At 43.5% G+C, this 576,716-nt stretch overlaps 1 protein-coding gene across 6 annotated transcripts; it reads left to right on the top strand.

The window, feature by feature from the left end:
* The first annotated feature begins 121,606 nt into the window (after positions 1-121,606).
* TLN2 (talin 2) lies at positions 121,607-570,432 on the top strand. 6 transcript variants are annotated; one of them, XM_059913123.1, is made up of 60 exons: positions 121,607-121,725; positions 205,995-206,084; positions 305,002-305,077; positions 342,177-342,507; positions 369,435-369,606; positions 371,330-371,427; positions 373,064-373,193; positions 374,007-374,159; positions 375,938-376,080; positions 378,007-378,134; positions 393,721-393,784; positions 394,789-394,893; positions 409,721-409,876; positions 414,506-414,607; positions 415,347-415,423; positions 417,963-418,143; positions 419,047-419,160; positions 421,734-421,842; positions 422,609-422,817; positions 423,373-423,471; positions 427,970-428,137; positions 429,368-429,662; positions 432,366-432,532; positions 437,826-437,954; positions 439,156-439,269; positions 441,352-441,465; positions 447,679-447,813; positions 449,751-449,879; positions 452,056-452,194; positions 462,066-462,274; positions 463,168-463,287; positions 464,316-464,513; positions 465,560-465,699; positions 472,748-472,841; positions 474,781-474,870; positions 476,731-476,853; positions 478,160-478,303; positions 479,835-479,996; positions 485,850-485,990; positions 486,456-486,637; positions 487,745-487,877; positions 490,217-490,318; positions 494,518-494,688; positions 503,386-503,532; positions 507,548-507,649; positions 510,097-510,216; positions 517,487-517,633; positions 523,179-523,345; positions 524,298-524,481; positions 528,205-528,330; positions 528,532-528,648; positions 530,830-531,015; positions 535,496-535,603; positions 548,280-548,385; positions 549,263-549,387; positions 561,316-561,441; positions 564,556-564,618; positions 564,710-564,892; positions 567,730-567,855; positions 569,398-570,432. In XM_059913123.1, the coding sequence occupies exons 5-60, from the start codon at positions 369,471-369,473 to the stop codon at positions 569,524-569,526; spliced, it is 7,665 nt and encodes a 2,554-aa protein (XP_059769106.1). In that variant the 5' UTR covers positions 121,607-121,725; positions 205,995-206,084; positions 305,002-305,077; positions 342,177-342,507; positions 369,435-369,470; the 3' UTR covers positions 569,527-570,432. The 6 variants fall into 6 exon arrangements, with proteins under 6 accessions (XP_059769106.1, XP_059769108.1, XP_059769105.1 ...); XM_059913125.1 differs by lacking the exon at positions 342,177-342,507 and having other exon boundaries at positions 452,056-452,158; XM_059913122.1 differs by lacking the exon at positions 342,177-342,507.
* The last annotated feature ends 6,284 nt before the right edge of the window (positions 570,433-576,716 follow it).

The following is a 576,716-nucleotide window of genomic DNA, read 5'->3' as shown; positions in this document are numbered from 1 at the left end:
AGGTTATTGGAAGATGCTCTCGAGAGATACACCTGTAGGGGATGAAGAGAAGAAAGCAGGATTGGGCAGAGGGAGAAGAGCTGCAATGCAGTCCCAACACAGGCCTCTGAAGATTCCACAAAGAGCTCTGGAACTGGGAGAGCCGTGAAGAGTTGTCTCAGGGTGGGATAAGGAGGCAGGGGATTATAGCCACCACTCCACCCCCGCCCATTGATCAGTCATTGGCTGAGAGCTCTCCCAGGGAAGGGGGCATGACCTTGATCATGGCGGGTCCCTTAGCTAAGACAGTTCCTGGAGAAGAATTTATCTGTGACTTGTTAGCAGCTAGGAGAATGAGTGCCTAGGAACTGAAGACGGGGGGGTGGTATGGGCAGCACACCACAGCCTCCAACGTGACAATGCTCTCGCTCTGGAGTGACAAGGGGTGGCACTACCGGAGGGGTTGATACGTTCAATACACACCATGGCCCCTAAGCACAGGCTGGCGTCTTCCACTCCATTAGCAGAAATATCTAATAGCAAAGACTCCTCCACTTAACACAATCCACCCATCGCTCATCTAATCACAAATGCACTTGTGCCCTTCCCCGCTGAAGACAAGTGAGCATTACACTGTGGGGCTGCTCTTAGGGTATATCCAGGTGATAACCACTCCTTGTCTAGGGCAAGTTCTCAGGTCTGATAACCTGTGGGCAGACTGGTTAAATAAACTGAGGCACATCCATATGTTAGATCATTAAAACTGAAGTTGTAGAAGACAATAATTATAAGAAAATAAAACAGTGTGCACCATCTGATCCCATTTCTGGGGAAAGATATACCTATGGAAAAAAAATCTATCAGAATGGCCACTAAAACAGAGTGTGTTGTTATATTTGGACAGTAGGATTATAGATTTTTCCAGTTTTTCTCCTTCTGCTTAAATGTATTTTTTTCTGGATCAACCCAAAAAACATGTTACTTTTGTAATAGGGAAAAAATTGTTTCTCCTCTAAAGAGTAGATACACCTTGTGAGGAGTAGGCCTTGTGACCACGTTAATCAAATAGTGATTTGTTAAATCACCAGGGGCAGAAATCAGGAACAGGACTTTAAATGGAATTTGTATATTAATAGTGGCCACTTCAGAGCCTGGGAAATTTAGGAGAGGACAAGTCTGAGTAAGAGAAGAGGGTTTAGAACTATGCTGTTCAAAACAGAGGCTATCAGCCACATGTGGCTACTGAGCACTTGAAATGTGGCTGGTTCGTACTAAGATGTGCTATGAGTGTAAAATACAAGATTTCAAAGCTTTAGTATTAAAAAATGTAAAATATCCCATTAATAATTTTTAATATTACATCCTGAGATGTAAATACTTTGGATCTATTGGGTAAAATAAAATAAAACATTAAATATAATTTCTCCTGTTTCTTTTGTACAGTGCTGGTCTAGACTTTGGCAGGAAGCATAAATTCTCTGAAATACTTCCCCAAAGTACAAACAATTTGAAAAAGTAATTGTCTCACAGGATACCCACTAACCTTGCAGTTTTACTTGGTGCTTTCATGGGACCACCACAGAAAAGGGGAATTGGTTGACAAATGAGCACATCAAATGAGCTCTGGGTGCTACAAGGCCATTAAACACAACCACTTAATTGTGTGTATGTCAATCTATGTAATTGAAGAAATTACATCTCAGGGAAAGTTAAGGAAACACCATGTTGTTGCAGACAGCCATTAACATCTTCCCCTGGGAAAAGCCCTCATGCCTGTCATGGGGTGCTGCACGGGAAACGCCCACTGCACCTACACACCATATGTTGACTTGAGCTGAACTGAGCATCTGATGGAAGGATTCTGACCCATTCCCAAGGATAAAGATCAATGACTTGGGAAATCACCTTTAAGGAAGAATGGTTTACTCTTTTTTTTGATTTTAACATCTTTATTAGAGTATAACTGCTTTACAATGGTGTGTTAGTTTCTGCTTTATAACAAAGTGAATCAGCTATACATATACATATATCCCCATATGTCCTCCCTCTTGTGTCACCCTCCCACCCTCCCTATCCCACCCCTCTAGGTGGTCACAAAGCACCGAGCTGATCTCCCTGTGCTATGCGGCTGCTTCCCACTAGCTATCTATTTTACATTTGGTAGTGTTTATATGTCCATACCACTCTCTCACTTCGTCCCAGCTTACCCTTCCCACTCCCCGTGTTCTCAAGTCCAAGGAATGGTTTACTCTTAATGCAATGTATAGTTTTGTCTTTGGTTAATTTATCTCTTGGCTTTTAATACTGGTCAGTGTCCAAAATTAAGATGCAGTCAATGGTTACCCCAAGCTGAGATGTTTATATGGAAAAGCACAAACTAGTTTAAAATTCATACAAATCAATCTAAACCTGGGTAAACTCTTATAATATTAGGTAATGTTTATAGAAATTTCAGAGAACACTAAATACATCTCAATTATCATTTCAATTTCTCAGCTGTCTATGAGGTATTTTTTCCATCAGCAATTAACAAAAGAGTGACTCTTGGGCTCAGAACTAATTCCAAAGTCCCTGTCAGTAGCAACTTTTTATTAGAATAAGATACAACTAATAAGGTGATTGCTGCCTGGGTACTGCTCCCCAAATCCCCCTTGATTCCAGGTTTCAGAAATTCCTCCTCACAGAGTGCCGTCTGATGCCTTACTAGGAAAGCGCTCACAGTACACTGTAATCAGTTACTATTTAGCACCATGCTTCTCAAACTATTCTCTCTGGAACTATGGAATTATGTACATTTTCTATAAGTTTTATGAGAAAACTTTTCACATGTAATGGAACATACAAAACATAAAATGTAGATGGATTTTTCAGGGGAAATAAGAAACTCCAAGAAGTTTCAGATTGCACCAAATCTCCAGATCTTGAAAGGTATAAGCTAGCAAGTGTTTGCTATTTCTGATGTCTCCAGAGGAAGCCTGAGAAGCCTTGCCCAAGAGTAAAGAATCTAGGAGCAGACGGTCACAAGCATTTGAGGGACAAAGCACGAGGTAAAGGGTAGTCCTCGAGAAACTTGGGTGAAAACCCCCAAAGACAGATGTCACATCAACAATTTAGTTCACGACCTGCCACCAGGTACTGCAAAATCAGAGATGAGTCTTAGTTTCTGCTCTCAAAAAGCTTAGTTTCAGAGAGAAAACAGGTGTATCGAGTCAAGATATGGAGGTATAAGACAAGCATTTTGGGAAACCCAAAGAGGGTCAGTTTTGTTTGGGAAGACAGAAAACATTACAGGAAAGAGTGATATTTGACTTGGGACTTTAGAGATACATGACAACAGCCAGGTTCAGTCACACAGCAAACAAAAGTGGGACATTATTCCTGTTGCTATTACTACTGTCAGCAATATCCATTCAAGTCAACTTGAGAAGATGGGGTTACTTCAGTGCTGGGACACAGACAGAAATCGTCATAGGAACCGAATCAACTGTCCAAAGCAGAGCAACCAGAGATCGCCTCTACATCTCTGTTTTTGGAGAAGACTATTCAAATCTATTTCTTTCCCTAGGGAAACATGAAAGCTCACCAATTTGCCCAGGGCCCTGCCTCATCCCTGAAGCTTTCCCAAATTTACTAAAGAACAACAGTTGCTGCTTAAGGAAATTTAAAGGGCTATGAAAATATTTTTCCTTCTCCACAATAAACGTTATAAAGGATAAAAGTTGGTTCATCTTAGAGAAATTCTTTCTCTTAAAATGCCAGATGTTCTCTGCAATTAGCATTTCCCTTAAATACAATTTATTCAAATACTGTTAGCATAATCTGCCTTGTCTCTGTGCCCTCTACTCTTTAAAGTTCCGTGTGCTGTAAAGGAGATCTTTTTTAAGACAGATGACTGGGGTGCTTTAATAAAAGAAAAGTTGAAAGTCTCTCTCTCTACAGAAGTGCAGTCTGACATTCGTCTTGAGTCATATTTTCTGACTCACAGTTGAAATGACACCATGTGCATGTTTCAAGCCAGCTTGACGGAACACCCCCCCCCAACTTCTTCACCACTTTGATTGGATGACAGAGATCCAACAAGGCTCTAAGGATGAACTGTCCAACTTGAAGAAAAGATGGATTCTGGATCCACTGGGGTAGCTGGGCTTTCCAGTTTTGATCGTGGCTAATATTATCACTCTACTCACATTTGGCATCCCTGAAGCTGAGGCATCTAGGAAGGGAGAAAACCTAATGGCCCCATGGGAGGCTGTATACCATGAGCATAACTTTTGAGAGCTGCAGTGAAGTAAGTTCACTGTAGCCAGCCCAGCCCAGGGTCAGTGGAGTTCAGGCATCTTCAAAGCAAACCAATGGACTAAAGAACAAAGCTGCCCACATTCCCCTGACAAATTTCTCAGAGTTAAGACTTTGGGTCTTGGTACAGTCTAAACAGTGAGGGACCCTCCAATGGTTAATACGTAACACTTCTTGCTGCCCTTTACAAGTGAGGGCTTCAAATTATATGACATTTTTGTAACCTAAATAGTATGAAAGAAAACCTTATCTAACACATAAAGTACTAAGTATTATTCAGTTTGTGTCATTTCTGAAAGATGTTTCACACAAATAAATGCTTCGTCAGATCATATGTCATCAAAAGTCCACTTTATCGTAATGCTCTAGCATCACTTTGAGGTATTTACCTTGTGAGACACCACATACCTCAAGAAGGTTTCAATAAGACACTTACATACTTTGGTGCTGGGCGTACTATGGTACCGTTTGTTTCATGAGTGGAAATGCACAATTTCAAAGAAACCTCACATGACAGAACCCAAATATCCCATACTTGACCACAAAAGCACACTTGCCCTCCCTCTCAGGAGACAGCCAAACATCGTATCAGGGGGCCCTTGTTCTCAGTGTCTCTAGTCTCTAGTTGGTGTCCATTCACCTTCTGCATGAAAATCCTCCTGGAATGGGACCTGTGGACAACAGAAGATTTGCTAATAAATTAAAGCACACTTATGTGAGAGACAATTAAAAATCAATGTTGTAGAAGAGTATAAGCTCAGAAAAATTAAAAGAAAAAAGTCTCTATTGTACAAAATGATCTCATTTCTGAACGCAAAAAATGTATATATGGCAAACACTGTGGGGATATGCACTAAAATGTTCCCAGCAAGTTGACTCTGGATGGTTGGATTACAGACGATTCTAATCTTTCTCTATCTGCTGGTCTGTATTTTCTAGATTTATCAAAATGAAGATGTGTTACTTCTACAGTAGAATCCCTCCCCCTCAAGAAGTAGATACTTCTCTTGAGAGATGGAACTGAAGCTACTTTAAGTAGACAACGAATTTGAGTAACCAACAACTTTAAATATAGTTAGTGTTAACAGTTGCCACTTCAGAGCCTGGGCACTTGGGAAAGGACAAATCTGGGTAAAAGAAAAAGGCTTTAGACACATGGGAAAGTACATGAGTTCCCTGAAAGCTCAAGAAAAAGTGAAAAGGCTGTAGCCTGATAATAGCGTAGCTTTCCCTGATGCCCTTATATGTCAAATGCTGGGCCCCTTGCCAGGCAAAAAGAGACCCACACTACTTAATTGGTATATATATGAAGCCGTACAACTAGGGGCTTGATGAGAGAACAATGCATTTATGTTGAAAGGGGAAAACTGAGAACCATGAGCCTGTGGGAGAACTGAACCAGGCCTGGCCCAGGACAGTGGATGGAAAACTAGCCCCAGGAGTGACTCCGCAGTGTGGAACGGAGTATCCCAGACTGACAGACGCATCCCAGCCCATTCCCAAGGAAGAAAATCAGTGTCCCTGGGGATGTACACATTATAAGGAATGAATGAATATAGTTTACAATGAATGACATGTCATTTTGATTTTGGTTATTTTGACCTTTAAAAGTAGTCTGTGTCATAATTAACATGCAGTCGATGGTTACCCCAGAGAGGTTCCTTTAAAAAAGCACCAACTAATTAAAATCAATCCAAATGAAGCTAACCTAGGGAAAGCTCTTTGACTTCCTCCAAATTTCAAATTCTCTTTTCAGGTAAGAGGAAAAGAAAAGGGTGGAAGCTTTTCTAGTTCTTAGTTTCTTTAATCTCATACTTCTTGTCTCTTTGGTTCTTCCTCTAAAATATTCTGGCCCTCCTCACTCATAAGGTTTTGAATTCTTGAAGAGATATTAAATCAAGATTTAAATGACGATTAATAAAACATTGTTTTGTACTGCAAATTAAAATTGGACACTGCTTAAAAACTACTATAAATCTCGTAGTTCACTAAATAGTGTATCAATGGAACTTTTCAGTCTTTGTGACAACCTAGAAGATCTGGAGAGGAAGACCAGGTGGTAAAGGGAGGAAGCAGAGAAAGGAGAACTCAAGGCACTAGGGAAATAGCACAGTACAGAGTTAAGAGCCAGATTCTGTTTCCACCTGTATGAGCATCTTAGATAAATTACTTAAACAGAAGTAGTCCCCTCAGCAACGATATGAGGAAGGTATTATTAGTATCATTATCATCCCCATTTTGCAGACAAGGAAACATGCCCAGATGATAAAACCCTTAAAACAATGCCTGGAGTATAATTACTGCTATGTAAGGGTCAGTTTTAAATGTACTTAAAGTGGGTATTCAACACCCAGCCAATCAAGACTACACCTGGTCTGTTTCCAAAGAACCAAGTCTCAGCCAGTGCTGCGTCTAAACCAAGGAGCCAAGTCTTCCAATGTCTGAGAAATCAAGCATAGTTACCATCAATTAATTTCCAGACTAATAATGAAATTGACATTACCAGCTGCTTCTTCATGCCACATGTTTTAATAATCACGCTGTTTTTAAAAAAAAATTCCCAGTTTAAGGAGTAGGATTACAGATGAGGAGAAGCTGCCACTCTTGGTTTAATTTAATCTGGGCCATATACAGTATGTGAAACGTAATACTCCTTGAAAAGTATTTTGTAACAATATTGTAGAATAGGAGATTAGCAAAGTTTTTTGGGATAAAGGGCTAGTAGTGGATAACTTGGGCTTTGATGGCAGTATACATTTTTTTTTTCTTTTGGATATATTTTATTTCTTAAGCTATAGGTTGATGTTTTCATTATATATTTTTTTAAACATCTTTATTGAAGTATAATTGCCTTACAATGGTGTGTTAGCTTCTGCTTTATAACAAAGTGAATCAGTTATACATATACAATATGTTCCCATTTCTCTTCCCTCTTGCATCTCCCTCCCTCCCACCCTCCCCATCCCACCCCTCTAGGTGGTCACAAAGCACCAAGCTGATCTCCCTGTGCTATGCGGCTGCTTCCCACTAACTATCTATTTTACATTTGGTAGTGTATATATGTCCATGGCACTCTCTTACCCTGTCACATCTCACCCCACCCCCTCCCCATATCCTCAAGTCCATTCTCTAGTAGGTCTGTGTCTTTATTCCCGTCTTGCCATTAGGTTCTTCATGGCCTGGCAGTATACATTTTTGTCGCTGCTGCAGATGCTTCTTTTTACAATCATATAGCCAACTCTGTAATAATGTAAAAACTGTTTTTAGCTCAGGTGGTCAGACCAAAATTTTAGAAAGTAAGCCAAGAATAGTTTATTTTTTAAAGGAATGTTAAAAAGCAAAAACGAAGAACAAGTGACAGACACTGTATGTAGCCTGCAAAGCCTAAAATATTATCTGAAATATTTACTACAGAAAAATATTTACTACAGATAAAGTTTGCTGACTGCTATTCTAGGGAATCATAAAATAAAGGTATCACTATAAAAAAGTTAACCTTCTGTTCCTAAATTTTTCTAGTCCACAGAGCTAGTTTATTTTTTCAAAACAACAACAACAGTACATAATCTCAGAGGATTCTGAAAAGCCATTTGACGTTTGATAAAATCCAACATCCATCCCTGACTTAAAATGGTCAGCAAACTAATAAAGGAAGAGGACTTCCTTAATACGATAAAGGACATCTAAGAAAATCTACTGCTATCATCATATTTAATTAATTATTAAAAACTGAATGCATTCCTCCTAAGTTCAGGAAGAAGAAAAACATGTTCCCTCTCACCATTTCTATTCAGAACTGTACTGGAGTATCTAACCAGTACAATAAGGCAAGAAAAAGAAAAGACATCCAGAATGGAAAAGAAATAAAACTGTCTTTGTTCACAGAGAATAGGATTTTCTGTATAGAAAATCTGATGGGAGTCTTCAAAAAAACTACCAGAACTAATAAGTGAGCTTAGTGAATTTGCAAGATACAAGATTAATATGCAAAAATCAATTATATTTGTCAAAACCAGCAACAAACAATAGAAAGTTGAAATTTAAAAAACAATACCATTTACAAGGGCATTAAATAATGTGAACTACTTAGGATAAATCTGACAAAAGATGTACAAGACCTATAACTGAAACTGCAAAACATTGCTGAAAGAAATTAAAGACCTAACTAACATGGAGAGCTATTCCATGGTTTCACGGTTCAGAAGATTCAGTATTACAGTGGCAGTTCTCCTAAAATTGAGCTATAGATTCAATGTAACCCTAATAAAAATCCCAGTAAGCGTTTTTTTTTAGAAATTGACAAGCTTATTCTAAAATTCATATGGAAATGCAAAGGACCTAGGAGATTCAAAACAACTTTGAAAAAGAAGTCAGAAAACTAATAAATACTATCTGATTTCAAGACTTATGATAAAGCTACCGTAGTAACGAAAACAACATGATATTGGCATAAAGATCAAAAAATTAATCAATGGAACACAATAGAAAGTCCAGAAATAGAAGCACTCATATATTAACAAATGATCTTTGACGAAGTTGCAAAGCAGTGGAGAAACAATAGTCTTCTCAATAAATGGTTTTGGAACAACTGGATCTCCATATGCCAAAAAAAAATTAACATTGAGCCATATTTTTAAAGTACTGTATACTATTTTCTTTTACCACGTACAAAAATTAACTCAGAATGTATCATAGGCCTAAATGTAAAATCTAAAACTATGAAACTTCTAGATGAAAACAAAATAAAACCTTTGTGACCTTTAGTTAGGCTACAATTTTTTTAGATACTACTCCAAAAAGACAATACATAAAAAAACTGATAGGAAGATGGCGGAAGAGTAAGACGCGGAGATCACCTTCCTTCCCACAGATACAGTAGAAATACATCTACACGTGGAACTGCTCCTACAGAACACCCACTGAACGCTGGCAGAAAACGTCAGACCTCCCAAAAGGCAAGAAACTCCCCCCGTACTTGGGTAGGGCAAAAGAAAAAAGAAATAACAGAGACAAAAGAATAGGGACGGCACCTGCACCAGTGGGAGGGAGCTGTGAAGGAGGAAAGATTTCCACGCACTAGGAGCCCCTTCGCGGGCAGAGACTGCGGGTGGCAGAGGGGGGAAGCTTCGGAGCCACGGAGGAGAGCGCAGCCACAGGGGTGCGGAGGGCAAAGCGGAGAGATTCCCGCACTTCCCGCACGGAGGCTCGGCGCCGAGCAGCACTCACCAGCCCGAGAGGCTTGTCTGCTCAGCCGCCGGGGCGGGCGGGGCTGGGAGCTGAGGCTCTGGGCTTCGGTCGCAGGGAGAGGACTGGGGTTGGCGGCGTGAACACAGCCTGAAGGGGTTAGTGCACCACAGCTAGCCGGGAAGGAGTCCGGGAAAAAGTCTGCAGCTGCCGAAGAGGCAAGAGACTTTTTCTTCCCTGTTTCCTGGTGCGCGAGGAGAGGGGATTCAGAGCGCCGCCTAAAGGAACTCCAGAGACGGGCGCGAGCCGCAGCTAACAGCGCAGATCCCATAGCAACAGGGGCGCAGAGGGAAAAACGGAGAGATTCCCGCACGGAGGCTCGGCGCTGAGCAGCGCTCACCAGCCCGAGAGGCTTGTCTGCTCCCCCGCCGGGGCGGGCGGGGCTGGGAGCGGAGGCTCGGGCTTCGGTCGGATCGCAGGGAGAGGACTGGGGTTGGCGGCAGGGAGAGGACTGGGGTTGGCGGCGTGAACACAGCCTGAAGGGGTTAGCGCACCACAGCTGGCTGGGAGGGAGACCGGGAAAAAGTCTGCAGCTGCCGAAGAGGCAAGAGACTTTTTCTTGCCTCTTTGTTTCGCGGCGCGCAAGGAGAGGGGATTCAGAGCGCCGCCTAAACGAACTCCAGAAACTGGCGTGAGCCGCGGCGATCAGCGCGGACCCCAGAGACGGGCGTGAGACGCTGGGGCTGCTGCTGCCGCCTCCAAGAAGCCTGTGTGCGAGCACAGGTCACTCTCCACACCGCCCCTCCCGGGAGCCCGTGCAGCCCGCCACTGCCAGGGTCCCGTGATCCAGGGACAACATCCCCCGGGAGAACGCACTGCGCACCTCAGGCTGCTGCAACGTCACGCCAGCCTCTGACGCCGCAGGCTCGCCCCGCCTCCTCTGTACCCCTCCCTCCCCGCGGCCTGGGTGAGCCACAGTCCCCGAAGCAGCTGCTCCTTTAACCCCGTCCTGTCTGGGCGGGGAACAGACGCCCTCAGGAGACCTACACGCAGAGGCGGGTCCAAATCCAAAGCTGATCCCCAGGAGCTGTGTGAACAGAGAAGAGGAGGGGAAATCTGTCCCAGTAGCCTCAGAAGAAGCGGATTAAAACTCCACAAACAACTTGATGTGCCTGCATCTGTTGAATACCTGACTAGACAACGAATCATCCCAAATTCAGGAGGTGGACTTTGGGAGCAGGATATATTAATTTTTCCCCTTTTCCTTTTTTTTTTTGTGAGTGTATATGTATATGCTTCTGGGGGAGATTTTGTCTGTATAGCTTTGCTTTACAATAGCTTTATTTTACTTCACTATATTATAGCTTCTTTCTTTCTTTTCTTTCTTTCTTTCTTTCTTTCTTTCTTTCTTTCCTTCCTTCCTTCCTTCCTTCCTCCTTCCTTCCTTCCTTCCTTCCTTCCTTTCTTTCTTTCTTTCTATTTTTTCTCCCTTTTACTCTGAGCCGTGTGGACGAAAGGCTCTTGGTGCTTCAGCCAGGCATCAGGGCCGTACCTCGGAGGTGGGAGAGCCAACTTCAGGACACTGGTCCACAAGAGACCTCCCAGCTCCACGTAATACCAAACGGCAAAAATCTCTCAGAGATCTCCATCTCAACATCAAGACCCAGCATCACTCAATGACCAGCAAGCTACAGTGCTGAACACCCTATGCCAAACAACTAGCAAGACAGGAACACAGCCTCATCCATTAGCAGAGAGGCTGCCTAAAATCATAATAAGGCCACAGACACCCCAAAATACACCACCAGACGTGGACGTGCCCACCAGAAAGACAAGATCCAGCCTCATCCACCAGAGCTCAGGCACTAGTTCCCTCCACCAGGAAGCCTACACAACCCACTGAACCAACCTTAGCCACTGGGGACAGATACCAAAAACAACGGGAACTACAAACCTGCAACCTGTGATAAGGAGACCCCAAACACAGTAAGATAAGCAAAATGAGACGACAGAAAAACACACAGCAGATGAAGGAGCAGGGTCAAAACACACTAGACTTAACAAATGAAGAGGAAATAGGTAGTCTACCTGAAAAAGAATTCAGAATAATGATAGTAAGGATGATCCAAAATCTTGGAAATAGAATAGACAAAATGCAAGAAGCATTTAACAAGGACGTAGAAGAACTAAAGAGGAATCAAGCAATGATGAAAAACACAATAAATGAAATTAAAAATACTCTAGATGGGATCAATAGCAGAATAACTGAGGCAGAAGAAAGGATAAGTGACCTGGAAGATAAAATGGTGGAAATAACTACTGCAGAGCAGGATAAAGAAAAAAGAATGAAAAGAACTGAGGACAGTCTCAGAGACCTCTGGGACAGCATTAAACGCACCAACATTCGAATTATAGGGGTCCCAGAAGAAGAAGAGAAAAAGAAAGGGATTGAGAAAATATTTGAAGAGATTATAGTTGAAAACTTCCCTAATATGGGAAAGGAAATAGTTAATCAAGTCCAGGAAGCACAGAGAGTCCCATACAGGATAAACCCAAGGAGAAACACGCCAAGACACATATTAATCAAACTGTCAAAAATTAAATATAAGGAAAACATATTAAAGGCAGCAAGGGAAAAAAAACAAATAACACACAAGGGAATCCCCATAAGGTTAACATCTGATCTTTCAGCAGAAACTCTGCAAGCCAGAAGGGAGTGGCAGGATATACTTAAAGTGATGAAGGAGAAGAACCTACAACCAAGATTACTCTACCCAGCAAGGATCTCATTCAAATGTGATGGAGAAATTAAAACCTTTACAGACAAGCAAAAGCTGAGAGAGTTCAGCACTACCAAACCAGCTTTACAACAAATGCTAAAGGAACTTCTCTAGGCAAGAAACACAAGAGAAGGAAAACACCTACAATAACAAACCCAAAACATTTAAGAAAATGGGAATAGGAACATACATATCGATAATTACCTTGAATGTAAATGGATTAAATGCTCCCACCAAAAGACACAGGCTGGCTGAATGGATACAAAAACAAGACCCATATATATGCTGTCTACAAGAGACCCACTTCAGACCTAGAGACACATACAGACTGAAAGTGAGGGGATGGAAAAAGATATTCCATGCAAATGGAAATCAAAAGAAAGCTGGAGTAGCAATTCTCATATCAGACAAAATAGACTTTAAAATAAAGACTATCACAAGAGACAAAGAAGGACACTATATAATGATCAAGGGATCGATCCAAGAGGAAGGTATAACAATTGTAAATATTTATGCACCCAACATAGGAGCACCTCAATACATAAGGCAAGTACTAACAGCCATAAAAGGGGAAATCGACAGCAACACAATCATAGTAGGGGACTTTAACACCCCACTTTCACCAATGGACAGATCATCCAAAATGAAAATAAATAAGGAAACACAAGCTTTAAATGATACATTAAACAAGATGGACTTAATTGATATTTATAGGACATTCCACCCAAAAACAACAGAATACACATTTTTCTCAAGTGCTCATGGAACATTCTCCAGGATAGATCATATCTTGGGTCACAAATCAAACCTTGGTAAATTTAAGAAAATTGAAATCGTATCAAGTATCTTTTCCGACCACAACGCTATGAGACTAGATATCAATTACAGGAAAAGATCTGCAAAAAATACAAACACATGGAGGCTACACAATACATTACTTAATAATGAAGTGATTACTGAAGAAATCAAAGGGGAAATCAAAAAATACCTAGAAATAAATGACAATGGAGATACGACGACCCAAAACCTATGGGACGCAGCAAAAGCAGTGCTAAGAGGGAAGTTTATAGCAATACAAGCCTACCTCAAGAAACAGGAAACATCTCGAATAAACAACCTAACCTTGCACCTAAAGCAATTAGAGAAAGAAGAACAAAAAAACCCCAAAGCCAGCAGAAGGAAAGAAATTATAAAGATCAGGTCAGAAATAAATGAAAAAGAAATGAAGGAAACAATAGCAAAAATCAATGAAACTAAAAGCTGGTTCTTTGAGAAGATAAACAAAATTGATAAACCATTAGCCAGACTCATCAAGAGAAAAAGGGAGAAGACTCAGATCAATAGAATTAGAAATGAAAAAGGAGAAATAACCACTGACACTGCAGAAATACAACAGATCATGAGAGATTACTACAAGCAACTCTATGCCAATAAAATGGACAACCTGGAAGAAATGGACAGATTCTTAGAAATGCACAACCTTCCGAGACTGAACCAGGAAGAAATAGAAAATATGAACAGACCAATCACAAGCACTGAAATTGAAACTGTGATTAAAAACCTTCCAACAAACAAAAGCCCAGGACCAGATGGCTTCACAGGCGAATTCTATCAAACATTTAGAGAAGAGCTAACACCTATCCTTCTCAAACTCTTCCAAAATATTGCAGAGGGAGGAACACTCCCAAACTCATTCTACGAGGCCACCATCACCCTGATACCAAAACCAGACAAAGATGTCACAAAGAAAGAAAACTACAGGCCAATATCACTGATGAACATAGATGCAAAAATCCTCAACAAAATACTCGCAAACAGAATCCAACAGCACATTAAAAGGATCATACACCATGATCAAGTGGGGTTTATCCCAGGAATGCAAGGATTCTTCAATATACGCAAATCAATCAATGTGATACACCATATTAACAAATTGAAGGAGAAAAACCATATGATCATCTCAATAGATGCAGAGAAAGCTTTCGACAAAATTCAACACCCATTTATGATAAAAGCCCTGCAGAAAGTAGGCATAGAGGGAACTTTCCTCAACATAATAAAGGCCATATATGACAAACCCACAGCCAACATTGTCCTCAATGGTGAAAAACTGAAACCATTTCCACTAAGATCAGGAACAAGACAAGGTTGCCCACTCTCACCACTATTATTCAACATAGTTTTGGAAGTGTTAGCCACAGCAATCAGAGAAGACAAAGAAATAAAAGGAATCCAAATCGGAAAAGAAGAAGTAAAGCTGTCACTATTTGCAGATGACATGATACTATACATAGAGAATCCTAAAGAGGCTACCAGAAAACTCCTAGAGCTAATCAATGAATTTGGTAAAGTAGCAGGATACAAAATTAATGCACAGAAATCGCTTGCATTTCTATACACTAATGACGAAAAATCTGAAAGTGAAATTAAGAAAACACTCCCGTTTACCATTGCAACAAAAAGAATAAGATATCTAGGAATAAACCTACCTAAGGAGACAAAAGACCTGTATGCAGAAAATTATAAGACACTGATGAAAGAAATTAAAGATGATACAAATAGATGGAGAGATATACCATGTTCCTGGATTGGAAGAATCAACATTGTGAAAATGACTCTACTACCCAAAGCAATCTACAGATTCAATGCAATCCCTATCAAACTACCACTGGCATTTTTCACAGAACTACAACAAAAAATTTCACAATTTGTATGGAAACACAAAAGACCCCGAATAGCCAAAGCAATCTTGAGAACGAAAAATGGAGCTGGGGGAATCAGGCTCCCTGACTTCAGACTATATTACAAAGCTTCAGTAATCAAGACAGTTTGGTACTGGCACAAAAACAGAAATATAGATCAATGGAACAGGATAGAAAGCCCAGAGATAAACCCACACACATATGGTCACCTTATCTTTGATAAAGGAGGCAAGCATATACAGTGGAGAAAAGACAGCCTCTTCAATAAGTGGTGCTGGGAAAATTGGACAGGTACATGTAAAAGTATGAAATTAGAACACTCCCTGACACCATGCACAAAAATAAACTCAAAATGGATTAAAGACCTAAGTGTAAGGCCAGACACTATCAAACTCTTAGAGGAAAACATAGGCAGAACACTCTATGACATACATCACAGCAAGATTCTTTTTGACCCAGCTCCCAGAGAAATGGAAATAAGAACACAAATAAACAAATGGGACCTAATGAAACTTAAAAGCTTTTGCACAGCAAAGGAAACCATAAACAAGACCAAAAGACAACCCTTAGAATGGGAGAAAATATTTGCAAATGAAGCAACTGACAAAGGATTAATCTCCAAGATTTACAAGCAGCTCATGCAGCTCAATAACAAAAAAACGAACAACCCAATCCAAAAATGGGCAGAAGACCTAAATAGACATTTCTCCAAAGAAGATATACAGATGGCCTACAGGCACATGAAAGAATGCTCAACATCATTAATCATTAGAGAAATGCAAATCAAAACTACAATGAGATATCATCTCACACCGGTCAGAATGGCCATCATCAAAAAATCTAGAAACAATAAATGCTGGAGAGGGTGTGGAGGAAAGGGAACACTCTTGCACTGTTGGTGGGAATGTAAATTGATACAGCCACTATGGAGAACAGTATGGAGGTTCCTTAAAAAACTACAAATAGAACTACCATACGACCCAGCAATCCCACTACTGGGCATATACCCTGAGAAAACCATAGGTCAAAAAGTGTCATGTACCACAATGTTCATTGCAGCTCTATTTACAATAGCCAGGACATGGAAGCAACCTAAATGTCCATCGACAGATGAATGGATAAAGAAGATGTGGCACATATATACAATGGAATATTACTCAGCCGTAAAAAGAAATGAAATGGAGGTATTTGTAATGAGGTGGATGGAGTTAGAGTCTGTCATACAGAGTGAAGTAAGTCAGAAAGAGAAAAACAAATACAGTATGCTAACACATATATACGGAATCTAAGGAAAAAAAAAAAAAAAAAAAGGCCATGAAGAACCTAGTGGCAAGACGGGAATAAAGACACAGACCTACTAGAGAATGGACTTGAGGATAGGGGGAGGGGGTGGGGTGAGATGTGACAGGGTAAGAGAGTGTCATGGACATATATACACTACCAAATGTAAAATAGATAGCTAGTGGGAAGCAGCCGCATAGCACAGGGAGATCAGCTCGGTGCTTTGTGACCACCTAGAGGGGTGGGATGGGGAGGGTGGGAGGGAGGGAGATGCAAGAGGGAAGAGAAATGGGAACATATTGTATATGTATAACTGATTCACTTTGTTATAAAGCAGAAGCTAACACACTATTGTAAGGCAATTATACTTCAATAAAGATGTTTAAAAAAAAAAAAAAAAAAAAACTGATAAACTAGACTTTATCAAAACTTTAAATTTCTGCTCTTTAAAAGACACTGTTAAATGAAAAGACAAGACACAAACGGAGAGAAAATATCAGATATAACATATCTGATAAAGGGCCTATATATAGATTTTTTTAAATTCTTGAAACTCAGAAATATAAAGTGGAAAGGGGGACAACAGATTTGAACAGACACTGCAAAGAAAATATGCAAATGGAAAATAAACACAAGAAAAGATGTTCAACATCACCAGTCGTTAGAGCATTGCAAATTTAAACCACAATGAGGTATCTCTAAATCTACCAGAATGCTAAAATTAAAAAGATTATGTCAAGTGTTGGTGAGGATAGAGTGTTCATATACTGTTATTGGGAATGTAAAGCGGTACCATCAATTCGAAGAACAGTTTGGTAGTTTCTTTGGCTGTTAAATATACACAGGATGAGCCAGTCATCCCACACACACAAATAGCCTCGACCCAGCTTTTTAAACAAACACAAATAGTGAAACCTAATGTAAACCATGGACTTTTTTTTGTTTTTTGTTTTTTTAATAAGTTTATTTATTTATTTATTTTTGGCTGCATTGGGTCTTCGTTGTTGGGTCTTCGTTGCTGCGCGTGGGCTTTCTCTAGTTGCGGCGAGCGGGGGACACTCCTCGCCGCGGTGCGTGGACTTCTCATTGCAGTGGCCTCTCTTGTTGCAGAGCTCGGGCTCTAGGCGCACAGGCTTCAGTAGTTGTGGCACGCAGGCTCAGTAGTTGTGGTTCGTGGGCTCTAGAGCACAGGCTCAGTAGTTGTGGCACACGGGCTTAGTTGCTCCACGGCATGTGGGATCTTCCCGGACCAGGGCTCGAACCCGTGTCCCCTGCATTGGCAGGCGGACTCCCAACCACTGCACCACCAGGGAAGCCCTGGACTTTAGTTAATAATAATGTATTGATAGAAATTTAAAAATATAAAGATTTTATGCTTAAAATTCCTCATGTGGGGGTGGGGATTCCAATCCACCCTGAAGTACAGATATGAGGTTCTCCTAACCCCTCCAAACAGCCTTGCCATCCCTATGACTTACTTGTGCCTTGAGGCATTTGTAAAAGAGCAGCATTTTCTGGAAGTAGCCAAAGCTCCTGATGTGGAAAGTGGGAAGGCTCCAGGCATTTGCTCCCGTGAGAAATGGAAGTTCTGAGAGTGCAGGGAAGACGATGTGTTTGCTCACTGAGGAACAGCTTGTGTTCTGGCAAGTCAGTCCCATGGAGAAAGGTGGAGGTTGAGCCTCTGGTCCCTCAGAGCCTTTTATCTTAAGTAAAGCCCACCAGCTCTCTTTCTGCCTTGATTGCTCTGGCTCAGCAGGCCCGCATTTCCCACCTTTATCGAGGATGGGCTCCTTGGATGCTCTGTCCCTCCTTCTCACTCTGACACTCCCTCTTTTTCCTCTTCCACAAAACCTGGTTCAGTTTTTCCACAGTAGGTTTCCACTGAAGTCCAACTTTGGTCTCACTTTCCTAGAGAAGTCAACCTAGGAACTCTGGAAACCTTCAAGGTCAAACCTGTTACTTCACAAATAAGGTAACAGATTCCATGAGGGAAGATGACTTTTGTAGGGCCATATAGTTAATAATTTGTTTGACACCCACCCTCACACTGTAGGCAATTGGATAATCTAATCGCTACCATGACCATATGTCCAAGATTTTCAGTCCCGATTTCAAATATTCTGTATAGTCATCAGGCCGCATTAAGAATTTCACTATCTAAAAAACATTGCAAATACTACTGCAGACATGTTAAGAGGGACCTTCTGGAAGCAATAAATTTCTGTTACTGAATCCACCTTTCCAATTCTGAAGCACTGAATTTTAACTTTTTAGGGCAATGGACCCCCTTTAGGAAACTGATGAAAGCTATGGATCCTCTCCATCCAAAAATGTTTACATAGAAACATAAAATTTGGCTCCAATGATTTAACTATGCAATACATGACAGTGACACTCTTTAATCTGATAGCAGAAATGTCAGCATATCTACTATGTGGCCAGGGAATATTTTTAAATAGCTCTTAAATCCTAACAAAAATTTTCAAATATTTATGTAGTATGACAGATTATAGAGCACGTTTAATTCTCACAACAACCCTGTGAGGTAGGTATTAATATCCCAATTTTACCCATGAGTAAACCACAACCCAAAGAAATCTGGCAATGTGCCGAAGTTCACATGGCTAATAGTCGGCAGCCAGGACTAGAACACAGGCTTTTTGTTCCCTGTTGAAAAACATCTTCACATCTAATATTTTCTGTTTTGGAGTCAAGGTTCTACCCAGGGAAAACTCACGGGCAACCCCTTTCAACAAGTTGTTCTTTTTAAAATTGAACAACGAGTATGAGGGGACTATAAGAGACTACAGATTGGAGCCTATCATGCTATTTATGGTTGCACTCTCCAGGCATTACTCCCAGGCAGGGATACCAGAAAGAATGTCATTAGAATCGCAGGCTTTGGAGTCCAGACAGTAAACCCCGTTTAAAGGAAAACAAAACAAAACCAGATGCCAGAAGTGGTAAGACACACAGGTTTGTTTGTGTTTTTGTTTTTGTTTTTCATCGTAGTTAGAAGTTATTTTTTCCCCAAGAACAGCTGAAAGTTAGCTGGGAGGACAGCCAATAACATCTTAGAAAAGGCAGAACATATACCCAAATGGGGATATGAGAGCTAGAAAAAAATTTGCAAACGTCATAGAAAGATTAAGATGCTGGGAAATTTGCTAAATGGCCATAGAGAAACACCTATGGGAAAGGAGGGTGGGAATCCCTAACCAATCCATAAGTCAGAGATTTCAGAATCTCCATAATGTCGCTGGTCATACTCTTGATGACCCAGAACTCCTCCTTTGGCCATCTGCTCAAAGAAATGAAGATGGGGAAACTCTGTGACTTCATGCCATTGTTGCCAGGCTGGATAAGTGGAAATTAAATGCTGTCCAAGGACTGTGGCAATTTTTTGAAAGTTTTCAAAGGCCCATGGCAAATGAGAGAAATATGGTGGTGCTGTTGTTGTTTTAGTAAAGGTATCTGTCCAACTTAAAGCACTGTCCATCACGACAGGACCTTGGTGCACAAAACACTCTTCAAAATATTTGGTAAAATATTTCTTTATTTTTCCTTTATGGTAAGGATCAACAGAGCTAAGGTAAGTGAAAAGGAAAGAAAGGCTAATAAGAAGAATACCTCAAAATGATGAAAAAGGAAGTAACAGCCAAAAAGAAGAGGCCCACAAAAGCAAGGCCCATGGGTCCAGTAAACACAAATAATTCCCTTACTCCCTTGCCTTATCACAAAAGACAAGACATTTCCATTCATGTGTTTTCTAACCTATTCTCTGGCTTCTTCAAAGTTGCCCCGAAAGCTCTTCTAGTTACCATCAACCTAGGAACTGATGCTTTCAAGGGCATGTCTCCTCATTCAACATGGGGACACCTGGTGCTTTGTCTTTCTGCACACTGCTCCAAAGAGGCAGCTCCAGGTCCTGTTTTGAGTGACATGAAAGACCCTGACTAGCACCCTAAGGCTGGGGAAGAGTCTTTGCTCAGTGCCACTGACATGCACCTCACGTCCCTACCCCATTTTCTGACCATAGCCCAATCTCCCCCCAGAGCTGATGCCTCTGCAAACTCCCTCTTCCCAGCTGTCATCTGGGTTCCAAAAGTTTCTGGCCCCCTTAGATGATCTCACGATTAGAGGAAGGGACAAAACTTAGGATCCTTAGAATTTCAACCCAAGGTTCCCACCAAAATCCAACACTCTTTCCCACTTAGTCTAGCCTAGCAGCACAGAGGGCAGGTTTTCAGTGTGAACACAACAGCACAGGCTAATTTTAGGCACTTGGGTGATACTAACACGGAGGGGAGAGCTGAGAGATCAAAGAAGCAAACCATCAAGAAAGACCTTTCCAGTTTAGAACGTGGATGTATAACTGACATTATACATCCAGTGTCCTTCCTGTTAGGGAGAGGATCTAAGCAGACCATGGAGATGCCATTTATAGTGACTACCTGCCTAACAATGAATATGATGTCTCCTTCTCAACCAGACTCCCGCTACTCTGACACCACTTGCCAGACCTTGAATCCTAAAAGGTATTCAATCTCAAGATTGGATCCCAAATTCTTAAGAGCCCTTCAAATTGCATTTGGACTGCTGTTCCGTTATCTCTGCAATATTGTTTCTATCTTCCAGGCGCACGTACAGAGATATGGAAGAAAGGAAGAAGTTATCTTCCTCTCATTCCACATGTGTCCCTTAGGTCAGGAATGACTATCAGCAGTGACGTGCCACCCTCTTTTCCTTTGGGTCCCTGAGGACTGTGATTAAGTCTTTCCTAAGAATGGAGGAATACTTAGATCTTTTTATTTACTAGAAAAGGGCTCTCAGTTAAGACCCTACTACCATGGGAGTGCACATTCCTACATAGGCTTAGCCTAATTTAAAAGAAGTTCTCAGAGTGCCCCGACCACAGGACCTTAAAGGCAGCCTTCCGTACTTCCCCAGGTGGTGTCTATTTTACTTCCCCAGTTCTGCTCTCAGGAAAAACCACCACCCCAGTCCCACCGCCGGCAATCCCACAATGCCCAGCAACTCTGGAGAGCCCACACCCAGATCCAGTCTAATGTCATTTCAGGGTTCCACCTTAGGACCACCACAGATGTTTGCCTCGTTAACAGACGAACTTCAGAGCTTTAATGCAGCTCACACACCCCACTTAACCTACAGCCAGAACGCCTGCACTAATTAAGAGAGCAGTGGACTTTCCCACTGGGGAGGGAACTCACGGAGGGCAAGAGTCTTTTGTTTAATCCCTTGAACCTAACAGCACGCTTAACTGTTCAGTGACTTCTCCAATAACATCAAAGTGACTTAAAAGTCATTTGGGGAATTAGTTTTCCTCCCGTCTGGTAAGAAGTGGAAGAGGGGTTACACTGTTGTATCCTAAGAGATGAGAGGATGAGAGGGCTTTGATAGGGGAAAGAGAGGAAGGGAAGAAAAATAGGGATGGCCTGGAACCCCTAGGTTTATCTGGTGGGAACAGGAATGTGGATGCAGAGGCTGAGTCGGTGGAACCCTAACTGGTTGTAGGTTTCACTACATTGGTGTCGATGGTCCCAAGGCGATCACTCATAGCAGGAAGCACGTCTGCTCCCCTCTTGCAGTCAGAAAAGTTGGCTAAAAATCCCCAGCCTTGAGCTAAAGAAAAGTCATCAGCTCATAACTACAAATTTTAACCCAATTTAACATCCACGGTATAACCGCCTGCCCAAGACAAGGTTTGAAATATTCCAGCGGTTCCCCCCGAGGCCGCCTCATAGGCCAGTTGCATTATTTAAGAAGGCTTGCGCAGCTCCGACCTAATCATCCTAGAGACAGAATTGTTTTCCTAAGGCCACTGTCACCACAAGAATATATGGCTCTGCTACACAGTTCAAGGCCTGGGCAGCACTTGAGGTTTTCGAGTCTCCAGCCTACACAGCCTCCCGGCTGGCGGCTGTGCAGCAGCGGGTGGGCGTGCGTGCGCCCACCTTGACTCCTGCAGCCAGCTTCACAGAAAGAAGGCTGGGGAGGGGAACGGCCAACGCCTTCCAACGGCACCCGGGGGCCCCGCGCCGGGGCCTCCCAGGCGACTAGGCAGGGGCGCTGCTGGTGTACAGGGCTTTCAGAGCTTCCCTGCAGGGGCCTGACCAATGGCTGGGCTGATGTCCCAGTGCTAGGCGGCCGCTCTCCTGAGCAGCCCCGCCTCCCTGCACGCACGTGACCTTGGAGGTGGGCGCACGGAGCCCTTCTCTGCGTCTCACGCTGGGCAGCGCCCTGCAGACGTTGCGGTTGTCGCGTGGAGGCTCCGCTGGTGGCAGGCCCACGGCTCTGTCCCGCCTGTGGTGGCTTCCAGCGGCGACTTTCTCCCCATCTCTCTTCACAGCCACGGGATCCCGCGTGGGCCCCCTGGGTGTCAGATTAGCAGCTCCAAGCTGCACCCGGGGAGGCAGACCAGTACTGCCTTCTCCCGCCCTCTCCAGCCCTCCGGCGTCGTTTTCGTCATCTGGATTGGTTCGACAGTGTCAGACTTTTCTGGATCATGGGGACGGGGCAAGTGCCCGTTTCTCACCTCTCAGTCCTCCCCAGAAGTGAAGCCTTTTCTCCCTTTCCCTCCTCCACTCCATTCTGAGACCCTCAGTTAAGCCCCTTCCTGCCCTTTTGCCCAGGTCCCTCTCGCCCTCATCTGGGGTTAAGGAGGCTCTGGCTGAGCAAAGGTGGCCATCCTGCCATCTAAAGCCTCTGAGGCATTTGTGCTCCTGTCACTCCCATGTTTCTGGCCCCTCCTGGGTCTTTCTGGCATGTTCTACACTGGCTTTCATCACCCTCTCCCAGGTCTCAGTCACTCACCTCATGTCCTTCACCTGGCTACTCCTGCAGGTCCGAAGGGCTTCTGCTGGTGGAAAACAGGACTGGCCACTATCTGCATCATCTTTTGTGCCTGGCTTATTAAAAGGCACTTAATGAACACCATTTTGAAAAACATTTTTATTTGAGCATTTATTCGTTGTTTATAGATTTAATAAACATCCCCTATATTACCTAAATTACAAAGTTAGTATCGTTGAGTCTTTTGAACACTTCAATGGCTTAAACAGCAGGCACAATGTAAACTTCTCACACACCCACCTCCCCAAAGGCAACAATTAAGCTTTGTTTCTTAGACTCTTTCCCAGCAGTGGCAAGAGAGAGAGATGCCAAAATGGGGACAGTGGTTATTTATTAGTGATGAGATGAATGCTTTCCATTTTCCTTTCTGTTTTCAGTATTCTCTACAATGCAAATATATTTTAAAAGGTTTCTTTTTTTTTAAAGAGGCATGAAGAGACTGTGGGAACAGGGAACCAAGCCCTTTTACAATCTGATCAAGGGATATCTATCTGCTCTTTCGGGGAACTTCCCCTAAAACTCGCAGGCCTTTCCCACACAGTGTGGTTCTAACAGAAAGAAGAGGGCGGGGGGTGGTGAACTGGTGTGGGAAAGGTTGGTGGGGATTGTAACCATGGTTTGGGGTAGAGGAAACTGAGTGATTCACTGTACCTCCCCCTAAGAGAAGGACCAAACGACGGCCCACACTGCACACTCGTGAATGGGAGAGATTGCCCTGTCACCGAGGAATCTCCCATATTTTATCTGTTCAGTCCTTGGGTTGCTTCCCCATTCACTGGTAAGTGTAAGGCCAGCTTCCAAATTATGGCTACCAGAGTATTCAAAATAATTTGGGAGAGTATAGAGGTTAGGACTCGGGCTTTGAAATAAGACCAGCTGTCATCTAAGCTCTCCACACCAGTCAGGTGTGCAACTTTGGTCAAGCCATCCAAACACAGAGCCTCTCTCTGATTTTTCATCTCTAAATGAGTGATAGCAATATTTGTTGTAAGGATTATCATACTTCACAATGCCTGTCACGTAGTCAGTGCTTAGATGACGAGAGTTAGTAGCCCTTTTCCTGCTTCCCCACCACTGGCTGACCCAGGAGCCTCTGGCCTCCTTTAACATGTGCCTTATTCTCATCTGTATCCCCAACACTCTGCGTGGACTCAGTATGGGATAGTGGAGCTAAGATGTTTTCCTTTTCACAGAACTCTTTGCAGACCCTGAGGAAGGGTACCCCTGACCCTCACAGTCCCTTAGGGTGTGGGTATGCCGGCGTCTAGGATTCTAGGTCTTCGGAGTAATCTGACCAGAGCTGGAGGGTCCATCTTCCCCAGGGGGCATAGAGAGTCTCATTCAGGCTCTGAACCAACCTCCTAAATGTGCAGTGCCCAGCCGAGGGCCAACAGTGGAGGGGCCTGCCCACTCCCAATCTGAGGCCAAGTGACTGCCCCAGACCTTCTCTGTTTCCCTGAGTGGAAACACTTCAGTCACAAGACCCAGGACTCTGTCCTTTCCTCCCCAGTCAAAATCCCATGTCCTCCATAGCAGGAAGGCCCCAGTCATGGAACTCGGTCTGCCTGCAGTCCCACCTCCCCAGCAGGGCCCCTTTGTCTACCTTCCATGCCCACTGCATCCCCCATCATCACCCCTTCCCCAGCGGTGATCCTTGGGGGTGCTCTTCCCCTTCGTGCCTTATTACCCTTCTCCCTGTGAGCACTGAGGCCCCCAGCACTCACCCTGCCCAGTGCCTAGCAGGCTTTGGTGTGGGGAGCGTCCATATCCGCCGAGAGGGATTCCCTTACCAGGCAGAGGGGCCCCGCAGCTTCCCTTCAGCGCATTTCCCCACTTCTATCCCCATCCCGGTGCCCTGGAGCAGCCTCTTTCGCTTCTCCTCCCAAATCATTCCCCATCTGGCCGATTCTAAGGGGTCTGATGACAGGCACATCAAGTCTTGAAAGAGGCATCTCCAGCTTTAAAAGTGGGGCTTTTGGGTGTTGGTAACTGGGAACAGATCTAGTCTGTCCATGGAGACAGAGAGTTTGATGGGGCTCCTGGAGTCCCACTGTCAGGTCTGAGCCCACTTTGCGTGCCTGCCCACCTCCACCCCCAGCCAAATGTAGCTGGGCAGGGTCCTCTCTCTGTGACAACACGTGTGGAATTTGTGGGGGGAATGGAGGAATACTTAGATCTTTTTATTTACTAGAAAAGAAACATGCATTTGATCATGGGTGTCAGGAACTGGGAGGTAGTGACAAGCAAAATGGAAAAATACAGTAGAATTTCTAAATTAGCCAGGGAAAGGGAAGAATAAATTAAAAAATAAGGAAAGCAAAAAAAAAAAAAGGATGGGAGAGGTGATACACTTGGTAAATGGTAGACATAAAGGAGGGTGAAAGGAATACAAAGGAGTATAACAATATAACAATTATTGTGAAATGTGAATGGGCTGAATTTCCCTATTAAAAGCCGATGCAGTTGGGTTAAAAAAAAAAAAAAAACCTGTTATATGCTGTTGAACAAGAAATACACTTAAGGGAAGAGATATGGGAACATATGTATATGTATAACTGATTCACTTTGTTATAAAGCAGAAAGTAACACACCATTGTAAAGCAATTATACTCCAATAAAGATGTTTAAAAAAAAAAGAAATACACTTAAAACAAAATGCTTCCAAAAGGCTTGAAAATTTTTTAAAACAGTCAAATACAAATATATATACAAGAAAGCAGAAATCATAGTATTACTAAGAGGCTAGGTTGAATAAATTGTGTCACAAACTTACTTATACTTAGGGATACAGCAACTAAGTGTATCAAGCAAAAATGATTAGCCATTCAAGAAGAACTTGATTTTTTAAATATAGTTATGATGAGAGATTTAAAAATACGTCAAGAATCCTTTTGTTTATTGTTCCAAAATTAGATAAGATGATCTTAGAATTCATGTGGGAGAGTGTCTAAAGTAGCTAGGAAAGTCATGTGAAGGAAGACTACTGAGGAATCTTATCTCATGAGATGTGGCATAAGTTCCTCAAGAGAGATCCTGAGTGGAAGGGCTTGGGGCACAGGAAGGTCCGCGGGACACCTCAGCCAGGGCACTGCTGTGGAGAGGGCGACTCTCAGGGCAGAGCACACCCTGCTGGGCGCTCTGGTTGGCGGTGAAACTAGCAACAGAAAATTTAAAATATGCCATGGCTCAAATTTCCCTCTCCAGAGTTGGGGGACATGCAAAGAAATAAAAAAATGTGAATTGACTGGACAATGTTTGAATATTCATTCAATAAACAGATACTACAGACAGGGTACTGGGGTATATCACTTCTGCCAGGCAGTGACGTAATTTTTCTTTGGCTACAGCTGCTGGAGAAGACATTTTCCTTTAAGAGAATATATAAACTTCACAGCTCAGATTTAAAGGTGTTTGGAACTGATTGGGTCCTCTCAGAACCCAGCTCATGGCCCAAATTCACAATTTCTCAGATGCAGCCAGAAAAGCCAGAGTATTATCTGCTGTCTAGGACTCATATCTGCATCCCTATCCTATACTCCTATATATATACATTGTATGAAAGAAGCCTCTCTATGTGGAAGATCTGTCTATCTATATCTAGATAATCTGTACATATGTATATACACACATATATACATGCATATATGTCAATGAACATTTCCACAAATGTTTTTTCAGGGCACTGGGAGAGGGAGGAAAAGACTGAGCTATGGTGCCTCTCTTAGAGTAAAGCACACTGTTGTTAAAAGAACAGTGGGTAAGGCTTACTGATATGTGATTGGTTTCACCGAAGTTTTCTACCTAGAAGTGGAGCCACCAACGTGGTTATTGGAAGGACTCCACAAAACCTCTACCTAATCTCACTTCCTTCCATGATTATTAAAAAATATAACAGAGGTTGACTTGAGAAGTCCCAAAAGAAACACCCCCAAGGGATCAAATTCTCTTGAGACTTAGAGGAGGATGCAGGTAATATTTGGGCTTGTTGAATCCCCAAATCAGCAGAAGTGAGCCAACGTTTCAGAAAATGATGTGGTGTGAGAATAGTTGCTAGGGAAGGATGCCAGAGGGAGGCTTTTTTCTGAATTCTGTTAAAAGGAAGTAAGTCTGGAAGTAAATCTTTGCCTTCAGAGAGCTAAGTCTATTGGGGAGACATATAAGAAAAAAGGCAGATGCAATACACTTGACTGTTGCTTTAACATTAGAAGGACAGTGTGGAAGCCCATATTAGAGAGACAGCTGTGTAGTCAGGGAATGCTTGAAAAGTGAGTGGGAGTTCGCTGAATAGTGGGTTCAAGGTGGAAAGTCTTTCCAGCAGAGGGAATGGTACCTGCAAAGGGTAGAGCATATGCAGGGAAACAGTAAAGTTCCTTATGGCCGCAGCACCATGTTGGAGGGCAGGAGTGGCAAAGGCCTTTAAACCATGTTCAAAGAGAATAGGAGTATCTTTTTTGTTTTTAACCTTAGTGAGCCCCTGCTCCCTTCTGGGCTCCCCCAAAAGGAAAAAATCAGCAATAAAAGCAGACACAGACACACCTTCAGCAAAATACATACAGAAAAAGTAAACTGAGGAAAAATATTCCAGAGGTAAACATGGGTCAGAAGAAGGGGAACATGGCAGAGCAAAAGAGATAAAGCAACAAAAAGGTAGAAATGGACAATGGATGGGGTGGGAGGAGCCACAGGCCAGGAGCGTCAGTGCAGAGGAGACAGAGTGGTCAAAGAGCGGGAGGGGAGGGTGGAGGGAGGAGAGCAGGTCCCCAAGAACACGCAGCAAATTTAGACACTAGAACTCAGACCCTGCTGCCCAAACAGGGGCTCTCTGACCTTGTGGGGAGACTCTCTTACCAAACCAGACCTCTCCCTCAGTTCTTAGCTCCAAGGGAAGGGCAGAAAGATGTTTGCCAGTCTTCAAGTTTGGGGAGGGGGAAGCAGAGTAAAGACCAAGTTAGAAGGGGTCTACTGGATGGGCCAGGGATGGAAAAGTGAGGGAAAATTTTGTTCCAGGAGGACTGAGGGGACCAAGAGTGGTCTTTAGCAGTTAAACTAATACAATGGAAGGAAATTGAAAGAAAGAAGAAATAGGTTGGAAATAAATCTTGTCAGAGAAATTCCCAGTCACCAAGGAAAGATGCAGGCAGGGACTTCCCTAGTGGTCCAGTGGCTAAGACTCTCCACTCCCAGAGCAAGGGGCCGGGTTTGATCCCTGGTCAGGGAATTAGATCCCACGTGCCACAACCAAGAGTCGGCGTGCTGCAGCTGAAAAAAAAAAAAAAAAGATCCTGCACGCCGAAACTAAGACCCGGCACAGCCAAATAAATAAATATTTTTAAAAAAGAAAAAGAAAGAAAGAAAGATGCAGGCATTAGAGCTCAGACTCTATAGCCAGACTGCCAGAGTTCAAGTCTTGCTATTATACCAACTGTGTGACATTGGGCAAGTTACTTAAAATCTCTGTTTCACAGTTTCCTCAACTGTAAAATGAGGAAATAATAAATGGTATCAACTTCACCGTGATGTAGGGCAGGTAAAATGCGTTCAATATAAGTAGAATGCTTTGTATAGTTAGATGTTATACACCTATCGATGTTGGTTGTTATTATTCTTCTATCCGGCGTTACTGCTGGTACCCTTTGTGATGTCATATACTTTCAAAGTCCCCATCAAGGCTTTTCTTTTGGAGGGAAGAGTGAGGAGATAAACAAGGAGCAAAAAGTGGTATCATGGGTTTAGGAGGTACCTGTGCTGGATATTTAGAAGGGAGAGACGACCCATCACTCCCTTGGAAGCCTGCCATGCTACGTGGGCTCTGGTCTTGCCTCTCTCAGAGAGTGTGTGTCCCCTGGTTGTACACATCACCTCTAGTATTTGCTTGAATCTTATTTTCAGAGTTGGCCCAAGGGCCAGCTATTCAATAGCGAATTCTATTTGCAGTTGTTTCATACTCCTTCAAGCTCCCTCTTCCTCTCAGGTGCCGAGTACCACCTTTCTCTGCTTTCAAATGTCAAAACCTGCTCTCACTTATCTTTTCTGAAGGGGATCTGATTGCTCAAGGTAGCTGTGTAAAAAAGTCTGGTGGAAGCTAGAAGTCTTCTGGGGATTTTAATGGGGGTCAATCCCTTGAACAGAGCTGTGAACCTGGCTGGAATCTCACCTGTTTGGAAGAAGGTTCTGGTTGAGGAAGGCTCTTGAAGATGGGAAAGGCTTAATCCCGCTCCCAGTGTGTTTCATTTGAGAATATATTCCTCTTTTGTTGTGGCTCGCGGAATCTATTCCCAGGAACAAATTTGAAAATGTGGTGGAAAGTGTGGCTACTAGGCCAACAAAGGGTGGGGTACGGCTGGGGTTTGGGCTAAATGGCCTTTTCGGACTCTCACTCTTTGAAGAGCCTGACTATTGCCTCAGTGCACAGCCAAAGGAGTGCCAGAGAAACCCAAGAATTGCAGTTGGTGGGGTACTAATAGATTTATCCACTCTCCTAGTGCCACTCCATAGGAGGTGTTTGTAAAACTTTCTGAAAGAACTTGGAACAAAACTGCTACCAGAGACTCCATAAGTAGCTGCACCCCAACCATGAAGCTGAAAGATTATCCCTGAGCTGTTGAGCTTGGAAGGGAACCAAGGCTATACAGACCAGGGACCCCATGGGAGATGAAGGCAGGAGCAGATGGTAGCAGCTCCCCCCAGCAGGAAAGCCTTTTGGAGCAGCTCTGCCTGTGAGCTCTTGGAGATTGATGCTAGGTGTCATAAGTTTGACTTAGTTCAGGGCCAAGGACGTGGTAGATATACTCTAAATGCTTGCTGAATGAATGAAAGGCGGTGGCTAAGAAAAGCATATACTAATGGAACTCTCTAGAAGCCTCCTTGACTAGTACTAATCAGCTACTCCCTGAGTCCTTGAAGACACTGCTATGAGCTGCTGCCTTCAACTTCTAAATAGCTGACAGAGTAAATCTATGGCCTCTGCCAGGGAGTCCTGTAATCCCTGAATGGAAGCTTTGGAAATTTTGGCAACAAGTCTAAGAGCTCCTCCAAGGAATTCCTTGATATCTTTTTTAAAATTTATTTACTGTAGTTATTTATTTTTGGCTGTGTTGGGTCTTCGTTGCCGCGCTCGGGCTTTCTCTAGTTGCGGTGAGCGGGGGCTACTCTTCATTGCAGTGTGCGGGCTTCTCATTGCGGTGGCTTCTCTTGTTGCAGAGCACGGGCTCTAGGCGCGTGGGCTTCAGTAGTTGTGGCACGCGGGCTCAGTAGTTGTGGCTCGAGGGCTCTAGAGCGCAGGCTCGGTAGTTGTGGCACACGGGCTTAGCTGTTCCGCGGCATGTGGGATCTTCCCGGACCAGGGCTCGAACCCGTGTCCCCTGCACTGGCAGGCGGATTCTTAACCACTGCGCCACCAGGGAAGCCCCTCCTTGATATCTTAACATAAAATCCTAAAGCCTCTAAAAGGAAGTCTCAAAGCCTCTAGCCAAAATCCTTGGAAGCCCTACCAGGAAAACTTGGAGCCCTGTCAGGAAGTGCTGGAAATACTGCTAAGAGTGACGGACAGCCTGTTAATGTTGTGTTGTTATATTGTCTCTGCCTTTGTAGCAACAATTCCTGTTGGAGTAGGGCATGAGAAAGGAAGGTTATTATTGTTTTGTTTTAATACTGGTGGCTGTGTCTTAGTCACTTGGACCCAGAGGGCCCGTCCAGAAAGGATAGGGCATGGAGTTTACAAGTCTTCAGTCAAGATGGTGGGATTTTAGGAAGGCTGGTCCTCATCAGCAGTCAAGTGCAGGGTTAGAAACAATTTCTTGATGTTTTTGGTTGAAGGATGGAGATCTTGGCCTGTGTGTATTAGTGTGTTGGGTCAAGATGTAGATTCCCTGTAGGTATTCATTTCACTGTTGAAAATGGGAGAGCTTGCAGGCAGCCAGGTTGGAGCACTGATTGTGACAGGAGTAGGTACTATCTAGATAATCATTTCTGACCCACTGGGACCCAGCAGAGAAAAACAAGTCATTCTTTGTTCACAGAGAGATGATTCAAGTAGTTCTACTCATGTACTCCGATGGTTTCTTTCTCTAGGCTTCCCTGCAAAAAAAATTTTGAAATGTATTTAGTTTTCAGAGAGGAAGATACACAAATATTCAGGTATTGAGATTGTGAGATAAGAGACAGATTCATGGACATCTCCAAAGAATAAAATATACAGATTCCAGCAGGATCAGCATTCTTGATCCATGAGGATTGGGCATGCAAAAGATGGACACTGTCACCTTACCTTGACTTAGATTAGTGGGCTCTACCCCTGTAATTGGTCAACTAGTGACCTCCTTTTTGAGTCCTTCTGTCCTCCCTCTGCCCTCACTTGCTAATTTGATTCAAATCTGTTTGTGACACTGAAATATAAGGCAATTATTTGAGACAAGAATAGCAAAACATAAAGCAGTGAAAGAGAGACAGAACAGTGACTGAAAGAGTGACAAATGTGAAGAAAGATGGAAACAGAAATAATATACACACACACAGCAGAAGACAAATAAGATAGGAGAAACAGATATGAGAGAACAGCAAAGAGTAATAAAAGGATATAGGGATTTATCCCAGCAATGCAAAAGTTTGTCAACATACAAAACTAAATCAATGTAAAATAACACATTAATAGAATGAAGGGGGAGAAAAACACAAATGATTATCTCAACTGATGCCAAAAAAAAAAAAAGAAAAAAAATCATTTGACAAAATCTGATACTCTTTAGTGATAAAAACATTCAGAAAACTAGGAATAGTAGAAGGGAATTTCCTCAACATAATAATGTGAATAAACCCACAGCTCACATCATACTCAATGATAAAAGACTGAAATCTTTTCCCTAAAGATCAAGAACAAGACAAGGATGCTCAATTTACCACTGCTATTCAATATTGTACTGGAAGTTCTAGCCAGAGCAACTATGCAAGAAAAAAAAATCATAGGCAACCAACTGAAAAAGAAGGAAAACTCTCTCTATTCACAGATGACCTGATCCTGTATATAGAATAGTCTTAAAAATCTACAAAAAAAAATCTGTTAAAGCTAATAAGTTAATTCAGCAACTTTGTATGAGGTCAAAAATCAGTTGTATTTCTATACACTGGCAGTAAACAGTCTAAACAGGAAATTAATTATAAAAATTCCTTTAAGAATAGAATACTTGGGAATAAATTTAACCAAGATGGTATAAGACTTGTACAAAGAAAACATTCCAAAAAGAAATTAAAGAAGTTATCAATAAATGAAAAGATAAGACATCCCATGTTCATGAATTGGAAGACTTAATATTGTTAAGATGGCAATAATACCCAAAGCAATCCACAAAATCAATGCAATCCTTATCAAAAAAATCCCAATGATCTTTTTTGTAAAAGTGGAGAAAATCATTCTAAAATTCATATGGAATTGCCAAGGGCCCCAAATAGCCAAAAAATCTAGAAATAGAAGAACAGAATTGGAGGACTAATACTTCCTGGTTTCAAAAATTACTACAAAACTACAGTAATCAAAACACCATGGTACTGGAATAAGATTGACATATAGGTCAATGAAATAGAATTGAGATTCCAGAAATATAACCATAAATCGAAAGTCAATTGAGTTTTGACAAGGATGCTAAAACTGTTCAATGAAAAAACAATAGTCTTGTCAACAAATGGTGCAGGAACAACTGGATAGCCAAATACAAAAGAATGATGTTGGACCCTTAACTCACACTATGTACAAAAATTAACTCAAAATGAACTAAATATAAGAGCTAAAACCATAAAACTCTTAAAAGAAAACATAGGAGGAAATCTTTGTAACAGTAGATTTGGCAATGGTTTCTTAGATATGACACCAAAAGCACAAGTAATAAAAGAAAAAAATAGATAAATTAGACCTCATCAAAATCAAAACTTTTGTGAAGATCAATGAAACTAAAAGCTGGTTCTTTGAAAAGATAAACAAAATTGATAAACTTTTAGCTAGACTCATCAAGAAAAAAAGGGAGAGGGCCCAAATCAATAAAATCAGAAATGAAAAAGGAAAAGTTACAACACCACAGAAATACAAAGGACCATAGGAGACTATAACAAGCAACTATATGCCAATAAAATGGACAACCCAAAAGAAATGGACAAATTCTTAGAAAGGTACAATCTCCCAAGACTGAATTGGGAAGAAATGGAAAATAAGAGCAGACCAATTACAAGTACTGAAACTGAATCTGTGATTTAAAAACTCCCAACAAACAAAAGTCCAGGACTAGACGGCTTCACAAGTGAATTTTACCAAACATTTAGAGAAGAATTAACACCTATTCTCCTGAAACTATTCCAAAAAATTTCAAAGGAAGGGACGCTTGTGAACTCATTCTATGAGGCCACCACCACCCTGGTACCAAAACCAAAGATACCACACACACAGAAAAGAAAATTACAACCCAATATCACTGATGAACATAGACACAAGAATCCTCAACAAAATACTAGCAAATCAAATCCAACAGTACATTAAAAGGATCATACACCATGAGATTTATCCCAGGGATATAAGGATTTTTCAATATCTACAAAACAATCAGTGTGATACATCACATTAACAAATTGAAGAATAAAGCAACAGATCCTACTGTATAACACAGGGAACCATATTCAATATCCTGTGACAAACCATAATGGCAAAGAATATGAAAAAGAATATATATATATATATATATAACAGTCACTTTGCTGAACAACAGAAATTTACACAACATTGTAAATTAACTATATGTCAATAAAATTTTAAAAAATTAAATAAAAATAAATGGAAGAATAAAAACCATATAATCATCTCAATAGATGCAGAAAAAGCTTTCAATAAAATTCAACATCCATTTTTGATAAAAACTCTCCAGAAAGTGGGCATAGAGGGAACCTACCTCAACATAATGAAGGCCATATATGACAAACCCACAGCTAACATCATACTCAATGGTGAAAAGCTGAAAGCATTTCCTCTAAGATCAGGAATAAGACAAGGATGCCCACACTGGCCACTTTTATTCGACATAGTTTTGGAAGGCCTGGCCACAGCAGTTAGAGAAGGAAAAGAAATAAAAGGAATTCAAATTGGAAAAGAAGAAGTAAAACTATCACTGTTTGCAGATGGCATGATACTATACATAGAAAATTCTAAAGATGTTACCAGGAAACTACTAGAGCTCATCAATGAATTCGATAAAGTTGCAGGATACAAAATTAATACACAGAAATATGTTGCATTTCTATATACTAACAACAAAAGCCCAGAAAGAGAAATTAAGGAAACAATCCCATTTACCATCACATCAAAAAGAATAAAATACTTACAAATAAAGCTACCTAAGGAGGCAAAAGACCTGTACTCCGAAAACTATTATAAGACAATGGTGAAAGAAATTGAAGATGACACAAACAGATGGAAAGATATATCCTTTTCTTGGATTGAAAGAATCATCCTTGTTAAATTGACTATACTACTCAAGGTAATCTACAGATTCAAGGCAATCCCTATGAAATTACAAATGGCATTTTTCATAGAACAAGAACAAAAATTTTTTAAATTTGTATGGAAACACAAAAGACCCCGAAGAGCAAAGCAATCTTAAGAAGAAAAACTGAGCTGGAGGAATTAGACTCCCTGACTTCAGACTATACTATAAAGCTACAGTATGGTACTAGCACAAAAACAAACATATAGATCAATGGAACAGGATAGAAAGCCCAGAAATAAACCCACACACCTATGGTCAATTAGTCTACAACAAAGGAGACAAGAATATACAAAGGAGAAAGGCCTTTCTCTTCAATAAGTGGTGTTGGGGGAATTCCCTGGTGGTCCAGTGGTTAGGACTCCATGCTTTCACAGCTGTGGGTCTGGGTTTGACCCCTGCTCCGGGAACTAAGATGGCACAAGCCACGCCATACAGCCAAAAAAAAAAAAAAATGGTGCTGGGAAAACTGGACAGCTGCATGTAAAGAATAAAATTAGAACATTCTCTAACACCACACACAAAAATAAGCTCAAAATGGATTAAAGACCTAAATGTAAGACCAGATACTATAAAACTCTTAGAGGAAAACACAGGCAGAACGCTCTTTGACATAAACTGCAGCAATATCTTTTTGGATCCGTCTCCTAGAGTAATGGAAATAAAAATGAAAATAAATAAATGGGACCTAATTAAACTTAAAAGCTTTTGCACAGCAAGGAAACCATAAACAAGATGAAAAGACAACCTATGAACTGGGAGAAAATATTTGCCAATGATGTGACCGACAAGGGATTAATTAACAAAATATACGAACAGCTCATACAGCTCAATATCAAAAAAACAAGCAACTCAATCAAAAAATGGACAGAAGCTCTAAATAGACATTTCTCCAAAGAAGACATACAAATGGCCAAGAGGCACATGAAACAATGCTCAACTTCGCTAATTATTAGAGAAATGCAAATCAAAACTACAGTGAGGTATCACCTAACTCCAGTCAAAATGGCCATCGTCAAAAAGTTCACAAATAACAAGTGCTGGAGAGGGTGTGGAGAAAAAGGAACTCTCCTACACTGTTGGCAGGAATGTAAATTGGTGCAGCCACTATGGAGAACAGTATGGAGTTTCCTTAAAAAACTAAAAATAGAATTACCACAGCTAGTGATGTAGGCAGTGGCTAAAGATTCAGACCTTTAAAGATTCTGGTGCCGCTAAAAGTGTTAATTGGGTATTTTAGGACTGCTGGGCCCATGGCTGCTGCATCCTTATTCACATGTATTGTGGGAGAAATTATGAGACTTCCTCTACTTTTCCTGATAGTATCTATTAAAGCGATTAAACAACACATACACACACGAATGTGTACCATCATTGTAATCTGATCAAAGAAAATTCAACACCAAATTATGGGTCTGCATCCCACCTTGTTTGGAACTCACTTGCTTTGTGGATAGCACCTTAGGCCTATGTTTGGAGCTTTTCCTGAGATGTCCCCTGGAGTCTATGAAGTTTGGGTGCTGTATTCCAGCTCCTCCTCTGCCCTTTCAATGCTCTCAGCATTCTCCATAGCAAGCTCCTCTGCAGTATCCAGTTCCTTGATCTTCACATAATCCCTGCTACCCACATAAACTCTCAGCCATCCTAGGCAAGAGGCCACATAACTCACGGTAAGTGAAATAAAACCTTCCCCACTGCTGCCTCTCCAAGCTGCTGCAAGGAGGATACAGGGACAAAGACAGATGTCTGGGTCTACAAGGATGTGCCTTCCCTGCCTTGGGAGAAAGGTAGCTGATGTCACTTCTGAATCTCTGGCTTGTGGAAGGGTTCTCATTCTGCCTGGTTTTAGACACACCACTCTCTCTTGCTGTTGGCATCTTTGGGCCATATATACAGAGGGGTCCTTTTCTCTTGAGCTTCTGTGAAGTGTGGTTATTTCCTAGATCTCCCATATCCCTTTTCAAAGCTGAAGGATTTTTTCAAGACTTCTTTTTAGTCAACAAGCACCTTCATGTTTTGTCTCCTCCTCCTTTATCAAAACCAAAAGTCTGGTATCCTTCAGCAAGGAGCCAGGTATATCACACCAAGGTGAAAAAGACCCATAGTTCCTCATCTTGACACTAACCCTACTGCCCAAGAGAGAGTGCAATGGCCAACATGAATGTTGCCTGGGCTTACAGGGGTCCACACATTTCCCCTCTTCCAGGGAGAGAGGGAACCAGAGGCATTTTTGAGATACAGACAGACTATGCATTCTTATCATGCCTGCTTTGGAATATGCCATACTGTAGCCCTAGAATGCAGTTAGAAGCTTTCACCAGGGCTTGCCCTAGTAAGAAAACAAGGTTGTTTTCTTGCTCTCTTTCACCTCTCTTCTGGTCTCTCTTTTCCGTCTTCTTGGCAGCCTCCTTCCTCAGGCCCAGTGTCTTGGTGTCCTCAGCACCAACGTGTCAAAACCTACTTTAAGCTCTATGGATAAGAGGCCAGATAATTAGCACGATGGTCAGAGATATCCATGGGTTTCCATTTTAGCTTGCAACATGTTTCCCAGGGGAGGGTTCTCTGGGGATTAGGAATGTTGCCTGAGGTTTATGGGGATCTATCTACATAATTTCCCCTTTTTTAGAGAGGAGTATCTAGTGTCACTTTTTTTTAAATTTATTTATTTATTTTTGGCTGTGTTGGGTCTTCGTTTCTGTGCGAGGGCTTTCTCTAGTTGCGGCAAGCGGGGGCCACTCTTCATTGCGGTGCGCGGGCCTCTCACTATCGCGGCCTCTCTTGTTGCGGAGCACAGGCTCCAGACGCGCAGGCTCAGTAGTTGTGGCTCACGGGCCCAGTTGCTCCGCGGCATGTGGGATCCTCCCAGACCAGGGCTCGAACCCGTGTCCCCTGCATTGGCAGGCAGACTCTCAACCACTGCACCACCCGGGAAGCCCTCTAGTGTCACTTTTGAAACCACTGACTTGTGGGTGCATTACGGGTTCTCATCCCTTCTGCTTTGGCACCTACCCTCTGTGGCAGGTGGCATCTCTAATGACCAGAAATACCTGTCTTTCCAAGGGTAGATTTTATGAAGATTTTATGCTGTAGATTTTATGAAGTCTGGGTGTTTGTCTTCTGGCTTCGCCACCTCCCCTGAAGTGGATCTCTTTGAGATCTCCTCTTAGGTACCCAAAGCCTTCATGTCCTGTCCTTTTCTGCCTTATTCAAACCAACCCTCAGTTATCCTTTGGGAAGCAGTCATATAATTTTCACAATGGCTAAAATATACAGCTGCTTCTTCTTCTTCTTTTTTTTTTTAACCAAGATTGTAGCTGGGTTCCCTCCCCCACCCCCCGATCTCTGATGAAGGGTAACTTATCATTTCTGAAATCTCCAGTTGATAGAAAACTTACACCTTTTATGTAAGGTGTCACATACCTCGTAAGAACATTTTAACAAAAATTCATAAAACCAAGCAGCTTCGTATTACCCGGTCAGTTTACAAAAAATATTTTGACACCAAAAAATAGGAAGGACTAAGTGTTAGACTGCAGGAAAAGCCTTCAAAGGGAATAATTTGGCTTTAAACTTCAGTACACAGTTTGATCTTTCCTCCTTTTGCTTGCATCAGTGAAAACATTTTCCTGGATCTTCCCCACTCTTTGGATTGGAATTTGGCATCCAAGCCACTAATCCAGCTCAAACTCCTCAGAAAGCACCTCAGTTTCACATAGGCCTCTATGTCTCTCCGAGCCATTTGCAAGAAGGAGAGGCTCAAATTCACAGCAGGCTTACACAGATCTGTTTCCCCTGTGTAGGGGAAAGGCAGGTGATGCCCCTTCAGAAACCTCTGACTTACAGAAAGAATGTTCTGTGTCCTCATCCTGCCCAGCTTTGAGACAGGCCACCCTCTACTACAGGAGGTATTTCAGGGGTGTCTGAAAGCTTTCTGTCCCACAGCTTCCTCTAGACTTTGTTATGAAATATAACAACTTATTTCTTGCTCTCCTAGCTACGGCTTGTGCACTTTTTTCTACTTTCGTAGCTGCCTCCTCCTAGGTACCCATTCTTTCTCTTCCCCCTGTGCAAAACCAACTCCAAGTTGTCATTTTTCTAAGAGGCCAGAAAATTCATTAAGGTGAAGATCACGGCCCTCTCCCCAACCGCACATGATTTGTTGAGCTATTTCCCAAGGGAGAAACAAGGGAGGCTCAGGAATGTAGCCTGAGGCTCTTGGGGGTCTGCACTTTTCTCCCGTTCTTGAGACAGGTTAATGGTGTCATTTCTGAAATAATCTGATTTATAAATATAAGATCTTGTCCTGCAAGCTTAAAGCTCTGCCATGTACTCTGTAGAGGGCATCTCTAGGATCTGTATGGAGTTTTCCTACAGCCTGCCCTAGACCCACAGAGGACTTTTGACTATTTGTTTTCCAGCTCCCCCACCTCCCATTTTGATGCTGCATCAGTCTTCCCAGCCCTCCTTCAGGTACCCCGAGCCTTCACGTTCTGCCTCCCACTCCCCTACCAAAACCAACTCTCGGGACTTCCCTGGTGGCGCAGTGGTTAAGAATCCGCCTTCCAATGAAGGGGATGCAGGTTCGAGCCCTGGTCAGGGAACTTATATCCCACATGCCACGAGGAAACTAAAGCCTGCGTGCCGCAACTACTGAGCCCGTGCGCCGCAATGAGGATCCCGTGTGCCGCAGCTAAGACCTGACGCGGCCAAAAATAAATTTAAAAAAATAAATAAATAAACATAATTAAAAAAAAATAAAACAACTCTCATCCATCCTTAGAGAAGGGACCAGATAACGAAAGTGAAAAATACGTTCTAAGTCCCACACCCCTTTTCTTTCCCCTCTCTCCATGCTGTCGCTGAAGGGAGAGTGCAGTCACCAAGAATCTAACCTGAAATATACAGGAATCTGTGCTTTGCCCCTATCTTAGGATAGAAGTAATTGGTGTCACTTCTGAAACTCCTATGAGTAGACCCTCTGGGTCCTCATCCTCTCTGCTTTGGGAACTGCCACCCTCTGAAGGGAGGGGAATCTCTAGATTTTCATAGAATCTTTATTCAGGGACTGCCTTTGGTCTCTTTATGAAATAAAGAAGGTTGCTTTTTTGATCTTCCACCTCCTTATAAAGCGCCGCCTTCCATGTTTTTCACGCTCCTAACAAGTGCTCTTCGGTATCTTGGGATGCTCACTTCTTCCTGATAAAACTCTCAGCTGTCCTTTGGCATAAGGCCAGAATAACTCACGTGAAGGTGAAAAGGGCATGTAGCTCCCCATTTTGTCTATTCGAGTTGCTTTACAAGTGATGGGTCCAGGGATTATAAGTAGTGAGACCAACATTTATAAGGGACTTGAACTTTTCCCACTTTCTTGGGATGGGTGAGAAGTATTATAGGAGAGGTCACTGGTACCACTTTTGAAATCTCTGACTTCATATACATGGACTCTACGTTGTCCCACTATCCTGCTTTAGAATTCTTTTCACTTATGGAATAACTAAAATTTGTTTTCTTGCTCTTTTACCTCTCCTTCTCTAAGATTTTGGCAGATGTTCTGTCTTCTCCCCACTTTTAAACCCATCTCTCATTTGTTCTTTGGGGAAATAGGATAGAATAGGATAGAAAAGGCCTATGTTTTTTTCTTTTGAAGCAGTGACAGTTCTTAGAACCAGAACAATAAAGTTCTAATGATTGCATGTTAGGTACCATTGCTTGGGATAACTCTTGGGAAAGTGAAACTGTAAGGAGGGCTATAAGTCACTTCTCTTTGTGAAATCTGCTCTGGTGGTTATAAGAACCATCCTGAATCACAACCAGTCTGTTCTGGGAACTTCCCCAGAGTCTTAGAAAAAGAAAGTCCAGAGGATAACTACAGGTTTATATTCCTTTGGTTTCATAAGAGGTTTCATAAGCCTCTAACTGATACTGCTCTCCAAGCATGTTTTTATTAGACCCTAAAAAGATCCACAACTAAAAAAAGGCTGGCATTTAGTTGTTCAGGAAGGATCCTGAGACAAAACTGCAAGTAGTGTTGCTAAGAAAGTGCTGGAGAGAAGATCTGTTTTAGTTCTGACTCTGCCATTTTTCAGCAAAGAGGAAAGGTCCCCTGAACTTTTTGAGCCTATATTTCCTCATGGACAAAATTGGTTTACTGCTACTAACCACTCAGTGTTGGGAGGTTAAAAGGATCTTTCTAGGGTGTGAAACATATAATGTTCCTTGTCATTGTAGTACTTATGACTTGAGTGATGCCAGCTCACATTTGCACACCATTGTCTACTATGGTGCTTCCATCTTCTCTGACCAATACTGAAATTTCTATTTGTAAATCAGTGTTCTGAACCTACACTTTGTAGACATTGGTGGGCTTTAAGTGGTCTGTAGACCTCTTGAAATTGCATGCAGAAGTGTATTTGTATACGTGAGTAGGTTTTCTGGTGAGAAGATTCATAGGTTTCATCAGACTCCCGAAGAGATTCCAACATCTAAAGAGTTTCGGATTTGGAATTTGAGAGGTCAACCTTTGATTTAATCAACAGAAGAAACCCTCATGTAGTGAGCCTAAGGTTCTAGCAAATGTAACAGTGTTGTCTGATTGTGAGGGATAGACTATTTGAAATGGAAACTATGAGGGAAAATTGGTGATGTGCTCACTGGCATGAGATTACCTGATTGTCTGTAAGCTGAAGGGAAAGGCAGAGACTCTGCCTGTGTTATATTATTGTCAGCTGTCTGACCCTGAGCAAGACCCTTCCCCTCCCTGACCTTCAATGACCTCATCTGTAAAATGAGGGGATGAATTCATGGTTTCCCCAAGTCCCTCAACAACTCTAGAATAATATAATTCTCTTAGGAAGCAGGATGAAAGCAGATCTAGGTTCCTACTGCAAATGAAAAAGAGTTGGGAAAAAAGGTGCTTTGTGCCTAAGGTTTCTAGATTCCAGGACTTCAACCCTGTTAATGATCTGAGAGTGAGTCTGCTGCTCAGATAGTTTCAGGGTGAAGGAAACAGGAGGACTGCTCCAAGAAGCTCTATAAACCAGACATTGGACTGCCCCCCATTCCAAGGTCCAGGATGGAATTGTCAGGGTTACTTCTCTGCAGGGCATGGCCTTTCCTGCCCTGACTCATCTCACACACCTCTGGGAAATCAGTGCCTGAGCCAGAAGACATTCCTGCGTGTGTCTTCAGACTTGCACGGTCGATCGCTGGCTGGGGAGCCTCAACACCTCCCTGCAAACACCTCAGTGCTCATGTAAGTCTAAGGGGACCACTGGACACAGCAGCGGGGGAGCCTGCGTGGGAGAAAGCAGAGCTCCTGCCCTCGTACTTCAGTTTCCGCCTGGACCTGCTAGCACCCAACTCCCAGGTGGGGGTAAAGGGAAGCAGAAGTTTCTGAGAAATGCTCAGCTGAGTCAGGTGTATCTTCTAAGAGTAATATTATGTTACCTAGCTTGTTTCATGATTTACCTTTTCAAAAAATATTCACGGATTATTACTATTTCTAAAGAGATTCAGGGTAGCCTTTACTATATATTACTACCCATTTCCACTTAACAAGAAATATGGTAGGGGAAGAGGATAATAGCAGATGGATTCTATTCAGAGAAAAGGTAGGGGGTGCATCTTAACATTGCTGATCACCCTCGCTAAGGTAGGACATCCAGGTGGATGAATTCTGGGGGCCAAAGACAGTTGAAAAGGAGTAGTGTGTTTACCACAACTTTTCTGAAAGGGAGTGTGGGGAAAGAAATTGAAAGGCCTCTTGACAAGTGGAAAAAAGAAAACATCTGCTCCACAGTATTGCCATACATTCTATACCTAGACTAGAGGTATATTTATTTATTTATTAAAAAGATAATAAATAGAATTGCAAGTGAATCTTTTACTCAACTCTAGGCATATATATTTGAAAATGTGGGTGAAACAGATAATTTTCCAGGAAATTGACACAGAGCAACCACTACCCTCCAAAAATGACCTGGGCCCAGATGGTTTCACAGAGTAATTTTAACAAACTGTAGGGAACAATTTAATACATCCAGAACTTTAAGAAAGGAAAAAAGCTACCAAAAATTTTTTTGAAGGAAGCATAACGTTAATGGCAGAGAATCTAGGATGGCCATTGTTTAAATGAACAATAAAATGGAGAACTTATCCTGATTTCAAGATTTAGTATAAAGCTACAGTGATCAAAACAGTGTGGTATGGGCATAAAGATAAACATACAGCTCAGTGCAATATAAGAGACCCAGAAATAGTTCCACATATATATACGGCCATGGGCTTCCAACAAAATTTCCAGGGTAATTCAACAGGAAAAGGAGAATCTTTTCAACAAGTGGTGCTGTCACCGGCAAAGCCCACTGGGGGCGGGGTGTGGGGGGGGGGGAGGTGGAGGGAATAAGATGGAATCTAGGTGACGAGGTCTAACCTCTTCTCTTGTGGTTAGTGTAGCTTCATGTGCCTGTAGGTGCGGTGTGTAGAGGCCTTGCACCTAACACGTCAGATTAGTGGTCCCAGCACGCAACCGCGGTGCCCAGCGCTTCAGACCAGACAGAGTTCTTCGAGAAATGGCCATGCCGACACCTCCGCTCAGGGACCAGGTGCAGGAGCGCTGCGCACAACACCTCAATTCAAGATGGTGCCTGCGGCAGGCTGTGTGCAGAGACGCTGCCCCCAGCCCTGAGATCTGGAGAGTGAGGAGCCGTGCCTGTGCCCACACTTTGCGACCTCTGCCCCCTCCCCCCGGGGAGATCCCTATAAAGCAGCCCGGCCCACAGCCTTTCAGGGAGAGCTCAGACTAGAGAGTGGGAGCTCTCACCTCTCCGTTCTTCCATCAAAGAAGAAAGCTTTCCTTTGCTTCTGAACCCAACTCGATCTCCACAGGACACCGGGCAGGAGGACCCTTGCTGGGGTCTGACTGGAAACTGTCGGTCACAGTGCTGGCACAGCTGGCTGGGTATCTGGGTGGGGAAGAAGGAACTTCCACTCTTATCTCACGTTATAGGCAAAAATTAACTCAAAATGTATCATAAACCTATATGTAAGATCTAAAACTATAAAACTTGTAGATTCTACAAGAAAATAGAGGAGATAATCTTTGTGACCGTGGCTAGACAAAGATTTCTTAGATATGCTGTCACCAAGAACACTAAGAAAATTTTGATAAACTAGACTTCATCAAAATTTTAAACTTTAATTTTCCAAAAGACACTATTAAGAATGTAAAGATAAGCCAGTGACTAGGAGAAATTATTTGCAAAACATAAAATCCAAGAGAGGATTTATATATAGATTATATAGAGGACTTTTAGAACTCAATAAGACAAACAACCCAATTTTAAAAGTGGGCAAAAATGGAAACAGACACTTCATCAAAGAAGAGAACATGAGTAAATCAACTATACGTCAATAAAAATAAAAATTAAAAGGTTTAAAATTTTTAAAAACAAGGTAACATGAATGTAGTAAATAAACATGGGGAAACAGCTGAGCCCTGGTGCCCTGGCAACCCCACAGGCAATGGCTTGAACCACATCCTATCTGAGTCTTGGCATAATGTCTCAGGATCCTCCCAGAACAGGAGAGGATGGCTTGTGAGAAGTTCAAGGCAATCTCCCCTGGGACGCCCTACCTCATCAGAAAAGAGTTGCAGAACATAAAGCCTGTCAGCTGAGTCTAGAATTGGCTCCTCAGAGATGGGGTTTCCCATATTTCATGGCACAGTCATCTGGCCCCTTTTGTCTCTGTATCATTCTTTGTGCTGTGTGGGGCAAGGACCATGGGGAGCTGGCACATTTGGCTTACTTTTCTACTCACTACCTACATAAGTAATTGTCTAAAAAGTGGCTCATTGTATCCTTACAAGTTGAATCATGCAGGCCTTGGCTTTGTCTTCTGTGTGTGTGTGTCAGCCTGACAATAAGTACATGACAAAAGCTCAACATCTTTAGTTATCAAGGAAATGCACATCAAAACCATAGTGAGATACCACTACATACCTATTACAAAGGCTAGAATCAAAAACACCGACCATACCTACTGTTAGAGAGGATGTGGAGCAACTAAAAACTCAGGCACTTCAGGAGGGGATATAATAGTAAAACTATTTTGGAAAAATATTTTGGCAATTTCTTAAAAAGTTAAATGTATACCAAGCCCATGACCCAGCTATTCCACTCTCAGCCTTTTACCCAAGAGAAATGAAAGCGTATGTCCTCACAGAGACTTCCACATAGCAGCTTTATTTTTAATAGCTAAAAACTGGAAATAATTGAAATGTTCAACAATAAGCAAATGAAAAAACAAATTGTGGTACATCCAAATAAAGGAATACTACTTGGCAATAAAAAGGAACAAACTATTGGTAACAGAATGAAATCATTAAACCACACCAAAGATAGTACATGTTACATAATTCCGTTTACATAAAATTCTAGGATATGCAAACTAGTCTATAGTGACAGAAAGCAGATTGGTGGTTACTTGGGTGTGGGAGGTGAGGGAGGGAGGTTTGGATTGCAAAGGGTCATGAGGAAACTCTTAGAGTGATAAGTTCATTATCTTTATTGTAGTGATGGCTTCTTGGATGCATACATATGTCAAAACTCATCAAATGGTACACTTAAAACGTGCAGTTTTATTGTATGTCAACTATAAATAAAGCCATACAAAAATGCAACCTCACCTAATTTTTTAACTCTGGCTGCTATGAGAAGGGATTGGGTGAGGGCTGAGAGGCAGGTAAGTGTAGAAGCTAGAGGTGGTTAGGAGGCTGGTGCAGTCATCTGGGTGACAGATGCTGGTGGCTGTGGTGATAGTGGAAATGGAAGGGAGTGGACAAATTTAAGACATATTTTGAGACAAACAAAAAGACTTGCTAGGAGTTTGATGTCTCTTCTTAAGGGATTTCTCCCTTGGGTTCCTGGTCCAGGTCATACAAATGTGTGACACAATTTTTCATGACCCCCTGCTCTCATCTTCCATAGCACTATCAAAGTTTATAATTGTGTACTTATCTGTAATATTGTTTATTAGGGTTTATCTCCACCACTAGACCAAGCACCATAAGGGCAGGATTTGTATGACTCACCACTCTACTCCAAGCGCCTTGCCCAGTGCTTGGCATGGAAGGGGTATGTGGTGGTTTTAAAACACGCCTGCATATTCTTTAATTTTTCTAGCATCGAGGAGTATCCTGTATCTTCCAAGGCTAGGTCTTAAGAAGGTAATAGAACTTCTGCCCAGCTTTCTCTCTCTTGGGACACTCACCCTGTAACCTAGTCACCCTGCTAGGAGGAAACCTGGGCCACATAAAGGGGTTCCAGCTGACAACTCCAGCAGAGGTTCTAGCTGACAATATCAACTGCTAGACGTTGACACTAAGTCTTCAAGACGACTCCAGCCTCAGCCACTGCGTGACTGCAACCACATGAAAAATCCTAAGTGAAAACCATCTAGCTGAGCCCAATCACCAACAGAACCATGAGAGAGAGAGAAAAAAAAAAGTTGCTCTTGTTTTCAGTCATTAAGTTTTGGGGTAGTTTGTTATACGGCAATAGATAATTGGAACTAGGTTAGTAAACGTTTTTTGAATGTACGAATGAATGAAGATAGAGGGGGTCTGCTTCAGCTCCATGTGACTCTTAGTTGATAAGTCTGTTTCCCTTCCCTGTCAGGTCCTGGCGTTCCTGAAAGCCCTGGTTCACAAAGGAAAGTCTATGCTCTTCAGAACTATTAAGAGGAGACATGGAAACTCTCTCCCCATGACAGAGAACACAGCAAGGCCATGTTAGCTCTGTCTGGGATAGCAGAGAGCAGCTTGTTTGTGAGTTATTAATCTTGAGTCCATGAACAGCTTCAGGGGAGTGAACATGCGTATATTTTGTGTGTGTGCACATACATTTTCCTGGAAAGAGAGTCCCCAGACCCTAACTTTCATCAAATTTTTCAGAGTCTGTCCCCAAAATGTTAGGACCTACTCTTCCAGTCTGACTATCTCAATTGCTAGGTTAAAAAACAGAGAACACTTCCCTCTCTGGTAGTAAGGTGGAGTAGGTACCCTGAACAAGCAAGCATCCTTCTGAAATCAAATTCTGACGAAAATTTTTAAAATTTCTTAAACACACTGATGAGCTGGGGGGAAAAGTAAGAAATACTGAGGTCAAAACCCCAAGAATCCAGAGAGGTAAGCTAAGCATTGAAATCAGCTTTTATCTTAAGGACTTCATAAGGTCAGCCAAACAGTGATAGACCTCCCAGTCTTGAGAATGAACGTGAACTTCAGTTTTCATAGCCTCATATGGTAAGAGGTAAGAGGATAAGAGAGAAACCCAGGGCACTCAAGGTGGAGGACCTAATAAACCTCTAGCCCCACAAGATTAGGACCCCAAAAGGATTGAGCCCTCAGTGAATGGGTGCTACATAAAAGCACTACCACTTCCCAACACACTGCAAAGAAAAGTGCCCATCTTAACTTGCCTCTTCTCAGGGGACACTAAAATGCCCCCTGAGAATTCATAACCACAGGCATCCCTCATAAGGGTTGGAAGCCCCCGCACCACGCTCCTGTACCTCCCTCCCTCTCCTTCCCTCCCTCTGGCCAGGAGCCTGGGACCCCAGCTGTGAGTCAACCCCAGAACAGGGTGTCCAGCCTCTTCTTCCCATGGCCGAAGTTGCCCATGGGGGCTCTAGCTCTCTAACCCCCCGCCTAGTCGCTGCCCCTTTGAGAACCTGCGGTCCGGGGAGGCTGAGGGCTCCAGTCTCTGCTGGGGAAACTGGACTCTGGCTGAAGCCCCCAGGCAGAAGCTGTTCTCCTGCCTGTGTCCAAGGCCGGCTCTGGGGGTGAAGGCGTCCCTGGAGAAGCGCGCTGTTCTCCACTCCGCCACCCCCGCCCCAGGCGCCCGGCTCTCCAGCTGTTTTCCTCCTCTGGGCTGTGGAACCTTCTGCAGATCCCCTCTCCTCAGGATGAGGAAAGCAGATGGCACTCTCCCCGCCAAGGCCCCCGAGTGTCCTCCCGCCTCTCCCAGCAGGCATCTGGCTCTCTGCTCGCTTCTTTCTCCCGTGGCCGCCGCCCTTCTCCGCAGTGACAGGTGACGGGAGCAGGGTGCCCCCCACCCCTAGCCTCACTCTCCGGGCTCGGGGCCTGTGTCTGGGGAGGGGAGGCTGGGTGCCCCTGGGGAGGACGCGGCCGCCCAGCAGAGGGGACACCGGGCAGGTTGGCCGGGCCCCCGGCCTGTGGCTCAGAGGCGTCTGTCTGTGGGCAGGGCCGGCTCGGAAAGTCACGGCGCACCTGCAGGACCCCTCACCTGCCTTTTCAGAGTGCTCTCCCTGCACCCCGACGGTGGCTCTCAGGCGTCCCTGGGGTCATATTTTCAGGAAAATGGGCGTGTGGCGCCCTCGCTCATCAAGGCAGCAGCCGGCGCCTGGCAAGAGTCCCCTTAGGAGGAGCTTTCCCCTCAGAGCAGCGGTTCTCAGCTGCGAGTGAGAATCACCGGAGAGCTTTTAAAAACCCCCGATGTCCCGGCCGCACCCACACCAGTTGAATCAGCACCGCCGAGGAGGGGCGCCGCAGCGTGGGCCTTAAAGCTCCCGGATGGTCCAAACGGGTGGCATTTGAGCCTCACAAGGACGCTGAAAGACAGGTACTGTCGTCATCCCCACCGTACAGGCGGGGACATTGGGCTCCGAGAAGTGAAGCCACTTGCCCGGGGTCAGAGGGCAAGTGGGAGGGGTGGGAGGGGAGTCCCAAACGGGAGGGGCGGGTGGCCCCCCTGCTGGCCGTGGATCTGGGCTTCCAGGGGGGCTTCGAGTGGGACCACGAGGTCTCAGGCTGGCCCAGGAGCCTGGGCCTCGGGCTGGCTCAAGAGCCGGCCCTGTCTCCCCACAAATGCGAGACATTTCTGCCACCTCCTTCTCCAAAGCGCTGGGCTGGGCCTCCTCCAAGCCCCAGAACGCGGTGGGTCACTTCCACTCACCCAGCCAGGTCCTCTCACTGGAACAGCGTGCCCTTTGGTGACGGGGAGGATGCATTTTTGAGGTGAAATATTGTATAACAGCCAGGAACGGAAAATATTAAAAGCCCACGGGCGCCAGCAAGGTTCACACCAGGGCCAGAAGTTCAGAAAAAAGGAGGAAGGCTCCCTGAAGTGGAGGCCATGGGGTGGGGCGGGATCAGCTCGACCACCCACACCCTGGATCCCAGGCTGCCTTCGTCTTCAGGGCTAGCGGGAGCCTTGCCTGGGCCACAGGAAGGTCCCAGGGTGGTGACCCCAAGATAGGGTTACCAGATGCCTGTATATGCAGAACATGTCCTATATAATTTTGCCCTGCATCCTATGTTGACCTTGTCAGAATGCCCTAAATGTCTTATATTTGGCTTATTTCAATAAATTGCAAGAGTTTGGCAATTAGAGCTTTCCTTCTGCCACAGTTACTGGTGTTTCCATTGCTTAAGCGGCAGCACTGGCTAAAAATCAGTGCTCCCTCCCCAGTAAAGATCTGGACAATTCCTTATGGTCCCTCCTGCAGATTTAGCTGAGGGAAGACCAAAAGAGGGAACTGAGAAGTAAAAGCACTTATTTTCCATATTCAAGAAAGGGAGAAACAATTCTTTTACCAAAATCCCAAATCAAGAAAATAACCACTGCTAATTAGAAGTGACTTTGGATCAATACACAAGGAAAGCCTGAGAAAGTATCACAGTCAGGAAGGGTCTGAGCAGACGTGATGACTAATTATAATGTGGGCTCCTGGATGGGATTCTGGAACAGAAAAAGGACTTGGGTAAAAATTAAGGGAATCTGAATAAACTATAGGCTTTAGATAATAATGAAGTATCAATATTGGTTTGCTAATTGTGATAAACATACCATATGAATGTAAGATGTCAATAATAGAGGAAAATGGATATATGGGGACTCTACTATCTTCACAGTTTTTCTGTAAACCTAAAACTATTCTAAAATATTTATTTAAAAAAAAAAAAAAAGAAGCAACCTCAGGCACTGAGACACAAATGGGCTTCCCTGAGCAGAAACATTGCGTACATGTTGCCAGGGGATTTTTGGTTTTTTGGGCCGTGCCATGGAGCACACGGGATCCGAGTTCTCCAACCAGGGATGGAACCCGTGCCCCCTGCAGGGGAAGCTCGGAGTCTTAACCGCTGTTCATTCTGTGTGACCCTGTGCGAGGAAGAGAACGCAGGGAAGACAGCAGTGATTCTTCCAGACCCCACAGGTGTCTTTTCCCCTTCTGACCTGGCTATGTATCCTTGCCATGTCTCTATAACAAGTCTTAGTCATGAACACGACTAAACGCTGAGTCCCATGAGTTCTTTTAGCACATTTCTGAGTATGGAGGGGGTCTGGCAGACCCCTGACACAGTTGTCATTCAGTATTCTTCAATTCTGTTATTCAAACCTTGTTGCCTCTCTTTAACAAATGCAGGTGTGAGAATGTCAGTCTATTTGAAGTACTGAAATAATAGTTAAATGCTGAAGAAAAGACCCCAATAATCCATGGAGTGAAGCCTACTTATTTCTTGTTCGTAATTTTCAATATCTCTTTAGCAATAGGATTATATATGCTGAAAGAGCAAACAGCTTTACTATAGAACTCCATTACTTAAAGGAATTTGTTGAATGCATTTAAGAAAGTATTGGTCCAAAAAAAAAATTATCCTTTTAAGTGTCAAGGATGTCCTTAAAAGGAACATTATTTATGAATAGGTGAAGAAATTCCTACTTGAAGTGGATAATTATTACGGCACTTACCATGACTCTCTTTTGAAATGGTTTCATTCCTATGGGATTCTTTTACATGGAGTTACTAAATATTCTCCCAGCATGGGAGCAAGAGAAATTTTCATATGTGGTGTTGAATAAAGGAACTATCATCAGAATAAAGTTTGATGATAGTGCTCTTTTTAGGTCAGTGAACATTTTAAAAAGTCATTGGTCGGGACTTCCCTGGTGGTGCAGTGGTTAAGAATCCGCCTTCCAATGCAGGGGACACGGGTTCGATCCCTAGTCCAGGAAGATCCCACATGCCTCAGAGCAACTAAATCCCTGTGCCACAACTACTGAGCCTATACTCTAGAGCCCGTGAGCCACAAGTACTGAAGCCCGCGCGCCTAGAGCCTGTGCTCCGCAACAAGAGAAGCCACTGCAATGAGAAGCCCGCACACCACAACGAAGAGTAGCCCCCGCTCGCCACAACTAGAGAAAGCCCGCGCATAGCAATGAAGACCAAATGCAGCCAAAAATAAATTAATTTTTTAAAATCACTTAAAAAAAAAAAAGTCATTTGTCAAGAGATGCAATGCAGTCCAAAAAATGGAAAAGAAACTTAGGCCATGAAAGATGGTATTGTGTGTTTCAACAAATAAAATTTGAAGAACAATTCTCAGAGTTGCTTATATTCCAGTACATGCTCAATAAACTAGCTCATAACATTAATGTTAAATGTGTTTGCTCATTAATGAATGTTTAATACACAAAATAATGCAATGAGTTAGATGTGATCACTGTAGAAGCTATGTTACAATGCAATGGAATTTAGACTGTTACCATAAGGAATTTAATAAGCAAATTCTACAAAACAAAGATCCACCAAGGAGAGCCAAATCGTCAGAGAAATCTAATTAAACAGGCATGAAATTTAGATACTTTTGATATTTCAGATAAATAATAAATACATTTTAACTTAAATATGTTCCACACAATATTTTTCAGTATACCTTACATAGGCAATTAGCATTAACTATCAAACATGCACGGAGTACCTGTTATGAGCCACACACTTTTAATCATATTCCCTTTGGCAGAAAACCCCTGATGGTGTCAGAGTTGAAACATCATTTACCTTTACTCTCCATCCCTTATCCACTCACCCCAAATCACACTTCAGGGAACAGGTGAAGGGCAGTCCTGGGAAACAGCTTCTGGGGACAGGGGGTTCTTGTTCACCTCTTCCTTTTCCAAGAGCTTCAGTCCTCGGAGCCTGTAGTCTGGCTCCAGTAGCTGTTGAAAGCTCTCTTCTGGAAGGCCTACCCCACTGTGCATCATCAGCTCTTAGGTTTGTTGAAATTCTGGGTACTCTCAGATTAGAGTTGGTCCCTCTTACAACCTCAGCCCCTGTGAACCCTCACGCCCTGGGCAAGTGCCTCACCTCCCCTACCAGAAGCACATTTACCCACAAAATAAAAACTCTAATCTCATATTTCTGTTATTCAGGGCTTTACTGTGCTCGGAGAATATTTACAAACATGGTTCAACAACTCTATTAGGCAGGCAGAGTGGATTTTATCCCCGTTTAACAGATGAGGAACATAACCTCCAAAAGATTATAGGCAGCCATTATGCACCAGTGCAGTCATATCAGTTCATTTAATAGTGAAACGATTCTAAACCAAGTAGCAAATAGCTATTGCCCCAAGACTCCTAAGTGCTCCCCTTGCTCCAGATGTCCCAGACCCTCCCCAGGACCTCCTCGACCTCACCACAATCCACCAAGGAAGGATTAATGCCTAGCACAGCCAGAAGTTTGGGGACCATCCTCTGATGAGCCAGACTCTGCCTTACATCAGCTGGAACATTTTTAATATCATCCCTGGTTATATGGCTGACCAAGATCACATGACTAAATAACGGAAATGGTGAGGAAAGTTAGACTGAGGTAAAAGATACAAACAAAGCTCTCAATTTAAGGGGGTAGAGATACAGCATGAAACCTGCCTTAATCAGTGTTTATCTTCCCTTAGTCTCCGTTTCACAGCATTCTAACATTGTGTGTGTATAAAGCATCCGATGATAATCCACATTCTTTTTTTAAATCTTATAACTGAAATATTTATACAACTTCCTTTGTGATTAAAAGCATAGTTTAGGAGTTAGAGCTGGGTTGTTCCTTTTACCCTATCTGAGTTAAAGTCTTTTTAATTCCAATATTTGTCTTATTAATTGATGCAAGGCTCTTGGCAAGATACCTACATGTTTAAGCAATTATCCTGGAAGTCAAGATATCAAGAGCTACCAAGTATACTCACAGGCATTTCTAATGATCATAGGCAGGTATGTGTGATAAAGCATATATATCCACAAGAAGAAAATATCATCAGATGACACCTGAAAGAACACATATGTCTGAATTGGGGATTAAGGTCACATCCCCACTTCCCTCTCAATAATGTCTCCTTGCTTATCATTGTGTCTGGATTATTATGATGATGGAAGGGGAACTTAACTAGGATGAGATTGTGAGAGGTATTCAATATGGCACATGGGCTTTCAGCTACATTAAGCCTGTGACAAAGAGTACTCATTTGAGCAAGGCTAGCAATATAGCTAACCATGCAGCCAATAAAATTTCCTAGGCTGCTGTGAGCTGAACTGATCTCAGTACTCATTATGTGACCCCAATGATTCCAGAGGCCACAACTACTAATGTGGTTGTGGGATGGGCTCTGGAAATTCCCAGAGGTGACCAGCAGAACCATAGCCAGACTCAGAATGAAAAGGGCATTCATCCGAAGGCTGAGTGGGAATGACAGCAGAGGAAAGAGGTCAGTAATGTTTTAGATGTTAGAAAGTGAATGGACAAGTGACAAGTGATTGAGCAGACCTGAGAAAGTTGAAAAATAAGGTGAAAAAGACCTATAAGAGACGGGACAATTTTGGTCATAGACTCATCAAATTGGGAGGCACTGGGTATCTTTGAACACAAGGTGCAAGTAGGGGTTGAAGTGAGCTAGACAGACTAAAAAAATTCTTTTTACTTTATCAAAGTATACTTTTAAGTTATACCAGTTTAACTTAAACCACTTTAAGTTAAATTCAATAACTTTTACCAAGTTGTATAACCATCACCGAGATCCAGTTTTAGAACATTTTTATCCCCTAATTAGATCCTTGTGTCCTTTGGAGTTAATCTCTACACCTATCTCAGCCTCAAGTAACAACTAATCTATTTTCTGCCTCTACAGATTTGCCTATTCTGGACATTTCATATAAATGAAATAATATAATATGTGATTTTTGTATTCAGTTTCTTTTACTCAGCATGTTTTTGAAGCTCATGCATGTTGTAGCATGTATCAGCATTTCATTCATTTTTTGGTTTGTTGTTAGTCTTAGGAACATCTTTTACTAATATGTCTTTAGAGAGTGTATAACGTGCAGAATGGACCGGTCATCACAGTGTTTCACAGAAATAATGCTACCCTGATTCATCTACACAGCTAGCACTCTGCGGAAGATCTTTTATAAATGCATCTTTAGAGAATGTATACAATGCAGCACAGAACTCTGAACACAGTGTTTTACAAAAATTAACACTATCCTGATTCATTTATATAATTAGCACTCTCAAAAACATTCTTTTTAAAATTGTGGTAATAAACACATATCATAAAATTTACCATCTTAACCATTTTTAAGTGTCCAGTTCACTAGTGTTAAGTACATTCACACTGTTGTACAATAGATCTCCAGAACTTTTTCATCTTGCAAAATTGAAACTCTATATCCATTAAACAACAATTCCCCATTTCCCCTTTCCCCAGTAGAATGGTAACCACCATTCTACTTTCTGTTTCTATGAATTTGACTACTTTAGATACCTCATGTAAGTGGAATCATGCAGTATTTTTCTTTTTGTGACTGGCTTATTTCACTTAGCATAATGTCCTCAACGTTCATCCATGTGACAAAATTCCTTTCCTTTATAAAGCTGGAGAACATTCCGATATATATATATATATATATATATATATATATATATATATATATATACACACACACACACACACACACACACCATATTTTATCTGTTCATCCACTGATAGACTCCTGGACTCCTGGGTTGCTCCACCTTTTGTTTATCACGAATAATGCTGCTATAAACATGGGTGTACAAATATCTCTTTGAGACTCTGCTTTCATTTCTTTTGGACATGTACCCAGAGTAGGATTGCTGGATCATACGGTAGTTTTAGTTGTTTTAATTTTTTGAGGAACTTCAGTAGTTCATTAATTTTTTTTTGTTGCTGAATAATATTCCATTGTCTGAATATACCAAATTGTGTTTATCTATTCATCAGTTGATGGACATTTGAATTACTTCTACATTTTGGCCATTATGAGTAATGCAGCTATGAACATTCATGTGCAAGTCTTGGCGTAGACATATGTTTTATGTTTTTATTTCTCTTGGGTAGATACTTAGGACTGGAATTTCTGGGTTATGTGGTAAATTTGTGTTGAACATTTTAAGAAACGGCCAAACGGTTTTCCAAAGTGGCTGCACAATTTTGCATTCCCACCAGGAATGTATAAGGGTTCCCATTTCTTTATATTCTTGCCAACATTTGTTGTTATCTATCTTTCATTACTGTCTAAAGTCTTTAAAGTGAAGGTAAAGCCCCAGATTCTCTCTGCTAACCAGGCAGAAGACTGAAGGACTAAAGTGTACTCTCTAGAAAATTTAAGCCAGAGAGACTGTGTACAAGGCCATCTTTTGACCTAATGTTGCAGTTTCTAGGAAATACAGGAGGATAGTAGAGCAAATTTTAAGACATCAAGAGGAAATCATCGGATGAATCCAGAATGTGGGACATTCCATAATCTGTAAAACAACTGTTATGGTCTCTTCAAAAAGTCAATGTTATTTTTTTTAATGAGGCAGACTCTCCGTGACCAAAAGAGACTAAAGAGATATAACAACCAAATATAATGCATGAGATTTCATCAGATCCTAGTTTGAGGGGAGCATCTTTAAAATACATTTTGGGGGAATTCCCTGGCAGTCCAGTGATTAGGACTCTGTGCTTCCACTTCAGGGGGCATGGGTTCGATCCCTGGTGGAGGAACTAAGATCCTGCAAGCCGCACAGTGCAGCTAAAAGAAAAAAAATTGGGGGAGCACATACAGAGAGATAAAGCAAATACAGCAGAATGTTAGCCACTGTTGAATCTTGGTATTATGGAAATGCATGTTCATTGTACTATTCTTATATGTTCAAATTTTTTACTAATAAAAAAATTGGAATAAAAAATGCCATTTGGAAAAAGATAAAATATTTCTATATCAAATAACATATCCCGATAGGCAGAAATATCAAGAAAATATCTTTGGCCAACCAATATAGCAGACTATATGTCTGTCACTTACGTTTCCAATTCCTCTTCTAGGTATTAATACCTTCATATTGGTAACACCCTTCTTGGACCCTGGAGATAAACAGTGTCACAACCACTGATCCTCCTTTCCTTTCTAATTATTTAAGAACTTGTAGACAATTTAAAATGACAAATGGTGAGTGAGCAAAGTTAACCCAGATAACGTCCTTTTAAAATCCTTTTCCAGATAACCCTCCGGGAGAGAATCTTAAAGAAATCTCTTCCTCATCAGAATGCAGGGTTCCAGTTTAGAATCTAGAGGCTGAAAGTTCCATACATCCCCTGTCCTGTTGAACCTTTGGCTCATAACTTGCTACTTTTTATATATTTGTCTATCTCACCCGTCCCCAACCTCCACGTCAAGGGAAGTCATCTTCAAATCCCCTACAGCACTTAGCATATGAGCTTTACAAAGAGTAGGTGCTAAATCTTTTGAATGAATGAGTGAATGAGTGAATGAATGAAAACCTGAAGTGAGAGAGGACTTAAAAAAGAAGAATAGAGTGGGTAACTGAGGACAAGCTGATATAAAGAGATTTTTCCTAAAGATACCTGAAGGTAACATCTATGGACACAGACGTTCTTAGAATTGGTGACCACAAGGATACTGACAGGCCGTGGAAATCATTAACACTTCTTCTTCACCCACAGCACAGCTTACCTTATAAGCTCTTTCAACTCAGTGAGAAATATCCCTTTCTTGGCCTTAAGGACAATAATTATTTCTCCCGTTCATTAAAAAGGCATACACCTGCAAAAAGCAATTCTTCGGAAACGACGCAATCAGGATAGAAGCTCCTCCTGAATTGCTCCTGCTGCTGCTAATTAAAATGAATTCCTCAGCACTGAGGGTTAAGCTGGATGGAGGTTAGGATGCAAAAGAGCTCAGTGCCAACATCTTCCTGTTTCAGCATGGCTTTGTTCTCAAAGACCTAAAAGCAAATGAAAATATGCTTAGTTGAAAACAGTGGCTTGGCAGGAAAAGTCTCTTCCTGGATTTCAGGTGCTCTGCTCGTCACTGACCTGGAAGAAAAGCGTCCCGTTCATGAACTCTATGGAAATGTACCCTCAAAACAGAAACTTGGAAGGGACAACCAGAAAACTCCAGTTCATACAACATTCTTCTGAAAAATTCCCCCATCTGGATCAGGAGACAACAGTTCTAACTTAACCCGTGTACACAGGTAACACCCCAGGTTTCCCTAGTCCTGACTACCCCGTGTGGCACAGACTTAAACCCTTCCTGTGTTAAGGCCCTGCCCAGCAGAAGCTTTTGTAAGACAAGCAGAGCCACCTTGTGGTCGACTTAGAAAATTGTGTTTGAGGCTGTGGTCTTGAAGAAAAAACGTTAAATGAGGATGACCCTGGAGGCAGGAGAGAGGAAAAAGACTGGAAAGCAGGACTCATTATCAAGGAAACTTGTGAGAAGAGATATTTATTGTGTTTCCAAAAAAAGGGTAGGGTTCCATTGGCAACTAAGTTTAAATGCTGAGTTAAAGCTAAAACAAATATCTTCTCTGACCCTCTAGTGTGTCCTGATTGATTATAAATCTCTCAGAGTAGTAAATCAGGCAGTATTTAAAAATTGATTTGAGGGGTGCAGAGATAAATTTGGAGTTTGGGATTAACATATACACACTACTATATATAAAATAGGTAAAAAACAAGGACCTACTGTCTAGCACAGGGAACTGTACCCAATATCTTGTAAAACCTATAATGGAAAAGAACCTGAAAAAGAATATATACATATATATATTGGGTTGGCCAAAAACTTCATTCAGGTTTTCCCGTAAGATCTTATGGAAAAAACCCGAACGATCTTTTTGACCAACTATATATATATATATATATATATATATATATATATATATATATATACACACACACACACATACATATACACATACATGTATATACACATATATATATCTGAATCACTTTGCTGTACACTTGAAACAAACACAACATTGTAAATTAACTCTACTTCAATTAAAAATTATTTGATCAGGGAACCATTTTTTTATACGAAGTGTCTCAAGGATTGGTATCTTATGACCTAAATTTGATAAATAGTTTAGAGCCACATGGGGAATGAGACAGAAATCACACCTATCTATATGTGGGAGTGTTCCTCCAATCTTAGAGAAATCTAATTATTAGAGAACAACAACGGTCTTTAATGAAAACACTAACTCAAAGTATCAGGGTGTGGAATCTTTCAGTCAGACAGTTCCTTCAAGCACATTTGGAATACCTCAAAGCAGCGCATTCCCTTCAAACATGCCTGAAAGATGGTCCCAGCCTGTGTTTGACACGCCTTGGACCTCACCATCTTTGGAGCTCACCAAGTTGAGGTAACTCGTTCCCTTTCTGTTCAACTCTGTAAGAAAATATTTTCTTTTTTTTTTTAATTTTTAATTGAAATTTTATTTTATATTGGAGTATAGTTGATTTACAATGTTATATTAGTTTCAGATGTACAGCCAAGTGATTCAGTTATACATATATCCATTCTTTTTCAGATTCTTTTCCCGTATAGGTTATTACAGAATATTGAGTAGAGTTCCCTGTGCTATATAGTAGGTCCTTGTTGATTATCTATTTTATAAATATTAGTGTGTATGTGTTAATCCCAAACTCCTAATTTATCCCTTCCCCCTACCTTTCCCCTTTGGTAACCATAAGTTTACTTTCTAAGTCTAGGAGTTGGTTTCTGTTTTGTAAATAAGTTAATTTGTATCACTTTTTTAGATTCCATATATAAGCAATATCATATGATATTTGTCTTTCTCTGTCTGACTTACTTCACTTAGGATGATAATCTCTAGGTCCAACCACATTGCTGCAAATGTCATTACTTCATTCTTTTTTATGGCTGAGTAATATTCCACTGTATATATGTACCACTTCTTTATTCCTCTGTTGATTGACATTTAGGTTGCTTCCATGTCTTGGCTATTATAAGTAGTGTTGCGATGAACACTGGGGTGCATGTATCTTTTCGAATTATGGTTTTCTCTGGACAGATACCCAGGAGTGGGATTGCTGGATCATATGGTAGTTCTATTTTTAGAAAATATTTTCTTATACTGGGCTGAAGTTAGCCTCTGTACCTTCCATGAATTGGTCTTAGTTCTGCTATTTGAAGTTCCTCAGAGTGCCTGATCTTTTTTCTCCATGACAGTCTCTCACGTATTTGCAGAGTTGTTATTTCATCTGGAAATCTCTTCCAAGGGAAGCTTCCCTAGTACCTTCCACCATCTGGTAACTCGAGGTGGTTTTCAGACCCCTTAGGCTCATAGTCACCATCCTAAAAATCCTTCCTTTGTATCAATGTCCTGCTTCAAGAGTGTGCAGCTTGGGGCTTCTCTGGTGGCACAGTGGTTAAGAATCCACCTGCCAAGGCAGGGGACACAGGTTCGAGCCCTGGTCTGGGAAGATCCCACATGCCACGGAGCAACTAAGCCCGTGTGCCACAACTACTGAGCCTGCACTCTAGAGCCCGTGAGCCACAACTACTGAGCCTGCGTGCCACAACTACTGAAGCCCGCATGCCTCGAGTCCGTGCTCCGCAACAAGAGAAGCCACTGCAAGGAGAAGCCTGTGCACCACAGTGAAGAGTAGCCCCCGCTCGCTGCAACGAAAACCCAATGAAGCCCAATAAATAAATAAATAAATACAGTAAACAAAACAAAACAAAACCAAGTTCCCCACAATCTATACCTTTGTATATGTGTTGTTTTTTCTTTTATAATATGAACATCACACTTTATTCAGTCCCAGTAAGTTTAATTTAGCTGGTGTTAGCCCATCATTTTAGCCTATTGAGATACTCTTCCCTTCCACCCACCTCTTTGTTCATCCCTCCATTTGTTCAATAAAGATGTATTGAACAACTTTTATGTGTTGGTCATTTGTTAGATTCCAGGAATTCAGAGACATTGTCCCTGTTCCATGGGAGCTCACTGTCTAATGGGAAGACGTCGATTATTGTTTTCATAGTATCACAGGGCCTTATAATTGTCATTAGAAATCTTCCTCCAAAATTGAATTGACCCATACCCCAACCTTGTTTGGTTGGGATGGTCCTATCAGATGATAACTTTCCCTAAAGTTATCAAGAGAAATTTATCAGGTGCCCTGTTGAAAACAAGATAAGGCCTACATTATTAAACCAAGAAAATGCCTTCCACATTCAAAAATTAAATTAAAAAGGATGAATCAAACCCTAAAATTAAATCCAGACAGAAATCATTTAACTGTATATCAGGGACTTCCCTGGTGGTCCAGTGGTAAAGAATCCGCCTTACAATGCAGGGGGCGCGGGTTCATTCCCTGGTCAGGGAACTAAGACCCCACATGCCATGGGGCAACTAAGCCTGTGTGCCACAACTACTGAGCCCGCGCACCTCAACTAGAGCCTGCATGTCGCAAACTACAGAGCCCATGTGTTCTGGAGCCCGTGCGCCACAACTAAAGAAGAGAAAACCCGCACACCACAACTAGAGAGAAGCCCACGCACCACAACCAAGAGCCTGCGTACGGCAATGAAAGATCCCGCGTGCCGCAACTAAGACCTGACGCAGCCAAAAGTAAATTAAAAAATTAATAATAACTGTATATCAAATTGCTAACATAACACCAGAGAAAATTAATTAATTCAAGTAATTATTGAAAACAATGTAATCTGGGTTGAAAACATCCCGAGGACAAAAAGAACTGCAAAAAATCTTGAATTTACTCAGTAGGTTTGTTTTAGTAAAGCAACCAGTTTTACAACTTCTGAAACTATTTTGTGTATATTTGTATGGGAGAGCAAATAAGTAAATGTATTGATATTTTTGGAACCACGACCCTTGCTGTGGGAGAATTTGAAATGTGAGAAGTTGAGAAAAAATATTGTGGTAATGAATTTGAATTGGAGGCATCTATAAAAACTCAATATCGTTTTTAAAAATATACGTTCCAGGTCTGCCCACTAAATGGGCTTAGAAACCATGACACTCCAGTAACTGGATGCCCAGAATTTGTTTTTTAAATATCATTCCTCACTAAAAGGAATCAGGGCTCTTTAGAGAAACAGCTGATTCCAGGGAAGTAGAGATGAGCCTAGGAAAGCTTACTGCTCCAGAAAGCGAAGACATGCTCAAAGATTGATGGAGACATGTCAGAAGGACACAGGAACCAGCTTGGAGAGCTCCCGTGGTCAAACCCAGGACCATTTGAGCATCAAAATGAATAGTGACAGTAATGGAGTATAATGGACTGTATAAAAAAGAATCCATTTGTGTAGATACTGAACCAGAGAGATAGAGAGGGTGAGGAAAAGGGGGGAGAAACTCTTTTGTACAAGAGAATAGCCATTAATAAATGTAGAAAAACTATAAAATTTTCTTAAATCACTATTTTGCCACTGTATCACTGATGTAATAATTAATAACCATTAACCAATTCAGGAAAATCTCATCAATAAATGCCAAAACTGTTGAGTGAAAGAAAACATGTGCATGATCTCTAAGTTTCACCTACAAATTACCTGTCAATGACAAAGGAAAAAAGGAGTCATTACAACGGAGAGATGTGATGGACACTGCCTTACCACATAATTTAAGTTAGCATCATCCTACCAGGAGATTCTACTACACATCTACTAAAATAGCTAAAATTAAAAAGACTGACAATACCCAGTGCTGCCCAGGATGTGATGCAGCTAAAATTCTCATACATTACTGGTGGAGTGCAAAATGATACAGTCACTTGGGAAACAGTTGGGCAGATTCTTATAAAGCTAAGCATACACTTACCAGACAACCCAGCAGTCCCATACTGTGGTATTCCTTGGGTATTTACTTAAGAGAAATATAAACAAGTCCACACAAATGTTCACAGCAGCATTATTCCTAATAGCTAAAAGTTAGAAATAACCCAAGTATCCATCAACTGGTTAAAGAATAAACAAAGTTTGCTACATCCATACAATGAAATGCTAATCAACATTACAAAGAAACAAACTATTGATAAGGCCAAATGAAAGAAGCCAGACACAAAAGCCTATATACTGTATGATTCCATTTATTTTATATTCATGAATTTGGGGATGGTGGAAGAGAGGGAGTACAAAGGGGCATAAGGGAACTTTGGGGGATGATGGAAACACTATATCCAGATTGAAGTGAAGGTTATGTAACTGTATACACTTATTCAAAACTCATGTATACATTTATACTAAAAAGAGTGAATTGTACCATATGTATATTATACTTTAATAAACCTAACCAAAGAATTAGCATCACCAATAACTGTGGGAAAAAGATATCATGTGCTTCCTGATGTGAAGTATAGGAAATATCACCTCTGTAGTATTCTTGCTAAAAATAACCTACATCTTGGACTTCCCTGGTGGCGCAGTGGTTAAGAATCCACCTGCCAATGCAAGGTACACGGGTTCGATCCCTGGTCTGGGAAGATCCCACATGCCGCAGAGCAACTAAGCCCGTGCGCCACAACTACTGAGCCTGCGCTCTAGAGCCCGCGAGCCACAACTACTGAAGCCTGCACGCCTATAGCCCTGTGCTCTACGACAAGAGAAGCCACCATAATGAGAAGTCTGCGCACCACAACAAAGAGTAGTCCCTGCTCTCCGCAACTAGAGAAAGCCGACGTGCAGCAACGAAGACCCAACGCAGCCAAAAATAAATAAATTTATAAAAAATAAATAAAAATAACCTACATCTAACCATTGGGAAACAATCTGACAAATCCAGCTAATGGGACATTCTACAAGACAAGGGGCCTGGATTCTGAAAATGTCAATGTCTTGAAAGACCAAAAAAAGGATGGGAGGGCAGAGCTGTTCAAAAGAAAAGGTGTCTAAAGAAACATGACAACCAAATGCAATGGGAACTTTAATACTAATTTTTAAAATAAAAACTGACTAACCAAGGACATTTGGGGATTTCATTTGAAAAAATTTGAATGACTATATCCTAGGTAATTCTTTTGAATCAATATTAAATTTTTCAGTGTCATAATGGTGTTGTGGTTCTTTAGGAAAATATCTTTGTTCTTAGGAGACACATGCTAAAACGTATACAGGTGAAGTGTTATGATGTCTGCAATTTACTTTCCAATGGTTCAACTAAAAAAATATATGTAGGGAGAGGGGGAGGCAGATTTGGCAAAGCATTAACATTGGTGAATTTGGAAGAAGGGTGTAAATGTTTTATGTGCTTTCATTATACTAGTCTTTCAAATTTATATAGGTTTGAAATTTTTCAAAATAAAAGGATAGGGAGAGAAATCAGTTAATTATTTTTACATTTTAGACATTTAATTGGCCTGAACTTCAGCTGTGTGGAGAATCCAGATATTCATATAGAACAACTCATTACAGACAAACTGTTTTCCTTACCTGTTCACTCATTACTTGCTTTAAAAAGAACTAGCTCAGCTGAGGTTTACCCATTTCTTTCCATTTAGAACAGCCTAGGAGAATTTGAAATGTTGAAGCAATAATTTTCTTGCCCTCAGCTACATTTTTTAGGCCTGACTAACCTCCTTTGCTGCCTAAATAAAGCAAAAATATATAGAGCAAAAACTGACTGCCCAAGAGAAATTGACAAACTTGCCATCATAGTAAGAGATATTAATATCCTTCTCTCAGTAATTGACAGGTTAGACACACAGAAAAGTAATCAGCAAGTATATAAAAGATTTGGAGAGGAATAATACGACCACTGTAACAACAAAACTAAAGAAAAGGCTTTTTAAATAAAAACTGACCACGTAGTAAGCCATAAAACAAGTCTCAATAAATTTCAAAGAATCAGCGCCTAACAGAACATACCCTCTAATCACAATGTAACTAAGATAGAAATTAATTTTAAAAAGATAACTTTTTACCAGGGGGGGATGTGGGATGGGGAGAGGGATAAATTGGGAGATTGGAATTCACATATACGTACTACTGTATAGAAAATAGAACTAATAAGGACCTACTGTATAGCACAGGGAACTCTTCGCAGTACTCTGTAATGACCTGTATGGGAAAAGAATCTAAAAAAGAGTGGATATATGTATATGTATAACTGATTCACTTTGCTGTACAGCAGAAACTAACACAACATTGTAAATCAGCTATACTACAATAAAAAATAAACTAACTTAAAAATCTATACATTTGAAAATACAAAGACATAAATAATTCATAGTCAATGACAAATTAGCGAAAATTGGGGAAATCTTAGAACTCCCCCATCCCCCCCACAAAAGATGTGCACATTGAAATGTGTTGAGATACAACTAATGGGGGAACTCAGAAGAAAATGTACAGCTGTAAAAGTTTATAATAGGAGAAACATATCTTAACCTGGGTTTCCCAGGAAATACAGCCAAATAAAACAAAGCATCGTACTACATTGGAGAGTGTGATCCCCGGGGGCAAGAGCGGAAGAGGGAGTGAGGCAGGAAAGGAGGGAGAAAGATGTAAGGATGTATTTTTGTGTTGCTACTAGAGGTGCTCTGGGTCCTCATTTGAGAAGCTGGAGGAAATGCATCTCTGATTGTTGGCAGTAAAGAGAGAGGGGGAAGCACTTATCCACAGGTTTCATCCACCATCAGTCAGAGGATTGCCCCAGAAGGTTGCTAAGTCCTTCCACATTTCCAAATCGAGCACCCAGAGCAGGAGGTATGAGGTAGTGCCACACACCTGAAGCAAAGCACTGTCAGGTGTCACCTGATTAGAGCCCACAAAGTTAAAGATGCACATACCTAGGGCCCAGTATTCCCACCCGCCACCCCCCTCCCCCGGTATCCCCTAGAGAAGCTCAAAAATATGCACCAGGAAAGCATTCATAAAAGCCCAAATTGTCATTTCACAACATCAGAAACAACTTAAATCCCACGAAAGGTAGATGGATTAAAAATGATGATATAATCACAATGGAATAACGTAGTACAATGAAAATGAATGAACTGCAGCTAACACATCTCCAAAGCAATGTTGAAAGAAAGAAAAAGCTGGCAACATTAAAAACATAAAGTGATTCCATTTATATAAAGGTCTACAACATACAAAGCTTAACAATATATTATTAAAGTCTCCATACATATGTGTAAAGCTAAAAGAAAAGCAAAATATTGATGGATACAGATTTTAGGATACGTGTTATGCCTTAAAGGAGAGGAAAGGATGCCATGGGAGACAGAGGAGGATTCAGAGGGTCTTCAAAAGTGTAAGTATAATCTATTTCTAATGCTGAGTGCAGTGTACACAAGGGTACATGCCATTTTTATTCTTCAGACTATACATACACATAATATAGTCTCTGGTGTAATATACGTCACAAAAACAATTTTTAAAAATAGTTTTCTGGGACTTTCCTCGTGGTGCAGTGGTTAAGAGTCCGCCTGCCAATGCCAAGGATGCGGGTTCAAGCCCTGGTCCGGGAAGATCCCACATGCTATGGAGCAACTAGGCCCGTGCACCACAGCTACTGAAGCCCGCGCGCCTAGAGCCCGTGCTCTGCAACAAGAGAAGCAAGACAATGAGAAGCCCACGCACCGCAACGAAGAGTAGCCCCTGCTCGCCGCAACCAGAGAAAGCCCGCGCGCAGCAACGAAGACCCAACGCAGCCCAAACAATAAATTAATAAATTAAAAAAATAAATCAATAAAGCATTGATAATAAAAATTGAGCACACGCACACACAAAAAAAACCCTGCCCGTTTTAAGTCGGTTTCTTCAGAAGCAGACTCCAAGAGGAGAATTCAGATGCAAATCCTTTATGAACAAAGGGCTTCCAGAAGAAACTGGTAAAGAGATGGGGAAGCAGGAGAGGGAAAGGTATGGGTGGGGTTCAGGACACGCTACTCCCAAATATGGCATCTTAGCACACTGACTACCTTAAGATAAAGGAATTTGAGAACCCCGCAGAAACAGGAAGGTCGCTCTGAACTCACCCTTCTTCCCTGAAAGCGGGAGATAAATCTCCCATGTGAAAGGTGCCCTCCTTGTGCCGGGAGGGAGGGAGGCATCCTTATCACCAGAGACGGGGAATTTAGGGCCAAGAAATCTATCTAAACAAACCTTGTTACCTCTTCGCCACATTACTATCCCTAGCCCAAGGTCCTTGTCAATTCTTCACAAATGTATCGTTTCTTTGTCTAAAAGGTATAAAAGCTTCCTGGTCTGTTCACTTCTTTTGAGTCTCATATCTCTGTGGGGCTCCCATAGGTGTATATGTCCATATGTACTTTAAACTGTTTTTCTGCCGTTAATCTGTATTTTATTACAGGGGAGTCTCAGCCAAGAAAGTAGAAGGATAGAGGGAAAATTATATCTCCTGCCCTACAGGTGCGAGCTCAAACAAAATCCTACAGAAGGTGGCTTCAGTCTGGACAGAGTCTGTCCAGATCTGAGGCAAGGGAACCAGGTTCCAGTGTCATTGGCTAAGGGCCGCCCAGGTGGAAACTTCCAGGCCTTTCAGGCTCTGTGTGCAGGTGGCCAGGTGTCTCCGGTAGCCCAGGGCAGTCCTCCAAAGAAGAGTCACATGTGAGTCACAGGTACCTGAAGTCATAGCTCCCCGAGGCTGGGGGAGGGGCTCGCCAAAGCATCACAGGGGAGCACCAGAGGTGTGCCACCCTGCCCTGCAGGGCCTTACCTGAAAAGAAGTGGTAGGAGAATTCTAGGTGATTGGGCTGGGGACCCTGAAGAGCCCGAGTCCGCTCAGACTGCCCCTCAGCTGTGATGCCGCCCCTGGCTGCGTGGCTTCCCCCCAAGGCCTTCGGCGTGGCCGTCTGAAGCCGGGGCTTCCTGGGATGTTCTGCCCACCTGAGGGGAGCGTCAAGTGGAGCTTCACCTCCCAGCCTGGAGCCTGCGTGTGGTCTGTTTACCTCTGGTGGAGTCAGTAAAGGCCATCAAGTTTCAAACCCTGCTTGGGATTGCAGGATCAGAGGATTTAAGAATACTACCTAGGTGGCCATATTTTTCCAAGAGAATTATTGTTCACTTTCACTTCTGCGTGAGGCCTCCTGATGTCACTGGTGCTAAGTGATTCCAGCAAATCCCTCAGAGGAGCGAAGCCCCTCACGCTAAAGCTGCTGAACAGGCTTCGCCCCACCTTCATTCCTCTCCCCTGCCTCTGTCTCCCGCTCTTTCACCGTGGCTCCCCCGTCCTCCCACTCTCGTCTTTGTCTTTCCATCCCTCTGCCCTTCTCCCAGCCGGGTGACCAGCTGTTGGAGCTGGCACCATGGAGACACAGGTGGGGCCACCTGTCCCTGCCAGGCCCTTCTGCGCCTCCAGCAGCTGTTAGCTTGTGGGCATTTCAAAGGCTCAAGCAAAGGGAGGGTAACAGGAGGGGATAGGAGCAGGCCTTGCCAGGCCCGGCCTGAGTGTGGGCCAGCAGCCGTCATCAGCCTGTCCTGGAAAATCAGACTGAGAATTTTCAGCCAAATCCAAATCATGGGTCCTGTTAGGAATCATCCGGATTCAAATTCCAAGTTGTGTTTACATTTCTGGAGCTTCAGAATTTGCTAAAGCTTGTTCCTACATGAACGAATTTTAAAAATCCTCTTTCCAACAGCTGATTTAACTTCAACATAAAAAAAAAAAGAGAGGAAAAAAGAAAGCAGCCTTTCCCCTGATGGGGCTGTGGTTCTATACCTTACCCTAGAAATGTTACAGGAGTCCTGAGATCAGAGTGGAAACTGGCTTAGGTTTGCTGGATACTCAGGAGGCCGTTTGGCACACAGGATATTGTACTGCTTCAGTTATTACCCTGCAGCTCAAAGTGAAACAGGAGGGAAGGGGGCAGAGCACAACCTTTGAAAGAATAACATAGCCTGAGGACCTGACATAAACTGATTAAAACCAAATGGGTCCAAGATGGCGGACAAGTCGACTTCCACTAGACCTTGAGCCTCAGTATACACTCACTGTTAACACATCAGCAAGCTAAATGACACACCCACAGGCTCCATGACAGTTCCAAGACCAACCATAAGGATCAAAAAGTGGGTGGTGGCCCAATTCCTGGAAATCCCCACCCCTTCCTGAAATAGCTGGAATACTCCTCCCACTCATTAACCTATGAAATTACCCACCCCTATAAAAACTGACAACCCCCATACCCTAGTGCCTTTCTCACCTTCTGAGATGGCCCACACTCTGTCTGTGGAGCGTGTTTCTCTCTAAATAAATCCACTTCTTATCTATCACTTTGTCTCTCTCTGAATTCTTTCTGCGATGAGACATCAAGGACCTGAGTTTCATTAAGTCCTGAAACCAGGTGTGTGATCTCAGTTGGAAGACTGTGGGTTTTGTCCCACAGTTCAAGTCCCAGTCTGGGTTTTGGCTGGGTTCAAGTCCCGGCCACATGGGTTCAAGTCCCAACCTGAGGTGCACGGTTTCAAAAGCACAAAGACATTATGCTGTGCTTCTCATTTATTTCCTTAAGAACTCTGGTTATTTTTATTTATCACATTAGGATGAGCATTTAAGTACAAACATGGAAAGCACCAAAGAATTCTTTACTCCTACCTCTTTCTGTGATTTAATCCCAAGACAGTTTGTGAAGAAAAGCAGTTTCTGGGGTAGATGCTGTTAATTGTGTTGTGTTGCCAGTATTGGCTAAGGGAAACCATATACTTGCTACTTATGCAATTTATACTGCACAAGGAAATGTTTATAATTAAAATATCAAGAAGTCAAATATAGAGTAAAATGTATAAGGAGATAAGCATAATATGTGATGAAATATTTATCTTTTCACCTAACATTTCTTTTGATCCAAAGAACCAGCACTGGCTGTGTAGGGATAGTGATGAAATTGAGCATGAGTAACTATGTACAGTCAACTAATATTTGACCAGGGAGCCAAGAGTACTCAATGGGGAAAGGACAGTCTCTTCAATAAATGGTCCTGGGAAAACTGGATAGTCATCTGCAAAAGAACAAAATTGGACCCCTATTTTACACCACTCACAAAAATTAAGTCGAAGTGAATTAAAGGCTTAAATGTAAGACCTGAAACCATAAAACTCCTCGGAAAAAACATAGGGGAAATCTCCTTGACGTGGGTCTTCGTAATGATTTTTTTTAATATGACACCCAAAACACAAGCAACAGAAACAAAAATAAACAAGTGGGACTACATCAAATTAAAAAGCTTCTGCACAGCAAAAGACGCAATCAACAAAGTGAAAAGGCAACCTATGGAGTGGGAGAAAATATGTGCAAATATATATCTATCTTATATTCAAAGAACTCATACAACTCAATAACAGAAAACCAAATAATCCAATTTAAAAATGGACAGAAGACCTGAATAGATATTTTTCCAAAGAAGACATCCAAATGGCTAACAGGTAAGTGAATAGACACTCAACATAACTAGTCGTCAGGGAAATGCAAGTAAAAACCACAATGAGATATCACTCACACCTGTTAGAATGGCTGTTACCAAATAGACAAGAGATGACAAATGCTGGGAAGGATGTGGACAAAAGGAAACCTTTGTGCAGTGTTGGTGGGAATGTAAACTGGTGCAGCCACTATGGAAAACAGTACTGAGGTTCCTCAAAAAATTAAAGATAGAACTACCGTGTGGTCCAGCAATTTCACTTCTGGATATATATCCAAAGGAAATGAAACTACTATCTCAAAGAAGTATTTGTACTCCCATGTTCATTGCAGCATTATTCACAATAGCCAAGACATGGAAACAAGTGTCCATCAGTGGATGAATAAAGAAAATGTGATATATGTACATACAATGGAATATTATTCAGTCATGAAATAGAAGGAAATCCTGCCATTCACGACAGCATACACAGACCTTGAGGGCATTATGTTAAGCAAAATAAGTCAGACAGACAAAGATAAATACTGTATGATCTCCCTTATATGTGTGATCTAAAATAACCGAACTCATAGAAATGGAGAGTGGAATGGTGGTTTCCATGGACTGGCATGTGGAGAAATGGCAAGATGTTGATCAAAGGGTATAAACTTCCAGTTATAAGATGAATAAGTTCTGGGGAATCTAACATACAGCATGATGACCATAGTTAACATTATTGTATTACATATTTGAAAGTTGCTAAGAGAGTAGATCTTAAATGTTCTCACCACAAAAAGAAGAAAAAGGTAATTATATGAGGTGATGGAGGTTAGCTTACTGCTTACTGTGGTAATCATTTTGCAATATATGTGTATCAAATCATCATGTTATACACCTCAAACTTACACAATGTTATATGTCAATTATATATCAATTTAAAAAAAAGAAATTGTGTGTGTGTGTGTGTGTGTTTGAAGCAATGGATTGAAGAAAATAATTCTTGCAAAATGCCTGGGCCACAATAAGTTCTAAAATATGGCAGTTAACTACGTATAAAATTTTTAAAAATCCCATGGTCAATTAAATTTTGCAAAGTTTTATTTAAACAAAATTAAGCAGGTATCTTTACAGCAGCGTGTCTCAGAGCCATTTATATGCTAATTCTTATCAGCTGAAAGTCTGTATCGTCCCCACATTCACTGATGAAATCATAACGCCCAATGAGATAGTGTTAGGAAGTGGAGCCATTGAGAGATGATTGGGTCATGAGGGTGCAGCCTTCATGAATGAGATCATTGTTCTTATGAAAGAGGCCACACACAGCTCCCTAGCCCCTTCTACCACGTGAGGACACAGCCAGAAGTTGGCAGTCTGCAATCTGGAAGGGGGCTTAGCCAGAACCTGACCATGCTAGCACCTTGATATTAGTGTAGAGGTTCAGAACAAGCCCCCCCCAAATGTGTCACTTTTGCATGAGGATTATTTTGAGCTAAAGGCAATCAAGACCCTGCGGTTCCAGGGAAATTACTGTCCCTCCCCTAACAACCTAGAAGAACTTAAATTGGGGATTTTTCCCAGAAAATAATTATTTCTAGAGATAAATTTTTATCTAAATGGCCCCATCTATATGGCAGGGCAAACAGCTAATTACCGAACATCTGCTCTTCTTCTTATCACCCTGTGAATGACCCTCCTGTCCCTGGAAGCCCCAGGCCCCTATCCCATTCCTTAGCTCAGGGTGGCGTGTACACCTCATTTTACCTCTCAGTCTCTGAACCTCTCGTGTATATGGGGTTGCTGTATACACAAAATTAAATTTGATTTTCTCCCGTTAATCTGTCTCACGTCAATTTAATTCTTAGATCAGCCAGAAGAACCTAGAAGGGTAGAGGAAAGTTTTCTTCCTCCCCAACATTGGACTTGCAGCCTCCAGAACTGTGAGAAATAAATTTCTGTTGATTACAAGCTATTCAGTCTATGGTATTTGTTATAGCAGCCCCAATAGCTAAGACACTGTGAGTCTTGTGAATCTTGGAGAGGAGTGGTATAATGCCCTCTAAATGCCAGACTCATATGAACATAGAATCCCTTTTTTCCTACGTAAAGACTGACTGTTCTCTGGAACACATTTTGGGAAACTCTTATTCAACCCATTCAGAAGTGAAATTTCATTCAGAAGTGAAATACATTTTAAAACCCAATGTCTATTACTATATGTTTTATGAAATGAAGATTTTTCACTCCCATTCACCTACCACCTTTAGCTACCTTTATTTTGTCTGTCTATTTCAGTAGTTTGTGATCAATTGCATCTTTGTACAAATTTTGGCAGAGGGAGGTCTTGTCAGTGGATTTTAAAATATATTCAAGAGTGGTCTTTAACGGGTATTAAAATATAATATATTATATACTATATGTAATGTATGTGTACATATATAATACATTATATTGTATAATTATTATATATACACATACACACTATATAGATATATTGTATATTAGTATATACTTATATGTATGTATGTATATGTACTTTACTTAAGTAAAGCCATTTCTTTTTCCTTTCATCATCAACACAGAAACTGGTTTCCTTTAACCTTGCAAATTTGAATTAAAAATGAAGACATTAAATTAGCATTGAACTAAGGTAATTTTGGGGAAATAAGGACATCTTAAAAAGAGAAAATCCTTTCAACTCAGATTTGAAGGAATGATAAAATGAAATAAAATTTTCATAACGTATTGCAGTCTTAAATTTCTTTAAAATGTGAGCACTTGATTTGACTAAGCATGAAATTTTAACTACACTAAGTACTTCATCTCATGTCTCTCCTTTTTTTTAATGTTTTTACCTTTTGCAAATTTCACCCCTTGCTCAGGCTGTCAGAACTGTCTCTAATCCTTAATGTGCCCTATAAGCTCTTCACACAGCAAATACTGCAGCCTGGTCATCTGCGCAGTACACATGTTTAGTAATTAAAACTATAACCCAGCTGTATACAGCAGAAAAAAAATTATGTCTAAATTATGAACTTGAAGCACTCAAAATCCTGAAGTGCTTTTGAAATTATTAAAGATTAAATTATGTATGGTTAAATTTCTGCAGAGCATTTCCCAAAATACAGCTTGCAAAACTCTAGTTCCTCAGGCTACTAATAGGGTGGCCTATAATAAGGTTTCTTTGGTCAAATAGGTCTGGAAAAATTGGTTTAAACCAAAGCTTCTCAAACTCTCTGTAATGAAAAACCACTTTTCTTTTATTTCCAATTTTTCTCAGGCCATCTTTTGTCAAATATAATAAAACAAATCACCAAATAAATGAAATTTGAAAGGCACACAGAGACTCGATTTCTTTTATTGTTACGGTCAACAAACATTATTCTGTCAAATTTCTCTAAAGTTTCTAAATGCTTAGTCTGTTCATTTCAGTACTTACCAGAGCCCAGGAAGAAAACAATTCAAACAATCAGCTGACCACCTCCACAGATCATATTTTAAGTTTAAACAAAATATAAATGTTTTATTACCTAAGTACTTCTCAGAGATTTTAATATAATAATGGACCTTGTAAATCTATAAGAGATGGATTCCACATGTAACATTTAGGACATTTCCCCAATTAAATAACAGGGCAGAACCTCTTCTTTGATTGGTTTTACCAGCACACCCTATGGAATCCGTGTTCTATGGGAGATACTTTGAGAAAAGCTTTTAAGAGTGTTTTGTTAAATTCTAGCTTTCCTAAAAACTGTAGCTCCACGCATGTCATGCAGGTTAACCTTTGCTTCCCAGCACATCTATATTTATAGACAATTCCAAATTACCTAAAGAAAGATGGATGAACAGATGGACAGATGGAAAAGAAGGCGGAAGGAAGGAAGGAGGGAAGGGGGGGGGAAGGAAGGAGGGAGGAAGGAAAACTTAGTATTTATTTCACAAGCAGCAGACAATTATATAATTGCCAAAGAGAAAAAAAATAGTCTGAGGGTTAAAAATTATTTGAAAGTTGCTTCAGTCACAAGGCAATTCTCTTCCGCAAGCACTTTCTTTTTTAAATTCTGAAAAGTAGTTGCCAGATATCCTGACATGTGGTGCTAAACATAGAACCCACCAGAATACCATTGCTCATGTTCTGGGAATGTGCTAATTCATAACGAGTGGAAGCTCATTAGACTGATTCCTCGTGTGCTAAAGTTCACAAGGCTGAAATGTGCGGGCATGTGGTCGGCCAGCCCCATGCAGGTTTTCTACTCATCTAGGCAGCAGCATGGGTTCCTTAACTGCCTTCTCTTTCCCAGACTTTCCCACCTCTGAGACCTCAGACATGGCAGCCGCTGACACCAGCCTCAGCAGCCAAGCTTGAGATTATCTGGTACTGTGTCCCGACCTTCACCACTAAACAGGTGGTCTTCCTGACACCCCTTGTAGTCTGTAGGCTCTTAAAAAGTACATAAAGAAGATGTAGGTGGGTATGTCAAAGACACCTCATAGGAAATATTTAAGGATGCAGAAGTGGAGAGCTTGAGGGCCCTGGACTGCCTACACCAATTGGTTCGGGGCACCTGGCCCATATTCCCAGAGCCTTCGGCTGAGGTCTGGCTTCTGGCACAGCCTGGATGCTGTGTCTTCTCAGACAAGTCAGTCACCTTCTCTGGACCACAGTTCTTTAAAGTGATGCTAGATGACCTCTGCAGTTCTTTCCAGAATCTAATTCTGTAATCCTAAGTAAAGAAATAAGGCCTTGTACTCTGCAGGCCACTATTTTCATGCATGTTAGCACATTTCTGCTCCTAATAGTTGAGTAGTTTTCTTACCCAGAGAACTGTGTTTTTTTCCAAACCAGTTAATTCCAATTGTACTTACTATGTGACATATTTATTTAAATATTGAATAAACTGTTAAACTTTGAGTATAAAAAAAAAAAAAAAAAGAAAGAAGGCCTAGGGCAAATACAAGAATTATCTAAACTATAACCCACCACATAGATGGATAAGCCTAGCTTGCACATTCTTTTTTTTTTTTTTTAACATCTTTATTGGAGTATAATTGCTTTACAATGGTGTGTTAGTTTCTGTTTTATAACAAAGTGAATCAGCTATACATATACACATATCCCCATATCTCCTCCCTCTTGAGTCTCCCTCCCACCCTCCCTATCCCACTCCTCTAGGTGGTCACAAAGCACCGAGCTGATCTCCCCCTGCTATGCAGCTGCTTCCCACTAGCCATCTATTTTACGTTTGGTAGTGTATATATGTCCATGCCACTCTCTCACTTCGTCCCAGCTTACCCTTCCCCCTCCCCGTGTCCTCAAGTCCATTCTCTAAGTCTGCTTCTTTATTCCTGTCCTGCCCCTAGGTTCTTCTAATTCACAATTAAGTTATGTATTTGAGGCAAATGTGAACGTGGAGGTTCCACTAAGAGCCATCTTTATGTAGAATTCAAGTTGACAACTGAATTAATGTGGTTTCGAAAGCTGGGAAGGTCTCCTTACATAAAATAAAAAGATACCGCACAATTGTTTGCTGAGGCTCCAAGCTCCTCTCAGAGGGCACACAGCTTCTCATTTCACAGAGCTCGGGATGGAGCTCATGATAGACAATCTTCCCTGAAAGAAGGTTTAATTGTGGGGCACAGCTCAGAAAGTACCTAGTTAGGAAAATTATTATTGCCTAAAGTCTCACTGCTCAACGGGTCATCCAAGGACCAGCAGCTTCAGCATCTACTAGGTGTTTGTTAGAAATGCAGACTCTCAGGCCCTACCCCAGACCCACTGAATCAGGCTCTGCATGCTTACCAGATTCATGGGTGATTTGTTTGCACCTTAAAGTTCAAGAAGCTCAAATCTGTGTGCTTTGCACGTACAATTGTGAATAAACATTTATGACTCAGCCTTAAGGGATTCTGTTAAATCAAATTGAGGCTGGTTGGGTGCAAGCCAGTAAATTTAGAGAGGGGAAAAATGCAGAAAGGAAACCTAGGGGTGAATAGAGATAATTCATCTGCTACATTTGCATAAAATTGGATTAGCTCTTTATGATTTTTCTTCAATTTGATTTTTAAATGGAGCCATTATGACTCAGGTCTAAGGCGCTCAGAGTCATCAAGCAAAGTGGTACTGAGAATTAAGAAGGCACCCCCCTTTCCTCTCCTTTAACATTTTTCTTGTTTTGGGAGAAGAGGGAGGTGGATACAGAAAATTTCAAATTTCAGGGGTCCTCAAACGGTGGTCTGTGATCTGGATGTGGGGTAGGGGAGATGTCAGGTCTCTGGCATCCAACTAGCCTGGGTTCCAATCTAAACTCTGCAGCTGTGTGGTTTGGGGCAATTTAATCTCTGAGAATCCTCATTTCCTCTTCCATAAAATGAGAATATTGATATTTATAATGTCCTCAGGAGCAATTCAGAGATATAAAGACTTTAAAGCACCTCTTTTGGGGTGGGCAATAATGTCATTGCAGCAAATGTGAATAACTTTCTCAGACCTAGTGTTTCAGGGAGCCTCAGCCCAGTTAACTCCCCTCTCCCCATCCCAGCCTCACCCCCACTGGCTTTGTGAACACTGACTTGACAAACATATACTGAGTGCCTTGGGTGAGCCTGGCAAGTGAATACATAAGAGCCTTCCCTGGAATGGTTTCAACCAATAAGAGGTTCCTATGGAATTCAATGATTTCACAGGTCATTACAACTTCAAAAATAATTTGGAGCACTGATATAGTGTTGCCAACTTTTGGCTATTGTTAAGAAAATCGGTTTTACACTTTCACTGTCTCTAAAAGAAAAACCTATTTTAACACCAAAAAGTAGGACTTTATGAAAGACAATCTAAACTTTTATATAGAATAAATTTAACTCTTTGAAAAATGTTGCTTTGTCCTTTTGTTTTCACGATCTGAATAGTGGAAAACCTTTTCATGGACCTGTGTCATTTGGTAGCCACTCCCTTTTAAAACCCCAGAAGGCTAAGAAGGGATAGGTTTTGTCCAGTCGTTGCTTAAAACTGCCAGAAAGTCCTGAGGTGTGCTAACCCTACCTGGAAGCCCCACCTCCATCTCCCGGACAATCACAGGACTGGAGTTGGAGAGCATGTATCAGGACAGGACAATTGAAAGGTTGGACTATGCGAGGCATCCCCAATCTAAATATTATTTTATTTGTGTGAAACAAAGTCTTCTCTGGGCCCTGGCTACAGTTGGGTTTTGGGAGGACGCTAAAGTGACTAGCAGATGGGAGGACAAATGTAATTAGTTAATGCAATTGTGTTGTTTAATGCACTTAGCAAATGTGTGTGTTTTTAAAAGAACAGAAAGAAACTGCATCCAAATGCAGGCAGATGTTATCGCTAGTTGGCTCAGACGACAGTTTATTTTTACGTGCTTTGGACTTTTCAGTGTTTTCAAGAAGATGTATTGTTTATATAGTAAGAAAACAGAGTTTATCTTGAAAAAATAAGTACGTAAAAATTTTAAACTATGGGAATAGGGTTCCCAGGAGTTGTGCAGTGAACTACGTGCATAGCCATAGGCAACGTGCCTGCATGAAATACATTTAGCTCCATTGTATGTCCCTTGGTACCTTTTCAATTTTGTGGCTCGTGCATGCATTGTCCATTCAAAAAATAATTAATTTTTTAAATGTTCAGAAGGCTAGGAGTTCCTCCCACTCTGTATGGTTTACATCATTTTCTACCTCCCCCTGCCCCCCACCCTTTGCAACCCCACCCCACCCTTACCCCGTCTTTGGGCCTTGGGGGGGTGACAGGACTCTTCCTGGGGCCACCCAACTGGTTAGCAGGTGCTACCCAATTAGGTATGGTAGACGATGTGATCATTCTCATCTGGCAGTGTGGTGCTGCCTGGCTTGATCGTTACAATTAGAATTGCAAACCTTAACTCAAAACAAAGACCACTTCAAAAATCCAGCGCTTACCAAAACATAATGCTGTAATGAGAAATTTAGATGAAAAAGAAAAAACTCAAGAAGAGCTTTGTGCAGCCAGACTTGGGGTGGACTAACTCTGTGGTCTTCTGGGGTCTGTCTCCGGTCTTTGAGGTAAGATGAACATTCTTACTCATTAGTAAATATTTGAGATGAAAGCTTTTTTGCTCACCTCCTAATTATCATTTTTTCCAAAGCATCTGCTTCTGGGAGAAGATTAATTAGTTGGTTATTCCTAAAGGGTGGATTTGAGGAGATCAAAGGCCCTCAAAATGTAATGGAGAAAGAACTAAACTGTGGAAATTTTTTCTTTGGAAGAATGAAGATTAAAATTCATTTGGGGAGTGTCACAGTGGATGAGGTCTGCTCTGTTTTTCTTTCTTTTCTTTCAGAAAAATAAAAGCCCCTGCCAGAATACAAATATTTAACTTATATTGCATTTTATAAGCCCTCTCTTTGAAGGGCTACCACTTAAAATTTCTCTCTTCCTCATTAGATAAACACATGAAAGATGTGTTTTATCTAAGACTATATGCAGAGCCCTGTAAGATGCTTTGCAGTGAAACATGAAGGTAAAGACTCAAGGATGGTTTCCTTATGTGCACCTCAGACATTTCCTCCTCTGATTTCTTCCTTATGATTTAAACAAGTCAACCAACAAATAGATATTGACAAATTATGCAATTTTATCTTATGTCTGTGCAAAGACTTGGGAACTGGGTTTGCCAACACCCTTCTCCCCACCCCACACGAGACTCTGCTTCCCCATAGCTTTTCCTTTCCTTTCTATAAAGTCATTGCTATAGGCTGAATGTTTGTGTCCCACAAAATTCATATGCTGAAACTTAGTCCCCAAATGTGATGGTAGTAGTAGGAGGTGGGGCCTTTGGGAGGTGATTAGGTCATGAAGGCAGAGCCCTCATGAACTGGATTACTGCCCTTATAAAACAGACCCTAGAGAACTCCCTTACCCCTTCCGCCTTGTTGAGGACATGGTGAGAAGACAGCCGTCTATGGACCAGGAATTGGGCTCTCACCAGTCACCGAATCTGTAGGCACCTTGGTCTTGGACTTCCCAGCCTCCAGAACTATGAGAAATAAATGTTTGTTGTTTATAAGCTACCTGGTCTTTGGTACTTTTTTTATAGCACACAAACAGGCTAAGACAATCATACTTCTTAAATTCAATTTGATAACTAAATATGTTTGGTATAAATTTTAGAAAATGTAGATTAACAAAGAGGAAATTTTAAATTACTTATAAGTCTCACACTCAAAGATAACTACTGGCATTTCATTTTTTTTTTTTTTTTTTTTTAGTTTCAAACAAATTGTTATTGAAGACAAAATGAGTTTGGGTCTGAATGATCTTATTTGCTATCCTCATTGATTTAAATCACTAGATAAGACTCAAAATCTCATTTGATATTTCTTTTCAGTGTGTATTGGGAAATGATTCTTTTTTTTTTTTTTAACTGAGATAAATTATTTATTGTGCAGAGTGGGATTTTATGAATATACATAGAAAAAGTTGCTTTATTTTTCTGATCATGAAAGAAACAAATGTTCATTATAGAAAACTTGAGTTGAGAAGGAAAACTAAATTACTGGAAATCTCTTCATATGAAGAAAACTATTGACACAGAGGCTTTTTTATATACAGTTGTCCATCAGTTTGCTCAATTCTGGACATTTGTTTTTCAGCTTAACATTATAACCTAAGAAAGACCCATGTTAATTCAAATTATTAATGAATTTGTGAGTTCTATTGAGTGGGTGTTCCATAACTTACTTAGCCATTATCATATTGTTGAATATTTTAATTTTTTTTAACATCTTTATTGGAGTATAATTGCTTTACAATGGTGTGTTAGTTTCTGCTATATAACAAAGTGAATCAACTATACGTATACATATATCCCCATATCTCCTCCCTCTTGAGTCTCCCTCCCACCCTCCTTATCCCACCCCTCTAGGTGGCACAAAGCACCGAGCTGATCTCCCTGTGCTATGCAGCTGCTTCCAACTAGCTATCTATCTTACATTTGGTAGTGTATATATGTCCATTCCACTCTCTCACTTTGTCCCAGCTTACCCTTCCCCTGCCCCGTGTCCTCAAGCCCATTCTCTATGTCTGCATCTATTCCTGTCCTGCCCCTAGGTTCTTCAGAACCTTTTTTTTTTTTTTTTTAGATTCCACATATATGTGTTAGCATATGGTATTTGTTTTTCTCTTTCTGACTTACTTCACTGTGTATGACAGTCTCTAGGTCCATCCACCTCACTACAAATAACTCAATTTTGTTTCTTTTTATGGCTGAGTAATATTCCATTGTATACATGTGCCACATCTTCTTTATCCATTGTTGCTTCCATGTCCTGGCTATTGTAAATAGTGCTGTAGTGAACATTGTGGTACATGACTCTTTTTGAATTATGGTTTTCTCAGGGTATATGCCCAGTAGTGGGATTGCTGGGTTGTATGGTAGTTCTATTTTTAGTTTTTTGAGGAACCTCCATACTGTTCTCCATAGTGGCTGTATCAATTTACATTCCCACCAACAGTGCAAGAGGGTTTCCTTTTCTCCACACCCTCTCCAACATTTTTTGTTTGTAGATTTTTTGATGATGGCCATTCTGACTGGTGTGAGGTGATACCTCACTGTGGTTTTGATTTGCATTTCTCGAATGATTAGTGATGTTGAGCATCCTTTCATGTGTTTGTTGGCAATCTGTATATCTTCTTTGGAGAAATATGTATTTAGGACTTCTCCCCATTTTTGGATTGGGTTGTTTGTTTTTTTGATATTGAGCTGCATGAGCTGCTTGTATATTTTTGAGATTAATCCTTTGTCAGTTGCTTCGTTTGCAAATATTTTCTCCCATTCTGAGGGTTGTCTTTTCGTCTTGTTTATGGTTTCCTTTGCTGTGCAAAAGCTTTAAAGTTTCATTAGGTCCCATTCGTTTATTTTTGTTTTTATTTCCATTTCTCTAGGAGGTGGATCAAAAAGGATCTTGCTGTGATTTATGTCATGGAGTGTTCTGCCTATGTTTTCCTCTAAGAGTTTGATAGTGTCTGGCCTGACATTTAGGTCTTTAATCCGTTTTGAGTTTATTTTTGTGTATGATGTTAGGGAGTGTTCTAATTTCATTCCTTTACATGTAGCTGTCCAGTTTTCCCATCACCACTTATTGAAGAGGCTGTCTTTTCTCCATTGTATATTCTTGCCTCCTTTATCAAAGATAAGGTGACCATATGTGCATGGGTTTATCTCTGGGCTTTCTATCATGTTCCATTGATCTATATTTCTGTTTTGGGGACTTCCCTGGTGGTGCAGTGGTTAAGAATCCACCTGCCAATGCAGGGGACACGGGTTCGATCCCTGGTCTGGGAAGATCCCACATGCCGCGGCGCAACTAAGCCTGTGTGCCACAACTGCTGAGCCCGCAAGCCACAACTATGGAGCCCGTGAGCCACAACTACTGAAGCCCATGCACCTAGATCCCATGCTCTGCAACAAGAGAAGCCACCACAGTGAGAAGCCTGTGCACCGCAACAAAGAGTAGCCTTCCTTCTCCACAGCTAGAGAAATCCCGTGCCCAGCAATGAAGCCAAAAATAATAAATAAAATTTTTTTTTAAAAAATTATATTTCTGTTTTTTGTGGCAGTACCATCCTGTCTTGATTACTATAGCTTTGTAGTATAGTCTGAAGTCAGGGAGCCTGATTCCTCCAACTCCGTTTTTCTTTCTCAAGATTGCTTTGGCTATTCGGGGCCTTTTGTGTTTCCATACAAATTGTGGAATTTTTTGTTCTAGTTCTGTGAAAGATGCCATTGGTAGTTTGATAGGTATTGCATTGAATCTATAGATTGCTTTGAGTAGTATAGTCATTTTCACAATGTTGATTCTTCCCATCCAAGAACATGGTATATCTCTCCATCTGTTTGTATCACTTTAATTTCTTTCTTCAATGTCTTATAGTTTTCTGCATACAGGTCTTTTGTCTCCTTAGGTAGGTTTATTCATAGGTATTTTATTCTTTTTGTTGCAATGGTAAATGGGTGTTTCTCTACTTTCTCTTTCAGATTTTTCGTCATTAGTGTATAGGAATGCAAGAGATTTCTGTGCATTAATTTTGTATCCTGCTACTTTACCAAATTCATTGATTAGCTCTAGTAGTTTTCTGGCAGCATCTTTGGTATTTCATTATTTATTCTATCCATCCAGCTTTTTTCTAGTCATAAACTTACTTTTCTATGTAAATTGAATCTTATAGTGCACACTGTTTTCTAATTTTTTTTTCCCCTCTTTGCTTTTCCACAACACTGATCTATAAGGTAGAGAAGAAAAAAACTCTATTTTGACTGAGGTGGGTGTTGAAATGGTTCTGACAACACATGCCAATCACAAATTGTTCTACACTTAGCTAAGTGTTTTTGTATACATTGGCCTTCAAAATGACCAGTTGAGCCCACTCCACCAGTCATCAGGACCCCTGGTGAGCAACTCCACTGCAGCATTGCTCTCTTCTACACCCAACATAGTCACAAGAAAGAGGTGATCTGGACACTGTAGATGGGCCCCACCTGGGCCCCAGGGGCCATCTAATGGATCTGCAGGAGTCCTTGGCCCTAGAATTGGCCCTGGTGTCATTTATTTGATCAATTTGGGAAACAGTGCCTTTCATCCCTTCCCCACTAATGAATGAAGGCACAGATGAGATGTTGGCCTCTTCAACTGAGAATCTAAGGGCTGGGGGTATCTCCTCCTTCTCTTCCTCAGCACTACCTCCCTGGTTCCCCCAAACAGGCTCATTTTCCAGGACTGCACTGTTTATTATTTAAGTCACCCTGTACCTAACCTTCAGCACTTGCTGTTGGGGAGAAATTGGGTCCCTGAGAAGCTAGAATCTGCTCTAACTCCTTCAACCTCAGGCTGTGGGCAAAGGCCACCACAGAAGAGGGTCCTTTAGTAAAGTGTGCACAGCCTGCAATTGTGAAACGTTGCAGGATTTTGAAGTCAAAGGGACCTTGGGCAAGCCCAGGAATGATCTGCTGCAAAAATGCAGGGTGCATTGGGAAGGCATATTCTAATTAAGCCTGGATGCAACACCAGGGCGAGTTAAGCCAAGATTCATGTTAATATCAAGAGGAATTTTTGAAAAGTTAATAATTTGTATTTACTTGCAGAGTTTCCCAGGCTGGCTGATCATCAGAATCACCTGGGGTGCTTTTTAAAACTCCAGATTCCCAACTAGATCTCCAAGAGTCTAATTTAACAGATCTGGGAAAGGGCTTTTAGTGTTTACTTATTTCTTACTTTGAGCTGTTTTAGGAAAGTGTGTAATGCTTTTCTTTATTTTTTCCTTTCTTTTTCTTAAGTTAAAAAAACGGATCCATCGTCAATTATTTCTTCATTAAGCTGGCCTTCTTAAAAAAATTGAATTGATGTGTTAATTCAGACAATACCAGTCCAAACTGATTTCTTTGTTTACACCAGGGGTTCTAAAACCCGGATGTACCTCAGAATCACCAGGGAAGCTTTTAGAAATCCTAATGCCCAGCACCCCCTATTAATTACATCAGAACCTCTAGGGATGGAGCTGGGCATCAGTTCCTCAAAGCTCCAGGCAAGGGCTTCCCTGGTGGCACAGTGGTTAAGGATCCACCTGCTAATGCAGGGGACATGGGTTCAAGCCCTGGTCCAGGAAGATCCCACATGCCACAGAGCAACTAAGCCTGTGTGCCACAACTACTGAGCCTGCTCTCTAGAGCCTGTGAGCCACAACTACTGAGCCCACGTGCCACAGCTACTGAAGCCCGCATGACTAGAGCCTGTGCTCCGCAACAACAGAAGCCACCACAAAGAGAAGCCCGAGCACTGCAATGAAGAGTAGCCCCCACTTGCTGCAACTAAAGAAAAACCCACGCACAGCAAAGAAGACCCAACGCAGCCAAAAATAAAAAATAAATAAAAATTAAAAAAAAAAAAAAGAATTTCCTTCCTTAAAAAAAAAAAGGTCCAGGCAATTCCAAGGTCAGCCCAGGCTGAGAATCACTGGGTGAGACCCAGACTGAAGTACCGACCCAGGTGAGACCTCTCAAGGAGGGAACTAGTGCAGCTCTCACCTAACAAAGGTGTTGGTGTTGACTCACTAGTCTGCCAGGTGTGCTCACAGCCAAGCTCGTGGGATATTCTAGAGAATCCATAAATGGATACCCCTAGTCAGCCTACTCAAAGAATGCCCAGCTTTGCCTCAGCTAGCTGCCAGGTAACCAGTGCAGTGTAACCAAAATGTGCAAACAAGAATCACCATTCCCAGACTTAGGCACTTTCTCCCCTTCTCCCCTTCCTCTCCTTTCCCCTCCTGTTTCCTCCTCTCCCCTACCAACTGACTCCCTCAGATGCGAATAAACAATCTGCATGTAAAATAAATGTCTCTTAGTTATTCTTTGACACTGATTTCATTGGCATATGTCTTAACCTGAATGTGATTTATTATCAGTAAGCCACCAAAAAATGGAGCACTGCTAATTGCCAGACACTGGGTTGAGCACTTCAGATCATGATCTCATTTAATGCTCATAATGTAGCCTCTGTACATCGGTACTGAACTGAGTCTCAGAGACAGAGTTTTGGGTGAAATAGAAAAGAATAGCTTTATTGCTTTGCCAGGCAAAGGGGGCCACAGCAGGCTAATGCCCTCAAAACGGTGTGTCCCAATCTGGAGGCAGTAGTGAGGAGTTTCATAGTAATGGTTCAAAGAGGAGGGAGTGATCAGCTCGTGGACATTCTTCTGATTGGTTGGTGGTGAGGTAATTGGGAGTCAGCGTCTTCAACCTTCTGGTTCCAGCTGGTCTGGGGTCTATGTGCTTGTGGGCAGCAAACAGTTAACTTCTCCCACCTAGTGGGGGTTTCAGTATTTGCAAAACAGCTCAAAGATATTGTCATGTATGTCCCTTGAGGGGAGAACCAGGACCCTACCCCAAGGCTGCACTACTGTTTCTTGACTTCTCCTTCCTTGTCTCAGCATCCCCTCCCTTCCCTGATTAGCAACTGTTTGAACCTGACCTTTGGAACTCAGGGAAGATCATGAAGGCTGAATGAAGCCTATTTCCTGCAAACAAGAAAGGGGGAACACAAAAAAGCTTTTGTGTCCAGGTGTCCCACAGGGCCCTGCTTGGTTTCAATAACAAGATTTGAGGTAAGTACTCTTATCATTTCTAATTCATTGTTGAAGAAGTTGAAGCTTAGGATGTGGGCTACTCAGCTACCCTCTACGCTGCATTGTGACTGGGGGCTGGGATTCTGCAAACCTCTTTTCTGCTTTGCCTTGTCAGGCTCTGAAAACAGGGGGTGCAAGGAGAGAGGAAAAGGGACTTGCTCCTTCTCTTGGCTTCCTGTTCCTCTCAACATCCTCCCAGCAATGGCCCTTCCCTTCAGAGATTTGGGCTCCCACTCCACAGGGTCACTCCTGGCAGCTTTTAGATTCTGAGAACCCCAGTTTCTCCTTTGTCCCCCCAGCCATACAGGGGCAAAACTGCTGCTTCCTGCAGTTTTACTCTGTGTTCATGATGGGTTGCCTTTTTGCTTTTGTAGTCCTTCAGCACCAATTTAATCAATTCCCTATATTCAATTCTCTCTGGTAAAATAGCCAGTGGGTTTCTATTTTCCTGACTGATAAAGAAGTTAAATAAGTTACTCAAGGACACATAGTAAGAAATGGCCGAATTGGGATTCAAACCTAGTTCCCTCTGACTCCAGAGTGCCTGCTCTCCCCGACCCCACTAAGAGCTTCTCTGAAGCTGGCTTAGAGCCTCCAAGAGAAAAGAGACTCATCTGGCCCTAGCTTTCTTCAAGAGAGCCTGTTCCAACTAAAAAAAAGAATGGATATATGTATATGTATAACTGATTCACTTTGCTGTACACCTGAAACTAACACAACATTGTAAATCAACTATACTCCAATAAAAATTTTTAAAAAAAGAAAGCCTGTTCCAAAAAATTTTTAAAAAATCTTTATACCCATTAAAAACAAATAACTTTAAAGAAAAATGATTACTGGTGTGTGAAATGGAAAAATTTATGTTACATTCTGAAAGTGCTTGAGGATGATTACTTTTAATGCTGATTAAAATTCTGGATCCTTGAAATGAGTATTTTACATAGGCTAGTACAGTCATTAGAATGAACTTAAGTTTTAATATTTTAAGGGACAATTTACAACTTCATACTATTGTATGCTTTTGTAGTATATTCTAGGTTGTAATTAGTTGCTCAAAGAGCTGCATGAACTATGTAATGGATATCATACAGTTCATCTTGTCTACACCCAGTTTATGTACTTTAGAGTAAAGGGAACCTGGAGAAAACTCATGATTCTGTTTCATCTGGATCCAGACTGGGAGCCCAGTTCCCAGCAAGTCCAGAGCCTGTTTCCTCATCTATAAATACCTATTTCCTAGTCCTAATATTAAAGTGAGGTCTATGAATAAACAATGGGCAACACAGAGAAGGCACTTGATATATTTTAGAGTTATTCTGTTCTTACATGCACCCGCGCAGCACAAGCCAGGGTAACCAAATGTTACTGGAAACTATAAAAGTAACACTGGGGAGCTCCCTGGTGGTCCAGTGGCTAAGACTCTGCACTCTCAGTGCAGGGGGCCCAGGTTTGATCCCTGGTCAGGGAACTAGATTTCACATGCCGCAACTAAGAGCCCACATGCCACAACTAAAGATCCTGCGTGCCACAAGGAAAATCCTGCATGCCACAACTAAGACCTGGCGCAGCCAAATAAATAAATAAATAAATACAAAAAAAAAAAAACAAATAAAAGTAACACTGTATACCATGTATAGGATGAGAAGATAAAATATTCTAGAGATAAGTCTTTATCAAATTAATGGATAGATTTAATGCAATCCAAATCAAAATTTCAAGGGGTTTCTATAGTTTCAATAATATCATTTTTGTGATTATAAAAATAGTATAAGAACTTTTAAAATCATTAACCAAGATGGAAATATACAAAGTAGAAAGAAAAAGGTCCTCTCTAATCCCATCTGCCAGAGGTCTCCACTGTGAAGAGACTGGCATATACCCTTTTAGACTTTTCTCTCTATATAGAGAGATTTGTGGCTGAGATTCAGGCCTGATGAATGCTCACCTCTACCCCAGCCCCTCTAACAGGTGTAAGCCTAGCTCTCAGCTGTCAGGGACACTTCCTCCTGAAACGTCTCCTCCACTTTCCCCTTCCCTGCACCCCCACTGCTCCATCTTACTTTATTTATTTCCTATGCTTCTCCTCCTTTCAAAGCATCCTGCCTCTCTTTGGGGTCAGTCTTCAAGTGAGTCATTGGTCATCTGTCTCTGTCCATCCACTGCTGAATGGGGCCCATGCTCTGGATCTGCAGATAGAGGGGGAAGGGGCAAGAAGCCCTCATCTTCATTAGACTCAGGGTAGAGTATCTGTATCAGCTGTCTAAGCTGTGTAACAAATTACCCCACAACTCAGAGGTTTACAACAACATTTATTATTGCATGGTTTCTATGTGTCAGGAATTTGGGTGTGGCTTCGCTGGGTCCTCTATAATCAAGATGTCAGCTGAGGCTGCAGACTTTTCAGGATTCAGCTGGGAGGGTATCTCCTCATGAGGCTGTTAGAAAGATTCAGTTCCCTGTGGGCTGTTGGTCGGTGGCCACCTTCAGTTTCCTGTCACGTGGGCCTCACCATAGGGCAGCTCACAACGGCGTTAGAACCAGCAAGTGAGAAGAGCCAAAGAGAGACGGCACTAGCAAGACAGAAATCACAGCCTATTGTAACCTGTTCTTGGAGTTGACATCCCACCACCTTTACAGCATGTTATTTGTTAGAAACAAGTCCAACCTAGGGACTGAGAAACACTGAGAAAGGAAAGAACTTCTATCGGGGTAACACCAAACTTACAGCCCAATCAAGGTCTGGATTTCTTAAAGTCTCATCAAATCCACTTTAAGATATTATCAAAGTAGAGTGTATTATCAAATCCACCTTAACTCCAATGTGTGGTCTTCAGCCTGAAAGTCAATTTTCTCATCACTCTATGCTACGAGGCCAGCTCTAAGCCATGCAGTGAAATGGCAGTGTCTTTGGGAATCTGGCCACCCCTTCGCCTCTTAGCAGCCCCTCTCTTTCACCTGCTGTCTCTGTGTCCTCTCCATTCCTCCCTCCTCCTTCTGAACCTCTTCTCGGAATAGTCCCTGATATTACACTCGGGCTGATCCGACACCTGGCTGACCATCCAGTGCTCGCTCACTGGCCTGTGAACAGCAGAGGAAACCTCTTTCAGGTGTCTGTCCTCCTGGTCCAGTATGCCTTCCACCTTGCACTTCCTCACTTTTCTGCCCTGTTTGGGTCTACACCTGTGCCCTTTGTCCTGTCCACAGCATCCAGGTTTTGGACTGTTTAATCTGACATCTGTATTAGCAAGGTCTAGGTGGGAAATCAGTACCTGCTCTGCATATTTTAGGCAGAGAGCTGGTTGCAAAGATATTGAAGGGGTAGGGGGAACACAAGGAGGAGGGATGACCCAGACATCAGGATGCTGGAGCCCACCAGCCCTCACTGCTGTTGGCCTGCTGGACTCCTTGCCGCTCGCTGCCACTGACGGGGCTGCTCACCACCCTGCTCGCCGCTGCTAATGCTGCCAGAGGCCCCACCAAGGGCAAGAGATGATGCAGGCCGGTTTCTTCTCCTGCTTTTGGCTCCTGCCGGTGCTTCTCAGAGGCAGACTACCACCAAGAGCAGCTGGCAGGACAGTCTGAGAGATGCAGTCTGGACGCTGCCCCCGCCGCTGCTGCCGCCGGCGCCCATGCAAAGCCACGGAGTGCCACTCTGCACACAGGACCTGCTCTCTGGTCTTTGGCCCTTTGCCTTGGCAGCTCCGGAGAGCACCCTCCAGTTAGCCTCTCACCTGCAGAGGGTTCAAATGTTAACAGAAGCCAGAGGAAAGCATGGAATGAGAGGCCACACCCGCACAGGTGGGGCAGGCTCTGGGCTCATCCACTGCTCTGAACTTGGGGAAGGCTGGCCTTTCTCTACCACTGGTCACCAGGGGAGGGGGGCGCGGTCTGCAGCCAGGAAAACTCGTGCTTTGTTTTTGTGTCCTTAGCAGCCTTTCAGTTCAGCTTCCTTACCTTTTTTCAGTTTCGATTCATTCTATATTTCCTAGGAGATATGGTAGAAATCTTTGACTCTGGCATTACACAAAACAGGAAATTGCATTTTACGGAGTTTTATTATCTCTGGTACCCCTTTGGTCCTGGTGCACTTCTAAGTTGAATGTCTGTCTTTGAACAAGTGACGCATTTAGCAGGGATCCCGACATACTTGTTACTGACCTGACCCTGGATAAAGAAGTAAGAAACAAAAGGAAAGGAAAGAAAGAAACGGCCCAGTCCTCACCTTTAAGTAGCTCATGGTTTTGTTACGGAAGGAGGCTTACATGCGTGCACCTTGGGAAAGCAAATAGGTGGAGTAAATTCTACAGTGTTAGGTATCCATTCTGAGGGTTACAGTTCAGAAGAACAATGTTTCTCCTTAAAGAAGGGATTATATTTGGAAGACAAAGGAGCGGGAGAGGTGAGTTCCTAGCACTGGACGGATAGCGCAGGGGACAAGTGAACAGACATATGTGGATAGGCGGTGACATGGCTTAGCTGGATAGGAAAACATGGGGAATATTTTGGAGGGTCTTGAACATCTTTTGAGGAAATTGAACTTGAATCTAGAGTAGCCAACATGTGGCCGTGAAAACAATGACAGTTATAAAGCATCTTGTCATCATTCTGGTTCTAGAGAATAAAACATGCAGCCTAAAAAATGCAATCTTTTAATAAACATGACTCCAGAAATAAATTTAGTTCTATAAGCCTAATAATTATATTTTTATTAAATACTGACTCATTGGGTATCAAGTGGAAAATATTTTATCTTACTTCCGAATGTATTTTTTTCTCCTAAAATATCAAGTGTAAATATCCCTCACCATTCTAATCCATTTGATTCCTGAGTTTGGAAATTGCATTGAGATAGAAAGGGATACTGTGCTATCTAAATCTATTTGATTCCTGAGTTGGGAAAGTAAAGGAATTGAGTCCTAATTCAAAAAAGGTATCTTAGTCTATTCAGTGCCTGGATTTGTAGAGAGTGTTAGGACAGCAAGGCAGGTCTGGGCCAGATTTTCCAGTGTTCCCTCTTCCACTTCCTCCTGGCCCCCAGGGCTTGATCCAATCTGCCTGAGTTAATACTCAAGGCCCCAATCCAGGTCAGCATCTTCTACCACCTGGTCTTGGGTGAGGAAGCTGCTAATGAAGCCCTGAAGCCCACCCTCTACTCAAACACACACACACACACACATACACACACACACACACACACACACACCACACACACACTCTCGTTTTCAACCCTGAGAAGTGTCCCTCTAGTGGCCAATCTGTACAATACCCTGTGGAACAGGATGCTGCTGGAAGGGTGACATTTTATTAAAGTACCTCACAGCGGCTGCACTTCCACTTTTCTGAGAGGTAGGGGATGAAATGAAGAGGTTGGCTACAGCCAGATGGTGAAGGGGTTTATGGCTGGACTAAAGATGTTGCTCTTTGCTTTACAGGCAATGTGAGACGTTGGGCAAAACAAGTTTTAAAGTAGGGGTGGAAGTGACCCATCATATAAGGCAAGGCTTGCCTTCAGTACTTGGGTAACTGTCAGAGGATAAATGATGAAAATGCAAATAGCTGGCTTAAGAAATAAAAAATAAAAATAAATTAAAACCCTTTGCATGTGCCCAGCTCGATGCTAAGCTGTGGGAAGGAACTGCCATCATTTTCCCAGGCTGAGGGAGGTAAGCACAGAAATCAGCTAAGGTGAAGGGCCCTTAGCAAGCCTGCACTGGTCCCTGCCCTCCTGCCCCACCTCCTCAATCACCAGGGATAGCTGTCTCCCCCTCCAGAGCTCCCCACACTAGGACACAGGGAAAGCCTATTAAAATGAAGGTCAAGAATCACTGGCAGAAAAGAGGAAGTTATCACCAAAAGACACCTTAAGGACTGTATCAGGATTAAATTTGACTCACGATAAGAATTCCAAAATAAGAGTGACTTCAGCAAACAGAAGTTTTTTTCTTCTCCTTGTAAAAGTCTGGAGGTAAGCAATTCAGGCCTGGAGTGGGGACCTTGTTCCTCAAAGTCCCCGGGATACCGCTTCCGGATCACTGTTCCACCATCCTTAGGATGTGGTCCTTATCTTCATAGTCCAACAGGGATGCTAGAACTCCAGCCATCTCCCAGGCAACAGGGTAAAAGAGAGAGCCAAGAAGGAGTGAAGAACATGTGCTAGCTATTTTTAAGGAAGTGTTCTGGAAACTGGTACAGCTCTTGTGCTTACAGGTCCTTGTCCAGGGGTTAATCACATGGCCCCACTAGATGCAAGGCAGGCTGAGAAGTTCTGGAAGCCGGGTGATAAAGTGTGTCTGCTGGGAGAGCATGGTCGGTGAGTCTCTCTGAATCCCAGCTAACAACCTGACCTTCTTTTTACCTTTTCTGCCCACACTTTCTTTGTGAGCTGCCTCACTGTCCAAGACGACATTGCAGCGACACCCCATAACCACTCCTTCGAACGTGGTCGGCAATTACATGGGAGCCTTACTGCTTCTTCTTTACCGCCAGCGGCTCAAGTTCAGAGGGTTCCTCCTTACTTACAGCCCAGGCTAGGGCTATGCAGAAGCATTGGAATAAGCCCTTTATTCCCTAAAACAGGGATTGGCCAACATTTTGTGTAAAGGATCAGAGGGTAAATATTTCTGGCTTTGCCAGCCATAAGGTCTCTACAACTACCCAGCTCTGCTGTTGTAGAGTGAAAGTAACCACAGATAATATACAAACGAATGAGCATGGTGTATTTCAATAAGACTTTATTTTTGGACACTGAAATTTGTGTTGCATATAATTTTCATGTGTCAGGAAATATTATTATTCTTTAAATTTTTTTCAACCATTTAAAAATGTAAAAACTGTCTCATCTTCACAGGCCATGCAAAAATATGTGGTGGGCCAGATTTCGCACACAAGCTGTGGTTTACCAACTGCTGCCCTAAAAGATGAAGGTGTAGGCTAATCATTATAAATGAATATAGAGATGTCATATATCAATGACTAGTGCTGGCACCGAGCTAAGCCCTGTACACAGTCTTCACAATAACCCCATGATTGGGTTGCCTTCTGAGTCTGATTTTATAGATGAGGAAACTGAACCCCAGAGAGGCTAACTAACTTGGCCAAGATCACACAGCCAGCAAGAGTTCAGCCTCACTCAGAGTCTATGTCAAGTATTGTGTCACACTGACAAGAGTGCAGAGGCAGTGGGGAGACTGGAAAGAAAGAATGGAGAGTACAAGCAGGGGACATCCTGCAGTGTGGCTCACTGGCCAGATGCTTCAAGAAGACACAGGTGCCTGCCCAGAGGACCGTGGAGGTTAAGGGTAGACTCTGGGGTTAGAGACACAGCATGTAGAACCCTGGGAGCTCCTGCTCCTCCAGTTGGGGGCTTGAGAATAATTTTACTAAGCCCTTGTGTGAAGGCGCTGTTCTATAAACAATTTGCACACATTTCCTTTTTCATCCCTTTTAATGATCCCTCAGGGAGGTACTATCATCCCCAATTCATAGACGAGAAAACTGAGGCACAGATCAGTTAAGTAACTCCCCCAAAGTCACTCAGCAGAGCAGGATTATAGCCCAGGCCTCCCACCCAGAGCCCACCTTTTCGCCCCCTGTAAGTCATTGGTTTGACCTCGGTTACACAACAGAACCCCCTGGGCAGCTAGTTTACAAATATACAAACCTGGGTCCCACCATGCAGAGATTGTGATTCAGCAGGTGTGGGGAGCAGCCCAGGAATACGTGTGTTTAACAAACACCCTGGGGCAATCCTGGAGCACTCCAGCATCTGAGAAGCACCCCTCTAGGACACACTGTGGTGGTGACTCTAGAATCTTGGTGCAAACAGGAGTCAGCTGCAGAGGCTTAAATCGTGATGCGCCTTCAGGAGAATCACAAAAGGGGACACTGACTTTGTTTTCCACCTTTGTTATAAAGCAGAAACTAACACACCATTGTAAAGCAATTATACTCCAATAAAGATGTTAAAAAAAACAAAAACAAAAAACAAAAAAACCACAAACGCTCAACAAAACTGAGAGGAAGAGCGTCTATCACCAAAAGGAAACTTGATCTTAACAGGCTCTTGAACCAGAGGCGGGAGCAAAGAGGCCAACAGGACGGCTGTTGGGGAAGGGAGGCATACTCTTCATTCTCAGCTGTGGGCTCTCAGATGCTCTGAAGATGCCAACAGGCCTCACCTGCAGGGCAGAGGTGAGGCGAGGTGAGGACGGGGAGGGCATGGACCTGGAGGGCTCTGGAGGTCGGGGCATGGCCTGAGCACAGGCCTCACCGGAGGACCTGGTGGGGCTTCTCTAAACCAAGCTCATCTGGCGACAGACATGCCCACTGCAGCAAGACTGAAACTGTATCACCAAAGATTCTGAGCCACAGATGGTGGTTCACCAGGTTCCGTGTGATTCCTCGCCTTCCTCAGAGACAGCCTCTTGCACCGACAGAATCTGTCCAGGTCCAGGCTGCGAGAGCCTCATTTTACTCCAACCATCTGCCCCATTTCTTACTATCACTCCTGACTCACCTATTCCTTACCTCAGATGTGCTTAAAGGTGTTTTAAGAAAAAAACATTTTAAAATGTTGGCACCCTAGGGAAAATCAACGTCCCTCTGAGGAAGATTAAAGGTCGAACCCAGGCCCCCTGCATTGGGAGCACAGAGCCTTAACCGCTGGACCACCAGGGAAGTCCCAAGGATGGAGTTTAAGAGGTAAGCAGATACCTTATAATGTATTTCGTGCACTCAGCAATAGCTCTTGAACTTGTACTCTCCCAGAAGCCTATGTTTGGTGATTCCAAAGTATTTAATGTGATGTGCACATTAAATAACTATTTGTTAATTCACATCTATATGCAGATGTAGTACATTCCATTACTTTCCCCTTTGACCTGTGATCTATTTAGAAAGACAGTGAGGGATTGGATGAGGTGATGGAGAAAAGGGCAATTTCAGAACATGTGCCTTTCACGGAGGGGAGGCAGGTGTCAGCTTGACGAAGAGGCTGGGGTTTCCTGGCTGGCTACTGCAGTGCACTGGATCGCCTAAAGGGCAGGGAGAGTCTCCAAGATAAACCTGGCCAGCTCTACAGGGCGGTCTAAGGCTGCAAGAATGTGGAGACCACAGGGCCTGGCGTTTGGAGATTTGCATTCCAGTCTGACCTTTGCAACTTAATAGCACCATGGACCCTGAGTTCCCAGCCCTAATCCTCTCTTCTCTCAGTCATGCCTGCCCCAACCTGTTTGAGTGGGCTGTGCTTTGAAAAATAGTCCCACTGCCATAAACAAAATAAACAAGCACATTTTATTATCATTATTCTTGGGAATGTCCCTCGGGGACTGGCGTCAGGTGGGTCCCTACGGGAGCTCTTCCTGGACGATTAGGTGAGGGGCTAGCCCTGCGGCCTTGGCTACATGTCTCTCCAAGCCTCACACAGAAGCACTTAATATGACTCATTCATCTTTACTGAGATCAAAACCTTAAAGAGAACAAGTTCAGCTGATAACAGGCTTTCTCCAGGGAGTCTCAAATGACCAATTCAGGGCCTGCTGATGCTGGGATAACATGGACCAAGCTCAGGGCTCCTGCTTCCGGCCTAGGGAAGAGAGCTGCCATTGCAGGAGGCTCGGGCCCAGGGAAACAGGCAAGTGGGACCGTTTTTTAACTGCTTATTCTTAGGCCTGTCCACAGAGCCCAGATCCACCCAAGAGCAGCCTCCCAAGCTCAGCAAACAGACGTGGGATGTGGCCTGCACCAGAGTGAAGCAGATGTCCGCTAGATGTGGACAAGGTGCGTGGGTACCATAAAGGAAACACGAAGGGCTGGCTCTGCCTGTGAGGAAGGCAGGGATGAGTTGGACACACAGCAAGGACAGTAGCATTTAAGTAGAGAGGCAGTGTGGGCAGAAGGAGCCTTCACCGGTTCAAGCACTTTTTCTGCCCCCTCCAACTCTCTCAGCCTCAGTTTCCTTACCTGTAAAAATAGGGCTGAGATTACCAGTGCTCTCTGACCCTCAGTTGTGAAGAGTTCTTGGTGCTACAGAGCCCTGTACAAATAGTACATCGTTATTAATGATATGCTGTTAGTAAGAATGATACATTATTAATGATTCAAGTGCTGGAGGGAGCACCTTGAGGGGATGGAATTTATATAGCAATTTGACCATAAGAAGGCTATTGATAAGTACTTCTGAAGAATTTTTGGTTGCAAACAACTGCTTGATTTTACTTCAACATCACAAGAATCACAGAACTCAGAACTGGGAAAAGATGACTTAATCACCTAATTCAAGCATCTTGTTTTATAGGCAAGCTAACAGAAGCAGAGACTCCATCTGATTTCTCTTTGCTTTATGCAAGATTCCTGGCACAGTCTAGGTGATCAGTAAGTACTTGGGAGACAGAACTGGGTTCATTCCCCTGCCTAAAGTTTAGTCATGCTGGGACCCTACTGCACTGCATCGTGAGACAGAAGGAGAAAAAGAAAGGATCTGGGATTCCAGTGTGCAGGTGCTTTTTCAACAGTCCTCAAGCCTCTGGAATATTTAAAGTGCCTTCTAGACAACACAATTCAACTGCATTATTCTGTAAGTAAAATAATACCTATATCTGTGTGTGTGTGTTTTATTTATTTTTTTGTCAAGGCAGTAGTGGTGAGGATAGAGTGAAGCAATCATAATTCTTGCTGGTTCCGTATCCTGTGAGTTTTCAGATATTTTAATTTAGAGGTAGTTTATTCTCTTGCTCTTCAAGAAAAAGAAAAATTCCCTCAGCTGAAAATTAAATAATTTCTTACGGAAAAATGGCATAGCTATGAATGTATGTGTATACGTATGTCTATATCTATCCCACATAATTTGCATTTTTATGGTAAAAGACTATCCTTACTAGCTGCAAAATTAACATCGAGTTTTATCGCAGTGCTTCAACGCCCTCTTGCCTAGCTACTTCCTCAGATGACCTAGATACATTTTGATCCCTGGATAGGGATAGCATGCTGCCCTGGGGAAGATTCGGTGGTAGAAATTATTCAGGAGGTCTGGGCTGCTTGTCGACAGTCTGCTGTTCTTTACTTGCGGACCTTGGTTTTCTTGTTGAGGTTGGGAAGGCAGGGGACATGAAAACTAAAGTTGATTTATGAACATGTATGTAAGTCTTGTTATTTGACAGAGACTTTTCTAAGTGCTTATAAACATTAACTTATTTCATCCTCACAGTCACCCTAAGTATTACAATTATTATTATCCCTATTTTATAGATGAGGCTAAATAATTTGTCCAGATTCTCTAAGAATCTAGGAACTCTTAGAAGAGTCCCCTGCCAAGATTAACATGGTTCTTAAGCAAGAATGAAACTTACCCGATGGCCTCTCTCTACTGGGGGACGCGCTTCACTTTTAATGGTCATACATCCCTTTGAGAATCTGATGAAAGCTATAAACCTCTTCTTTGGAAAATCACCTGTGTTGATAAATTAATCCTCATTCCAAAGCCATCCATGGAGCCCAGCCAGATTACAAACCCTTAATATTATAGAGGAATGCATCAGTCCTATCTGGCAACGTCTCTCCCATAGAAACCCCAAAACACAGAGATTTTCTGGCATCTACTATCTGATCTTTGTGCCATGTCCCTTTTTCAGTTACTCTAGATTAGAAATCATCTAGGAAAGCTAATAATCATAGTGGTTATTTATGGAGGGTGGAATTCTTGGGTACTTTCACATTCTGCGTGACGTATTTCTGCAATGTTTAAATATTTCCCTATAAGCATGTATTACTTTTGTCATTGGAAGAGAAATGAAAGATTTTTTAAGGAATAAAACAAAAATCTGCATTACAAATATAGTAAAAATGCGCAAAATTATGTACATACAAGAATATTGATTGCTACATTGCTTGCCATCTTCCCAAATGGGTTCAGTAAAGAAGAGGTTAAATAACCTATGGTACTTCCTTTGATGGATTGCTGTAAAAATGGCTACTAAAAAAAACTGCAAAGTAGCTCTAAAGGAGGCTCTCTCAAGCCTCAAGATCTATTTGGAGATTAAAGCAAGATGCTGAATGGTGTATAGAGAGCTACAACTTTGTGGAGGCAAAAAAAGGGAATATTGGTTGATGCGTCTAATACCTCCAGAAGGATCAGAAAAACCTGTGACAGTTACTGTCTCTGGCAAGTCAAGAGCAGAAAGAGAGACTTATTTTCACTCCGTACCCTTTCCTACTTTTTAAAAAAAATTATTTATTTATTTATTTATGGCTGCGTTGGGTCTTCGCTGCCGTGTGCGGGCTTTCTCTAGTTGCGGCGCGCGGGGTCTACTCTTTGTTGCAGCGTGCATGCTTCTCATTGTGGTGGCTTCTCTTGTTGCAGAGCACGGGCTCTAGGCACGTGGGCTTCAGTAGTTGTGGCACACGGGCTCAGTAGTTGTGGCTCACAGGCTCTGTAGTTGTGGCTCACGGGCTCTAAAGTGCAGGCTCAATAGTTGTGGCGCACGGGCTTAGTTGCTCTGTGGCATGTGGCATCTTCCTGGACCAGGGCTCGAACCCATGTCCGCTTCATTGGCAAGCGGATTCTTAACCACTGCACCAGTAGGGAAGACCCCCCTTTCCCACTTTTGAATTTTGTTTCACAATTTCAAAACATATTACCCATTCAATAAATAAATAAATTTTTTAAAAAGAAAAGGACCTTAAAGGTCATCAAGAAACTGCATCATCTGAGTGGTTTCTTCCCACCATAGGACCTTGCACCATCTGTTCTCCTTCCTGAACTGACCTTCTCTACCCCCACTCACCCTTTGGATCTCAGCTCAGTTGAGAGTTTCTCATCAGAGTCTTCCCTGACCTTCCCAACAAGGCCAAGCACTCTTTTACCTGCTCTTGTAATGCCATGTGCCTTTCCATTCAAATGCTTTTCCCAGTTACAGTTCTACATGTATTTTTGTGATTATTCAACTCATATTTGTCTCTTCCCACTAGGCACAAGTTCCTTGAGAAAAGGATCTTTGGTTTTGTTCACCAGTATATCCATAAAATTTGGGACATAGTAGGGTACCTGGTGTACTGGTTCATAGTAGGGTAAATAGTGAATGAGTACCTTCACTACCCCTGCATTCCTGCCAACAGATCATCAGGCCTATTCTAAAACACGTAAGAACCTGGACCTCACAATTTCTTCAGGCTGTTATCCCTTTAGATACCCCTCACTGTTAAAAATGTCAAACTGATATTGTCATACTGAGCTAAAATGAACTTTCACCCATTGGTTTTTTTTTTTTTTTTTTTTCTTTTTTCGGCTGTACCATGCAGCATGCAGGATCCAAGTTCCCCAAGCAGGGATCGAACCCGTGCCCCTAGCAGTGGAAGCATCCTAACCACTGGACTGCCAGGGAAGTCCCGTCCACCCAGTGGATTTAATTCTACCCTTAGTAACACAGAGAACAGGACTAATCCCTCTTCTAGACGATGATTTTTCAAGAATTTGAGCACCTAGGGTCTTCCTTTTACCTAACTACCAATCTTCAGTTTTTCCAGCCATTAGTAGCTGTGATCTCCTTCAGGGCAGGGAGGGTGTCATTCATCTCTGTATCTCTATTCCCCAGCTCCAGACTTGTCTTAGCCTATGTTATTTAAATAGAATCAAATTTTTATATGGCATCTCTTGTATTAGTCACTTCTGAACATGCTCTACTTTGCCTATGTACCTCTTACAGTAGCAGCTAAAATTATGGACAAATATCATAGGTTTGGTCTTCCCACTGTACCTCCTTCCTTCCATTGTTTATACCTCTAACTAATGACAACTAAGATCCCATGAACTCTGAGGGCAGCCACTGATGACACATAATGAGTCTTGTTTATGTTGGTTTCCTGTTTTTCTCTTTGCAGAGCTCCTGTCTCTACCCTAGAGCATTACTGTATATATGTATGTATGCCCTCAGCTGCTAATGTTCGTGTTGATTTGTCTCTCAGACTTTCCAAAGCCAGACCAGCAACTTCATGAAATACCATGAGTTCCTCACCAAGAAGGATAATGCTGTTTAAAAATAGGTCCACTTGCTGACCTAGAGATGTGGGATAGGGAGGGTGGGAGGGAGGCTCAAGAGGGAGGGGATATGGGGATATACGTATACATAGCTGATTCACTTTGTTGTACAGCAGAAACTAACACAACATTGTAAAGCAATTATACTCCAATAAAGATGTAAAAAAAATAATAAAATAAAATAAGGCCACTTAAAAAAAGATATGTCCACTTGGACTCCTCCTACACTGTTGATGGGAATGTAAATTGGTGCAGCCACTATGGAGAACAGTACAGAGGTTCCTTAGAAGACTAAAAATAGAGTTACCATATGATCCAGCAATCCCACTCCTGGGTATATATCCAGAAAGGGCAAAAGCTCTAATTCGAAAAGATACTATGCCCCCAATGTTCATAGTAGCACTATTTACAATAGACAAGACATGGAAGCCACCTAAGTGTCCATCAACAGATGAATGGATAAAGAAGGTGTGAGATATCTATATATATCTATATATAGATATATATAGATATATATATATATATATATGGAAATTACTCATATAAAAAAGAATGAAATAATGCCATTTGTAGCAACATGGATGGACCTAGAGATTATCATACTAAGTGAAGTAAGTCAGACAAAGACAAATATTATATGGTATCACTTATATGTGGAATCTAAAAAATAGTACAAGTAAACTTAGTTACAAAACATGAACAGATTCACAGACATAGAAAACAAACTTATGGTTACTGAAGAGGAAGCGGGGGGTTACAAATAGGGAGCATGGGATTAACAGATGCACACTACCATATATAAAATAGATAAACAACAAGGATTTACTGTATAGCACAGGGAACTATATTCAGTATCTTGTAATAACCTATAATGGAAAAGAATCGAAAAAAAGAATATGGATATATACATATATATGTATAACTGAATCACTTTGCTGTACACCTGAAACTAATACAATATTGTAAATCAGCTATACTTCAATTAAAAAAAAAAAATAGGTCCACTTGGTGTGGTAAATATTACCCGAGGCAGCCCTACATTGTTCCTCTCTACACCACCTTTACTCAATGAGTAGCTTCAGAGAGGAAAGAGAAGGTGTTTGAGCTTCAAGTGAGAATTTTTTAAGGCCAACCTCTTTAATCATCAACTCTGATGCTCAGGATTGTCACTAGATCCATTCTCAAGGGCTCTCAAAATGCTGAATCTCAGCTCTTAGCACTAGAACTCCAGGGTAAATGCGAGCATGCGCACATCATTGCTAACGTGCGCAGTGCTTAGCAGAGTGCCATAAGGCCAATACGTCAAGGGTAGCTTCTCGGTCTTTTAGCCAAGATCAAGAGGAGAACCAGTCAATCCTCAACATTGTAATAATTCCTCTATGGGGAACATGTCCTGGCCGGGTAAAGGGTTGGATGCAATGATTTAGTTTCTTTCTCCCATATTCAGCTTTCTTGAGTTATATGACAAATGGATAAAGGATCAGAGCATGCTGATAACTAATGAACCAGAGGGAGAAATTCATTTAATGGCTTAAGTGTGCTTTATCTAATGTGAAATGTAGGTCAATTCGCTGTAAATTTATTCATGGGGATTATTTGTCCTTAGCCTGATTACATGGCATGTACTATAAGACTTCAGCCCTGTGTAACGTAGAACAAATCCCTCTTGTCCCTCGTCATCCTTCTCCATCCCTCCCCAGCCCCACCCTACTGCCCTCCCCATCCCCCCACACGCTGGCAGGAATCTAGCAACATCCATCAATGCTTGTCTCAATTGAAAAAACTTCATTTCAGACTATTCAAAAAATTGATTTGAAGCTCTTTATTACATTTTTGGAGACGCTTGGAATAATCTAAAAGCTGAAAACCTACACAGAAATTCAGATCTATTGCTGAGTTAGCAGCCAAAACAAAGATCAGGCAAGAAGAAGGGTATTTCATCACTCTCTGGGTCCAGCCGGGTATGTGTCACCAGAGAGACAAATTTTTCACATGCAGCATCCCGGGAACAAATTTTATGATGTTTGGGTAGCAACTCCTTCTCAATTCTAATTTAAGAAAGCCAAGACAGCAATCTTATGGGGCTTATTGTCATCATTATTATTATTCTGTAAAATGGAAATTAGTAACCGACAGGCCAGCTTGGATGAATGTTTCATTAGCTTCATTACCTCTTAGAATCAAAAAGAAGGTTCAGTCTTTGGCCCTAAAAGAGAAGCCAGTAAAGCAATTTAAAGATTTGAACAAAAACTTAGGAAAAAATGTTTACTTGTTCAAAACAGGTGCCCATGAGATCTGTAATTTGTAGGGGTCTAGTTCACATTAGTATAATTTATGATTTAGTGCAGGAATGTGAAAATCCTGTGGTTGTCAAAAGTCACCTTTCTGACTTGGAAAAGAGGAAAATGGAATTTAAACTTCTTTTCCTTTTCTAATTTAAGTTTAGGGTTAATTGGAGAAGGACGATGTAAGAAAATACTAAGAAACATTCATTTGGCATTGAGCACTTAGCAAGGTAAAGGCAAAAATTTCATACTTATCCCTAAACCAGTTTCACCTCCAAGACAAAGAGCAATGTGGCCTTTGAATGATTCTGTAAATTCCAATGAATTTTATAGAAGAGAAAAGAACATCACTCTTAGATTTTTTTTTTTTTTTTTTTTTTTTTTGTCTGCATTGGGTCTTCGTTGCTGCGCGCGGGCTTTCTCTAGTTGCAGTGAGCGGGGGCTACTCTTTGTTGTGGTGCGTGGGCTTCTCTTGTTGCGGAGCACGGGCTCTAGGCACGCAGGCTTCAGTAGTTGGGGCACGCGGGCGCAGTAGTTGTGGCTCATGGGCTCTAGAGCACAGGCTCAGTCGCTGTGGCGCATGGGCCCAGTTGCTCTGCAGCATGTGGGATCTTCCCAGACCAGGGATCGAACCCATGTCCCCTGTATTGGCAGGCGGATTCTTAACCACTGTGCCACCAGGGAAGCCCCTTTGGTTTTTTTTGTCTCAAAACTGTTAACTTAGGTTAAATGCCCTCTCCTTGTCTCCCCTGTAGAATATTTCTTTAAAACAATGAAGGACCCTAGAACAATCTCCAAAGTAATTTCTTAAGTCCCATAAAAAGGTGGTGTTAAGTTGCATTTTTCCTGGAAGACCTGGCCTTGGAATATAAGTAATAATAATGCCCTATATTTGTTTTAAACTTTACAGTTTATAATGAGCTTTCACTCACACTATTTTATTTGATCCTCATGTTGTCCTGTGATTCTCAGCAGAGCTTTATCTTGCATGGCAGTGGGGGCAGGGAGGGTGGTGATCTGTAGTCATCAGGAAAGGACAAATCACATCTGCTTAACATCTCCCGACCACAAAGTATGGAACACATGGTTTGGTGTCTATATAAATAAGTTAGCTTGCCTTTAGAGGCCTGGATGTACCAAAACCCTCTACAACTTTAAGCCCAATGGGGGTGGCTAAGGACCGGAGCCTGACTGAAGGGCTCATGTCTCCCACTCACCCTCACTCGAGGGCACTGGCTCGTTGAGACGAATGGCTAGTGGAGTTGCCCAACCTGTTTAGATTCTTATTCTCTCCCTCTGTCTTTTGCCAAGTGTTTAGTTGCAATAGTCAGAATTTCACCAGGAAAAGAGAAACCACTCTAGGTATTCAAATAGAGGGGCTTAAATATAGGGAATTAGTTACATAGGTAATAGAAATGCTCAGAAGATGAGAGTTGAGAAACCAAACAAAAGACAGTGAAGCCTCCAAGAGGTTCCCAATTTCTGGAAGCCTCTACCACCCCTTGGACGGAGGAAAACAGAAAGAGGAGGTGTAACCAGGGCCCAGGGGCTGGGATCACTGGAGTTAAACTGGAACAAGGTGGGCCAGCTTAGCAGGAAGTGGAACCATAAAGGAGATGCCACCCAAGAAGAGAAGGAGAGGGAGAAATGCCCTGGTCTCTCCTTCTTCCTGCCCTCTAGTCTCCTACTAGCTCCTCTCATTGGTGGAACACAGCTGCCAGCCAGCGTATAAGGGAGTCAGCTGCAGCCCGTGGGGGTCAGTCCCCTTGCCAAAGACATAGAGCCGATAAAAAGTGAGGAATGAAGCTGAGGACAAATACAACCAGGGCCCACACAATAAGTAAACTTCTCTTAATGCCAATTGTAACCTTGAATTCCTATACGTTAAATGTGCATAGGACAACAACAACAACAAAAAGGGGCTTCCCTGGTGGTACAGTGGTTAAGAATCCAGCTGCCAATGCAGGGGACAAGGGTTCAATCCCTGGTCTGGGAAGATCCCACATGTCGCGGAGCAACTAAGCCCGTGCACCACGACTACGGAGCCTGTGCTCTAGAGCCCGCGAGCCACAATTACTGAAGCCCGCACACCTAGAGCCCGTGCTCCTCAACAAGAGAAGACACCGCAATGAGAAGCCCGTGCACCAAAACAAAGAGTAGCCCCCGCTCGCTGCAACTAGAGAAAGGCTGCGCAGCAACGAAGACCCAATGCAGCCAAAAATAAAAATTAATTAATTAATTTTAAAAATACTGAAAAAGAACAACAACAACAAAAAATGTGCATAGGATGTCACATCTATTACCAGTTGCAATTTACAGATGAGGAAACTAAAGATTCAGGGTAAATATTTTGCCCAAGTTTACACAGTTAAAAAGTGTCGGAGCCAGGTCTAGTCTTCTGATTCTTTTTTTTTTTTTTTTTCTATAGCATATAGTTGAGTTTTTTCCTTTTTTTTTTTTTTTAATTAATTTATTTATTTCTGGCTGTGTTGGGTCTTCGTTTCCGTGTGAGGGCTTTCTCTAGTTGCGGCAAGTGGGGGCCACTCTTCATCGTGGTGCGCGGGCCTCTCACCGTTGCGGCCTCTCCCGTTGCGGAGCACAGGCTCCAGACGCGCAGGCTCAGTAGTTGTGGCTCACGGGCCCAGTTGCTCTGCGGCATGTGGGATCTTCCCAGACCAGGGCTGGAACCCGTGTCCCCTGCATTGGCAGGCAGATTCTCAACCACTGCGCCACCAGGGAAGCCCCAGGTAGATGTTTTAATTCCATTTTTAAGTTGAGGAGATGAAGCTCAGAAAGGTTAAGTGATTGGTTCAAGGTGGTAGAGGGGGTTTTCAAAGAGAGGTTTCCTGATGCTAAGTCCGGGCACTTTCATTACACCTGAGTTCCACAAGGGCAGAGTCGGGCTCCTGTTTTCCCATTATATTTTGCTTTAGATCTCTCTCACAATTTGTATCAGACAGACACAAAAAGACTATGTATTAAAACTTCAGTACTTTTAATCAAAATTTGCCCCTAACTGCTCAGTGATTTTTTTAAATGCATAGATAAATAGAATCAGAAGGTGAAGTGTACTACAAAGGTCTCAGATGGGTAGCTAACAAATGAAAGATTGTTTTTGTATGTCAGAAATCTGTTCTAGGAATAGATTGAACTAAGAATGACCTCATGTGAAAACCTGAGATTTACTTTAATACCTCTAAACTTTTATTAAATTCTGCTATGGAAAGAAACTAACCTACAGTGGATATTTTACCGACCAACTGACCAACTTTTTATAAAACTATGTGATAAACCTTACAGTGACCACAGACATGGGTGAAGAAATGCAGGCTTCCAAAGGGAGTTGTAATTGCTTTGTACATTATTCCTTTTGATTGTCCCCCCTTGGTGTGTGGTCATCACCATGCCGATAAGAGGAAAGCGGCCTTCTTTGGCTCTTTCCATGGTCTCACCTCCCAGAGTTAGCTGCTTACTCACAGCCGGTGGCTGGAACATCTTTATAATCCTCTCTTATTTCCTTCCCACCACTTCTTTGTCCTCATCTACTGATTCCCTCCAGAGCCTTAAATCTTTGGGTAAGCCCATTCTTTAATCTTTGGGTAAGCTATTCAGGAGTAATGGCACCCTTTGCTATTATTTGCTCTTACTCAGTATAGAAGAAGAAAACCATTATCAACCATGCATTCCTACAGGAGGAGCGAGGCCCAGGGTGTCATACATAGTGTCAGGGGCCACCTCAGATTAAAACTCCACTCTATAGAGCTCTGCTCCAGGGTTTCGTTTCCTCCCATGTTATTTCTCAGCTAAAGTAAATAGTTTATTAAAAGCCTAGATGCCCAGAGTTGAGGAAAACTTACAAATATAATTCTGATCCATTTCAAAATATATTTTCAATATGATAATCTCTGCCTCCTAGGCTTCCAATTCCAAAAAGACCCCAGGAAAATTGGTTTCACAATTACTCAATCTTGAACAATAAAATATTCAGGCAAGCCTAGATTATTTATTCAAACCCAGGTACTTGTATACTGGATATACTATTGCATTTTTACATGTGAAATGTATTTCTCTGGAGAAATAAAAAACTTCAATTTTCCCTTTTGCCAACAGCCTTTTGCCACAGGGGTGAAAAAAAGAGGTAACTTTTCTTGACTTGACTTTCCTCTTTTTTTAAATACTCCAATAGCATTCTAGTATGACTGTTGGTAAAAGGTTAGAAAAAAATCACTGAAAAAAAAAAAAAAATCACTGAACCACCTTGGACCAAAAAATTGAGAACCAGAAACTGAAAAAAACTTCCAAAGCACCTCTATGTCCCTGATGTTCCCTTCACGCCTCTCTAAATAGGCCCTTCTTACTTGTTTCCTGGCCCAGCACTAACCTCGTGCAACAAAGGAGCCTTTCCCTCCCCATTCTTTTATTTCTAGTGTTCATACTCATCCCGCACGGAATAGGGGAGTGCGGAAATGATGAAGTATGACTTCAGAAGTAAAGTTCTTTTTTTTTTTTTTTTTTTTTTTTAACTTTCTGGCCGTGCCACATGGCAGGTGGGATCTTAGTTCCCCTACCAGGGATCGAGCCCGCACCCACCTGCGGTAGAAGCATGGAGTCTTAACCACTGGACTGCCGGGGAAGTTAGGTTCTAAAAGGCATTGTGGCTTCTGTCTTGCTCCCTGGAGTCACTCCCTCTGGGAGAAGCCAGCTGCCATAGGACACTCATGCAGTCCTATGGAGAGGTCCACATGGGAAGGAACTGAGGCCTCCTGCCAACAACCAGGACTCACTTGCCAAGCATGTGAATGAACCACTTTGGAAGCAGATCCTCAGCCACAGTCAAGCCCGGTGTCAGCCTGTGGCTCTGGCTGACATCTTGGCTGCCACCTCATGAGAGACCTTGAGCCAGACACACAGGTCAGCTGCTCCTGGATGCCTGACCTACAGGAACTGTGAGGTAATCAATATTTATAGTTTAACCCACCAAACCTGGGATGACTTGTTACATAACTACAGGTAACTATTACAGAAAGTCACCTGAATATGTGACTAATAATGACACAGATTTGGTCAGAAAATTAACCGCTAGGTTCTAACCACCGAACTTATTCCCAGAGTAGGGAGTTGGGAGATTGGGGTGAGAGAGGGAAGACCAGGATATTTTACATTAAGTATTTGTTTTTTAAAAGAACAATTTTAAAATCTGTTCTGTGGCTTGAGGTCTTGTTGCTGTCTTTTCTCTCTTCTACGTTCTTTCCATAAATAGGATTCAAGCAGTCTGGTGTTGGTTGGGGGCACACCCCACTTGGAGTTAGAGCTGCTGGGATATACTGGAGAAGCACTTGAATGGGAACGAAGAGCAGAGTCATTTTCTTTCTTTCTGACATAAAAAAACTACATTCTAATTCCAGAGTCTACAACAGAATAAAGTCAGCTTTGTCTTCATAAGGACCTTAGTGTCTTTAAAATCAATTCCAAATAGTAACAGTGGACAGAAATGAGATCCTGTCCTGGGATCTTCCTGGATAAAACTAGTTACAGCCACAAACACATTCAGAGAGGAAGTTAATCGCCAATTTTCCAGGAGGAAAGGTTGATTGTGAAGACCGTTTCAAGGATACATCTTGGGAATTATGATATATTGGACCAAAGGAAAATGGGATTATAAGTGAGAAGACAAAATACTTGAGAGTGGCTAATTTTAAATATAAAATAATAAAGTTCAGGGGTTCTCAAATTTTAGTGCACATAAGAGTCACTTGGAGGGAGGAGGCTAGTCTCAAATTCAGATCCCAAGGCCTCAGCCCCAGAGATTCTGACTTAGTAGATCTAGGATTGAGTCCAGGAATCTATGTTTTTAACAAGGATAATGAGTTGTTTTGACTGTCAAAGTTCTGCAGACTACACTTCAAGAAAAAATGAGTTAATATACATAATATGTGTAACCAAATATTGTACTGGTTAAAATTATGAATGGAAAGATGTCCAGAAATACTAGGCAAAGGTTGGACAGCAAAGGAGAGTGTGAAATATCACCCTGACAAGTGCCCATCAGACATTTCCAGCAGACATGTCAATTGCTCCAAACCCTCCTACATACTGTCCATCTCCTAAAATGCAACTACGTTTGATTTTTAACAGTTCAAAGTCTAATCATTGCACAGTGGCCATTGGAGAGTGTGTTTTAAAATAATTGTATTATAAAGTAAGATGATAAATGTTTCTGTGGGTTTTGATGAAATACTATGCTCTTACTGTGAAATAGCATTCGACTTGCAAATTCTAAAATAAGAAGGAGAAAATTGTTAATCTAGTTTTAGAAGAAAATTAACTTTATAAGTAAACATTTTTAATAAGAAGAGTATGTGGGATATAAAATAAAAATCTTGACTGTTCAGTGTGTGATTGGCAGAATCAGTTTTACTGTTTATTAGTGACACACGCAATTTGGAGAAGAAAACCCTAAGGACATACGGGTACAGCCCAGCTTTGCTGCTCTCAGCATGGGCAATCACGTATTTCCAGTCATTTCCACAGGTGACACACTGACAATTGGATTTCTGGAGCAGTGACCCAATTCAGTCACTCAGAGAGTTAAAAAAACACAAACACGTCACAATATGGGGGGAAAAAATAGGAAAATGACAGTATGTGGAATACGATCATGAGAAAAGGAAGAGCTTTAGGACTGAAGGGGACTAGAGGGGACCCCCAAGTCCAGCACCTTCATTTTATAGGTAGGAAATGGAGTCACAAACAGACGGAAGATTGTCTTTGCCCTCACAATGTCCTAGTGGAACTCAGACCTTCCAGCTCCCAGCTCAGTGGACCAAGGCTTATTTGGCTCATAATGATGGAGTCGGTGCTAACCTGCCCCAAGGACAACAGCCTCTGGGCGTCATCACTGCCTCCAAGGGTGCATCTGGCTGCTCTGCTGACAGGGTGCTGCCTTGAGTAATTATTTTTTTAAAAAATCACATCTGTTATTTTGTACTTAACTTATGGGAATACCTTTGCTCTTTTTTGAATAGTTTTCTGAGATTATAAATCTAAAAATGAAACTTTGCACATTGTAATAATAATATTTTTTCTTGTAACCTGCTCTTATCATTTATTCTATCTGAGTTTTCCCAGTGCATCAGGTCAATTGGCTCAGTGTTTTCCAGGATGGAACCCTGTCTATTTTGATCATCCTTATATCCCCAGCCTTTAGCACCGTGCCTGGCACACAGCATTAACTCAATAAATATGTGTTGAATGAATTCATTAGTAGACTATATTAATCAGTAGAATAAGTTATCGTTTGTTGTGGCACATTGAGATTGATTCCAGTTTTTTCACAATTATAAGTAATACTGCAAGGAATATTCTTTGATGAATCTTTGTACCCACTCCTTATTATTGCCTTATGATAAATTCCTAGAGGTGCAATTAGTAGATCAAAGGCTTTGGATACATATTGCAGAATTGCCCTTCAGAGAAATGGTCCCATTCCCCCCATCCTCCTGCCAAAGTTCTTTTCTTTTCTTTTTTTTAACAATTAAGATATATTTCTCTTGAGAACTGAAGTTAGTGCTGGGAAAACATTTTAAAAGCACTCTGCCCGTTTTGATCGCATAAAAACAGCTTTTGAATACTTTCCGTCTGTATTGTATTAAATCATACCAGTAATTTATCTAGAGGTGAAAGGTTACTGAAGCCACTGCTAAATCGTTTATATTCCTTGGACTTGTTCTGACTTATAAGTTTTATACAAGGGAGGGGTGTGTGTTTCTTGCTTGAGAGAGAGCAAGTGAGCCGAGACTTGCCGTCATAGAACCACGGTGGGACAAAGTGACAGGGAGGCAGGGTGACATAGCAGGAAAATCTGTGGCCCTGGAGGGCTTTGCAGCACACTGAGTTCTCACACGTAATGCATACACATAACACACACATGGAACGACATGGGAGGATCTCAAAGCACAGTGTCTAGCGGGGAGGAGGAATAGACATTTTTCAAGATTCATAAAAATGAAAACGATGCACATGAAACACATCAGAGGGGTTGCCTGTATGGGAAGGAGGAAGCAGTGCATGGGGATCAGATGTGAGGGGGACCACGCCCAGACCAAGGATGCTTCGAACGTGCCCCAAATGAGTATAAGTAAGCCGAGCCCATGAAAAAGAAGCAAGAAAGAAGGAAAGAAGGAGGGAAGGAGGTAGAGGGAGGGAGCGAGAGAGGAAGGGATGGAGGGAGGGCTCTGAGACCCTCTGAGCCCTGACTCTGTCACTAACTCTGGGTGAACTGCCCTCAAGTCCCTCCCCTCTTCTAGGCCTCGGTCGTACGTGCTGGGGAAGGACTAGATGATTCCCAAAGTTCCAGCTGTGTCACGCTGTGATTCAGACACAAGCAGGACACGGATGCAGTGGCCTAGACTCTCACGTGTAAATACAGGTGTTGCGTTTCCCCAGTGCGCCCTGACAAATCCCACAAACAGAAAGCATCGATCGATTTCTAAAACAAACCATGTGCTTTATGGAAGAAGTACTGCTAGCATAGACTTCCATAATATTATAAGCAGATGTGAGCCGTTTATTAAATTTACAAACAGCAAAGTCCCATAATGACGGACCTCCCCAGGACAGCCAGCAATTCCTTGGCAGAATTCCAGCAGGAAATTTTCTGGTGTCGACTGTTCTTCTTTCCTCTTGGAGCCGCAACGTCTCAGACAATGTTTGAATTATTTAAATATGCCCCAAATCTGCAGTTCATTGTCTTATCATTTCAAAGGATTGTGCTTCTATAAATCATATCAAATGTCTGAGATTCAAACCAAAAAAGCAAGGGTAAAAAATCAGGCGCAGATACTCCTGGCTATCCAAGGAAAACGTACAGCAGAAAGGAAATGATATTGCATATTAAAAGCAAGTATTCGTTTGAAAGGTTTATGTGAACACAAGATGATATAATGCAGTCGGTTGGTTCCACAAGTTAAGATGTGTGCGTGTGTCTGTGTGCGTAGATTCTGAATTAACCTAGTTAAAAATGACACAATGTGCTCATATGAGCAACAAAGTAAATGTATTAGAATATGTGGGGAGCCAAGGGGTTGCCTAAAGCAATTTTCTCTTTTATTTTGGGAGGGAACAGCCAGCTTTGCTAAACACCTTGACACCATCTATACTGATGGATGCCAGACCATCCCTGTGTGATCAGTTTCCTCCTGGTTTTCATTTGGAAGAGGAAGCAGTTTGAAAACCAAGGTTTTTTCTCTGGCTTTAGAAGCACAAGGAGCCCGGCCAACTTTTAAATATTCGGTTGGTCTTAGTCAAGTTATGTAGGACCCAGTTACTCCACTCTAGCTGTTGCCAGGAATTAGACATACACGAGAAAAGAGATGAGCAGAAACAAATCACTCCCGGTGCCTTACCCGCGGAGAGCATTTCGTCTGTTCTTGGCTTTGCTTGTGGAGATTTGGACCCTGGGAGAAACATTGTCAGTTTCAGTATTTGTGGAGACAAAGAACAGGGCTTCTCCCAGCATGGGCTTCTCTCCCTCCCTGCTGTGGCCCCCGTGGACTCCAGTTCATTTTAACCCACCTTGCACAGGGGGTGTGGTGGGTACATGGGAGGAGACGGGAAGGTAGCCAAGAACATAGTTACAACACCCAGAAAGCAGACCCTGAGACTCAGATTTGTATGCAGGAGGTCGACTGGGAAATGCTTTTAGGAACCACACCTGTGAGGGAGTGAAGACAGCAGGATAGATGGAGGAAGAGGCTGGACTGCTTTGCAGTCACAAAAAGACCTCAGGGATCTGCAGGGATGCTCTGCTGCTGGGGCAGCTCTTCAGAGTTGTCCCCCCTTGGCCATTATTACTGGTCCCCCTACATCAACCATCCAGTTGTTGGATACTGGCTATCTTCTCTTCCCTACACACACACACACACACACACACACACACACATACACACACACACATACACACACATATACACACACACACGCACACACACACACACACGCACACACACACACACACTTCCCTCATACTGGGAGGGGTGGAGAGGGACTAAGATGAGAGCTATCAGCCACCAACACTTCCAGCAACTGGGGAAAGAAGTGCCCCAGTGGATGCACCACGGCAACCCCCACAAAATAAAAGGTGCATCTCAGCCATTAAGGAGCTTACGCTCTCATTGAGGGAACAAGACATGTGCATTAACCACAGTACAAGGCAATAGGTTATAAGTGTCAAGTGAATGGCACTGATTATATGTTTTATAGATGTGCGGAGAAATGACAGAAAGCTAGAAGTGGAATTATGGATTATTGGACTCAACCAGCTCAATTTACAAAGAAGAATACTCTACTGTGAAAAGCGGAGGGACATGTCCAAGCTTACATATCTACCGTGGAGCCACCTAGGTTTCCTGATTCCCATTTCAATTCTCATTCTCCTCCTCAGTGAACCTCCCCCACTTTGGAAGTGGTTACTTTTGACAGGACTGATCTTGTGTAACTGTGACTAGATCCAGGTAAGGCAGAAAACAGAACCCCTGAAATAGGTCATCACCTGCAGAAGAATTAAAGTCAGACAAACATCTTTGGCCTTAATCTAAACAACTGTCAGTCAAGAAATGGGACTAGAAATGATGGCCCTCAGCTTGCAAGTAATTTCACATTTCATCACTTGCGGGTCTGTCTGTGGCCATGTGGGAGGCCACAGTCTCTTCAGAAGGAATGGCCAGCCCCAGCTATGCTCATTTTGCAAAAATGAGAAATGGTTTTTGAGTCTGTTCTCAAAAAACAACAAAGAACATATGGGTAGGAAAACAGAGTCAACACCAGACCACACTGGTGATATCCAGCCTCTGTCAGGGCTATTTGGTAAACCATAACTGTAGTCTGTAGTAGTGCTTGCTGTCTTCCAAATGACAGCATGGCCTGCTAAGGGTCTCCTTTTCTTCCAGAACCTTCCAGCTCATTTTTTTCCCCCTCCATGTAAGTTACTTCTACAAACATGTAGGGTGCATTGTAGGGGGTAACAGAAAGGGCAGCTTAGATGACACTGAACTGAGTCAATATTAAAGATCCGAGTCCTTTGGTAAGTTACTAGCTGTTCATTCCTCCAGTCACTCCTTCAACAGATGTTTGCTCAGCCCTTACTTTGGCCTAAGTACCCTTATAAGAACTGAGGGCTTGAAGATGAGTAAAACATTATCCCTCAGGAACCAAGCCATCAGGAAGCTTGATCTGGTGGATAAGACAGAGATGTGAATATGAGTCAAGTATAGTGCTATGCTGAAAACCACAGTGGCAACATTGGTGGTGGGATGGCGCTAGAGTTGTCTGTGCTTCAAAGAGTCCATTTATTTTGTTTGACGTAAAACATCGTTTGGATTGAGTCCCACCCATTATTTGCTTATTCATTCAAAAAAGTTACTGGGAGATTTCCATGTGCCTGCCATAGCACTAGATACTACAAGTACATCTAATTGAGTGACGCAGCACTGTTTGCTAGGAAGTTCTTAATAATGAAGTGTTTTGATGAATTAAAACATCTCTCTGTTTTTTTGTCCTTTGTCTCTTGAAGCATACATATTTCGAGGGAACCCAGGCATCCCATCCATTCCATATCACGTCCTATTCAGATCACTCGAGTAGGCCAGAGCTTAGCTTCTTTCTGATCCCAGGCCTCTGCATCTCTTGCTCCAACCTATCCTTTGCCCCTTGACTCTTCTGACCTGGGACACTCTCCCAGTTCTTTGCGACTGAGTCATTGCAGTGGTTCTTCTAGCCTTAGCTCGCTTCCCTAGAACCCGAGCTCCTCAATACACTCTAGAAACAAACAAAAGTATTCCATCCTGCACAGTTTTTCTCTCCAGCCCTCCTCCATGGCTTTGTTCAGTTACCCTATCCCATTCTAGGGGAAACCGCTCTTCCAAGCCCCTTCAGTGTCTCTACAGAGAGCATGAAAGTAGCAGGCATGGGCACACTCACATTTTTGAGACTTTTTTTTTTTTTTTTACAAAATATTTATTTGTTTATTTTGACTGCACCAGGTCTTAGTTGTGGCACACGTGATCTTTAGTTGAGGCATGCATGCGGGACCTAGTTCCCTGACCAGGGATCGAACCCGGGTCCCCTGCATTGGGAGTTCAGAGTGTTACCCACTGGACCACCAGGAAGTCCCCATCTTTGACACTTTGGAGGTTTTCCTTCTTAAATGGTTCATTATCCAGCCCAAAGCTCAGTACAGAAGTAATCTGTTTTGTGGGGAAATGGTGGGGGGGACTGGGGTGAGGTTGTCTCACTAACTCAGTGATGAATGTGGTTATCGCAGAGTCCCCATGGAGATGGAAGTCCCCAACCTCACGCACTGGTGGGCTCTGCTCACTTCTCTTCCAACCTCCTCTGAAGCCTCAAGCCTCCCTTCCTAGTTTCTTTTTGGCCCATCCACGCTGTTGCTACACGCCTCAATACCTTTTTCCTTCCAGAAAATCTCTCTTCACCAATCTGTAATTGACCACTGCTCTTTACCCTCTATTTCCTCGGCCACTTCCCAGGAGGGCCTTGAGCCCCTCGACAGCTTAAGTTCTCACTCCCACATTGGCTCTGCCTTTGCTCCTCCATGATGGGTCTTGCACTACCACTGACACATTTTATCAGACATGGGGGGTCAAAACTTCTCCAGCAAAAAACAAAACAAAACAAAACAAAAAAACTTCTCCAGCACAAAAAGACTGGCAGAAAGGGGGGCACGTGGAGTAAAAGCAGTCATTGCAGCACACACTCAACTCAAGCAAGCAGGGTCCTGTTTGGCCGGTATCAGCCACTGCTGCAGGATGCACTGATGCGCATTGCTAAGAGGGCTCTCTTTAACTTGCACAAAGGGTATAGAGAAATGCATGCATCTTCACAGCGTAGTGTAATGAACTATAATTCTTAAGGAAACACTTCAGAGCCACATAGTGGTACAGTGCATCAGGTCTACTAGGCAATGTTCAGTGGGCACAGGTGTGAGACTCAGAGCCCTCAGTACTTATTGTGGGGTTTTCCCCGAAGGTGGTCTCTGGACCCACTGCATCATTTTCACCTGGGAAGCTTTTAAAGGAAGAAACTTAGTAAATCTGGATCTCTTGGAGCGGGGCCTAGGCATTTGAATGACAAGCCTATTGAGTCTAGGTTTGGATGAGAGACAACCCTCGTTTTAGAGAAATGCCAATGCTTGGAAATGCTCCCTCTCTCTGGCCTCACGAAGCCACACAGTAGTTCTCTGCTTGGCCTTGTCTGCAGTTCTGGAAATATTCATCTCCCTGGAGATTTCCTCCCCAGAGAGGATTGTTTCCATCTTTCTAACATTCTATAAAGGGAATAATTCTATAATTAATTTCAGATTGGGTGAGAATACTCTTTCTATAGATATGATGAGCTCTCTAACGCATATGGGAGACATTCCCAGTAGATTATATTTATAATGTTATATAACTGTGGAACACTCCCCCACCCTCGGCCCAAGTGACAAGACCAGTTCCTCCTAAATGGACCTAGACTTTTTAAACCTTAAAAACTAACAAAGATTTTGAAGCTACAGGTTTTAAATTTTCATTTGAATGGAATTTAGAGGGATTTGGAAACTTCTTAGTGCTAATTCTTATGATCATGTATTTCCATGAACTTCATTGTAAATTTTCCAATTCACAATGAATTCTAACATCTTGTGAATCTTTTCCGGTAAAGAAGGTACTTTTCACCACACAAAACTCCTAGAACTAGGATACTCCCATTTTGCAGCCTTTAGTGAATCATCAATTCAGGCAACAGTCATCAATGGAGAAATCCTTGATAAAAGACTTGTGGGAACGTTACAACATCGGGATCAGGATGGCACGTCCTGAATCCACTGGTCAATCTCAGCTTCACTGAAATGTGGACAGCTTGACATTATGTGCCCCCTTGTGTGATGCAGTATGAGACATGCAGTACCAGCTATGAAGTCTGCTTGCCCCAAATTTAAACCGGAACCTAATTAAGCTGATGGAAACAACTTCCAGTTTACAAGAAATAGGGGGATAGAGGACCAAGATAAACAACACCACAAAGGAGTAACAGGTAGATCCAGAGTGTGGAACATTCTCCAGGACAGTGAGAAGTTGTCTTCAAATCAACTTATCAGAAAAATAAGGATGGACAGATGTCAAGATGAAAAGAGGCTTAAGAAATACAGAAAACAAACCTAATGTTTGTCTTTTTTTCTTTTGGCTGTGGGATCTTAGCTCCCAGACCAGGTATCGAACCCGCGCCCCCTGCAATGGAAGCACAGAGTCTTAACCACTGGACCGCCAGGGAAGACCCTGTTTGTCATTTTAAAGACAATTAAGGAAACCTGAGTATAGACTGGGCACTAGATGATACCAAGGAATTAATTTTACTACGTGGGATAATGACATTGTACTTACATAAGAAAATGTCCATATGATTTAGAGAGTAGTATGTATTTAGGGAGTAGCGATGAAATGACACGATGTCTGAGATTTCCTTTAAAATACACACATAAGAATAAAAGATAGACAAAGCAAGTGGTAATATCTTGAGATGGTTGAAATTGGGTGTTGAAGTACATGGGGTTCATTATGCAATGCTCTCTACTTTTGCTACATGTTTTAAGATTTTCATAATACTGTATTAAAATAAGAAAAAAAAACTCTACCTACAAAGAATAACAAAGAAAGCAAGTAGCAGAATAGCATACTACCATTTGTGCAAAAAAAGTGAACATATGTTTATGCTTGTATATCCTGAAAGGATACCCAAGAAACTGGTAAAAATGATTGCCTCTGAAGAGAGGAACTAGGTGACTGGGAGACAGGGTTGGAAGGAAGACTATTCAAATAATTTCTTGAAGAGAGGATGCAGACATTACAAAAGGAGATACATTAGTTTTTACAGACTTGGCCCTCATGAGTTTAGTTGTATTCCTCCCAATGCCCTAGTCATTTATTGGTTGTAAACTGGGCATCTGTGGGACACATTCAGCTGAAAGAGTTAATTTATCTAAATAACAGTAGAGAAATTTATTTAATAAACATATACTCAGGGGCTGCTGCTATGGGCGCTGGGTCTTAGGAGACAAAAAGATGAGTCAGACACTTATCATCAAAATGATAGAGTTTAACAAAATTTCATTAATACTTTATTTTTAATTTTAAGCATAAAAGAAGGAACCTCAGAATAACCATTATCTAATTTTGACTGTCTTTATGGTTAATTAAGATTTCTATTTAGCTGTGCCAAGTGATATGGATAATGAAGAAAGAGATGCATCAGTATGTTTGAAGCCCAGTGAATGCAGAAAGTTTCTATGTTGGGTACTCTGTACTTAACTACTATAGCAATAAGGATCATTAATAAAAGTTAGAACGGCATGGAGTGGAATTAGAGAGGTAAATGACATTAAAATACCATTTCATCCCACTGATTATTGTAAAGAGCCCTATATTTCCATAGTGGCCTTGTGGTTCTGAGCCATATATTAATACATTAAAAAAAAGATTAAAACCACTTAATTTCATAGGAGACCAAAATGATGTTTTTGCACATAATCTTTCTGATATTAGGGAAGATGAAATGTTATCCCCTTATTTCTATTTCACCTTTGGGTAGAAAAAATTAAGCTAATTGAGTTGATGCTGGAGGTTTTTGTTTTCATATTATTCTTATTGCACTGGGGAAATATTTAAAGAGTAATGTTAAGAGCTGATGCATTACAAATTGTCTGAATGGATATTTCCTTCTTTTTCCTTCTCTTTCCAGCTCTCTTCCAACTCACTAACCCTGTACACGACTCTGTATTATGCCAACTTTGCAGTCTTTGCAAAGGTGGTTCTAATGCTGAAAATTCTGAGTTTATCAAAATAAAGATAGAGTAATATGATAATGCTAAAAGCCAGATAAATCACAGTGGAATCACCTTTTGAGGCAAAGTGAGAACAATTAAAGCTTCTTAACCTGACAAAACTCTAGGAGATGGATCTGGCAGGAAGTAAAAGTATATTAAACATGGTGAGGCAAATGATGTATGGATCAGTTCATCAGAACTCCTGCATTTTAGTTGATCTTAAAGGTTCAGATGAACACTAAATGAGGCCAGGTTGACATCCTAAGACATCTGCTTTGAGCTGCTCTAGGCAACAGAACATAGGGCTACAAGGACCACAGCTAATCCTTTGTGCCCAGGACTGGTCTTGTCAGGAAAGAACGTCTTTTTTGGGTGCATTCTAAACCTTAGGTTCCTGTAACTCTGAGGGAAGTGACTGATTAAAAGAGACCTTTAAAGACCTCTTATCAACAGGATCAATTTGAATATCTGGTGTGTACTCTCTAATCTTTCCAACCTTCCTGAAAGGCAAGGGTTGTATTTTGTTCTGTTGGATTCTGCACAGCTGGGAGGGAGAGTGTTATGTTCATACTGAATCCTGGCACTAACCCAATAAATATTTGTTAAATTGGTTTAAAGAAATAGGCAAGTAACAATTGTGCTGGATATATTTATTTTGTCTTTGATGTAGACACAAAGCCATCACTTACCTCTCTGAAGTTACATTAAAAATATCTAAGTAATTTCTACCTACATTAACTATATTTCAGTTCATCACTTCCAACTATGTAATAAAAACAATTAATGACTTAGGCATGATTTAATCATCTTATTTGTTTAGAACAAATCTATTCTATTTGAGGTTGATTTAGAATGATATTTCTTACATGACAATAAACATATTATTTTAAAATTAAAGTTGGTCTGATGTCTAAACAAAATGTTTTAAAAGAATTTTGTGGCACATATAAGTAAATACATCTCCAGAGTCAAAGAAGCCATTCTTATTCAACATATTTTAGTGATAGAGGGGAAATTAAGTATGATCACAGATTGAAAAAAAAAATTTTTTTTTTTAGTTTAAAAGTCTTTCTACAATACCTTGGTATTAGAGAACATTTCATGAAAATATGTTCATATATATATATATATATATATATATATATATATATAATTAAAAAAAATCCCAAATGACCAGGGAGACTTTAAAGTTAGATATTTAATAGTAAAAGAGTTTTGATAATCCACAATAAAAATATTTTAAAATGTTTTTAACCAAAGTATAATAACCCCAAACAAGTCTTCTCAACTCAGTTATCAAGCAACCAAAAGAGAAAGATCCTGCCTCACATACTGCTGATGTTAACCATGTGATTTGGATTAAAGATAAATCCAATTTAAAATCATAATTATTGGAATTCTTCTAGACAGCATGTTCTTCAGAGACTTTTAAAGAACCTTCAGTGGTGTGTTTTTATATACCATAGGAAAAGAAAAATTAATCTCAAGCATGTCCTGTGTTGGGTACAATAATAACAATTGTTTCCTGAATCCATGTGAGTAATTTCCTCTTCTAAAAGAAGACATTTAAATCTGCATCTACCACTTCATACTGAATGTCAGGAATAAGGTGAGGCCCCATGCTTAGAGGTAGCTACAAAACTAAAACATATTAATTCTGACAAAATGTCAAATATCTGCCCTTCAAATAAAATAAAAGTAACTTATCAATTACATGCTTTACTGAAACTCAGATAATATTCTCTCTATAATTATTATGTAGTATTCTCTCCTAGAACTTATAATTAGAAAGCAGATGGAGAGATTTCTGTAAACCTAAAAATGTCAAGTGAGAATAGAAGCCTGAGTATTTGGTTTTCTGTTCTGAGTAACAGGCAATTTTCAGAAAACGTGGTTCCCATGTGTCCCTTGTTCCTGGGAGTGGGTAAGACAATTTTGAAAGGGGGGAAAATATCACGAACTGTTGGTGTATTGTATAAAGGAAGCCCCAGAAGATATAGCACAAATTATGATCTTATAAACAAAAGTAGAACAAAATATTTGGTGGAATTTCTTTTTGCTCTTCAATATGGACACAGTTGGGTTTGCTTAGGTATATACATGTGCAAACAGGAAGTTAGGAGGTTAAGGCTAATAGGGCAATGGGTGAGTAGAGCAATTTCTTAGAATTTGGTTCTCTAGCACCAAGCAAATCTGGTTTGGTCTTTATAGCTCCAGCTTGTGCAAAAAATAAGTTTTAGTTCCAGATATATTTGTAAGTGACTTGGAAGCTACCTCTTTGATTCACTTCCCCCAATACTGCACTTTTTAGTCACACAAATGTATATTTTTTCAGTTCCTAATGATCTGCTTGGCAGGAACTGGGACAATACGAAGACTTGGTAAACTGCTTAATGGAATGAGTTTTATCACAGGCCCTAGACACTCTAAAATGCCACCATGTTTTCCTCTGCTGGGTGGAGACAAAGTCCAAAAATGCGAACTTGTTAGATCAGGTTTTTTGCTGGTCTACAATGAATTATGATCACTGTAACTAGTAAAGAGAGAGACTACTTATAGCTGACTCTAAATTTAGAAATAACTATCTTTTTTTTTTTAATTTTTTTTTTTTTTTTTTTTGGCCACACTGCGTGGCTTGCGGGATGTTAGTTCCCCGAGCAGGGGTCGAACCCAGGCCCTTGGCAGTGTAAGCCTGGAGTCCTAACCACTGCACCACCAGGGAATTCCCAGAAATAACTATCTTTTAAGGTCTAGAGAAGGAGTCTCAATTTCAGAGCAGTTACTGTAGGTTATTAGTAAAATCAATTTTACTTCTGTTGGGGTAGCTATTGAAAAATATACTGCTAGGCATTCGAATGGTTAAGGTTGGTTTTTCTAAGGAAATAGTAAATGGCTTTGAGGTCATAGGAGAGGTTAGAGAAACTGAGACACTATAAAAATAGGTGAAGTGTTCAAAGTCAGTTGGTTAGAAGCCCAGACTAAAGCAAAGAATTCTAGGACTGATGTTCTCATTGGGGGAAAGGATTTGACTGATCTCTGAGAACCACAAAATAGTGCTAATTGGGTACATAATGCATAGATATTCAGACACCTGCACCTCACTGCTCTGAATGTCTCAGACTTAGCTGCTATTTTGAAAAGAGTAAAATTACTGGACTAAACCAATGCTATGTATAAGTACAAGATGTTAGTTTCCCAGGATAACACTGACAGTCTAGCAGGAGAGATGATTTTTCCAATATCTCAGGAACTACCCAAGTAGTTAACAAATGTGCTATTTTCATGAAACAAGTATTTATTGTGCACCTACTAAGTGCCAGGCCCTCTTTTAGGCACAGAGATACAGGTAAGATCCTTGCTCTCATGGAGTTTACCTTCTAATATTAAACGGCTTCTCGTTGGCAGGCAGTGGAAGAGCATGGGATACTTTGAGAATGGTGAATTAAGTGATGGAAAATCCTGAAATCCAAGTTGGGGAAAAATCCAATTTTGAGATGCTTGATGCGAAGCCATTGGGCCCCATGAACTGAGGACTAAGTGGAAAGGAAAAATGACTTTAGTTGCAATCAATTTTTCTCTTTGTCTTGAAGAGCTTCTTACATAAACCTGTCATGTGAACTATAAAAATATGGTCAGTAAACCAAGGGACAATTTAGGTGGCATTAATTTAATGAGCTTATTACCAATCTCTTACAGAAATCAATAAACATTTACTTTTTACCATCCCCTGAGGTGACTTCTTGCCACTACCAGTTATTGTTAGACTGGGGCATGTTTAAAAAGTTGTGGTGAACAGAACCATTTTTCCTGGGCAATTAGAAACAGTCAGTGACCTGCAACTTTTAGAACTTTCTCAAGTTGCCTGTTAATTGGTTCTCTAACCGTGCTTTTTGATTTATAAAGTTTATTCTCTGCAATAAGTTACAAAGCTATCCTCTGTTATAAGGATCTCTGGGGTCATGATAAAATCAAGTCCATCAACCAGGACAAGAACATGCTATTGTTTTTATAGAGTGTCCAGGCTTATCCAATGTCCCAATGGACTTCTTCAAGATAGTTTCAATTTACATCATCTTCATTTCATAAGGATAGCAGTTGCACATGCTCTGAGAAACACTAAAAAGTTGCAGTAGTTTCATTTATGAGTAACTGAAGAGATTTGCTACCTATTTCTTGGGAAAAGGGGTTAATTCTGGTCATTTTATATTGGGCTGGAAAAAAAATGCAAGATCTTTTATTAAAAAAAATTTTTTTTGAATTACTAATGTGTTCCTTACAGAAAAATCAGAAACTAGAACTAAGCAGAAAAAGAAAAATCACCCACAATTTCACCAGTCACTGAGACCTAGCTAACATCTTAGTGTTTATGTGTCCAGCCTTTTCTGCCTCTCTCCACACATCGTAGTTTTTAAAAATGGGATCATATAATACATAGTGTTTTGTGATTTGTCTCCTCGCTTCCTAAACCTCAAATGGTTTCAGGTCATCCTACATTTCCTAAGGTCTGTGTAACTGTAAGGTATACAATTGACTTTAAGGGCACAGTAGGCGGGAGAAAAATTTCTTCTTATGAACTTAATAGAATATGCCCCTCATCCCTAAAGCCGTTCTCTAAATCCCTAAATGACCTCTGACCAGCTGAGTTTAGGTGTCGGCGTGTGCGACATTTATAGAGAGGGACAATCCCGCTTCGGGTTCCCGCCGACAGAGTCGCAGTAGGACCCCAGAGCCCACCAGGGTCTTCCCGTCGGAACCGCACCTCGCTTCCTCCAGCGGCGGGCCAGCGGTCAGGGGAAGCGCTCTGCGGACCTAGGGGCCCCATTCCCCAAGACGGTGCATCCCCTCCCCCCCTTGCATAGCAGAGCCCGAGTTCTGCGACAGCTCGGCCGGCGCGTCGCCTTGCCTCGCGGACCCTCCCACCACCGGACAGCAGGCTAGAGACTCAGGAGGAGCCCGCGGGCGCCCGTGCCGGCCCAGCCCGGCTGCCGCGCTGCACCGCGGCCGGACCGGAGCCGCGCGGAGCCGCGCCGTCCCCGAGTGATGACGCGCTTCCTGCCCTCCCGGCGCGCCGGGCCGTGCGCTCGCGCTCGCCCTCGGCTCTTGTTCCGCGCCTGGAGCCAGCGGCGGCGGCAGCGGCTGAGGCGGCTGCGGGAGCGGAGCGGTCGCCGGGCGCGCGGGGGGTCGCCGGCTGCACTCCGGTGCAGGCGCTCTGCAGTGAGACAGTAAATGCATCCGCCGGTAAGGCTCACGACTCACTCGGGTTTTCCTCTTCCTCCAGCTGCATGCACGTTGCATGAATTTCTCGTGTCTTTTCCCTCCCCTCTACAGAAGGAAAATGTGGGTGGTTTTTTCCTTCCTTTTGCATCTCGTGAGTGATGCAAAAAACCCCGCAAAGCTCCCAGATTTGATGTTCTAGGGGGGCTTTTTTGCAGAAAATAAAAATAAAATTAAATTAATGCACCTGTCTATCGCACATGAATGTTTCACTGCACTGGACCCGGGCGCCGCGGTTTGCAAACAGCCTCGCAGCCGGCGCCCGAGAGCGGATTCCTAGCCGTGGGCAGCCGGTCTCCCCCGGGGCTCCCGCTGGGTTTCCGGTAACTGGGCTTTGAAAAGCGGCCCCGCCTGCATGGAGTGTCCCCTCAGCCCCGGCCGGGTCCCCGCGCCAGGAGAGTTGGCGCGGGCGGAGCGGCTTCATTCCAGCACTGGTCTCCCCGACTCCAGCGCCACTTTGCAAACAAGTCTCCGGCCGGGCTCCAGGCAAAGACAGCCGGCCGGTGCGGAGCTCCTTTCCCAGTCCCGGACTCTCAGACCTGCCGATTCCACGATTCCCCTTTACTTGGCAATCTCGCCACTAGCAAACTGCTGGCCGCTGAGGGACCTAGAGCTAGGGGAGGATTGGGATTCAGTGCCGCTGGCCTCGCGCTGGACCAGGGGCGCCCTCTCCTTCCTCGGCCCCAGGAGCTGAAATTTCGCGCCCACCGGGAGCCGGGGGTCCTGGAGACAGGCATTTCGGGATTCCCTGAGGGGACCGAGGAACGACGTTCGAGGGCGCCATATTTTCAGTGGGTCTTGGCTGCGGAGGGGAGGGGGCGAACAGTTGGTGGGCCCGGGGGAGAGCGCGGCGCCCCCGCTGGAGAGGCTGGAGCGGTTTTCGCTTGGAAAGTTTGCGCGCCCAGGCCGGCACGGAGGCGGCCCCGCAGGGCGCGCACCGCGCCTGTCCCCGCAAGGGCGCGCGGGCTGCAGCGCGTCGCCAGGCCGGCCCGCCGGGGTTGAGGGCCGAGAGCTGCCGTCTGGGACTGCGCGCTCGGCTCGCCTCCTTCCCCGGTCCCGCCGAGACGCGGCGGTCGGGCCCCGAGGCGCAAGAAACACGCCCCTCTTCTGCCGCCGCGGCGGCCCGGACGCTCCGCGGGAGCCGTGCGCTTGGCCGCGTCCCCCGGCCGGGCACCGGTGCGGAGCGTTTTGCCGGCTCGGGGATCCGCCTGGGCGCTCCGCAGAACGCGGGATCTCACTACCCGCGGAGAGAAGGCGCCCGGTTTTCGCGTCGGGGCCGACGGCCTGGCTTGCGGGGGCTCCGGGGCGGAACACCAGCCCGAGCCTCCTCTCCCCTCCCTGGCTGCGGCCGCGACAGCAGCAGCGCCCGCGGCTGCGTGCTCGTCTCTCGCCGCGGTGCCAGCTCGTGGGGGCGAGGTTAAGGCGGGGCGTTTCCAGAAGTTGGGGCTTCAGGTGACGCGTGGGGAAACTTGGATTTTTGCTGCCCGTGAAGAGCCCAGGTGACCTGGGGAAAGGAGATTGATTCACAGTCCCTGTCTCGTGGTGAAAACTAACCTCTGGCTATTTCCAGACGGTGAGAGAGGAATGAGCTGAAGTGTTGGCGTTGTGCAAGACACAATTAAAGACGGGAGAGTAGGGATGATGTTCCGGAGAACTGGACCCCCAAAATGTAATAAATTACAAGCAGCCTGGTGCTCTTAGTACCACTTACTTTGGCTTCTGATAGTACCCGGGGTGCTGAGTTGTGGCATTCGTCAGGTTGCGCGCTATCCTCCCTCCTCCAGAGCTTGGAGTTGGCGGCTCCTCAGGAGTGGGCGGTGGGGAATCTTTACTTTTGAAATAGATTGTGATCTCTGCTTTGCGAAGGGGCAGGGGAAGGGCGTGTTGGCTGACCTACAGTTCGCTGGCAGGAACGTGCCAGCCTTTCTCCTTGGCGAGAGAAATGATGCCATACTATTGAGGTCATGTCAGCACTTTGGGGCTTTGTCATTGGAGAGGCTTCAGGGGATCACAGAAGGGATGTAGGGGATGGGGGGAGGCTTTCATCTCGGAGATGTGCCCTTTGTTGTCAGGGATTAGGCTGCTTTTGCGTCTGTCCACTTCAATAAATGCCTCTAGTGGGAATGTCAGCCACTGGGTTTCCAAGGTTTTATCTTCCTTGTTGGCTGATTTGGGATATCCATGCAAAAACCCTGGAGGTGCGGTGGTGTGACAAGACAAATGGCCTTGAGAGAGGAGGGATACCTGCACGAATGCTAATTTTGTTTTCACTGAGCCCTAGAATTGTGGAGAACACCCTGAGCCTAAGATACATTTATCTAGAATTAGCATAATTAATTTAGGAGAGAATCAAATCAGTTGCTGAACGCCTCCATCCCTTTTGTAAAGTTCCCAGTCTTAGAAGTGGTACCTTGAATCCCAGAAACACAGGGCTCCTCAGATCGGGGAAGTCACTGGTTTCTCTCTGCCTTTGTACCCACTCAGGTCATCAAGGAGATACTAAAGAGTTATTAGAGTTTCTGTTTTTGGCATTGATGTTGTGCTTCTACCTCCAAAGGGAAGGTGCACTTTTAAAATGATCCTGTTCAATTAGTTATTGGGGAAATTCTTTCTAGGCAAAGGTTTATTTATATGGGTCTTGAATTCACTTGCTGTTAAATCTACTTGTTCAGGGTTTTTCAAACACTGTTCCCTAGAGTATTTTTAAGCAAAGTCAGGTTTTAGAAATAGGTGTGTGTGTGTGTTATTTATTTGCTTTAGTCCAGTTTCTTTTATAGCTCAAAATTATACTGATTCCCCCATTCCTCCACTCCTGGCTCCCAGCAGATCATTTGTTCCTAAGAACAGTTAAGGATGGTTACAGGTGATGAACAATTTAAATCTTTACCAACTATGCTCAGGAAAAAAAAAAAATCTAAAAATGTATTTATTCATCTTAGGATTGTGCTTTATAACTATATATATATGTGTGTGTGTGTGTGTGTCACATATTTTTGTGCATGTGCTAAACATTACATAATAAAAGTCTTAAAAGAGTTTTCTCAATAATGCTAAAATAAAAGATTTAAAAAAGAGAAGTTTTATTACAAACCCTTCAGTCTTCATTCCCAAGTATACTACCTCAATATTTATTTATTTTTTTATGCCTCTCTTAACAAAGTGTTATAAATTGTGCTTTGTTGCCTCTTGCCTGATTCTTATTATAACCTCATGGCTTGATCAAAGTTCCTGCAATTTTTTTCCTATTAAGAAGATTTTGTAACTTCAAGAGGTGAGAAAATGCCTATTCATTTTGGAGAGTTGCCTGTCAAGTTACCAGGCTGTGTGTGTGTGTGTGTGTGTGTGGCATGCCTGACTCTTGGGACAGTGTCTAAAACTTGTGTTCTGTGACATTACTACTCCAGAACTTTTGAGTCATAATGTTTTCTTGGAGATTTGGGGTGGTGTTTAGCCAATACAGGAAGTACTAAAAAAGAGTTAAATAATTCAAAGTTATTTTTATGGGTACAAAAAAAAATTAAAGCCAAGAAGGAAAACTTAATAAGCAGGACCAGAATTACAGCTTACCATACCCAACTGGTGCCTTTTTAATTACAGTACTTTCCCCCAGAACTTTTTAATCCTATTACTTTTATATTTAAAAAGGAGACTAGTTAAGACATAAGCCAAACAGAACTATTGCAAATAATGGGGATAGATGCTGGGTATAACCAGATGTTTTGCCTAAAGTTAAAAGCGTTAAGGAATCTGAACTCTGTCACACCCCCCTGCAGGCCCTCCTCGCTCCCCTTCCCCGATAAGCAGGAGATTTTGAAAGGCTAAAAAATCTTGGATGGCGTTGGAGACAAAAAACCGAAAAAGAACAAAATGTTTAAGGAAGGCTTCTCCTGTCCATTGACCAAATTAACAGCCTGTGGCTTAGTGGCAGGTGTCACTTGGTTTTGAGAGCCTTTGTTTATGTACCACCCAGAGCTATGAATTAAGACTGGGCTCTTTTGCCACCCGTTTCACAGTGCATTGTCAGAGTCAGTGCCAAGACCATGGTTTTGTTTCTCCCTTAACCAACAATTTAATTTCAGCCAAAGTGATGCTGTTCTGAATATGCAGAACAAGTAGTGAATATTTGTGTTTCCTTTTTACTCTTTTAGCTGCACTCTTAACAAACAGAATTCTCTAAGCCTGCTATTCACTTATTCAGAAATTGTTTTTGAGGGTTTACCGTGTACTTCAAGCTAAGAAATCATCCCCTGGCCTCACCCCACACACTGAGTTCCTAGAGGGTGATATTCTTTTATACTTGACACATCTCACAGATTCCGGGGGCGAGAGGGGATTAGTGTGAAATTAAACAGTACTTGAAGGACAGCATGATCAAAGATATACAAAGGATGTGAACAGGCAATTCCTAAGATAAGAGGTACAAATGGTCATAAACATGTGAAAAGATCCTCAACGTACATAATGGTCAGGGAAATGCAAATTAAAAAACAAAGAGATATTAGTTTTCTGTTCAATTAATTCATGTTGTAAAGATTGGTAACATCCTCCATTAGGTGGGTTGGGGGGCAACCCTCAGACTCTTGGGGGGAGTATGAACTGGTGCAGGCTTTAGGGAAAGCAGACAGTTTTGGTGAAAATTTGGAACGTGTATGCCATATGAACCAGCAGTTGCATATTTGGAATCCTTTCTTACAGAAGTAAAAACATCAGCATGTAGGGATCTGTGTGTGAGGATGTTTATTGCAGGATTACTACAGTAAATAAACTAGAAGCAACATGAATGTCCATCAGTAGGATGAATAAAATAGGGTGCAGCTACTCTGGATTGTTTTGTGAAGGATGTCTATGATACATTACATGTAAATAAAATCGAGTTGCTGAGTATCATATGTATCAATAGTATGATCCTATTTCCGATTTAAAAAAGAAGCCCTAGGTGTATGACCTTGGAGAAAGATATGGAAGGACACATAAAACTAAGTATTGTTTAAAATTAGCATTGGGGCAGAGGGGTGATTAACTTGCTCCCCATACACCTTGAATGGTTTACTTGCTCAAACTTGCAGGCGTTTCTGTATGAAAACTCTTTAAAGTATTATTTGGTTAATGAATAGGAAATTTGTCTGGAACCATTTCAGAAACAAATTTGGGCAATATCATGTTTTCTCTGATGCCTTCTGCAGCAATCTCTTGTCTCTTTGGAAACTTTCAGTTAATTATCTTCTAAAATTCTGAGATTTCCCAAGTTTAAGTAAATTCCTTCAGGGTAAGCCATGGCTTCTGGAAGAGCTATTTACCTCTGTCTCCCAGGAGAGTGACAATAAGAGGTCATGAAAGCTCTTAGCAAGCAGTCTCCTTTTCCTTGACTTTCTCTGATCCCATTCTGAAGGTGGAGGGGAGGTCTTCTGGGCAACTGAAGAGTCTTCCTAGAGAGGAGAAGCATCTCCTCAAACTTGCTTTTCCTGAGCCCCAGAGAGTTGCTGTTAGATGACTCTGCTGTCATTTGAACCCTGGTCTCCTTCCACACTATCTTTAGCTTAGCTGATTGCTCTCCCTGTGTACCATTTTCAATCCTGCCCCTTGATGTGATTTTTGAAACTTGATAGTATTTCAGTTCTTGGCAGTCACTACAGAAAAATGAAACTTTCAAAAGCAATGGAATCTCTGTTCACATTTTAAAAAGTACATACCACGTGATTCTGTGAATGCTAGTGGGAGGCTCAGAGTCTCAACTCCCTGGAAGCCAGAGCTGTGCTGCAAATTTGAAAACCATGGTTTAGATTCAGTGGTTTCCAGGAGAGAATGCCTCAGAATCACCTGGAGGACTTGTTAAAACCCACTTTGTTAGGCCACAGTTTCATATTCTGTTAGTCTTGGGTGGGGACTGATAATTTGCATTTTTACCAGGTTCCCAGGTGATGCTGATCTTGCTGGTCCTGGACCACACTTTGCAAACCACTGGTGTAGAGGAACAGCTTCCTCTGTTTTGCAGCTCTTGTGTTCTTGTCTAGCCAGTGCTCTGCCCTTTCATGGATGAAAGTTAGGGTGCCAATCAAGGCAAGTTAACTCAGTTTTATCAGTTTCACCAAGCTGGGAAAAAGAAATATTTGAGTTATTTTACTTAACTGTTTTCTGTATCTTTTGTAGGTGTTTGGGGATGTAGTGATGTTTCATACATGGTTGTATGTGGTTAATCAACAGTGAACGTCAAAGTTCAGGGATATTTGAAATATTCTGTAATGGTTTCTCATGGGAAAGCAGAGAAGACTATTAGTCTCTGGTTCCTGTCTTTTTGTTTTTCATCATACGTATATACATATTCAAGATTTGATGTCACTGATTGCCTTCAATAAAAAGTTGGCTACATGTGAAGGGTATTGCGAAGAAAATGGTGATCAGATAATAAATGGTGCTTAAATTGTTGTAATCTAGTCATTGGTGCATTTGGGGTGGGGTGGGGATGAAGTACAATAGTCATTAATTTCAACAAGTGTTTATTACAGTGTCTCCAGAGGGGACATATTTCTAACAATGCTTATCAGTGACACATAAGTGCTGGGCTGTACTCGGGGACCCTCACTTGTCTGGATGCCCTCCAGAGGAGTGGCTGACCTGAAGCTCAAGAAGTTTCCCTGAAAGACTCCTCGCTAGCGCATCTCCTAATTCTAAAATTCTTCAGCAGGTAAACACTTGTTCTGTTTTTAGCTGCTTAATTTTAGTGGCTTTCTTCTTTTCTTATGATTTCACATGTAAGTTATAAGCAAAGCAAGATTCGTTGTGATGAGTGGGGTGTATGGAAAGAAGTGAAATAGGAGGGAAATTTTCATGAAGGAGGTCATACTTCAGCTGGGCCTTGGAGAGTGGGCATCTTCTGTAGGGGTCTCCACCCTGGCTTCACACTGGGATCACCTGGGGATTCTGATTTGATTGGTCTGGGTGGGGCCTGGGCATTGGTGGGTGAGTTTTCCAGGTAATTCTAATGTGTAGCCGGGGTAGAGAACATTCATCTACAGCCCTCTGGGTCACTTTGCCTCATTCTTTTTTCTTTTTTAATTAATTTATTTAATTTATTTATTTTTGGGTGCGTTGGGTCTTCGTTGCTGCACGCGGGGTTTCTCTAGTTGCAGCGAGCGGGGGCTACTCTTCGTTGCGGTGCGCGGGCTTCTCATTGAGGTGGCTTCTCTTGTTGTGGAGCACGGGCTCTAGGCGCCCGGGCTTCAGTAGTTGTTTTGCCTCATTCTTTGAAGATCTTGTTCATCTGGCCCACAGTCCCTCCTCCCATCAACATTTTTGGTAACTTGGACATCTATATAGATTGTCCCCCCGATTCAGTCCTTTGACCAACTCTCTTTTAGTTATCTTTTTCTCTCGCCACTTCAGCCGTCCCTCCCATGGTTATTTCTAGGCTGCTGGTTCTCAGCAGTTTTGCCACCCAGAGGCTATTCGGCAATATCTAGGGGTGCTATGGGCGTCCAGTGAGGGGAGGCCTGAGATGCTGCTAAACACCATACAGTGCACCAGAGAGCCCTCACCACAGAGAATCACGTGGGCTAAAATGTAAGCAGTGCCATGGTAGAGAAACCGTGCCCTGGTGTCCTGGGGTTTTTTTTTTTTAACCCCGATCCATAGGAGAAATACATCTTATGTGAGACCCAATGCAAATACACATACAACTGAAACAAGTTTCACGAAACAGTGTTTACCCTTACTAGGTATAATGTAGTTGCATACTTTTTATTCTGTGTCATTAAAAAAAATTGCTGGTCGTGACCCACTAAGTTGATTTTATTACCCACTAAACTTGCAGCCACAGTTGTGGACCTTATCATTACCAGTAACTGTACCTCCACCAAAATCTTGACAAGCATTCCAGTCCGACCCTCACCTTTTCTCTTTTGTCTTATTCCTGTTATTACCCTGTTCCACCTATCCTGCACCCTACATGGGGCTCTGACCTGGTGACCCTTCCACTTCATCGTCCGTCATACTTATTACCTCCTACCACTCTCCCTTCCACCCCTACCCCCAGGTGCTTCCATACACCCTTAACCTCTTTGACCATTTCTCCCTTCGTCTTACTTTCCTGGGAAAACCCCACCCTCTGCCCACTGTGCTCCTGTCTCAGGCTGATGAACCTGGCTGGAGAAGACCAGCCATCTGCATCGTCTTGCTTTTGATTTATGACCATAAACCTCAAGGCCAACTCTTGACACTGCCCAGCCCACTATGTTTCTGTCCCCACCCCACTCTCAGCTGATGACTTGGCTTATTTCATGGAGAAAAAAGAAGCAGTTAGGAACTAGTTTCATCATCTCCTCGTGCTAAATCTGCTAGCCTCCCTGCACCGTAACCACACAGCACTGGAACCACATGTGGACTGGAGCCCGTTCCCTGTTGGCATGCAAGGCTCTCAGTCATGCACGAATCTCCTTTCCCTTCTGCATCATTAGTTTTCTCCCTCTGATGGATCATCTCCATGAGAAACATGCTCTAGTATCTCTCGTCTTAAGGGAGAAAGCAGCAACCACAAAACACTCTCAACCCAATATCCTAGTCGGCTGTTCTCCCAGTTCCTCATTCTCCCTTGGAGTAAGTGTTTTCTAAAAAAAACTGTCATACATTTTGCCCCATTTCCCCTCTCATTCTGTCTTGAACCCACCCCAGTTTGGCTTCTGCCCCACCCCCCCTTCACCAAAACCATGCTTCTTCAGGTACCAGTGACACCTAATGGCCAACTCTTAGTTGTCATCGCCTGCAGCCTCTCGGCAGCAGTTAGCCAACTCTCTCTTTGGCTGTCTTCGCTTGGCTTCTGCACTGCAATCCTCACCTGGTTCTCCTCCTGCACTCTGGCTGCTCCAGCTCCTGCTCTGCTGCTGGATCTCCCTCTCCTGGCTGCTGAAGGAGGGGGCTCTTCTCTCACACTTCACTTAACTTAGGAGTCTGCTCCAGTATCACCTCCTTAGAGGCCTGCCTGGCATCCCCCAGCCCCTGCTCTCAGCCTCTTCTTTGTTTTCATATCATTTATTATTCCCTGATACAGGCATACTTGGGAGATATTGTAGCTTCCGTTCCAGAACACGGCAATAAAGTGAATATCAAAATAGAGTCCTACGTATTTTTTGTTTTCCAGTGTATATTTACACTGTACTGTAGTCTACTGAAAGTGTGCAATAGCATTATGTCTAAAAAAAACAATGTACATACCTTAATTAAAAAATACTGAATTGCAAAAAAGTGCTAACCATCCTCTGAGTCTTCAGAGAGTCATGATCTTTTTGCTGGTGGAGGGTTTTGCCTCTATGTTGATGGCTGCTGACCAGTTTGGGAGGTGGTGGCTGAAGGTTGGGGTGCTTGTGGCCACATCTTAAAACAAGACAGCGATGAAGGTTGCCCCATTGATTGACTCTTCCTTTCACGAACAATTTCTCTGTCGCATGCCGTGCTGTTTGATAGCATTTTACCCACAGTAGAACTTGTTTCAAAATTGGAGTAGTTCTCTCAAACCCTGCAGCTGCTTTATCAGCTAAGTTTATGTGATATTCTAAATCCTTTGTTGTCATTTCAGTAATCGTCACAGCGTCTTCGCCGGGAATACATGCCATCTCAAGAAACCACCTTCTTTGCTCATGCGTGAGAAGCAATTCCTCATTCATTCAGGTTTTCTCATGAGATTGCAGCAATTCAGTCACATCTTCAGGCTCCACTTCTAATTCTAGTCCTCTTGATCTTTCCACCACATCTGCAGTTACTTCCTCCACTGAAATCTTGAACCCCTCAAAGTCATCCATGAGGGTTGGAATCAATATCTTCCAAATTCCTGTTAATGTTGTTATTTTGACGTCTTACCGTGAATCATAAGTGTTCTTAATGGTGTCTAGACTGGTGAATCCTTTCTGGAAGGTTTTCAATTTGCTTTGCCCAGATCTATCAGAGGAGTCACTGTCTATGGCAGCTACAGACTTACAAAATGTATTTCTTAAAGAATAAGACCTGAAAGTTGAAATGACTCCTTGATCCATGGGCTGCAGAATGGATGTTGTGTTAGCAGGCATGGAAAATATTCATCTCATTGTACGTCTCCGTCAGAGCTCTTGGGTGACCAGGTGCATCGTCAATGAGCAGTAGTATTTGGAAAGAAATCTTTTTTTCTGAGTAGTAAGGTCTCAACAGTGGGCTTAAAATATTCAGTAAGCCATGTTGTAAACAGATATGCTGCCATCCAGGCTTTGTTGCTCCATTTACAGAGCACAGGCAGAGTAGATTGAGCATAATTCTTAAGGACCCTAGGATTTTCAGAATGATAAACGAGCACTGGCTTCAATTTAAAGTCACCAGCCGCATTAGCCCCTAACAAGAGAGTCAGCCTGTCCTTTGAAGCCAGGCATTGACTTCTCCTCTCCAGCTATGAAAAGTCTTAGATGGCATCTTCTTGCAGTATAAGGCTGTTTTATCTACATTGAAAATCTGTTGTTTAGTGTAGCCTCCTTCGTTAATGATCTTAGCTAGATCTTCTGGATAACTTGCTGCAGGTTCTGTGGGTTGGCCAAAAAGGTCGTTTGGATTTTTCCGGAAGGTGTTACAGAAAAACCCGAATGAACTTTTTGGCCAACCCAATACATCAGCATTTGTTGCTTTGTCTTGCACTTTTCTGTTATGGAGATGGCTTCTTTCCTTATACCTCACTAACCAACCACCGCTAGCCTCACACTTTTCTTCTGCAGCTTCCTCACCTCTTTCAGCCTTCCTAGAATTGAGGAGACTTAGGGCCTTGCTTTGGATTAGACTTTAGCTGAAGGGAATGTTGTGGCTGGTTTGATCTTCTATCCAGACCGACAAAACTTTCTCCATATCAGCAATAAAACTGTTTCCCTTTCATATCGTTTGTGTGTTCACTGAAGTAGTACTTTCAATTTTCTTTAAGAACTTTCCCTTTGCATTCATTCACAGCTTGGCTGTTTGGCACAAGAAACCTAGCTTTTGGCCTGTCTGGGCTTTTGACATGCCTTCCTCACTAACCTTAATCATTTCTAGCTTCTGATTTAAAGTGAGAGATGTGTGACCCTTCCTTTCACTTGGACACTTAGAGGCCTTTGTAGGGTTATTAATTGGCCTAATTTCAGTATTGTGTCTCAGGGAACAGGGAAGCTGGAGGAGAGGGAAAGAGACGGGGAGCTGCAGGTTAGTGTAGCAGTCAGAACACAAGCATTTATTGATTAAGTTCGTCATCTTATATGGGTGCAGTTTGTGGCGCCCCCAAAACAATTACAGTTGTCACATCAAAGATCATTGATCGCACATCACCATAACAAATATAATAATATTGAAAAAGTTTGAAATATTGTGAGAATTACCAAAATGTGACACAGAGACAGGAAATGAGCAAATGCTGATAGAAAAGTGGTCCTGTCAGACTTGTTTGGCGCAGGGTTGCCACAGACGTTCAATTTGTAAAAACAATGGTATCTGCAAAGCGCGATAAAGTGAGGTGCAGTAACATGAGGTCTGCCTGTGTTACATACATGATTCATTTATTGTCTGTCTCATAGCACTAGAATGTAAGCTCATGAGAGAAAACATCCCTGGGACTTGTGTCCCCAAGTGTCTAAAACAACGTCTGGCACATGATAGATAATCAACAAAATTTTTGTTTAATTGAAGTATAGTTGCTTTACAATGTTGTGTTAATTTCTGCTGTACAGCAAAGTGATTCATTTATACATATACATACATTCTTTTTCATATTCTTTTCTATTATGGTTTATCACAGAATACTGAATATAGTTCCCTGTGCTATATAGTAGGACCTTGTTGTTTATCCATCTTATATATGCTAGTTTGCATCTGCTAATCCCAAACTCGCAATCCATCCCTCCCCTACCCCTCTCCCACTTGGCTACCACAAGTCTATTCTCTGTCTGTGAGTCTGATTCTGTTTCATAGATAGGTTCATTCAACAAAAAAATTTTAATGTGAGTAATTGATGAAGAAAACTTGCTGGTTATAGAGTTAGCCTTCCACGAGGTAAAGTCATTGTTTTCCAGATTGGAGCCAAGGAAGAGAGTAATGTTGAGGTGGAAAAGTGTTGTCCCTTGGGGGCAGTGTTTCTTAGGTCATGTGCTGAGAGTTAGGGGTTCAAGCACTGAATGAATGAAGCCTGTCCTTGTTAAATACTTGTTGAGTGGTGGAAGGCACCTGCTGAGGACAGCTAGACAGAGGCTGCCTCTCGCTTTTATCTCTGAAGAGGGGCTCTTAAACGTCTGCTTGGTCACTCGCCGCTGGGTTGAAGACGTTAAGTTCACTTGCCTTAAGTGTTTATCACCGACCTCAATGTTCTGGTGAATTGTTGGTGCATCACTTGTCCCCAGAGTCCACTTGACCACACAGAGAGATGTCTCCTTTTCCTCATACGATGTTTGAGGCCCTGGCTGAGTGAATTCCTGCAGATGGCTGAAGTGTGCCTTGCTGCCCTCTGCACTACTCTCGCAAGCACCCAGGCTCCAAACTTTGTGTGTTTAAATCAAGACCCCTCTCTTTCTGTTTGCATGCTTCACGACTGCCCGTTGAATTACTTGGCATCCGTGTCTGGGACCTAGTTTGATGTAAGTGGAGATATTTCCCAAGTGTGGCCTGAGATCATGTGTGGTACATCTTCCAAGGGGAGTGTAGATTATTCCTGGGTTTGAGAGGTTGCATTGAGGGCACTTTAAGAGGCTTAATTTTCTCCTTGAAGGGCTCTCCATTGGGCTCAGCACCTGTCAGTCCTGGGCCCTTCCCTCGGGGTTAAAGAAGCTCTCCCTCTGGGTAAGGTGTCAGCCACGGGCAGCCTGACGTGCAGCCACAAAGCCGTCGGGTCTGCTACATCCAGGAAGAAAGAGTAGATGTCTTTGTGGGACCTATTTATTTTTATCATCAGTGTTTTATTTCTTTAAAAAGGGAGCCTGAATGGTTCTAGGTCAGCCTCTCCCTTTGACAGGGAAGGAACTGAGTCCCAGAAGGATGAGACTGACTGGAGCCACTTGGCAAAGCTGGCACTGGAGTCCCACTCTCCTGACCACCACTGGGCACTCTCTTCTTTTCCTGGGACGTCTGGGGGGACCCCGACTTTAATTCATGACTATGATTCTAGGCTCTGGGTGTGCATCAGAACCACCAGGGAAGCTCCTTAAACCTGCTGATTGTGTTGGTTCCCAAACCACCCCCTGATTTGGAATCTCTGAGAGCGGGACCTGGACACTGTTTTTTTTTAAAATTCCCTAGGGAGGCTCCTAGGAGAAGTCGCCCAGGAAGGGTGCGTAGGGGGTAAAATCAGCCAGGGCACTGGGGACAGTTGCCCAGCAGGGGAGATACTTGCCGGCCTTGCACTCTGGACAGATACGGCTCCTTCCTGATGCTGGACGATCATTTCAACCAGGCCAGTCTGCTCCTCTCTCTCCCACACTCCCTCTGGTTACTGAGTAAGACCCTGCAGGGTTACAGGTTTAATGCATCTTGGAAGGGCTTTGTATTTTCTTCGGGGGCACGTTCCTAGTGTGTTTTGAACTATTTAGGCAAGAATGAAAGCTGAACTCAGTTTGAGAGAATCATCTCCTGAGGGTTTTTATGGGCGCTCTTGATTAGGGTCTCTTGGTACCTGCATGTTGAGGGTGACCTACCAGCTCTCAGACCAGCTGGAAGCGAGAAGCTGGCCACGGGTGCTGCCCTGACAGAGGAAAAGGGAGAGTGATTGGCTGTGCAGGGCAGGTTTGCACAATTTTATAAGAATGAAAAACCACTTGCTGGCTCTTGCTGGTGAGCTTGCAGATATGTTAGAGCTCTGAGTTTGTGACAGTTGCTACAGGCTCCAGACCGCACGGCAGAGCCAGTAGTGGTGCCCTGTCCCCCCAGAGCTGGCTCTCTGTTGGACCTGACAAATAGGGTATGTGCAGTTTTATGAACATACCTGATGAAGATATGAGAACAAGCCCTGTGGAATCTGAGAAGCATCAGGTGGCCAAATGTCCCTCACAGAAGGGAGTCGGAGAGGGGCACTTTGCTCCTGAATTGGAACCTGACAGATTGAGTTTGTTAGGGCTGCCGCATCACAGTACCACAGGCTGGTGGCTTAAACAGCAGAATTTTACTGCCTCAGTTCTGGAAGCTGAAAGTTCGAGATCAAGGTGTGAGCAAGAGTTGGTTCCTACTGAGAGCTGTGAGGAAGCATCTGTTCCAGGCCTCTCTCCTTGGATTGTCGATGGCCATCTTCTCCCTAGGCAGGTCTGTTTCTGTGTCCAAATTTCCCCTTTTTATAAGGACACCAGTCACAATAGATAAGTGAGGGCCCACTGTAATGTCTTCATTTTAACTTGATTACCTCTGTAAAAACCCTATTTCCAAATAAGGTCACATTCTGAGAGACTGGGAAGTTAGGAGTCCAACATTTCTTTCTTTTTTTGGGGGGGCCACGCCACGCGGCATGTGGGATCTTAGTTCACCAACCAGGGATCGAACCCACGCCCCCTGCAGTGGAAGTGCAGAGTCTTAACCACTGGACTGCCAGAGAAATCCCCAACATTTCTTTTTTGAGGGGACGCAATTCAAGGCATAACATAGATTGTCAAACTGACTTGTTTCTCAGAATCAGCATCTGACATGGAATGCTTGTTACTGAAGTTACCTCTTTAGGCTAAGGGACCCTCGTCCATTATAGTGGCGGAATTCTGCACCTGCCAGTTACACTGACCTACACCTGGGACTTTACATTTTCTTAAGGTCTTGTCTCTATTTTTAGCCATCATAATGATCATGGCAGGCAGGTATTATTTCTACTTTGAGGAAATTGATGTGTATCAAGGTTTACACACTAAATACTGGCTAAGTTTGATTCAAGCTCAGATTTTCTCCTCTGTATCCTAGGTTTCTCCCATAACACTGGTGATATCTCAAGTCTTGATATGCATAAGAATCTCCTGGGAGACTCGTTAAAAATATAGATTTAGGAGACTTTCTGGAATACTACTGAACCAGAAGCTGAGGTTACAACGAAGGAATCTGTATTTTTATCATTTCCTCTGGAAGTTGTGATGCACTCCAACATGTGAGAATGAATGCAGTCTACCATGGACATAATATTTTTTGCAGGGGAACCCAACAATACTGCCAGGTTCCCATTTGATTTTCTGTTGGTGGCTTGCATGGGAGGCCCTAGGAGGCATCCTGGGAAGGTGCTCACTGGAATTGGGGTGCTTTGAGCCCGAGGGGGTCACCTTCTTAGACGGTACCCCTGCCACCAAACTGATGGGGAGGGTCAGCTGCCAGGCTGTGCTCAGTGTCCCTCAGCTAATGAAAAATAAATCTGTCTTGAACTTTCTGTGCTGTACAGATGCACCTTGCACCACCGTGGGGAACAGGTGGGAGATAAGTTGAGGCCGTGTGATGACAAACACTGCATGCTTTATCAAAGCAAAAACAGAATTGGCAAGAGGACAAGACAAGAAAAAATTGTGACTATTAAGTATTTATTGTTATAAAATGTATTTGCGTGAACTAAAATGTGATGGCGCATGCCCAGTGCAAAAGAATCACCTAGAGAAGCTTTTGAGACCTGGATTCCTAGGCTCCACTCCCAGAGATTTTCTAAGGTGGGACTCAAAAATTCTGAGCTGCTGGTCTGGGGACCACATTTAGAACTGGCAAGTGAATATAATAAAAGATTGTCACTGTGTAGTTCATCTGTTGATAGTACAATGATAATCTCTCTGAATAATGACAACATTTCTCATTTCTAAGTCTTGGCCATTAGCCTATAGATTATAACCCATACTCAGGATCAGTGTCCAAGTTAGTTACTTCACCAAGCTGACTTTATTTTTATTTTTAAAAATATTTATTTATTTAAACTATTTATTTGGCCGCGCTGGGTCTTCTTTGCGGTGCATGGGATATTTTTAGTTGCGGTATGCGGAATCTAGTTCACTGACCAGGGATCGAACCCGGGCCCGCTGCATTGGGAGCATGGAGTCTTAACCGCTGGACCACCAGGGAAGTCCCAACTCGATTTTATTTTAGTGACTATATAACAAAACACATGCTCTCTTAGTGCGGGTTGCATTTCCTAGAGTGTGGTCCTTAGGTCAGTACTCTCAGAATTACCCAGGAATAAGGTTAAATACTCTAGCTGCTCAGTCCCCAGATACTCTAATTTGGTATGTCTGTGTGGGGTCCAAGAATAGGGAGTTTTCATAATCAGAAGATTGTTAGGTATACCGAGGTTTGAGTGCCACTGAGCTAGGGCTTGGAAAACAGTTGTGCTTTTTACCAGAAGCTAGCTACATAGTAAGGTTAAAAACAATCTATGTTTACAAACAATCAACATTGGCATTTGTTGCCATTTTCCGGCTTGTAATGCTGTTTGTAGTCTGGAGTTACTAGGACCTTGTTCTGCAGCAGGGATGTAATTTTAACAGATCGTTAGAGTTCTCTCTGAACAATCATCCCCCTCCATTTTGTACATACGCTCATGCAATTCATTTTAAGATACGTCTTAAAACAAAAAGTTATCTTCCTTGTCCAGGTAAATTCCTTTGGAGCATTGATAGTAATGTGAAATTTATTAGAGATTTTTGGAATTAATTCAAGGAAGCTTTGTGGTTTTAAACTGTGCAAGTGGTTAAGGATGACCTTTGGTAGAAATAGGTTTGTGTTCTTGGGCTCTGTTGGTATATTTTAAAAAATTGGTAAATGCTTTCATATGAGAGGGTGTGGGGTTGAGGGGAGGGACTCTCCAATTAGTAAAGGAAATTGAACTGCCTTGACTAATAGATCTTGGTACTCTCTGCTCCTTGCCTTGCAGATGTATCTGCAAATTGATCCCAACCTACCACCCCGCCCCCGACAAGATTTTTACTTCTAGGTTCTTCCTTCTGGCAGAATGAGGACCTTCACTTTTAGAAAGAAGAGCTAAAATTAATTTTGTGTCTTTGGGCCATACGTGCCCTCATCACTTTATATAATGTATTCTTGAAAAGTTAGAGATAAATAATCTATTTTTTAACACTGCAGCAGGAACTGCGTGTGTTTGTCAAAATGGATAGAACTATACACTTAAAAAGAGTGACATTTACTGTACATAATAATACTTAAATGAACCTGACTCAAAAAATGTGTCAGGGGAACTTGTCACTTTAGCCATTCTTTTTGTGAATTAGTTTTCGAATTAAAGATTTCGTTTGTGATACAAATGACTCCCCTAGGTCCGCCTCTGTTCCATACATGTTTGAAAAGCGCACTGTGTGCTTTATCTAGGTTGGTGCTTAGTGGGGTGGGAGGAGTGGAGGTGGCACAGGGCTGTGAGGGATGGGATTGACCTCCCACCATTCTTCTTGATCATCTTCATCTTAGTGCCACATCTAGTACATGGTGGGAGTTCACAAAGGTTTTGGGGATGAATTAAACCATCATGCTGACGGAGAAACTAAGGTACTGAGAGGCCAAGTGGCTTGTCCAGATGTGAGGGTGGAATGGCTGAAGTGGGAGAACAATCCTTCGGGCCTCTGTATCCTTCCTCCAACTTAGGTCTTATAAATTCGTATTTTATCAGTTGGGAGTCTTTTAAACCAAGATGCACCTGTAACCTGGTAGGGTGGAGGCATCTTGTTATCATGGAGGAACCCTGGCTTTGAAGTCATTCATCAGTTTGGCAAATCTTTTTCTGAGTGTCTGTGAGGAGCATGGTGGATATGGCGCAGACCTGAGCCCTGATCTCATGGAAAGCACAGTTTGGGAGGGTATATGTGTGAGCAGGAGGCATTAAAACAAATCAGAAGAGGGTTGATTGTTGCAAAGGGTTACATGTAGGAACCTATTATACAGTGACCGCCATTCATAGTGTGACCTTGGGGGAGTCCTCTAACCATTTTAAGCTTCCGTGTCCTCAATAAAACAGACAAATCAATGATTTGTTGCAAGGATTCAATGAGATAATAAATACAAAGCAGACTGCATGCTCCTGGGCACATGGTAATTAGCTGTAATTTGTTAGGGTGAGTCAATGGAGATGTGTGTGTATTTCTCACCTCTGTGCTGCATTGGCTCTTGTAGACAACCTCAGAATGGGAGTTTGGTATGTTTGTTTTTTCTCCTCTGTGTTGGATCATCTGAAGAACAATGGGGGGATGTATTGGAGGGCTGTGTTGGTTGGTTTTGTTCGTTGACCAATGAAGTTGAGGTGGGAGCAGCGCTTTCTAGCCAGGGAGCATGGTTACGATCATAAGTATGCTGAGATAGTGATGCCACCTGCCCTACCTCAGTCCCGCAGGGGCCGCCAGAGCTCAGGTTGGACAAAGATGATCATTTTCCAGGTGGGCCAAGACTTGGAAAAGTTTGGGAGGGCCTTCAGCTCTAAATGTGCTCTAACCCTAACCCCCGGAAGCAGGAGCTATGTTACTAGATTTTAAGTTAACTGATGAGAACAAGGTAAAGGAAGCAAGGGCCGCCACAGGCTGAGTAGGAGCTTTAAATGAGAGATGCAGATGATTTAGACCAGGGTTCCCAAACTTCTCTGATAATAAGACTCACCTGAGTACTTGCTAAATTGACAGCTCACCCGGCCTGCACTCGTCTGGGTCGGGGCCCTAGAATCTGGGTATGTAACAGTTACCCCAAGGTGATTCTTACTGGGGATATTTGAGAAACCCTGGATGAGGTCATAAATCTCTTTGTCCTTGCTATCTAAAGCTTGCTATCCTTCTAAGGATCAGCAACTTCAGCATCACCAGGGAACTCGCTGGAACTCTCGGGCTCCATCCAGACCTGCTGACTCAGAATCAGCATTTTAATAAGATCCTGAGATAAACGTGTATGCACGATAAATTTGGGGCAGGGTTTGCCTAGAGGGCAGGGACACCTGTCAACATTTTACACCCGGGAGGTAGTGGTAACAAGGTCTGATCATCTCTTCTGAGGAACTGGAAGAGATGCTAGGCCAGGGATTTGACCTCAGGTTTCTGACTCCAAATTGAGTGATCACACATCCTCTTGACTGTGGTCCTTACTGACTCTTAGGGTCTGTCTCTAACCTGATGTCAGGGCCCTCACCAGCCTGTTAAATGTTGCATCTGGGAAGAATGACACCTGGGGACAGGAGAGCACTGCTGGGACCACTCAAGTGTGCCATAGTCTTTGGCATCCATTAACTCTGTCAGGACCCCTTCTCACTGTTCCTGGGAGGAGACTTAGGTCCAGATGTCAAAGTCAGCGCCTTTGAGTTCTTGGAGACTGCAGAAGTTTGCATCATACCAGTGGTGGGTCCCTGAAAAAGTTGTTTAATCTCCATCCAAGGACAGGATCAGATGGAGTGCAGTTTTTCTAACGCTCCTCCAGGCTCCTTAATCCTCCTTCTCCAGGCACGATGTCAGAGACAATACCCTGCGAGGCATTTGCCAAATGGCTTCAAATAAGCGTCCACACACATTTCCAAAAAGACAATTAGAAGCTTATTTGATGAACTAAAGGCCTGCTGTGCTAGACATTAGTTGGAGAGAGTCAGTGCCAATTTGGGAAGCTCTCCCGGGGATTCTTTCTTATCACAGCCCCCTCTTGGAGAAGCTGAAGTGGGGAAGTGCAGAGACCGCCAGGGAGAGGGGAGGACCGGGAGGAGGGGCAAGGGGAGTGACTGACCCAGAGAGAAAGGAACAATGGCTCTGTCTCCTCCCAGGAGAATTGGAATCTTTGCAGATAAAATCAAGCGGAAAAGTGAAGGTCATTACAGATTCATCAACAATAGAATCCTATTACTAGTTACCGCTGGTGTGTTGTGGCCAGGAAGACTCTTTAGGAAACTGAGCCCTAGGGAGGTCATGGACTCTGTCCAAGGTCATGCATTGGGTTAGTGGCAAAGCCTGGGTCAGGGTCCAGGGATTCCATCTGTGCTCTGTCCCTGTGCTCTGCTGCCTTCCCTATGGGAGGGAAGATGCTGAGAATGTGAAATTTTATAATGATTGGATCCAGATGTGCTGGCCCTACCCCCCACTTTAAAGCTAACATAGTAGGTTTTCCTTTTCTTTTTTTTTAAAATGAAATAGAATATTTTAATCTGCTGGTTTCACTTGCTTGTCCACCTTATGCATTCAAGGGATAAAGATCAGGAAAGAAAAATCACAAGCCAGTAAGTATCCCTTTGTTGGGGATGTGACACCAGGCTCTTTGTCTTGGCACCAGATTGAGTGACCTACGGCACACAGGACAGGGACAAGCTCTGCGCTGGACGTGGGCAGAATGTTTGTGTTCATAGTTGGAGCATGGATTTATATGCTTTTGCCAAGGACAGATGCATGTTACGTTTTAAAAATTAAACTGTGGGAAGACAAACGTTACGATGGTTCTTTTAGCTTGAGTAGGGGATCCTAAAGGACTCCAGTGCAGAGGCATGGGGAGGATGTAGCCATTTCTGTGATGCCTAATTGCTCATGTGGAAAATCTGAAGCCTATAATATTTATGCCACACAGCTTAGCAATAGGTTACACATTGCCTTGGTTAAAAATAGTATAACGTGTGTGCCCATTTTATTTTGTCCACTAGATTGAGTTTTGAGGGCAATAAAACCCTTCTTTTGTCCAGCGGTCTCGGGACGTGTTAAGTGATTAGAACATCCTGCTGCCGTGGTCAAAGGAGATAGATGCTTTGGCGAAGTGGGACTTGAGCTGGAGGCCAAGTGCACTGAATTTTGGTGTCCTTCCGTGTGGTGTTGGCTGTGTCAGCCAGGCCATTACAACTTCTTATCAACCATATGTCATATTGGTTGAACTCAAGTGTTTTTCTTAATTGAAGTATAGTTGATTTACCATGTTGTGTTAGTTTCAGGTGTACAGCAAAGTGATTCAGTTATGTATATACACACACACACATACATACACACACACATATACATATATACACACATATATACATACATACACACACACACACACACACACACACACACACATGCTTTTTCAGATTCTTTTTCCTTATAGGTGATTACAAAATATTGAGTATAGTTCCCTGTGCTATGTAGTAGGTCCTTGTTGCTTATCTATTTTATATATATCAATGAAGTATTAACAAAAATACATAATTTGTTGAGAAATTAAGTCCTTTTAGATTATAACAGAAGCAAGTAGTCATTAGTGCCAGAGGTTTATTAGTTTGCTTTGAAAACTGAGGGGAAATCCCATGCTTTGATTCAGTGGTAGAATACCAGTGTTCCAGGGGCTCTGGGTTTGAGAACCACCGGGCTTGGCCATGCTGCTAGGCCAGTTCGGTAAGAAGCCAGCTCTGTCATTCAGCTGGTGACTGAGGTGCTGTGTTCAGCTGCTCCAAGTGTACTCCTGGGACCAGTAGCCTCAGTTATCACCTGGGAACTGCTTGGGGAAGCAGCGTCCCCAGGCCCTTCCCCCACCTCCTGATTTATAACTCTAGGGCAGGGGCCCAGGAACCTGTGTTGGAACAAGTTCTGCAGGGTATTCTGATGCACACCAAGGTTTGAGAAACACTGCCGTATAGTTCTTAAGCAGTGAAAAACTGGATGTGCAGACTGGTGGGTCCTTTCCCAAAGCATTCACATTGGGCTGGGTTCTCGTTCTGGTAACCCAGGCCAAGTCGATGGGGTAAATAGAGCTAGATTTCCATTAGTGCTCAGAAATATTTAACGACAGCCCACAGTCTGGATGGATAGATCCATCCAACTCACCTCAGACTAGGCTCTGCAAAAAGCACGCTCTGGTGGTGACTGGACAAATCAGTTTCAGAGCATTTCCTCTCAGGGATGCCTTTGACAATGTCCCTGTCAGGGACAGACAGAGATGGACAGGTCTCAGGGAGGAAAGGACGGGAGAGGTGACAAAACTGGCTGAGGGCCTTGCGGAGAGACAGGTTTCCGCTGAGGAAACATCACAGCAAGCGGCAGGGTTAAGACGCGGATGTTTTTCACCTGTGTTTCTGCTGGCTGTGTGATAGCAGAAATGTTTGATGAGCATCCTTCTCTTGATAGGACGTTTTCATTGCAACAGTTGAAATGGAGCTCTCTGTTTGAGGAACATTTCCTGGTGGAACAAATGTTTCCAGCTGAAACACAGTGTGGAGATAGTATTGACTTGAGGGAAAAGAGGAAGAGTTAAAGGTTTCCATTCATTCATGCCTTCTCTGTGTTGGGGAACGTCCTGGGCAGAGTAAGAAAGGATTCCTGCTCTGCTAGAGGTTACCCAGAGAGAGGGGCAGCTGCCAGAGTGTTTCCTGGCCGAGGGCACAGTCAGTGCTAAGGGTGGGAGTCAGCCAGCTCAGGGGCTCTGGCACCTGCTGGGACTGTTTCCCTGGCTGGAATCTGTGGTCCTTGGGGTGCGTGGGGGCTGATGGAAGAGATTGTCCCCAGACAATGTCTGCGTTCAGAGGACCAAGTTCCAGCTTTTCTTTTAGGATCTCTGAGCGGGTTGTGAGGGTGCCCCTCCCCGTCCGAATGGCCAATCACATCATAAAGCCATAATTGTACCCCGTTTTAGTTTAAGAGAACTACAATGAAAAATAACTTAAAAATAACTTCTAGGAGGTCAGCTCTGGGTGGAGGTTGGGGTGATTCTGTGAGGAGTGTTAGAAAAATACAATCAAAACCAAAATCTCCTCCCAACCCAGAACACCTCCCCACAAAGAAAGAAGAGAGAGAAAACAATTTTGTTATTGAATAAACATTAAACCTGAATGTGATGCACATCGCAGCCATCCTGCTGCAAGGACTGCAAAGCTAGAGAGTGCAAAGGTGGAAAGAATTCTTCGTTTTTCATGTAGCTGGGTGGATACACAATGCATTGTATTCCTGTCTTCAAGATAGAATTGCTACCTTTGTCATGTCTTTACCCCTGGAGGTAGGGCTTGCAATTTGGAGTCTGGTGACAACTAAAGTTAAAGTTTAGTTAAACTAAAGTTTCCTGGGTCTTCCTCCTGGGAAACTGGGAGATAGAGCTCTATCTTCCTCGATGATTACATTTCATAGAGGTGGCTCTCAGGCAGGTGTGAGAGAGGCTTATTTAGCATTTGACCTTATGGGAGCTGCCCTGCCCCTTTTCCCTGGTGAGGGGGGCTTGAGTATCCTGGAATGAGGGCTCTCCCTTAGTTCATAGGGGTTCCTAGCTTCTGATGTAGACATTGACCTTAGACAATTATCTCTCCTCTCTGACCTTAGGATCCTCATCTGAAAAAAATGGTTGGACTAAAGCTGTGCTATCCCGTGACTTGGAGGCTCTGCTCCCGTTGCATTTCCCCAAGCTGCCATTTTTTCTCGCTCCAAGCCCAGAGCACCCAGGTCGGACAACAGTTGCAGCCTGGCTCAGAAATCTTAACAATTCATATATTGGTGCAGATCGAGTTACAAGCCAGCCTTTCGAGCTCAAGTTGGGAGTGCCTCAGAGATGGCACCAGGTCTAGGGGCACCCCTTGGCAAAGGCTCCTCCTTTTCCCCCAAGACAGGAAGGTCTCGGGGGATAATTCTGTATCTGACAAAATTTGCCTGACACCGCAGCAAAGTCAGTCTGTTGATACTGGGTTGTGGTAAAGGGAAGTACAGTGTTTATTGTGGGGCGCCAAGCAAGCAGGGGCAGCTTGTGCCCAGAAGACCTGAACTCCCTGATGGCTTTATGGTAAGGGTTTTTAAAGCCAGCATTAGGGGTGAGCCTTGCAGGGTGCGTGATCAGCTCGTGGACCTGCTTCTGATTGGTTGGTGGCGAGGTAACAGGGTGATGTTTCAGGAATCTCAATCATCAACCTTCTGGTTCCAACTGGTCTGGGGTTTTACATGCTTGTGGTCAGCATGTAGTCACCTTCCTCCACCTGGATGGGGGTCTTAGTTTCTGCAGAACAACTCAAAGATATGCATCAGAGTGTTATCTATATCCCTTTGGGAGGAACTAGGAGGCCTGTGACTCTATTGTTCTAATCATTAACTGCCTGAGTCTGCTCTTGGAACTCAGGGAAGCCTAGGAGACTAAAGCTTTTTTTCCCTACAAACAGGAAATGGGGAACATGGAGGGACTTTTGTACCTGGGAAGGCCCCGAAGGGTCCTCCTCAGTTTCAATCTTTGCTGTTGTGTCTGGCTCACCCTGCCTTTATAAATTAATTAAAATCACTTAATTTGTCTCCCTCTTTCCCCGACTTGTTTCCTTCAATACCTTTCTTTCTTTTTTCCCCTCCAATCAGGAAGAATCTTTGTTTCCTCACCAGCTTAGTTTCTGGGCTTTCTCTAAAGGAAGTGGTAAGTCTTTATGTGCCTTTTAGCCCAAGCACGTTACACTTCCTCTAATGCCTGAGGAATCTTAGAAAATTGCTTTGCCTTGAACTTATTAAGGTCTCGCCAAGAAACTTTGAGTTGAATGACAGTGTTCATGTACAGAAATTTCCTCTCAGATGTTGCTTCCGTTACTTGATCATTCTTCAATTACTGGCTCAGAAAATTCTTTTCCCTGCCTGATTTAACCCTACTGTGGGAACCTCAGATTTGGCATCTGGGTTCTGCAAGAGCTCAGTCCAGTCTAGACGGAGATTTGTGACGTTAGAGCTAAGAAAAGCTTCTGAGGGCCCCAAGCCTGGCGGTGGGAATCGGGCACCTGACTCTTGGCCGCGACAGTGCCAGTGGTCAGTGAGGGGGCACCACTGGAGGATTATGTATTTAGTGGGACAAAAATGTAAAAAGTAGCATTTTCAGACCTTTCCCTCCCTTTTATCCTCCTGGTCCCCCTTCCTTCCCCTCCACATTCATTTTCAGACCAATGTGTGGTTTGTCATCTCCGGTTAGCTGCATTCTGGCTTGTCTTGGATTCTCCTGGTATTAAAGGTAGAGAGGACCCAGCATGCCTCCCCCGCCCTGCCCATCCTTGGATCTTGATGTGGCCTGGGGAGAAAGGAAGGGTCTTTCTGGGAAGTGGTGGGGCCTTGGGCAATTCCCCCACTGTGGCCGATCTCAGATTCCTTATCTGTTAAATCCACTTACTGATATGTCACTCAGAAGATGGTGGGGACCAAATGGGACAGTGGCTATTCCATACTCAGTGCAGTGCTTGGCTTACTGTAGGTGCTCTGGGACTCTGCTTCCACTCCCTTCCTCTTGGAGCTGTCTCTCTCCTGGTTGAAGCTGTGAGACTCCCACTCATCCTTAAGAAAGGATGTTACCTGCATATACTGCTCTAGAATCAAAAAGCTCTTCAGATATTCATGACAACAACAACAAGAAATCCCTCATGCTTTTTCCCTATGAGCAGCCCTCATTCCTTCTGATGATATGAAAAGAAAGCTTTCGGTATGGAGTAATTTGGAAAGAAGACCCCTTAAACCTGTCTGATTATGGTAGCCATTGGCCATATATGGCTGTTGAACACTTGAAATGTGGCTAGTGGGGTTGAGAAACAGAATTTCTGATTTTATATAATTCATTTAAATGTAAATTTAAAACCAGTTTCTCAATTTGGTTATAGGAAAACTTTTAAGTGCGTTTGGAATAACTTGGGTCTGTGAATCAGCCTTTTCAGCTGTGAATGTTATGAAGCTGAAATACAGATCATGCATTTCCAATGAAGATTTAGCATCCAAATTGAGAAGTGTGCAGTAAATATAAAATACACACCAGATTTCAAAGACTTGGCATAAAAGAAAGACTGTAAAATATCTTATTAATGATTTTTTTTATTGATTAAATGTTGAAATGATAATATTTTGGATATATCAGATTAAATAAAATATATTACTAAAAGCAAGTTCACCTATTTCTTTTTACTTTTTTAAATGTGGCTACCGGGAAATTTAAAATCACATGTATGACTCAAATTATATTTCTGTTGGGTGATTGCCGTCTTAGACCTTGGCATATCAGAAGCAGGCTTGAAGGCCGCAAGGAAGCTGCTGGTGCCAGAAGTTCCTGGAGAGACTGATGCTTTCTGGGGTCTTCCTCAGTGACATGCATAAATAAGGAGCAGAGCTGGCCACTTACAAATTCCAAACCATTGGAGCACCGTCCTGATCTTAATACAGTGTCCTCCTGGGGGCAAGATGGGGAGAGCATCCTTTTCGTAAAGTTTACTGTGTTCCAGGAGGAACCCTAAATTCTCTGTTTTCTGACAGCTCCTCATTTCCATCAGGTCTACTTCCCGAAAGATGGGCCCCCCCCAGGGCTCTTTGAGGTTCCTTGTTGATCCAACTTTGCTTCCTTCTGATTTTTTATGTTAGGCCCCCAGTCAAGGAATAATAACACCAATCAACTTTATAAAGCTGGGAAATTCAAAACACTGACACACTTTATAGCAGACATGCTTGAAAGCCATGCGGTCCGGAATTTGATGCATTCATAGTCAAGTTGTGGGCCAGGAAGTACTCTGCCAACTAGTTTTATTGCATTTAAAATTTTTTTAATGCTATACTTTAAGAAGTAATGAAGTTTGAGTTGAATAAATATTTTCAATAGAGTTTCATACCACTTTGGGTGATAATGGTTAACCAATCCTGACTTAAAAATTGGTTGAGTGTATGTTATTCGGTCATTCAGAAAGCATCCTTTGAGCACCCCTATGTGTGGGATGTCCTGCTTGGTGTTTTCTGAACATAGAGACAGGTGTTTAACACCGTCTTGCTGGTTGGGGAGGTTAACACTTACACCTATGCCTACATCTGCATAAAAAGGAAAACAGCATAAGGTTGTATATGAAACTTAGAATGTGTGTTACTCATTTTAGAGTTGTGGAAGAAGGAGTGATCACTGTGGTCAGGGAAGATTTTAGGAACTCATTCTTTGTATGAGACTTGGCTCTCTGGTGGTTTGGGGTTTCTCAAAGTAGAGTCCAAGCATCACCTGCATCAGAGGTGAATCACCTGAGGTGATTAAAGTGCAGACATCTAGGGTGGAGGTGAGGCCCCAGAATTTGAATTTTTAGAACCTTTCCACTCCCCGAATGTACACTCATGAGTGCATGACTTCAGACTGTTTCTTGTCTAGAACATTGAAAGCAGTTAGTTGCTGTTAATTTAAAATCGCAGTTTTTATTTTATTACTGTAATTGTCTTTTCTCTAATTACCTGAGTAGTAGGTCATTTACACTGCAGCTTTTCAGAGCCCGATAACCAGAGTTAAGAGCAGCCCCAGAGATCTCCAAGTTGAAGGCCCCAGGAATTTCTTTTCTTAGGAGTTGTCCTCCCACTGTTGTCTACCCGTTGGTCCTAATCCTGTCCCCTGGCACCCCAGCAGCAATGTAGAAATGCCTTGCACAGGAAAGCCCCCATGTCCCATTCCCACCCTTCAAGCCATCTTTTATCCAGGCTAAATGTAGTCCCTTTTATTCAACCCATCTTCAACAACTCCTCATATGTGTGGTTTCTGGATTGTTTACCTTCTTGTTTCCATCCTTTGGCCACTGGTTCTCAACCCTGGCTGAGAGACTAGTTCTCCACCCAGCTGGAGAACCTTGTAAGCTGGCAGTGCCTGGACCCTCTCCTAGAGATTGGTTTAGAGAGTCTAGTGGAGCGTGGGCACTGGTCTTTAAAATCAATATGGAATAACCGCCCAATCAGTCAGACAAGCCCACAGACAGCTGCCTTAGAGTCCTCCCATGTGGTCCGCCTAGTGCAGAGCAGCGTGGGGCTGGCTTCTCCCCTGAGGAAGAGGTTGTCCTGATGCAGCCCAGAATCACATTAGCTTAGAAGGTCATCAGGAGGGTATGGCCTGTGTGTCTCCATGTCACCAGAGCCCCATCCTTGTATCTGACCTATAATAGGTGCCCTGCAAATATGTATGAATGAATGGATGGTCCCTGAAACCACACATCTTTTCCACATGAGCTGCCAGTAAAAATCAGATATCCCCTGTCTCTACTGATGAAATTTTTTTTTTATTTTTAAAAATTTTATTGAAGTATAGTTGATGTACAATGTTGTATTAATTTCTGCTGTACAGCAAAGTGACTCAGTTATACACATATATATAGGCATATTCTTTTCCATATTCTCTTCCATTATGGTTTATCACAGGATACTGAATATAGTTCCCTGTGCTATATAGTAGGACCTTGTTGTTTATCCATTCTATATATCACAGTTTGCATCTGCTAGTCCCAAACTCTCAATCCATCTGTCCCCCAACCCCTTCTCCCCCTTGGCAACCACAAGTCTGTTCTCTATATCTGTGAGTCTGTTTCTGTTTCATAGATACGTTCATTTGTATCATATTTTAGATTCCACATATAAGTGATATCATATGATATTTGTCTTTCTCTTTCTGACTTACTTCACTTAGTATGATAATCTCTAGGTCCATCCATGTTGCTGCAAATGGCATTCTTTCATTCTTTTTACGGCTGAGTAATATTTCATTGTGTATATGTATATCACATCTTCTTTATCCATTCCTCTGTCAGTGGACATTTACGTTATTTCCATGTCTTGGCTATTATAAATAGTGCTGCTTAGTTCAAAAAGAGTCATGTACCAAAATGTTCATTGCAGCTCTATTTACAATAGCCAGGACATGGAACCAACCTAAGTGTCCATCATCGGATGAATGGATAAAGAAGATGTGGCACATATATACAATGGAATATTACTCAGCCATAAAAAGAAATGAAATGGAGGTATTTGTAATGAGGTGGATGGAGTTAGAGTCTGTCATACAGAGTGAAGTAAGTCAGAAAGAGAAAAACAAATACAGTATGCTAACACATATATATGGAATCTAAGGGAAAAAAAAAAAAAAGGCCATGAAGAACCTAGTGGCAAGACGGGAATAAAGACACAGACCTACTAGAGAATGGACTTGAGGATATGGGGAGGGGGAGGGGTGAGATGTGACAGGGTGAGAGAGTGTCATGGACATATATACACTACCAAATGTAAAATAGATAGCTAGTGGGAAGCAGCCGCATAGCACAGGGAGATCAGCTCGGTGCTTTGTGACCACCTAGAGGGGTGGGATGGGGAGGGTGGGAGTGGGGGAGATGCAAGAGGGAAGAGATATGGGAACATATGTATATGTATAACTGATTCACTTTGTTATAAAGCAGAAACTAACACACCATTGTAAAGCAATTATACTTCAATAAAGATGTTTAAAAAAAAATAGTGCTGCTACGAACATAGGGGCGCATGTATCTTTTAGAATTATGGTTTTGTCTGGATATATTTTAAGACATCAAATTCAGGGCTGTAATGGGTTCTTTGCTTTCACATGGTAATGTTCCCTCTCTGCCACAGCTGACCTAGATGGTAATTGTAACTAAATGTTGTCTGAGTAGCAGAATGGTTAGAAGCAAAGGCTTAGAGCCCTACCACCTGGATTTGAGCCCTGGTTCTAGTGGCACAACTTGCTGCTTGTTAAGTTCTTACCTGTCCACACCTCACTTTCCTCATCTGTAAAATGGGAATAATAACAGTTACCGGCCTCAGTGGGTTGTGGTGGGATTAAATGAGATGGTGCAGGTAAGGCACTTAGCACGAGGCCTGGCAGAGTAAGTGCTCACTGATTATTTCTCTTAAGCCTAAAAATGGTAGTGCCAGGATGGTGGTGGGGAGCGAACTTATATTGTGGTTTGCTGTGCCCTGCACTCCCTTACTAATTGCTGTGGATTGGGCTTCCCTGGGAGGCGGCTGGAATTGTGAGTGGCTGTAGGACGGATGGGAAGCTAAGTGGTGAGGCCTCAGACAAGCTTGGTCCTGTCTTTTTTGAGTGAGGTCTGCAGCGGGTAGAAGGGGTGGAGTCTGAGGCTGGCAGCAGATGGCAGGAGAGCCGGCCTCACACCAGCAACCAGGCTGCTAGTTCTCCAGCTGGATAGCTGGCTTCTACTGGCGGGTGCGTCTCCATTTTGACTGCTTATTAGGCCCACCTGGGAGCTTTTAAACCACGCCAGTGCCCAGCACCCCGCCTACCCCCCTCCCTGACCATTTTCACCTGTAACACCATTGCTGCAGCCCAAGCAGGTGATTTTCATTTAATTATTTTTTATTTCTAATTTTTATTTTTTGGGGGCCGTGCCGCACGGCATGTGGAATCTTAGTTCCCTGACCAGGGATGGAACCCGCTGCCCCTGCAGTAGAAGCGTGGAGTCCTAACCACTGGACCGCCAGGGAAGACTCCACCCACCGCCGCAGGTGATTTTAGTGTGCGGCGAGGGATAAATACCCGTGGGGTTGAGTGAATGTTGAGGATTTGTGGTGTGGTCTCTTCGTGTGCTCTGAGCTCTCTGCTTGGGAAGTGCGTCCACCGAGCAGCCTGGTGAGCCGCCCTCTCTCGTGGGACCCCTTGACCTCACCTCACAGTGGAGGTAAAGTGGCATTGACTGCAGTGGTATCCAGTCTTGCAACAGACCCTTCTCTGCACCCCACAGGCTGGGGGGAGTTTCACAAGGGATGTTTCCCAAGAGGGTTGGAAGACGCTGGCATCCAGGTGTCTCAGTCCATCAGTCCCATGTTTTAGAGAGTAAGTCTCCCTGCTTTGGCGTCGTCTCCTCCTGTAGTTAGGGCAACATATTTGTGTTTTGTTGTGTAAGCTGTGTGACAGCTTCTGCATGGGCTGTGTCCTTCTTGGGTAGAATGAAGCCTCAGGAAAGTGCTGATACACCAGGGTTGCCTGCCTGCCTTCTTTCTGCAGGACCCATTTGGTAGGTAGCTTTTGCCTCATTGCTTTGAGTGATAGTTGCTGCTGTTACCTTGCCATCCCTGTTTTTGGGGAGAACTCCTCATTGGCCTCCATATAATAAATGATTGTTCGTAGACAGCCTTCAGCCCAGACCTGTGTCAGAACTGCTGGGAGGCATTAAAACCACCAGCTTTTTTTTTTTTTTATTTATTTATCTTTATTTTTGGCTGCGTTGGATCTTATTTGCTGCGTGCGGGCTTTCTCTAGTTGCCGCAAGTGGGGGCTACTCTTTTTTGCGGTGCACAGGCTTCTCACCACGGTGGCTTCTCTTGTTGCGGAGCACGGGCTCTAGGTGTGCGGGCTTCAGTAGTTGTGGCTCACGGGCTCTAGAGCACAGGCTCAGTAGTTGTGGCGCACGGGCTTAGTTGCTTTGCGGCATGTGGGATCTTCCCAGATCAGGGCTTGAATCCATGTCCCCTGCATTGGCAGGTGGATTCTTAACCACTGTGCCACCAGGGAAGCCCAAAACCACCAGCTTTTTGTTTCTGTCTTGAATTTCCCTCTCAGGCATCCTGACCAGTTAAAACCATGTCTTTACTGGGCAAGGGTGGGCAGAGTTGATTATGGGAATTGCCTTTCTCCAGCACATGGGAAGCCTAGAACATGACCCAGCCAGATGCATTTGCATGGAAGTGTTGGTCCTAGGACCCTGCCTGGTGAAGGCCTGGAGAAGCTGGTGATGTGGTGTCTGAGAAGTGACTCCTGCTGTCACTTGCATGCTCCTTCCAGGCCTTTCTGTGGGGCTGTCAAGTGCCTGTATCACAGGTTAAAGTAAGGGAAAGGTACAGCCTGCAACAGTTCACCTGTCTTCTCCCCTCTTGTGATGTTACCATTTTAGCAAACACTAGGCCCTGTACCTCAGGAGATGCAGAGGAGCAAAGCCGTTGCTGCCCTGTTGGGGCCTCTGGCCCAGCGTGGAGCTGTGCAGGTACTCCCGTGCCTGGCCTCTGACTGGGAGGGAGGCGGGCAGGATCTGGGAGAGTGGAGGACACCCGCTGTGGGCAGGGATTGAGATGGGAGAAGAGGACATGTGGACAAGAGCCTTTCAGACCCAGATACACCTCAGTCTGAACTGGCTGGTGAGTTCTTTCCATGATGATGGGGACTGAGACTCAAAGGTGGACATTTATCTAAACTCACTCTTAGATTTTTGGTGTCACTGGATGGGGCGCTGGGAGCAAGCTGGTCCTTCAGTCCTGTTGTCTGCTGTGGTTTCCCGTTGGTCTGCAGCGCGCGCGCGCGCGCGTGTGTGTGTGTGTGTGTGTGTGTGTGTGTGTGTGTGTGTGTGTGAATTCCTTCAGCAGACATTTTTCTGGGAGGCCCTGCCTTGTGGTGAGTGCTGGGGACCCAGAGTAGAGCTCAGTGCCAGCTCTCCAGGGCTGGGGTGGGGGTGTGATTCCAAAGCCTGCTGGGCCACATGTGGTTTGGGAGCATCTGGGTCGGAAGCACCTTGTGTGCTTGGTAAATAGCAGAATCTTCTACCCCATCCCAAGCTACTAAATCCACATTTTAAGCAAGCCTCCCAGACACCACCTCTATATTCCTAGTTTACCGCAAAGTTTGAAAAGCTTAGCTCTGGAAGTGTTGCCACCACTTGGGTGAGAAATATTAGGGACCTGGATTTTATGGTGGCAAAAAGGCTAGAGAGGGGAGAGGAGGGGCTGACTCAGGAGGTCTTCATGAGGCAGAGTGATGGACAAGTGATTGATTGCAGGTGTGCAGCAGGGCCTGAGGCTGTTAGCTAGGTGCTTCCATGGGCATATCAGGGAGGGGAGGGCAGGGTTCCGTGCATGTTAATCTGGAAGGCTATGCATGTTCGCCTGCTGTTGTCCACACGTGTGAGGAGTTATGGGTCTGAGGAGCAGGGCTGGGAAATCCTGGGTTTCCCAGGAACTCTGGCGGGGGGGGCCCTGCTCAGATTTATGTCTGGGCACATGGAAAAGATCTGTGTGGTATTCTCTTGCTTTCATCCTCTTTGGCCAGGCTTCTGCCTTGGCCTTGTTTTAGCCCCCGTTCTGAGATACCATCTACTTCCTGAATGCTTTGGGGGGAGCCCCCCACCCCCATAAGTGGAGCTTGAAGGTGGCAGGAAGAGGCAGCAGAGGGGAAAAATAGGGGTGAGAGGTTGGCAGAGCTTGGCCATTGCCAGGTTGGAGGTGGGTGGGCACCCTGGCCTGCTGCCCCCTGCTCCCCTTTAGCAGGCCCAGCCCTGTGGGTGCCAAGGCCCAGCCTCCCAGGTGTCCCAGAGGTGTTGCCCCACTGCTCACCCTGAACCCTGCCGCCAGTCTTACATCAATTTCATTTAACCCAGGGTTTCTCAACTTTGGCACGATTGACATTTTGAGCTGATTAATTCTATTGGGGACTGGGGGAGGGAGGCTGGTGCATTGGAGGATGTTTAGCAGTGTCCCTGGCCTCAGCTCACTAGATGCTGGTAGCACCCTCTGCCTTCACTATGACAACCAAACTATCTCGACATTATCAGATGTCCCATGGGGGGCAAAATCACCCCAGTTGAGAACCACCAACTTAACCAACATTGAGTCCTTTTTCCATTTTGGGCATCAGGGGTTGAGCAGTGAACAAACCCAGCCCTGCTCACTTGCTGGCGGAAGCTGGAAGTCTGCGGTGCAGAGACAGTGTCAACGAGGAGTATCTTAGTAATGGCTTGGAGTCCTGGTGTAATGGGTGTGGGTCTGTCTGCAGGTGTTGCCTCTGACTGCTCCGTCCTGGAAAGGGATTCGGGGCACGGTGTGGCTGTGGAGCTTGGCTTTTCCCTGCAGCTACCTATGCTACTTTTTCCAAGAACAGCCTTCCTGCTACACTTACAAAATAAGTCTTGTCTCCCTTTTTTCTATGTTCTTTCTTTCCCTTCTTTTTGGTAATGTGGCCAAGTTAAAAATCTGCACCAAACCTTTGTGGGGGGTCTGTCCCAGAAGAAACCTGCCCTTGGTGCCCACCTGCCTTGGGCTTAGCCTTCTTGTACATCAAAGATCCTGCTGCTTCCCTCGGCTGCCTGCTTCATCCCTCAGGCCACAGTTGGAGAGGAGTCTCTGTGACCCACAGATCAGGTCAGACTGTCCTTTGCCTCGGGATAGGGCCCTTGGGATCCAGATCCCCGGTGAGCCCAGCCCTGCCTCTGTACCCAAACCCTGGCAGTTTCCTTTCCCTGCCCTCTTGACCAGCCAGCAGACAAGTAAATTGGATCTCAGCTTGGGGCCTCTTCCTGGAGCAGTCTCCCTGACTCGCTGTCTTGGTGCCCACCCTTCAGTCACTGTTAGAATTTCCTCAAAGCACCTTGAGGATTGTTCCCAGGACTGGGCCCAGTACTGGGTACTTGGAAGGCATCATTAAATCTTTGTGGGATGACTGACATGTGTTACCCCTCACCACTGTTCACACTTGGCTCTCAGAAGGGAGGATCCATGGGGCCCACAAGTGGTTGAGACGTCAGAACCCTCAGCCTCCTTTTCTTGGACATTTATCCACTTCCCATCCTCCTCTCCCCCAGTCCCATTCTGATGGTCTCTGGTTCCCTCAGACCCATTTTCATAAGTCTGTTCCCAAGAAAGGGTGGGAGATTCATTTACTTGTTAGAAGACAAATGATGTTTAATAATTTAGAATGTTACCTTTCCTTGGTAGATTGGCATGTTTACAGAGGATTTCAGGAATTAGGTGGAGGAGTAATGGGAGGGGGATGGAAGAAGAGGGAGTTGCATCTGGCCATGGTAGCTTTAACTCTAGTGACAACTAACCTGCAACTTGGGTTCATGGAACAGTAAAGGTTTACAACTAGAAACACTTTTTGTTTGTTTTCCTTCATGGATGCACAGACATTTCCTTCTTCGTTTGGTTTCTGTGGCCTGTGTTTAATGTAGACAGAATGTTTGTGTCTCTAGGATTTATCTTAAGAACAACAGTAGAAGCAGTGTTGTACACTTAGTTCAAGAAAGAAAGTACAGGAAGCTGACCTGCCTTGACCGCTGGCCATTCCAAGGACAATTTCACCCTCTGCCCGCTATATCCAGAGTGGGCAGCTTCAGCTTGGTTTTCCATATTCACGGCAGAATCTTTTTAGATTCTTTCCCACTACTGAATATGCTTCTCAGAAGAGAAAAAGCTTTTATTTTTTGGCCGTGCACGCAGCATGTGGGAGCTAAGTTCCCCAACCTGGGATTGAACCCATGCCCCCTGCATTGGAAGTGCAGAGTCTTAACTGCCAAACCACCAGGGAAGTCCCAAGAGAAAGCTTTTAAAAAGAGTTAATTGTGTTCCTTTCTCCAAAAGGATGGTGTGTGGTACCTCTGGGAGAGGCATTTGTGTATTGATAACCATGCCAAGTGTCGTATGTCCTGTGTTAAGTTGCAAGTGTGGGAATTCTGAGAGTGCCACTGTGTCCTGTAGGTCAGGTTATAACGTGTTCCGTAAGTTATTAGTAATAGGAATTTAGTATGCATGAATTCCTGATCCTGGCTGATCTTCTAGAATCACCTGGGGGAACTTTGAAAATGCAGACTTAAACCCCACCTGGACTCAGTGAATCAGGTCCTCTTGGGGTGGGACCTGGGACCCTATTTTTGAAAGTCTCCCAGGGGAAACTTCTGTGTGAAGACGGGCACTGGAACAGGTTGCAAATCTTGACAGGTTACCGGGCTCCCTGCCCTTGTTGCTGTGTCCTGGGGATCGGGGTGAGTCCTGAACATCCCATCCCCTCTGGGGGTGCAGTGATTGTGATGGTACCACCTTAGGACGGTGGTGGAGAAGATGCCTGGTAGCAGCAAATTGCGAGGAGGGCTATATGGGTGTGATGGTCTCATCCAGGGTTATCTGATGTGGCTGTACTGGGAAGCCAGGAGAGTGACCTGATTAATCCGTTCAAAAACGCCCAAACCCTTCCCTTCAGTTGCTTTAAAAATCTAGAGTCGTAAGTTTATAAGAAGCACATGTGTTGTAATTGTGTATAGCTTACTCTTCGTTGTGGTTTCTGGCAAACATGGTTTCATTAAGAACGGTTCCTTGCCCCTACTCACTCCACACCTATCTTGATCGTCCAGGGTTTAGTTATCCTTTAATTTTTGGCTGCCAGATTAATAGTTCAGTGGGAATTTCACTCTGGTCAGTGTATATAAACACCAGTGACTTTCAGAGAAGCCAGGGAAAGGAAGCAGCTTGGAAGTTTTCTTGTGCTCTAACAGTTTGGATTAGTTTTTGGGGTAGAAGCTGGAAGATGTTCTGGCTGTCTCCTGGTTAAAGTGCGCAGGATGATTTGGTCATTTTTATTTTAATTGCAAATTCCTAAAACCTTGGGCACACCAAATATCAGAAACACTAGAAACAATCTAGAAACAAACATAACTAAATGCTGGAATATCTGTACCTCTGTTCAACTTCCTTGGCAAGGATGATGCAGCACAATAATTCTGATATTTTCCCAGGAAGGATCTTATCCTTTCATCTTACAAGTGATCTAAGATCACTGGTTAGGATTTCTACGTAATAGATATAAATGCAGAAATTTCCTGAAACCTGGTCCCAACTGAATAAGGTTTTGGTTTTATAATAATTCTAATTTAATGGTACTCTAAAAAGCTAATTTACTCTGGTCTTTGAGGTTTTATGGAATATTTAAAAGTGTACAGGTTTTTAAAAATTGAAGAATAGTTTATATAATGTATAAATTGTAGGTGTACAATAGTTATTAACAATTTTTAAAGTTTATACTCCACTTACAGTTACTATAAAATATTCGCTATGTTCCCCGTGTTGTACAACATATCCTTGTAGCTTATTTTATACCTAATAATTTGTACCTCTTTTAAAAAAATTTATTTTATTTTTAGCTGTGTTGGGTCATTGTTGCTACATGCTGGCTCTCTCTAGTTTTGGTGAGCAGGGGCTACTCTTCCACGCGGTACGTGGGCTTCTCACTGCGGTGGCTTCTCTTGTTGTGGAGCACGGGCTGTAGGTGCGTGGGCTTCAGTAGTTGTGGCACGTGGCCTCAGTAGTTGTGACACACAGGCTTAGTTGCTCCGTGGCATGTGGGATCTTCCTGGACCAGGGCTTGAACCCGTGTCCCCTGCATTGGCACGCGGATTCTTAACCACTGTGCCACCAGGGAAGTCCCTAATTTGTACCTCTTAATCCCCTCCCCCTATATTGCCCCTTCCCCCTTCCTTCTCCCCACTGGTAATTCCTGGTCTGTTCTCTATATCTGTGAGTCAGCTTCTTTGTTGTATTCACTAGTTTGTTGTATTTTTTAGATTCCACATAAGTGATGTCTTAGAAGTATTTGTCTTTCTCTGACTTATTTCACTTAGCATAATGCCCTCCAAGTTTGTCCATGTTGCTGCAAATTGCAAAATTTCATTCTTTTTTCATGGCCGAGTAGTATTCCATTGTATTTATATACCACATTTTCTTTATCCATTCATCTGTTGATGGACACTTAGGTGCTTCCATATCTTGGCATTTGTAAATAATGCTGCGATGAACATAGGGGTGTATGTATCTTTTTAAACTGGTCTTTTTGTTTTTTTTCAGATATATACCCAGGATTGGAATTGCTGGGTTCTATTTTTAGTTTTTTGGGAAACCTCCATACTGTTCTCCACAGTGTCTGTACCAGTTCACATTCCTATCAGCAGTGTACGAGGGGTCCCTTTTCTCTGCATCCTTGACAACATTTATTATTTGTGTTCTAAATGTATACAGGTTTAAAAAAAAAATTAGGTGTCTGTTAGTCACAAGTATTTACACATTCTGAACACTTTTATTAGATTTTCTAGCATAAGCAATAATTGATGCTATTGGTGTTTTAAAGAGAGACAATTCCATTACAGTTTAATTGACTTTGGGGAACATACCATTGTCTGGAAAGTTAAACAACTATTTTGTCTCTTAAGTGGAGAGCAAATTAGTGAGTTTGAAAACAGTATACTTGTTTTATTGGGTCATTCATGGTTCAATTTAAACTATAGAAAAACTAGCAAAACCGACTCTACAGCTGCCATTTCCTGTCCAAGCTCTCCCTGCCTAGAGAATGTTGACCCCAATTAAGACTGTAGCTTTTATTTTCTTTCCTAGACTTTTGTCTTCTGAATAGCACTTAATGTGGGTTACTTGGGGGTAAGCAGTTTGTGTTGGGAAGCTTAGCACTTGTGTGAGTTAATGATTTGCACTCACATTTTTGGGCACAGTGGCTTTGCTTCTGCAGTAGTTTAGATGAGTGCTGGAGAGACCCCATCCCACTGTTGGAGACTCAGTCAACGCAGCTAATAAGTATTCATTGAGTGTATAGTGGTGCCCTGCCTTTTAAACCCATGTGGATTATGAACATAGTATAAACATGGCTCAATACTTACAGTCAAGCAGTGAGATTGTTAGGGGCAGCAATTTCAAGGTAATGAAGGAGGATGAATAATTCAGGGTAAATTGTACCTGTAAACTCTGTACAGTTACTGAGTAATCATCAGTTTTAGCCAGCGGAGAGAGCAGTTTGGTGTGGAAGTCTCGTAGGCTTCCTGGAAGAGATAGGAAAGGCTATAAAGCAGGAGAAAAACATGTTTTCTTTCAACTCTTCCCAAGATGGTGGCTGTAATTTGGATTATCGAGCACAAGAGAGGAGCTGAGAGACTGGCTACCTTGCTCTGGGTTCTTGTTGAGAAATGATGACCTTGAGTTGTCTGTGCCACCCAGGTCCACAAAGTGGCCTTGAACAGGTCGGCATCTCTCTGTGGGGCTCAAGCAGAGGACTGTGCCTACCCAGAGTCTCCCTGAGCCTTGGTTACTCCTGAGGGGACACATGGCAGTGTACGTGCCCTTGGACGAGGGAAGTATGTTTATTTACATGTATGTCTAAAGTGAACATTAAAAAAAGACCTAGTTCAGTAGCATTAGGGTTTCGAATCTGCGATGAGTGCAGCACAGCCCTAGGGGTGAACGCCTAGTTAAGTCCCAACCCTCTCCCCTACGTATTTGCGGATATAATTTGCCTGCACACTGACATATTAAACATGAAATCAGGCAATTACATAATTAGGCAATTGAACCATGTGCCATATCCTCAGGACACCAGAACAGCCCCCTCCGAGGTTAACTACAACTGTGACTGTACTACTTGTTTGGTTTCTCAGGGGTTGTGCCCAGGAGGACCACATGTCGTCTCAGACTCTGGAATTTTGAAACCAAACATTGCCAAGTGGCTTGTTTGCGTTTGGTGGTTCAAGCTTGGATGCTGAAGGGATCTTAAGAACTCAGCAAATAGGAATTTGTGTAGCTTTCTTTAGCTTTCCCCATTTGGAAGATTGTGCGAAGCGGGGAAAGAGGGAATAGTGCATCAGTTGGTCCATAGGTACAGAAATAGAAAAAAACGAGAAACTTCGAGAACGGGAGACCTGAAACTGATGCATATCCAGTTCTATGCCCCTTGTCAATGGATTTGGTATTAATGTTTTCCGGATTTCATTTCTACTGAGCAAAATGTTCGGGATAGGAATGCACAGGGGGTAGACCTATCTAGGCCTCAGGCCCTGAGCATGGCCCCAAGCATATCCCTTGCCATGGGTCAGTGGGACACTTAGGGAGCATCTCCAGGAAGGGGATACATTGCACTTTTAGCTCCAGAAATGCAGATACCAAATTCACCTGTGATTCAGAATCATAGCAGACCTCATCCTGGTGTTAATAGTGGCTGGGCTGTGTTCATTCAGTGTCTGTATACATGTGTGGTTAATTAAAAATTTTTAATACTCTGCCTTTATTAGGTTTTTCATAAGAGAAAATCTCTGGAAAAGAAGTACAGTAAACATTACAGGAAAATAATCCTCCACTTGAAGAGAAAATGACTTGGTGTGACAGTGGGGAAAACGAGGAGCAGTTGCAAGTTTCTAAGAGTCCCTAAAATATTGTTTCTGAGCTGTGGAGGGCTAGGAGCCAATATGTGAATCTGTGAGTGAATTTTGTAATCTAACCGTCTATATGAAAATGAGCATGAGATGTTTCTTTCCTTTCTTGTCTCATGTTTCTGGAAAACTTGTATTTTTCAAAGGTAAATATTACTCCCCCACTATTTATTGAGCAACTACTATGTACCATGCAACATGCTTCAGCCACACTTACCTTGGGCTAGAAGTATACAGGGTACCATATACACGTACCATATACATATGAGAACATGTGTGAGAGCACTTTGAAAAACTTGCCAAGGCATGCTAATGTGTGTTAGGTGTTTTTATTTTTATTTATTTTTTTACCTTTATATATTTTGAGGTTTAGGTTCTTAGAGGCCAAGAAACTGCAGAAAGTGTTGTATTGAGCTCTGACTAGGTTGCTGGCAACTTCCTAGAAGTCATTTAGCTAATTTGAATACTTAAATTACTCATGGCCAAGTAGTAGTTTTAAATCTAAGTTCCTTTGGTTTATTCACTAAAATGTGTATTTACAAAATTCTTGTGCTTCCTTTGAAAATCGCTGACTCCAGAGATCTTTTACGATTGGCAGGAGACAGAGACACGTGTGCTCTCTAGCTTACTATGCACCAAGGAGGAGCCCTTTCCAGGCAGGATTTTCTCATCCAGATGTGTTTGACATGATTTCTGAAATAGACCACAGCTTAGGTCACTGGGTTTCTATTTTAGAGAGTTGTGTTGAAAGAGGCATTGGGGAACAGGCCCCAAATAGCAGGACAGAAGTGGTGAGACGTGTCCTCCTAGGGTGAGGAACTCAGTGTCTCCACCCAAACACCCAGGGAGTTGAAACTTCAAGGACAAACAGTGCTGTTTTCTGAGAAAAAGACTGCAGCCCTTCTTAGGCTCTGGCTGGGCAGTTCATTGAGCGGCTGTCACCTGTAGCTGTCGGCCACTGGCACCCAGGGGACAACCTGGCACAGAAGCCTGAGACTTTTTACTTTTTTACTTTGTAACGTCTCGTTCTATCTTAAATCAACTCCAGTGCTGTGGTCACCCTCTGGACCGACCTTTTCCTGTGGTCCAGGAGGACCAAGTCTCCCAAATTCTAAAACCTGCCAGGGCCTGCTGAGACCCAGAGGACAGATTCCCTGTACCAAGTACTGTCACCAATGTAACTCTCTGGGGCATGACCTCTATTTCTAGGCTTGGTGTTGGCAAGTCTCAGGTATTTGAGTTTTTTGTTTAAGTCCTCTTGCCTGTGGCCTGTGAGTGTGTGCCCTGCTGGCTTGGGGTCTACTTGTGGGATGGGTCGTGTGCTCTGCTTTTGAATCAAGGTTGTCATCCAGCGTCTTTGCTCACCAGTGGCCTCTATACACAAGGGCTCCTGTTCTGGTATGAGGGACATTTTCTCATCATGCCCCTCTTGGTTCCAGCCTGGTTATTTGAATCTTAGTGACTCAGGTCTCCTGTCTAGTTTCTCTTCCCTTCTCAATAATTTGTACTTTAGGGTCATTTGTCTTCCTTCCCTGTTTTTAATATGTTTATTTTTGCAAAGGTAAATATGACATGTGGTGAAAATTTCAAACTGTAGAAAGGGGTATACGATGTAAAGTAAGTCTGCCTCCAGCCCCTGTCCCCTAGAAACCAAGGTCTCTTCCCAAAGAGGACCGCTATTAGCGGTGTCTTGTATATTCCAGTAACAATCTGTGTATGCATGAGTATTTATTATTCCTTCCCTTCTCTGCCTTTTTCTAACCTGTCCATGAATGGAGTATTCTTTGTACTCCTTTGTACCTTACTTTTTAAAAAAACTTACCATTATAAATCATTTTATATCAGACTGTAGATGAGCCTCATTCTGGAACAGCAGTACAGTGTTCCATTGGATCTTCTAACTGGCTTCCTATCAATTGATGTTTAGCTTGTTTCCCATCTTCTGTTCTTTTATATATGCTGTTGATGCAAACACATACACACTGGCATGCAAGTGTGAACACATTTGTGGGATACATTGCTAGAAGTAAAATGGTAGAGTCAGAGAGTGTGTTCATCTTTAATTTGATATTTGCCAAACTGTCCTGCAAAAAGTATCAACTGTCTAATCAACAGTGTATGATTTGCTTGTTTCCCTACATCCTTACGAACACAGTGTGTTATCAAACTTGGTATTTACCACTCTGCTGGGTAAAAATGGTATCTCATGTATTGATGGTATCACAATGGTATCTCACTTATTGTGTGTGAGCTTGAACATTTTTTTCATGTGCTTAAGTCATTTGTATTTTTCTATTAACTGTCTGATTTCTTTGCTCATTTGTCTGTTGTGTTGTTGGATCTCTTATTGATTTGTATTTGCTTTTTACGTAGCACGGAAGTGAGTATTCTGTTACATAATGCAAATACTTCCCCCGTTTGACTTTGTTAGGTTTTCCCTGCAGAAAATTTAATTTTTATATGTAGTCAGACTTAATTCATTTATGACTTGGGGGTTTTGTATCATGCTTCATGATATTGTTTTTTTCTGCCTTCTTTACTCCCTCAGGATCTTCTTGTGCCTAATTCTTTCAAAACTTATAGACACCTCTCTCCTGACTTCCATCATCCTCTGCATCACAGATCTTCTAAACTCCTGTCTGACCTTCAGTTCTAATTAATTCTGCCTTATTGTTTGCTCATGCATTGACATATCGATTCATTGATTCCGTGTTCCCTATAGGTTCCAGGCACTGCTCTGTATGTTGGGGATACAGTGGTAAACACAGCAGGCATCCACCCTGTCCTCACAGAACTAGTTGAAAAGCTTAGCCGGGATGTGGGATTCACTCCAAGAGTCACTGAAACTGGGATGAGGGCTGATGGAGGACTAGGAGTCCTAGCCTGGTCTGGGGTGGGCTGGTCATGAGGATGTTCAGGAGGGCTTCCTTGAGAGCATGTGTCTGAGTGGAAACCTATAGCCTGAGTGGACATTGTCCAGACTCAAGGGAGTGGGTGGCAGGGTTTCAATGGAGTGGGACCACAGGGCCTTCCAAGTCGAGGAAGCTGCCGGGCAAGGCCCCGGGGTGGGAGGGGCTTATTGTGTTAGAGAAACCAGAGAAGGCCAGGGTGGCTGGCGGAAGCCCCTGAGAGAGGAGGCTCAAGGGGTCTGGAGGAGCCTGGTTGCTGGGGGAGGGTCTCATGGGCTGTTTAGGGCTTTGGTCATTTGCTCCACAATTCTTTGATTCTATGATTTCTCTTTCATGTGCACCCTCTAACATTCCAGTAGAATTTCCAACACATTTGTTCAATGGACTTCTGTCACGTTGGCTTTTTGTTATTTGCATACTTCTGTTTTATCTCTTATTGATGATAAGCTGCTTTAGGAAAAATACCATCAAGACCTCTTAAAAGAGCAGCTCCCATGCTGGTGTACAGCCTGTCAGTGGTCCAGGAGTATTTCTTGATCAGTACCTGCATCAACAGCAGCGTTAGGAGTTCAGTGGATACACAGATGGGTTTCATCTTCAGTTTCATATCCTGGTGATTGGAGCCGGCTGCCGAGAGGACTTAGGTGAGAGAGGTCATGAGGCCAAATCAGCTTCTGTGGCCAAGAGTGTGGTGATGGATTAGTAATGTCTGCCATGTTACTGGGAGTGGAAGTTACTGTCATGCTGCTGTTTCTTTTGCCATTTGTGACCTGGAACATTAATTATAAAGACAGGTACTCCTTTGCCCTGCCCCTAGGTGTCTGTTGGCACAAGTAAATTTGGGCAAGGGTCATGGTCATAGCTCTGTTGCTTTGGGGGTATGTGGATCAGTCTCCTTACTGACATGCACTTTTACCCAGCCTCTGCCTGAGGGTACCAACACCTCTTGTAGGTGAGGTTGCCTTTTTCCCCCCATATGACTAGATATTATCAAAAAGCTCCGGGATTTGTGTGTGTTTGTGTCCACCAAATTGGCACAACAGCTTCTGCATCCCTAACTATATTTTCCCCTTGAAATGACCAGAGTTAATAGCAGTGTCTGCAAAAATGTATTGATTAACACAGCTATGAATCATTTATGCTACAACTGTCAGTGCAACGAATTGATTTACAGGCTTGAGGGTGTAGGAGGAGCACCAGACATCTGTAGTCCATCCCCTTTCCCACCGCCGCCTCTGGTGGGAGCTGCCCCGGTCCTGACAGCTCATGGGGAAGGCAGGCATTAGAGAGGATGTAGTGGGATGAGCTCAGGGTCAGAAAGCATTCATCACAAGCCAGCCTTGGTCAGAAAGTCAAAGTTACTTCCAGGATGTCTGGCAGTGAGCCGTTGTTTGCTGCTCTAGAAATAGTCAACAACATAACCTAATCCGGTAGTGGTAGTGGTTATTCATGGAAAACGGGACACTGGGGAGCAGCCAGACCACCTCCTTGCTTTTTTTTTTTTTTTTTTTTTTTTTCCATTTGCCAGAATATTTAAACAGACTATTCCAGTTTACCCTGTGGAAATAAGTGTATCCTTTCAAGTGAAAGACAACCTTGCCTGTAAAGGAAGGGCTGGAAGGTCCGTATACAAATTCCATTTGGCTCCATTCCCCTCTTTAGGTGGAAGCACAGCTTTACGTGCTAAAGTGTTGCTCTGAACACGTGCCATCCTTTTAAACGTTATGGAGTTGGTGGTCTCCTTACCTCTGGACTCTTGCAGTGTTTATCATTCATTTATCATACACTTGGGTACACAACTGACCAGGCCCGTGGTGTCCAGTGCAGCTGGGGCAAGAGGGAAGTTGGAAGTGAGGTGGAGCCCAGCATTCACTATATGTAGGTCAAAGCTTGGGATTAAGGATGATGACAAGGTAGTTACTGAGACTGTGTAAAGTCCCCCAAACAGTGCCTTGAGCAGTACATGGTGGCTCTGCAAGGGTCAGCCCTCCTTGCCCTGCTGAGTTCACTGTGAAACGCCTGAGCCAAGGCAGGGGCTTGGGTGATCCTGAGGGCGAGAGGAAGTGCCTCCCTGGAGAATCCTCTGTTCATCACGGGACTTCCTGCTCTGGGGAGGGAAAGGGCCCATGGCTGACAGGCCTGCACAGTTGGATCCTCCCAGCAAGGGCTGTGTTAGCACCTGTTGGGCTCGGATTGAAGTCATGCTTCCTACTCTTTCCTTTTTCTTTTGTCCTTAGGCGAATTTAATAATATGGTTGCAATTTAGATATAGTTGTTTGTAATAAGGCTTTTCTTATTTATCTATTTATTCTTTACATCTAATCAGGGGAACTTACAAATGTGGTATATATTGTTACATGTGTATATATTTTGCATATACATATATAAAATCATATAGTGTAAGTAAACTAGGATCAGGGACAGTAAATATATAGCCCATGGGCTATCGCTTTGTGCCCGTAGCAGATATTGTTAGAAGATCATGATATTTTCCCAACGATCCTGGGAGAGGCAGCCACTGCCATTCGCTGGGAGTTGGCAGGTGTGACGAAACCTGTTTTTCATCCTGCACACAGATCAGTCCTGAGGCACGAGTTGTTTGACCTATCCTAATCGGTTTTTACAGGATGGGTCAGCCTGCCAGCAGCCTCTGGGAGCCTTCCAGTGGGAATAAACGTTCATTTCTGGTGAATGGCCAGAGTCAGTGACTCTGATTGTAAAAGCCTCTGGCCGGTGTTGGTCTCTTTCCCTTTGGGAGTGAGTTGTCATGTGGGAACATTGAGATTTTGGCCTTGATTCCAGTGAACTTGCCGTTTTAAAAGTTGCTCTGGAATGAAGTCAGGAGCCATTAGTGAGGCAGCAAGAAGGTATTTGGTGTCTCTCTTCCAGCTGTGTCCGGGTTAACCGAGGTCAAGGTCATTCTAGGGACAGGAACTCCTGTATTGGGACAGGAGCGCTGACAGCATGCAAGGCAGGGGTGCAGTGACTGGATTTGCAGTGACTGGATTTGAGACATGGGCAGGATAACCGGGATGGTCTCTTCATTCACTTGGTTCAGACATGTTCATATTTAATCAACACATGTTAGTAAAGAACCCACCGTGTGCCAGACATTGTGCTCTCTGTCCTGGCTTCCTTCTCGCCATCTCCTCAACTTTGTGTGCCTTGCTGTCCTTCAAGTCTCATTTTGGGCTTCTTATGAATTCGATTCTTTCCACTTCCCAGAGGTCACAGGTAACTTAGACTTTAGCATCTAATTATTGCCAAATTAAAACATTAGATTTATGGCACACCTTTGCCTGTTCAAACTCCTTACATCTAAACTTGAGATAGAGACCAAATCATTCTTTTCTTTTAAAATTTATTTATTAAATTTATTTATTTTTGGCTGCATTGGGGCTTTGTTGCTGCTCGCGGGCTTTTCTCTAGTTGCGGCGAGTGGGGGCTGCTCTTCGTTGCGGTGTGTGTGCTTCTCATTGCGGTGGCTTCTCTTGTTGCCGAGCATGGGTGCACGGGCTTCAGTAGTTGTGGCTCGAGGGCTGTAGAGTGCAGGCTCAGTAGTTGTGGTGCACGGGCTTAGTTGCTCCACGGCATGTGGGATCTTCCTGGACCAGGGACTGAACCCATGTCTCCTGCATTGGCAGGTAGATTCTTAACCACTGCGCCATCAGGGAAGTCCCGACCAAATCATTCTTGATTCTTGCGTATCTCCTCTCCTTGCTTATAGGTAGGTTAGGCCTAAAGGTAGGTCCTATTCCTTGGGTGAGGTGCATCTTGAACTTGGCAAGAGCATGGTTCTCTGTGTGGATACATAAATACAGCTGAATGGCAGAACATTTTTTTTCTGGAAGTAGACCCATAGCCTAAAGGTTGGTAGACTGGTGCTTGTGCCCAAGGACAGGGGAGGGCAGTGCTGGCTGTCCTTCTCTGCTTTGGGGAGTGTTTCCATAGCAACCTGATTATCCTCTCCCCCTCTCCCCATCCTGTCCCTATCTTGCCCTTGGCTATGGATTCCTACATCACCATAGCAGGAATTATTGACCACCATCCTTCTGCTTAAGACTGACAACCTCCCTTCTAAAATGGAGCTGTCATGCCAAGCAGCTTGTGATATGGGTGCACAACTGCTATTCTTTCAGCAGTTTAGCTCCTTGAGGCTACTTCAACCTTTTTTGTATCCTCCCATGTGGTGCTTAGCAAATGTTGAAAGCATGAATCAGTGACTATTACAGGTAATACTGTCCTATAAAACAAAGCTATTTCTATCTTTTGGAAAATGGCCCATGAAAACAAAGCTAGGTTCTGGATATAGTCACATTGGTGTAGAATAGATAGCTTGTTCAGCAAGTACTTTGTCAGTTTCTTGCCTCTTTCATATTCATGCTCTAGGACAGCATTTCCTAATGTGTGTGCTCCATTGAACTAGTGCTGTGTCAGAGGTTGGTAAGTGCAAGGAGGTTTCAACACATGTAGGGATGGATTTGCCATGAAACTATGAAGTTGAAGCTTCACAACCCCTCACATAGGGGGTCCCTACCAAGGCCCTGCGCCTAATCTTATATTCTTTCTCCTAAAAAAAAAAAAAAAAAAAAAAAAAAAAAGCGGGGGTCTTTCTAACTTGGGTAAGTTTCAAGTGGCCCCACCCCTGAATACAAGTACAAAACACTGAGCTAAACTATGATAACTGGGCTTTTTTTAAAAAACAAAAAAACCCTAAAACTGCAGAACTTGTCAAAGCCTTTAATATATGAATGTCTGAGAAGAGGGATATAGTACTGTTTCCCAAACTTTTATTTATAGAGTACTTTGTTGGCAAAAGAATCTCATGGTACCCCATCAGTTCTCATAATGAAGCACATATTAAGTACTCTGAATTAGAAAATTAGGGAATTAACTGCCCAGCTGTCTCATAACAGCTCACGTGAGCTGACTGCATCTCTTCTGAAGTTGGTGACATTATGTTGGTTGCTCAATCTGGCTCTGGTGAAAGTATTTATACCATGGAGATCTGCAGACCTGCGCACAGGCAGGATCTGACCTCTAACTTAGTTTTATCTGCTCCTTGGGCCAGTTATCAGGAGGTGATTCTTGTTCACACTAAGGGCATAAATGAATTTAGACAAGTTTGAACAACATTCACATGAAAGGCTGGCAAGGTGGACTCATTAAAGTACTTCTGGAATACATCTTATTTCCTAGAGTAAAAGTTAGGGTTTTTTTCTCATTGAAAATGAGCTTAAATATTTCAGATATGTACTCAACCTTGGAAATCAAAACATTTTGCTACTATAACAAATTACCTTAAACTTACTAGTCTTTTTTTTTTTTTAATTAAAAAAAGGTTTTTTGGCCATGCCAGGCAGCTTGTGGGATCTCAGTTCCTCTTCCAGGGATTGAACCCAGGTCATGGCAGTGAAAGCCCGGAATCCTAACCACTAGGCCACCAGGGAACTTCCTTAAACTTACTAGTTTAAAGCAACACAAATTTATCTTCTTACAGTTCTGGAGGTCAGAAGTCCTAAAAAGAAGGTGTCAACAGGGCTCTTCTTCGGGAGGCTCTGGGGGAGATTGCATTTCCTTGCCTTTTCTAGCTTCTAAAGGCCTCTGGCATTCCTTGGCTTGTGGCCCCGTCTCCATCTTCAGAGCCAGCAACATAGCATCTTCCAACCTTGCTCTCTGACCTCTACTTCCGACGTCAGTTCTCCTTCCTTCTGACCTTGACCCTTCTTTTAAGGACCTTGTGATTACATTGGGCCCAATTTGGTAATTCAGGATGATCTCCCCTCAAGGTTCTTAATGATGTCTGCATATACTCTTCTGCCACGTAAGGTAACATATTCACAGGTTCTTGGGATTAGGAGGTGGATATCTTTTGGGGGAGGGGCAGTATTCAACCTATCACAGTTAATAATGTATTATTTGTTCTTTAAAAGATCAGATTCATAAATGCCTTCTAGAATTTCTTCTGGCTGCAGTGGTTTTTTTTTTTTTTTTTTTTAATTTTATTTATTTATTTATTTATGGCTGTGTTGGGTCTTCGTTTCTGTGCGAGGGCTTTCTCTAGTTGCGGCAAGCGGGGGCCACTCTTCATCGCGGTGCGCGGGCCTCTCACTATCGCGGCCTCTCTTGTTGCGGAGCACAGGCTCCAGACGCGCAGGCTCTGTAGTTGCGGCTCACGGGCCCAGTTGCTTCGCGGCATGTGGGATCTTCCCAGACCAGGGCTCGAACCCGTGTCCCCTGCATTGGCAGGCAGATTCTCAACCACTGCACCACCAGGGAAGCCCCTGCAGTGGTTTTTTTTTTTTTTTGTCCACCCCCTTCCTGCTTAACAGTTTCTAATATAAAACTACAGTTTGTTTTATCACCATTAACAATTTCTTTTGGACAGTGACCTTTATTGGTAAAAGTTCTGCATTCTTTGTTAAAATGTTAAAAAAAACTTGGGCAAAAGGAAAATATGTTGGGTTATGAACAAGCTCTTTATTAAACCTGTAAAGGAGGATTTATTTTCTTGTTCAGCAATTTTTATTCCCAGCTACCTCAAAAAAGACCTAATCAAAATCCTCTCAAGTTCCTAAACCTGAAACAAAAAAATTCAGGAGCATCAGGAGGAGAAGAGAGTAGGGTATGAACCCACAACCCTCATTTTTCCTGTTTGCCTTGCTGGTTGGAGAGGCTGGGGATCATTCTGTAGGGTGCCTGTAACATGGGAATCTGGTTTCCAGTAGTTCATTCGTAAGTGTGAACAGAATTCACCATTCAGTCAAGAAAGCTTTGAGTGCCTACTGATGTGAGCCTGGGAGGGACCTTCACAGTTAATGGTGTGGCGGAGCAGGGTGAACCTGCAAAGGAGACTAGGAAGGTGTGGCCAGAGAAGGAGGAGGAAAACTTGGGTGGGGGGGCGGTGTTGAGGGGGTGAGTGAGGTTAGGAATCCTAGGTGCTGCTGAGAGGACAGGATGAGGGGGTCTGAGAAATAGCCTTTGTCTTTAATGACATGAGGTCATTGGTTACCTTCACTGTGTCCATGGAGGTGACAAAGCCCACGTGGACTGAGCCTTCAGATGGCCTGGGCCCTGTGGATGGTGTGGTTCTTGACGATAATGTAAGGGGTAAGTTCCACGAGGGAAGCATAGTAATAGTAGTCTTTATTTTTATTATTCATTTTTTTTGGGCTGAGCTGCACGGCTTGCAGGATCTTAGTTCCCCAACCAGGGATTGAACCTGGGCCCCAGCAGTGAAAGCGCTGAGTCCTAACCACTGGACCGCCAGGGAATTCCCTAAGAGTAGTCTTTAGATTTTTATAAGGCCATTGTCCTGGAGCTTTTGTGATTTACCAGATTTGTGAAGACTATTCCCATAGTCAGGAATGTATCCCATTAAATGCAATAAAGTAGACTTTGAAGATTTTGAATCAATTGATATTTCTGTTTTCTAAAGAACCATCATTTTTTAGTCCTTTTTACTTTGTTTCCATTTCTAACACCAGCGTAAGGCTATTAGCGACTAGTTAAGTCAGCAGTTCTTAACCCTAGTGTCCTAACTTACTGCTGTGTCATAATCAATTGTGAGCCGTGTTCAAGTGATTTGCTACTAATTACTGGTTAAGGCACTATACTTCTGGATGACCTACTGGAAAGCAAGGTGATTCCTGGAATAAGATTGTTTTCCCTTGTATGGTTTCTAATATGCATTATTGAGTGGGGTGGAAAGGGTAGAAACAGAGCCAGCTCGTGCAGCATTGCCTGTCATCTGCAGTGCATCGGCTGAGAATGGCTGGGCCCTAGTGAGGAATTAAAAAGTACAAAGAAGCACAATGAATGCTTTAACAAAATTACAGTTACATGTATCATGGCCTTACCAGGAGAATGCTCACTGTCAGCTGTACAGGTCAAGCACTGAGAGATTCTGGGACAGGAGAGAGAATGGTGGGCTTGGGGAAGCCAGGGGTCAGGGAGGCTTTGCTGGAGGAATTGACCTTTAGGAGTAGAACTGGATGTGTTGAAATGCCCATGGGGCAGGCAGTCCCTGCAAATGAGACAGCTGACCCCAGGCCTCCAGAGCTGTAGTTCTTATCTGTATCTGTGGGTCAGCATCACCTGTGGCTTTCTGAAGTGCTGAGACTTCCACCTTTGGAGGTCTTGATTCTGCATTAGCAGATAATACCCTTCCCCTCAGCCTCTCAAGTGGTTCCGATATATATACACACACACACATACATATACATATATATATGATATATGCTAGGGTTGAATCCATGTTACTTTGAGGCTAGTGGAGGATTGAGAGGTGTCACGATTTCATCACTGGACATCTTTAGGAACAAGTACACGTGCACAAGACACAAACACACTCTTACACCCTTAAGTAGCTTTTGTCTGAATATAATCAGGCCTTACATGTATAAAGGTAGCTCTGTAAGAAGTAAACGTTGAAATGCTTAATGTGATGTTCCAGTAGACGACAGTCAAGTGTCTTATTTAGCTCTACAAATTGCAAATGTCATAGTCGTTCTTCATACTCTTGATACTGAACTCTGAAGGCTTAAACTTCGAATAAGCATTGTGGAATCTTCCAAGAGTGCTTAACTTCTATTTAGCACCTCTGGTATTTCTCGAATTTTTTTTTTTTTTTAAACATCATCATTGGAGTATAATTGCTTTACAATGGTGTGTTAGTTTCTGCTGTATAACAAAGTGAATCAGCTATACATATACATATATCCCCATATCTCCTCCCTCTTGCGTCTCCCTCCCACCCTCCCTGTCCCACCCCTCTAGGTGGTCACAAAGCATGAGCTGATCTCCCTGTGCTATGCGACTGCTTCCCACTATCTATTTTACGTTTGGTAGGGTATATATGTCCATGCCACTCTCTCACTTCGTCTCAGCTTACCCTCCCCCCTCCCCATGTCCTCAAGTCCATTCTCTACTTCTGTGTCTTTATTCCTGTCCTGTCCCTAGGTTCTTCAGAACCATGTTTTTGTTTTTGTTTTTTTTTTGATTCCATGTATATGTGTTAGCATATGGCATTTGTTTTTGTCTTTCTGACTTACTTCACTCTTTATGACAGACTCTAGGTCCATCCACCTCACTACAAATAACTCTATTTTGTTTTTTTTTTTAATGGCTGAGTAACATTCCATTGTATACATGTGCCACATCTTCTTTATCCATTCGTCTGTCCATGGACACTTAGGTTGCTTCCATGACCTGGCTATTGTAAATAGAGCTGCAATGAACATTTTGGTACATGACTCTTTTTGAATTACGGTTTTCTCAGGGTATATGCCCAGTAGTGGGATTGCTGGGTCTTATGGTAGTTCTATTTTTAGTTTTTTAAGGAACCTCCATACTGTTCTCCATAGTGGCTGTATCAATTTACATTCCCACCAACAGTGCAAGAGGGTTCCCTTTTCTCCACACCCTCTCCAGCATGTATTGTTTGTAGATTTTTTGATGATGGCCATTCTGACTGGTGTGAGAGAATACCTCATTGTAGTTTTTTTTTTTTTATGAAGTTGTCTTTTGCTATTTTTTTTAATTTTTAATTTTTATTTATTTATTTATTTATTTATTTATTTATGGCTGTGTTGGGTCTTCGTTTCTGTGCGAGGGCTTTCTCTAGTTGCGGCGAGCGGGGGCCACTCTTCATCGTGGTACGCAGGCCTCTCACTATCGCGGCCTCTCTTGTCGCGGAGCACAGGCTCCAGACGCGCAGGCTCAGTAGTTGTGGCTCACGGGCCTAGTTGCTCCGCTGCATGTGGGATCTTCCCAGACCAGGGCTCGAACCCGTGTCCCCTTCATTGGCAGGCAGATTCTCAACCACTGTGCCACCAGGGAAGCCCCCTCATTGTAGTTTTGATTTGCATTTCTCTAATGATTAGTGATGTTGAGCATCCTTTCATGTGTTTGTTGGCGATCTGTATGTCTTCTTTGGAGAAATGTCTGTTTAGTTCTTCTCCCCATTTTTGGATTGGGCTGTTTGTTTTTTTGATATTGAACTGCATGTGCTGCTTGTATATTTTGGAGATTAATCCTTTGTCAGTTGCTTCATTTGCAAATATTTTCTCCCATTCTGAGGGTTGTCTTTTCATTTTGTTTATGGTTTCCTTTGCTGTGCAAAAGTTTTTAAGTTTCATTACGACCCATTTGTTTATTTTTGTTTTTATTTCCATTTCTCTGGGAGGTGGGTCAAAAAGGATCTTGCTGCGATTTATGTCATAGAGTGTTCTGCCTATGTTTTCCTCTAAGAGTTTGATAGTGTCTGGCCTTACATTTAGGTCTTTAATCCATTTTGAGTTTCTTTTTGTGTATGGTGTTAGGGAGTGTTCTAACTTCATTCTTTTACATGTAGCTGTCCAGTTTTCCCATCACCACTTATTGAAGAGGCTGTTTTTTCTCCATTGTAATATTCTGGCCTCCTTTATAAAAAATAAGGTGACCATATGTGCGTGGGTTTATCTCTGGGCTTTCTATCCTGTTCCACTGATCTGTATTTCTGTTTCTGTCCCAGTACCGTACTGTCTTGATCACTGTAGCTTTGTAGTACACTGTGAAGTCAGGGAGCCTGATTCCTCCAACTCTGTTTTTCTTTCTCAAGATTGCTTTGGCTATTTGGGGTCTTTTGTGTTTCCATACAAATTGTGAAATTTTTTGTTCTAGTTCTGTGAAAAATGCAATTGGTAGTTTGATAGGGATTACATTGAATCTGTAGATTGCTTTGGGTAGTATAGTCATTTTCACAATGTTCATTCTTCCAATCCAAGAACATGGTATATCTCTCTATCTGTTTGTATTATCTTTAATTTTTCTTTCATCAGTGTCTTATAGTTTGCTGCATACAGGTCTTTTGTCTCCTTAGGTAGGTTTATTCCTAGGTATTTTATTCTTTTTGTTGCATTGGTAAATGGGAGTGTTTCCTTAATTTCTCTTTCAGGTTTTTCATCATTAGTGTATAGAATGCAAGAGATTTCTGTGCATTAATTTTGTATCCTGCAACCTTACCAAATTCATTGATTAGTTCTAGTAGTTTTCTGGTGGCATCTTTAGGATTTTCTATGTGTAGTATCATGTCATCTGCAAACAGTGACAGTTTTACTTCTTCTTTTCCAATTGTATTCCTTTTATTTATTTTTCTTCTCTGCTTGCTGTGGCTAAAACTTCCAGAACTATGTTGAATAATAGTGGTGAGAGTGGGTGACCTTGTCTTGTTCCTGATCTTAGTGGACATGCTTTCAGTTTTTCACCATTGAGAATGATGTTGGCTGTGGGTTTGTCATATATGGCCTTTATTATGTTGAGGTAAATGTTTGGTCTATGCTTACTTTCTGGAGGGTTTTTATCATAAATGGTATTGAATTTTGTCAAAAGCTTTTTCTGCACCTATTGAGATGATCATATGGTTTTTCTCCTTCAATTTGTTAATTTGGTGTTTCACATTTATTGATTTGCATATATTGAAGAATCCTTGCATTCCTGAGAAACCCCACTTGATCATGGTGTATGATCCTTTCAATATGCTGCTGGATTCTGTTTGCTAGTATTTTGTTGAGGATTTTTGCATCTATGTTCATCAGTGATATTGGTCTGTAGTTTTCTTTCTTTGTGACATCTTTGTCTGGTTTTGGTATCAGGGTGATGGTGGCCTCGTAGAATGAGTTTGGGAGTGTCCCTCCCTCTGGTATATTTTGGAAGAGTTTGAGAAGGATGGGTGTTAGCTCTTCTCTAAATGTTTGATAGAATTTGCCTGTGAAGCCATCTGGTCCTGGGCTTTTGTTTGTTGGAAGAGTTTTAATCACAGTTTCAATTTCAGCGCTTGTGATTGGTCTGTTTATATTTTCTATTTCTTCCTGGTTCAGTCTTGGCAGGTTGTGCATTTCTAAGAATTTGTCCATTTCTTCCAGGTTGCCCATTTTATTGGCATAGAGTTGCTTGTAGTAATCTCTCATGATCCTTTGTATTTCTGCAGTGTCAGTTGTTACCGCTCCTTTTTCATTTCTAATTCTGTTGATTTGAGTCTTCTCCCTTTTTTTTCTTGATGAGTCTGGCTAATGGTTTATCAATTTTGTTTATCTTCTCAAAGAACCAGCTTTTAGTTTTATTGATCTTTGCTATCGTTTCCTTCATTTCTTTTCATTTATTTCTGATCTGATCTTTCTGATTTCTTTCCTTCTGCTAAGTTTGGGGTTTTTTTGTTCTTTCTCTAATTGCTTTAGGTGTAAGGTTAGGTTGTTTATTTGAGATTTTTCTTATTTCTTGAGGTAGGATTGTATTGCTATAAACTTCCCTCTTAGAACTGCTTTTGCTGTATCCCATATGTTTTGGGTTGTCGTGTTTTCATTGTCATTTGTCTCTAGGTATTTTTTGATTTCCTCTTTGATTTCTTCAGTGATCTCTTGGTTATTTAGTACCGTATTGTTTAGCCTCCATATGTTTGTATTTTTTACAGATTTTTTCCTGTAATTGAATGTAGTCTCATAACGTTGTGGTTGGAAAAGATACTTGATATGATTTCAATTTTCTTAAATTTACCAAGGCATGATTTGTGTCCCAAGATATGATCTATCCTGGAGAATGTTCCATGAGCACTTGAGAAGAAAGTATATTCTATTGTTGTTGGATGTAATGTCCTATAAATATCAATGAAGTCCATCTTGTTTAATGTGTCATTTAAAGTTTGTGTTTCCTTATTTACTTTCATTTTGGATGATCTGTCCATTGGTGAAAGTGGGGTGTTAAAGTCCCTTACTATTATTGTGTTACTGTCGATTTCCCCTTTTATGGCTTTTACCATTTGCCTTATGTATTGAGGTGCTCCTATGTTGGGTGCATAAATATCTACAATTGTCATATCTTCTTCTTGGATTGATCCCTTGATCATTATGTAGTGTCCTTCTTTGTCTCTTGTAACAGTCTTTATTTTAAAGTCTATTTTGTCTGATATGAGAATTGCTACTCCAGCTTTCTTTTGATTTCCATTTGCATGGAATATCTTTTTCCATCCCTTCACTTTCAGTCTATATGTGTCCCTGGGTCTCTCATGGACAGCATATATATGGGTCTTGTTTTTGTATCCATTCAGCCAGTCTGCGTCTTTTGGTTGGAGCATTTAATCCATTTACCTTTAAGGTAACTATTGATATGTATGTTCCTATTACCATTTTCTTAATTGTGTTGGGTTTGTTATTTTAGGTCTTTTCCTTCTGTTGTTTCCTGCGTAGAGAAGTTCCTTTAGCATTTGTTGTAAAGCTGGTTTGGTGGTGCTGAATTCTCTTAACTTTTGCTTGTCTGTAAAGTTTTAATTTCTCCATCCAATCTGAATGAGATCCTTGCTGGGTAGAGTAATCTTGGTTGTAGGTTTTTGCCTTTCATCACTTTAAATATGTCCTGCCAGTCCCTTCTGGCTTGCAGAATTCCTGCTGAAAGATCAGCTGTTAACCTTATGGGGGTTGTCTTGTATGTTATTTGTTGCTTTTCCCTTGCTGCTTTTAATATTTTTTTCTTTGTATTTAATTTTTGACAGTTTGATTAATATGGCTTGTTTCTCCTTGGATTTAGACTGTATGGGACTCTCTGTACTTCCTGGACTTGATTGGCTATTTCCTTTCCCATATTAGGGAAGTTTTCAACTATAATCTCTTCAGATATTTTCTCAGTCCCTTTCTTTCTCTCTTCTTCTTCTGGGACCCCTATAATTCAAATGTTGGTGCGTTTACTGTTGTCTCAGAGGTCTCTGGGACTGTCCTCAATTCTTTTCATTCTTTCTTCTTTATTCTGCTCTGCAGTAGTTATTTCCACTATTTTATCTTCCAGGTCACTTATCCTTTCTTCTGCCTCCGTTATCCTGCTATTGATTCCTTCTAGAGAATTTTTAATTTCATTTATTATGTTGTCCATCATTGTTTGTTTGCTCTTTAGTTCTTCTAGGTCCTTGTTAAACGTTTCTTGTATTTTCTCCATTCTACTTCCAAGATTTTGGATCATCTTTACTATCATTACTCTGAATTCTTTTTCAGGTAGACTGCCTATTTCCTCTTCATTTGTTTCATCTGGTGGGTTTTTACCTTGCTCCCTCATCTGCTGTGTGTTTCTCTGTCTTCTCATTTTGCTTAACTTACTGTGTTTGAGGTCTCCTTTTCACAGGCTGCAGGTTCATAGTTCCCATTGTTTTTGGTGTCTGCCCCCTGTGGGTAAGGTTGTTTTAGTGGGTTGTGTAAGCTTCCTGGTGGAGGGAACTGGTGCCTGTGTTCTGGTGGATGAGGCTGGATCTCGTCTTTCTGGTGGGCAGGACCGCATCTGGTGGTGTGTTTGGGGTGTCTGTGAACTTAGTATGATTTTAGGCAGCCTCTCTGCTAATGGGTGGAGTTGTGTTCCTCTCTTGCTAGTTGTTTGGCATGGGGTGTCCAGCACTGGAACTTGTTGAGTGAGTTGGGTCTTAGCATTGAGACGGAGATCTCTGGGTGAGCTCTCGCCGATTGATATTACGTGGGGCCAGGAGGTCTCTGGTGGACCAATGTCCTGAACTCGGCTCTCCCACCTCAGAGGCTCAGGCCTGACACCCGACCGGAGTACTAAGACCCTGTCAGCCACGCAGCTTCAAGGAAGGACTTGTCTCAGCTTCTGGGAGTGCTATCTGCGATAGCCTCAAGCTGTCACCTCCTTCAGAGTCCTCCTCAGCTGTACAGAGCCTCTCGGATCTTGTTTGCTTTAGTTCTTTTATACTTGGTATGTTTGTGTCATGCATCCTGGGGTATTCATATCACTGGAATACCCTTTATTCATTTACCTGCTGGAAAACCAGCTGGATCCTGGAAGGTTAAGGCTTCTTGAACTTACAGAAGGTAGACTAGCTAAGGAGTTGGAAGACCTGGGTTCTTGTCATGGTTCTTTGATTAACTTTTTATGACTTTGGACAATCCTTTTTAAATCTGTGGGCTTTAGTATACATATACATATATGTATACATATACATATATAAGTGGAACCTCGATTTGAGGTTTTAAAAATTGTGTATTCTATGACACATGTGGTTTATAACATCAGATGTAACACTTTAAAGAATTTCTTGAGGGTATCTCTACTATACAGGGGGTGGACTGGGGGCTGCTGGAAATTCAAGACATGTAAGACATGATCCTAGCTCAAATGAACGTTCTATTTAAGATAATACCCAAACGCATACAGAGCTAAGTAACAAAAGATTAAATAACCATTCAAGTCAGTTAAATAGCAAAGTATAAGATGTGATGTAATTAGTTACTGGAGGAATGGGATAGCTCAGCATTTCCCAACATCTTCTTAGATCTTCAGTTTTGCAAGATGGTAATAGGTTTTCCTCGACAAATAGGTTCCTAGGTCAGTTGCATTTAGAATAGGTCAAATAAAATTAAACAGTTTCTTAAAGACCTCAGAATCATAATCTCCATAATGAATACACATCTGCATAGTCTTTGGTTTCCCAGACTTTATTGTCCAAGAAGCCCTTCATTTTCTTTGAAGATTATGGACTATTCACTAATGGAATGGAATGCAATCTGGGAAGTTGTATTAACGATGTACATTAGGAGTTTAAAGTGGGCAGAGGTGGCTTCAAGCTGGATGGCCAGGGAAATACATGGAAAAAGCCTATGGTTGAGTTGTCAAGCCAAGTGACTGGAAGGACAAAGGACCCCTAACCCTTTCTTCAAAGTCTCTCAGGCTTAGTCGTCCTTCTTGGAAGTGCTCCTTTGACAGAATTAACTCCTCTCAAGTTCCAAATCCCCTGAGGGTATTGGGGGAAACTCACTTCCTACCACCCCTCACTCCAGTGCCTTTCTATTTTTGTTCCAGTTATATCCAATAGCAACAAGCTGATTTCCAGCTTCATACTTTGCCAATGTGCTATTGTGAGGGACTCCTGGCACCAAAATAGAGCTTGGCTACTGCTTAGCCACAGTGAGCCAGGATTGAACTGAGGCTGGCCCAGGGACTGGCTGTACTGAGTCACCCGGGGCTGCCCCTCCCCAGGGCTACTGATGTAGAATCCTCCAGAGGGGCCCAGGAATCTGTACTTTTAGCCTGCCCCAAGGCCATGGATTTAGGAGTTGAACTTGGGCGCCTGCCTGTGGTTGGGCCCACTGAGCCTATATATTCACCTTACATTAGATTCTATTAGACCCTTTGGGTCCAGAGATGCCCTGGGGAGGGCTTGGGAGACCCCAGTGCTATAGACTACAGGCTCACAGCAGTGAAGAACAACAGAGTTCCTAGTTGTTAAAGCTCTAATTCCATGTAGCTTCCCTCAAACAAGTACATCCCAAGTCTTGATAGAATTAGGTAGCAGTTATTGAATTGAGTCACTCATTTGCAAATGTAGTTACAGGAATGCATGATCATATTAGAGCGATCCAGGGAGGGAAGAATGAGACTTGCAGTGGGCAGGCTGGGAGGGGCCTCTCCTCTTCATTTGGTTTATTCTGTTGTGTGTCTGCTCTTACCTCTAGTGCCTTCTCTGTCATGAGTTTCTTGCCTAAAACCTATGAGGAATTATTCGTTACAATGAGATGAGAGGTTGACCACTTCTGATTAAAGGCTAAAACACTTGAAATCCATTGGAGGAAAAGACATTTATGTTTCAATCATATGGTGCAGCTTATTTTTAATCACAGATTTTTTTTTTAATTTTTTTTTTTTTTTTAAGGGCAGCAGACTCTGTAACTGAGATACAAAATATTAGAAATAAGCTTTGGTTGTTAGGAGTAATAGTTCAACGAGGAGTCTCTAGACTCACCAATCTGTTATTCCAAATACGAAACAAGAAAGTACTTTAAAAGCCCAATACCAGAACCCAAGTTCTGACCTAATTTGAAATGTTAACATGCAACTTATCCTATTAACAGACGACTAAGATGGAGCATTCTCTTCCGGTTTCTTCTCCTTTATTTGTCTAGGGGGCTTCTTTCTCTCCAGGGAGAGAGGGTATTATTGGCATAATTTTACAGGGCAACTGGCTGCTTCTTTTTGCATCCCTTGGTGTGGTGTCTCAGCTTTGCAGTTTTAGGGGGGAACTGGCTTTTGATGTGTAGCAAAAATAACCGATTTTAATATGAATACTGAATGCTGGGTATTAAATTCTTTGACAGTAGGAAAAATAGTGTGTCACTGAGCATTGGTTTTCAAGGCCTGAAATAAAGTGGCTTAACTTGCCAAGAGAAGCTTTAGAGATAGATCAGCTCTTAAAGGAGGCAGGCCACATGGATGGTTATAAGTGGAGGTGCCTGGTACTGTAGTTTCTTATGAAGGGGTCTGTGGAAGTCTTGTGCGCAGCTGGAATCCTTTGCTTCTGAAGGATGGTCTGTGCCAGACTTTGGTCCTGATGCTGGCATCTTCCTTTTCACTCATCCCTCCCATTCCAGGAGCTGAGGTAGATGCTTGAATAGCAGGTGAGCTGGCAGAAAGTAGGGGAGTTTAGAAATCACAGTTACTGCTGTATCAGGACCAGTCCCAGTTCCCTGCAAAAAACAAAGAGAAAAAGAACCTCTGTCACGGTTATGCATAGTAAGGACAAGAGAAAGTTGGGAGGTGGCTGGGTTTCCAGGCTTAATATTCATAGTCAAAGGATGATTGTTGGTCTATATTTTCTGATTTAATCACTACTCCCCTCCCCCCCTCCCCCCCACCCCCCTCATTTCCTTCTTGCTGTTTCTTCCCTGTCCTGGTTGTAAAAGGATTTGGATTCCCTGTCAAGTTCTCTCACACAGTTAATTGTGTGTTGCGGCTCCAGTGCTGCTCAAGTGGCCCCAGTTGCATCTGTAGCTGGACCCCAACTCACCTTTCTAATGTTATTTTCTACTGTCTCCTGCAGAATCCCTGCTCTGGCCAGGCAGCTTCCCAGCAGACCTCTCAGGGTGTCTTTGTAGCCCTCACCCTTCAGCTCTGAATCCGAAAAGACCCCTGGCCTGGAACCCTCTTCTCCCAACTAACCACTCTCTTCCCTTCGAATCCAGATCCTACTCTCAGATGGCGAGGAGACAGGAAACTGGCATCGCTCAGGGGCACTGGAATATTATGAGCACAGCTGAGTTAGCAGGCAAATTCAGAAGTTGATAGTATCTCAAAATCACCATCTTTATAGAAGAAAGACTTATTATTCCTTAGTTAACTTGGGAACAAGTTCAATATGTATATAAATATTCAACTTACACCCCCAGGATACGAAGTTGAGTGTTCAGCTTTTTTTTTTCCCACCTAACATTATATTGTGAGCATTCTCATGTATCAGTATATAGTCCTCCTAACATTTATTTTTTAAAGCTCAAATCTTGCCTCTGTGTTTTGTGTGTGGTCTGAGGATTCCCTTCCTTTGGAATTGCCTGGGGTACTTGCCAAACCTGGTGATCCCTGGGCCCTGCAGTAGGTGGAGAGTGGAATCTGGATGGGGTGGGGTAGAGTGGGAATCCCTGGTGTGATTCCGAGGCTCAGGTAGGTAAGAGAACCCCTGCTTCAAACCCACCCATGTGTGCCTCCGTCTGTCCCGGAGTCTGGTGTGTGGTGTGAGGGGTCAGTGTGGCTGCTTAGCCGTCTGGCCAGGTCAGGGTCAGATGGGGGCGAGTAAGAGCTGAGGAGAATCCGGGTTCCTGGGGGGAAAAGTCTACACAGCCCTGATGACCGGGCCAGGGACTGAGCAGGGCTGAGCGAGGGTCACTGCTGTCTCCAGCCAACCTTTGGACCCTTTCATAGGTTTGTGGGCTTCAAGAATACTTTCTCACCCTTGACTCTGTCTGGGTTTTACTTTTTAACTGTACATGTCAGAGCCATTTCTGAAGTCCCCGAATCTCTTTGTCTAACCTCTCCAAGGCAGGTGACCTGCAACTTTACACCAGGTGGTTGTTTGAAGTGACCGCTGGTCTGGAGCCTCCAGAGTCGAGATGCATGCGTGTGTGACATCACTGTGTGAGCGGATGGGAAAGAACCCTTTCTCAAAGGAATCAAACTTGGTTTTTCTCCCTTCATTGGCCTTCACGCATTGTTTGGCTTTTTCATTCGCCTGAAGGCGAGTTCAGGGCCCCGGGACTGGTTGCTCTCTCAGAAAAGAGAAGTGTTCCAACTGCAGAGATGGTGTGAGGCCTAAATCCCCTGCTTCCCCCAGCCCGGAGGCCTCCCTGATGCCCGTGGAGATGAGCTTTCTTGACTCTCTTGAGTTCTGTTCCTGGAAGATTTCTAAAGCCTGTTGAAGGCCGAGTGTAGGACGATGACAAGGCCCGTAGAACACAGAGGGAGAAGGACAAGTCTGCGGGGACTTGGGAGGCCTGGGTGGACGGGACCAGATGGGTGTAAGGACCAGCATCTCCCCCGGTCTTGATTTTCATCCGTGTCTGGCTGATGTGATTTCCTCGTACACTGTGAGATTCTTAGCAGCGAATACCTATTGCATGAAGTTAGAGATGAATTAGACATAAAGGAGGAAAAAACCTAGCTAAACTGGAAACAAGGAGAAAATTGGCTAGTTAAAAAAAAAAAAAAGTTGTAAAATATACATAACACTTAAATGTACAGTTCAGCGGCAGCAAGTACATTCACGTAGTCACACAACCATCGCCGCTATCCATCTCCAGAACTTTTTCATCAAACTGGAACTCCGTACCCATTACACAGTAACTCCTCATTCTCCCCCCCTCCCCTTAGCCCCTGGCAACCACCATTCTACTTCCTGTGTCTACGAATCTATGTACCTCATACGTAGAATGATAAAATGTTTGTCCTTTTGTGTCTGGCTTGTGTGTTTTAAGTTCCCAGTTTTCTATGTTGATATTTTCAGTAAGTCCTGCCAGTAGAGGAGAATGGTCTTGACTTGTCTCTCCTGTAGAGACTGTCTCCCCGCCCATCCCCCCCGGCTTTTCCTTGTTGTCCAGAGTGGCAAGGCCAGTGTACCGCTTCAGCTAATCCTCTGTGCGGAATGAGCCGACAGCTGGGGGCTCCCAAAGTTTGCTTCCAGCTGTTCTCAGGCTTCAGCGTTTTCTCTAGAATGTTGAACTAGGATTGCCAGGTACAATACAGGCTGCCAAGTGGAATTTATGTCTCAGATAAACAGTGAATAATTTTATTAGTAGTCTGCCGTGAATGTTGCACGGGACATACTTGTATTAAGGAATTATTTGGTTTCCCTGCAATTCACATTTAACCAAGTATCCTGTATTTTTGTTAGCCAAATCTGGGCAACCCAGCGGTGAACACAAAGTGGTTCTTGGGTAAGAGGCCAGATAGTTGGGTAGGAAGATCTCAGGAGATGGGCCGATTTGATGGGAGGGCAGAGGTGATTTGGCATTGGCAACTTACTTTTGATAGAGTATTAGAAACTTGAATCCTCAATGTAGGATTTTTATAGTAATAGCATAGGCTCCTGTCTATTCTGTCTGTAGGTAAAGAGGCAGAAAGTACCTGTTGCTGATCAAAATACAACCTCTGCATGGCAGGTGCCAAAAGTAGGAGCTCTAATCTATGGTTGTCTATTATTCCTGTGCAGGTGTTAGGATACCTGACAGTTTGCAGGGATCCAGGGAGAGTGTGTCATGAGGGATTCTCCTGTCCTGGGCTGTGGTTTCTGTTGCTGACGGATGGAGCCAGCTGTGGAGAGGTGGTTTTATATAGTGTGAAAAATGGAAACTTGACTCTAAGTCTCCCTCTTGTCCCTTCCTGTTTAACAGTCAACTGTCCTCAGGTTGCTTCTCTTTGGCGGTACTTGGAGTCCGCCTTCTGTGTAAGAATTCAACAGAAACGCCACTGATGCTGACTGCTCTGAGTAAGTCAGGCTGGCGCTGAGTCCTTCTCTCTCCGTGTTTGCTGTGTGGCTGTTTGCACTTATCCCCTCCCTCTGGGATTTAGATTCCTGGGGCTGGTTTGCTTTCTAGCCAGTGTTTTGGAGGACAGAAAATAATAGTCTTCAGGGTTTACAAACAGCCCTTCCTGAGCTGCTGGTGGGTAGGTGGAGAAAATCAGTGTTTGGTGCTGTTCTCCACGGGGCCAGGCCCTCCCACAGGTGTGATCACAGGCCTCATGGGTGAGCTGAGGGGGATGCCTGCTGAAGAGGCCTCCTGAGACTTCCAAGACACGGGGTACGTGATAACTTTGTTCACGGCAAAGGCCATATGTACTTTATTTTGGGGTTTTGAAACCCTAGCAATTTGTGGCTCATTTTCGCCTTTTTTATTTCCCGAGGGGCTACGCCATAGTCGATGACTCTACTGTGATTGTAGTCCGCACGTTTCCTTTCCACTGATGTCAGTTTATAGAGCAGTCCTCAAGCAAATGTTGGTGCCCAAGGGAGGCCTCTGGGACCCCAAGAGTGGGCTTCAACTGCTGCCCTCACACATGGGGGAGACCAGGCCTTGACATTTTCTTTTTTTTTTTTTAAATGCTTCCATTTTTAAATGTTTTATTTTATTTATTTATTTTTGGCTGTGTTGGGTCTTCGTTGCTGAGCATGGGCTTTCTCTAGTTGCGGTGAGCGGGGGCTACTCTTCCTTGTGGTGCGTGGGCTTCTCATTGCGGTGCGTGGGCTTCTCATTGCGGTGGCTTCTCTTGTTGCGGAGCATGGGCTCTAGGCGCGCGGGCTTCAGTAGTTGTGGTGTGTGGGCTCAGTAGTTGTGGCTCGCGGGCTCTAGAGCGCAGGCTCAGTAGTTGTGGCGCGTGGGCTTAGTTGCTCTGCGGCATGTGGGATCTTCCCGGACCAGGGCTCGAACCTGTGTCCCCTGCACTGGCAGGCAGATTCTTAACCACTGCACCACCAGGGAAGCCCCGTGTTGACATTTTCATGTGCTGTACTTGCAGCTTCTAGGCTTATTGGAGGAGTGTGGTTAGCTGGGGTTATAGTGGCACCTGGAGGGGGTGCTTGTCTCCTGCAGGGCTGCTGGTTCTCTGGCCAGGAGCCTGGGTGGGAACTTGGGGACCCCAGGTGGGGATACCTTCATGGGGTGTGGGATCAATTTTAGGTCTGGTGGTTAGGGTTGGGGCCCCTGGCAGCTCAGGGCAAGTGCTTCAGATGTTGGGTGCTGTATCTGGCCCACTGGCTCCTCCTGGCTCACTTCCGTGGGACCTCATCTTGACCCTGGGAGGGCAGGGCTTGGGCAGGAAAGGGGTTTTGTTCTGAGCATTTAAGTCCAGGTCTTTAGTTTAGCTCAGACTCTGGAAGGCTGGCTTCCTTTATTTCAGCCCTTCAGAGAAAGAATGACCCGGGGTAGCCTAGTAAGGACTGAACTCCTTGGGATAAAGGTTTGAAGAGATGCTTCCAGAGCATTCTTCCCAAGGCCCTGGCTTCCTCTGACCATGTGGGATGGGGTGGGGGGCTTGGGAAAGAGGAGAGAGAAACTCGAACATCTTGTCTTCTCTCCCTCCACCCCCCATGCCCCCCTTAGATTCACTGCCCGCTTCTGTTCTTCCAGAGGGGCTGACAGAATCAAACATGCTGGGGAAATATTTGACATCAGAACGGTGTGTGAGCAGTTATGTCTGTTACTAAGCACAAAGAATCGATCGAAGGAGGGAGAAAAAGAACTGGTTTTAAAGAAAACAGTCTTATTTACTGTTCTTTTTGGAGGGTCTCTCATGGGCAAAGGATTATGGCACCTGCTGAGAGAAATATGGAAGCAGTGAGACCTTGACTGCCTTCAGGAGTTTGTGATGAGAGGGGGACACACAGTCACTGCCATTTGTAGATTAGGAGAATGGTACCCAACAGGGAGTGGAAGCGATGGGGGGCTGGGGAGCTTAGAAGGGTTCCTGGGGGCGCAGCCTCAGCTGAGCCTTGGAAGTTCTGTAAGACGTTGGAAAGCAGATGGGAGGGCATCCTGGATGGGAGGGATGGAAGGAACTAAGAGGAGTAGCACAAAGGTTGTTAAAAGGCTGGAGCTGTAAACTGATGGGGTGTGATTATTTTTCTTTTCACCACTAGCATAGTGTCAAGTTAGATGTCAGTTGGCAAACTTTAGAAAAGAATAACCTATACTTCTTGCCCCTGCTCCTCAACTTCCACAGCTACCACTGAGCAGAACACTGTTCTGGAAGACCTCCGCCAACCCTTTGGGGGCCAATTCTCACAGCTCCATCCCTGGCTGCCCTTCACATTTTGCTGTTTATTCTCCTTCTGTCTTAACACCCTCTCTCCCTTTCCTCTCTGAACACCGCCTTTTCCTTCTGGGCCATCACTCCTGTTTCCTATGTGTACGTGTATCTACATCCCTGGGCTTCTATCCTCCCAGCTCAGTCCCTTCCCCGCACCTGCTCCCCGTGCCGAGGGCTTGATCTCTCACCCAATCCAGGGGCCTGGCTGGCTTTCTGCTCTTTGGCAAGCTCCCTTATCTGTGCCAGTGCAGCCAGCCCAGCTCCTGGGGGGTAGGATTCTGCAGTTGTGAACCCCTGAAAGCCCCCAAACTGAAGGTCATTCCACAGACATGTACTAAGCATACTCTGGATGCCAGGTGCAGGGAGACAGTAACCACCTAGGGTCATCCAGTCAATACCTGCTTCCCCTCCAGTCTTCTGTTTACAAGGGCCTCATTTCTTAAAGGCTCTGAGTGAGACTTAAATATGTAAGAAGGCTGAAACCCTACTTGTCTTTATTTATAACTTCAAACTACTTATGTCCCCGAGTCTCATACTTTCGAGCCACTTGACAAGAGGTGAAGAGCATCTCATCGGATTTCTAGAGGGGTGGTGGCGGCAGTGGTATCAGCCACACGGGAGTGGCTCTGCCGGGGGGGATCCTCCGCGTGGTTTAGAAGGCAGGGTATTGTGTGTCCTCTGGGTCTGCGTCTTGCACAGGCGACTTTGAATCTGACACCCCTGTCGCACAGCCAGTGCCTGGAAACCCTGAAACTATTCCTGGTATTCATAATTCACATCAGGTCGGCGTAGGTGGTATTTATAGCACTCCCCGAGACAAGTCATTGCCAGAGGGGGGGTAGCGACACTTATCAGGTGCAGTGGCTGGGGGTGGTGGTGGTGCTGAGTGCATGCTTTTTCAGGCTAATTTTAGATTCCCAGTGGTTGGGGATGGGTACAAGGGTTTATCACATAGTATGTTTTCAGAGGCTCTGATCTCCCTAGGAGACTGGAAGTACAGACACGTATGGCCATTTCTGTTCCTGGGGCTTGGCATTGCCCCAGGGTACTGTCTGGAACAGAGTCTCACTGCCCAGGTTCTCCCTAGCTCTGTCCCCTCCTGCTGCCCTCTGGCAGGAAAGAAAGGCATACAGGGCTCCTTGGCCTCCTAGCGTTAGGCTATGGGATGGGGGTTCAGGCAGGAGAGGATTTGATGATAGGACATCATGCTTACGAACTCAGTCTTAAAACCTGTGAGTGTTTGACACGCTGCTTAGGTTGCCCATGTGCTGTCTGCCCTTAGTAAAGGGGGATCACGTTGGGGTTTCCAGGGGACTTTTGAGCTGCAAATTCTTTAAGGCAGGGGCGGATCACTGTGCAGGGGAGCTGGGCCCCATCTTACTCGGGGGTCCAGCCGTACTGGTAGACTAGCCTTTCCAAATGACCCGCTTCTTTGGGAGAGTTGGCCCTGCCCAGGGAGGGATCGTGCTGGGACTGAGGGGTAGGGGATATGGAGGGGCAGGAAGCTAGCCGGTGTGTGTGTTGGCCCTTTTGCCACCTCTAGCTGGTAAGGCCATGACAAGCTTGAGGGACTTGACAAAGGGAAGGTGTGTGGGGACAGGCAAAGGTAAATGCTTGACTGCTCCTTTTGTGGGGGCCAGTTACCAGGTGGAGGAGCCCTGGGTGGGTTGCAGGGAGGGTGGCCAAGTCTCACTGGACCCCCTTCTCTGCTCGCCTTTAGCCCGTCTCTCACTTGTCACCTCCTGCTCTGCCCACCCAGGACAGAGTCCCTGTTGCTCTGTGCTTTCACGTGGCCTGTCTTGACCTGAGCTACCTGTCCTGGTGTAAAGAGCCGTCGTGGGGAGGTAGGTTTGCCAGACGACTGGTAACATGTTTCCTCAGATGATGGTGACGAGACAGGTCAGACCCGCTGCTCCTCCCCGACAGTTGTCGGGCCTTAGCTTCTGTTTTTTGGGCTTTGGAAACCTCACAGGAGGCAACAATGGGGTCTTTATTCCCAGCAGCTCCCGGACCAGCTATGTTGTGACTCTGCTGGCATCACCGCTGGGCAAGGGCTCATGTGGGGACGGCGATGGGGGACAAAGCTTGCTCTTGTGCCCGGGCCTCCTTCCCCTTTCTCTCCGCGCCTCCCCTCATTCCTTAAGACGGGAATTAGAACTGGCAAGTTTGCAGTCCCTGTCACCTTGGGGCCCTGGGTCCTTCTGTGATTCTGATTTCTCCTTCTGAGCTGGGCGTAATGAGAAATGGCACATGGATTCATTGTCAATAAAGAGCCGTGTCTGGCTGGTCCTGGGTCGTCTGTACCATTCCTGGAGCATCTCGCAGACCTCCAGGTGGGGGAGGGGTTCCACAGGATGAAGAAAGGTGAGTTTGATGCAGGGTCAAATGCCTGGACTTACTCAGCCAGGCAGTTTCTTACTGCCCCCCTCACCCACTCCAACTTCCGAGTGACGAGTGGACCTGAGCGGGGGCCGTGGTAGTGAAACCCCCATCCCAGGGGTCAGCTCATTCACATGGCACAGGCTACGTTTGGAAACCAGTGGGTCTGGTTTAAAAAAAAAAAAAAAAAAAAAGTTAAAATGGAGATCAATTGATCTGTTCTTTCTACCTTTCCAGGGCAGACACACAGATAGGATGACAAAATAGGAATGTACTTCATTCAAAAAGGGGAAGTATTTTATAAATCAGTAACTGTATACCTGTACACTATTCCTCAAGCCTGGAATATCTGGTGAGATTAATTTTCAGCAGAGGGAAGTTTATTCGAGTTGAGGCGGGGGTGTGTGCGCACATGTGTGGATGTGTATGAGTGAATGTGCACACGTATGCCGGACAAGTAGAGTGTGAACTGTTTTGCAGGTTGGCAGTAGGACCATGATCCGACTAATATTTGTGGTTTGGGCCCTTGAATATGGAGACCTGTCACTGACTGCGGGTTGAGTCTCAGTAGATGTCCTGGGTGGGCTCAGTTCTCTCTTCTCCCTCTGATCCTGTCCTAGCCGTGTGTCCTCCTGATCATAGTAGGCCTGGGTCCATTTAGCTGTTTCCCTCCTAAGCTTTGGACTGAGCCAGGAGGCGACTGCTTTGTTACTCATTGGCGGTTTTTTTCCTGCCTGAGGGGAGTTTCCCTCGAATGATCAATTTTCATGAAACACTTTAAAAAGAGGAAATTACTAGAAAGACAGCAGGTGACCCATGTTTATTGTTCTTCTGGCGTGACCCAGGGCCTCAGGTCATTGGGTTTTGAGCAGAGTTGTGGCCTCACGTGCCTGCCCACATGCTGTAACTGTCAGGGAATGTGTCTTAGTCCATTTGGGCTGCTCTAACAGTACCACAGACTGGGTGGCTTATAAACAACAGAAATTTGTGTCACTGTTCTGGAGGCTGGGAAGTCTAAGATCAAGGCGCCAACAGATTCAGTGTCTGGTGAGAGCCGCTTCTTGGTTCATAGACAGATGGCTGTCTTCTTGCTGAGTCCTCATATGGTAGAAGGAGATAGGGAGCTCTCTGGGGCCCCTTTTATAAGAGTGCTAATCCCATTCACAAGGGCTCCATCTTCATGACCTAACCACCTCCCAAATGCCCTACCTCCTGATACCATCACACTGGGGGTTAGGATTAGAACATACGGATTTTGGGGGAGGGACACAAACATTCAGTCTGTGACTTCCCTGGTGGTGCAGTGGTTAAGAATCCGCCTGCCAGTGCAGGGGACACGGGTTCAATCCCTGGTCTGGGATGATCCCACATGCCATGGAGCAACTAAGCCTGTGGCACCACAACTACTTGAGCCTGCTCTCTGGAGCCTGCGAGTCACAACTCCTGAAGCCCACGTGCTCTAGGGCCTGTGCTCTGCAACAAGAGAAGCCACTGCAATGAGAAGCCCGTGCACCGCAGCAAAGAGTAGTCCCCACTCACCGCAACTAGGGAGAAGCCTGAGCGCAGCAATGAGGACCCAACGCAGCCAAAAAAAAAAAAAAAAATTCAGTCTGTGCAGGCGGTGATTCCTGTCACCTGTTTCCATCTAAAGTCACTAATATTAGGACCCAGTCTTGCATTTCTGGAACTACGAGGAGGGAGAATATTGTAGCAGATAGCAGTGGGTCCTAGTGGGTTTGAGCCTCAGGAAGGCTTAGATGCATTCACACAGCACCTGGACAGTGTGCCAGGTGTGTGTAGAGGGGGGCTGGTGTTGCACGCCCATAGCACCCCGTCTGAGGAAGGCCGGGTATAGGATGCTGGGCCTTGTGACAGAACAGTCTTTAGTTGGCTCTTTTAAGAAAAAAAATCCCATGTTTATTTCAGATGTTATCTTGATGAAGTTTTGTTGAAATAGAACAGTAGAAGTACACAAATCATAAATGTACAACTTGATGAATTTTCATAAACTGAGCACACCTGTGTAACCTGCATCCAGATCTGGAAAGAATGGAGCCAGAATCCCAGATGCCCCTGATGGTGACTTTACCTCCTCCTTGTAGTCACTATGTCGACTTGACTTTTCCTGTCTTTGAACTTTCTATAAACGGAATCTGCAAACGTGTCCTTGTTTCTGGTTGCTCTTGTTCAGCGCGATGGTTGTGAGATGCTTCCACGCTGTCATGTGAGTTGCAGGCCTATCATTCCCAGTGTTGTCTAGTATTTATTCCTTTTATTCATAGCGTCTTTCCTTCTGTTCACGGACATTTCGGTAGTTTCGAGATTCTGGCTCTTATAAACAAGCCGATGTGAATATTCTTGTACGTGCATTTTGACACAGATGGATTTATTCTGAGGAGTGAGAGTTCAGATGTGGTTTTGATTAACTTTTCCCAGGCATTCAATCATGGAGTAGATTGTGCCTGGGAGTCCACTGTGGGCCAAGCTCCGCACCAGACCTGGACCAACAACTGGGAGCAAGAGGAGCAGGCCTAGTAAGGGGAGAGCCGAGGGGTGGGAGGTAGTTATTTTGGATGAGTCTCTAGAGAGGTGACATTTAAGCTAAGACTTGAGGGATGAATGTTTGCCAGCCAGGTGAGCCACCTGGGCCAGAATCCTCCATGCAGGGGGAAGAACACAAGCAAAAGCTCCGAGGGAGATTACTGCTGGCTCAAGAATGGCCTGGTCAGCACAGAAAAGTCCAAATGTTAGCCAGACCGTATCCAAGCTGATGAGGTAATGGCCTGGGACACTCTTTGTAGGAGTTAGGAGGAGGAGGAGGGCTGGATTTTTGGTTTCACAGAAGCCCCCAGGAGAGGGACAGGTGGCATGCATCGCCTGTCCACAGCTGGCCCTTGGCCTCAGTCTGCAAGGCCCGTGGGCAGTCCAGTTAAGGGAAGCCATGGAGTTGGCTGGTTACTCCATGAGTTGTTAGGGCCGTCTGTTTTGGAAACCAGCACTACCTGTTGGGTTCCTGGTGTTGAGCCAGTGACTCATCTTCCTGGACCCTCACGGTCCAGATTCCCAGCCTGGGAGTTTGCCAGGCATGGATGATAGAGGTATCACCTGTCGGGGATGCTGGGGAAGTCTGCTTAGCCACAGGGGACACTCTGTTTTTGGGAGAAGAGTGGGCTACTGCAGTAGGCTGAATAATGAGAGAGCCAGCCGCAGGAAATGACCCTGAGCTGTGGGTGTGGCTCTCGCCAGCTGGTGCAGGCCTCCTGTCCAGGTCCAGGATGATCAAATATGAAGCCAGCTTGGTACGAGGCCCTGGTGGGAATGGGAACCACATGGAGGCTGCAGGCTGGACAGCCTCCCCTGCTGACAGCTCTTTCCCTGTTGCATCGCCTTGCGTCTCATCTTTAATTAAAATGCCCTTGTTAGGAAATCTAGCTCTGGTGAAAAGCTATCCTGACCGCAGAGCAGCCCCCCACACAAGGAGGAGGATGTGGAAGGAGACGCAGAGACGCTCAACAGCTTCAGGCTCCCAAGAATTCCCTTTGTGTTGTTCAGTTCGGCTGATGGCTGCGACAAGAGCCCCCTGGCTCACTGGAGTATTTATTCCCCTTCAGAACAGGGGTGCTCTTGCCTTCCCCCCCAGCCCCACGGCTCTGGTAACCCTTTTTTGAGCTTGTGTTAATATTTTTCTAGTGTTTCTTTCCACCCTCCAATATTGTTAGTGAGTAAAGAAGATAAAAGCCCCTTCTGCATTTAATAAACTACTTAAAACTGTCCTTCTTATGGAAGGAGGCTAAAGCCACCCACTGACATCCCCTTTTTCTGACCCCCTCCTCTGGCAGCGTAGGAATTGTGAGGTGCTCTCTGGTGTTCCCCCCGGATCCCTCCCTTCCACCCTTCCTTTCTTTAAAAAAAAAAAAAAAAAAAAAAAATCAAATTTCAGTTGTGTGTTTTGGATATGGATGCTGAGAACCAGGGTTATTAATTTACAGGTCCTGTGAGTAGTAGTGGTCCCCTTCCTGGCCGGGGGGTGGTGGGGCGTGGTGGGGGGCTCTCATGGGTTTCCCCTGCCACTGGGCCCAGCTGCCTCGATCCTCCTCCAGCACCCGATCCTTCTCACTGTGGGCGTTCAATACTTAGTTGCTTAAGAAAAAATGCCTTCCACTTTCCTAATGGTTTTTCCTTTAGTTTTCATACAAACCTTTGTTTCTTTGATACTACTTTCCTTGTAAATGTGAAAATATATAGAAAGTAAGGTTTGATTCATGGGGAGTTTAGTCACCAGGAAGGTACTTTTTATCCTTGTTACTTTTTGGTAATGTGATTTGACTGTACTTTAAGAGTTGTCTATATTTGACTATATTTTAAGAGTTGTCTGTATTTGACTATATTTTAAGTTACACCTGGCTTGGAAGATGTAATTAGCTTCAAGTGTTCTTTAGTCTACCCGGGAACCCAGATACTTTGTTTGCAATTAAATAATTAGAAATTTGGTGTTTTGGAGGACCACTTTTATTCTTCTTAGCAGCCAAATATCAAGCATTCTTGGAAGCTCTGATGAAATGCTCATTTTAAATGCAAATGCTTTGCACAGTTAGAAAGAAAATGAAATGTTCTGGCTTCTAATGCTTACTCTGCATTTTTGCCATTCCTTCTGATGGCCGAGGGGAGGGCTCATGACTAAATCCTTCAGCATCTTTATTATGATTTCGGATTTGTACTTGCTGAGGGGAAGCCTTGCCCCAAGACATTAACCCTCTGTTGCCATCTGTAGAGTTTTCACTAGTTTTTGTTTTTCCTCTTAAATGATTTTTGGATTTCTTCTGGTTTGCTTTATGGGTGATGGATGTACTGGGAAACTTGTGGTGAGTGTTGGTTTGTTGGTTTTTTGAGGCAAATGAAATGTGTCAAAACCCTTCAGCTTTTTAGCCGGGGTGTGTGCCATTGCTTTTTAGTCTTAGAAGTTCCATATCCCCTCTTTTCTCTTCTGGATGTCTTCTCCCACTTTTCCCATTAATCCAGCTACTGTGTCCCAGCTTGGGATCTGGAGAATCCTTGGCTTTGAGCATAATGGAGACAAAGGAATTCCTAAGGAGCATGATTGGACAAGTGGTGCACTCTTTTGCCCTCTTTGAGAGAGAGAGCAATGATGAACTCATGGAGGCAGTTTAAGATGTTAATCCTCTCCCCTCAGTCAGACAAGTTATATTCGTTTTCCTGAAAGTGAGAATTTTACTTGTAAAACAACCCCTGTATTCTGTGGTTTTAGTTACCATTGGATTATGAATGGAGGGGCTCAGCCTCTTGGCTAAGCTGGTCTCTTTCATGGGAGTGTGTATACAGCTGGAGCCACTAGAGACGGTCTTGGGAATGGGAAGGTGGTCGCATGTTTCCTCTCTTCACAAAACAATGACTTAATACTGAGTCTGCCCCTTAAGCTGGGGTGGTGGGCTGGTTGATGGTTGCCAAGTATTATGAAAATGCAAAAAAACCTTTTAAATCATTGAATGCAGTTGCAGCCATGCTTTTAATTTTATGATAAAACTTTTTTCTCCCCTTTTGTGCTTAGGCATTTTTGGAAAGCAGAATATAGAACTCAAAATGAAGCTTACGTGTCTGTCCTTAGTTTACTGACTGTGTAGAATGGTTTTATTTATTTAAAAAATTTTTTTTTAATTTTTAAATTTATTTATTTTTGGCTGTGTTGGGTCTTTGTTGCTGCGCGTGGGCTTTCTCTAGTTGCGGCGAGCGGAGGCTACTCTTCGTTGTGGTGCATGGGCTTCTCATTGCGGTGGCTTCTCTTGTTGCAGAGCACAGGCTCTAGGCATGCGGGCTTCAGTAGTTGTGGTGCGTGGCCTCAGTAGTTGTGGCTCACGGGTTCTAGAGCACAGGCTCAGTAGTTGTGGTACACGGGCCTGAGAGAAGCCTGGTGGGAAATGCCCCTGATCAAGCATGTTAGGGTGAGAGACAGTAGCTGCGGGCTTGGCGAACTGCCATGCTGGAAGGCTCCTGAGTCCAGTGTTGAGGTTGCAAAGTCTCTGAAACAGGCCAACCTCTGTGTTTAGTGACAATGAGCCAGAGACCCAGAAATTCAGGTGCTATGTCCAGATCAAGCAGCCCACTGGGGAAGAAGCAGGACTCATGACTTCGCCCTAGTATTCTTCTGTATTTTAGGTAGGTGTGCTCAACCTTGGCACCGTTCACATTTTGGTTGGGTGATTCTTTGTGTGGGGACTGTCCTGTGCATTATAGGGTGTTTAGTCCCATCCCTGGCCTCTACCCACTAGAGAGTAGTAGCACCACCCCCTCCCGCTTAAATTGTGACAGCCAAAAGTGTCCCCAGATACCCCCAAATGTCCCCCTGAGGGGGTAAAATTGCTCCCTGTGGAGAACCATTGCTTTAGATTTTTGGCTGCGTTGGGTATTCATTGCTGTGTGCGGGTTTTCTCTGGTTGAGGTGAGCAGGGGCTACTTTTCGTTGCGGTGCTGGGCTTCTCATTGCGGTGACTTCTCTTGTTGCGGAGCACGGGCTCTAGGCACACGGGCTCAGTAGTCGTGGCACACGAGCTCTAGAGCGCAGGCTCAGTAGTTGTGGTGCACGGGCTTAGTTGCTCCGCGGCATGTGGGATCTTCCCGGGCCAGGGCTCGAACTCATGTCCCCTGCATTGGCAGGCGGATTCTTAACCACTGCACCACCAGTGATGCTCCTTGGAATTCATAGATACAACTTTATGTTGGCATGGCCCCTTTCCCCTTTTGCTTTTTTTTTTTTCAAGTTTAATTTTATTTATTTATTTATTTATTTATGGCTGTGTTGGGTCTTCGTTTCTCTGCAAGGGCTTTCTCCAGTTGTGGCAAGTGGGAGCCACTCTTCATCGCAGTGCGCGGGCCTCTCACTATCGCGGCCTCTCTTGTTGCGGAGCACAGGCTCCAGACGCGCAGGCTCAGTAATTGTGGCTCACGGGCCCAGTTGCTTCGCGGCATGTGGGATCTTCCCAGACCAGGGCTCGAACCCGTGTGCCCTGCATTGGCAGGCAGACTCTCAACCACTGCGCCACCAGGGAAGCCCCTCCCCTTTTGCTTTGAAATGTGAAATACACAGCTAAAGTGTTTTCTCCAGCTCTGACAGTGGGTAACACTGGCTCCAAGGCCATTTACAGGAAAGAGGTCAGCATGGTTCTGAAATGAACTGCATTGTGTCTGGGATGACACTTTTCCCTTGAGTTGATTTGATCTGGTTTTAGTTGTAGATTTTTTTTTAAATTTATTTTATTTTATTTATTTTATTTTTGGCTGCATTGGGTCTTCGTTGCTGTGGGCGGGCTTTTCTCTGGTTGCGGTGAACGGGGGCTACTCTTTGTAGTGCGCAGACTTCTCATTGCGGTGGCTTCTCTTGTTGTGGAGCATGGGCTCTAGGTGCGCGGGCTTCAGTAGCTGTGGCACGGGGGCTCAGTAGTTGTGGCTCACGGGCTCTAGAGCGCAGGCGCAGTAGCTCAGTAGTTGTGGCGCACGGGCTTCGTTGCTCCGCAACATGTGGGATCTTCCCGGACCAGGGCTCGAACCCATGTCCCCTGCATCAGCAGGCGGATTCTTAACCAGTGCGCCACCAGGGAAGCCCTCGTTTTAGATTTTGAACGCCAATGACTTGTCTACACTAAGCAGCTTGTACTTTTAATTTTAGCCAATGGGTGTCGATGGGAACAACATGTCCTGTGAGCTGGCGAGAAGTCAAAGTATGCCAAAGGCCAAGGAGGTTTTGGCAATCTGAAACCCATGAAAAATCAGGCTTCCATTTTGTGAGCCTTGGGGTAAGCTAAGAAGAGAACACTCACCAACTTAAACCTGCCTGAATACAGAGCAGATGTATGGGCAGATTTTACAGTGGACCATGACCTTATGAGTTAAGGATTGGCTTTGGGTGGCTATGAATCGTTGGATGCAAAGGGGTGAAGAGCCCGAGACCGAGAGGCTGGAGACCTGGGATCTGTACTTGGGGCTGCCCAGACTCTCTTCATCAGGTCGTCAGATATTCGGGCAGCAGTTTCCTCCTCATCTGCAAGAGGAAGGGCAGAGCCATGATTCGTGCTTCCTGGGCCACTGGGAAGTGCAGGGTGGTGAACTTAACCTGGGTGTATGAAACCCCAGGATAAACCTAAGACTCTTACTGGAGGCTTAATTTTACTTGGGAATTTGGAAGACGAGGTATCTTAGCATGCACATACTGAATAAGTGGAAAATCTGTATGATAAGAATTGAAGCTAGGATATAGAACTTGAACGAAATGAACACAATCTCATGCTTGCTGGGACTGGCTTCCCAGTGTTGGTGGCCCACCCTCTTCTGTCTGGTGGAATTCTGGCAGGAGAGTTTGATAAGCCGTGGGCCCAGGAATCTCCAAGGTTCCTTCTACATCTAAAATTTCTGGTTGGAATAAAAAAGATAGAACTTTGGTGTAGAATCTTGGGTAAGATTTACTAATCTAGATTCTGCTAGTAAGATTACCTCAGAAAAGGGTCTTTTTGGAATGGCATGCTCTTGCTCAAGTTATTAGGCAAGGAGCATACTTTCCTTATTTGGTACTAATCACCAGAGAGGTCCTTGGGAAGAAAAGACAATAATAATAAAGGTTGTCTAGCCTTTAAGAAATCAGGTACTTCACATTTTCCTTCCTTCCTTTTTGGTTTAAATGGGAAAGCTTTGGCTTCCATTCTGGAGTGTGAGCCTGTAACCCAAACTGTGAAAAGGATGGGTCTGGTGCTGTTGTGGGACCCTCAGAGTTTAACACTTAAGAGTTTAGTTAATCTAAGAAATATGCCAGAGAAGATAGCGTGCTGTTTGAATTTCTTTGAAATGCCTCTACCTGAATGGTGACAAGGGAGTTGGCCTGTGGGCTCTAGGTAGAAATTAAAACTACTGACCTCCCCTCTCACAGCTGGGATTGACTTAGCTGGGTTAAGTTGGACTATTAGGTCACTCTGTTCATTCAACTTTTGTTGCTGAAATTATCTAATGTTACACAGAAGTTGTTTTTTTGTGTTGATGTTCATGACAGTCCTTTAGAAATGAACGTCAGGGCTTCGCTTGTGGCGCAGTGGTTGAGAGTCTGCCTGCCAGTGCAGGGGACATGGGTTCAAGCCCTGGTCTGGGAGGATCCCGCGTGCCGCGGAGCGACTGGGCCCGTGGGCCACAACTGCTGAGCCTGCGCGTCTGGAGCCTGTGCTCCGCAATGGGAGAGGCCGCGATGGTGGGGGGCCTGTGCACCACGGTGAAGAGTGGCCCCCGCTTGCCACAGCTAGAGAAAGCCCTCGTACAGAAACAAAGACCCAACACAGCCAAAAATAAATAATTAAATAATAAAGAAGTATTTAAAAAAAAAAAAACAAACTTTATAAAAAAAAAAAAAATGAACGTCAAAGGCTTCAGACAGGACCCACGTCCCCATGCTGTCTGTTTTCTGGAAAGGAAAAAGGCCACTGCAGGGCAGACAAGCAGGAGAACACCTATGAACAAAGCAGTTCTTGAGAAAGCTTTGGCTCCTGTAACCATTTGTCAACATTACCTTATGCGAGGCCACTTTACTATATGACGTAATAAGGATAATTTATACTGTTTTCATGAAAGCAGGAGTGGGTGGTAGTGGGTTTTTCTTTGTCTTTTCTTGGCATGTAATTGAAACAGAGCTTGGACCAAATGAGAAACATTTGTGTTAGGTGGGGAAAAGATTCCAGAGCCTTCTCAACTGGGTCAAATACTGCTTCCTTTATTTGGAGCATGTAAGCAGACTTCTCATCTGAGACCAGCATTAAGAACATTGCCATTGGGAGTTCCCTGGTGGCGCAGTGGTTAAGAATCCGCCTGCCAATGCAGGGGACACAGGTTCGAGCCCTGGTCTGGGAAGATCCCACATGCCGTGGAGCAACTAAGCCCGTGCGCCACAACTACTGAAGCCCGCATGCCTAGAAACCCGTGCTCTGCAACAAGAGAAGCCACCGCAATGAGAAGCCAGTGCACCGCAACGAAGAGTAGCCCCTGCTCGCTGCAACTAGAGAAAGCCCGCGCACGGCAACGAAGACCCAATGCAGCCAAAAATAAATTAAAAAAAAAAAAGAACATTGCCGTTTCTATCTGTTCACAAGCAAATGGATTTTCTGACCTAGGGAACTGTCTGAATTCTAGACCCGCATAACACATTCAGTGAATCAGAAGAAAAAGCGTGTGGGTTGATCTGTCTCAAAAGAAATCTATGCCCTGAGAGTGAGTTTATAAATTCAGTTCCTTTAATAATGCTACTTATCGAGAAGATGTGTCCTTTATAAATAACAGTGGGCCTGTGCATTTCGAAGTGGCAGGCTTTTTTGGTAGGTCCCAGAGGAACAGACACTTGAGTTTGCTGAGGAAGTCTAGTTGTTTGGCCCTTTGGGAAATAGAGCCTAAACTTATGGCCTAATGTGATTGAGTAGTTGAGTTACTGGAGTATGCCCAAACAACCCCCAAGACCCTCGTTCAGGCTGTTTGTGTGCTTGGTTTGATTCTAGAATTGGCATCCTGAAACCCACAAGAATCCTTAACACTAAGGCATATATGGCATTTCATAGATATCCGAGTCTTGACTGTTTGCCAAGAGTCTTCACTGTTTGCATCACCTTTATCTTTGTTCCCTACCTAGCATTCTTGCCTGCCAGGAACTTGGTCGAGGGGGTGTGAAAGGTACACAGAAGGTAACCCTCTGGTTATGAGGTGTCTCACAGTGGGACAACAGCCTCTGGCATGTACGGGGAAGGAAAGACTAATTTTGATTGGGAGGCTCAGGGGGGTCATCTTGGAGGCTTGGGGACATGTGATTAGGTTTTGGGGGGAGGTAGATTGATATCGGACGAGGGGATTGGGCTTTCCTGGAAGGAATGGCTTGGGGACAGACCCCAAAGTGGGTGAGTAGAAGGCAGGATGTGTTGGGGTGAGGAGAATCTCAGACCCCAGACGCACTCTCGGCACTGGTTTGTGGCTCCAGGGCTGGGGGTGTCTCTGGGCGGCACCTGAGTCAAGGGGTCTGCGTGTGTGGGACCTCTTTCCAGGGTGAGAGATTTGAAGTGCATCCTGGAATCAGTGGAGAACTTGAAGCGCAGGAGAGAAGGGAGAAAGGTGGAAAAGCAGCTCTGCAAGCAGGGCAGGAGGGCACGAGGAAGTGGACAATGAGAGCCTTCCCGTCTAGTTCTCTCCGCTGCTGTCAGACTGATTGATGGGGAAGCCGGGCTGCTCACGTGGGCTGGGCCTCTGGGAAGACTATCGAATGTTTTTTCTTGTGTCTTTATTATAGTCCTGAGTTTTCAAACTCGAATGTGAAATGACTGAGTTATGCTGGACTCAGAGGGAACGGTCCACTCATACCCGTCCTCCTCCCCAAACTCTATTATTGTTTATCTTAGTTACCTACAAGAGGCCTCTCTAACACATCATCTTTCTCCCTCTTCCCTCAGGTTCCTTACTATTAATCTACTGGGTGCCCTGTGCAAGGTGCTAGGGGTGCCAGCAGGAGAGGGCAGCCCATGCGCTCATGGAGCTCCAGGTCAAGACAGACCAGAGATGAGATGATCTGGAACCCAATACAAAGTGCAGGGGTGGGGTCCCTGCAGAGGGAACTGCAGGAGGGCTGTGCACGGGGCGCTGGTTGGGGGCTGTGTGCTGGAGAAGACCACCCAGCTGTGGGTGGCGATGCCGGTTATGGCTGGTTCCAAAAAGAGTTCCTGCCTTCACATGTGACCTAAAGTTTCTTCCAAACAGCATAGTCTCTAAGTATGGCAGATGTTTGGGGATGTTTTTTTGGTGGTTTTTTCACTCCGTCCCAACCCTTACCCCAGCACCACTTTAAAGCAGAACACAGGCTATCTTATTGTGTTGTGGAAGTTATTCAAGGGATCCTTAATCCTTATGTGTCAAGTATTTGCCTATAGAATAAATTAATGATGCCTTGGAATTATTCTTTGGTGTTTTAAAATGCACGTAGGGGCTCTTGGGTTGAATTAAAAATTGATTTAAGAGCACTTATGTCTTGATATTTCCTCTCTCCAAGGGAACCAGAAGTACAACTCTGGTGTATTTGGGGGTGGGGGGCATCTGCAGAACTTTTTGACCTTAAAAGGTACCACCTCCTTCTCTTCCTCTCCCAGCACTTAGCACAGTGCCTTGGTGTGTAGTAAATCCAGAGCACGCTCACGCTTTTCACCCGTCCCTTTTAGTCTGCATGCCACTCCTGCCTGGGCAGCAGGTGTGATAATGGCGGGGGAGGCAGCAGGGGGCCCGCGAGTGTGGTCTTTTCCTGCCTGTGTTCTCCAAGGCGTGAGAGAATCATGAGGACTTAAAGTGTAAGCCCACTCTAGGGCCCCAGAGATGCCAGCCTGTTATTGGAGGGTCCACTGTCATTCCTGGCCCAGGCCCTTGATTTAAAGGAACTAGCTGTTGGACGTAGTGACTAATGCCCCGAGGATAAGGTCTCGAGCCTCACTGAGCGCTCCAGCCCCCTCCTTGGCTGAGGAGACCCCGTCTGCAGGTTGTCTGGGTTAAACATCAAAAAGCTACCTCTGGAATCTGTTTCCTGGCTCGGCCATCCTCCCATGGGTTCCCCTAGGGTGGAAACAGTGACTCTGTGAGTGAGCACTTCAGGTTTGAGAAGGATCCCACTTAGGCACAGGCTCAGTGGGAAAGGGGCATGAGATCATTTTGTTCCCATTTTAGTTACTGAAACCCTTTGTTTTTCTGGAATTGGCTGGCCTTTACTTTTCCTGAGCGCCGGGCGATAGTTTCCCTGTAAGCTGTTGTTTTGAGTCTATCAAGAATGTTGGGCTTGCATGCATGTGTGTCCTCGTGTGCATATTTACACACACACTTTTTAAATTGCAGACTTGAGCTAGTAGGGGAGGAGCAGAAGAGACATAGCAAGAGATGAGGGACTACAGTACTTCCTTTCTTAGGCACGTGCTACTGTGAGTCCGTCCTGCACGGTGTACGGGTGCAGGCTCTCCCAAACCGGGTTAAAATGTTGTTTGATGTCCTGGTGTCAATGTTTGGCGGTTGTAACTAAAAAATGATAGCTTTGTCTGCTAGTAAGATTACCTCAGAAAAGGGTCTTTTTGGAATGGCATGCTCTTGCTCAAGTTATTAGGCAAGGAGCATACTTTCCTTATTTGGTCAAGATGGTATTGGTAAGTGTGTGGGAAGGGCTAGGACCTGAGATGCACTGCTCATGGCTGCATACGCTGTCCACCTCTTTTTGTGGCCAGTGGATGTCTTGACCGCTCACTGAATGAGCAGAGTTCTCACAAGGAGGGTAGAGTAATGAGGCACCTGAAGGAGAAGATGTGAGGCACCCGGGCCTCTGTATCCAGCTGAGGAAGGAGGTGGCCAGACGTTCCTCTGAGTTCTGCACACGTGTCTGGGCTTCGCTTCTTTCTCAGCAGTTCAGGAAGACTTACTGAGATTGTTCACCGTAACAGAATGTGCCCCAGGAAATAGGCCTGCCAAGCATGGAAGAGGAAAGACCAATGAGTTCGCAGAAACCCAACACCAGCTTTTCCCAGAGTGACGGGCAGTATCGGAGGTCAGCGCGGCCTCACAGGGCTCTCCCAGGGCGTGGACTTTTTTTTTTTTTTTTTTTGAAAACAAGATGTATTTATAGATGGTGCCCCAGGGGCCAGAGCTGGTAACTATTCCCTGGCAGGCAGGCCCCACCCTCAGACAAGCACTGGGCTCGCTGCACAGTTTCACTGCTGTCTTGAGCTGGGTCTGAGATGACAAGTCCTGGAGGTCCTTGTCACTGACCTGAATCTCTCTGTAAGGAAGATTGCTTTACTCCGTGACATACATAGAGAAGAATATGTGAAATGTATGGGAATAGTTTGAACATCTGGGAAGCGAACAACCAGGCTAAGAAATCAACATTACGAATATCTTAAATGTCTTAGACGCTCCCCCATCGCCTCAGAGTTTGTGATAAGCATCTCAATTTTTCATTTTAACTGAGCCTTGGTACCTATGTATGCGTTCCTAAACAATGCAGATGTTTGATATCTTTTTCGTTTTGAAAAGCTGAGTACCAAGCACAAACACAGCTTTGGGAAAGGTCCCTGTTGAAACTGGCGAAGGCTCCCAGGCGCAGCCTGGGGCTCTAGAACAGTTATTAACATTGCTGGCTGCAGAGTCATACTCTCCACCATAAGAGCTACATGAAGCCAATTTTCTCGCTGGTCCTTGCCCTTGTGTATCTCTTTGTAAATGGCATTGCCACTCACGACCCTCTTCACCAAGGGCTTGTAGAAAGTTCAGAGAGAAAGATAAAAAGGGACTCCTTATATTAATTAAGCCGGGGTCCTTAACCCAGAGGTACGGAGAGATTTCAGGGGACTCTGAACCCTCTGAAACTGAATCTATTATGTTCTTCTGGGGGAGAGGGTCCATCATATTTCCAGAGGGGTTTATGGACCCTCCTTCCCTGTAAGGATAAGGAAAAATGTGGCCAATGTGGTAGGTTGTGTTTTTTTGTTTATTTTTTTAAATGAATCCTGGGACTGTTAAATTCCTTGAAATGTGTGTGAGTCCGCTTGTGTGCAAGTCTGCGCTGGCTTTTTACCTGTGAGCATGCCTAACTTTGGAAAGGGAAAGTTGTGCCCTGGACTGTCCAGGGCAGAATCCTTGACCATTCTGTGGGTGGCCTAGCAGGCTTTGCATTTTCTCTGAAATCTGCATCTTTTACTCTTGACCCAGAGTAACTGAAATGCTAAAACGGGGGAAAAAAACTGGAATGGTTGCTGTAGTTTCAAAACAAATGACCTCACTGCCTAAATTCCACTTCATGCAAAAGAAACCCTAACTTTTCCCCCTTATAAATAATCATGGACCTTTGGGGAAACAGATCCAAATACCCATTTAGCACGGGTGGGGGCAGATTTGTCACTGCTGAAGGAAACTCCCTAGAAACAGAATATGACTATTGTTACACCAACTTTGTAGTTACTTCCTAAGAGATGGCAATTTAAATTTATCATGACTGACATTCACTTCTTCAAAGTAGGCGAGTAATTACGCTTTGTATAAGCTGACTTAACGGGAGGTACTTTCAGCTTGTTCCAGCAATGTATGGGAATTTCGGAATTCTCTAGCTGAAGAGTTGAGTCTTATTCCATCTCTGCTCTTTTCATGGATGAGTTGATGGAAGACGTGCAAGGTTAGGTGTGATCTGACCAAGGTTGCATTGATTTGTCAGGGTCAGCTGGAACTAGAACCCCAGGGGAAGAGGTAACTATTTACATGATTATGGCTTAAATATATAATTAGATGACGATTCATTAAAAAAAAATAATAACTAGAAGGGTCATTTTCTAAAGACTCAGCATCTTGATCATCCATTTCATTTTAACAAAATGACCAATGACAAGTCTTAGCCCCCCTCATCTTTGAAATGTACCACTTCTTGTGGTTCCCCAGGCATTTCCCTGGAGGGTTCTGGTCTCTTGGGTCTGTAAACCTGATGTATGGAAAAGGTGCTTTTGTTTTGGTTCTGTGCTGTTTATGTCTCATAAATTCAGAATTTTTAGGTCTTGAGGTTTTTCTCCACAGTTTTTAGATTTTTCTTCTTGTACTCAAATGTGAACAGTCCTGAGGTTTTTTTCTTTCTCTCTCTCGTTTTCTTTTGTCTTTGAAGAAAACCAGGAGTTTCAGTTTGGCTCTTCAAAGTCCTTGGGGATTAAGGAGAGAGAACTAGGGGAACGATTAAGATTTGTCTCTTCTCCTCTGTTAAGAGCCAGAATGAATAAGAATAACATTTATTTAGAACCTGAGTTTCTTGAAGGAAGGTAATTTACAGGTAAACTTAAGCTCTTTATAGACTTGATTCTGGCATTCCTTTCCTGGACTCGCCATTACACGCTGCTGATTTTGGACAAGGCCTGTCTTTCTGAGTCTTGGCTTTTCTCATCTGTAAAGGGAGGGGTTGGGCCTGATTATCTCCAAGGGCGCTTTGCAGCCGTAAGTCTGGACTCCACACTGGGGATTTGCAGAGAGGCTGTTCTGGAGCTGCTGCTGGTGACATGGTGCTTCTCCCGACATTGTGGGCAGAGGAGTTGCCATCTGTGTCAATACACAGTGCTCTGAGACCACTGGCTCTGCGTGGCGTTTTCCTTTTCTGCTCGCTTTAGAATCTGAAGCCCGTCGGTGTCATTCAATGCTGGGACAATGTTGCTTCCCTGCTCACGTGGCCGCCTGCACTGACTCGTGTCATTTGTCTCTTTTTTTGCCAGTGCGCTGCTGCAGGGTAACATCTGGACTGGGCTCCCGGACCCTTGGATGTTTGGCTGCCCGCAAGTTCCTGGATCGACTTGGCGAAAACAGTGAGTAATCTCCATGTTTCAACTTTGGAATCCGAGGGCTGGAGGGGTAGTGGCTAGGGAACAAAGTCTAGCTGATGGACCACCTCCCTCTGCAGACCTCCTCTGGCACGCCCACCTTCAGGAGCCTTAGAGATGGCAGCTGTGACTCCAGACACAGCCTTTCTGCCCCAACGGTCATATGGTCGGGGGCCTTCTGAATCTGCTTCCTGAGAGCTGCTTTGTTCCACCACCAGAGCCCAACTTACCAGTCTTGATTCTCTATCCCCGCTGGCTTACAGGCCGAAACTCTTTATGGTGGCAAGTGCAGGTGCTGAACTGCGCGGCTGACATCCTCTTCCCCAGGGTGTGTCTCCTCATCCATCACACCTGAGCCTCACACCGCCCCTGGTGCGAACCCCTTTTATTTTATTTTTTATTTATTTTTTTGGCTGCACCATGCGGCTTGCGGGATCTTCCCCGACCAGGGATTGAACCTGGGCCACCACAGTGAAAGCCCGGAATCCTTACCACTAGGCCACCGGGGAAGTCTGCAAACCCCTTTTAGAGAGGCCTCCTCTGACCACCTCGTTATAGACTCCTTCTCCCCACCCCCAGGCGTTCTGTCTCTTTCTCTCTCAGGCCCTTGCTTGCACCTTTCTTTGCACTTAACACAGGATAGGCCTCTTCAATCACTTGGTAGACCACCCATTCATCCGTTCATTCATTCAACAAATATTGATTATCTACTATGTGCCGGTGGCTAAGGCTGGCACAGTCTGTGCTCTCATGGAACTTCCATGAAGAAAGAAAAAGACCAAGTGAAAACCTAAGTAAGTGATCACAGTGCTGTCTGGGTAGACTGCTTTGTTCTAAATACTCTCAAGCACTGGCACCTGGGGATCTAGTTAAACTGCAGACCCTGATGGGGTAAGTCTGGGTGGGGCCTGCGAGCCTGTGCTTCTGTCAAGGTCCAGGTTGATGCCGAAGCTGCTGGTTTGTAGCTCACACTTGGAGAAGTAAGGTCTAAGGATCCCGATGCCCATGAGACTTGTCCTCGAGTGTGACTCTTGGCGAACTGCCTGAGGTGTGTGCCTGTAGAGCCCCCAGAGACCCGGCGGGAGTTTGTCTGGTACGTCTGTCTCCCTCAGCCGTGGGAGGCTGAGTGGTTTGAAATACGAGCCCGACCAGAGAGTATGGGAGCCTGTTACCCTCCCCAGCGTCTGTGAGCTCGTACCTTGTTATTGTGTGTTGCGGTGTTGTCAATGAAATCCTCCCTTAAATACGATGCTTTTCAGATTCTTGAGGTGGAATCCTGTGAGGTCTCCGCAGTGTGCCTGTTTTGAAGTCAGCATTTCTGAAAATACTGAGGCTGTTTCTTGTTTTTAAGAGCAGACTGCCTCAGCTGGGCTAATGTGGCACTTTAAGTGGGTTGTTGAGAAGCAAGACTATATTGGAAGCAGAGAACTGACCACAGAAAGAGCAGGCAGAGCGAGGGTTCGAGGGGCTGGCAGGGGGGCTTAGGGCACTGCTGCCAGAGGGGGCGTCTTGAGTCCAGCTGGTGAATTGGCCCCTGGGGTGTTCTCTCGAGATGCCGGTGTGGTGTTGCCGGCTCAGCACTGCTGTACTGCCGCAGTCAAGCCTTTCGGAAGTCATGTTTAGTTTTTACAAGGAGCCAGATTGATTCTCCACTAGTTAATAGTTCTAGTGGCCATTTATGGAGCACTTACGATATACTAGGTTTTGGGCAAAGCACTTGGCACATGGTCTGGTGCCTTTAACCTTCCCGATGGCTCACGAGGCAGGTAGTCACCTTTTTACAGAGGACAGGATTGAGGTCAGGGGTGACGAACTTGCCTGGGGTCACACAGCAAGTAGGCTCAGGATCCGGCCTGGTCTGTCGGCCTTTGGGCAGGGCCTTTTCTCCTCTTGCTTTTACCACCTGGATCATGACTAGAAAGGATTTTACTACTGGTGGCAAGAATGGTTTGCTGATTATTTGTGTTACTTTTCTTCCGTCTTGCCCTCATCATACCCCTGGGTATGGTGCTTCCCTGTGTGTCATCTTTAAAGTATTGCTTCTGTAGCACTTTCTTCCCTTGAGTTAGAGGAGGAGCTTGGCCAATGTGGGGCAGAAATGAACAGGGAAGAGAAGGGTACATTTTGGAGGCCGACTTTTCGCCCCACCCTCGCTGGCTTCTCCCAGCCTCCCTGGGGACAGGTCTCTAGGGGCCCTGCAATGGCTGCCTGTGACCCCGAGAGTCAGGGCTACAACTTAGTCCTTGGTGGTTCACAGCTGGAGGCAGAAGGTGAGGAGTAGTCAGGTTGATGGCATTGTTTTTGAAGACCATTTTCTGGCCACTTTATGGGATTCCTGTATCTGACCATTTCCAAATAACCTTGTTCTGCTCAGGGTTATTTTGTCTACTCTGTATCAGATACACAATTCTAGAGCTTTATGGGTTTTAAGTTTTGAATTAGGTTCCTTGATTGTAGTTTCATATATATGCTGAGTGCATGTATATACTGAGCCACTCACCAAATGCAGAATTAATTTGAATCCATATAACTAGGCTTCCGAGGCAAGGTGTGCACTCTGATTCTCACGTTTTAGGCAACGCAGGAACCGTACTATTAGGCGTGTGTTGCAAACTCTGTGTTACTAAGCCCGTGTGCATCCCTCCCCACTGGAGTGGTAGGGTGGGCCCACCCATGGAAACATGGAATTGGATCTTAAAAGCAGCGCCTTTTCACTTCTTTAGGCTTTTGCATCCAGAGTTAAGGATCTGGAGCTGGTGGGAACTGGATTCACCTCCCAGATCCGTAGTGAGTAAACTTGTGCCCCTATATGTTTACCTGGGCCTCAGTTACTCATACAGGCACCAGTGTCTAGTGGGTTCTGTTTTCTGGGCCTGATTCCTCAACAGTGAAAGGAAGGAGGTGACTTTTACTTGGCAGGGAGAATGGTTTTAGATATGATGTTCTTGGAGCACTGTGAACTCATCCTGGCCATTCTGTCTTCAAGGACTGGCTGAAGTGCCCCTTTCCCCCTGTGTCTGGCTGCATTCCCTCCAGTTGAGCTCTTTGCCCATGTCTGAAGCCAATTTCTTGGTCTGTAAAAATGAGCCCCTTGAGCACAGGGATTATGCTTCATCCAGCCTGTATCCTGGGGCCCAGCGCTCAGCCTTGGGCTCAATAAACGTTTGTTAAATGAACCCAACAGTGTAATTTCCTTCTTCCATTGGCTTATCTAAAGCCAGTGTATCAGAAGAGCAGTGACTTAATAAGTACTGCTGATGAATCCCTGAGCAAACAGGGTGGTGATAACAGTGGTCAAATGGGTCTCTGGTAATTATAGGCCTTAGCAGGTAAACACAACGGTAGGTGTTTCCTTGCCTTTTGTGGACTTCAGAAGGCCTCCTCTCTGGGGTCTCCAATTGTTTTCAGTAATGGGAGAGAGCAAACGGGGTGGAAGAGGCTGAATGTGTGTCTTAAAAAAGTACTCTCCTGTAACAGCTTTTGTTTGTAAAGTAAAAATATATTTTAAAGAGATACAACGTTACAAGACTAACTTTGCAACCTGTTGATATTAAAGAAGAAAAGGAAAAGATGTATAAGAAGGGAAGAGAGTAGCTTCCCCCACAGAGTCTTTGCCAGTCAAAGTGTCCAGCCTTTTGGGCCTGTGTTTCATGCTATAGGGTTACCAGACTTGGGACTGTCTCCCCTGATTGTGAATTTTTCTTTTTAAAGTACATCTGGTACAATGTGACAAATTTTAGGATGCTAGGGGATGGAGATGCAGGCCCCTCCCCGCTTCAAATGCAGGGATAAACAGTATTCGGATACTTTGTGATTTGCCATCCTTGCTTCTTGCCTCTGCTTCAATGCAGGAGTCTGTCAATCCCTGTCATTCAAAACATCCCAGCCTTAGAGCCACTATTGCTCACAGGGCACTTGGGGTTGGGGGGCACAGAAGGATTTTGCCTGCAGCCTATGGCTGAGTACCCCTACCCAGCAAACCGGGATGTTCTAATCCATTGTATTACCTTGTCTGAAATTGTGGGTCCGTGGTGACATCCGATCCCAACCCTTTTCCTCACTTGGGACCCTCAGAGGCATGTTTCTCTTTATTACAAAAAGAGAAGCCTAAAAAGCAAGGTTTCTAATTAAAGGAATGACTGACTGGGGATTTGGCAGTTTTTACACCTTTTCCCTCCTCACAGACAGAGCTCTTACCTGGTTTAAGAACAGTAAAGGATACTGTTGACATCGTTTAGTTTTTGTGAGAAGGGACAATATTTTCAAGGTGGTAGCAGGACTCTCTATAATGTACTCATGACCCTTTGTGTGTGCGAAAGCATATTTTTTAAAAACAAAATTAGTATCGTGTAATAATGTTCTGTGTAATGTATTTTAAAAACTAACATCGTGGACAATTGATCCCCTGCTAAAAAGAAATCTATCCCATATTGAAAGACCGCATATTATTTCTTTCTGTTAATTGTTACATACTTTTTACATGAAGAGTTAAGTTGTATGACCTTTCATCCTCCTGTTGCTGGCTGGGCTTCCTACCCGCCCTCTCCCCACTTTTTTTCTTTTGGGTAATATCGCAATGAGCATTTTTGTAACATTTATTTATAGACCATATGGGCACTTCTGTAGAATTTTGAGGTCAGAAGATATGCACCTTTAAAAATTCACCTTTGTTTATTTATTTATTTATTTATTTGAACCCAGGAAGCTGGCAGTTTATTTTAAACAAGTTAAGATTTGGAGTCACAAGTCCCAGTCCTGCCTCAAACAATTTGTACTTGACGTTTCTGGGCACCATATGTCTTTCAAGTAAATGAGCTTCTGAGGTAACAGAGAAGCAATAGAGAAAACCAAGCATAAAAATTCACCTTTTAAGAAGATGATATACTTAGGTTCCCAATGACCTAAGGGCTGTCACTAGTACAGAATGTTGTTAATCTTAAATTTTTGTCATTTTGAAAGCTAAATATATAGAAGACTCCAAAAAAATATGGCCATGGCAGGTCTGGGGAGTTCATAGGGCTTCAAACAAAGTCTTAACTAGCAGGGGTTGCCAGGATGTCCTCTCTGGTTCTGGGTTTCAGCCTCCGAGGCCTCGTCTCTGGACTTACCCTGTCCTCTCCGCGGGCTCCTTTTCTCTGCATCCCTCCCATTCTTGATTATGCCCAGTGGTGCCGAGTGTTGATAGATGGCTCAGGAGCATGTGTTCAAGCACGTGGGAGAGGGAAGATGTGGGTCAGGCTGGAGGTGGCTTCTTGCTGCCCAGGCAGCTGTGGCCTCACTTCCTTCTCCAGTTCCCCACCTCTGTTCCTGCTCAGAGGGAAGCTCCTTGGCACTCTTACTGTCGACGGCCATGCCGGGCTGTCTGCAGCCGGGGTCTCCCAGGCACCCAGAATTGCTCTGTGACATTTCAGGGGCACATTTCTCCAACCCAGTCATGGTTCCTCTTTGTCATTCAGCAGGCATCTGTGGCAGATCTTGTATTTAACAGGAGTGGATGATGACAGGATGATAAAAGGCTGATAAAATTCCCTGTAGGTGAGCTTTGCTGGTCTTCCCACCCTAGAACAGGCTTCTTCCTTTTGTATAGCAGCCGGCACCCTGTCTAGCTGATTCCTGCACCCTGATGCTTAGGACAGACTCCCTTTTGGGCCAGAGCCATTTCCAGTACAAGTCCCTGGTACCTAAATGCTCTTTGCTTTAGAGGTGACGCTCTCTACCTCTGGATAGCTCTCCTGGGCAGCCCACCTGGTGGGCTTCAGTTTTGAGTAGATGCAACGAAGATCATCAAAAGGAATGACAGCTCTTTTCTCCTGGGTCTGTCTTGGTTGGCTTTGACCTCTTGCCCCTGGAACTGCACTTGCACGGGGCACACACACTCTCCAGCTGTTGATAGAAGGAAGAAGTGGAAGCTCCAAATAGTCTCTGCTCAAAAACCTACCATCTTAACAGCCACGAGCCTCGGCACGGGCCTTACTAGTGAGACTGAATCATAGTTAGGACAGTAGCTGTTTTCCCCAGATGTTTTTTTCAATGGAAATATTTCAGTGGTAAACAAAATACCCTCACACGTCCTCCTGAGAGCAGAGGCAGTCAGTTAAGTAGCTCCCATGATGTAGCTGGAGCGCATCACTGCACCCATGGATCACACTTGGCGGCGGTGTGTCCTTCGGCCAGCTGCATGGCTCCCAGGAGATGGAAGGGGCAGTTGCGTGGGGAAGATGTTAGGGAGGAGGGCAGGGGGGGTGATCCTTGTGCAGCAGCTGAATTTCCAGGGCTGGGTTTGGGCTTTGCTGCCCTGAGGTCACAATCCACCTGCTGCTGCTTGGACCTGCAGTGGTGAGCATGACTCAGAAATCTGGAAGGGGGCCGTGGTGACCTCACTGCTGGATCCGAGGCAGCGCGAAAGCCCTCCGGGGTGGGCGTGGTTGCTGGAGGAGCCTTCACTGATGAAGTGGATATGATGTAGATGCTGGTATTCTGGATCACTGGGGTTTGCCAATTACTTAGTAACTCGGGAGACATTTTTATTACTAAAAAAAGAAAGAGCTGTGGTGGCAAAGTACTGTCCAAAACAAGGGCGGATGATACTAAATGAGTTCAGTCTGACATGGAGGTCGTTGGTTTTGTGAATTACTTACCTTTAGAGATCTCATGGTCCAGGGCCAAGCTTTTTCCAGGGGGTGCCCCAGGGGCTTCTAGGAGTTTAAGAGGTGGACCGTAGGCTCCACTAATCCCACTTCTCAGAAAGGATGAAAACCCACTCATTTCCAGATGAGGGAAATAAGGTCTGAATTAGTTTTCTATTGCCACTGACACAAATGACCGCAAACACAGTGACTTAAAATACCATAAATCTATTTTATCTTATGATTCTGTGGATAAGAAGCCTGATATGAGGCTCAGGGAACTAGAATCAAGGGCTGTGTTCCTTCTGGGGGCTCTGGAGGAGAATCCATCTCTTTGCCTTTTCCAGGTTCTAGAGGCCACCCGCTTTCCTTGGCTGGTTTCCTCCGTCTTCAAATCCAGCTACATTGTCATCTCCCTCTGACCACAGCTGGGAAAGGTTCTCTGCTTTTAAGGACCTTTTTTTTTTTCCATTGGACCCACCTGGATAATCCAGGCAAACTCTCCATCTCGAGATCCTTAAATTAATCCCACATGCAAAGTCCATTTTACCATGTAATGTAGCATATGCATAGGTTCTGGAGATGAGGACATAGACAACTTTGGGTACCATTATTCTATCTACACGCAGGTCAGACGAGTGTGGTAATTTATCAGGTTTGCGTGGAGGTTAGTGGCACAAGTCAGCCCAAGGATCCAGGTTTCCTGACTGGTCAGGGCCCGAGTCTTTTCCTTCCCGCCGTTTGCCACATTGCATTATGCCTGGCAGAGGTTGAGTGGTCTCTGTCACAGGCTGTAATCTTCACTGCAGGCAGTCTGTTCCTGGATAAGAGGCGGTGGGCATGAGGAGAACAGAAGGAGCCACCGTTTCCTATGGGGAAACGGGGCAGCGCATGGGAGCAAGGGGTGGGTGGCTATGCTCTCCATGTTACCTTTGTGGGTAGGAGTTCGTGGGGACTCTTAATCCCGTTGTGTTGGTAGTCTGTTCTTGTCAAGGCTTCTGTGCCAAGGAACAGAGACACAGGTGAGGTGGCTAAAATGAAGCAGGTGCGGTCTGTGGAGCTGTTCAATACGGCTGCTGGCTGCCGCCAACCTTTACTGAGGACTTGGTGCGTGCCTGAGAGGTACCCACCAATGCACTCGTTCATGCTCTGAGAAGCTGCTCTGGGATGTTTCTGTCCAGGGCCACCATATTCCTCCTTATCACAGACCAGATCTGCTCCTCTGTCCACACTTCCTATGGAGACCTCATACCTGAAGCTTCCCTCTGTTCTGCTCAGCGCCTCACAGCTTCCTGGCTCAGTTTGTGTGTCTCAATTTCTGATTCCTGGGAGATGAATCTGAAGGGCTGAGCTCGGCCAGGTGTTGACTTGGAGGTGGAAGAGGGGCACGGTCACCTGGGTCTGTGGGTGAGTAGATGGTGACAGGTGAGTTTACTATGCAGTGGGGGCCTTGCCTTATTCAGCCAATGTTACTGTGCAAATGCTTTGCAAGTTGAATTTGAATTCGTTTTAAAAGACTTTATTTTAAAATAATCTCGAACATACAGAAAAGTTGCCGGAATACAAAGAACTCCTATATAGCCTAAGCTTAATTCATCAATTATGAATATTTTGCCACATTTGCTTTATCGTTCTCCATTGCATATTATCTTTTTTGAACCATTTGGAAGTTACACACATCATGCCACTTGACCCCTAAATAGCTTCAGCATGTCTTTCCTAAGAACAAGGACATTCCTCCTTGTAATTACAGTTTAATTAGTAAAAACAGGACATATGACATCGACTTACTATTATTGAATATACAATTCATACCCAAATTTTGCCACTTATGACAGTAACGTCCTGTACAGCCATTCTTCCCCTGACCTAGGACTCAATCCAGGATCATGCACATTGTATTCAGTTGTCACGTCTCTGTCATCCCCTTTAACTGGGAATGGTCCCTCTGCCTTTTTTCTTTTTTTGTCTCTGATGACATTGGCTTATATGCTTAAAAAATGTCCGGTACTTCCTAGCAATTTGGATTTGTATGATAATTCCTCACTAGGAGATTCCTCATGATTGGATGAGTTTCTGTCAGAATGCTTATAAATGATGTTTTGCATCTTTCTGGGTGTATCACATCAGGAAGTGCATGATGTCATTTTGTCCCCACACTGGTGACCTTAGCTTTGACCCTTTGGTTAATGTGGTGTTGAGCTTGTATAACTTAATCTACGTGTCGCAGAGGAGGTGAGCATTTAAAGAGGACCACCTCCTCCTTTAAAGTTACGTATGGTTTGCAAGTGCTTTTTGTACATGGGACTTTCCTGAAGCGGGCACCCTTGTTCTCTTCAGGGTGTGCTCCTGAATGTAGGTGGAAGGGCTGATGTCCTCAGAGCCCACGGAGAGGAACAACTTGCCTGAGGTAGGAACAGAGCGTCATCTCTGCCCTTGTGGCAAGAGTAAGGTCTACCCTGGAGACAGAAGTACAAGAGCCTGTGAACACTGAGGTCCCTTTGACTACATCTGGCTGTCCTGGCTGCCTCCTAATTATCTAGCAGCAGAAAAGACAGATGAGGATGTGGAGAAATCTCTTCTCTGCATGTGCTTGCCAGTTCTCTAAATGCAAAAGATGATTGTCCAGGCTGCTGTCACTGCATTTCTCTTTTGACAGTCTCTTCTCTTCTGACATTGAGCTGCTTGGGTTTGGTCAGCTTGCATGATGTTTGCATATCGGGCGTGAAAGCTCCCGGACTGATTATGAGATTCCTAAGACCTAGATGGTTGCTCCTGGACCGTTATGGGATTATGGGATTCCTTTGTAGATGTGATTCTCAAGACTCAGGAGGCTGCCATATGGGAAAGATGTGCTGTTTAGAGCTCTGGACATTTTCAGTTTGATTGTGGCCAGTATTACCTTGATTTAAGCTTCTCAAACTTGTACTTTATGAACTGTTTCATATTGGACACTTGACCTTGCTGACCCCTAGAACTGTTGTTCCCACTTCTTATTCGGAAGCAAACAACATGACCACATGCAATCTATTTTAGGGACAGTAAAATGAAATAAAAAATAGGGGAAAGGTACTTTTAAAAATGAAATATAATAAATGATCACAAATACTCATGAGTAACAGTACATCTTGACTCTCCTACCTAGTATGCTGCTAAAATTTGGGGGGAACATATACAGGGGTATGACACAGCCCCTGACCTCAAGGATGTGGCCTTTCTTTTAAAAGGAGTGTTATAAAGATTAAACTGATTTGTGGATTCATTTTTTTTCTCAAATAGTGTTTTGATTTGTTCTGGGTAGTTGTAATGCCTGAACTTATTTGTGGGGTTATTTCTGCATGACTTGGGACACATTTGTCCATGTCATCAGAGGAATTGTGATGGCAGGCTTTCACCACATCCCAGAGACAGCTGGTTGGAAAAATAAATATGTCTGGCCATATATTCCCAGAGGTTGTGCTTATGCCTGAATTTAAGTAAAAATTATAGGCAGCCTTAGGACAACTAGATTTGGAGACATTCCATCTTCCCCAAAAGAATGTTAATAATGTAATTCCTTATCCTGTGCCTTGGTATCAGCAAAAACTTCTTAGAGTTGTGTATGTTCTTAAGTTTTAAAGACACTGATAGATGTCATTTGCTTTTCTACCTATGGAATTTTTGCTTGAGGAAGGGGCTTTGGCCAGGTATGCATCACCTTTTTCACACTGAGTCCTCTGCGGCTGATACTGAAATGCTAGATAAATGTGGTCTGGTGGTGGTCGTGTTGGGGAATAGGTGTTGGGGAGAGTATGGGAAGGGAAGCTGAGGTTGATGGACGAGGACTAAGATGTCCAGGAAATGGGAAGAGTAAGGTTTTGAGAAGAGCTAGAACGAATTAAAACTAATATGCTGAAAAAGCAGTGGTGCCTCATTTACTTTGGTATCTTCCAGGAAGGAGGAATTCAGTATGAGCAAGTTAGCTAAATAATTGACGTTTCCCCCAGTTACAGGCGAAACTATTCTGTTTTTCTTGCAAATGTCTGAAGTACATTATAAACTTTCCCTCTTAAGAAGTAGTAGATAAGTATCATCATTTTATCTTTTTCCCCTTGTGACTCGGAATTCTGTGCTGACTTCAAATACTAGCTACTCTACAGCCTGTTAGGGTACGTGGGTTGCTCCCCTCTCTCTGATATGTTGTCTCTCATTTGACCGTCTGCCTCAGGAACCCCTGTCTCTGCACTGTTCTGATAGTACCATGGCTTCAGGCAGGACTGAAAGGACCCAGGATGTACCCAGTAACCAAGGTGGTATCAGTAGATTCTGGCTCCTAGGAACTGCTCTCTTCCGTGACCTCAATCAAGCAGATGGGCTTAGCGATGGTTTTTAGTTCCTGCTTGGAGGCTTTTTCTCATTGCCCAGGGTTGATGGATGGCTGTTCTGTTCCTGGGTCCTAACTTACAGAGGCATGATGATATGGAGAGGCCAAGGCCATTGAAAGATGATTTTTGTTACGTAAATTTCCTGAGAAGAGGGACCATGCCACATAGGAGGCATCAGGGTAGTCAGGAGGCAGAAGACAGGAGGGAGGAGAAAGCCTTGGCCAGAGCCTTTATCGGGGTTTCCACAGGAAAAGCAAGGCAGGGCAGAGTAAACAGTTTCAAACTGGCTAGTTTGAATAATCCTGGTGGGCTTTGGGCAATAGGGGTGGTCTCTAGGTTCCTGGTACCTGGCCCTTGGTGTGTGAGAGTTGGATAAAGGAAGTGACGGAGGGGATGTAGACTGTGGATTGGTTGGCTTGTATATGAACCATGCTCCTGGCTGAGACTTCGCTGTCTTCTAAGAAGCGGCCGGCCCTGGGAGGGGTGGTCTCCCCCGAGGACTGTAAAGCCCCAAATGCCAGAGCATCAAGAATATGGAAAAGAGGAAAATAGTTAATGTACTTGACCCTGTGATGAACGGATGCCACGTAGACAAATCCAGAATCTAAGACAACACAGTGATAACAGTGGCCTTGTAATAGATGGATCACGGCTGCCAACTGCCCGACTTCCAGATGGCTGTCAGATTACTTTGGGGTCATTGCCACCCTTGGCTTTAATTCTGTAGTGCGTGGAGCTTTATGACACCGGGAGCCTCACTTCTCCTTTCTGCTAGAAAGTGGGGTCTCCATCATCAGTTGAGAGTGTATCCTGTGTTCTTGTTCGGGAATGTACTTCAAGGTAGATGAAGCCTCATTTCACGAGGGGGAAATAAATAAATAACCAGCCTCTGAGAATTGGGGTAGGGGAAAGCTGTGTTGGTGGGGAATTTGTTTTCCCTTTAATTTCTGGTATATATGTATATATTTCAATAAATGGCTAAATGTCTAACACATTGTCATTTTATGAGCAAGCTAAGTTATCCAAATGCATCTTTCAACTTTTATTTACTATGTAAGTAATTGGTGCTATTACAGATACATTAGAAAATTCAGATCAGTAAAAGAAAATAAAATTGCCCTCATAATCGTGCTATCTGGAGATATCCTCTGTTTTATTTTTTTATCTTACTTCATTTTTTAAATAAATTTATTTATTTATTTATTTTTGGGCACGTTGGGTCTTTGTTGCTGCGCGTAGGCTTTCTCTAGTTGCGGCGAGCGGGGGTTACTCTTCGGTGCACAGGCTTCTCATTGTTGTGGCTTCTCTTTGTTGCAGAGCACAGGCTCTAGGCATGCGGGCTTCAGTAGTTGTGGCTTGCGTGCTCAGTAGTTGTGGCTCACGGGCTTTAGAGCACAGGCTCAGTAGTTGTGGCCCACGGGCTCAGTTGCTCCTCCACATGTGAGATTTTCCCGGACCAGGGCTCAAACCCCTGTCCCCTGCACTGGCAGGCGGATTCTTAACCACTGCACCACCAGGGAAGTCCCATCTCTGTTTTAAAAGTAATTAATTCTTCAGTATATAACTTTCCTTTTGTAATTTTTCCCAAACATTTTCCTTCATTGCTTCCAGAAATTTTGAAATTCTAAATTGTGAAATTTCCAAAAATTGTGAAATTCATAAATGAAAATGTGCAAATAAGGTTTTATTTTGCTTTGATCTATCCCAAATAATTGCCTTCTGTTATGGTGGAATTCTTGTAATCACAGAGAACTTTGTCAATTCTGAAGTCTGTGATGACCCTTGGCAGGTGATCTGAGGTGGTGCTTTGGAAAGTGCAATAGCCCAGGACGATGTTCTGACCACCTTCTAACTGTGTTACACTGGAGCACTCAGAGTGCTGGTGCGGCCTTCCTGTTGGGGTGGAAGAAGGATTGGAAATCTGGAAATAACTACTTGCATTTGCCTGTGTTCCCTTCTGCCTTCTTTGGAACACTGGGTTAGGATGTTTGTAGCTGGAGAGCCAGTTAATGGGTATAAATCACGATCTGGGAAGTCTGGTTCCTGAGCAGCTGTTGGCCAGCTGCAGCACTGGTAACTCAGCAAACAGTAAACTTTCATCTGAGAATCTTCACTTGTGACAGAAACGGCAGAGACACGCTGCCCGACACTTGTCACCCAGATCTGGGTTCAAACGTTGCCTCACCATCTAATGGCTGCGTGAGTGCAGGCCAGTTAGAAAGCTCCTGAGTTTCATTTTCCTCACCTGTAAAATGCTGGTAACCTACCCACCTGGTAGGGTTGCTGTGAGAAGGGCACTAAACAAGGTAATGCAGGTGAAGCATCTGTCCCCACGCCTGGCCCATAATAATCGTGTAGTAAGTTACTGTCTTCCCATCCTCCCTTGGTATGTTTTTTGTTTTTTGTTTTTAAACAAGTGTAGGATGAATTTGAGCATGTTACTGTCAGGAGTGAATCTGTTCTAAGCTTACCTTACAAAAATTTCTCCCAAATCTACCCAGCGTCGCCCCTCTTACTCTCCCAGGTAATAAGCTGGTCCATCACAAGGTGGGCGAAGTCTAATGTAAGGAAACAGCACTGAACCTCCTTGTCTACAAGAAGAGAGGATGCTGGTGAGGAAGGCTGTTTTTAGATCTGAATTAGCCCTGCCCACCCCCGTCAGGGTGATGCTGCCATTCCTTTATTGCCAGGAGGACAAATGGTGGGAGGCCAGAGGGAAGCAGACCAGCCAGTAGGTGTCACGGGCACTTTTATCCTCAGTGCTTTTAGCATCTTCAGTTATCCCAGGGGGTCCTGAGACCCCTGAGCTGGTGTGTTCCCTCAGAGCTGGGGTGGGCGTGGCCGGGGGGGGTGCCCGGCCCTGGAGCCTTCATTCAGTGCTGACCCTCCCTAGAGCTGAGGTCCTGGGCTCTTGGCAAAATTGAATTACAGCCTCTGCTTATGGCTGGACCTCAGCTGGCAGGGTCTTGGGGGTTTTAAACAAAAGCATGAGCCTCTCCAGAAGTGGATTAGGGAGATGTCCATTCAAGCAGGGGATTTGTACACGTTAATTCTCAGAGCAGATATCTGACTGTGAAAAGGACCTTGTGACCTTATTTAGAAAAAAGGCTGCACTTTGTTAACCTTTATTCCCGTAAGAAGGAAAAATCATTACATGGCAGAGGTTCAGGCACCATAGGAGATTTTTCTGGATGATTCTCCATTTTAAGAGTTATGCTTCTACAGATAGGATAAAATTCTCAGGACTTCTGACTGTCCCCACTGCATATTCTTTTTGTTGGGGGAAAAAAATCCATATTTCTTTCCTATCCTAGGCTTTTGTCCCTTCCTTCCCAGTCGTAGCAGATAAGAATTAAAAAATTTTTTTAAAGGAAGAGGAAAAAAGACAAACATTTGAAAAGACATTGCCCTGTCTCCCACTGCTCCCCATCCCCCCACCCCCATGCTTATTCAATACAGGTACGTGGTGAGTAGATTATGAGCAGATTCGCAGAAAGGTAGGTGCACGAGTGATGTGGGCCCCTGACGTTCAGGCAGCTCAGCTCCTCTGAGCCTGCCTCAGATGCCACTCCCTCCTGACACCTTCCCCAGTCACCCCACCCCCAGCTGGACTCTCCTCCCTCTCTGTTCCTGTAAGGCTGTTGACATCTATTTCCAAGAAGGCAATATGGGGTAAAGGAGAGCGCAGCAACATGGAATTGGAAGACCTGAGTCCAGATGTGGGCTTCACCACCTCCTAACTGCAACTCTGAGCTTCTGAGCCTGAACTTCCTTCACTGCACTTGAATTATACTGTGCCGGCTCATCTCCCAGCTAGAAAACGGAAGCCCTGGAGGACAGGATGTTGTTCATCCTGTTATTTCCAGTCATTTATTTAGTCATTCATTTCTTTATACAATTACCCTCTTAGGACCCAAGAATAGAGAGATGAACATAGTGCATGTGGCACATGGTAGGAATTACAAGCTGCTCCTTCCCCCGCCCCTTCTTTTTCCTTGAGTGACGTGATCCACGTATAGTTGAGGGAGCTTTGGATATTTCTTCCCAGAGCATTAAGTAGAGAGGAGCAGAACATGGCCTGCTTGTTGACCCTGACAACACCACTTCCCTTTTTTTTTTGTTGTTAATTGCATGAGAGATTCTTTAAATTCTGTAGTGCTTTACAGTTTTCCGAAGTTTCACGCACACGATTTCATATAATTGCGTAATAACCCTTCCCCCAACCTCTGCAGTGCACCTTGCCTCCACCACCACTGGTAACCACTAGTTTGTTCTCTGTATCTGTGAGTCTACTTTTTTGTTTTATTCACTAGTTTGTTATATTTTTTAGATTCCACATATAAGTGATATCATACAGTATTTGTCTTTTTCTGTCTAACTTATTTCATTAGCATAATGCCCTCCAAGTCTATCTATGTTGCCACAAATGGCAAATTTCTTTCCTTTTCATGGCTGAGTAGTATTCCATTGTATGTATGTATGTGTGTGTGTGTATATATATATATACCATGTCTTAAAAATATATATATACACACATTATTTTCCATGTTCTTTTCCATTATGGTTTATCATGGGATATTGAATATAGTTCCCTGTGCTATACAGTACGACCTGTTGTTTATCCATTTTGTATGTAATAGTTTGCATCTGCTAACCCCAAACTCCTAATCCACTTCTCCCCCCGACCCCGGCAACCAGAAGTCTGTTCTCTGTGTCCGTGAGTCTGTTTCTGTTTTGTAGATAAGTTCATTTGTGTCATATTTTAGATTCCACATATAAGTGATATCATATAATATTTGTCTTTCTCTTTCTGACTTACTTCACTTGGTGTGATAATCTCTAGGTCCATCCATGTTGCTGCAAATGGCATTATTTCATTCTCTTTTATGGCTGAGTAGTATTCCATTGTATATATGTACCACATCTTCTTTATCCATTCATATATTGATGGACATTTAGGTTGCTTGCATGTCTTGGCTATTGTGAATAGTGCAGCTATGAATATAGGGGTGCATGCATCTTTTTGGATTATCATTTTGTCTGGATATATGCCCAGGAGTGGGATTGCTGGATCATAGGGCAAGTCTATTTTTAGTTTTTTGAGGAACCTCCGTACTGTTTTCCATAGTGGCTGCACCAGTTTACATTCTCAGCAGCAGTGTAGGACGGTTCCCTTTTCTCCACATGCTCTCTAGTATTTGTTATTTGTAGACTTAATGATGGCCATTCTGACTGGTGTGAGGTATATACCACATCTTCTTTATTCATTCATCTGTTGATGGACATTTAGGTTGTTTTCAATTTACAATTGTCAAGGTATGGAAGCAGTCTTGGAAATGCCATTCCCATAGGAGGCTTTCCTACATTTAGTGGTAAAGTGAGACTTCCCAGTTGAAAATTTTCCTGCCCTCTGCCAGGGTAAGTAAGGGTGAGAAGGGGATCAGGGCTTACAACTTTTAATGAGATGGGTACAAATCGGGAGCAAGAGGCTGAATGCATGGAGCAGAATTTGAAGTGCCTCCTTAAATAGAAAGTGGACGTAGAGAAATATGAAATGCTGGGGTTTCAGGCGGACACAGCTCTATCACCTATTCCACTGGAGAGGGTAAACTATTATTACTTTTCCTTTTTCCAGAAGCCATTTTGTGTGTGAAAGCCCTGAAGGACCACATTCCACTTAATCCCTTTTATTACCAAAATTGTACTTTGCAGTGAGGGGGTGTGTGGCTGGGGAGCCCTTTCAAGATTGGAGCCTGGAGGCATCGGGCTGGTTAATTGCATGTTTGTCTTTTGGCTTCTTTCCAGTCTTTCATCACGGATGACCCCTTATCTATAATTTTTAGGTTAAAAAAAAAGTCCTTTTCCTCTTTTGTGTGTTTTATGAAGCTAAACAGATGGTGATAATGATCTAAGCACTAGCTTTGGAAATCAATTACAGTGGATGAAAAGGGTCAAGATAGATCCTACCACAGATGTCAGCCCATGGAGGCTGTGATTCCAGGTATCACCATGGTCAAGTTGACCAGCCTGGCCAGCTTAGCTGGGCCTCCTCTTCCTGACTGACTATCCCTATGGATGTCTTCCACAGCTGCTGGTGTTATCTGTGTACAGAGAGAACTGCCCCATTTCCTGGGGTGAGGTATATGGGAGGCTTACTTCTCAGAAGGTCTACATGACTGTGGTTCACAAGTCTGGTGGTACCTGAGAACCACATGTACAGCTTAGAGAGAAATAACAGGGAACCCCATCTCCTGAGATTCTGGCTCACTAGGTTTCAGATGAGGATTGGAATTTGTCTTGTTAAAGAGTCCCCTGTGTGTCTAGGATGCTCAATCAGGACTGCGCATCACTGACCCTCCTCACCCTCACTGCTCGGAGTGGGCCATGGGTCCAGCCGCATCTGCATCACCTGGGAGCTAATTAGAAATGCGTACTCTCAGGCTCCACCCCACCTTCCAGCATCAGAACCTACTGTTTAACAAGGTCCCCAGGAGATGCTTGTGCATATTAAGGTTTGAGAAGCTCCGCTCCCGTATGGTCATGTGATATGATCACAGCTTGATTGTTCCTGGTGATGGAATATTGATTCTATACATTTATGTCTTCAGTTTACCAATGCCTTCCCTCTTGAGGATTGGGCTATGATTTGCATAATCTAATTTTTAAAAATTATGTGAATCACCTCTATGCATTATAACTAAGTTTTAGTTGTTTTGCCTTTTATTGTCGAGTATACACACACACACTGTTTCATTTAAATATACTTAACCTGTAAAATGAACTATGTTCTGTAGCCAAAGAAGAAAGATTCTTTGTGCTCTACTTTCATTATTCCTGCCTCTCTTCCCTGTTCTGTGAAGCAGCCTCTGGCTGTTCACATGGAGGTGATTTGCTCCTCCTTTGGGCTATGATTTTCCCCTAGTGTCTGACTATTATTGCACTTGCCTCAGTGTGCTGGAATTTTTGTTTACAAAAATGAGACCCTACTTTTATTCGTGGCTGCATCCCCTTTGTCTAGGGCATACCTGATGCATACTAGGGATTCAGTAAAAGTTCATTGGCGGTGTGGGGGGTGAGTGAATGAGTGCCATCGAGGATGGAGGGCTTCTGGTGTACTTGTGAGTGTGGATGGTATTAGTGCCCTTGTGTTTCCTCTCTTGCTCCCTTCCCAAAATATCTGGGCATCGACAGTGAGGGTTACTTGGTTTTCTATTGGAGATTGTAGTACTTGATTCAAGAAGATTAAACCTATGGAGGTGAAAATTAGGCTCCATGGGTGGATCTTTAATTAGGTTGTTAGGATGGCCGTTTAGAACATCTCCGGGCGACTTGTATGCCTATTGGTGTTTTTCTCAGCTCCTTCTGGAAGTGCCCTGCTATGAATTGATGGTTCCTGCTTCCTTAGATGGGAAGAAATCTATTTCTAGGTCCAGCTGTATCTTTGGGTTGATGACCTTTGTAAATGGTTCCACAGAGTTCTGTCCTGAAGTTGCAGCCACCCAGAACTCAACTAGCCTTGGGTCACTTAGGGATAGCAAGAGCCTCATTACAATATGATTTTTTTTCTCCTGAGGATGGTTTTATGCCAAGAGACCCCACAGTCAGCTTACTATAACCTTAAGCTACTCAATTGAGAAGATACATTTATTGTTGAAAATTGTAAGAAAAGGAATGCATCCCGGTATCCTGGTGTCGGTATAAGTTCTTCTTTTGGTGATGGCTTGTGGCTTCTTCTCTGTATTCCACAGCACCTGGCCCCTCTCTGCTGATGCCCGAGAACTGTTGGCCTTTCACTTGCTATTTGAAACTAAGGATGTCCTAAGCTTTGTGTCTTAATTGAGAAATTAAAAGTGTAGAATTTTATACCTGTTGTAAATGTAAGTAAGAATTAGATTTTTGTTTTTAAAGTAAATGCTCTGGTTCTTCTATCTAACCTGAATTTGCTTTTCTTAATGTCTCTTGTGTACATTTATGATTTTGTTTGCATTTTTTCGTCACAGTGGAGCAGCCCCTAGCATCGCCCACTGACCTGTGAGATTTATGTTAAGAAGACTATGTCTTTGAGGTCATTAAAACAGGCTATTTATTTTTTATACCCTCAGTAACTATTTGAAATTTCTTACAAGCTCGTGCACAAACCCTGCGTGGTTGAGGTGAATGAAAGGCGTCTTTGGCTTTCCAAGGAGCTGGGATAATGAGAAGCGGTAATACCGGGTAAAACTACTGTGAAGGGTTAACTATTGAACATGAAACCAGCAAGCCGTCTCAAACAAGCATCCCCCTTTTATCCAGCTTCATTGTGGAATGAGGTATTTCACATTGTGTGAACATTTCAGAGAACAGTTTCTTACAATTGAAAGCTCTTGAACTTAATTCATTTAAAACACTCTGGAAATCTGTCTAAATATTTCTTGTATTTATTTGTTTCAAAGGGTGTGCTAGAACAACGTTTTTCCTGATAATTCAGAATCATCGTCATTTTATAACTACTGTGGTACACCAGTAAGCGATTTGAGTAGAACTGTTGAATCCTGCAAAGCAGGTCCCCAAACCTCTTGTGCAGTTTTAGTGCTGAACCTTTGCGTCTTTTAAGCTCCCTCGTGGTTAGCGCTCACCTCTCTCACTGTCACCGTGCCTGTCCTTTCTTGCCTTCTTAGTGGCTGCTTACCATCTGGCAGAAGGGCCACTTGGCAAGTGTTTTGGAATTAAGCATATGCAATGGTCAAAATTTTTGAGTTCAGGTAAGAGGGACTTGCTTTCATTAGAAAGTGTGTTGAGCTATTGGATAATGTCTTCATCTGCCTGAAGAAATTTTTTTAGATGTGCTTCTGGGTTGCGGGCTCTATACTGGAGAGCTGGGATGGCCACACCTCTGACCTGTGTCTGAATATATGTCACAGGGATCCAAGATAGGTCCTGGTGTCAAATGATCCCCAACACCTGGTGAGATGTTTTCTGCAGAACTTACTTTCTAAGAGGATTTTTTTTTTTCCCCCTAAAGTTGAGGTTTTTTTATGGATAAATATTCGTTACTGATCCATTAGATTTCAGGAAGAGTAGGGGGAGTATGTGGAGGGCATGAAAAATTGTTAAAAGAAATTTGGCCAAACCATTCAAGGAATTAATAGACTCTGGAAATAGCTGTGTAAAGGTTACTGTTAAACAGAGTAGAGATCTGTTAATGGAATATAGTGGACTCTTAAGTCATTGATGATTAAATGACCAGTGAGAGACAGAGAAGATTGGATCTTTGCTGCTAGTACCTATTAAGACAGAATTACAGACATGCCATGCCGACTTTATGGAAGAGTCTAGGAATAACTTGATGACAGTTTTTTTTCCTGGGCCTACGTTTATATTTGCAGTCTGATCTTTCTGCTCCCAGAGACATTATTTTTACTTATTACAAAAAATTGAATAGAGAAATGGCCTGGATATGACTTTGAAACCAGGCTTCCATTTAGCAAACATATTTTGAAATTGAGAAAAAGGTGATCCCAAAGTGCAAGTCATTAAGTGTAGTTTGCTAAAATTTGCCATTCCTTTAACATTCTTTCCTCAAATTCTTTCAAAATTGCAGTTCAGGTGAGAGTAAGAGGAATGAATGTCCAAATGGATGGTAGCCATTGGTGGTTTTTTTATGTCTAAAATGAGTGCAGCAGGACATTCCTGGCTAAAATGGCTCCACAGACCACACTGGGGAACCAAATATTCAATGTCTCTCATGTGCTCAAAAAATAGGGAGGTGCGTCGTGGTTGGCCTCCATACCATGAAACAAGAGGACACCTTTGCTGTGGATTTACACAGGGATCCAGTTGGGCAAGGGCAGTCTGACTTGCCTTTGGACTCGTGGTGCTGAAACATAACCAGGCTCACAGCAGGCAAACCTAAAACGAGGCAAAGGGAGAAAGATTATGTTACACAAAACATGCTTAGAAATGGTTTAGAAAGACCTGGAATTTCTGCTGTGGCTATCCAAAGTTCTCACTTGGAGTTGGGCACAATGTAACATTCCTTCTTGAGGGAGTACTGTTGGGAAAGGAATTTTTGCCTCAGTTGAGTAACTTTGCCCGGCTATTTAACATGCATGGTCTTCTTGAGCAGTTAAAGATGCAGAAGAAAGATAGCATTGTTTCAAGACAGTTCTCACAGGCCATTCTTGGCCATCTTTTCTGAACCTGCAGGCCCTACCATGGTCCGTATTTCAACACGATTTTGATCATCAGAATTCGGGAACCTGAGGCGGCTTGCAGTCTTGGCAAAGCACTTCTGTTGCTCACTGATAGTGCCACTGAAAAAGGCATTTTGTGTATGTTTGGAAGTTTAGATATATTCTGCTTAATTAAAGGTACAATGTGCCATGGGCATGTTAGAGATCATCCCAGTGAGCAGACTGTGACCTTTTTCAAAAGGCAGAGAGAGACTGGGGTAGGTAAGCCTCCCTCCGTGCATTGTTTAAGAAAAGATTTGTCTCTACTCCTTGCTTCCATTTGGCCGAAGGACGTGGGTTGGGCCATCTGTTGGCATACTCAGAGCTATACAAAGTCCCTTTTGTTCCCCTTCCTCCTGAGCCAGTCACATGTGTCTCTTGGCCTGGGTTTGTCAAACAAGCCTTTGGCTGAGGCCACGGGGAAGGCCGGGGTGGACACCCATGACTGGCCATTGAGAACTTCTGTCAGTTCCGTCCCTGCTAGGCTTGTACTGAAGGGGCCACCCTTCCATGAGGTTGCTTGAATACGACCCTGAGTTTTTGATTGGATCCTTCCAAAATGAAGCTTGTACTTGCACTGCCCTGGGAAAACCTTAATTCTTGGTTAGAGCTTTTCATGATTTGGTCACCCTCTGAATTGTAAGGTCACCTGCTGCAGTGCAGGATATCTAAGTGACAGAACTGACTGCAAGTTATCCTTGGGAAAGAAAAGACACAGTGAGAGGGATCCATCCACACTGGCGTGAGTGGACCTCTGGAAGTAGTTGTCTTTTCTTTAATTGCATGTAGCTTATACCAGCAGGATTTTAAAGTGGTAAATGATTTTATGCTGTACCTAATGAAGGCATACTGATCTTTCTACAGTTATAGTTTTTAAAGGTCTATTTTGAAGAATCTCGTGAATCTTGCAACTGATTTTGGAGAAGTTGATTTCCAAGGTCGATGACTAATAAATGGGCATCATGTCTGTGTAGGGTCAAGTAGTAAGACACTAGCTGAAAAGCACTGAAGCGTAGTTTGGACAGAGTAGGGTCAGTGGGATGCAGACAGCATGGCATGCGGTGAGGCTTTGTGGTCTGTTTTGCTCTGTTTATCCTAGGCCTCTCATGGGCCCAGTGGGTGGCCTGGTGACAGTTGGCTCCGCCTTCAAGAATGGGACAGTCTAGGGAATTCCCTGGTGGTCCAGTGGTTAGGACTGCACACTCTCAACTGCCGAGGGCCTGGGTTCAATCCCTGGCTGGGGAACTAAGATCCCACAAACCGTGCAGTACAGCCAAAAAAAAAAAAAATAGAATGGGATGGTCTAATGTATGGATTGGAAGGCATCATCACAGCTTTCCTCAGCTGCATGAAGCTTTACAGAATTAGGGGTCTACTCCCCCAGACAAGGCTGTTTACTTCCTTATTTTCTTTTAAAAACAAGGCCTGTTTTTCCTGGAAGACACTGTAGTTTGAATTTTCTAAATTGACAGCTTTTCTTAAGTGCTTTTAGAACATGGAGTTGCCAAAAACAAATGCTAGGATTCCTGGCTTCCTCTTCAGGGGACATAAATTGAGTTTTTAGGCTTTGAAGTTTCTGAGGAAGGTTGTCTTTTTGACATAATGGGAAAAGCAGTGGGTAGGGGGTCAGCCAAGATGGCAAGCCTGTGTCACCGACTGGTGCCTGACCTTGGACGAGTCACTCCAGGCTCTGGGCATCAGGTTCGTTGCCAGGAACACTGTGCCTGTGATGGCTGGGCTCTCCTGAAATGATGAATTTCAGAAAGGAATCCACTGCACTCCGGACACTAAAGTTGGTTATCACAACTCTGTTGATCCATAAAGACTCATGTTGTGTCATCTGTTGCTTGGCTTCCAGCTCAGCCTGAGGACAAGAGAGAGGGCTGTGATCAATGGCCCTGGATCCAGGTTTGGAGATGGAATTTGGAAACATGAACACATAGGCAGGCTGTGAGAACTGCCACTTGTAAAATTGCAAGTCAGCGTGAAATATAAAGGCTGGGTGATAAATGGTCTTGGACTCTGCTTTCATGTCACCTCTGTCTCCCTTCCTTATTCTTGGATTCCTGGTAACAACTTTGAGGCTAATCCTTTCATTTTAGGTATCATAAAGCCTAGAGATGGGTTGGAGGAAAACAATTTTGTAAAGCCTGGAAGGTTTTTACTTTACAGCTCTGTGTGCTGTGTTGTCAAATACTACTCTATTAGATGCCCGCTCTTCCAAGGCCAAGTGCTTTATATACACCTCATGGCCTGGCCACGCTTATCCATATTGCCTGGATTTAGTGGCCAGTTTTTGAGCTACAAGAGAGTAAACACACTCCCTCGATAACCATTTAACATGTCTCATTTATTTATTTTTTTTTTAATTTCAGAAGTAATGTGTTTACTGTAGATAATCTGTGAGATGTGGAAAAATACAGAGACTAAAAATCACCCACTCGGAGTGAAACAAATGGGCTGACCCTCCTCAGAATTGACCTTGAATTGTGTGTCTGAGGTGCTAAGATCTGAACTAATGATCCCCAGGCACCTGGGATCAACAAGGACTTAACCCGTATCTTGGTGTGGTTTGTATTTATCCTACTCTGAGCTTGAATCCTCCACTTACTGCAACTTTTAGCACTGACTTGTCTACTTAACCCAAATGTGTTTTTTACATTGAGAGACTTCTTAAGTGATTAGTGGATTTACTCACTGCCACCAGCTTCTAAAGCTTCTTAGGCAAGTGATTTTTTTTTTTCTTCTGTGGAGTCAAAAGGAAATCAGAGTGCCCGCCTTCCTCCTTAGCTTTTCCCTTCTTGGAAATTCCCAGGCATCCTGGTGGCCATGCGTGTGCCCTTGGCTCTGCTCTCTGGAGCTTCCATTGTATGCTCTGCCTGTTTCTTCTCCTGGCTGTTTTCCAGCTGGGGCCTTTCTAGAAGGGTTTTTCTTGCTCTGAATTTCTTTTCACCTTTTATTGGTTCCTTCTCCGCCTCTATACTGTGAGCTTGTCTGAGGACAAGGAAGAGGAAGGAAGCCTCACTTAGCTTCTAGGAGCAGGTGGCCGTCCTGTAGCGGGGCTCACACTACTTCCCCAGTTCTTCTCCCTTGACAAGCCTCCCTTTGATTCTTAGTTTTCAGCAAGCTGTACAGTATCCAAGGCTCTAGAATCTGAACTGGGGAAAAGAGTACCTGGGTTTCAGTTTCACATCTGCCTGTTTTTTGATAATTGCATTTTTGAGCCTTTATTCATCCATCAATATAACTCATTGTGTGTAAAGCTCGTGAAGAAACTGTGTAGAGTTGTAAATTTGCAGAGATTTTCTGTTTTCCACCTGTTCTTTCTTTGCTGGCACACAAGGTAGTAGCCCTAGGTTTTATGTTTTTGCTTAACTCTGATGGACCCTCAAGTAAATGGAGATGGATACCATGTTTAGAGATTGGAAGACTTAACATTAAGATATCCCCTCCCCAAACTGACCTAAAGGTTCAATGCAATCTCAGTCAAAATCCCAGAAGGTTATTTTTTTAAAAACAATCTTAAGACATCAACAAACTGATTGTAAAATTTACATGGAAATACAAAGGCCTCGGAGTAGCCAAAGTAACTGGGGTGGGGGGAACATAGCTGGAGGGCTTACACTATGTAATTTAAAGGTTTACTATAAAATAGCATAAATAAAAGACTGTGTGGCATCCTGTAAGGCAGACATACTTGATCCCTGGATCAGGCTAGGGATTCTAGAAACAGACCACAAATCAGTGGTCAACCGAGGGACTTCCCTGGTGGCGCAGTGGTTAAGAATCCGCCTGCCAATGCAGGGGACATGGATTGGAGCCCTGGTCTGTGAAGATCCCACATGCTGCAGAGCAACTAAGCCCGTGCACCACAACTACTGAGCCTGTGCTCTAGAGCTCACGAGCCACAACTACTGAAGCCCGTGTGCCTAGAACCTGTGCTCCACAACAAGAGAAGCCGCCACAATGAGAACTCCGTGCAGTGCAATGAAGAGTAGCCCCCGCTCACCGCAGCTAGAGAAAAGCCTGTGCACAGCAACGAAGACCCAACACAGCCAAAAATAAAATAATAAGTAAATAAATAAAAATTTTTTAAAAAAGTCAACAGATTTTCACCAGAGAGGCAAACTAATTCAATGGAGAATGAATTGGCTTTACAACTAGTGATGCTAAAACAATTGGGTATCCATAACAGAGAAAAGGGAACCTGGATTCTTAGGCTCTACCGTGTTGTGTTTTTTTTTTTTTTTTTTATGACTTTTAATGTGTGTGAAAATAACAGACATTTACTAACTTTAAATCAATTGAACAATTATGTCTATTGTAGTTGTTCTAAAGGAGAATTGTATTCTCATTAGCTCCTGTACCATATTTAAAAAAAAAGAACTCAAGATAGATCATAGACTTAGATAATTCTGATTGCTCTTTTAGATAGACTCTAATAGTTGATTTTTTTTTTTTTTTGTAATCAGAGGATTACATTTTATTGTAATCATGTAATCATAAGGGAGGAGAAGTGTGCTAAATGCTGAGAAGGTAACAGAGGAAGAAGTTGTTTTTTTTCTTGATTCTGGACCATTCTTAACACTGCCCTCTTTTTGTTGGGTAGTAACATAAGCAAAAAGCAAAACCCCAAAGCCATGTTTCTTGGTGGTACCTTCAGAGAGTAGATTTTGGTTCTCCTATTGTCCTCCTCTTCCTCTTATTTTGCAAGTGAATCTCACTTTAGCTTATGCACAGTGCTCAGGAAAAGTTGTCTTAAATCTGGTTTACGTTCATTTAAACAAACCTATTTTAAAATGTACTAGGAAATCCTGACATTTAAATAATCCTGTGGTGTCATGTTAGTAAGCAAGGACTCCCCCTGTTTAGCCAGTGTTCTTCCGGCAGTTCTGTCCTGGGGTTCCACCCACTGGAGTCCACCTGCCCTCTAATTGGGGTCTGGGCGTGGGGAGCACAGCTGGTGGGCGAGTCCTCACTCAGCTCTCTAATTTCTCTGGTGGCCCCAGGCTGGAGAGCTTCCTGAACTTCTCCCAACCACAGTGTCGGCTCTGTCTTCTTGTGGGCACAAATGTTAGGTGTTAGGTGAAACTTCAGTTCGGTCCCTTCCCCATGCTGGGTTAAGGACTGCTTTGTGACATTGGTAAGAAAGCAAAGTAAGGAATTCATGACTTATGTGAGGAAGGGTGAAAGAAGTTCTCCCTGCACCCCACTTGCCAATCTGTGATGTACAGTGTGGTGTCTTTTCCGCCTCTCTGGAGGGGAGAAATCTGCCCCCTTAGGCATCCTGAACTTGATCCTTAGGTTAACCCAAGGTCATTGAATGCTTTGAAGCTAATGACATGATGGCTAAGTCAGTGACAGATATAGGACTATTCTTTCCTTTATTTTTTTCTTTTTATTGAACAAATATTTAGAGAGCTTTTACTTTTCGGCATTGTTCTAGGTGGGGGGAACTCTGTGTTGAACAAGACCCATAAAGATCCAGCCCTAATGGAGCTGACATTCTAGCTCCTGGGGTAAAGGTTTCCTGGTGCATTCTCCCTTGTCAATTTCTTGAAGCACTCAGCTCGAATCCAGCCAACCGTGATCTCCCTAAGAGGAAGGGACTTCTCTGTCCTCTGAAATCATTTGTGTGTGTTGCCGGGTCTAAGAGTGTGGCATTTGTTACAGCACATCATGTCGTGGCAGTTTCTGGAAGAGCTGAGGCTATCCTCTGGAAAACTGGACCATGTCATACCTCTTTTGAGTGTGGTGGGAGGAGAAGAATGAGGAGACTCTTCAGGGGTGCCTTCTAAGTAGGGAATGTTCAGCAAATATTTATTGAGCAAGTTCATATCTGCATGGGATAATCACACGGGTCATACTACAGAAATGTGATTGCAATCCAACTCTTCAGATGACCTTTTTGAACTCTGAGGAACTCTGCTGAATCTAGGTGAGAGCCCTCCTGCCAGGAGAACTTTTAGTTTGTTTCTGGAGCTTTCTTAATAGGAAAGCTCTCCCAAAGGTTGGGGGAGTCAAATTGGCAGTGCATTTGAAACAAGCGACATTGTGTTGTGACCTTTCCCTGGGGTCTTGCATACTTTGATGTGGCAGAAGCAGGCATTGCTCGGTAGTTATAAATAACTATGCAACTGGAGAGTTATGCTCTAGGGCCCCAAGTTAAAACAGCTGATTCCACTTGTATTGTAGAGCCAGAAAAACATCTTTTTGAAGTCATCTGTGAGTAGAATAGCATTCAGACAGGATATTAATCTTCCTAGAAATTATACCAGGAAAGCAGAATGCTTCCTTTGAACCCCACACTACCATCCTCTCCATCTCCCCCTGGTTTGGTTTGGTTTTGTTTTTGGCTTGTGTATTTGTTTGTCCATGTAGCATATGTGAAATGAATGAACCACAGATTATTTTTTTGTATTTATTGGTGACAAACATCTTCACTACTCTTTAGCTTAAAAACACTTGCTGAGCTGTGCTTAAGTAACTTAAGGGTCAGCAGGGACCTTAAAACCATTTAATCTAGTGTGTCCTAAAGAACTGACCCATGAATCATTCCAAAAGTCAACAGGAGAAAAAAATAGTAAAGATACTTTCTATTAAGACAAGTTTATTCAACGAACTACCATTTATTGAAAGAATATCCTTCCTACTTTTTAGGTTTTAAAATGGCTGTTTTTAATGAAATGATGGTTTGAGGTTGTTTTCTCAAGGGAGGACCTTGAAGACAAAGCTATCAATCAGCCTAGTTTGGGAAGGGGTGGGGATTTTCTGCTGTGAGCTACCAAAGTTTGGTAACCACTCATCTAGTTGAAACCCCATTTGATGCTTGAGTTGTCCTCCTCCTATTGCCAAGTCCCCATCCAGTAGGGGTGTCTGCACTGGGAGCCCCCTGCCCCACGGCTGGTCCTCCTTTCGGCAGCTGTGGCTAGGGTGGGAGAAGAATTGTTGTTCTGTGGACCTTTTGTAATCATAACCCAGGAAAATGCCTGGGAGACAGAGCACAGGTGGGGGGGGAAATGCAGGGTGGGCTTTGGGTGGATGGTTTGATGATTGCCGTGGCCAAAGCAGAAATGCCCATGAGCTTGAGTTAGTGCCACGAGTTAATTGCGTGGTAATTAAATGCTAACATGGTTGATCAGAGGAACTGTGTAATTGAGGCATAATAAAATGTGGCATGCTTAGTAAGCAGTTGAGTTGTCTTCCCAAGGATGTAGCTAGCACCAGGCAGGAGAAGCACAGATGTCTTTAACAAGCTGTTTTTTGCACTGTTTTGCCCCTTTATCTTCTAAGGAAGATAGATAAGGTGTTTCTCTAAAGAAAGAGCCCAATCCCCTATCATCCATAACTGAAAACCAGATTCATAGTTTTATATGAAATAATCTTTATAGTACTTTGTTTTTGACATGCAGAATGTGTACTTGTTATCCTTCGTGAAATTTCAAGGTTTTCTTTTCTTTTTTTTTGGCTGTAGATTTTTGGACTTTTTTTTTTTTCACTTCTTATCAGGGAATCAGTAAGATTCCATGTAAATTCTTTATACTGGCTCCTCTGTGTAAGCCTTAATTAGTATATTTGGTCGAGATAAATAAATATACTATTTAATCATGGTGGTAACATTAAATACAGTATATGATATTTCCTTCTAGATGAATGAATATTTAAGCCCTATAGGTGGTCATTGAAGTAAATTTTTTTTTTTTTTTAAAGATGTGGGCAATTTGAAGTAAAAGTAACCAAACTGGTATTGAGTTGAAAAGAAATTTAGGAAATAAGTTATTTTTAATACATTTTCACTTTTTTAAAAAAAATATTTATTTATTTTATTTTTTGGCTGCATTGGGTCTTGGTTGTGGCATGCGAGCTCTTCATTGTGGCATGTGGGATCTTTCATTGCAGTGCGTGGGCTTCTTTCTAGTTGTGGCACGTGGGCTCAGTAGTTGTGGCACGTGGGCTTAGTTGCCCCGTGGCATGTGGGATCTTAGTTCCCCGGCCAGGGATCGAACCCGAGTCCCCTGCATTGGAAGGTGGATTCTTAACCACTGGACACCAGGGAAGTCCCTAATACATTTTAACTTTGGACAAATGATAAAAAGTAAAATTTTTATAACCTAGTTTACTTTCTTAAATTTCCCTTGAAAATGTGGGTCCAAGCTTTGAGCATGAATTTTTTAGTTAGTGCAAAATTATTTTAGGCTTATGTTTTCCTTTTTAGATTATTTTCTGTGATACTTTTAGCCCAGTGAAGGTCTGTATATAGCCATTGTTTTCCCCTTCCTTCTGTGAATAGAATATTCTATTACTTCTAATCACTATTCTCTACTTTAGTACTCCTGAACGTACATGTGATGGTAAGAGTGAACACTTTTTTCTTTCTTGAAGTATAGTTGATTTACAGTGTTGTGTTGTTGTATTTCAGGTGTACAGCAAAGTGGTTGTTATTATACACACACACATATATAATTTCTCAGATTCTTTTCCCTTATGGGTTACTACAGGATATCGAATATAGTTCCCTGTGCTATTCAGTAGGTCCTTGTTGTCTATCTGTTTTATATATAGTGGTGTGTACATGTTAATCCCAAACTCCTAATTTATCCTTACCCCCTTTCCCCTTTGGTAACCATAAGTTTGTTTTCTATGTCTGAGTCTGTTTGTTTTGTAAATTCATTTGTATCATTTTTTTTGGATTCCACATATAAGTGATACCATATGATATTTGTCTTTCTCTGTCTGACTTACCTCACTTAGTATGATAGTCTCTAGGTTCATCCATGTTGCTGCAAATAGCATTATTTCATTGTTTTTTATGCCTGAGTAGTATTCCATTGTATATATGTACCACATCTTCTTTATCCATTCATCTGTCGATGGACACTTAGGTTGCTTCAGTGTCTCAGCTACTGTGAATAGTGTTGCTATGAACATTGGGGTGCATGTATGTTTTTGAATTAGAGTTTTCATCTTCCGGATATATGCCCAGGAGTGGGATTGCTGAATCATATGGTAGTTCTATTTTTAGTTTTTTAGGGAACCTCCATACTGTTCTCCATAGTGGCTGTATCAATTTACATTCCCACCAACAGTGCAAGAGGGGAATCCCTTTTCTCCACACCCTCTCCAGCATTTGTTATTTGTAGATTTTTTGATGATGCCCGAATGCCAACATTGAGCAGTGTGAGATGATACCTCATTGTAGTTTTTTTTATTTTATTTTATTTTTGACTGTGTTGGGTCTTCGTTGCTGCACGCGGGCTTTCTCTAGTTACGGGGAGCGGGGGCTGCTCTTCCTTGCGGTGCGCGGGCTTCTCATTGCGGTGGCTTCTTTTCTTGCAGAGCACAGGCTCTAGGTGCATAAGCTTCAGTAGTTGTGGCTCACGGGCTCTAGAGCGCAGGCTCAGTAGTTGTGGTGCCCGGGCTTAGTTGCTCCGCAGCATGTGGAATCTTCCCGGACCAGGGCTTGAACCCCTGTCCGCTGCATTAGCAGGCGGATTCTTAACCACTGCACCACCAGGGAAGCCCCCCATTGTAGTTTTGATTTGCATTTCTCTAATAATTAATGATGAAGAGCGAACACTTTTGTGGAAGGATTTACCATAAACCAGGCTCTAATATCAGCCTTTTATTATATACTTTTATTTAGCCTTTCTAACAACCCTAGGGTGAAAATCCTGTTCTAATCTTCATTTTATAGATAAAGAAACTAAGCTATAGATCAGTTAAGTAACTTGCTTAGGATCCCATAACTACTTAGTGGTGGAGCCAGGATTTGAACCAAGGAGGTCTGGCTGTAGCACCTCTGATCTTAACCATTACCCTGTGCTTCCTGTCTGCATATACTGGTCATGCTGACAGTGATGGCTTTGGCTTTGAGTGGGTCAGGATCTTGGAGTAGCTGCTTTATATAAATAGGCTTTTTTTTTCTGTAAGAATTTACTTTTTTTGAAAAAATGACTCGTGTATGTTAAAATCTCAGTTCAATAGTAGAGCCTATTTGTTTTAGCCAATCATGAATAACAGCATTTGTTACATGTTATTTCATTGGTAACCTTCTATTTCTGTTATCTTATAAATTTCTAGCTTATAATAATCATAATAAAATACAGACATACCAGTTGACATCTCAAACCTGAGTGAGCAAAATTCCGAGGGGTCTTCTGATAGGATCTGGTTTCCAAAGAATGATTCAGCATTGGGATTCCACTTCTGACTCCGCCATTGGGTGTGGAGTGTCCATCCCCGGTTGGATCCTTGGCACGTTTTGCCTGGAACACACATGTTCTAAGACTGGCTCCACTTGGTCCTCTGAGCCCCACCGTGCTAGCATCTCACTGATCCCACAGAGCCAGGGAAGAAAGGGGTTTGTGGGAGCTTGTCAGTTCTTGGCCTTTCACATGCCTCCCTTCCCCGCAGGACCACTGACCGACCAGCTTGCCTTGGCCACTGCCCACCTCCCACCTCCCTGCCTGGAGCTCCCTCCCTCCACTCGGCCTCTTACTACTTGGGCTCCCTCGAAAGAGAAAGAGAGAGAGAGGGAGGGAGGGAGAGAGAAAATCCAGTGGCTTTGCTTCAGTGTCCACAACCTGTTTTGTTTCCCAGTAAGAAAAGGAAACATTAAGGCTGGGGTTTGGATAAGGATGTCAGTTTCAAATTTATTATGTATTTAAAACTCTTAGTTTTGTAAGCCATGTGAAACAGAATGTTCTTCGTACATAGGAGAAGTTTTAAGGTTGGAATCCTACCAATAGACCGTATTGTCCTATTCTTTTTGGTGTTGTCACTGGCATTTTTTAAAGCACTGTCCAAAGTGAGCTGGTAAGATATGGTTCCAGGGCCCCAAATGGCCCACTTTCAGTGTCCCTGCTCATGGCAGGTCCTGCCAGCCCCTCGGTCAGCACTGGGGATCCACCAGAACACGCTGTCTCCCCAAGGACCCGGGGCAGTGGGTTCAGAAGCATTGGCCCTGTGGTATAGTGACCCAGAGGGTGGGGACACAGGAATACCCTTCGATGACAACCGGGTTCTTGTCCTGGGTCAGAACTAGAGGCTGGTGAATCTGAGATTAATACAGTCTGGATGAACTTTTCACAGTTTGCCATGTTGCATACTCTTCTAGCCTCTTGATGTTTCTGCATGGTTTGGGTCTGTCATAGCAATGGAAAATTTCCCTCTTTTAATGGTGAAATGCCTATATTTCATGGAAAGAACATCATTTCTAGGGCCCTCTGGCTGAGTTTGCTGTGTCTCTTCTCCTTGAGGGGCTCATTTCTGGGCCTCTTGGTTCAGAAATGTCTCCTGGTCAAAAAAACCTTTTTTGTTTCCTACACCTAAGCTTTTCTTTATTCTTGATAACATTCTGATCCTAAGTACCATGGTAACTCTTTTGAAAAAGACCCCATAAGTGTCACAGAAACATAGTTTGCTGTATAGGCTTTTCATGACTAAACCAACCACTCTGTCTTCCCTATCAAGGTGTTTATTGATATTCTTCAGAAATAAGATGGTAATTGCTCAGAGACATGATTTTCCCTCTCAGATTTTATATTTTCTTTCTTCTAATAGGTGACTTTTGAAATTCTGTAATTGTATTAGCTTGGTAGACATTGAACCAACTATTGATAATTCTTGGCTATTGATAATTCCTCTTACATTAAGGTGACTAAAAATATTAGGGGATATTTGTTTATGTATGATTTATCTACAGTATATTTGTTTCTTGGAAGGAGAAACCATCGTACAAAAATCTTCTATACTGCACTGCTGCTTTGGGTGAGCATGTTTGCAGGAGGGTACTCTGTGAACATCTGCAGACGTACATTGCTGTTCTCTCCTGTTTGTATTCATAACAATATCTGTTTCCCATTCACCTAGCCTACAAAATTGAATGCTCAATCTTTCTCAAATCATCCTCTTCCAACCTTCATTTCAAGACCCTCTGTTATGGACTGAATGTTTGTGTTCTCCCAAAATTGATATGTTGAATCCTAACCCCCCATAGTGATGGTGTTAGGAGGTGGGCCTTAGGGAGGTGATTAGATCGTAAGGGTGGAGCCCTCATGAATGGGATTGGTGCCCTTATAAAAGAGACACCCCCCTCCCGGGCTCCCTAGCTCCTCCCACTATGTGAGGACACAAGGAAGAAGGTGGCCTTCTATGAACCAGCACGTGGAGTCCTACCAGACGACCGAATCTGCTGGTGCCTTGAACCTCCAGTCTCCAGAACTGTGAAAAACAAATATTTATGCGACTCAGTCTATAGCGTTTTTGTTATAGCAGCTTGAATAGACTAAGATACCCTCTGACTCCTCACTCCCGAATGGATGACATGTAAAGGCAGTTGGCCATCTGAGCCCTTCTCACGAGGGTGGCCTATGTCTTCCTATCTGTGCCTCATCTCCCCATACCACCTCCTGTGTAAAGTACCTCCTCCAGCCAAAGTACCGTTCTCTTCTGCTCTGTAGGCCCACGTGCCTTCGCCATGTTTTTCCTTTGCTTGCTCTGCTTATCCTCCTGTCACTAGGCATAGGTGTTCACCTCGTTCCCCAAAGCCCAGCTGCAGTGATTCCTCCTTTGCAGAGCCTTCTCTGGTCCACTTACTACCTGCCTGTGAGGCGGTATCTTCCTCATGTTCTTTTGTTGTGTCCTTTTGCTGCTCTGTTGTAAATGTTGGATTTCCTTCATCTTTGGAGAGGCGGTGTCCTGTACCCTGGGGTCAGTGTGGGCAGTTGAGGGAGTGCATCTGATAGCCATGTAGACCTGGGTTCACTTCTTGCTTTTGTCCCTGAACTGTGTGCCCTTGGGCAAGTCATTTAACCTCCAGCTACCCCTCTATGAAATGGCCCGTCATTCTTCCCCTGGAGGAGGATTGTGAGAATGAAAGCTGAGATGGGACAGTCAGGTAAGAGGCCTAGCAGAGTGTCCTGCACACAGGAAGCATGCGGTCAATGGCATTTCCTTCCCCAGTCCTCAGTCCAAACAGGGTCTAGAAGTGGCTGTGCGTGAAATTGGTGCTCAGTAAATATTGACCGAATTGCAGGCCCTCCCAGAGCCTGTAGGGTATTTTGCAGCTGCAGAGCAAATTGGCATAAAAGCCTGTAGCCCAGTGTGTGGGAGCTGTGACCCCAGGCTCTATTTCACCGATTTCTGTCTTTACTAGAGACAGAGAATGTTCCAGATCTCTTGTTAACCTTTTCTCCCTCCAGCCCCCCTCATTGAAGCAAAAGAGAAAGATAGTCCTTTGTTAGGGAGCGGGCAGAAACCCCAGTGTTATCTTTGCTATAATTTGGAGGACCTATCTTTCCACTTCCTTGCGTAAACTATGTGCACAGCACATACCGTGACTTACCCCTTTCCCTCCTGTCACAAATCTCTTGAAGGCTACTAGCCTAATGTGCACACATCTCCAATTCTTTCTCAGTTCTCTTCAGTGATTAATTTCCCAGAGGTGCTCTGTTTCTTCCTTGAGAGCAAAACTTTTAAATAGACGATGAGTGAGGTTTTGCTTGCTTTCATTATGTCAGTAGTATGTTGAAAAAAATAACCATAAAACTTCCTCCAACGTGTCAGTGAAATATAATTCTGTTAAAAAGGTCAAATGTGATGCCTTTGAGAGAACTCCCCAGTGGTCTCCCTTTAAAAGTAGGTATGATATGTTTGGAACAAAGTTTTAATGCAGCTTTTTTCTCTCAAAGGTCTTTCATAGCTTGTATTAGGCAGATGAGGTTGTTTTACTGAAGAGTGGTAATTAATTCAGAGTAGTCATTAGCATGTAAACATAATCTGACCTTCAAGTATGTTGAAGAAATGTTCGCAGTTCTGGGCACAGACATTTGACAGAGGGAAGAAGACAGAAATTGTATGTCAGTTTGGTTCAAAACACGGGAATTACTTTTGTGGTAGGCTGTGATGATAATTGAAGAGTTACAGACTTGGAGAGTTGTAAGCTGCCTTTAATCTCTCAGCCGCCTGTAAGTGAGTATTCAACAGGTATTGTCACTAAATAATGGGCATGGCTCATGAGAAGGGTTAAATCAGTTTCTGTCTTTATCCCGTGGGCATGCGGGGTTAACAAACTGGGGAAGCGGAATCTTTCACTGAAGGGAGTGAATAAGCAAGATGCATTTTGTTATGTACCTCATTTACATTGAGGAGAGCAGAAATGTAAGTTGGAAACATTTTAGGGGATGGAGCAGGTCTGGCGCAAAGGTATAGACCTGGAATGTAAGAGCATGTGTGCCTTTGAACTCTCCACGTCTGTTTTCTCAAATGACAATGCTGGGTTAGCAAAGACCTCAGGCCCATTTGAATTCTGTGTTTACTTCTCTGGTTTTTGTGATCTCCTATTTAATTCTATGTGGTAGGTGGCTGGCCACAGTGACCCTCTCCCAATAAAATTCTGACCCCTGAAAAAAGGAAATATATTGTATCAGTTAGCTAATGCTACTTTTAGCGCAGCATTGTGTGGGAGATTGATCCGTGTCATTGTTTGTATCACAAGTTTGTTCATTTTTATTGCCATGTAGTAACCCGTTGTGTGTATATATACTATAATGTATCCATTTTACTGTCGGTGGAATCGCTTCCAGACTTTGCCTGTGCAAGAGCCAGCGACTGTAGTCTTGTTTTCTGGTGCGCCTGCCCACAAGAATTTAAGCTTTCTCTTTCCCCTTTTCTTTGAGATATAACTATTGCAGGGTCCTACTATTTGTCGAATTTAGTAAACTTTCTGATGAGTATTCTCACTTGAGGAAGGGATGCTTAGAAGCTTTGCAGGATTGTTACATAGAAGTGATCCTTAACTTTATCTGTGTAGACCTGCTACCAGCGACTAAGTGATTGGTGTTATAGAGACAACTCTACGTGGTTTCTGGTTTATATTATCTTCACTTTAACTGCCCTGTATACATGTTTGTTTGTGTTTTCATATCAGACCCCCATGAATTCTTTTGGCAGTGGTGAGATCCTAAAGTATAAATAAATCCAGCAAACATACTTGGTGTTCTTGTAGGCACTCTTTGCCTATCCTTTGTGTTCATTGGTCTTGCCCATACCAGCCAGGCTTGTGACATGTCGCTTTCCTACAGTGCCTTACTGAATCCCGTGCTGGTAAAGTCCTCATTCAACAAGCTCCTAAGTGGAGATGGCAGCTCCAATATGACATGGCTGCGACAAAACTGAACTCACAACAAATCCCCAAACCGAAGACATTGGAGGACGCGCCTCCACCTTAAGGATGATCCAATCCAACCAGCTCCTTCTGTAGATGGAGATGTGGGTTTAGAGAGAGAGAAAGAGACGTGTCCATATAGAACCCGTGTCTTTTTTTTTTTTTTTAATTTTTATTTATTTATTTATGGCTGTGTTGTGTCTTCGTTTCTGTGCGAGGGCTTTCTCCAGTTGTGGCAAGTGGGGGCCACTCTAAATCGCGGCGCGCGGGCCCCCCACCGTCGTGGCCTCTCTTGTTGCGGAGCACAGGCTCCAGACGCGCAGGCTCAGCAATTGTGGTGCACGGGCCTAGTCGCTCCGCGGCATGGGGGATCCTCCCAGACCAGGGCTCGAACCCGCGCCCCCTGCATTGGCAGGCAGATTCTCAACCACTGCGCCACCAGGGAAGCCCAGAACCCGTGTCTTTTTCTGCTACTCATGTTGCAGCTTGTCTTCAACTATTGCTGTTTATTGGCTGAAGGTAAGGCAGTATTGAAAGAGGGCTTGATGTGCTCACAATTTATTATTGGTTTTGGCCAATGAAAGCTTTTTAAAAAATGAGGTCCAGAATAATATGTGATCTTCTGTTCTCTCCTCTTGGCAAGTGACACATAGCATCCTGCCCTCCTTGGTTTATATGCTTAGTGTTTTTATGTGGGTCATAGGTTAATTTTGGTCCTAATCACATTACACTGACATCTAGTTAGTTGTGCTCTTCCACCTGAAGAATTCTAAATTTCACTCAAGATTTGTTTTGACTACAAATAAGACAAAATGTATCTGTCAGGTGAGGGAACACGCTCACTGTATAGAGTTGTCAGTGACCTATAATTATCTCAAGTCCTTTGATTTCAACCTTGGATGCATGCTTGCTTTTAGACAGCTGCTTCAGCCTGGAGATTTCCCCCTCTCCCCGCCTTGTTTCATTTCATTCCATGGCTGAAGGCCCAATGTCCGTCTGCCTTTGGTACCATCACCCAACCTCTGCCTGCCTGGCTTAATTCGTCGGAAGCTCTGGTAGGCAGGTGATCAATCTTATCATTACTTATTTGCCTTATGCTATGCAATCATTCTTAGTAGCTGTGCCTCGCATCATTAGGTTGGTGGAAAGGTATTTTTGAGCTCTTTGTGGGAGATTTCAGGTAGGAGGTGAAGTGAGCAATTGTATGATAAAGAGGCAGGATACTATTTTGATAAACTTGGGTCTGAGTCTTCTTGCAATCGCATAGATTGAATAGAGGGTTTTGTTTGGACCATCAAGTGATGGTATTGCTCTGTGATGCTGGAGATGGGAAGACAGTGGGGAGCCACTCCCTCCCTTTCCCCACTTGGGAAGCTCCTCACTGGCCCTGTTTCATGGAAGATCAGTGAATAAGGGTGAATTGAGCTGATGAGATTTCAGTGGAGGAGGCCGTCTCTGCAGCCAAGGACGGTGAGGAGGCCGTCTCTGCAGCCAAGGACGGTGAGAGGTTATGTTCCCAGCTTGGAGTATTCTTAACCCTCCCCCTACTCCTGTTCCGTACCTCCAGCGTCCCTCCTTTCTGTGCCTGTGCCTTTCCTCTTGTCTGTCTGTCCCTCTTTACTGCTCCATAGGCCCACTCCTCTCCGTTTGTCCTGTCCTTTTTCTTCACACCCCAAGTTGCTGTGAATGGAAAATCACAGTAAAGTTTGAAGTATTTGTTCTACTTGGACTAAAATGTGAGGTTTCATGTTTTTGTTTGGGAAATGGCTGAGTTAAATTGTTACAGAAACAAAGATACCACAAGCAAAATTGTGCCTGGTTGTCTTTTTCAATTTGTTAGGGGTTGTGGTTATTTACCCCAGTCTCTCCTAAGGGCCCTGGAGAAAAAGGAGGTGGTAATTGCTGTTTTGTAATGAATCTGAATAGTTATTCCTTGCTCTAGCATTTTAATTGTGTGCCTGTTTTTTGCTTGTTTGTTTGTTTGTTTGTTTGTTTTAAGCAAAAGTAACTTTGTCATAGAGGTTGTTTGAGGACTCTACTTACATTCTAATTTTTTAAAAAAATAGTCACATATACTGTTAATATTGTTATAAGAGAATTAAGAGCTTTGTGTCTTACCGCATTACACGGCCTGAAAACAAACATGTTAACTCTTATATGAAATATACTGATTTGATGTACAGTGGTTTACTGGACTTGTTGAGGAAACATTTCCTCCCTCTCTTTCTTTTTGTTAATGAAACAGTTATGAGAGACTCTACAGCCCTGTCCTAGCTTTCCTACTTACTTATTTCATATCCCTGCACATTTTACTTCAACTACTTAAACCTCAGTTTTCTCATCTGAAAAATGGGAGTGATGGTTTTTCCCATCCATAAGGTTGCTATGTAGAGTGAGAGTGTATATAAAGCACTTACTTTGGGCCCAGCACATGGTGAGGACTCAATAGATGTTGGCTCGCAGCACTCCTTTGTGGTTACTTGGCTCCTTCCTGCCTCAAGCACCAGGGCTTGGGGAGGTAGGGAGAGTGTAGCGTCTGAAGACAAACTCAAGTTCAGAGTTTAGGTCACTGGTGTATGATGTTAGGTAAGATTTTAAACATGTCTGAACCTCAGGTACTTCAAATGAAAATTAAATTCCTATCTGCCTCATCAGTGTTTTGAGGACGATGTAAATTGATGATGATGGCTTATTAAATAAGCTTAACCTTGGAGTGGGATAATGCATGGAAAAGTATGGTACACAGTAGAGAGCTACTGTTAGTGTGGCCTTTTGAGCGTAGGATGGAAGCATAATGCTGAAAGAGTAGATAATATTAAAGATTTATTGAGCACTTACATGTCCCACACAGAGTTCGAAGTGTGGTTAGAAGTATTAACTTATTTCGTAAGCTTCCTAACAATTCTGAGGTAGTTACTACTGTTTCCACATTACAGTAAATGGTTAAGTGTCTTGGCCAAGGTCACAGAGCTATAAGTGGCAGAGCTGGGTGAACTCGGTCTGCAGGCTCCAGAGCCCGCAGTATGGACCACAGAGCTGGGGGTTTTAAGCCAGGTGAACCCTTCCCTGACTGTATTTTTTTTTAAATTAAGTTTTATTGGAGTATGGTTGCTTTACAATGTTGTGTTAGCCTCCACTGCACAACAAAATGAACCAGCCATACACATATCCCCTCCCTTTTGGGCTTCCCTCCCATTTAGGTCACCACAGTGCATTAGGTAGAGTTCCCTGTGCCATACAGTATGTTCCCATCAGTTGTCTATTTTACACATAGTATCAATAATGTATATGTGTCAATCCCAGTCTCCCAATTCCTCCCACCCCACCCCTCTCCCCCTTGGTATCCATACATTTGTTCTCTACGTCTGTGTCTCTATTTCTGCTTCGCATATAAGATCATCTGTACCATTTTTCTAGATTCCACGTATATGCATTATTATACGATATTTGCTTTTCTCTTTCTGACTTACTTCACTCTGTATGACAGTCTCTAGGTCCATCCACGTCTCTACAAATGACCCAGTTTCATTCCTTTTTATGGCTGAGTAATATTGCAGTGTGTATATATATGTACCACCTTTAACCATTCCTCTGTTGATGGACATTTAGGTTGCTTCCATGTCATGGCTATTGTAAATAGTGCTGCTATGAACATTGGGGTGCATGTGTTTCTTTGAATTATGGTTTTCTCAGGGTATATGCCCAGTAGTAGGATTGCTGGGCCGTATGGTAGTTCTATTTTTAGTTTTTTAAGGAACCTCCGTACTGTTTTCCATAGTGGCTGTATCAATTTACATTCCCGCCAACAGTGTATGAGAGTTCCCTTTTCTCCACACCCTCTCCAGCATTTATTGTTTGTAGCTGACTGTACTTTTTATATAAAAGGCAGACATTACCTAAACTGTTGGGGATGCTGGCTCAGCATCCTTGAGTGAGGGTAAAGTATTTCTCACTTAGTTGGTAAATATCTCCTAAATATTCATAGGGATCAAGTCAATAAAGTCTTGGTCTGGGCCAGGTTGATTTTTTTCCCCCCTATTACTGCTTACACCCTTACTTAAAGCTGCATCCCTAGTGGCTCATAAATGAGACACTGAGGGACTTTGCTTCCTGTGCATTTTCAATATGAATCATTAGCAGGAGATGATGATAGCATATTAAATATACTTAACCTTGGAAGTTCTGCCTCTTTGCAAAACGGAGAATTGGGAATTGATGACTCCAGTATTCTCCTACCTCCAGAAGCTGATGCAGGGTGTGCCAACTGCTAGAATCAGGCCAGGAGGCAAAAGGGATGGAAAAAAAGGGAAGTGTGTCTTATCAGTGGTATAGAAGGAGTATAATTTGTGACACCTAATTTCTGTTTGGAAGAAGACTATAAAATTGGCTGCACAATTCTCAACAAAGCATAGTCTCTGGAAAGGGAGTGTGTTAGATGCATGTGAAATTGAAATTGTATTTCTAAGAAAATATTCCTGAAGTTTTTTTTTGTTTGTTTTTGTTTTTAAGTCATTAGTGTCTATAAAAAGGAAAATGAGTCAGGAACTGAGGAATATAATGCCATCTTTCTTTCTAAAGATTTCTCTGAAATCTTTATCACTGTAGAGTTGTATGCTCCCAAATTTGTGTTTATTAATTGTTCCTTCTGAGGAGAAATGATACATACCTATCTACCTGCTGTTTGGAAGAACCTGAAAGTTGACCCTGATGTGGAAGATACAAGAACCAAGTAATGTTTACATGTGCAGAAGTGTATGTGCATACACAGGCACACAAGCTTCCTGAAGTGGCTGAACAGATAACCCTCATAGTTTCCATCTTGAATGCACAGGAAATACAGAATTGTGAGTAGCTTTTATTTCTTACCACCACCCTCTGCCCAGCCCTGATGGCAGTAGAACAATAAATCAAAGTCTTCTTTCTTTAAAACAGAAATTGTAGCCACAGTGCAGGGACCGAGGAGGTGGATGGAAAGATGACCGTATATGTTGTTAAGTGGGAAGAGGAGCAACAAATTGCAGATTTAAGAGGTTCAGTATGCAGTTAATAGTAAGATTGTATGGATCTAGCAATTTTAGAAGTTGTGCTTATTAGCAGGATTGGGGGATGTGGTCTGGGCAAATAACCTGCCATGCTGAGCCTGTCTCCTTGTCCATAAAGTGGGTTAGAAATACTCACCTCATAGGGAAGTTACAAAGGTAAAAGCCAAATGGTACGAGGTGGAGAGTTAGAATTGTACCTGGAATACAGCAAGTGTTCAGTTAATGGTAGTTTTCATTGGCATGGAAAATGCTTGGAGTAATGTTTGTCAAACTGTACCCTGGGGTTATTTTGTTGGAGGGTGGGGAACGGGGATGGAATGAAGTTTGAATTTGTTTTACCAGCATGTTACACCTTTGTTAGCTGGAAAATAAAAGCGGAAAGTTTAAAAAAAAAATCTGAGGGAGATTGATTTATAAAGTCATCTCTGTGATGGCTGTCTTTTCACTTGCCCTAGGTTGTTTTGCTAGAGAACTTTTAATTTTGTATGTAGTTGTCTGGTTTTTGAGAAGAGTGTGTATGTTTAATTCCTTCCATACTTAGTCCTTGCCAGACTGAAGGGTTAAATTAGAGGCTCTTTCCCTGTGACTTGCATGGAAAGAGGGAGAGAAATCCCACTTAAAGCCCTTACCGCCATCTTTTTCCTTAAACTATCGTTCCTCATGTAGATTGATAGTGAAGTGTGTCTGGTCCTTTGAATTCTAGGCCAGAGATGCTAAATTAGCACGCCCAAAGCTTGAAGGGAGAGGTGATCATATGTAGTTTTTGGTTGCACGGAAGATCACATCCCACTCGTCTCTCTTCCGTCTCGCTGAGTTTATCATGTCTCTGCAGTGGTTTTGAGGAAAGCAAAGGATGGCTGATGTGGAACGTGGGGGGGCCCTGGAGTCGGATTAGCAGGGCCACACTTGTGGATGTGTGAATTGAGTGGTTGACACTGGTGACACTGGTTTGACAAATGGTGGTACGACTCTCAAGGAGAAAAGAAAGCACGACGTGTAAGTGGCTGACATTATCTCCCTCTGTTTTAGAGGAAACATATCAAGAAAGAAGAGAATCTGTTAGTAAATCCTGTTAAATTTTTTCTGTTCCTGGGTTTGACACACTGTGCAGTCAGTTGGTTTCTACGTTTCGAGGGATTGGTTTCTTAGTAAGCTTCTTTTAGGCTGCGCTGGTCTGCTTATCAAGTTCTTGTGAGTGTGACTCAGTGAGGTTGTCAAGGTGCTGCCCAGCTAGCGTGTGGGCAGCTCTGTGCTGGCTCCCCCAGCAGCGGGACTGAACGCCCTCCTGCACACCCCATGGGCTTTCTGCAGTTACCTGTTGCTAATGAACCTGGAGGTAAAAACCTTTCCTCAGGAGTTGTTTTCCAGCGGCAGGGGTTATTTTGTTATGTTTTAATTATTTTTTTTATTTTAAAGCAAATCTCTGCCTTGCTAACCCCTGACTGAGGTTTTCTAAGAATGTTCTTCTGTTTGGCCGCTTTGCTTGCTGGTTTGTTCTGCCTTTTTTTGGTATTTTCCTGCAGCTGACATTTTCAGGACAGAATGAGTCCCAAGTGTCAATTTCAGAGTTCAAAAGCCAGAGAAGAGAACTGCATCTTCTCCCCCTGATGCGCAGTTAACTTTGACTCTGGCAGAGGTTTGCTCACCCCGCTGGGGTGGTAGAATGTTGTAGAGGGTTTGGAAGCTGCTAATCGAATGAATGGTCTGCCCTGAAATTGTTTTCACACGTACTCCCCTACTCTCCACCTCCACCCAAAGTATACACATACATGCAATTCTGTGGATCCCGGGGCTGGAATAAACCCTCACCCGCAATCGGCAGTTCAGATACTAATTCTTGCCTGCTTTGAATTTACCAAGTGTTTCTTAGAACTAGAAGTTTATGAAGTACATAATTGTGCAGCTGTTTCAACAGAGCCCTCAAGCCAGCGGCAAGGGGAAATAAACCCCAGAGAGAACAAGCTAAACCGGGCAATTGCAGTTAGGTTGGGGCCGGTGGCATGCCCAGCTGCCGTGTGACTTGACATTCTCAGTGAGGTATGGACCGGGTGGTTTTCTCCTATACTTCCCCAACCGTGAAAGCCCTGGAATAAACACTTGATACATCTGCCTCCTCCCGAACCCCATCCTGCAACCTGATGGATAACAGGTCAGAGCATTCTATTTCCTTACTACTTCCTAGCTGCATGATCTTAGGCAGGTCATAGACTGTTTTATTAGTAGCTAGCATTTCAGAGCGGGCACCATGCTAAGTGTATTATATGCTCTTTCTTACTTAATCCTCTAAAGAACTTCATGAGGTTCGAAGTATGTTTTCTTTTTATGGATGAGAAAACTGGGGCTTTGAGCAGGTTACGGATTTAGGAGACCCAAGTCTGTACAGACTCTGAAGCTGCCTGCAAGCTATAAATCTGCAACAGTCTAAATCTGGAATATATAATAATTCTAAACTTGTTTGCCCTTAATATATAGCTTTTCATATGTGTGTGTACATTTGTAGAGAGAGTAATAATTGGCCAAATCTCAAAGGGAAAAGTTGACAAGTCCATTGGCATAGTGGGAGAATTTAACACCGATTTCCCAGTAATTCATGTATCAAACGGGTGGACAATAAAAGCAGTGAAGAATATAGAAGCTTAATGTAGTGGACATGTATAAAACATAGCTCCCATACCTGGAGCATACTTATTTTCAAGCACATATGGAACATTTATGAAAAGTGACAAGGTGTACTCTTCAATAAATTTTAGAGTCAGTATCATTCAGGCTACTTAACATCAAAATCACTTAAGTGAGAAAGTAAAGATAAAAAGGCAGGTTAATTGTATAGTGCTCTGTGATTGTGAGATGCTCTTCAATCCCTTTCCCATGTTGAGCATCCAGACCCAGCTAGGAAGAGCTCAGCCTTGGGGGGGCTAACCTGGCAGTAGGGCAGTAAAAAAGCGAGCCTGTTGTGGACCACCCCAGGGTTACTGGGCATTAGATGCTGGTCCTCTTTCCTTTTGAGGGGCCCAGGATGGAGAGTTGTTTGACATGGGACCTGCTCTCTGCTTCCCAATTAGGCATTTTGTGAACATAAATTCCTACCCTTCCACTCTCTTAGGAGGGAGAGCCCTTAAAACCACCTGGGATTCCTTGTTTATGGGAATTCCAGGCTGTTCCAGCATTCCTGTGCCCTGATAACATAGCCTTTTCAATGCTGGGAAATTAAAGCATCTTGTTGCTACATACATTAAAATCACTGCCTTTCAAAAAGCTGTGAATCAGAGCTTTGTAAATGGAGGATTTTGTACTGCAAATTTTTCTGTTAATGTAGTAATTCTCATTCTCAGAGGGACGTGTGTGTGTGTGTGTGTGTGTGTGTGTGTTTGTAGGAAGCTGTCTTGGTTCCTGTTGGAGTGAGTGGTGCTTGTAGCAGTGTGGCATAGAGAGAAGGTCTTGAGCTTGAGAGCCAGGGAGAGTGGTGTCACTGGGGATAATGGCCAATTGAGGGAAAAAAATCTGAAAAAGAATATAATATATATATATGTATGTGTATACATACACACACAAAACTGAATCACTGTGCTGTACACCTGAAACTAACACGACATTGTAAATCAACTATACTTCAATTAAAAGAAAAAAGCCTATTGCTTCTCCTCTCTGAGCCTCAAACAGGGCTTCAGAAACCTACCTGGAATTAGACTCACAAAGGATAGATGAAATCATGTATTTTAGACAGCTGTGTGCCTAGCATATAGTAAGTGGCAGTAAATGATTCTTGTTGGGATTATTGTCACCTACAACTTCATTGATTCAGACTCATAGCTTTAGAATTTGCAGTCACTTGGGTTGTATTCATATATGCATTACATGTTGGCTCTTCTTCACTCATTCCTACAGGTATTTGAGAAACTGGTAGGATCTAGAAGTTCAAGTTGGTTTCTGCTATCTATGACGAGTCTCCTAAGCAGATGAATGGAGAGGAGCTTAGAATCAAAGGATTTTAAGTTGCAAAGAATCTTCCTCCCTTCATTTCTTTACTTGAGAGGGTGGAAAAAAGGACCACAGTGTTCAAATGATTGACCTCAAGTCATGAAGTTAGCTAGATAGGACAAGAATAATGTTGTAGTCATTGCCATGGTTACCAGCACAGTACCTGTGTGTGTTAATTCATGTCGTAACATCTTTATGAGGATGCTACTGCTATTCCAATCTTACAAGTAAGGAATCTGAGGCTTAGGGAACGTACATCACTTGGCTAAGGTCACGCAGCTCCTGCCCTGTTCTGTCTGGCTGCAGACCTCGCCCTCCTATCCAGAGCCCTGCACTGCTTCTTTGGTGTGTTTAATCTACTTAATTAAGTTGCTAAAGCCAGCCATGTGTCCTTCAGCGAGGGATCTTCTTGCACAAAGTGAGGGTCATGTGCAAAATGTTCTCAGATCTCCCTGGAATGTATACCAGTCTCTTAGAGATGATTTAAAACCAGCCTGGGATTAACTTGTACATACAGATTTATGTGACTTGGTTCTACTAGAATTTATTGAATACATCCCCATGTTCGCTTCTGAAATGGGGTCATTCACTAGGTCCCTGGGCACCTCCCACCCGCTCTCCCCCAGTCACATCTTCTCAGGTCATTGGCAGGATTGTACTTGAGGTTAGTCCAATTTCTCTTCTGTGATTAATGTTAGAATTATTTGATCTTTTCCTCAGGTACCAGAAATGGGTGAAAATTTACTGCCATCACCCATTTCTTGCCTATTTTGACTGCTTCTACTTTGTTGCCTTATATTACATCTTCAGGAATAGATTGCCATTATCCTCGCAGAAAATGAGACACTTGCTTAGACTTGGGGCTGTTTTGTCTGGAAGGACCCTTAGGGTAGGTGAAGGGATGAGGAGACCAAGTCCCAGAGAGGGGATGTCCCCACAGACACTGCTGGTCACCAGTGGCGCTGAGGCCAGTGATGCTGTGCTCCTCATCACCCAGGTCCTCACCACACTCCTGCCTCTAGTTCAGGCCTTCAGCCAGCTCCCCCCACCCCCTCCATGCCAGCCTGCTGAGGAATTCTGATCGTCTGTTGGTCAAAACTCTTTGCAATGTGGTGTTGGATCCACAACTGGAGGCTTTAGTCTTGCATTAATGGTGGTCGTGGGGCATGAAGGGATGACTGGGAGTCAGCAGTAGTATGGTTGGTCATGTAGATTGTTTGCACGTTTATTATTTTTTCTTCTACAAGTGATGCACTCAAATAACAAACCTAATAGGCAAAACAGTTAAGGAAAACTATCTTCTGATGACTATGGAAACATGGGTGCCTCTCCCTTAGCCGTGCACACAGGCACATGTATAGCCGTCATTCTCGCGCACTTTGACCCTTGGTTTGCACACCTGCATCCCTGGGACTTTGCTCTTGCAGCTCTTCCGAGTCCCCTCTGAGACCCAGTGAAGGCGACTCCAGGCCCCAGTTCAGGCCTCGGCTCTGGGGTGGTTGGCTGGTCACAGGTCCCAGGGGCCCTTCCCTCAGTGGGTTAAGAGGCATTTTCCTCTGCTGGGCAGAATCCCCTGGAGATCTTAAAAGTGTCTGCCTCCAAATAGAAGCAAAACTTGTAAAATCTCATGTAGCCTCTGTCAGCTTAGGACACTGGCCCAAATGGATGTCTCCCAGACCCTGTCCCAAGTGATCTCTATTTCTGTTGGTGAGTTTGGAAATATTCTCTTTGTGTGAGAGGTAATGGAGGGGTTACAGAAACTGGGTCCTGTTCTCAGTGAGCTCCTTACAAACAGGCCTGTGTGTGTACAGATAAGTGGTGAATCATTAAAAAGTTAGGCTATAGAGTGTAGCAAGACTTAAGTGTATGTGTGGGCGTTGAGGTATGTGTGCATCTGTATACAATCTATCTGTGGAGTCTGTTAGAGTCTATACGTATATCTACAAAATACACACTTGCATATGTGTACAGGTACATACACACACATGCGTGGTACCAAAGACATTCTGAGCCATGAGTTTCCCTTTGATGCTTGGGAAAGCCTCCAAGGGAAATTTTGGGAGCGTGGGCCCTGGAGGGTGGGCTGGATTTTGGATTGTAGGTGAGAATACATATGGTAGCTACTGGAATTGGGAAAGATGTCAGGCATTCGTTGCTAGAATCTGGAGTTTTCTCTGGATTCCCCACAGACCATTTGAAGTGATGATGATTTGAGCAAGGCTTGGCCTTTTGTGGGATGTCCACTGGTGTTAGTGTGACTTCCCTCGTAGAGTCCTGCCTGGGTGAGCTGGGACCTTGTCCTTCTACTGCTGGTCTGGGGATAAAAATCCCAGGGCTTCTCCCTCAGGAAACCATTGACCTATATTGTGGGTGTTAAAGAAAGCCCTGCTTTGATGAAAAGCCCACCTGGCTTGTTACCTGTTCTGGGGTGGAGGTGTCTGAACAGGGCAGAAGGGTCACTGGACTCTCAGATTAGTAACAGCAACGTCTGTCATGGGCAAAGATGGTCTCACTCCCTTGGGGAAATAATGGTAAGTCAATCCCAAAGATGAACGTGTGCCTTGGGAACTTGGCAGGAAATTCCTTCCATGTTACTCCCATAATGGGGCAGGAAGATCTCTCTACAGATGGTATTTTGACCTGGAGCACATGGAGATCTCTTCCTGAATGTAGTAAGGCTTTTTTTTTTCTTTTTTTTAAACATCTTTATTGGAGTATAATTGCTTTACAATGGTGTGTTAGTTTCTGCTTTATAACAAAGTGAATCAGTTATACATATACATATATCCCCATATCTCCTCCCTCTTGCATCTCCCTCCCACCCTCCCTATCCCACCCCTCTAGGTGGTCACAAAGCACTGAGCTGATCTCCCGGTGCTACGTGGCTGCTTCCCACTAGCTATCTATTTTACTGTAGTAAGGCTTTAACTCGCAATTCCTGGGCTGGCTTTTGTCTGGCGGTTCTGGTCAGCCTCTTTTTCTCAAAGGGAAAAATGTGTTTTTGATGATGAAAGTACAAAATGATCATTACTGAAAGTATTGTAAAAACAGAAGAATAAACTAATATTCTAAAACCCACAGCAACTCTTAGTGTTTTGATAGAGTTCCTCTTAGTCTTTTTCTCTGTGCATCTTTAAGTTTTTAATTTTGCCAGATTATGAAAATAACACATGTGGAAAATATAACATTAAATCACGTGCATATATTATTTACCCTGGAGATACCTGCTGTTAACATTTTAGTACATTTCTTTAATGTTTTCCTTTTTTTTATAGATGGATATGTATATATAGTTTTCCTGCAATAAAATTAGGATAGATTTTAAATACTTTATATCGTGTTCAATTTTATATTTTCATTTTTCAATTAATATTGACAATGCTTAGGTTATAATGCTATCTTGAACTGTGTAAATGTAGTTTAAATTGATACGTAATTTACGTGGATAGATCAAAATTGACCTAATCAGTTCCTGTACATCTTTGTACAGAAAGCTCTTTCAGTGTTTCAGGATGGATTATCAGTAGTGCAATTACATGGGTTGAAGGAACGTTTTTTAGAGCTTTTAACATACACTGTCCATTACTACTGAAGAGAGATGTGGGGAGAGCTCTGACTACAACTTCATACTCAGTTGGTGTCTTCTCCCTCATTCCATCCCCAGTCCCGGCCTCCCCTACCTCTTTCGGTTATTTTCTTATTTTACTTAAAAATTTTTTGACTTAGCCAGTACATGCATGGAAGGCAGATATGTGGGGAAAGTAATTATCCTTCCTACTTCTGTCTCTTGGACACCAGTTTCCTTGCCCAGAAGGAACTGTCTCTCATATTCCATAATCTGTTTGCCTATTCAGCTATCAGTTGACTTTTTTTTGGGTTTCTCATATTTTGTTATTCTTAATGAATATCCATGAACAAATATAAATTCACATATATGTGAAATGCTAAGAAATCTCTGAAAGTAGAATTGTTGGGTCAAATGAATATCAATTTTAAAAATTGATAGCTATCCGCCACATTTCTTTCTTTGGAGGAAAGATGTACAGGGGTCCCATTTCTCCACTCCTGGATCCACACTGTTAGGCTTTTGGATCTTTGTCTTTCTGAAAGATGAAAAAGGGACTTACTGTAGTTTTAATTTGCATTTCTCTTATAAGTGGGGTTGAGTATCTTTTACATGTTTGTTGAAGAACTGTCTTAATTCCTTTCGACAGTTCATACTTTTGTGCCTTTTTTCTGTTAGGTTGTTGGTCTACTTCTTATCCATTTGTTGGTTCTCTGAGTCCTTTGTTTGAATTGCAAACAATTTTTCCTAGTTTATCATTTGTCATTGGACTTATAGTGTATTTTTGTGTTTTTTGGACTTAAGAAATACAGTGTATTTTCCCTCAGTACTATTATGGATTTGCCTTTCATCCCTGAATCATTATCTACAAGTGCGAAGAGGTTCAGGATGTTAAGTATTTTAGATGAAGTCTTTGCAACTCCTGAAGGCAGTCCATTTGGGAATCATTGCCTTAGAGTAAGTGTGTGACCCAGGTAATGAGTGACCCATGTTTACATAATGAAGACTAAGCTACTCTGAATAGTATTCACTGGGAATAACTTGAATGTGGAGCTAAGTGAACTTCTGTCAGGCCATTGGAATTATATTTGGTACCCATACCCAGCCGCTAGCCAGATGCTCAGCACAGCCCCTTGCAACATGCTGCGTGATTGTCCCTGTTGGCAGTCATGGTCCTGTCCTGGGATGTGGGCCCAGAACAGCCCCTGAAATACTCCTGCAAAAGAGACCAAATCTTTCCCTTGTTTGCAAAATCATTGCTCTTGCCTCATATGGTAAATACTCATGACTGGCAACAGGACCATGCTTCCCTGTTCTTTGGTTTTTGTGAATTTGATGGCTTGATGGAGTTGAAAGGGCCCCACATGTGGTATTTTAGCCATGGTTGCTCACCTGCTCTATTATGACCTTGGGCAAAACACTCAACAGCCTCGATCGGTTCTTCCTCCGAAAATTGGTAGTTTCAGTGCCTCAGACTTGTGAAGCTAAGGTTAATGAGTCTGATAATTCTCATTTAACTGTACTTAGGTTGGGTGGGCAATTGACCTCAAATTTTTATGTGTGCAGAAATCTGTGGGGAAGGGGTTGTTAAACGTGGATTCTTGAGCCCAGGAGTGTGCATTTTTACTACTTAAGTGATTCTGAAGCAGATGACCCATGATTTACACTTTGAGAAACTCAAAACTAACTAAAGCTTAGAGTTGGGAGAGTCGGGGAAAGTTGGTAGGGATGCTTCCTCTGGCTTCAGCCTCCATCGCTACCCTTCACCCAACAGTGATCCATTTGGATCAAGCCTACATTTAGTTGCAGGAGCTCTTATTCAAGTCTTTAGACTCTAAGGATCATTTATATATATATATATATATATATATATATATATATATATATATATATATATATATGTATATGTATATATGTATATATATATGTATGTGTATATGTATATGTATATATATATATATATTTAGAGACAGATACACACTAAGATGACTAGCTGACTTTTATTCTGAGAATAATAGTACTTTTCTTTCACACGTCATCGGTTATTTAACAAGGAACTTTAACTGCTGAGGTTAATGCCAGAAGGGCTTGAATTAGGGCAATAGTTATGTCTTCATGGGTGTTTGCAGATGTTAGCACCAGGCCTATAGACATCTCTGGCATTCTGCCCATAGAGAAAAGTTGGTTTTTCTGTCCAGCAACCTGTGGGCAGCTGTTGACAAAGCCCTGTGAATTACTCTGAGTTTGTGATGTGACAGGTATCCCATTCTGGTGGCTTCAAGGCTCAGGTAAGTGGCTGCCCTCTGCTTATGGAGTGAACCAAAGGTGTTTGCTGGTTGTCTTGATCAGCAGGTGCTGGGTCACTTGCCTTTGTAATAGTGTGTACAGTGCTTCCCAGATGTCAGTGTGGATATGAATCACCAGGGATTAAAACACAGATTCTGATTTAGCAGGTCCAGGCTGGGACCCTGAGGGTCTACATTTCCAATAAGCTCCCGGGTGGGAGGTCCAGGGACCTCACTTTGCATGGAAGGGATTAGGAGTTAGACCTAGATTTAAAGCCTGGCTCTGCCATTTCAGCTATGCTACCTGTGTGCCTTTGTTTACTCGAGTTACCTTGCCCAGCCTTGGTTTCCTTCTTTGTATGATAGAGACAGTGTGATTGAGTGGGATAATCTGTAAGCACCTAGCTGGAAAAATGTTAGCAGTCTTCCAAGTAGACAGTGGTTTATGAGACAGGGAAGAAGTAAAGAACACCAGTAATTGGATTTTCTCCTAAATGTATCAGAACAATACATTTTGGACAAATTGGGAGGCTTCCCAGTTGAACAGATTTTTAACAGTATCAAAAGAAAGATTTTGAGTATTAGGTAATGCTGTGATCAAGATGTTTTTCTTTTTAACACGAGTCTACGGTTCATCCTGTTCTGAGACCTCTGAGAAGAACTTGCCTATGTAAACATGGTGTGTTGGCCAATATGTGTCTGGCAGTGCTGGTTTGGTCAGGGAGTAGAGGTTTATGAGAATTAAATCTCTGATGCCTAGGTTTCCTAACTTGATATGTAGAAACTGACTTCTAGTTTCTTGTTTGGCAACCTCTTTTTTGGGAATTATATTTGTGATTTTTGTAGGGACATTCGCCTGTATTCTTAGGAGGCATAAGTTCTAAACCTGTCTCTGCCGCTAACTTAGGCTCTGCAGCCCACAGCCCTGGGCCTTAGTTCCATCCTTCGCTCCGTATAAGCTCCTAGAGGACAGACGCTTGTCTGCCCTACTCACTGCTAGGTATAGTGCATATAGTGCACAGGCTAGGTTCTCAGTAACTCTCTGTTGAATGAACGTGGGACTTGGTCAGCACCCATCCTTCTTAAACTTTAATGTGCATTTGAATCACCCAGGTTCCTGTTAAGACACTTTCTGACCCAGCAGGTTTGGGGTGGGGCCTGAGATTCTGCATTTCTAGCCAGTTCTAGGTGATGCCTATGGTGGTTGGCGCATCACTTTGAACAGCAAGTTTCTAGAAATCTGTTCTGTGATCTGTAGAAATCCTTGTAATTTATTTCTCAAGGTCAGTTTCTAAACACCAGCTGGTTCTTTGACCAGCAGTCTCGGGCCCTACCTGCCTTGACCTAAGGACTGTCTGGATCGTGGTTTTCGTGTCTCTGACCATTTATTTAGTTCACGTTTCTTTAGAACATGGGTCCTCCAAGCAGTAGCAGCAGCGTCCCCTGAAAGTTGGTTCCAAATGCAGATTCTGGGGCCCCACCCCAGACCTCCTGAATCAGACGCTCCAGGGTAGAATCAGCAGTCTATTATAATCAGCCATCCGGGGGATTCTGATGTTTGAACACAACTGCACTGCTTTAAAACTTGTCAGCAGGTTTTGAGGCAATTTAGTACGCTACTAGTGGATATCCAGCCCCTCTTTTATTTGGCTTATGGATCATGCCAGTGTCTTGAAACCTAATGAAAGCTGATAGAAAAAAACATTTGGAAACTTGGGTAGATGATAGTGGACTTCCCTGGGTGAGTGGAAGGTAGGTGCAGATGTGATTCACTGGTTCAGAGCCACATTTCTATGGATACGTGTTAATAAGATCGCTTTTGCTCGTGTCCTTCCTCTGGGGAATTAGGAGACATGGCTGCCCATTGGAATCAATGCCCATGGGGTTTTTAAAACTACTAATACTTGGAGACTGATGTAATTGATCTGGGGCGTAGCCTGGGCAGCAGGATTTTTAACAGCTCCTTGGCTGGTTTTTAATATGCTAAGATTAAGAATTACTAGGTTAAATAGATACATCATTTGATTTTTTTTTTCCTCTGTGTGTTTTAAATTTATTTTTAATTTCCATACAATAACTCTTTGTGTATATGTATGAGTTTTGACAAATGTAGAGTCATGAAATCACCACTGCACTCAAGATTCCTAGCATTTGGTTTTCATAAACGCACTTCTGGAGTTTTCCTCTTTAACATGACAAACCGGAAACACATGGCATTCTCTTGATGTGTATTATTACCCTTGCTGTTCTTGCTGTTACTGTCTGAAATCCCACATCTTTAAATAAGTGAAAATTTCAAAACTGTTTCCTAACTCAATTGCTGTGCAATTTGGAGACCTTCTTAATCAGTGGTTTGCAGTGTTGGAGAGCTGCACCCCAGGTCACACCCCAGACCAGCTAGACAGAATCTCTAGGGGAGGCCCAGGCATTGGCCTTTGTAAAGCTGCCCAGGTGTTACTAATGGGCAGTCAGGCCCGAGGACCACTCCTCTGATTCTCCCGTAAAGTACCTCTGGGTGAAAGGTCATGGTTCTTATCAAAGACATAGATGCTTCTGACATTTCATTTTTCCTTCTGTGGCACCAATTTGGGTGCAGTTTTGAAAAGGATTCAAGGAAAATGACTTCTTAGAGCTTACTAATTGTTCGTCAACTTGATATTTTCACTTACTTGCGGTGAAATACCGTCGACTGGTACAACACGTTGGTTTTGTCTTCCCTCTGTGGGGCCTGTGAGCAGCATTGTAATTGTGCAGATCGTAATCACGCAGCCTGTGCAGCAGTGCCGGGGAGGCTGTCTCAGTGATGTCCCAGGCTCACATGTGCTTTCATTGTGGGAGTGAGGGAAGTGATGGATGGCTAGGGCTTTGTAAAGTCAGTGGAATGCTTTCCCGACTTACCTGTTTCCAAGAATAGATGCTGTAATTGCAGTTCTTAAAAGGCGTTTTCTAAATAAGTAGTATTCAGGGAACACCTTCTTCTCCGGGACTCACAGCTCCTTGGTATTCAGGGGTTAGGGGCTAATCTTCCAGCAGTGCTTCTTTAGTCCAGAAGCTGAACAAGCTCACCCAGAGGTGCTAGCTCCTGAAAGGTGGAGTAATGCCACATTTTACATGACGTTTCTAAAATTCTTTAAAGAAGATGATCTCATGGGATGCTTAGAACGAACTCATTTTACAGATAAGGAAACTGAATCTCAAGGGAAGAAGGGATTTACTTGCTCAGTCCCTCAGCTGGTTCTTACTCTTAGACCACAGCCCTGGATGGTTTACCCATTGGTTAGGTTTATCCAAGAGGCTAGATGATGGATGAGAGGATTTAAAGGGGTAGTTCTATCAAATTCAAGCCTGATTGATTGCCCAGCTCTTCTACTGCAGGGATTTTTTGGTCTTGAGAGCCCAGTTTGTACATTTAATCGGGACACATTTTCCTTTTTATGGAATTCAGGAGGATCCTAAATGTTTTAACTGCTACCTCTTGTCCCAACAATTGTCCTCCAAGACCTTGAACTCCAGCCTTTCTTTGTTTTTACTGTTCTAATATCACCTCTGTTATTTTATCAAGAGTTTAAGGATCACATTATCATGGCCATTGCTATATGAGCATTTCTGCCCCAGTAGCCCTAATTCTTACAGGATACCTGGAAAGTATTATCATCATCATTACTCTGCGATACTCTGCATTAGAGGTAATGTAACTTGTCCAAGGCCTCAGACCTCAAAGTGTTTGCAACTCAGCTGTGTCAGATGAATAAATTATTTCCAAATTGTGGAATGGAAAGGTCATTTCAGGGACATGTACTTATGGAAGCAAATTCTGTGCCCAGCATGTGGAGGGCTCTTTAGGATGTCCTGCCTCCTTGGTTTTGTTTTATTTTATTTTATTTTATTTTTTATTTTTGGCCGTGTTGCATCTTTGTTGCTGTGTGCGGGCTTTCTCGAGTTGCGGCAAGCGGGGGCTACTCCTCGCTGCAGTGCGCGGGCTTCTCATTGTCATGGCTTCTCTTGTTGCGGAGCATGGGCTCCAGGCACACGGGCTTCAGCAGTTGTGGCACGCAGCCTCAGTAGTTGTGGCTCACGGGCTCTACAGTGCAGGCTAAGTAGTTGTGGCGCATGGGCTTAGTTGCTCCGCGGCATGTGGGATCTTCCCGGGCCGGGATCAAACCCGTGTCCCCTGCATTGGCAGGCGGATTCCCAACCACTGCACCACCAGGGAAGCCTGCCTCCTTGGTTTTAGACTTGGGGGTCTTAGATTTCTACCTCCACAGGGTTCAATGTGCACTTTCTAAGAGGCCAAAAGTGGTGAGTTCTACCTGTAAATCAGAAGGTTAAATCCTCTCCTCTAACCCCTTTATTCGTGAAGAGCAATATACCTACTTGACACTCTTAGGCCATTTGTGAATCAATAAGCCTGGGACTGCCACTCTGAAAAATTGTTACAAGTTCTATACAAATGGAATGCTTAAAAAAAAAATCTGGGGAAAAGATATATCTGACTGGATTTACTTTGGAGAGAAGGTGAGTGCTTTACAACCTGCTGATTATCATAATAAAGCATCTTTATTCTTCAGAGGAACATAAAATGACAGTAGACCTTAAAGTACTGTATCCAGTACCTTACTTCTAGTGGGAGCTGATTTAGGGTGATTCAGTTATGATTTGCAAAGAGACACTGCCAGTGAAATCTAAAGTTTAAGGCTAACGTTGAAGCAGAAACTATAGCTCACCTGCATGCAAAGTTTTGAATGATTTTCTCTCCCTGGTGGTACCCCTGCCCCCACCTTAGTGCATCTCCTATCAGAACTGCCTTGGAATTTGCCTGCTTAATCTGACCATCTCAGGAGCATTAAAAAAAAAAAATTATTGAAGTATAGTTGATTTACAATGTTGTGTTAATTTCTGCTGTACAGCAAAGTGATTGTTATACACATATATTCTTTTCCATTATGGTTTAATTACAGGATATTGAATATAGTTCCCTGTGCTATACAGTAGGACCTTATTGTTTATCCATCCTATATATAATAGTTTGCATCTGTTAGTCCCAAACTCCCACTCCATCCCTCCCTTACCCCCTCCCCCTTGGCAACCACAAGTCTGTTCTCCATATCTGAGTCTGTTTCTGTTTCGTAGATATGTTCATTTGTGTCATTTTAGATTCCAGCATTTTTGTTTTTATCTGTGTAGCATGTTGGGCGTGGAGAGGGTTGTCCTGTTATGATACACATGCCAAGCTTGGGTGGTGGGTGGGATTGGTAGGTAATACAACCCACTGTGCTTTGAGTAGTTTTGGTGGAGGTAATGGTGGCATTCCTAACAAATCCATTGCTAAGTGGGCCCAGGTCCAGAAAAGGACAGCTCAAATGATCCAGGTGATAGAGCACCTTCAGTGGGACGGGGATACTCGAGAGATGAGGAGTCTGCAGTCAGTTTTAGACAAGGGCCTGATGGAGTTGTGATGAAAGTCAGCATCACAGTGAAAGCCGTGAGCAGGGTGAGCACAAGCTTGTCTGTCAAATAACTGGGCACTAGGATTAGTGGGCATCTGTGGAGCTGGAGGGAGGGAGGTACAGTGTCTGGTGGGCATTATCCAAAAGGCTCATTACCTCTGTGCACTGGTTAGACATCTAAGCATCTACTGGCCATGAAGTGCTGTGGAGAGATTTTTAAAAGTTTAAAGTGTGCTCCCTGCTATCCATCTGGCCATCATCTTATCTTTTCCTTGGCTTGTCTTATTCAATAAACATTATTTGAAGACCTACTATGTGCCTCTGTTAGGCACTGGAAACTACAAAAAGGAACAGAAGTATGTTTTGACATAACTCCTAGACCTCCAACTCAGTTCAAAGGAATTCATCATTATGTCCTGGATTTCCATTGAACATAAAATATAAAAACCACCAAAACCAAAAAATGAACGAATGTCCCAGCCCTCAAAGAGCACTTGATAAAATTGGGAGTGGAAGACCTAGGAACCAATCATTATCAAATGATGTGGGTTGGTGTGCAGAGAGAGCGATGGGCGAGGCATTATGGGAATACAGAGGTGTGGTACCCAACATGGTTTTGAGGTGGGATTGCTTAACCCAGAAGGCTTTCTGGAGGTGAGGAAAGGAATGTTAGCCATAGCTGGTGGTGTTGAGGAGGGAAGATTTTTCAGCCAAAAGGTGAGAAAATCTTTGCAGAAGGCTGGGGGCTGTACTTTGCAACTCCAAGATGTTCAGTCTTTCTGGGGTATTCGGAGTGGTGACAGATGTGAGAGATGAGAAAGTGCCAGTGATGGTGGGCCTTTCCACCTGGGGGCATCAGTTTGGATTTTTTTTTTTTTTTTATCAGTTTGGATTTGATCCTAAAGGGGGTTCAGCAGTAGATTCACAGGTCACGGTGCATGATCTAGTTGGAAAGACAAAATTAATGTACTTGTGGGGAAAAATCACCCAGGAGTTGAGGCAGTAACAGTGCCCATGTCTCTAATGGAATTTTGGGGGGAAGGTAGGGATTTGGAGATCTCTCCCTAATCTTTGACGTGTGGCAACTCCACTCTGCTGTGCTGTCGATGTTTGCTGTGGTCATAGTTCGCTACAGAACAGAGATGGACTCTGTACCTGTCCAGGTGAAGGGAGATTCACATGCTTGAGGAACCAGGCCATAGTTTGTGAAGTCAAAGTTAAGAGGTTGACTCAAGTTTTCACCCGGGCTTGCCGACATGACTTGCTGGTACTTTCCTGGCCCTCCTGGTGAGGCCAGTGGCGAGCAGTGTGTCTCCCTGAGTAGATTTTTGTAGCTGTGATACAGTAATGAGGTTCATTGAATTGGTCTAGTTTTGTGTATGTTTAAAATTTGTTATAATAACGTTAAAGATGGGGAAAATAATAGCTTCACAGGTTTTCATGATAATGAAATGAGATCTAACACTAGTGAAGATCTCACCCAGTGCTGTGCTTGGTGACAATTGACTTCTGCTATTATTGACCACGTCTTGGCCGAATTTCACCTTTCCTTCTGCAGTCTGTTAGTTTTTGCTCTTTCTTGGCCCTGTCTTCTGTTTCCGGCCTGGAATTTGCCCTGTGTATTTTGGACAGTCCAGCTTTTCGGGTTTTGACCCTGGACGGTATTTGGAAGGACAAGCCTGTATGGCTTCTTTTCTTGACCTCCTCTCACCCAGGGAACCACCTCTGCTGACCACCCCAGTCCTAGGGCTACCCTGGGATCAGCCTGCTTGATTGGAACGGTATTGGCCCAGGTACCCCTTGTGTATTGTGTGTGTGTTTGGGGGTAGGGAGGGTGAGGAGGTTCTGGGGTGGGGGGGGTTGAAATGGGAAGAGAATGTGCCGAAGACAGCACAATTGATAATATCCCCCTTTATACAGTGGATAACTTCTTGAAATGCTTTGTAAAAATTAATCTTCCTTAAATCATATTTGTTCACACATGTACAATAGTGAAGTCGGTGTGAAGTCTATCACTTGGTGTGCCTGTAGACATTATTTATTTATTTATTTATTTTTAAAATGCTATCAAATCCAATATTATCTTTTTTTTTCTTTTCATTTTTGGCTACATTGGGTCTTCGTTGCTGCGTGCAGGCTTTCTCTAGTTGTGGCGAGCGGGGGCTACTCTTCGTTGCGGTGTGCATGCTTCTCATTGCGGTGGCTTCTCTTGTTGTGGAACATGGGCTGTAGGCGCTCGGGCTCATTAGTTGTGGCTCATGGGCTCTAGGCATGGGGGCTTCAGTAGTTGTGGTGAACGGGCTTAGTTTCTCGGCGGCATGTGGGATCTTCCCAGACCAGGGCTTGAACCCGTGTCCCCTGCACTGGCAGGCAGATTCTTAACCACTGCGCCACCAGGGAAGTCCCTGTAGACATTATTGTATAGATGTTTATCATAACTTCAAGGATATTTGTTTCCATTTTGTATTGAGCCTCAATTCTTAGTGACTTTCAACCTTTTTGTGTCTTCTGGCCACTCCAGATACTTTGCTAAGTTGCAGATTACTTGTAAACAATCTGTTTAATATATTGGGTGAAAAGACTATTTAGAGGAACTCTGGTGAATCCTTTCATAAGAAGCAAAGAATATTTAGGCCTTGTTAAGTGCCAGATATTGTCCTGGCACTAAGTCCTTTCTTGCCCCTCATTGATTTGTAAGATACCCTTTTTGAAGTAATCATTACCTCCATTTTTGCTTTTCCAGTGTCACACACCTAGTACATACTCGGATTCTTTTGGTTGTAAGCAAAAGAAAATCTACTGCAGATCGATTGAAATGGTGAAGGGAATTCAGTGGTTTTTGTGACTGAGAAATAAAGCGATGGGATATGCTAGAGATTCATGTTGCTATTAGGGATCTAGTTCCACATCTATAGGACTCTCTTGGCTCTGCCCTTCTCTATATGGGGGCCTTACCCTCAAACTGTCTTCAACTCATGGAAGCAGCGATAGCCTCAGACGTTCTAGGTGTTACAAATGAGCACTCCATCAACCATGGAAGAGCCAGCAACTTTGAACCAGCACTGCAAGCACAAGTCTTGAGATTCATGAGGATTGGACTGGTTGAGGTCATGTGCTTGCCCTAAACCGATCACTGTGGCCAAAGAAAGGGATTCCACTGCTTGGGTTGACTCTAGGACATGTGTCCTGAAGCTGAGGAGTGAAGTCAGCTTCTTGAGAAGCACAAATGCAAGCAGAGGCTGTTAGAAGGAAGTGAGTGCTGGGGAGGCCATTCACAGATGTCTACTACAGGGACGAGGCTGGGGTTTGGATGCAGTATTTGGTCCAATCCCAGAACCTTGTCATCCAAATGATACCTCCTTTAGAGTTGCTTCCCCCAAAGACAGTTATTAACTGATGGCTAATAACCCTCACTGTCAGTGTTGTTTCTCAGAAAGCCTTGGGCCTTAGTCCTTTGCATATCACTGTCTAGGAGTGTTACTTGTCCCACATCATCTAATTGTTCAGAAACTCAGTATGCTCAACTCTTAAATATGGGGGTTGGACTAGATTAATTCATCCTCTATTTATTGAGGGCCTATGATGCCAGGTTCTATGTCAGCGGCTAGAGATAAAACAATAGGCAATGTACACATGGCCTCTGCCCTTATGGACTTGGTGGAAAAGATAAGCATGAACTAAATGGTAAGACAGGTGTACGATGGAGCTCTGACACATGCCTGGCCCTTAGCAAATAGTTAATGAAGGAATGAAATAATAACACAAATACAGACTTTTAAGCTGTGTTCAGTGCTACTCCGGGGAGCCATAAAGGCAGTTGTGGGAGGACTATAGTGAATAAGAACCCAGGATGGGGCCTTGGGACAGTGTTTCCATTTAGAGCCTAGGGCTGCTGTGAAGGGCAGTACGAACTTTGAGATCTGTCTACCCCTCAGGGACTCTGATGGCCTTCGAGTTCCAACAATCTAAGAGTTAATGAAGGGTCACCTCAAGTTTCTTTATGTTCCTTCTCTCTCCAAGCTCCGTAAGAGAAGTTACCTATAGTAATTATGTGTGTCCTTAGAGTTAATCTCTCCATGAACCTGTTCTATATGTTAAATAATCCAGATTTCAGATTCCTTAAAAACGTTCCTTAATTAATGGATAAAGAAGGTGTGGTGTACATATATACAATAGAATATTATTCACCCATGAGAAGGAGGGAAATCCTGCCATTTGCGACAACATGGATGGGTGGACCTTGAGGGTAATATGCTAAGTGACATATGTCAGAGAAAGACAAATACTGTATGATATCACTTGCGTGGAATCTAAAGAAACAGAACTCACAGAAACAACAGAATGGTGGTTGCCAGGGGCTGGCAGGTGGGAGAAATGGGAAGATGTTGGTCAAAGAGTACACAATTCCAGTTACAAGGTAAGTAAATTTGAGGGGAGTCTAATGTACAATAATGGTGATTATAGTCAATACTGTATTACCTACCTGGAAGTTGAAAAAATAATGTTCCTTGTTTCTCCAGACCTTCAAAAATATTGTGGAAGTTTCTTGCCTGTAACAGGTGTGCACTTGGTGGTCCAAGCCTAGCTCTGTATCTCTTCCGTAGTCCCTTCAACCTACTGGAGCTCAGGGCGCCCCTTCCTCTAGACTCTCAGGACTTGTAGTGTATGCTTCCTGTGGGGCATTTGTATCCTTAGCCATCTTTTCATGTGTCGTTCCACAAGACGATACATAATGATAACCGGAAAGGAAGGTGTGAGGTTTATCATGTATTCCTAGAACAGCTTGTCACCAGACACCTGGGAAAAAAACCTGCGCAGTATGGCCAGGAAGGGTCATATCTTCCTGAAAAGGACAGGCATGAATTCCGTAGCCTTGCAAAGATTCTAGGCTCTGATCTGCTTTGGAATGCTTTTTGTTTCCTTGAGCACCCATTCCTAACTTACCTGCCACCGAGCCATCCTACACTTTGTCTTCTCTCCTTCCACCCACTGATCATCTACTCTTCTGGGGAGAAAAACCTTTTAAAAGCAAGTTTGAGTAGAGTTACCAAAAAAAGTGACAGTGTGATAATTCCACACTAAGTTGTAACGGAAGCAAAGAAACCTTATCACGATAAGTTAGATCTATTCTGGTTTTCCTTGTTCCTTATTGGTTGGGGCAACATAGTCATTGCATTAATAGCTTAAGTCAGTGAAGATTTGGGGGTGACCTCAGGGAACAGTTCACTAGGTGTATTACGGTTTTTCTTTTGTTGACTGATGTATATAGGAAAATGCGGGATAAAAAGCAGTACATTTCTTTGCTCTTCCCTTCATAAATTGCTGGTTGCAGTAATGATTAAGGTATTGGGGGGAAAAGTCCACATTCTTCTGTAGAAGAGGAAAGGAATGGTGGGGAAAAGGTAGGTTAATAGGGTAGGAAACATTTCTAGTGAGGAAACCTTTTTAACCTTGCATCTGCATGGTATGTCTTATCCTACTGTATGTGTGTGTGTGTGTGTGTGTGTGTGTGTGTGTGTGTATAGATGTGTTATTTTCCGAGTTTTCTCGAAGCGTTCCAGGCATAGCAGAGGCTGCAGATCTTCTGCAAATTTGCATATCCTTTTATGGTCAACTAAATCAATAAGGAACAATTATTCCCTGTTCCTGGACGGTGGTCTGAAATTCATACCGCTTCGGCTGTGCTGGTGAGCCCTTGTGCAAGCTTAGCCTGCCTGGGGTGTATTGACAGTACCTTGTTCCAGCTGGGCACTCAATAAATAATGAATGGATACCCAGAATAGCAGCTCGAAGCTGAGAATGTTTGTGTCCCAGACTGATCCTGTCATTTCTTGGAACAAGCACCAGGGGAGGACGTGGCTATCTTTGTGCATCCCCAGTCTAAGGGATGTTGTTTCCTTTCCATATTCTGCTGGTTCTGTGAAGCAGTAGAGCCAGCCATGCAGGACATTAGGTGGGGCTGGAACATTCTGAAAGACTGGAAACTTGATGATGATGAGAGGGGAACAGCCGTTTCTGCTTCTTACGGCAAGAGCAGGTCCTTTGATAGGAGGTGTGGCGGGTCTGCCTGGCAGACAGCATAGGGAGGGAAATAGGCAGCAACTTTAGTCTCCCGCGTCTCTGAAGGGGGCACTTTCCTGACCTGTTGGTGACAAAGAAAAGCAGTTGCTGCAAACCACATGGCTTTATTGAAATAGATTCTTGATAGGGACTTCCCCTTTAACACAGAGCTGGACAGTTGAGTTGGGACATGGCTGATCTGCCCTGTCGGATTCAGGGAATGGATGTAAAAGCGTGGACAGAGATTTTTGTGATGGTGGTTGGCTGGTTTCTTCCTTTGGTGGAACATCAGCTATTTGGATTCACCCCTCTACTTTTGCCGTGTTAATTCTGGTTCTTTCATTTCTTGGCCCATAGTTGTGAGCTGGTGAGATGTTTTTGAAAGGAGAAGCAGAAAAGGTGGTGTTCCAGACTGGCTTTTCAGGAGATAGGTTTTCTAACCTCACTTTGTCCTAAGGTTTGTTCTTTCTGTCCAGTCCCAGGAACAGGAGAGAGGGTCCCTCGCTCGTAGCATACAGATCCAGGGAGAGTCTGGGCCAGTGATAGCTTGTGAAGGCATCTTGGCACCATGGACAATGTGGATAGAAAAGCAAAACTAGGTTGGTCACTGGCCACAGAGCGAAGGCAGAGCCCTTTAGAACAGGAAGTGCTTTGAGAACCATCTCTAGTAGCCACGTGGCTAACGTAAAGGGCAATTTTGAGAGCGTCTACAGACTTGAGCAACTAGTAGAACTAAATTCCTCATGGTAATTCTTGTGATATGCAGAGACTGTGAGAAGACATGGAACGTTTCAGTTGACAAGCCTTTGATCTGTAACATTGTTTGCAGGGGCTGGTAAATGAAATGCAATCTGTGAACCTCTTCAGAACCCATTTAGAACCCAGGAAGAGAAGGCAGTGTTAATCAGGGAAGAGGATGAAGAAGCAGTATTGAATAGATGATTCTGGCTATTGAGCAAAGAAACCAAAGAAACTACTGGTCTCTAGGAGGGGAGGATTAATGGTTACTAAGCTCTCAGTCATTATAGGTATATACATATTAGAAAGGTATTGCTTTACTCTATAGATCACTTACAGTGGTGGTGTAAATTTTATCAGGCAGCCATTCCATTTCTATAACCTGTTGAAAAACATGGTCAGGTGCCATTGATATAGACCTTAACTGGGGCATCAAAATCCTTGTGCAGGAGACCTGTCATGCCACACACAAACGGGTTGACTTTGAGTGGCCGGGACTATATCGATCCTTTGGCTATATCAGCATCTTTGCTGCTTGGGTGTGAACATGCAATGCACACACACTTACTTTCCCCTTTCTCATTTTCTTGTTGTCATCTTCAGTGGAAATAATACTGGGTCCTGATATCATTCTTCAACTTACTCATTGTCTCCTACCCATCACTGTGAAGGGGGATAAATCTCAGTCTCTGTTTATTTCGTGTCCCTCATTTAAACCTTACAGATGTACCCCCTGGGTGCCCTAAAGGGACCTAGGACTGCAAGCAGGAAACGGGATATAAAAGTCTTGGAGGTGATCGGAGCCTGTTGTCCTGTGAATGCCTTGGACTGTGCTTTTCTGTTTTCTATTCTGGTACTGCCCCTAGGATGATTTTATGCAGGTGTTGGAAAGGTCTGGGACTTGACTTTTTAGAACTTGCAGAGTTAGTTGACATCTTCACTGGAAGGGCTTCAGTGATCTGCAGATGGGAAGGCAGCCTGATGAATTTCTGATCTTCATCCAGCTGTTACTGCCAGTCTGGTTGTGAAATGTGACAGGACTGTAGCCAACTGTGTAATGTTGAAATGTGTTGCATCTGAAATTCCTTTCTATCTTCTACATTGCTATGTGAAATAAGAGGGTATGACTGGCAGTCACCAGGAGGTTTAAATCACATTTTGAATTTGCCTAAAGAGATTTATTGGTTTTCTGCGAATCACAAGACATTGTGCAAGGGGCTGTTTAGAAGGAGTTGAAAAATACAGAGAACTTGAAATCCAGTTTGAGGTTCTGCTTGCAAAAGGATCATTAGAAGTGTAAGGTTAGGATATGGATGACAACTAATATCGATGGTGTTCTCAAGGTGGGAGCTTAGAGGAGACAAGAAAACTATGGTTCTGGATATCTGCCCTCACAGGGATAAGGACTCCAGCCTGAGTCTAGAAGACCAGACAGGATTTGAATAAAAGAGAACAAGGGAAGAACATTTTAGGCATAAATGACACACACAGGTGGGAGGTGGGAATGGATGAGGTATGTTGGTGGACAGTATACAGACTCTTGGAATAGTAAATCTATGTATGTGCTAAGAGAAAAGGGAAAGATCAGCTTGAAAGATAGGAGTGGGCATGCATCATGATGCTTTGGATAATAGAAAACCTGAATTAGCTTAAACAATGAAGATAACTCATTGATTCAATCACCTGTCAAGTTACAGACATGGTTCTTGAGATTTTCTTAGATTTCCTCATGTTCCCAAGATGGCTGCCAGCAGCAAGGCTACATCCTTCTTTGTTCACATCTATTACCATCAAATAAAAGACCTGAGCTTTGTTCTGACTGGACCAGCTGTAAATTATGGGCAGCTTTGAATCCTAGGGTAAATGATCTTGAGTGAGTCTAGACTTTATCCTGTGGGCTGACCCACTTGGGCTAATTACAGATTTGTCTTCATCTTTGATAATCAGAATGTTTAACCTTGGCCTTAACTATCATCTTCTCCTGCCCAGAAAAGTTCTTTGGTGACCAGTTTTCCTTCTCGTTTTCACTGGCTACTTTTGCTCCTTACTAGGACTGCACATGCTCAGTCAACTAGCTGACTTATGTTGAAAACCCTACAGAGTGCCAAATTTGAATGGCTCTGGAGAACTACCTCTCCTTTCTCCTGTGGGGGTCTCTGAGGGTCATGCCCCACTCACTCAGAATTCCTCTGTGGGAGGTTACTCAATTGAGTCTTCTGTTTTTTCACATTAACATTAGTCACAAATTAGGTAGAATTGATGAAGTTCAATAGTGGCATTGAGAGGCCATCCATCCATCCTTCCGTGCATCCATTTATTCAACAAATGAGTACCTGCTATGTGCCAGGGACTGTGCTTGCCACTGGGAATGAGCCCAGGTATGGCACATAGTCCCTACCCTTGAGCTCTCAGTCTGGTTGCAGAAGCACAATTCTGATTTTATGTGGTGGATAGCATATGTAGCATATTGAAGTTTAGAAAAGAGGCGTTTGTCTCAAGTGAATGTGTTAACAACAGACGACATTTCCTAGCTCCGCTAGGATGCTGAAAATGGGCTTAGGGGATAGAGTCAGGCAATGGGAAATGTGATAAATAAATCAAAGATATAATGATGGCATTTTCAGTAATCCACAGGTGTTGTTCTGTGGCTGGGCTATCGTTGTTAAAGAAGTGGGAGGTGGAATGGACCCTACAGATTCCCAACACTTCCATCCAAGATTCCAATCAGTAGGCCAGGGATGTGATCTGGGAATCACATTTTAATCTCTGACTTCTTGGGTGGTCCTGATCCTGGTGGTCTGAAGCGTCCTGGCCTGGAGTGCAGAGTGTGGGTGTGGAGCAGCAAATGTAGGCTGGAGTAGAGGAAGAATAGGAGCCTGAGAGAGTGGCAAGAGAGGCTGCAGAAGGATGGAAGACTGTCGTTTCTAGGGTTGAGTGGTCAGCAGGACCCTGTAGGAAGTTGAAGGCATTTGACAGCAGGACCTGTAATCTCCAGCAGAGCATACTTAGAACAGGAAACAGTGTCTTAGCCTTATTTTTTCACAGTTGAGCTAAAACATCTTTCCAGAATAAAAGATTCTTGAATTAATCACTTGGCTCTAAACTCATGCAGCCAAGAATTCAGGTTCCAAACTCCAAGTGCAGTTCTTAGTCTACTAGTCTGCCTCCCAGTTGAGAATTATTTATCCTTGTTAGGTTAGTACAGTGATTTTGAGATGCTCTTGAGTGACCCTTGGAGGCCACTCTACAAATTGCTTGATTCACTATTTAAAAATAGGATTGATTCAAGACTGAATAAATGTATAGTATTAAATCCACATGGGGGGCACTGTGCAGTAAGGATACTTGTGTGTGTGGGGGGGGCACTTAGCTGGGCCTTTTTTCATAGAATCATTAAGACCTAGTAAGACTTTTAAATTTCCCTCCTCAGACAGGGTAACTGTAAGAACCGTCTCAAAGGTTCGTGACTTAATCTGAAAGTTGCTAGGAGTGTGTTGGGTTCTCTATCTCATGAGCAGTATACTACACATTATACTTTTTAAATTTCCTATGCAGTGATGATTTTTACTTTCCTAGTGTTAAAAACAGAAACTAGATTTCAGGCTGGTGCCATGTTTTACATTATTGTTGGAGTTACCCCATTCACCATTACAAGTGGAAATGATGGGAAAAGTAGCACTTCTCAGTATAGCTTATAACTGCTTTGTGTTTTCATTTGCGTTCAATAAAAATTTATTAGTTAAGTTTGAAAATAAAGGGGCACCAAGAAATAAAGTAGGAGAGCTGCTTCGTCCTTGACATTTAATTATTTATTGTTTTAGTCATTAAAGTGTACATTGATAGAAGGTGTAAAGATTCAGGTCACTTAGCACAGGACTTCTCAGTCTTGGCATTATTGACAATTTGGGCCAGATAATCCTGTTGTTGGAGTCTGTCTTGTGCATTCTTAGATGTTTTGCAGCATCTTTGGCCCCTACCCACTAGACCCAATCATGATAATCACCAGTTGTCTCCAAACATTGCCAAATGTCCCCTGGGAGCAAACTCACACCTGGTTGAGAACCACTGAGTTAGCAGAGACAAAAAAGCTTTTTATGGATCTCTCTTGACTCTGCTGTTAATCCATCTTTTGAGAATATTGCTTTGTCTAATAAAGGAAAAGGTGTACAGTTGATTATCGTTATTTAAGATCCCATATTTGCAAATTTGTCTACTGGCTAAAATTCATTTGTAACCCTAAAATCAATACTCCTGGCCCCTTTGCAGTGAGTCTTGGACACACACACGTGCAGAGAGGCAAAAAAAACCTGAGTCACCTGATGCATCTGTTCCCAGCTGAGGTCAAACAAGGTGATGCTGTGCCTTCCTGTTTCAGCTCTCAGTCTGTAAACAAGTATCCTTTTCACAGTCTATTTAGTGCCACATTTTCCAGATTTTTGTGCTTCTTGGTGATTTTGCTCTTTAAAATGGCCCCTAAGTGTAGTGCTGAAATGCTGCGTAATGTTTAAGTACAAGAAGGCTGTAATGTGCCTTATGGAGAAAGTGGGGATATTTTAGATAAGCTTCATTGAGGCATGAGTGATGGTGCTGTTGGCCATGAGTTCAATGTCAGTCATATCTGTCCATCTATGTGTCTGTCTTTAAACAGAAACACACATATCACAGGGTTATATATTGATGAGTTGATGAAACTGCTGTGACTGGAGGCTCATAAGAACCTAACCCTGGATTTCCCCTTGGAGCAATAGTCAAGTATTGACTAGTTCAGTGTCTGTGGTGACTTTGCAGAACATAACTACTGCAAATAGCAAGAATCAACTCTACTATTATTTTTCTACCTTATGTTTCAAAAGCCTAGATTTTAAAGATCTAAGGTGATGTATGTATTAAGCTACATTGCTTTTCTTTATAAAAATTAAGATAGCCACGTTATAGAAAACTGGTAAAGCATATAATTGCAGAGTCAATGGATATAGATATGTTTAAAGCCATTACATACCTGGCGAAAAGATTGTACCTATTTACAGTGCCCCAGCAATTTACTACAGTGCCATTTTCAGTGCATCTGTGCCAGCATTATTTTGCATGTTTCATATTTTTAAAATGACAAAATTGATACATGTTAGAGAATTCAAGTAATACAGATATTTAGAAAATCAATTGTAAAATTCTCTCTCCTTCTCACCTTTTCCCACCTCTTCCTAAAGAGTGTTAAGAATTTGGTGTGTGTCATTTCAAGGCTTTTAATAAATGCACAAAAAATAAATGCATTTTATAACCATAATTTAATACAGAAGGGACTGAATATTTGCCTACTTTGTGTTATGCTTTGTTACTTCATATAACTTAGGTGGAAAAAAATGCTTCCTTGTTATTTATAAAATACTTAAGTTGTCAGGAAAAATTACATAAATAATGGTTCTGTTTAATAGTTATTGTTTAATTTTTGGGTAAGAGATTAGCTTGTGATAAATGTCTTTTAATTTGTAGTTATTTTTTTCCTGGTAGCCTAAGCTACAGAACACAACAGTTTCAGTCTTGGAATTTTATGATTTTTTTCTCACTAGGCTTGATGGAGGATTTCAAAGAACTGAATTTCCTGATAGAATAGTACTTAATCAATCAGTGGATGCCAATGGGTAAACATTGTCCAGGATCAGGCAAGATGCATAATATAAATTAGTACACAGATATTTGTGGAATGATTACGATGTGAGGAACACTTTTGCGTCAAAGTGATTCTGAAAGAGGACATTTGAGGGATGGCTGACGCTCACTTGTGAGTTTCACACCCATAGGGACTAGTTGGAGTGACTGGGAATCCTATAGATGAGATCTCCCTGATCTAGGGTGAGGAAGTGAGACCTCTTTGTACCAGCTGTTGATACTAAATAGACAGGATATTTTGATTGAGTTTTAAGCCTTACTTCCATCAGAAAGCTATAGTTTTCACATAGGGTGACTTAAAGAGATACCATAAAAATGCTCCTGGGAAAGAAAGACTAAAACATTAGTAGCATTGTTTGATGGAAAAACCCAGAACTGCAGACCTTTGAAACAAATGACATATGCTATTTCTAGGATGATGGGACAGGGAAATCATACCGATTTAGGGTTACCTGTTGACTACTTAGAAAAAGGTAAAATAAAAAGCATGACTTTACCAAGAAGGACTGTTTTCTGGAAAGAATGGAAAAGCTGGGATCATGCTACTGGCTGAGTGTGAATTTCTTCACCTCACAGTGAGATAGACCTAAAAGATTCTATTTTGCAAGGCATAGGATTCTATTTTGCAATAAGAGAGTGTCACTTAACATGGTAACTTTGCACCTTGATCCCAAATTCAGCACTCCAGCAAGACTCCAGTAGGCCTTCTGGTAGATGTGAAGAAAACTTAAGGTTTTGGCAGAGACCTGGATTTTTAAAAACACTTGTACAATGCATTTGTTAGGGGAAAAAATCACAGAGTTTTCGAGTTTTGTAAAATCTATCCCATTTAAAAGGGAAAAAGAACACCCTACCCATAGGTTAGGAATTATGAGGTCTCTTCCCTATGAGATTCTTAGTTTACTTATGGGATGATTGTTTGTTTACTTGTGTATTCAGATAATCATAAAGTGCATAGTTTCTCTTCCAGAACATCTATGGGAGAGGCTCTAAGGAAAATGTTTAAAGGAAAATATTTCAGGTAATTGTCCACGGTCCTCTTATTTTTATTCCTGACAAATAGCAAGCAAATTTTTTTCTACTCTACTAATTTTTAATTTGTGAATATTTATGAAAGGACTTACTTGAAGTGTTCCTTTATATTAACTTTTTTGTTGAAAAAAAGTTTAATAATATATACAAATATATATTATTAACAATTTTTGAATTCTCACTTGTTATGAAATACTTACACATTATAGGAAGTTTGAGAGTAAAAAGTAATAGATCAAGTTGTGTTTCCCCCCCCCAGAAGTCTTTTAAAATAATGTCTCTTTACTGAATGTCTTTAGCTTTGTTTATAAAATATAGAAGGTTTAACCATAGTGTTGCCACATCCGTGAGCTTTTCTTTATCCTACAGAAAAAGAAGAGTCTTCTTTGTACATGAGAGTCTTCATATTTTTTTTTTCTGGCTTTAGGTTTTTACATTTATACTTCTTACCTACTTGGAATTTGTTTTTGTGTCTGTTAGTGGTAGACTTGTAACTTAGTTTTTGTTTATGTGTTTACTTTCCCAATATAATGTGTCAAATAGTTTGCTCTTTTTACTTACTTTAAATGATAGGTTTATTGTCTCCTTGATATCTATGTATTTGTTTTTCATATTCTCTTTCCTGTTTAGTTATTCATTTGTGTGATGATATCACACCGTTTTAGTTACTATAGCTTTACAGTGTGTTTAGTTTTGGTCAGGCTAGGTTTCTCTTCATTATTTTTCAAAAACATATTTTAGTTATCTGAAGCTTTTTCTCTTCCAGTTAAACTTTAGAATCGGCTTTATAAGTTCTGCAGAATATCCTGTTGCAATGTTGGTTGGATCATATTGAATTTTTAAACTGGTAGAGGGGTAATTGCTGTCTAACAATATTGAGTCTTCCCATCTGGGAAATGGTAGTTCTCTCCATTATTTGTATCTTCTTTTGCTGTCCTTCAGTAAAATTTAAGATAAGATTGTTTTGGTGTATTTATAGGTAGGTTTATTTTCTAGGTATTTTTTTCCCTTTCCCTCCCTCCCTTCCATCCCTTCTTGATAACAAGTGGAATTTTTAAAAATGACATTTTCTAAATGGTTACTGTATCTGACCATCTATAATTGACAAGATTCTAGGCAGACAGGCATTTCATTAGCAAAAAATGAAGAAGGCCTGCCTCCTTTCTAGTATTTTTACCTTACTTCATTTCTCTGCATTAGTTAGAGCGTGAAGTAAAATGTTGAGTAGAAATAGCACTCATCCTTGTCGTCTTCCTCATTTTAATGGGACATTACTTGTAATTCACCATTTGTTGGCTCATTTCCACACTTTCACGATTTAGTTGTCTTTACTGGACAGTATTCATAAGAAAATGTCAAACTGATTATAATCGGGGGACATGTTTAAGTCACTGATTTTTTTTCCCAAAGGACGTGGCAGTGATGTGGGACATGCCACGCGCACAAAACATTCCTGATGCATTGAGGTGCTCCTTCTTGGTTCTCCTCTAAGAAATTCACACCGTATAGGAGCCTGCTGAAGCGTCTGAGGACTTCCTGGACCACAGGGCCTCTGCAGCAGCCCTAGGCAACACTTTGGGCCAGGCTAACTTTCATGAACCTGGTGATCTGATTTTTCTGGAGGGTGTGGATTCAGTAGAGGGGGGTCTAGCCAGTGGCACAGACGCCGGTTGGGGTGGAGTCTTGGGGTATAAAAGTCATGTTCTGTTTCAGCAGGTGGAGCCATGTTGTAAATGTGCCCTGAGAGTAAATTGGTAGGGTTGAAATTCAGAAAATCCTTACTAATGGTCAGATTCAGAGGCACTTTGGGGACTGCACAGGAGCAGTGAATTTAGACATGTCAAGAACCAGATGTATCAGGGGAAGAGAATGACGCACACAGGTGTACGATGCGATAGCCCAGGACTCTGGCACTTCCATGTGGTTGAGAGGTCAGTTTCTGGGTTGCCAGAGGTAGGCTGGCAGAGTTAAAATTAAAACCACAGGCTCAGAATGTAACCTCAGTCCTTACCTTGTAAACAATCATCCTTTTCTGCAAGTACATTGCACTACCTGGGAACCCTTCTCCTAGGTAAATTCAAAATGACCACGTGTGCCTGAAGGACACCAGCCCTAATACATTTACAGGAAGGGTTTTCCAGCTGTGATTCCTTCCTGGAGCCCTGTGTACTCTGTGGAGGCCTGTGAGCGGCCTGCAGAACTGGGGGCTCCAGGTCTTGTGCCCCCATTTCAACCAGAGCAGCTCTGCCTTTATGAATCTGCATTGCTTATTGGCTTCTGAGTAAAGTTACATTAAAAAAAAAAAAAAAGCAACACTTGGCTGCTTAAAAACAAAAACAAAAAACCTTGAAAGCCATCATTGTCATTCATTTTACTAATTTAAATCATGTTTGTACAGTAATGCTGATATTGCTTACATAACTACGGGCATTTTATATTCCCACTCAACTGCATTTCTCAATGCAAGTTTCCTCAAATACAGGATTTAGAAATGATTTCCTCATCCATTTTATGTACACCTTACAGCAGTTAGTGTGTGCATGCGTGTGATTGGGTCAATTGTGTACACGTCATATTTCCTGATAAATGATAAGCTTCTTACTGACCGACCTGCTTGTGTTGTCTTTGTTTTCTGCCTCCACTCCCACCCTCATCACTGAACACCTCTCACAAGTCCAGGATGTAGTTCCTGATTCCACTTGGACTGCTGTGAATGAACGTCCCCTTGCCCTTCTGCTCATGATGTGAACAAGAAAGCAGGCTGGGAGGAGTTCAGAGGCAGTATTCCCCCAGCAGCCTGACATGCCTCTTGCTTTTCAGCATTCAGGCCAGTTGTTAATAAGAGAGTGCTAAGTAGCCTACCCCGGGGATTGCTCTATTTTACTAGGATCACCAAAAATCGAGGCAGGACAGCTGGCCAGCAGAACCTCTCCCAGTTCTGCGTGGGCTACAGTCTAAGTAAATGAGGCCAGCGGATGTGGCTGCAGCCCAGAGGAATTAGAATGAAGTCTTGTTTCACAGAGAGATTATCAACTTTCTCCTCAATGTTCAGCTACACCCTTCCTGCTCTTCCTGGGCAAATTGGAGTCCCTTCTCTCCTAAGGAGCACCGTCTGGTTAATCTGGCCCAAAGTGAGCTGTGCTCTCCATTCTTGAGCCAGGCTGTGTGTATTCTCTCGCTAGCACTTTCTTGCAGCCGTGCTGCCACGTTCTGCAGTTATCCAGTGAGAGGTTTTGTCTGCCACACCAGCTCTGAGATAGCACTGGGCACACATTGGGTGATTATTTCAGGCAGGGGTCTTTGGTTGTGGTAGACACCTATTCACGTTGGTTTGGTAAACAGGGAAGGTTTCTGTGTGTCGTCTTTGATAACAGAGGATGGGAGGTACAGCACCCATGGGGCTCAGGGGACTTGGACTGAGACACTCAAGGTGCTCTTCTGGGCTCCCGCATCTCTGATCCTATCTTGGGGTGTCCTTGATCCTCTTGTTATGCACTTGAACCTCCAAGGTCCAGCCCCGGCCTTTCTGACTCCCTAACTTTCCAAGCTCCCTGCCAGTGTTTCATCAAACAGAAAGGCTCAGTGACTGGGGACAATCTTGGCCAAAACTGGCTTGTTGGAGCCAGGTCACCTAAATATTAGGTCTCTGGCCTGACAATGGATTAACTGCCTTAGGTTCAGAGCTCCACCCCTGCCCAGAGGGCTTTGGTGGAGGGGAAAGGGAGGAGGTGAGGCAGGCCCCACGGTCCTTGAGGCTGTAGGGACCACAGAATGTGTCTCTTGCATTGCTCAAGTATTTACTAAATAATGAAATGATTTATTCTTTTTTTGCCAATTCCCATATTTGCTGCTTTGAAGTGAAATTCACCTCTAACCTCTGTCTTTCCTTGTAAGAAATGCCGATCATGCTGGAATCTGTCTTCCAACTGGCCCATGACCACCAACCCCCCCCCCCCCCTGCTCCTCAGCCCTCCTTTGGGGTTGGATCCCAGCTGAATTACATAACGAAGGCAGCCAGATAGCATCGCAGTGCAGTCCTGCCCGTCCTTCCAGGAGGCAGAGTGAGGGACAGCTCCACGGAGAGCAGCCTTGGCAAAGATGCTGTGCACAGATAGGGCTTTGCGGCCCCCTTCGTCCCCTCTCACTAGCTGAGCCTGCAGAGCTGGCCGGGCAGCGAGAGGCTGGGTGCGCAGCCCGGGAGTGTTCCCCTGGGCTCACATGGCAGAGAGTGCAAACGATTTGACTTTCCAGCTGTGCAGAATGTCCCTGCTCCCCCCCCCCCACTTCCTCTACCGAGTAGGGAATGAAAAAGAAATCATCATTCTAAAACGACAGAGAAGAAAAGAGTGAGTGAGCTTGCCTGATTCACAGAAGTTGGTGTCTGACTGTGCTGTGCATTGCGGCTTCATCAGACCCATGTGGTATTTTGGAGTGGAGGGAATAATAGGGCTTACACCTAATCAAGGAAAAGGAATTCCAAACAAAAGCCCTGGTGGGGTTTCCTGGGCTGGAGCGTGATATTGTAGTAAATGGGAAGCAGAGTTCCGCTGTCCAGTCTCTGGTCTGATTACACAAATTAGAGCAGGGGCCCTGTTTTCAAAGGAATGTGACACGCCCCACTGGGGCCCCTCCTCAACGGGTGTGTCTGCATTTCCTCAAGCCCTCTCCTTAACAGTTAATGCTTTCACCAGAGGAGCCAGAGCCTTGTGTGGAATAATTCCGAGGCCTTCCTTAGGGTCTCCGCCAGGGGACCATTTTACAGGTGAGTTTACCTTATGTCACAGTCCTCTAGGGAGTCCTGTGGCTGAATGCTCCACCCTTCTCCTGCATTGTTCAACAGAAAGTGCATGCAGGGTTCTGACATTCCAGGAACAATTGCCTACATTTCCAAGCACCAATGAGCCAAACACTTTGTATGGGGTAGAGGAAAATGTTTAGATAAAAAATCTCTTTTCTTGCAAAAGGGCGTCATTCTCTGCGCTTTCACCCGGTGGTCTGTTGCTGTTCTCAGCCTTCACCACTCCTTTTCCAGAATATTCCCGACCCCCTGGCTTGGCCTTTCTGAGCTACTTGAGGGTTTCCTGATGGGCCAGGTTCCTCTCAGGAACTCTGCCGCTTGCAGTTTCCCACCCACCCCTTCCCCCTTTCCTCTCCTTCTCTTTTCTTGTCAACCTGCAGATTTAAACATCCTCTTCCTTGAGAAGGCTCCCCCTCTCCTGTCCTGACCCCCCCCCACCCCGCCTTTTCAACGAATGATATGTTCTAATTATATTTTTCTCTAGAGCCAACTTAAGCCCCATATTACATAAATATGTCTCTGATAGCCTCGACGACTTCTGATCTTAAAAAAATGTTTTTTCTTGAAACCATTTTGGTTTGTTTTTCCCCACGTGTCTCGCTGCCTTAGCTCTTGTGTAACTTCCACGTGCTGGGAGTGCAGTAATTATGCGACAACCGAGGGGTCCCTGAGACGGTGGCCTGAGTCCTGGTTGTCCGGGTTGTGGTCCTCACGTTTAACTTGGCGCTTTGTGAAGGTAACAGCTGAATGGTGAGGGTGAGATGCAGTCACGCAGGTGGTGGTACCCAGCTCTCTGACTGCTCCTCCCTCTGCCCCCGCCTCAGCTAGCCTTCCTGAAACGTTCCTATTCTTCTAAAACGCCCCAGCCTTCCTGCCGCTTCCTGTACGTGATGCCCAGTTGCTGTGGCCCCTCTCCAGTGCGAGCTGTGCTCCCTGTCGTTTGCCAGAGTCAGCTCCCCGCCCCCCCCCCCCGGCTCCCGTGGGACGCCCCTTTCTGCGGTTCCTTCACGTCCCCGCACCAGGATTCCCCAGGATGACTTTGGATGACCCCACCCACCACAGTGCGCATCCCATTATATCCGTAGTCATTTGTGGGTCTCTCCTCCCCCGGATTGGGAGGACGATTCTGCGGCAGATCCCTGGCTTTACCTCCCTCCTGTGTTCCTAACCCCTAGCCCAGTGCCATGCGTACAGTTCCTACTCTTTGAGCCAATAAATTAGTTCATAGGGGGCATTTAATTTTTTAAAAAAAATAACAGCGTGCATATCCTCCGTGGTGGTGTTTTAGCTTTGAAAATGATTGCACATGTCCTAATACTGTCAGAGGTCAGGGCTGTAAACAGGTCGTGTCCTATTCCACAGGTGAGGAAGGGAGACTGAGGGGCTCAGAACCGTAGCCACACGAGTTGTGTGACGCACAGTGGTGACCGAGACCTGGGTCTTCAGAGGCTTGTCAGAGGCTTGTCTGGTGGACTTTTCCCCATATGTCAGACGCCTGTAGACTTGATGGAAGTCACATTCTGGTAGGAATCGGGTAGCCCAGCTTTCTGGCTTTATCATGGGGTGCAGAGGCTGGTCTCACAGGTAAAAGTAAAGATGATCAGATTGACCTTTTCCCATGATGGTGGCAACCACCCCCCCCAACCCCCCCGCCCCCCTCCACCCGCCTTTTAATCTATGAAGATTTCAGACCTGGATGAGAGAGTTCTGTGACCGCTTCAGGTTTTGCCTAGGTTAGCCCCCTCCTGGATTATATACATTATAGATGTCACACTTTGGTGTCGTTTTTCCTGAGCATGTTAATTTTCTCATGCTATGTAAGATGCTGCATTTTCCCCATTGACATATATGTTTTCAGAAACGTTTAAAAATATCCACTTGTCGTCTGGAGCCTGTGCTCCACAACGAGAGAGCCCGCGATAGTGAGAGGCCCGTGCACTGTGATGAAGAGTGGCCCCCGCTTGCCACAACTAGAGAAAGCCCTCGCACAGAAACGAAGGCCCAACACAGCCAAAAATAAAAAAAAAAATAAATTAAAAAAAAATATCCACTTGTCGCCTGTGCCCCACGGAGCAGAGCTCCATGTCGGACCTGCTAATTTGTGCGTGTCTGCTTGCTAAAGCTTCACCAGCAGCAACCCCAGACAAGCTGCTAATAAGTGTTAAAACACTGCGGGTGTGCATGCTGGGTGATGTCCCAGCTAACACTCAGGGCACAAACTTCCTCTTGACGTGCCAGCGGTGAATAAAGTTCATAAATATTTTGAGAAACGTTCACAATATTCTTTCAGTACAGTAAAAAATTTCATTAGTTTGGAATAGCGGGAAGTCACCTAACTTCGAATTATAAGGAAAATTGGAAAGCATTAAAGTATCTCCACAATAAATTGCACTAGGCTGACAGATGATGTACCTGAAAGAGCTTTTTGAAATATGATCTGTGCCCCAAATTTAAGACATTATTGCCCAGTAGAGGGTTTTAGAGGATCTATGCTCATGGGGATTTAAGAGCAACAATTAACATGCCACTTCTGAATTAAGTGCTTCTGGATTGCTGGAGGGGGGTACTCTCTGGCAACAGTTGCACCCTGAAATTCCTTACATAGCTCTGTATTAATCTGAATGAACCTGAACCCTGTTTTGATTACCCTTGCTTTGCTAGGCAGACCCTTTAAACTTCCACCTGTGTAGGTCTGGGGTCATCTCACATGATGAGTTGGTATAGTTCAGGGTAAGGCCATCCTCTTGTGGTTCAAATCAAATATTGGAACGTCTGCTGTCTGCAGCAATGTTGGCCAGCTTTCAACAAGTGGCAAAATGTACTTCCTGTCCACAAGAAGTTTCCAGTCCACTGTAGAGGACAGACAAAGAAACTGGCCCTGGGGTAGCATTGTCAAGGCCTGGGCTCTGGAGTCAGACAAGCCCTGCTGTTTCCTAACTATGGGAGTGAGTGTGTCACTTAACATGTTCAAGCCTCAGTTCCTTCATCCGTGATGACGATAATAACTACCTTTAGTGTTGCTGTGAGGGAAAGGGAGATGATACAGGTAAACTCTCAGGCTTAAGTGTGCATGGTTTATCTGATTGGCTGTTGCTAATGTGGGAAAGAAATAACTAAAATACAGCATGGCAAATGTCCTGTTAGACCAGGTATGTGTGGTGTTCTGTGAAACCAGGTGTGAACAGGTAACTCCTGATAGGGTGTAGGGGGCCAAGAGAGGCTGGTGTCCGGGGAAAACGTTAGGGACGAAGCTGCGTTTGAGCAAGTCTTCAATGCTTCTGACTCATTCCCTTGGCAAACGTCTATTGACTTAGGATGTACCAGAGACTTCACTAGGCTCTGGGGTTACAGGAGTGACTCCAAGATAATAACCCATGCCTTTCTGGAACCTGCATCCCAGTGGGAGAGAGAAGAAGGGACGCACACACCAGTGCATGTCTGAGCACTGAGGGGGAGGGTGGAAGGCCAATGCTGGGAATATGAAGAAATTAGATGTGCCTAGAAAGTAGGGTGCACGGGGTTGGGGGGAAGGAGCCATGGAAGCTGAGGAGGGAAGTAGCACTCACTTGTGAAGGGTTCTCTGTGTCCTTCTGAACAACTCCGGCAGCAGGGGGGAGCCATGGCAACCTTCATCTTTTTCCTTAAATAGGAAGTTCATTTTTCTTCTGCTCTTAATTGTAATACCTAGTCATTATAGAAAATGTGTAGCAAAATTAAAAAGTAAAAGAGAAACACCCATAGCCCCACCACTCAGGAAAAATTTGTATTTTGACTAACTTCCTATCAGATTTTTCCTCCATGGAGTGGGTTGGTTGTGATCGTGCTGTAAGTACAATTTATTCTGGTTTTTCTACTTTTTACAGAGTAAGCATTTTCTCAATGTCATAAGCAGCACTTTTTCAGCTATATATCTAGTCAAGAGAATGAAACCCTGTCAACTTAGCCCCTTCTTTTGGATCTTCAGGTTGTTTCCAAGTTCTTATTAGCATGAAGAATGAAGGTTTAGAGTCCTAATATATCAAAGCATTTCTGCATGTAAAATTATTCTGTGATGATAGATCGCCATCATTGTGATTACTGGCTCAAGGGGCTGGGCATTTCAAAGGCATCTGAAATGCATTGTCAGAGTACTTGGCTAAAAGAAAGCGCTGACTGAAAAGGTTGTACACCTTTACGTGTCCCAGAGATGCCTGGAACCTTGGTGGAGGGTGAATTTGAGCAGAAGGGGGTTGGAATCCGAGCAGTTAGCCGATGTGGCCTCCCCTAGGGGCGGTGGCACTGCTGACAGAGTGACAGGACCTTGCTTGAGTGTGAGGTGCGTGCCTTTATGGGGGTCATTAACTTTAGCAAGAGCCCGTTTGTAGATGAAGATGACACGTGTGGTTTAGGACCTCAGGAACTCCCTCTTCTCTGGTCCCCTATGGTTCTTACGATGTAACCATTCACTTAGATGTCACCGTTCCTGTTTGGATGGAGGGCTTGAGCCCCTGATACTGGGCATGAGCATTTTTATGTACCTAATTATTGTTGAACCCCATTAGGTAGTGGGGTCAAGGGAAAGGGGCCTGGGCAGTGGCTGAGGCTTGGGCCAGGGACGGGGGCCCATGCCGCAGTGGGGCTTAGGCAGGGGCGCCTGGCACAGAGCACTGCAACGGGGCTGAGGGTGTTACAAGCCTCCCGGGCTCGAGTGAGACAGAGCAGAGTGTGACCCGGGGCTGAAGACACGGGCTCTGGAGTCTGCTCCAAGTCACCGTTCCGGCTCCTGCACCAACTCGCCCAGCAACCTGGGGGCAAACTGCTCAAGCTCCCTCTGCTTCACTTTCCTCAGGAAAAGGGCCAGTATCTTTTTACGTGCAGCACTAAACGATATTTTTCAGGCCTATATATGTAAGAGGTATCAATTTAAAGAAAAGGCAGAAAATGATGAAATCAAAACCCAGAATAAGTAGTTACCTCTTAACGTTGTTGAAAGTTACACAGTGGTGTGGCTGGTGGGAAGTCCTCAGGAAGTGTCAGCAGAGGTGGTTGATGGTGGCAGCCCTTTATCCGAGGGCCCTCAAGGCGTTGGAGTTTTTTATCCCAGACCCTCCGGGTAGGGTTGTGGCTTGGGGTGGTGCTCTGCCCGTGACAGGTGGAATCACTTTTCTGACCATTCCCCAGAGCTGATGCTTTGGAAAACATCTTTGGCCCGGGCTTTCAGGGCCAAAGACATATCCTCAGCCCCACCTTCCTGAGCTCTTTAGGGGCTGGCTGCAGACAGAAGCGTCAGGGGGATGCCCAGGTATACCCTGACCCAGCCATGCTGAGATGTTGAGGCTGGTCAGGCCCAGTGTTGGACCATGGAGTAGCTTCCCAGGGCCATCTTCACCAATTACCACAAGTTGGGTGGCTTATGTAGGGGAGGGAAAATAGTTTTTTCTCTACCTTTCTGAGTTCTTAGCTGAGGTCTCCTGTAATAAAAGATTGACAAGAGAAAAAGAGAAGTTTATTGACATGTATCACCTCATGTATAATGGGAGATGTACATGGGGTAACAATGAGTAACTCTAAGAAGTAGAGATAGAATTCAGGCTTAAATACCACCTCAGTAGGGAAAAGGGAGGGAGATGTAGGCCTCTTTGGAGAGAATAAGGGATTTGTAGGGAAGATGAATGGACTCTTTGAAGAATAGATGGGAGGAATGATAACAAAATTTGTCTGGGTGTGCTGTCGACTTCCAGTCTCCTCTCCAGAGGTGAGTCGGTCTTCCCTGGTTGATGAAACTCCAGGGGAGGGATTTATACAATCGAATTGCTTTTCGAGGTTTATCTTGAGGCAGATAAGGGGAGTTCAGAGAAAGCCTCTGCTTGCATTTGCTGTTTCTCCCTTTCCTACAGCTCAAAATAATCATTATCCCAAAGAGGCGTATTTTGCTACCTTTCATTCGCTACATCAGAAATTTATTCTTTAACAGTTCCAGAGATCCGAAGTCAAAACTGGGGTGTTGGCAGAGCCATGCTTCCTCCGAAGGGTCCAGGGGAGAATCATCCCTGACCTCTTCTCACTCCTGGTGGCTCCAGGACTGCCTTGCCTTGTGGCTACCGCACTTCACACGTACCCCTGTCTTCTGTGGCTTCTCTTCTCGCTCTTATAAGGACACCTCTCATTGGATTTAGGGCCTACCCATGTAATCCAGGATGATCTCAACTCAGTATCCTCAGTATCCAGATGTAAATCTGCAGACTTTTTCCAAATCAGGCCATATATACAGGTTCCCATGACTAAGTTGTGGACATAGTTTTTGGGGGGCCACTATTCAATCCCTTTAGGCCAGAGGTTGGGTGTGAGTTCTCACAGGAGGACTGAAGGGTCTGCTCTGACCTTCCCTCTGTACCCCAAAGCATGGACACTTGGGGCAGGGCATGTCTGGTCTGGCCTTCTGGGTCTAGCGCCTCAGCACCTTTCTAGGAGACACCGGGAGATTGAGAAAGTTCCCATCAGAGGCTGCATTAGTCCAAGCATCGGTGCTCAGGATTGCCAGGACGTCGGGATCGCCATCTCAGGCACACCTTGGCTCCCAGACTTTCTTGAATGGATAGCAGTTGGAGTTCACATGTGGTGTTGGTACAGTCTTTAGTCCAAAATCTCTTGGCTTCTCATGTAAGCAGGTGAACTTGGTAGTAATTGTAGCCGCAGTTGAATTTTTATGATAAAGTGGAGTGAATGGCTGTGAAAAAAGCAGCTCTGTGGCCCGTGAGAGAAATTGTGTGATTGTGCAGATCAGGTGTAGCTGAATTTCAGTTACCAAAAGTATCTATTATATAAACAGGCCACCTATGTGAACGTAAATAGTAGAAATCAAACAAGAAGAGAATCTATGATTGGTCACCATGGAGGTCAATGGTGGGTTATATTTCAGGGTTAACAGTCAAGCTAAAGATAGTCTTTCCTGGCTGTAAAACTACAGTTGACGGAGCAGTAATTAGGTGTGAGTTTGTTCTCCTTTCTGCCTTCTTTGGGTCAAAGTGCTGTTAAATTATTTGGTGATACTTGTTCTCCCTCTTCCTTCCCTCACTGTGTAGCTTTCCTTATGCCCCTGCCCTTCTTCTTCCTCTTCTCAAAGCTCTCCTGTGCTGTTGAAAATCTTATTTGCCCTGTTGATAGGAACTTGTTTTCAAAGTGGTTGCAAAAGGATTCCATCCAAAAGTTGGTCTTTGCATCCAAACTTTTCCATCCAAAAGTTTTGCAGATTGGACTTCTTGAACCACGTTCCCTCTTCGCCACCATGGGAAAGGATGCCAGACTATTCCTTGGCTCTATTCCAAGTGTGTCAACAGCCAGTTAATTTCCAGTTCACCAAGGGCAGAATAATCTTGGGTAAACATGGCCGTTGGAAAAAAGCAAATATTGGTCTTGGCAGTTGTAGTCTCTCAAGTGTCTGGCCCCTCTTGTGTTAGTGAACAAAAAAAGAGCTACACCAGAGAGCATGGCATCAAATACTACATCTGGTTAAAGAATATTGGTAGAAATATATAAATGCAGGACTTGTAAAAGATAATATGATTCTCCCTTCCTCACTCCCTCCCTCTCTGAACAAGTCTGAATCTTCCTTTAACCCTTAATTTTACTTGTTTAAGCCTGGTCTTCTCAACTTGAGCTCATTGACATTTAGGCCAGATAATTCTTTGTTGTGTGGGGCGGTCCTATACATGGGAGCATGTTGAGCAGTGTCCTCGGCCTCTACCCATCAGATGCCGGTAGCGCCCCTCCCTAATTAGTTGTGGCAACTAAAAGTGTCTCCAAACAATGCCGAATGTACCCTGGGGGGCAAAAATCACCACTGGCCTAAGCCAGTCCTTTGCGAAGTGGTATCACATAAGGTGTCCTGAGTTTGGTGATGGAAGAGTAAGGGTGTGTGTGTGTGTGTGTGTGTGTGTGTGTGTGTGTAGGGTAGGGAGGGGTGGTGGTTCGATCTCTCAACCGTAACGCTTATTTCTTCTTTTTAAATTTATTTATTTTATTTATTTATTTTTGGCTGCACTGGGTCTTCGTTACTGTGCATGGACTTACTCTAGTTGCAGCGAGCAGGGGGCTACTCTTTGTTGCGGTGCAGGGGCTTCTCATTGCAGTGGCTTCTCTTGTTGTGGAGCATGGGCTCTAGGCGCACGGGCTCTAGGCGCACGGGCTTCAGTAGTTGTGGTCTGCGGGCTCAGTAGTTGTGGCTTGCAGGCTCTAGAGCACAGGTTCAGTAGTTGTGGTACATGGGCTTAGTTGCTCTACTGCACGTGGGATCTTCCCGGACCAGGGCTCGAACTCATGTCGCCTGCATTGGCAGGCAGATTCTTAACCACTGCGCCACCAGGGAAGTCCCTACACTTACTTCAACCCAGCTGTGCTGAATATGGTCATGATGTGGGTCTCATAGAAGTGAGGGCAGTAGGTGATTATCAAATCAATGTTATCAGCTGTTAACCTTTAGAGCAGGCTTATTCCCTGGCTTATTGTCATTCCTCTGGTGGCTTTAAGATGGGGATGCCAGTCACATCGAGGATGCCTACACTCGGCACCTTTCCGTTGCTTGATTCCTCACCTGGGCAGTAAAGCATGACAGGAGTCTGTTGGCCATCACACCTGTGAATCAGTCAAACTTACTTCATGTCATTGGAGGGGAAGGTGCCAAACTTGGATGTCAAGGTGACACACTGGGCAGATGTCGTTCCTGGATCTTCTCAAGCGTGACTGCATGTATGTGCTAGTCGTGCTTCCTTAGAAAACTTAAAGAAAAAAAGACTCCACCCCTACGGAACTGTTGATCTACCTTTAAAGCCTTAGGCATTTTCGTCATTTAAACACACTTTCAGAGTTTCAAGTGTGTTGCAGTACTGTCATCAAACTGACACAACTAGGTTCCAAACAATGTACTGTACCTTCACGTATTGCCTCTCATTTATTTGTTTTTGGTTTTTAATTGGAAATTGGAAACATCTGCAGAAGGAGAATGATCAGTAGGGGCTCCTGTGTCCCCATCACCCAGCTTCAGTGGTTATTAATGTACAACCCATTTTGTTTCATCAAGAACCCCTCCTTCTCATGTGATTAGTTTGAAATAAATCCTCAGCATTGCATTTCATCTGTATATATTTCAGTATGTAACTCTAAAAGATTGGGGCTTTTTTTTCCCCCGAAACATAATTATCATCTCTAAAAATAAATGAACCCGTATTAAACCTAAAAGTGCCTTCATACTAAATATCTTCTTGCATTTGGTTGATAACGTCTCTTAGGTCTCTTTTAGACTTCTCTATGCTTCTCTTCATCTAATCACGATTTTCAACGGCAGAACAGGTACTGGAAACCGTCTTTCATTCTCTTTGTGTCTGGTGTGTTGGTATGTGGAGGTGCTATGCCTGGTGCCTGACCTGGAAGGAACTTAATAGGTACCTGCTTGTCTTCAAATTCTGTGAGTTCTTCCGTTCAGGTTCTCTGGCTTGACGTGGTGCACAGTCATTTTCTCAAGGGATACTCAGCTGACAGGTATCTTGAATTGCCCGGCAGCTCCTCTGCACACGTCTGCGCTTAGGTGGGCTGCTGTCAGCCTCCCCTCCCCTCCCCTCCCCTCCCCCACCCTTAAATGAGGCTTTTTAAACCTACTCTCTGCCTGACTTTTCTGCGCCAGCATGTGTGGTAGCAGGCAGAGGTCTGGAAGTCCATGAAAACCGAGTACCTAGTGACCGAGCGTTCTATGAGTGACGAAACTGAGCTCGGAATGCTGCTTCCCAACACTTTGATTCCAGGCTCCTTCATGGCCCCTGCCTTTCCTTAGTCACTGCTGCCCTGGTGGGACACTCCCAGGGCCCTGGGGTCTGGAGGAGGGGTCTGACTCCCTGCTGCCAGCTCCCAGTTGCCCTTCCTCCAGTTTCCGTAACCACACCCTGAGGCAGGTGTCGATTTTCCCAGAAGTAGCGCCCCTCCCGTGTGTCCTGACGGCACCCCACTCTCTGCTTTCTGATCTCCCCGAAACCTCCCTATCGACACTCCTCCTTTCCTCCCACCCTGTTAGGCTCCCCCGCTTGCACTTCCTCCTTGACTGGGGACTGGAGCTTCCTGAGCCTTGGAGGATGAAGGCTGCGTGGCTTCCCCTGGGGACACTGCTAGAGGCTGGTGACCGCACACACTGGGGGCCACGGCCTCTCCCCACGTGGCGTCCTTTTAGGGGCCCCTGCTCCACACACACACTCAGGTTGCCCGGGAAGCACGCAGACTTCTCAGCTCGCTTGAGTCCCCTTACCCCGCCTCCTCCTTGGCACCCACTTTTCATAGAGAACACCCCTCCCACCCCCCATGGAAAGCAGAGGTCCCTAAAGTACCACCTGCCCCACTTCCTTCCTCTCTCCCTCCCAGTGTCCAGTGTGAGGGAAGAGCTCTGGGGCAGAAGAAGCTCCCTCTCTCCATCTCCCCAAGGTCTCCTTTCTCTGGGAGTCCCCCTTCCCCTCCGGGCTGTGGCTTCTTTTCTTCAGTCTACAACTTGCCCAAATCCCCAAAGATTTTAGCATCAAAACCCACCATCCCCGTAACCCTGAGGGATATGTGTTATTAACCCGTTTTACACAGGGGGACACGGATGCTTAGCTGCCCAGGCACACAAACAGCTGGTGAGTGCTGGCTGTGGGGCAGGAGCGCGGATGCCTGGCTCCCTGCTCAGCCCTTGACCTTGGGTCACGGTCACCGAGAAGGATACAGCCTTCTTGGGAGCCTCTCTGTGGGCTGGTACGGGACCTAAGGAAGGAGTTTTGAGAGTGACTGTGATTGAAGTGACTGCCAGTGCGAGTCATTTGGTGCTTAAGCTGCTTAACTCTCTGCCCCTTGATATTTTGTGTACCATCTGTCTTGCCATCTCGATTGTGAATTCTTCAGGGGCTGCTTCTTCATTTTTCTGTCCCTCAGAACATTTTGTACGTGGTTGGTGGTTACTAATGGGCTTTTTACTCACCTAGAAATCTTTAGCTTTTAACTTCAACCTAGAAGGCTTTTAAAAAACACCATTACTTGATTCTGCGTGTCTTTAATGAACACTTGACATTTTTGTTTAGTTGAGGTGTAATCATTCCACATGTGAACTTTAGTTTGTTTATAATTTAATATTCAATCAGGACCCATCACTTGCATATTATATCACAATGTGATTTATAATCCATGGTATTTTATAATTGAAGAAATGCGGCTTTGTAATTACAGTGGTAAAAATATTATAGTGTTATAGACCCTAATCCTAGCTATGTCATAGCTATATGGACATAGTTGTGCTTTACTCACCCTCTCCTAAGTGGTGGTTTTTCCTCCCTAAGAATGTAGTTTCAGCTCCCTTTCCCCTTTATTACCTTCTGCCTCCCAACTCCTACAGATGTAGAATGAGATGACCAGGAAATGGAGGATTCCGGTGAGTCGGTTTAGGGTATTGTTTCTGAAAGTAACCATTAGTAATTTAATTTACAATTTGTTTTGGGCTGACCTACTTTTGTTTATCAAAAAAAAAAAAATACAAAAAAGATGAAATATTTGACAAAGACATATAAACTACAAGCGCTTTTATTTTTATTACATTCAAGCAACATAAATACTTTGTCAGATTGCTATAAAAATTTCCAAATGTTTACTTTCAATTTCTATACTTGTGTTATTGCAGACCAGTCACAAACTAGTTGTGGGCAGACCACCCTGTGGATAGCACTGGGCTAGACAATGGAGGTTGTACTTAATTCATCAATTCCCATGGAGTCACTTTTATTTTTATTATTATTATTTTTAACCAAATCACTCCAACTTATTCTGATCTCTGCTGATCACAAAGAAACACAGCTGGGGAGAACTTTAAAGTCTACTGACATTCAGAGGTCAGGTGGAATGTTTGTTTGACTTTCCTTAAAAAAAAAAAAAAATCAGTGTTCAACCCCCAGTTTAATCAGATGTTCATCATTTCATCCATTGGAAACCAATAGAAGGCAGATAAGTGGCTTTCCTCCTTCTCCTTTATGGAGAATGCCCAGCCCTCCTTTGTCTTATAGTAGAAATATGGGTTTGAATATTTTCTCAGCTGCATAGAGTGAAATTCTAATACCCAAGGTCATAACAGCCAGAAGAAATGTTATATTCTGATTGCGAGATAAAAAATAGGGATTGGGAATTGCTTTTTAAATAGCACAGCATTAAAATGTTTTGACTGTCAGTCTGATGGGGTCTGTCTGGTGATTACGTGATATTCTATGCTCAAGGTAGCTGTGATTGTCTTACTGGAACACTTAAATTAAATATTTAAATCTTAATGGGAATTGGCAGGAACTATTAGGGGAAATACACAAAATAATTCAAAAGAGAAGTCCAAGTGAATTAATTTTAGCTTTAGGGTTGTATTCAAATAACACCAGTTATGGTAGGTTGACATGAAACCTATTTACGCTGTTGTGAAAAGGAATTAGAATCTAGAGAAGCACTGCAACTAGAAATATAATGTGAGACACATAATTTTAAATTCTCCAGTAGCGACAATAAAAAAAGGTGAAATTAATTTTAACGTTTTATTGAACCCAGCACATACGAAATGTTAACATTTCAAAATATAATATAGAGTTTGTTAATGGGGTATTTTATATTCTTTTTGCCTTAAAAATCTGTGGACTTTATACTCATTGCAGATCTCAGTTTGGATTAGCCACATATCAAGTGCTCACTGGTCACAAATGGCTAGTAGCTTGATAGGTAGAGAGAAACAAAGTCCACAGTGAGGTAGATAATTTGCACGATTATGTGAGTAGTTTTATATTTCAATTATGATTTGGTCCAAAAGAATTTCAAGTGACTTCACAGTTACCTTAGAGGGGACAGCAGTGGACCCTCTTGGGGAGTCATCCCTTCTCCAAAGGCCTCTGGCTACCCGCATCAGAGGTTTTTAGCAGGTCATTTCTGTAGACAGGCTGGTTAATCTCACCCAAGGGCAGGGAGGGAGCATGAGAATTGCTTTTACTTGTTCCATAAGGGCAGAGACCAGGATAGAAGTCAAGCAGGATACTGCTTTATATTTTTTGTTTTTTATTTGAGAGATTGAATTAAAAACAGATAATGGAGTGATTTTTTTTTTTTTTTTTAAATCTTTTCTCTTGTTCCTGGAGAAGACTTTGCTATCTGAATACTGTATACTTACTAATTCTGTTTTTGGCAAAGGGCAGGTAGAGGCTAGGTTACTCCTGGAAGTGAGGCTGGTGCTGGGGATAACAGAAAAACGGAAAAGGGAAGGAGAAAGTCCTAGCTGTGCCCAAGCAAGTGAGCTGTGAGCATCAGATCCCTCATGTTCTGATTTCCTCCTTGGGAGCAGAGGTCTAGTGGGAGGGGCCCTGGGGCTGTCCCGCCCACAGTCACCCAGACAGCTCCTGTGCTGCCAAGAGTCATAACTCAGGCCTGCTGAGTCTGTCTCGGGTCATCTATATCTTACTCTGTGCAGTGGGGACAGAGAGAACGAGATGGCCGTAATGTTATTGGATAAGCCTAGACTTTTTATTTTTTCTAAGTGAAAACAGCTTTATTAAGCATTCTTATTTAAAAATTCTAGTTTTATAAAATACTTATATTGAAATGGGATGATAGCTGGTATTGCTTCAAAATAATCTCCAGTGAGGGAGATTGGCACAAGGAAGTAACAGGGGGTTTGGATGAAATGAGAGTGACTATGAATTGATAATTGTTGGAGCTGAGTGGTGAGTACTTTAGGGGTTCATTATTCTCTTTATTAGCTATTTGAAATTTTTAATAGAAAGCTTTAGGGTTTTAGATGGTGTATGAGGTTGTAAAGAAAACTCTGAAATTCTATTATCCAAAAATAATGGCCATTAACTCGAAAACATCACTTGAAAACCATCTACTGGACATTCCCCTGTGTGAAAATGCCTTGAAGAAATACAGGAAAGGTGCGAGTCCTGATCTTGCCCTTAGAGAGATTTTATTCTAGTTCCAGAGCCCAGAGATCACACACGCGGAGGAGAAGAAAGTCAGTGTTGGCTGCAGGCGTGTTTTATCCCAGGCCTTATGCTTATGTGGTCCTTAGGTTGGCTTGTGAAGGAGGTTTCCCTTCTGCCTTTCACAGAGGAGTCAGGTGAGGCTTGGAGGACCCACACTGCCCATACGCACTTGGCATGAGTGAAAGGGAACCAGGATGCCACTGGCCTTGGGCGACTCGGCACCAGTCTCCATGCTGGCCACTTGAGGGTATCTTACCTATTGGAGTTGTAGAAACTTGTGGAACCAGGATTAGAAGGAATACAATATAATGAATTGCCAAATTATGCAGAGAAATCTTCCAAGACCCATGAAAACTGAGAGGGCAGCAAGAGTAGGGGAAACCACATGGGAAGGAAGGCTGCTTGGGAAAGGGGGAACTTGGAATGACAGATCAGGGACAGAAAGGAGGACACATATGGCTCAGGAGGATTAATTTTCAAAATGTTCTGTGAGGAGGAAGAAATTTCAGTGACAAAAGAACTGTTTGTTGTAGGGTATTTGGTTTTAATGAAATGTACCAAAACAAATACGTAAAGGAGAACCTTTGGCCAGTGGAGCAAAGATTGGACGGATTTAGCCTTTTGGAAAAATGTATCAGGTGGCCATTCGTGAAGACCAGATCTCACATAGTAAGAGATATGAGTAATATGAAATATTACTTTGGAAAGATGAATTTTGAGGGATTACAGTAGCTACTAATCAGAGCCAAGGGATGACAAGTTCTTATATATAAAACAGTGTGTCCCTGATTTCCACATTATGTATACCTGAGTAGCTAACTTGTTCTTGATTAGCCAGCCATCCTCCCGAAGGGCCCCATCTTATTGTCTGTAATACCTATTCTAAGTTGCCCACAAGCTCATGAAATTCCACTTTGCACCTTTATTCTTCCTGTCACTTTCATGGTGTCATATGTTGGCTCAGCGCACCTGGGCAACCAGGCTTTGAGGGCTGGAGGAATGAGCCGTTATGGGAGTTCATAGGAGTTTAACATGTCTCCTATATAGGAAGGCTATCCCTTCTCCTGGCGGCAGCCCTGGGATATTCCATGGTAGTGGAAGGGTTTTTCACTGGCATGGGAAATTAGATGGTTTACTTACTTGAAGAAGTAGTATTCTCTCTTTGTGTTCTTCAGTTGAATGATTTCAGTACAGAAGAAGTTCTTGAGGAGCTAGTGTTGGAAGAGTAGCCCTCAAATTAAAGGTTGAGGTGGCAGTGAGAATATGAGTGGGAGAGGATGCTTTCTCAGGGTCACTTCTAGCAGGTTGGAGCGCTGTGTAGGACAGCCCTAGTTCACGTAGCAGCCTCTGCTATGTGCAGGTGATGTCCAGCTGGCCAGTGGAGCCCAGATCCTCCATCAGTGCTTCCATGGGCCAAGCCCACCTTGTCTCACTCTAAACCTCTCCCCAGGCTGTGCCATAGGAGTGTCCCTGGCTTCAGTGCCTGGGGGGAATTTGTGATACCATACCTCACCCTTTTCTTCTTGCTCATTTTATTTTTACTTTCATAGACTTTATATTTTTAGAGTACTTTTAGGTTCACAGCAAAATCGGGCAGACAGTAAGCAGTTCCCACATACCCACTGTCCACACGCATACACAGCCTCCCCCACTATCAACACCCCTCACCAGAGGGTACATTTGTTACAATTGATGAACCTACGTTGACACATCATAATCACCCAAGGTTCATACTTTGCATTAGGGTTCACTCTTGGTGTTGTATGTTCTATCAGCTTTGACAAATGTATAATGACATGTGTCCACCATTGAGTATAACACAGAGTAGTTTCACTGCCCTAAAAATCCTCTGTGCTCCACCTATTCATCCCTCTCTCCTCCCAACCCCTAGCCACCACTGATCTTTTTATTGTCTCCGTAGTTTTGCCTTTTCTAGAATGTCATTTGGTTGGAATCATGCAGGACGTAGCCTTTTCAGATGGACTTTTCACTCATAATATGCATTGAATGTTCCTTGATGTCTTTTCATGGCTTGAGAGAGCATTTCTTTTTAGTGCTGAACAATATTCCGCTGTATGGGTGAATCTTTTTGCTCTCTTTGCTGCAACCTCTCACCTCATCTTCCTAAAAGAAATGCTCTGCTGGTTGATGAATAACACTTGCCTCTCCATGTGCATCAGGTTGCAGTGTTGGTGCCTGTGTGACTCTGTGCTCTCCCAGGGTCCAAGCTGGAGTGAGCATAAGAGATGGTCTTTAGGGGTTAAGATGGGGAATAGCTTATAGGAGGGGGAATCTTCTTATACTGTTCTCTAATTGTTAAACCTCAAAGCCTTTGTTTGCTTCGGGATGGGAAAAAAGGCATAATTATGAAATGGTGTAGTTCCTTCATTGACACCAAGCCAAACAGGAGAGACGTTGACTCAAAGACACTATGTTTGTGGCAGGAGAGTGAGTCATCGGCCAATCCCTGGGACTAAAAGAGGAAAGCAGGGGCAGGGGTGGGGGGGGGATGCGGTGGTGGGGTTTAACTGGAACCTTGACCTTGAAGAACCAGGAAGGAGGCTTATGGAATGAGGCAGCCCCTTCTCTTCAGTGCGGGTGTGCATGTACCCACATACACACACATACCCCTGACTCCATCCTGACCCTGCTGTTGTACCCCAGCCTCTTAAAGTCCCCTGCTCTCATCCCTCGTGTCTCAAAGTTATTAATCAATCATACAACATATGTTCATTAATTCTTCAGATACCTACTGAGCATGTAATGGGTATTACGAACTGAGCTCTGATCTGAGGCGAGAACTCTGGGGGGAGCCATAGCTCCTGCCCTCTGGGAGCTCACAGTCTAGTGTGGACTACAGACACTTAAATAGATTGTTTTTACATTTACCATATTAAGGTGAAATCAAGATGTGGTCCGTGAAGCCTCCCCGGAGTAGGTAGAACGTGATGGGACGCCAGGTGACTTAGGGGTGTGGGGAGGCCATGGTAAGCGTGGAAGACAGGAGGTCAAAGACCACTGCAGGGGAAGCAGTGCAGAGGGTGCAGGGCTCCAGGAGGAGCGCGGGCTCGGTGGTGCTGGCGCACTGACTCCCGGGGCAGGTGAGGCGGGGGGTGAGGAAGTGGGCCCCAGAGATTCCTGCAGTTGGGGAGCTGAGGACAGCCTCAAATGACTGTCCTGGATGCTTTATTCTCGGGTGGAGGAGGGCTGGCCCGCAGGTGGCCCTGGGCAGGGCTGCTGCAAGAGATGGGACTCTAGCCCAGCTGAAAGTTGGGAATTACCAGATAGGAGCACCCTGGCATTAACAGCTTTGTAGGAGGAATGGGGGTGGGAAGGGTCTAGTCAATTTACCAATAATTTTGTGAATGACCAAGGAGGAACTGAAACACTCCTTTCCTGCTCTTTCCTCTTCGTCCCCTTAAAAAAAACAAAAAAAACCCACAGTTGTTAAAGTTTTTTTTAAATGCCTTGTCTTATTTTGTCATAGTGAATTGGGTTTAGCGAAAACATTTAAATTTTTATGTGTTCATTTGAAGATGTTGCAACATCTCAGGGTTATTTTAAACATTAAGTTCATAATATCGAAGTTCCTTCTAACCCAAAAGTCAAAGGAAAAATATTCCTTTTTGGGGGTGTGTGTGGAGGGGGGGTGCAAAGGATGGGAGATAATCGTGGGAATAAAATGGGCAAAACACACTTTTTTTGAGAAAAAAGAAATAGGAAATTGTTTGAGAGTGAGCATTTCAAAGTCAGTTTAACATAAAGCTGTAGAGTGTGTCTTTTGGCCAGTTGTAAAATGAGTTAATGATACACTTACGTAAGCTTATTTATTCATTACTTTATTCAGATAGTCAAATGTTTGTGGGACATCCTTGTACCTGCACTGTTCAAGGGCTGGGGGAATAGCTATGGACCAAGGAGAGTCCCTGTTCTTGTGAAGCTTACGTTCTAGCCACTTGCGTTACTAATTTAGTTTTTTTTTTTTTTTTTTATTGCATTTTTTATTTATTTATTTATTTATTTATTTTTAATTTTTTTTCTATTTTTATTTTTGGCTGTGTTGGGTCTTCGTTTCTGTGCGAGGGCTTTCTCTAGTTGCGGCAAGTGGGGGCCACTCTTCATCGCGGTGCGCGGGCCTCTCACTGTCGCGGCCTCTCTCGTTGTGGAGCACAGGCTCCAGACGCGCAGGCTCAGTACTTGTGGCACACGGGCCTAGTTGCTCCGCGGCATGTGGGATCTTCCCAGACCAGGGCTCGAACCCGTGTCCCCTGCATTGGCAGGCAGATTCTCAACCACTGCGCCACCAGGGAAGCCCACTAATTTAGTTTTATTGATACTTTTACATAAAGACACGTACCTATAAGTGAGAGAAGGGGAACAGTGAATTGTAGAACCACAGGGAATTCAGGGCATCTCTCAAGTTGTCCAGTTGTGAAAAGCATCTAAAGACTGAAGGAGGTAAAGCAGTGTAATTAGAGCACTTCCCTAGCCCTCCTAGTAAACACAAGTTTCACACTACTTTGCATTAATATCGTTTGCACTGTGAACTGATCTTTAGGGGAGTGGTGCCTGGTCATGTCATTGCTGAGTGTGGTGGGGCAGAGTGAGCCTTCAATAGTCATTTGCATAAAAGAACTAATTTTAACATTATTTTCCAAGCTGTTGCCTGGGGCACTTGTACCAAGACGCAGACCACAAAGGTAAAGGGATCTGTGTACAAATAAGGTTGGGGCCACTTATTTATAATCCACATTAGCACATTAAAGTGTCCAAATTGTTCTGCCTTAGCAGAACTCCTTAATTTGGTTTAAACCAGCATTTCACACATTTATATTAAGATTTTTTTTTTTTTTTTTTTTTTGCATGTAACACCTCTTAGTTTCTAGTTTGCTGGAATGCTGCTTTTAGAGGCATACAGAGGGATTTCTGGAGCCTTTCTGCCTGCAGAGGACAAGGCCATGTATCATTCCTCATCTCTGAAGGCCTTGGGCATTGGTGCTTGGAGCTTGGCTTTATTGAGTTTCCTTTGACCCCAGGACCCAGCCTCTAGCGGAAAGTCAGCCAGGGGAAGCCATGAAAAGAGAATTGGACATTTCCCCCTGGAGGCAGATACCTTCTGACACAGTAGAGCTGGACTCTAATCACTGAGCTGTGCTTTCAGTGAAAATGTTCTCGGGGTTTCAGAGAAGAAAAGAATAATCCTTGCCAAGTGGTAGAAGTTGGAGGAAGTTGGAAGAATTTTGTTTTCACAATTCGTCCTCTTTTCTGTCTTTGGCTCTTCCTGTCTCTATTTTATGGCTACTGAAAAATTACTTGGCTTCTTTCTTCTTGGATTTTGTTTTTGAACAATTAGTAATAAATGTGTCAAATGTTAGTGATAACTTCAAGCTAAGAGTAGTATATTCTACTCATGTTTGGCTAGAATCTAGTGGATTTCCTGCTGCTTTGCTTGGTCTTACCTTATTCAAGCACTTGGGATGGTTGCCCATACAGGCCCATCTTCTGATGTTTATGCTCATATAGATGGTACCGGACAAAGTTTGAGTGTCATGTTACACTGTTATCCATCTTTTAATGAAATATTAGGACAGATGTGTTCTTGGCTGCTTGGGGTCTGACCACATAGTGTGATTTCAGCCATATGCATTGTGCAGGCCCTTCGTGGCTTGAGACCCCCTTGCCTCCTCACAACCCCTCCAACGTGGCCCCGCCTTCCTGTGGGGATTTCGTCAAGGGAGATGTGGAAAACAAAGAGTCCATAAAACTCTCATGGTGAAAAATTGCCGTGTAGAGTCTCTCTCAGATTACTTAATGTGTTTTGCTTCTTTAATGCTGTTCAGATGATAATCAATTACAGATGTACCATTTACTGGACACTTAACTGGGCTCCAGGCACTGTGTTAGGAACTTCACCCATCCATTTTAATTACATTTCTCCATCTGAAATATCTAAGTATTACTATCTCTGCTCTGGTGACGAGTGACCTGGGACTTGGAGAGGTGTGTGTAAGCTTCCTCAAGGAAGTAGGAAGTGGTCCAGGATGCAGAAACAGTTAAGTCCTGCTACTGGTGGCAAGCATTTGAGCCAGCAGCTTTTGCTGCTTTTTGGTCACATCTACATATGCCTCTCAAAATACTCCAGAAGAGGTAGAACGTGGGAGCTGCCAAGTGATTTATCATAGGATCCAGAGAAGGCTGCTTGAAGGCAACGTTCCTTGAAATAACAGGCTCCTGGTACCTTTAACATAAGTTTCTATTTAATTGGAAGGGTCTTATTCATGTCTTATTCAAAATAAGCATTTTGAATAGGTAAGTGTCCTACATAGAGACATATTCTGTTCCAGGGTTCTCTAGGGACCTTGCTCCCTGATCAGGCAACTATGAGTTTCTACCTGTGGGCAGTTACCATCACAGCTTCTGCTGAGCTGGAGCTCAAGCAAGACCATGTTTGACTCTTGAGCATTACTCATTGCTTTAGATGTATCACCACCTTTAATCCTCACAACGGCCCTTTTTCTGGGCATTACTACAGAGGAAGAAACTGAGGCACACCGAGGCCAAACAACTAATAAATGACAGAACCAGGATCAATCACTTTACTTTAAACCGCTGTGCTGTTGCTTCCCTTAAATGCAGTGTTCGGTGTCATAAATCCTAATGCATCTCAGCCTCAAATGTGGATTTACCTGGCTCCCCTTTCTATCTATTTAGAAAGGTGCCCCTGCCCTGAGGAGGGCTCAGAACAGAGGCCAGCAGCTGGCACTGGGTGGCCTGTGGGTTTGAGTTATGCCCTGGAGGCACAGATACTTAGTTAAGTCTTATATTGCTCATCTTTAAAACTGGATAGTGGGGGCTTCCCTGGTGGCGCAGTGGTTGAGAGTCTGCCTGCCAATGCAGGGCACGCGGGTTCGAGCCGTGTGGGACCCTGGGAGGGTCCCACATTGCCGCGGAGCAGCTGGGCCCGTGAGCCACAATTGCTGAGCCTGCGCATCTGGAGCCTGTGCTCAGCAACGGGAGGGGCCGCGATAGTGAGAGGCCCGCGCACCGCGATGAGGAGTGGCCCCCGCTTGCCGCGACTGGAGAGGGCCCTCGCACAGAAGCGAAGACCCAACACAGCCATAAATAAAATAAATAAATTAAAAACAAAAAACAAAAAAAAATTGGATAGTCGTTCTTGTCCTCTTTCTACCTTCTAGGGAAAGTTTTGGGGGGGAGAAGGAGCCTTCAGGAGATGAAGGGAGATTAATTAGATTTGTATTTGACATCTAACACACCTCTAAAAGGGATTTGTATATTTGTGGCTTTTTAGCCAGGTTTGTAATTATGGTATTATGAGGATTCGTGTATTATATGGAACTTCTGAACCTTTAAAAATAGGGCAAGGAGAAAAGTAAATTTGTTTGCTGGAGATAAATTGAACATAATGGGCCCATTATGGGAATACATTTCTATATTTTCAAGTCTAAGTAGAAAAAAAAAAGCTCTTCATATATAAATATAACCCAATAAAAATAAATCTGCAGAGTGGTTAAAACATGATAATGGAGACTATTTTTACCATAGAAGTGGCCCATCTGGACAAATATGTCCCCTTTGTTTTTATTCTTATTCAAATAGTCTTTTCATCAGTTCTCATATAAGTCAGGAACAAACCCCCCTGTCTCTTGAAGTCCTATTTTTGCCTTCGTTATACTAGTTTTGAGCTGCTTGCTTCAGTTCCTTCGGCTGTAGGTCATAAATAATACATGACATTGTATACGATAAATCTTCATTCATGTGATTACAAGATTTACTGTTGTGTTTTCAGATGGAATGGGATGATTGAGAAGGTGGGAAATAAAAAGCAACACCGTATTACATGGTGTGCCTTTGGTCACAAATAACAAGCTCACTTGAGCTAGCTTAAGTAAAAACAAGAGATGTATAATAAGCATACAGGTGTGTCGTAGGAACTAAAGGCAAGGACATAGTGGCCCTCAGGAATGAACAGGAACCAGAGAGGAGGAAGAGACCTCTCTAATCACAGCAAGCACACGTGTGACACAAATGTCACTAAAGGAGGAGAGAGAAGGTGACAGAAGGAAAGTAGAAATCTATGCAGTGTATTACTTTACACTCCAGCATGAGATTAAAAAGCAGCTCCACTGTGTTCTTTGGAAAAATAATTCATGCTCATTATATGAAATTCAAACAGTATAAGAAAAGCAAAAATTTTTTTAAAATTTGGTTAGTCAGGGGCAACCATAACTATTTTAACAAACATCCTTCTAGACATGTATAAGGACATTCAACAACAGACGTGCACACGCAGAAATGGTATCATACTTTGCATGGTCATTTACCTGTTTTATTCACAGGTAAAACAGGTCATTTACCTGTTTTATTCACTGATATGATATTCTCATATCAGTAAATATTAATAAAAACTTGTTTACTTGACCTCATCTATTTGTGGACCTTTAGGATATTTACTTCCCACTCCCTGCCCCCAGTGATTATAAACATGCTATGTATATCCATTTTTCCACTTTCACAATAATCTACTTTGAGTAAATTCTTAGAGAAGGATTGCTGTATCACAGTGTGTGCCATTTTACATGCTGACATAGTTGCCAAAGCAGCTACATCACGAGCTAGGCCCATAACAACAGCTACTGTCAGTCTTGGGCATTGTTACCAACCTGACAGGTAAAAAATAAGAGCTAGGTTTTCTAAAGTTGTATTTTTCCATTGTTAGTATAGTTGAGTATCTTTTCATATGTTTATTACTATTCTATTCTCGTGGGAAGTTCATTAATTTGCTTTGTCCGTTTTGAGGTGGCGTATTAATTTCCTTACTGACTTTTAAGACATTTTCGCATAAGGATAGCAACCTTTCATATGTCTCTTTTATGAATATTCTGCTTAGTTTCTTATTTTGTCTTTTGACCAAAGTATCTAGATTTGTTTGTTCTTTGTTTTTATTTTTGATTTGTTTTTGCCTTTCGTGTATTTGAGATTTTAAAAATGTTGTCAGCCAAACGTCTCAGACCTTGAGTTTCACATTTTGATGTCATGTTTAAAAAGGCCTTTCCTATTTCTGTATTATAAAACATTCATCTGTATATTTTTCTAGTACTCATTTGATTCTATTTTGAGTTTATTCTCTTTAAGTAGAGAGTGCTAGATTTTTTCCTCCTCCTAGATAGCGAACCATCATCATTTATTAACTAGTCTCACATACCTACCCAGATTAGATTACATGTACTTGGTCTGTTTCATATGAATACTTGGTTCTATAGCTCCGTGTTTATTGTTTCATTGGTTCATATGTGTGTTGTTAGTCAGATCATTGTTTAGTTGTGGCTGGCCCATTTTGTTTGCTTCTGCAATTATGGTGCTTCTCTGCTTCAAATTGGGTTTGCATGAATAAGCTGCTAAATGCTTAGTTATCAGTGCCTCAGAAAACTGTGAATGAGATGGGAACAGTTGAAACAAGAAGGGACCACTTCACAGATGGGTTACAGCAACTAAGGAGGAAAAAAGTGAATAAGACAAGAGCTCATGGATGCTGATTTTTAAAAAGAATCAGAGTGCAGTACCAGTGTTTTTTGTTTTAAATATAGGTGGGAGCAGGAAGGAGGATGTATATATTTCATCTTTGTTTAAATTCAAAGCCTTTAAGCATTCCTATCACAGGGAAGAGAATAATGTGGTTTTGCTTCAACTGTAACATAATTTTGGTTTTCAAAATAAGTGTCTTGGGACCTCAATTCCCTGTTGGTGAAGAAAATTCCCAGCCCATGTGTTGCAGCGGAAATTCATTGTTTCCTGAGTTATTTCCTTTCACGCTTAGTGTGAGGGAAATGACCAAATGTATAGATTGAGATTTTTTTTTTTTTTGAAAACTGATGTCTATTAACATTACTTGATTCTGATGATTTTTATTATTGTTTTAGGTATTGCTGCTGAAGTCTTCTCAGATGCTTCAGGACATCTTCAGGGAAATCGACTCTACATAAACTGAGAATTTAGGTGAGTCCTTTAAAAAAAAATTTTATTATCCATTGGCCACCCTCTTGCATTGGTAAAGTTTTACAGAGCGTTAAAACATTGTCACTTCATACTGTCTTGTTTGATTTTTTTACCACAGTTCTGTGAGACAGGAGTGTAGCTTCCTGGTGTTATTACTTCCACTGCTGTGTGATTTTTTTCCACCTGGTAGTTTGGTCGGGGGGGGAGGGGAAGGCCTAGAAGAGGGGATGAGTAGCTGTTTTCTTAACTTATTGCATGAATTCTCATTCATTCCATATGTTTGCCTCATAATTTTTGGGGTGGGGAGGGAAGTGCTAGATGAGGAATTAATGTAGAAGCTTCCAGTAATCTTTGTCCTAAAACTATTTGGTAGTTCCTGGAGCTCTCCAGGGATGATGCACAATTGCTAAAGCGTGAGATGAAGTAAACTTTGGTTACAGATTATTGGTTTTCCCCATCTGGTTGTCCTGGTTGTGGCTGCCTGCACCCAAGTAGTGTGTATGAAGTGCCCTGGGCAGAGACAAAAGACGCTCTTCTGCAGGTCTTGGCTGTGCCTCAGTTAAAGTCTGACAGGTTAAAAGGAATTGGTTCATGCTCCTACCCTCCAAAACCGTATCATGGCGCACCAGACGTATCAGTTCTGTTCTTGACCAGCTGTGCAAGTGGGGACAGGTTAATCTCTGCTAGTCTCCAAGTCCTTATCTGTAAAACGTAAGAGGTTGGCCCAGCCATGTCATTCCCACACTTTTAGGTTCTGTGGAATAGAAACAAAAAATTTAGGACCAGTTTTTACTAGATTCTTTGGGCTGTACGTAAACAACGTTGGTGATTGTTGAAGCTGGATAGTGCATGAGAGTTCTCTATTTATTTATATGGTAATCTCTCTATTTTGTGTTTAAGATTTTTCATAAAGATTTTTTTAAAAAAGTTTGGCCAAAGAGTTCATTCCGGTTTTTCCGTAACATCTTACAGAAAAACCGGAACGAACTTTTTGGCCAACCTAGTAACTACCATGTACTAACATCATTTCATGAAAGAAGAAATATTTTAATACTAAAAATGTAAGAATGTCGTGAATTTGTCTTTCAATTGTGTGTTTAGCGTTGTGAAAAACTCTTCATTTCCTTCCTCTTTCTTGTTGCTCTGGTGACCACTGACCGTCAGCCATGGACTAGCGCTGGCCTGGGGACTGGTGTTTGGGAAATATTGGGGTGCATGACTGATAAAGGCTCCTCTACCTCTAAAACTGTGTCATTCCTCTGAAGCAGGAAAGAAATATACTCTAGTTATACATCGGTTATTTCCAGAAAATACTGTGACAGCTGGCATGGTTGAACACAGAGAAGTCAGAGGTCAAACAAAAGACAAGGGATTGTTGTGCTGGAAAACCCAAATAAAAATGGCTCATCCATGTGAACGTTAAATTTAGCTGTGAGCCACCTTGCAGTTAGTGTAAAAGTGAAACTTGACAGTGTGTTGAGTTCTGATAAAAACATACAGAATCCTCCCTTCATACCACTGTGGGCAGCCTCTGGCCAGGTGGTGTTTGACAGATTAGTGTCTGTCTGCCATGTGGGGATGCTGAGAGCTAGGTGTGAGAAGGGCTGAATGTCTAACTCTGGACACAATTGCAAATGCCAAGTGTGAGGAGTGCAAAGATGGGTAGGGGTCAAGTACATGGTCAAGAGTTATGAGCTGAGGGCAGTGGGATCAGATGTGTACAGGATAGGGAAGAGTAAAGGAGCTGTCCTGCCCTGGGATCTTCTGGGTGTCTTGGCATGGACGTTGTCTTTTTTTTTTTTTTTTTTTAATTAATTAATTAATTAATTTAATTTTGGCTGTGTGGGTCTTCGTTGCTGCGTGTGGGCTTTCTCTAGCTGCGGTGAGCGGGGGCTACTCTTCACTGCGGTGCGCAGGCTTCTCACTGGTGGCTTCTCTTGTTGCAGAGCACGGGCTCTAGGAGCGTGGGCTTCAGTAGTTGTGGCTCGCGGGCTCTAGAGCGCAGGCTCAGCAGTTGTGACACACGGGCTTAGTTGCTCCGTGGCATTTGGGATCTTCCCGGACCAGGGCTCGAACCTGTGTCCCCTGAATTGGTAGGCGGATTCTTAACCACTGTGCCACCAGGGAAGTCCATGGACATTGTCTTTTGAGGATCTGCAGACAGCACTAGGTGGGCCAGTCTAGCTAAAGGGCCTAGGCACAGTGGACAGGAAACACGTCAGATGTATACCTTTCCCATAGATTTCAGATTTCAGATCCAAAAACAGCATACCAAGTGTATTCTTATGCCACGGGTCTATAGAGAATGGATGAGTGTGCTTCCTGTTTACTTCTCCTTGGAGTGTGGGGATGTGTTGGAGGGGTAGGATGGGTAGAGGACAGAGGCAGTAATGGACTGAATTATTAGGACAGTGAAATAACGTGAGGAAGGAGGAGCAACAGTTCCACATAGTTTAAGATGCCTACCTAACCCTGACTGCTTCAAAAGTTCTGTGAAGTTAACCATGGTCTTTGTTGATTGCAACATGGTGGTTCAGTCCTTTTGAACTCCTCCCTCAGTGATGCCTGGCTTTCCTGTGTTTTAACATTCCTATTTTCTGGGAAACTTAAATGAAATTTGACAGACTTACCTGTTGTTTTCCCTTCTGTCAACCCAACACTTTTTTTTTTTTTTAAACACAATTTCATATGGTATTCCCAAAGTATAATTTTCTCTTTACTCATATTTCCATGTATTTTTTAAAAACATCTTTATTGGAGTATAATTGCTTTACAATGTTGTGTTAGTTTCTGCTGTGTAACAAAGTGGATCAGCTATAGATATACATATATCCCCATATCCCTTCCCTCTTGCATCTCCCTCACAACCTCCCTATCCCACCCCTCTAGGTGGTCACAAAGCACTGAGCTGATCTCCCTGTGCTATGCAGCTGCTTCCCACTAGCTATCTGTTTTACATCTGGTAGTGTATATATGTCAATGCCACTCTCTCACTTCGTCCCAGCTTACCCTTCCCCCTCCCTGTGTCCTCAAGTCCATTCTCTACGTCTGCGTCTTTCTTCCTGTCCTGCCCCAGGTTCTTCAGAACCATTGTTTTTTTTTTAGAGTCCATATGTATATATGTTAGCATATGGTATTTGTGTTTCTCTTTCTGATTTCACTCTGTATGACAGATTCGAGGTCCATCCACCTCACTACAAATAACTCAATTTCGTTTCTTTTTATGGCTGAGTAATATTCCATTGTATATATGTGCCACATCTTCTTTATCCATTCATCTGTCTATGGACACTTAGGTTGCTTCCATGTCCTGGCTATTGTAAATAGTGCTGCAATGAACATTGTGGTGCATGACTCTTTTTGAATTATGGTTTTCTCAGGGTATATGCCCAGTAGAGGGATTGCTGGGTCATATGGTAGTTCTAGTTTTAGTTTTTTAAGCAACCTCCATACTGTTCTCCATAGTGGCTGTATCAATTTACATTCCCACCAACAGAGCAAGAGGGTTCCCTTTTCTCCATACCCTCTCCAGCATTTATTGTTTGTAGATTTTTTGATGATGGCCATTCTGACCGGTGTGAGGTGATACCTCATTGTAGTTTTGATTTGCATTTCTCTAATGATTAGTGGCGTTGTGCATCCTTTCATGTGTTTGTTGGCAATCTGTATATCTTCTTTGGAGAAATGTCTGTTTAGGTCTTCTGCCCACTTTTGGATTGCGTTGTTTGTTTTTTTGATATTGAGCTGCATGAGCTGCTTGCATATTTTGGAGATTAACCCTTTGTCATTTGCTTCATTTGCAAATATCTTCTCCCATTCTGAGGGTTGTCTTTTCGTCTTGTTTATGGTTTCCTTTGCGGCCAACACTTGATTTACTGCCTGATTTGTATGCTTCAATTGGGTTGCTTCTACCCTAGGGATATTTATTTCACTGCCTTTTTGTTTGTTTTTGGAAAAGCTATATCAAACAACAATGGTGACAACAAGAAACATTTATCTTAAATGTGTAGGAATATGAGAGATGATCTGAAATGTTGACATTTCTGGAAGTGCCTCAAGTCATGAATAAATGCTCGAGGAACTTTTATTTTGACGTAAACTAGAGGAAGTAGAATTGCTTTAAGGGGTCTGGGCCAGTCCAAGTCTGAATAAAATTTAAAGAAATGAACAGTGTAATCAATCAGTCACGTTCTGAGCCTCTCAGAAGGCCAGGCCATACTGGGTGAGATGTTGTAGGGGTGAGCAATTAAGAGTGTGAGACAGCCACGCTTCTCAGGAATAAACGTGATGCTTTAAAGCATTGCAAGCATGTGAGGGAGATGAGAGAGATTGATGGAGAGTAGATGGAGGGGAGCACATGATAAACGATTTGTTTGGTGTTTAACTTAATGACACATGGTATATTCCAGATTTGATCATAGATGCAGTAATCTGAACTTATCTCCATTTTCCCTGCAGGCTGGTAAGAAAAATATTTTAAAACCGATTTTAAATGAAAAACATTATTTTTGGCCCTCTGGGAATTTTTAGTTCCCAGTGTTGTTCAGGGAGGGTATTGAATCTGTAAAATTCAAGGCAGGATCTACATAGCTATGTGTTACTCTGTATCTGTAACTTAAATGCTATACGATGTCAGAAAAGATAAGTTGTTCCTGTGCTTGCTTTTCTTCATTAAAAATGTAATCTGTTATGCACTTTTGTCTTCCTGCTGTCCTCCATTAGCCGGATTCCCTAGGTTCCTCTGCTTGTCGACTGTAGGCATTGCCACTTGCCACCCGCTGTGGGCTCCCTGAGTGGCTGGGAGTCCTAATTAGCGTCATCTCACTGGTCAGGATTTCCAGACACGTGCTGGGGTCCTTCCTCTGCGGTCTGTACTTGGTAAATGTTTCAGAACAACAACAATAACCATTTCCAGATTGTTTTTCGTAATTAAATTTAATCCATGGGTGTTGTAGAATGTGCTGTTTCTTAAGCTTTTTGGCTAATTACGCTCATCAGTTAATTTCTTTCAAAGTTAAAAAGCCCTCCTGGAGAACTCAAGATTTGAGCCTTTGCTGTCTAAGAATTGATTGGATTTCATGGACTCAGAGGCTCTGGAATACTTGTGCCTATAGAACGTGTGTCTTGAAAAATGACTCTTTTTTGTAGCTGTGAAGCCCCATATTCTGAAGATCTAAAATGACCATCAAAGCCTTTCTATTCCGTTTACAACAAGCTGTCCAGAATTGGACAGTTTTCCAGAACTGTAAAATGACTTGTGCACTTGTAGAGTTTAAACATGACTTGACTAAGATTAAAATAAAGTAAACACACTGTGAGGCCAGCTGCAATCTTCTCCACGTACCACTATCAGGCCCAGTAGAAGCTGAGAAAAATCCTACTGCTGTGATCTAAACAATGGCCTTATAGAGGATCTTGCATTAACCAAAAAAAAAAAAAAAAATTAAGTAATGCATGCAGATGGCTAAAAATAGAAAATGCTACAGAAAAGCTTCTAATGCAAAGGAACAAGTATCTTACACTCTCTCTTCCTTCCCTTACTAGCCTTACTTCTTAGAAGCAACCACTTTTTCCCCCCGTGGATCATTTCTGCTGCTTTTTTGGTGATTTCCACATGTATAAATATCATGCTTACAGCACCATTTCTCCCTTTATCAGTTTTAAAAGCAGTTTTTCGGTGTCTTGTGATCGCCATTAGCTCGCTCTGACCATCCCCATCTTCCTTCCTCCCTACGTCTGATTCATGCTTTTCATCCTCCCTCTGTAACCTCGGATGACACATGCAGCCTCTTCTATTCTTATTCTGTCTCCTAGAGGCACTATTTCTTGTCTACCATCCTCCCCCACCCAACCTTTCCATTTGGGGCAGCTGTACCTTTGAATTTTATATGCTCGGAGTTGGTAATAATTATATTCTGTTCTTTAATCCCAGTAAGGGCTTCCATGGTTTACCTATAACTCAATTCCGAATGTTAAAACCAAGAAGCAGCCTTTACTCCGTTATAATTAGGGGGCTGCTGTTCCCATGGCAGCCCGATTATGTGGTGGGGTTATATTCCTTCCTCTCTAAGCCTGACGTTCTCATGCCTAGACCCCTCCACGGAGCACGTGTGAGTGGGTTCTCCCTTTCACACGGCACCAGCTGTCTGGAATGCAGCCTCAAGTTTCTTTCCTAGACCCTGCCTTCCCATCCGTCCTGGGAACCCACTTTATTTTTGGAGATCTCACTCACACAGACCCCCACTCTCCAGCCAGAACAGATCTCTCTGTGTGCCGCCTGCCTCTGAGCTGGTGCTGATGTGGACAGGAGAAGTTTGTTACTGCTGTTGGAAAAGTAGTTTCAGGCTCTGGTGTCTCTGAAGGGGCAGTAGCCTGGGCTTTGTCATTAGCCACTATCTAATGAGGACCTGAAGGGTTAGGCACCTCGGTACTAGAGGCCTGGTGTCTGTGGAAATCCTCACACCAGCCCCATAGAACAGATGTTCCCCTTGGCATTTCATATACCATGAAGTTGAGACTGTGAATGAAAGACCTCCAAGGTCTCCACTGGGAAGTGCTTCTTAGGTCCTGGCACAGGCTGGGGGGCATGGTGCCAGCTGTAGTTTTATAGGTTAGAAAAGACTTGTCTCTGTGATGTTTTGCATGCTTTCTTCAACAAACCTCTGTCTTCCCTCCAGAAAATCCTGCTGCTCTAGGAAAATCAGCTCTGCTTTAATTTCCAGCCTCACCCTTGTGGGTGCATTGTGTGGCCAGGGGCTCCTTATACAGAATGACTGGAAATGGGAATGCACTTCCCTACTTAATGTTCTCTTTGTGAATTTGGAGTGAGAAAGAGGGCTTCATACTCAATCCTGCTGGTAAACTGGAAGTGTGCTTTGTCAACAGTGGTTGTTGATCTAAGGGTTTTCTTAGAGCCTCAAGTATATGTCTGTGAGTCAGGTGCGCTTGATTGTCTTAATATAAGGTATGTTTTGGTAGTTATTTTAGAAAGATTGGAGACACAATCAAGTTGTACTTTGAACACACTTTATTTTCTCTCAGAATGCCGTGGTCTTCATAAATCTTCTGGTATAACTGTATTTAGTGAATGACTATTATGATAATGACCAAGATGGACGGCAGCTTGGGTCCCTCACACAGCGTTGGCATTCTTCCTTCTCTGGGCTGCTTGCTTTCCTCACTAAGCAGACCCCAGGTGAAGCCTTATCAGTGGAACCAGCAGTCTCTCTACTGTCAACCACGGAGCTGGTCGTCTGCTTTCTATGTCATAGCCCATTGAGGTGTCGGTGGCTGTGGATGGAGTTCCTCCCTGTTCTCTCTGTTAGGTCAAGGTGATGGCATTGACTTGGGCTACTCAGTGCAGGCTTATTCTCCAAACATCTTGACCTATTATATTTATGACCCGAAATAAGTATTGAACGAAAGGGATGTCTTTAGAGCTGTCCCTCGTTTATTTATAGAGGAGATATCTGAGCTTAGTGAAATCGAGACTGAATGGATAGGGGTCAAAATTTACCTTGTTGCAGTGGTGACCAAAGGTGAATTTCCACATTTAAATTAGATAGTGATACGCAGTCCAAGATTACACTACCACCGTCTTGCAGTGATTAACTCTGACTTGGCAATTTGTTATTTTTCTATCGATTGATTGATTGTCAGTGTCGGAAAGAGTGCTAAGCAGAGTTGTAATCTGTATGAGACAATTTTGGTTCCATTAGACAAAGATCACTGATCTTCACAGTTGTATAGTCAAATGATACTTGGGCAAAAGTGGTTTTGGGGGAAAAAAATCTGCTGGGACAATTTAAATCTTGGTCAAAGTTGTATTCCATGCCTAGAAACGTAGTTTCTAGAAGACTGGGATAGAACCCACCCCTTCATCAAGAGAAGGAAATAAGTGACATTTAAGAAGTCTTTTTTACTACCTGATCCTAAACATTCCCCAAGTACGTTATATCATTCTTCCGTTTGTTTACCTCTGAGGAGTAAAGAATGACTCAATCTCCACTGCAGGAGAACTTTCGGCTCCAGGCATCTGGGTCACACAGGATTCTCGGTTCCTTTTGCTGTCCCTTTGGAGAGTTTAACGCAGGCCTGGGGGACAAGCTGTGTGGAGTGAGGCTCTCGTCCTCTCTGGTGGCCACTGTTCACAGAAACTTGGATTCAGAGGAAACGCTTTCAATACTCTGAACTAGGAAGGACAGAAATAAAAACTGGCCCTGGAGCATATAATGACATTGTCATGTTTGGGCTGCAAGTTTCTGGGAAGAACGAAATGAAGAGGCATCTGTGACAAATGTGCAGGAAAAGAGAGTCACTTCAGAGAAAGGAGTAGCTGTCTCTTGTAGGGTAGAGTAGGCTTCCAAGAGAAAGGAGAATTTATTTCTGGGTTAATTGGTGTACGTTTTGCTGTGCATAGTGGAAAAGACTATAAGCTGCAGTGGGTTAAACAAGATAGAAATTTATTTTCTCTCACCTAGAATGAAAGTCTGAGGTGGGCCGGGCAGCTCACAGAACTTGGGCTGCTTCCATGATGAGTAATATTTGACGCCTTACGTGGGGGCCAGCTTTGCACTCAGCATTCAAGGCAAAAATCCTTCATAGGCTAACTTGCTCTAGAACATCCATTGGGAAGATGCCACCTTAGACGCCGGAATCCTAGTGCCCGGTCAGTCCAACACAGCTCACAGGCTTTTCTCCCAGTATTGGAAGAGCTTGCAGCTAAGTAGTTGGCTCTTGTGTTTAAGGGCGTGTTGTAAACAATAGAATTACTCTCAGCATCTAGATAGGACCCCAAGAGGCATTTAGAAACTGAACAAGCCCAGGGAACTGTAAATTCTTACATCCCTCTCCCGGTCATTCTGGGGCTTATGTGCTCACTGAGAGGAATGGGAATGGAATTGCCTGCCAGATTGATTTACTCATACCTTTTTATTATGGAAACTTCCAAACCTATACAAAAGTGAAGACAACTGTATAGTGAACTATGTGCCCATCACTCTCGTTCAATGATGATTAATTCTTATCTGGTCTTATATGACGTATACCTTTCTGTCTCTCACCAATTACTTGGAAGCACATCTTTGCTACTTTATTTTTTTCCTGTCAGTATTTCAGTATATGTCCCTAAAAGACAGGACTTAAAAACAAATCTACGAAACTGTATCACACCAAAAACATGAAAATTACCAATATTTCCTTAATATCATTAAATATCAAATTAATGTTTAAATTGCCTCAACTGTCTTTTTTTTTTAATTTCTTTGAATCAGGATCCAAATAAGGTTTATACATTACGATTGATTGACATGTTTCTAATCCCCTTTTAATCTATAGGTTACCCTTCCATCTCCATTTATTTAAGAAACTGAGTTGTTTGTCCTTGACAGCAGAGATTCTCCAGTGGGCATGATCCTCTTCTGCCTTCATTTGGCACCATCTGGAGACAATTCTTGATGTCACAGCTGAGGGGCGCTACTAACATCTAGTGGGTAGAGGGCAAGGATGCCGCTAAATAACCTACAGTACACAGGACAGCCCCTCACAACAAAGGATTATCTGGCTCAAAATGTCATTAGTGCTGAGGTTGAGAAACTATGCTGTAAAATTTCCGCAGTCTGGAGTTTGATGATTGCTTCCCCATGTTGCCATTTAACATGTTCCTCTGTTCCCTGTGTTTTCTATAATTTGTTAAATCTCGAGTTTTGGTCAGCTTCATATATGGGCTTTTTTTTGTTTGGCAAGACTATATCATAGGTAGGCTGTGTATTTTCTTTGAGATACATAGTAAATGGTGGTCTCTTTTTGGGATACTGTTGATCATTGATTAATGATCAAAAAGACTATTGCCTATGTCTTTTAATTCATTAGTGATTGCAAAATAGTGATATGCCAATTCTGTCTTCCCTCCTTTGTTTATATACGAGGATACTTTATAAAAAGAAATTTAGGGAATTCCCTGGTGGCCTAGTGGTTAAGACTTGGCACTTTCACTGCCGGGACCCGGGTTCAGTCCCTGGTCAGGGAACTAAGATCTCGTAAGCAGTGTGGCTTGGCCAAAAAAATAGGTAGGTAGGTAGGTAGATAGAAATTTCTTTTTTTAATTTATATATTATTTATTATTTATTTTTATTTTTGGCTGTGTTGGGTCTTCGTTTCTGTGTGAGGGCTTTCTCTAGTTGCGGCAAGCGGGAGCCACTCTTCATCGCGATGCGCGGGCCTCTCACTATCGCGGCCTCTCTTGTTGCGGAGCACAGGCTCCAGACGCGCAGGCTCAGTAGTTGTGGCTCACGGGCTTAGTTGCTCCGCGGCATGTGGGATCCTCCCAGACCAGGGCTCGAACCCGTGTCCCCTGCATTGGCAGGCAGATTCTCAACCACTGCGCCACCAGGGAAGCCCCCATAGATAGAAATTTAATCACAACTATTTGTTTACTCTGACATTCACGTAGGAATGTCAGGATAAATGCTCAATACTTTGCCTTTATTTTCAAAACAATGAGTTCTCTAGCAGCAGCATCTAAAAGTGAACAGAGGGTTTTTTTTCTTGGCTTGTTTTTTTTTCTTTTTTTAGTATAAATGTAACTGATGTGTTTCAATTTAATATTCTTATTGATACTCTACTTGTCCCATATTTGACCAGTGGAAACTCATTACCAAGTCCTTTTGACATAACTTGTACTTTTGTATTTTTGTGTTCTTTCTGGTATGACAAAAATGTTACTGGTTTGTCTTATCCATTTTGTACTCCAGACTTGGATGCACTACTTCTCTAAGGAGCCCTGGTTCCTTGAGTATTTAGAAGGTACAATGTAGAAACTAGGAATATTTATTGCTACTGGATTTATTGTTATTCCTGGATCCATTCAGTGCTGAACTTGGGAACAGGTATGGATGAATGTGTGTATATGTGTGTGTGTGTTTGTGTACAGAGATAAAACTCATTAATTCTTACTAATACATCCAAGTGAAATTCAGGTATACAGGGTTTTTACTTAGCTTTATCAACTTTATATCTATATTCTTTCATCCACCCAGATTTCCAGTTCACTAATAGTGCTATGTTTTTTCATCTGCTTTACCTCATGCTACATACACAACAGAGTGTTTTAAAGACATTTAGAATAGCTCTTCTCTGTCATTGTGCCACCAACTGGATACATAGTTAGGTTCACTGGTTTCATTTTAGTTTTTGCTTTTAGGAAGTTCCTTTTTCAATTTCAATTTAGATAATTTTGCACAACACGGTCAAGGTTTCCAAGTGTCATCCATAACATGAGGTTATATATTCAGAGGTGTTTGCTTTTGCCTCAGTCCCCTTTCCATCCTATTTCCATCCCTCACCATATGTAGCAATTGAAAAAGATAGGGTGTCTCCTTGCACCCTTGAGAAAAAGATATATCATCAAATGGTTGCATATTTTCATATTTATATCTCATCCCCTTCTGAGGTAAATGATAGTATGCTACGCACATTTCCTCCACCTTGCTTTTTTCCTTTGATCTATCCTGGCTCTTGTTCTGTGGTGGTCATAGTGATGAAATTCACCCCTGGGCACAGCTGCCCATCCTTCATTGTGTGGATGGGGTTGAACTTATTCACCCTGCCTTACTGGTGGACATTGGGGTATTTCTCATCTTTTACTATTACGAACAGCTGTGGAGAATACCTTTGGGTACTTTTTTTTTTTTTTTAACAGCAGCCCATATTTATTTATTTTTTAAAATTTATTTATTTATTTATTTATTTATTTATGGCTGTGTTGGGTCTCAGTTTCTGTGCAAGGTCTTTCTCCAGTTGGCGGCAAGCGGGGGCCACTCTTCATCACGGTGCGCAGGCCTCTCACTATCGCGGCCTCTCTTGTGGTGGAGCACAGGCTCCAGACGCGCAGGCTCAGTAGTTGTGGCTCATGGGCCCCATTGCTCCGCGGCATGTGGGATCTTCCCAGACCAGGGCTCGAACCCATGTCCCCTGCATTGGCAGGTGGATTCTCAACCACTGCACCACCAGGGAAGCCCTGGGTACTTTTTAAGTGACTTTTCTTTTTTAACCTCATGGAAGTTAAATGTGTATGATCTGACTCTTTTTATGAAGAGAGAGAAAGGTGGCTAAAAGCTATTGGGGGGACTTCCCTGGCGGTCCAGTGGTTAAGACTTCGCCTTCCAATGCAGGGGGTGCGGGTTTGATCCCTGGTTGGGGAGCTAAGATCCCACATGCCTCGTGGCCAAAAAACCAAAAACATAAAACAAAAGCAATATTGTAACAAATTCAATAAAGACTTTAAAAATGGTCCACATCAAACAAAATAAAAGCTATTGGGGGGGAATTCCCTGATGGTTCAGTGGTCAGGACTCGACACTTTCACTGCCCTGGCCCGGGTTCAATCCCCGGTTGGGGAACTAAGATCCCACAAGCCATGCGGCATGGCCAAAAATTTAAAAAAAAAAAAAAAAGTTATTGGGATTGAACAGAGCTTTGGAGCAGGCAAGGAAGGAAAGGGAGTTATGTTGGGGAGGAATGGAGAAGACCGTTTCAGTGGAGTAGATGTTATGCCTTCAAATAAAAGAAAAGAAGGCTTAAGAAGGTCGGTTAAATCCAGGTTTCCATGACCTGCATTGTCAGGCCAAGAGCTATGGCTTCTACACCCCAGGTTAGGAGTTGGCAATCATTTATAGTAAAGGACTAGGCTGTAAATATTTTAGGCTACCACCTCTGTTGAAACTGCTCAACTCTGCTGGTGGAGTACAAAAAGCGGCCATAGACAATTCATAAATAAATGAGTGTTCCAATAAAACTAGATTTATGGACACTGAAATTTGAGTTTCACAATTTTCATGTGTCGTGAAGTATAATTCATTTTTTGTTTTTTAATTTTGTTCAACCATTTAAAAATGTAAAAGCCATTCTTAGTTTGTAGGCCATAGATTGCAAACCTTTGCCCTGGGCATTTGGGAGCCATAGGAAGTTCTCAAACACAGTAGGACCTGCTCGAAAGGATTATCGACAGTGGACTTAAAGAGGGCTTCGTCAGAGGGAAGGAACTCAGGTCTGGGAGGCTGTTGATGGTCAAGTGTGGATGTAGTTGGAAGGTAGCTACGAGAGTAGAAGTGGATTTCTTCTCCTTTTTTCTTTGTAACCTGAGATTGGAGAATTACTGGGATGCGTGGATGCATTATATTATTTGGGAAGCATTATATTATTTGATATGAAATTATAGTTGCTTTTAAAAACCGTGCTCTATAATTTGTCACAGGTTATATACAAAGAGAGAGCCAAACCCATCATCCCATATTATGTGGACTTGGGCAAAATTGCCTCATTCTTTGCCTCTTCTTCCTCCGCCCACCCTCATACCCCATCAAGAAACCCAACATTGAGCCCAATTCAGCAGTGAACATTTTGTAACAGCTGTCTTGTACATCTTGTTTCCTACGACATTTGTAGGCTGACCATTGAGAAAACAGTATTTTGTTTGTGGGAGGAAAATCAAAGATGATATAAATGAAAAATGCATTTTCATATAATGGAAATTATCAGAGCAACTTTTAAAATGTCACTGCAGATTAAAGCAGACGAGAAGGAGCTGAATATATTAGAAAGTAGGTCAAGTTATCTCATGTTTATGAATGAGGTGAATTACAGTGTAGGTTTAGGTTTATAGAATGGTGTGATGCTATGGTGTATAAGAATTACCCTGGCCCAAGTGATATTATATCAAAATATAATGAAAATAAATTGAGTTTGTTTCATTATCCCTTGTGGCTAAGTATTTTATACTTAATATTTTACGAATTTAATAAAGTAGTAGAAGTGATGAGCTTCTTGTCATTGCTCACATTTCCTGTATTAGACACAGAATCGACTCTAGGGAGTTAAAGCTGAAGTAGGTTTAATCCAGGAGGTGAGTGTTTCCAGAATCCTTGGAATGTTTGGAGGAATCAGCTGTAGGCTCAGCCTCCAGGATACACCCCACCCCACCTTCAGAATCATTATCTCCTGCCAGAATCTGGAAAGCTGCCCTGGCTGCTGCTGTGGGAAGGTCTTTAATGAGGAACACAGTGAGTACTGGGTGAGCAGTAAGTACTCAAATGAGCAGCTAGCTCCTGCCCTACGCCTCCTTTGAAAAGAAATGGGCTCTGGGGATGCCCACGCACTCTGCCTCTTTTCCCCACGACTCAGTTCCAAAGGAAAGTCCCCCGTGAGCCTGTGTGATTGACAGAGTCTATGGGACGTTGGGCACCATAGCGGCAAAAGAGCCTGGATATTATGTAATGTTCAGCTTTGCAGCCTTTCCATACTACAAAGTGAGCCAATCGCTGTATTTGCCGCAGTTTCCAACTGCAAGAAATGCCTCTTCAGATGCATATGCTACCACAATTAGGTGTTCAAAGAACAGAATATCAGAATTTCCCTTCCTTGCATACGTGCGGTACATTTACGTAGACTTGCATAGTGGTAATAGTAACCGGTGTCACTAGTGTTACACCAGTGTTTCTAGTTATTAGTATTAGTAGTAGTATAAGTAGTGTTGCTGATGACTGAGAGAGGCAATATTTGCCATTTCATAAAGATTTTTTTTTTTAGGTTGGAATTATTTTGAGTAATACTAGGAAAGGAACACCTGTGGTTCCACGGTGAAAAGCTCAGTGATGCTGGAGTCCAGGCCTAGAGGACAGTATTTCATTTTCCTTATGAAGGACGGTGGGTTAAGGTATTGTCCTGGTCATCCATTAGGTAAGCATTTGTTGCTCTAACCTGAATGCAATAAGGTCAGTGATACAGGGTTTGTTCGCCATGGTTCTGCCGGCTACCTTCCTCACTACCAGATTCTTCTGTGAGTGTTTTTAAGTGCACACTCTCTTTTTCCTTCTGGACAGGAACAGTCATTCATAAGTGAGTAACTAGAAATGGTACTTCAAAAAGAAGGTTACTGATTGTGAAGTTGGGCAGATACGGGTCCAAGTCCTATTTCCACCACTTACTAGATTTACAAATGGGGGGGGGGGAGGGGGATTGACCTTTCTGCACCTATTTCTTCTGCTGTGTAGAATGGAGTGAATAGTACTCTCCTCGCAGTGTTTGAACAGATAGATACTGTTCAGCACAGGTCTGGCCCACAGCCAGCGTTCCGTGGTGGGCTATGGCGGCATCACTGTCACCAGCGGTGACTGGAGGGTCCTCAGCTCTCTCTCCTGATGAACTGTCCCTCTGGTTAAGCTACTTGTATCTCTTCATAGCAGTAATTGTCTCACCTGTCCTGTGATCCTGGGTACCATGGATGTTGCTTCCTATTTGTGCCTGTGGGCCTTCTCCTGCCTTTCAAGTGCCCTTGGATTCCTCTTAGACTGTCTTTCCTCTCTGGGAAAGATCTCCGTGAATGCTTAATAGGCACCAGAGCCGTCCTGGGGTCACTGGAAGTCACAGTGGCTTTTTATATGTCATCCAGACATCAAGAGCTCCTTCCGAGGCTGGAAAGGCTGGCGGTGGCCTGCCTGCAGCCCCCCTCCTTCTTAACCCTCCTTCTTAATTAGATTACTGGTTCCATTTCAGTGATGGTTTTCAGCTAAACTGGCCTTAATTCGGTTGCCTTTGTTTTCTTTCTCTTGACTCCACTTCTCCTTTGACTCCCAGCAGTACCTAAATTCAAGTGGGGGATCCTAGTTGGGACCATATTAGCCTCTATTTTAGCAAAGCCTCCAGAATGGCCATATCTTAGTAGAGTTTTAGAGGAAATATAAGGAATAATAAATGAAAGATAGATCATTCCACACCACTGTGTGTCACGTGAGTTTCTATAGATGTTCCTCATTTGGTTTTTGGTTGTCATTTGGTATCCCCTACGTGGAGCAGACTTGACTCCCCCGGCCCTTGCTTTTGTGTGTGGTGTGTGTGTGGTGTGTATCTGTGTCTGTCTATCCCTGGGCAGGCCCACTGCCCCACTATTTTTGAGTTTACTATCAGCATAACACGGGCAGTGTGCCCCAGACATTAGATACAGCGGCATCGAGTTATAGTGTGGCATGTGATAGAGGGAACCATTTTGTACTTGACTATGAGCAAGTGTGTTTCCTTTCTTCCACTTTAATATCTAACCTTAAGGACCTTGACCTTGAGCTGCTCATTACTTTGTGCAGACCCTCTCTGACATTTTTAAGCTTTTGCCGAGGGTTTTGGTCCCATGCTTAATACTTTTGTATATCTGAAGATGTGAGTTTGTGTTAGTAAGTTGGTCTACCCTCCCCCTATCTAAGTGACTCATTCATTCATTCATTCATTCAGTAAACATTCATTGACCATCTACAAAGTGCTAGGCATTCTGCTGGATGTTGGGAGCAGTACTGTCAGGGTGAAAATGGAAAATGTCATATAACTGGTGCAGAGGATTTAAGATAGAGATGACAGGTAGATCCTTGATGTCTTGTAAGAGGCTTAAACTTTTCCTAAAAACGGGGAATCCATTAAAGGGTTTAAGCTGAGTGGGATCTTTAGGAAGTGGAGTATGTGTTCAGGAGCAGTAAGAATAGAAGTGGGGAGCCCAGTTAGGGCGCTTTTGCAGTAATTTGGGCAGGAGATGATGGTATCCTAGAGTAGGAGAAGAGGACAGACTTGAGAGATACTTAGGAGCTGAACTGGTCAGTTGTCAGGTGACTGGATATGAGAGCACAGGAGAGGGTCCTGTCAAGGGTGTTTCTTTCATTTCTGACTTTGACAGTTGGATGGTTGTTGGTGCCACTGAGATCAGGAACGCAGGAAGGGGAGCAGGTTTGGGGGGGGTGTGGCAGGGGAGGGGTGATTTTTTGGGTAATAACATGAATTTGATATGCATCTGAAAGATCGTGGGGAAATGTGGTGTAGTCATGGATGAGGAGGGAGGCCTGGCCTCTCTCTGCAGATCTGGTGAATGCAAGTCCTGAGGGCAGTTGAGATCTACCAGGCAAGGGTGTGGAGGAGGAGGAGGGGAACAGGGACTAGGAGAGAACTCAAGGACCAAGAGGTTTAAGCAAGGAAGAGAGCCTCCAGAGGAGATGGAGAAGGAGGAGGTCAGAGATGGGGGAGTCCGCTAGGGTATCCACTGGTGTCCAGTGCTGTGCAGATCGGCAGACTGGAAAGGGAAGACCTATGTTATCAGCAGGGAAGAGACGTGAAGAACCTTGACCAGAACAGGTTCCAGTGAAGTGCTGGGCAGAAGCCAGATGAGAAAGAAGAAGATGAGGAATTAGAAGTCTGTCAGTGTAGAGAACCCTTGCAGGAACTGTGGCTGGCAGGGGAGGACAGAGGCAGTGCAGGAAGGAGCCTGGAGGGTTTGTGGGCTTGCAGTGGCGGGTTTGCTTTGCTTTAGAGGTGGAAGGAGAGTTAGTAGAGAGGAATGCTCCTTCTGTGCTTCCTTCCTTTTCAGCTTACTGCTTTGGTATGCACCCTTAAAAAAAAAAATACTTCGTAATTTTTTAGAAACAGTCACAAACTTACAGAAACGTTTGAAAGTAAAGTGCAAAGAATGGTTCCCTGAACCATTTGATTGTAAGTTGCTGACCTAATGCAGGGTCACCCCCAATTACTTTTATTTGAGCAGGTATTTCCTAGAAAAGGACATTCTTAGCACAGTACAATCATCAAAATTACTGCCATCTAATCCTCAGATGCCATTCAAGTTACACCAAATGTCCCACTCATGTTCTTTATAGCAAGAGGACCAAATTCAGAATCATTTATTGTGATTACCACGTCTTTTGTCTTCTTTAGTTTCAATGGTCCGTGAGTCTCTCCTAGACTTTCGTGACTGTGACCCTTTTGAAGATTACTTTGTAGCTTATCTCTCAGTTTGATTTGTGTCTTACCTCATGATTAAATCGAAGTTTTGCCTCTTTGGCAAGAATATCACAGGAATCATGCTGTTCTTTTTGCATCCTATCATGTGGTGCACAATCTAGCTTTGTCCCGTTACTGATGTTGTTCGCGTCATCATGTGATTGAGGTTGTGTCTGCCAGGTTTTACTTCTGTCTGCCAGGTTGTGTCATCACGTGATTGAGGTTGTGTCTGCCAGGTTTTTTTTTTTAGTTGTTGTTGTTGTTTTGTTTTTCTTTCTATTCTAATGAATAACGACTTTATAGGGAGATACTTGAAAACTATGTAGCTATCCCATTCCTCATCAAACTTTCATTTTATTTATTTGTATTGGGCTCATGTTTTCATATTTTATTCAGTAAGCCATAATCTGTAACTGTTATTTTCATGTTCACATTGTTCTTCATGTGGCCAGTGGGAGCCCGTTCAAACTCGTTCCTGTGTCCTTTTGACACATCATCATTCTTTGAGCAGTTCTTTACTTTCTGACACAAAAAGATGTGCCAGGTTTATCTCATACTTCCCCTTCCCCAGCCCTAGAACCAGCCATTTCTCCAAGGAGCTCTGGTAGCTTTTATTAGAGAAAGGTGATTTGAAGCCAAGATCTGGGCACTGAGTGTGCTGTTTGCTGTTGCGGTTTCATTCATCCCAAGCCTTCTCAGTGGGCAGAGCTGGGGAAAACATTTCAGTCTTTTTATTCACAGTAATTGTGGTGTATTAAGCTGGAGTGAACACAGAAGTGACAAATTCTGAACCATTGCTCCTTGGGGAAATACAGAGTTAGGTTCTTGCCAGCCTCTAGTCACAACATTTTTGTTAACTAATCAATATGTAACCTTGTATTCTGTGTGTTTCTATTTAAAGACGACACATTTAATATATATTGTTGATTCATTATCATTGAACTCTTGGCCAACAGCAATTAACTCGTGCCTGAATGAAGCTCATCTAACGTATGCATTTTCCCCATAAGGCACATTGCAGCATTCCTGTACTTAGGAACACTAAACAGCACTTACTACACTTGGGGCCATTTTAAACGGTGACATCACCAAGCAGCCACAAAAAATGCGAAAAACATGGCACTAAATAGACCACAATAAGGACACATTGACAGTATGAGAGCTGAAACAAGAAGGCAGAGCATTCCCTTCTTGGACCTCAGCTAGGAAAATGTATGTCACTCTGCAGGTGTCCGGGAATAACCAGGAAAACACTACAAGTATTAAGTTCTGTGTTACAAATAAATTTTAGTGAGTAGGTGAATTCAGAAATACGGAATCAGTAGGTATGTGAGGATTGACTTGTCTATATATATATATATATATATATATATATATATATATATATATATATATGTATGTATACACACATTGCCACTACTACATCTTTGTGTGTAACTGTCTGTGTCTGTCTGCCTATCTATCTTGAAAACTATGAATTGACACTTGGGCTTTAAATTCCAACTTGACACTATGGGGTTCCTTCTAGTTTTTTTTTTGTTCTGGGCCACCATGGCACCTCCTCCCATACCCATTACTGGCATCTACTTTGTTCTTTCCCACCTAAAGACTTTAAGGTTGAATTTTTCAGGAAGGAAAGGGTGAGGGGTATGATTACATCTTATGATCACATGTATATTCTGCCACTTTAAGATAGGCTGTTATTGAATGAAATAATTTGCAGCAACATGGATGGATCTAGAGATTATCATACTAAGTGAAATAAGTCAGACAAAGAAAGATAAATATCATATGATATCACTCATGTGGAATCTTATTTAAAAGAAAGAAAAGAAACAAATGAACTTATTTACAAAACAGAAACAGACCCAGATATGGAAAACAAACTTATGGTTACCGAAAGGGAGACGTGGTTGGCGGGGGGGGGATAAATCAGAAGCTTGGGATGAATATGCATACACTACTATATTTAAGATAGATAACCAACAATGACCTACTATATATCACTGGGAACTCTACTCAGTATTCTGTGATAACCTATATGAAAAATGAATCTGAAAAAGAGTGAATATATGTGTATGTATAACTGAATCACTTTGCTATACACCTGAAACTAATACAACATTGTAAATCAACTATACACCAATAAAAAAAAGATAGGCTGATATTAAAATATTTATAAAGCCCTTGTTTTCTCATAATTTGAAATAATGCAAGTATCATCCAATTTAAGAACAAATTAAAATTTCAAAGCTGGTAAGTCCCAGGAATTGAAAACTGACTTTATGCTATTGATTTATGGCAGCGCCATGCCATCTGGTAAACAGAGCACCCACTGTTCTTTCTTAGATCAGGTGTGAATGGTGGGGGTCACCAATTGTGCCAGACCCTCAGGAGTATGTCCCTGCCTGGTAGACTCGCCCTCTGGGAGCTGTGTACCTTCCTCAATAAATGTTGAGTCCCCAGAGGGCATGGGCCAGGTCTGAACTACTCATCACTGTGTCACCAGAGCCTGGCATATGAAGTGAGTGGTGAACGTTTGTTAGTATTTGATCACATCCCACCAAGCGGCTGCCCAGTGTAATGCTCTTGCCTCCTTTTCTTCAGTCTCTCTGCCGTATCTCTCTCCTTCCTACAAGAAGCCTTCCACGCCTTCACTAACCAGAGGGATCATTCTTTTTTTTTTTTTAAATAAATTTACTTATATATTTTTATTTTTGGCTGCGTTGGGTCTTTGTTGCTGTGTGCGGGCTTTCTCTAGTTGCGGCGAGCGGGGGCTTCTCATTTCGGTGGCTTCTCTTGTGGCGGAGCACGGGCTCCAGGCGCACGGGCTTCAGTAGTTGTGGCTCGCGGGCTATAGAGCGCAGGCTCAGTAGTTGTGGCGCATGGGCTTAGTTGCTCCGCAGCATGTGGGATCTTCCTGGACCAGGCCTCGAACCCATGTCCCCTGCATGGGCAGGCGGATTCTTAACCACTGCGCCACCAGGGAAGCCCCAGAGGGATGATCTTGAAAGAGTTTCTGAAGGCTCTGGAGAGTTTCTATAACCTAGTAGCTAAGCATTAGCTTTGGAGTCAAGCAGGGCTGCATCGGATTCCTAGCTCTACCACTTACTAGCTACATGGGTAGTTGCGAGTAGCGAAATTTTCCCCAATCTGTTTAATAATCTGTAAAATGGAGATGTGCAATGCCTGCCTCACATGATTCTGGAGAGAATAAAAATGAGGCAGCGTTCTGGGAGGACTTGACACGGTGGCTGCACTTAGTGTTAGCAAAGATGGTGGTGGGGAATAGTTCATGACACACTCAGTGCCTGTCAATATCTTTTCTGGAGCGTAGGTCCTTTCTCCAACTTGATGATAAACTCCAAATTGGGGTAGAGACCTTCCTTCTGTTTCCTACTTCTTGTTTGTATCTAACTACCGCCTAACTCCCTACCACCACCCACTCCCAACCCCAGCAGTGTGCTGTGCACTCAGTAGGTATTAAAAATCCGATTCGTCATTGAACAATCCTCCTTCACTCAAAGACCCCTCTACCTGGACTTAATCTCACTAATAGAGCTATCTCCTTTCCTTGTGTCAGTACGGGGTGAGATGCTGATTATTTTTTCCAACCTTCTTTTTTTTGATTATGAATCAGTATTCTGTATCACATGGTCGATGTCACGGTCTGCTGCTAGGAAGTACTGTTTTCCTTGCTTTCTCCTTAATGCAGCCACTCTCCTTGGTCCCTGTTGGACTCTTAGGCTCTCCTTAGACAAAGAAGGGGCTGCACAATTACCCTCTGTGTTTACCTGTTAGAATGATGGCTACAAATGCCAGGAAGTTCTTAAAATACAACACATTGCTGACCTGGTTATCTTCTAGCCCTGGGTCTTGATGGTCAGGCCTTTTAATAATGGGATTGGACTTTGTGACACAGGAGCAGTCAGAGATACAGTGGGTAATGAGTCTGCCTGCTCATGAGATTTTTTTCTTCTTTGCACCAGAAAAGTAAGCCATGTTCCTTGAAATAATACCTTCTCACTGCTTAGGACCGACCTTTGCACTTAATAGGTGACATCTGCTGGGCTGAATTAATCAATATCCTCTGCCATTGCTGTGCTGATTTTATATTATGTAGAAATGTTGGTATTGTAAGAATTTAGCATTTGTTCTGAATCTTTAGCTCAAAATGATATTCCAGGGCTTCTTACCCAATCTCTTCTTAAAGATTTGAAATCAGTTGTTTCTGAGGTAGAACTGAAAAGAAATATTAGGGATCATTCATAGCTTTTTAAGATAAATAACCGGCATTCAAGAATGTGTAGATGATAGCAGGGGATGCAGGGATACAGGTAGTAGTTAAGAGCTAAAGCTCAGGGCTCAGATTTCTGAGTTCAGATTCTGACTCTTCCACTCATTAACTCTGTGACCATGTATAATTTATTTATCCTCACAGCTGTGTGTAGTGTGTATTGCATAGACAATGGATCCTGTGTCCTACAAAACATATGTACAGCTGACATGGAGCAAGTGGAACTCACACACATTACGGGTAGGAATGTGAAATGGTACAACCTTTTGGGAAAACAGTTTGGCAGTTTCCTCAACTTTCCGTGTCTTACGCTTTCATTTTTAAAATCTAACTCTCTCAATTCCTATAAATTTTATTGTGGTGTATAGTATCAATTATGATCTAACTGTTTTTTAATCAGATAAACAATTTGCCCGACATCACTTAGCACCTATCATATGTCCCAGCGAAAAATGTCACAGGCAGGACAGCAGACACTTGCGCCTGGTACTAAGAACTTTATTTATGATAGCCCCAAGTTGGAAACTAACCAAATGTCCATCCACGTATGAAGAGATCAATAAACGGTGCTATATCCATTTCAGGGAATATGATGCAGCAATAAAAACAAATGAACTATTGACATATGTAGCAACATGGATGATTCTCAAAATAATTGTGCTGAGTGAACAAAGCCGGACAAAAGAAGAGTACATACTAAATGATTCCTTTTATGGAAAATTCTAGAAAATGCAAACTAATGTATAGTGACCAGATACAGAACAGTGGTTTTCCGAGGACAGGGAGTTGGGAGGGAGGGATTACTAAAGGGTAGAGGAAAACTTTTGGGAGTAATGAATATGTTAATTATCTTGATGGTCATGTTTCACAGGAATATACATATATAAACATTTATTTGTATACTTAGAATATGTATATTTTATTGTCTGTCAATGATGCCTTAATAAAAATGTCTTTAAAATATCAGGCCTACTGTATCAAAAAACAATACATTCACTGCTGCTATAGAATGGCATTTATCAGCTAGCTTAAATGAACATTTGCTAAATTGTTTATTAGCTATTTTATTTTCTTTTGGAATTTGTAGTGCTTTATTAGACAATTTTTTGAAACAATATGTCCAAGAAAATTTGAATTAGTGACTTGTCTGTCTTTTGATCAAATCCTCTGTGGCAGGTAGAGGTATTTGCATTGTTGCCTTAACTGTGTAATAGGCCATTATAGCATCGGAATATTCTAAAATTTTCTGCCCAGACTTTGAATTTTGCCGCTTGGAAATAAAAATTGCCTCTTTTTCTAGTGTTTTCACTCTTTCTTTCCTTTCCTCGCTTTCCTTCTCCTTACCCCAACACCCTACCACCTTTCTGCTCGAAGAAACATTAGCTCCTACATGGTAAAAGGAATGCAGAGGAAGCCTTCGTATTTGACATACGCAGACTTAAAATTGGTTTGTCAAAATTAGTTTCATTAGACTTATAGTCAGTCATAAAAAGTCAGTTAAAATTGAGGATCATAAATTTTAACTTAAAACATACACATTTAAACTTTGACCTAAAATATATACGTCTGTAATAAACTTCTCTGAATATGGGTCTAATTGGAGTTCTACATCATTCCATCCTTAATCATTCCCATGTTGTGGGTCTATAATTTCTAGTTTTGCATTCTTTTGAGTGTGAACTTAAAACATATTTGAGAAGTAATATCAATATAGATTCCTTTTATATTAAAAAAAAATTCTCCCCATTCATTGACAGTTGTCTGGCCCTCCTCTAACATGGCAGCAATTTTCTTCTTTAGTGATTCATCAAAATATTCTTCTCAATTTTTGTTCCAACAGCAACCCTTTCTTTTTGTGCTCATATTTTCTTGGTCCGTATGATATTTAAATATACAAATACATAATAAATACAACTGGCTTGAACAGATTTAGGAACAAAGTAGTAGACATACTACTCCATGGTGGGTGTAGCACACCCACCAAAGAGTCGCTTTGAGTTGAGAGTTGTTAAGAAGTTGATTATGAGATTGTCTACTGTATATGCACATTGTAGGAAATCAAAACACGGCAAACTGTAAGTCATTAATAAAGCCAGAATTTGAAGATAATAAAATTTATTGTTAAATAATTTATTTAAAATTTAGGAGGATTTTCTTTTAGTCTTCTTTGTGCACTTGTGGGTGTGTAATTTATATTATTTTGTACCCTGCTTATGAAAAGCAGTGAAGAATGTTTTCAGACCTAAAAACCGGGCTTATCTCTAATTATCTCCTTTAAGTAAACTTGTAGAAATGAAATTATCAGTCTAAAGAGTTTGACCACCATATTTACAACCTTTGAATAATATTGCCATATTGGCTGCCCCCCCTGCCAAAAAAAATTGTACCTTCTATAGAGGGAAGTGTGTATTCACTGTATTTCTTGCCAACTTGATGACTTCATATACCTCCTAACATGATAGTTAGAGAATGTCTTATTTGGATTTGTACTTTAAACATGTTATTGAGGATGAACTTTTTTCCCCCTTTTTATTTCCTTCCCATTTGTATTTTTTTGAAAAATTTGTTACTATTATCTAACCATTTTGTATTAGGATATTCGTTTTATTAATGATTTTTGTCAGCCCTAGCTAGCATCTCTCAGGTAGATAGTAACTTTTTGTCATATTCTTTAGGCATATTTTCAAAGTTGATCACTTATCTTCTGGGTTTATTTTACAGTGTTTTTACTACTTAGATTGTGAAATCCCTTTGTGATTTCTTCTCTTGTGTTGTTTTTACTTAGAAAGACTTTTACCAGTCTGATTGAGATAAATTGCATAAATCTTTGTTTTATGCTTTCTTTTTAAAGACCTGTTAGTTCTTATAAATTTTGTGGCTTACAGTATGAAGTATGATCTAACTTAGTTTTTTTTCAGCTAAATAATTTCCACAGCACCACTTTTTAAGTATTCTTTCATTTCCCCATGGAATTTTGGTGAAACTTTTATCACATATGAACATTTTATATCGTGTCTGTGTAATTTATCTGTATGTCTCCTACCACGGTGAGGATGTAGTTATTTCAACTTTATTGTGGGTTTACTCTCTGATGAGTTTTCATTTTTTTTTGCAACATTTTTTTTTACTGCTTTCATTATATTTTCTCCCCAGATAACTGTTTCTAGATAGGATGCAGCCCAAGCTTTTAGAGCTGTTGCACGTTTCTCCCCAGTTTTCATCTTCTGTTGGTAATTTCACAGGGAATCTTGTGTGAGTCTGAGGCCTTTGCTATCTCACCAGAACATTTGTCTCTTGGATTCTTAACATCATTATACCCAGCCTTTAGTAAACAAGGTGCTTCTGCTATTGCCTTTTCATCTAGTTTCTGAGTTGTCTCATTAATCTTATTTTCTTAGAAAGCACTTCATGAATAATGACTTTTTCAGAAGAGCAGTGCAGAGATGACGTATTCCTATCCATGGCCTGTGTGATCCTTTCCATCCGAACTGGCTCTGGAGGAGGAGAAGGTGTCACCCAAGTGTGCATCTTTGGGAAGGTTTTTAAACCGCTCAGTAAAGGGGATAAGGCCATGGAGTGCCACATGCCCGTAAAATGTCCTGGGTGGAGTTTGGATTTAAATGCAAGGCTTCATGGGGCTCAGACTGTTTGGACTGTCAGTTTATAAATCTCAATGCGCAGGCATTCTCAGGAGTGAGGTCAGCTACTTTACTTCCAACCTGTCAGCTTAATGCATTTGAAGAAAAGAGTACAGCAGCAGAAATGTGTCTGAGCAGGAGGCAGAAGTTAGCCAGGCCAAGTCCACTCGCCACATCTGAGTTACGGGTAGGTCCAGGGGGTCTGCCTGACAGTGAAGGCAGTGACGTGAAGCCCGTGCTTGGCATGCTCTCCCTCGAGAGCCATCCTTTGAATGCCTCTTGGTGATCACTTCCTGGTTTTGGCTTCTCAGTCTGCTCTCTCCCCCAGCTAAGTGACGCCGACATTTCACCTCCCTGATCTAATATGCTGAGGTACCCACTTAACATCGATTGCACATTTATAAAGAGCTATTAGCAGACTTGAAGAAAGGAGGAACACAACTAAAACAGAAGCAGGGGATGCACTTGGCGCTCTGCCTTTGTCATGCCTCTGTGAGCAGCCCTGTGTGGGCTGTCACACCTGGATCCCAGAGGCTGCCTGACACGCCCCGGCCGCCACCTTGCGCCTCTGACTGCTGAACTGTTTGAAGTGTCTGTCACACTGAGGGGTGCTCCTTTGGGGTTTCTGTTCATTTTGGTTTTAGGAACATCTAAATCAAATACATAGAGTAGGGGAGAAAGATTTTAGTGTTGAAGATGTAAAGGAAGCAATGTACACCTTCTATTAAGGGGAAACAGATGCTATAGCATGTAAAGTATGGACTAGGAACAGAGTTTGTAGTCTTCCAGATGAAAAGTCCTTTTTTGAAAAGAAAGGAGAATTGTGGAGGTCAAGTTATCCACACTGATTCACATCTCAGGTGATTGTTTAGCTACGCATTTCCCCCTCAGTAATAGTGGAGGGGTCATAGTAGCCCAAGACTGTGAGAGACATTTTCACAGAGTTTTATTGAATTTGAAATTGAATTTTAAAATTTCCTCCTATTTCTTCACCCACCTTCACCTTTTGTTTAGATACTCTGATAGGGCCGATGTCTGATGTCACCGACCATTTCCTGGTACAAGATTTGAAAAGTTTTTTGTTCCGTTCTTCTCTTCCCAGTCTTTTTTTTTTTTTTTTTTTTTTTGGTAAATCTTACTGAGTATTTTTTTTTTTATTGACCTCTTCATTGGAGTATAATTGCTTTACAATGTTGTGTTAGTTTCTGCTGTAAAACAAAGTGAATCAGCTATATGTATACATATATCCCCATATCCCCTCCCTCTTGCGTCTCCCTCCCACCCTCCCTATCCCACCCCTCTAGGTACAAAGCACCGAGCTGATCTCCCTGTGCTATGCGGCTGCTTCCCACTAGCTATCTATTTTACATTTGGTAGTGTATATATGTCCATGCCACTCTCTCACTTCGTCCCAGCTTTACCCTTCCCTCTCCCTGTGTCCTCAAGTCCATTCTCTACGTCTGTGTCTTTATTCCTATCCTGCCCCTAGGTTCTTCAGAACCATTTTTGTTTCTTTTTTTTTTTTTTTTTAGATTCCATATATATGTGTTAGCATACGGTATTTGTTTTTCTCTTCCTCTTTCCAGTCTTCCCCACTGACTGCCCCCATGACACAAAGGCAGGCCAGTGGACACAGGAGCCTGTGAGGTGGTAACTGAGACTGTGGACCCCTAGTGTTGGCAGAAGACCTCGTAGGGGCTTTTGGCCAGACGGCTTGGGTGTGACAGTTGTGAACTGGTTGTGTGTTAAAATGCTCCCGTGTGCTCTGGGAGGCACTCATGCGGGCATGGACTCTTCCACTGCAGCCAGGGTACTGTGTGCTGCTCGCCAGGACTCCATGTTGAATGCAGCCTGAGTCTCTGTCTACCCACAGGAGGGACCACGGAGAGCAGCGAGCTGGGGGAGTTAATCATTCAACAGTTTCCCTCTTGGAAACATTCTCTTACAATGAAGGTGGTTGTTCCTGCAACCTGGAGAACTTGCAGCTGTAGAAGGGTCTTCTGAATCTTTCTAGATTGTTTCTCCTGATGTGTTAGTTTTCAGAGTGAAATATTATGCTGAAGATGTTGAAAACCTTTCCCAGTTTTATGTGTACAGAAGAAAGGTTCAGTTAGAAAACATGCATGATTGAAATGGCTTTCCTTCTGGAGTTAATATTAACTCTACAAGTTAAACTCACAGCATAGAAGCTAGTTTAGAGGATTGAACAGTTGTGCTTTTTAATTTTTTCAGAGTAACTTGGAAAAGCAAAGGAGCTGGCCTATACTATTACCTGCTTTCTTTTCCCAGTTTGGATTAAGTTATGTTGCCTGGATGCTGAAATGTTTGATTTTTTTTTTTTTTTTTTTTTTTGGCTATGTTGGGTCTTCGTTTCTGTGCGAGGGCTTTCTCTAGTTGCGGCAAATGGGGGCCACTCTTCATCGCGGTGCACGGGCCTCTCACTATCGTGGCCTCTCTTGTTGCGGAGCACAGGCTCCAGACGCGCAGGCTCAGTAGTTGTGGCTCACGGGCCTAGTTGCTCCGCAGCATGTGGGATCTTCCCAGACCAGGGCTCGAACCCGTGTCCCCTGCATTGGCAGGCAGATTCTCAACCACTGCGCCACGAGGTAAGCCCCGAAATATTTGATTTTTAACTGAGTGTAGCAATGAGTCCAGGTAAAAATGTGCTGTGTGCTGTCCATAATCTTCCTTGGGTTGGAGGTGGGGGAAGGAAGTAGACCTGCGGTTTTTTGCCCCTGAAAAATGTCATATAATTTCCACGTTTGGCTCTGACAACACCGTTCTCTGTTCCCTTAACAAAGGGTGAGAGAGAAATGGGGAAGCTGTTGATGTGGGCTTACTCATAATTGTGGCTTTTCTTAGCTTAACTTCAGCTTATCTCCTTAGATGAGTCTCTCACATGTCCCATTATCCAGCTCTGATGGCTTTGAATATATTCTGTATTTTCCTATTTCTGCAGAAAGTATTTTTATATCAAGGTAATCCTTGCCATAAGAGTCCAACTTGACTTTTCATTAATAACTGTATTGGGTTGAATAGTGTCCCCTCCAAATTCATGCCTACCTGAAACCCCAGAATGTGACACAATTTTGAAATAGTGTAGATGCAATTACTTGAAGATAGGGTTGAGATCATACTAGGTTAATCTGATGACCGGTGTCCTTATAAAAAGAGGAGAGGAGAAAGAGAGGCACACAGAGAAGATGCCATATGTAAAGATGGAGCCTCCAGAAAACTGAGAGGAACAAGGAATGATTCTCCCTAGAGTCATCACGGGGAATATGACCCACCAGCAACTCTTGATTCCAGACTTCTGTCTTCTGTAGCTATAGGAAAATAAATTCCTATTGTTTGAAGATACTCATTATATGGTAATTTTTTATGACAGCTCTAGGGAACTGATAAAATAACCAATACGAAATGGCAAAGATTGAAGGTCAACCTCTGACCTTCAGCTTGAGATGCTGTGAGGTTAGCAGGTTTTAAACCGCAATGTTTATACTTCATGCAGTAAAATTTTCCATATGCAAGAAGCTCCCGTGTCTGGTATGCCTTCCATTTTAATTTGGTCAGTATATTGTAAAAGGCAATTTACTAGAATCCTGTACCACTTGAAGGAGCTCCCACGGTCTTTTTTTGTGCGTGTGTTTGGCTGCATTGGGTCTTCGTTGCTGCGCGCGGGCTTTCTCTAGTTATGGCGAGCGGGGGCTGCTCTTCGTTGCGGTGTGTGCTTCTCATTGCTGTGGCTTCTCTTGTTGCAGAGCACGGGCTCTAGGGTGCACGGGCTTCAGTTGTTAGGGTGCACGGGCTTCAGTTGTTGTGGCACACGGGCTCAGTAGATGTGGTGCGCAGGCTCAGTAGTTGTGGTGCGCAGGCTCAGTAGTTGTGGCTCCCGGGCTTAGTTGCTCTGTGGCATGTGGGATCTTCCCAGACCAGGACTCAAACCCGTGTCCCCTGCATTGGCAGGTGGATTCTTAACCACTGCGCCACCAGGTGAGTCCCTCCCATGGTCTTTTTAATCTTAACTTGTAGGAAATGGTCTGTGGGGCTAGATGCCTGTTGCCTTTGTTGTTCCACCAAAGTGATTTTTCAAGTTCCGTAAACCTGCTTGCCTAGCACCTTGGGACGTAAGCAGTCGATTGCGTCTCTTAAGTATGTATTTGTTCACACCTTCAGTGCTCAAGGACTCAGGTTGGAGTGCCAACCAACAAGATGAAAACCCTGTGAAGGATGCCAGATAACACTCTACGACAGTGTCCTTTTGCATGTTCACTGGGAATCACAGAATTTGGGGCACAATCTACTGCCCTACACTGTTAGCATGAGGACAAAGGGAAGTTGATGTGCAGTTACTGAAAACAGTGTCTTTGAAGGGGGAAATGACTCTTTTGGTCACTAGAGATAAAAATGCAGTATCTTGAGGACGTTGATTCATCCTCCCTGTGTGTACCCCCAGCCCCACATTCTCAGATGTATTCTGGAAGCTTAAGTCAAGGTGAGTCAAGTCCTCATCCTGTGGAACTTGATTGTGTAGCAGTAATATGTGCACCTGGAGTGGTCGTGGAGGTGGTAAAGTAGCTGAGAAATGTTCCTGAGATGCTGCTGTCTTGCTCTTCCTCCTGATGCTCTTTGGCTAGATTTCTTGGAACAGGAGCCCCCTCATTTGCTCGGAAGAGCTCCCTGACCACAGAGGAATTGGCCCAATATAAAAGACCCTCATATTTTCATTATTAGGTGCTCAAAAGGAATGGCAAAATCCAGAGATTTCTCTACACAGAATTTCTAGCTAATTCTACTAAAGGAGTCTCCCAGCCCAGACAGGCTCAGGACATAAAGCCAATTTGGAACAGAGACTTGCTCTGCTAGCTGTAGATGTTGTGTGTGCACATGCGGGAACACCTGGCTGGTGTCCAGAAGAAAGCATGTTCTTTCATCCTTCCCAGAAGGTGCTCCACATGAGCTGAGCTTTTCTGGGTCTGATGGGGCTAAGTGCTGGATGGGGGGATGGGGAGCAAAGGGAAGGACAATAATATCTTTCAAATGTGAACTCTACCAGGCATAACTTATTTGATTTAGTCTTCAGGGTGTTCCTGTGGTTTGTAGGCCTTGGTATTCTTAATGTGAAAATGATTATTAGTCTTAATTTGGAAATTGAGGACCAGAAAGTTAAAATGATTCCAGATTATACAATTAAGTAATTAGTAGAGACCTCTTTGGGGGGCACAGAAGGAAAGAAATGGGGAAGGGTGTACATATAAATACAGGGGAATTTTTTTCTGATCATTTCTGATTTCAACCATTTAATTGCAACTTTGGAAGGACTCTTTCTAGTCTAGAAGAATGTGGCAGGCTCCATTCAGTCTAGCCTATATGGTGAGAGCTGCAGTGTGATATATCGTTCCCTTACCTACTAAGCACATACCCCTTGATATGCACAAAAGGATGCAGAGAGAGCCTTGGCTCCTTGTTCTTCCCTTAAAGAATGCAATTAATGATACAAATTAAATAACATAGAATTAAATAATCTATACTTGTGCTTACTGAGGAATTCTATAATTCTGTTCTTAATTTAAAACACAGACGAGTAGCATTTTGTAATGTCTGTCTTACACACACACTCCTGAGTTTTTACTTATTTAATATATGAATTGATTTTTTGGGTGTGTCAGTGATAAAAGAGACAAAAGCTTCCTTAGTCCTGCACTGTGTCATGGACAGTCCAACTTTATCTTAATAAAAGGAAATGGAATTTGGGTTTCTCTTGGGCCAGTTCTATACCCTTAATAACCCCATAGGCTGTTCCCATGACATCCATCACTGCCCAGACCAATTGCTTAGAGGCCGTCAATGTTGCCCATTGTCTCGGTCTGTGTACCCTGCGCAGCTGGCCTTTAGCGCCAGCCAGTCTTCCTTACTCTAGCTGACAGGGCTAATCAGGATGATCAATATGGCCTCCCCTCCTCATGGTGCAATCACTAAGTGGATTTGCTTTACTTAATATCCATATGGAGTGACTGTTTAAATGGACAGTGGAGACTTTAACAAGCCCTCTTTAAGATAAACCTGTGCTGGAGTGGAAAGGAATTAAACATGACCATACCAGTGGCAGCAAAGCTCTTTGGGAAAGGGAGTCCCAAACCAGGTGAGTATAGGTTATTTTTTCCACATGATTATTTTCCACATGATTATTTTCCACATGATTTTCCATGACTAAATATGAAGGGGGGCTATTGATTTTCATCTATGTGGAAAATCATTTGTTCAGTTTTCCTTGAAAATTTCAGAGCTTTAAGTCAAAGAAAAAGTGAGCATCTCTTGTATAGTTTACCCAGGGATCTGGTGATGGTTCTGTTTACCAAAACCAAGTATAAATTTGTGAATGAGCTTTTGCTGGCTGTGTTGCTAAGATAACAGTTGCAAGCTCACTCTGTGGTTCATGCATGAAATATTAGACCTTTATGGAATGTAAATCTATCTTACCTTAAATTTAAATCATAGCTAATCCATGCCAGCACCAACTGAGATCACTGTGTGGTATACAGTCAGCTCTGGGCTTACTGCTAATCCTAATGTAGACAAGAATTCAAAATATACATTGCCTTCTAATCCTTTGCTTCTTAGCAAGTTGACTGTTATCATTAGGCAGTTTTTCATTAGACATAGAACTTTTGGTTTTTCCTTTGAGTTCATATATTTCATTTGGGGTGGGAATAAGGCTGGAAAGAGAGTAAAATATGTGGGGAGGCTTATGCACTCATAAGAACTGTTCATTGGCCATTCCATTGAAGAGTGACCCATCAAGTTTGCTACTCTTGTTAGATCTACCCTTAGTTGGTTTTTTGCTTGGGATATTATTGTAATTTTTCCTTTCCAGTCAACTGTATGATGGCTGAGATCCAGGATTTCCACTGTTCCCCTAACTACAGAGGAGAGTGAGGGATCTGATACATCAGCAGGGGCCCGAGGATGTACCTTAAGGGCCCTGCTCCAAATGGTTTCACAATAAAGCTACAAGGGAGTTTTGCATTCCACTCAGAAATAATATATTGATGCTGTTTTTTTTTTTTAATCTTTATTGGGGTATAATTGGTTTACAATGTTGTGTTAGTTTCTGCTGTACAACAAAGTGAATCAGCTATAGGTATACATGTATCCCCATATCCCCTCCCTCTTAATCCTCCCTCCCACCCTCCCTATCCCACTCCTCTAGGTCGTCACAAAGCATCGAGGTGATCTCCCTGTGCTATGCAGCAGCTTCCCAGTAGCCATTCATTTTACATTTGGTGGTGTATATATGTCCATGCTACTCTCTCACTTCGCCCCAGCTTTCCCTACCCGCACTGTGTCCTCAAGTCTGTTCTCTACGTCTGCGTCTTTATTTCTGTCCTGCCACTAGGTGCATCAATACCGATTTTTTAGATTCCATATATGTGTGTTAGCATAAGGTATTTGTTTTTCTCTTTCTGACTTACTTCACTCTGTATGACAGACTCTAGGTCCATCCACCTCATTGCAAATAACTCAATTTCGTTCCTTTTTATGGCTGAGTAGTATCCCATGGTATATATGTGCCACATCTTCTTTATCCATTCATCTGTCGATGGACATTAAGGCTGTTTCCATGTCCTGGCTATTGTAAATAGTGCTGCAGTGAACGTTGTGGTACATGTATCTTTTGGAATTATGGTTTTCTCAGGGTATATGCCCAGTAGTGGGATTGCTGGGTCATATGGTAGTTCTATCTTTAGTTTTTTAAGGAACCTCCATACTGTTCTCCATAGTGGCTGTCTCAATTTACATTCCCACCAACAGTGCAGGAGGGGTTCCCTTTTCTTCATACCCTCTCCAGCATTTATTGTTTGTATATTTTTTGATGATGGCCATTCTGACCAGTGTGAGGTGATACCTCATTGTGGTTTTGATTTGGCGCTGATTTTAAATGGCCGGTTTAACCTTCCTTAGATCCAGGAAGATTTACACTGTTGGACTTGCAATGCTTGCTCTTTGCAAATGGTCATATTTCCATATTTGTTCTGATGCTTGAAAAACTTGGTATTAGATGGTTTCTGATGGATTTAAAAGTTACTGTGACACTCAGGAAATTTCTTGCTTCTCACCTGATGGAGTAAAGCCACCTCTGCCCTTCTGAGCAAATCTTATTGTTTGTGAGCCCAAAAGAAGGTGTGCAGTGTTTTGACCCTGGAGGGCCTTGGAGGGGGAAGGTCTCAAATGACATAGGACATGGGAGTGTGCTATTTTGTAGCTTTGGCTCAGATATTGGGCTGTTGAAAGGTATAAGATTTTCTCTTTGGGGGGGGCGCAGAGAGAAGAAAAAACTATCACAGTTAAGAGGGAAAAACCAAAGAAATGGATAAGCTTTGACAGCTTTCCTCTGCTGCTTTGTCAGATTGTCTTCAAGTGCTTAGAGTGCTGACTTAATTCCTTAGCAGTCCTGCTTGTTATGTCAGAAGTGTGTGTGCATGTACAGTTATGTACATAAGCATAAGCACATGATGGAGTAAAGGCAAGAAGACATCTGACTCTTTTGTTGTTGTTGAAGAAAGAGAAGTATAAAAGCTAAAAACCCACATTAATGTGACATCTATTGACCAAATAGGAAAAAAAAAACATTGCAACTAAGAAAAATCAAGCCCATCTTAATCAGAGGCTGTTGCCTTGGACAGCTGGATGGAGCATGGTGACCTGAAAACTGCTGTACCGATAACATCTGAGATGACTTGTTTTTCCGGCTGCCTTTGGGGATAACTGGGAGATGCAGGCGTGGTTATTGTCATTGTGCTGGTCATCAAGGCTGATGTGGGAGTATCGGTGGGGGCAGTAGCGGGAGGACCCATCTGCCAATGGCATTGTTTGCATCTTGCAAACCATCCAGAACCCTGGAGCTTTGCTTTGCTAGCACACGTGCATATAAGCCTTCAGACTATGACTCGGGTCCCTGACCCACTTTTCTGGTTACTCATGCCTCAGTGAACCCATTAGGAGATCGCTTCCAAGTTGGAGTCATCCTGTTCAGAACTAGGACCTTTCGACGTGCTGGCCTGTAGTGGCGCCGCCCCCGCCCCCTCACCTACACTGGCTATGGTCAGGCTTTGGTGGCTGCAGTGTAAGCTGAGGATTTTTCACTGTCAGAGACTTAGTTGTTCGGTAAGTGGGTGTAGGCTATGGTTAGGGGTAAGAATCTGAGGAAATGCCTTTTGCCATGAGCTGGTCTTCAGCATCCATTCCGTTAGAACTTAGTGGTGAGCCAAGAGGAAGCCAGCAGCCGCTGGGAGCAGCTAGGCTCCCGTGCAATGGCAAGGGCAGGGAGAGGACAGGAACTCCCACAGCATATGTTTGGGGGATTAAAGGGGGAGCATGGGCTGAGGCTGATGGGCAGGGAGGAATCTTAAATGGAGCCAGCTGTCTTTTTAAACCGTAAGAGTCTTCTTTCAGATCCCAGGCAATCTGGGCTTCCCTATCACCAGCCTGGCTTGCCGACTGTACCCTGGTGATGTCATTTTGCTGGAGAGCAGAGATCTAAGTGGGCAGATGGGAATGGATGCTGGATGATTATGGGCTACTCCTGTGTGATTCTGCAGTAGAGGGAGTGTGCGGATGTGGAGGCTACAGGGAAGATAGGCCTGAGTTCCCTCCAAAATCCATTCACGTTCTGTTCTGAACAGTGGGCGGGTTCCACATTCTCCCTCGTGCATGTGTCTTCCTACAGCCCTTGACTTCAAACCATTCATCCTAATGATTTCTGAGCATTTGGATAAGAGCAGATAAGAGTACGTGTGAGGCATTAGCACATGTAAATACAGATTTTAACAGAATCTGGTCATGCCTTTGAAGCTTTCAAGATTATTGACACTCAATTTTCAGAATAACAGTTCTACCTAGTATCTGCTAGAATTGTGTTCTGTGGCTTAGGAAAATATGGACAATTATTTTTGTTGATTTTCATCCATTTGAACAAGCAAAATTTTTAAAAATTTGGTGTTTATTATTCCACTTTGTTGGAATAATAACATAAATAGCTTACTGACATCAGCCGAAACAGGTCTCTTGCCCCAGGAAGTTTGCAGTCAAAGGCCCAGGCCAAAGCACTGTTGACTGGAGTGTGGGAAATAAACAAACATCCTCATTACTGCCTTTTATTATTTTCTTTCCTAATTTCAAATCCTGAGTCTCTTGAGATAAATGAACTTAAGAGTCCAAGACTGAAGTTAGCTTTCTCCCTGATACGGGCAAGCCAGCAGGAAAGATGTGCACCCAGACATAAGGCATTGGATGGTGGCAGGCCACTCTGAGATCACCTGGTCCTCACCACTTATTACCCAGCAGGAAAATGAGACTCAGATTGATAAATGCCTTGTCCAAGCACACACAGCTCTTAGAGGCCCATGTATCGCTACATGGGAAGTTATAAATAAGAGCTTTTAGTTGGATTAGGTATCTGTGGCCACTGGTGTGAAGCTGACATATAGATGAAACTAAAGATGTCATGAATCATGTTTGATACTGAATGGTGGGCATAGAGGGGAAAAAAGCTTGAGGAGTGTGGGATGAGTTTTAGCACAAGGACAGATACCAATGTTTTTCCTCTTGGCAGACATTCAGTTATATTAACATAAGTATTTTAAACTCTGCCCTACTAAAATAGGATTGTGGGCTTATTATTTTGAAGGTTGAAAGGAAGGACTAAGGTAAATGCTGGTGGTAAAAGAAGCAAGGAACAACTTGCTTTATGCTTGCTTATGCTAGCCATGCCTTTATTACACATGCCTTTTAAAATTTCATTATCAACGAAGGCTAATGCAGTTCTAGTAGGTAGACCATTTTGTTTCTTGGCAAATGAGAAATCTTAAGGGGCTTATTCATCCTCTTGGATGTGCAGGAAGATTTGATAATTTGATATTAGATTTTCTGTATCATTGGCAGCGTAGGGTTGTATTCCAAGTACCTCGGTCACTTACATCATGAGGAGCCTTTATAGATATTTCCATCTCTGTCTTGCTCTGTCTTTGTTCCTCCTGATGGAGGGAGTTGCTGAATTTTGGGAGCCAGCCAAGGAGGGAATTAGGTAAGCTAAGTCTTCATTTCTGCTATTACCTTGTATTCATAGAATAATATTTAATAGTTGCAGTTATCCTTGAGATAAGTGAAGAGGTTCGTCATGCACAGAATCATATTGTGAAACATTGATTTGTGCTTTTTAGAGGCTAACATAGAAATTGAACGGCTGTGTGTCAGAGGCATTATTTTAAAAATAGAGCCGTACTGGATACATGCTAAGGGTTTTGTCTCTTAGCTATACCAGAATTACCTTACTTACTTGAGTTTAAAAATTTGGTCATAGGGACTTCCCTGGTGGTGCAGTTGTTAAGAATCCGCCTGCCAGTGCAGGGTCATGGGTTTGAGCCCTGGTCCGGGAAGATCCCACATGCCGTGGAGCAACTAAGCCCGTGTGCCACAACTACTGAGCCTGCGCTCTAGAGCCCACGAGCCACAACTACTGAGGCCGCATGCCACAACTACTGAAGCCCACACGCCTAGAGCCCGTGCTCTGCAACAAGAGAAGCGACCACAGTGAGAAGACTGTGCAACGCAATGAAGAGTAGCCCCTGCTCGCCGCAACTAGAGAAAGCCTGCGCAGCAACGAAGACCCAATGCAGCCAAAAATAAATAAAGTAATTAATTAATTAATTTTAAAAAACTGGTTATAATGTTGTTACAGTATCATTATGAAGTACATGAATTTTCTTTGCCTTTTCTGATTTCCCTGAGGTTGGGTTCTTTAAGGAAGCATCTTGTAGAAACTTTTAGAATGAATGATTTTTATTAGGCACTTTTCAGCTTGCTTGTTTTCTCCTCTCAGTTCTTTCCAGGTAGGGGTCACATTGTTTGTTGTCCTTGTCATGTGGAATTTTGAAGTATTTAGCACTGGAATTTCATTCATTAAGATTCTGGTTGAGCTATGACTTTAGCTTTCAATAGAGGAAATTATGAAAAGGGAGAAATCACACATGGACTATCAACATGGAAAGTGAACATTTTCCTTTTCTAAAACTCTGATACGGAAATGAGAATTTTATAATTGTGCTAGCATCCTAGGGCTCTTTACACTGAGAAACTTAAGGTTAACAGTGATGCTAATTGTTAAGCATTGCTCTATTTAAATTGTATAATTCTGGGATAAGATTAAATGATTGTAGTTTTGAAAGTATTCATATGCCCACCGAGGCTTCCTCAGCCTTTTAAAGCAACAGCTTCAGGCTCTACTGCATAGTTTTCCTGGAGTGCCTTGTATAGGCAAAATCCCAATTAGGCAATGCCGTTGAAACAGGAGCAAAAGTTGAAATAATATTAATACTTAGAACATTGTACACAGTAGAACCTTCAAGAAGTAATCAGTATTTGTTGAATTAAATGAAATTATTATAAGTATGTATGAATTATAGTAGAGACTATATGCTTTCTCTAAGCCTGTTCTAAAAGAGAGACATTTTTCAAAGGAAGGTCTGGATATTAAGTAAAGTCTTGATAATTGATCCTCATAACTAAGATCTAGGATTAGAAGAAGGGTTGGATGATTCTGTATACCAAGTATGGGGAAAGAAAATCGGATGGCCGATGTAAATGGGAAATTGAGTCTCCCTTCCATAAAGCCTTGTTCCTTGGAACCAAGTAGATGTGAAATGACAGAAGAGGTCTCCTATTTCAGGGAGACCTCTTGAGAGGACATTTTATTTGGAAGCCCCTAGGAGGACCAATCTACTCATTAGAACAAACACTAGAGCAGAAAGTTGCTTATTTCTTGTAAAATCAGAGCAGGGAGGGGGGTCTTGGTTGACCTTACAGTAATCGGTCATAAGATGATCATATTCTACTGTGTCTTGTCCTACTTGAGGAATTCCCTGCCCTGCTAACCTACAAGGTAGCCCCAGACAATCCTGGTGACTTACCTGTACGGTGGTGATACTCTCAATTTTCCATCAGTCATTTTGGTGGTGGACTAAAATTTAGGTAGATATCTAAATTAAATATCTAGGCTCTGGCACTTCCTTGGTGTCACCAACTTTATGTGGTCCCTAGATGGGGTAAATGGGATAAACATTATATGCCTGACACATAATGGATGATCATAAATGGTGAGCCCATGTCTCTGTGAGATGGTACTTCCATGTCCCTCTTAAGTGACACTTTCCAAGATTGTACTGCTTCTAAGGTGATTCTCCTCTTCTAAGGTGATTCAGAGAGGAACCCTGAGCTGAGCTTTAGAAGGTATCTGAGTGTTACCAGCTGTGATTTTTGTTTTTACCACTTTGTATTTTTTGGCCCACCTTTCTGTATGGATATCTGTTTTGTGGATTTTTTTTCTCCCAGCTGAGGCACTTTCTGAAGTTTCCTTGACATTCTGAGGTACTAAGCCATGAGCTCTCTGAAGGAGGAGGTTTTACTTGGGTTGTAGGAGCCTGGCTCAGAGCAGTTCTTGCACAACATTTGTTCCTTTGAGAGTAATGGGTATATTGATTTTGCATATTTTCTGCTCTTCTTCCCACATATTCCTAAATATGTTTTTGAGTATATTTTCCTTTTCTCCACTTTTGTCATGTTTGGAGGGCCCAATAAAAGACAAATATCAAGCTATTTAAAAATGTTAAAGACCCAGTGTCAGTTAAAACTGAGAGTCCATTCAAGTGTTGGAAAAATCTCTTACGAATACACAGTCTAAAGGTAATTGAGGATGTAGAGACCATGTTAACAGCTTCTTCCCATCATTCTTTATTCAGAGAATCTCTTCTATCTATGTCTTCAAAGTCAGGAAGTTTTCTTTTTTGTTTATTTGATGAGGTGGTTGTCCATTGTATAATACACATAAAAAGAGTTGCTGGAATGGTTATTAACAAGACTGTAAAATCAAATCTAGTGTCCCAAAAAGCTTGTGCCCTGTTTGAATATTTCACTAGACCTGTTGGCTTGAGCAAATAGGATATATCTCCTAAAAGAAATTTGACCTCTGTTTTTCATCCAAAGGCTTATATAATTGAACTATTTCACTCTTTGAACTGTTTCCTGGAAGACCAGCCTTATTTCACAAGCTTAGCCATTAGGGTGAGTGACTGTGTCTTATGTATGTTTATATGTGTACTGTACCTTAGGGGCTAGAACAGTGCAGGCTATATTACTGGTATCCAGTAACTTTATTTATTTTGTTGGCTTTAAGTGGTATCCCTTAAAATGTGAAGTCTTCCTTTACTTGGCTGGTCATTTGAAAATCACAGAGCACTGAGCTCCACCTCAATGCTCAAAATACTGGATTTCTACAATTGCTGAAGGTCATTTCAGACCCATCAGGTAAAGTTCAATTGCTATCTTCTCTTCCTACTCATAAATTAATCTTGGGTTTGGAATTCTCTATCCTTTCTCTCCACCTCTTGCATTCAGTGGAAGTTAGCAGAAAGCTATTTCTTAGTTTTAAAAGCTGATAGAGAAGAAATGAAATTGGACTCCTACCTCAGACCATATATGTAAAAAATTAACTCAAAATGGATCAAAGATCTAAATGTAAGAGATAAAACTATAAAACTCTTAGAAGGAAACATAGGTGTAAATCTTCATGACCTTGGATCAGGCAACAGTTTCTTAAATATTACACCATTAGCACAAGCAACAAAAGAAAAATAAGTAATATATTGGACTTCATCAAAATTAAAAACTTTTGGGCATCAAAGGACACTACAGTATCAAGAATATATAAAGAGGGCAGAAGACCTTAATAGACATTTGTCCAAAGAAAACATACAGATGGACAGTAGGCACATGAAAAGATACTCAACATCACTAATTATCAAAGAAATGAAAATCAAAACTACAGTGAGGTACCACCTCACACTAGTCAGAATGGCTATCATTAAAAAGTCTACAAATAACAAATGCTGGAGAGGGTGTGGAGAAAAAGGAACCCTCCTGCATTGTTGGTGGGAATGTAAGTTGGTGCAGCCACTATGGAAAACAGTGTGGAGGTTCCTCAGAAAACTAAAAATAGAATTGCCATATGATCCAGCATTCCCATTCCTGGGCATATACCTGGACAAAACTATAATTCAAAAAGATACATGCACCCCTATGTTCATAGCAGCACTATTCACAATGGCCAAAACATGGAAACAACCTAAATGTCCATCAACAAAGGAATGGATAAAGAGGAAGTGGTACGTATATACAATGGAATACTACTTAGCCATAAAAAGAACAAAATAATGCCATTTGCAGCAACATGGATGCAACTAGAGATTGTCATCCTGAGTGAAGTAAGTCAGAAAGAGAAAGACAAATACCATATGATACCACTTATATGTGGAATCTAAAATATGGCACAAATGAACCTATCTACAAAACAGAAACAGACTCTCAGACATGGAGAACAGACTTGTGGTTGCCAAGGGGGAGGTGGGTGGGGGAGGGAAGGACTGGGAGTGTGGGATTAACAGATGTAAACTATTATATACAGGATGGATAAACAACAAGGTCCTTCTGTATAGTACAGGGAACTATATTCAATATCCTGTGATAAACCATAATGGAAAAGAATATTAAAAAAAGAATGTCTCTATGTGTATAACTGAGTCACTTTGCTGTAGAGCAGAGATTGCCACAACATTGTAAATCAACTCTACTTCAATAAAAAAATAAAATATTGATAAGAAAAGAATATACAAAGAAGTCAGATAATCCAACAATAGAAAGGCAAATAATCCAATTTTTAAAATGGAGTAAAGGATTAGAATAACTGTTTCTCCAAAGAAGATAGACAGATGGTCAATAAGCACATGAAAACGTGCTCAACATCATTAGTCATCAGGGAGATGCAAATCAAAACCACAATAAGATACCACTTCACCTATTAGAATGGCTATAATTGAAAAGACAGATAATAAGTGTTGGGGAGAATGTGTAAAAATTGGAATCCTCATGTCTGGTGGGGAATGTAAATGGTACAGCTGCTTTGGAAAAGCAGGCAGTTCCTCAAAAGATTAAACATAGAATTATGTTTAGGTATATACACTCCTAGGTATACACCCAAGCAAAGAGAATTTTAAGAATTTTATCTCACAGGAAAAAAAATTTTTTTAAAGACAATTATTTTAAGAGAAATTTTAGATTTACAATTTAGAATTAACAGTATAAAATTGAGAGGAAAGTACAGAGATTCCCCATATACCCCCTGCTTCCACACATGCAAGACCTCCCCAATTATCAGCATCACTCAACAGAGTAAAAAAAAAATTTTTTTTCTTTTTAACCAAAGATGAATCTACATTGGCCCAAATCTATAATCACTCAAAGTCCATTGTTTACCTAAGGATTCACTCTTGGTGTGGTACATTCAGTGGGTTTGAACTAATGTATAATGACACATATTCATCCTTATAATATTATACAGAGTTGGTTTCACGGCCCTAAAAATCCTCTGTGCTCTGCTTAACTCCACCCCCAACCCCCAAATCACTGACATTTCTATTGTATCCATAGTTGTGCCTTTTCCAGAATGTTATATAGTTGGAATTACACAGTACACAGCCTTTTCAGATGGGCTTCCTTCACCTTATAATATGCATTTAAGGTTCCTCCGTGTCTTTTCATAGCAAATATCATACTCACTAATCATAATTCTTATTCCAAGCTGGCTATCACTTAGGGAAGAAGACTGATCATGCAGGTAGAACCCAATTTTAGGTATCATAAGAGGGGTCCACAAAACAGACCTGAAACTTTAGAAGTCCTCTGGTCTAGAGGAGGTCAGGAAAGTGGAGGGCCAGCCAAATATTTTCAGGGCTGAGTGAGGACTTTACACCCCCTACATTTCAACTCTTTCCCATTGGCCCTTCAGTCAGCTGGGGAAATTAGCTCTAAGAGCATATATCTCAGAGCAGGAATTCCACAGACTTGGATGCTCTCATCACAGAAGAAAGTACTTGAGAAGCCAATCTCCAGTGGCCCGAGGCTAGGTTTGTTTTGACATTGATTTCTTGTTTCTGTTACCACTCTCTGGGGATATATCACAAAGAGATTTAATGAGTATTATTTTTGGTCTCCATTTATTTGATGCATGACCTAATGACTTGAGTTCTACTGTTACCCTTTTTTTTTTTTTTGCTTTCTGATTATTATGTACCACATAACTAAATCAATAAAGAAGAGAAGTGGAGAAATAGCTCTGTTTAACATTTCAGGAGTGATGGAGTAATGCTGTCTATAAATATTTATATTTTCCTGAGAAGATGCCTTTTTCTTTTGACATTTAGACTGGCTCATGGAGAGAGTCACCACTGGGGTTGGGGGAGAGAATGAAGAGACTTTTTTCTCAGTAAATTTTATACATGTCTTTCAAAGGTAAACAGAATAGGGGAAAACGCAAAAGGATTTTTCATTAAAAAAAATTTTTTTTCTGGGGCATTGCAATATTTAGCCAGCCCTCTCTCACCCAGGATAGTAACAGTCAGGAGAAGCATGGATGAGAATTGAATGCTCCCAAAAAGCCAAATACATAGATGAGTTTGGCTGACAGCTTCCCATGTGTCCCCCAGCTTCCTTCCCATCCCTCTCTGGACCTGGTATCTCTTGCTTCCCTAATGCATCCTTTCTCCCAGCCCTGGCTTCAGCCCTTCCTGGGTGGCCCTTCCCATGCGCCTGGTCTGACAGCCACAATAAAGGATGGAAACCCTCAGAGCAACCCAGAGCCCAACCCCAGTAGGTGCTCATCCACCTTTCTTGGGGAGGGTAGAGGCCTGGGAAGGAGCTTGGAAGCAAAGCCATGCCTCCTTGCTTGGAAGGCCTTGAGCATGCTTTCTGAATTTCAGAAATCCTGAAGGCAGGCAGGTGAGCAAAGGGAAAGCCATGCTCTTTTACTTGGCTTGAGTTTCTGCAGCCCAGTGTGGAGAAGGTGGTTATACTTTCTGATCAGGGATAGGTCTTCTGTGACCGGAAACTGGAAAGTTGATTATTACAAATGTATGTAGTTTGGGGAATACATAAAATCTTCTTGAAACATGGGGCCATGGAATTTTAAAGTCAGAACCAACCCTGAGAAAGTTGAGATCACTGAAATAAAAGAGCAGATTGAGCAATGTCTGGGGGCCCTTAAGACCATCTTTGGTGGGGGACCCAGAGTTAAAGGCTGCAGTCCCCTGAGGACTTGATGAAAAACAATGAGACTCAATATGTGAATTTTTAAGAGGGCTTGCTCAGTGAATTCACAGTTATGTCAGGATGCCTTCTGTAGCACAAATAATCATCTATCGTTTTTTTCAACTGTGAGAGTTTGATAGTAGGTATTTTTTAATAGCTATATTTATATATATGATATGTTGGTAATGATGATAAAACCTGTCAATTCCAGTTTCATTGGGAGCCTTGGTGATGTGAGAGCCCACAGGGATAACAGCGGGTGCTGCCATGAGGCCACCAGTAAGACACAGCGGCCACAAAGTCCCCATGAATACTGATGAGAAGTTACTTGTTCTCTCCCGTCCTCACAGATCTTGAGACCACTCCAGCAGCTGTTTTTTGGCCTTCCATTGTTACAGACAGATCATTCACAGAGGGCACAGTGTCATGCTGAGGACTTGTGCCACTGTGTGGGGAGGTGTTTAGGGTGGCCAGTTCTTGCTTGCCTGTGCCGTAGGCCATTCCCATTCTGACTGAATCACACCCAGTTAAGTCTTGCCTGCGAAGGACCCAAACTAATCTTAAAGCCCTTCAGGAACCTCGAGGACTCCCAGCCACCTGAACTCTTAGAGCCCTGACTTCATCCTACAATCACTTAGACACTGGAAGGACTTTGCTGTTCAGAGTGACATCAGCTCTTACTCCAAACTCATCACCCTGTACTGCTTGTTGGGGTCCTCTCTGTCCGAGGAGCAGCATCTGGTCTAGTAATGGCACTCAATGAGTATATGTGGCTGAATGAGTGAATAAATGCATGAATGCATTCTTTAAGAAGCGAGCATTTTGTATACCATTCCAGTTGAAGTAGTTGGCTTCCTGCCATAGTGAGAAGCAGAGTCGCGACTGAAACTCAGTTGTCTCTCTTTTTTAATTAGTTCTATGTAAGACTTAAGAACTAGAGTAGCCACAGCACTGCCCTGCTAGTCTAAAAATTTTCTACATTTAAAAACTACCTGAGTCATAGGGCTTCCCTGGTGGCACAGTGGTTAAGAATCTGGCTGCCAATGCAGGGGATATGGGTTCGAGCCCTGGTTCAGGAAGATCCCACATGCCGCAGAGCAACTAAGTCCGTGTACTGCAACTACTGAGCCCACGTGCCGCAACTACTGAAGCCCGCGCACCTAGAGCCCATGCTCCACAACAAGAAAAGCCACTGCAGTGAGAAAACCGCACGCCACAACGAAGAGTAGCCCCCACTCGCCACAACTAGAGAAAGCCTGCGTGCAGCAACAAAGACCCAACACAGCCAAATAAATAAAAATAATTTTTAAAAAATAGTCATTTAAAAAACAAAACAAAACAAACCTACCTGAGTCATAAAATTATCCCACTGGCCACCTTTTAGGTAAGGGGGTGAGGTGGGGAGAGAACACCTCAAGCAAGGCATGTTAAGTTGGTTCTCATTGAAGAGCCATTACCCTTCCTACCCTGTCCACTGGCCAAACGACCATCAGTTATCTGTCTTTGTATCTCTTTTGCGGAGAGGAATACCTTTTTAGAATGCTGTATTTTAAATTTTTATCCAAACAGCATATTAGGTGTTAATAATAATAGTAGCAGCAAATATTGTGGTTAGACTTTTCCAGCGACAAGATCTTTGCTATGTGTTATTTTAAGTGAGTTTTGCATGAACTGAGACTTGGTATGCATTGTAACTCTGGAATTGTAAGGTCATACAGACCCTAAGTGATGGTACTGCCGTTGAGACCCATGTGTTCTAACTCCAAGTCCAAATTTGTTTTCTCCATAACATGATTTGTCTCAATATTAGTCAAGACAGTGGAAGAGATATGCTTGAAACTGGCTGAAAGATGGTATTTTTAAATCTGAAGGAAATGGCCTAATTTTTTTAACAGTTATAATTTCTTTCTAATGCTTGTTCCTCTGTGATAAAAAGGAAGTCAAATGGAGGAATTGCATCCAACTGTATATCAAATAGTTCTGAAAGTCTGCCCAGTGGTGAGGATAATGAGGAATGGTGGGCCATCCAGGAGCCCATCATTATGTGTGAAAAGTAGGCTCAGAAATAGTTACACAGTGTTCAGTCTTTATGGAATACCTACTCATCTCCCAGGCTCTGTGCTAGGCCCTGGAGTCATGGTGGTCACTAGTCCTGGGTGGTGAGTACTGTCTGAGAGAGGAGTAGGGGGTGTGACAAACTGAATCTTGAACAAAGAGCAGAACTTCCCCTGGGGTTGAAAGGTAGCTTCTCCTAACACCATCTGGAAGGCTACCATTCTCCCTTATCTACTCAAATCCTCTCCCTTATCTACTCAAATCCTGTCCTTTGTTTAAGGCTGAGCTTATAGCTCACCCTCAGCCTAATGTTATTCCCAAATGACTCTACCCAAAGTTCTGTCTTCATCCAGTAGATACTTCTGGTCCTCTTGTCATTGCATCTACTTTTTTCTAGAACTTCTTTGTTAGCTCATAGGGGAGTCCTCTCTCTGGGTGTGGGTCATATGTGTGTTGTGAGCATTTCAGCCCATGTATGCAGGTCCAGCCCTGTTCCATCTCATTTTTTTCTCGCGAAGCTCTCAGCACAGTATCTTGTACCTTATAAGTGACTGACCACTTATCAGCCTGCTCCGTTGCTTTCACCATAGCCCTGGATCTGATTCATCCTGTGTCTATGAGTTACTTGTGCCTCAATAGTTATTTCTACAACTTAAAGTAGTTGTGTTGAAAGTAGGGGGAGATTCCAGAGAAGGTTGTGAAAATAACTCAATTGAGGGATGGACTGTTTAATGGAATTGCCTGGGGAGCTTCCTGTCTCATACAATGGAGGGGATGTTCTTACAAGGAAGAGAGCCATTCAGTTTCATCAAGATTAGAGTAATTGAAAGTGGTCTTGTGTTGTAGTTGAATTTATTTAAATTCCTGAAAAAATAGTGTATACTATAACTAAAGGCAAAAAAAAAAAATCAAACTCAAAAAATACAATTTTACCACTCCAATAAAACACTTACACAGTCTCTTCCATATTTTCCTGTAAGAATCCAAAATTCTACATATCTTCAATCGCAGTATCCTACAATGAGAAGCATTTTCCACATTGCAATCTAGTTCGTTGGATGGTATTCTAGCAACACCAGGGACCCTGAAGGTAGATATACCCAGGTTAGAGTCCCCCCCTGTCATTTACTATATTTGCGACCTTAGGCAGAATAAACCCATATATTATACATATGCCTTTGCATACACCAGTAGCTACATCCGTGCCTACGTTTACATGTTCATAAACAAAACATGTATTACTACATATATTGACTATGCTGTTAGTCAATTTGTGTCAAAGTTGTACTAATTTCTTGTATTTAGGAAAATGGGACTAATTGAAATATGAATTGAACCATAATTAGCCTGGCTAAGTGTATTAGTTTGCTAAGGCTGCCATAACAAAGAACCCCCAATTAGGTGGCTTAATCAGCAGAAATTGACCGTCTCACACTTCTGGAGGCTATAAGTCCGAGATCAAGGTGTCCTTCCAAGGGCTAGAAGGGGAGGATCTGTTCCAGGCCCCTCTCCCCCCCTTGGCTTGTAGATGCCTGCCTTCTTATGTCTCTTCACATCAGCTTTCCTCTATCCATGTCTCTGTGTCCAAATTTCCCCTTTTTATAAGGATACCAATCATTTTGGATTAGGGTCTGCCCTAATGACCTCCTTTTACCTTGATTATCTCTATAAATGCCCCATCTCCAAATAAGGGCACATTCTGAGATTCTTGGGGTTAGGACGTCAACATATGAATTTCAGGAGCCAGGGGCAGGGTGGGGGGACACAATTCAACCTATAACATTCTATTAGGTGTTTCTGTTGGAGGACAAGATGAGTATCAATTTTATAAGCCAATACTGATAGATGACAAAATTTTGTAGCATAATTCCTGTAGATGAGGCACTCACACTTTCAGAGTCAGGAAATTCTTCAGTCCTGCCATTTCTTTGGAGAGCCTTATCCTTTGTTTCCCTCTGTCTTGACCCGTCTCTGTACTTTCTTCTGTTATTTTTCCAGCTTTAGCTTAAGTTTTGTATTTGTTCTCGAAATCGTTTTTCAAGTAGTTTAGGTTATCGAGACTGATAATAAATATGACACTATCTTAAAATAATAATTTAAAATACTATGCTATATTCACCCACCCTGTCAAGAGTTCATCATTTCATGTCATAGCCCCGGGGACATGTTTATTTCTTCCCAGTGCTCTTGATGAAGTAATATTTTTGTACACAGACTTAAATTTGATTTGGTTTTGTCACTTAGAAATGTACATCTTATCCATCACTCACTGATGAAATTGGCAGGACTTTTGACTTGGCTTTATTTTATTAAGTATAGGAAAATGGTACTCCATCTGAGCACTTCAGTTTAGTTAATATCTCTCTTGTAATTCTGGTTCGATCTACTGGGCAGTTCTTGAAACTTGGGCTTACAGAAAGCAGAGCATTGATATTTATCGGGCACATCCATGCTATTTTGTTTAGTAAAGTCTAGTCTAATCCTTTTTTCTGTCTGTCATTTCCACTGTTTGCAACATATTTTAAAATTTATGTTAAGCATCTATCTTTCCTCTGCCTCTTTTCTGTATAATCTGGTTTATTGCCCATGCCAGATGTTTTTCCCCCATTCATGCCTTTTGTCAACTTATTTGATAGGGTCCTTTGCAGCCTGAGTCCTTGCTAGCAGACTCATTCTGTGGAGTAGATTGAACTATAAAATCTAATAGATTGACTACTGGTTTTTCCAGTTGTTAATGCATATTCATTTAGCTAACCTATAAATCAAACTGCTGATATCTGTACATTCAGATTTTTTCTTCTTGCCTTAACATCTTCTGGGTTGCTCTTTAAAAATACTGATGGTTCCTTAAAAAAAAAAAATCTAGCTTAAGAAAATCTGAAATAAAGAACAAGAGTTTTTAAATAGAAAAATCCTTTCATGGCCTTATTTATAATAGTAAAAACAAGTAGCTGACGTACACAAAAAGGAGGATAGAGCAAAGTAAATTATGATGCCTTGCATTGCTGTGTTATGCGTCTATTTAAAACAATGTTTCTAAAAAGTTTGCAATATTGTGGGAAATGATTATTGTGTTATTAGAATGGAAGAAAGCATCAGGATGCAGAATTCTATACAATGTATCATCTCAACCTACTTAAAATTATACATAAACAACACAAAGGAGATGTGCCAGAATGTTAGCAGTGCTTAATCTTGGGTGAGGTGAGGCCAGACAAAAAGTCTGGATTCTGGTAGATCTGGGTTTAAACCTCCCCTTACACCTGTGTGTGCCTGTTGCTTAGGAGACACAGCCTCTTAAGCCTGATTATCCAGAGCAAACAGGACTCTCTCATTGACTCATTAAGTCAAGTGCTTAGTTCAGTGTATGACGTGTAATAATGCAACCGGTGAAATTTTGTTAGTAAAAAACAATACACATCTCACCCATTTTACCACTCTCCTAACCCAAGCACTACGTTTATTTTTCCATGTTTCTTTCTGTTTTAAAAGCACACAGTCGGAGGCAGAGCCCCCAGTGCAGTGGCCTCTGTCAAGCCATGTAACCACTGTGTCCTGGTTGCCTTCATTGGGTGAAGCCTAAACTCCTTAGCATGGGGTTATGGTGAAGATTCAGTGACTACAAAAAGGGCTTAGAACCAGTGCCAGACACATAATCGCTTATATGTTCCCTGCTATTCTTTTTGATTAAAGAAATTTAAAAAATAAATGTAGGTAAGGAATTCGGGAGAATGGGAAAATTATAGCAAAGATTTATGTATCTTGTAGAAAGCTGGACTTGATGATGTCTTAAGTCTGAGATTTGGGATATCACAGGCTATGTTAAGTGTAACTGAAACATTGCAAGTTTTAGATATAAAATGAGGGTGATCTTGGAATGAGTAGCCATGGAAAATGAAGATCCTTTGGAAAATCTAATCTCATGAGTAATTGCTGGGACTGGCACTCTGATAATATGCTAATGGACTTTGAATCTCCAGAAATGTAAGATTTAGTCACATCCCTTGGTTTGTTTCCATTCTCCACATAAGTGCCAGATTTTTAGGTCTGGGCTCTAACAGAAATGCACTTCTGATTTATGGTTAATGGATTAACATAGAGAAACAGCAAGAATATGTTTTTAATACTCTCTGTTTTCTTCAGAATCCGTCCTTGCCAAAACCATGCACTATTACCTTTTTGAGTGATGGATGGTGCTGGGGGTTTGTAGCCTGGAATTCACCCATCTGAGGTCAGCAGTGAAAACCCTTTCAGTGAAAGAAAGTGGAGCCAGGGAGTGGGAGATTTCTTCAGTTTCTTAAGTGAAACCAGGCATGATGGTTTGCCTTGTCACCTCACAACTGAAGTCCACATTGGCAGCTAGCCTTCAGTCAGGTGTGTGCTGTTTTAGCATTAAATTAGGCACAAGCATGAGGAAGGTGACCTGAGGGGGAACGTGTGTGTAGTTCTTTTCACACATTCTCCCAGGTTCAGTCTGGAACACACTGAATATATTTTTCCCATATCATTGTAGAACAAAGCTCTCTTTTTTTCCCAAGTAAAAGCTAGTCTATCTGTACCCATCCCAGGGGTGTGTGCCTTTAGTGACAAAGCTTGTGTTTATCAGCATCAGCAGTAGCCTAAAGAATCTGCTTTCTTAGGATTTTACAGGCTTGTCACCAAGGGTCAGAAGAAATTATGGGATGCGTTTATTCCCAGTTAGCCAAATGAATGGTGAATAATTCACAGTTCTCCTGGTCTTGACCTTCACTTTTGTTTTTCTTCTGTTTTTCTTCTTAGACCTGACCTTTTATTTCTCTATTTTTTTTTTTTTTTTTTTTTTTTGGTAAACAGCCTCAAATCATTTGAATGAGTTAGTGTATAAGAGAATTCAAAATCAGAGTTAGGAGCCTTCTTCCTTACTTGTCAGAGGAAGGAAGTAGCAGGACTGAAAGGTAACATGCAAGAGGACTAAGACGTGTGGATGATTTATTCAGCTGTCTCGGCAAGCATAGGCAAACAGGGGGATTGCTGGAAAGCCAGCACTGCCTTCTTAGTAGCCTGATGGAAAACAGCAGTATATGCCACACACAGGCCAGGGATTCACCTATGCTCCCAGATCCTCTGTCTTTGTCTGTGAAATGGGGGTGCAAAACAAAACCTATTTTCCTTTGTAACCTGTTGAGCACATCAAGTAAAAAGACACCTGTGAAAGTGCCATGAAACCGTTCCGTGCCAAATGGACACGAGGCATAGCATCTCATGGTTGTTTCAGTGGGGACTTCCCCCTGGGAAGGCTACAGATGAGTGTTCTGAGAGCCTAGGAGAGGAGAGGGTTTCTGCCAGCTGGGGTGGTTGGAAAGACTAGTTTCTAAAAGCAAAGCTTGATGCTGGTGAGTAACCAGGAAGAATGGAGAAGCATGATGGTGCATTTCAGACAGATGTATGCCACACAGGGGAAAATAATTGAGTTATGCAGGGATTGAAAATATATTTGTTCTGTTAAAATGGAGAGTTCTTACATTGTGAGATGGGAAATGGGTGAATGGGGGGCCCAGACCCTTGAGCTACGCAGTTTGAGCCTGATTACCCATATATTTCAAAATGCTGTATGTATTAAAAATTGGCTCTAAGCAAATTATAATGCTATAAACACATAGGTGTCTGCTCGCCTTCCTTTTAGCAGGTCTTCCTATGCTTCTCTGTTCATTGCCCTTTTTCAGCAGTGCCAGGTTCTGGATTGGTCTGCACTAAACTATCCCTCCCGCCTCAGAATTTCTTGGTAATTAGGAATCATCTTTAGTAAAGGACAGCTCTCAGCTCATTTGCTTGAAAGGTTCTAAAACTTAACTTTCTAAGACAGTGATGAATGCAAATGGCTGCTTTTACAGCAAAATTTAACTGGACACAAATCATTACGATCAACTATGTACTTAGCAATGGAGTTTCAGGTGCCAGTGCCAGGAGCCGGCTGGGGATGGGAGGGTAAGTTGGAGGTATCATCGGAGGACTCTAATCACACCACACCCATAACCAACTCTGTTCATTGTGGCAACGCGGGAAGGTCTGGTTGTGGTTTGCTACCAGTGTGACCTTGAGAAGATTAGTTGATCTCAAGATTATAGTTTCTTCATCTGAACATGGAAAACAATCTCAAAGGTTTTTTCCCATCATTCTGTATTCCCCGTTGTATGCACGCTTTGGTTCTCTTGGTGACTTGCACCTCCATACATGCATTAAACAAATACTTAACCCTTCTCTCTGGCAGGTACTTGATGGTGAGCGATACACATGGTCCCTGTTCTCAGGGAGCTTCCAGTTATTCCCAACTGATGTGGATTTGGTTCTTTTTTGTTTCTCATTTGCCAAAATAGGGAACTTCATCTTGTGAGCCATGAGGTTTAGTCTCTGTGGTCAGTGTAAATGGTTGCGGATGAGTAGAAATAGTGGGGTCTGCTGGATGTTTGCCCTCTGTTCATCCTTGAGTCATGATGTGAGTGTGAATAATTCCTAATGACTAATTTAGAAAAAAAAATTGGTGTACGTCTTTCCATGATGTGCATATTAATTCCACAAACATTTATTAAGCATCTACTTGTGGTGGGCACTGTGCTATGGCCCGGAGATTCAAGCGTGGCCGAAATGATATAGTCCTTGCTCACAGAGGACAGTGGGGGAAATGGACCTCACATGGCAGATGTATTCCTGACACTGTGTTGTGTATATATCTTTTTTAATTTTTATTTATTTATTATTTTTTTATTTTTTAAAGATTGATTGATTGATTGATTGATTGCTATGTTGGGTCTTCGTTTCTGTGCTAGGGCTTTCTCCAGTTGCGGCAAGCGGGGGCCACTCCTCATAGCGATGCGCGGGCCTCTCACTATCGCGGCCTCTCTTGTTGCGGAGCACAGGCTCCAGACGCGCAGGCTCAGCAGTTGTGGCTCACGGGCCCAGCCGCTCCGCGGCATGTGGGATCTTCCCAGACCAGGGCGTGAACCCGTGTCCCCTGCACTAGCAGGCAGACTCCCAACCACTGCGCCACCAGGGAAGCCCCGTGTGTTGTGTATATATCTTAATGCCGGTATAATGGGGACAGGCAAGCATACAAAGTGATAGCCCTGTGGGTTGGGGGCGGGGCATTTATGAGGTTTGCAAAGCAGCCCTGGGTGCCAACCACTGGGCTAGAATTTTTGTTGACTTGCCTGGCCTACTAAGTTCACACCTGTGGGTGGTTAATCATTTTTCCTATGCTCCTTGACCACCTGACTTTTTAATGACAGATATTTCTAGTTGAAGTGTTCGGAGTCAAACAGTGATCCTGGCTTCCTGTGCCTGAAGGAGGACTAAAGAGTTGTTCTTAAGTGACTGTTCTCTCTTGTTTCCTGGTCTTTTTCTAAGTGGGCTGTTGGGCACATGGAAAAAAAATCACATCAGCTGTGTTTTCTGTTTGCTAGTATTTTGTTGAGGACTTTTGCATCTATATTCATCAGTGACATTGGTCTGTAATTTTCTTTTTTTGTAGTGTCTTTGTCTGGTTTTGGTATCAGGGTGATGGTGGCCTCATAGAATGAGTTTGGGAGTGTTCCTTCCTCTGCAATTTTTTGGAAGAGTTTGAGAAGGATGGGTGTTAGCTCTTCTCTAAATGTTTGATAGAATTCACCTGTGAAGCCATCTGGTCCTGGACTTTTGTTTGTTGGAAGATTTTTAATCACAGTTTCAATTTCATTACTTGTGATTGGTCTGTTCATATTTTCTGTTTCTTCCTGGTTCAGTCTTGGAAGGTTATACCTTTTAAGAATTTGTCCATTTCTTCCAGGTTGTCCATTTTATTGGCATAGAGTTGCTTGTAGTAGTCTCTTAGGATGCTTTGTATTTCTGCAGTGTCTGTTGTAACTTCTCCTTTTTCATTTCTGATTTTATTGATTTGAGTCCTCTCCCTCTTTTTCTTGATGAGTCTGGCTAATGGCTTATCAATTTTGTTTATCTTCTCAAAGAACCAACTTTTAGTTTTATTGATCTTTGCTATTGTTTTCTTTGTTTCTATTTCATTTATTTCTGCTCTGATCTGTATGATTTCTTTCCTTCTGCTAACTTTGGGTTTTGTTTGTTCTTCTTTCTCTAGTTTCTTTAGGTGTAAGGTTAGATTGTTTACTTGAGATTTTTCTTGTTTCTTGAGGTAGGCTTGTATAGCTATAAACTTCCCTCTTAGAACCGCTTTTGCTGCATCCCATAGGTTTTGGGTCATCGTGTTTTCATTGTCATTTGTCTCTAGGTATTTTTTTATTTCCTCTTTGATTTCTTCAGTGATCTCTTGGTTATTTAGTAACGTATTGTTTAGCCTCCATGTGTTTGTCTTTTTTACGTTTTTTTCCCTGTAATTCATTTCTAATCTCATAGCGTTGTGGTCAGAAAAGATGCTTGATATGATTTCAATTTTCTTAAATTTACTGAGGCTTGATTTGTGACCCAAGATGTGATCTATCCTGGAGAATGTTCCGTGCGCACTTGAGAAGAACGTGTAATCTGCTGTTTTTGGATGGAATGTCCTATAAATATCAATTAAATCTATCTGGTCTATTGTGTCATTTAAAGCTTCTGTTTCCTTATTTATTTTCATTTTGGATGATCTGTCCATTGGTGTAAGTGAGGTGTTAAAGTCCCCCACTATTACTGTGTTACTGTCGATTTCCTCTTTTATAGCTGTTAGCAGTTGCCTTATGTATTGAGGTGCTCCTATGTTGGGTGCATATATATTTATAATTGTTATATCTTCTTCTTGGATTGATCCCTTGATCATTATGTAGTGTCCTTCCTTGTCTCTTGTAACATTCTTTATTTTAAAGTCTATTTTATCTGATATGAGTATAGCTACTCCAGCTTTCTTTTGATTTCCATTTGCATGGAATATCTTTTTCCATCCCCTCACTTTCAGTCTGTATGTGTCCCTAGGTCTAAAGTGGGTCTCTTGTAGACAGCATATATATGGGTCTTGTTTTTGTATCCATTCAGCCAGTCTATATCTTTTGGTTGGGGCATTTAATCCATTCACGTTTAAGGTAATTATCGATATGTATGTTCCTATGACCATTTTCTTAATTGTTTTGGGTTTGTTTTTGTAGGTCCTTTTCTTCTCTTGTGTTTCCCACTTAGAGAAGTTCCTTTAGCATTTGTTGTAGAGCTGGTTTGGTGGTGCTGAATTCTCTTAGCTTTTGCTTGTCTGTAAAGCTTTTGATTTCTCCATCAAATCTAAATGAGATCCTTGCCGGGTAGAGTAATCTTGGTTGTAGGTTCTTCCCTTTCATCACTTTAATTATATCATGCCACTCCCTTCTGGCTTGCAGAGTTACTGCTGAGAAATCAGCTGTTAACCTTATGGGAGTTCCCTTGTATGTTATTTGTCGTTTTTCCCTTGCTGCTTTCAATAATTTTTCTTTGTCTTTAATTTTTGCCACTTTGATTACTATGTGTCTCGGCGTGTTTCTCCTTGGGTTTATTCTGTATGGGACTCTCTGCGCTTCCTGGACTTGGGTGGCTATTTCCTTTCCCATGTTAGGGAAGTTTTTGACTATAATCTCTTCAAATATTTTCTCTGGTCCTTTCTCTCTCTCTTCTCCTTCTGGGACCCCTATAATGCGAATGTTGTTGCGTTTAATGTTGTCCCAGAGGTCTCTTAGGCTGTCTTCATTTCTTTTCATTCTTTTTTCTTTAGTCTGTTCTGCAGCAGTGAATTCCACCATTCTGTCTTCCAGGTCACTTATCCGTTCTTCTGCCTCAGTTATTCTGCTATTGATTCCTTCTAGTGTAGTTTTCATTTCAGTTATTGTATTGGTCATCTCTGTTTGTTCTTTAATTCTTCTAGGTCTTTGTTAATCATTTCTTGCATCTTCTCAATCTTTGCCTCCATTCTTATTCCGAGGTCCTGGATCATCTTCACTATCATTATTCTGAATTCTTTTTCTGCAAGGTTGCCAACCTCCACTTCATTTAGTTGTTTTTCTGGGGTTTTTTCTTGTTCCTTCATCTGGTACATAGCCCTCTGCCTTTTCATCTTGTCTATCTTTCTGTAAATGTGGTTTTTGGTCCACAGGCTGCAGGATTGTAGTTTTTCTTGCTTCTGCTGTCTGCCCTCTGGTGGTTGAGGCTATCTAAGAGGCTTGATGGGAGGCTCTCTCAGCTGTGTTTTCTTACTGTTTTCTCCAGGCCTCTTAGCCGGAGCTCTCACAAGTTGTTGATGTGGGAGACCAGGGGAGCCTCTCCAATCAGACTCTCACCTCTAGACTCTCACTAGCAGGAAGAGATGGGAGGGCCCAGTGGTGGGGAGATAAGGTGATTAAGGCTGGAGATGAGCCCCAAATGGGACCCTCGGCCTCCTCTCCTCCCGGCCCCTCCTTGAATTAAAGACACCTGGTTCTCAATTAATGGTTGACCCGACTTACCTTCCTAGAAGATGACAGACACCTGTGGAGGCCTGTACTGAGGCTGGGCTCAGTACATGGAGTCTGAATGTTCAAGGCGAGCCCTAAGGTACTGGAGCACAGACAGCCCAGGAGAGCGAGATGGAGTGTGAGAGCCTCCGGGGCTTAGCTTTCAAGGCACCTCTGGGTAGCTGTGGCCCAGTCACAATGGGTTCTTACTTGTGAGATGGGCTTTCCCCCCCTCCTGCCTTTCAGAGGAGCAGGTAAGGGGTGGAGAGAAAGGGAAGCTCTTTCCGGGGCATTTCTTTGAGAGCAGAATCGTTCACAGGAGATAGAAACACGGATGAATAATAGAGAGCTTCTATATAGGCCCACATTTTATGCTGACATTCAGTTATGTGATGCATGCTGTTACCAAACAGAGCTGTATTTTGCCTGCTGAGAGAGGAACAGACCTACAGAAGGGGTCAGGCACAGCCATCGTAATTGGGTTCAGCAGTCTTCCAATGGGTCAGAATGGAGTCAGCGGCTGGAGGGAGAGGATGGGATTGGTGGGTAGCTCTTACTCTCCTGCAGATCCAGAGCTCCACTGAGGCTTGGTGGCCTGTCCCTGTGGTCCTGCCAGCTGAGTGCCACTTTTCTGCACTCTGTACAGCAGAGTGGCAAATGTATTCCTGACATTGTGTTGTACACTGTGTTCTGTACAGCAGAGTATGCAGAACCAATGGCACCTCACATGGGTTCCTCCTGGGCAGAGGACATTGACAAGCGCTAGGGCAGGGGCATATTGTGATGCCAGCCCTGCCCCAGAGGGGGAGGTGTTTTTTCCTTTGGCCTCCTGGATTGAGGGAATTCAACTAACATGCAAGAGCAACAGCTAGGAGTACTAAGAGTTACCTGATCCACTAAAACGTTCCACTTCAGGGCTCATCCTTAGATAGTTCTGCATCTAGAAAAATCATGTTGTATGATTTGAATAAGGATGAACACAGGAACTGTGTAGTGAAAAGGGTTACTAGAAGGTGAGCTCCAGCTAGGCAGGAATCTTGTCTGTCTTTGCTTCCCTAATGCCCATAATAGCATCTAGTATATGATACATGCAGAATAAACAATAAAATGAATTTTGCAGCTCAGGTGGCAGCTGAACACAGTATGCTGCTTTCAGTGTTTCTCCAACTGCCATGACTAATAAATAATAACAACAAACCCTGTCCCGGTACTTTCTATGTGCCTTTGACATGTATGAACTTCTTTAGTTCTCTAGCAATCTTAGAGGTAGATTTATTATTGTCTCCTTTTTTAGAGAGGAGTAGACTGAGGCAGATGGCACTTAAGTGACCAGCCTAGGGTGGCAGCTGGTAAGGCAGGGGTGGGCTTGGAACACTTCATGGCCCTCACCAGGGCAGAGAGCCCAGGGCTGGTTGCTCATCTTGACCACCATTGCTTTTGGAGAGGAGGAGGTCTTGGCTGAGTCGGGCTTGTTTGTCCCAGGGTGCACTGGGGCGAGCCTGCAGCCTGCATCGCTGCCATCATACTGGGCTGTTTACAGCTCCCTGGGACTAAAAAGTGTTTACTTTGAAAGGAGAGAATGTCTGGGTTTCATCACTGGTGAAACTATTGGCTCATCTTCCACAATGGATGGCACAGAAGGGTTTCTTCTGTCTGTCTGTCTCGGTCCAGGTGACCTTCACACATATAATCAGGGCCAAAATGGTCAGAGGGAGAAGAGATTATGCAAAGGAAAGTAATGGATGGTTTATGCCTTTATACCCTGTCTTTTTTTTTTTTTTTTTTTTTTGGCCATGCCACGCAGCTTGCAGGATCTTAGTTCCCTGACCAGGGATCGAACCCAGGCCAACAGGATTGAAAGTGTGGAGTCCTAACCACTGGACTGCCAAGGAATCCCTGTACCCTGTCTTTTAGCAAAAAATGAACAGGGACTTAAAGTTCAACTAGATAGACATTTAACTTGGGGTAGAAGAAGAACAAGGATAGGATCATAAGATAGAGGCGAATTAGACACTAACAGTACTGCGAGAAACAGCATACACGTTCGGCTCTCAGCCTTCGTGCAGCCAAACCAGAAGAGGAAGCCTGGTCAGCTCTCCTAGGCTCCCAGCCTGGAGGGACAGGAATTAGCAGGAGGGGTGAGGTTACAGGAAAGTGGACATGAGGGTCAGTTGTAGTCAGGGTCAGTGCTGCGCTGACCTGAAAACATCACAGCGGAGAGAGGGGAGAAGTCAAGTTTTATCACGGCATGTTGTCAGAGCTGCATGATTTTCTTAGGGCTTGAATGGATCTATAGTGAGACTTCTCACGGGCGTTCTCACTCAGCTTTCGCTGGCACCTCTAGGTTGCTTTATGCTTTAATCCTGCCTCCTTTTTGCCGCAAGTCAGGACACTTTATTCCAACAAATGTCTGTTCTGCACGTCTCTCATTGTGTCGAGAGTAGGGCTAGAAACAGCTCATTGCCGTGCTCCCCGTGGGATGGTGATTAAATCGCCATCCACTTTGGTTTCAGACCTCACTGAGGTTTTTCTGTGGGGGGAGGGATCCTCTTGCGTGATAGTAGGAAAAGTACCTTGGCTTTATACATAATTTTGTCATTTATAAAGCATTTTTATGTACATAATTTGCATTTTTTTAAACATTCCCATGCAGGAAATTGTCGGTCTTGTTTCATGCTTTCATACTTGGGAACACTGAGTCATAATAAAACAGAGAGCCAAGAGTAAGTAGAAGAAATTGGAGCCTTTTAGTTTTTGACAACCATGCAGAGCTCGTTCAGAGTGACTGATTTGGATTTTTTGTCTTTTTGCGTAATGTGTTCCCGTGTAGTGAAACTGATGCTTTTCGCAGTGGTTGTTTTGAGATGGTAGACCACGAGATGAATCTCTGGTGTCCCTTATTCCGTTGAACGTCTGCCCTGAGCTAAGGATAGTGGCCTTCATTGTGAGATGTCAGGATAAGGAGAACAGGGGAGGAGCTGCCCAAGCAGCATGTGCCTGCTGGGAGGCTCCTTTCACGGGAGTTGGTGGCTTCCTGCTCTCTGAAAAGCAGAGAGAGAAGGTCCAAGGCATCGACAGGCTGGGACTGAACCTGGACCACAAACTCCTGGTCCAGCGCCGTTTGCTTGAACCAAGACTCTCCTCCCCTCTCCTCTCACACACACACCGGCAGCAGCGTTGTGTGGCAAGGCACCTGCCTCCAGCAAGGACACTTAGCTGTCCTGGGACTGCCCCCGGGGCCGTAATAAGGGGAAACCAGGTCTGTATAGATGCTGGCTAGAAAGGGAGGTTGCAGCATCCATTTGGTGAATTGTTTCTGGATAAAAAGCCTTCTAAGCATAAATCAGAGCTACCGCCTGTTCCTCCAGCCCTTCCAGCAGGCCTCCGTACTTGTCGGGACAGCCCCCCTCCTCACTTGTCTCGTAGACCTGCTGCTCTGGCCTTACCCCTGCTCTTTTCTCGGCTGCCAGAGACCTCCAAGCAGCCAGATTCAGCTGTCCTGTCTCAGCGCCCCTCTTCCTGAACTGTGATTAGCATCTGACACACGTGATCTCTCCCTCCTGCTTGAGGCACTTTCCCTCTGGTCCCACCCTCTCTCCCCTACCACTAGGCCTCCTTGCGGGTTCCTTCTTGTTTTTGATTCTAGATTCTAGAATCTAGATTCTAGAATCTAGATCTAGAATCTAGAATCTAGACGGTGACAACCCCACAGTTGTCACCTTCTTGATTCTAGAACATTGTTCCAGGACCCAGACCTTAGGTCTCTTCCCTCTCGTGCTCACTCCCTAGATGATCTTTCTAGCCCCAAAGATTTGAACATGACGACACTCCCGCACCCCGCATCGTATCTCCAGTTTTGTGTTGGACTCTGCTCCACCTCTCACTGAATACATCCCAGAGAAATTCATTAGCAACTTTTCACCCCAGACCTGTGCCTCCAGCAGCTTCCTCCCCCTCAGTCAATGGCTTCTTCATTTTTCCAGTTGTTTTGGATAGAAATGTTCCTTCCCTGTCATACCTTTTCTGCTTCTCTTCTTGCCTTCTGCTTCCCCATGTTCTGGGCTTCTTTCCCGTGTTGCTCATTGATTCTGCACCCTCTGTCCTGCAGCCCCCCGTTCCTCAATTCGCCCATTTCTCCTCGCTCCCCTCTGTGTCTTCTACTTCCGTCTGAGCTCCCGTGTGGTCTGTCCTGCTGCTCAGTTCTGCTCTCGGCCCCGTGTCGTGGCTCTGCCTTTCCCGACGATTGAGTCTTTCTCTGCTTGGCTACAGGGACCATTCATTTGCTCTTCAGAAAGTCCAGTTATTAACCTGGGAAGGGACGCTTTCATGCAGGGATACTTATACTGGACTACTTCCTATTCTCAGGGAATGGAAGATATTAACCATCTCACCCTCTCTGGTGTGTTGTGTAAACAGCACCCATGATGTCATCAAGTTTTCCACTGACTGTTATCACCAGCTATGCTCATGGATCCCACAGTTTCAGGAAACCCCACAGTTGTCACCAGTTGCAGGGGAAAAACTAACCCATGGAGCGATTTACACTCCAGCAAATTTGTCAGTTATCCCTACGGTTTATATTTTTATTTTTATTGAAGTATAGTTGATTTATGATATTTTAGTTTCAGCTGTACAGCATAGTGATTCAGTATTTTTGCAGATGATACTCCATTGTAGGTTATGGCTGTAGGTTATAGGTTATAAGATAATGGCTGTAATTCCCCGTGCTATACAGTATATCCTTGTTGGTTGTTTATTTTGTACATAATAGTTTGTATCTGTTAGTCTCATACCCCTAATTTGTCCCTCCCCCTTTGGTAATCACAAGTTTGTTTTCTTTATATGTGAGTCTGATTCTGTTTTGCGTATACATTCATTTGTATTATTTTTTAGATTCCACGTATAAGTGATACCATACAGTTTGATTTCTTCAAATTGGAGAGTTGGTTGGTTAAATATGTATTAAAAAGAGTTGGGTAGAGCATTTTACAAGCATACCCTGTTTCATTGCACTTTGCTTTACTGTGCTTTGCAGTGACTGTGTTTTTTGTTTTTTAACAAATTGAAGGTTTGTGGCAACCCTGACTCAGACGAGTCTATCAGCATCACCATCTTTCCAACAGCATTTGCTCACTTCATGTCTCTGTGACCCGTTTTGGTAGTCCTCGCAATATTTGAAACTTTTTCATTATTTTATTTGTGATGTTACTATTGTAATTGTTTTGGGGAGCCCTGAACCGCACCCGTACACGAGACAGGGAACTTAACTGACAAATATGTGTTCTGACTTCTCCACTGACCAGCCGTTCCCACATCTCTCTCCCTCTCCTCGGGCCTCTCTATTCCCTGAGAAACAACAATATTGAAATTAGGCCAATTAATAACCCAACGGCGGCCTCTTAAGTGGTCAAGTAAGTGGAAGAGTCACACGTCTCTCACTTTAAGTCAAAGCTAGAAATGATTTAGTTAGTGAGGAAGGCATGTTGAAAGCCAAGACAGGCTGAAAGCTAGGCCTCTTGCCCCCAACAGTCAAGTTGTGAATGCAGAGGAGAAGTTCTTGAAGGAAATCAAAAGTGCTATAGAGAAATCCTTTGTGAAAGGAGGAGTCGATCAATATGCCCAAGACGTTGCTGTCTTAAGTAATGGCCACAGCCACCCCCATTTTTAACCACTACTACCCTGGTCGGTCAGCATGGCCCTCCACCAGCAAAACCGTTACGACTTGCTGATCGCTCAGAGGATGGTTAGCATTTTTTAGCAATAAAGTATATTCTGATAGTGTATATGTATTTGGGTTTTTTAGACATCATGGTATTGCACACTTAATAGACCATAGTATGGTGTAAACATGACTTTTATATGCACCGGGAAACCAAAAAATTCGTGTGACTCACTCCATTTCGATATGCACTTTATCGTGGTGGTCTGGAACCAAACCCACGACATCTCCGAGGGATGCCTACGTATGTGGCTTTACAAGACCTCAAGATTGTAGATGGAAAATCATCAGATATTTTGAACAACTCAATCTAGTCACTGCCCAGGCTGTAGTAAATTAATTCTGTTCAGGGCAGATTGTCAGTGAATACTGCTATTGTTTGTTGAGAAGTGTATCTTGACATTTCTCAAATAAGAAATATTTTCATGTTTTCATGGGCCAAATTTATGTGGAACGTAAGCAGAGGTCAGAATGACTTTACAGTTGGAAAGCGTAAATGGTTGCTGCATGAGAGTGTGTGCACACCTTGCCCATGGATACCAGAGCATCTGTTGAAAACTGTCCTCTGTATCCAAGTGACTATAGTCGCTGGATGTTAGGAAGCCAGTGGTTAGTGAAGCTTGCTGAGAAGCAACGCCTTAGAGGCTCCCACCCCTGGTCAGCCTGCTGCCCTCTCTGCCTGTGGCCACCTGATTGCTTCTTAGCACTTGCATTCCCAGAGGGAGCTGTGGTCCAGGTTTACAACGTGTAGATTCTCTAATAAAAGATGAGAAAGGAGTGTGAGATAGAAACTCCTGGGGATTTGTTATCCATGCAGCTCTAGGATTCTAATAGCTACTCACTGTGAAGTGCCTTATTTTGGCTCCCAGGATGACAGTGAGCTGGGTAAGTCTGTGTTGGCTCCTCAGGTGCAGGGAAGATGCCTCCCTCTTGTGTCCAAGGCGTGCATTGATAGAGGCTGGCCTGGGTTGGGGGGTAAGTTTCTGGCCAAGGAATGGAGCAGGTAGTTGAAATCACCCAGAAGCCACCAACTCAGAAAATGCATTAAATGACTGGACTTAAAATTTAAAAAGAAGGCCTTTACGAAATAATTCAAACCTAGCCTAAGCACCTATCTATTTTTAAAGCTATTGAACTGGATAAGAAGCAAAATATCCCAGGCGTTTGTCTGAATGAAAGAACAACTACATTGGCATTTTCTTCACTTTGAGACCCCTGAAGAGTCTGAAGCTACCTGGCACACCGGGTGTTTAAGATAAGCCACTCTGGCCTCATTAGTGATGGCTGTGCCTTGGCCTGGCATTGAGGTCCCCTCAGGATTCAGTTCTTCTGTGAATTATGAAGGGCAGATAGCAGCGTATGGCTCTTTGATTGCAGGGAAATCCAAGCAGAGTGGCCATTTGGCTGTCTCCCGGCGATGGGGCTGGGCCTCCAAGCCAGGTCTTCTGGTACAAGATGTGGTGGAGTTTGGCCGTGAGAAGCACCCCAGAGGGCAGAGGTGCCTCTTCCCTGTGCCCAGGAGCTGCTGGGGAGGGAGCCCTGCAACTGAGGGTGCTGACAGGCATCGTCAGGAGACAGCAGTGGGTGCCCAGGACGCTCTGCCTCTCACCTGGAGGGCACTCACCTGGGAAATTCTACTCTCCCTGGGGAAACCCCAAGTAGGGAGCGGCCTTGAGGAAGGAGCCTTGGTGAACTCCCGTGGTCCCCTCCTTCCAAGGGGCTCTCTTTGCCACCCTGTGGCAATGGTAACTCCACGACTGCTGCTGTCCTATTCTCAAATTTTCAAAAGTTATTTATTTATTTTTTTAAATTAATTTATGTATTTATTTTTGGCTGTGTTGGGTCTTCGTTTCTGTGCGAGGGCTTTCTCTAGTTGCGGCAAGTGGGGGCCGCTCTTCATCGTGGTGCGCGGGCCTCTCACTATCGCGGCCTCTCTTGTTGCAGAGCACAGGCTCCAGACGCGCAGGCTCAGTAGTTGTGGCTCACGGGCCCAGTTGCTCCGCGGCATATGGGATCTTCCTAGACCAGGGCTCGAACCCATGTCCCCTGCATTGGCAGGCAGACTCTCAACCACCGCGCCACCAGGGAAGCCCCAAAAGTTATTTTTAAATTTGTGTTTTTATCCAGAGCCTTCTCTTTAATTGCCATTTTATTTTCTTTCGATTTTTAAAGCTGATTCAGAGTCTGTTTTTTTCTACTGGACAGTTATCACGAACATCACGGTTTGTTCGTTTGTGTTCCCCAGACATTCTAAGTGAGAGTCCTCAAGTCATCTGGAAAAATGGTGGCCCTGTCCTTAAAGATTTGTGTCCGCCACTGCAACGTGGTCAAGACCATGCAGTTTGAACCATCGACGGCAGTGTACGATGCATGTCGAGTCATTCGGGAACGGGTACCCGAGGCACAAACTGGCCAAGGTAGGCCATTGGTTATTTACTGGCTGCTTGAAATGTGTTTGTATGTTTTTCCCTTAGTAGCTAAGGAAACGGAGGCTCTGAGTTGTACACAGGTGTGTATGTTTCCAATGAAATGTCTTCTTATCCTGGACGTTACTTGCCTCCTGTGTGAGACTTGTAATGACAATGATCACAGCTGCCAGCGAGCCATCATCATTGTCATGACCCTTCCATACATCAGCATTGCGCTCTGTTTACAAGTCACTTTTTGTTATAAAGCCCTATAGAGTACAGATGAAGCTGCTCCAACAGTTACCGCTTTTGTATATCGTGAGCGCTGTTTCACATGCTTGAAAACTTTCCACTGCTAGCAGCCTGCAGAAGACTGGAACAGCCATCAGGCCCCAGGGCAAGCCTTATATTTCAAGTATTTTGCAGGGGCTTTATCATCTTTGTCTTAAACCTTAAAAAAAAATACTTGTGATCCGTGTTTTGTTTAATGTTTGGTTGAACCATTGACCCCTGTTAATCTGAGTTTAAACAAGAGTCATTCATACAATTTTATTTTCCATTTCCCTTTGTCTTCTCTCTACATTTCCTTCTTTTATTTAGTATTTAATGCTTGAGAAATTGGGGTTACTCCTAAATTAATAAGCCTTTAGTGTGAAAATGGAATAAAACTTTCCTTAAAAATTGGAATCATAAAAATCAAACGTTCAAAGATAGCTATTGTTAGGCCTGGGTCTTCTTGAAAAGATCTGTTACTCACAAAAGCACGAATCTTTTGGTCCAAAAGCAATATCTATATTATTCAAAACACTGTTATTTCTAGATTACCCAAAAAATCAAAATAAAGTTTGCCCACATTCCCAACCTTACTCAAGATCTGGTTGTCCAGTCATATCTGGTGTTTTTACTTTTCTGTTACTGTTTATTCCCAGAGTTTTAAAACTTTGTTTGGGTTGGATTGCTGTAAAACTCTGGTGAAGATACAAACCTTTATAGATCTTGAAATTGTTTTTCTAAGAAACAACAGGAGCCCTGGCCCTCATCTGGGTCTCTGAGGTTTCCTTGAATCACATTTAGGAAGAAAGAGGTCTTGAGATAGGAAATGATACTGCTTTCCTCCTTCCTCCACCCGCTTGTACTTCCTGGGTCAGACTAAAGGATTTCTGTGAAGAACACAGGGTTTAACTCTCCAACTTTACTCATAATTTGGTGGCCTGGGGAGCAGCGACTTCATATTACGCAGAACTCTTCCTTTTATTTTGTAATGCTATATGGGGGTGATGGAGGGATTATTCCAAGTGTCAAGGCTCCATTGGCCCCTCTTTGCTTAAGTGGCCTTGGCTTGAGTGATTACATGCATAGTTTCTCTACAGCTGTCTTACCATTCTTCCTGGGTTCTTGGCCTGGCTTTTATAGCATGTGATAGGAAACAAAGCCCAATTCAGTTAGAAGGAAATTTGGACCACTTTGTTCTCGGCATTTCCCTAAATTTTAGACACGACTGCTGCCCACTTGTTTTAAGAAATATGACCCTTGTATGTGGGTGTTGGTTTTGCAGCTCAGCTCTCATTCCTCCCCATCTGCTTTAGTCCCAGCGGCTGCCCATGTTGTCAGAATGAAGTATTTCTCTAGTGAAGGAGAACCCCTTGCCAAGTCAGCAGACTCAAGAGCCTGGAAGTCAGTGATGGCATCATCACCACTTTGTTTTTTATTTTTCTTTCTATTTTTCCTCCAGCTTCTGACTATGGGCTGTTTCTCTCGGATGAAGACCCCAGGAAAGGAATTTGGCTGGAAGCAGGCAGAACACTGGATTACTACATGTTGCGAAATGGGGTATGCTGTTGATCTTTTTTTGATTTTTTTCATCACTTTGTCCCTAGGCCTTCCATAGAAGCTAACATGATTATGCTTCAAAGAAAAAGAGAGACTCAACAACCTATTTTGATTCAAGGGCACTTTATTAATAGTTTTGATGTAATATACTTCGTAAAGGCTGTCCAGGTTAGTGATGATAGAAAATATCAGCAGTCCAAATTCTTGAAACTCCACAAAGTAATTAAAGCAGCATGAGGTTATGATTTTAAGCTGTTTCTACTTGCCATTGTTGGACTTAGTAGTTATGAAACATAGCATCTTCCTGTAAGTATGTAGGAAGTACCCTGGTGACTGGTGATAGAAAGTAAGCGTAGAGAGAGAACAAAAATATAATACGAAAGGTAGCCAGAAATTAAATATTAATCAGTGTTTTGCTTTTATAAAAAAGTTCACATTAGATATGAGTTTAATAACTATCAGTAACAGTAACAATAAAAAATTGTGTTATGGAAGTAGAAAAAAAATAATGAGTAAAAAAGTGTTAACAGGGAACTATATTCAGTATCTTGTAACAACCTATAATGGAAAATAATCTAAAAAAAAAAATATATATATATATATATATATATGAATGACACTGAATCACTTTGCTGTACACCTGAAACTAACACAATATTAGCTTAACCCCCGAAATATATTGGGTTTTGGTTTACGGAATAGACACATCAGATTGGTCAGTACTCCGTAAGCAAGAGCAAAGTATGAGTTGCCATTAATTTTCCCTTCCATAGTTCTCTTTTTAAGAAGTGTAGTAAAAGGAGAGTCTCTTATTTAGACATAACTCTCAAACTTATTACGCCTGTTTGGTCTTGCCGTTATTGGCAGAAAACCACTTTTACTGTGATACACCACTACTGTGAAGAATTATGGGGGTATTACTTGTGTCCTTCATGACATATATATATATATTAAAAATCGCTTATAACTATGTAAGAGGTCATTGAAGAAGCACACTACAAACTTTTTAAAAAACAAGTAGGGGGCTCCCCTGGTGGCTCAGTGGTTGAGAGTCCGCCTGCCAATGCAGGGGACACGGGTTTGATCCCTGGTCCGGGAGGATCCCACATGCCGCGGAGCGGCTATGCCCGTGCGCCATGAGTACTGAGCCTGCGCTCCGCAACAAGAGAGGCCAGCGCAATGAGAAGCCTACTCGCCACAACTAGAGAAAGCCCACTCGCAGCAACGAAGACCCCACACAGTCAAAAAAAAAAATTAAAAAAAATAAATTAATTAATTAAAAAATAAAAAAAAAAACCAAGTAGGAATTTTCCTCTGCTAATTCTCATTACAGCAGACTGTTCTCAGCCTTTCAGGAGGACATATGCTACTTTCACTTTACAGAGGTTAGTTTTCAGTAACTATGAACTATAAGTAGCACTTTTTGAGGTAACAGTTTTACTATCAGATTTTAAAGAAATCTTTATGAAAGCAGTTAATAACACTGGAGATTCTGTATTCGTGGCAAAAATCTCATGAAAACTTAGAAGGAGGAAATCGGAGGGTGCTCGGGAAAAGTCATTTTTTAAAGAAAAGTGTCCAAGTTTATTACCTCGTTACCCACGCAGTGTGAAATGTTTGTATGATTCTGCTGTAGGATATTTTGGAATATAAAAAAAAACAGAGACCTCAGAAAATTCGGATGCTGGATGGGTCTGTGAAAACAGTGATGGTGGATGACTCGAAGACCGTTGGGGAACTCCTGGTGACTATTTGCAGCAGGATAGGTAAGCGCACACGCGCAGAGATTCTGGATTTTGTTTTGTTTTTAATAATACGCCTCTTCTTTTCTTCCACCCCCTTTGGGTATCTAGGCAGTTTCGAATATATTGTAACACATTGACTTTGGCCCAATCCCAAGAGAGTGTGTTCGTTTTCCTGATTTGCAAACCCACTAACTGGTATTGTCAACACTTGAACTTCTCACTGAGTCACAAGTGAGAGCTTTTATTTCAAAGACGATAGGAGTTTTCAATTGAAAGTGATGTTTCAAAATCATATAATTCAGTCTCCTGCCCATGGCTGAGATTCTGTGTAAGCATCACTGATACCCAGGATCTCTCCTGAAGACTCCTGGGGACAGCCTGTACAATTCTTAGGCATCTTTTTTTCTCCTAGCTTCTGTTGGTCTCCTCAGAACAAGTCTGTCTCCTTTCTATATGAAGCCTCTTGAATATCTTCAGAAAGTGGCCTTGCCTGTCTTAGTTTCCTCATCATGCAAAGGAAGCCCAGCTCCTTCAGACACTGCTTGCTTGACATTGTCTTGCCTTCCTCTGTATGATCTCTACTTTGTTCTTATTACTCAAAAATTAGCCAGGAGACTTGAACATGACATTTGAGTGTGACTTAACTAGCTGAAGATCCTCCTCTGTGGCCAGTTACTTGATGTGTGCTCCCTGGGTGACCCTGACCTTCATCTTGGCAAGGCTTCGTTCCTGTCTTTTGCCCCCAGGGACTCCTTGGAGTATTATAGGCTCCAGGATGAAAGGAGTTGATAGCAATGTAATCACTGACCATTATAACCTAATTGATAATTTTAGGAATTACAAACTATGAAGAATACTCTTTAATCCAAGAAACAATTGAAGAAAAGAAAGAAGAAGGAACGGGTACATTAAAAAAAGACAGGACGCTGTTACGAGACGAGAGGAAGATGGAGAAGTTGAAGGCCAAGCTTCACACGGATGATGACCGTGAGTGTCTGAAGAGGAGGTGTGATGCAGGCACATGGTCAGCCAAGCCTCACCCCTCTCCCATCATCTGTATGACCCAGGGCAGGGGTGTGTGGTTGTGCCTTTGTTTTATTTTATCTACAAACATGTTGGCCTGTGTCACTAAAAGATAGAGACCCTTAAGGGAAAAAAAAAGGGATGATAATACCATTTCACATCTCAAAAGTAATCTCTTAAGGTGAAATATACACATTGTGTTCACATCTTCTCCATTGCTGTCTAAAGAATTTTTTTATAACAGTTCGTTTGAACGAGGGTCCAAATAAGATTGGATGATAGGTTGTTTAACTCTTTTAGTCTCAAGAGTTTCCCTCCATCTCTTTTATTTTTGCCTTACAATTTTTGAGGGGAAGAAACCAGATTGTTACTTGTATAGAATTTTCTACATCCTGGATTTTGTTAGATGACCTGTGGTGTCATTTAACATGTTCATCTCTCCCTTTTAATTCCTGAGATCTGGAGGCTTGATCAGATTTGTGTGTGTGTGTATGTATGTGTGTTTAAAAATAAAGACTCCTGTGTGTGTTGTGTACTTCCATTAGGAAGTTGAATTTGGTTGTTTCCTTTTTTGTGGTGTTAACAGCCATTGATGATCATTACTTAGATCCTTTATTTCCTTAGGGGTTACGAAACAGTAATATAATTCTATCGTAGGAAGGTCCTTTTCTACGACTACAGAGCTAATAATATACAGAAAAGCCAGTATATATACCCCATGTGTCCCAAGACCTGTGCTTTGTGCACCTGGCTGCCTGACGCCACCCCACCCCCAAGGATCTTACTTCATGCACATTTCACTCAGACCTTCCCAGCCTCTTTCTTTCATTATTCTTTCTCTCAGTGCTGCATTGGGAAGATGTCATCCTTGTCATTATGTTTATTGATCTTCCGTGGGGCTTTCATTTCCTCTGACCCTCTCTCCATTCTCTCTTTCTCCCTCGCCTCATTTGATTTACGTTGCATACTTCTTTCCAAATGAGACCTTAGTAGACAAATCCTGAGGATTTTTATACTGTGCATGATGCTCTTCCAGGTACTGTGGGAGATGAGGTCCATCCAACACATTCCCTGTGCCGAAGCTGAGGCTTGTAATAAATACTTGCTCACAATGTGTGTGTTGTTAAACCCGGGGAGGAGTGTAGGAATGAGAGCTGTGTGAAGTGTAGGGGAATGATCCATCCCTTTGCACCTAGGTATCAGGGAAGTGTTTTCTAAATGAGTGAGATTCCAGGTGTGCCATGGGCAAGGTTCTACCCTCCCCGACCCCTTAGTGGCCTGTCCTCTCCTTGCCCCAATTACTTTCATTTTCCTCCTCTTTTCTACTTAAGGTCAGAGGTAGTAACTCATGATGCTCAGAGTTTATAAATTATTTCACCTGATCAGACTAAAGACCAGCCTTGACTTAAAAAGAAATGCAAACTTGACTGTCTTGGCATAAAGCACTGTTTTCCTTATCCCCCCACCCACCACCCCAAGGAAGGCACATGGATTCTTTCTGGGGCTTTACTAAGTGAGGAATCACTGTGGATTTCTCCCTCATTTGCTTTTTCATGTGTCATATGGTACATGTGCAGTTACTTTGCAAAGTTAAAAAGCTCAGATCTAATCTAAGAAGTAACTATAACTGAATATCAGCATCCTAGAAATCCACGTCTGCATCACACTGCTGTTTTGGCTAATCCCCTTGAACTAAGAGGAAGAATCGACACAGTTCTTTCATATGTCGTCTTGCGTTGCAGTAAATTGGCTGGATCACAGCCGAACATTCAGAGAACAAGGAGTAGATGAAAATGAAACGTTGCTGCTTAGACGGAAGTTCTTTTACTCTGATCAGAATGTGGACTCGAGAGACCCTGTGCAGCTGAACTTGCTCTATGTTCAGGTACAGTATTGAATGCTCAGACGCTGAGGTTGGTGAGGTATCCAGAAGCTCTGGCTGTGGCTCGTGGGGGACAGCAGCTGGGCTCCGGCTCTCACCGTGTCTGTGACATGCACTTTCCAGTCGGGTTGGGTTGTGGTACAGGTTGGTGTCCACTGTGAGCTGGCCATCCAGAGGTGGGCCTTTGTTGGCCTCCCAGGTGGGGTCCTCATGGCCACTACTGTCTCTCTCTGCTTGACTTCACGGCACTTACCTGGCTCATCACTTCACACGCACTACAGCTTTCTTAGCTCGCATCTAGAATACAAGGATGGTTATTGGTCAGAAAATCAGTACTTCTTATTAACTGAAAGATACTACTCTCTCAGTAACCTTTTATGTTTTTACCATTAACTAATTGTTTAAACTCAGACGAGTCGTTCAAATTATCTGAGTTGCAGTTACCCAGTATGTAAGATGTGGGCTTTGCACTAGACAGTCCCAAAGGTTTCTTTTGGCTCAAGGAAAACATCTTCCTCTCTCTCTCTCTCTCTCTCACTTCTTTCATTCTTCCTTATCCTCTTTTCCTTTCCTCTCCTTTTATTTATCTGCCTATCAGCTTATAGAAATAATGCAGGGGCACAGCGTCGCCTGTGTTTATAAATAAAGTTTTATTGAAACCACGTGCCATTCATTTATGCATTGCACGTTGGTAAATCCCCTTCTGTATCACATAATTGTCTACGTGTTGTCCATGGCAGCTCTCATGTTCCAACAAAAGAGTTCAGTAGTTGTGACAGACACCACGTGGCCCAGAGGTGTAAATTATTCACTCTCTGGCCTTTTACAAGAAAAGTTTGCTGACCCCTGAGTTAGTGGATGGAAGGAGGGCTGGGAGGAGATAGGCTGGGAGGCGAGAAGGGAGGGAGATATCAGGGCAATAAGAAAATGGTTGTTGGTTTAAGGCTCAGGGCCATAGGTTAGAGTGTCCATCTGAGAGTGCTCTAGGGGTCATTTAACTGGAGAAAGGAAAGACAAAGAAGAGGAATAAATAGCAACAGCAGTGAGGGGTCAGGAAATGGGAACAGGACTTCAGGTGCAGTGGGTTCCTGATTCCAGGACTGTGCATTTGCTGATCATTTCCCCCAAATGTCTGCAGTATTGAGTTCTTGTCTGTTCTCTCTATATATTTTGGGATGGGGATTGGGTTGATTTTACTTCTAGATAATTTTTCTGTTAGCTTCATCATTTAGGGTCATAAAAAATATATTGCATTTCTGTTTCCCCCTCTATGAATCTGGTCATTATACAGGGATTTCCCTTTGCCCCTGTATTTTTCATGATCACTTCGACCTCCTTAGATTACACTCAAGCTTCAGTTTTAATATACTGGGCATTGCTGATGCCTTCCATCTATAGGCAATTTGGGGCAAGGACTTGTTTTCCCTTTGCCTTAATTCATTTTTTGTTTGTTGTTTAAATAAATAACTTTATTTATTTATTTTTGGCTGTGTTGGGTCTTCATTGCTGTGCACAGACTTTCTGTAGTTGTGGCGAGCGGGGGCTACTATTCGTTGCGGTGCACGGACCACTCATAGCGGTGATTTCTCTTGTTGTGGAGCACCGGCTCTAGGCACGTGGGCTCCAGTAGTTGTGGCTCGCGGGCTCGGTTACTCTGCAGTATGTGGTATCTTCTTGGACCAGGGACTGAACCTGTGTCCCCTGCACTGGCAGACGGATTCTTAACCATTGCGCCATCAGGGAAGTCCCTGCCTTAATTCTGCTGTGCTACGATCACCCACAGTGTCTTGAATGCCTCACTCTGGCTTGGCTGGCATGTTTCCCCTTGTTCCACAGAGAGGGTACGCTGGGATGCGGGAACATGGCAATGGAGAGAATGTGTTGTTCCTTCCAAGCTCCTGATGCTTTTTGCTTCCTCTTGTGTTGCAGGCTCGGGATGATATCCTGAATGGCTCCCACCCTGTCTCCTTCGAGAAAGCTTGTGAGTTTGGTGGATTTCAAGCCCAGATTCAGTTTGGACCTCATGTGGAACATAAACACAAGCCTGGATTCTTAGAGTAAATGACCTTTTGTTTTTCTTTTTTGCCTTCTTTTCTCTTCACTGTTTATTTTTGAGCTAGCTATGCAATGTGTGTACACCCTGGTTTCAGTAAATTGTGAGATTGTTAGCTTTTACTCGATTCAATATATGATGAAATTTGTGAGCCTCGGGGAAAGCAAGGGGCCTGGAAATCCAGGGTTGGGATGACTGAAGATGACTTGCTCCACGTTCAGGCAGGATGCGGTTTCCTCTGGACCAGAGGGTCTGTGGCATCCCTCCAAAGTGTTGTCCAGGGTATTTATGGACTTGAGAAACTCACTTCCCCCATCTTCTGAAACCCCTGCTCCTTAGAACATTTCTTCTTCATATTGGACCAAATTTTGTCATGTTTAATTTCTTTTTAAGCCTCTAGTATTACAACAACAGTATAAAAGAGAGAGCTTCACATTATTTACTATAATCTTATGAAATCTTCATTGCGCTGCACGTGTGATGTATACATTAAATACTGGCTCTACTCTTCCATCTGGTCTTTGGTTCTCTTTTATAAAATGATGGGGGTAATTTTTGTGGCTCAATACTTACGGGTTCAAGAGAAAGCTAACCCTCCAGCTTCATCATGGCTCCTCCGAATGTGAGCCTTAGGGTTGGTTTTCCTAGAAATGCCCAGCAGACAAGCCCAGCCATACGGAGGCTGCTGTTTGTCAGAGTTCATTTTCCCCTCTGTTTGGTCTGGGCTTTCCAAGGATTTTTGTCTATATAACATTTCTTTCCTTTATCTGTTTTTCCCCACCTTTTCTTCCTCTCTTCTGCTTCTTCCTAGATCAGATGAAACATTTGGCTGAGCCAAAAAAAAAATCACTGCAGGAAGTCTTAACCTGGTCAATATCATGCTCTCACCTAGAGTGCAGCTTGTAGTGGGGACCTGACAGGAATGCCAACTGGGGTGGGTGGGCATCAGCTTTTCTGTAAGATATGCCAATGTGAGATGCATAGAGGAGGTCATCTGTTGTATTGTGTCTGAGTGTGTTGAGAGGAGAGAATAACATAAATGCCTATTTGGCCCTTGACCTCACTTTCACTTTGGTGGAAAGTAGTTGGGACCAGCATGTGCCCTAAGGTAAAAAGGAAATCTGACTTCTCTCCTAGTGGCAGAGAATGCCTGGGCTTCACGCTGTTGGGTCTATACTGAGTTGTTACTAAAAAAAAAACCTCTACCCTTGGCGTTAATGAATCCTGGGGAGCCTTTCTAAAGTGATGCTTTGTCCTACAGTATTCCGTACAGTGACCTTGAGACTGAGACTGGCTCTGAGCAGGTCCTGTCATTGACTTTGCTCTGTGTTCTCCAAACGAGTCATATGGCCAAAGTGTTCCTCAGGGCCAATTCTACCCAGTTGGTCTGGCTTCCTTCCTGCAGGAGTCACGGAAGCTTGCCTTTGTCTGTCCTGACACCCCAGACGCCTTTCAGAAAACCACATGCACACAAGCTTTTACTAGTTTCACCTTGCCACATTCTAACCTCACAGTTGGTCCCTCAGATACATTTTGTGTCATAAACCTGTGGATTATGGCCATGGAAATTGATAACACCAAGAATTATTAAGCCCTGGAGGGAGGAAACATATTTTGTTTGTTTCTTTGAGTGACTGATGAAGAATAGGAGAAAATGAAGAGAAGATTTATGCACCAAAATTTTGAAAATAAAATGTTTAGTTTTAGGCTTTTGTAACTGTGAGCCTATCCGGCCCTGATGAGAAGGTGATCCACATGTAGCCATTCACTGGGTGCCAAAAATGAGGCTACCATGGTCATTTCATTCATGCCTTTCCTTTAGAGCTTATGGACAGATAATTTCCAGGGCCCCCTTGTGAATTGAGAAAGCAGTATATTTTAAGCTACAGATGTGGAAGAAGAAGCAGAGAGAGGAGATGTGGCTTGTTCACAGTGACATAGAATTTTTCTGCAGGTAGCTTCTGACTCCTTAACACTGGGATTTAGAAACAGATTCCTACTTGGAGGGCAAAGTTGCCTCTTTCACTGGTCTCCCAATATGCACCAAGATTAAGAAAGTACTTAAAAATATGATCGCAAGGTTCTTTGGTCTCTTTGCTATGTCACTGGTTGTGACAACTACATCACAGCGAATACTGTTACACCACCGACTGCTTGTGTAGGGATTACAGACAGCGTGAGAGCACTGGTATTGCTCTTACACTGTCTCCTGTGATTTATGCGCTATCGAATGCTGCACACCTACACTCCATTAAAGATGTTCCTTCTCTTAATGTGAGGCCATCAAGGTTAAGCAATTGTGTTCAGTTTTCTTGTTTCTGAGATTATGGTATGGAGCTCATGCCCCTAGTGTATGTGTATCCTTACTCAGATTCCAGATTAAAACAAGCTTATTGGGCCTGGTAGCAATTATTTTTCCTTATGAATTTGATTTTCTCTTTAATTAGACCAAATCTAGTTTAGGTAATGAGGGATTTTCATTTAATGTAGATGTTTAATTGTGTATATTATTGCACGTACACTACAGGTAGAACTTCCTGAGGATGTTCGTCTCCTCTTAATTAAAACAGCAAGGTCACATTTCCCTGATTGTATGTTGGATAGTCTGAGACTGTTCAGCGATAATATCCCTGGGCTGTCCCTGGTGACTGTGGCTGGGCTGTGTCTGCCAGCCTTTGTTTTTCCCCATCTAGCTTTCATATATACTAATGGCTTTGAACAATTCAGTTGGGAAAAAAAAAAAAAAGGTTGGACTTTGCCACAGAGCCTGGTTGAAGATAAAGCCAGGCAGAGATTTTAGTCACATAGCTTAAGGGTGAGGTACATGGAAGTATGTTTAATGACTCTATTTCTTTTAATTTTTTGAAAATTTGTTCAGCACTTGTGCTCAAAGTCAGCATACTATGGACCTTTTTAAAAAAAACTTTATTGAGGAAAAATTGGGAATAATTGACAACTACAATTAATATATTTTTAAAGTATACAGCTTGATGATTTGATACATATAGAATGATTACCAAGATCAAAATAACACATCCATCACCTTACATAGTTAATTTGTGTGTGTGTGTGTGTGTGTGTGGTCAGAATGCTTAACTACTTGGCAACTTTTAAGTACACGATACCATATTATTAACTATATTACCGTGCTGTATGTTAGATTCTTATTCTTCTTATAATTGAAACATTTGTACTCTTTGACCTACATTACCCTTTTCACCTCTCCCCTACCCTGACCCTGGAAACCACCATTCTATTTTCTGTTTCTATGAAAATGGCTTAAAAAAAAAATTCTGCGTGTAAGTGAGACCATATAGATTGGTCATTCTCTGTCTGGCTTATGTCACTTAGCATATAGCCCTCCAGGTTCAACTATGTTGTCACAAATGGCAGGGTTTCCTTTTTTCTTACGGTAGAATGATATTCCATTGTATGTATCTGCCACGCATTTTCTTTATCTGTTCATTCATCAAAGGACATTTAAGTTGTTTCCATATCTTGGCTATTGTGAATAACGGTGCAGTGAACATGGGCGTGCAGTTATTTCTTCAAGACACTGATTTCAATTTCTTTGGATATACACCGAGGACTGGGATTTCTAGATCATACGGTAGTTGCTATGGACCTTTTTATGAGAATTTTTTTCACCTTTCTTTAGACCCTTTAATGGTTTCTATACTCAGTACCACCTTAGTAAAGATGTTTATTTAGAAAAATTTAAAGCAGAGACTAAAAGATTTTCAGAGTTTTCAGGGATTTAAGGATTATTTAGTGTCCCCCATCTGCTCTGTAGATGGGGAAAATAGGTGCAAGAGAGATAGGGACAGAAATAAGGAACAGAACCAGGGAAGCTGGAAGCCAGGAAACAGCCAGTTCTCCCAAATCCTATCTGGTGTGCTTTACGTACATGACACTTTTCTTCAGGTCATCTCCAAAGAGTCCCAGGGAGGGAGATTTTATCATTTGATGGGAGCATAAAGTATAAACAACACAATCCAGTAACCAATATATATTCTTTCTGCTCTCCTGTGTTCAGAAAATGCTTGCAGAAAGCATGCCATGTGGTACCTCACTGAGGACTTCATATGTGTGTTCTGTTGCGCCAGGTATAGGGAAGATACAAGGGATATTGTAGATTAATTCTTTGCTGTTTTTGAGGATACAGTCTACTTGGCAATAAGCATATGAAATTGTTATTTTGGAGAGCCAAAACATGCCTGTAATTTCAACAAGGTCTAACCTTTAACTATACTTTGAAAGCAGGATGGTTGGAATCTATTTAGGATTCCAAAAGTTGCAGGCTCTGGGGACTACTGTGAATTGTTTCTAGAAATGTGGCAATAGTATAGTGCAAGAAGCAATGTTGACGGAAGAATTTGGCAAAATAGAAGGTAAATCTAAAGAATGAGCTCTTAAAACAGCAACAACAATGAAACCTATCAAAATAATGACTAACTTTAGGCCCTTTAAAAACATGGTAGAAAACTTTACAAAGTGATCAGAGTCAAGATAGGGGTAGGGGATTAAGAGGTACAAACTATTGATACTATGTGTGTAATAAATAAGCTACAAGGATATATGGTACAGCACAGGGAATATAGCCAGTCTTTAATAATAACTGTAAATGGAGTACAATCTTTAAAAATTGTAAATTTAAAAATTTTAAGGTGTACTCTGTTGTATACCTGAAATTTACATAATTTTATAAATCAACTATACTTCAATTTTAAAAGAAGTGATCAGAGTCAAAGTCTTCTATGGCTTATTGTATCAAAGAATATTAGATACACTGATAAACTTTAGACCTTAAATCAAGTATATGTGATAAAATTTTAGGTAGCTCTAGGTGATGGGTATAGAATGTTCACTCTATAATTCTTTTAAACTTTTGTGAGTTTCAGATTTTTTTAATAATAAAATGTTGGGGAAGTATTGCTAGCCTAAAAGAATAGAAATAGATTTTAGAACTTCCAAACCAGATTTTGTGTGTGTGTGTGTGTGTGTGTGTGTCATAGGGAGCGGGACAGTAATGGAGAAGTGATACCAACAACTTGTCCAATACAGTAGGAGTTGTACAAGGTGGTTTACAGAAACAAAGCCAGAAAAAGTACAGTAAATAGAATGTACAAAATAAGATCTGAGAAATACTTCTAAATATCTTAGGCATCATAGCAAATGTAAGTAAATCAAACTTACCAGTTAATAGAGGTTCTCATTGGATGAAATTTTTTAAAAGTTCAGCTCTATAGTATTTCTAGAAGACATACTTAAAGTTTAAGGGCACAGGAAAGTTTAAAGGCATAAAATGGTGTACCAAGAAACTGGTTAAATCAAAGCTAGAGAAGCTATACGCAGTGTCACAAAACATAGACTGTAAGGCAAACAAAGCATAAGTAGAGACAAAGAAGGTTGTTATAAAGATAGAAGGCTAATTCGCCAGGGTGTGAGCCTGTATGCATCTAACATTACCTTAAAATGTAAAAAGGAAAAACAGGCAGTATTACAAGGAGAATTTCATATACATGCTTTTAGTGGAATAATTTAACATACTTCCCTCAGGGAGTGATAAGTAGAACAAGATCAAAATAGAAGAAAGAAAATGTTTTAGTCAAGAGAAAGTAATGAAATAGAAATCATAGAATCAGCAACACCCAAAGCTGCTGCTTTGAAAAAATTAATAAAATATGTAAATTTCTGGTCAGTTTGATCAAGTAAAACAAGAAGAAGGCAAAAATAAACATTATTAGTAATGGGGGCAGAACTTCAGATAGGGGTTTTAAAAATCATAAGAGAATGAAATGAAAACTTGAAGCCAAAATATTTAAAGTCTAGACAAAAATGGATATTTAGAAAATCTGGATTGATCTATGATCTTGAAAGAAATAGTCTTAGCGGTTTAAAATATACCAATCAAAAAACAACAAAACAAAAAGTAGGCTCAGGTTATTTCAGAGAACAGAAAGAGGAAAAAAAAGAAAGAAAACCCCAAAACTCGTCACCTTAACTTGGAGCTAGCAGAATTAAGATAGCAAAATTGTATACAGACCATGTAACACTTTTAAACTCAATATAGATGCCTTCCCTAAAATTTGTAAATTAATAAAGTCCAGCATGACATGTGTTTATACATAACTGCAATTTGTAACTGGTTTCTCCAGGAATGCAAAATTCATTGTTCAATAAATAATTTATTACATGTCTTTCTACCTGTAGGCACTAGACATTAGGGATACAGCAGTGTAAAACACAGTCAAACATTCCTACCCTCATGGAACTTATATTCTAGTTCAGAGAGGCAGATATTAAATAATAAGTAAATTACACAATAAGGAAAGAAAAAAGAAATGATTTCAGGATTAGAAAAATGAAACTGTCATTAGTTGTAGGTGATAGGTCTATCTACATAGATAATTCACTCAATCTATGAAGAAACTAATTAGAACTGTTAATAGAAAGGAAGTCTCTGGAATAAAGATCAATACATAAGGGCAGCTTATTACCACCTAGATCCAGACAACCATGGTATTCACCTGCAGGACTGTGAAAAATAAAAATGTGTGTGTGTGTGTGTATTTGTGTGAAAATATATAGAGGACTCACGCAATTATCCCAATTTCTTAGAGAGCTATAGTAATTAAAACACTCCGTTACTGATGTAGGGTGATGTTAAGAGTTCTAAAGGTTGATGAACTTGCCTAAATGAAAGTTAAAATACTAGGCAAAAGACATTACCAAATGAAGAGTGAGGCCCCAGACTGAAAGAAGAAATTTGTATATTTGCAGTGCATACTACCAAGAACAAATTAATGTCCAGAAAATATGAAAAAGGAAATAAGACCTTCTAAGAAAAAAAGATCAAGATAACAAATAGGCACTTGAGAGAAGAGGAAATTCAACTGACTTCTAAAGACAGGGAAAAATATTCAGCCTCATAAGCAATCCAGAATGCAAAATCAGTAAGAAGATAGCATTTCATGTCTCTCAGATGGGCACAAATTTTTTAATTAATTAATTTATTATTATTATTTTTTTTTTTTTTTGGCTGCGTTTAGTCTTTTCTGCTGCACGTGGGCTTTCTCTAGTTGCGGCGAGCGGGGGCTACTCTTCGTTGTGGTGCGTAGGCTTCTCATTGCAGTGGCTTCTCTTGTTGCAGAGCACGGGCTCTAGGCCGGCGGGCTCAGTAGTTGTGGCTCGTGGGCTGTAGAGCACAGGCTCAGTAGTTGTAGCGCACGGGCTTAGTTGCTCCGTGGCATGTGGGAATCTTCCCGGACCAGGACTCGAACCCGTGTCCCCTGCATTGGCAGGCAGATTCTTAACCACTGAGCCACCAGGGAAGTCCCAGATGGGCACAAATTTTAATGTATGAAAACAGCAAAGTACTTTACAGAGGAAACAAGATATTTTAGAAGATGAATCTGTTGAATTTAAAAATACAATGAGAAACAGAATATATTGTGTTATAGATATAAGGAGATGTAGGAACATGATAAAATATGTGTGGAAATTACCTTCAGGAAAATGACAACCCTTAGGGAGAGAAAGAAGGGTGGTGTGGCACTTCAGCTGAATCTGTCATTTGTTCTTTACAAACAGAAGGAGAGGTAGCAATCATAAAGCAAATATGACCACATGGTAACATGTATTTATCCTTGATGATAGGTATGTAAATTGAGGTATATACTGTTCTTTATATTTCAAATGTTTTCACAGTTAACGTATCTTTTAAAAAGTCAGTTGCAGTAGTCTATGTGTGAGGTGATAAAAGCTTGTGATCACTGAGGTTGGATATATACCATGTGGTAAAGGCAAAATTAATGGGCCTTGGAGGTCAGACAGAAAGGTTCCGTGACTCTGTATGTCACAGGGAGAAATGGTCCAGTGGTTGGGTGCAGGCAGGCAGGGAGCTAGCAGGTGAAGGAAACCTCCCTCCTGCTAGATTACCATAGCCCCCTCGTCCTGTTGGCGTGTTCCCCAAAAGTATTTCACTGAGAAAACACAGCAACCCAGGGTATGAATCTCTGAGGAAGAATTTAGAGTGGACTTGGAAACTTTTCCCCACAAACTCAAGATAATTCTACTGTCAACAAGCAAAGCTCTTGACACAGTAGGAAGTCTTAAGTCAGTTTTTCTCTTGGCATCTGTTCAGACGCATATTCCTCCTTTGGAGTTGTTCTGTGCGTTTTTTGTCAAAATAATTTGGCTGTAGATTCTGTTTTCAAACTAACAGTGAAGCAAGCGTTTCAGCTTTGTTTCTCACCAACTCTGTCTTACCTCCTATTCCTCACCACTGCCCATGCACTAGCTTCTCTATCGTTGGCTTCTGTCCCGTGCCCCTGACAGCCTGGAGCGCTTTCAGCAGTTTGGCGTGGTGCTGACCACTCAGTGGTGCCTTCACTGTTTCCTCCTAGCAGCAGCCTCCTAAGGTTGATGTCTCTCTCCCTAACGACTTTCAGACTCCAGAACTTTCAAACCAGGAACCTCTGAATGCATCTAGCCCGGAGCTGTCTCTGAGCCTCTGGACGATTTCCCGTCCTTACGCTAAGGGGCATTGGGATTGGTTCAGGAGCACAGAACTACTGTGTGACTGAGGCCCTCAGACCCTTTCCTGTGCTTTCCCCATGCTGTCTTCACTCTCCACTTCTTGCCACTGTAACTATTTTCCAACTCATCCAGTGCTTTCTTCCACCTACATCATCACCTCAGTTATCCAGGACTTGACCAGTACTCTTAAGTCACAGACATTTTCATCTTTGAGTCTGGATTTAAAGTCAGTGTATCCAACTTCATCATTTGAGCTTTCGGCCCACTGGGCCAGTGGTTCTCCACCTTTAGCATATGTCAGGCTCATCCAAAGGGCTTGTTAAAACATACTACTGGGCCTCACCTCCAGAGCTTCTTATTCAGTGGGTTTGGGGCAAAGCCTGACGATTGACACGTCTAACATGTTCCCAGGTAGTACTGATGCTGCTGGTCTTGGGACCACACTTTGAGAACTTTATGGGATACCAAATTTGAGATGATATTGTTACTCATTTGGTGGTTGAGCATAAAGATGGGGCTCAGGAAACCTGGGTGTTCCCGTGTCCTTTGGGTGACACTGTCCTTGCTGTACCTCGGTACCTTCCCTCCCCTTTATTCCTCCACCATGTGCTGTTCACTGCTTTGTTTATGTGTCCATATTGATGCCCTCATTCCCCAGGAATGAGGGTGCAAGCCATTGTTTTCAGTTCATATGAGCAAAAACACTCCTAGGTAGGAATCCTATCTGCTTTTCAGGTGATAAGATCAGCTTAGAGAGGTGGTGAGTTGCCCGTGGTGGTGCGACTACTAGTTGACAGTTCTGGGACAGATGAGAAGCAGTTAACCTTTCCTCAAATCATGGCTGCCTCCCATGTACTTGTGTACTTATTTTCAGACTGGAGAACATCTTTAGAATGCCTCTTTTGGAATAACTTCCAGAAGCAGCTTACATTTATATAAGAAAATGAAGTTTTAAGTGAATGGCTGCATTTGAATCCAGATCCCTCTCCCTCTAGATGTGTTTATTAAATTCCCCTTCCCTTTTTCACTGCCTCTTGGCATTTCTAAAAAATTGACTGCCACCACTATGGTCATTGTTACCGTTATCTGATTGGGTGTTTCTGTTATTTTATTCCTCTCTTTGTCTGAAAGTTCTCAAATACTGATCACATGGTATGTCTTTTGATCAAAGGGTAGCTTGGAGAGACCAGGGTGCTAAGTAGCTAAGAGCATGGTCTCTGGAGCCCACAGAGGAGGTTTAAGTTGTTGGCTATGATTGTGGGCAACTTACTTAGCATCACTGAACCTCCTGTTCCATATATAAAAAACTGGAATATTGGAATATTTTCTCCCAAGGGCTTTTGTCAGAGTTTAACTAATCTATTTATGCATGTAAAACACCCGAAACATTATTTGCCTTTCAATAAAACGGCAGCCGTTAGTAGTGGAAAACCCTCTATCAACATGGTTTACTGTTGCTTGGATAATCCCCAAAAGTTAATTAAAGTAAAGAATCTATGCTACTACCTCTCTGAAACCCTATATTTTAACTTTCAATTTAAGCATTCATTTGCCAATCTTTTGATACCGGATCAATGTTTTTTCCTGGTGTGGGTCACCTAGTTAAGGTTCCACATTATCTTCGTTGGATGAGCCACATCATCTACAAGAGAATATCAAGATGGTCATGAAGCACTCTGAGGACAGACTGTTTTTAAATTTTCACAATGTTTTCCTTTCAGTATTTTACATTTGTCTCGCTTATATCTAATTCAATAACTTTTTGTAAATATTTACCATTAGGAAGCATTAAGTAGCTCTCTTTTGGACTATTTTAACAGTTTATGGGCTGTATTGGTTTAGTACATAATTATGTGATAAACAGCCAGCAACGAGATTGGGGAGCAAATGCAGATAAATATAGATGGGGGAAGAAATACAACTGGCTCGGCCAGAGTGAAAGTAGAGCTCCTGAGAGAAGAGTCTCTTGGCTGATTTCAACCTTGCATAGATCTCAGAGTGTGAGAACTTTGACTAGTCTGCCGTCTTAGTAAAGCGGGAGATCTGTTATTATTGCGCTCCGAAAAAATGATATGCACAAGGCTGGCAGAGGGTTTGGAGGCTGCCCTTTTAAGGTGGGAATGTTTAAGGTGGCAGTGCAAGGGGCTTTGCTTGGTCAGAGCTTGCTTAATTAGGAGAAAAATTTCCAATCAGGTTTGACCATCTGACCCATTTTCTCAGAGAAAGCCGACAGATTTCACTTATATGTCTGCCGCAAATGCTTAGGAGCCTTCCATACTCGGGTTTGGTAATCAAAAACACAACTGAGCTGGAACTGCTGAACCGCCGGCTGGCAGGCAGTGATGGGAGGCTGCCTGCTCCTTTCAGCTCCCTTGCTGACGCTGTGCGCGTTGTCCGATTTACTGGGGAAGAATACACCCAACACGTGCACGCGGACCCACACCCACACACTCACTTCTTATTTGAAAATACCTTACACTAAACTCCCCCCAGATCGCCTCTTGCAACACCAGGGGTCACACCTCTGGTGCAAGCTTCTGGAAGTTGTTTCTGTACCTACTGAAGAGTGGGAGGTTCAATGCCTACCAAAGAATGGGAGGATTAGTTTGCAGAGTTTGAGTTGAGGGCAGCTTATGGCCACACGGAACTTGATTGCCATAAATACCCAACATATTCTGGCCTGGCCACTGGATGCTGCCATCTGGTGTTCTAGTAGCAGTCATCGTTGTGAGTGGGCTTGGCATGGGGCCCTCTTTGGGTGCTTTTGATAACCTTTGCAAGGTCTCCTTTGCTGATGGCATAGGAGCTGCTGTCCAGAGGCTCACAGCAGTGGCCCCTTCAGAATGCTTCCTGGTTATCATTTTAGGTGTGTTCCTGGGGGAGCCTGAAACAGCCCTGTGTTCACGTGCATCTGCTCTTGGACTGGAGGTCAGAGGCTCCCTGCTCCCATCCAGTCCTGTGACCTCAGCTAAGTCACTTGACCTCTCTGTGACTCAGCTTCCTCTTTTGTGACATTGATGCCTTCCATTCTTCTCTCAGCCAGACCTTTTTTTCCCTGAAGTTGCTTAACAGTAGTCATAACATCTAAGGGGCTGCTGCCTAGATGTTTCTTAGGTTCCTTCCTGCAGACTGACGTGGGGGTCTCTTGATTAGGCCAGAGTGTTCTGGTGGTGCTCAAACCTAGATCCCTGACATTCCAGAAAATATACTCAGAATTTTTGTCTACAGATGTAGTTTGCAGGTTGAAGAGCTATCATGATTCAACGCATAATGTAGCCAGAACCTGGACCTGACCCACCCCCTTTTTTGGCTGGACTATTGAAAGCAAATCCAAGACGGCATACCATTTCGCCTATCAGTACTTCAGTATGTTTTTCTGACAATGAAAATTTTTTTTAAATAATTAAAACCCCGCCTAACTGCAAATCCACCCTAATACCAAACAAAATTAGCAGCAATTCTTTAATCACATCTAATACCCAGTCTGTGTTAAATTCTCCCCTGCATTGTATTAAAAATATCATTTTATACTTTGTTAATACCAGGATCCAAACAAGGCCTGTAGTGGTTGGTGTTTTTCTTTTTTAAAAAACAGCTTTATTGAGATGGAGTTTGCATACCATACAATTGGCCCATTTAAAATTTATATTTCAGCGTTTTTTAGTGTATTCACAAGATTGTGCAACCATTACCACAATCTAATTTTAGAACATTTGTGTCCCTCCTACAATAAGCCCTGTGTCCATTAACAGTCATTCCCCAGGTTCCCCTCTCCCTTCCTCAGCCTTTGCAACCTCTAGTCCTATCTGCCTCTATAGATTTGCCTATTCTGGATGCTTCATATACATAGAATCATACAATTTGTGGTCCTTTGTGATGGGCTTCTTTCACTTAGCACAGTGTTTCCATACTGTTGCATGTATCATACTTAATGCCTTTTTATTGCCAAATAAAGTTACATTGTATGGCTAAACTACATTTTATTCATCCACTCATCAGTTGATGGAAATTTGAGTTGTTTCCACCTTTTGGCTATTAAGAATAATACTACTGTGAACATTCACGTACAAATGTTTATGTGGACATATGTTTTTACTTTTCCTAGATATATGCCTAGGAGTAGAATTGCTGTTTAATCTTTTGAGGAACTACCAAATTGTTTTCCACAACAGCTGCGCCATTTTACATTCCCACTAGCAGTGTGTGAAGGTTCCAAATTCTCCATAACCTCGCCAACACTCCTTACTGTCTGTCTTTTTTACTGTAGTGCCCTACTGGGTATGCACTGGTACGATATTGTGGTTTTTCTTTGTGTTTTCCTGATGGCTGCTGGTGTTGAGAATATTTTCACGTGTTTTTGACCATTTTTATCTCTTCTTTGGGGAAGTGTCTATTCAAGATCCTATGACCATTTTTAATTGTTTTTTTAAAAATCATTAGTTGTAAGAGGTTTTATATATTCTGGGTACAAGTCCTTATCAGATACATAATTTGCACGTATTTTCTCCCATTCTGTGGGTTGGGTCTTCACTTTTTTAATGATTTCTTTTGCAGTTCAATGTTTAAAATTTTGATGTTGTCCAGTTTATTTTATTTTCATTTGCTGCATATGCTTTTAGTATTGTATTTTAAGTCTTTGCCTAACCCAAGGTTTAAAAATTTACTCCTTTATTTTCTTCTAAGAGTTAGAGATTTAATTTAGTTCTTACATTTAGGTCAGTGATCCATTTGGAGTTAATTTTTATGTGTCATGTGAGATAGGAGGTCCAACTTCATTGTTTTGCATGTGGTTATCCAATTGTCTCAGCACCGTTTGTTAAAAAGACAATTCTTTTCCCACTGAAGTGTCTTGGTACGCTTGTTGAAAATCAGTTGTCTGTAAAGATAAGGGTTAATTTCTGGAGTCTCAGTTCTGTTCTGTTGACCTATATGTCTATTTTTATGTCAGTACCATACTATTTTTGTTACTGTAGCTTTGTAATAAATGTTTCTTAAAACTCTGTTAATCTGTGTGTCATCTTTTTCACCTGTACCAGCAAGCCATTTATTTGTGAAAAACCTGGGTTATTTTTATAATATTTACAAGATGGGATTTGGCTCATTGTATCCTGGTAGTGTCACTTACCATGTTCCTCTCTCTCTCTCTTTTTTCAAACTATTAGTTTTTTAAACTATTAGGGTTTTTTTTTTCTTTTTTTGTAACCTTAGATTTATGTTTAGATTCTTAATGAAATTCATATTCAGTTATATATTTACTTATTTTTTCTCTATTCCCAAGAATACTTCCTAGGTGGTACTGTATACTTCCTGTTAGTTATATCAGTCAGAAGGCATATGCTGTGTGGTTATCCCACTCTCATTTAAAATTGATCATTGGGTTTGGATCAGACTGATCCTTCTGTTATAAAATCCACCATTAACTTGTTACTTACTGGTTTTAGCAGCCACTCATGCTTGTTTTGATCTATTGACTATTTCATTAAGAGTTGTAAAATGATGATTTTGGAATTCTATTATTCCTTCTGCATTTATTAGCTTTGTTTCTTTTCCTTTATCAATTTTCGGTATGAGCTGGTGCCCTAGCAACCTCTTAAGGTGATCAATGATTATTTCAAAGAATCTTTATTGAATTTTACGTACGTATGTTTTGACCAATTGCAGTCTTCATTCTTTCTGATGCTCCAATTGCCCCTCACATGAAATTAATTATATGATGTCTGGTGTTTGCTTCAAATAATCCATGAGAGGGCCTGTGGGTAAGGGAGTAGATGAGTCATGAATGGCCATGAGTTATTATTGTTGAAGTTGGTCAGTGGGCACATTGTTCTGTCCTCTCTTCTTTTGTATGAGGTTTTAAAAATCACCCCATGTTTGGGCATTGGTTATCCCTTGATGTCAGTCCAGTGTCATTTTGATAACTTCCTTGATCCTCAGGCACAAGAAGCCCCAGGAACATTTTATACATCTCCTGTCCCAAAGCTAGAATCAGTCATTTCTCCAAGGATCCTGGATTCCTTTTAGCGGGAAATGGTGTTGGAAGACCACCTGGCTGACGCACTGGGGAGGCTTATTGCCACCCGGTTGTCCTTGCCCTTAGCCTCTGCAGTGGACACAAGTAGAAAATTTTTTCAGAAAAAGAAAAATGAATCAGACATGCAGATCAATATTTGCATTCAGATGAAATATTGCAGGGTTTTCATTTAACTTCTTTTGCTTTATTTATTTCATGCTAAAAATCTTGATTTCTAACAACTAATGTAATTACTCATTTACTTTATCCTAATTATATATAATATCTACCTACTTAGATAATGTAATATACTAATTTTATAGTGTGTGTATTTGTGTATATATTTAGGGGGAAGAGTAGATATTAGTTTTGAAATAATGATATCAATATTTAACAAATCTACTATGGTCCATTTTATCTTTAAGATATATCTCACTGGGGATGGGTATTGTTAAAAGACTGTTTTTCAAAGTTAGGCTGTTGGTTCCATACACTGTTAGGTTCATTTGTTTCAATTTGCTTTAGATTTTTACATGTTGCATTTTACCCATTTGAGATTTCATTTGGTTCTAAAGTGAAGACTATAGTACAAGGAAAATGAAGAGGTTTAATTTCCATTCTTGTTCCCTTGTCCCTGTTTTTTCCTTTTTTCCATTAAGAATCATTTTTATTAGTACTAGATATATCCTTCTAATGTTTTTAAAAATACACATTAACAGTACAAAATGGAGGATATTTTCCTCCCTTTATCACGAAGGTTAGCATACTGTACACTTTTGGGCGCTTTACTTTGTCATTTTACAGTATATCCTGGACAATCTTTCTTCTCGAATATGTTAGTTTGACCCTTTTTATCAGACTGGTTTTATATTTGCATCTTATTTAAGAGCATTGTGGGATATGGCTGTCTTATTATTTATACCATAAAATACTGAGAGTTAGGGACTTAACTGTGAGTTTTATGAAAAGTTTCTTTTCTTTCCTCCTCATCATAGAGTATGATAAATGCCTTACCTTTTTTTTATTCTCTCTCTCTCAGTCTAAAGGAATTCCTGCCCAAAGAATACATCAAGCAGAGAGGAGCTGAAAAGAGGATATTTCAGGTACTGGAAATGTTCAGAACTTTATTATTCTCCTCATGCATCCACAAAGCCTATCCTCATTTATTAGTCCAAGAGGGGCCTCTGCACATGATAGTTTCATACCCCGTGCATGTACTCTGCTTATATAATAAATGATTTGTGACTCAGGAGTAAAGAAGCTGACAGTTCTACTTTGGGCAGATTTATTATCTTAATCCATACCTTCTTGCTAAAGGTTACTCAGCCCTTCTGAGAAAAATGTGCATACATTTAACTTCAGAGACGTTATCTTGGAAGCATTGAAACAAGGCAAGTTGCCATTAAAATGCACTGAGGAAGACGCTTCAAGAAGTTTTTTTAATCCCGAGATTTGTTTTTTGAACCTCAGAATTTGGGAACTGGTGTCTTTTTAAAATCCAGGTTTAGTCTAAAGTTCAGAAAGTTATCTATTCTAGGCAACCAGTAAAAAAAGCCCTGTCATCAACTTTGCCAGGAAACAATCACTCTAGTGAATCCAAAATACCAAAGTGTTTTGGCATTGAAATGTAAATATAAATTGGAAGAGATAAATTTCATGTGTATAAAAACATATTTTTTTAAATCCAGTATTGTTTGCACACACTGAGATGTCCAGGCATTTATATATCCTGCTCTTTGGAAAACTTTGTCTTTTGCCTGGATGTTAGAACCCAGGACAAGAACATTTTTCTAGTTCTCCTTTGACGTGTTGGTCCTGAACCTTTTGGAACGTGGAGCCCTTTGAAAATTAGGTTACAATTATGGACCCTGTTCTTGCCATGCTGCATGTGCATGAATTGTTGCATATAACTGTGAAATCTATAGGGAATTTGGGCTCACATTCTAGTTAAGAAACTGTGCATTAGCACTTTCTGTGTGCTCTGACCCTCGGTCAGCAGGGACATGCATCCACAAAGGCATAGACACCATGTGGAATAACACCTCTCACAAAGTCCACCTGCTGTCAGAGCTGCTGTAACTGGTCCCTGCCTCTGTCACGTTTGTAGGAGCACAAGAACTGTGGAGAGATGAACGAAATAGAAGCCAAGGTCAAATATGTCAAACTCGCCCGGTCTCTCCGGACGTACGGTGTGTCCTTCTTCCTGGTGAAGGTGAGTTGGGCATGATGGAGGGGGCGTTTGCCTCTGCCACCTCTTTTGTTAAAGGATTTGCTGTTAACCTTGATTGTCATCTCTAGACCCCTAGCATTTGCACATGGAGCATCTGGGCAGGGGTGACCTGAGTTGAGCTGTGGGACAGACATGAGGTGTAAGAGCTGTGAGGCTGGTGAGTGAGCTTGGCCGCCTGCAGGCCTCAGGACAGCTGTGTCTTGGCTCTGCTCTCAGTCACTGCTATAAAGTCCCTGAAGCAGTGCCTTTACTTTCACTTGCTAGCACTTTCCCCTGAGAATATTTCACTTAAGATCTTCCAGAGTGCACTGGGCTAAGTGAAGGTTGTTGACCACTGCAGGCCAAATCAAATTCATGTGGTAGTTACGGTACTTAATTTGTATCCTTTTAGATGGGTCTTGGGATTTTCTGTGGCCTTCAGATCTGTTTTCCTAGGAATTGCTGGCCTTCCTACTAGAGGGACAGAGGTGGGTCTTTGAAATTCAACCTGTGAGCAAGCAGAGGGTGTGTTCTTGAGTTGACTAGGGAAGCCCTCCCAGTAGCTTCCTTCCCAGTTTTCATATCCTGACCTCACGTACTCTCTTGTAGTCATCCCTCTGATAGGTTTCATTATTTCCACTGGCTTTGCTGTGACTCTGGGTCTCCTGTCTCTTGCTCTTCACCCTGGAGAAAGCTCTACCGTGTGATGAACTTTCTTGCGCTGCTTAAGGCCCAGGGGAGTGTTACCAGCTGTGTTGCAGCTGCTTCTAGGGACTGAGGTTGCAAAGTCAGTGACAGGGTGGTTTAAGGAAGTGTCTATTCCCACAGCTAAAAAGAACTGGAAAAGAAAGGAGTTTTGCTGTCTACGAGAATGTTTGGGGATATGGATGCTTTTCTTGACTCCAGTCCTCATTGGAGGAAGCTGCTTCATTTGGGGCAAAGGGAAATAAAGATATTATATGGAAAAAAGGTGTATGTTTAATGCTGATTAGTTATTTCAGCCAAACAGCTCTCAGCTTTATACCAGAAAATGCTGGGGCCCTTGCAAATAAAGAAAGCATAGGTGAATCACTTTGTTTTTAAGAAAAATAATTTAGAAATTGAATTTTTCATTTTAGTGTGTTTTAAACTATCAATCAGTTTTTGAATGGTGCTGATGATGGTATTCTAGGTAATGACTAGGTAATTTCCCAATATTAATAATGACAATAATAACAGTAAACAATTATATGTCAGGCGTGTCTTATTCAAATCTGTCAGCATCCCAATGGCAGAATTACTGCTATTATCTTCTTTTTATAAATGAGAATCAAGGCCAGAAAGATCAATGACTCAGCTGGGACCATAAGCCTAGTAACTGTAGAAGGTAGGACTTGAATTCAGGTCTCTCTGACTTAAAAGCCTGTGCTCCCAGGCCATGGGCTATGCTGACTTACCTAGGGTGGCCCCATTTGATATGTGCTCACCTGCTTTCATTATCCTACCACCGCCGACACCCCCACCATGAGTACATGGTGAGATCTGCTTGTTTTAGAAGAAAAGTCTGCTTTTCTTTTATTTATTTATTTATTTATTTATTTATTTATTTATTTATTTATTTATGGCTGCGTTGGGTCTTCGTTGCTGCGTACAGGCTTTCTCTAGTTGCAGTGAGCGGGGGCTACTCTTTGTTGCCGTGCGCGGGCTTCTCATTGCAGTGGCTTCCCTTGTTGCAGAGCACGGGCTCTAGGCACGTAGGCTTCAGTAGTTGTGGCATGTGGGCTCGGTAGTTGTGGCTCGCGGGCTCTAGAACGCAGGCTCAGTAGTTGTGGTGCACAGGCTTAGTTGCTTTGTGGCATGTGGGATCTTCCCTGATCAGGGCTTGAACCCGTGTCCCCTGCATTGGCAGGCAGATTCTTAACCATTGCGCCACCAGGAAGCCCTGGCTTTTCATTTATTATTCTGATGAGTTCTAATACCTCACAAAGATTAAGTCTTTTTCAGCATCTCCAAGGATACTGGCATCATTTTCCATGGTTGTGTGGGTTTGAGTTTTTCTCTAGTCCTTCCTATATGAAATGTATGTCTCAAATTCATATTGTTTTCTATTAATACCATCAAACTTCACACAGAGTCAGTTTCAGTGTTGTGCATAAAGGTCAGTAAATTTAGGAAAATACATAGCACACAGCAGTCTGCATGTAATTAAAAAGAGACATTGAATAGCAAGTTCCAGAAAAGAGAAATTTGTTTTCCAAATATAATTTAGGGCCTGGGAAGAATCTGTCCATGGCTAGTAGGATAATTAGAGGTAAAACACAGATCTTATGGTTATTGCAAGGTCTTGCAGGTTTGGTCAAATGAAAACTCTTCTTTTACAGAAGTATTTAAGGCAAAGTAAGAAAGTAATGCAAATTTCCTTCCTTCTTCCTTTCCTCCCTTCCTTTCTTCCTTTTCATTTTTTAAAAATTACATCTCTTTGAAGGAAGGCCAGGGTCAGGAGGTAGGCAGCACTGACAGCTTTCATATACATGTTAGACATTCACATTTTGTTTTTCATTACTTTTATTTTTTTGTCACTATAAAAGTGAGTACACTGCTAATTTCAATTTTTTGCTCAATGGTCTTATTTAGTGTACATTTTATTTTTAAGTTGATTTTGATAGAGTTTACTTGATCATATTTTAAAAGTAAATTCAGGAATAATGCAATATTATGAATTAATATATCTAATAAATCAGATCAGCAGGTCAAATAAGGTGACATCATATGCACTGAACTATCTAGAAAAGAAATGTAGAGAAGAGTCTAATTCACAATAGCATCAAAAACAGTAAAATACTGAGGAATAAGTTAAGCCAAGGAAGTGAAAGATGTATATGATGAAAACGTTAAAACACTGATGAAAGAATTCGAAGAAGTAAATGAACAGATATCCTGTGTTCTTGGATTGGAAGAATTAAAATTATTAAAATGTCCATACTATACAAAGCCATCTATAGATTCAATGAAACTGGTCCCCCATCTTACATCATTCACAACAGTTCACTCAAAATGGATTAAGGACTTAAGTGTAAGCCATAAAACTGTAAAAATCCTAGAAGAAAACATAGGTGGTAAACTCCTTGACAGGGTTCTAGGCAATGATTTTTTGGATATGATGTCAAATGCACAAGCAACAAAAGCAAACACAAACAAGTTGGACTACATCAAACTAAAAAACTTGTGCACGTCAAAAGAAACAACAAAAGAAAAAGGCACCCTACAGAAAAGAGAAAATATTTGCAAACCATGTATCTGGTAAGGGGTTTATACCCAAAATATATAAGCAATTCTTTATAACTCCATAGCAAAAAAAAAAAAAAACCCAAATAATCCAATTAAAATGGGCAAAGGACATGAGTAGACATTTTTCCAAAGAGGATATTCAGATAGCCTTGAGGTACATGGAAAGGTACTCAGCATCACTAACATCAGGGAAATACAGATCAAAGCCACAAGGAGATATCACCTCACCCCTGTTATAAAAAAATGACAAAGGATAACAAGGGTTAGCAAGGATGTGGAGAGTAGAGAGTCCTTGTGCACTGTTGGTAGAAATGTAAATTGGTATAGCTGCTATGGTGAACAGTGTGGAGGATCCTCAAAAATTTAAAAATAGAACTGCCATATGATCCAGCAATCCCACTTCTGGATATATATCTGAAGGAATTGAAATCACAAGCTCAAAGAGATATCTGTACTCCTCTGTTCTTTGCACCATTATTTACAATAACCAAGATATGGAAACAATCTAACTGTCCACCAGCAGATGAATAGATAAAGAAAATGTGGTAGGTAACTATACGGTGGAATATTATTCAACCATAAAAGAGAAATTCCTGCCATTTGCAACAACATGGATGAAACTTGAGGTCGGGAAGAGATATGGGGACATGTGTATAGGTATAACTGATTCACTTTGTTATAAAGCAGAAACTAACACATCATTGTAAAGCAATTATACTCCAGTAAAGATGTTAAAAAAATAAATAAATAAATAAAAAGAAACTTGAGAGCATTATGCTAAGTGAAATAAATCAGAGAAAGACAAATACTGTATGTTCTGACTTATACGTGGAATTTTCAAAAGCCAAAGTCACAGAAACAGTAGATTGGTGGTTGCTGGGGTGGGGAAATGAGTAAATGTTGGTCAAAGCACACCAACTTGGAGTTTTAAGAGGAATACCTTTTGAGGAACTAATGTACAGCATGGTGACTATAGTTATCAATACTGTATTATATACTTGCGAGTTGCTAAGAGAGTAAATTTTTTTTATTTTTTTATTTTTTGTTAAAAAAATTTTTAATAACTATTTTTTTGGAGTGTTGTGTTTTCGTTTTCATTTGTCTCTTGGTATTTTTTAATTTCCTCTTTGATTTCTTCAGTGATCCATTGGTTGTTTAGTAGCATATTATTTAGCTTCCACGTTTGTATTTTTTGCATTTTTTTCCTTACAGTTAATTTCTAGTCTCATAGTGTTGTGGTCGGAAAAGATGCTTGGTATAATTTCCATTTTCTTAAATTTACTGAGGTTCACTTTGTGGCCCAGCATGTGATCTATCCTGGAGAATGTTCCATGTGCACTTGAAAAGAATGTATATTCTACTGCTTTTGGATGGAGTGCTCTGTAAATATCAATTAAGTCCATTTTGTCTAATGTGTCATTTAAGGCCTGTGTTTCCTTATTGATTTTCTGTCTGGATGATCTGTCCATTGATATAAGTGGGGTGTTAAAGTCCCCCAGTATTATTGTGTTATTGTCAATTTCTCCTTTTATATGTGTTAACATTTGCCTTTTATATTGAGGTGCTCTTATGTTGGGTGCATATATATTTACAATTGTTGTATTTTCTTCTTGATTTGATCCTTTGATTATTATGTAGTGTCCTTCTTTGTCTCTTTTAAGAGTCTTTGTTTTAAAGTCTATTTTGTCTAAGTGTTGCTACTCCGGCTTTCTTTTGATTTCCATTTGCTTAGAATACCTTTTTCCATCCCCTCATTTTCAGTCTGTATGTGTCTCTAGATCTGAAGTGAGTCTCTTATAGGCAGGATATATACAGGTCCTGTTTTGGTATCCATTCAGCCAGTCAGTGTCTTTTGGCTGGAACATTTAGTCTGTTTGCATTTAAGGTAATTACCATTATGTATATTCCTATTGCCATTTTGTTAATTGTTTTGGGTTTGTTTTTGTAGGTCTTTTTTTCCCCTTTCTTCTTTGGTTCTCTTCTCTTGTGATTTGATGACTATCTTTAGTGTTAGGTTTGGCTTCCTTTTTCTTTTTTGTGTGTATATCTATTAGAGATTTTTGTCTTGCAGTTACCATGAGGTTTTTGTATAACAGTGTATGTATATACCTGCTTGTTTTAAGTTGCTCATCTCTTAATTTCAAATGCATTTTAGATACCCTGCATTTGTACTCTCCTCCCCTCACGCTTACTGTTTTTGATACTATATTTTACATCTAATTCTTTTGTGTATCCCTTAACTGCTTATTGTGGATACAGATGATTTTACTATTTTTGTCCTCCCTACTAGCTTTGTGTGTAGATGATTTCCTACCTTTATTGTATGTTTGCCTTTACCAGTGAGCTTTTCCATTTCACGACTTTATTTCTAATTGTGGCCTTTTCTTTTCTACCTAGAGAAGTTCCTTTAGCATTTGTTTTAAAGCTGGTTTGGTGGTGCTGAATTCTTTTAGCTTTTGCTTTTCCATAAATCTTTTGATTTCTCCATCAAATGTGAACGAGAGCCTTGCTGGGTAGAATATTCTTCGTTGTAGATTTTTCTCTTTCATCACTTTAAGTATGTCCTGCCACTCCCTTCTGGCCTGCAGAATTTCTGCTGAAAAAATCAATGGATAGCCTTATGGGAGTTCCCTTGTATATTATTTGTTGCTTTTAATATTCTTGTTAAGAGTGTAAATCTTAAATGTCCTCATCATAGCAACTACAAAAAGGTAATTTTGTGAGGTGAAGGATGTGTTCACCTTACTGTGGTAATCATTTCTCAATATATACATATATCAAATCATCATATTGCATACCTTAAACTTACATAATGTTCTATGTCAGTTATATCTAAATAAAGCTGGAAAAGATGGCATCATGTGATCATTTGATAAATGATAAAGCCACTAAGGTGTTTGATAAAGTGCAGGTACTCATTATAAAAATTTCCATAAAATGCTGGAATAAAAGTGTACTTCCTCAACAGGATAGAATGTTTTAAACCTATCATCAGCATTCTACTCAACAGAGAAGTGCTAGAGAGAAATCTGTAAAAATTGGGATCAGAACAAGTTACCCTTTAACATTGTTTTGGAAGTTATAGAAGTGTGGTTAGACATAAAAAATTCTTTAAATTGCATAACTTTAGGAAAAGAAAAACAAAATTATTATTACTCTTTGCTGTGAATGTTTGTCTTTTAACAAAGATAAACAGAATCATATTTTTAACTGTGTACTTTGAAATAATCATAGATTCACAGGAAGTTGGAAAAATAATTCAGAGAATCAAAAAGTCACAGTAACAAGTATGGGTGAGGATGTAGGGAAACTGGAGCCCTCATATACTGCTGGTAGGAATGTAAAATGGTGCAGCCACCTTAGAGAATAGTCTGGCACTTCCTCAATTATTAAACATAGAGATACCATATGACCTAGTAGTTCTACTCCTCGGTATATATGCCCAAGAGAATTCAAAGCACATGTCCACAGAAAAACTGGTACATGAAAGTGTATAGCTGCATTTAGCAAAAATGTGGAAACAACCCACATGTTCATCAGGTGATGAACAGATGAACAAAATGTGGTATATCCATAAGGTGCAATATTATTTGGTCATAAAAAGAAATGAAGTGTACTGCTCCATGCTACAGCATGGATGAATTTTGGAAATGTTATGTGAAGTGAAAGAAGCCTGTCACAAGATTCCATTGATATAGAATGTCCAGAAAGGCAAATCCATAGAGACAGGAAGTAGATTAGTCATTGCTTAAGAATAGGGTGGGATCAGGGGACCTATGTGAGTAATAGCTAATGGTACAGGATTTTTCTTTTTTGAGGTGACAAAAATGTTTTAAAATTGACTGTAGTGATAGTTGCACATATCTGTAAATATACTAAAATCCACTGAATTAGATACTTTAAATAGGTCTATTGTATGGTATGTGAATTATATCTCAATAACGTTGTAAAAATAAATAATAATACAGAGAGTTCCCTTTTCATCATTTCCCTCAATGGTAACTGTAGTACAATGTCACAACCAGGAAATCGACTTGGTACAGTTCATAGACATTAATCAGATTTCACGTTCTGTATGTACTCACTTGTGTGTGTGTGTGTGTGTGTGTGTTTAGTTCTATGCAGTTTTTTTCATGTGTAGATTTGTGTTAACACCACCGTAGTCAAGATATTGAACTCTAATCCATAGAGAATACCTTGTGCTACCCTTTTATGGCCATACACTTGTCCCACCCCTTCCTGCTTCTCCTCACACCCTACTCCCTTCCCCTGGTCTCTGTACCCCCTAGCAACCACTAATTTATTGTCTGTCTCAATAATTTTGTTATTTCAAAAGTACTACATAAACGGAATCATATGATACATAAATTTTTGAGGTTTTTTTTCATTTAATAGAATTCCCTTGAGATCTCTCCAAGTCATAATGTGTGTCAGTAGTCCACTGCTTTTTATTGCCAAATAGTATTCCATAGTATGGAAGTACCAGTTTGTTTAGCCATTTATCACTGAAGGACATTTGGGTTGTTTCTAGTTTGTGCCTATTATGAATAAAGCTGCTATAAATATTTGTGTATAGGTTTTTGTGAGAATGAAGTGTTCATTTCATTGGGCTAAATGCCCAAGAGTACAATTGCTGAACCATATGGTAAGAACACATTTAGCACTATAACAAACAGCCAGACTATTTTCCAGAGTGACTGTACCATTTTACATTCTTACCAGCAAAGTATGAGTGATCCAGTTTCTTATCATCCTCTTCAGCATTTGGTGTTATCATTGTTTTTTTATTTTAGCCTTTCTGATAGATGTTTTGTGATATCTTATTGTGGTTTTAATTTGCATTTCCCTAATGGCTAATGATTTTGAACATCTTTTCCTGTGCTTATTTGCCATCTGTATATCCTCTTCAGTGAAATGTCTGTTCATATTTTTTTGACCAACTTTCTAGTTAGATTTTTTTTCTTACTCTTGAGTTTTAAGAGTTCTTTATATATCCTAGGTCCAAGTCCTGTGTTAAATGTGATTTGTGAATATTTTCTCATAGCCTGTAACTTGTCTTTTTATCCTCTTGACAAGGTCTTTCACAGAATACAGGTTCTTAAGTTTGAAGAAGGGCGTTTTATCATTTTTTACTTTTATGGATCTTGCTTTAAGTGTTACGTCTGAGAGCTCTAACTCTAGGCTCCGAAGATTTTCTCCTGTGTTTAGTTCTGAATGTTCTACAGTTTTACATTTTACATTTAGGTCCATGGTCCACTTGAGTTTGTTTTGTTTAATTTTATTTTATTTGGCTGCATCGCATCTTAATTACGGCATGCGGGATCTTTCTTGTGGAATGCGGGCTTCTCTCTAGTTGTGGCACTTGGGCTCCAGAGGGGGCTGGCTCAGTAGTTGCGGTGTGCGGGCTTAGTTGTCCTGCAGCATGTGGGATCTTAGTTCCCTGATCAGGGGTTGCACCCACGTCCCCTGCATTGGAAGGTGGATTGTTAACTGCTGGACCACCAGGGAAGTCCCGACTTGAGTTTGTTTTGTATAAGATGTGAGGTTTTTAGGTCAAGGTTCATTTTTGGCCTATGGATGTCCAGTTGCCCCAGCACTGTTTTTTGAAAGGGCTATCCTTCCTCCACTGGATTTTTTCTGTATCCTTGTCAAAATTCATTTGAATACATTGCTGTGAATCTACTTCTATTTCTATTCTGTTCTATTGATTTGTGTTGGTGCTTCCACTGATAATCACACTGTCCTGCTCACTTTAGCTGTATAGTAAGCGTTAACATCAAACTGAATGATTCTCTTTACTTTTTTCTTGTTTTTCAAATTGTTTTAGCAAATTTAGGTCCTTTTCCTTTCCATGAACACTTTAGAACAAGGTTGTCTGTATCTACAAAAAACTTAGCTGGGATTTTGATAGGCACTGCATTGAATTTATAGATCAATTGGGGGAGAATTGATAACTATGTTGAGTTTTTCAATCCATGAACATGATATTAGATCCTCTTTGATTTCTTTCATCACCATTTTGTAATTTTCAGTGTGCAGATCCTTATACATGTTATAACAATATACAGTCATTTTAATTTTTAGGTTTATTTTTAAATTCAATGAATAGAGCAGGTAAATTTACAACACATATGTCAGCAGCATGAAATAACCTGTGTGTGTATAAATAAGTGCAACCATTTAGAATATATGGTAAAAAGACATCACACACAGAATAGCACATGCACACACAAAATTGTTTGGGTAAGGGACAGTATGTGTTTTAAAGGCATAAGTAACAGATTTCTCTAGACCCCTAATCTGAACATACCATTAAATTGTGAAGGAAGTTCATTGGCATAATTTAAGAAGTACGTTAAAAGTGATTCAGTCACTACTTGGATAGACTATTTGAAATCCTAAATTAAATAAGTCAATGAAATCATAATTTATAAAATGTAAATATTGATATTAAACACACTTAATCATACCACATGGCCTTCAGATCAGTATATATTGTGAGAGAACTAGTTTGATATGTTTATAGGTCCTTCCATCATATTTTCCTCTGTATCTGTGTATATCTTGTCCTAATATTCAGAGCATTATGCAGTTGACCCTTGAACAACATGGGGGTCAGCGGGCATCGACCCTTTGTGCGGTTCAAAATCCGCATATAACTTACAGTCAGCCCTCTGTACCTGCAGTTTGTCTGTATTCACGGTTCCACATTTGTGGATTCAACCGGTATGGATCATGTAGTTCTGTAGTATTAGCTATTGAAAAGAAGTGGACTCACCTGGTTCAAACCCATGTGGTTCAAGGGTACTTCATACTGTATTTTATATTGTTATAATAGAAAGTGCTTGGGTGTTGGAGTCGGGAAGACTGGCCTAGAATTCTTGATGCAATATTGCCTATGTGAGACATGACAGAAACTCGTGACTTGGAGAGACATCCTTAACCTTCTGAAACCTCACTTTCTTCACATGAAAAATGGGAATGGTAATTCTTTACAGAGCTCTAGTGAAGATTAAGTGAGGTAATGTATGTAAAGAAATGTAGTAGCTGGAATGTAGGGATATTTGATACATTTTAGGTTATCCCAACTCCTTAACCCTCTTCACAATTCCCTAATTCCTGGCCCTTGAGTCCTCCAACTTTTCATTAGCTTTTAGAGTTCATGATACAGAGCAGGGGTTGGCAAACTTTTTTAGTAAAGGGCCCAGGTAGTCAATATCTTAGCCTTTGCTAGTCGAACCACTCATCTCTGTGCTTGTATCCTGAAATCAGTAGGCAATATGTAAATAAATGAGCATGGTATGTTTCTGTAAAGCTTTATTTATGGATTGTGAAATTTCAATTTCATATAATTTTCATGTTCCATGAAGTATTATTACTCTTTTTTTTTTTTCCAACCATTTAAAAATAGAAAATTCACTCTTAGCTCTCAGGCCAAAAAAGAGGCGCTGGTGGTGGGGGGGGCAGAAAACTGGATTTAGTACCTGCCATAGTTTGCTGACCCCAATAGAGAGGATGTCTGTAATGAGCCTGTTATGTGGCAGTGTTCTCAGTGGCTAAGAACATATCCTTCGAAAAGAAAAACCTGGGTTTGAAATTCTGGCTTTGCCACTTAGTTTGACCTTCGATAAGTTACTTTACCTTCCATCTCTAAACCTCAGCTTGTTCACCTAGAACGCTGACTTTTTATGAGGTTAAAGGAAGTAATATAGAAAAGGGGACTGTTGCACAAATGATCTCAATAAATGGGAGCTGTAAACATCTACAGTCTTCCTCTTTCATTGAAATCTTTTGCAGTTTATCTTGATAAGTTTTTCAGAACCCCATAAGGAACGGTAAGACATTTCCCATGACTTGCAAAGGATCTTGTTTCTTTCCCGGAAGCCCTTGTGGAAACCTTCTGAGTTATAAACTTGCCTTTAACCTTCCCTGCAACCACAACCAGAGCCTTGAGGGTGAGATACCTTGGGAGCTGACCCTCTTCTCCCCTCAACTGTAAAAGCGTCACAGAGGGCACTCAGAGCATCTCAGAATCGTGAATTAAATCAAAATGGATTGCCAGTTGCTTTAGGGAGAGAAATGGCTAATGAACAGGGTCTTTAGCACCATTTTGCTTTGGAGCAGCCATCCCTTTCTGCCGTGCTCCTAAAAGAAAAAAGCGTACTGATGACACAGCAAAGCACACAAGGCGGCACTTTGGCAGGAAGCCAGCATAGAACTCTGGTGAGCACAGCTGGATCACAGGCTTAGGCCACATTGAGGTTGGGCTTAGAACCAAAGCATGCCCAACGCTTAGCCCACTGGCATCCCTCCACCCAAGTCCGAATCTGATGTAAGGCACAGGTGATGTCAGAATCAGCCAATATCCACATCTGTGAGAAGAGCCCGAGGCTGAGCAGGATTGATAACAGCCAGCTGCCAGGACCGAGCCCACAGTAATGGTTGAGATGTGCTTGAAAGAGGAGCAGCAGGGCTTATCAGTAGATCCTGACTCTCCTCGGTAGAGTACATACCTTCTCCTGCCTGTAAGTTACGTGAGCTCGACACATCCTCAAAACAAAACCAACCTGATGAGGACTGCCTCGAGAGAGAAGTTGCTAGGTAGCTGGCAAACTCGCACCCACAGTCTGCGTGTGTCTGCACGAGAGAGACGGGTCTTCACTGCATCTTGCCTAGCCTGCTTGCTTCTCCTGGAGATAAAGGATGCTGGTGTCTGTAGTTGGAAGACTGGAAAGGAGACGTGTGGAGTGGACTGAGATTCGAGATTTGGAGAGGAAGGGGGAGTCTTACTGCCTCTGGACCTTCTCCTATCATGCAGGTCTGCCACTGAGGGTCTAAGGCAGGTCCTCTGTCAGGGGAGCCCCTTATATCACCAGCACAGAGCCCAGCCCCTCGCTGTTTTAACTTTCTCCAGCTGCTCTGCATTTTGCGGGTAGGCCCTGAAATAATTGTGTCCCTTGATGGTGGTCTCTGTTGCTGAGTGACAGTATTTTCTGAGCTCCTTATGTACCCTTCCCCCCTAGTCGTGACCTTCTAATGGAATGCCCGCTGTAAGTTGTTTGCTTGTTCACTCTGGTTTCCTCTCCCAGGCCAGAACCATCTCGACAGGAGTCAGGGCAATCCATCACGGTCCTGTATTCCCTCACCCCAAAGCCCCTCACTGGGGAAGTACAGATTTGAAAGGAGGAAGGCAACAGCTGCAAACCATATTTTATTTCTGATCCCCTTCCTGGTGCCAGCAGCTGGGCTGGTACCAACCCTGTGTGACTAAACTAGTCGCCTGGAACCTCTCCACGTAAATCTGTTTGGCTCCTGAAGCCAAGTGATGTGAACTGGCATGGTCCACCTTGCGCTGATATCACCCCTGGTGGAACTGGCCTCTCCACAAAGGATCTGACTCTTCTCTGAGTTTTTCCTAAGGACTCGGAGTTTCTTACAGTGCCGTATTCCCCTCCTCAGACACCCACACAGATTCCTAATGCCTTATCTCCTCCTCTTGGGAGGAAACTGGAGGTGTGCCGTGACCTTCACTGTTTGACGGTTTATGAACTGCCCACAGGGGCTGGGAGGAGTGTTTTTGCCTTTTCTCTAATTGCTTCCATCAGAAGTAGTATACTGTGGTAGACAGTCTTTTCTGAAGTCAGAGATGTTTTTGAGCTGCTGAAATCTGTGTTCTAATCCTGGCTTTATCACTTACTACTGTTTGCCATGGGCAAGTTGCTGGTTCCTTCGTTTCAAGACTGGCATGATGATGATGATGATGATGCCACCACCGCCAACATTTGGGGGATGCTCTGAAAATTAATGGATAATGATTGTTAAGTATCTGTCACACTCCTGGCTTGTTTTAAGTGCCTGTCCCCTTGTACACACACCCGTGTATACTTGCGTACTTTGCGCTAATTTATATGTGTATTCCTCTGGTAATAGTGGTTTGGGCATTGCTAGGTTTCTGCAAATAGTTTTTGAAGTTTCTTTTTTTCCTGACAACAATAGGAATGTGTATTAAGTTTTTCGAAAAAGGGAAAGCGCACGAAAAAATCGTACGAGATGATCATTGCCACCATTTTGTCATGTAATGAATTTTCTGAAAATTCTATTTAAAATTTTATTTCATGTAGGATCATGCTGTACAGACTTTTTAATTTTTTAATGTGAATAAATTTTTATTATGAATCCACTTGTTTTCCTATAATATGATTTTTAATAGTTGTAGTCTATTATTTGGATGTACCATAATTTATTTGTCATATCTCTTGTTGTTGAACTTTGTTATTTCTAGTTTTTCACTGTGATAAACTCTAGTTGATCCTTCTTACAGCATAATCTTTATACACATTTATAAGTTCTTTTTGAATAAGTTTTGAAAAGCAAGTTGGGTTAAAACTAGAAACATTTTTAAAGCTTTGAATCGTTAACAAATTTTCTTCCATAAAGGCCTTGCTATTTTAAATGCCCACCAATAGTGGTCCCCCTTCATACCTTCTTTAATTGAGTATTAATTTTTTTTAAAAACTATTACATATACATGAAAATTTATCTTATTGCTTATTATCTAGTTACTTATTTAAACATTTTCTGTTCATGTCCTTTGCCACTTATGTTTGATGACTTATGATAACTTTTAATATATAAAGTGTATGAAATCTTTTATCATACTATTGTAGATATTTATTCACCAGTCATTTGCCTTTTAATTTCTTTATGGTGAGGTCTCTTTCTTTTTCTTCCACTCTCTCTTTCTTTTTTAAAAAAATGTATCAAAGTCCATATAATTTATAGTTAAAGCTATTAATCTTTTCCTTTATTTATTTTTTTATTTTGGCTTTTGTGCTAAGAAGTCATTTCCCCCTGAGAAATCACAAAAATATCCAACTATGTGTTCTTCCTAAATTATTTACCTTTTTTGAATTTCTTGTGGCATGAGTGTGAGGTAGGGATTCATTATTTTAATAGGCATGATGACTATTTCTTTAAAAACTTATTAAAACTAATCATAAAATATTTTTAAGGGTCAGTAGATACACATAAAAAAATACCAAAATGAAGAACCCAAATGGAAATATATTTCAGTGATTATAAAAAAAAAAAAGGGCTGTGTTTAGTAATGAGAAGATGCTACTCTGGCAGTTATAGTTAATTCTAAACAGCTAAAGTGCCATATTTAAATTCCACATTAACCCTTTTTTGTTACTCACTGAGGTGGCTCCTGAGTGATAATGTTTGGAGTTCACCTTAACTTCTTTTTCTCTGGATATCTTTTTTCTGTCACAATCTCTGTTTTTGGAGCAAACTGCCCTCCTGGACAGTATCTGTCTCCAGGAAGTGTGCCTTTGTAGATCCTTCCAGTCTTCTGATGGCTCTGTTTTAGCTTCCATTCCTTTAATTTATGAGTCATTTATCTAGTCTTAAAATTCTGGTTTTCCGATAGCCCTGCCTGTTTTTGAAACACAGTGCTGTAGGTTGACCATAGGTAAAACATCACAAGATCACTGATTACTTGGAAAAATCAGATGTATTCAGAGGAAGAGCACTCACTGACTCTTGGTACCTCCTGTTTCAGGAAAAGATGAAAGGCAAGAACAAGCTGGTGCCTCGCCTGCTGGGGATCACCAAGGACTCGGTGATGCGCGTGGATGAAAAGACCAAGGAAGTGCTGCAGGAGTGGCCACTCACCACGGTCAAGCGCTGGGCAGCCTCACCCAAGAGCTTCACACTGGTAGGGCCTGGCTGAAGGCAGTGAGTGGGCCAGCATGGCCTTGGGTGATATCGTGTGGCAGGGGAAACAATACAAGCCCATTGGGTTTCCCTGCCCTTGGAGAGGGACAGATGGTGGGGGTCCATGAGGGCAGGGGTGGGCACTGGTCCAGAAGTGAGTGAGATGTTTGAGAGCTGGGTCTCATTGGCCACCTCTTCCTCTCCAGTGTTCTAAGTCTGTCTGAGTTCTTTAATTAGAAAGAGCCAGTCAAGGATGATTCTCAGTCTCTGTGGTCCTGATGCCATGCCTAGTATACCCTAAAAGGCAACTTTATAACACTCTGAGGCCCATACTAAGGCTCCCTCCTCATCTCTAGTTGTTTTAGGAGTTCCTAAGACTTGTGACAACTTGCCAAGCTGTGTTTTCTCAGCCTGCCTACAAAGAGAACATTGCTGTATGGTGGAAATAGCATAGACTGTGGGGTAGCATTCGAAATCAGCTTTCATTCCCAGCTCTGTGCCCTTGCTCATTACTTCTCCTCTCTGAGCCTTAATGTCCTCAGCTGTGAAATAGGGGTAGTAATACCTGTTTCACAGAGTTGTCAGAATCAAATGAGACGATGATAATAAAATGCTCAAAGTGAAATACATGGAAAGTAGGGAGAATGTTTGTTCCAGACCTTTAAACCTCTGAATTCTTCCTCCCAATCTCAGTATCTGCTCTTAGCAGAGAATACCATGTGGCCTTAACTGTAGCCAGCCACATTGGTATGTGAGAATCGGTAGGGCAATTATTTTGTAGTGCATATCAAGCCATAAGAGAAATCAGAAAGTGTTGAAATTTGTGAGTTTCTTCAGCACTCCTGAACTGTACTATTTTCCAGCTCTCGTGAACACTTGAAATAACTGCATCTAGGCAAGATCTTATAATAGAGCATCAGAAAAAAGGTATAAGGAAGGGGCCTTGGTGGGAGTATTAGTTATCCAATTTGATCATTGACTGATAGACTCTTGCCAGTTGGGAGGAATATTCAGAAAACATACCTTCTTTCCTCCTGTAGTGAGTAACAGCTGTACCTACATGGCCCTTAAAAAGTAGGTGTTCATGTTTAGCAAACTAAGTTCTCATCTTCCATTGTAGGTAATTGCGGATCATTTCTAAAATAGAAAAATCAAGAAATCAATATAAACATGTTATTTAGAAATACTAGAAGAAATTGCTAAAAGGATTCAAAGTAGTTGGGCGGGGGATGGAAAGTGAAGGTGGGAATGTGTAGGGCAGGGATAGCTATGTTTTGTTATATACATTTTGATACTCTTGGTCTTTTTAAGCTAGACCCAAGTACTGCTTTTTTAAAAACAAAAAGTTATTAAAAACTGTTGCAAATTGCAGTAACTACCTGAAGCGAAAGAGAGAACAAATATCAATGTTTTTACTAAAGTTGGATTAAAGCTTATAACCTGTAAAGTTTCTTTCCTTCCTACCCAGCTTTAATTTAATATACAAGTGTTTAGAGATTTTCCTGTTGTCTTTCTGTTACTGAGTTTTAGTTTGTTTCTATTATGGTCAATGAGATGTACTGTGATTCTGTTAATGTTCATGGAACATACTTTGTATGATTTCAATTTGTAGTATTTTAAGGCTTGTTTTATATCACAGGGATATGATCATTCTTGGAGAATGTTCCATGAGTGCTTGAAAAGAATGTGCATTCTGCTGTTGGGTGTAGTGTCCTATAAATGCCAGTTAGATCCTGTTAGCTGTTGGTGGTATTTCAGTCTTACATACCTTTGTTAATTTTCTGTCTAGTAATTCTGACAATTCCTGAGAGTGAAGTTCCCAACAGCAAGTGGGGATTTTGTCTATTTCTCCTTTCATCTCTATCAGTTTTTGTTTCATGTATTTTGAAGCTCTGCTGTTCTGTATCTATACATTTAAGATTATGCTATGTTCTTAATGGAGAAATTGTTCTATCATTATGTTTTTTTGTTCATAGTAAAGATTTTGCTCTGCAGTCTGCTTTATCTTACATTGGTATAGCCACTCATGCTTTTTTTAAATTAGGTGTTTGAATGTTGTATTTTTCTACCCTTTTACTTTAAACCTAGTTATATTGTTAGGTTTTAAATGAATTTCATGTAGAGAGCATGGAGTTGGCTTGTGCTTTTTATTAAAATTCACTCTTGTAATTAATGTATTTAGGCCAATTATCTTTTAAGCTAATTATTAATATGTTAGGTATTATGTCTACCATTTTATAATTTTTTTGTTTATTTTATTCTCCTCTATTTTTCTTGCCTTCCTGTGGGTTACTTGAACATTTTTTTAGAGTTCCATTTTTATTTATAATATTTTTAGCATATTTCTTTGCATAGTGCTCTTAGTAATTATTCTAGATACTATCATATATGTATGAAATTAATTACCACCTACTGGCATCAATGTTTCACCACTTCAAATAGGATATAAAAACTTTACTTCCATTTAGGTCTGTTTACACTCCACACTTTTTGAGTATAATTGCTTAAATATTTCTTCTGTATACATTGACCACTACATGAGATGGTGTTATAGCTTTTGCTTCAACCATAAAATAAAATTGAAGAAAACTCATGAGGTGAAGGATAGTCTGTTACATTTACTTCTGTTTTTATCCATCTCATTGTTCTTTCTCTTTCAAGTTCCCAGTCTTCTTTTGTTTTCATTTTCTTTATGTTTGGAGAGCTTTCTTTAGCCATTCTTTAAAGGTAGGTCTGCTATCAACAAATTCTTAGTTTTCCTTCATCTGAGAATGTTATATCCCCTTCATTCATGAAGGTTAATTTTTCCAGATACAGGATTTGAGATCCACAGTTCTTTTCTTTTAGCACTTGAGAAGTGTCATTCTACTTCTTTCTCGCCTCTGTGGTTTCAGAATAGAAATTTTCCATCATCGGATTGGTATTCCTTTGTAGGTAATATGTTGCTTTTCTATGGATGTTTTTAAGATTTTCTTTTCTCTAGTTTTCAGAAGTTCTTGGGGTGGGTTTCTTAGGTTGATTCTATTTTGGGGTTTGCTTAGCTTCTTGAATTTGTAAGTTTATGTCTTTCACTAATTCAGAGACGTTTTCAGCCATTATTTCTTTTAATACTTTTTTTTTTTTTTTTTTTTGGTCCCACACTCTACTCAGTGTTCCTGATGATACGGACGTTAGGTCTTTTCCTTTTTTTTTTTTTTTTCCAGCCATGCTACACGGCTTGTGGGGTCTCAGTTCCCCAACCAGGTATTGAACCCTGGCTGTGGCAGTGAAAGCCCAGAATCCTAACCATGAGGCCACCAGGGAACTCCCATTAGGTCTTTTTTTTAATTGTTCCACAGATCCCTGAAGCTCTGTTTTATTTTGTCTGTTTTCTGTTGTTTCACTTGACTAAATTCTGTTGATCTGTTTTCAAGTTTATTGATTCTTTTCTTTATCATTTCCATACTACTGTTTATATCCTGTGGGTTTTACTTTGGTTATGGCATTTTTTAATTCTAAAATTTCAATTTGGTTCCTTTTTATGACTTGGGTTTCTTCGTTGAATCTTTCTATTGTTTTCATTTGTTTTGGGAGAATTTGTAATTGGGCATTGAAACATTTCTTATTATTCAAAAACTCCTTATCAGATAATTCCAACATCTGCTTCATTTCAGTATTGGCATCAGTTGATTATCTTTTTTTACATTGTAGTTATCCTGGTTCTTGACATGAATAGTGATTTTCAATTATATCCTAGACGTTTTGGTTATGATATTAGGAAACTCTTGATCTTACTTATATCTTCTGTTGTAGCAGACAGTCACCTTGTTTAGGTTTAGTGTGTAGTGTTCTGGCTTTAGGTTTAGTGTGTAGTGTTCTAGTGTTCAAGTCTTTGTGGACTTGAGTTGCAATGGCAGTTTATTTTCTGAGCCCTTGCAATGCTATTCTGGATTGCTTTGTACTTCTGACTCTGCTGGGGTTCCTGCTCAAAGCCTGTTGGTGCTGGGGGTGTGGGGGAAGAAGGTACTTCCTTGGGCCACCTGCTATTTCTGGATGACCTTTGTTAGGGGAGGCAGAAGCTACTGAGCCTGAATCTACTTATGCCACTGGGTGGAGGGGAGGGAGACACAGGGCTTCACTGTGGCCACTGCTGCAAAGTGACCAGATCACCTGCCTGCCTGGGTTGTGGAGCAGGGCCTGGGATGGCCAGACTCTCACTGCTTTGCAGGTGATGGTGAGCAACAACCTAGGTTGTGGAGCTGTGTGAGGCTCCCAACTAGGTCTCTGTTGGGCTTCCCCTCTCCTGGTCCCTTGACCAAAGAGAACAGGCTTTTGGGAACTTCCTGTTGGACGTTCCAAGTTTCAGCCCTCTCCAGCACCCAGTCTTGGGGGTATGGGATCTAAAACAAAACTCAGGAACTCATCAGATTGTGGTCCTTCAGGTCCTGAGGTCACCAGCCAATCCACCTTTCCAGCTTTCAGAGCCCTTTACCATTGCTTGTTGAGTAAATTTTAGGGTGTTCAGTTATATTTAGAGGGGACAAGCAAGAAAAAGTGAATCCATGCCAGAACTTGTTCCAAAACTGGACCCCCTCACCCTTAAAACTGCTGATGTGCTGTATTTCTTCTAATGTGGGTTTTGTCCCCCCAGGATTTTGGGGAGTATCAGGAAAGCTACTATTCAGTACAAACCACTGAGGGAGAGCAAATATCCCAGCTGATTGCAGGCTACATTGACATCATCCTCAAAAAGGTATTTAATACTGATGCAAATTGGACAACACTTCTTTATTAAAAGAGTCAGTTTAGATGATGAAGCTAACTGAAAAACAAACAAACACCTCATGTAAAGTACTTGATTCACTAATTGAATCTTTAACATTAAGATTGCTTAAGTGTGAAGTCTTTGACCTCATATCCTAGGAGAATTTCTGATTTTGCTGCAGCTCATATTTGTGTCATTGACTGCCAGGTCATGAGCAATAGTGCATCATTTAGCTAATGAATGAGCCTGGCTAACCCCGCTGCATCTTCCTCTCTAGGTAATTGTTATGCTTTCCGGCCTGTATAGAAACTGTCTTGAGGGTCTGAAGATGTTCTTTTTCTTTCTTGTCTCTCTCTCTCTCTCTCTTTTTTAACCTATTTTAATGGGGGGTTATATGCCATAGTGGTATACCTTTCCTAGGGCTTCAAGATACAGCCCACAAAAATAGCCAAGTTCTACCAGAATATTAATATCTATGTCTTGATTTTAACTGTATAAAATTGTGCAGTAATATACACGGAAGGTATTATATACCTCTCTATATTAAATAATATATTTCTTTTTCATTACCATTGCTTTGTTTCACCCATCACTTATTAATTATCCAATACAAGGAATTTGGGGTAAACCTTAACAGATCTGCTTGTGTGGCTCATTTTAAAAGGCCTCTTAAAAGGGTCTTGTGTCAAGACCTGCTGACTTTCGTTTTTGTCTTGTTTTACCTCAGAAACAAAGTAAAGATAGATTTGGACTAGAGGGCGATGAGGAGTCAACTATGTTAGAAGAGTCCGTTTCCCCCAAAAAGTAAGTATCGTTAAGAGCACTGGAGAACTGCCTTCTCCCTGGATACAGGGCAGGTTTCCTCGTGCCAGCTCTGGGGCTGTTGCCCTGAAGTCCCTCATGAGGAGGTGATAGTGGATGAGATAGATGAGTCTTGCTTCTCGAAGTGTGGTCCCCAGACCATTGTCATCAGTGTTGAGGGTGTCTTGTTGGGGCGGCGGTGGCTGGGGACTTCAGGGAGACACTGAACAAGATGTAGTGCTTAATTCCATCTTTAGACACAGTGAGACTTCATGAGTCCTGTTCTGAATTTCTGATTTAAATCTCATAAACTGCATCATTATCATCAGAGCCTGGAGACTGAGTTTAATTCTGTACCTTTGGGCTAGGGGCCTAGCCGGTAGAGGAGTTTTTGTTTATGGGATGCTTTTACCTGCCACACTTGATACATATGTCATGAGGCAGCAGAGGGAAAAGAAAAGAACTTGGACCCTGGAGCCAGAGTTACTGGGTTCAAATCTGGGGTCTGTTTTCTAATGTGTGGCCTTGGGGACATTATGAATTTTCTCTGTCTCTTTCATCTCATCTATAAAATGAGAATAATGATTGTACTACCTCATAAGTTTGAATTTAATGATTGAGTTACTAATAAAGCACATAAAACAATCCCTGGTACATAATAAATGTTTACTATTATCATCATTTTAAATTCAGAATAATCTCAATTTAGCTCCATTTTATAAATGAGGAAACTGAGATTTATTAAAATTAAGTAACATTTAATAAGTGAGACTTGTTGACCAAAACCTATTCAGCTACTCCCTTGATGTTAAATAGAGCATTGCAGTAATAACTTTTCTTGTCTGTACTTTATTGTGTGTGTCCATCTTGCTGTCTCACTTGATCTCAGCAACATCCCCTTGTGGTAGAGGTAGGCTAGATTTTATCATCCCCAGTTCGTAGATGAGGAAACCAAAGCTCCTAGAGGTTAGTTGAGATGCATGCATGTGGCAGAGCCAGGACTCAGATTCAGGTGTTCTGATGTCTCCTATGGTGCACTGCCGGAGAGTTCGAGCATATTCCAGCACATTGAAGTTGTCTAGTAATAGGAACGGTTTCTCTAATGTTGCTACTCTGTACACTTTCTCACAGTTTGCATCATAATCCCCTTGAAGATGCTTTTCCATTTGTCCCTTATTCGTACGCAAGTTGGAACCAAATTTGATGTGGTGCATTTCAAGTACTTCTTGCTACCCTCTGGCAAAAGACCTTAATTTCTTGAAATTATTAGACCATTAGATGGACATTAGTAACCTAGTACTTCCTAATAGGGTGGAGCTGTTCACTTCCTAGGACTCTGCTGTGCTTGAACTTCTTCTAGGAGCAGCTCAGTAAGTGTCTGAGCCCCGAGTGCTGGGACCCTCCCCACTGATGCAGAGGGCATCATGGTGTGGTCTGGTCATGGCAAGCGGGAAGAGTGGTCCAGGGGAGTTCCTCATCACTAGACCTTCTACTTCTCCCTGTATTAGACATTGGCTGAGATCTTGCAATGCAGCTGAGCTCCAAGAGGAGCCGTAGATCCACCCTCCCTAGTGCCAGCCCCTCCGCAGATGTTAATGTTGCTGCGTGGATGCCTGTTGCTTGGAATCCTAGCTTGGCTCACAAGCTTTGCCCTGGACAACAGGGAGTGACCTGCAGTGGTTCCAGAACCCTGGGACAGAGGCTCCTGTGCCTTAATGCAGCTGCTCAGCAACCCTGCACCACCACCCCTCTCCCGCCCCCCCCACCCCCTGCAGACTCCCCCGGGCTCTCCCTGTGGGTTTGTCCACTGGGCTATGAGGCACCTGTGCCACCCTCAGATTCTTACCTTCATATGCTCAAAGTCCTTTGCACTCACTGCTCATTCCAAGAAAATATCAAGAAGTAAAAAAACTGACAATGTTTTTATTAGATGCCCTAGGAGTCCTCCCAGACTTAAGTTGAAATCATCTGGAAGAGAGCCAAAGTCTGCCAATCATCAAGGCTCCTAAGGTGTTGAAACATCCTCTGTGGTCAGTGGCTTTTGACCTGGAGAAGGGGAGCTAAGCTGTGGGAGATTTTAAGTTCTTTTCCACACTTCTTCCTTCAAGCTAAGGATAAATGATCTCTGTCCCCAGGGCTTAGAATAGAACGTGGCGCACAGTAGATGTGTGTTGAATGAATGCTATTTCAGGTAGAATTTACGAAATAATAGATCAGTGTATCCAAAACATTCACTTATGCCTAGAACATCATTTTTTTGTGTGTCTTTTTTAAGAACAACTAATAGCATAATGCCATGAACCTATCAACTAGATACACTGGGAGTACTTATTTATATTACTGATTATAAAAGGATTCATTCGTCTCAGGGTTCTGCTGAAACATTTTAGTGCTGCTACTTCGTTCACAATTCTGTCTGTATTTGCTTCTTGGAAACCGGTTGCCATAGCATGAAGCAGTGAACACTGGTGACACCTGTGGTATCTTATTACATTCCCTGTGAACGGCCACCTCGCAGTGACCGAAGTGTCTGTCCCCCTAGGTCCACCATCTTGCAGCAGCAGTTCAATCGCACCGGGAAGGCGGAGCACGGTTCAGTGGCACTGCCGGCCGTGATGCGCTCCGGCTCCAGCGGGCCCGAGACCTTCAACGTTGGAAGCATGCCCTCCCCGCAGCAGCAGGTCATGGTTGGACAGATGCACCGAGGCCACATGCCCCCGCTGGTGAGGCTACCGGGGGACTTGCCCTGCTCGTCACTGTGCTGCCTTTGGGGTCCAGGGAGCCACACCAGCCTGGTGATAGGTTGTGTGTGTCATCCTCACTACTTCCTGTCTGAATCCTGGCTCTTCAGCGGTGCAGTCCCAGTGCCTCATTCCCAGGGTGTTTTCTTTTAAATGGGTGGCTCTGGCAATGCCCTGTCTAGGACCACAGGTGTCCTCTAGGGCTGGACAAGGACCAGTGGCCTCTCCACGTGGTTTGTGAGAGAGGGATAGGACCCCGCTCCCCTGCCTGCTCATCGGCCCAGATACCCCTCAGAGAGGCTCAGAAGTAGACCAAGTCTATTCCGACCCACACATTTCCCCCCAGCGGATCATTGTTTCCTTCTGCTGTGCTGGTCTACCTGACTCGGGGCCTCTCTCAGGCCTGCTCTGGAATCCCATGCTTTGGGGCAAGAACTTTTTGAAAGCAGAAGAGCCTTAAAGTCCAGAAGTGATTTGAGTGGAGAAGCGTGTTGACTGTAGGTTTGAGTGGAATCTTTACTTATTTGCCAAGAAGAGTCCTGATGTGACACCCACGTGATTCCTGTGCAGGAGACCTTCTGTCCTGAGCACTCAAGGATTGGGTCCCCTGAGCTCCCCTGCAGGGACTCTTTCTGAGCCTTCTTGTTCTCCACACGCTGCTGATTAGAATCACCCTATTGCAAACACTCATATTTAGTGTCCTATTAATGTATTATAATACCTATTTCTGGCCCCCGGTTGAAATAGGAGCTGGTTCAGGCAGTTTGTTGAGATGTACCCTGGGCTGCTTTCTCATGATCTCAGGTCCAGTTCCCTTGCTCATGTAGAGCCTGTGTTGCCAGTGCAGGAATGTGGTGTGATCCCTTGTGTTACCTGCCTTTGCAGACCTCGGCCCAGCAGGCCCTCATGGGGACCATCAACACGAGCATGCACGCTGTCCAGCAGGCCCAGGACGACCTCAGTGAACTTGACTCCCTGCCGCCTCTCGGCCAGGATATGGTAAGTGTTGTTCAGTGTTTTTATTCGATGTCTCTGCCCTGGCAGAAAACAGGGTTCTGTGCTCTGGCTGGATTCAGTGAGGTGAATCCCTGTCTCCAGCTAGGTGAGTTGGAAGTCCATATTTTTTCAAGAGATGGAGTCTCCATCTCTAGGCTGCACCACAGGAGGAGAGAATCATAGGGTGCTACGGGCTGTTGGCAGTACCCCATAAGGGCTAAGAACTTGGACTCGAGTCGTATCATTTGGGCCCAAATTCCAGCTCTACTGCTCAATGGCTGTGGCAATCTGGGCAGCTTACTCTCTCTAAGCCTCCATTTTGTCATCCCTGAGCAGGGCTTTGGTGAAGACCCAACAATCCAATCACGTAAAGAGTTCTCAGTCCCGCACCTAACACACAGTGAGAGCCCAGTGAGTATCAGCTAGGTTTGTTGTTAGTATTTACCAGTGGTTCACACCCTTGAGCAAGCATCGGAGTCATTCAGAGGGCATGGTAAAACAGCTTGCTGGGCCCCTCCCCCATTGTTTCTGACTCAGTAGGCCTGGGGTGGGGCCTGAGAACTTGCATTTCCAGCAAGTTCTCAGGTGCTGCTGCTCCTCGTCCAGAGACCATGCTTCCCGAACCACTGGGTCACTACTACTGAGCTTTTCAGTGAGGCAGGGCGATCAGCTGCCTTCCTGTAGCTGCTGCGGCATGAAATCGTCTAGCCCCTTGCTACTTAAAACGTGATCACAGGCCAGCAGCATTGGCGGCACTTAGGATCTTGCGAGAGGCGCAGAATCTTAGGCCTTACCCCAAACTTCCGAATCAGAATCTGCATTTTAGTAAAGTTCCTAACTGTTTTGTGTACACATTTGCACACCACTGGCTATCACTGTCCTTCCCTGCCCTGCTTCGCACGTTAAAATCACCTGAGGAGTTTTAAGGACGAAGCCTAGGGCCCAGGTCAGACCAAACAAATCGGTGTTGCTGGGGGTGGGGCCTGGGTATCAGTGGGTTTTCATCTCCCTGTTGTGATTCTAATATGCAGCCAGGGTTGACGAGCACTGCTTTAAGACTGCTGGACCATCGTGGGGCCAGAACCAAGACACAATCTGTAGCCTCATCTTGTCCAGCCAGGATGACTGCCTCCAGGTTCTCCCTGCTCGGTGTTTTTCATTCGTGTACTTGTGCACCTGCAGGGTGCAGCATCCGTAGTGCTGTTTCTCCCAGGTCCCTGAAGTCATTAAATATTTTGCTTTGGGGAACTTGAGAGTGAAAATACATATGGCAGACTCCCATATCCAGCACAGTTGTGAGAGAAAGTTTTAAAATATCTGGATTTAATATTCTTGCTTCACCAGTTTTCAAAGAGTTAGTATATAAAATATTTTAGTGCTAGACATACGCTGAACCAAGATGAATATTTTAGGAATGTTTTGGGAAGCAGATCAGCACCTTATATTACCATAGGATCATCATTACCAGTGTAAATGAGCATTTATTGGCTAAGACCAGAAACGGCCAAAAGCAGAATTTGCTATTTATAGGGTCAAATGAACATGAAGTATAAGAACTAGAAAGGTAGGTTTTTTTTTTTTTTAGAGAGAGCTGAGAATTATCCCTTTATTTCATTTTTTTTTTAATGTTTTGAAATTCTATAGTGGTACTATTTTAAATTTATTTATTTTTATTTATTTTATGGCTGTGTTGGGTCTTCGTTTCTGTGCGAGGGCTTTCTCTAGTTGTGGCAAGTGGGGGCCACTCTTCATCGCGATGCGCGGGCCTCTCACTATCGCGGCCTCTCTTGTTGCGGAGCACAGGCTCCAGACGCGCAGGCTCAGTAATCGTGGCTCACGGGCCCAGTTGCTCTGCGTCATATGGGATCCTCCCAGACCAGGGCTCGAACCCATGTCCCCTGCATTGGCAGGCAGATTCTTAACCACTGCGCCACCAGGGAAGCCCCGAACTAGAAAGGTTTTAAAAGACCATTGAGTGAGATTCCACAGTAGAAGAAATGAAAGGCACAGGAGTTGGGTGAAAGGTGCTCAAAGTCATATCATTTGTTAGTGGTAGAGCTGGATCCAGAGCAGGGGTCTTGACAACCACCTCCCAAAACCCTACCAGGAAAGGTGCCACGTCAACACGACATTCATCTTGTGAACAAAAGTCAATTGCTATGCTGATAGAACACTCATGAGCTAGAACACCCTAATTCTAACCCCATTCTCTAAAAAACAAGATGAAAATTAGCAACACTTGTTGTTGCCACTGTGCGGTATTATTATGAGATACTAATTATTTTCATTTTTTAAATTGAATTTACCTACATAAAGCCACAGAATTTTTCTCTCCAAGATCTTAAAGAAAACATAACGTGAGTAAAAAGCACTGAGAATTTACATGCCATTCAGCACGAGTGAATGAGCAAGAAGCCTGTTAAGGACATCGTTCAAGGTGACTTAAGGGCCTCGTTGGTGCTGGCCCAGTGAGAAGAGTGTGGCCAAAACACTGGTCTTATTTTATGGCACGCCTTCTCTGGTTTCCTGGGTAATCCTATGCAGCAATTTTGTCATGAAGTTGTCTGGTTTTGCAGGCGTCTAGGGTATGGGTTCAGAATAAAGTCGACGAATCCAAACATGAAATCCACTCTCAAGTCGATGCCATCACAGCTGGAACAGCTTCAGTTGTTAACCTCACAGCCGGTAAGTCCCTGAGGAATTTGTGGTGTATTGTGGTTTTGTTAAAAAAAAGAAGTTCTTATTCTTTGATTGAAACAACAGATTTTTCCTATTCTGAGGGGAGAGTCTATTATTAGGCCCTCACAATGCTTCAGACATTTTCTCCCACTGACCCAGGGGAAATGTGGTGAACATCTCATGCCTTTTTGTCTGTATCATGCATCATCAGTAAAAAGCACTTATTCAGTTCTTCTCATTGTTCGTCAAGCTGCTGGACATACTTCAAAGTATATTGAGGCCAGGTTCTCCCTTCTGAGAGCTTACAGTCTCAAAGTGGTTTTGGATGACTAGCAGTCATGGGTGCCTTCTTCTGTCTTGTCCAGCCGTGGTCTCCTCTGTATAGCACGACTCCCAGCCTTGCGCTGTCACTTGTGAGCCAGGGAAGATCTTGGCTTCACCAAGCAGCGTTGCAGTGTTTCAGGGGTAGAGTTGACCTCTCCAAGCAGCTGACCTTGGAGCAGCCTTCTGAAAAGGGCCGTGAGATGCTGATTCTTCCTTGAGAATTTTAAAGGTGCACATGCTCAGTATCTTAATATATGAGACCTCGGGGTAAAAGGACCCCATGAAGAGCAGCACCTTGGTGATGGGGAGACGTCTGACTCCTGCAGGATGGGGGCGTCGTTGGTGGGGGCAGGGTTCTGCTGCCAGTGTTACCCTGTCTCCTGTCCACCTGGGCTCCCCTCAACCTTCACCGCCCTCCCTTGATGGTGACGGTCCTTCTCTGTTCCAGGTGACCCTGCAGACACCGACTACACCGCTGTGGGATGTGCCATCACCACCATTTCTTCCAACCTGACGGAGATGTCCAAGGGCGTGAAGCTGTTGGCGGCCCTCATGGACGACGAGGTAGGCAGCGGGGAGGACTTGCTCAGAGCCGCAAGGACCCTCGCCGGGGCCGTGTCGGATTTGCTGAAAGCTGTGCAGCCGACTTCTGGAGAGGTGAGCTTTGGGGCCATCGGTCACTCGGGTTCTGATGAGGGAGGTGCAGCCTTTGGGTCCCATGCGGTTCTTGCTTCCTGAGATGTCCGCTCCATCCTGACGACTCATGTTCCCACACTCTGGGGTTTGGAGTTGGTGAACTGGGTGCAGAAACCATGGTTCAACCTTTGAGACTGGTTGAGCTCTTAGTAGGAAGCCTCCTTTCCCCAACCCAAGGGTACTTGATTAGATGTAACCTCAGAAACTAACACACATGACCAATACACATTGAAAGGGGATACAAGTCTGTACGCTAATTTCCTACCAGCTGATTGAGGCTCATTATTTGAACATTTCACACCTATGCAGCCGTTGCTGGTTTGTGAGCCACAGGCATTTCCTTGCACAGATTCCACCAGGACGTGTATGTCTCCCGTCCGGCAGATAGTTCAAGGGTCTCACTGAGGGGCAGGAGGAGGCCATCCTGTAGGATTCCTCTTCCTGCACTGCCCTGTCTCATGGCGCTGGGGAGGCAACGCATTCTCTTTCCCACTAAGATGTGCCCTGTGTTCACAGCCTCGACAGACAGTTTTGACCGCCGCTGGAAGCATTGGACAAGCCAGTGGCGATCTTCTGCGGCAGATCGGAGAGAATGAGACTGATGAGCGATTCCAGGTAAGATATTTGCAGCCCATAATCTTGGAGCCTAAGCGATGGCCTTAGACCCAAGCAGGGAGAAGGTAATGAAAAACTGAGCCTTCCTTGAGCTGACAAAAAAAAGATGAAGGTGGATTATCTCGGAGTGTGGTCTTTATGTGTTAAAGAAAAAGAATTTTTAATTGGAAGACTCATTTCACTTACATCATGCATCACCACTTTGAAACACTTACTTAACTGTTCTCACTAGTCAGCATGCTACACTTTCTTCAAACACAAATATGGACGGAATAATGTCACAACCACCCTTATATCAACCACCCAAACTCTAGAGTTATCAACTCACGGCCAAGCTTGTTTTATCTATTTGTGGCGGTTTTTAATTGCATCATTCTTTTTTTTTTTTTCTTTTTTCTTTGTTTTTTTTATGAAGACATTACTTTTTAAAAATTTTTTTATTTTTTAGCATAAATTTATTTATTTTTGGCTGTGTTGGGTCTTCGTTGTTGTGTGCGGGCTTTCTTTAGTTGCGGCAAGCGGGGCTACTGTTCATTGCGGTGCGCGGGCTCTCATTGCAGTGGCTTCTCTTGTTGCGGAACATGGGCTTTAGGCGCGTGGGCTCAGTAGTTGTGGCTCGCGGGCTTAGTTGCTCTGTGGCATGTGGGATCTTCCCAGACCAGGGATCGAACCTGTGTCCCTTGCATTGGCAGGTGGATTCTTTTTTTTTTTTTTTAATATCTTCATTGGAGTATAATTGCTTTACAATGTTGTGTTAGTTTCTGCTGTACAACAAAGTGAACCAGCTGTAAGTATACCTATATCCCCATATTCCCTCCCTCTTGAGCCTCCCTCCCATCCTCCCTAGCCACCCTTCTAGGTGGTCACAAAGCACCGAGCTGATCTCCCTGTGCTATGTGGCTGCTTCCCACTAGCTATCTATTTTACATTTGGTATGTCAATGCTACTCTCTCACTTCGTCCCAGCTTCCCCTTCCCCAGCAGGAGGATTCTTAACCACTGCACCACCAGGGAAGTCCCTAATTGCATCATTCTTGAGTTCACATGTAAGAGTGAAAATACGGGCACTCCCTTACACTCTGCCCACACATAGGACAGGCTTTCCTTTGTGTTTAGAGCTGGGTCTCTTGTCTGTGTCATATCCAAAACCACAAGTGTGGCAGTCTTTTTTGTCACCCACTTTTTTTTTTCAATACCAGGGACATGTCCTCTGGGGATCAGCTGTAGCCACTGTTTGCAGCTGGCTGGATGCACTGCCAGCTCAGACAAGATCTCAACCTGTCTGCCTCTATTCCCAGCCCCCACAGATGGGGTGCGGAGGCCTTCTGCCAGGGATCTTCAGGCTCAGATGAACTCTTCACATACTCATGGGCACATGCCTTTCATTCCTCATCCTCCTAAGTCTTCATTTTACAAGTTACATACAAATACATTCTAATTAAACTGTTATAGTTTGAGCCCTTGTTCTCTGGAAGATGCCCTTTTCCAAATCCTATGTCAGGTTCGATGTTTGGGATTTCTGTAGAATTCAGAATAAAAGGATCATTCAACTTTCCATTTCCATTAGCATTCAAGTTGCTTCAAAGGGGGCAATTTTGCTTGCTCTTTTGTCTAGAACTGCCGAACTTCATCACCTCAAGATGTGTCAGTTAAGCTAAGACATGGTCATGTATGTTGTGGATACATGAAACATGTACCTTCTCTACTCTCCACATTCCTGGGGTGCTGGGAACATAGCACTCATTCAGATCCTGCAATACAATGAGACATTCAGTGCATGAACATTCATGTGATCATGGAGGCTGAGACCCATAATGGGTGGTAGGAGTATTTCTGGAAGCCATTTCTGTGCTGGAATGGCCAGTAATAGCTATAAACAGAATTAACTGTAGACCACATAAATACATCTCACTAAAGCCAAGCTAATTATGTCCCCATCTTGACTTCCCCTTAGTCAGATCCCCAAACTCCCCTTGTGTTGTCCTGTGCATTCTGTATTAGAGCAAGTAATTCTTTGTAGGTAGGTACCTACTTAGGAATTGCGTAAATACGAGATCCATCTGTTGGTTTACTAGGCTTAATTATCTTGAAGCAGTCAACTTATTTTCCAAAGTGTTTGGGAAGATTGAGAGGGAAGTCACAGTTCTTTGTTAAGGCATCTCATATATCCTTGAGTATGTATGTATGTATGTATTTATTTTTGGCTGTGTTGAGTCTTCACTGCCGCACATGGGCTTTCTCTAGTTGCGCCGAGCGGGGGCTACTCTTCTTTGCGGTGTGTGGGCTCTAGGCGCGCGGGCTCAGCAGTTGTGGCACACAGGCTTAGTTGCTCCGCAGCATGTGGGATCTTCCCGGACCAGGGATCGAACCCGTGACCCCTGCATTGGCAGGCAGATTCTTAACCACTGTGCCACCAGAGAAGTCCCTGCCTTGAGGTGTTTTTTGTTTTTCTTTTAAGATTTTCCTCTTTTTTTTCTTTGATAGACTGTTTCCATCACAGTGTAAATGCAAACTCTGCCTCCTAATGTCTGCTTCTATGCAGATGTGCTAGGGAAGCAGGTTCAAGTTTAAGGTAGGTCCCGTGGAGGCTTTCTTAACAGGGGAAGGCCTGGCTTGAATGTTTCCCATTCTCTAGGTAAACACCAGGGCAGTAAGGTGATCCTACAACCTCCTCCAGTTATGGGTAGCCCCTGGCTTACTGACATTGGATTTCTTACTCTCTATTTTTCTGATTCTTGAGATCCTATCTTGGAGCTTTTTATTGAGTTTTCAATGTCCTGCATGTTCCCAGAGTTAACAAAGATTTATTTTACATGAGCTGCATAATAGTGGTCTTGTTGAAAAGTTTGACAAGGGCCTTGTCAGCAACTATAGCCATAGTATCACGTTCTTTTTCTAACTGTATTTGTTTTTTTCTGGGACAAAATTAGGAGGAGGAGCAGGATTTCTATAAATCAGTCTAACAAAGTTCTTTAGAGCAATCAAGGGTTTGCATGACCAAATCTTGGTCCCTGGGTGAAAAGATGGATCCCTATCAAGGGAAGGAATACTTTGACCCATTTTGGGAAGACTGCTTTTAAAAATCTTGATAATAATTTGTGACATTCAAATTTTGTTTTCACTGAGCATTGAGATAGATGTCCAAGAACTGTAACTTTGCAGGCCATGTTGGGAGCAGTTTCTAGAAGCTGTATGACAGATGAGTGCCAGTCAGATCCCAACGGCATCTTCAGCTTTCAGCACCACAGGCTGTGGTTTTTCCTTGGACATCCAGTAAACACCAGAGACCTAAAAAAGGCTGGACCAAACTGTTCCTTTCAGCCTGCTTTGTTGTTGTCCATTTTAAAAGCTGCTTATTTGGTGGATTCATGGGTTTCTGATTTGCCTGGATAAGATATAGTCTTTGCTCTGTGTAAAATTGTACAGGCTAAACACTCTTCCCCAGTATATCTTCTCATAAAATATCTTGTTGTAAAGACTCTGTGGTGCCCTTTGCGTTCAGAATCAAAAGTGCTTTTCATTATCTGATGAATTAATAAAGACTTCTGACCACATCTCCTCTGGGAGAAAGCCTTGACATGTTCAAAATAATAATGGCTTATATGTTTGGGAAGGCATTTCCAAACCAAATAAATGACCTTCAGTATTAAAAGCCAAGAAGTGAATTAAACGTAGCAGTGGTGATTCTTCAGGTCACAGAAATGGGTGACAGATCTGATGGGCTAAGTCAGAGGATTCTCCATCCTGCAGGCAGAAAGCCTTTGTGTTGACTTGAAGCATAAACTGATCTTTAAAGGCTCAGAGCTCCTTACGTCTTCAGTGAGGTCTTCTTGTAGCCAGTTTATTTATGTAGGCTCCCTTTCCACTTTTCATAATAATTAATCTCCATCCAGAAGGCTACAGAACACTGAGAATAACTTATGTTCAGAGCGTTCATGGGCTCTTGAGCTGGAGGTGCTCTCCGTGCATGTTCAACGTTGCCCTCTGGAGGCCAAGATGTGGCTGAATTTCTGATGACAACTTGGATCTTGTGCAAAGTAGAAATCAGAAAAATAAATTTTCAAGTTATAGTGGGGCATGATGACATGGAGGCCATGAATTTTATCCTTCCTACTGCTCATAGTATATATTTTCAGCTGATCCACCACATACTCAGGAGATGTTGTCAAGATTCGAAGTGTTGTTTAAGTGCACAAATGTGAGTCAGTGGTTAAAATACAAGCCTTGCCCTCACACTAACCTATTTTGGATTGAAACCTATGCTACTTAACGTATAGGAGACTGTGTTATTAGGATGTAAGTCTCCTTCCTTAATTAGCTCTCAGGCTAACTTGACATTTCAGAAAAATAAATGGAAAAATATTATTCTAAAGTACTGAAGGAAAAAGGTCAAATGGAATTTTAATAAAATGTTTAAGTGGACACCACACTTTACTTTCAGGCTGTGAAGAGTGATTAGGAAAATATAAATGACGATTTTTTTTTTTCCCTTTTCTTAGGACGTCTTAATGAGTTTGGCCAAAGCTGTTGCCAATGCTGCTGCCATGTTGGTCCTAAAGGCAAAGAATGTTGCCCAAGTGGCTGAGGACACAGTCCTACAGAACAGGGTGATTGCTGCCGCCACCCAGTGTGCCCTCTCCACCTCCCAGCTTGTGGCGTGTGCCAAGGTAAGCCAGCTGGCACCCCAGCCCTTTCTACAGAGTGTCACACGCTCTTATCTGCCTCCAGTCATTGGGAGGAACCAGGGGCAGAACCTGTTAAAATTGTGTAAGGCTTAGAGCTTGCTTCAGGTGTCTTTTAGGGGACATGACAGGATTTTAGCATAAGATGTCCAATTCTTTAATCATTTTTTCCTTGTTCAAGTCCTCAGGCAGTGGTGCTTCTTGTATCTAATTGCCATTTCTATATGCCAATTGCTGTGTCTCCCCTTTGGACTTCTCAGTATGTCTTCTTTACCCCTGTGCACAAAGAGCTCTTGGATTGTGCACTTACAGCATTATACATGGGTTCAGTAATAATCCACAGAGTCCACGGGAGCCCTTTCTGCACTGCACAGAATCAGAAGGAGGTAATGATGAAGTTCATGGTTGCCAGTTAGGATGTACACTCTCTGTGTAATACATTACTTCATTAAGCACCGTCATCCCCGGTTTACTGAAGAGGAAACTGAGGCCCTTAGATGTTACTGATTACAGCCACAGAAATCATTAAGTGGCAGGACTAGGGTTGCAGCTCGGGCCAGTCTGACTTCAGAAACCCTTTCCACTCAACCATGTGTATCTTTGCTGAGATGACGTGTCACAAGATGGGAGCCATCTGTTTCTCAACCTGATGACATAACATATTGTACAGATGTGTAATCTGGTTCAGCCTGGCATTTCTGGTCCTATCGGAGGATTTGCAACATCCGTCAGAGGGGTCACTGATGGTCTCCCTCCTGCTTTCCTTGTTCACCATCCTAGTATCACAGATTACTGATACAACTCCCCTAATCTTTCAAGTACCATGAGGCAGAGTTCCAGGAAATAAAATATATATTCCTCTGGAAAAAAATATAATTCTTTTACATAGTCTTTATCTCAGCTCAGAAGACTCAATTCAGAGGTTCCTAAGAGCAGGAGGTATACATGGCAAATATCAGAAATTTCTCTCTACAGAAGTAGTCAGTAGTATCAGTGGTTATAGAGCCCTAATGGAGATGAAAGTTAACGGGCATCTAAAATCACAAAGTGAAATGGTGAAGTATGAGAAACCTCAGTGATGGTTTGGTTGAATCCCTGGTCCTATAAATAAGGAACTGAGGCCCAGACCACGGAAGGATGTGGTGGAAATGCTAGTGGGCGCTGGAGACCAGAGTTGTCCCACGGTAACCAAGACCCACTCCCGTCTCGCTTCAGGTCGTGAGCCCCACCATCAGCTCCCCTGTGTGCCAGGAGCAGCTGATTGAAGCAGGGAAGCTCGTGGACCGCTCAGTGGAGAACTGCGTCCACGCCTGCCAGGCAGCCACGGACGACACTGAGCTGCTGAAGCAGGTCAGCGCGGCAGCCAGTGTGGTCAGCCAGGCCCTCCACGATCTCCTGCAGCATGTGCGACAGTTCGCCAGCCGAGGCGAGCCCATTGGTCGCTATGACCAGGCCACCGACACCATCATGTGTGTCACCGAGAGCATCTTCAGCTCCATGGGCGACGCTGGTGAGGGGCTGGTCTGTGGGCGGGCCGGTCGGTTTAGGGTTCCCCGATGGTGATGATTGTGAGTGAGTCGGACGATGGTTGCCTGGACATCTGGCAAAAGGGCAAGTTCTCATCCGCCTCAGTCAGACACTTCTTCCCTGAGGCTGGGAAGAAGATTTGAGACTCCTAATGTGCCTGTTCCAGCAACACTGAAAGACTTAACGTTAACTAGGGTATCTTTATTTAATAATTTTAGATGCACAGTAAATCCCTTTTGTTCCAAGAATGTCCATGTTGGATACAGTAAAGTTGGTGCAGCCACAGAGGGAGGCAAGAATGAGGCTTGGAATGAAGTTTATTATACTGACAGGTCCCAGACAGGGGGTCACTGCGTGTCACACAGGGTCACAGGGGAAGCATCAAGTTCTGATCAGATGGCAGAAGACAGGATTGAGGAGAGAGCTTAGGCCACCACCTATATTGGGATTTCTGTGGGAAAGGCAAGATGAAGCAAGATGAACAGCTTAAGTTTGGCTAGTCTGACTAATTTCAGCTGGCTCTACCCTTATAGGGGTGATCCCTAGTTGCCTGGTCCATGGCTCTGGGATGATGAAGGCAGAGGAATATTGCCTCCTGGGCTGTAGGGACCAGACAGAGGATGACTCTGGATTGGGTAGTTTACCACCATGCTCTTGGCTAGACCCTTTACTATCTCTAAGTATTGGCTAGCTCTGGGAGGGGCAGTCTCTTTCCAAGCAGAAAGGTTTTTCTAAGATGTCAAACATCACGATATACATATATGTATGTATGTATGTATGTGTATATATATATATATATATATATATATATATATATATATATATACACATACATACATACATATATGTATATGTATGTATGTATGTATGTAAAATGCACCTTTTCAGTCTATTAGTTAAAAATTACCTCTCCCCAGACCCAGCCCATCACTATCCCATCTAAATCTCTAGAATTGACCACTTATCAATTTGTTTCATCTTTGCAGAAATGTTCAGTCTTCCTAATGACATTTATATGTATGTACAACACCCTCTTTCTTTTCATATTAATGGAATTCTGTTACACATACTCTTCTACAACCTTTTTCACTGAATATATTAGAAAATTTCTTCATGTTGACCTCTACACTAATCTTTTTAATGACAGCATAGTATTCTATTCAATGATCGCATCATAATCTACTTAACCAGTTGTCTTTTAATGGACATTTAGGTGGTTTCCAAGTTTCTGTTTGTTTTACAAAATTAATATTGCAGTAACCATTCTTGTAAAAATATCTCTGTTTACTTTGGGGAGTATATGTAGGATAAATTCCTATCAGTTGAATTTCTGGGCCAATAAGTATGTACATTTTTTGTTTTAAACGTGTCTGAAATTTCTCTCCAGAAAGGTTCCACAATTTGCAACCCTACCAGGAGTTTGTAAGAAGTCTATTTTCCTACTTCTTCCTCAGCACAGAGCAATACTTCTTAACGAGTATATTTTTAAAGAAAATTACCTTGTGATTTTCTCTATCCTTCTTAAGTGATTTAAGAGATGACACTGCTCCACACATCTGGATTTTTTTGGTTCTTTTGTTTTTATTTTTTTTAAATAAACTTTTTATTGTGGGATATTTTTTCTATATGCAGTAAAGTTGCTGGGGTAATAGACTTCTCCTGTACCCTTCCCAGTTTCCCTCCTTTTTAGCATCTCCCTTAGGCCGCAAGACATTGGTCAGAACTGGGAGATGAGCATTGGTATGTTACTATTAACTAAACTACGGACATTATTCAGATTTCACCAACTTTTCACTAATGTCCATTCACTGTCCCAGGATACAATCCAGGGTACCTTGAATTGAGCATTTTTTGATTTTCGTGAAAGCTTCTTTCCCCCTTAATGTTAACAGTGCTTCGTCCTTCTTCACAAATGACCTTTAGGGGAGGAAATTGCTCATATTTGAGTAGTTTTATTTTTAATGTTGACGATGGTACCCCTCCCACTTCCAAAAGAAAGTTGAAATAGATATCAGTAAAATCCCAGTTACTAATAACCATTACTAATAACGAGATCAAAATCAATGCTGAGAAGGAAAGGGTGAGCAAAGAGAAAATTGATAGGAAGACTGGGCCAAGGCAAATCTCAGCATTTGAACATGAAACTGGGGTCTGTGCTTCCTATGAGTGAGAGCCAAGTGACACAAATAGAGTGGGTTATGTGATACCACTCATCTGGTGTTACGTAGCATGCAGATTGACTCAAAATTTAAAAATATTTTTCTTGTGCACATTACTCAAAGAGCTTATTATAGGGGCTTTTGTGTAAGTGGCTTTTGACGTGAGGTAAATAATATTTTCTATATAAGTATTTACTAAGCGTAAACGCACATAATAAGTCCACATAATCTTGTTCCCTGCCTTCTCTTTATAAAGGGTTCCTCTTAGGTTACTTATGTCATTTTTATCCCACACAGTTAAAGACTGAACTTGGATGTGATTGGGGGTAGACAGGCCTGGCAGCCACAGGGAATATTTTTGGTTCAGGATCTGACTTGGCTTCATTGCTTAGGAATGGAGCATGGAGGCTCATTCCTCTTCGTCCCTTTTGCCAGAGGAATAGAGACAAGACTGTGCTGGCTCCTGACGTTTCCCCTGAGCTTTAGGAAGCAGACAAACAGACTGCATCCTCTGTCCCACCCTCTAGGTGAAATGGTACGCCAGGCCCGGGTCCTGGCTCAGGCCACCTCAGACCTCGTCAACGCCATGAGGTCAGATGCGGAAGCAGAAATCGACATGGAGAATTCCAAGAAGCTCCTGGCAGCAGCCAAACTCTTGGCTGACTCTACCGCTCGCATGGTGGAGGCTGCAAAGGTAGTACATTGGATTTACTCAATTGAAAAGTGAACATCATTGAAAGTTAGGATTTGGAAGGTACCTTCAAGATAGAGAATGGTCAGACAACTGTGCATTTTTGTTTGTTTAAAATCTATATGGCTTTGTAATGTTTAACCTTCTTTAAGTGGGAAAGGGGAAGGTCACAGAACACATGAATGAAAAAACTCTTTAGGGAAGTGGTGCTGACTCAGCCATAGACAACAGAGTCCCTACTTAGCCAGTACTCTTTTTACATTGGGTCATTGCCATTGGCTTTAGTGAAAATGATGATTAATTTCAACTTGAGATTTCAACAGTAAATTCACTTTGACCTGTTTTCTTCCTGCAGCCTTAATGTCACTTTGCCCTCCATTCAACTTCTCAGCTAAACTTCTTTCAAGATTTTGCATAGGTGACAAACTTATTGTTACCAAAGGGGAAAGGTGGGGAGAGGGATAAATTAGGAATTTGGGAGTAACATATACACACTACTATATATAAAATAGATAAACAACAAGGACCTACTGTATAGCACAGGGAACTATGCTCCATATTTTGTAATAACCTATATGGGAAAAGAATCTGAAAAAGAATATATGTATATATAAATATATATATAAGAATAAAGGCAGCAAATTCTCAAAACTCACCACTTAAAAAAAAAAAAGAAAGGTTTTGCATAGGTGTTTCCTGCTTCACTGTTATCCAAAACCCAGTAGCTATTTATAGGAGAGTTTGAATAAAGAGTTAAGAGACAGCTTTGTGCTTTTTGACGGCTATGCTATGTCATGATGCTTCTAAAAGCCAGTGATTCTTTTTTTTTTAATTTTTGAGTTTTATTTTATTTATTTTTTTATACAGCAGGTTCTTATTAGTCATCAATTTTATACACATCAGTGTATACGTGTCAATCCCAATTGCCCAATTCATCACACCACCACCCCAACCCCCTGCCACTTTCCCCCCTTGGTGTCCATACGCTTGTTCTCCACATCTGTGTCTCAACTTCTGCCCTGCAAACTGGTTCACCTGTACCATTTTTCTAGGTTCCACATACATGCGTTAATATATGATATTTGTTTTTCTCTTTCTGACTTACTTCACTCTGTATGACAAGTCTCTAGATCCATCCATGTCTCAACAAATGACCCAATTTCGTTCCTTTTTATGGCTGAGTAATATTCCATTGTATATATGTACCACATCTTCTTTATCCATTCACTTGTTGATGGGCACTTAGGTTGCTTCCATGACCTGGCTGTTGTAAATAGTGCTGCAATGAACATTGGGGTGCATGTGTCTTTTTGAATTATGGTTCTCTCTGGGTATATGCCCAGTAGTGGGATTGCTGGATCATATGGTAATTCTATTTTTAGTTTTTTAAGGAACCTCCATACTGTTCTCCATAGTGGTTGTATCAATTTACATTCCCACCAACAGTGTAAGAGGGTTCCCTTTTCTCCACACCCTCTCCAGCATTTGTTGTTTGTAGATTTTCTGATGATGCCCATTCTAACTTAAAAGCCAGTGATTCTTGTTTATGGTTTCCTTTGCTGTGCAAAAACTTTTAAGTTTCATTAGGTCCCATTTGTTTATTTTTGGTTTTACTTCCATTTCTCTAGGAGGTGGGTCAAAAAGGATCTTGCTGCGATTTATGTCATAGAGTGTTCTGCCTATGTTTTCCTCTAAGAGTTTTATAGTGTCTGGCCTTACATTTAGGTCTTTAATCCATTTTGAGTTTATTTTTGTGTATGGTGTTAGAGAGTGTTCTAATTTCATTCTTTTACATGTAGCTGTCCAGTTTTCCCAACACCACTTATTGAAGAGGCTCTCTTTTCTCCATTGTATATCCTTGCCTCCTTCATCAAAGATAAGGTGACCATCTGTGCATGGGTTTATCTCTGGGCTTTCTATCCTGTTCCATTGATCTATGTTTCTGTTTTTGTGCCAGTACCATACTGTCTTGATTACTGTAGCTTTGTAGTATAGTCTGAAGTCAGGGAGCCTGATTCCTCCAGCTCTGTTTTTTCTTTCTTAAGATTGCTTTGGCTATTTGGGGTCTTTTGTGTTTCCATACAAATTGTGAAATTTTTTGTTTTAGTTCTGTGAAAAATGCCATTGGTAGTTTGATAGGGATTGCACTGAATCTGTAGATTGCTTTGGGTAGTATAGTCATTTTCACGATGTTGATTCTTCCAATCCAGGAGCATGGTATATCTCTCCATCTGTTTGTATCATCTTTAATTTTTCTTTCATCAGTGCCTTATAGTTTGCTGCATACAGGTCTTTTGTCTCCTTAGGTAGGTTTATTCCTAGGTATTTTATTCTTTTTGTTGCATTGGTAAATGGGAGTGTTTCCTTATTTCTCTTTCAGATTTTTCATCATTAGTGTATAGGAATGCAAGAGATTTCTGTGCATTAATTTTTTATCCTGCTACTTTACCAAATTCATTGATTCGCTCTAGTAGTTTTCTGGTGGCATCTTTAGGCTTCTCTATGTATAGTATCATGTCATCTGCAAACAGTGACAGTTTTACTTCTTCTTTTCCAATCTGTATTCCTTTTATTTCTTTTTCTTCTCTAATTGCTGTTAAAAGCCAGTGATTCTTATCCAGGGCTCTTTTTCAGAACCCTGCGAAACTTACTGAAGTACACGTGCCTTAATTCCACCCCCAAAGATCCTAACTTCCGAGTTTGCTGCTGGGACCCGGTGTATGTGTGTGTTTCACAGAAGATTCTGATGCCTACCTCTGGGCGAGAACTATTTTAAATGGATAAGGCTGTATTTATCTATGCTGTTTTTATTATGCAATTAGCACATGCTTTTGGTGAAATGAATAGAAAATGCAGTAAGTATAAATAAGAAAATAGAAATGACTTTCAACTTCATATCACCAAGGTAACATGTTGAATGTATTCCTATGCATTTCAGATTCATTAAACATCCCCACAGCTTAGCCTGCCTCCTTGGCCTCTAACAGAACAGTAATGTGTCTCAACCAAGTGTGTGAATTGCTTCACTTTCGATGTACTGTGACATGCAGTGACATCCAGTAGACCTTCCTCCTTGTCTGACTCACCACTGTATTACCTGAGGGGCTGATAGTCCTTAGAGATATGTCTTGGGTAGGGCTGAAGAGAGTCCCAAGGAGGGGCAGGGTCCGAACTTCCTTCCTCTGTCCCTGATCCCTCTTTCAGCCAAGAAACTCTGCTGATTAGCATCACTTTTAGCAAAAATATGCATTACGGTTTTGGATTATAGTTACTTTTTTTAAGATTGTTACTAGTTTTGTTTTCTTTTTTTTCTCCTAAGTTTAAAGAAAGCCATTTCAGGCAAACCCTCATGTTCACAAAAATTACTTGCTAGGCTGGAAAGAACCTTAGTGAAAAATCTAATCTGTCCCTTACTTTACAAATGAGAAAATTAAAACTCAGAAAGATTAAACCTACCATCACATAACCAGGACTGAGCCAGGACCAATGTGCACATTTGTTTTTAGATGTGTAGTGCTCCCCAGACTATTTCACGGCATTATACCAAGTTACCAAAGTGTTTGTTATTTTTGATTATTTATATTAGATGGGGCAAGGTTGAGTGTTTTTGTAAGTTCTTTTAACTTTTTAGTTAAAAGTTGATACTTTGTTGTCATGGCAATATTTTAATTTGCTGAATTTTGTTGAACGATAAAGAATGTACGATGGTTAGACTTCCAAAGAATATATTTAGCGTGAAGAAAAAAAATATTTCATAATCAGTAACTAAGATTTCAGGCCAAGATTAGTACCCCATATCTAATACACATTCATCATAAAAAAGATATTGCTAAGGAAGAATCCAGACACCCACGGCTGTGTAACGTGCAGAAATGGTGCTTTCCTGCTGTTGAAACACAGTTAAGGCTGGCATGCCACTGGAGGCATTGATAAAGGAGTGGCTTTAGAAAATACCCAATGAGCAGAAAAAATAAAACGACTCTCATAAACTTGTAGAAGAACGCAAAAGGAGCACAAACAATCCTTTTACGTGTGAAATGCAAAAATATAATTTTTTAGTTGCTAAAAACACAAAAATCAAGACTACTAAAAGTGGTTTAAATTTAAAAGAAGATTCCATCCAAGAGGATGCCAAAACAACTCTGTCACAGATGTTAAAACTGTTCCATTCAGTGGGAATTCCTATGACTTTTTATACATATCGTAGTTCAAAGAAAGAGGTTTTTGCAAATTGGTAAATTTGGCAAAGTGTTCACATGGAAAATTGAGATGTTTAGAAAATTGATTTCGATAATTGGCGTGTTTCTTTCTGCCTCACAAGCAACTATTATTGCCCAAAAATGTTCATGGGAAGAAACTCATTCATCTACATACATCCAGTGGTGGTCACAAAGCATCCAGGCCCTGTGAGAAGAATCTTGATTGATGCTTTTATCACAGGTGGAGGTGGAAGACTGGATGTGCTTTAAGTTTTTGTCGAGTTATTGGGCAGTAAAATTATCCTCTCCCTACATTACCTTTAGCCTTTCCCTGCTTCAGAATCCTACCCATCTAACTAAAATCCACTTGAACTCCTAACACACTTTAACCTACAGCAACACAGTAAAAGAGCCGTGGGCTTACACAAGGGAAACACGGCCAGCGGCTGTGCACGGCACCCTCCTCTTTCCCTGCCTGGATAGGGGCGTCGACTTCTCTCATTAGTACAGTTAGGGACCAACTCTACTTGGCTATATTTGCCAACCCAGACTCTCTAGGAATGCAATTCCTAGACATGGTCTTTCTTGAACAACATTGGCTTATAGAATTTTGGATGGCGTTCCCATCCCCCCACTCCCTCCATCCCAGCCCCTGTGTTATGCTGTAATCTTAGCCCATTCTCATTCACCAGTGCCGCAGGGCAAGAGAATCTTTCAGCAGCAATATGTGTCTGTCACACCAATTAAAATAAAATTCTCCCTGAGAGATGTGAGCAGGAGGGAGATTTATCTTAACATCTTTTAAACCGTTGGGTTTCTCACCACAAGGTAATTTATATGGATGATGAAGGCTATGATCTCAAGTGTTTAATTATTACCATTGGATTTTTCTTGTTTAGCTGTGCAGTTTGGAAACATCCCCTGGTAGATATTTTTTTGTTGTGAGAGGAAACATCTTTATCATAAAGATACTGCTTTGGCTTCTCTCTTCCCATTACTTGGTATTCATAGGAAAAAGTAACATTGAAGGCATGAATTCAGCGTCTGTGGCATGCTGCCCCTTGGACCTCTTGGAATCTTTCTTTTCACCTTCGTAGGGGGCTGCAGCCAACCCTGAGAATGAGGACCAGCAGCAAAGGCTGAGAGAAGCTGCAGAAGGTCTCCGGGTGGCAACCAACGCCGCAGCCCAGAATGCTATTAAGAAAAAAATCGTCAACCGACTGGAGGTCGGTAAAGAGGCTGGTTTTCCAGGTTTTAGGTTTGCATAGAGTCCATTGAAAGAATAAGCGAATTCATAAGGCAATGCCCCTAGAAAGGAAGCTAAATCAAGATAGACGATGCAGTTTAATGCTTTAGGTGCCATGAGGAACTTGAACGGCTGGTTTAGGGACATTGTACATTTAGGTTCAGTGGTTTAGGTCCATTGACACAGTTTGGAAAACTGCTTCAGTTCATGGTTGCACAATGCCAGAATCTTTTCAGAGTTTAACATTCTTGAACAGAATTCAAATTTTCCTTCAGGAGGAACCAGGTTTTTTTTTTTTTTTTTTTTTTTCCTGGCATTAAGGGATGTACACGTTCAGAAAGGACCTTTAGCTAAAAATGTATATATATTGTTGGAGGTAATACTCTTCCACGACTTCCAGTAGATGATAGGAACTTTGGAAGACTGGAGATGGGGATAAAGAGGTTTGGAAGGGAGTAATAAATACTTCTGTCACTTTTCAGAATGCTTATTTATTCTCGGAAAAAAAAAAAAGTAATAGGCACAAATTCTGTAAGAAAATAAATCTCTCTCACAAATGTACACAGGAGATTCTTAGACTAAAATTTGGGGGCATTAGAGGCCAGAACTTGGCTCTAGTGAGGAATCCCTCCGTGTGTAATCTGCTGGGTTCTGGAGGAAAGCTGACCTCCTTGTCCGTGGAGGGAGACTAGAGACTAAACACGGTTAAGTACGCCAGTGGGGACATCTGGGCCTTTCTGAGCCCAGGCAAGTCAGGAGCCCCAGTGTTTGTGCTTGGCGCTTGACCCAGAGAGCAGCCCATGCTTCTTGTGAGAGAAATGTTTTTCTCCTAAAACATTTCGACTTAGTGCTGCTTATCAGTGACATCGTGGTCCTGGGACTCGTCCCTTGTCTTTTTGAGAAATGACAGATGAACATCGGAACTTGAGCCTGTCTTTTTCAATTGTCCCAGGGTATTTAAACCAAAGGAAGACAACAGGGCGTGGCTAGGTTAGAATGTCATTGGTGCTGAAAGGGCGGAGTCTGTGCCTGGCGTGCCCTTTCTTGGAGCCGTGCGGTGCCCCCCTGTGGTGGAGGGGATTTGTATCAATGTGCGTGTGTGTGTGTGTGTGTGTGTGTGTGTGTGTGTGTGTGTTTGCACGTGTGAACCCTGCCTCACCTCCTCTCACTGTCCTCCCCAGGTGGCAGCCAAGCAGGCCGCAGCTGCAGCCACGCAGACCATCGCCGCCTCCCAGAACGCGGCCGTGTCCAACAAGAACCCCGCGGCCCAGCAGCAGCTGGTCCAGAGCTGCAAGGTGAGGCGTCAGCTGCCAGAGAGCCAGGTCTGCTGGAGGAGACCCTGATAACATTAGAGCGCCCAGTGCCCTGGTAATTCGGTTAAGACTGATCATCCAGGCCCCTAATCCAGTTTGTTCCAGCTCCCATGTTCCAGGTGTACGCACACACGTCTGGTTTTTGTCTGTTAAGTGGATGGCCTGTTTGGAAGGAGAACATGTTTTTCCCAGCATTGTCTTTCCTTTGTCTAGATTCTTTTCCTTCTTTTTGAGAGCACAAGTCAAGGAGGATCAATGACAAGGCCGTTTAGGGCTCTGAAACGGTAATGAAGCATTGAATTTCCAGAGTGCCTTCCTCCCTTTGAATGGTGGCCTTTGTGTTCAGTCTTCACTCGTCGTGGCAGGGGTGATTTCCTGCTTTGCACTGATGGCACCTGAGGATCTATTCATCCTGTCTGGCCTCATTGCTGTTGCGCTCTGGTGCTTTCTGTGGTTGCCTCACTGATCTTCCGAGACCTGTCGCTGACGCCGCGCTTGAAGCCAAGGTGCCACAGGGGGTGCCGTCCACCTCTGCCACCTTCTCTGAGCGCCCAGGGTTAACTCTCCCGGGAGAGCCCTGAGTGGTGCCAAAGGCACAGCTCACTGCCTGGCCATCGCCCACATGTTGGCACCACGTCTGACTGAAATTCCCTGCGGCACTTGCGGTTTGCCAGGGGAGCTGGGTGCAGAGGCATGTTGGATTTGCGTGGGCTCTGAGCCTTCTCTCTCCTTTCTCAAATCTCCTCTGTGAAACCATTCACATGTGAGGGCTGTTGCCGCTTCTACTTCAAAAATGGCTCTACTCCTGTGGGGAGGCCACCCAGGGCCCTCCACGTCCTGAATCCCAGTTCTCTGAGGCTAGCCCCTCACTGGGGAGCAAGTTTGCTCTGGTGGAAAAGCCTCAGCAATGCAGGAGGACCCTGTCCTTGGGATCGTGCACGTAAAGAAGGGCTTTTTCCTGAGAGCCAGGCCCCTGCTGCGGAGGGAGTTGGTTTCCTGTCGGGGCCTGGCTTCAGCCGCCAGCAGGGGTAGCAAAATGGCATTTCCCCTTCTCAGGGGAGCACATGCTACTTGTGTCCGGGAACATAGTGTGAACCATCCCCCTACTTCTTATGAACAAACGGAGCATACTCAGCCCGTGGGTACCTCTGTCAGGGAATGAGAGCATTGCTGTTTATCAGGTTGCAGTGCAGAAGGTAAAGCGGGCCAAGTTCCTGGAGCCAGCGGTCCTGAAAAGGATTCGAGTGAAATTCTCCTGGAAATATTTTTTTTTAATTCTTGCTGGAATGGGCTCCTGAAAAGAACGTGTCACCAGGGTGGGCTGCTCTTGGGTCCTTCCTTAGCAGTGACGGTCACCGTGCTGTGGCCTCTGAGGGCCTGGTTGGTCAGATGTGGCGTGGCGCAGAGGGACAAGCAGGAGGGCGCAGAGAGGGAAAAGGCCAGCATCTCCTAGGCACCGGGGGAGACGGTCACTTTCAAGTGGTCTCACCTCGGGATGCTGTCCTCCCTCCCCTACCCCGGGCATTGGGTTTTCCCATTTGAGGAGTGAGAACACAGGAAGAGGAGCCACAGTGACATGAAAGCTGACAGACGGAACGTATACCCGCAAAGTCAGATATCGAAATGCTGAAGTATGCTGTTAGTTGAGTGCTTCTCTCACTTTCTTCTGATCACTGGACCGTATGAATTGAGTTTATCCACCTGTGAATTGGATAGATTCTTTGATGCTAGGGTTTTCAACCCTAACGAGCCAGGATGGTGTGAGCTGCAACTGGGGAAATTGTTTTAAGGCTTCGTTATGGAGAATCGCCTTGTGCTGCGTGTATTGGGACCCGGGGGACCACAGGGTAGAGCGTGTGTGGGAGGAGCCTACCCACAGGTACTGTGTTGGCAAAGGGCCCAACGGGCTAAAGCTGCTGAGTGAATCCAAGGTCTGGGCCAGGCACCCCCAGGAGGGAAGGCACATCCACAGAACATTATCACTGGGGGCTTTCCCCACACACCCCATTTTGGTACGTCACCATCCTGGGTGTGCTCAGTTTTCATTTTCCTTGCTTCCTGTAGGCGGTGGCTGATCACATCCCTCAGCTGGTCCAGGGGGTCAGAGGGAGCCAAGCCCAAGCAGAAGATCTCAGTGCCCAGCTGGCGCTCATCATCTCCAGCCAGAACTTCCTCCAGGTACCACGGAAACATTCACCTCCGTCTTCCCCAGAACCTCAACCCACCCCCACCCCACTGCCCACTGGGTAGGGGGTGCCCTTTATCCTTAAGGAGAGGACTTCACAGATGCCAGAGCCAGAGCAAAGTCTTTGCAGTAAGCAGACCTGGAAGCAGTTTCAGGAGAGGGAGATGCAGCTTGGCAAAGCAAGATGCTGATATGCAGGGAAATTGCCCCAGGAGATGGCACATTATCCATTTTGCTATCTGTATTTCTCTTCCGTGAGGGAAAACATGTAATAAGCTGCACTTTTTGACAAACAGCCTAGTACTAAGTATTGCTTTAGGTTTGCTAGTTTCCAGAATACCTCATGCCATTATTCATAGCCAGGGAAATAAGAATCGGCGAGTGCATTTTCTCCAAAGGTGTGGTGGTTTCTTGCGGTAATTATGGAATTAGTAAGTATTGTCGGTCTTTGTGAAGTGTGGCTAGGTTCTTTTTTTTTTTTAATTAAATATAAAATGTGAATATTAAGTTGTGAATACTCCCTTTGTACGTACTTCTTTCACATCTCTCGGCACTTTGTCTACTTGGATCTCCTAAACAGTCCGTGTGGTTTGGCAAGTTTCTTTCTCGTCCCTGTCTATTCAGATCTGTACCTACAGGGCCCAGTGATACATCTATTTGGTTAATTCTTCAAGAGCCGTAGCTCCAACATGCAGGGATACAACATGAAAAGTTTGTGCTTCCTCACATTTTATCTTCATACATATACAAATGTATTTATTTAATGTATGTATTCTCTTGGGATTCACTGTGTATTGACTGTGTTTTTCATGTTAACATTTATATTATGAACATTTGTGAATTTGAATCATATTTTCTCATATACTATACTCATTGTTTAGCTGTTCTGTCATTCGACATACAGCTTGTTTTCAATTATTTGCCGTCATAAACAACCTGTGATATGATAAAAAAAAAAAAAGTCTTGGTGTGTGCTCAAATCTTTGTGCCCCTCTTAAATTGTTTCCTTAGGGTAAATTACTAGAACTAGGATTGCAAGCAGCTTATTTTTATCTTTGGGACATTGAGAATTGTGGCTTGGACAAGTTGTTTGTCTTCTGCTATAGGTGGTTACAGGGCCTAGAATCAGTTGTGTTGTCCCACTGCTGGCAGGATCGTAGGGTCTTATGATAGTACAGTGTGGACGTGGTCCAGGGGTCACTCTGTCCCTGCCCTTCTTGTTTTTCCTGTTTCTTTTGTTCTTTGAATTTTGCTGCTGTAGACAGATCAGACCTTTACAAGAATAAGGCCAGAGTCAGAAATAAATAGAAATGGAATCAGCAGATCAAAAAGTTTTAAACTTTTTTTAAAGTTTACATTTTAAACTCTTTTCATACATGTGGTAAAATTGCCCTTCCAGAAGGATGAATGAATCTAAATTTACAACTAGCAGCATGTGGAGCGCACTTTTTATTGACTTTTTTCTCTTTGTTTTATTTTATTTTGTTTTAATTTTTATTGGAATATAGTTGATTTACAATGTTGTGTTAGTTTCAGGTGTACAGCAAAGTGAATCAGTTATGCATATACACATAGCCACTCTTTTTTAGATTCAAATGTGGGGTTTTTTTTTTTTTATTGGAGTATAATTGCTTTACAATGTTGTGTTAGTTTCTGCTGTACAATGAAGTGAATCAGTTATATGTATACCTATATCCCCTCCCTCTTAGACCTCCCCCCCATCCCACCCATCTAGGCCGTCACAGAGCACTGAGATGAGCTTCCTGTGCTTTATAGCATGTTCCCGCTAACTACCTATTTTACGCATGGTAGCGTATATATGTCAATCCTAATCTCCCAGTTCGTCCCACCCTCCCCTACCCCCTCTGTGACCACATGTCCGTTCTCTACGTCTACACCTCTATTCCTGCCCTGCAAATAGGATCATCTGTAACATTTTTGTAGATTCCACATATATGCATTAACATATGATATTTGTTTTCTCTTTCTGGCTAACGTCACTCTGTATGACAGACTCTAGGTCCATCCACATCTCTACAAATGACCCAATTTCGTTCCTTTTTATGGCTGAGTAATATTCCATTGTATATATGTACCACATCTTCTTAATCCATTCATCTGTCGTTGGACATTCAGGTTGTTTCCATGTCCTGGCTATTGTAAATAGTGCTGCAATGCAATGAACATTGGGGTACATGTGACCTTTTGAATTATGGTTTTCTCAGGGTATGTGCCCAGTAGTGGGGTTGCTGGATCATATGGTAGTTCTATTTTTAGTTTTTTAAGGAACCTCCATACAGTTCTCCATCGTGGCTGTATCAATATACATTCCCACCAAGAGTGCAAAAGGGTTCCCTTTTCTCCACACCCTCTCCAGCATTTATTGTTTGTAGATTTTTTGATGATGGCCATTCTGACTGGTGTGAAGGGATACCGCATTGTGGTTTTGATTTACGTCTCTCTAATCATTAGTGATGTTGACCATCTTTTCATGTGTTTGTTGGCAATCTGTATGTCTTATTTGGAGAAGTGTCTATTTAGGTCTTCCGCCCATTTTTTGATTGGGTTGTTTGTTTTTTTGAGATTGAGCTGCATGAGCTGCTTGTACCTTTTGGAGATTAATCCTTTGTCACTTGCTTTGTTTGCAAATATTTTCTCCCATTCTGAGGGGGTTTTTTTTTTTTCTTGTTTATGGTTTCCTTTGCTGTGCAAAAGCTTTTAAATTTCATTAGGTCCAATTTGTTTATTTTTGGTTTTATTTCCCTTTCTCTAGGAGGTGGGTCAAAAAGGATCTTGCTGTGATTTATGTCATAGAGTGTTCTGCCTGTGTTTTCCTCTAAGAGTTTGATGGTGTCTGGCCTTACATTTAGGTCTTTAATCCATTTTGAGTTTCTTTTTGTGTATGGTGTTAGAAAGTGTTCTAATTTCATTCTTTTACATGTAGCTGTCCAGTTTCCCCAGCACCACTTATTTATGGTGTCTTTTCTCCATTTTATATTCTTGCCTCCTTTGTCAAAGACAAGGTGACCATCTGTGCGTTGGTTTATCTCCGGGCTTTCTATCCTGTTCCATTGATCTGTATTTCTGTTTCTGTGCCAGTACCATACAGTCCTGATTACTGTAGCTTTGTAGTATAGTCTGAAGGCAGGGGAGCCTGGTTCCTCCAGCTCCATTTTTCTTTCTCAAGATTGTTTTGGCTATTTGCAGTCTTTTGTGTTTCCATACAAATTGTAAAATTTTCTTGTTCTAGTTCTGTGAAAAATGCCATTGGTAATTTGATCAGGATTGCATTGAATCTGTAGATTGCTTTGGGTAGTGTAGTCATTTTCACAATGTTGATTCTTCCAATCCAAGGGCATGGTATATCTCTCCATCTGTTTGTATTGTCTTTGATTTCTTTCATCAGTGTCTTATAGTTTTCTGCATACAGATCTTTTGCCTTCTTAAGTGGGTTTATTCCTAGGTATTTTATTCTTTTTGTTGCAGTGGTAAATGGGAGAGTTTCCTTAATTTCTCTTTCTGATTTTTTCGTTGTTAGTGTATAGGAATGCAAGAGATTTCTGTGCATTAATTTTGTATCCTGCTACCTTACCAAATTCATTGATTAGCTCTAGTAGTTTTCTGGTGGCATCTTTAGGATTTTCTATGTATACTATCATGTCACCTGCAAACAATGACAGTTTTACTTCTTCTTTTCCAATTTGTATTCATTTTATTTCTTTTTCTTCTCTGATTGCCGTGGCTAAAACTTCCAAAACTATCTTGAATAATAGTGGTGAGAGTGGGCACCCTTGTCTTGTTCCTGATCTTAGAGGAAAGGCTTTCAGTTTTTCATGATTGAGAATGATGTTGGCTGTGGGTTTGTCATCTATGGCTTTTATTATGTTGAGGTAGTTTCCCTCTAGGCCCACTTTCTGGATTTCTGGAGAGTTTTTATCATGAATGGGTGTTGAATTTTGTCAAAAGCTTTTTCTGCATCTGTTGAGATTATCATTTTTTTTAAGTTCATAGCATATTTATTGTTAATGAATTTTTCCTAGTTAGTATCTGAACAATATATACACTTATAAAATAAACATGATGCCAGGTGCTACAGTACAGGTTTTCTTCTTTTTAAATTTTCTACATCTATACTCTCATATTCCATGTGATCCAATTCTCCTACCTCTTCCCTCTATTCTTATGACTTTGAAACCTTCAGCCAGGCAGCACTCCATGATGCCATTTGATACAAACACAATCATAAATACAAACACAAACTCAGACACTTGGATTACAAGGCAATCAAATGGTTTTTATCCTTCAATTTGTTAATATGGTGTATCACATTGATTGATTTGTGTATATTGAAGAATCCTTTCATTCCTGGGCTAAACCCCATTTGATCATGGTGTGTGATCCTTTTAATGTGCTGTTGGATTCTGTTTGCTAGTATTTTGTTGAGGATTTTTGCATCTATGTTCATCAGTGATATTGGCCTGTAGTTTTCTTTCTTTGTGACATCTTTTTCTGGTTTTGATGTCAGAGTGATGGTGGCCTCGTAGAATGAGTTTGGGAGTGTTCTTCCCTCTACTATATTTTGGAAGAGTTTGAGAAGGATAGGTGTTAGCTCTTCTCTAAATGTTTGATAGAATTCGCCTGTGAAGCCATCTGGCCCTGGGCTTTCGTTTGTTGGAAGATTTTTAATCACAGTTTCAATTTCAGTGCTTGTGATTGGTCTTTTCATATTTTCTGTGTCTTTCTGGTTCAGTCTTGGAAGGGTGTGCTATTCTAAAAATTTGTCCATTTCTTCCAGGTTGTCCATTTTATTGGCATTAGTTGCTTGTAGTAGTCTCTCATGATCCTTTGTATTTCTGCAGTGTCAGTTGTTACTTCTCCTTTTTCATCTCTAATTCTGTTGATTTGAGTCTTCTTCCTTTTTTTCCTGATGAGTCTGGTTAACAGTTTATCAATTTTATCTTCTCAAAGAACCAGTTTTTAGATTTATTGATCTTTGCAATTGTTTCCTTCATTTCTTTTTCATTTATTTCTGATCTGATCTTTATCATTTCTTTCCTTCTGTTAACTTTGGGGATTTTTGTTCTTCTTTCTCTAATTGCTTTAGGTGTAAGGTTAGGTTGTTTATTTGAGATTTTTCTTGTTTCCTGAGGTAGGATTGTATTGCTATAAACTTCCCTCTTAGAACTGCTTTTGCTGCATCCCATAGGTTTTGGGTAGTTGTGTTTTCATTGTCATTTTTTTCTAGGTATTTTTTGATTTTCTCTTTGATTTCTTCAGTGATCTGTTGGTTGTTTAGTAGTGTATTGTTTAGCCTCCATGTGTTTGTAGTTTTTACAGTTTTTCTCCTGTAATTGACATCTAGTCTCATAGCATTGTGGTCAGAAAAGATGCTTGATAGGATTTCAATTTTCTTAAATTCACCAAGGCTTGATTTGTGACCCAAGATGTGATCTATCCTGGAGAATGTTGCATATGCACTTGAGAAGAAAGTGTATTCTGTTGTTTTTGGATGGGATGTCCTATAAATATCAATTAAGTCCATGTGGTCTAATGTGTCATTTAAAACTTGCATTTCCTTATTTATTTTCTGTTTGGATGATCTGTCCATTGGTGTAAGTGGGGTGTTAAAGTCACCTGCTGTTATTGTGTTACTGTCAGTTTCCCCTTTTATGGCTGTTAGCATTTGCCTTATGTATTGAGGTGCTCCTATGTTGGGTGCATAGGTATTTACAATTGTTATATCTTCTTCTTGGATTGATCCCTTGATCATTATGTAGTGTCCTTCCTTGTCTCTTGTAATAGTCTTTATTTTAAAGTCTATTTTGTCTGATATGAGTATTGCTACTCCAGCTTTCTTTTGATTTCCATTTGCATGGAATATTTTTTTCCATCCCCTCACTTTCAGTCTGTATGTGTCCCTACATCTGAAGTGGGTCTCTTGTAGACAGCATGTATATGGATCTTGTTTTCATATCCATTCAGCCAGTCTGAAGACACATACTTTTTGTTTCAAACATTCCTAGAATGTACTGCCCTAGAGTATCTGATTTTGGTTGGCAATTTTGGGGGGAAACTAGATGGTTTTAATATTCCTTGTTTTAGGGCAAAGTAAGCTCTGGCTGATAAGGCAGCATTGCTGTTTGGGTCTCTACTCTCTGACTCTTGCTGCCCAGGAGCTGTCTTACTTTCAGCTTTTCTCTCCACAGCCTGGAAGCAAGATGGTGTCCTCTGCTAAAGCCGCAGTGCCCACTGTCAGCGACCAGGCTGCAGCCATGCAGCTGAGCCAGTGTGCCAAGAACCTTGCCACCAGCTTGGCAGAGCTGCGTACCGCCTCACAGAAGGCAAGTGGACCCTTGTCACGGCAGTTAGCTTGTCAGGAGTGGAGCTTTTAATTCCTTACTGTTGGTGTGACCAGGGTGCTCCCCAGGGCCTGAACACTGCCTGGCATATTTCTTGGTGCAGTTGTCCCTTTCATCTGCTTGACCACTAAATATGCTCGTGTGGATTGGCTTTTGCCACTTTTAGCCGCTATTTCCTCAACTTAGTTATCACCTTCTGGTTACAGATGACTTTGGTTAAACTACGCTAAGTTGCCTACTTTCCCTCCTCCCCTGCCATGGGACAAGCAATGATCTATTTCTCACAGTCTTAGGGGAGACTGGTCATCAGTTTCTTGGTGCCAGGTAAACTGTGGGCATAGTAAGTGATCATATCTTCCAGGTGTTATCTTGTGAACTTAATAACATTATTTAGGCAGCAAATCTGTTTTGGAGGATCATCTATGTTATCTTTGCCCTGAAAGGTTTCCACCTCTTAAATGGGAGAATTCACCTTAACAAGTTCCTCAATAGAACAGAATTGGGGATTAATGCATTTTTGTCTCTGAGATGTGTTAATTACCAAAGGGCCTCATTACTGTACTGTTTGATGTGGTATTAGCATGGAGTTCTAGCATGAATTCATTTTTCCTCATTGTAACAATCCCTTTATAGAAACAGGCAGCCTCATATATGAGCAAGGGAAGAAGGTTAGAAGCTGATTTGAATTTGTAATATAAACAGTGCACTACATCACCAAAGAAAAATATCTAGAGTTTTAGGTTATATCTAATAAAAAAGTTATTTTGAGCTCTCTTTCTCAAAGAGAGGTCCAGGGACCATCTGCACTGGAATCACATGGGGGCATTTAGAATGCAGGTTCCTGGGCCTCACCTCTGAGCACCCCAGTCAGAATCTCTGGTCATAGAGCACAAGCATCTGCATTTTCACAAGTCTCCTCAGTGACTGAACGACACACCCACGCCCAACAACTGCTTTGGAACAGTGAGCCCCGAAGTGGGGCTCAAGCAACGCTGTGCACTGGGTTCAGGAAGACTCTGTGAGAGCTTTTTATGATTTTAGTATATAGTGTAAGGGTTAAGAACACAGGCTCTAAAATTAGACCACCTGCATTCAAATTCTCACCTTGCCATTGACTAATTTTGTGACCTGGGCAAGTTAATTAACCTCTCTTTGCCTCAGTATTGTCACCTAGTAATACTCACGCATAGAAATCAATCAAATAGTGTGTACTGCTGCTGTTGTTACTATTATCTAAAAAGGAAAGAAGTTAAGATACACCAGTATTTAATATACTTGTATGTATATAATTTACTAACATTTACGTGTATAATTTATTAACATGCGTGTTGGGGGTGTGTGATCAAAGCATTTGGAGACCGCTGTTCGAGATGATCACAAGAATGAAGCAGTTTTTTTAAAAGTTTTTATTAAGGAAAAAAATCTTTCATAGCCTTCAGCATGGAACGATAATGGTTTACAATCTAGAAATTTGTAAAGAGATTCAGTAAGGTTGACATAGACTTGTCTGTAGAGTCCTGGGTGCATTGGTTTGTTCGTTCCTTCATCCACCCCATGCTTCCCAAGTTTTTGTGTGCACACATACTGTGCTAGGTGCCCCATGTCTAGAACCCAGACACAGTGACTAAAGATCCTCTTTAGTTTGAGAGGTAATGCATTTCAGATATAAACAGCTTCAAGGAAAATTCAAGTATATCCAGTTATGAGACACACGTAATTGATTATTTAGGGAACTTAGGACTGAGGTCCTGATTGAGCATGATTTTGTGCTCTCAGGAAATGCTTGTTACCCTTGCTTCCTATTGCTAGATTTGGAGAGTTGTTGGTTCTATCGAGAAAGGCATTTCATATGTTGCAAGGTACTAGGGATGCTTTTCCCAAGCAGACTGTTGTGCACATATTCCCAACTCTGTTGACAGGCCCATGAAGCCTGTGGTCCCATGGAAATTGATTCAGCACTGAGCACCGTGCAGACCCTGAAGAGTGAGCTGCAGGATGCCAAGATGGCTGCCGTGGAGAGTCAGCTGAAGCCCCTCCCAGGGGAGACGGTAGGAGATGCTGGTGGCAGCTGGGGTCTGGGGCTCTACCTCTGTTAGGATGTCAAGACATTTTTAGAGTTGGGGGGGAGGGGTGGTCAGTGTGTCTCAGTTTCAGGTGTTTTTAACGCAAAGCCCTAGAATAGCCACATTTCTCTAGAACAGTGTGATGATAGAGATGGCCCTGTGTGTACCTGCCTGGGGTGTGGCTGGGCATGACCAGGCATCAGTTCCTATTCATCCCTCTCTTCCATAAACAAGACCTGCTGGCGTTTGAGGCCAGTGCTCTAATCCTGCAGCCTTTTTCTGAAAAGAATGCCCAGTGCAGCTGGAGGAGCTATGTTTACATCTAGGAGTTCTGGTTTCTTGGTCCAGGTTGTGTCATCCACTAGCTGTAGGCAAGTCCCACTCTCCTCTATGTCTAAAATATTTTATCTATGAAATGGGTGGCAATTAAGTTATAAAGATAAACACAGAGTATATTTTCAACAGTCATGTTTAAAAAAAAAAAAAAAATTTCCATAGTGCAAGGCACTGGGGTGGGCAATGGCAAAGCACTTTACTCTAGTAAAGCCACAACAGCAAGTGGGATGTTGGCTCCAGAAATCTAATTTGATCACGTTATGATACCTCCTGATGACTGTGCCAGGGTTTTCTTGGCTAAAATTTTACCAGTCGTCCTCATTTGTATGTACCTCCTTTCCCTCACTCCTGAACGTTACTAATAAAATAGCTTCATTTATTAAGCACCTGTTACGCAGTGTGTACACACACAGCCAGCCTAGTTTATCCTGATAGTAACCTAATGAACAAGTGTTGTTCACCCCATTTTACAGCTGGAAAAAAAGAGGTGCCCTGTTCTCCTCAATGTTACCTGGCACTCGGCATCAGAACCACGGGTTGAACCCAGATCTATAGGACTCCAAAACCCATGCCTTGATCTTTCACACTGAGAACTTTTACTCTTAACTACTGCTGCTCTTTGGATAAAAACTGAAAACTTTTAGGGTATAAAAGGACTACCAGAGCATCTAATTTACCATTGAACAATGCCTGGTACATAGGAAGCACTCGGAAAATATTTGTGGAATCAAGCTACCCCTAATTGTAAAAACCAGGAAACTCAGGAAGTCACTTAACTAAGGTGCCCCGGCTAAAGAGAAAGTCGGTATTGGCTCCTGGGCCAGCAGCTTTGCAAAGTGGTCCAGGTATCCCTTTGCAAACTTCTGTGCTCCAGGAGCCCATGACACATATTCTGCCTTCACATAAAACCACCGGTCAGTTAGAATGCAAGAAACATCATGTAATTTTTAAAGAAATCGTTTGCCCTAAACAAATGTGTGTACTGTGTCATACTGTTGGCTACAGCAGACCAGGCTCTGTTTTTTACTTGAAGGAAATGCCTCTCTTAGAAAACATGTTGTGGGGTTAAAACTGCATGCATTTCCTGAGGCTTTTCTGAACTCTCACAGTGAACCCAAAAGTTCTCTTCCAAAATGTTGTCCTCATCTAGTAATTGAATAATTACCCTTACCCTAGGCCTTTATTGACTTTATTCTCTGAATTATTTATTCCGTTGACAAAGCAAGATGACGTGCTCGTCATGGGAAGCAAGCTCTTTGCCCGTTTTCATAATCTCATTTACCGTTCCAAACCTCTATTCCTATTGCATTTCCTTCTGGTTAAAACTCCGCAAAGTATAATGATCAAATTGAACAATGTTAATGGTCCCACGTGCCAGGAAGGTGGAACAGCTGGATGTCTGCCCACTTCCTGCCAAGGCATAATTAATTCTCACTAAGGATTTGTTGCAGACTTTCTGAATTAGCTTCTGAAAGCATAATACTAATAGCTACCATTTGTTGAGTACCTACATTAACTCTCTGAAAACCTTCTGAGCTAGATACTGTGATCTCAGGACACAGAGACTGGGAGAGTTCAGTGACTTAACCCAATCTCTCACAGCTAGCAAGTGTGGGAAGGAAGCAGAGGGCAGGGTGTGAACTCATTTGTTTATCCTGAAGCCTGGGTTCTTTCCCCTCTATCACCCTACTTCTTCTTAGTGCCATTGGTGTATTAGGTGGGAAAGAGTTGAGGCCCGAAGTTTGATCTGCATTATTTGGGGGCTAAGACTTTAGTGGATGATTTGCCTCTTCTAAGCTGTCTTCCTCCTTGAATATTCTTACAGCTGGAAAAATGTGCTCAGGACCTGGGAAGTACATCTAAAGCAGTGGGCTCCTCCATGGCTCAGCTCCTGACCTGTGCTGCTCAAGGCAATGAGCACTACACAGGTGAGACTCACACCCTTCGTGATGCCCTGAGGCCAGGTACAGACCACTGGGCTGGTGCGGGGAGTTTGTTGATTTGACAATGAACCTGACTTTTTTATTTCAGCAGTTCAACACACATTTTTCAAGCACTTTCAACATGCTTGTTACTGGGCTTGATGCTAAGCATACAAAGACTAATCAAATATGATTCCCCCGAACTATTTGAGTCACCCCTATTGGACTATAAGCAGATGGTAATTATAGACCTCTGCAACTGTGTATGTCTCTTGAAATCCCACTAAAGGAGAGAAAGAAAGAAAAAGTCAAAGAAAATGAGAGAGAAGAAAACAAATAAGATCTCAATGAAGTTGTCGAAGATGGAAGGAGACAGATGAGTGGTAACTGAGAGACCCCAATAAATAAAAACCTAAAGGTGTCCAGGGATAGGGAAGCCAGCAAGAAACAAGCTGATTGGTGCTGCAAAACTCTGGGAGGGTTTGAGCCCTGGAGGCACCAGGTACCCCTGAACCAGGAGTACTGTATAAGGAACAGAATGTATAAGGAAAAATACCTGGTGATACAAAAAAAAAAAAAAGAATGTCATCATAGTAGGAAGTCTGTTTCTATCTAAAATGGAGACATCAAGAAGTTTCAGTATTAGCCCATTACTTGAAAATGAGAACTACATCAGGACTTCCCTGGTGGCGCAGTGGTTAAGAATCCACCTGCCAGTGCAGGGGACACAGGTTCGAGACCTGGTCTGGGAAGATCCCACGTGCCACGGAACAGCTAAGCCCATGCACCACAACTACTGAGCCTGCGCTCTAGAGCCTGTGAACCACAACTGCTGAGCCCATGAGCTGCAACTACTGAAGCCCGCGTGCCTAGAGCCTGTGCTCTGTGACAAAGAGAAGCCACCGCAATGAGAAGCCCGCACACCACAACGAAGAGTAGCCCCTGCTCACCACAACTAGAGAAAAGCCCACCTGCAGCAATGAAGACCCAACACAGCCATAAATAAATAATTAAATAAATCCATCCATCCATCCATCCATCCATCAGAAGAAATCTTAAAGAACTGAGTGGCTCTATAAGTAGGAATCAGGTGAAGAGGAGATGGATTGTTGCTTTTGTTATATAGTAGCACGGCTTGAAATTTTTTTTTTTTTTTTTTGAAATATACATTACTATTAAAGAGTAATATACATCCAGAGGAGAGCATAAGTCCTAAATGTATATCTTCATGAGTTATCCCAAATTGAATGCACCTGAAAAACCCCCACCAAGATCAAGTAATGAGCATTTTTGGCATCCCAGGGGAATTGCTGGGTCTTAGGCTGTGCGGCCACTCAGCTACAGTCCTTCCTGCAGTATCTGAAAGTTCCACTTGTTCTACATCCTGGTCACCACATCTACTTTGTCAATATTAGCCATTCTGTTGAGTGTGTAGTAGAATCACATTATGGTTTTAGTTTGCGTGTCCCTGAGGAACAGTGCAGTTGAGGATATTTTCCGTTTATCAGGCATTTGGATACCTTCTTTTGTGAAGCATCTCTTCATGTCTTTTGCCCATTTTTTTAAAATATGAGTTTTCTGCCTTTTCCTTATTTATTTGCAGGAGTTAGTTGTCACATATATATGTATTTCTTGTATCTCGTGGCTTACCTTTTCACTGTTTTAAAGGTGTTTCTTGATAAACAAAACTTAAATTTTATATAGTCCAATTTACACTTCTCCTTTATGGTTAGTGTTTTTGTGTCCGATTTAAAAATTTTGCTTCTCCAAGTCATGAAGATATTCTCCTCTGTTATAGTCTAAAGGCTTTGTTGTTTTACTTTCATATTTAGAACTACGATCCACCTGGAATTGAGTTTTATATGTGGGCAAACAGGGTCCTAGTGTAGTTGTTTTTGCACCAGGGCATCCGTCCATTTGACCCAGCACCACTTTCTGAAGTGACCCTCCTTTCCCCAATGGTCTTGAGGGCCATTTCATTATAAATTAAGGGCATAAATGTGAGTCAGTTTCTGAACTTTTGCTTCTTTTTCATTGCTTTAATTGCCTGGTCTTACCTTAGTACCATACTTTCCTAATCATTGCAGTTTTATACTACGTGTTAATATCTGATAATGTGAGTCCTCTGACTTTGTTATTCTTCCTCAAGTTAGTGCTGACTTTCCTTGACCCTTTGTATTTCCACATCTATTTTAGAATCAGCCTGCCAATTTGTACCCTCCTCCCAAAAAAAACCCTTTCGCTTGTTTTTTTGTTTGTTTTTTGATCGGGGTTACCTGAATCTGGGGATAATTGAAATCTTTACATTACTGAGTCTTCTAATCTGTGAATGTGGTATATCTCTATACTTATTTAAATTTCCTTTCTCTCAATACTGTTTTATAGTTTTTTGCATAGAAGTTTTTGTTTTCATTATAGTGTGCATCATAAATCTTGTCCCATCCTTTTACTTTCAGTTTTTCTCTATGCTTATATTTAATGCATGTGTATGCATGCATACCTATGCGTATCATGTAGTTGTCCTTTCAGAGGGGGAGGAGTTGTTTGTTGGTGTGACAGTATTTTCCTTTCAATTGGAGTATTTGGTCTGTTTATATATAATGTAATTACTGATATATTGAGGTTTGAATTTGTCATCTTACTATTTCTTTTCTATATGTCCTACCTATCCTAGGTTCCTTTTTCTCTCCTTTCTTGCCTTCTTTCAGATTTATATGTGCTTTTTAAAATCTATTTCTCTTCCCTTGATTAGTTTATTAGTTGTACATTCACTGCCTATTCTTGAACAATTTTTTAAAAGTATAATATAAGTTAGTATGTTTACCTCTTACTGGACAGTGCAAGAATCTTGGGACACTTAAACTTCATTTACCTTTCTTCCAACTCATTCATTGTTGTTGAGTGCTTTAATTCTACATATATTTAACCTCCTCAATACCGCCTCAAAGTTGTTTCATAGTCAGTATTGATTAAATGCTCCTCCATATTGACCTTTCCATTGCTGTTCATTCCTTTCTGCATTGCAATGTGTTTCCACCTGGGATTATTTCCTGTCTGCCTAAAGAACTCCCTGCATTAATTCCTTTAGTGTGAGTCTGCAGTGACCAATTCTTTCAGTTGTTGTTTGTTTAAAAATGCCTTTGTTTAGCCTTTATTTTTGGTAGATAATTTTACGTATTGTAAAATTTTAGGTTGGCAGTTATTTTCTTCCAGCATTTGAAGATGTTATTCCGTTGTCAGCATTTGAAGATGTTATTCCGTTGTCTTCTGGCTTCCTTTATTTCTGTTGTGAAGTCAGCTGTCACTTTACTCTTCCACAGGTAATGTGGTTTTAGTTTTCCCCTCTACTACTCATTTTTTGAATTTTCTCAGTCTTTGGTTTTCAAGCACTGTGCCTAGAGGAGTTTTGTTTTGTGTCGTTTTGCCTATTTATCCCATTTTGGGTTTTACTACTCCTTAAAGATGGGATTTGCTGTCTTAGATCAGTTTTGGAAAACTCTCAACCACTGTATCTTCAAATGTTGCTTCTGTCCCATTTTTTTCCTCTCCTCTTTGTACACTCCAGTTACCCCCTTTGTTAGATATTTTCACTGTTTTGTGTGTCTCTTATGCTCTTTTCTATATTGGCCATAATTTTTCTTCTCCATGCTTTATTTTGTGTGGGTTTTTTTTGGATTTATCTGCAGCTCACTATTCCTCCTACCTTCAAACTCTTCTATTGAGTTTTTAATTTTAAATGTCATATTTTTCAGTTTTATAATAACCTTTTGATGGCTTTCTTGTACTTTCCATTTCTCTGCTGAAATTCTCTATCTCATCATCTAATTTCTTCAACATAGTTTTTACATTTACTTAAAGTCCAGGTTCAATAACTCCAATGTCGGGATCACTTACGGGCGTCTTGTTATCTGTTTTGTTTTCTGGTTTTTTTTTTCTTTTCTTGGTTTTCAACTATTGACCTTATCTCCTGATGTTTCTGATTTTTTTTTAATTTAATGCTAATCATTGGTATTTACATTGTAGAAATAATTTGAGGCTCTAGATTGTGTTTTCTTCCATACAGAGGATTAATATTTTATTTTAGCAGGTGGTTAAAAAAGGAGAAGATCACCATAATACGAGCAGAACCGAACTGATTGGATATTGCAAAGTCCATTTCCAGTTTACCTTGTAAGGTGTAGCTCTTTGTGCCTCCTGTCTAAACATCTGTGATGTTTATGAGGGCCATTCTGATTGTTGAGCTCAGAACTATGCTTCTTTTATCTTCCCATCCCCATGCGATTTCAGAAAGTTTTGCTCAGCCTCTCAGTTTCTGGGCAACAGTTTACAAATTAGAAAATGCCTTGAGGGGGAAAGCAGTGTTGTACTCACTTCTCTGTACTTTTTTTCTCTTCCAAGGTCTTGGCTTTCTTTACCTTGGTTCCTTGGTATCTCTCCAGTGCCTTCAAACAGATGTTTTGTCTATATTTTTCCAGAGTTTCTAGTTGTTTCTCTGAGGGGGGAGGGTTCATCTGCAATAAGTTATTCTTTCCATCACTATAAGGAAAATCCTCTTTGGTTCTTCAAAAACTGTGTATATTTATTACTTTGAAAATAAGAGCACAATAGGAGCACAAAAAGAGTTATCACGGCATAGTGTAACATAGTACCTACAACAGTAAGAATGTACAATTCTGTCCTCATGAGAGGGTGAGGGAACGTTCCAAAGCAGAACTGACACCTGATCCGGGTTTTAAGGATTATTACGACTCACTTAGCATTCAAGGAGAAAGAAAAGTATATGTAAATTCTTAAAAGCTTAGGGCATATGAGAGATGTAGTTTCAAGAATTTCTACACATTCCTGAAATCTTGCCAGATTTTGTGTAGATGATGAAATGGATTTTTAATGAAGGAAAGACTGCTTTACAAGTTGCATCATCCAATACTGATAACATCCAGGATGACAGACTGTCTAGTTGATGTCTGAAAAACAGCCTAGAAGTAGCCCCATTTCATTTTGGCAGGCACCAACTAGGTGGTGGTGGACTTGGGAACAGCATATGTGAAGTCCCAAAGGCAGGAGAAGAAGGCTGATGAAATGAAGTGAGAAGGATCCAAGTAAAAGGCAAGGAGGTAGGGAGTAAGAAGATAAGGCTGGGAAGGTAGGCTGGGGTCAGATCTTAAAAGGCCTCATAAGCCAATTTAAATAAATTGAAATTGAAGCTCAGAGCATGTGAAAATACTGAAGAATTTGCGTCTGTGGACACAGTCTCTATCGCCCTTAATGCACTTTGCCCTTCTTTTCATGCGCTGATAAATTGGAGGGAAACAAAGTTGGAGGCAGGGAGACCAGTGAGAAGGCTGTTGCATTCATCCAGGTAAGAGTTGTTAGTGGCCTATAGTGGAGATGAAGGATGGATTAAAGAAAAAGAGACCTCACGGTTGTTGGTGATGGATTAGAAGTTGGAAGGAATGGGAATAGGGAAAGCAACACAGACAGCTCTAAGTTTAGCCTGATAGCTGAACGAAGAGTTGTATGAATCACTGTGATGGAGACACAGGGTCATTGGCAGGCATGTTGAGGGCTGGAGTTTAGGGACGCCAGGTTCAACTTTATTATTATTTTTTTTTTTTTTTTTTTGGCTGCCCTGGGTCTTCGTTGCGGCACACGTGCTTTTCGTTGCGGCACGTGGGCTTCTCTGAGTTGTGGCACGTGGGCTCGGTAGTTGCAACTCATGGGCTTAGTTGCCCCACAGCATGCGGGTCTTAGTTCCCTGACCAGGGATCGAACCCACATCCCCTGCATTGGAAGGCAGATTCTTAACCACTGGACCACCAGGGAAGTCCCAGGTTCAACTTTAAATGGATTCAATTTGAAATCCCTGCAGGATATCCACAGAGAGGTGCCCATTAGGCAGCTGGATATTTACCTCTGGAACTCAGCAGAGAAGTCTGGGCTGGAGATAAATATTTCTAAATGTTTAATAAAATGATAATGATTGAAACCATGGGGGTAGCTAAGTTTACCTAAGGGAGAGTGGTAGAGTGAGAACAATTTTATCAGATATAACCCTGTGGAACCCAAGTATTTCAGGAGAAGGCTGAGCGTTAGAAATCCTTGAAAGAAACGAGAACATGCAGCCTTGGAGAGACCATGGAAACCGGGAGAGAAGGATGTCTCTCGACTCACAGAGATAATTGCTGCCTGGAAAGGCACTGCAGAGAGGGACTTAAGAAGCATCCACTGGCTTAAGGAAAAACAAGGTCACTGCTCTCCCTGTTGAAGGCAATTACAGGAAAGTTGAAGAATGGATGGGAAGCAGGGAGAGAGCACGAGTGTGGACAGCTTCTCCCTGGGTGTCAGTTCCCTCGTCCACACCTAAGATGTGTGGGATACTCAGAAGTTAACACATGAGCTGCCACTGGACTAGGTTGTAATGCAGATGTGGTTTTATTTGGCCAGTACAGTGTTCAAAATGCATTTCTTCTCGGCTGAGTACAGTTACATAGACAGAACACTTTCCAGATCCTTTGGGACAGATTAAAAACTCTTGCATACTTGGTTTTTACCTTGTGAGCTTGATACGTGGTCTAATGCTGTCTACACACAATCTACGTGAATTCTGATCAGGAGTAATTACTGTTACAAAGAATTCCCCTGTATTTCATGTGACTAATGTGTCTCCTTAAGACTGTTGCTGAATGTAATTTGAGATCTAGACGTCAGGAATACTGTGAACGTCCTCTGTGTCTTCCAAGGATTGTGGTTATTGAAGCAGGGAGTCTGCTTCAGTGTTTCCCACTGGCAGTTCTGGGGTGTGTTGCACCCTTGACTACAGGAACAATTTTGGGGGGGAGGGTGGTGATTGCTCGGAGATATAACTCTGATGATTCTCATCATTACCATTGAGAATATTGCTGTGAATTCAGCCACGTACAGCCTTGGATGTTCATTGGGCTGCCTGGCATCTGGTGGCCTTGTTTCATCCTTTTGTTGGTGTGGTTTCCACTTTCCGGGAAACCTAATCCCTCCAAAGAGGATTCTTGATGTGCCTTGAGATTTCATAGTGAGTCTTCAGCAGAAAACACGTGGGGTGGATATACCTTGGCTTTTGGAATTCTGCTCTTCTGGTTTCTGCCTTTTGGAAAAATTGTCTGAGTCCATAAAAGGCTTTTCAGTAAATAATTTTTTCATGAACATGACTTTTCTAATTGCATATGATAAATGTTTTATTCTTCCAAAATAATACAACTCAAATAGAAATAGATTCAAGAGTCCACGTGGTAAAGAGGAAGGCAAGAGGAGAGGTCTAGAAATCACAGCCTAGAATTTTCAATGGTCCCAGCTGTGATCTCAGCCTCTCCTATAACCTGTAGGAAACCGAGACCCAGAGGGAAAAGGCGGCAGCAGTTTAGTCCACACAGCTGGTCAGCAGCAGAGCTGGATGAGGTCTTAACCACACCTGGTGGGTGCCCTTCTGAGCAAGGATGTCCTTCCACCCTGTGCCAGAAGCTTCAGCATAATATGAATCGGGAGATTAGGTTTGACATAAACACACTACCATGTATAAAATAGATAGCTACTGGGAACCTGCTGTATAGCACAGGGAGCTCAGCTCAGTACTGTGTGATGACCTAGATGGGTGCGATACAGGGGGTGGGGGGAGGTCCAAGAGGGAGGGGATATAGATGATTCACTTTGTGGTACAGCAGAAACTAACACAACATTGTAAAGCAATTATACTCCAGTAAAAAACAAACAATAAAACCCTCCTTGATGTCTCCAAAAAAAAAAAAAAAAAAAAATGCAGTGACTCTTCTCTTTGGCTCTTTTCTCTCCTTCACCTTGGCTTTACTTATCTTTATGCTTTCTCCTCTGCCATATAAAACACTTTGTTTAAAATGTGTTCATTCCACATGCTGCGCTCGGAAGTGCCATGTGATAAGTGGTAAATTGGCAGCTTTGTAATTTGCCTTGATTAGATTGTAGAGTTATGTCCCAGTTATGTGACTTCCGAAATATTTACAGATGAACCAGTCTGCAACGCTGGGAAGTTGTTTTATGGATCCCCAGGGCCTTTTGTGTTCTTTCTTATATTTCGGTGCCTCGTCCCTAGTAAAGAAAGGACCACCTGCCGCGTCTGTGCCCACTCGGCTGAAGCAGCGGCGGTAAAGACCATGCTCAGGGGTGCCTGGAGACCATCCAGCCGAAGGCTTTAGATATAGTCGCCTCAAAGTGTAGTGAGAGAGCAAGTCATCTGTGAATTTTTCATGAAGATGTTGTATGTTCTAACAAGAATCCCTTGTAGTTCTCTATCCCAAAGAACACTGTGCAGAGTCTGACCCCGAAGTTAAGAAACTAAGAAACCTCAGATCTAAAGGTGTGTCCATGGACAAGATGCTTCTCAGCGCTGGGCCTCATCTGAAATGGTTCGATGAGATGAGCTTTGAGGCTGGCCATTCTGCGGTTCCCCAGGTTCTAGGAGCCTTTTTTTACGTGCCTTGGCATTTCCAGTCTCCTTACTTTTCTTGGGTGCGCCAAGCACTAGGTACCATGTAGGAAGGCGCCTCTTCTTTCTATGGGAGGTGGCGCTGTAGTTTTTAAGGACTAGTTTATATTCATAGTTTATCGCCGAATCTCATCATCTTTAGAAGTGAATTTAAAGATGAGCAGGCACTTCGCAAAAGAGGATGTCCAAACAGCCACTGAGTGTATGAAAAAGTGCTCAGCATCGTTGCTCACTAGGGATATAAGAATTAAACCTCAGTGAGGGACTTCCCTGGCGGTCCAGCGGTTAAGACTCCACGCTTCCACTACAGGGGGCATAGTTTTAATCCCTGGTCGGGGAACTAAGATTCCTGCATGCAGTACACCCACCAGAACTGGATAAAATAAAAAATCTAACACTAGTAAGTTTGGGCCAGGATGTAGAGCAACTGTAACTCTCATATAGTGCTGGCGGAGTGTATAATGGCAAAACCATTCTGAAGAAGTGTGGTAGTGTCCTCCAAAGCTAAATATATGCTTACTCTATGACCCAGCAATTCAGCTCCTAGATTTAAATCCAAGAGAATATGTCTACCTAAACACAGGGATGAGAACTTTTCCGGTAGCTTTATTCATAATAGTCCGCACAGGAAACAATCCCCAAATGTCCAGCAACAGAAGAATGGATAAGTAGATGTTGCTGTGTTCCTATAATGGAATACGACACAGCAAGAAAAAAGCAATGTACTGCTATGCATAACAGCATGGGTGAATCTCACAGCATTATGGTCAGAGAAAGAAACCAGACACGCAAGAATACATATAGTGTGGTTCCATCAACCCGTAGTTTAAGAACAGGTAAAACTAGTCTAAGGTGATAAAAGCTAGAATAGGGATTACTTCCAGTGTGAGAGGATATTGACTGGGAAAGGGCACAGGTGATGGAAATGTTCCGTCTCCACATGGATGGCAGATACGTGGGTGTACACATTGGTACAGATTCAGTGAGCTGCCCAGGGAGACTCGTTCACTTTGTTGCATGTAAGTTATGCCCCAAGAAAAATGACTGGAAAGAAAAGTGCATTTGAATGGTTCATCTGTGAGTTTGATACTATGCACTTGGTATTTTAGGTCTAGGGACGGGGTAGTGGGAGTGACAGGAACCAGAGGGAAATGGTTTTTAGCGTGGCATTTGTTGTAACGTCCCTCTTGGAGCAGCCCAGAGCCAACGGCTTGAGCTACTTCTTTGAGAAGGACATCAATTCAAATTTTATAAAAAGCAATTTGGAGCCCACCTGTGCCAGGCACTGTCCAAGGATTCTCTCCTTCCTAGAAGGCTCTAGTCTAGAGGCTTACCCCCAAGTAAAAGTGTAACTTTTGGATGGATGGAATCTAATAGAAAGTCTGGCGGGCTCTTTTTTTTTTTTTTTTTTTTAATCCCCAGGGGTTGCTGCTCGAGAGACGGCGCAAGCTCTGAAAACGCTGGCCCAGGCTGCCCGGGGAGTGGCTGCATCTACGAGTGACCCCGCGGCTGTGCGTGCCATGCTAGATTCCGCCCGGGACGTGATGGAGGGCTCGGCCATGCTCATCCAAGAAGCCAAGCAGGCCCTGATCGCACCTGGAGATGCGGAGAGTCAGCAGAGACTAGCCCAGGTAAGGCCCAGAACTGGCAATCAAGGTCATCACTGAGGTGGACGCATGGACAGGCTGTTGCCCGGTGTGAGCAGTTTTGGAAGCCTTGCCTGGTAGCCCCCATAACGTGAGACGTGCTTAATTCCATCAACAGAAAGTATGGGGGGCTTTGTTGAGACCTGCTGTTAGAACGTGAAGGACCTGGACACAGCATGTCTGTTTTGGGCCTGTGTGTGCTTACGTATATCCCTCTTCCTAGCCTGGGAGGTGAGGTAGATTTGCTGGGTTTAGCTACTCAGTACTTTAAACTCTCTCTAGTTCCTCTTCAGATGATTCCTACCAGAGAGCGTAGACAGGGAGCCTCACACATCCTTAAAAGGCAGCGTGTGGGCAACTCCAAGTTGGTCTGGAAGTGCTCAGAACATTCCGCCTGCCCTTGGGCAGGGCGAGGTGTGGGATGATGGCACCAGAGGGTCGCTGAGCATAAGTCCATCCCAGGGCAGGCTAACTGTGATCCAAAGGGCTCAGGGCCTCCTTCCACCTCAGGACCTCTGCAGGGCTCTCTAGAAGGGAGCTATTTCTCTTCCTCTTGGTGTCGGATATCTTTGTTTCAGAACCTGACAGAATGTTCGGGAGTTGTATTTGAGCCACAGTCAGGACTTGGCCTGGCCTTGGGAGCAGGTAGGGTGTGCTGTATCACTGTGTCAGACCCTGTGCTAAGATAGGATGTTAACCCCACTGAGAGGCCTAGATGAGGAGATTTATCAGTAAACAGTGTCACGTCCATGCTGGCAGATCAGTTCCCCATCTCTTCTAGCTCTGCATACTGTCACTGCTCACTCCCAACACATGTGCAAGAATGTTTGCCCCGAAACCTGCTTTCTGATGGGACTTTTCTCCCTCTGTGTATTCAGGTGGCCAAAGCCGTCTCTCACTCCTTGAATAACTGCGTGAATTGCCTCCCTGGGCAGAAGGATGTGGACGTGGCCTTGAAGAGCATCGGGGAGTCGAGCAAGAAGCTGCTGGTGGACTCGGTGAGAGGTGTTGGCTCGGGAAGGGGCACCTGGGGGACTGGTCTCACCTTAGGTGTGGGTGGAGTCTCCTCCCCTCTAGGGGACCTCTGAGCAGCTAGCCTTTCCCTTAGGAGTCCTGTTTTTCCTGCAGATTTGCCTTTTCCTTGTTTTGCTTTCTGATCAGCCGAGTTCCCAGGTAGAGCTTCTAAAGTTGACTTTTTCTTTGAGCCCATGTTGCTGTTTGCTCTCGGGTCATCCCAGTAAGACAGGAATGGGGGGAGGGGGTATATGATCATCTAACTTCTTATCAGGACATCTCAGGCAGTGGCAATCAGGCGATAAAGGGATACAAGTGTGAGCAGTCTGTGGAATTTCACTTGGGGGCCTGTTCCCTTCCCTGTTTTGTGAGTCCCCTTTGCGGGTACTTGGCCTTGTTCATCTTTGGTTCTTCTCTGCCTGGTGCCTGGCATATACCAGGTATGCAAGCAATGGGTGTGGTGTGACTAATATCTAGCTTAACTCTCTGGAACTTTTCACAAACAGTTACAGTTCTGCTAGTGGCACTTCTGTGGAAAAGCTATTCAATATATTGTTAGCAAAGAACAACTGATGAATAAAATTGATGGCTATTAGTTTAAAAGACTAGGATTTAAAGTTTCATAGCATCTGCCTTTTAGTTCCAGAAAGCTAAACCTTTGAGAGTTTCCATCTGAGAAACCCAAGATAGAGTGCTGGCTCAGAGAGTGGATCCCAAGTCAGACTGCCCAGGTGTGAATCCTGGCTCTGCCACTTAGGAGACCAGAAGCCTGAGGAAAGCTGTCCTTACCATTTTTAGATCCACTATGTCTAGCGCTGAATAGGTGTTCAAGAGAATGTATATATTTTGAAGGTCAACCTTAGCAAGGGCTCAGACCACACAGAGCCTTTTAGTCTAGATGACTCACAACTGCATCCCAGGAGAGTCTGTCTTCTTCCCTCTGCAACATACTACCTTTGTTTCTCCTACGCAAAGTAGAACTTCTCCTGCAACGTGCCTTCTCTTCCCATAGTTACCTCCGAGCACGAAGCCTTTCCAAGAAGCCCAGAGTGAACTGAACCAAGCAGCGGCCGATCTGAACCAGTCTGCAGGGGAGGTGGTCCATGCCACTCGGGGCCAGAGCGGAGAGCTGGCTGCAGCCTCCGGGAAGTTCAGTGATGATTTTGATGAATTCCTCGATGCCGGCATTGAGATGGCGGGCCAGGCTCAGGTGAGGCTGTTGTGGCTGAGTGGAGTTGACCCTTGCCCCTCTCGACTCTGGTGGACCGTCGGCCCCTGAGGCCAAGTGGCAAATAGGAGCAGGGAAGCTGTGAGCAGCCCACACCTTTACACTGTCTTTGCTGGTCAGAGAGCTCCATGAGCTCACAGGAATGGCATTCCCAAAGATGCTATTAGCTTATGTGTCAAGTTCTTCCTGGAGATGACGGATAACTTTTCCCACGATCCTCCAACAGAACTCATCATTTTATTTATGCTTTTTGGAGGGAGGGCAGCTCTGCATCCTATACTTCAAATGTGGTATAATACTGTAAAAACTCATGTATTTGAAGTTCGGGGAGTCCTTTTGAAAAGGCTGTGTCTGATCCTGAGTGTCAAGTGATTCAAACTTACCTCCTTCAGATGAACAGATAAACCCCTTGTTTAGAACAAGGGAGGGTGACTGGTCTGGTGTCAGCTTATGGAGCTGTTTTTTTTTTTTCTTTGCGAGCTCCTGTGAACTCCCTAAAAGTGGTACCCAGGGTGTTTTTTACTCTGTTATCTACAAAGGGTTGTTTCTCAGATGGCAGGCCAGGTGAGAAATGTATCCTTTCCAGAGTCGGGAGCTTCTGGGATGCAGTCAGCTCTAAATGTCCAGACAATGACGGTCGTTTGTGCCAGGCTGAGACGGACAAGCCCCTTGATAACTCCAGCATTGTTGAGCAAGATGCTGGAGTCGTGGCCCTGTCTGTGTGCTCTCTCGCTCGCTCTCTCCCTCCCGCCCGCATTCATGCCCACACTTGTGAGACAGCACAGCTCTTGGCTGATCCACTAGGGCTGGATTTCTGTCCTGTTGTGTGCATCTTGGTCCGGATATCTGTTTGGGGAACGGTAGACACTGGGCAGAGTCTCGACAAGTTAGGCATCTGCAGACTAATTGGACTTAATGCAATCTAGACAGATAACCTGCTTCCGTTTCAAGGTGCTGCTCCTAGCTCTGAATGCCGCCTAGGAGAAATGGACAGCCCCTAATTACTCTGGCTCCTTTTGACCTTCCAGACGAAAGAAGACCAGATCCAAGTGATAGGGAACCTCAAGAACATCTCGATGGCATCCAGCAAGCTGCTGTTAGCTGCCAAGTCTCTCTCTGTAGACCCAGGAGCACCCAATGCGAAAAATCTCCTGGCCGCAGCTGCAAGGTAAGAGTGGAACAAAATGGGCGTGCATGTGTGGTTAAATAACATCAGTGTTTGCAAGATCCACCTGACATCCTGCTGCTTTGCTGAGCAAAGAGGTAGTGCTGACCTTCTGTTGTCAGAGTTGGAGGCGAGAGTGACAGAGATGCTGGTGTCTTATTAAATGGGCTCATTTGCATGCGCTTTCTCCACTAAAGATGCCTTCTGTCTCCTCTTAAAGCCTTTTCAGGAGGACTTGCTTAGTCTTAAGGCCCCCACTGATGTATAAACATAGTGGCTTAGATTTTTTTGAAAGTAGTATTACTATCTTTCAGATTATGGAAGTAATATAAGTTCATTAAAAAGAAATCAGAAGATGCTGAAAAGTATAAAAAACCCGACACTCAACTAGCCATTCAACATTTCTTGAGTCTTATTATGTGCCTGGCACCAATGTTAATTAGATGGATTTAAACATGTTCACTTCGTCATGTGCAGAAGGGCTCTAGCTCAGAATGAATGGGGTGGTGGGGAGGAGTAAATTGTTTTTGGAAATATGTTAAAACATGAATCTGAACTTGGGGTAAGGTCAACGTTCTTCTTTCCTGTTGTTTTCACCTGAGGAAGTGGGTCATACAAGACAATTTCTGCTCCAGGGCCACTCTGGCCATTTAGTTCAATAACTAGTGATGGAGTGCTGGTAGCTGGAGAAACTGCAGCGACAGCCCAGGAAAATTTTATATTGACAATCCCACATTCGTATTCCTGAACCGAGAGGGTAGGGTATTTTATTTTCCTGTGGCAGTGTTGTCCTGTTTTTGTAGCATTTCTTGATATCACTTTATATTTAGGAAAACTAACAGCAGTGAGAAATTAAATGCAGGACACTTAGGACACATAGCATAATTGGAAACATTTTGAAAATGTGCAGATTAGTGATTTTTAAAACGCATGGCTTGAATTCTACTTAGATTTTTTTAAACTTGGTTTTGTTTGCTTATTTGTTTTTTAATGTCTTTATCTCTCCTGGCTTTTTTAAAGTTGTTAGGATCAGGAGACCTGAATTCTAGTGCAAGCTTTAGTGCTTGACTAACTAGGTTACCTTGGTCAGGTCACTCAACCTGTCTAAACTTTCCCATTTGCCAAATAGGGATGTGTGCAGATTACATTGTCCTTGAGCTCTGTTCAGTTCTCGATATATAAAGTAGCATGGTACCACTGGTTAAAACCTGTCTCTGGTCTCCTCTTTGCTTGTAGTGTTATTTATTTTTTATGGGAGGGTTAGGTAATTTCAGAGCAGTTGCCTTCAAAACCTTTGATTTTCTTCATTTATTCCCAGATACATAACTTTACCTTCAAATGATAGCTAGAGCCACTAGTTGATGGGAAAAATATCCTCACATCTCCCCACCTCCATCTTATGCTTTGTTTGTGATTGTTCCATTAGGTGAGTGCCCTCCTGGGGTCGTGGTGACGATGAAGAGGGACAGTGATGTCTTCTCTGTTGTGCAGCTGTTTCTGATCTAAAACCCTCTTAATCACTCTTTTTTCCTACAAACAACCTTTGGATAAGGCAACTAATGTTGCCAGGTATCTGAACTCAGATGTTTTTCATTATCTTAAATTTTTCACATCATTTCAAAATTACAGTTTCCAACTTAGAGCGTGTTGTCGACTCTCTTAAATTGTGGGAATGAGGGGAGAGTATAAATTGGCCTTTTCAAAGCCCAGTACAGAAGGGAATCCAGGACCTGAAAGCATGCTTCTGGTGTCCTGGCTCTGTGAGTGTCTGAACGCCCCCTGGTGGTGACATTGAGGAAGGGACCTGGAGGCAAGGTAAAAAAGCTTTCTTTGCCTCTGTCTGTCCTGGCTTTCAACAGTTGACAGAATTCCCAGCCTGATGGTTTCATAGCCAAGTCAGCACTCAAGAATCATCACGTGAACTGATAGTCTTGGGCTGGAACAGCTGCAGGAAGTGGCTGGCCTATTCTCCTTGGCTTCTTGGCCCATGCTGGCAAGCTCTGCTCCCTGGGGTGATTTCCCAGCGGAAGCTCCAGCCAGGTCAAGTGAGTCAGGCAGCTCCCCTTGGAGGGTAAAGCTCTGCCCACCTGGGGTGCCTTCATTCATTCTCTTGTTACTTCATTTGTTCATTAAACAGATTTTTACCACATGCCTGATAAGGGCCCAGCCCAGCACTGGGTGCTGGGCACACACTGTAAGACTGGGAAGGCCCTGGTAGACTTAGGACAGGGGGCACAATCAGGGCATGCCACCCTCATTCTGTCTGGGCCTCACAACAGTCCGGTGCATAAGTACCTTTGGAGTTGGGCAGCAGGGATCCGATTGCTCTCGTCCTCATCTTCAGTCCCACTGCCCTCCCTCTTCTTGAGACGGCCATGCCTGCCTGTCCTTCATGTGGATGTCCCCCGAGGCCCCAGAGATGCTACTGTGGGGACCCAGGCCTGGACCAACTCAGCCCCAACCTGCTCCTACATCAGCAGACTTGAACCCTTGCTTTGTTCTTTCTAGTCTCCGTGATTCTTCCTGCTTTAGGAAAAAGTGGTTTACTTCTGGGAGAGCAGTAGAGTGTGTGTGCTTTTCCCTCTACTCATCATTCTGCATCTGAGCCCAGGTACATCTGAGGAAGCTGGTCCCTTGGTTTCTGATGTTCATGGGGAGGAAGTCATTTTCTGTTGAGTTCCTGGCTTGTTTGTCTTCTTTCTGTGTAACTGCTTGGCTCTGGCTCTTTTCTGGAAAGTTGGGTGGAGCTGGAGACCCTTTGTCAACCGTTCATCAGGCTTTTCCCTGCCTGGGGGCTGGTCTGATGCTCCCTGAACTTAGTTAAGGAAGTGGAAAACCAGTTGGCAGTGGCAAAAGGAGGAAGTGCCCTAACTCTGAGCACCTCCCCAAGCTGCTGAGCACACCACAGTCACCCTGGCCAGAAGGACTCCCGGGCTGAAGACTTGACGCCCACAGCTGCCAGCATCAGGGCCATCCTAGGCCAGGTGTTCAGCTGCTGTCCAGTCCCCTGAGGGCTCCCTAGGACCTTGCAGGAGGCGCCTCTTCCCGGACCACCCTTTGCTTTGAAGTTCCTGCCAGGCAGGAGTCTTCCTGTCTCCAGAGATGGTGAAAAAGGATGTCCCAGCAAGCAGCACTTCCATGCTGTAAAGTAGAAAAATGTACACTGGGCCTTCTTCTGTCTCTTGGTCTCCTCTAGAATGTTCCGTTCCCGTAATCCAAATCAGGATCTCGCTGAGCCCTGACTTTCCAATTGCTCTGGTCCATGTTGGGCCCTCCTTCATAGTCAGAACCCATGCCCACGGTCGAGGCTTTCATTTTCTTTCTTTCACTCCCAGCGAGCCCTGCCTGTGTCTGGCTGATCCTGTCTGGTGTCACGCCCCCATCACTGCTTCCTCTGGCTCACCTTTGTGTCTTGTCTGTTCATTGTCTTGCCTCTCCAACTGGATTACAAGCACCTTGCTTTCCTAGAGAGACTTAAACTATTATTTTTTTACTCCCCGTGCCTGGTGCACGGTAGGACCCAGGGAATACAGACAGGTGAATTTCAGTTTGCTCTTCGTTGCCTTTCTAAGCTCGTCTTCCTTTGAGAAAGGGAATCATCTGAAGTTGCTCTATTCCCCTCCAAGCTCGCTATTGGACGACTTGAGCTTAATAAATAATCAAAAGCACAAACTGGTTGATTTTCTTCTCTCACCTCTGCCCCAATTCTGTATCTATATAAAATTTCCTTCCAGAGCTCACAAACTCCTGTCTGAATCAATTTAGTATCTCTGAATGCTAAATGATTTGTAGGTTAGAAAGCCTTTAACATCTGAGGTTGTAAATCCCAATTTATTAAAAACCGAGAGTGGCTAAATATGCTGATTAGATAAAGAATGAATTACAGGAAAACTATCTCTAGATGGTGAAATTACGGTTATTTAATTTTTTGTATTTTTTAAAATAAACTTGTATGGCTTTGATCATTACCAAAAAGTGTGGAGAAAATAAAAGCAACTACAGTTCAAGCCTACTTGGATTTACATAGAACAAAGGGAGGATGCAGCTAATTTTGGCTGTATTTTTATAACAGTATAAGTAGGTTAATTCATAATGCTTTAGTAGATTTACTGGTATCTGCTTTAAAATAAAATTATAAAATCACTGTTAACATTGTGATACGTCATTGTCATTTTTCTATGCCTATGTATATTCTTACAGGTATGGGCTTATGTGGTTTTTATGTTTTACATACAGTTTTCTATATAAGGAATATGATATTATGACTTTTAATGGGTGCCAAGAATTCTGTTGTAGACTATACATTTAACCAGTCCTTCATCATTGCATATTTGGGTTGTCTTCAATCCTTCGCTCTTATAAATAAGTACTGTAGTTTGAAACATGAAAGTACTGTTTCCCATTGTCAAATCTATATAACCATTTGCCTCTGTGCCACTAAGTTTATTTAGCTATGCAATCCAGACTCTAAAATGAGTTATGGGGATAAATGATACCTAAATAATGCTTTTTAGTCATGGATCAGTATTACCCAAGTGACTCATTCAAACATGCAGTGCTGTGCTGGCTCTGTTAAGGATTATCCCACCACAGACTCTTAGTCTGTTTGTTTGTTGTTTTTTTTACCCCAAGTTTTTATTTGAACATTTTTCACTTCTAAAAATAGTTGAAAGGACAGCGAATAGCTATATATTCTCTGGATTTACCAATTGTAAACTTAGTTTTGGGTTTTTTTTGGTTTGTTTTTTTTTTTTTTTGGAGGGGGCCACACCGCATGGCTTGCGGGATCTTAGGTCCCCAACCAGGGATTGAACCCTGGGCCCATGGTAGTGGAAATGCAGAGTCCTAACCACTGGACTGCCAGGGAATTCCCGTAAACACTTAGTTTCTAATGGAAAAATCTTTATATAAAGACTAGCTTTTTTAAAAATGTAGATAAACAGGAAACATTGAAAGAAATAAGCCAAATGGAAAGCTTGTGTGATACGTGGAAATATTCCCCAAATGATCGTGTCACCACAGTTGAGGGCTGTACCCTTTGTTATGTTGACATATCCAGCCTGTCTGCTCCGAAGTATGTCTTGAAGGCTGCCATTGCAGAACACGGTGTTGGACTCTCTGGGGGACCCTTCCAGTGAATACATCATGAACTGCACCTTCCAAAGGTGGTCCCAACTAGAGACTGTCCTGCTGTCTCAGTTGTTCTTGTTTTGCTTTGCACCTGGAAGGCACAGTGCTTCCCCATGGCACCTTACTTAGTTAAGCACTTTTCCCCAAATAAATGAGTCACTGGAGTTAATCTTACACAAACTATTTGAGGATTCTTTCTTGAGCTGAGGGATGTTTTTCTTCTTCCCATCACTCTAGCTAAATTTAAAATTCAAAGCAGTAGCTCCTCATCAAATAATTAAGCTGATTGCCTTTGTACACTGGCAACATCTTTTTCCATCTAATTTGATATTCTGTGGGAAGCTGCAAAGCCAATTTAACTAATAAAATGAGGCATCTTTATATTAGACAGTGTTAATGATTAGCAGCAATGTGTGTCCTATTTTGATTTTGTTTGTTTTATTTTAAGTTGCCTGTTAGCTGCAGTGGTTACTGACTGTGAATAGAATTCAGGGTTCTGCCAGAACTATGGGCGAGTTATGACCCTGCAGAAAAATGGTTTTGAATCTGGCCTTGGTGTCTGATAGACATGGGTTTAAGTCTTGTTTCTGCTGCTTCTTTGTAGCATCTCCTTAAGGAATTATCTCGTGGGTGTGTGTGTGTGTGTCTGTTTTTTTCATTTATAAAAACAAGGGTATTCAATTTTAAGACTTAGTGTAAAGGTACAGTAATCAAAACAGTGTGGTATTGGTGTGAAGGGTTAGACACACAGGTCAATGGAATCGAACAGAGTCCAGAAGTAGACCCACACAGATACGGCCAACTGATTGTCAACAAAGTTAAAAAAGCAATTCAGTGCAGAAAGGATGGCATTTTAAATAGTACCGGAATAATTAGACTTCCATATATCCCCCCCATGAAAAAAAATCTGGATCCATATTTCACACCTTATTAAAGAAATTAACTCAGAATGGACTGTGCCTTTATAAATTATCCATGGCAACCTAAACAGAGGCTGTCCAGGAGGGGGTGGAACCCTAGCCAATGTAAAAAAAAATCTGGGCTGTGTTTTAAGTTCTAAGAAGAATGGAAACACATGTAAAATCATCTAAGAATCCCTGATTCCTATTAATGTTAACAAAGAAAATATCTCTTTTAAAGAATGATTTTGGTATAGCTTCTAGGAACTGGTCAATCATGTAGAAATGAACGGTAAGAAGAGGTTTTAAAATCATAAGGCACAGTTTACAGTGTGACTTTTAAAATATACAAAATAGTCCAAACTATACAAAGGCTGTCCAAAATAGCCTAGCTCAGCTCATCCCATTCCTATGGGCTGCTAGTGAAGGATTCTGAAAACAGTGTTACTGTGAGCTGTTTGCCATTTGCAACTTCACAGTGAATTCCTTCTTGTGAATATATTAAAGATAGCCACACTTTCTTAAGAGAACTATTAGTATTGATACTTTTAAGGGTAAATCAATGAATAATAAGAAGCAAGGTAGGGATTCTCATTCTCTCTTCCCTGGCTGTGGTTGATTTTTGGTTGTTTAGAGCAGGGGGCCCAACCCCCAGGCCGAGGACCGGTAAGGAAACGGGCCGCATAGCAGGAGGTGAGCGGCGGGCGAGCAAGGGAAGCTTCATCTGCTGCCCCCCATCGCTCTCATTACTGCCTGACCCATCCCCCGCATCGCTCTCATTACCGCCTGAACCATCCCCCCTGCCCCCCCCCGTGGAAAAATTGTCTTCCACGAAACCGGTCCCTGGTGCCAAAAAGGTCGGGGACTGCTTGTTTAGAGCCTTGTGGAAGAGCTGTCACAGGGACCACAGCCTTTATAGTGAATTAATTGTATTCCTAGCGAACCTACAAAACATTGTTGGGGAAATTACTGTTGATCTTTACAAAACAAAACAAAAAACACTCTTTCCGTATTTGTCACAGAGCTGTGACGGAGAGCATCAATCAGCTGATCACTCTGTGCACCCAGCAAGCTCCTGGCCAGAAGGAATGTGATAACGCCCTGCGGGAGCTCGAGGTGAGTCCCTGGAAAGGCTGCTGAGGATTTCAGAGCGTCTGTGTGTCTGTCCTTTCCCTCCGGGGTCAGGTTCTTCTCCTCTATTCTTACCTTTTATCTTTCCTGGGAAACTGTTGGAGCCAAAGTTCCAATCCAAGTGGGAAGGAATTAAAGAAAAATTAGATCTGGTGGGGTTATCATCCCTGCTTCCCTGTTTCCACTAAGCGTTGCTTTGTTAAAGGATTCTTTATTTCAAACAGGAAGAGGCCTATGGTATTGAGTGTAGGCTGAAGATAAGCAATTTCTACCTAAAAAGTTTGAGAGTGATTATTCTGGGGCGTTTGGGAGAAGCTGGAATAGATGTGCTTTATGAGTAAAAATGATTTTCCTATACTTTGTATTTTGTAACATGTAGGGGGCGCATTAGAGAAAACCCAGGAGTAACACTTATTACTATACAGTCAAGGTGGCCATGGGTCTCCTAGTGGCCCAGACACAGTGTAGGGCTTATCAATTTATATTCATACTTAGGGTTTATTTTTAATGGAAAATTCATTTATGCCCACAGAGTATACGTGGGCAAAAATAAAATCAATATGCCTACTTGTCTGTAAAGCAGTCCTAACCAATTCAGGTTATGTTGAAACAGGCAAATGGTTATCTCAGTAGATATGAGCTGGTTGTACCCAGTGTACCTTTAGTTTTCTGAACAGGGATACCCACCATGCCAGAGAGGGTAGGGGTGGGGGGTTGATTGCAGCTTCTGCAGGGTCTGATTGAGGCCCGGTCCGCCGATGGCAAGAGGCCATTGGCACAACTGAAAGTGAGAATAGGCAGGGGACTGAAGCATTCTGAAAACAGTGGAGAATGTTTCCTACCTTGGGTGAGTTACTGCCCTATCCTGGTGTGTTCACATTTGCAAATATAAATGATACGTGGACTGTTGATCTAAATGAGGTCTGTTGGCCCAGATGCACATACTCTGTGCCTTAATGGTATCCTCGGTTGCCAAAATTATGGCTATTTCAGTGTTGCTGTTACTAAGGCAATTTTGATTATCCAAGGAGTGGGAGGAGTTTCTTCAAGGAAATGAAAACCTTCTTTATGCAGCCCTCTTTCCCTCAGATCTTTGCTGATTAACTCAGCAGTTTCACCATTACTTTCCTCCAACCCTTAGTAACTCACATGGCCTTGTCTTTTTGTTGGCTGTGCCCCAAGGTCTGCTAGGTCCCACTGTATCTTCTCACTCAACGGGGAGGAAGATGGATGGCTATGTCCCCTGACTTTCCTCCCCTGGAAAAGTCCCTCATAAACGATGGTCAAAGGTTATTGCAACATGAAAGCTAGCAACGGTTTTCAGCAGACTGGAGACAAAGGCAGAAGAAGCAAGCCCCATGCCCTGTTCCTTGATGGAGACCTAAACAAGATTCAACGTTTTCTATACTTTTAAAATTAAAAACAAATGAACCATTCCAGTGGGCGGTTTTGGGGGGGGGGGGGTACCTTCTTTCATGCCTACCCATTGAAAGGTCCCAGAATTGAAAACTGAGGTCCCTACTAATCAAGAAGAAATGAATGAACTTGTCTTTGATATTTAAACTCCTTGGAGTTATCCAGCAGAGAAATTATACTCATTGACCATGAATATATATTGCCTCCCACTAACTTTCAGATTCTTTAAGAAAAAAATGTCCCCATTCTGTGGACACCATGCTTCTCCTTCACATCTGAAAACAAGAGAGTCCTCTCTGTCAAAACTAACCAAGACACACCCACCCCAATCAGTGTGGTGTTGCCCGCAGGAAATCTGAAGTCATAGACACTGTGACCTAAATTCCTGTCAAGAATCTGGATAATGACCAGAATCCTGTGTATGGAGGGGAAGTTGGTAGTTGGTATTTTATGTTGAGTTTCCCTGGTTCTATAAGGCTTGCTCTTAAGTTGTGTTCTCCTTCTGTAGACTGTCAAGGGGATGTTGGACAATCCCAATGAACCTGTTAGTGACCTCTCTTACTTTGACTGCATCGAGAGTGTAATGGAAAACTCCAAGGTAAGCCTGGCTGTGCCGTTAACATCCCTCCTCATTGTAGGGAAGAATCAAGACGTGCTTTGTGTGCGCCAGCCCGTGGCCCCTCTGCATGGCTGCCTGTGTCCTAAAGCCTTGTTATGGCGCCCTTTGCCCAGGTGCTTCTCAAACCTGGCTGTGCATCGGAATCACCTGGGGGTCTTGTTGAACACACCTTGCTAGGTCACACCCCTGAGTTTCTGATTCAGTAGATCCCAACGTGGGGGAGATTGTGCATTTCTGACAAGTTCCCAGGTCCTGCCATGTGGTCCAGGGGCCACTCTATGAGAACCACTGCTTATACCCTGTGAGGGATGGGTCTTACTGTGAATCAGAGCATGTATTTCCTTCACCTGGGACTGCACTGGTGGGGAAAGCCCGTCAATGACCTTGGCTTATATGAGACCCTCCTGTGTGTTCTTTTCACCATCTATCCATGCCTTGCATTCTCAAGGGAAGTGAAAAATTGTGGGGGGTTTTGGGGGGGTGCGGGTGGTGAAAGTATCTTAAGATGATACAAAGGTTTGTGTCCTCCCTTCTCCAAATCTTAACCCCGCTCAACAAGATCTTATTTCTTAGTATTTAATTTAATGTGGGTGGCAGTTGGAGGGGGGTGGTCTAAAAAGACTTCTTATCAGAGCAATAATAATAATATTTTAAAAGGTCAAGAAACACTGATCTATGGTAATTGCACCAGTGTTTTTGAGAATGCCTCAAAATCAGGATAAAATGAAATGCAAGCGAGATGAATGGAATTTCTTTCTTTCCCTATCCAAGATGGCTTCTTGACAAACAAAGAGCTCTGTGTTGGGTTCTAGACTTGGATGTGATTGTCTCCCTAAAGAGTTCTGTTGAACATCCTTCAGTTCTAAGATCTGTGACCCTGGAAAGTAGGACCTGCCTTCCTGGGGCATGAGGAGGCCCATGAAGACACAACACCAGATATGGGGCAGGCGCCTTGCCTCTGCCTGTGTGACCTTCTGTCTGACCTTGTGCATGGTGCTTGACCTCTCTGGGTTAGATTCTGAGTACTGAAATCCCTTTTAGCTGTTATTTTAAAGACCTCTGATAGGGACTTCCTTGGTGGTGCAGTGGTTAAGAATCCGCCTGCCAGTGCAGGGGACATGGGTTCGAGCCCTGGTCCGGGAAGATCCCACATGCCGCGGGAGCAACTAAGCCTGTGCACCACAACTACTGAGCCTGCGCTCTAGAGCCCACGAGCCACAACTACTGAGCCCACATGCCACGGCTACTGAAGCCTGCGCGCCTAGAGCCCATGCTCTGCGACAAGAGAAGCCGCTGCAATGAGAAGCATGCACGCTGCAACAAAGAGTAGCCCCCGCTCGTTGCAACTAGAGAAAGCCCACGCACAGCAACGAAGACCCAATGCAGCCCCCCAAAATTAATTAATTAATTAAAGACTATCAATTAATAAGTGAATAATGTCGGGAAGAGTGTGTCTTCTGCTTTCTGGGTATGGTCTTCGCCTACAGCTCGGTAGATATGTCTGATTTTATATTCTGGGAACTAACAGTTCTCCGTTTAGACCATTCACCCATGGGGTGCCCTGAATAGATTTTAGTTTGTTGACCTGTGTATAGTAACTGTACCTCCTTGAGATATAGATAACTTCTGGGTGAAAGCTTCAGACTTTCATTATTTATTTCTCTTTGTGGAACAGAAATGATATCATTATCTTGAATCTCTTCTTATTGCAAATAAAGTAAAATAATGGCAAATATTGTAAATTAAGTGGCCTTGAATATTCAAGTTGGAAGGGTAGCCCCTTTACCCCATGGTCTGAAGGAATGCTCATCAGAATATCGCTGGCGGTTTGTTTTGCAGGTTCTGGGCGAGTCGATGGCAGGGATTTCGCAGAATGCCAAGACCGGGGACCTCCCTGCCTTTGGGGAGTGTGTGGGGATTGCGTCCAAGGCTCTCTGTGGGCTGACGGAGGCTGCAGCCCAGGTAAGGCATGGGTCCCCGTGCCCCACGATGCAGGCCTTCCAGCCCTGTCCTGTGCCGGGTCCCTGTGGGAGGCACGGGGGCTTCAGCTTCAACTCTGTCTCTACCCATCACCACAGAAACCATGGAGAAGGTGGTGGCTCTTGCTGGCTGAACATTTAGGCAAAACATCAGCCCGTTACCCCTGGAGCAGAGCAGCCTGGAGAGAACACTGAACCCTGCAGACCCAGCCTAAGGGTTCAGAGGCCGGTCTTTTTTTTTTTTTTTTTAAGGTCATTGTTACAGATAAGTTGTTTGGGGGGAAAAAATAGGTATTACACAATTCAAATTCCCTCTGAGGCTTTAGAGTTGCAAAAGTCTTAGTCATGCTCTTTTTAGAATCAGAAGGAGAAAAAATTGGATGCCATCACACAGAGTCGTGATCAGGCATGTTCCTGGCTCGTCTTCAACTGTGCTGTGCATTTCCAATAATTGCTGAGCTCATGTAACTGAACTTCCAAGAATGTCAGCATTTACCTTGAAGGATTTATCATTTGACAATTGCTTTGAGCCTAGAAGATTTTATTGAACCAAAGAAAAACATCCCTAGTTCAGGGGGTGAAATCACCTTCCCTTATTTGGCCCCTCATATCTCAGGGGAAATGAGTTAAGGTTAGAATTTTCCCTCACAGATTCATTTTCTCCCTGTTATTTGGCTAACACATCCAAAGGGTTTGAAGAGAAGACCTTCTCTTGTAGCCTCTTGTCCTCTTGGAGACCAAATATTGCCTTTTTTTCCCCTGAACCATTTTATTCATTCTTACTTACTGCTTCAAATACTGGCCTAAGCAATAAGGATACATTAGTCTACGAGATGAGAAATCCTCATGTAGGGCAGGCTCCAGGGTTGGCCTACCCAGTAGCTCCACACCATCAGTCTACACCCACTTTTTTTCCCCTCTGCCATCTGCCAACCAAAGAGTGAGCTCCATGCTGAGGCTGGTCCCCCTCATGGTCATAAGGTGGCTGCCAGAGCACTCAGGGCTGCATCTATCCTTGGTCATGCCCCATGGAAGAGCTTCTTGAGGCTTTCTTAAGAACAAGGAGACTGTTCCCAAAAGCCTGTAGCAAACTCCTGCTGGCATGTCCCTGGCCCAAGCGAGTGTCTGCTTGTCCATGCCTAAACTCTTATTGATGAGATGACTCTGACCACCTTGCACTGGGAGCACCTGAGAATGACTGTTGTATGTATACTGTGGGGCCACAGTCCCCCACAGACGTATCTAGGAGTGCAGCGAGCCTGAGCTCTGGTTTATCTCCTCCCTTCCAGGCTGCATACCTTGTTGGCATCTCTGATCCGAACAGCCAGGCAGGCCATCAGGGCCTTGTGGACCCCATCCAGTTTGCCAGGGCAAACCAGGCTATCCAGATGGCATGCCAGAACCTGGTGGACCCTGGCAGCAGCCCGTCACAGGTAACTTTGGGGCAAGGATGTGAGATCTGCGCATCCTTGAGTTCTTGGAGGCGGGTGGTGGGAGACTGCAAGAATAAAGATTACCATTCTTTCAGAACTTGCAAAGCCAGCCAGATCATGACTTAGGGGGATGTTGCAAAATGTGGTGAAGGTGGAACAGGTAGGTGCTTTGGAATGGAGTGCTGGAAGGCAGTCACGGTGGCATAATCACAGCAAGATTCATCAGGAGGCTCACAGTTCCATTTGTTCAGTTCGGGGGACATAACGTTGAGGGCTTGTTCTTTGCTCGGCACTAAGCGTCACTGTGAGTGAGACCCGATCCCCTACCCCCTTAACTCTTACTGTGGGTTAAAGTTTGGAAGATGGAGCAATCGGGGTATGATGACAATGCACAGAGGAAGGTGTGATGAATTCTCTGAGGGGCTCTCAGGGCTCAGTTCCCAGAGACGGTGGTGCTGACCCAGACCCCAAAGCTGGGTCAGAATCCATAGCACAAAAGGAGCCACAGAGACATTTGAGAACTAGACAGTATGTGTGACGTTCCTTGATACTTCTAATACCCAAGTGACGGGGATCGTGTTCAATAATTCCGGCAGTATGTGCTAAAAAGGACAAGAATGGCCTATATGGGCTAGCAGAGGCAGGCTGTGATGGGCACATCCATTGCTGACCCTGGGACCAGCGTTCTTGAGGCAGGAGAAGGACCCAAGTAAAGGATACCTGGGGGACCACCCGGACCTAAGGCAGGTGTCAGTGCACCTGAGATTCCTTACCTGTCCAGTTAGGGCCAAAGGGGTGTTACCAGCCTCAGCAAAGTGGATCAGGCAGATTCAGAAACGCAGCTGGGGCTGGGAGATCCCTGAGCCACACCCCTTAATAAGGTGCCTATAGCCCACCTGGGGCTGACATACAGCTGCATGTGACTGTTAAACACTTGAAATGTAACTGGTCCAAACTGTGATGGGCTGTAAGCGTAAAATACTGACCAATTTCAAAGACTTAGTAGGATAAAGGATTGTAAGAGCTTAATATTCTTAAATTGATTACGTGGTGAAATGAAATGTTTTGGATATATCAAGCTCAATAAAATATATTATTTAAAATAATTTCCCTTGTTTCTGTACTTATTTTAATGTGGCTACTAGAAATTTTAAAATTAGATATGTGGCTCGCACTGTATTTCTGTTGGGCAGCGCTGGCCTAGACCCTGGGCCGTGTCCCTCCTGGCTGGGGGTCGCAAAGGATAGCTGACAGCATCTCCTCTGAGACTGCCTGGAGCCCAGCCCACTCCCACATTCAGTCCTGCCTTTCCTTTTCTTTGTTTAGTCTCTCTGCCTTAATAATTCTCACCCTTCCCTTTCTTGGAGTGACTTCAGGGGCGGCAGAGCTAGAGACATGGGTTTTATTTCCACGAGCCCTAGACATGTGAGTTGAAGGGGAATCCAGGGCTCGGGACCAGGGTGGACTCCAGTGAACTGGACCCCTCTGCACTGAAGCGTGGCGTGCCCCCAACCCAGTCCGTGCTTTATAGGTTCTGTCAGCCGCCACGATTGTCGCCAAGCACACTTCAGCCTTGTGCAACGCCTGCCGCATCGCCTCTTCCAAGACGGGCAACCCTGTGGCCAAGAGGCACTTTGTCCAGTCAGCCAAGGAAGTTGCCAACAGCACTGCCAACCTGGTGAAGACCATCAAGGTAGGTCGCTGAGCTGAGGCCTTAGGAATCCCCGTGACACCTGTTGCAGAGGGGAAAGAGGTGGGGGATTGAAGCTCTGCTCCTTAATACTTGCTTCTAGCGGAGTTCAACTTCTAATTCAGTCTCATGATTTAAGTCACTGAAGAGTGGTTCATTAGTGATGGAGATATTTATCAGGAAAAACCAGCAGCCTTGGTCTCTACTAACCTTCTGCATAGTGTGTGGTGAGGGGTGAACTATGTGCTTAGTGGGGGATGGTGGTTTTGAGGGGCTGGTAGAGGGCCCTGCCATGGTGGTTAAATATCTCTGGACCAAGAGAGAAGGTGGAGGGAGAATGGAATGGGAAATTGTTGGGAAAATCTTTTAAAAAGAAGTCAATTTATTCTGTCCTATGATATCTATTCTATTTACAGTTGTCTAAATGTTTTCAGTGGAGCATGAGCTTCTTAAAATAGAGCATTCCATGTTGATAAGAAGTTCGTCTTTGTGTTTGTGGCCATGGTCAGGTTGAGGGGAAGCAGGGCAAGGGTACCCTGTGAGGAGGGAATCACAATAGCTGGGCTGTAGTATTTGTAGCTAGGTGATCAGACCGCAAACCCGGTCTGCCGTGCGTGGGACACCCAGCAGACACCAAGCAGCTGACCTGGTGGGAAGACAGCCACAGCCTGGACAGCAGACCCCTCGCAAAGAACCTCCAAAGGAGATTGTCATGGAAGGCAAGCTACCAGCTCTGTGCAAAACAGGAAATGCAGGAGGGAAGGCCATTGGAGGGGTCACACTTTACTGAAGGATTTTCACACTCGTGGAGGTGGGATGATCTGCTTTGTTGCCGGGCAAGTCCTGGAGGGATGGGGCTTTGCCCCCTGTTCTCTCCAGAGGATATGTTACTACACACCTCATTTCCCTTGCACTACACAAAGCCAATTTAATCTTGTGGAGAAATTAGTCAACAGGCTGAGCCAAGCAGAAGCCGAGGAGAGATTGTGCAGCCCGGCAGCAGTTGGAAGCGGGCAGGCGAGAGCCACAGGGCAATTATCCCCGTCAGCAATTACTTAGCTGCTTAAACAGAGTCTTTAAAAAAAAAACAAAAAACTTAAAACCCGCTTATTTGAAGACAATAATAAGATAGATTGAAGATGAATAAATAAAGCCAGTGCCCAGGTGCCCCCAGGATCCTGCTGGCAGCTCCCTTTAATTACTGTCATGGTTCATGGTATCAGAAATGAATAAAGCTTATGCTTTCCGATATTTAGTCTACCCAACGCCTGTTCCGTGTTTTGTGTACATCACTCATTCAGTCCACACAACCAACCCCCCTGTGCTTGCCATCCCCGTTTTTATGGTCAGGACAGTGACGCACAAGGACGTTAAGTAACTTTCTTGGGGTGATCCAGCCACTAAGTGGTGGACCGGAATTCAGACCCAGATCCCCTGCCCTTTCCACTCAAGCCTGCTCTCGCCCATGGCATGCAGCGTACCTCGTTAGCGTGGAGAGACTAAGCCATCTCACCAGCCTGGGAAGAAATACCTGGTTGTGTTTGCAGTGCTTGTGTGCCAGTCTGGGGGAGGCAGGGCTGGAAAGACAGCAATAGAATTGAGACATAGTGACATCATTGTCGGTTGCTGTGTAACTAACTTATTTCAGTTAAACTTGGCCATTTTCCGATCATCAAAAAACAGGCTAGATTTAGAGGGACCAAGGGGGAGACAAAGGCAAGGAACTCTTCTATACAAATTCTGGGATACCTTTCTTTTCTGCCTTCTCCTCGGTTTTAAATCCTGACCTGTCTCCGTTAAGATCTCATTTTCTTTTCAGATTCTCCTCAACAGTGGCAACCCCTCTTTGTAACTGCCTGCAGCAAATGAGCTCTTGTGATGGCCTTAAAGATAGGCCTGTGCAGAAACACCAGAGGGGGGATGCAGGCTGTTGTGACATGGAGAAGATGAAGCCTCCTTCCCCGCGAGCACCCTGGGAATCGATAGCAGTGCACAAGGAACAGAAATGACCCTCTTGCCCCGCAGCTTGCTGAAATGCGCTTGGTGTTTCGATTCCCATCAGGTGGCAGGCTTTGCCGGGGACAAGGAACTTTGTTTTGAATTTACTAATAGGAAAATGGTGAAGGTCATTTCACTGTAGCACACTGTACTACATATCGAATAGACTTCCTGAGTTAAGGAATGGTTAAGAATCCTGTCAAATAGCAAAACAAATGAATGTTTAATTCCCTAAATGCTTGAAACAGCCGCCATCGAGGCTGAATTTTGCTCTAAATTTTATGCTTCTTAGTCCTTTTTTTTTTTTTTTTTCCTTCAGACCGCAAGGATGTGCCCAAGCCTAAATCCCAGCTGCCCCACCTTTCTAGTCACAATGAAAGGAGGGGAACCGCTCCCTGGAGGAGCATTGGCGAGCAGGGAGCAGATTACCCCACAGTGGGTCATCAGCACCCATTAGAATGCCTGCCTCCAGGGATCATAAATCTCTGCTGATGTCATTCTTTGCAATCCCAAAGCATGGCTCAGCAAGAATAAATACGTGCACCCTCCTCCCTGCCAGGTGCTGCTCTCAATGCCGGCCAACTTAGAAACACACGGAGCCCTAACCACGGGTGCCGTCTTTCTGCTGGTCCCCCCGTGTACCAATGCCTGCTTCTCTCTCTCCAGTCAGCTCTTTACCTAGCTTCAAATCAGATGTGTGGAATCGAATGTTATTTTAAATGTGCAGTCACTCAGGTTTAGGTGCCAAGTAGAAATTGCGCAACAACACAGCTTTTGTTTCTCTGAGAAGTTGGAGCGCGGCCTTGCCTCTCGCAGTGGAGTTGAAGCTCAGGGTTTTGCCATTAAGCATTGACAGGGCGTCCAAAAGACACCAGGTCCAGCTCTCATTAACCGGTTTTAACTTGGCTGTAAGTACGTTTTCTTGATCGTCTTTTTGTTTGGATTGGTAAATAGGTTTCTTGAGAAGAAAAAGGAGGGAAAAAAACCTCTTGGGCTTCTTACGCCTTATTCTTGTTGCCTTTTCTAAGGTCAGTAGGAGGGAAGAGAGCCAGGGGTCTTGGGTTCTGGTCTGAGGCATGAGCTCGGCTTAGCATGTCACTTTCTAGGTGTTGGTTTTATCGCCTGAAACATTGGAGCTTTGGGATTAAATGATCTTTAAGATCCCTTCTAACCCCCAAAGTCCATGAATCTTTGATTCTGGTGCACATGCAGAAATTGTTTATCCCAGATCCCTGTGAGATTTTTGCTAAGTGTGAGAACATTCAGAGGAGCTGGCCCAGGGTCCTGATGGGGCCTGGGCATTTGGCTAAGTGGATTTACCCTTTCATTGTTATGACGGGTGTACTAAACATTCTGTGACATGGAATATCTATGTGAAAACTGTCGTGCCTGCCTGAAGTTTCACCTCTGGCCAGATTTGAGTATTCAGTTTACTGGGGTTGCTCAGCCATCTCCAGAGTGGAAGCAGCATTCAGAAAAGTGAAATACTGTCCATGTAAACAAACCATCCTTTCTGATGCTCAATTCTTCCTTTGGAGGAAATGGCTTTTCCCTCTTGAAAATGGAAAACAGTGCTGGATGGGAGCTTGGCGTTGTAGTTCTCGGTCCACGCTATTCAGGGTCCTGCCCTTGACCCGCAATGGGCTACATGATATGTGATCTTAGGGCCCAGTCTCAAAAAAAAAAAAAATCCTTTCTTCATCCTGTTGGTGCAGTCGATGAAACTGCACAATTAGAAAACCATTCCTTGGGATTGACCTGGGGTAATCATCTTGTCGTTTTTAATAAGTTCACCTAAGAGTTGGTGGCATGATCAGACATCTGCCTTCCTAATAGGCCGAGAGTGTTGTAGACAGTAGAATAGAGGATGGGAGGAGTGTGGAGAGAGGTAAGCAGCAGGAGAAATGGGCAGCACCACTGAGAGGCTCGGCATCTTCCACTGAGCTTAGAAGCCCTCTCACTCCCCCTGGAGGGGGTGCGATCGGTGCAGCTGGGATGCGAGTTCCTTTGATGCCAAAGTCCACTCCTGCCATCTGCCTGCTTCAGTGGTCCGCCTGTGCTGGGGCCGCTATTGTCAGGCTCCTGCTATGCGGCACCCAGCCGGCCTCCCAATGTGTGCCCAAATTGCTCCGAAGCCTGGTAGGGCCTGACCTCAAGGAGTCAATGATGGTAATAGTGCAACAAGATGAGAGCGCCCAGACGGTCCACTGCCATGTCGCCAGTGCAGTGCTTCAGTGGAGGTAACAGATGCTAACTCAACTTTTACTGAGTACGTGAGTGGAGTCAGAACTGAAGCCATAAATATGAGTAAGTAGCAGGCAGTGGGCCTGGAAGAACCCCAGAATGGGCGAAGTTAGGGTCAAGGTCAGTGCCTATCTGGTGGAGAAGGGCATGAGCAGAGGCAAACTATGCACAGTACTAGTGAAGACGGTAAATTAGCCAGGCTTATGGGAGCTCCTCAGAAAATATTAGCATGGCGGATGTGTAATTACTGCCCCAAGCTGTCAAGACTTGATTGGAATATAGTTGTTATTCAAGTAGCCTTTAAACTAGCCGTGCCTGCCTACTCTTGCCTTATTGAAAAATGGAAATGTTCCCATCTCAGATCCAGTTTGTTTTGTAATTGCTGGTGCCTCCGGTTTTTTGTTCACTAATTGTCTAAATTGACTTTTATATGTTGCTCATAATCGTTAAATTAAAAGTTTAATTCGTCATTTAACAGAGAAATTTACGTTCTTCGACAAACATAACTGCCTTCTCAAATGTTGCCCTTTGCTGGGAGGCAGGGGTGCTGTCACTGGTCACAGGCCATCGGTTCTAGCAGCCTTGTGCTTGAGGAGCTGCAGTCCATGGTTGGGGAACGTGGGATCCAAGTGTTGACCCTTTGTGGGGTGGTCTGGCATGCATCACAGGCTGCTTTCCTGGCTTGTCTTCTGTGCAGGCTATTGATCGGCAATGTGACTAATCATTCAGTGCCATTGTATTACTGCTGCTAATTTTAAAAAGAAATAAACTTTGGAAGCAAAAGATACATAGATAAAAAACCCCTGTGTGTAGAGCTCAGTGAATTTTCCCATGCCAAACACACCTAAGTAACTGTGGCCAGATGAAGAGACAGAACATGGCCAGCGCCCAGAAGCCTACTTCTGCTCCTTCAGTCTCACTGGCTCCAAAGGGTGACCTGACAGCTAACACCCAGAATTAGTTTCACCTGTTTTAGTACTTTTGCACAAATGGAATCCTATAGTGGGTATACCCTATTGTGTCTGGCCTCCTTACCGAAATACTGCGTGTGTGAGATTTGTCCATATCGCTGGGAATAGTTCTAGTCTGTTTTTTCCCATTGCATTCCATTTTGCTCATTTGAAAATGACAGATACATAAGCCCTCCCTCCGTCAGTCATTCAGGGACATCCAGGTAAAAATAGCTTAAAAGAAGTTGAAAGTGGTACACAGTGTAAGATATTTTTATAGTTTGGCAAGGAATAGACTTAATTGGAGTAAAATGGAGGGGAAGAGCCAAAGGGTTATAGTCTCAAAAGTAGGGAAGAAAGTGGCTCAGCCACAGGGATGGGCAGCGTAGCTCAAGGGGAGAGAAGAGGAGGCGCTCTTTGAATCACGTTAAGTGGGGAGTGGATGGGCTGTGAGGTCAGTTGGCCTGTGAGCCACACACTCAGCTTTATTTCTTACCGTTGCTCACTTAGCCCCTCTGCTTGATGGCAGAGATCCCTCCAGTCAGTTCTTATTCATTGTTTATGGATTCACCAGACATTTTCAGTATTCCCATTAAACCACCTTCTTTTCGCTGGGTGGTGATTGCTGCGGCCCAGGAGTGATCTCTGTGTTTTCTCCCATCAGGCTCTGGATGGGGATTTCTCTGAGGACAACCGCAACAAGTGTCGAATTGCCACCGCCCCCTTGATCGAAGCCGTGGAGAACTTGACAGCGTTCGCCTCCAACCCTGAGTTTGTCAGCATTCCTGCCCAGATCAGCTCCGAGGTAGGGAATCCTTGCAGCATAGGTAATACTGAGGTCTTTGGCTTGTTTTGTGTGGCACTGAATGGGCATGAACAGTTAAGGATTCCAAAAACTCTTTCTGTCAATATGTAGGGCACTGTTACTGTTGTCATTGATGATACAAGCAGAGTTCATGAAACTCAATGTCTGTACATCACTTAAGAGGTAATGTCTTGGCTTTATATGTTGAGAACAATCTCTGTGCATAGGTTTGGGGCTGATACTTTCTTGGTATGTGTCACACTCAAAAATAATATTTAAGGAGTGGCATGGCCCCAGGTCCTCATCATCCAGGCCCCATGTGAGCCAGCCTCCATTCTTCCCTACCCTCTGTCTCCTTTCGAAAGACAGAGGTAGTGACTTGATAAAGAACATGACCTTCCAGGGTCCAAGTCATTCACTTAGTCTGTGTGCCCTGCCCTTGACCCTTCTGCTCTTTGGTCCCAGGGCTCCCAGGCACAAGAACCAATCCTGGTGTCAGCCAAGACCATGCTGGAGAGCTCATCATACCTCATCCGCACTGCACGCTCACTGGCCATCAACCCCAAAGACCCGCCCACCTGGTCTGTGCTAGCGGGACATTCCCACACCGTTTCTGACTCTATAAAGAGTCTCATCACGTCTATCAGGTTAGTGTCTCCTCCAGAAATTGCTAGCGGCCTGCATCCGACAGGGCAGGAGGGGGATAAGCCCATCAGGACTTTTATTTAATAGCAACGTCGTTGATCACTGTCATCATCTTTTTCTTTACCTCTTTGGGACCAGTGGTAGCACTTGTCACAATAGTAATAGCTAACTATTTATCATATATTAGATACTATTCTAAGCATTTTACCTGTATTACATTATATGTTCATCACAACAACCTTGTAAAGTAGATGCTGCTATTGTCTCTCTTTTACTGATGAGAGAATTCAGGCAGAAAGACATTTAGATAACATTCCCAAGGGCATCCCCAGGCATGATTGCTTTAGTCCCAGTCTTTCTAAACATTGTACCATATCGTCGATACCTAGGAGATTAGGCAGAGACCACCACTGCTTATGTAGCAGGATTTGGGGTTACCTTACCTTGATAATAAGACAAAAAGAATATTCCAGGTCCCAGAGTAACTCTGGGCATCTCTAACCTCCATGGTGATAATAGGAGCCTGAAAAATCATCCCCTGAGTAGATAAAACATTTTTGAAGTTGACCAAAGTTAATTACCCCACAGCATGGAGTGCATGCCTTTCCTCAGGTATATTTTGTTTTTGAAATTGCTTTTGAAACCTAAGGCATTTCTTTCTTAATGCCTTGCAAAGAAAAATCCACTAAATATTTTAACTCCTACCACAGCCCAGGATGTTTTCGACTAGTATGCAATGTAGAGAGCATAGTATATTTGCACTGGAAATAGCAATGACTTTTTTTTTTTTTTAAATGAGGGTCCTATGCCTAAGCCAGTGAATGGAGAATCCAAGTCCAGATTGTTTCATTTGCAGTTGCCTGGCATCAGCCTGAGATGGCAGACAGCACCCTACCCTTCCCACCAGAAATAGACTTAGCACAAGTGTTAAGTGAAGAAATGCCTGGGCTATGCAGAGAAGCATTGCCAAGCAAGGGTCAGGAATTCACTCCCTAAAGCAATCGAGTGGGGTAGAAAGTAGACAGGGGCTCCTGGCCCACCAGTGCTGGAGCAGGTTTTGGGACTTGTGCTCTGTGGAGCCCGTGTTCTACTTGCTGTGTCCCTTCCAGGGACAAGGCCCCTGGACAGAGGGAATGTGACTACTCCATTGACAGCATCAACCGGTGCATCCGGGACATCGAGCAGGCCTCGCTGGCGGCTGTCAGCCAGAGCTTGGCCACGAGGGACGACATCTCCGTGGAGGTATGCAGGGCTCTGTGGCCAGCTCGGAAGCCTCTGGAAGTAGTGAAGAATCCCAACAGCAGGCTTTGGGGATGGGGGAATGGCACCAACACGTTTTTGATAAAGAGCTTCATCATTGGGCCACCTTCCCCTGGAACCAGCCTGGGAAGTTTTTGGAGGGGGTAGGGCAAATGCTGAGCAGAGAATGATGGTTTGATGAAGGAACACATGTACTGCGGGGGTGGAAGGTTCAGATTTGGCTGAAATTTGGAGGGAAATGATCATTGTCAGGTAAGAGTGTGTCAGTCGGTGGGGTTACCATATTCAGTAGAGCAGACCTAAGCGTGTAAATTTTGAGTGCTTCCCTGTCATATTTCAGCACTTTTTTGACTAATGGGCGAATTCAACATTCAATGCTATGTGTTTGGTCCATGCAGAGATCAAGGATTCTGCCCTTGTTACTCAAAATCTAGTATTGAGAGAGCTTTTGCATTCTGTTAATTCAGAGCCACATTGCCCTCTCTTGCCCATTTTTCCAAAGTTGAGAATAGAATTTTCCTACTTGGCTCCTTTGAAGTTTTTCTGTTACCTGTCCAAAGGCCCCTGATTCATACTTCTTTCTTTCTGTTGAAAGTGCCTGACACTCAGAAGGTACTTAATAAATATGAATGGTCTGTTGGCTGGTGTTTCTCTCCTGACACTGAACTCATCAACAATGAACTTTGGCCCCTGTCTGTAAGCAGGGCCTGGAATTGGAATTGTTCATTTTTTTTAATAGAACTGTCTATTTCACTGTTGCTTCACCCGCCTCCCCCATTTCCAAGGAAAGAAAGAAGGAATATGTATTCTCATCCTGTGTGGAATGTTAGAATTATCGTTAACCTGTTATTAAAGTAGAATATGCATACAGAACAGTGTGCCTGTCATACATGTGCAGCTTCCTGAACTCCCACCAACCAAGCACACACTGTAACTAGCACCCTGAGCAAGAAACAGAGATGACGAGCGCCCCCCTCACACCCCCATCCTTTCAACACCATCACCAAAGCATATCCTCTGTCTTGACTTCCTCCCTGGGAAGAAAATCCCTCCCCTTTATCTGCATGTGCTTCCTACCTATACCATATTTAATCTAATAAGCCATCTGCAGTAAGACGACCTTGCTGGGATAGTCTTGCATTCTTGACGGTAGTTACATTGTGAGTGGGAAGATAACAAGTAATTTGCTAAATAAGACCCTTGGAAGTGTGGAGGTTTCTCTCTACCTGCCTCCATCTCTCTTAACTTTTTCCTTTTTTTTTTTTTACTTTTTCCTTTTTTTTGTTTTCAAGTTTGCGGGTTAGGCTGTTCCTCTCATTGACTAAACTCTGCACAAAGCCCCCCAGCCCATATGCAGTGTTGTTCAGTAGGAGAGTAGCCTGAGTCTCATTTCTATGAGCAGGACATTGTCACTTTGTCAGGAGTCACCCCATTCCGTGCTGATGAGTGCAGACCTAAAATGTCCAGCCCTCTGTTCTATTAATCCGGACTCTGTGAAGTGCAGAAGCTCCTGTGCAGATTTCTACAGAGGGATCTGATCTTTCCCGTGACTAGTTAACCCTCTCCATCTTTGAATTCCCCACCCCCTTCACACTTCAGCATCATCCAGATACCTTGCCCCATCTCTTTATAGCATGAGTTCAGTTCTTTGGGACGGAGAGATTAAACTGTCTCTCAGACCTGAGAAGAAATGCCTTGATGGTGCCATTTTCAATAATGGTATCCGCATCACCAAGTACAGTGAACAGAGCACCTGACCATAGCCTAGTGGGCATTTCACCTGGCATTTTCACAGTGCGCTCTCTGGGAAGTAGTTCTGCTTTAAGAGAGCTGATGTCATTTTTACGTCACCCTCCTCCCCACTCCCCGCTTAAGGGGTTCTTAGTTCTGAGGGCACTGCAACTGGATGTTCCCTCAGACCCCACCATTAGCTACCTCCATGTGGACACAGTTGTCTTCCCTTCTTGGAAAGCCACCGCTGTTCCAGCTTTCCAGTAATCATGCTGAATAACCCAAAGTAAAGATACCAATAGCATCAGTTGTTACTATGGTTGCCAGGAGTGAGAAGCCAGTAGGAAATGTGTTCCTGGGGCCTGCTCATGTCCCTCATGGATGGAACTGTGGGGAAGAGGGGTTTAACCCAGGGGAGCTGAGGGTCGCTGGGACGGGGAGGGGCAGAGCAGTGGCTGGATGGCACACCCAGGCATTTTGATATCCATTTCTTTCGGCCTCCCTTATCTTCCACATGGACCTTTTTAAATCAGTACAACTACGTGGGGAGCTGTTGTAAGTTGAACTTGACAGCTCTCTCTCCTTATCAGGCCCTGCAGGAGCAGCTGACTTCAGTGGTCCAGGAAATCGGGCACCTAATCGATCCCATTGCCACAGCAGCTCGAGGAGAAGCAGCTCAGCTGGGACATAAGGTAATGGGCACTAGGAGATCCTGCTGAGGGTGTGTGAGAAAGAGATGGGGGGAGAGTTGTTATTGATTTTGTTGTTCTTGTTCCCCAAAGCCTCAGGGCAGGTGTTAGGGCCGGGTCAATGCTGGCTGACGCTAGAGAAAAAACCACTCAGCCTCCATCAACATCTTTGCCAAAAATGACCACTTCAAGGATCTCTTTTTACTTAGTTAGCATTGAGACAAAAGCTACAGGGAAATTTTTCTGGTAGTGCTCAGACTTTGCAGCCGCCAAGGCAGTTTTCAGTCAACTATCGCTCTTGATCTTCGCTGGGACAAGCCAGAGACTGAACTTGGCGTTCCTGACCTGGTGTCTGCCATCTTTTGTCCTGGCTGGCCAGCCTCATTCTGGTGTGTTTAGGGCACGTTTTTCCTCCACAGCCTCTAATATAGTGTCCATTTTCACACGTGAGGAAGCAAAGCAAACTTGCAAACTTTACCCTCGACAGCTGAAGCTTCCGTGTGGCCACTCTGCCAGCCCTTCACCTGAGCGTTCATACCCACACGGTTGCAGGTGCTGCATCATGTTCTGCCTGTTTGGGGTTCATTTTGCAAATCCTTCAAGGAGAGTTGGCTTGTCAAGCAGCCTGTGCCTCGGCAGAGAGAGGGCAGACATTGGGTTTTTAACAACCTGCAGGATTTCCTAGCATTTATCGGTGCTGCCGTCAGTATTGATGTGCAGATCAAGAAATCCAGTAGCCAAAATCATCTCTGCAGGTATTGATTTTAGAAAATCAATATTCCTGCTTTTTCCAATACAGAATAGCTTAAGGGCCTACTAAGCTTCCTGCTGGCTCTAAGGAGAGGTGTTTGAGGTTTAAAATGGCCAGTATCTCTCTGCCATTGCAAGTGTGGTAAATTTCATTTCTCACCTGAGTGCCTTTATAATAAGAAAGGGCTTGTCCACCTGTGTGAAGCAGTTTGCAAGGGGGGCGGGTTGCAGAACGGGCCTGGAGGCTGGAGCACTGCGTGTGTGACTGCTGTGGGGACAGTGAGTTTGGCAGAGAAACCGAACTTCTGTTCAGCAGTTACTTTTGATTCCAGTAGGAATTTCGCAAGAAAATATTTCTAGACTCCTAGGGCAACATCCTTGTCTCTGCCCTTACGTTGTTTAGTGTGGAAGATTAATTCCTATGTCAGTGGGTGGCATGAAAAGAAACTTTATTTGTGTCACCTGAGTTATCAATTTACTCTGGTCCTTTGGCTAAACGAGTCTCACCTTCTGAAAGGGAGTTCTGGACAAAGGCAGTCTAGGGGGCCTCTATCCAGAGGGGTCGTGGGCTGGTGGTTGATGCCCACCTGGTTCCAGTGCTTCATGACGGCGCTCAGGTGGGGTGCCAATTCAGCAGCTTCAGTCCCACTTGGGAGTGATTGATAAAGGCAGATTCTCAGACCCCGCCTGGCTTGGTTTCCCACGGCTGCTGTAACCAAGTACCACAAACTGGGGGGCTTAAAACGGCAGAAATGTAATCTCTCACAGCTCTGGAGTCCAGAAATCCAAAATCAAGGCGTTGGCAGGGCCACACGTTTTTTGGAGGCTCCGTTCTTGGCTGCTTCCAGCTTGTGGTAGCGCTTGGCATTCCTTGACTGAATCTTGGCAGTCTCTCTCCGTGGTCACATTGTCTCCCGCTTTTCTGCCTTCCCTTCTTCTGTTTCTTCTAAGGACACTTGTTACCAGAATTAGGACCCACCCAAGCAATCCAGGCTGATCTCATCTTCAGATCCTTAAACACACCTACAAAGACCCCTTTGTAAGATCACCTTCACAGACTTCAGAAATTTGGACATGGACATACCTTTTTGGGGGTCACCGTTCAACCCACTCTGCCATCCTAGGCTGAGGGACTCAACATCATATACCAAATACTCAAAATTCGGTGTTACTTTAACTTCTGTACTAACTCAGGTGAGAAGGTTTCCTGTTCTGTCATGCGTCTCAATAACAGGAGGTATTAGAGTCCTTGCTAAACTTCCTAAATACAGGAAAAATCCCATCCCTTCCAAACATTTGCCCTACAATATGTGAAGAATAATGACCCCTAGTGGGTGTGGAGTGCTTACTACATAGAGGCCTGTACTGAGGCCTTTACGCACACTGACTTAATCCCCCTAAAATTTTAAGGAACTTAGTGCTATCACATTTTACCAAGGAGGAAACTGAAATTTAGTAATAGGAAGCAATTTGCCTAAGATTTCTTAAAAAGGAATTGGCAGGGAGGATTCAAATCTAGCAGCTTTGAAAGTAGAGCTTCCTCTCCACCCAGCCATCCTCCCTCCCTGCGGAAGTCGGGCACCTGTTGAGTTGTGTTTACTTGTGCTCAGCACACAGCAACCCTTGACATTTTACAGTTGCATTGATAAAATGTACTTTTAAAATAATAAAACGAATCGAGAAGACATGTTGGATTCTAACATGTTTAATGCATTAAACATTTTGACTCCTTTAGTAGTCAAAAGGGACCCCTCCTGAGCCCTGACCCCTGATGACCGATCACTGCAATTGGTGGCGACACCACCCTTCCTGGGGAAGATGAGATGAAATCCAATGCAGATATGCAGGGCTGTCCCCGGGGATTATGCAGACTGGGCCTTACACAGAGGTCTTTGGCCAAAGCAGGGAGCCAGGCAGGACGGGGTGGGGGGTGGGGGGTGCCGCCGGAATCCCACTAAGTCATGTGCCTTGACATCGATTATGTCTGCCCAGAGGATGGGGAGCCCCTTTAAAATTCATACAAAGCACCATAAGGGCCAGCAGCAGCCTTGTTCAAGTGTTTTGAAACCCATCTGTAAGATAACTGTAATTGGGGATAAAACAGTCAAAGTATGTTTATTGTTAGCTGATAGTCTTGTCTCACAATTAGCTTTAATGAACTTTAATATTTTGGACCCTCACCACCACCCCCAACTCCCACCCCCTGCTTTGTTGCTGACCCAGTGACTGCCGCTGCCCATGTGAAGCGGCCTTCCTGCCTGCATCCCCCTCACCCTCATTCTTCCTCCACATCATGGGAAGAAGCATTTAGGGAAGCATTAAGTTGCATTAAGGGAGTTGAGGGCTCTTCCCATCAGGTGAACTTAAATACACCTGATGGGAATAATTTAGCAATTAGTAATTGCCACACAAGATGAGGAGTTGAACGGAAAAGTGTGATCTGTGTCATCATGTTTTATCCGAGGGGGAATAGATGACGGTGTCTGGAGCAAGGACAGCAAAATGTTAAAATCTGATATTATGGATACTAGGTAGATGGTGAGCTTTGGTGAGCGTATACAGTCAGCCCTCCGTATCTGCAGATGTCGAACCCGCAGATGCAGAGGGCCGACTGTACTACAGCATTTTATATAAGAGACTTGAGCATCCGTGGGTTTTTAGTATTCGTGGGGGGTCATGGAACTAATCCCCTGCAGACACCAAGGGACAACTGTATGCACCATCGATGCTGTTACGTACTGGAGACAGGCCTCTGCTGCAACAGTGCTTAGCTGTCTTTAGCCTTTTTTGTTCTCCCAGGTTGGGCTCATCATAAACAGCACATCTTGACTGATGGGAAATCATTTTTGCTTTTTTTTTTTCCAAATCCACGGTTTGGTCAAAATACTTGAGGCGGAGGGCAGTTGGGTTGGCTTCCTAAAATGCTTTTGTGGGTGCCTTTACTTTCAGGCTGCTTTTCTCAACTGCCATGCTCCCCTGCCCCTCTTCTATACCGCTTCCTTTTGAGTTTGTAAGATGCTCGCCTTTGGTTCTTTCAGAAGCTGTTCTATTTGTGAAATTAAGATTAAGATTTGTAAAATTCTCACACCTAACTGTGGATCTCAGAACAGATTTCTTAGCACTTCTGCCATGATCAGAGACAGACAAAGAGCTCCCCAGAAGAAGAAAAATCCGAACAAGAGTTCATTAATTACAAGTACTCTCAAAAGTAAAGTTGAACAAGGAATAAGGTCTGAGGACCTAATATGTATATAACATGATGACTGTAATTCGTAATACTGGATGTAAAGTAGAAAAAAACAAAAGTGAAGTCCAGCAGATCTGCCTCTCCCTGTGACTCATTCCATCCCTGCCCCAGCCCCCTTCCCAACAGCCGGGCCCCTAAACGAGACACAGTATTTACCTGTTGCATCTGGGGCTTTTTTTTTTTTTTTTTTTTTTTGTCTTGAAAGGTGACACAACTGGCGAGCTACTTTGAGCCCTTGATCTTAGCTGCAGTGGGTGTCGCCTCCAAGATTCTGGACCATCAGCAGCAGATGACAGTGCTGGACCAGACCAAGACGCTCGCAGAGTCTGCCCTACAGATGTTGTACGCAGCCAAGGAAGGCGGAGGCAACCCCAAGGTACAGCTCAGGATGCTAGGGGCTCACTTAGGACACTGAGAAGCCAGCACACGTTCCTCTGTATCACGTCCCTCCAGAGAGGGCACCTCCGGTTTTTGGATGGTGGCATTTGATTTTCCATTTAAAGGTGGGAAATAATCTTCTCTTGGCCTTCCCGGGGATCTTTAAGAGGAAAACCAAGAAATGCACACAATTAAGGCTGATTTAGAAGTTTTTTTTTTTTTTCCGTCACAGTGTGTGTAGGTAAGCATCCTTGGGAAAGAAACATGTATTGTGTGGTTATTACAGTAATAAAAACCATAATACCTGCCCAGCATCTGTTCAGTGTTGACACAAAGCAAACCTCTATTGTTTTCCACTAAGTGTCGTTTCTGTTCCTGGTACTTAAGTTCAAAGAGAAACATGGTCAAGGTCACCCATGGCATGTGTTGCTATTGCCTTAGGGACAGTAGTTTAATATGAAAATCTCCCTTGCCAGTTTACAGGTGGAACATTTCTTCAGCCTGATGTGTCACCCAGGTACTTTAAGTGGCCAAAGATGGTGACAACGTGTCCTTTTCTCTCGAGGTCAGAGAAATTGTCAGGGATTGTTTTACTTGTGAAACCAGCATGCACCTTAAGTTTCCTCAGGGTTCTGGAACCTGGAGAGGGGGCTGGAGGCTTCTCCCACCACTTGTACCTTCTAGGAGCTGCCTCCACACGATCATCTGATCTTAATGGGTCTTCACCTAAGCAGACTAACTTGAGAGAGCACTCCTGGAAAGATTTGTGTAGCATACTGATCTACAAGCTACAAGGATCCATTATATATATATATATATATATATATTTTTTTTTTTAGTGTGTTTTGTTGTATGTCTAAGATCTTCAAATCAGTCACGTGGTATAGCAGAGAAGACTCTAGATTGAGTCAGATGGCAAAATAGTGATTTCAGAGCTAACAGCTATTGCGTGCCGACTCTGTGTCATTTATTACATCTTATACCCTCATCTTATGTAATCTTCATAGAAACTCTGTGACGTGGGAAGGTTCCCACTGCACATGTGCAGAAGCTGAGGCTGCCCTGCCGAGTTGTCCGAGATCACGGGCGAGGTGCACGTGGGGTCATGTGGAAACGCAGGCCAACTCAGCCCGCAGCAAGGCCTGGGCGGGGTCACGGAAGGAGGCAGGGAAGAGAGAGCAGCATCTGCAAAGCACAGATAGGGTTATAAAAGGATTGTGATCTCTTTAGAAAATAGCACTCAGTCTGGTGTGTACGGAACGTGTGTAGGGACGATGGGACGGGAGGGGAGACTGGGCTGTATCGTGACAGGCCTCCTCCTGCACGCGAAGGAGCTGGGGCTTTCTAGTGAGCAGTGGAAAATGACGCAGCCCATCCGTAGTCTAGAAACGCCATTCTGGAAGCAACGTGAATAATGTCTTGGACTTGCATTCTCTGTGTTCAGTTTTTCATTCATGTATCTGGCAACTCGTAAGAGATTAATTCTGGGGAGGCTAAAAATTTTGAGAGCCAGCCTTGGCCCTCAAGTTGTTCTGAGTTTTCTGGCAAAAAAATAAGTCTGGTTGCTGAAGTGGTGGGCAGAGCAAGAACAAGAACACCCTTTGGCTGTGAGAAGTTAGTGATGGGTGCCCCAGAGTCGGGCCCCCGCCCCCTTTGCTCCCTCCCTAAACTGGAGCAGCTGGGACTCGCCTTCCAGACCCAGTTCTAGGTTATCTTTTCTCCAGGGCTGTTTACTGCCACATCTCTACGCCTAACCTGAGGGGGTTTCATTCTCAGCAGAAGAACTCGAATTAGTAGGTTTCTGGATGTTTAAGAGATTAGCACATCTGCTTGGACTGCAAGTTCAGAGCTCCTCGTGGAACTCTGTTGTATGCCAAGGAACCTCATGGTTGGGAGCATTTGTAGTCGGCACTGTAAGCTTTAGAATGACATCCTTTGCTTGGAAGTGCGGGCTGGAGAACAGCGTGGAGTAGTTCTCAGTGAAAGACCTGAAGCACCAGGTGATGAACTAAGACATGTGATGAGTGACAGCAATGCAGGAGTTTACTTGGATCCTGTCACTGGTAGCAGGTACCTGTGCTGTCTGCAGACTGACAGGCTTGTCACAGGGTGCCTGGGACACTACAAGTTGGCTTGAAGGCCCTTTCCTAAGAGGCCTAGTGCAGAGACTTAATCCCCTTGGGTGCTGTTCTTTGGGCAGATGTTTACTAGGTGTTACTTGCTACGTGTTAGGTGATGTATAATACGTATGTGTTAGATGTCATAGTCCTTGTCTGCATGTGGTCTAAATGTGGTTAAATGGTTTTCAGTGTCTTCTATTTGGTGAGAAATAGGATAAGCTTTGGGGGCCCACATATCTGGATTTCAAATCCCAGCTCTGCCTTTTGCTGGCAAATAACTTCATTTGTTTCCTCATCTAAACAACAAGGTTGGTAATGAATACCTCCGGAGTAGTTGTAGAGATTATATGAGATAATGTGCCTGACATAGTGGGTGTTCCAAAAAAAAAAAAAAATTAGAAAGTAACAGTCCCAGAGCCTGGTGTTAATGAATCACATGAGTACAAGACATTTGCTCTGTGACCTCACGCTCATCCCACTGAGCCCCCTTCTACACTCATTCTGTACCTCCAGAGCTTCCCCCGCCCCGCTCACCCCTCCCCCCACTCACCCCTCCCCCACTCAGTTCCCTCCTCCATCCTCCTTGAAGGGGCCCCTCCAGCGTCTGCCTGTAACACTCCAGCAAATATGCCACCTGTCCATTGTCGGGCAGTTCTAATTATTAGCTGGTTTTTCCCCTCTACTGAAGTTGAGATCTGCCCCCTGTAGCCTTCTCCCATTTTCCAAATTCCTGTGATGTCTATGCCTGCTTTACTGGGCTTTGTAGTTGAAGCACTATAGTAAAGAAACAAGGCTCCCTTGGAAGTAGACTTCAGACACGTTTCCAAAAAAGAACAGAGTCTGATTCCTCTCCTTTGCTGCTCTGTGAGGAGCAGTAACAAGGATCCCCTCCAGATTCTAAAATAATGACCTCATTGTTGAGCCTGCTGACTCCACTTGCCAGACTGCTCTTGGTTGGTTGAGGCTGCCTTAATTGAGAGCCTACTGTGTCTTTTGGGGTCTGAAACTAGTGTGCTCAGGCAGCCCATGTGTGGGATTTGGGCTCAGTGGTGTGATCCAGATGAGGTTTGCCATTGGAGTTAGAGGACACGGCTCTGGGTAAGGCTTGGAGTAATTGGAGGAGGCCTCACAGCCTCTGAGCTGACCCTTTAAGGATCTGTAAAAACTTAAACATGTGGAGTGAAGGAGAGCAGGCCTTCTAAAGAATTCCTCACCACGAGCAGATGGGAAGGTGATTAACTTCTGGGACAGCCAAGAGCCAGGATGTGTTTTTGTAGGTTTTGATGCTCTGGTGTGGAGAAAGCGTCCTTTACGTTTTCCAAGGAGTTTCAGAGAACTGTTTTGTGATTTACTTCTGCCACCCCCAGAAGTGGCTTCTGATACCTTCCTAAGGCTGCATGGGAGAGCAGATACTTGGCAGGCCGCTCTCACTTCTCCCCACAAATGTATACTTTGTTTAATAGGAATGTACAGAGTTGCTAACATTTTTGTGCCACCAATAGTCACCTCATTCTAAGTGAGATTTACAGAAATGCACACCTTACATTTTACCTTTTTTATAAATGAGAATATATTTGTGTGAGATGCTCTCTCTGGAGGGTTATGTACAGGAGATGTCACTTTTCAGCTTCCATCAAAATAAAGCAATCTGCACGTTTAGTGTTTTACCTTCTGTGTGCCATGAAATCAGCCATTAACCTAAGTTACCAGTTCACTCCATCACATCCCTCAGAGAAAGAGCTTTGCATCCTGACACGGTTGCCTCAGGATAGCCATCCGTGATCACATATTTCACATCTCATCAGATGTTGTATTTGGAGGACTCTTCTTGATTCCTGTGGCTTTTTAATTCTGCAGGCTGAGCCAGTTCCCATGGCTCACGTAGCCTCTTCTTGGAATTCTTCTCTTTTATTTAATCACTCAAAAGAGTTATCATTTACCATCTCTCACTGGCTTCCTTACCTTCTCATCTACCAAAGTAAAGATGAATTTCTTGGGCCTTTTGGAAGGGTCTTCTCCCCCTGAGGTGGGTCAGGGCAGCCACAGCCATTGCATGGGTAGACCCGGCACCTGGGCAATGGGGTTCTGACACTACCTGGCATTAGGTCAGATTCCCCAGCTAAGACCACAGGCCCCTGCTAGACTGCCCTCAATTCAGACACCAGCCATGAACTCCAGGCTTCGTAGACCACACTCAGTCTGACCACCTGGCTACATTCAGGGGTTCTCACTGCCCCTTAGGTTCTGTAATTTGCTAGAACAACTCAGCCCAGGAAATTGCTCTACTTACAATTAAACTTTTATTATAAAAGGTACAACCAGCCAAAAGAAGAGGCCCAGAGGGTGAGGCCTGGGAGGGTTCCAAACTTGCAATTTCCATGTCCTCAGGATGTGTCACCCTCCCAGCTCACTGCTGTGGATCACCCACCAGGGGTGCTCACTCCAGCTTCCTGTCCAGAGCTTTTATTGGGGTTTCGTTATGTAGGCTTGATTGACTGAGTTCAGTCATGTGACCAACGATTCCATCTCCAGCCCCCTCATCTCCCCAGAGGTCGGTGGTCAGGATGATGTTACGTTGCTCAAAGCCCCAACCCTCTAATCACACGGTTGGTCTTTCCAGCACGGCCAGCCCCCAACCTGAATCTACCTACCGGTCCCCATGAGACCTTGTTAGCATAAACTACTGTGTGGTCCGAGGGGCCCACCACGAGTAACAGACACTCGTGTGATCACTTGGGAAATGCCGAGGGGTTAAAGGCTCCCAGGAACCTGGGACAAAGATCGACCAAATGCCTTACTTTTCAACAATGGCTGAGGTTCCAGGGCCCGGGCTCATCTGGTAGCAAGCTACCAGGAGTTGGAAGACACGTACAAGCTAGGCCCTGGAGGGGCTCCAAGGAGCAAACTTGGGAACTGTGAACTAGCGACAAGTTCATGGGCAAGTGTGGAGCCTCCAATGGCTGACATTGGAGGTGTCAGGGTGCCTGAGCCTCTGAGAGAGCTGGGGCCAGGCTGATGCTGAGATACTAAGTGAGGGGGCGCCCAGCCAACATTAGGAGTAGTAGCTGGTCCTGAGGCCCCTTGCTTTTGCCACATGGTACCTGGTTGCTTTACCTCATTTAAAAGTACCCTGTTTGGGGCGGACAGGCTGAAACCTCCCCCTTGTAGATGGCACATTCCCTACATTAAGGTTTATTTGTTCGGTGGTCCTGGTAAATCTGACCTGATCTGGCTATAGCCTCATTTTCCTTTTGACCAGTGGCATAGGCTCAGCAGATGGCCAGCTGGTCAGCGGCAATTGTCTTCCACCAGGCCTTTTAGCTCTAAGTGCTTAAGTTCCCATTTTCAGATTGCAGCTGTCAGAGGGGTCCCTGCAGGGGATATCACCCAATTCCCACCTTCCAGGGGGCTGTGAGGATTTTAAGAGATGTACACAAGAGCGGTCAGCGCAGTGCCTGGCACAGAAGGGTCCCTCAGAAATGTTAGCAGCTGTCCTTGTATGGTGGCTGTTCTGTGGTTTGATGTTTATTGTTATTCCTGGTTCCCTATCTGTCACCTAGGATGAAGCATTGTCTGTAAAGTGCTCAAATGCCCAGCCCAAGATATAAGAACCTAGACGTTGACACTGGTATGAAAGTCCCACTGGGCCCTCAGGTTGGTTTTCATGCTAGCCCTTGGCATCTTGCCAGCACTCACAGGCATGCTGTCCGGTTTTCCTGGTCCAGTCAGAGGGGCTAGAGCATGTCATCCCAGCCCCAGTGAGCCCAGCCGATGGCTCGGGGGCAGGGGGAGGGCCATCTGACTCCCCCACGCCACTTCTCTGCCCTCAGCTCTGCCACCCATGCTCTCTTGAAGCCTGAAAACAGATGGCTCCATTTATTTCTAAGGTAAGTCTCTCCAGAGGAGAGGTTTGCACCAATGGCCTGTGAAGGTTATCCTTGTAAAAATACCTCCGAAAATAAAAAATGAGTCTCGCTCGGTACCTTAAACCCACCTTCCCGAGGGAAGCAGAGTTAAATTGCTTGCAGGGAGCACGCAGCCTGGTTGGAGAGACGGGGCTGGGGTTGGCTGAGAGAGAACGGAAGCGGGCAGGAGCTGTGGGCCAGGCACTGTACCAGTCCCCTTGACATACGGCGTTTCACTCATCTTCGCAATGCACCTTCCTTCTCGCCTCTGGACCTCGGTACGGGCTGTGCCCTCTGCCTGGAAATCTCTTCCTTTTTCCCCCTCCTCACCCTGCTAGAGTCTGACTTCTTCCTCCAGGGCCTAGAAACCTCTGAGAAGTCTTCTCTGATGCCAAGGCTGGGTTAGGAGCCCTTTTTAGGTGCTGTCCCACTTAGCTGTTGGTACAAACAAGCCATCCTAAAACTTAGTGACTTCAAACACCACCATTTTTGTATTCTCTTGGCAGATGTGCAGATCCACTGAACCCAGTGAGGCAGTCCTCACTCAGGGTCCCTCCTGCCATTGTAGCCAGATGGCAGCTGGGGGTTGAACAACCTGAGGCTCAGGCACTCCCAGGTCTGGTGCCTGAGTGGAAATCACCCAGACTTTTGGGGTCCAGAACACCCCTTTCTACTTCTGTGTGGTCTCTCCATGCAGGCTGCCTGGTACACAGCATCAAGATAGCCAGCCTTCTCGCACAGAGGCTTAGGACTTCAGAGGCACATGTCCTAAGAGAGAGCCAGGCAGAAGCTGTATCATTTTGCATTACCTAGCCTCAGAAATCAGACAGCATCCCTTGCCCCCCATTCTTTTCTTTGAGACCATTGCCTTCTGATGACTCTCTGATTCCAGAGTTGCTTCTCAGGGCTGTAAGAGTCCAGAGGAAAATTGATGAGGATGCAGTCATCCATGGAGGGCTTCTGGTAGGAGGTGGTATTGAGTCTGGCCCTTGAAAAGAGGGGAGGATGGAGGAGGCAAACAGAACCAGCCTCTGCAGGCAGAGTGTGAGAGGGAAGAGCTATGAGGAGGCCAGCCAGGGGGCAGCCAGAACTCTGTACCGGGGCGGGGGGCGGGGAGGGGGGGGATTGTCTAGAGAGGAAGGCGCCTCCCCACCCCCTGGAGGGCCTAAGAAATAGAGAAGGTGGACACCGGCCTGATGGTGAAGAGTGAAAGGAATCTTTGTTCCTCAGGGCTGTCACTGTTACCTTCTAAAGTAACTTCAGTAGCAATGGTCAGTAGTTAACATTCGCATCCTGGCACAGTTGCCTCGAGCATAACCATCCATGATTACTATATTTCACATCTCGTCAGTTGTTGGTTTGGAAGGACTCTTCTTGATTCCCATGGCTTTTTAATTCTGCAGGCTGAGCCAGTTCCTATGGCTCACGTAGCCTCTTCTTGGAATTCTTCTCTTTTCTTTAATCATTCAAAAGAGTTATCATTTGCCATCTCTCACTGGCTTCCTTACCTTCTCATCTACCAAAGTAAAGATGCAATTCCTTGGGCCTTTTAGAGGGGTTTCTTCCTCGGAGGAGCATCAGGGCAGCCATGGCCACCGCACGGGGGCATCCGGTACCGGATGCAATGCCCTTCTGACACAAGATACCCCGCATTATTTCAGATTTCCCAGGTAAGGACACGGTCCCCTACTAGACTGCTCTTTTTTATAAACGATAAGATGCCTACAACCATATCATCTCATCAGAATTCCACTGCATAGCATTGTTATAATTATTCCCATTTTGCTTAGGAACCCACGCCCAGGACCACTTAGCTGCTTAGCAGTGGAGACAGAACTCGACCCCAGCTTTTTCTGACCCCAGGACCTTCCCTCTTTCCTCCTTCATCTTGCTACCACTCAAGGTGTTTTTTTAGGGAGCCTGGCACCACCATTCTTTCATCCTTTCATTCACTCACTTGCCAGGGCCTGCTCTGGGCTCCATACATGTTGTTAAAGCATCTCCGAGGACCGTCTAGGGGAACTCATGAGCACTCAGGCTTTGCCTGCAGAGTGTCTGTCCCTGCAGAACTTTCATCATTTGTCCCCCAACCTCATGTGAATGTAATTTGTGACACAGTTCCAAAGCCCATGTAGCCTTCTGCAGATTTCTGCCTCCTGTATGTATCTCTATTTCCATAATCCAGTTGTATTTATAGAAAGGGAATTATAGTATATTGGGCAACTTTGAAGAGAAGCGCATTTGTTGTGAACACGTGTTTTTCTTTATATAGTTTTTTTTTTTCTATTAAATCCGTCAGCTTGTATATGAGGGAATCTGTGGCATTCTCTTTCTACCACCCTGAACGTAGTAACATAAAATTAGTCACGTCATAAAACGCTGGTTGAAATTGCAGGGTTTTTTTTCCTTTTGTTTGCAAAAAGAGATCTTTTTTCTTTTTGTCTTTCTGATCTTTATTTATTTTGCAAACAAATGTACAAACATAATAAAGGAAAGGAAAAAATAGAGAATACGTTTGTTGTGTTCCATAATGGGGATATAGTTTTTATATTCTGCTTTTTAAGGTTATGTGTAAAAGAAGTGAAGTGATTGTTAAGAGATTGAGCACCATTGTCTTCTGCTTATGGAAACATCTTACAGTTATCTTCTCCCCCGCGTCCCCCACCTCAGGCACAGCACACCCACGATGCCATCACGGAGGCCGCCCAGCTCATGAAGGAGGCCGTGGACGACATCATGGTGACGCTGAATGAAGCTGCCAGTGAAGTGGGGTTGGTGGGAGGCATGGTCGATGCCATCGCAGAAGCCATGAGCAAGGTGGGCCTGGGCCCCCAGATGCTCTCCTGCATTCCTTGGCCCCATTTCCTCCAAGGTTCCCCTCTAACTTGGTCCCAGGGGCTTTCCTCTAAGGAGCTGTCAGAGGAGCCCTCTAATCCAGGCTGACACCAGCAAGCCTCCTCTTTTCTTGAGGTGTCTGATTAATGTACAGATGTTTATCACATGTCCAGCATATTCTTCCTTCTTTATTATTCATTCATTACTTTTGTAAGCCGGTCGCACCCTTCCTTCCACATTTACACGGGGGAAAAAAGAGATGGAGAAGGCATCCTGGGTCCCCTCACTTATAAAATGGAAGTAATTATTTACCTCCCCTGTATACCTCGTAGGGTTGTCGTGGGGAACAAACTCCAAAATGAAATAATGAAGAGATTCCCAAGTGCTGGTCTTCAGAATGGCTCCTTTGGAATCCTTGGGAGCATTTTAGAATGCACATTCCTAGGCCCTACCCCCGCCCTGATCACTTGGAATCTCTATGGCGTGAAGCCTAGTAATTTAAAAATCTCCCCATGGTCTGGTATCTAGCCCAATGCAGGGACCACTGAAATGGTTAATTGTAAAAGCCCTCAGAGACCAGTTGTAGACAACAGACATAGATGACAGGGGTATCATTTCTCCTCCAGTGACCCATCAATTGAGTTGGGTCAGTAGGGAAGGATGACTGGACAGTATCTCCTGCTCTTTTGAAGGATCCCCAAGGAATCCTTCACTAATCATGTCAGTTTGATGCTCATTAGAATTAACAACTACTCGTCAACGTCTAATTGCCATCCTCTGATAGCATAGCTAAGAACTGTAGACTTCGTCTGTGTTTGGAAATGTCCATTGTCAGATTGTGAATACACTAATGTGGTTTTTCAGGATAATAAGTGGTCTTTAATTGCTAATTTAGAGAAGATTGGTTGGTTCGTATCTCCACGAAGAGGTGATAGCCGGAAGCTATAATTAGGATAATTCCCATTAAACATTATGCAAACATTATCAGACTGATAATGAATGTCCCAAGCTAGGCTGGGATGCCGGGGATCCCTTAGAGACCCCAGGCTTGCCTTGTCAAAGCACTCCAGTAATTTCTGCTGTGGGCTTCTCATGCTTCAAATCTGGACAGTTTGGCAGAACACAAGTAAATTGCCCTCTTCCTCAAGGCCCTTGGATAAGTCTCAGTGGGTTTGTTTGGTTTTCAGGACATCGGAACAGCAGAGTTTGAAATTAAGCCATGTATCTATCAAGGATATTAAATAATGGAGCTCAAGCTTTTTCAGTACAAATGAGAAATTCAAATGATAATCTCTTTCTTCTCAGGAGGTATTTTTCACAATCACTCTAATGATAGGGAAGAGTTCCATAAATCCCTGGAAGATGGAAGTCTTTTTTTGATAGCCTTTTAGCCTTGCATATTGCGATGAACCTTTAATAAGGAAAGTGGCTCTTGTACTGTCTGATTTCAGGGGTGAACATCTGCTCTCTCAGCCCAAGACATGCCTGATTCTTTTGGAAGGGCTGGGAAATAGGTCTGGTGTTACCTGATAGCAATAATTAGGAACCGCTAACAACATGAGCCCCAGAGGCCGGGAGCAAAGGGGTTTTTTCCCTCAGTTCTGCAAAGTAGATAATTGGAGTTTCATTGATACCCCTAAACTCCTATCTACCCTGACCTGACACCCTGGGTACTGCACGATGCCTCTTCCCCATTGTCTCCTTGCTAAGCCCACCCCGGCCTGCCCATCACTGGAGACTGTATTAAGTGATACCTCAGGTCCTTCGAGCCCTTAAGCAGCAACGCATTGTAAATATGTCATTTTCTATCTGAGTTTTGGGTATTTGGTTAAAATACTGATATACTCTTCGAATCATTGTCTAAAGTTCCAAAAGGCAGTGACTGGCAGAAAAACTTCAAGCGTACCCAAAGCTGATTCTAAGTTCGGTGCAATTCTTGCCACTTTTGGAGCTTCTGCTCTGGAGTGTCTCCTTGAAATTCTCTCTCTGTATCTAAGCACCAGAAGGTTTGGGAATTCGTAGGTTACCATGAACTAATCAGCTTTCTGGATAACCTTGCGCAAATCACTCAAGTTTTCTAAATCTTGTTTTCCCCATTCATTGAGGTTAGTCTCAATCTTCGGGATTTTATGACTAAGTCCCTTTTCTTTGTTTGCTTTTGTGTGTGTGTGTGTTGGGGGGGGGGGTTGTTTTTTCTTTTTGGCCAAGGAAGGTAATTAAAGAAAGAAAGCGAAAACCCTGATATCTACATCAGTAGTATTTCATAAAATAAAGGACATGTTAACATCAAAAAAAAAAGTAGGAAGGCTATAATCTCAGAATAAAGGAAAGTTCTTTCAACTAAGTAAATTTGAAATCCTTAAAAAAAAAAGTCACTACTTTGTTCTTACTTCTCCCATTGTCTTCACACTGGAAGGTTCATCATGGTGACCAGTGGCCACTGTGTTCTAAGCTGCCCTCTAGTCCAACATCCTGGCATGTTTGCAGTTACACCACATCTCATATGAAGGCTCCCAGCACATGGCCCGACCCTTACAAGATGCCCAGTTAATTTATACTGAGTGTATGAGTCCACAGCTTAATCCTCATTTGACCAGCGGGCCCCCAAAGTGTGATGGAGATACTTGGCAGTGTCTAACTCCCTGACAAAGAAACATAAAAAAATCTACCCTGGAGGCCGTATTGTTGGTTTGGTAGAGATTACATCCTGGCCTGTGCAACCACGTTACATACTAGGCTACAGTGATACATTCATTCAACTCACATCGTAGCTTGGATCTACTCACGACAGGTAGCTCTCATTGACCACTCCACCAAATCTTTTCCTAATTGCCCTCTGGTCCGTAATGTCTTCCCAGAACTACAGACTATCTGGCAGAGAGCTGCCAGGGAGATCTTCTCAGATAGAGCATTGCCTACTGCAGATCCCACCATTTTCTTCATGATTGCAAGGTTCCTCATCAAACAGATCCAGCCTGATTCCCACCCCTTCAACAGCACCCTCGTGTTCACTGCACTCACTCTTCCTGTAGTCATTTCTGTTCACCTTGTCTCCTCACCTAGAATATCGTTCAGCAACCAGTGGTGACAGTCACAGCGATGGTGGTGGTGAGGATGGGTGGCCTTTTTCTTCATCATAATCATCATTGACATTGTCATCTTTATCACCATCATGATCTTCATTATCATGGTCATCCTCTCCTCTCCCTTCATGTAGATGAGGTATCGTCTCAGTTGATCTTTCCTACAACCTTCTGATTCTTGGACGTTTCCAGTGAAGGTCCTGAGAACCAGTTTGAGCCTCAAGCTGGGTATTTACTCACAAGTCCTGGGACCAGGTCTCGAATTCAAGTCTTCTGAGCCAATAAATCCCCAGCCCTTCAAGGGACTGTCCCACTTCTCCACCTTTTCTGCTCTACACTGATCTCACCCTTCTCTCAATTCCTGTGGTACTAGAGTCAGATGAACAAGTCATTCCTGATGTTTCCAATTTCTTCTCTTCCCCAGCTTAGGTCAGAAGTGAGTGTTCCAGGGTAGAGACATCCATGGGCTATACCATTCTTAGGGAAGCCCTTCATGATGGAGGTTCTGCGTCCTCCCCCAGCTCTTTGTCTGCCATTCTGACTTCCCTGCACGTTCTGGCTCACACCCATCTCCATGTGCTTGAGCGCTATTCCCTCTCCTTGGGACCCCTTCCCCACCTTTTGTGTGTGGCACACTCCTTACGTGGTAAGACTTGGCTGAAACATCATTCCTCTGGAGAGCCCTGCCACTCCCCTCAGACACACTGGGGGTCCTCTCCTTGCCTGTGTGCCCCCAGTACCTTATGTGCGCCTCTGATGAGGTCCTTATCACAGAAGTTGGGGGGTTCTGTTGACTCTGGACCCAAGAAACTCTGAAGGCCTCTCCATTTACCCAAGTTCCTGATTCTAAAAAATAAAGCCCACACTTGAACAGGCCTCTGATGACCTTTGGGTTCTTTTCCTCTCCCCTGTAGCTGGATGAAGGCACTCCTCCAGAACCAAAGGGGACGTTTGTCGACTATCAGACGACAGTGGTTAAATACTCCAAAGCCATTGCGGTAACAGCTCAGGAAATGGTAAGAAGAAAATGGGCTCACCCTGCACCCCACTGTTGGTTGCCCTTTTACCCACCACACCACTGAGTCTTCAAATCTGGGGTCTGTGCTGGAGAGAGATTAGTCCTCTGTGTTTCTAGTTCCTCCTGGGCCTCAGCTTTGTCCTGATCTGTGGTCTTTCTGGCTGCCTGTGGTCTAGAAGCCCCAGGCCGCTGGACTTCTCATCTCACGAAAAAGCTCCAAAAGGGAATTAAAAATGACTGAGAGTTGGGCATGAGGACAGGGGAGCAAAGGAAAGAGAGAAAATTAGAATCAAGGAGGAAATGAGAAGGAAATTGAGAGTTATAGAGAAAGGAAAAAAATCCTCTTTATCTCACAGAGGACTTGAAATGTTTTTATGGATTAAAGTTACAGTACAAGAGAAGACATTTGGGGACAGAACCAAGACTGTCTAATGGAATCAAGTTATAATACTTGGACAGTGCTGAACAGTACAATATTGCCAGTCTTTCAGGCAAAATGAAACAGTGGTTATATAAAAAAAAGTTTCTCCTGACAACAGAAGGCATGTAACTTTTGGAGGTGACTTTTTTTTTTTGCTAAAATGTAATGCAATCAGAATTGTATTATATGGATGTTTAGATATAAATGGCATTGAGAGACAGTGAATGCTATCTTGATAGGTTAAAAAGTTGTACAAAAAAAGAAAAATGTTGTCCTCAAAGAATTAATATAAGTACCTAGTAAGAAAGTTCTTAACTTCTGAAAGCTCATATGTCACAGGATAAAACTGAAAGATGCCTCTTTGATGCTACCACCTAAGCCTGAGTTGGAGGGACCAGACTGTGCCACTGTGTGGTTCCTGCCCCATCAGGCCAGGCACCTCTCTGGATGGTTTTGTCATGTAGTCATGTGTCCACTAGAGGCTGAGCTTGGACCACAAAGGCTTCCCTGGCGGCTGCGGCTGCTCATTCTTAGAAACTCTGCGGTTGTGCCAGACTCACTGTTGTTGAGAAGGACTTGGGCTGGGGAGGGAGGAAGGAACAGTGCCCATCTCAGCGACTGGGAGAAGGCTGGAGCCGGCCTCGGGCTGGCCCTGCTCAGGAGAGCTCAGGGGCGTCCCAGCTAGCCCGGCAGCCCGACGGTACTGATTTCTCCAAGCAGGGAGCACAGTGCAGCAGGGTTGACAATGTCTCCAGTGGCCTCAGGGGTTTCTGGAATATCTCCTGGGCCAGGTTCTCAGCCGGCCTGTCTTGACCCTAGGTGTCCATGCACTTGAGGAGCCCAGCCTGGGGCTGTGTTGCCGCCCCTGGGCTGGCTGGCCAGGGCCCTGAGGGGGTGAGTGTTCCGCCCACCACAGTGGGCGGCCCCCAGGGTTGTTGTGCTCCTTGTGGCACGGCCGCGTGGAGCAGCTGTTAGCATAGCCTCGCGCTCTCGTGGTGCGGCATGCATTCCTTGGGAACCCACACCTCGGCCCAAAAGCCTGTGACATTTCCTGGTAAACATGCCTTGAACGGGCCCACATTCCCGCCCTCAGTGGATGTGGAGTCATTTAACAGGTTTTTGTTTTTTTTTTTTTTAAGTCCTTTGAAATCAAGGACTTTAGATGCCACAAAGAGAGAGGGAAGTATCGTCATCCAGAGCGAGAGAACAGGCGGGGCAGAGGGAAGCCTTGGACCCAAGAGGGACATGGATACATTTCTGGGTGGTGGGTTACAACTGCCCTTGTGAGTTCTAAGAGGCATTTTTGTCAGAGGAGGAAAAACTAGACATGAGGATATTAGCTAGGTAGGGTAAGTGGAGGTAAGATTTTCTATCACACAGGAGGAAAATACAGAATATCTTGAGAGTAAAAAGGCAGAACTTGACCATTTAGGCTACAGTATTCACTGAATCTGTGGCTGAAACATTGTCATTCTTTGGCACAATGTTTTTACACAGCTGAATTCTGTGAGTTTCTTCCACCAAAACGTTAGGCTTACCCATCACTTCAGTCACGATTTCCTCATGATCCTGTCCTTGTGCCCTCTCTCGGCGGTGTGGGACCTGCTCCTGAGTCCCCAGAGACCCGATCAGCCCGGGAGCAACGTGTGACCAGGGCTGCACCCTGCACGGGGCTGGGCCCCCTTGTGGTTTCTCTGGGGGCTCCCCTGGTAACCCCACGGGGCAGGGCTGGTGAAGGCTGCTGCTCTCACCTCCCAGAGAGTGGACCCCGAGGCCCGGCCTCCACGCTGCACGGCGTGAACCTGAGCATGTTGCCTTGACCTGGCCGGGAGCCGTTGGCCTGTCATGCAGGCTGCAGCATGGGCTTCGCTTGAACTGCCCTCTCCAACGTCCAGCCCCACACGCAAGCCACAAGCTTAAAAGTGAATGAGACCCTTTGGCTCCCAGTGGTATTAACACATGGTTCTCATGCTTTTCTCTGTGTGTCCCTGTGTGTCTGTGTCTTGCTTGTTTTCTTTTTCCAGATGACTAAGTCGGTTACTAACCCGGAGGAGTTGGGAGGACTGGCTTCACAAATGACCAGTGACTATGGGCACCTGGCTCTCCAGGGCCAGATGGCAGCAGCCACGGCGGAACCAGAGGAGGTCTGCCACCTTAAGTCCCTGTTTTAAGAAGCAAACCCACACTGGTGCCTGCTCCCGGGGGGGGGACTCTTCTCTGTAGCTTAGCTCCACTCCGGAAGACCCCAGCCCAATAGCCAGAGGCAGGCGTAGTTCCCTCTCCTCTTGCTGCCAACCCCCCAGGTTCACACCCAGCAGCCCCATCCCGTGCTCCAGGCTCTCTGTCCTTCCTGAGGCCGCCTGGCACAGATCTGGGGCCGTCTGGGGAGGTGGGCTTTCAGGACGCTGTTGACAGTGTTCTGCCGGGTCTCCCCTCCCCCAGCCCCATCGCCTGATGCCAAGGGTGGAACATACGCTGCCATCCTCCTCTTACTTCCTACTCCTGCTTCTCAATCCCCCTCGATTATTTGTATGTTTTCCAAAGGCTGACAGAAGTATTAGAAGAGCCAAGTATGGGATTCAGCTGCCCCTCCCTTGAGAAAGGGCTGTGTAGCCAGCCTGCTTTCATGAAACAAAGTCTTGCCCAAATATTGTTGGCAGCCCCTTAAGAACGGGCCCAGATCCCTGTCCCCATAGCCCCATACCCATACCCCCTGTGGACTCCTTGTCCTTACCTACCTGCCTTCCCTAAACTCACTTTCCTTAATGGCCAACACAGACTCACCTCAGAATGCCTGCCCCCGTAGGAGTCTTAAAACGGCAAAAGTTTGACTCCAGAGGCCACTTACTAAGAGGTCCCATATCTAATACCTCTGAGAAATCGAGTGGTCCATTGGCAAGCATGCAGGGTGGGTAGAGCTCTGGGGTGCCTGACTACACCTGTATCAGTGTTAACACATGGAAGGGGCCCGGGCCCGAGCTACTGCATGGTTCCCTAGAGAAAGAAAGCCCAGCCTGCAGTAAAGAATAATGGAGTGAATTGCAGGGACCCTGGGAAAACAAGGTAACTACATCCGTGAAGTTCGGCAAGGTGTTTATGGAGGGCGAACCCTGTTCATGACATGTCGAAACGAACCAGGCTGGCAAGGCAGAAGGTTGGAGCTGGTCTTCCCTTCTCCTTGCGGTGATAGACGGTGTCCCCAAGTTACTCAGTGCTGTTTCTCCTGGGGGTCAGGTCTAAGCATGTCTTCACCAAGACTCCCAGCAGCACTACAGAAATGAAGACCCAGACCAAAATCACCTTCTAACGTATGTCATAACAATGCATGTAAATGGGAGTACCATATGTATGTACTGGCATACATATATATCCAGCATGGGATGACTTCAGTTTCTAACAGTGCCTGCATTTTGAGATTTTAGGATGATTGAGTATTTAGACTGCAGCATGAATAAGTCTATTTGCCATGAGTCTGTCAAGTCATTACCAGGAAAGAAAAATTATCAGAGACCCGCATAAGATTCTGTGGATTTCTTTACACAGACCCATCATTTTTTTTTTTTTTAAAGACTCCCTCTTTTAGTAAGATCATCTGGACTCATAATTCGTTTGGTTAACATGTAATTTTGAATTTCAGAAACAAGCATAAGGGAACTTCTGTTACAGTAAGGGAAAGTTTGGTTGGACAAAAGGAAGAAGTGTTTGGCTTTTCGAGAGGATTGAAAACTAAAAGAGACTGTGATTTTGGGGGAGGTTTGGATCTCTGTCTCCAGAAATCTTTAAAGATGGAATTTACATGTGTCTCCCTTGGTTAGTTTCACCGCTGGCCTGCCTGCCTGCCTTACTGAGTGAAGACCTAGTGATTTGTGGAGCCATTTCCACATCTGAGTTCTTATGAGCTACCCCACCCCCTGGGTGAAACAAGCAATTTTCTAATTGCAACCCAGACCACTGAAGCAAAATACAAAAGAAAGCCAAAGCAGCCAGGAAAGAAAATGCATTGCTAAAAGCACAATAGCAAGTTACTTTAGGTACTGGCCCTGCCCTTGTAGCAGCTGTGTTTCCATTAAGGTTTCCCCTTTTCACGGTTACATCTTGAGATGTGTTTTACATTCCAGACACACAAGCAGTGTGACCTGGAGTGAAAAGGAGCAGAAAGAATATAAAATTACCAGTGGCTTGCAAAGGAAAATTCTTTGTGTGCATTTGCCAGACAGATATTTGGGGGAAAACTGAGAAGGTTAGGAGATCCCTGAAGCAATGTAGTTTTTTTATTCCAAGCCTGTGGAATTATTTGTATACCCAAGAGGGCCCTACATCACAGCATGTGAAAATATTTATATCCAGGGCAAGTAAAAAGCCACCCCCTTCACTGCGGTCCTGCAGTCCGCTGTGCCAAGTCAGCATTTTGGTCTTTTCCAGAATGTGACAATGACAGGAAAAGTCCTAGCTCTGCCCTCTGCACATCGAGCTGGAGCTTTATCTGCTCGTTTTTCCATGGAAAATTCAAACTTTTGCTAATGTCCCTGTGATAACTTCTTTCCCCAGAAAAGTTAAAACCCTCCAATGGCTTTGCAATTTATGACGAGTTTCCTCTTAAAAAAAAAAAAAAGAAGAAGAAGAAGGGAAAAAATGTAGATACCGTGAGCCACAGGCTTCTAAATGTAAATGCCGGGGAAAAGGTTTAGTGACGACGGTGCTGTCTCTGAGGACACGTTGCCATAACCACTTATAATACTGCGTCTTAAAAGCTGGCAGGAACATTTGTCAGGAGCCTGTGGTGAGAAGCACAGGCCTCTCCCCCCAGATGAGATGGCTGTCTGCTCTAGACTTATCTAAAACTTTCCACTCCAAGGCACACTTTCTGTAGGTGGAAGAGTGATGCCCTGCTTCTGCTCTACACACTGGTTTTTCCTGCCATATTTTCTAAGGAGAAACTGTGGTTTGTCAGATAACATCCATTCTTGCCTTTCCAACTTCCACAAGCTCTCCCAGGCAAATTATACTTGACCTGGTTTCAGATGTAATTGATCTTAAAGCCTGAGAATAATCTGTACGTTTTGTTTAGTTTTAGGCAGTACAGATGATGGATCAGTTTTTCTTAGACCCCCTCCAATTGAAATGAGAGCCAGAACTTCATGAAGGCCAGGCTTCTAATTTCCCTCAAGGCACAAAACCAGGAGACAATCTTCTCCATTTTACTTTTATTTGGGCAGGAAGGGGGAATTGAGGGTTTTTCTTGAGGTTCAAGTATTGCTTTACTCAAGTTGCCAATTTCAAACTCCCAAGTTTTATGTCTTGGAGCAACATTCCTTTATAATAAATACTGGTGGGAAGTTGGATCATTCAGGGGGTGGGGGGTTGGGGGCTGGTCATGTTTGCTGAGAAGTTTAGTGTTGCTTTGAGAAGCTTAGCATTTTTAAAGCCCTTATCTGAAACAGCCTTAAAAATACATTCCCTTCTAGGATGTTCCTCCAGCAGTACAAAATGTTCTATGAAATTGCAGTAACGTAGAGTATGTTGATTCTGGGGTCCTTCACTTAAGTGCCCTAGCTAACCCGTGTGCCCGTGGAGAAGGGTAGGAATACACGAGCTGTTCATCCAGTCGATACGGCGCAGATACTATGCTGGGCGCTGGCCCATATGCCCCACAACTGCAAGTGTGTGAGGCGAGAATCATCCATCCTTCCCCATTTCACAGATAAGCAAACCAAGGAGACTCAGGGAGCTCTGTGAAATTGCCCAGGACCACACAGCTGCAACAGTTAGTGTTGAAGCCCCCTTTTAAATAACTTTTTGGAATAAGTGAACGTTTCAAGTAAATAAAAAGGTAACAGGTCGATATGTAGAAAAGTCAGGATTCGAACCCAGGTTTGTCGGGCATCACAATCCTTGCTCTTTGCCCTGCGCCAAGCTGCTGCTTTTCACAATAGTGAGCATTCATGTGTCACTTTCTACTTGCTGAGACTCTGCATGTGTACCTTCCATTTGGTCATCCGCAGCCCTGGGAAGTGGGCAGGGCAGGTTCTGTGTCGCAGGTGAGGAAACCAAGTCCCCATGAGGCTAGTGTGCTCACCCAGAGTCTGGTGGCCAGGAGAGGGCAGAGCTAGAAGCAAGGCCTGTGGTCCTTTCTGCTGCCCAGGTGGGTGATGGGTTGAGAGCAGGGGTGGGGCTGGCATCCTGCGATCCCTTCCGGTTACATTCAGCCCTCTGAGCCTGTGAAAATAAGCGAGTGAAGCCTATTTCAAAACTAGTCCTTCATAATACCGTATCTCTCCTGCATGCGTCCATATAGGATCATGCAGCCACATCTGTCAGAGGTCTGTGTAGCCAAGCCTCAGGGGGTTCTCCCGGCATGTAAAAGGTAATTGTGTGACCTGGCACACACTGAGACTCCAGGACCAAGCCCTGGGTTGACTAAGGACTCCAAAGCTTTTGCAACGGTTGCATTTGTTTGCTTTCATCCCTTTGCTTTCTGGTGCTGGTCTTCCTCGGGCTTCCTAACTGGAATTTCATCCCTGATGACCACCGTGCCAGCTCCACGGCTGCATTTACAGGATCCCTTGCTACATGCATGATGTCATCTCCAAGAAGGAGGCTGAGGGTCAGGATGTTGGGCTGTGTTTTTATAGCGTAGCCTTTTGAGGGGGCTGAGGGAGAATGAGAGTGTGGTGGGGTTGTCTTCCCACTGTTTATCACATCTGTCCATAGGTTTCAGGTTTGCGACAGCTCAGGAGCGGGTGCCTTCTCCCTCCCACCCCCGGGGTGATTGGGGAGCAATTTAGGTGGCCTGTGGTTGTCCTAGTGCCCTGTTCTGCAAAGAGAAAGCTCAGGCTCGGCTCCGTGCAGGGAGCAGGAGGGGTGCACGGAGAAGGCTCTTCCAGAACCTGGCACAGGTTCGTTCTTTTCTGGCACGGTGGTTTCATACCCCCGACCCAGCGAGGTGCTCTGGAAGTTCTGCGTCTGTTCGACTCAAGTTTCCCTTTTTAAACATAATGTAATTATTTATATAAAAACTGTTAGGAAAAGCAGCATGGGCTCTTGAACGTATTCTAGGCCAAAGTGGTAACCCACTGGGGGCCACCCGTACCTTACCCTGGGCCGGTGGGTGGCTCTGTGCAGGCCTCAGGCTGGTGGAGCGTCTGCCCTGCCTCCTGTGGTCGCGGAACCGTGAGAACACTCTTCCCTTTTGCTTTATGCAGGGAACACGATTCTCCACCCTGTGCTGCCAAGGCAAAATGCAGAAATGAGCTGGTGGCCGAGGCTGTAACTGGCCTTCATAACCCTGTCTTCGGATCACCGAGCCTCATTGTTGACTTTTGGGGTCAAGGATATACATTTTAACTCATAAAGGAAGAGTATAGTAATAACAAATTACTTCCATTTTATATGTTGAGGTTCCATGAGCGATTTTATTGGGGGGTGGGAAAGGGTTCTGCTGCTAAGTGGAAAAAAATCAAATCAGAAAAACACTGATCTGATTGGGATTGACATATATACACTAGTATGTATCAAATAGATAACTAATAAGAACCTGCTGTGTAAAAAAATAAATAAAATTCAAAAAGAAAAGAAAAACACTGATCTAATGGATAGAGCACCATGCTTGGGATGAAAGATTTGAATTCTCCTCTGGCTTTGCCAGGGACTGGCTGTGTGATCTTGGGCTAATCACATCACTTCTCTGGGCCTCAGTCTCTTCGTCTGTAAAATGGGGAGGCTGAACTCATAAGGTCTCTTTTATTTGAAAGTCTGTGAATGTTTCTTCCTCCATTTCCCCCTTACTTGACTTCCCCATTGGCATCTTATCCTTTAGAGACCTGTGCTCATCCTTGACAGCAGAGCTCTTGCCTTTGGGTTAGCTCTGACCCTTGAGTACTTAGGGTTACACTGTATGGGTCTGAAAAGCCTTGAGAGCCTGGTTGAGTTTAAAACTTCACTGGGGCATCCCCCTGCTTCAGCTTGACCTTGTGTTTAAATCAGTAAACATGCCCAGCAAAGAGATATACTTAAATGGCCTTGCCACCGCGTGGGCTGAATTCAAGCCTCTCTAGTTCTCAGTGGCGGTCTTGATGCTGCGCTAGTCCAGATCTGTTTTCAGCGCTGTGGGGTTGCATGATCCTGGCATGAAGCCCGTGTCGTATTCCATGTGGAGATGGTCAGCAAGAAGCCCTGCCTGATTGCAAAGCTTTTGTAGTACCTGCTCATGTATGAATAGAAGACACCCCAAAGAGCAGAAGCTCAGCTTCCTGGGTCAGGAGAATGTTTTACCAAATGGACTTAAACGTCCTTCGGGCCTTAAAGGGTTAAGGGAATAACCTTTTTCCCTGAAAGCAGTGTGTGTTTCAATAATAGAGTGAGCATTTGCAGCCCTCTCACTCCTGGAATTGCCTTCCCTTAAACTCTGACTCTTGGGATGAGGTTAGAATATAGCGTCCAGGTGGCCCAAATTCCCAGGTGTGTGAATTCCCAGGTTCTTTTAGTAAGTCTTCTTGAGAAACGCTGGAAGGATCAGCACACAGCCTCTGGCTACTGTGGATTCTTGAAAATAACGCTTAGCTTAGAGGTGTTTTGTTCCGTGTTTAGTTGCTTACTTGGGCTGTATTGATCAGACAAACATGAAAACTGATGTGAAACAAAGCCAGAAGAATGCAAGCTTTGGGCAGTGGAGGTGGAATTGACTACACCACAGAGACAGCTGGCACCTTATCCATAGTGGAACTTATTTGGCTTCTTTCAGGCAAAGTACCTTTTATAATCACACAACCCAGGGGTCATTAAAAGAATGCACGCCTGCTAAGCCGGCAGCTCTAAACATGTAATTTTTTAAGGAAACCTCAACCTGGCTTGCTAGAAAGGGAACCTGGGCCCAGCATGGTTACTCTCGCTCTATGGGACAGCTGAGGAAGGGGGCGTTCTGGTTGGTAAACCTGGCAATTTTGCAAGAATCTGAACACTTTAAAATATGCTTTATACTAAAGCTATATATTCTGAACTTCTAATTACCCTCTAGGGCTTTTGTGAGAAATCAATGAAATTAAATACATTACCTGCCTCAAAGAGGCCCTGACACACGGTAGGGGCTCAATAAACACTGGTTGAATGAATAATCCCACAGAATTCATCTAATTAACATTCTTACCTAGTGGCTCAGGATATAGGTAAAGAAATACACCAGAAAAGGTAACAAATATTATTAAGCTTGCTTACTAGGGGCTGCGGGTATTTTACAGTCTCTAAAACAAGAAGCAAAATCAACCAAATTCCATAGTTCACCAAACACAGACTCCTAATAGCAGTGGAATTTTCCCAGCCAGGCTCCCCTAGGATGTAAGAGAAATTTTCCACGTAGGGAAGACCTCGATGGCAGGGCCATCATGCTTCCCCCTCCCCACCCCGGACTTGCCTCCACAGATTGGCTTCCAGATTCGCACTCGGGTGCAGGACCTGGGCCACGGCTGCATCTTCCTGGTGCAGAAGGCGGGGGCCCTCCAGGTGTGCCCCACGGACAGCTACACCAAAAGGGAGCTGATCGAGTGTGCCCGCGCGGTCACGGAGAAGGTAAGGAGCAGCCCTCAGGGCAGGCGGGACCCGCCGAGACCAGGGACAGACCAGGAAACTAAGCCAAAAACCAGCCAGCTGGGTTAGGTCTGATCGTCTTGCCTCCCACCCAGGGTCTCCCCAGGGCCGGGGCACATCAGGCAGCTGGGGGTGATCTGTGGTCCTGAGAAACTGAGAGCGTGAGAGGGACAGTCCCACAGAGGTCAGGGCCCTGGCGGTCAACTTGGAAGTCTCTCCTGTGGACAGACTGGCCAGGTGGTGTCCCAAGTCACAGTCAGTGCCAGGAGCCGCTCCCTGCAGCCCCTTTGCACACTTTTGCCGCCAGGCTCCCTTCTCAGAGAGGCTCCCAGGTGCTGGGGGTGAGCAAGAAGGACCCACAGCTCCTCTTTTGTGACCTCTTTATTTCCAGATGAGACAGTGCAGTGAGGAGGGTTGGCACCCGCGAAGTCACATGGCACCGTGACGGGAGAGCAGGAGCTGGCAGGAAGTTTTCTGACTGTCGGCAGCTGTTTGTAGAGAGAATCACATAGCGTAGTGCATGGGACTCTAGGGTCTCAGCTAAGCTACTTCACCCTGCCAAGCCTCAACTTCCCCATCAGTAAAGGGAGGATGAAGAAAGAGAATACCTGGCCTACGGGGTGTGTAGATTACATGCAGCGATACGGGTCAAAGAGCCTGGCACAGTGCCAGGCACACTGTTCAACGCTTAGTAAATTCTAGGCGCTGTTCCCTGTCTCTCTGTCCTCCAACACTCCCTTCTCCCTGGAAGTTTTCCATGGTTCACAGCGCCCCGTTCTGAACATCCCTTCGTTCCCAGTAGTTCCTTGACTCTCCCACAGTTTGCTGATGGTTTTGCTTGGCTTATTTCTCAGAGTCATTTTTCAGGGCAGCTGCTGTGCAGGCCGCTTGAGGTGCCGGCGGCAGCATCCGTGCTTTGCTGGTGTTTCCCTCTCCTTCACTTGGGTCGCAGGACAGAGAGCTCTGCACCGTTGAGAAGCTTGGCAGCAGGACTTGAGGGGTGGGAGGGGGGACCCTCCCCTGGAAACTGCCTGGACAGAGGCTGCTCTGTACGAGGCCCCTTGCCACAGCCGGACATCAGTCTCCCGCAGCCCACAGGACTGTCCAGGCCTCCCTGGCCTCCCCAGGATGAGGAAATAAATCTCTCAGCTCGAGGAAGGCGCTCTCCCTCCATTGAAAGCCCTTCCTTGTTGTTGAAGTTACTCGTGCCAAGTTCCCCCATAGGAAACCTTGGAACAGGAGCACGAGGGAGGGAAGGAGGGGGTCCAAGCTGCGTGGTGCTGGTGAGCGTGGCCAAGCAGCCTGGTCTTCCTGAGCTGGCCTCCGTCTTACTGCTCCTCCAGCAGAGGATCCCTGACCCAGGACACCAGGAGAAGGGTCAGAGGCAGGGGGTCGGCTCAGGCAGAGCATCTAGCCTTTTGGGCAGTTTCCTGCTACATCCCTCTGCCCTGCCCATCTCCTGCCCTCCCACCTCCACCTGCCGTCTTTCTTACCTGTCTAGGTGTGTCTGTGTGATTGTGTCCAGCCAGGAGGGCAGACCCAAAAGGGCAAGAGAGGGGGTGGGTGAGGAAGGAAGGAGGAGGGGGCTTGTGTGGCAGGAACGTGGGGGGAGGCCTGGGAGATGGGATCCAGTTGTGAAGGGAGCTCAGCTCCTCTCCACAACAGGGGGAGAGCTGTCCCCAGGGGTGTGGTGAGTCCAGCTTGCCTTGTAGGAAGGTGTCTTTAGGGACATGAGGGTGCACTGGAGGGGTGACAGGTGCGAGCAGAGGGTTTCTGGCGTGGAAGGCACTGGAGTGAACACCTTAGCCAAACTGCTGGTGGCAGGTGATGGTGCGAGGGAGTGGTGGGTGGAGAGTTTACACGAAGGGGTCCTCTCTGGGGTCCACTGTGAAGAACTTCTAGACAAGAGGCAGCCGAGGGAAGGAGTGACAAGTGTTAGCAGAGGGCTGTTCTACAGAAAACCTGATCAGAGGGGACAGAAACAGCCACACTTTTTACGGGAGCCTGATCCTTATCCCTCTTTGTGATTTCAGAAGCATCAAGTAGAGTAGCATCTACCCTCTAGTAAACCCTTATTACCTGCCTAGTAATTTACATGCATTTTTCCACCACTTCCTCCTCCCATCAACCCTGATTGGCAAGAAGTAATAGCCCCCTTTTCCAGATGAGGAAACTGAGACTTGGGGAGGTGAAACAGCCTGCCCAAGTCGTGTAGCCAGCAAATGGCAGTGCTCTGATTCAGGCAGGCTGTTGACTCCAAACTGTGCTGGTAACCCCTGAGCCGCATTGACTCCCGGAGAGAAAATTCACTGTTCTGTTTTGTTTTACCTTTTTTTTTTTTCCAGTTTTATTGAAGTATAATTGACATATAGCACTGTTTAAGTTAGGTTGCACAGCATCATGCTTTCTTATGTATGTCATGAAATGATTACAGTAAGTTAACATCCCTCATCTCATATCAATACAAAAAGTATACATGTCTATATATTTTTTCATTGTGATAAGAACTCTTAGGATTTTAACAACTTTCATAAAGATCACAAAGCAGTGTTAACTATAGTCATCATGTTGTGCATTGCATCCCTAGGACTTTCTTAAAACTGGAAGTTCGTGCCTTTTGACCACCTTCCTTCAATCTCACCACCACCCCACCCTACCCAACCCCCTGCCATAACCACAAATCTGACCTCTTTTTCTATGAGTTTGATTGTTTTTTTGTTTTGTTTTCATTTTTATTCAATTTATTTAGACTAAAACGAAAACAGTTCACCCATTTCTCCTACCCCTCATCCCCCGCCTCTGGCAAGCACCAGTCTGTTCTCTCTATCTATGAGCTTGGTGTTTGTTTTTGTTTTAAGATTCCACATAAAAGAGAGGTCATGCAGTATTTGTCTTTCTCTGACTTATTTCAGTTAGCATAATGCCTTTGATGTCCATTCATGTTGTCAAAAATGGCAAGATTTCATTCTTATTTATGGCTGAATAATATTCCATTGTGTATATGTACCACATTTTTTTTATCCATTCATCCATCGATGGACACTTGGGTTTTTTCCTTGTCTTGGCTCTTATAAATAGTGCTACAGTGAACATGGGGGCACATATATCTTTTTGAGTTAGTGTTTTCATTTTCTTTGAATAAATCCCCAAAAGTAAAATTGTGGGATCACATGGTAGTTCTATGTTTAATGTTTTGAGGAACCTCCATACTGTTTTTCATATAGGGCTGCACCAATTTTTATTCCCACCAAAGGTGCGTAAGGGTTCACTTTCCTCTACATCTTTGCCAACACTTTTTACTTCATTTTGATAATTAACATTCTGACAGATGTAAGGTGATATCTCATTGTGGTTTTGATTTGCATTTCCCTGACAATTACGTGGAGCATATTTACATGTGCCTGTTGGCCGTCTGTGTATCTTTTTCGGAAAAATATCCATTGAGGTATTCTTCCCATTTTTAAAATCAGATTTTTTTTTTTTGCTATTGAGTTGTATGAGTTCTTTATATGTTTACCAGATATATGATTTGCAAATATCAATATTTTCTCCCATTCAGTAGATTGCCTTTTCATTTTGTTGGTGGTTTCCTTTCCTGTGCAGAAACTTTTTAGTTTGATATAGTCCCACTTGTTTATTTTTGCTTTTGTTTCCTGTGCTTTTGGTGTCAGATTCATTGCCAAGACCCAAGACCTATGTCAAGGAAGTGACCAGCTATATTTTCTTCTAGGGGTTTCAGGTCTTACATTCAGGTCTTATATTTAATCCATTTTGAGTTAATTTTTTGGTATAGTGTACGATAATGGTCCAGTTTGATTCTTTTGCATGTGGCTGTCCAGTTTTCTCAACACCATTTATTGAACAGACTGGTCTTTCCCCATTGTATATTCTTGGCTCCTTTGTCATTAATTAATTGATCATATATGAATGGGTTTATTTCTGGACTATCTATTCCATTAATCTACGTGTCTTTTTTTATGCCATTACCATACTGTTTTAATTACTGTTGCTTTGCGATATAGTTTGAAATCAGAAAGCATTATGCCTCCAGTTTTGTTCTTCTTTCTCAAAATTGCTTTGGCTATTTGGGATCTTTTATGGTTCCATACAAATTTTAGGATTGTTTGTTCATTTTCTATGAAAAATGCCATTTTAATTTTTTTTTTTTTTTTTTTTTGGGCTGCGTTGGGTCTTCGTTGCTGCGCACAGGCTTTCTTTAGTTGCAGTGAGCAGGGGCTACTCTTCGTTGCGGTGCTCAGGCTTCTCGTTGTGGTGGCTTCTCTTGTTGTGGAGCACGGGCTCTAGATGTGCGGGCTTCAGTAGTCATGGCACGTGGACTCAGTAGTTGTGGCTCGTGGGCTCTAGAGCACAGGCTCAGTAGTTGTGGTGCACAGGCTTAGTTGCTCCATGGCATGTGAGATCTTCCCGGACCATGGCTTGAACCCATGTCCCCTGCATTGGCAGGTGGATTCTTAACCACTGCGCCACCAGGGAAGCCCCCATTTTAATTTTGATAAGAATTGCATTGAATTGCATACTGGTTTTGGTAGTGTTTTATACTACCAAACTACTATTTTAACAATATTCTTCTAATCCATGAGCACAGAATATGTTTTCATTTATTTGTGCCTTCTTCAGTTTCTTTCTTTGATGTCTTGTAGTTTTCAATATACAGGTCTTTCACCTCCTTGGTTAAATTTATTCCTAGGTATTCTGTTCTTTTTGATGCAATTGTAAATGGGATTGTTTTCTTAATTTCTCTTTCTGATGTTTGTTGTTAGTGTATAGACACACAATAGATTTTTGTTTATTGATTTTGTATCCTGCAAGTTTGCTGAATTCATTTATTCTAAATTTTTTTTTTTATGGAGTCATCAGGGTTTTCTACATATAATATCATGTCATCTGCAAATTGTGACAGTTTTACTTCTTTCCAGTTTGGATGACTTTTATTTCTTGTCTAAAGCTTTTAGCTTTTCACCTTTGAATATGATGTTAGCTTTTGGCTTGTTGTATGTGGACTTTATTATATTGAGGTATGTTCTCTCTATACCCACTCTATTGAGAGTTCTTATCATAAACAGGTGTTGAATTTTGTCAAATGCTTTTTCTGCATTTATTAAGATGACTATATGATTTTTACCCTTCATTTTGTAAATGTGGTGTATCACATTGACTGATATGCAGATGTTGAACCATCCCTGCATCCCTGGAATAAATCCCACTTGATCATGGTGTGTGATACTTTTACTGTATTGTTGAGTTCGGTTTGCTGATACTTTGTTGAAGATTTTTGCCTCTGTGTTCATCAGGGATATTGTCCTGTAATTTTATTTTCTTGTGGCATCCTTGCCTGGTTTTGGTATCAGAGTAATTTTGACCTCATAAAATGAGTTTGGAAGAGTTTCCTCCTCTTCTATCTTTTGAGCATTCTTTGCAGTGTTTCCTTTTTTTTTGTAGTCTGAAAACCTATGGGTTATATTTTCTCCATCTTCCACACCCCCTGACATTTCCTCTCTGCCTATAGGTGTCTTTGGTGCTGTCAGCTCTCCAAGCTGGGAACAAGGGGACCCAGGCATGTATCACAGCTGCCACTGCTGTGTCTGGGATCATCGCCGACCTGGACACCACCATCATGTTTGCGACTGCAGGGACCCTGAACGCAGAGAACAACGAGACCTTCGCAGACCACAGGTATGGGAGTGAAGGCTGTCCTGTGGGCTCCTGGATGGGGAGAGGTTCAGTATGGCCTGATGGACTTTGGAGATGCTGCCCAAGAGCCAGAAATGTGGTTATATCCATTTGATTTCAACAGGACGCTCAAGTGGGGGAAGTGACCCACGTAATCAAAATAAGTGCCTTTTCTCAACTGCAAACAGAGTTGTGTTCCAGCTTTGCCTCTCACAGCCTAAATCCAGTCTGCTCCAGCAGAGGATAGCTTTTTGATCTTTTTGCTTTCTAAGCTAAAAAGCTGTGCCTCTGATTTTTTCACCATCCCTAGTAGGACTGGTAGTGGCCCAGGCAGGCATGTAGCTCTTACCTAAGTGAACAGTGAAGCTCCGAGCCTGCTGTCTCTCCCGGGCTCTTTAGACTCGTGAGACTCTGCTTCAGAGACTGGTACCAGGGTCTCCGTTTGCTGCTGGAGACCCCACATGTCCTCACCACATGTCCAGCACCTTTCTTCCTCTCTCTTCAGCCCCAGGACTGGGCAGGGGAGGAGATTCCCAGTGCCCTGTCACCCCTTCCAGAACCCAGCCCCTGGGGCTGTGATGTCCAGGGCAAGGTCCCCTGACCCATGTGTCCTCACACGTCCCTGTAACTATGACATATTTTCAGGGATAGTAGGAACCCCAGGGAAGAAGCTACAGGGTAGGGGGAAGGGGGCCAAACTGATGAGCCTGAATCTTTAATTGAAGCTTTACCATTAATCGACTATGTGAATTCTGGGCTGACTTTCCTCTCCTCTCTCCTAATTCTCTTACATGGAAGATGAGAGCCTCCTATTAAGGGGGGAGAAACGCATCACCTCTCTTCTTCAACGCCCTTTAACAAAAGCCCCTAGAAGGGTTTCTTTTCCTCCTAACTACCAGTGACCAAGCTCTGCCCTTTGTCTCTCCTCCTCCCCGTGCTCTCCCGCCTTTCTCAGGGAGAACATTCTGAAGACAGCCAAGGCCTTGGTGGAAGACACGAAATTGCTGGTTTCCGGGGCTGCATCCACTCCAGACAAGCTGGCCCAGGCAGCCCAGTCCTCGGCGGCCACCATCACCCAGCTCGCCGAGGTGGTCAAGCTGGGGGCCGCCAGCCTGGGCTCTGACGACCCCGAGACCCAGGTAGGTACGGGCGGGCCTCGTGGTCCCACAGACACTGTGCGCAAGGCCTCAGAAGAAAGCAAAGGCAAAATAGGACCTTTGGGAGTGGACAACGTGTGCACGGGTGCGTCTGTGCTTTGGGGACTGGTAGGAAGCAGTTACGTAGGCAGGATAGTGGCATGGACTGTGGTGTGGCCGTGGCTATGGAGATAAGCCAGAAGATTTGAGAGGAGTCTGTAAAGAAGACTCAGCCGGGGGGCTTCCCTGGTGGCGCAGTGGTTGAGAATCTGCCTGCCAATGCAGGGGACACAGGTTCGAGCCCTGGTCTGAGAAAATCCCACATGCCGTGGAGCAACTGGGCCCGTGAGCCACAACTACTGAGCCTGCGTGTCTGGAGCCTGTGCTCCGCAACAAGAGAGGCCGCGATAGTGAGAGGCCCGCGCATCGCGATGAAGAGTGGCCCCCGCTTGCCGCAACTAGAGAAAGCCCTCGCACAGAAACGAAGACCCAACACAGCCAAAAATAAAATAAAATAAATAAATAAATTAAAAAAAAAAAAAAGAAAGAGGACTCAGCCGGGCTTGGTAAACGATTGGACTCAGTGAGCGTTGGAGATGAGGGAGAGGCGGGAGGTCGGGATGACTGCGCGTTTCAGGCTAGATCAGTGAATGGACGGTGGCTCCATGTGCCCAGCTGGGGCTCCCCGGAGGGAGGGCTGCCCCAGGCGGAGATGCAGGTGAGTTTGGTTTGCAGCGTGTGGCATTGGATGTTCCAGAGAGACACTCAGGTAGCACAAGTGTGTAGGCTTGAGCCTGCTCAGTTTGGGGGATGTGGATGTAGGGGTTATTGGCCGACAGACAGTGACTGCAACCACCGTCTGCGGAAGGAAGAGGAGAAGGGATCAAGGCGGAGCTGAGGAATCCACTATTGAGGACCATCTTCAGGAGAAAGAGATACCTAAGGAGACTGAGAAGCAGCAGCCGCTGGTAGGAGGAAGGCCAGGGGCCTGATGTTAAGAGGAAGGAGTGCTGCAACCCACCAGAGATGCAGCCAAGGCAGCAAGAAAGACAAAGGTCTGAGAGCCAGGCCCAGGGCCGTGGAGGGCAGTGGCCACCCAGCCAGAGCTGTAAGTGAGCAGTGGCCAGATGCGGGTGAAGGAAGGAAGCTAGTGTGTATAGACGCCCCACTTGAAAAGTTTGGCTCTGAAGGGGAGGGGAGAGAGGAGCTGAGGGGCAGGGAAGGGCTCCACGCTCTGTGACGCTCTGCTTTGGATTTAGCCACTTCACTGCCATTGCCTACCTGGTCCTTGGTTCCCCAGCCTAGACCATCAGCTCCTCAAGGACAGGAATCATGGTTTATTGATCTTTGAAACCTACACACCAAGCACTGCTCCCACACATCGTAGATACCCAGCAAAGCAGTTCAGCTCTTGCTGAACTAACAGCCAACCGTGGCCGTCATTGATGGATTCTCCCCACTTCCGAGTGCAAAACTTAAAAACCCCTCTGCTATTTCAACCCCAGTGTGGTAAACACTTCAGTTTTCACTGCTTAAATCATACTCAGTAAACGAGCCTATTCGGCCCATTTGGACAACACTGAAGAGAGAACCTCCTACCATCCAGCGCCAGGGTTGACAACAGCTACTGTTCTGGTGAGCACAGGGCCACCAGCTTTGCTCCCACACGGCTGTGACCCTTCCCTTCCTGATGTCTTCTGCTGGAGCGGAGCTCCATAAAGGAAACATTCCATCTGTTGGCTTTTTACTCCTTCTGCTGGCTTTCTCTTTGATAACATCAGAGCTCAGATTGGCTGCCTCCAGAATGCGAAGCACTCACAGAAGTCTCTGCCTGGGTATTGTTCTTACCCCCACGGAGGAAGGAAGGAAAAGCTAGAAAACGCATCAGTGGGGATGGAACCCACACTTTCCCCTAGTCCGGCTCAACTTGGAATGAATCAGCTGGGAGGATTTAAATCTTTGGATACAGAGAAACGTATCGAATTGCTTAGAGGCTTAAACTCCCAAATGGTCTAGATGTCCTAGGGCCCAACTTCTTTTGAGACCGCCAGTGGGAGATGTCCCCTCAGAAAAGTGTGCCCACTCGCTGGTCGCTGTGCGGTGACCCGGGATGGGACAGTGTACGCCAGGTGTCGGCAGCACACCTGCCCTCTGCGCCTCCCCATGGTGGTCCCCACCGTTAGCCCCCACCTCACGAGCCCCGTCACAGCCCGAGCTGCCCTGTGGTTTCAGAGGTTGACAGAGATCCCGTGCACCCTGTGGGTGAGAAGCCACGGGATGGAGACGGGGAGGGTCGGGAGGCTGGGCAGTCATGGCGTGGCTGTGCTTGCAGGTTCTGGGACGCTAGAGTTTCTAAGACGTTTTCACGTCCATTATTCAGTTCATCCTGCCAGCAGTGCGGTAAATGGGCAGGGCTGGCACTGCTCACCCCATTTGTAGATGAGCAGCCAGGGCCATAGAGCGTAATACAGTGTGGAGGTGAAGACCATGGCCCTTGTGATCACGCTGACCAGAGTCTGAATCCCAACCCTGCCATTCCCAGCCTCTGCCAGTGTGGACACGAGCAACGTAGTTCCCACTCAAAGTGGCAGTGATGAGGGTTAAATAAGATAATGCGCATTGTTCTTGGCTCGGCATCTGGAACATTGCCCTCAACGAAGGGAAGTTGTTGTTTTAGAAGTAGGAGTTGTTATTGTAGCTGCTGGACCCAGAAAACTTAAATGTAATACCCAATATCATGTAATTCCTAAATATGCCTGGTATTTGAGATTCCAAGTCTAACACACAGAAGAAGTGGCCCGTGGTGTCTGTTCAGTTAGAAGAGTGAAGATACTGTGTTCCATCCAGTGTTACATGGGTACACATCTGTATATTCACTCATTCCGTGAGTATTTGCTGAGGGCCCACTACACGCTAGGTCCTGTCCTGAGTGCAAAACACAACAGACAGAAGACCAGGCCGGCCCTCCTACAGCTTCCATCCAAGTTGAGGAAGAAGACAGATGGTGTATAAGTGAATAAATAATAAAGTAATTCCACATACTGCTAAGTGCTATAAATAAAACAGGGCAAGCTGAGGGAGTTTCAGTGGGGGTGGGCTTATAGCTAGAGTGGTCAGGAAGGGTCTCTGAGGACATGACGTTTGAGCTGAGACCTGAAGGATGAGAAAAGCCGGGTTCCAGGCAGAGAGGGGAACAAGAGCAGAGGCCCTGAGGTTGGAACGAGGGAGGATTTCCAATAGGGAAGAAACACAGACCGACATGCCTATAACATGCTGAGTGAGTCAGGATCCCAGGAACCAAGTCTGGGGACGCAGGTGGCCTGCCACGGAGGCCTTGCAGGCCAGGGCAGAAGGCTTGCATTTTATTCTCAGTGGTCTTGGTGACCAGTTCCAGGCACAGGTGTGTGGCATGGCGTCTTGGGGTGTCTGCTTAGCTGCCCTCATCCTTTCAGAGGCAGCTTGTCAGCAGAGCCGCCAGCTAGGCGGTGTTTCTGAATATGCTAAATCTACCGGGGTCCTGCTTTCTGGCTCAGCATCTGACTCCGTTAGGGAGCTTCTTCAAGTCTGCAATCTGGTTTTCCACCCAGCCTCGCCTCAAGAGTCTCCAAGGGTGGTTCCTGGGGATTCTCCTGTGCTGCAGGTTTGGGAGCTGCTGATGGAGAGCCCTGCTCTTGGGCTGTGTGCTCTGGGTACAGCCTGCTCAGCTGGGCCCATGCTCTCTTTCAGGTGGTGTTGATCAATGCCATCAAAGACGTGGCTAAGGCCCTCTCAGATCTCATTGGTGCTACCAAGGGAGCTGCCAGCAAGCCCGCCGATGACCCCTCCATGTACCAGCTCAAGGGGGCCGCCAAGGTAGAGTGGAGCCCCAATTAGGGGCAAGCGTGCCAGGGGTGCTGCGGTGAGAGATGCACACTCAAGAGTATTGGAGGATGTGCATCTGAGCTCCTTTGTCACTTAGAGGTGCTGGTACTCGTGGCATTAGATCCGGAACTAAAAGGAGGGATGGGACCTCAGCGCACTCCCTGTTTTCTCTTGACATCTCTTCCCGTGCAGGTGATGGTGACCAATGTCACCTCCCTCCTCAAGACCGTGAAGGCGGTGGAGGACGAGGCCACCCGGGGCACACGGGCGCTTGAGGCCACCATCGAGTACATGAAGCAGGAGCTCACGGTAAGGAGCAACCAGTCACCTCCCTCAGGGTCCACATCCAGCAGCTGACCCCAGTGCAGCTTCTCTGAGACTTCTAGCGTAAAGAGGTTTTACCTGGAACACCTGAGCTAGGGAGGCCCACTTGCCTGCCTGCTGGTACGTTTGTATCATGGAGACCCCATGTGAAACAGACCTCAGAGTTTGGCTAGGATCAATTTGTCATTGTAATGAAATGAATTAATGTATGGCTTGGGACCATTCAGGTTTAATTCCACTAAAATTGCAGCGTGAAACGAAAGTGCTACAGAAGAGTCCTGGTAAAGGGAAAATTCAGTGTAGCCGCTTGGCCTCGCCTTGAGTTTAAATGGTGTGTACACTGTGCAGCCACGTAGCCCCTCCTGATTCCCGTTGCCACCGGCAACACTCACACTGCTGCACACGTACGGATTTGGGAGTCTGAGGTTGGCTGTTAGGAAAACCTGGATGCCTTTTCCTGGGACACTTCCCTCTAACGTCAGGCTTCCTTCTGTGTGTGGTGTCTGACCTCAGAGACGCTGACCCCATGTTCGCTCTTACCTTGTTCCACCGTTGCAGAGCGAGGGTGTCCTGGTGAACCTGTGATTGTCTCCTGTTCTTTTGATCCCGAGACAATTGTGGATTGAATCATCCTTATCCCTAGAAATAGAAATATGCTAAAAATGAGTAGTTTCAAACTGAGATTTCTGTTTAATAGGAGGTCTGATCACAGATTCAGCTTCTCTTTTGGAAGGAGGCGTCTTTAGAGGGTCACCTGTGAGGGCCGCAAGCCGCTGAAGGGCAGCAGTAGAGACAAGCAATTCTGTTGGGTTTTGCTGGTGGAGGCTTGGGTTCTCTTGTCCTGTTTTTAATGAATCCAGCCTTGGTTGGTGTTGTGCTTAGTTCTCACACGGAGAAGAAACTAAAACATACAGGCCTTAAGGCTGCTGCCTGGTGCTAACCTGCTTGCACGGGCTGGGGGTTTTTTTACCAAAAGTCTGGACACACATTCTGACAGGTGTGGGTGGGCCTAATGGTGGCAATGGAAGCGATTTGAAATTTGGAGCTTTCTTGGGAAATTACAGACACATGGTCGACCTAAGTATACCAATGTGGTTTAGAATTGACCCAGACTGTGCATTTTCATGGACACAGGAGGTTTCCAAAGGAGCGTGTGTCCCAAGGCCCACGTTAGTGTGGAGAGCTCTGTCCGTGTTCATTCCACTGTAGCATTCAGGGGTGATCCTGGGCAGCCTGACAGTAGATGTTCATTTTGGGGGGAGTAGTGATGTTTAACAGTGGTTGGCACATGGCAGGGATGCTGGCTGGGTCCTCCTTTCTGCTTCCAGGAAGACTTCCCTGCTGGAACGTGGCTGCCTAGGGCAGAAGACAGAGCAGCCCCACCTGGTTCGGGAGTCCTCATGTACAGGGACAGCCAGGGCACCCATCACTCATGGTAGAACCATGGCAGATGGGCTGGAAGCAGAAACGGCTGGCTTGACTGGCAGGTGGAACTTTAAAGTGGGATATTCACTTACCTTGGCTAATTTATTTCAGCTCTAAAGGTGTGTGTGTGTGTGTGTGTGTTGTTAAATAATTCACAGTGTCACCGCGGCACACTCGACCTGAACACCTCCACACAATTAGGCAGTTATATTTGTAAGAAAGGCTAAGAATAGAAGAAACTGAATGCTTCATTTCCCCCAGCCCCACACCCTCTTAAAGAGAGAGAGCTGAGTCCAGAGCAATGCATCCAGGTCAGTCCTGCCCTGGAACCAGCATCTGGGCTGCAGAGTTTCCGGGAACTACCGAAGCATGAGCAGGAATGGGCCAGGAGAACTGGGAAGCCGCACAATGCCCCCCCTACCCCGCCCCGGTGGAGGGGGGTAACGAATACACGTTGAGTGTCAGTTTCCGAAGGCAAACAAGTTAATGCTGTAGATCGTTCTCCCTCCCCACGTTGTCCCCATGAATGCCGAGTACAGGTGTGTGAGGCTTATCCACGCCGGAATCTTGAAAGCAAGAATGATATTACTGTACTCAGATTTCTAATTTCCTGCCATTTGACGGTTTCTTCCCGTGGCTGGCTCGGTTTTCAGACACTGAGCCGCAGCCGGTAGGGGAGGCATAAGTTATTTCTGTCCTTCCCTTTTTGATTTTTTCAGCACTTCGATTTCTAACTTCCAGGTATTCCAGTCCAAAGAGGTACCTGAAAAGACATCATCACCTGAGGAATCCATCAGGATGACCAAAGGCATCACCATGGCAACAGCCAAAGCCGTGGCAGCTGGGAACTCGTGTCGACAGGAGGACGTGATTGCCACCGCCAACCTGAGCCGGAAGGCCGTGTCAGATATGTTGACGGCTTGCAAGGTAAAGGCCTTGGCATTGTTTGGGATGGGTAGGGTAGTGTTCGGTCACGGTTGAGCTGTTGGGTTCAGTTTGGAGAGGGGGAGGGGCTGGCCATGTGTAGAAGGGAGCCGCTCGGTACCTTAACCTGTGTGTGTAATAGGCTATGCGGGAAGGCAGGTGTGCCCGTCAGCCCCTGGGAGGTGACTCTCCGGGGGCAGTTTTGTGTCTGAGAGGGCATGGAGTAGGCCTGCTGACTGACCCTCCCACTTTACCTCTCAGTTCTTCCTAAATAGGCGGGACACCTTCTTACAGGGGCTGTAGTGGAGGCCGCTCTGGCAGTAGTAAAGCAGGCCTGTGGCATTTTGTTCCAGGCCCTTCAAAGGAAAACCACACCCCTCGTCAGCCTGCACCCTTTCCTGCTTCCATAGGTCAGCAGCCATTCTGCACCCGGAGGGGTGTTGCCATAATTGGGTGAGGCAGTGAGTGAGAGGAACCAAACAGAACGTCAGGGATCTGCCTTTTTGCTCTGTGTGCCAGACGTCTTGGAGCAGCTTTTCTGATCCTTGGGGAGACGGCGGGGGCCGCTGCCCTAAGCCGGTGCTCATGGAAGGAGCTGGGGAGACCTGAGCGTTATGACCTTCCCTTTATTTTTGATCTGTTAAGCCAGAGAGCCATAATAGCCTCCCTTTGAGCACCTCCACCCCAGCCCTCCACCCTTCTAGGGACAGCTGTGGCCCAGGGACCCTGACTTCTGCTCCGTGATGGATCGATGGCCCCCCTGCCGTGGTGGGCAAATGGGGCTGAGCCACAGAGAGGGAAGAACAGCTGTTGCAGCTCGATGTCCTCAGCAACAGGGCCCTTCTTTGTGGTGCAGTGAGTTGTGGGGAGAGCTGGTGCGGGGTCGGACGATGGCCTCTCGGGTTCCTTGGCAAGGGTAGGGTGGGCTGGGGTCCCTGGGCAGAGGCAGCGTGAGGCAGCCAGGCTGAAGGGCTGGGTGTGGGAGAAAGCACCGCATTTCCTGGTCTCCTGGGTGTGGGGGAGAGTAGAGCGTGGGGAACAGGGGTAGGCGGGGGGGGCGGTGCAGCAGAGGGTGGCAAGAGGGTCGGGCCACTGTCCTGAGGACCGAGTGCGCTGGGCCGGGGAGTTTAGACTCTCCTGAGGCCACAAGTACAGTTTTGATGCGCTCAGTGGGATCTGCCGTGGCAGAAGCGATAATTCCCCGAAGGGGTTACGGCCTCCGTCAGAACAGTATTTACCAGGGACTTCCCTGGCGGTCCAGTGGCGAAGACTTGGCCCTCCAGTGCTGGGGGTGCGGGTTCAATCTCTGGTCAGGGAGCTAAGATCCCACATGCCACGGGGCCAAAAAGCAAAACATGAAAAACAGAAGCAATATTGTAACAAATTCAATAAAGACTTTAAAAATGGTCTGCATCAAAAACAAACAAAAAAACTCCTTAAAAAAAAAAAAAAGAACAGTATTTACCAGCCAGATATGGCCTAAAGGCCACCATGGTGTATATGCAGGGCACCTGATAGTTTTGGAAGGGCTGGCATGAATGTTCTGTCGTTCGATCCTAGATGGGAAGGGTAAAGGAATTCTCCTAATGTGATGGATGATGAAACAGGCTTGGAGAGGTGAAGTGGCATGACCAAGGTCACACAGCTGTTGTACTTACAATCAGAACCAGAACTGAAATCGTGTCTTCTGAGTTCCGGGCTAGTCTGTTTCTGCTGCCCGTGGCCTCCCAGCCATAGAGCTCGAGGTCGCTGTGGTTGATGAGTGATGGGTACTTTTGTCTCCACGTTACAGACGTGAAATGAAAGGGGGAAATGGAAAGCAGCTGTGATTTTCAAGTCTCTTCCCTCACACACGTTCCCGTTTTCAGGGGAGGAGGTTAAAGATTAAAGGACCGGTGCCGTTTTCCCAGCCTCAGGTCCTCACTGTTATCCCACCCTAGATCAGGCCATCCTGATTTTGCAGGACAAAATAACAGCCAGAGCTTCACATGCCAACACCAGACTTGATGACAAGAGTCACTGCTGAGCCCTGAGACTCCTGTTAGGATAGGACTTACTGACACTTATGTTGCCTTTGGTCTCCTGTATTCCCATCCCTTCCCAGAAAGGAAACGAGGCAGCTTGCCAGAAAGGGCACGAGGCAGCTTGCCAGAAAGGGCATGCAATAAGAACATATAGAAAGCCAGGGATGCCTACTGGTGGGTCAAGAAGGAACCCTCTGTGCCAAGCAGAGCGCCACATGGCCATATTTGAACACCACCTTTGGGGCTGAGCAGGGCAGAAACGGAGGCGCAGTAGGTCCCATACTGACTCATCAGAGACAGGATTACGCTAATTGCTCCGGTGGGGATGCAGACTTCCCTACACCCTAAGGTTATTCTCATGTCTGTTTCTTTCTGGTCTTCCTTTCATGTCCATACGTCTATGTCAGATACAATTTTTTTAAATTAATTAATTTATTTATTTATTTGGCTATGTTGGGTCTTCATTTCTGTGCGAGGGCTTTCTCTAGTTGCGGCAAGCGGGGGCCACTCTTCATCGCGGTGCGCGGGCCTCTCACTATCGCGGCCTCTCTTGTTGCGGAGCACAGGCTCCAGACGCGCAGGCTCAGTAGTTGTGGCTCACGGGCCTAGTTGCTCCGCGGCATGTGGGATCTTCCCAGACCAGGGCTCGAACCCATGTCCCCTGCATCAGCAGGCAGATTCTCAACCACTGCGCAACCAGGGAAGCCCCTCAGATACAATTTTATATCTCTGATTACAATTAATGTTACATGACTGTTTCTGCGTTACTAGCAGCCATTATAACAGACTCTTTATTGACCACAAAATACTCTGGTAATGAATATATTCTTTCCCCCACTATCAGATGCTTAGATTGTCTGCAGTTTTTTTAAATCATCAACTTTACTGCAGTGAACATCTTTGGGTGTATCCGTTTCTCCTATGCTTTGGATGATATCCTTAGGCAGGCTCCCAGAAGTAGAATTAGAATGTCACAGCATTTGACCTCCTAATTATTGCTCGATTGCGCTCCCCAGGGTATCTGCCAGGTTAGAGCCACCAGCCGTGACCAGCAGCCCCTGCACAGCTCTCAAGGAGGGCCTTGCGTGTTACCTACTGGAGGAGCATCATAACCCTTGTCTTCCCCCAGGGGTGTCTTGTCGAACCAGATATGGGCTCTGTCCTCACACTTGGAGACACGGGGGCGAGGCTGATTAAAACGCAGGAGGGGTTAAAGGCCTGGCCCGTTAGTCCTCAGATGAATACAACTGGGCTCATAAATGACAGATATTGGCCACTCAAATTATCCCCACCCCTCTTGGGGTGGTTTGGGGGGTCAGGTAAGCGGAAATTTCCCAGGTGTTGCCCGCAACAGCCCCCAGTCCTGGGGAGAGGGATTCGACTGGAGGGATCATGGAGGCGGGTCACGCTTCCCCTTCTACCTTGACCTTTTTATCCTAATGTGTAATTTGTATTTGTCCTGACTTGTGATTTATTTGCAGTTTTCTATTTTTTGTATTCTTGTAAGCCCCCTCGAGTTCTTTGCAGAGTGAGGTTGTAGAAGGAGGAAAGGCTAAATGGGTAGGGTTGCCAGCAAATAAAAAACAGGCTGCCCCATACTTATGCTAAAAGTTTTCATTGTTTATTCGAAATTCAAATGTAACTGGACGTTCTGTAGTTCATCTGGCAGCCCCGTGAATGGGCGTACCATCTGAAATGATAGCTCACGAATGACTCAAGTCGGCAGGTCCCAAGTACAAGAACGAAGGGCCAGATGCTGTGTTAACCGTATGTCCTGGTCTGCTTATCTCAACGCGTATAATGCGAGATGAGTTATTTATGGCACGTCTGAGGGTGCCAGGGGGCTCGCTCTCTGAACGTTCCCAGGAGCCAGTGAGCCCTGGCCGGGAGACTCACTGTGACTGCAGTGTGATCAGGTCACAGAGGGCGGACCTGGGCGTGCTAAGCGTGTGAGCAGAGAGGGCTCTTCAGGATGCTTCACGCTGCCGGAGAGAGGGAGGCAGATCCCGGGATGGTACCGCCTCTGCTGTAAGCCCCAGTCATGAATCTTTCCTGGGCTTTTTAGCACACGTGGAATTTCTTACCTTTCAGTAAAAGATGGGGGGGGGGTGGCATGAGGAGAAAGGAAGGAAAGAGGGGCCAGATTCACTTGCTTTTGTCTGGCCTCCGGGCATTAGAAAAAGCAAGACACAAAGTGTTGTCAGAGAACCTGCAGTGCAGACAGGTGGGAGGTATCAGGAGAATGTGGAGGAGAACCCCTCCTCTCTCCGGGGAGGCAGGGAAGGTTTCTCAGAGAGGTCACTGAAGGTAAAACGGGAGGAGTTCCAGAATCAAGGTCTCCTGCCTCTGGGTCTTGGGCTACACAGCACTGCTGAGCAAGTGACCCCACCTGGCTGCCTGGTCCACTTGCCAGCTGGCTCTTCCTGTTTTAAGATGTCGACGTTCCTTTCTCTCTCCAGCAAGCATCCTATCACCCCGAGGTCGGTGAGGAGGTGCGCACCAGAGCCTTGCGGTACGGGACGGAGTGCACCCTCGGCTACCTGGACCTTCTGGAGCACGTCTTGGTGGTGAGGAGGGGCATGGGCCAGGCCAGGGCTGGGGAAGAGCTGATCCGGGTGCAGAGCATCTTTCCTCGGGAAGACCCCTCTTAGAGCATCGCGCAGGCTCCACTTGCGAGGCTGGGACTGGATTGAGCTGAAAAGCCTCTCTCATCACACTGCCCCAGCACACAAGATACAAGTGTAGTCTGGAGGGAGGTGCAGTTCGAATCCAGAAGAGCCTGGCTGTCTCATTGCACCAAAGAGGCAAGGCTAGCGTGGAAGAGCGGTGGGTAAGCAGAGTGAGAGGCGAAGCAGGTGGGACACACAGAGCCACCACTGAAAAAAGATCAGGAGGTCCGGTCAGGAAAAACCCCAGTCCATCCTGCAAGGGCCAGGAAGGCTCCTAGAAGAGCCAGACCAGCATCCGTGACAAGTTAGAAACATCACCAGTGCTACAGGAGACCTACTAGCCTCTTGTGATTTCCCCCAGTCCTCGAACCAGTGGCTTAGACCACATTGAGAATGTGTCCAGTTCCATTTGTCTGATGACCTTCGAACCTGCCGTGCCCACATGGAGCTGGGTTAATGTGGTGTACATCTGTCCCTGTCTAATCCTGGGAGCCACGTTTAAAACTGGGGAGTTCTGGGAGAGAGCTTGTTCAGGAGTCAGAGACACCCCAGAAGAGACTTGATGATGTCTCACCCCCTTCACTGCCCTTGCTCCTTCCTAAACCTAAAAGAAGAAGATCCAACAGGGCACTTTCATGTACACAACACATGTACCTCAAAGATTATTAAGTCGTTCATTTGCTCTGCATTGACATTTATCTCTTTTTGTGCGACCACGTGAGGCTAGCAGGGCAAGGGAGTGATCCAAGACCCAAAGAAGTTTGGCCCCTTGGTTGAGGTCACCCAACTACTAATGACAGACCTGGGACCAAGTCCCAGCTCTGCTCATTCTAGCATTTCACTGCCTTCTCCTTAAACTTAAATTACCTTCTGATGTTAAGCATTTCAGGTCTTTTAAGGGAACATTACTTTTATTCTTCACCCAGGTAACCATGGTCATTGCAAAAGAATATCTTTTGTGAGAGTGGCCAGTCTGGGGTTACTGACATTGGGCTTCCAAAGCCTGAACGCTTGTGAGTAGAAACCAGTGTATTGCTCGTGGGCCAAGGAGAGAACATCTTGGCCAGCCAGCGTTCGCAGACACGAGCCTCCCCAGCCAAGCCAGCTTGTCTGTGTTGGGATGTGAGGTGTTCAGCCCGTGAGCATGCATAGCAGGAAATTTAGCGTAAGGAGAATGAAGCCAGCAAGGCTTCCACAAGGTATCTTTTTCTTGATGGGACCATCTATTCTAGGCACATGGAATCTTGTTACATCCGAACATTGGAAAGCATAGCGGAAAACATAATGGCTTAGGTTTAGAACGCTTGAATTCAAATCCTGGCTCTGCCAAGTAAATAGTTGCATTACCACTGTCTTAGCTGGGCTTCAGTTTGCTCAGATGTTAGGCCGCTGATTAAGGATTAAGTGAGGCTGCGGGGAGTCTGGGGCTGTGGCTGAGCTCACTCTGCTGCACGCTTCGTTAAAATCCTCCCAGAAGGTGCCGGTCCTGGCTGAGCAGAGGTGCAGGGCTGCGGCAGGAGAGCCCTCCTAGCTTGCCAAGTGGGGGCTGTCCCCCAGCACCCATTTTTCCTCGTCTCTGTCTCTCATGCTTTGGTCCTCATCTTGTTCATTTGATACTGGCATCCTCCTATTACTCCCATGAAGGATCCTCACCTCGCCCCTTTTGTCCGGTTCCATTTCTTGGTTAAACCGTATTTTTTCCCCGCTCCTGTGTTTGTACCTGTGGCGCCAGTGTTGGTAGGTGCAGGCCCCTGCACACATTGGCTCTTGGTGAGCCATTTAACGAGAATGTCACTGCATCGGGGTCCACTTGCAGCGGCGCCAGATCCCCAAGCTGGGATGGAAAGGAGGCAGCAGCCTTCAAGGCGTAGGGTGGAGTGAAGATCTCGGGTTTCCCTCCTCCGCACAAAGGCAGCTTAGACCAGGGAGAGGAGTTCTGTCTTCATGAGGAAGGGCAGGTGCCAGCACTTGTCTTGAGAACCTTCTCCCAGGGGAGAAGGAAGAGGGAACCCTCAGAGGGTCCCCTTCTTGACCTCAAGCCACCTTTAGCCCCTCTCCCAGTATCTGGGAGCGAGGTGCTGCATCCACCAAAGCACTTCCTCTCTCCTCCTCCATTCCTCTCCATGCCCACCCCATGCTGGTGAGCAGAAGAAGACAAGGCCTCCCGAAGGGGTCGTGGTGGGTGGGTGGCCTCTTTGCCCCAAAAGAAGCTGAGGTGCCCAGAGCCTCCGTGGGAAGGCCTTGGAGCCATTCCCAGGATACACACTCAGAGACCCCAGCTTTACAGCCACTTAATTACTGTGCCAGGCATCAGCCCTAGTGATAATCAGTAGGTTCTTCTGGAACAGGAAGAAGGGCACATACCACAGGGAGACCCCACATCATGTGTGATTTGGGAGGTTTCCTGTGGGACCGGAGGTTGCCAACAGGGGAGCTACCACTCCCGTCTTTTCCTGGACCCAACAAGAGCCATTGCACTTTACAGCCAGGTGTGCTTCCCTGATGCATTTTCCGTTATGAGTTCTTCCTGGTATTTACTAAAGAAACAGGGCTCTGAAGTCTTGTGTGTTTGCAGACCGAATTTGGTTGATTGTGTGGTGGTTGACGTGTCTGTTAAACGCCTGCCACCTGAATTTCCTTTCATCTTCCTCTACAGTTATTGTCACTGTAACTCGTAATTATGGCAATAATATAAATATCCTGTTTCTCCATAGCTGTTTTGAGACTTACGGTGTGAAAAATGCTGGTGCTAAAACGCAATCGTTAATAGGAAGAAAAGCTAAATGACATGAAAACTTTTATGCAGCATCCAGAATTTGTCTCATCTTTTACAAGAAAGAGGTTTTTCCCTCTTTATGGTGACAAGTGCTGATGGTTCATCCGAGTAGATAAGAATGAAATCGCATCAAGTATTTGTTCATATTTTTATTCTTGTCTCTTTAGAGACCTACACATATTCTTTGAAGGGTATTTTCCAATAAAAATATAGGAAGGAAACATCCAGGGGGGATTATCATAAACATGAAAAAATACCAGTTCCTAACTGAAAATGGTAGAACCTCTGTGACAGTGTTCTGTCCCCTAAGCTGCAGACATTAGCAGTTTCCTTGGGCCTGCAGCTGAAAATAAGCTCACTCCTTCTCCAAAGCAGACTTCAAAGAAATCTGGACTAACATGAGGCTAAATACGAGGAAGATTGTTCCACATGAGAGGACCATGAGCCATAAGACCACTTAAGACAGAGCTGGTAGAGACCCAAGAAGAAATTAGGGAAATGGAGATGCACGAATACGGAAAACTAGTGTTCACTTCTGAGGGAACTTTGACAGAATCAGAAAACGAAAGCCAAATTGACAATTTAGAGAAGACATCAGAGTTATGTGGAAATTACTTTTAGGGTAGAGGGAAAGAATACTAAGATTAGCTATTTGAGGGTGGTGAATAAAAAAGCAGTTAAAGCTAGAGATTTTCACACACACACGTGCACGCACACACACACACACACACACACACACACAGAGTATGCCCCATTCTGCCCTCCTCCTCATTCACTGATCTTTACGCACATCATCAGATGACCACAGTACCTCCATCCTGAAAAGAAAGTCAGCCGACATTGGAACTGTAACAGGAGATCTTAGGATGGTCCTCCTGGGTCATTGTAAAGCTGACTTCTCTTTTTAGTTGACCAAAGAGAATTAGTAAGATTTCTGAAAGCTGAAGAAAGGCCAGATAATTGTCCAATTTTTACAAAAGGGGAAAGAGGAAAGTAGAAATTAAGGTTTGGAGGAAGTGTCCAGCAATTTAGAGGAATAAATTGAGGTCACTTTCAGGTGGTCCAGGGAGGTTTAGCCATCTTCTTTAGGGGCTGCTTTTCTTAAATTTAGACACATGAAAACGTGGGGGAAAGTATGCTGCTTTAGCCTTGTTCAGGTCAAATATCCTAGAGCCAAGGATTCTTCACCTTTTTTGGCTGGTTTGTATATTTTAGTTTTACTTTAGAAAAAATCTTAAAACAGAAAACCATATCAGCATTTCTGTGTCTACCATCTATAATTAACTAATTTTGTTAAATAATATTTTGTCTTATTTGGTTCAGATCCTTATTTTGTAAGAAATCTCTCAATAATAATTAATTTTGTATCCTTTGCCAATACCATCCTCCTTTTTTCTCTGTCTAGGCAGAAATAACTATCATGATTTCAGCTTTCTTAACCTTTCGTGGATCTTGGGCCCCCTTGAGCTAGCTAAAAGCCCACTTCCTGCCTCACCCTACCCTCATCAGAGACACATCAGCACGTAAACACAAATGTCCCTTAAACTGTGAAGAGGGTTCCCAGACCCCTAGCTGGATACTTTGGGAATTTAGAAACTCCAAATCGAGAACCCCTCCTTGGGGATTTTTTTTTTTTTTTTTTTTTTAGAATCCAGTTATCAGTCTACAAACAATGGGATCTAATTTAGGCAGAACCCCATCCTTGCTGCCCTGGGAGCTGCTTTATGAAGCTTTAGAAGTGCCCGTTTGAGCAATGTTGGCCTTCTGCATTTGCTGTTGGCTGGTTTGTCATATGGAGGATTTCTATTGCAGGATGAGAGGCAGTCACTTGGCCTCTGCAGGAACCACAGGTCGATATTGCTGCTTACCCACAATATGAGGTCTTTGACGGGGTTAAAATTACCGTCGCTTCCGCTAGCAGCACTTTAATTTCATTCTATCTGTTGCCTGCTACGAGAAATCATGTTGACGTAATTGCAGAATAAAAATAGAACTCCTTTGCTCCTGCCTTATTTAAATAGGGTGTTTTGCCATAGGGCCGTTCCCTTTCTTAGAGCCAGAGTGTATACAGAAGTGGTTTTCTCCCTCCATCAAGGCTCATGCAGCTCAATATCAACAAAACAAACAACCCAATCCACAAATGGGCAGAAGACCTAAATAGACATTTCTCCAAAGAATATATACAGATCGCCAACAAACACATGAAAGGATGCTCAACATCATTAATCATTAGAGAAATGCAAATCAAAACTACTATGAGGTATCACCTCACACCCGTCAGAATGGCCATCATCAAAAAATCTACAAACAATAAATGCTGGAGAGGGTGTGGAGAAAAGGGAACCCTCTTGCACTGTTGGTGGGAATGTAAATTGGTACAGCCACTATGTAGAACAGTGTGGAGGTTCCTTAAAAAACTAAACATAGAACTACCATACGACCCAGCAATCCCACTACTGGGCATATACCCTGAGAAAACCATAATTCAAAAAGAGTCACGTACCACAATGTTCATTGCAGCTCTATTTACAATAGCCAGGACATGGAAGCAACCTAAGTGTCCATCATCGGATGAATGGATAAAGAAGATGTGGCACATATATACAATGGAATATTACTCAGCCATAAAAAAAATGAAATTGAGTTATTTGTAGTGAGGTGAATGGACCTAGAGTCTGTCATACAGAGTGAAGTAAGTCAGAAAGAGAAAAACAAATACCATATGCTAACACACATATATGGAATCTAAAAAAAAAAAAAAAAAAAGTGGTTCTGAAGAACCTAGGGGCAGGACAGGAATAAAGATGCAGACATAGAGAATGGACTTGAGGACACGGAGAGGGGGAAGGGTAAGCTGGGACAAAGTGAGAGACTGGCATAGACTTACATATACGACCAAAGGTAAAATAGATAGCTAGTGGGAAGCAGCCGCATGGCACAGGGAGATCAGCAGCTCGGTGCTTTGTGACCACCTAGAGGGGTGGGATAGGGAGGGTGGGAGCGAGACACAAGAGGGAGGGGATATGGGGATATATGTATACATACAGCTGCTTCACTTTGTTATACAGCAGAAACTAACACACCATTGTAATGCAATTATACTCCAATAAAGATGTTAAAATAAATAATTAAATTAAATTTTAAAAAAATAAAGACAGAAGTCTTTTCACCACTCCCCTTTGATGATTTCAGTGAATCTCCCTACCACACCCTTAACTTTTGTTTCAGCTTTATTGAGGCATAACTAACATACAATGAACACATATTTGAAGTGTACAATTTGAGTAGTGATAATCTGAATACGTCTGTGAAAGCATCACCACAATCAAAACGATGAATATATCCGTTATTCTTCAAAATTTCCAAACAACCACTAGTCTGCTTTTTGTTATTACAGATTTGTTTGCATTTTCCAGACTTTTATATAAAAGCAGTCATCAGGCGTGTACTCTCCTTTGTCTGGCTTTTTTCACTCAGCATCAGTATTTTCAATTCCATCCACATTGTTATGTGTACCAATAATTTGTCCCCTTTTCTTGTTAAGTAGTATTCCATCATATGGATATGTCATAATTGTTAATCAGAACACCTGTTGATGGATATTTGGGTTGTTTCCAGGTTTGATTATTATAAATAAATCTGCTAAGAACATCCTATATAGAAGTTTTTCTGCCTGTATGATTTCATTTCTCTTGGATAAATACCTAGAAGTAGAATATTTATATCATAAGGTGGGTATATTTTTAACTTCTTAGGAAACTACTAAATTCTTTTTTAAAGTGGTTATTTCCACCAGCTGTATATGAGAGTTCCAATTTCTCCATGTCCTTGTTAGCACTTAGAATGGTCAGTGTTTTTAATTTTAGCCATTCTAGTGGGTATGTGGTGGTATCTTAAATTCCATCAAGGGTTAGAAGGCATTTTGTGACCAATTTGTCCACGACACTAGGAATACTCATTCCCAGGTCAGGCGAGGATTTCAGTGATAGGCCACTCAAAGTGCTAATACTGGACCAGACCCTGTTAATAATAACCAAAAGTGTCTGGACCATCTGTCTTACTAGTCTGTTATGGTCCAGGAAATGGTTGCTTCTTCCCATTTCTAGAGTTATGCATTGATCTTACGGAACTATATATTTGGTCAATCATTTCAAGTCACCTAATCGTCATCAATTTTATCTGAGGCTCAGTCACACATTTGGTAATGCAAGAAACAATAATCTTGTAAAATAGGCAGAATACAAGTAATATAACTGGTAACATTAACAAGGTCATAAGTAGGTATTTAAGCTGAGAACTTCCACTAGGTGCGGCCCAGTATAGTATCTGCCCAGATCATGTAAACAGTCTATTCTGCACCAATCGCTGTCTTGAAGGAAATCATATATTGATATTGTACATAAAGTTCACCAAAGATTTCTACGTGTAAAGGTGAGTGGTGGGTCATCGTGACCCCTTGCAGGATTGAGAAAGGAATGTTATCTTCTAAGGAGTTACGTGGCTGGTGTCAGAAGAAGAAAAATTGATCTTTAAGATTGAGCAGGTATTTCTGCTATTGGGGAGGTCTGTTAACACGTAATGCAGATGCACAAGGCACACTAGAGGGGAGGGAGGAGGCCAAAGGGCAGAGAAAAAGTTTTATGTTTAAATTGTTCTTGTCTTGCCTTAAAATGTGAATTTTTATTTCATCAGTCAGATATATTTTCTGCAGATAGTTTCTCTTAGGGTGTCACCTGTATTTTCATTTTCATAACAGTGTCTGGCGGGGGGAGACAAATGTATATTAAAAAAGAAAGAAAATGACAGCAAGGCAGAGAGTTGAGAAAACAAAAAAGTGCAGATAGAACTTGGATAAAAATGAAAGTAAAATGAAAATATGTCTTACATATAAAATATTAAACATTTAGGATGAACTGAATGTTTGCAAAGGTTATCGAATTATTTTCAGGATTATACCCCAGTGTGGGGAAGAAAATAATCTTCCCTCTACTCTTCTGAGTTCTTGCCGGAGACCTCATGTAATAAGACAGATTAACAAGAGAACAACAAAAGTTTATTCACATGGTGTACCTCGTGGATAAATGGAAGATACCCAGGGGAAAAATGAGCAATTCCCAAGGTAGCCTAAGCCACCCACTTAAATACCACTTTCAGGCAAAGAAAAGAAAGGTGTATGTGGTGGGAGGAGGCTGGTTACAGGAGGTGGCCAGGAAAAGCAGGGTTAACTAGGGTAAGGTGGTTAGCAGGTTTTAGTCAGAGCCTTCATCATGGATAAGATTCTCTTGTGATTTTCACTCAGCCTTCTCTTACTGGTACAGAGAGGGAGACACCCTTACAAATGGAGATTTCTTTTATAAATGTAAATTACCCTTTCAAAAGAGTAACTTCCCTGTTTTCAGAGCACCCCCGTGTCTGATTTTTCTCAAAATAATCAACTCAAAGCAATCTGTATGCCAAAGAGGCATATTCTGGGGTGACATACTTTGCTACCCTTCACCAGCTTCCTTCTTTGTCTTTCATTTGCCTGCCTGATTGATTCTCTTCTTGTTAACAACCTTATTGAGACATAATTGGCATATGGCAAAATTTACCCAGTTAAGGCATACAGTTTCTTGGTTTTCACTATATTTAGAGTTGTACATCTATCACCATAATAATAATTTTAGAACATTTTTGTCAACCCAGAAAGAAACCTCATGCCCTTTAGCAGTCACTCCTCATTCCCTTCATCCCCACTCCTAGCCCAAGGCAAACACTAATCTTTTTCTTGTCTCTGTAGATTGCCGATTCTGGACATTACATGGAAACAGAATCATATAGCATGTGGTCTTTTGTAATTGGCTTCTTTCACTTAGCATAATGTTTTTAAAGTTCTAAGACATAAACTTTCAAATTCCTGCTTTTTTTTTTTAATTAATTTTTATTGGAGTACAGTTCCTTTACATGTTGTATTAGTTTCTACTGTACAGCAAAGTGAATCAGCTATATGTATACATATATCCCCTCTTTTTTTGATTTCCTTCCCATTTAGGTCACCACAGAGCACTGAGTTCCCTGTGTTATACAGTAGATTCTCATTAGTTATCTATTTTATACATAGTATTAATAGTGTATATATGTCAATCCCAGTCTCCCAGTTCATCCCACCCCCCTTCCCCCCTTGGTGTCCATACGTTTGTTATCTACGTCTGTGTCTCTATTTCTGCTTTGCAAATAAGATCATCTATACCATTTTTCTAGATTCCACATATATGCGTTAATATACGATATTTGTTTTTCTCTTTCTGACTTCACTGTATGAAAGTCTCTAGGTCCATCCACGTCTCTATAAATGATGCAATTTCATTCCTTTCTATGGCTGAGTAATATTCCATTGTATGTGTGTACCACATCTTCTTTATTCATTCCTCCGTTGATGGGCATTTAGGTTGCTTCCATGTCCTGGCTATTGTAAATAGTGCTGCAATGAACAGTGGGGTGCATGTGTCTTTTTGAATTATGGTTTTCTCTGGATATATGCCCAGTAGTGGGATTGCTGGCTTTTTAAAGTTTTAAAGCCTAATTTATGTGTTTTGTCCCCTATTTAAGAAGCTAAGATCACAAAGGTTATTCTCCTGTATTTTCTTCTACACAGTTTTAATTCTTACATTCAGGTTTATACTCCATTTCTAGTTCATCTATGCATATGGTGAGAAAAGGGTCAGGTTTATTTTCTTACCTATGGCTATCCAATTGTTCCAGCATCATTTGTTGAAAAAATTGTCCTCATTGAATTAAAGGTGCTTTAGCACCTTTAATGAAAATCAGTTGACTATATGTGTGAATCTAGTTCTGGACTCTTTTCTGCCCCACTGATCTGTATGTCTATGTACCAAGATCATATTGTCTTGATCACTACTATAACTTTATAATGAGTCTTGAAATCAAGTATTCTAAAACTTACAGCTTTGTTCTTTTTCAAAATGGTTTAGCTATTCTAGGTCCTTTGTATTTTATATACATTTTAGAATCATCTTGTCAATATCTTAAAAAAAAAAAAAGCTTATTGGGATTTTGACTGGGATCGTGGGGAGAGTTGGGAATAATTGATCTTAATAGTCTTCTAATCCAAGAATATGGTATATCTCTCCATTTATTTAGGTCTTCTTTAATATTTTCAACAACATTTGTAGTTTTTAGCATCCACACCTTGCACATCTGTTGTCAAATTTAACAGTATTTAACTTAACAGGTATTTCATGATTTTTTATGCTACTATAAATGGTATTGCTTTTTTCAAAATTTTCAATTTTTTACTGCTTATAGAAGTATAATTGATGTTTGTATATTGACCTTATATCCTATGACCTTGCTTAACTCATTTATTCTAGCTTTTTTCCCTTTTTTTTTTTAAACAAATGCCTTAGAAATTTCTACATAGGCATTCATGCTATTTATGAACAAAGACAATTTTACTTCTCCCTTTCCATCTGCGTGCCATTTATTTCTTTTTCTTGCCTTGCTGCACTGGCCAGGAATTCTAGTACAGTACTGATGGAAGCGTGAGGACGAATATCCTTACCTTATTCTTGGTCTTAGGGGAAAACACGCAGTCTTGCACCATTTACTATGAGTCTCCCCATCATACCTTTAACTCCTTGCTTATTCACGTTGTGTTGACCACTGCAGAAAAAGCAAATAGCAAAGCCTGTGGACTACTTTGCTCTTTAGTCCCTGAGCCATAGCCATTATTCACCTAGTGGCCTTACAGCATGTATTGTTTCAGACAAATACAGTACAAGCCTTTTACAATTAAGTAGTGGCAAATGCCCATTTGATCTAGAGCAATGGTTTACAACGTTGGCTGCAAATGAGAACCACCTGGAGAACTTTTAGAAATTCTGGTGCCCAGGCCGTACATCAGACCAATTCCATCAGTAGTCCTGATGGAAATGTATACTATATTAAATTATATATTAATTTATACAATTTTACCACAGCTCTATAATGAAAGGACTGTTTGTTGTGCTCATTTAATAGATAAGTAAACTGAGGCTTAGAAAGAAGATAAGTAACTGGACCACAGTTACTGAGGTACATTGACTCTAGAACCTACCCTTAATTCAGTTGCCTGCCAACTGGCTGTGTTAAAAAAGTAAAAGGCATCTAACCCCTCCCCTCCACCTCTCCATGGTTCTGGTGATCTTCTGGAACTAGTCTAGGATGCCATCATATTAGGACTTGTCTCCAGTAGTGTGTTAGTCTGTTATTCATTCATTCATTTGTTCACTCATTCACTGGTTTGTACTGAGTTAATATCTGCATGGTGCTATGTGTAGATAGGTCCTAGGGTGAGGGAATGAGAATAACAGAGCAGCTGAGCTCAGAACAGTAGCAAATATAAAATTTAGAAGATTGCAAGAGGAAAGAGGGTAGGGAATAGATGCCTGGGAAGTGGTTGCTCAAGAATCTTTGACTAATCAGTTCAAGTGTGTAACATAATGTCTTCTATGCACTGGTGTGTCTGGGGCTGGTGAATGTGTAACCGCATTAACTCCCCCAACCCCAGATTTTTTTTTTTACCAAGCTTCTTTTAAAGTTCTCTTATAGTTTTGGGGTGCAAAAGACATCTTTTCCAGACTCTTGAGAAAGAGTATGATACCTGGCCAGGTGAAAAGGGTATGGGACACCAAGAAGGGAATTAACATTTAATGAATGCCTACTGTGTTCCAGGCATTGTGCAAGATACTTCTCGTGGGTTATTCCATTTGATGTTTATGCCACTCCTGAGGAGTAGGCATTATCCCAGTTTTACAGATGAGAAAACAGGTCCTGAGAGGTTCAGTAATCTGCCCATTGTTCACAAACCAGGAGCAGGTGAAGCTAGGTTTGAAACCCAGGTTTGTCCAATACCAAAGCCCAGGCCTTGTCTGCTGCTCAGAACTGTCCATAGAGAGACAGCAGTGGTGCTTTCCTCCTGAATGTCTTAGCATTTCTAAATCTCAAGATGACCCCTCTGAAGCATGGGTAAGAGATGCAGAAAAGAATATTGAAAGAAGAATTTCAAGATTAGGGAGGAACAAGGTGGTGTAAGTCAGATGTAAATCCACGGTGGAAGATGGTAGGGAGCTCTCATCCATTTCATAATTCCATTCTTGAATGAATTTGAGAAGAAATCAGCTGAGGATGTCCTTTAAATTGGATTAGGGGTAGATTTTTAGTATCTTTTTTAACACCAGAAAAATAGCAAAAAACAAACTTAAAACCCCTTTAAACTAAGTTTAAAAGAAGGAAAGTCCATAGGACTTCTCCCAGGAGAGCTTGCAGTCAAAACCCTGGAAATGGATTGTCCTTTGAGGAACAGCCCTTCTCTGAGAGATTTTTGTCTCCAAGACCCCACCTGAGTCACACTTTTCTTCTGGCCCCATATTTGCTTTGTCACAAACACCAGCTGACCTGCAGCCTTGGGCATTCATATTCACTCAGAGCATTCTTACATTTTGGGTAATTTCCGTGTGCGTATGTTTGTTTTAGGTACAAACAAAAGAACAAATAAGAATTTCATCTCCCTTGTGATCTTAGGGGAGTATGTCAGAAAGACCTTAGGAAAACTCCTGGTTCCCAACTTTTCATTTCTCACGTGAGGAAACTGAAGGCCAGTGAGTCTTATGTGCTTTCCCCTAAATTTCTGAAGTCACTTGGTGACAGAGTTGCAACTTCAAATCAGGATGTCCAGCTCTGCATCCACCAGCAAGAGTGGGCTTCCTGTCACAATGGCTGCCATCTTCCTTATGTGTTTGACTTGTTCTTCACCCATAGATTCTTCAGAAACCAACCCCAGAACTCAAGCACCAGCTAGCTGCTTTCTCCAAGCGCGTGGCCGGTGCCGTGACCGAGCTCATCCAGGCAGCGGAGGCCATGAAAGGTAGGCTGGATTCGCTCGTGTCGTCCTGTGGGGCAGTCTAGACAGCAAACTGAGCAGAGAGGATGGGCAGCCTACACAGGCCCTCTCTTGGCAAATGCAGCCAAAAGGAATACAGCGAGGAATTTTTTTTAAGAAGCAAACGGGAGTAGGATTAGACTTAAAAAGTAATATTCTCCTGAGACAAGTCTTTTCTCCAGTCTTTGTATTAAGTGCTTCAACTTAAATGTCGTGATCCATCTACAACCGCTCACTTCTCTTTTAAGGGTCTTGCCATCCATTTTTATCTGCATTTTCCTTCATCAGAATATTTATTCTCATTTAAATAATACACTTGATGTTTAGAAACGGTGCTATCTGGGCAGTATATTGTTTGCACACCCCTTCGTGGTTATGAAGAAGCAATCAACTCACCCAGGAGGGGTTTTCTTACCAATTTCCCTTTGTTTGCATTTGAGGGGAATGGCTATTCCTCCTGAGTTCCCAGGAGAAAAGAATGACAAATCTCTGTTCTCAGCATAGTCTCAAGTCTCCTGAGGATGCTTACTTGCATTCATGAACTTTAAGTTACAAGTCAGAGTAAAACTCAAGCAGGCCTTGGTCAATGAGATCTCGATTTTTGAAACTATCATTGGTGACTGACCCTGTGGTAGGACTGTCTATACAACTGATGGAGAAAATCAGGATCAGACAGGCACTCCCCACCCCGACCCCTGCACCCAGCTGATGTTAGTGACAGCTGGAGAAAAGATCCCTTAGGGCAATGCAGCTAGTCAGCTTATGGAGCATTCCTGCATGCAAATCCTGATATTGTTTGTAATTAAGTCACTGCCCTGAGGTCTGCAGCTACCAAGAATGACCCTCTTTGGACTGCTTTTAGGAACAGAGTGGGTGGATCCAGAAGACCCAACCGTCATTGCAGAAACAGAATTACTGGGGGCTGCAGCATCCATTGAGGCTGCTGCTAAGAAGTTAGAGCAACTGAAGCCGAGAGCAAAACCAAAAGTGAGTGTCCACGTGTGGCTGCTTGTCTGATGTCAGTAGGTCTCCCGGTGGATGGCTGTGAAATGGAGCCAGATGGGCTGCAGGGAGCTCGTCTCCCTCCCTGTGGTTGGACTAGCAAGCTGCAAACCTGTTCTACCTGCCCAGCACCTTTTTACAGGGTATGGAAAAAAACCCAAGGGTGGGTCTTTCAGGTTAACCATCCCAAGAAATACCTTTGGGTATCCAGAGGAAGAATCCCGGCATTTACAATCTTGACTTCGTTCCACTATTACATAAAGCAGGTGTTGGATGTTTTCTATAGAAAGTCCCTGTTGCTGAATGTGAGATTGTCACCCTCTAATTTTCTGGTTTCCATAATGCTTTTTTACCAGAAATAGCAATGCTGGGTCTCTCCTTTTCTTAAAATCAATAGAGAGTAGTGTGAACCTCAAAAGTGGACCCGGTAACAGATTTTTTCAGTATATGCTGGAGACTGTGGTTGGCTGGTGTGTTTTCTCCATCTATGTTTGTCATCTAGATAAATGTTGAGAACTTAGTTACTAAGATCGTAAGTATGTGTTAAGAGAAAGTCATTTAAAAGAAAGAGATACTTTAAGTAAGGACAGTAGAGAGGACAATTATTACCAAAAAGAATGGTGCCCTGGTGCTGTCCAGGGGGCAGAGCCCAGCCCTGTAAAGAAGCCAGTCCCCCTGCCCCCATGGCTGTCTTCAGTGGGAAGATGGTAGAACCAGAGGAGGCCTCTTTATCTTTCTATTCAAGCAAGTCCCTACTGGTTCCTGTAACCTCACCTCCCTTCCAAGGATCCAGATACCTTAGGAATTAAAATCTGGCTCTTCTCTTCAAAAAAAAAGAAGTTGGATCTCCCAGTTTAGGTGCCTAAAATTCTACCTTTTTTAAAAAAAAAAAAAAAACCTAAGGCTGAAACTTGAGTACTGGAATATACCAAAGCACTCAAAAGCAGTGCCCGGGCTGATGCTGTATGTAAAATAGACATGGACATATAGTGAATCTGTTAGACTTGCAGACATTCTCAAAACCATGGAATTCTTAGAGCCAATCTCCTAATAGTCACTCTAGATTTGATAAAGGGATTTTTAGAATTTCTCATCAAGATGTAATTTAAGATTTTTGGCTTCTGATTTTTGAGTTTGCCAGGGTCCTCTTTACTGGCCTTAACCTGAGGGTCTTAGGTGGTCTAAGTTTGTCCAAGTTTTTCTCAGCAAACTTCAGAGCTAAGTGTAGGTGTAAGGGCAACTCCATTTTCTAGACTTGGCTTTATTTCTGCTTTATAAAAATAAGTTAATCATGAGTAAAAAATACTTTCAGCTAAGAAGTGGCAGCCATTGACTGAGATTTAGAGGCCTTAAACTTAATTAGTTTTTCCTTTTCCTTATCTGATTCACCACATACTTTCCTCTCTCCGGAAAGCTCTGTCTGCTAGTGCTGGGGCCATGTCAGTTGATGCACTTTCTCCTGGAGAAGTAGCTTGGCGCTAATTCACGTTGACCCTTCACCATACTCTAAGAGCTGCAGTCCCAATCCCTTTCCCATTGTCTTTTGCAAGACCCTTCTGAGCTCTTGTGTATCCCTGAATTCTGGCTTCCCCCTGTCCAGCTATTGATTTATCTCATGATTCTTGATCTGAAAAACAGTCATTAGAGTTCCTATTCCATAGGATTGTTGATATAACAATTAAATGAGATAATCTAGGAACACAGTACCTGACATACCATAGACGTAGTAAGCGGTCAGCATATCACCATCACTGAAAATATGATTCTAGGACTTTTATCTACTACCTCCTAGGAGAATGCCTGAAATAAAAATTATTCCATAGATCCATGAGCTGATGGCCTTAGGAAAAAGAGGAAAAAAAGAAAAAATAAGGCTAAAAGCACATGTTGATTGAATGCCAAGCATGTGCTAGGCAATCTTCTAGGTGCTTTACATAGATTAACTCATCTGGTCCTTACAGCAAGTCCACGAGGAAGCATTGTTGGCGTCCTGCTCTAGGGATGCAGAATCAGAGGCAAATTACTTGCCAGAGTCAGATGGCCTTGACCGAGCTGGAAGCAGCATTGTTTGGGCTCTGGAGATGGCAGTTTCAGGCCATACCTCTGGGCCTACCCAGTGTCAGAAACTCTGGTGCAGTCCCACGGGGGAGGTTTCTGGTTTACCTGTGCCACTTGAGCCATTAATCCCACCTCTGGGAATCTGTCCTGAGGAGGAAATCCAGAGAGGAAGAAAGTTCTGTGTGCGTGAGAGGGTTGTTCCTTTCATCCTTGTTCACAGTAGCAAGAATTTGAGTGTCTGCTTGAAGGAAAAGTATGTAGCTACTCAAAATAATGGTTGATAGGACTGTGTAGCATGAAGAAGATGCTCCTGGCATAATATTAAGTGAAAACTAAAACAGGATGTGGAATCATGTACTCAGTATGATCACAGCTCTGTTAAAAGAAACACTTGTGAATGAAGGAGACAGATGGGGGATGTGCAAGAATGATGGTGAGATTGGAGTGATGGGAGGGTCTATGTTTTAAAATTTTGTAAGACAATGTTTTAAAAATAACAGCACTTAAAAAGTTTGTGATGACTGCCACCCTGGGCCAGTGGGCATTCCCTACGCTGCCCTAGGATCATCTAGCCTTTCTGTATATAGTGTGGGTTTTTACAGAAAGCCAAGGTCACAGTTGACATAACTGTTGAGTTGAGTCCCTTCCTTGGAGGTACCTACTCTAGGTCACTCCCATCTTCCTATTAGGAAGGGTACTTGGTCCTTCTAGAGTCTTTAGAATGATCTCTGAAGTTTTACTCTACCCAGTGACCAGAGGCTCCCACCACATGGCTTATGTTATCCATAAAACTGTTTTGAAGAAATCATCAACCTAAACCACGGCTTTTGTGCCTGTCTGGGAGTGCCATCTGCTCTGTAGTAATATCAACATGAAATAAAATATTGTTCTTGACTTCAAGAAGGAATTTTTCCCCAGTTTAAAAAAAGAAAAAATCCCAATCTAACATCAAAAATCAACCAGTCTTTTGGGATTAACCAGTTCTTCCCATTCCCTTCCAAAACTAAACTCAATCAATCACAAATCCTCAGGATTCTGTAAGGAAGCAATTGCTGTTTCACCTCTACCCCTGTAACTCACATACAAACCTGCAGGCACCCACTATCGGGTGAATATGCTTTGCTTCCATATCTGGGAAGCATTTGCACTGCTTTGAGGGAGTTTGGGAGATGAGCAATGTTTTTGTTTAAATTGTTTTGCTCACCACATTCTCAGGTTGCCTGTTTTAATAATAGAATGGTCTGGGGTTTATTGAAGATGGTTCCTGGTACATTCCCACCTCAGGCCCTTAACACGTAAGCACCTCTTTTTGCCTGGAATCTCCCAGACACAAATAACAAATTGGCATCGCTGAATCCACCGTTTGCTTGGGAAGATGGTGTAAAGGCAAAATGAGAATGTCGGTGAGCCCTGGTGCATGTGCCTATGATAATAATGATGGCGCCGTTTCCACACCTGCAGACACACTGTGCTCCACAGACAGGTAACAGAGGTGCCCCAATGGCGTCCCCCCCAACTCCCCCCCACCCCCCCGCGGCTGCAGCCTGCCATGCTGTGCCCATTCTCAGCTCAGTCAGACCTGGATGCCTTTCTGCAGGCCTCTGTGTGATATGTTTGATATATTAGGTTGTTATTTAATCCAACTATATATCAAACATATTCCTACAGTGTCTTGCCCTGTCTCCGGGGGTTCCTAATATAGCTTAGAAGGCAACAGGAAAGAATATGTTAGAATCACAAGTAGATTTAGAAGACGGAGTACTCATTACATTTCATTATGTTATATCCCATTTCTTCTTGTAGCATTTAAAACCTGTATCCGTACTGCTAGATTATTTTGTTTATTATAGAAACAAATCATAATTCTGGATGTTTCATAAGAGCTTGAGATATTATGTATAGTTTAGTTTTATGCAGTGATGAGTCCTTAAAGGATGTGCTCGGTGGGGAAAAAAAAAACCCATGTTTGTGATACGGGGTCAGGATTGTAACCTCCAAACACATCTGGATTTATATTTCATTTTAGTTCAGTTTTATCCTGATCTTCAATTTAGAGATTAGTAATTTTCATGATCAAGCTTTCAGCAAAAATTCAAGCACAAATCAACTATGTAATGTTGCTTTACACCCATAGTAACAAAATGTATAAACCAGATCAGCCAAACCAAATGTATGGATGGTGAGTCACTGGGTTTTATATAAACTTTGGAGGACTAAGTATATCTAATAATGATAACATAGTGTGGATTATACTCTGTCTGTTGAGTTTCCTGTTATAGGTTAACTTGTCAGTAGAGGTTGATAATATTTAGAATATGCCGACAATCAGAAAGTAATTCCACAGCCTAATTGGGTGCAACAGGAAGTTCAGGATTATGAAACATTTTTTTCTGGCACGTAACAGACTTCTTTAGTTGGCTTTGACCTTCTCCTCCTGGAAGAGCCTGTGAAGTATGTGTGAGTTCATTCTGATCTCTCTCAACAAAATACTTAGAGCACTGCTTTCTGAAAAGAGAAGTATTGTGCTAATGGCTCCGATTTGGGGAGCAAAGAGGAAGTGCTCTAGTAAAGGACACTCCTGAATATGCAAACAATAGCCCACGCAGGTAGTGAGCCAGTGGTGTGAACAGGCAGGTCAGGAAAGCTTCCCCTGTCTGGGGTCTAGGAGCCATCTCCACGCTGCTTGCAGGGACTGCCTAGTGACAGGTCAGAGCAGCAGGGAGGGGAAAATACAGTGTTGCAGTCCCAGCTTCCAGAGTTAGGAAGTGGAACCTGTCCCTGGGATCCTTCTCCACTGAGGAGAGAGCAGTGGCTGTGCACCAGCAGGAGCTCTTGCAGATGGTTTTCAAGATGCTGCCGCAATCAACTGTACCTTCACGCAGCTAGAGAACATTGTTTTAAGTCCAGTTAAAGTTGTTTGACCAAAACGACAAACTGTCATGGAAAAGCAACAGCAAGGTATTCTGAATAACGAAAAGCACAGTTTAAAAGGACCTGAACTTTGAGGCCCGTGCATTAAAATTGATATAGCTTTTTTTCGTACATCTTGCTGTTGACCAGCATGCTCTACTGATTATTGGGTGAAGGGGAAAAGACAACCAGATGTTCAGGGAGAAGGAGGATACAGCATTTTTTCTGTGGCCAAAGCGTGACATTGAGCTCATGTGCCACTGGCTGTTTCCAGGCCAGGAGACGTGAGGTGAGGGGAAGAGTGAGGGTGGGTGGGGCGTTCAGCCAGTGCGTGTTCCCACGTGACTCCCCGCCAGGTAAAGTAGTGGGTCTCCCAGAGCCTCCTCAGACACACACACAATTCATGTCACGTGAGTTTACAGTGTGGCAAATTTACCTGGTTAAATCTTTGAAAGAATTCTGTCATCTGTTCTTCATCCATGCTTCCTAGACAGACATTCAAGTGCCTTCATATTTATTTTTTTTTGAGAGTATGACGCATCTTTAAGAATTTTTCTATCAAACAGAAATAGCAATTAATAGATTCTGATAAAGGAGGAATGGATAAGATATTCATATATATCTGTAGAATAAACCTGGAATGACATAAAGAAAAAAAAACAGAAGTAGCAGTTAAAAGATTATCCCAGTGGTATTACTGTTCATTAAAAAATAAAGTGGTGGCGAGTGTGGGAAAACTTCCCCCAAGATACTAACCGTGCATGCTCACACCTTGTCCCTCAGACACTGCAGGAACATGCATTACTCCACGTCTGGAGGCAGAGGGTGGTCCCTCCCCAGGTTGCTGGCATTACCATTTGGCAGTGCTTTCTCTCTGTCACCTGCTTTGTCCGTTGACAGTTTCCTTGGAGTTTCCCCTGAGACCAGGCCAACCTAGGGGGAGCCAAGGCCAGCTGAACAGCTCTGGTCTCTTGGCAGTTCCAGTGGTTCTGAGAAGTTTCCCTTTTATTAGGACTAGTAAACATGGTGGTCCTAAAGACAGCCCACCCATGGGTCCTCTGGAAGAGAAGCTGACCAGGTTCGCAGACCGTTCAGGTCTTTGGGTACAGGGTAAGGTCTCCCCTCAGGCACCTCTCAACTCAGTATCAGCACCAAACTGGTAGCAGCCAAACTGGCTACAAACAAAGGAGAAACAGGGCTGCCTGTTCCACTCAGGCTTCCACCTGGCAGGAAAATGCTTCACTTGTGTTGTGGGAGTTCTCAGTGTTGGCCTCCTTTTTTTTTCCCGAAGGACATTTAAATTATATGCAAATGTTCACACTTAAAAAAAATTACACCCAAAGAATTTTTTTTTTTTAACTTCTGATGTGATAAGACCTTGTTTTGAATAGTAAGCATCCTACAAGGCTTTCAGTAACACAGGAAAAAGCATGATTCCTAACTGGAAAGACGGTGCCGTGAGTTGTAATCTGGTTTTTGTAGCCAGTTGTGAGAGAAACGACCATTGTGCTTATCAGTTCTCAGCAAGGCGGTCCCTCAAAGGAGCTTTTCAAGGAGGGAGGTGGAAATCAGGGCAGTGACCCTTTGGCCATCTCCTGTGGGTGCCTTTGGCTCCTTCACTGTCAAGTCCATCAGGGGAAGGGGCCACAGGGATGTAATTCACAAAGAAAAAGGCCAGAAAGAGGACCACAGATGGAAGTGTTCTTGCTCTGCTAGACGCATGCCCAGGGACCTGTCTGGGAGGATGGACCTGGTGGAGGCTGGGAAAGATACTGCAGGAAGGAGGCCAAAAGAGTGGGAGCAAAAGAAAAAGGACTCTGTGCTAATTTTAGTCCGTGCCTTCTTTAAAAAGGTTTCACCTGAAACCGTAACGTGTCAGCGCTAAAGGACCAGGAGGGTTGAGTTTGCTCTTGAAATTACAAACAGAAAATGTTTGTTTGATACCTGGAGAAGGGCAGCAAATTCCCCAAAGTCACATGGCGGAAAGGGCAGAGCAGGGACTGAAATCCAGTTGTCCATCTCCTGGTTGGGTGTCAAGGGAGTAGCTGGAAGCAGTACCGGCACTTGACACTTTATCTTTGATTTGTGTTTTTTATTTATATTGTAGGTTGTAGTCAGAAATGGCAGCTAGAATCTTTGTTAGAATTACGAGTGGAAAACAGGATTCAGGCAGAGAAACAGACTGAAAGTCTGAACAACAGTTTTTAAAACCACAAAAAATATATGTAGTAATAGAAAGAAAAATGAAATTAATTGCTAATAGTTACTGAGCATTTACTATGAGTCTGTTATGCTCTGTGTATATTAATAATTTATTTATAACAGCCCTATCGGATATGTAGGAGGGAAGGTAGTTTCAGTAAAGGAATGAATTGACACAAACATTAGGTTCTCAGAATGTTACCAAGTCCAGGCTCGTACTGCTCTGCCACATGACAGGCCAGTAAATTGAGAGATGAGGTGTTGGGGCGGGGAATAGTGACTTTATTTGGAAAGCCAGCGGACCAAGAAGAGGGTGGACTCGTGTCCCAAAGAACCATCTTCCCTGAGTTAGGATTCAGCCTCCTTTAATACTAAAAGAGGAGGGGGTGTGGTTGGCTGCTGCAAACTTCTTGGTTCCGGGATCCTTTGTTCTTGCAGCTGTCCACAGTAGGTCTGGTCACAATGTTCCTATAAACCTCCAACCAGACACATGTTATTCTCTGTTCTACAATGTTTTAATCTCTATATGAATGGAAAAGTGTTATACCTTTAAAGGTCAGAGCCTTGACAATGGGCTGGCCTGTATATTTCAGGCTATAGGCAACATTCTTGTAGCAAAAGCAATAGAATACAAAGGTTAAAGTAAAAGAAACAGATCCAATATGGAGTCAAGATTTGTCCCTATTACAAGAATCCCTGAAAGGCCAAAAGACAAAATAAAAATGAGGAAAGGCCTCCCCTTTTCTCTCCTCCTTTCCACCCTCCTTCCCACTCTCTATCAGCACAACAGGAGTCTCAAATGCTCTCCCGAGCGTGGGAAGCAGGCGGCCAGGGAGTCAGCCCAAAGTGTGGCCTTTCCCAAGAGGGATCTCGCCAGACCTCTAACTTTTTAAAAGAGGAGCTCTGGAGAAGATCACCAAACAAGAAAAACATCAGCAAAAGGGTGCTTAGACTTTTCTCAAAGCTACCGAAAAGACAAAGCTGGAGTCTGCTAGACAGTCCTGGAAGGACAATTACTGAGAGCTACAAGTGACCTGGCCAATAATCTTTTCTAGTGGAGGGGACCAGGGAAAGAGCATTGTACAGGGGATGAGAAGATGGATTCAGCTCTCAGAGGCTGCAGCTGACACCTTCATTAAGCAAGGCAGACTGTTAGTTTGCACATCTGTGACATTATTTTGTTAAGAGAGCCTCTTAGTAAAATGCTGCTGTGTTTTGCATCTGTATATGCATGAGTCAGTGTCAGAGACTATGAGTGCCAGTTGAGGGATACAGATAGAGCGTACAATTAACAACCCACAGCATTCCACAGGGCAGGAGCCAGTGCTTTGATGTGTGTGTCCAATCGTCCCCAGGAATCAGGAATGGAAAGTTACTGACGGGGACACTTACTCCATGCATCTCCCCTTCTCTTACTATGTAAATTGTCATCTGGCTGAACTCCGGTACTCAGAGACTCATCTTAAATGGATACATTCTCTCAACAAACCTTTATCACATGGGCTTCTCTACCTAACGTTGTGCTCCAGAGACATAAGTTGGATGAAACACAGTCCGTGCCCTGGAGGAGATTGCAGGCTGGTAGGATTCAGCTGACTGGTGTGTCTGTTCTCCTGAGTCCAGACCAGCACTTCCCCCATGGTAGCCCATACCACCTGCATCTTCCACTAGATCCTCAGTGATCTGAGCAAGGAAGGGCTGTCCATTCAGCAGCCCATTGAGTGAAAGCATTTCCTTACATTCAGATGCCGTGGTCTCCAGACTCTTCCCCAGGGTCCCCTTGCAGCAGCTCCAACTTACTGTTCTTCTCCTCAATCTCCCAGCTACAGTGGGGTTTGTTCTATTAACAATTCCTGCATTTTAATTGTGATCCTTTTATTCAGGGAAGTCCTTCAACGACCAAGCCAATTCCATTTCTCTCCTCTTTTGCACCGTGGTTAAGCACATGTCCTCCCTTCTCTCACTACCCTCACACCCCTCTCCCAGATTCCATCCTGTACGCTGGTGGGAGCTGAAGCCAATGGGAATTTGGACTGGGGTGCCGTGGCTTTTCACCAAGTCTCCTTGGCTTGGGGAGATCCCATTTTCTCAGGCTAGAAGTTGTATGGTATGAGGAAACATCAGCATTATGTCTAATTTCAGCAGGAGAGATAGAGTGGGCGTTTAGTCTTAATTGTAAACCTGGCCCACAGAAAGGTACCAGTCCTGCAGGTAGAAGGCAGATCTCATCATGGAACTCTGCCCAACTGCAGCATCTAAATGTTTGCCCTCCATCACAGTCGGCTTTATTAAGCCTTTTTCTTGGGAAACTCTCTCATACTTTTTAATCAGAGGAAATGTCTCTCAGAGATAAGGCTTCCTGCCATGCCCATTTTAAAGTCTAGAGATCTTATGGAAAGAAAAAGAAAAATTCATCAAAGGGCATTACAGCACTTGTCATTGCAGGAAAAATCTGTGGGTGTCAGAAGTATTTCCAAGTTGAGTATGTATTTCAAACATGTGTTTTAAAAAAAAAAACAAAACCCAGCCAGGGTAGCGAAAGACATGGGAGAGCCCTTTTCAATCAGTGCTAATGAGATATTCTTTCAGATCTATCCATGCTTAGAGTTAGCACTTAGTTTTTGGGAAATTCCATTTTTGTGCATTTTAAAATTTGGGAAATCAGAAACCTGCTGTGAAGTGGACTCAACCTTGGAACCCATAGCATAGCTGAGGCCCCCTGCACCTGCTGCAAGGGTCTGGGAGACATTGGGAGCCAACACGGGCCTCCGTTTCCTCATCTGCAAAATGAGGAGGAGCTCCCTTTGGACTCAGAAACTCTGTGATTTCCCCAGTGCCTTAATCTGTTATATGCTTGACTTTCTTTTGCAGAACGAATTTCCAGAAAAGCTCTTAATTCAAGGTCATTGAATCTACCTATCACAGCCCAATGCCATTTCTTGTGGCTTATGTATAACAGTTCCTTTTATGCCAGAGTGTCTTAAAATGAGTCGTTTTATGTTTCAGTGAACAAATTTTGTATTCCACCGCTATCAACAAGCTTCCCCACCCCATAATAAGGAATCCAAAATTAATCTATTGGAACGGAATCCATATCTATCCTAAATGCTCCTAGAGCAAGACTGTGTCAGAAATAGGAAAGAAATACTGCTTCTGTCTCAGAACATCTCAAATGCTGCTGTCATTCTTCAGATCCACTAGATGTGCACGGAAATGTTTTTCTGATAACATGGGTTATAAAAACAAAAGCAGGAATGGCCACATCTTGAACCAGGAGAGATGCCATAAAGAATAGGGAACTGGAAAAGCATTGTATCCGTGTATCCATCCTGTCTGATGGTTCATATGGGCCCATTAGTGAGCCGACTTTGAGCCTCCAGCATGAAGTCGTTCCTCACTGATGCCCAAAGTGGTGGCCTCATCTAGGAAAAACATATCATGATGGAGGCAGAGAAGTTTAGGTTTAGATCTGGTCTAGATTCTTCATGCTGCCACGTGATCTTGGCCCAATACTCCACCTCCCTAAGGTTCCCATTATAAATATAAGGATAAAGATAACTACTGTATATGATTTTTACTCTCTTTTTTGGTGAGGATTAAACAAGTTAATGCACGTGGAAGTGCCTCACAAAATACCTGCATATAGTAGACACTCTTAAAAACGTATCGCTGTTGTACAACATTGGGAATGTACTTAATGCCACTGAATCGTATACTTAAAATTGGTTCAAAGGGTAAATTTTGTGTTATATATATTTTACCAACACACACAAAGAAAAGTATTGCTATACCTGACCATCATCTCTTAATGCCTGAAAGGTACCAGCCACATCTTCAGCATTCTGTGACCGAAGGGGCACTTAACCATACTGGCTTAGATTCACAGAGCAATATTGCTGGAGGGGACCTTGGCGGTCGTCTAGTGTATTGTGATGTTCCGTCCCACCCAGCCTGGGACCAGGGTCTTTACACTTGCCCAACTTCCCGAAAGTTGATTCTTTTGTTGATGTTGATTCTTTTCAACATCGCAGGCGTTTGGCAGCAGGGGGCCTGGTGATGGTGTATTTAGAGCAGAGCCCTAACGGCCTGATAGCACCTGTGCAGTGGGGGGGAGCCAGTGTTCCTCCCCAGGTGGAGCCGTGCCTCGGGTTTCCAAGGGGTAAGCTCCACCTTGATGTCGCGTTGCCCCAATTTCTTTTCCACCACTGGTGATCTCTGGTTGGCATGTGGCTCTCTGCTCAGCCACAGAAATGCAAATACTTTTGTTTTCACCCAAGAGCAATAAGGTTTTTCACAGCTAATAGCCATCTTTCGTTTTTTCAACCCATTTTTCTGAGCCTTGAGTTGTGGGAGAGTGTGCCACCACCCACTCTTTGGATTTCAATTATTGATTATTTTGATTTGGGTTATTGATGCTAATGGAACCCTTCGAATGCATTTTATTCCCAGTGAATTTATGTCTTTTTAAAGATTCTGGTCTGGAAAAATAGTCTGTCTTTGAATTTCCTGATTTGAACTTTGTAAGGAATCTCAATGCTGGCAGTTTTTATCTTTTAGAGAAGGGGGGGGGGGCAGCAGACGGAGAGGCACCCAGCCAGCTTCAGCCTTTCTACCCTGGGTGTGGGTTGTGGATAAAAGGCCACGCACGGAGGAAGAGCCAGGTGACCAAGAAGTCAGTCATTTGGCAGAAAGCGCCCTTTGGGGATACGAATTGCATGTGATGCTGTTTTCTTTTGGTTATAGCAAGCGGATGAGACCCTGGATTTTGAAGAACAGATCTTGGAAGCTGCTAAATCCATTGCTGCTGCCACAAGTGCCCTGGTCAAATCGGCCTCGGCAGCCCAGAGGGAGCTGGTGGCCCAAGGAAAGGTGTGTAAACCCCACTGGCCAAGTGGCAGAAAGTTCACACAGCAAGAGCCTCTGAGGACTAAGAAAAAGGCGATACCGCTTGCGTCCTGACCAAGGAAGCCGTGCCGCCCCTTCCCTCCCTGACTTGCCCGGCTTTGTCCATCTCACTGGATACTCTGTTTGCTTCAGCCTGACAGACAGAATGAAGGGTTTAGCTTCCAGGCCTCTCATCTGCTTCTTGTCAAGGAGAGCTCCCACTCCAGGCAGCCATCAGGGCCTGAACAAGACATTTATTTTCCCCGCTGTACATTAGGCTATTTAAAGCCATAAACTCATATTTTCCTGGTGGATGGCTATATAAGCACCGTAGTCAGGGGCTTTATAATACCATGTCCAACTCCAGTGACTCCCTTCCTTTTCTTAGGACTGTTGAGCTGAATGCCGTCCCAACTCTGCAGTTAGCATTTTCCTTAGCCCTTTGGTCAAAAGGCCGGTCTGGTTTTAAAGCTGAGATTTCTTCAACCTGCTTCATCTCCAGTCACCCATTCCATCTGCATTAGCGTGAAAGCCTAGTTCTTTTTCAGTGATCCAAAGGATTAATAGTACATTAAACTAATTCCTGGATGTGAAAAGGCCTTCCAATTTAAAATATTCCGTGTGTCCTATTATTCCCATACAACATGGAACCACCCCATCCAAGTTACGTCTTGCAGAGAAGCCTCTCAATCATAGAGTCACCACGGAAATCCTGCCAGGTTTGGGAAATTTGGTCACTGTAACTGTCAGTCACTTATATTTGATGTTAAAAGGCCTTCGCTGTCAGTGTACAGATGACGGATGTGATTGTGTCTTTCTGGTTGTTTTTGTTTTATCATTTTTTTAAATATATATTTTATTTATTTATTTCGTTGTGCCGGGTGTTAGTTGAGTAGGCAGGCTCCGTAGTTGCGGCACATGGGCTCCTTAGTTGTGGCATGTGAACTTTTAGTTGCGGCATGCGCGTGGGATCTAGTTCCCTGACCAGAGATCAAACTGGGCCTCCAGCATTATGATTGCGGAGCCTTAACCACTGCACCACCAAGGAAGTCCAATTGACCTAAGAACTTGTAATACAGACAGTTATGCACAGCTGGTGGCCTTCTGTCTTCCTCCATGAAGTCTCTTGTGAGCTTAGCTGTGCCTTAATCCAACCTACGTCCACTGGTTCCTCTTTCTAAACCATTGTGTATCCAATACTGATGTATGTACATCTCCCCAACCAGCATGAATCTGTCCCTTTATGCTTCTCACTTATCCCCTGTAGATCTAGCAGAGTGTCGACCTCAGTCACCTAGGACTTGTTGACTAGTCGATATGTAAAGACCAAAAATGGATCATTGAGAAGAACATCCTACCTAAAACTTTCGATTTATTTGCACATTGATTAAAGAGCCATCTACGTGCTGGACACATTGCTAGACACTAGAGAATCAAACTTGAATATGGCCAAGCCTCTGTCCTCCAAGGAACTTATGCGTTCAAGCATTTAAAAAGTTGGTAACGGAGGTTCAGCTGGACCTGGGGAACTATAGATGATACGCAGGACGTTGGGGCCTTACCTGACCTTCAGCACTCCCTGATGTGCTGGCAGAGCTCCAGTTTCATATGCAAATTTAGATACTCATCTCTTTTTTTTTTTTCCCACACACACACACTGTATTTTATTTTTACAAGAGATAAATAAACTGACACCATGCATTGTAAATGGATGACCACAACAGAAGCAACAATGATTGCAATTACCAAACACGAAACACACTCATGCTATGTCATAATATTGACATTCAGTCCAGTAATCCTCCACTGTAACAGCTCCTTTACTTTGCAGTGAAAATTGGTTTGTATATTTTTTGCCTCTGTGTCCTTGTGGGATTTTTTTTTTATTATTCAAACAGAAAGTCACAAAAATTATAATCATCCTCATCAGTTCACTCAGTCCCATGTAATTAATTTTTTTTTCATCTTGATCTTTTGTTAGCACTTTTATGAATTCATCAGTTTTCCATTAGAGTTCTGAAAGGGCTTATTCATTCAGCTCAGCAGTATAGTCAGTTACCAGAAACCTGTACTTGTCAAGAGTCTTTTCCATGAATTCCCTGAAGATGAAACCCTTTTATAGGAACATATTTGCAAAAGCATCAGAGTACACCCAGAACTGTCTGTAAATGACAAAAGACTTAAAAATGACCACGGTTAAAGATTTGATGAAAGTTCATAATAATGCAATTGACAAGGAAATTTAGTTATTTCTGAGATATACATTTTAAAGTAATAACTAGAATTATGACTTATAACATTATACCAGAACATATAAGATTTTTAGAAATTTCATGTAATGTCTGAAACATTTATATTAACATATTTCCATACAAATAACCCAATGAATAGATACTCATCTCTTACCTCTCCAGGCACCTCCCACACATGTAAAGGTGTTTCCTCCTGTAGCCCCCTCTACATCTGGTCAGAAAATGTTTCACTGTTGCAACAATTCCTAAATAGAAACGGGGATCATCTTACTTCCAGCTTCTTACTTCTCTCCCCACCCCTGAAAAAAATGGTCTGTATTTCCTTAAGGCGAGGATCTGTGCTCAATTGTACGGAAAGAGACGCACCCCCTTTTTTAACATCATCTGCCAGAAAGTCACAGCATGGCTTCCAGGGTCAGGAATCAGGAGAGATTTAAGCTTCCTTCACCTCTTGAATGAAGAGGCCTCAGGGGCTCCCGTGTTGGAGATGGAGAAAGGTCAGCAGAGGAAATAGGCGTGTCAAGATAGCCCCATCCATCATTCCTGAGCCGTTTTCCCAGAAACGCGGTACCTGGCAGCGAAATGGAGGTCGTTGAGAGCGTTTCCGGTCGCCTCCTTGTGGCCCAGGTGGAAACCAGTCAGGACGTGCAGTCTTGGAGCTGCTGGGGTCCTGCATGGGAAACGGTGCTCCATTCTCCTGCCGGTGCTGTTGGCAAGAGTCCCAGGGAGGTGCTGCATGTCTGATGAGATGCTTTTCTCTCCAAATCCAGGGCAAGGTAGGGTTTGGGGGCTACAGGTCACCCTGTGCCTTCCCTCCCTCATTGCTGCTTTTCCTACTCCACTCTAGGTGGGCTCCATCCCCGCCAATGCCGCAGATGACGGACAATGGTCACAGGGCCTGATTTCTGCCGTGAGTTGCCCTCTCCTCCTTCCCCATTGGCTTTTTGGATCCCCTGAGGGAGGTTTGGGCCTCAAGTCACTTCTCTGTTGACTGTCCCCAGGCCCGGATGGTGGCAGCTGCGACCAGCAGTCTCTGCGAGGCGGCTAATGCCTCTGTGCAGGGGCACGCCAGTGAGGAGAAGCTCATCTCATCCGCCAAGCAGGTCGCCGCGTCCACGGCTCAGCTGCTCGTGGCCTGCAAGGTGAAGGCTGATCAGGATTCGGAGGCCATGAGGCGGCTACAGGTAATGGTCACTGATGCTGGTGGGAAAATACTCCTGTTGGAGCGGGTAAGTGTCACCAAAGGCGGCAGTCTCGCTTCCTTGGCATGACCCACCAGGCCTTCCATCAGCCAGCTCTGTCCCACATTTCTCATCTCCTGCCATGTGCAGCCATGCGTCCTACCCCTGCAACGCCACCAAACTGACGTTCTCCATGCGTGCCTCCTGGTCTCATGCCTTGGGATCCTCCTCCCCACCAGCCCCAACCTTGGTGAACTCCTACTCGTCCTTCATGACTCATCTCCAAAGCCACCTCTTCTGGGAAGCCCTCCTTGAATCCCAGACCTTGGGCAGTCAGTCCCTCTTCTGCCCGGCCATAGCCTTTGGGCAGACCAGTCTTGCAGTTCCTGTCACCCAGTACCACCACATTTATCTTTAGTCCACCTTTGACAAGGCTGTGAGCTTCTTAGGTGCAGGTACCAGATCTTTATCTTTGTGTCTCTCACTCCTAAGATGGTACCTGTTTCAGTGGAGGCTCTCATTCAGTGTTTGCTTAAGAAGAGAACAAAAGGACTGAGGAATTTATATGAGATGCTGCTAAGGTTTCCCAGAGCCCAGAGAACACACTTATGAAGGTGTCACTTGAGTTCTGCCCAGTGGATCTATGTTTTCCTGATTGTGTATTTTAAGCACAGTGAAAGAAATGTTGGAATGAAAAAGATCACATAGCTTCACCATCCTCACATGTCCAGTGCTATTTTTTTCTCTTCCTGTTTTTATCTTACACAAAATACTTTTGTCTAGTTGTCATCCTAACAGAGACATTCTGCATTTTTTTCACTTCACATTTTATCATACTTTTTTTTTTCCTTGAAGAAAAGGCTTCATAATGGCCCTGTGCAAAGTTAACTGGTTCATTCTTCATGAGTCTCATTTTTAATGATTGCATGATATTATATCAACTGATGATGCCAGAATTTCTCTATATGTTGGACATATTTGTTTCCAATTTTCTAGATGTTTGTTACTATAATAAATGTTGTAATACAGATTGTTTATGTTGCTAAAAATGTTTATGTAAGATCATAAATGGCAGAAATATTTGAACAATTCCACTGAGACTCGGGACTCTTGTCATATTTCCTAAGTTGTAAAGTGCATGGCCATTGTTTGGTCCTCCTGTGTCTGCCTCTCTCTGACCCACCTCCCTCACCTTCATTTTTCTCCTGGCATAAACCCAGGGGAAAATGGGGAGCTGCATGTTTGTGAATGTGCGATTCATGGGTTTGGGGGACACTCCTTTGGAAAACATCCTGAGTTAAGAGAGACCTGGGTTCAAGACCTGCCTCTACTATGTACAAAGTGCATAATCTTATACAAATCATTCAAAACCTTTCAGGCCTTAGTTGCCACGTCTGTAAAATGAGGATAGAGATGCCGGCACTGGCTCTTACAAGGGTCAGAAATGTGAAAGTGCTTTTGTAAGTCCTAAGGATTTACACAGATACAACCCAGCATCACTCTTATTATCATCATTACTGATTTATCTGGATGCTGCAATGTTGTGTGAATTCTTTACAATGACCCCAGAGGTTCTCTGGGGCTACACAGACCTATGTTCAAATCACAGCTCTATAACTTACCAGCTGCAGGATCTTAGATTAGTTATTCAACCTCACTTTCTACATAGAAAAGTGGACTAATGATTTCTGACCTCATAAAACTGTTTTGAGAATAAGCATATGATGACTGTTCGTCAAGCGCTAATGGGCCTCCCCTTCCCTTCTTGCGCGAGCCCTCGTGGTCCCCCTTGGCCACTTTAGATCACCAACCAGATGAGCCAGTTAACTTTAAATGAGAAAACTCTCAACTTTCTGATGGCTCACCCCCAAGAACAAGTCCTTGACGCTGAGGGGACTGGTCAAGGACTGTGGGAGATGTAACGAAGGCTTGACCACCGTGAAAAGGAAATTCCAGACCTCAGGTGGCAGAGGTCAAGTCCCCTGGGCCATGCCTTTTGAGCATTAAGAGTAAACCAGTGGGGGCTGTAGCCCTTGCTGAAGATCTAGGCTGCACGTGGACCAGCTCTTCTGCAGTGTGTCTGGCACTCGCCCCATCCTTGACCGTGCGGCATAAAGCCAGCTGTGACTCTAAAAGCACATCCGTAAAGGCCCTAGTTACTGTGGGGCTCCCATTCCTTCTGTGCAGGGGTAGGTTGTGCTTTCACAGCCCTTCATTCCCTCCAAAAGCATTCAGCGAGCCCCAGCCCTGCGCAGCCACTGTGCCCGGCGCTGGGGATGCAGAGACTGAAGTCACAGCCCCTGCCTTCAAGTTGCTCACTGTCCAGGAGGAAGACAGGCAACCACAAGTGTGGTAAAGGCTGCAAAGAAGCCAGCAGGGAGCTTTCCAGCAGCACCTGGGAGGGTGTGGGTAAGGCCGAGACGGACAGAAAGAGCGATCTCTGAGCCAAGTCCTCCAGTATGCCTCAGTAGGATGGGGCAGGGGGAGGTGGCTTTCTAACCAAGGAGGCAGCCCCTGGGCAAGTTTCTGTTAACACACATATCATAGTGCTATAATCGTGTATTCACATAATTTGTAATTCCCCTGAGACATGCGTGTTCCCTGGGAGCCAGGAAATGTGTCTCATTAACCTGTGAGTGAGCTAAGGTTAGGTAGGTGCCAGTGTTGGTAGAATCAACGGATGGATGGACAAATGGATACTACCTAGAGAGAAGTTCTGTGTTATATACAGTTGGGTGATAAATCAATTCATAGTCTCATGAACTGTGCCTCCATGTCTGTCTCGCTGAATCCAAATGGCTGTTTCTAATGATATAATGTGTGTTTTGTCCCCTCTCCAGGCAGCAGGAAACGCTGTGAAAAGAGCCTCAGACAATCTTGTGCGTGCAGCCCAGAAGGCAGCATTTGGCAAAGCTGATGACGATGATGTTGTAGTGAAAACAAAGTTTGTAGGGGGCATTGCTCAGGTTTGTGATTAAACCCAGACAGTGTTTACTCCCAGGATGAGCACGGTCTTATAACAGAGGCACGAAATAACAGTGGCTTAAACAAGATGGAAGTTTATTTCTCCCTGGTGAGAGACAGTCTTGGGTGTAAGCAGTCTAGGGATGGCGTGGAGGCTGCTTTGTGACTGAGACCCAGACCCCATCCGCCTACTGCTCCACCGTCCCTGAGATGTTGCCTTGGCAACGTCTTGTTCTAAGATGGCTTGGTAACCACCTCAGTTTTCCAGCCAGCATGAAGACGGAAAGTTAGGGCAGGCATGACTCTGAAGTTGTCTGCATCACTTGCTCTCACATGCCATTGGTCAGCGCTTCATCACATGGCCAGCCTAGCTGCAAAGGAGGCAGGGAAATGGAGTATTCTTTTCTGAGTAGCAGTGTGCCTACCTAAAAATCAGGGATTCTGTTATAGAAAAGGGAGAGGAGAGAATTGGAGGATAGCGATATTATCATTTAAATAAAATGATGCATTTGGAGCTGCTACTCACTCCAGATTTTTGGCCCTAGAGAAAGAATGAATGATGACCCTCTCCCAGAAGTTTTACAAGTGTGGATGAGAATCTGACTTATGCAGGCCTGCATTCTTGTGAATGAGAGTGGGGTGGAAAGGTCAGGAAACCATGCTTGCAGTTTGGAATGTGTTAATGTAAATCCTCTATATGAGATTGGTTTTCCAGCAGGAGCACTGAGGCCCTGTGGCTGAACTTACTCATTCCCATGCCTTTCTTAGCTCTTCCTGAACCACTCCCTGTGTTTGGAAATACACAGGATGCATTTTTACCAGAATCTGCTTCTTGATACACTAGTTCCATGAGAAGTTTCATGAAGAAGGGTCTCTGATCAAACAGTTCTGGGAATCACTGACTTCTGTACTCCCTCCTCAGATATCACAATGCTCGTTAGTCTAGCAAGACTCTGAAAAGACCTTTGCTTTTCAGAAATCTACTTGACTTTCTTGAGCACAGACTTACCCTTTCCCCTTTATACCTATTAACTAATATTCCTCAGATCACACCTTAGAAGCATGAAGTAAATATATGAAAGCCGTCTAGTAGTTAAGGAATCCAGCTTTAGCCTCGAGAATACCCGGGCCGGGTCCTGCTCCACCAGATGGGCCCCTTCAGGAAAGTGGACCCACATCTCTGAGATTCAGCTTTCTCATTGGAAAAATGGGACATTCAATAGGCCATACTTCACACTGTTGCCATGAAGATGATGGGACACTCCGTGTGAAGTGCTTACACCAGAGCCTGGTGCATCATAGGGACGCAGTATATATTTGCTGTTAAATCAGTGGCCAGAAGTCAGCTTATTGTCTTGGATCGTTGGTCTCAAAACCTGAACCGTGGCACAGAGGCTGGTTTCCAGAGCTAAGAATACTTAGTCCCGGGACACTACTGTGTCCCACTGTAGCAGAGGCTGTGGGAGCTCATGAGGCAAGCAGTGGAGGGGAGGGCAGTTTCCTAAAAAGTTTCAGATCCATCCAGCTTGTTGCTTTGCTTCTAGATCATTGCCGCCCAGGAGGAAATGCTGAAGAAAGAGCGAGAACTGGAAGAAGCAAGGAAAAAACTAGCCCAGATCCGCCAACAGCAGTATAAATTCCTACCCACCGAGCTGAGGGAGGACGAAGGCTAAGGCCAGAGCCAAGAGGGTGCACCCCAGGGGCCGGCCACGCGAGAACTGGATGGACAGTGGTCCTGAGGGGCCGGGCACCGCCCTGGCACTGCCCACCTCCCCCTGGGGTGAGCCGGGGGCCCTGAGCTCTCCTGCTCGCTCCTCTGTCTTGTCGGGCACCAGCTGCATGATGGTGATGTCACGCGGTACAGTGTGTTCCACCCACAGCTCCTCTGCCACCTCCCCCAACCCCGCCTCACTGTATCTCAGGAGAGAGGGGGCGCGGGTTCATGGACTGGTAACAAAAAGGAGGAGTCAGTATTACATCGTCCTCAGACACTCGCGCTTCTGTTGGTCCTTCTCTGGGCCTGCTGTGAAATCTTAATAGGAAAAAAAAAAAAAAACCAAACAGCTCGGGGGAAATCCTTGATGCCATAGCTACTCAAAGATACTCTTCTCCCTCTCAGGAGAAGATGGACGTTGGAGTTGGACACGGTGAATAAAGGCCAGAAGCATAAACCAGTGTGGACTCCAGGAGGGCAACTCGGGTCCTCCTGCTGTGTCTCAAGCACTGGCTCACCCAGAGGGTGAAGAATTCCTGCTCCTGTTTGCACGCTTTCTTGCCTCAGTGTGTAAGCTCGTTGTACAATCTAGACCCAACTTGTATTCTGTGGCCCAGAAAATCGAATGATTTTTTTTTTTTTTCCTCCATAATCCAAAGGGGCAGAGGTATGGGGGACTGGCAGGGCTCAGTGAGCAGGAGCTGTAATAAAATGTGTGGGCTCCTTACTGTGTAGAGGCTGTTTGAGTTCATACAAATTCATCCACACAAACCCAGGTCCCCCAGGTGACAGTCAGTACAACAGCCCGCCTTAGGCATCTGAAGTGGGGATTCAGCTCCAATAAAGCAATTCCTTGGTGACCTCATCTTTAGGTTCCACATCAGCTTCTCTGCTCTCAAAATGATCAGAATTCAAGATCCTATTAAAAAAATCTGTCATCCGCCCTCCAACCCGTGATGGATGTTTTCTCTATGTCCTAATTGTCCCAAAATCTAGATGCATTTTAACATCATTACAAACCTTTAACAAGATAGTTTTGCTAATTAGCCCATCTTAGAGGTGAAGACATATCGTATTTTCAGAGTCTGTCTTCTGTACGCTACGGTTCGAGAATTACAGTTCGAGAGTTTCCCCCCTCCTCTCCTTTCTCTTTTCGGAGCCCTCTCCTTAGAAGGGCATTTTAAGATGTTGAACTTAACTTTAATCTGAGCCTTTCCCCAAGACAGTACATGAAGGATGAATGACCTGTCGGATAGATCCTAATGCCAGGTAGCACTTGTCTTTGAAAAACAATTCATCGGGGGAAGACAATGGTGAAAGAGGTACGTGGTTTTTGAAAGCTGCTAACTGTTGAACTCCACTTCTCCGCAGTAATGTGGTATCACATCTCGTATTTCATTCACAGTATAGTTTGAATATTCCACCCAGGGGAAAAGTTGATGCTTTGGTCCACAAAAAGTATCACCTGTAGACCTTGCCCCATGGTCCTGCTTTAACAGACTGTGGCCCATACCATGGTTTTAAAATATAATTAAACTTTGGACAGCTTCTCATATTTATAAGAAACTTGTAAGTGTTCCACATAGTAGAATTTTTTCCCAGACAAGTTGGAAGTTACAGGAAATACAGTGTAAATGAGAAGCAAGTGGAGAGAGTATGTAGAGAGTTGGGGATGAAGGCATCGACTCAAGAGGAGAGAGCTGGCAGGGCCCTAGCACCTAATGGGAGAAACTAACAAACTCTTGGCTTGCCCTCTTCCAGTGTAGCTAGTACAACTTTTCACTGCTGTCCTGGGCTGCACCCCCTTGGATCTTAGCCCGTGGACTGGGGGCTCTCTCCAAGGGACACTTTGCGGACGGGCACAGGGTGCTTTCTAAGATTAAGAATCCCACCCAGAGGCTCAGAGTCTAGCTGTGTTAATGGCCTCATGTAGCAGGCCTCTGGGGAGCTCCTCCATGGCCCACCCTTGCCCCCTTTTCTTCCAGGCTGTGTGATTGCTCCTCCCCTTCCAGCTGTCCCCTGTCATAGCCTGGCGTCGCAGGAGCCAGGCAGGGCCAAGCAGTGAGTTCTCTGTCCCTGCCTCAGAGTCGTTTAAAACTTCCACTGCGTTTGATACCAGAAAAAACCTCCAGAGACAAGCCAAATGGAAAGGCCTTTAAAGAACAGGTATGGAACAAAGTTGGTATCTGTAGGACCTGTATAAATATTCTCCCGTCTGGTGTGTTCAGCTGCTGTGAGCTTTGGTGAAGCTGATTCCCATTTACCACCTGGTGTGGTGTGCTTTTTCATCTGTCCCTTCCCCATCCACCCTCCGTCACATACATGAGTGGCCTCATGGCTGGCTTGGTCTCTCCTCATTTCATGAAATGGGGGAAAGGCTGTGCTTTAGGCGTAATTTAATAAGCACTCCTGTAGGTGTCCCCAGATGGCAGTGAGGGGGGTGCTTCTGGTTTTTCTTCAAAGGGAAATAACAGGTATGAATCGGTTTGGGGTGTGAATGTTCATTTCAGAGCATCTAACAAGAGAGTGGGTTCAGGGTAAAAATGGTCCCAGGCCTGGAGCATAGAAATGCCTCTCTGTGTGAAGGGGGAGCAGGTGTGTAGGTGTGTGTCTCATGAGAGGAGATGACAGGAAGCCTTGAGCTGATCTTTGTGCCCAGAAATTGTTGTCTCTGAAGATCAAAAAAGGAACCTGAACTGGGCTTCAGAACTGCCCAGTGATCTGGGAGTTTGGGCTTTGCTTGGTTCTGCCTTTCAAAAAAAAGTCTTTGGGTAAGGATGCTAAAGCCATATTCAGCTGAATAAGCAGCTCTTGTTTAAATTGCTGGCATCCAGTCAGGTGTGGGCCTGGTGATCAGTGCCAGCGGGTACCTCAGGTCCTGGGCGGCCCTCCAGGCAGGTGTTATGGGCCCCGCAGGCCACCTAGAGGGTGGCCGCGTGGTTAGCGGGTGAGCCCTGTGTGCTTTATCGTGGAAAACTCCTTAGGGCTTCTCATAGGCTCTCCCTGCTTGCGTTCTGGGTGTGTTGTCAGTGAGTTTAACTTATCAAAATATTATAACCAAAATTCACCCAAGAGAGTAAACCCTACCACCCACATGATCCCGAGGCCACAGCCTCATGCAGAAGCCAGGCCGCAGGGTGATGTGGTGAGCAAGCCTGCTCTCTCCGTGGCCGTGAACCCCCAGATCTTCCCCAGCACTGAGGTTCTGGGCTCTGCCCTGGGGATTCTGGCCTTCAGCCCCCAGCACAGGCTATCAGTGTGTTCGGCTCTCAGACCCTGGGGGGAAGCTTCCCTCTGCTGACTGAGGTGATGGCCACCTCTGAGAGCCTTGTGGGAGCCCGAGGAACTGGGGGATGTTCACTTCAGGCTCAGAGGCAGTAGAGTTCAGAAACCCCGAGATCGTGAGAGCTATGCCGGCAGCTCAGGTACCACCACGGCACGGCCTCCTCAGGGGGTGGCCTCTGTGGGGGGGGGACATCTTCCCCCCGCTGGGTCCCCAAGTGCCAAGTTGAAACATCCCTGAGACAACCGCCCCGTCCTTCCGAGTGTCTGCTCGGCATGTTATGCTTACGGGCGTTAGGAACAGGCATGTGGCAGAGCTTCTGTTGACTAACTGAAAAAACAAACACTACAAAGAGACATTTCTCGTCTGTAAAAGAGGTTTGGCTTTGCCTTCCTCGGAGCCCGCCTCCCAGCCCTCCGCAGATGTCCCTGTGTCAGTCACCCCGTAGGCATCTCCTGGTTCCACAAAGCATGCAGCTGGGTTTCACTCAGCCACCTTCTCACCACGCTGCAAAATCCAGAAGGAAACGGGATGGTGAAGTTCTGCCCCAGGTCGTAATGTCTTTATGGTCACATAAATTATTATTATTTTTTATTCACCAGAAATAAACTTGTAAAGGAATGAACCTGTGTGAAAGTCTCATGGGAATGAGAGGAACGCGGAAGAGAGGAAGAGGAGGCTGTGCCTTTATCATGTGAGAGAAAGTCCCCCTTGACTACCAGATCCTTAGTCACCAAAGTGTATTCGAGAAGGAGTGTGTGTGTGTGTGTGTGTGACCAAGGCAAAGTCAGGGAACCACTGAATTCCATACAGCTTTGTTGACTCTGGAGAAAATTCAAATAAGAAATAGACCGGGGCTTCCCTGGTGGCGCAGTGGTTAAGAATCCGCCTGCCAATGCAGGGGACACAGGTTCGAGCCCTGGTCTGGGAAGATCCCACATGTCGCGGAGCAACTAAGCCCGTGCGCCACAACTACTGAGCCTGTGCGCTCTACAGCCCGCAAGCCACAACTACTGAGCCTGTGTTCCACAACTACTGAGTAGCCCTCTCTCTCCACAGCTAGAGAAAGCCCATGCGCAGCAACTAAGACCCAAGGCAGCCAAAAAGAAAAAAAAAAGAAATAGACCGTAAGTAGGAAGATGCAATTATCTTCCCCTTAAAGAAGGAAGGGTCCCAGGCAAGGAGCTTGGGCTCTCGGACCATGCGTGTCACCTGATGGGAAGGTTGCACAGCTGGATGCAGAGTGCAGATATTCCTCTGCAAACCTGACTCAGGACCTGACCCTGGAAGGATAACTTCACCTCCAGCAGCCGAGGCAGAAGTGCACCTCCAGAGATTGTACCCCTCCTTCCTGTCGGAATGGGGGTGCAGATTGTTTGGCCAGAGTCCTCGTCTGGGGGAACCAGACTCGGAAAAATGTGAGGCGTAGGCGTATCTCATCCGTAAGAGGGCCATGTCACAGAATCACCATAGCAACGGAGAGAGTGTCACCAGTATGGCTGACAACTAAGAGGATTATTTTTCCTCCTGAAATGGTGATTTGGAATCTCTGAGCCCATTAGTCATGTTTTTCTGTCTTTGACTTAGAAATGGGGATGGGGCTGACTACCCCGTTTTTAAGGGAGATAGGAAGGTGGGAATCCTGAGGCGTGCAGTCCGCGAGGGGGTAAGGGGAGCTGATGTCTGGGGTCTCCTGAGTGAGCTGGGCTGGACCTGCAACCTCCTCAGCCCTGGGCAACCGTGGGCAAGGTGCTCTGGCCGTTTTGCAGAGGGGCAAACGGGACTCAGCCAGGCACGGCAGTGGCAGGCGTGGGATTGGAAGCTGTCTGCAGGGATTTAGATCCTCTGCAGCTAAATCAGGCTGACCCACAGTCAGAGACCTTACTGAGTGCCCCGTCACCTACTGTGTGCGGGACACTGGAGACCCTGCCTTATTCCTGGAGAAGGTCACATTCCAGGGAGGACAAACGTGAGCCCAGGCCGGGGGCAAAGAGGACAGAGCCCTGGAGTTGGGAAAAGCCTTCAATAAGAGGGCATCTGGCCTAACTCCTAATGAATAGGCGTTTCCCAGGCAGAGAAGTGGGTGAGGGGGCGTGGGCAGCATTCCAGGCAGTGGGAACAGCATGTGCATGAGCGGGTGGATTGCTTAGGGGGACAAGTAAGAATTCAGTGTGGTCAGGGCTAGGGGTAAGTGGCATGAAGGGGAGGGTGACCAGGAGCACAGTGAGGGGCCTTGTGTCAGGCCAGGGCACCTGGGATTGTTAGCAGGTGAATCGCTCTGCAGGCGCATCAGAAGAGAGATTCTATTCTTGGAGAACTCAGGATCCAAGTGTGGGGATAACAAAGGTCAGCAACTCTGGAGTAAATTAGGTCCCAAGCTATTGTGCCAGAAATGTTCAGAGCAAGGAAGGAGGATGGGAGGCGAGCCACAGAGCCTCTCAGGAGGAGATGCCACAGCAGGAGGGACCACTGCCAGGAGTCAGGGCAGGCTTTGTTTACAGGGGAGCGAGGGGTTTCATCTCTAGATGGCTAGCACTTACTGTACAGGGGGTACGTACATGTGCCAGGCGCTGACCTTCATCACCCCCTTTAGTCCCCACCACAACCACGTAAAGCATGACACCTAGGCACTCTTTTATCCTCATTTTATAGATAAGGCTCAGGCACAGAGAGGTTGGGTAACTTGCCCAATGCCACACAGCTTGGCAGAACTGGGATCTCCCAATCACTGTGTTAAGATCACACAGCTAGTGGGTGACCAAGCAGAAACGAACTCCAGTTTGTTTCCAAAGCTCATGTTTTTAACCAACTGTTGTTGGAGGAGCTGTCTGAGCCTGGCAGATTGGATAGAAATTAGGCAGAGGTAGAGAGAGGGACCTCAGAGCAGAGGGGGCCACATGAGCACGTGGTAGAGCCTGGGACCTGCGAGAGGGACTGTGGGGCAGTTGGGGATAGTGGGGTCCTCAGGAGAGGGTGGCGAGTCCTCGTGTGTAGGAGGGGAGTGGGGCGGCCTGAGGAGCACTGAATGAGTGCCCAGCTAAGGAGCTTTTTTTTTTTTTTTTTTTTTTTAACGCGCAGGTTACTGTGAGCCTGGTTTGACTTTACTCTCACCTGGTGTCTCCAAAATCCTGTTGTGGGTCTTTTTCTCTCAGACCACAATTCACTCCTGAGGCTAAACCACTAGTGCTCCTGAGTAACCCTGTGGTTCAGAGTAATTAAACCATGTGTTTTTGTTTGAACACTCTCTACCCTGAGCAGGACAGGATCGCAGTGGTTTTGCTCCCTGAATGTCCCAGAGCAAGAAGCCCTCTGTGCCCAGGGGCAGAAGTGCCCAGTGGGGCTGGCACCTGGGGGAACGGGAGCAGGCCTCAGCGCTTGCGGCTGTATTAGGAGCTTCCTCTCTGCTTCGGCCTCTCTCTCTGGAGACTCCAGGACTTACTTTTAGAAAGAGAAGTTTGATTCAATTAAGCCCAGAACTGAATGTTGAAGAAGTGCTTTCTGGGCTCCCTGGAAGGTGGGCCTTGTTGTCATTGTGGCCTGGGCGTTGGGGCAGCCCAGAGTGAGAAGGGGCCTGAGTCAGGCCCCCGGGTCCTGTAGCCCAGCCCCCTGATGTTATAAGGGCATCCGGGGGAAGCAGGAAGGGAGGGGCAGACTGGACTCTGTGGGCATGAGGGAAGATGGGAAGAGACTAAAAGGCACAGTTGTTCCCTTCAAAGACTTTGCTGAAGAATGCAGTCTCCTGCAAGGGAAGCGACAATAGTGCAAGTTGCCCACTGTCGGGCTGAAGTCAGGGAGGGAGTGATGTGGGCTGGGTTCTTGGGGAGGAGGCTGGCTGGAGGAGACCCTCAATTGATGGCAAGCAGTTG

This window comes from Balaenoptera ricei, chromosome 2 (genome assembly GCF_028023285.1).
Source record: "Balaenoptera ricei isolate mBalRic1 chromosome 2, mBalRic1.hap2, whole genome shotgun sequence".
Lineage (NCBI taxonomy): Eukaryota > Metazoa > Chordata > Mammalia > Artiodactyla > Balaenopteridae > Balaenoptera > Balaenoptera ricei.
The sequence above is the reverse complement of the archived record's forward strand: the minus strand, read 5'-3'. Positions and strand labels throughout refer to the sequence as shown.

Excerpts from the sequence above, each read along its gene's own strand:
- TLN2 (XM_059913122.1), top strand. The coding sequence starts at position 369,471 with ATGGTGGCCCTGTCCTTAAAGATTTGTGTCCGCCACTGCAACGTGGTC. Across the intron at positions 462,275-463,167 it reads GTCAGCAGAGACTAGCCCAG|GTGGCCAAAGCCGTCTCTCA; the intron begins GTAAGGCCCAGA and ends CTGTGTATTCAG. Across the intron at positions 548,386-549,262 it reads GGCAGCGGAGGCCATGAAAG|GAACAGAGTGGGTGGATCCA; the intron begins GTAGGCTGGATT and ends GACTGCTTTTAG.